Source organism: Drosophila tropicalis, unplaced genomic scaffold (assembly GCF_018151085.1).
Source record: "Drosophila tropicalis isolate 14030-0801.00 unplaced genomic scaffold, ASM1815108v1 contig_845, whole genome shotgun sequence".
Classification (NCBI taxonomy): Eukaryota; Metazoa; Arthropoda; class Insecta; order Diptera; family Drosophilidae; genus Drosophila; species Drosophila tropicalis.
The window spans coordinates 4203627-4772647 of NW_027173338.1; the positions used below are offsets into that span (position 1 = coordinate 4203627).

The following is a 569021-nucleotide window of genomic DNA, read 5'->3' on the forward strand; positions in this document are numbered from 1 at the left end:
CAAAAAGAAAACTTCTCCGAGTTGATTTGTAGTTTTTTTTCCTTATTTTTGAAAAATGGCACAAAGAAATTTATAATAATTTCAGAAAACAGCAATCAAATTAAATAAAAACACAAAATTTATGCTTATGCTAAGTAAAATTTTCTTTTCTCACTTATGAATTTTTAAGTTTAACTATGGTTGAGTTAGAAAATAAAATGTTAAAGAAAATAAAGATATTTTAGTTTTAGCTACCCAATTTCTTAGTTCTGGTATTAAAAAAAAGAAAAGATTTGTCAAATTTTTAGATAGACAAATCAAATTATGTTAAAATTTTACTACTTTTAATCAAAGTTTTTTCATCAAGTATTTTAAAAAATATACATATGTACATATGTATGAAAGATAAGAAATCTATGAAATCAGTTTCTTAATAAATTTTCAAATAAGTTTTATTCTACAGTCATTAATTTATTCTGTAGTTATTATATTATTTGGGCGAAATGTTTTTTGATATCTAATAAGTTTAAGTTTTGCTTCATTCATAAAGAACTCAGAATTGAGTTTTCCTTATCCTTGTTGCTCATTTAAACACAAAACAAACCACTTTTAAGGAAGTAATCTCAGTTTTTAAAGAACATTTTTCATAATTTAGGTAAAGAATTTTGTTGCTTGGGACTAATGACTCTGTTTTTATAAAGTTATATTTAACAATACCACAGCGAATTATAAATCCTTGTTGTAGTGTTTTGGAAAATACTTAAATTATTTCTTTCCACAACTTAACGAAACATATTTGGCACAAATTTTATTTGCTTAATTTATTTACATTTAAAAAAAAATTTTGCTTTTTTTTTGCCGTCGGCAGTCAGAATGAAAAGCGGCCATTAAAAAATTATTACGCATACGCCCCACACACACACAAGCACATAGAATGACAAGACGAGAAGAAGAAAACGCAGCAGAATGAAAAGCAGGCAAAAAACCACATTTAACATGGGGACCAAGCAGAACCAAGCAGAATTATTCGCTATGCTGTTAAAAAATTGGGAATGTCAATGGCAAAACAAAAACAAAAACTACAAAAAAAGCATCCAAAAATGAGAAAAGAGACAACAGAAGCGGCTTAAAGGCAAAAAGAGCCGATAAACGCATAAATTATAATAATTACACACGCAAAAAACAAAAAAATAAAACTTAAAAATAAAAGGCAACAGAGAAACCAACGCGAGGACAATCGACAGAAACGAGAATTGAGTATCGAGATGTTTCGAGGAGACAAACGACGAACTTGAGTTGCAACTGAAAACTGCAAGTTGCAACTAGACCAGGCCAAAAAACGATTCGAGGACCTCCAACTTGCGATCCACAAAAATGTGCAACAAAGTGTCTTGTTGTTGATTTTATTCAAAATGGTTTGTTGGGGAAGCCCCCGCCTGTTCCCCCACACACACACACACACACACAAATGCACATACACATCTCACAGCGGCCGCGACAGAGATAGATAGATTTAGCCAATCGTTTTGTAGCTTTATAGCTCTCTCTCGCTTACTTGAACTCTCTCTCTCTTCCAGATGAGGCGCATGCTCCACTCTCTTTTTCTCTCGCTCACCATCTCCTTCTTTCACTTTGTCTCGCTCTCTCTCTCTCTGCACGTTCCGGGGGGCACTCGCCAATTCGCTTTTAGCATCTGAATTCGCCGCATTTTGACAGCATCTTTACCTTTTCGACTCTTTGCTTTCTGCTAATTTCCGTTCATTAAAGTTCTCCTTTTGGCTACCATTTTCATCTTCTATTTCTCGCCTCTTCTCCCAAGCTCTCTTACCCTCTACTTTCGATAGTATTTACTCTTAAAGTTCTTCTTAGATCTTTTTGGGTGGTTTTTGTGTCGAACTTTAATTTCATTGATTAGCACAGACCAAAAACTGTTCTTGTTCTTCTTTAGTTGTAGTTTTCTTTTATTTTTGGTATGTCACTTTTCACACCCCTCGTACCCCTCATTGATGTGTGTGTGTGTGTGTGTGCTTGTGGCATGATGGGCTTTTGTTTTGTTTTCTGTCTAGTGTTTTTGTTACATCTTTTCTATTTCTGCCGTTTTATTATTTTTTTGTTTGTTGGTATTTTGCTTCCGTCTTAAGCATTTAAGTTGATTTTCCTGAAGGCTTAAATCGTCTAATTCGATGAGTTGGAGGGCACTTCTATCATTATATCTAAATACTAATATAATTGCTTGGTAACCTTTAAGTAATCAAATAGTTATAATTAAATCCTTAACACTGATTCATTAAAATTAGTTTTCATTTTTTAAGGATTATCTACATTTTAAATAAAAGTAAATAAAGTTAATTGAGTTAAAAACTTTTACTATCAATATTAAAAATTTCATCATTTGTTATTAAACTGCATAAATTTCAAACAAGATCTTAAACATTTTTAAATTTCACTGAGGCAATATCGTAATTAATTAAATTTATATAAGAAAACTAAAAAAATATTACATTTTCCTTTTTTTATTACTTTTTGATTATTATCTTTGAGTTTTATAATAAGTATTTGAAGAATTAAAATTTACATCAACTTCAAAACTAATGCATTTATGCCAACTTGGTTTAAATATTGTCGTAGTATAGACGGGTAATGAAATATATTTTGAAGTACACAAACCAGTAACGTTTTCTTTTTGTTAACTTTGCTTATGAATTGAAACATAAATTGACGTTTTGAGCAAACCACTGTACAAATATTTAAATAATTATTGAACAATAAGGGTTTAAAGCTAACTACTATTTTTAAGTCTCGGCAATTCTAAGCTTGAATATGATAAGTTTTATTCAGAAATCTAAGTTTCATTCAATAATCCAACATTACACATCTACTTATATTGTTAGTAATATTTAATTCAATTTAAATAAGTGTTTTAAGTAAGTTACAGCTAAAAGTTATTTTTAAGTCACTTCCATTAGCTAAAATATAATATCAGTTTCTTTGAGATGCTTTCTAACATTACATACCTACATACAAGTTAAATTTAAATCATTTATTTACATTTACAGTATACAGTCTTTTCAAAAGACAAAAAGGATATAAAATTGAGTTTCCACTTTTTAATACTTAAAATGTATCAACTGCTTTTGTTAATTACTAGTTGTTAATAGAAAGGAATTAATAGTACTTATTTTCAAAATAATTCATTTTGAAGATTGACCTCAAATTGACTGACCTATAAAAACTGAGTCAAGAATATTATTTTATAAAGTATTTATTGGTAATTAGTTATTCTCCATTCAGACAGGTTGTTACCTAAACGTCCTTTACCAAAAAGAAGTTGCTACATGTGTGCGCTGAAAGATAACAGCTACGGCAAGTAGCGTCTATGTTCCTTTGGGCATTTGGCTATCTGAACAGCTTCTACATACAAAGCATGCCACATACGCCTCATAAACCACAAACAGTAGTTTTTTGCCCTGAAATGCAATTTTTCATTTTGAAGGGCCTCTTGATAGGATTTTCTTTTTTTTCATATTTTTCATTTTCTCTAAGAATATTTTTTATTTTTTCCTTTCAAGTCGTACATAAATTTTGATATACATATAGCGAACATTTCCTGTCTCTTTTTTTTAAGGCGACATAAAAGTTGGAACAGAGGTTCGCAACTCTCGCAATATAAGTATAATTTTATATATAAATCTGTATGTATATGCATGTGTGTGTATGTGGGTGCTTGTGTGGGTGAGAACACAATGGCAATAAGGGAAAGAAGGTTCTCTATATAAAAAAGGAGGCAAAAATGGGGAGTTGAGAGTAGGGGAGAAAAGGTTGCTTGGGTCGTTTGGGTTGGTTGCTTTCAACTTTTGCCGTAGATGTGACTTTTCATTTTTCATATGTTGAGTGCCGCAAACACACACACATAGCCACATTTACATTATATGTATATGTATAGAAATATATAAGGTGCCACCTCCTCGAAGGTTCCTTTTATTTTGCCTTTTTACTTCCCTTTCTTTCTTTCTTTCTTTCATTCTTAGCCAAAGTTACGTTCGAAGTAAATGGCTTTTGCATTGTAAAATGTTGCATACATTTTCCTCTACTTTGCCTGTCTGTGTGTGCCATTATGTGCCCGGAAAATCTCTATATATATATGTACATATATAAAAGAAGAAAAGGAGAATGACTGAAATGGTAGACCCACTCAGTCACACACAAACACAGACTCTCCTGCTTTTTCTTGCTCGACAGTTTTCTCTTTCTGTTTGCCTTCTCTTTCTTGGCTACGGTATATTTTAAAATTTATGAAAAATAATATTTTCCATCTACACACACACACACCCTACATGCACAGGCACACACACACATTGACAGAGTCAGCCTTGAAGCCATATCCTGGTTGCCGTAAGGCGCACAATCAGAATACAATGGCTGCCTAGGGGGTAACGGAAATGTTCCTATTTGAGGTGGAGGGGAAAAACGGTGTCCAATAGTTGGAGTCAGAAGCAAGTTAAGAGAAATGCTGGTCCACTTGGCTTTCCTCGCATTTACGTACAGAGTTGCAAGACCAAAGACGTACTGTGTTTAGGGTTGTCACACTTTTGGAATATTAGATTGCATGCGTGTGTCTTTTTGTTAAATGTAATAAGGAAATCTTCTGTAGATCTTTCTGTAGAAAATTATTCTTAACTCTGTACTCTTACATAAAATCGGCCAGCGATTTTAAACAGTCATTTTGCTTCACTAAGACACCTCTCAAAACACTAAAAAATCTACTCAACCCATATTCTGTTTATAGGCTTTTCGAAACTGCTCATTAAATTACTGAATAATAGATAGTCAAACCTCTTTCCCAAAGATCGGTCCTGTTAATAGGCAGAGTTCGATTTTTTTATATAAAAAGAAAAGATAAAGATTGTTCTTAAGATGTTTAATTATAATGTTTCATATCTTTAGCACACTGGAGGTCTCTTTAGTTCCAATAAGTGTTGAAGAGTGGATAATAAATTTCTGAGGAATAAAAGAAACAATAATAAAAATGGTAACAATGGCTGTTTGAACGACATTTTCTTGTAGATATTACTTTTTGGCAACTCTGGTTCAAGTCAAAAGCATTTCCATTATGATAATGTAACTGCACAATTTCCCAACTTGAATGCATCACACACAGACACACAAATATGTGTGTCTATGTATATAGAACATTTATATATATGTACTTGTTCCTTTTCTTACATTTTCTCTGTCTCTCTCTATCTGTCTTTTTTTTTTTTTTGCATGCTTGGTGAGAGAAAGAAAATTTTCATATCCTGCACATGCACATGAGAACATGAAAAACTGCACAAATGGCAGAAAATGTTGCAAAAAACTTTACTTGGTGGGCGGGAGGTTGGTTAGGGTGAATGAAGTAGGAGTAAAGCAGCCAAGGACCTAGGACCGAGAGAGCATATACATAAAATACGATAACTTTGGGGGCCAAGTAGAGCTAGACACACATATGAAAGGTATTTTTTCCTCCTTTTTTGCTTCTCTCTATTCTTTGTCCCTGGTCGCATATGTACATATATACAAATGCAACGTTGTAAGGTTTTCCCTCTTATTTTTTCTTCAATTTTCCACATCTTTTTGTTTCCTATCGTTTTTAGAATATAAAAGGCGTTGCCTTATTTGGGGGAGCCTTCGTTTCTATGTAATTACAGTTGCTTCTTCTGTTTGCACCTTCTGAGTGCCTCTTGAGAACATATAAAATATGATGGCTTTCTCTAGCTTTCTCTCTTTCCCTCTCTCTCTCTCTCTCTCTCTCTGTGTCTTACTATGTTTGTTATATAAAACTTTTGGCATTTATGCCATAAAATTAAGTATGAAATTGAAAAATGGCTTACAGGCAACAGCAGCAGCAGCAGCACATGCAGCAGCTTTCTTATCCTCTGCTTTCGTATCCACCAATTCATATTGTGAAATTAATTTTTAAATATTTATGAAACTCAAACCTAGGCAAAAGAATTTGTACATATTTGTTTACGATGAGGGGATGTAAAAGTAAGAGGTGAAGTCCAGGTCGATTGGCCATTTTCAATTTTCGTGTTCTGTTCCTGTTCGTTCGTTCTTATTGAATTTTTAAGTATATTTTGAATTGAGTCCGTTTTGTAGTTTTCTTCAGTAGCTTTTTTCATTCTTTTATTACATGAAATATGAGCAAAAGAACATTTTATTTGAAGTGGGCCACAGGGCGTATGAGTAATGTGCTTTTCGTGTTCTTCTCATACGAAATGAAATAAATTTGATATTGGGTAATAGGCAATTGCATATGTAAGACATTGAAAAGGAATTTCCCGTGGACAACATTTTTTACCTTAAATTACACTGACAGAAGAGATGCAGACAAATTAAGATTCTAAGAAATTTAATTAAAACTTTGTAAGACAATGATAAAATTGTTGAGTTTATTATTGTTAATCATATATAACTTGGTTTAATTGCAGATTGAAACTAATTGACTTAAGCAATTAATCGATTAGTCAATTTATTATATTAGAGCTACCTATGAGTCAAATTTTTAAGTGACTTAACGGGAATATTGCATCTTTTTCTGTTTGTATATTTTCTGAAGAACATTCCTTACTAAAAGTTCTGAATATAAGACAAGTATTTTCAAAACTTAACTCATGTTAATGTTAATTCTTATTATCTCCTTCCTTTTCATATTGATTTCGATTTCGATGAACAATCTCAATTGACCTATATCTCCGAGTTAATATCAATGTTAATATCAAGTTTGCGGTTATCTTAAATGACTTTTACTTGCTGATTACTTGATAGCGATAATAATGTACTCCTCCATATCCAAGTGCATCTGAATTGCCCCTTCTCTCAACTTTTGCTTGGCTTCTGATTATGATAATAATGCGTGAGGTTGGTTTAAGCACGGAAATTGCTACCTTTAGCCTTACCTTTTAGCTTTGCCTTTTATACACACTTTTTTCGCCTAATAAGCCAAAAGTCGAGCATTATACAATGTCTTGCAGGGAGAAAGACTGAAGGAGGAAGATAAGTTGGAGGTGGAGGCTGCTGCTGCAGCACACTTGTGCTTAACAAGCTGTTTTGCATGGTCAGGCCCAGGCATGGTTAGAGGCAACGAAACCAAGCCCAGTAGTAAAAACAATGCCATTTAATGTGGGAAAAAACGTCAAGAATGCGCGTTGAAAATTTGCACGCCAAGGCAGGCTACCAGATCGCAACTCTCAGCTCCAGTTCCCTTCATATGCAAAAAAGTTAAGTGGCAACGGGCCAGCTGCAAGTCGGTAGCTCTACCCAGAGCATTACTACCTTTACCTTCACTTCACTCCGCTACCTGTAGGCTCAATCTATACCTTATCTGTTACCAAGTCGTTGATTTTTTTCTTCTCATTTTGCTTCTTGTGTCTGTGTGTGTGTGTTTTATTTTTTTTTTTTTTTTTTGGCTCTTGGGCACGAAACAATTCACACTTTTGCAGCTGGGATCTGGAGCTGAAGCTCATGTTGGAGATGGAGCTGGATAGGGATGAGGATGGAGGTGGTTGTGGTGGTAAAGTTGCGTGTCGGTGGCTGCTTTCGGTTTGCTCTGTTTACTGATCATTTGCTTAAATAGCCCAAGGGGACACATGGTTCTGGTGCAAGCCACACACAAGCTGGATCATTGCGGAATATGGGTGGCATCTCAACGAAGGTGTCGACTGGCTACCTTCTGTCTGTTATGGATTTTGCGTGTTCATCGCGATGCATTCAAAGCAAAAAAAGAAAGAAAAAAAAACATATATACCTAATAATAACCATCTACATGAAGTAAGAGCACAGAATTTTATGCTTTAGATGTGAAAATTGTCTTAAACAATTACTCATAAAATTTTATCGTCGATGTCCTTTTACACTCATGTAAATTTATAGTTACATCATCAGCATTTTTTTTTACAACTTTGTATAAACTTTATATTAAATTAATATTTTCAAGATTTTTTAAATATTTAATCAAGTTATCCCCTAGTACATAATATGTGGAAGGTAATATTCAAGATTGAAAAATCTTTTAAAAATTTCGAGTCAAAAAATGTTTGTGAATCAATATTAAAGGTTTTGTGAGTCTAGATTATCAAATATTTGTTTTCTAAATAGGTATTAAATTTAGTTGATACATGACTTCCCATATGATTAAGATCTCAACATAATCAAATAGAATTTAAACATATTTCATAATGCAATACTTTTAATTTGAATTTCAGGTAATCAGTTTTATCCTAAAATCAACAATTGTCCCTCTCCTTTCTTTTGCGTCCTCATCTTAACGATAAACAACGACTTCAGCCCACACAAAAGAACCAACCCGTTTTGTTTCCTATTCTAAACCTATTACTTAGTGATGAAAAAGAGTATATTATTTTGGAGTAAATTATTAGTATTAAATATACCAACAAATCATGGCATAAAGACAAGTTAGAAGTATTCATAGATTATATATGAAGAATATTATTAAATAATAAATCAAATGTCTGAATTGTAGTATAAATATTCAGGTTTTTTAATAAGAAGTCTGTGCTTATCACTAGTCCCAGGGTATTTCCATGTTGACTTCTTCTTCAAAAGTTCCTTCCTAAAGTTAAAGCTAGCATAGTATGGAGAGAGACTAATAGACATTTTGCCTATTTTAATAAGTGGCAGAAAGGCGTGAAATACTCGCAGTGCTCAAACGAAGGCAGTTTTAAAGATCGGAAATCAGAGGGATTGGGGTAAATGCCTTTTTCTTCCACATTTTTGTTGCCTCTATCGCAGTTTTAAATGGTGGGGGGTACCACCTAGGAGAAGTTGTTGTAAGTTTTCAGTGGTAAATATGATTTTTTTTTTTTGCAGCTGTTGTGTTTTGTTTTCAGTTGTCTCTTTTTCTTTTCCTTTCCTTTTTCCTTTTGGCTGTTTTTGTGTTTTTTGGTGTCTTTTTTTTTTTTCTTATTGTGGCCCAAACTCCAAGTGCAACTCCAGCCAGTCTGCAATACCAATTTGAGCTTGAGGCTGGAGGGCTCTTTACGGACCACAAGGTGAGAAATGAGATTTTAATCGGACGTGTCTGATTTCAAATGAGCTTTAATGGGGTAGCCATTTAGAGGCAGCCACTGGTGGGAGGCCTCCACGTTCCTTTTAGCATTTTGGTTTAGTATATTTATTTTTATTATACCAGTTTAACTAGCACAACAAAAGAAAACAACCTGAAAATGTGTTAAATTGCATACAGAAAATATTATTGAAAAAGTTTCAGAAATTTTCGATAATTTTGAAGCTACCCAAATTTTATGTTCTCCTGCCGAAATCAGTTTCGCTTATCACTTGTTTTGTTATCCCAACATGCACGCAATGAACCTGCCAGAAAGAGAGAGAGAGGGAAGAATAAAAGGTGAAGTAGGAAAATAAGAAGGTTTTTCTTTTCCTTTTTTTTTTTTTGCAATTAACTTGGGCAAGTTTTTAAATATTATGAAACACGCACACGTGTAAATATGTAGCTCCCACACACAAAGTAGCAGCCGCACTTGGAGTAGATCCTCCAGCTTCTCCAAGCCAACTCCATCTACTTCTTCAATTTGGAACACTTGCAAAATTGTGATCTGCCAGCTCTGATAAGCTTCAAGCCACTGAGGTAGAAGGAGTAGCAGAAGACGTTCCAACTGAACCCAAAGCCTGATCCGATCCGATCCTAACCTTGCCCAATTTGCCGGCTGCATCGAATGTTGCTTCAGCTTCTGCTGCTGCTGCTGTTGCATTGGAAGCTTCCGCTTCGGTCTTTGGCTTGCTTGGGGTCTGGGGGATCCACACAACAATTTTATTTACGAGTCATGCACTTTGGAAGCTGCAGCAAGATTTTCGCATTTGGTACATGCTTCAGTACTCATTCATTCATGGCTAGCTAGCCTCAAAACACGCACCCAATCAATATTTTTCTTCTTTTTTTTTTTTGTTTTGGAATGCTTAGAAATAAATTTTTATTATGGTGCGGGAGGAAGGCATATGAATAATGAAACTCCTTTAGCACTTTTTTTTCCAGAATTCACTTTTTAAACTAAGAATTTTTTAGGTTTAATTAAGTTTCCCAAACAGAATATAAGAAATGAAAGAATATAGGATATATAAAAGTAAAGTGTTAAAATCATTGAAAGCCTTTGAAAATTGTGCTCTTCGCTTTAGAAATTTAATACATAAACTCAATTTTCACATCCTTAATCCCAATTAAACCATAAATGAAAACATTTTTTCTAGATAGATTCTATATTTCTTTAGCCATTTTTTTTCCATTTTTTTCCTATAAGCGTTGCACAATGTGAATGTTTCATAATTTTCATAATAGAAGCATTGCAAAACGATTATGTTAATTAGTTCTCTGAACCAATTAATTAAGTAAAGATGATCTAAGCACTAATTGATATTATTCAAGACATTTTATCCTATAAACAAATTTCATTTATTTTGTCATAGAAAATGCCGTCGGAGCTTCAGAATATTTTACATAATTAATTGCCGTCAAATCAAATAAACTCTGGGTTTTTTTTTTTTTTGTTTTTGGTGTTTCATTGACCCATGTTCGCGAAGTTCAAATTGTCGTTTGCCATCGGTATCGATCTCAGTCTGGTCTGGGTCTTGGTCCTGGTGTTTAGTTGTATTGCAGTAATGCATGTCCTTGGCTCCTTTGCTTTGCTCTCAATGTTGTCTCAATCGAAGTGCTTGACACTTTTCACTTTTCTTTTCTCTTGGCTCATAAAATTACAAGTATTTAACTTAGGTTCATTGCACTAAATGTGCGAATATCTTTGGTGTTAGTGTTATGTAAACTGTCTGTGTCGTCCAAAAAGGGTTTTCAATTACAAGTTAAATGTCCTTACCACGGGGTCAAGATCCCATACGTAATCGTTTCTAAATAAAAAAACCTTGGCAACTGAACAAATGAGAAACAAAAAGCATTTATTTAAGGATGGCAACCATTTGTTTCACTATTTATGGTTACTTAATGAAAAAACAATTTTAATAAGCATAAATTAATCTTCGATTTAATATTATTCAACGAATGTGACAATGAAAATTCAACATAGAAATCGTAAATGTTTATGATTAAATACGGTCAACAATAATTAAATATGTATGTATGCACTTGATGTACTCTAATATGTATTACTAATGTGTTTACGATCGCGACAAATGTGCCATGAGGCACAATGACAATGTTTTGCTCTCTCCTCCCCGCACACCTCTCAGAGTGGCAATGAAGTCAAAAACCGTAACATGGCCACACAACATGATACAAGCGACAACAAAAACATCACAAAAATTAATAACAACAGCTACAACAAATTTCATTGCTCTATGTGAGGTGAAGTCATTAAATTTACAATAATAAATGCTTACTAACAATAACTAAAACCCCAAATGGCCAAAGAGAGAGAGAGAGAGAAGGACAGGGAGAGAGAGTGAGTAGGAAAATTGTGGAGGAAGGCAGAGATAATGCCGCTCGACCGAGAAGAGATATGGGCTAAATGAAAAAGATGTCATTCCCCAAATGATAACATACTAAATGTGCACTGAGAGAAATTAATTAAAGTGCCAAAAGAAACTTTATCAAATATAACTTCAAATTTGTTTTACAAATTTCGAAATATATTTCTGAAACATGAAAATTATTATACATTTTCGAAACCAATATTTTGGAAAACTAACAAAGGTTTTAATAGTTTAGCGGCGTTTAGTTTAGTTTTAAGTTAAATTCAGAGATAGTTCGATCTATCATATTTCTGATATTTCTGATTATTATTATTCCAAATAATATTTATAATATGACTTTCAATTTGTTTTATTGTAAAATACCCATATTTTTCTTAGTTACGATATGAAACTACATATTCTTTAGTTTAATTTGATAAGTATTTTTCAACCAAGTAAACGAAATTAGACGAAAATGTTTCAAATTGTTAGAATTCGTCTCGATTTTTTAAAACTTCGGGATTTTCTAATTTTCTATATTTCATGAAAAGTAGTCTGTCAATCTCTTACAGTCTGATAACTTGTTGATATAAGAATTAGATCTTTAGTAGTTCCTAATAAAGTTCTTTTTGTGTTCTAGATTTCAGTTTTTGTTTTGTTTTTTCTTAGTGCATTCAATTGTGTATCATCTAACTTAAAGATAACCATTAAAACTGATTTGTTTCTAATTAAATTACGTTGTACAAACAAACGGTAGCAACATATTGTGTTTGTATGTGGGATTTGTGTATGTGGAAATTAGAATTGTTAAAATTGAAAATTTGTTCAATATTCTGATTTGATCAAGTCAAAGAAACATAAATTCATTAATCACATTCCTGACTGGCTGCCGGCCTGACTGAGTGAGTGGCTTATCATAAACAGACTTTAAAGTGATAAACTCAATTGGAATTTTTGTACTTAAATTGGTTACGCAAAAACCAAAGCCAAAACACAACAAGAACAAAACAAAAAAGCACAGGAGTGAGGGAAGAGTTAAAAGAAAATCATTTCCGATACGTGATCAAGGTAATATTTATCGCCCAGCATCTCCAAAAAGAAAAAATGTTTAACCAAGGCAAGAGAGAGAGAAGAGTAAAGATTTTCTGTTTATTTTTTTTTTTTTTTTTGTGCAGTTCGAATCAGTTTCAAAAGGCTCGTAATGAGGCCAGGCGATGGTGAAGATACAAGATCTAGTTGAGAAATGAAACGAAACGGGTTGCAAGAGACATAGTAGAAGTAGTAGGAGTCGAAGTAGTAGATGGCAAACTTTGATATGGTAAGCACTCAAAACTGAAGCCGTACAGAGAGTTTGCTGTCTATGCAAAAGGCAAGAAAACCAAAAACAAAAGAACCTCCACTCTGGCAAAGTTTTTTTTTTCTGTTGCTCCTTTTAGCAGATTTTTATCAACTTGCTAGAACGCGAAACGCGTGCACGAGCTGTCAAATCAGGTAGCCTAACCATATCGTGTACTCATTATGATTATGACTCTACGGAAAAGTAAAGAAAAAAAAAAACGCAGAAGACAACTCTAAACTTCTTTGTTGTGGTGGGTGTAAAAAGTGTGGCAAGGAATGTGTGGGAAGTCTGTTGCATAGAGTAGTGAAGCAGTTTTCAAGGAGAATTTCCATAAATTTTCACCATTATTCAATGATACTAAATTGACACACTAATTGATTTTAACCAATTAATCGCACGAAACTATTAAGGATTCTTTGTACTATCTACTACCTAAGACTACTGCAAACAGACGTATAAAAATGCTTTACAAGTACACAAAAGTGTCATTCCATCACTCACTTAAAGTATTCATCCATTAATTGCCCGAAAGCCAATTGGCGACGCATTCAATGCTAGGAGAGATGAAGGGGACGCCAACTGACGCCAAGTCAAGAGCAGAGTCCTCTGGACGAGACTTTTTCGATGACTTTGAACGTGGTTGACGTCGTCCTCGTCGTCGTCGGTATTCCCTCTTTCAAGTCCAAGGCGGCAGCCATAATGCAATGAGAAGCTGTGCTTCCAGGGGGCAATTACCATGAGTTCAGTTTGCCTCCAAAAAGGCAAACGACGCAAAGGGAAAGGAAGCGACCAGGAGTTAAAGAAGATTTAAATCAGTGCAAAATGCTAACTGCAATGCCATGTTGTTCAGCAAGTGCTGCCAATTTGGCAGAACAATTTTACATTAAAAAGTAGATTGATTAACCAGAAACTAAAGCAGACAGATGTTGTAACAGAGTTCTGTAACTGTAAGAGGGTCTGAAAATTTTATACTTAGAAAAGAACATGCATTTACAATCTTTTAACCATAATCACACCTCTTAAAATTGTTTATTGTTTTAAGAAGTCTTCAATAATTTACAGAAAGGGAACGAAACCTTCTGAAATATTAACGAAATTATTCAAAAATAGATTAGGTTTCTTAATAGAAATACAAACTTAAAACACAGTTTCATTTACCCATTTTATATAGCTAATTTAGCAAGTTTTAAAATCTCTCCAAACATAATAAAAGTTAACTTGAAACACTTAGAAATAAATGTTTTAGCCTAATATTAAATTAAAGTTTTGAGAGATAAGTTTAAGTCTCCTATGAAATTTAAAAACTGAGTTTAAATCTCTGAAAACATGAATAATATTTATAAATATATTTAAAAATATTTGAACCAAATTACAACTCCATAAAATTTCTAAGCAAATTTAAAACAATCAACTCATTTTAAGATAAAAACCATATGACATGATATTACATCTAACTATACAAAGTCTCTCAATCTAGTGAAATGCTAAGAAAGTAGTTTTTACAGTCTTCACTTATAGCCATTCAAATTGAGGAATCTTTTTCACTTGGCTATGTGTGCTTAAAAATTGTTAAGATGTTGTGGCTTCTTTTTTTTGTAAAGTTTAGCGTGTTTCTGTCTGTCTACCTGCCGAAGTCACTCAGCACTGAGAATGGCTTTTGACAGACGCAACGGTTGACATTGAGGACTCGACTCACTGTCTGGCTGTCCGGCTGCTTGCTGTTGCTTCTGGTGATATTCAAAGTAATTGCTTGAAAAATGCAATAAAAATGTACAAACAAGAAGCCAGGAGTGCGAGAGAAAGAGACAAGCCAAGAGAAGGTAGACAGGCAGAGTGTGAGAGATGGAGAGAAAGAGTGAGATAGAGAGTGAGAAAGAGAGATAGAAGCTTTGTTGAAGAAGATGGTGGAATCTGGCTGGGAACGCTTGAGTATGTGAAAAAGTACAATTGTTATGGTGGCATAAAACTATATATATAACTAAGTGGACATTGGACACTGGATGGCTAGCTTGCTGGATGGATGGATGGATGGATGATGCCGCCGATGTCTCGTTGAAGTTGTGCGGTTGTGCTTGTGGTTGACAGGCATCAGGCAGTCAAACGGGCAAACGGCGTGCAGTGATTGGATGCATATCAAAGTAGACAGCGGGAACAATGAAAGGCGGCAAAAAAAAAGTTGAGACACACTGCGTAGAATTCGACTTTTTTTTGTCTTCAACTCCAACTCCAGCTCCATCTTCATCTCCATCCAACAGACTTCTTGCATGTATGTTTTGTCTTTTGGGTAACGCCTTTACGCAAAAACAAACTTGACGAACGACGATTCGTTTAGCAAATAATCATATAGTAGGAGGAGAAGTTTTTATTGAATTCCATTTACCAATCGCAAAAACTTCGGATATATCCTTTTTGAGATACTAACCAACAACAAAATGTCTTGCATTTAGTGGATCATTACGAATATTTTGCCTCTAACTTACGACTTGAATTCCAAGCTTTCAATTTAATTAAACTTCCGTCTTAATTAAATTTAAATTTGCAGTTCCAGTGGGCAGCGGCATCTTTACAAAAGTGCAGCAGAATCCATAGGCAAGGGTGTAGTTGGCAAAAGATTAGCAGAAAAGGAGTCACTGTCATTGAAATAACGATTTGGTCTAGAATAACCATGAATTCAAATTTACCTAACTAACTTTATCTTACATATCTTTAAATTTTGGTTGATCCGCCATAAAATAATTGGAAAAGATCTTTGTTGTGTCGAACTTGGTCTTTTTGGCGAGACTTTTGGAACTGCTCAGATTCAAAAAGATGACAAAATTACTTTAAGTATGTGAATTAAACAATAACTAAGAAAAATCTTTAGGACTTGTGATATAGAAAAATATAAGAGATTTATAAATCAAATCTCAAATAGAAAAGGTGACTTTAAATCAAAAGTAAAGTTCTTCTGCTTCTTTCACTAATCTGCTAACGCTTTTCGGACTATAAAGGTTGAGCCATGTTTTCCTTTTTTTGCTTTATCCTGTTGTAGTTCCCAACTTGTTTTAGTGTTAAAGTAGTGGTAGGCCTTATAATTCTGGAGTGGTAAGCAAATTCTGCTGAGAGAACCTGAAATAGCTCTAGACATTTGATCTTAATCAAAATACAAATATTGATACAAGTTTTTAAGAATTGTTTGAATTTTTCGGTTATTGAATTGGTATATGTCATTCGCTACGTTGAAGCAACCCTTTCCATGTGCATGTCAAAGTTAACACCTGCTGAATTTACAGCTGTTTAACAATTAATTCGTTTCGTACGTATCGATTTTTATTTCAATTTTACCCTTTTTTCGCCTACGTCTCTGTTAAACATTTTCATCTCAAGCAATTAAAGTAACTAAATGAATTTGTTTGACTTTCGTGGGAGCTTAAGCGCCTCAGCTTGCCTTCTGTTGATGTTGTTTCCTTTACGCCGATCTTTCAATTCGATTATATTGAAATAAATTAAATGTTCTTCAATTGAATAATTAGCAAAATGTTGATGGTATTGTTGTTGTTGTTGTTGTGGTTGTAGCTCTTTTTCTCCACATCCGTCGAGCGTATCGATTTCGAGTAAGCCTCGGTCAGGAGAAAAGTGTCGCCGATTGCCGTCGCTGTTGTCTCACTCTACTCTGGCACATCTGGAACATCGGTGGCGTCAGTTACAATTAAACATTTTCAGCTCTGTGTGGGAAATATTTGTAAGGGAAGCTAATGAGGGGACCAGGGGCTAAAGCACTTGGGTTAACCGCGTCAAAGAAGAAGGAACCGCTCTGCCTATTGATTTGCTTTGACAAATTTGTTCGGTTCTTTGTCGTCAAAGTCTCATAAATTCTCATTGCATTTATGTAGTTTATGTAAAAGTATGACCCAAGCGGTATGTCTGGGGGGGAAGTGGAAAAGCGTGGGTTTCTGCTTAATTAATTAATTGGTTAATGTTGATATATTGAATATAGAGGGGAAGATATGTCTCTCTTCTTTGCATTGGCTATCAATTGAGCGTATAATTGTTATGAGGGTCATTTAAATAAATTCAATTTCAACTTGACATTTGGACAGATGCCGGAAGGGCAAACAAAATATATGAAACCTAAACTAAACTCATATTGAAAAGTTTTAAAACTCATATTAAGTTAAACATAATAAACGGTTTCAATCAGTTTAATACTAATAATCAAATAATTTTATGATGAGCTATTTGAACAAATTTAATAAAAACTATGTGTGACTTTTTCTTGTAGTAACTTAACAAAATATTTTCCTTTTAAAATGACAAACGAAAAGTCCCATTGTGAGTAAGACAATCTCTATAATTTTTTACATTTGCCATTTCTTAATAAATAAAATACCAAAAATTTGTCGAATTAATCATGTCATTATGAATTGCCGCCATTAAAACACTGACAGGCCATAAAATCCAGTCGTATGATTTGCATATTTTCGCTTAAACCGCAAAAAACGCAAATTCCCAGGAGAAGGCATGACTACCAGCCACTGTGAAAGGCATTCCCAGACAGAGAGTTATCATATAAAAAAATTTAGGAGGGATGAGTAAATCCACCCTGTGAGTTAAAAAATGAAACAAAATTATACTGGACGCCCTATCAAACGTGCCACAGTCTACGACGAAAGGGTGGTATTGGTGGAAGGGTCGTGGGCATCCACGACAATCATTGAATCCTTATTACTGTCATTATCGATGGGTTCCTGTGGTTTCCTCTGCTTTTGCGTTAAATTTCATTTTTTATCTGTTTCGTCCTCCTTCTATATCATACTCGGGGGTAATTTTCTAACTAATTTCAGTTTAGTTGCGCAAACGAGCGCCACGCGTGTCCTTTGGCAATTTTCAAGCCTGTGCGCCTTTATTTTTTTGTGTTGGTTTGCTTTGTGGTGAGAACTTTTTTTCTTGTCCTTGTGGCTGGTCGTTGTCATCATCATGAACAGTCGTAGTCCTGGTCATCGCCATCGTTTAGCGTATTAATTGTCACAGAGTATCGTATGGCGGCCGGTCAGAAGTTTACCTCACTTGGAGGAGTAGATGGTGGTTGGGTAATAGAAGTATAGCGGAGGTAGCTAAGGACCTTCCTTTTTGATTAGCAACGTTTATCGCAATTCCAATTCCAATTTATTTGTATTCGAATTGTCTTTTTGCGTTTACGCTTTTTTATTTGCCCAAGTCAGCATATTGAATTTCAATTTCAAATTGCTTTCTACTACCCACAACCAATGACCCCTGTTCGCCTACCACGCCCCTTCTTACTCCCTCTGCTGGTGTGTTTTTTTAGTTAATTTACTAAGTAAATAGCCAAGGAACTTCGCTTGACATTTGGTTAAGTTTTTTTTTCTATTTTTTTTTTTTTGGTGGTATAATCGTTTTTGGGTGTGTTTCTTTTTGCTTTTGGCCATGACAAACTGAAATCCATATAAACAGCTGAGCAACCAATGAATAGATTGGCTATATCTATTTCATTTGAATCGTTTGGGGTGAGTGAAAGATTATAGAATTAAATGGACGAAGGTGCGGAAGAATTAACCATATATCACAAATGCTTAAAACCCTTAAGAAATTTCTTCAAAAGTTTCTAATAAACAAAACTTTTACCTTTTGGTTGGCCTTGGATTAACAATGAAAACAGTTTTGAAAAGGGCAGAACGTTGAATAGTTTTGAGTTTAATTATTTTAAGTTGATAATTAAGAAACATGTTACTTCTGTTTTCAATGAATGCCTAAACAGAATTAAAAGTTTTCATATTACTTTGTAAGCAACTCTAAGGCTATTTCATACCTAAGTATACAAGGCTTACCGACAAGTGCATAAGTGATCCGAAAATATCGATATGAAAAGTGCCGCACCAAGAACAAACGTAAAATTTGTTTGTATGACACAATATTTATATTCGGATCAGTTCACGATATCGTTTAGCAAACTTAAAGTTCACAGACCAATTTATGATACTAGAATATAAGAAATTAAAACCAAATAATATTAATTTATTACCTGCCTTTAAAGCCTTATCAATTTGCAAAAATATTTCAATTTGAAATTTGCCAATTCTTAATGTGGCGGAGGCGGCGGCGGCAGCAATCGATAACCAAAATAGAAATACACAAATGAGTGCGTCAAATATGCCAATCTACCTACCTGTATAGTACTCTATATGCACTCACTCTCTCATCACCATCATCAGTCAAAGTCGTATAGCTTATCTATTGAATTTAAATTTCATGCCAAGAGACTGATAAACATAGATAGAAGAGAGAGTGGAAGAGGGAGAAGGCAAGTGAATATAGTAAGTAGTAGTCTGACGAGACACTTGAAACCTGATAAACTCTCTAGCCCGTAAAAATGACCGATTATATTGACAACGACACATTTCTTTTTTGATTTTGGTTTTGTTTTTGGAGCATATCAGACCAGCGACGACAACATGACTTCATTAAAAGGTTGGAAAAGGTGAAAAAGGTGTCTAAAAAATTATTGCCCTAAATAAACAAACAATTTTTGAGTGAACCGTGGAATCGTATTGTATATTTACCCTGATAATCATAGGCGTAATTCAATTCAAATTGCTGCACTGAACGAAACAAGCAATTAATAAATAAAAAAAAAAATTCTGAAATTTCCGCTTTCCGAAAGAGATAGCATACTATAATATGGTACAACAATATGTAAACAATTATTTATACACTTTATTTTCTATATTTGTATTTATGACTGCATCGCTTAGGGCCCAGTGCAAGTCAGCTTATCGCTAAATACTGATATTAATAACAAATAATGAAAAACCAAAATTCTTGGAATAATTTTATGAAAATTACCGTCAGTCAATGTCTTTGATATCGTCACATAGACAACCAAGGAATTTCAGTGAACTTTGGACAAAACCCGAAACGTTTTAACTTGTCGTTCAGCCATTTTGTTAGTCACTCGGCAAGAGTTTTGCATTTTGGCCAAGATTCCATCGTCTGTACACTGACCAGGCCAATCAATCAAGTTTTTTTGTGTCTGTTATTTTACAAGATGGAGTCAAGTCGCCTCCATACTTTTGCTAAACACAAGCCACATAAATATGCAAGGCTCCAAGACCAAGGGGGAAAAAAATGAAGAAAAAAGCTGCAACAGAAAATTGTGAACTTGCCCCAATGAATTTACATTGCCAAGGTGCAAAAGGGGCAAACAAAAAAGTTCAAAGACGAAGTTGAAATACTCTTTTAGCTATGGTTAGTTGTTCTTCAATATATACATACATTATTATTAGGCATCTTTAAATATTTTGTTTAAAAAGAGAGAATATATTAATCGTATTTAGAGTTTGGTTCTTTAATATTAGTAATAGAGCCAAGCTCTTTCCCGATAATACCCCAGAAGACAAAGTGTATAGAGCTTGAAAATGAGCAAATGACAAACAGCTCTCTGGGCGCAGTCATTGCCATTCTCCATCCCAGAGGCATCTCTGAGGATGACAGTGATCATTGGGCATCTCTCTTACCCCATCCTTCACTCTCTTTCTCCCTCTCTCTCTCTATATATCTCTTAGTTGTGTCTTTCTCTGTCTCTGTGGGGCTACTATATCTATATCTGCATTTCTGTCTTGTTTCTGTTTACCACTTTTTGCTTGATTCGAAGTTGGAAGTTTCTTAATTTATGCGTTCTACGGGATACGATATGCAATTCAGTTGTTGACCATTCCTCGATGGTTTCTAATGACAAGCGCCAAAGGAGAGGAATGAGCAAAGTATGTATGTATGTATGTATCTTTATCTTGTAATATTTATTATACGACAATACGAAAAACATTCCGATAAGCATTAATTAATGTTGAATATTATTATACCATTTTTAGTTCAAGTCAAAGTAAACTCAACGACTTTACCCACCATTCATTAGATTTTAATGACGTGTCTATATAGATCTCATTATGACAAGACCTTAGACTAATGTTCGTGTTATGAAAGCTGAAGGTGTTAATTTAATTAAGCAAATTAGAGCGGCGACATATGTATACAGTAACGTATTCAAATTAATATGGAAATCAAAGAAGCAGAAAACGAACAAAGGAAAACAAAATGCTTGCGACCTGAAAATTTTCGTTTCGCCTGAGTCTAGTTAGACACAGACAGTTGAGTCTCCAGTGACTGGATGAATGACTGTCAAAAAAAAAAAAAAAAAAAAAAACCGAAGAAATGGAAATGGTAAATATAAAAGCAAAGTATCTACAGAAAGGAAAAATATAGAAATCTAGGCAATTAATCAAAATATTTTCAGGCATTGTGTGTGGAAAGCAAACATTTACATGCCAAAAATAGATAAACTGTTAAGAAAATTTGACCAAATGTTAACAACGAAATGGCTATACCCTTATGAGTTCTTCATTTTATAGAAATACGAAATGTTCGTGATTTTCCATAGATAATTTGGTTAAAGTGTGTAAGCAAGGCAAAATGATATTTCTAGAACTTTTATTCGAGTTATTTTCATAGACAAGTCGTGAGTTAGAAGTTGTATTTAATTATGTATGTATTCCAATATTTCTTTGTCATAAAAAATTGCTACATTAGATCAGATTTGATCATATTCAATTTACATAAGCTTGGTAATTTAGAAAAATTTGAGAATTTGATTTCAAAACCTCGTTTATAATCTTTCATTAAGGTCTACTCGATTAGAATGCTGTTCAGAAATATTGCTAACTTTTCCTCTTTACGAATATGCATCTTATGTTAGGGTATACAATATGATAAAAATGCAATTGGCCATTAAATGGCAGATAATGAAAATGGGAAATGATTTGCATTTAATGTTTAATCCCTCGAGGGAAGAATCGTTTCGTTTTCGAATCGTTTAGCTGACATCAAAAAGATATATTTACTTTGATCGAAATACTTTATGCTGTTGCGTGACTTTTGCATTAGTGTGTGAGGGTAACGGAACCGATTAGACAGCTGACGAGTACAATATGAATAATTGGTTATTGATAAAAAAAAAAAAAAACCAACACAAAAATTGGTTACTTGGTAAATTGATTGACAGTTGTGTTGGCATTTCGACCGTCAACACGTCCATATAATTGACTCAAATACAAAAAAAAAAAGACAAAAACCCACCCATAACCATCCAACTTAGCTGGCAAATTAATTTTCCTATGAATTGAAATATATTTATGAATTGGTTTTTGACGAATCTCACACACACACACACACACACACACACTCAGACACACCTGATCGATTACGTTTTTGTCGTGTTTAAGGAACAAAACTATAAATATTATGACTTATTGCATGTTTGTACATAATTTTGTGGTTTCGCTGCAGGGGCAGACAGACCAACAACCAAACAAAACAAAAAAAAAAAGTAAAAAAAAAAAAACGTAAGGCAAATGGGTAGAATTGTTAAATATTTCCGTTTTTTTTTTCACAAGGATAAGGCAATACACTGACAGAAACCACTAACTTATGACAGATACATAGACTTTGAATTCTTCAAAGAAGCTTATACTTTAAACTTATAGTTTTCTCATCAAGTAAGTAATAAAAAATCAAAAATTTTGGATTCATGTGACATATAAGTGGCTAGATATAATATATAGACTATTTTGCCTAAGCACTAGCTTTTTGCTAGTATCTCCAAAACAGTGCTTAAGAAAAATAAACGGATTTCAACATAGAGTTTCTCGACTTTAGGTTGTTGTAGACACGTCTTCAATTCGGACGTTCACTTTTGGTATAAACCTCTTTGAATTGAGCAATTCTTCTTTCAATTATTTTTACTGGCTAAATGAAATAAAGAACCTGAAACCAGTATTTTTTTTTAGATTTCTCAAAGTGCATAATATTTTTGCAGAAATGCAAAAGAATAACTAAATTTATAACCAGTTTATTTTTGCTGTAGTTGTGGTTGTTGTTGTTGTCGGGGCGCCACTTTTTATCCAATTGAAATGCCAAAGTTGTGCCACGCCCCAGCCACTCATCCACTGCAAACGATAGTCTCCACGCCTCCCCGAGGGGCAATGTCCCTACCCCCCCCACTCTATATTCTACATACACATTTGCTGCATCTTGTTGCAACAACACGAAATTAATTCTTTGCATATGCTGCTCCTGCTCCTGCTCCTTCACTCTTGCCTTTCCCTGATCCATGTGCTTCTTTTGCCCCATCTGCGACTTTGTCTGGGGGATTGTATAAATTAAATTTGCTTACACCAAGTTTACTCCAAACGCCCCATGCATGTTGTTTAGCATATAGTGCCACGCCCCAATATTGTTAAAGGAGGAGACATATTGCAAAGGGCCAAAAGTAGAGAGAGACTGTGGAAAGGAGTCTTAATTATAGCTTATCACATTTCCATAGTTGGCTGTCGATCGAGCTCGTTTTTCATTTTTGTCATTCGATAATTGTAGGCCTTGGCAGTAAGAGAGAGACGGGGAGAGAAGAAGATACTTATGCTTTATCATTTCAGTTCACAGCCATATAAATCACAATTGCCAATTGGCATGGGACAGAGTCACTTTTGCTGACCTTGACATTCACTCGCAGTAGATGAAAATATTTTAGTTACCGTTAGGCACAGAACCTAATTGAGAATCACCAAAAATTCTTTTGGGGTTACCGCACAAAAAAATAAAAAACAAAACTCTCAAATGTCGCCAGACATCAGAGAATTTTCAAGTTGGTTTTGGTTTTTTTTTTTTCCATTCGCTTTCTTTTCTTCTTTTGTCTTTGGCATTGGGAATTTTTTTCCTCTTTTTTTTCCTTTTTTTTGTGGTTTTTGTGAACGGAGTTTGCCTATTTAAATTTTGATGGCATTGTGCACACCGCGCCGGCTGTTTTCCAACGGTTCAAAGGCTTCGATGCCGATTCCATGCGATGCGTTGCAATGCGAAGCGATCGGATCCCCGTTCATTGCGGAATACAGAAGCTCCAACTGATCGCTCTTGCATTAGCATCGATTTCGGTTTGATGGCTCAGAAATGAGGGGCAGGTTTGCCGCTTTTTTTTTTACTCTTCGGTTGATGTTGTCGTCAGTTGTTGGTATTTCATCAAAGTGAAGAAAGCGGCAGTGATAGATAAAAAGGGTTGCCAAGGCTCCAGATAAAGATACAAATATTTGCCAAGATTGATAGTAAAAGATGTAATGAATTGGGAACAAATTTCAATATTTATAGAACCTAATATAAAAAGTTTTTTAAACATTTTAACTCTTTGTTGCATACTCTAGGGGGCCACATTATGTCCTATTTTGCTATTTTACTAAATTAACCTTTACAGATTGCGAAATTGAACGCATGCTTTATCTAGTTCTAAATTTTTTAACATTGCACAACTTTAAAGTTTATATAAAGATAAATTTCAATTTTAAATTTTAATAGCATACTTTAGGGTAACATTAACTCAACTCAAATTGTATTTAATTGCATATTAATAACAGATTCTATAATTAACAATTTAAGTCACATTCTATTTCTTCTTTATCATGAAAAACTCGACAGCCCTATTCAAATTTTGCAATATCCCAGGCAAAACGACTGCTTGAACAATCAACTAACAATTCCAATTCCGTTCCTGATTTCGATTCTATAAACCGAAAATATTTATGCATTTTGATGCGGCAAAATGAATGATTTGACTTTGACTTTGATGAAAAGATGTCAGCAAAAAGTTTGCTTTTGTGAGACAAAAGCCAGAAAGAATGCATTGGGGACAGCAGAGATAGAGAAAGAGAGATATAGATCCCATAAGAGAGATGGAGAGAGGGATATAGAGAGGTAACAGCTTTGGTGGATATTAGCGCAAAAACGCTTGGATCCTGCCGACAATTTAAATGCGCACACAGAACCCAAAAGCCAAAGTAGTTGAGGCAACAGTGTGTTCAGTTCAGTCCTCGAGTGGCAACAATAATCAGAACATGGCCAAGATCTTTCTGCCATGCCGTGTGCCTTGCCTGCCTTGTGGATTGCTTTTGTGGCAAATGTCGTCTTGGTCATCGTCTTGATGAAAGCGTCAGAAATTGATGGATGTGAATGCTGTTGTTGTTGTACTGGGACCATCATCACATCATGGCTTTTGCCTTTGTGCCGCGCAACCAAATCTTTTGGGCTACTGTACTTTCAACAACATTCAACTTCGACTCTGGCCTGGGCTTTGGCTTTGGCTTTGACTTTGGCTTTTCGGGCCTTTTGAAGTTGAAAGCGGTAGCAATTTGTGCTTTAATTTGAGTTTAAAAACTATGCACAACTTTTGCCATTGTGTTCCCTCAAACGGGCTCAACCGGGAAAAACTTTGACAGTTGGGAAAAAAAAAATATTTTCTATATGCGCACTCAATCCTCTTTAATCATCCAAATTGCAATTAGTCTTGGCCAAGAACTAGTAGAAGAGTTAAATATATGTTTGCTTTACTTAAACCTCCTTCATTCGTACGAATGTCACTTATTATTCAGAATAATGCTACATTTTCTAGTTCTTTGTCTCAAATATGTATTTGTTAACTCTAAAAAATACAAATTTTCCAAGACTTGATCTACCTTGATTCCATTGTCGTTTTATCGACCACCTTTCAGTGATAAAGTATTCCAAAATGCCACAAAGTAATATTATTTGCGTGTGGATAATGCATATAAGCAAACTAAAATAAAATTAAATTAACAAATGAATTAGGTAGTTATAACTAGAATTCAATAACTTTTTGGACAGGTGTGCATCAATAATAAGACCAATTACAATAGCAACAACTTCAAACCACGTATATTATGCAATTTTAATTTGCCCTCGAAACCTAATTAGCATTCATATTCCTATTGAATATGTGTATACCTACATATTTACATTATTGTGCATATATATTCTTGCATATGGTGAGGCCCGAGAAACAATTTGTAAATTATACCAAACAGGTCGAACATGCAAGAACCTAAAGTAACCACTTCCCGTTTGCAGTTTCCCCCATTCCCTTTGTAGGCGAATGCCCTTTAACATGGGTATATACGAATATATATTAAGCTCCTTCTTTCAAATAGATTTGAGTCCTAGTAAGTCAGCTCAGCTTCCAGAATACAATGGAATTAAATATATGGTTTAATATAGATAATTTTTGCATTTCTTTATGTTCTGAGTTTACTTTTTTATTCGGCGAATTGATAAGAGTATTCATTAAAGTGTCATTCCAAAAATAGTATATGGAAAGGGTAAATCAACATCGGCTTGAACATCGCAGGGTTGGTTCAGTGGTCTAACTTTTCCAGTATTTCTTTTCTGTTTTTCAGTTCTTTGTTGCCGCCTTTTGATGGTCATTAATTAAAAATTAGTTTTGTAAATATTTTGCTCGCCTCTTATTCGCTTTTTTATTTATTTCTGAATTTTTTTTGTTTGTTGGTTTGGTTTCTTGGGCAAATTAAATTGTTTTATAACGAAGTGTCTGTGACTCGAAGCGAAGCGCAAAAACTGGCGCCGCATCTCGCTCAATGCATTTGGCAGGCCTTTGACTTGGGCGAAGGGGGGCGAAAGGGGCATGGCCCAACTTCCACTTTGCATGCGAAATGCAATGCAATTGCTGGCACATGCAATTCATGCCGCTGGTCTGCATATTATTTGTGAATTTAATTTGCAACGAAACAAAAAAAACAAAAATGCATTCCCTCATTGCCTTTGCTCATACTTAGAATGAATGTCTCTGATCTAGAGCTTGTGATTGCCATGAAAACATAATTGTAATGGCAAGAGGGGGCGGAAAAAGTGCTATGTGGTGAAGGTGTGTGTGGGGCGTCTATGTTAATGCAATACAAAGGCAGAGCCCAACTGCTACAGCAACACCTACTTCATTATAGGCAACTTAATGAAGGAAGCTACTTAAAGCCGCCTCATGATCATTTCATGCCACTTTATAATTTAGTTGTTAAGTTACAGTGGCACCAAATGCAACAAAAATGCATTTAAGACACTTTAAAGACTTAAAAGAAGTATTCTAAATTTCAATGACATATTTTATTTCTGTTTCAAACAGAATTTACTCAAAATTTAACTAAAAATTTGTCTTTTGTGTAAAATTTAAAGAATTTTTCAAATGGAATGGAGAAATATTTTTAAATCATAAAAAAATTGTTGTATTTTTTTGCCAACTTCATATTTAAGACAAAGATTCATATTATTATTTGATTTTTAAATTATTAAAGAGGCGACTAAACCGAAATGTCTTTAAAGTATTTTGATAACTAAAACAATTGGAATTTGGCTCAGACAGATTAAGCATTCGAATAAAATATGTAGACATAGTTTTAATCTAATTTTGAATATTACTTAAATCGGTATTATATCCTGTTTTTCCTTAGAAAGATAAAAGCAGTTGTTATGGACCGAATTCGTTTACTATATTTCTGAAAATGATAATCGTTGTGATCCATTTTCTTGTATCTTTTATTTTATTGCGAATTAAAAGAATCCCAGTGCTGGACTCACTGTATTCTTGTAATCTATTGTGGGCGGTGCTTTATGCTACTAAGACTTTATCAAACCTTATATATCTTGTTAAACCAACAATAAGATGAGGGAGGAGAGGCCAGAATCAGCAAATATACATTTAATGTTTGCGATAATCAGCAAAGACAAGCAAGCAAGACACGAAACAATCGTAAAAATAGAAATATAATGAATCTAACTGAACCATATAGCCATAGAAATTATAATATATATTACCTCATTATGTAAATATATAAATATATATATTTATCTCATTGGCCAACTCTGAAATAGACTCGAACCATGCAAAGACATAAAATCTAACCAAGAGAGATTCGAATTAAATTCACACGCAAAGACGAAACCCTTTTTCTTAATTTTTCCTCATTAAATGCACATAAAAAGAAAGAAAAACATAACAACAACGTTGCGAAAAGTTTAATTGTATTTTCTTGTTCTGCCATGCAAATTATTACGCTCCCCCCAAACACTTTCCCCACACCTCCTACACACACACACACTCATCAGATCAAGGGAAGATATTAAATAACCATTAAAATGAATAGTCGGCCAAGATGAAGCCAATTAAAGACGTTGCTCGGCTGCAGTTGCAGTTGCAAATGTGTCATAAAATTTAATTTATTTAAATTAAGACAATGTGCGAAATTTGCGTTTTTAATTGCTCAGGAAGCTAAAAAAAATTTCTGTGTGGCTATATTTCCTACTCACTTTCCATTGTCGAGGTTTCGCGCTGCAATTTTCACAGCCCTTGAAAAATTGCAGGCGGTTCTGGAACCAAAACGAACAATACTTAAAACGAAACAATGGTTTTGAAATAAAAATTAAATAAAGTCATCAAGTCTATTTACAAAAATTTCAAACAAAACTCTCTGAAAAACAATTGTCAAATGGAGCGTAGAGGAAGGATATTGTCGAAAATGTGAAAATGCAGAAGTCAGTTAAGAGAGTTCTGTTGAGTAATTCACTCGATCTGACCTATTCGGTCGCCCACAAAATCGTTGACCAGGTGCAAAACCGAAAAACCTTTCAATAGTCTTTCTATCTCTTTCTTTGTGATGTCATGTGATTTATGATTTTCATTTGTCTGCTTGTTCTCTGCTCGGGGTGTTCGTAGAAAAACTCGGACAGCAGCCCACGGGAACCATGGCAACTGTCTCTAGTTTTTGTGTAGGCGTCTAAATTGGTCTAAATAGCACTCGATTCAGACCTATAGCCATCGTCATCATTATGAAACATCATCCCCCATAATATCTCGCACTTCTGGCACGCTTCTTCCCTGCTGCCCCTATGTGCTACGAGATCCTCTTCATAACCCCTAAACTCTGACCAACAGCGAGTCCTCTTTTTTTTTTTTTTTTTGTTTAAACATAACGTTTACCCGCTCTCTTTCGAGTGGCCTTGACTACGATCCTTATCGCGTGTGCCTTTATTGCTTATAATATCATCGAAAGTGCTTTGTCATTCCACAAAAACAACACGAAAAAGTGGTGTGGGAGATTAAGGTATCCATTGCGAGGGTGGAACCTATATTACATATTTCTTCCTTCTTCTTTGTCTGTGTGAAAATTTATTATGACATTTGGCGCGTGTTGAAAGGTTTTAATATGCGGAGAAAGGGAAAGGGACTAGAGGGAAACCAAGCCATGTGGTTAAATAAAGATCGTTTTAAGTAGCCGTAGAAGTCCAATCAAAACAATGAATATGGCCCAAAGGTGCCTTTAATATAAAACACAAAAAGAAATATCCATATAAAGGGGAAAATAAAAATTATAAATTGGGTTTTGAAATAAATTGGAGAATTTCAAAGTTTTATATAATATAAGTTGGAACCTTTTGAATTTATATAGAGACACATCGATAACGACAGGATTTAACAAATAATATCAAAACTGTTCAGGATTATAGGAAAAATATGGCAAATCGAACAATCTTATGCCCTATTAATAATGCATATTAAAAATTCTGGGAATTAATTAATAGTTCCTGAACAAATGATATATAAATAAGGTTATAGAGGAAGACGTCGATTAGTGAGTAAACAAAATTAAACAGAATGAATGAAACTAAAGACAAAAAGAAGAAGTCACCAATTTGATTGATTAAGCTGAATGACTCATGTATGTATAAGTTATGCATGATAAGAGTCAAATGAACATCATCAATGATCATAGTTTGTGAACAAAATGATTGAACATTCTGCATAAACAGAGTGAATGAAAAAACTAAATGAACAGGCTAAATGAATTGAATCAAAAAACATTTAGCCTATAAATATTAATAAATTATAATATTAAAATCTTAGGTAATAGGTGTCGTTTCTTAAACCCTACTAAATATGCATTTTTAGTAAAACGTTCTGCAGCCAAGAGAAATCTGTGATATAAAATCTTAATACGCCAAGCCCACACTGTTTGGTCTTAGGTTGTCCCGAAGTTCCTTTTAACATCTTAATGCCGCGTTCCCATGGCCAAGCCTGGAGTCATATCCCCGACTAATTGTTAATTGTCAAAACTAAAACCTTTGAGGCTTAAATAACAAGTGAAGTTGTCCAAGTTGCAATTGGTTTCCTCGCTCTTAGTCTTAAGTGGTTATAGTTATACTTAAATATTTTTTGTTTTTTGTTTTGTTTTTGTGACTTCTTCACACATCAACGCCCACTTTTCTGGAGCACCGCCCCATTTATCAATATTCATTTAGTGTCGTCGTCAACTTGTTGTTGTTGTTGTTGTTGTTGCTGTTGCTGTTGCCGTTGTTCGTTCTGCTTGTCTTTGCTGATGATGATCATTAAAAGTGCTGGAAAAGAACAGAACAGAGAAGGAGACAGAAAGAACAAAAAATTAATTGACGGGCGCATAATGACAGTTTATCTGGAAAAAATTGTTTGCTTCGAGTGTTGAGTTTTAATTAAAAAATTATTGGATTACGTTGTGTCTTCCTCCCTCGTATACTTAAGTACATACATCTGCCATCACCCTTCACCTTCTCGACGAAAGCATTCATACCTTTTGCTACTTGGTTATGCCTAAGCGTAAGCCAAAGTATTTTATCTTCCTAATGACAAAAGGAAGTTGCAAGTTGCTCGGTCGAGTGGCAAAAAAAAAAAAAACAATTTGTGAGGTCGCCTTATTGGGAAACTTTAACTAGGCACTTGCAAAAGTTAGATTTCCATTCTATTTTTCAATTTTTTTTTTCTTTCCCCTTCTTAGCTTTGACACTGCCTACCAATTGTTTTTGCCTTACCTCGTCTCCCGCCTTACATTTTTGACTGACATCCTCATGAGCGACAACGGCGGCATCGGCTGTCTGATTTTTGATCATGGACATCACTCTATCCGACTGCTCCTCCTTCTCTTTCTCTTCCTCGTTCTCCTGCTACTCTTCTTTTGTAAGGAAGCCATTACACGCATTGAATATATTCCATTTGCTGATCCACAAGCCAAAGTCATCTTCCTTTAAGGTTTTTTTTTTTGTTTTTTTTTTTCGCTTATTTTGTCGTTGTCTTTTGAAGATGGTGGGGCAACAAAATTTATGTTTTTTGCCTCTGTCTTGAAATGCAAATTTTTTACTAAATATAACGTATGTAGGACTTACATTGAAGATACAAGAGATCAGATACGAATTGATTGAAAATATATGAAATCTTCGCTGAATGTCTTAAAATCTAAAAAGTATTAGTAGGATAACTTAAAGCTTTCTGCATACTATTAAAGTTGATAATTGATAAAAATCTGACTTCATTTTTTGTGGAATAAGAGAATTATGCTATTATCGCTTATGTATAGCTTGGGTATAGCTAGTAAATCTTTAACTTTGCCATGGCTAGCTAAAAATGGAATAATAAAAAAATTAAAACTGTCAAATTATATTTTCACTTATGTTAAGACTAAAAATGATGATAACATGCATTCGGCATAGTTAATCCTCCTGGGCCTTGAGGCACACTTAAGCCTTAAGATAAAGATCTTCTTGCTACGATCCATGATTTCTTTTTTGATCGAATAGTTTGCTATATTTACAAAAATTAGTAGTAAAATTTACCATATATCGTCAGTGGGTTAATGGTTAAGTCAAATCGCTGTGAACGGCATTCATACATAAACCCGTTTCTTTCTTTTTAATATAAACGTTTATCGTATTGGTATTAAGCATTAACTTGGTTGACCCTTAATGCTTTCAGTTTTGTGAAAAGCAATGCTATACCTGTTCCCCTTTGACAACCCCTTCACCGCACTTTGGAGTGTCTTTTATTCAACAAGTTGCAGACTAGTTGAAATTCTTTTTTTTCGCCGTTTTTGAAATCAAATGCAGCAAAAAATAAAAAGAAAAACCACTGGAAATACTATGTACAGAGTAAGCCAGCAGGTTCCATCGATGCATATTCATAGGCTTTAGATGCCCCTGCCGCTTAGTTTCTCCTCCTGCAACATGATGTTACCCTTACCCCCTGCCAAGTGAGATGCCAACTGTGTGCTGAACTGATAAATTAAACAATTCCAACTAAAATGCAATGCATTGCAAATTTTTACGTTGTTGCACTAGAAAGTTTGCTGCAACATAGAAATGAGAAGAAGAAACCAATGAAGATGATGATGAGGAGGAAGAAATTTATGCCTTGTACTCGTTAGTTTTGATGTCTTTGGTGCCACCTGATGATGACTGTCAGTCACTCCAATGCAAACAGATTTAAATAATCCGTTTCAAAATGGTAGAATTTCCTGGGATTCAAAAACCCCCACAACATGTCCCCCTCACTCCTGGAAGGTAATTAAATGTGCTTTAATTTGTATAATTCCCTTGATTTATCATATCAGGTAGAACTTTAAGAAATGAATATTTACCACATCAAAGTTAGAAAGTTACCTGGGAAACTCAAAAACAGAGTGAGAGAGATGGTTAGATAGAAAGACGTAAGGAAGGGACAAAGATATATCTGTCTACAATGTTGTTGGAGTTTTACGAGTTCAAATTTTGCATTTCTCTCCCCATCAATTGTTGCTCTTGGCTTGATCTTGTTGCATATGCAAATTTTTTTTGGCTAGTGGTGGAAATTCTTGTGAAATCGTCATCATCATCGTCGCTTGTCTTATAATTACCAGCAATTTTCCATGAATTTATTACTGAAAGAACAACAAAGAGCAGGCTTAAGTGCGCTCAAAGGGGTCGTCGCATCAAGCGATTTTTTTTCTTCTGTTGCTTTTTTTCCTCTGAGTACAAACAAACAGACCATAAATAGTAGAAATTTCCACATGACACGCGATGATTATGCGCGATTCCATGCAAACAAGTGTCTGTTAGGGATGGGATGGCAGGCGGGGCGAAAGTCGGTTCAGGGAAATGAGAGGGGATACAGAAGAGGGATCATCATTTGCGTATATGTCTCGCTTTGTTCGACTGCATTTGCCCTCCTCCTAATGAGTACAGGCGACACTCTTAATACGTGACGGATTTTTTTATATCTTACATAAAAATTAAAATTTATAAAACTTAATTATTTTCTCCCTTAATTTAATACATTATTATTTCTCTATTTTGAAGGCTAGTTATTTAGTTATTTAATCCTTGTATTCCTTTAATCTTTCTGTTTTCTTATGTCACATTCGCGGATCTCGGTCATAATTTTGGTATGGGAAATCGCCAATCGGGAGAAAATGGGCATTTTGGAAAACGTTTTTGAAAATTTGACCTCTTTTTTTTTTAGGGAAACTTAAGGTTTTCAATATTATGTGCCAGAGATCGATTGCAAAGTTATTGCCTGTAATATTTAGATTCAAATTTGTATGAAGATTTGTCCGATATCCTAAGGACCAACCAACCATTTGCAGTGTCAGTTTGACAAGTCTTCACTGTAGCTGTTTGGCTCAGCACACATTCAACAATGGGGCAAGTATAATTTTTAATTGCTCAAAGCACAAGCGACACAATGACGACGACAATGACGCCCCCTGTCCGGCACCTTCTGCCCTCAAGTTGCTGTTGTTGTTGTTGGCAATTCGAAATCGCAGTGAATTCACATTTTGATGTCGGCTCTTCATTGATAGTGCCCCACTCACTCGCTCTCTCTCTCTCACAATCCCTTGGCATGACATGACTGGGCCTCATCTGCATCTCATATTGTATCGAGTTGTGGATCAGATCGGATTGTAGTATGGTATGGACTGGCGGCCGAACCGGGTGTCTGTTTCTTATTAGAGACTTGGCTTGAGACTTACTCACTCTGTCCCTCTGTCTCTCTCTCTCTCTCTCTCTCTCTCTCTCTCTATCTCTGTCTATTCTCTTCTGTGCACGCGGTTGAATACAAATTCCATGAATTAATTTCAGTTTTGCATGTTGTTATTTATTAAAATTTTTAATTTTTCCCCATTTTACTATCGCGTTCCGAAGTCTTTGAAGCAGCAGCCGCCAAACCGCCACTCGACAGTTGAACTAGTTACGTGATTCTTATCTTTCAAATATTCCCTGAGCCCCCCTTTTAGTGCCAAAAAAAAACGTTGACGAATCTCTGATACCCTCACAAAGGTATGCCAATCCTTTTTTCAAAAAGTTAAAACTGTTGATCATTTCCCGAATGATAGTTGAAACCATGTTTCTATAAATATATTAAAACATCTCGAAAATATTTTTGGAAAAATAAATGACATCGATTATAATCCTTGCGACACTTTCCAGGAATTACACTAGCAAAATAATCGATATATACTTATTATCGGCATTATGTGACAAAATGTTTTGAAAGTCAAGTATTCAACAGGCATATTTAAGATGATCGAGATTACCCAAACACAAATATATATTTGTCGTTACCTTTTTTCCCCCATTTTTCCTTAAATGCCTTTGGTCTAGGGCTAAAGAAATAAAAGATTAAACAGTTTTTTTTCAGTTTAAGTTATTTTTGATAATTTTTGAATTTTTATTAAAGTTTTCTTTACTTTTTTGTGTGTTTTTGTTTAGTTTTTGTTTGTCTTTTTGTATTTGTTACATTTAAAAATTCTATTAGTATTTTGTTTTTACACATTTTACACTTACAAATAGTTTTCTCTTTTCTCTTTGTTTATAAATTCAAAAGGATTTGATAATGCATTTTTATATAATTATTATTATTTTTTTGTTGTTGTTTGTTTTTAGTTAGTTTACTTTTGCCCATAACATAAAATGTATTGCTAAATGTATTTATAATTTTTAATTTCTTTTTTTTTTTTTTTTTTTTTTTTTTTTTACGTTTAAATGTAAGTTAAAATTAAAATCATTCAATTTGATTATCACAGTATTCACGCACAATAATTCAAATAAATATGAAAGGATTTAAAAGATATTTTTGTATAATAGTTTATGTATATATTTAGTTTTGTATTCATTCGCTAGGAATAGATGTGGTATTTTCTTTGACTTTGAAAATGGTAAAAGACTGTACTTAAATATTAATAATACGCACACACAAATACATATACATATATATGACATATATAATTATACATATTATTCAAATGATTAATCATTTGTTCTTTCGTTTAAATTGAATAGAACAAATGATTAGCATTTGAATTGTACAAAATTTTATGGGTTAATTAAATGAACTTTGTTTTGTTCATTTGATTAGCAAAAATTTTGCATTTGTTATTGGTAATCCTAAGTTGTTACAATAAATACAAATACCATTAATAGTTAACATATAAAACAAACCCCAGATTTGTATGTGTGTGTGTGTGTGTGTTAATTAAGCTAATATTTGATGTGTTTGCGTCTTTGAACCTGGAATGAGAGAAGCAAATAAAAGCATTTCATTAGTAATTACTCGGAGAGAAACTCAATTGGTTAAAACTAATAAAGTTTTTTACAGTTGAGATCTAAAAGTGTCTTTAAACAAAATTAGAAGCTTCTACAAATTGTTAGACAAAGCTAGTTCTATGTAGTTTTACACACCTGTTTATAGTTTGGCCAGTTGCATTTACTATTTAATTTTATTTATTCCTTGTGTTTTCCTTACATTGCACGTTTTGTCCGTCGAATCTTTGGCCATCCATCGGCAGCATTACGACTTTTTCTAGTGCATCATGTAGGGTGACTCGTCCATATCATCACCACCAGTAGGACTGTCCAGTGAAGGGTTGATACGCTTTTCCTTCTGTCGACGATTACAAAACCAAACGCGTACAACTTCCTTCTCCATGCCCAGACGATCGGCCAGTTGACTAATTTCCTCACTCGTGGGTTTCTGATTGGCCATGAAAGCCTTCTCTAGCGCTCCGCGGATGGTTGTCTCAATCGATGTGCGCTTCTTGCGACGACGACCAATTATTTCCGGAGTACTCACCGTGGCCTGTAGGGCAGCCGGGTCAAAGACTCCGCCTGTGGCTTGAATTGTGCGATCGGCATCATCTAACCATTTCTGAAGCAAAGGCTTTAGTTTGCACATGTTCTTAAAGCTCAAGTTCAATGCCTCGAAACGGGATATGGTGGTCTGAGAGAAATCATTTCCATAGAGTTTACCCATGGCCAGACCCACATCACCTTGGGTAAAACCAAGTTTAATGCGTCGCTGCTTAAAGGTTTTGGCAAATTGTTCCAGTTCCTCCAGATCGGTGGTCTCCTCGGGTGATGGTTGTTCACCTGCTGCTCTGGCACTGGCCACGGTTTTCGCCTGCGGAGTGCCAGAATTGGTGGCCGTAGAGCCCGTGGAGGAGATCTGGGTGCCACTTGTCGGTGTACTGGGCGTTAGGATGCCACTCAATTTCAAACTAGCCGAGGAACTTGGCGGTGTAATCTGCAGCATTGTGTTGGTCGATGTGCTGGCCGCTGCCGTTATCTGTGGCGGCGAGCTGGCAGGACTTCGCACCGATATGGGACTTCTCAAGTTCGGGGTAGAACTACGCGGCTGTGGCAGGTTCATGGATGTTGTTTCCTCCATTTGACGCTTTTGCAGCGATTGCAGTTGCTGATTGGCCTGGCTTAGGGCCTGCAATTGGCTTTGCATTAGAAATTGGGCAGCAGCCACTTGGGTGGCCAGGCTAGGATCATCTTGTTGCAGGCCCAATGAACCATTTCGCAAGAGTTCCATATAACTGTTGTATTGTTGTTGCAGGGCAACTTGACGTTGCTGCAACAATTGCTGGAACTGAGCGAAATCCTGGGCTGACAATAATGGATGATGACCAGCAGCAGCAGCGGCCGCTAATTGGGCTTGCGGCGAGGACATGCCTGGCAAAGCCAGGAGCGGATTAATGCCATTGGCGGCCACAGCAGCAACAGCAGCTGCCATTGAAGCAGCAGCCATTGATGTGGCTGGTGGAGGGGGAGAAGGTGCTCCTGCTGCTGCCGTTACCGCTGCCGCTACCGATGATGCGGCTAGGTGAGGAGAGATCACTGGACGACTTAGTGATTCTAGGGGTAATGGTGGTGGCGACGTGGTTGTCTTCGAGGATTTCATGGAATTGGCTGGCGATTGAGTGCTATGACGTGAGTTATCACTGGTCAAGTTCAAGGCTCCACCATTAGCATCATCATCATCGTAGTCGTCTGTTTGTTCTTGCTTGTACTGCACATGATGATGATGATGCGGCAGATGTGGATGATGATGGTGAGCCGGATGTGGAACCAGCAATTGACGTTTGGCCTGCTGTTGGCTCAGCGATAGAGCCGGACTCAATGGTGAACGACAGCGATCACTAGAAGTTCCCACACTGGAATTATTATCATCGCAATCGGAAGCTGCAAAGAAGCAAAAGCAAAAGAGGATATGTTAAAACAAAATTAGGGACATTTTACCCTGGAAAAAGTCAACTATATAGTATGCAAAACGTCTAACCAAAATTGGTTTGCACTAACTCTCCAAAAGAAAAACCTCTAGTATATACTGGCTTTATATTAGACACATATTCAAAATGAACCCTTTTGAATTTCGTATTCAAAAATGAAACCTTTTTCAAAATCATCATAAACAAATATATATGAAAACGAAACGAATTCAAGTTTTTTCATATACTACCCTGAATGCTATGCAAAAATTAGCCGTCCGATGTGTGGTCCTTTTTCTCTGTTTCCTCTTTTTCTCTCGCTTTATTTATTTTTTGCATAAATTTTAGCATTTTCCACATTTTCACTCAATTTCATAGTCGGTTGAGTTTTCCCCCAGCTAAGAAAGAAAGAAAGGCTTTCACGTGACCACCCAGCCGAAATTATTATGCCAAAACCAAAAAAAAAAAGAGAGGCAAAATAAGTTACCCTGGGTCCATCTACCATGTGTGTTGTAGAGTACTACAACTCGAAATCCACCTTCATTGTGCATAGTTTACATAGTGTTCACCTTGAGAGACACATCAAATGGAATTCTCATGTTTTCTTTTCATTTTGTTGTTGAGGCTCACTCAGCAGAGCTGACGCTTTTAGCTGCTTTTAAGTGCCATTTTAGCATTTCAAATGGTTTTCGTTTTTGGCGATTTGTATAAATTTGCTATTTATATGCGCTTTTATATGTATGTGTGTTTGTGAAAGGGAGCCAAGACGAACCAATTGATTTGCAATAATATTTAAATACCACACAAGACACCGGACAAAAGGACACATAGAGTTCATTACAATGTTTCGGACTAGAAAAAGTAAAGTTGATAAACCCTTTTCAAAACAGTAACAAAAAAAAAAAAAAAAAGAAAACGTTGAGCATAGTGTACCATATTAACCCTCTTTGAAGTAGTTCTTCATCTTTGGGATTTTTGCATATGTTTTGGTGGTTGAAGATTTTATTTTTGCTTTTTTTCTGCTCTTTGCTTCTCTCTGGCTACGTGAATTTGATGACTTATTTGCCCAAGTGGGCGACCCACATGGTCAATCGTTTCGTTACATATTGCAGAATGGAAATAAGATGAGCAAAAACAGAAATCCAGGAGAGTGGGAAAAAATATAACTTTCGGTTCGGTCCAGGCAAAGGCTACGGGAACGGCTACGTGCGTCCATTTGGTATTCAGATGATGTGCAAATTCGATTTGTATGTGTTCTCTCTGTAAAGGGCCTCCGGACAGGGGCGTAGGTGGTCAATTTGAACAAATAGATTGGCAAAAAGGAAACTTTTAAGTTTCATATCAACTGATAAAAGATGGTAAATGAAAATGGAATAACTTTAGGCTACTAACTAACGGTGATAGTTGAAAAGTAAAAGAAGTTATCTGAGTTAGATCAAAAGATCTATTTTAAGAAGTATTTTAAAATACTCATCAAACTATAACTTGCTAACGCTAGTAAAAGCAGAGTTACTTGAGGTTGAGGAATAAAGTACTTTTGAAGAAGTAATTAAGTACTCTAAAAGATTTAATATGAAACCTAACAACACAGTTTAAAACGTAGAAGAAAGTAACAAAGATCCGTTCAAATCAGGTTATTTCCAGACAATTTTTGAAAATTTAATGAAATAAATGAATCCCAAGTAGCTGTTTTAAAATCCCCTTAGAAAACACCGCCCTTGCTCATTTAATCGAACCAATAAAAGAGGAAGAAAGGCAAATGGTCAGTTTTCATGTGCACAACTGATAGGATGATCCCACACTCATAGCATAGCATAACGGAATAATTTTTGCATAAAATATATGTAAATACACATTTAGTATATGGTTCGTGAAAGAAATCACAGCAACTGTGTCCAGTCCCGTACACATACAGACACACTCCAACACACACTCCTGCATATGAAAATTCAAATCAAGCACAAATTCTGTCAATAAACGGGGGAGAAAAAATATATTTATATTGAATAGAATAACGAAAAACTCTGTGTCCCTTCGCCTCAGTGTTTTGTCCGGGGAAGAAAAAGGTTAAGCCGTGACTAACAGAGTTCCGTCCGTCCGACATAGACGTGGGCGTAAAAATGTGTGAATTGCAAATTTTACGCATCTAACAAACCCGTCAATAACGAGTTATGAATAATAATGACTGTCCAACATGAAAATGTAAAAACGTATTTCAGAGAGAGAGAGAGAATGGGGGAGATTTCTTAAAGAATTTGTCAAATGGATTTTTAAATGCCACCGAAAACTACTTAAGAAGCTGTTAAGTCAACACTAAAAGATCGACATTAGAGAGTTTGAGGTAGAGGGGAAAAGGGGCATTTAATAAGACATCAAACATTAACTTGGGCACAGAGAATAGAAGTTGAGACTCCTCCCCATCTCTTTCCCTCTCTCTCTCTTGATGTTCCCTAAATCACTGGCAAAAGGGCTGCGACAAAAGTTTTGACAGCCCATTGTATTTGGGTTTTTGGTTTTTTCGGGGGCAACCCTAAAAATCTAAGCGCGTGGCTAACTCGAGCTATGTATGGGATGAGGAAGGGTTGGTTGGTTCATTTCAGTTTAGTTTCGATTTTCATTTTTCGGTTCCTGTTTATTGTCTTTTGAAAACGAATACATACGAGTGATTTAGTGAAACTGATGCCCAATGGCAGATGTTTCCCAAAAATGTGTGAGACAGAAAGTGGACAAAATCGTAAATCGTAAATTGGGGTTAGAGAGTTTGAGAATTTGAGTTTCTGTTTTTGGACAACAGCTGATACCACTTACCATTGGATTGCAACGGCGACGGTGAACGCGACAGACGGCTGATATCTGAAAATAGTCCAAAAAAAGTAAAAACCAAACGTTAAATATATATATATAAATGTACAACATATCTTCTTCAACACTAGACTAGACTAGGACCACTTAAAGCCAAATGCAGTCGTTGGCTTCACTTAAAAGTTTATGTTAAAATCAATAAGTATGTATATATGTATGTATTTACGTATATAGAGAAAACACAAACTGACCAAATGCTTAGCACTCGGACAGTCAGACTTAAGGTATAAAAGGATATTTTTATGACCATCGTCGGGGGAGCAACAACAGCATGAAAACCTGGAGCCACCTGGTGCATGGAATTCGATTTGAATTTCTTTCCTTGCAACATTTGTTTGTTGCATTTTATGAGACTTCGACCAAAACAGGCAGAACAAAGTGGCAAAGTGTAAAATTCTGTCTGCGACTAATTTACGAGTTTGGGGAGGAACTAGAAATTCTAGTTTCATAGCTTTTGAAACGTCAATGTCGTTTCATTCATGTTATTGGGGATAGTCATCGATCGAGTAATTAAAGTAGAAATGCAATATTATTACAATTTCATTGCATTTTCAAATTCTTGAAATGGAAAAAATAAGATTTATATAAATACTTTTTAAATGAACTCTCAAGAACAAAATCAGTCTAAATTAAGTTAATAATTTGTTTTCCTAAGCAATTGCTACAAATTGGAATTCAAAAAACTGATGTAATTTCAATTACTTAATGAAATAATTAAGTAATTATTTAATATGTAACTCTTTTTTCTAAATAAACTTCGAATTTGCTTTGGTTCATTACCTTATAAGAATGAAGTACGATTATAATAAATAATTTCTTCAGAAAGTAGTTTCCTTTCGTTCCGTCCCTGAGTGCAATTTTCTAATCTCAATTTTCTGTCTTTTTTGAGCCTCCTATCTCACCCTATTGTAGCCTACCTCTTCTCAATCTATTTAACTCGCTTATGGCACACTTTTGTCGCCCTTTTAGCTCGCACTAATTAAGGTCCAAACTACTGCCACACGCCAAAGAGAGGGAGAGAAAAACCTCTTGAAGATCGACCTCAAGTGCCCATTTTCTTACAATTAAATGTTATTTCTGGACATATGTGCCGGAACATTTCGGGAAATGTTCTTTCGTCCAGCCGCTAACTAAACTGCCACATAAATTATGTTTTTCTCGAACTCAAATGAAAACACACCCCCGCGCAGGAATTCTCTCGCCCTTTTTCTTTCTCAAAAAAAAAAAGAGCAACATTTTTGTGAATTGAAAACAATTTTGTATAAATTTTTGGCATAAAATCAAAAACCGCAAGCCAACCAACCCTCTGAGGCCCCCCGAGGTAGAATTGTAGAATATAACATTTTAGAGAATTTTACACACAGCGGGTGACGAGTGGCGGGTGGGGGGGGTGGAGTTTGCGGCGATGGCGGTGGCGACTGCTGCAATCTGAGATATGTATATCTTTATATATCTCTGTGTATATATAGTTTTCATGTGGCTCTCATACAATTAGTCAATGACCTCGACCGATGAAAATGGCCATAGAGTGATGAGTGGGAGGGGGGTTTGGCCATAATCACACAAACTCACAAATACATATAGACATCTGTACACAGACACACTCCCCATCACGTGCGCAGACTGACTCTATCGATTGAGTCGTCGTCCTCCTCCTCGTCGTTGTCGTTGTCGTTGTCGACGGCGGAAGCTGCGTGTCTTGAACTCTTGACCCCTCTACTACCCATGATGGACCAACAAAAATTGTAGCCAAAAAGAAAGAAAGAGGAAAAATAAATAACTAAATAAAATAAAAGAAAAATAACAGACATGAAATGTGCGTGTGTGTGTATTTTCCGCTTTGTTTTACTTGAATATTCGTAGCAAAACAAACTAGCAACATTAGACAAAGAGAAAGTAATAGCCTAGAGAGCAAAATCTCTGTCTAACATCGACAGAGACAGAGAAAGAGCGAGCTTAAATCACGGCGAAAAAAAAGAGCTTGATTAGCAAAACCAAAAATTAGGCATAGTCGGCTTTTAGGCTTTAGAGAGGCAAGTACATATATAATCAAAGGGATAACGGACAAGTATTTGCTGTAACATAGGACGAGCAAATGTTCATTGCTTATTCCATAGACTAGCTTTAGCTGCAGTTCTATCATGAAACTGTTTAATTTTAAATCAATTTGTACTTTAAACTTACTAAAATTTCGAATAGGTTCTTTTAATGGGAACTGCTGAACCTAGATTGAGTTTTGATTTTAAAATTACCCAAAGTAAACAATGAAATTCATTCTAGACCATTCATAAATGAGGACATCCTTTTTCAAAGTTTATCAACTTTGGAGTTGGCAAAAGTCATTGAGAAACCTTCGAATTTAATTAGAACCGCACACACTTGAAAACATAACGAAACTGATTAAAATTTGTGTTTTTAGTTTTAAGTATTTACTAATTAATCAGCATTAACTAAGCATTTTGCGTTGTAGTTTCATTTCAATTGCGGAAGCTCATATCCGTTCCGACTTTCAATCAAAAATTCTAAGAATTGAAAATTTCTACTACACACACGCCCCTCTTTCTTTCTACGGCAGTTTTTATTGCACTTCGTCTCCTGTGATAAGGAAAATTCAAAACTACCTTATCAAGATAGACGACCATCGTAATGCTTCATCGTATGAGCTCATTGTACAATGACTAAAAATATATGATTTGATTTTGGTCAACAGGAAAAAAGCAACGAATCTTGCATAAATATTGTCGTCAATAGGTGTTAAATATATATTAATTTAAAAGTGATTGGCATTGTTCGATTAATTTATGAAAAATGAAACCAATGACGAAATGTGTTTACTCCTTCGAGTATATTCTTGATGCGGACAGTTAACTCTACTTTGGTCAATTCCCAGAAGCTGTTGACGGGTTTCTTATAGTTTTTTTTTTGCAGGTGTGCAAAATATTACCATTGATTTGACTTATTTGATAAGAAACTGAGCAAAAGATGAGATAAGCAAATCGCTTTATACAAGGTTTTGATGACTTGATGTATATAATGAGCAAATCAAATGGGTAAATACATACGTATATCAAATATTTCTGAAACGTCTCACGTGTTCAATAGCCTGAATGGTGCAAAGGTACTTAAAAACGAGCACGAGGTTGGCAAAATATAATTTAAGTCCAAGTATTTTATATTAAAATTTTAAGATTTCCAAGTTACTTCAAGGTGGCTTTAATGGAGATTTTAGTCAAGAGGCTTCCAACTTACATTGCATAATCAAATGTGACTATTTTTAATTAAGGATTAAGATCATAAATATATATTAAGCCATTTTTCAATGATAATTTCTTACTAAACGCAATCATAAATTTAAGTTTTTTTTTTTTTTTAATTTCTTATCACTGTTATTTGTTGGGAAAGTCGAAAAAATTCCCCGTTCATTTTGTTTTCTATGTGATTTCATAATTTATTCAAGAAGTACTATCTTTTCGACCTTATCTTTAATATTATTCATATAACTCATTTGGAGTACCCGAATTACTCACATTTCAATTGTGAGTCTATATAGTTTTACATAATCAATCAAGCCATCCCGTACCACTTGACTTTGAGAGTTTTTCGATGGTAACAGGCAATAACACCTGAGACCATTTTTCGAAAAGGTGTTTAACTTATTACTTATTACGCATATTCACAATTTTACCTACATTTGTCATCGAAAAACCGACGACAAATTGATAAGGCAACAAATTAAATATATTGTTTACAATGACCAAGCGCATAGCACAGCGGTTCCATTGAGTACCCATCGTCAGCACCACAATCGACACCACCACCTTCACGCCACCTACGTCTCAGGTTTTTACATGGCCTTTTTGTGTTTTTATTACATGTATAAATATGTGCGTGTGTGTGTGTGTCTTTAGTATATTGTGCAAGAAATGCGTCTTTAATAAATTTATTTTTATGATAGGTATTTGTAATACATATTGGTTAGATTGTATATCGAGTACAAACATTAGACCGGGTACCTAGTTCTACGAAAAAGCACCAGCACCAGCAAAGTGGGTCGTTTTGGTAATTTATGATGGAGACACCCCAACACTAGCAATATCAAACTATTTAAAAAGTTGATTACTCGGGATTGCAATTCTACAAGTGGTCTGTCTTACCGATTTTATATGTACATAGGTCTTAAAAAATTATCAAAAAAAATCACAAGTTTCCAATTTGAAAGCTTACAAATTTCAATATATACAAATAGACTTTAAATAGATAAACTTACATCGATTCTGCATTATGTGTACGGCGACAGCTGCCTCTCGGGCACTTGTCGGTGTTGTCTTTAGCAAATCACGCTTCAAGGAATTATTATTATCCTCGGGACTAGCAGCGGTATGCCAACGTAGCTCCGACATAACCATTTTCACTTTGACCAAAAAAATCCTTTTCTTTTTCACTATATATTTTGATTTGTATATATTTCGTACACAAATTGTTCTTAAGGTGTTCTTTTTAGTGTGGTCACTTTGCACTGCATTAGATAAGTTCTGCTTGATATTGGGTTTTGATTAACGTTTTCTTTTTTCTATTGTTGATGATGTGAATACGTCCAAACGCGTTCGTGTTTCGTGTGAAACTGACAATTGTCGGTTAGTCCAAAGCGGTAAGGACACCTTCCTTTATTATTATTTTCGGTTATTTTTTTTTTGTGCTCAAACTTCCTCTACTCTCATCTACTACTACAACACACGATGCTCGATGCGGCCAGACTAACCTAACGGATGGATGGATAATCGGGCTCTAGGCCTGATGATGATGATGATGGACGGTAAAAACGTAATGTTCTCTGCCTGTGTGAGTGAGTGAGCCTTTGTCTCGCTCTCTCTTCCTTTGCGTATGCTCTCTTTCTATCCCTCACACACACACATCCACACTCACTCGGAGCCGGCTTGGATTTTGAGTTGAAAATTTAGGTTTTTATGCCCAAAACCAAAGAAAAAACGCAGCTTCTAAAGTGAGGGGAAGGTTTCCGTTATGGGTCTTGTTTTTTTTTTTACTCGTCGTTGTTGTTGTTTAGTCACCCCCAGGAGGTAAGGGTTGTTTTTTAACACTCGCACACTCGGAGCGTATAAAAAAGCGTTCGTCTGTGTATAAAAAACTTCTCCACGCGTTTGCCCACTAAACGAAGAACGACTAAACGACGAACGATGCGCTCTAGAAGACTCAACGCGTTCAACTAACTGGTTTTCAAGTCGGCGCCCCGAATAGTGCTGCACTTGAATAAAGCTACACGGTGCGGGCGAAACAAAACGAAGCTTGCTTGCGTTCTCCCGCTCGCTCTCTCTCTCTCTATGCTCTGTCGCTCTCTCTCGTGGTTTATTTACCGTTTTGTATCAGGCATTAGAAATGCGTTCCACACACAGATAGAACGACTACGAACGAGACGTCGTTTCCCAATTGGAACATGGCGTTACACATACGCTATGAGTGACGAGAAGAGGAGAAGGCCTCTTCTCTCGCTCTCATTTGAGTGACTGGCTGTATGTGTGTGTGTGTGTGTGTGTGAGTATAAGTGTGCGGGAGAGTGAGTGAGTGAACTGTAAAATGTTTTAAAATTTTATACCACAATGTCTATGGCTCTTTTGGGGGGAAAACTTCGTCGTTCGTTCGTCGGTTTCTTGACGCAGCGACGAGCTCCATTGTATTGTGTGTGTGTGTGTGAGTGTGTATGAGTGTGCGTGTGGGTGTGGCTTAAAATTTAAATTTAATACTGGGGGGAATGTATATGTGTATGTATGTATGTACGATATGGTCTATGGGATTGTATAGCTCTGTGTGTGTGCGTGGGCTTTATTTTTATGCTTGCACGTTGGGCGCCACATTTCGTAGGGGGATGTATGCGTGTGTGTTTGTGTGTATGCATATTATTTTATGATTGGCGAGTCAAAACTTGGATGCTTTTTGTGTGTGTGTGTGTGTGTGTGAGATGCTATGTAAAAATATTTTAAAGCCTGCGTCGACGCTGACGCTTTGCTTCAGCCAGCAGCATCCACCCATACAAAGTTCCTCATTCCCTCAACACACACACACACACATTTGCTCAGTCCTTCTTTTTGGCTTCTTTGTTCTTGGCATTCGTTTTTTTTCTTTTTCTTTTTTATTTGCCATTCAATTTATGCACACATGTGCGACTCCTCTGGCTGGTGCCTGAAATATATGTATGTATGTATGTATAGGTAGGGGACCTAACCACCCACTGACTTTCATTCTAATATGATTTTGTTCTTGTTTAAATCAGATTTGCTCTCTTTTTCTTCTCTTTCTTTGCATAATGATTTATTTGGCGACATTTATTGGGACAAATTTTATAAACAATTATACAAATATTTGAAATCTAAAGAAAATATGCGTTTCATAGAGTTGCCAGGTTGTCAGATCAAAAGTTTTCTTACACAAGTTAAGAATTTGTTTGAATTTAGCATTGTTTCGATAAAGATATCTCTTATTTAACGAGTTCCCTAACAATTGTGTTAAAATTCATAATTTTTATTTATATTTATCGGTCAGTTGACACATATTCCTTTAAGTTTCCCAAGTATTCTCTAACAAAAGCAAGCTAGTAAAGGTTTTACTGGTTTAAGAAATTTCGTATATGGTCTAATTCCTTAAAGCCTATCGAATTTAACCATCAAATTTAAGAATGCATCATGCCTGAGCTCATTTTTATAGCAAAATAAGTTGAGTCGATTAAATAGGCCATTTAAACTATATATTCTATTGTTCCAATCGCATTCTTTGTTAACATTTAAAAATCGTTTTAATAATATACATGTCATTATATAGAAATTGTTATTTTATTTTTTAGAAAATGACCAAACATTTTATTATTTTTTTTCGTTTGTTATTTTAATATTTCAAAGAACTGGACAAATTATAACGAAAAGTCAAATACTTGGGCATCTTTTATATAAAAGTAAAACAACAACAACAAATCTGTCAGGTAACAAAATAGAAAAAAAAGATGCACAATTTTTATCTTTGTTATGGAAAAAACTCATAAAAAATTGTTACAAAAGTCATAAAAAGTCAAAAACAGGTAAAAAGACAAATTTTCTTCGTCTTGGCCGTGTCGTCCTGGTCAAGGGAAAAAAGAATTTAACGCTGAAAAGTGGCAACACGTTTTCGTCAATGATAACCACCTAGGGTCTTTTGGCTATGGAACAATTTTGATTTTGCGCTCTTTGCATTTATTTCTCCTTTTTATCTTCGTTTATTTTTTTACGACAACTTCCATGTAAATCATAAAAAACTGTTCGATCCAGTCAGTTAGTCAGTTCGGTAACAGTTCTCCCGGTTCATCCTCGCACATATCCTCTTACTACATGTTAATTAGCCAATATGTTGACCTGAAGAAACTACTGGTTATACCCCGGGAGGGCTCTCTCACGTTCGCAAGGAAATGTTAAAAAAAGGGCTTCTTGACTTTTTCCCTCGGCATGACCATAAAAAATATCAAACTATTTGTCGGCTCTCCTCTACGCTCTCTCTCTTTCTCTCACCTGAAACTCTTTTAAACGTCCTTGTCGTAAAATGAAAGAAAATTACTTAAGTCAATGTGTGTTTTGTAGGCAAAGATCATAAAAATGGAAGAGTTGCGCGCTTCGAAGGAAAGGAAAGCAAAGCAAAAAATAAGAAAAAAAAACAATTTTATTGGGGCAGCCGGAAAATATTAAAAAAAAAAATGGGAAATTTCTGTAAATTGTTTGAGAAAATATCTAAAGAAAAAGTGAAATGTCTAATGAAGTCATAAAATTTGTTGGGTTAGCAAACATGTTGGCTACTCGCATTTTTTGGGGTTTGTTCTTTGTGGGTTCTTATACCCTGTAAGCGTTAGTTAAGGTGAGAGTCATATGAAATGAGTTTTGGAAGCTGCATAACTTTAGCTCGCTCGACTGAGACTCTTTTGGCTTAACAATAAATTTTACTTCATATTCCGTTAAAGACTATAGAGTAGCTATAAATGTCCTGTTCTTTTTTACTTCACACAGGGTACTTCCAAGTCGACTAGCCATCTAAAAACTAAAGTTTACTTTGATTTAAAAACCAAACTTACATAGTTTACGATTTGGTTTGATTAATGAGAAGAGGAAAGTGAATTAAATATTTAATGATAATTCTTAGGTAAACCAAATAAAGGGAATGGAAGCTATGAAGATTGTAACAATTTGAAAAGAAAATTTCATCCCTCTCGTTTACTTTTAGTTTAAGTTGAAACTAAACCTAAGAATTATTGCCTAAATCTAGTAACGGTGGTTGTTGGTAAGCTAGAATAACTAGATTTCCATTTACGATGATGATGCAAGACGGCATCAGTTTTCCATATCTCCAATAACAACAAATTTTGATTCATCTTTGTCTGTTTTTTGCTTTTTTTTTCGAGGGGGTAACTTGATGATAGAGTACCCGAAATCAGCATTTGACATTCAATGACATTCTTTGATTTTTATTTATGTCCTTAAAAAAAATAAGCAGAAATCGTTTCTATAGTCTTCTTTTTTTGGGTAGAAAAGTAAAGAAATCAATTGCGTTGCCCGATGCCAAGGAAAGAAAAACTTATAAAAAAGGAATTAAACAAAAGAAAATGTATTGATAGAGAAACGCACACACACACACACACAAACATTCAGTTGTTACGGTATTTTGCTACCATTTGACACCCCAAAATGAAAAGGACACAACTTGCCGGGCTCTCTCAGGTAGGCACAAAAGTAGTCAAATGTCCTTTGATATATGCATATGCGGGATAGACGACTTCTTGCAAGATTCCCCCATCCAACTAAGGAAAAAAACAACTGCAGTTTTTTTCCGCTTTTTTATGCAATTTTTAGCATGAAAATTTGGAGTTTCTTCCCTAATTTCCTTTTTGTATGTTTCTTTTTAGGGGTGGGTAAGGGAAAAGTTTGCATCCTCAGTTTTTTTTGGCATTGTTTCTTATTGCGTTCTATCAAGGACTTGAAAATGTTTAACGGTTTTTGATTTATATGCAAGGCGTTTCCCACGAGTTTTTAGGTAAAAAACAGAGAGAGAGAGAAATTATTTATTTTTGCATCCTTAAATCGATTTTGGTTAAGATTATTTTGTAGGACTTAATGAAGTATTTGTTTAGGGTAATTGCTTGAGTTACCCAGGCACTAGGATTTCTTTACTCACCATTTTGATTTTGCAATTTCAAGCATTGCTCCAAATCTCTTACATCCTTGACATTGCTCAAATGTCCATAGTTTAAGGATGATGGTCCATCTACTTTACTTTGCCCCTCCACGTTTCGCTGCTGTTGCTTGGTTTCCATTTTCAAGTTGAAAGACGAGGCATTATTGTTGCCCTCGACTGCCTTTGGCTCACTGTATTCATCCAACGATTGCAGTTTTAATTCAAGCGATTGCTCTTGGTCCATCTTCATCTGCTCGGTTGGCTCCTGCTTATCCACGTTCTCCTCTTTTGCTTCATTCTCTGTTCCTTGCAAAGTTGAGGACGATGATGATGCCGATGCTGATGATGACGATGACAATGATGATGATGATGGTGATGAGCAGGGACTTGTGTGATTTGCGCTGACATTGCGCATATGTGTGTCAACATCAGAAGCAGCCACAGCAGTCAAAGTTTCATCTTTGTCTTCGATTTGGTTCGTTAGTTCTGTTTGTTGTTGACATTGCGGAAATTTCAGATTTGAAACTGAAAATTATAAAAAAAATCACAAAGAAACAATTATTTACTTTAAATATGCCGAATTTTTTTAAAATTCAATTTAGTTGTTTATTTTACATTAAATAATAATATAATTTTAACATATATACTGAAATTTTACTATAAACATTTGTCATTTGATTCATATTCTATTGTTGGTATATACTATGAACCAGTGGAAAGGCCCAAAACGGAAAAATACTTATTTAGACACCATTTTTTTTTAAATATTTTACATAAACATATGATCCACCTAGGCATATATTTAAATTTAGAACTAACCAATCACAATGATTCTTTATCTAAAGGGTTGACTTACCCATATTGATTTACATAAGCCTCAATTTTCACTCGTTACGCATAAAAAATGGGGGAAAACAGAAAATCTCAGCAACCCTTTTTTTATGGGTCTCTCTCTCTCTGTCATTCGGTTTTGCCTGTCTCACTCTGTACGCCATTTGAATAAGCTTAGCAGAGGAGAAAAGGGGTTGATTTACATAAGTACATAAAAAACTGAATGTTGGCCTTCATTTTAATATTTGCCCCTAGGGGTTGACTCTGGCCCTCGATACTACGCACACTCTGATCAAATTTTATGATTTGTTTCGAAAAGAGGGGTAGTGGGGGACGACGACAACGCACTCTTAAAAAACCAACCAAGCAGGCACATTTTCATTGGCTGAAGTGGCACGACATGTGGGCCCACAATAAAAAAAAAATGGAAAATGAAAAATATTTTCCTACCAAGGCGTTGAAATGAAACGATGTCCTTGTGCTTAGCAGGATATCATCGCAATGTACATGTTGTTTTGTACATGTTGTTTTACCCTTTAAGGGAGGGTATAACAGCTTTGACTAACGAGAAGGGACTATGCGAACGATAAGAACGATATTCCACAGGAATCAGCGTTATGGAAGTATCTCATCATAAGTTATAAAGAAATCCTCTTTAACGCCTTTTAGGACAAAAACTTAAGAAGTTTTAGGGTATTTAAACTTCGTTTTTGTTAACATTCCACCATGGAAGATCTTTGCTGTTATGGAATGTGTAAGCCTACTCAAATGGAAAGATATTTTATAAGTTTTCAAGTGTGAAAAATGAAAAAAAACTAAAAGGGTGGATGAAGAAAAAACTTATGAATTCCATCATTTCCTTCCCTTGCTTCAAGTTTAACATGAAGAAATCATTCGAACTATAATTACCAAGTTGGAAACCTAACATTTTCACTTCATTTTCGCAAATTTAAATTGCCATTGTATATAAATATATATATAGAGATGGGGATTATTATTGTTAAATATATGTATTTAATTCAACAAATTTTACGCAATTTGTGTGTAGTTTACATTTTTGTATAATTTTTTATTTATTTTTTTTTTTTGTTATTATTATTATTTTTGTTGCTCTCCTTTGCTTTGTGTTTGCTTTGATAATGTTTGAGCGACTCGGAGGCTAAAATTAACTGCAATTTGCAGAAGCCGCCGCAGCGTCTCAAGCCAATGCACATGCAAAGTGAGAACGAACAAAGAGAGGGGATAAGACTGGGGAGGGGAGGCGATCAAGAGTTGCAAAATTTATGCAAACAAGCAGCGAAGTGTAGAAAGGCGTGCACCTAAGCGGGGGCAGTAGCCAACGCACTGCAAATTAAAAGCGCTAATTGTGCTCAGTGTATGCAAAAGGCTTAGGCAGTCAAGCCCCCCTCGAGCCTCGGATAATTGCGTGCTTAAAACCCATTAAATTCATGCCACAAAAGAAGAAGAGAAGCTTGGAGCCGAAAGTAGTAGGGAAAACTAAGCGAATAAGCCAAGCAGCAACTTACCATATAAACATATACTTATGTATGTGTGTATATATTGAGAGTGTTAAGATGTTGTCACAATGTCAGTTACAATGAAACGCTACAGAGAAGTTTTACTTTAACTCCAAGAGAGAGAGGACTTTCAGTTGGGGATACAAAGTTTTAAGTCGATGAGAATCCTGAAAATGTTTTGAAACCAAATTTTTCCACAAAGTTGCTATTTATTTTCCAATTGTTTTTCATCTTTAAAACTCTCTCATTAAAGTCCTTAATTCCTACTTAAAAAACTGGCCTTTGTGTTTTTGCATTTCCTAGAATTTGTCATTTGTTTCGTAAAAAGAAAAAAATGTTGTTGCCAAAGACAATTTTCACGCTTCGGCGGCCAAATCCTTAGCCTGTTGCGCAAACATCTAAGATAATGCCGCCTCAGACCTCAGAATTATATCAGCGATACACAGATACAGAGAAGGTGCATTGAAATTATACGATTTGTTTTTGATTTTTCAAATTTTTATTTACCGTTTGACATTAAAAATAGAATGCAACAATTACAAGGAAGTACGAAATGGAATGCTTGAAACCAAAAAGGTTCAAACGGCAGTCATAAATTTATGTCAGACATTATTTCTTCTTTTCATTCGTGGGTTTTAATTAAGTACAAAGTAAGAAGGAAGACGACCTGCATACAGCACATCAAATACATCAATGTGTACCAGGTGTAAGGTAAATATAAAGAGGTGCCAAGGTCCTGCAAGGTTCTACAATGCAATGCAGTCTCTATACACACGATGATGATGATGGTGATGCTGGAGATGATGATGACGATCGTTACGTTGTGTGTCTTGTCTGCCGTGGGAACATCGCAGAGAGGGTGAGGGCAAAGAATTATATTGCGCAAAGGACCGCAAAGGCAACAGGACAATGGCAAAAACCAAGTGCAATTTGGCTTTTGTCCTTCCTACTGACTCGCTACACCCGCTGTTGCTTATCTTCCTTTCTCTCTCCCTCTCTTCTTATAACTGTAACATTTCAACCAAAAACTGAATTTTCAAAGAAGGACTCTGATGATGATCATCACAAAAAGTGTGATCCATTTTTTGGTTGCAATACAGATGCAGCGTCCTGTCTATTATTTGTCTAAGTCAATGGTGCAAGGAAATGTCAATTGGAACCACTGACAAAAAACCATAAACTTAGAGTAATCGATTTTTATATAACGTTAACCATGCGTCCTTCGACAACTAAAACTACTTGCAATCTCTCTCTTGTTTTATAGTTAAATTGAAATTATTTATGAAATCTTTAGTTTCATCTCTATGTTTTCGTTACTGCGGTTGACCTCCTTCTTTGTAGATACATTTATGTTTGACTGGTGCTAAGAAGTCAGGTATGGACCAACTAGGATGTTCTTTAATAGCCTTTAGCTTCTCTTCTCTACACAACTTCATCTGTCGAATTAAGATCCTAGGCTTAGCTTTTTGTTGTGCCATTTGACAAACTCAGCTCAGAGTGCAACAAAAGATTCATATAGAAGCATGTAATACGTTTTGTGCTTAATCAGCATTACCTTAAAGGCATTTCTAGGACTTTCCTGAAAACCTCTATTTCTTTTCTCACCTCGAACTTTTTGAATTCAGAACCTTCTTTTGAACCCTTCTTTCATCCTTTCTCTCATTGATTTTCCCACACATATTTTCTACAATCCTTTCCCACAAATGAATCCTCTATATTTTGCCTCAAATTTTTATCGTTTTTTTTTGCCATTTTTTTATAATTAAAATTTAATTCTTTTCGAACAAAAAAAATAGCACTCGAATTTATGCAGGCAGCTATTAAAAAATATAAAGAACTTTGCACTTTCCACCACCCTTAAAGTTGAAAATACGTTAGAAAAAAGGAAATTCATGAGAAAAGGTTAAAATGTCACTTAAGAGGATATAAAAATTTACTTTTTTCACTTAAAAATTGCGCGCAAAAATCATTGCAAATCATTGGGAAATATAAAGCAAAAATTGTTTGCAGCTGTTCGAGGCGGAGAGTAGTAAAAGGCGTTGGGCAAAAGGGGTGGAAATCCAAAACAAGTTGGAATATATTTTTGAAAAAAACAAATTTCAACCCTGTTTTGCATGAGTCTCTAAAAGTATGATAAGCAAAAACAAAAAATTCAAAAATCAAAGGCCAATAAAAAGTAACGACATGGTGTTTCGTTCATATAGATTGTATATATCATGCAGAGTTAGGTAAAGGAATAGGTAGCGCGTGCCTAAAAAGTGAAATAGCAAAAAAAAAGGATGTGCCATAGCCTTCTGATCATGAGCGTGCTGAGCATGCGTATTTCGTGTGTATTGTGTAACCCAATCCACTGTTAGGGTTAGAATCTCATCTACTGTCGCCTCCTCCCTCTGGTGGCTTTAAAATTTTTGACTGAAGACAGTTTTTGTCACTGCAAATGTGGCGGAACAACTCTTCTCTTTGCTATTCACTCTCGCTCTCTCAGTTCTCGCATTTATCATCATTAAAAGGCGGGTCCCTTAGCACACGCTTCAAAGGATTGTTTGGCTACCAGCAGGAGCAGCCTAGAATAGAAGTACCGCGATTTAGCAGCTGCCTCTATTTGTATAGAAATTAAATTTGACATGCAAACATCGAGAGCGTAAAGCGAAAGGGGGGCGTTAAAGTGAAAGGATATTTCGAGAAATATGAAATTTCATCAAAAATATATTTCCTTGATTTTTGACTGTCACCATCCTCCGCTTCTGTAATCGGATCCTCAAAAGAGTGAGAGTAATTTGCGACAAATTTACGCACAAAATTTATCAAAAGGATGAGACACGGAGAGAGTGAGAGGTAAAAGTGAAAGCCATGCAAATGTTTTCCAGCTGTTTCATTTATTTTGTTTCACGCTATGTCAAGGACTACGACTCTGTTTAATTAATGAAATATCCTAAGAAAAACCCTCAAAAATGGTTCAAAGGCATTCGCTGACGTTTAATTTTAGGATCGATCTTTGTCTTTAATAAGTTGGTCTTTTTCTACTTCAAAAGTTGTAGAAGAAACTTTACAAAACTTTACAATTTTAATGTAACACTCCAACTCCAAATGAAGAACAATTTCTATAAAAAGAATCATATTTACAATTTTCCCAGCCATTTTCACAATACTTTAATTTTCCATTATGAAAAATCATAACACAAAATCATGGTGTATACAAATTTCAACCTGTCATTGTGAAATTGTAATATGCTGCTCAATAAATTTTTGTGTGAACCTCAAAAACACTTTCTCATGCAAATTTTCACTCCCTTGAATGATTTTGCATAAGGTTCTTAAAGACTAAAGACCCGGCTAAGAAGTCTGGGAATCGATCGGTCCCAATAATGGATGCAATCACCTGCAATCCATGAAGAATTGCAAAACAAGGTTAAGGCTAAAGGTCTGGCAGGTAGATGCCAAAAGAAAAATGGATGACAATGGGCCGAAGGACGACTTTCACTGCCAACAGGCATTATTTACACTTGAGCAGAACTCGAAGAAAATGAGACCAGTTGAAGATGAAGAAGGAGAATATGGAGGAGGATAAAAGGATCCCTCCAACTCAAAGGCAAACTCATTTCGCATTATCCGCATTGATGGGCCACTCATTATTTTTGATTATTCCTCTCTCTTTGGCATATGTAGTAAGGTAAGGAGCAATGTGGCTATGGGACGTGGGAATGTAAATATTTCCTTTTTATTTTTGCAAGGAGAATAGGTAGATATACATACATACATATATTTTACCTTTTCTACCTCGCCCATTATTTTTGCCCATTTCGGGCACTTGCTGTGCCTTCTCATAAACAAGCAGACAAATGAATATAAAATTAAACGAAATTTAATTGTATTTCCACATCCTTTTTTTCCCTTATGCCTAAGGTATATATCCTTTTTCCCCATTTAGTTTTGCAATCCAAACGGATATTGAGCCAATAATTTGATTGTCTGAGCAAGCAATTGATAAATGTGTTGTAAGGGCATATGTGGAGATCTTTAATTTTCAAAAGGAGTTCCTTTAAATGGCAAGTCTTTGGGGAAAGAATCATGATTTGTAAGAAAATTAAACACCATTATGTATTAGTTAAATGAAAGTTTTAGTCGTTATTGCTGATTTAGTTGTTAATGAAATTTCCTCCTCATCTCTTGACTTAAGAACTTTAGCCACTAAAGTAAATAAAAAAATCGACAAGTTCTAAAAGCATATCAATTTAATTCTGTCTTCCTTTAATAGGAAACATAGAATGATAAGGAAACTTCAATTAGGAAATAACAGAAGAAAAAACTCAGGTAATTTTGTCGTTCTGTGTAATTGACTACAAATTTAAGTATACAGTACAAGTTTAGGTATAATTTGTAATTGTTATAGAAGTAATTACAAAAGGGTTTAACTATAATCTCAACAAATACTTGTAAATAAAGGAAAACGACATAATTATATAATTGAAGAGGTTGATAAATTTATATTCTTATTCACCATTAAATAAAGCTAGGGAAATGTCATAAAATTAATGCCAACAAGAATTGTTATTGGTAATGGATCAAACAGCATTAAGTGGGTTAAACATTAAATTGACCGAATTTATTTTCTTTTTTTTTTTTTTTTAGTATAATCTACTTGCAATTCTAATTATTTTATTGCATTTTTTTTTTCTTTTAAATGTTTCTGTGTTCTTCTCAAGTTATTTAACTCACAACAGATCTCTTTTGTTGTGTAGTATTATTCATAAACATTTTGCCCCGCATTAGTCATGGTAATTACCAACAATAATTGCATAAACAATTAGTACAATTATTTTTGCAATTGACGTGATGTTTTGGTTGTTGTTGCTGTTTCTAATGCTAGTATTGTTATTGTTGTTGTTGTTGTTATTATTGTTATAATTTACAATTTGCAATAAAACTCATTATTTTTACACCAAAAACGAACCGAAAAGATAAAGAAAAAAACAAAAAACAAAATTGCAATTTGAATTTCATTTGCTACTTATTTCTGGTGCATTCTCATTTCGCACTTTACATTTGCTACTGAAATACTGAAGAGCAGCAAACAGTAACATACGAAAAACACGCAATTGGTTTATCTTCATTAGCATATACATAAGTATGTATAAGACATAAGGAGGATGAGGGAGGCGCCTCATATTTTTTGCCCCTCTTTCATTTTTGCATACATATGTTTTGGTTTTGTAGCCTCGTTGCACTTCATAAATTTTAACTGGAGGCAAAATCTAATTAGCTTCACAGTTTCAATGCGTAAACCCCAAGAGAAAGAGACAAAGAATGCCGTGTAGAAAAACGAGACAGATCGAGAGCAGAAACAAGGGGCTAAGAATCTGCTTTTAACTTTGCCGCTGTGACTTGAAAAAGATCAAAGCCAAGGATGGGGATCAGATGGATGGATCATCATCTTCTTGCCACATATTTTTATTCTGTTCTTGTTGTTGTTGCTTTCTACTTCTCCTCCTCCATGCCTTGTTATGATGATTTCTTTTGTGTTTCTTTTGTGTCCATCCAGTCATCCAGCTATCCATCCAACCATTCGACCATTCCTCATTCATTCATAATAATGCGAAATCAAAGAAACATGTCAAAAAGTCGCTCAACAAGTTGGCAATTGGCAAGTTTTGAAGTCCCAACAAAATCCGTTGACAGGCAGCGTTAAACGAGCTACCAGAAAAATGAAACACAACAACTTGGCCAAGTTGGCAAGGGCAAAAACGATTGCTCTGTATACTTCATACTGTTTGTAGTTGAAAAAGATTTAGTTGCATCTTGACATTGAAATTGGTAGACTCAGCAGAAACATCATAGAGAGAATTATCTTTACTTACAGGGTTAGATTAAGTTAGTTTCAAGAGCTCAAGGGCTCTAATATTTATTATATAAAATCCAGATATTAAGAATTTTTTACACTGGTAGATCAAGTATATCACATTATGTGTAAATGTCAGTCATTATGTACAGGGGTGTATTCAGAAAGATTAAGTAATTGGACGTTTCAATTACGTTACACATTACTTTCAACAGTACTTCAGAAATTATAGGAAAATGAAAATAACAATGCTCAACATTATCTAATATATGGATTGGTTAATAAATTTAATAATGGTTTGATTGGCTTATCTCAATTTTACGGTCATTTCGGCCATCGAACTGCGCCCTTCTCAAACCGGTCCTGATGATGACTTTAATGATCATTGTCAGTTTGTCTAAAATTGCATGCAAATTTTAATTGTATTCAGATTTCGCAAACTTAAAACGAAATCTACAGCTGACATTTTAGTTTTGTAACGATCATTATAAACCTTGAACTTTACTAAATGATAAAAACCAATTTTACCTTTTCAATTTCCAACATCTTTAAATGTACAATTAAATAAATGCACTGCATTTGTATCTAATACTATTTTTTGTTTTACTTGTTTCTTCATTTTAATTGCTAGCTTCAAAAGTCAATATCCATTAATTAAACGCATTTAAATTGCAGTTAACCAGGAGCAACAACAACAACAAATACAACAGCTGCAACAGCAACACGAAATCTACGCAAATTTTTGTTTCGCCAAAAGGCAAAGCAAAAGTTGTAATTTTTCAATTGAATGCACAGCAGCAACATCTACTATAATATTTTACTATCATTTTTTTGTTTTTTTTTTTATTGTTGTAAAACGCACGCACAAGTCAGGGTCGTGGAATGTATGGAATAGGGTGGAGTGGGAGTGGGGGGTAATTAGCATGCATTGCGATTAACATATAATTAATTGTCGGTAGAAGCAGCAACAGTGCAAATGAAAATTGCACAAATACGAAAAAAAAAAAACAGAAAATAATCACAAAAAAAAAAAAAAAAATACTAAAATTTATCAGCAACGGCATCGCCAGCGATCGCATGCAAAATACATTCCCTAAGTGCAATATCACAGAGAATATAACACGAAACGTACAAATGGAATTCATGTGACTGAAAATGGTTAAGAACGAAGTTCAAAGACTCTTACAAGAACGAAAAGATATTTGACAAAGTAAAGTTTTAAATTTAGTAGCATTGTAGATTAGCTCGTTCAAAGAGTATTAGAAGTAAGAAATTTTTTACTTAGTCATCATCGTGCTGCTGTGGGAACCTTACAAGTTAGAGAAAGTTGTGTGGTTTTCAAATGAAAACTTAGATCTAAACACAAAACTTGACAGATTTTAGTTGCAAGTTCACTTCAAAATGAACTTTGAAATGGAGAAGCTTGGTCCCTTAAAGTATGTAATATTCTGGAATAGTGTTAACTTTTCGTTACTCCAAAATTGTCTGTAAATTTAAGAATTCCTTTTTGATCACAGCATATTAAGGCCCATTGCATACTTTTGGAAGCAAATTTCATTCATAACTACTAGGTAGAACTATTTTGTTAAGACAATCAACTAGTTTGTTACATTCAACAATCAATCTTAATTCTATATTCTTCTAACATAAGTAAAGGGTTTTTTTTTTAAATGAATACGTTTCTTTAATATTAAAAGGATTTACTAAGTTCCAAGCCTCTAAACAGTTTCTATAATTAAACGTTTAATACAAAGGTTTCTTTCGCTATCTCAAATGAAACCGAAATAGTAACTCGAAGCAATTGTTTTGTAGTATTTAAGTTGGAATTCGGTTTTAATTGTGGTTTCACTTTCTATATTTTCGGTTTATTTCGGTTTAGTCATCGATACCCTTTCTCTTATAGTTGAAAATACTCTACAATACAGAAAACCAGGTGCATTGCGCACTAATTAGTTGCACAACAGACCGAAAAAACAACAACAAAAAGTAGTTAATAATAATAAAAGATACGCAAATATTTTCAGTCGCTGCCTTCGTCTCTAGCTATCTCGCTTGCTCTTTCTTTCTGTTTGTTTGTTTCTTTCTTTCTCAATGTCTGGCTGCTTTCATAACCGAATGGAAAAATTTGCCGCATGCTTTTTTGTATGTAATTGAGACTTGTTGTATTTGTTGGGACGGACTTTCAACATTATGTCTGCAGGCTTATAACAGTTTTGTCTCAGTAAAGTTCAATTAACGCATGGTAAGTAGAAAGATAGATAGGGAGCGAGAGAGAGAGAGAGCGAGATAAAGTGAGAAAGACAAACCACTTAAGAGCTCAAACAGGCCAGAACGTCTGCGTATCAAAAGACTCAGGCAACGAACTTGAATCTTAAAAAAAAAAAAAAACTATTAAATGTGGCAAACCAAAAGACAAGTGGGAGGAAGATATACTTTGGCTCATATCAATATCGTGCGATTTGCTATAAATAATAATCCGTATGCAAATTCTACTATAAATCAGCTATATGAATCTATCCCGCTGTGCCAACGAAATGAAGTTCTCAATATCAGTCTGGCCACATGCCAAAAGGCCGTTCAATTAGGCGCACCTCCAGGGGGTTAACTCAATGGACCCCAACACTGAGAGAAATGTGATGACATAAATTTGTATAACAATCAAATTGCTAACCACAAACTTCTCTCAGTGTATGCAGACAAGTTCCCCTTCGATTTTTTTAGTTTTGCTTACCGGTTTTCCTTTTCCACGTTTTCTGTTTTTTATTTGCTAGTTTGGAGGTGGCAATTTATGTAAAAAAGAGACAGAGTGAAAAGAAGAGAGACTCAGATATATATATATATGTGTATAGAGAGAGAGAGAAAGAGAAAGACCCTCCTAGAGCTCCCGCATATTACTTGGGTAATTAGCAAATGTTTAATTATAGTTCACAATTCGCTAGTTGTTGCTCCTTTCTTGCAGTTCATATTTGGTCTCTCTTTTAACTTCATCTCTTTGGCTTAACTAATTGCTCTTGGTGACTTGAGTGGCCCAGGGGAGGAAGGGGTAGACGACTTGCTCTGTCAATTGTAATTAGTTTTGCTCTTTGAACATGGCGAGAGGTGGAAATGTGCAGTTATTCAAAAGAGGTTCGCGACTGGCAGTTAACTATTTGTTCATCTATTTACCAGTAAAGCCCTCTAGCGTTAAGTAGCAGAAATGCTTTACCATTGCATATCTAAGGGTTGGTTTTCCTTCCAATTGGTATATCAATGATGTAAGGGGATTGAAAATCTTCGATTTTTGAGTTCCAATTGGATTTTCAATAGCAGTACTAAAAGAATGTAATTGGTCACACCAAACATAAGTAGTTTTCAAATATTTTTTAAGAAAATGTTGAAAACCTGTCACTTTATTTGTTTAAAGATAACCCGAATTATTGGAATCTCCTTACAATTACTTTGTAATTAGCAGTTGCCCTGAAACTGCAGTAAAATCTTTGACCATTCGAGGATCGGAATAATGAGAGTAAGTAATTGAGTAATTAAATTTTTGACTTAACTGCATATATATTTTGGAGAAAATTGCTAAATTCCTAAGATAAGCCTAACTATAAATGAAAGTGTCCAACAAGCTTTAGCTTTTAATCAGATAACTATGAAAGTACTTTGAAAGTAAAGTAATTGTTTTGTAATAAACAAATACTTGAAAATATAAATTTGTACTGCAACGTAATTGCCCCACATAAACGCCACCATCTACCAATGTCCATCAGCAACAGCAACAGCAAATCGCCAGCATAATTGAAGCTCAAAGTAAATCGCATTCACATATGTATGTGAGATGAGTCCCCCACAGTCCACGGTATTTGCAGCATTACCAATATCAGTGCCAAACACTGAACGAGATAGGTGCTCAGTGCTCAGTCTTAAAAGTAAGGTGCATATTATTAAGCCAAAGGATTTATGACACTTGAAAGCGGGCAGCAACATCTACACGGAAAGTGAATTGAATGCATGAATGGAGGGAAAAATGAGGCGCAGCTAAAACACAGAAAAATCGTTGAACATGGCGGCAGGATGGGCGGGGTGGAAGGATGAGGGGAAGACAAGTTGTGTGCGCACGTTGGACCTGTGCCCGACCAACATCACAGTACCGAACCACGTCCGCCAATCTCCGAAAGACCAAAGTCATGGGAACTCTTTGTTGCTCGTACGTTTCCATTTAATTTGCATGGATCGTGCGGACGTCGTACGTAAGACTGACGACTTGGTATTACCTGCCTATACTCCCCATTCGGTCACCTCACCCCCGTCTACGCTGCGGCTACTTTGTGAGTTGTTGGTTGCTGAAGACACAGCAAAAAAAAGAAGAAGGACGCGAGTCATCATCATAATCAACTTGCAATGGCGGCGGCATCGAGTGCTGCTGCTGCTGCTGCTGCTGCCGCTGCTGCTGCCTCTCTGAAAGCCTATCATTATGATTATGACGAATATTACTTTTGTATATAACTTTTACGTTCAGCCTCAACTCGATCGATGTAGCACCGCAGAGCACAACAGAACGAGTGCGCACACGAGCAACATGTTGCTGTTTTTGGCTTTTTGCATGTTGCCTGGAAGATTGGTTTTGAATTCACTGAGAGTCAGGGAGTAGTCGTCTTAGCCTAAGATCTGGCCTTAACACAGAAGCGACCTCTCCTCTCCACAATGGAGGGCGTGTTGGCAGCCAACAATAACAACAACAACAACTACAACAGATGCATATCTGAAATTAGTTTTGGCAACCCTTCGTTGTAGTTTTTTTTTTTTTTTTTTTCTTTTCTTTTTGTTTTTGTTTGGTCTTCAATTCTTCCCTCTACTCTTGTCTCTGGCCTCTAATCTTTTCATCATCAAATTGTAACTATTATCAAACGCTAGATGTCGCTGCTGTTTGCCCGTCTGTCGGTTTATTTGCAATTGAATGAATCATTTTATAGCCCCCGTCTGGATCTGAATGAAGTTGTTAACAAACCAAACAACAGCAGCAACAAACAAAAAAAAAAAAAAAAGAAAAGAGTTATTAACTGATATTGTTGTTCGCCACTGTCTGTGGGCAAGTTTTGTAGACAAGTGTCAGACAGTTCGAGTTTAATGACAATTTTATGCTCTTAACTACGTCAGCAAAGTTGACCGATTTAGATTATTGGACGCATTTCAGGTCACATTTATTAGTTTTGGGAAGAAGAGTTACAAAAGTTCCATTCACGAGGAGAAGTAGTGCTAAAAATATTCTACATCTGTTGCTTATGATTCGCTGTGCCTCATTGTGACAAGTCGTAGGAAGTAAAGAATCTTTGTTTTTAAGTCCCACCAAGAAATACAACATTTTCTGGTCACATACTGGATGATGATATACAATAAATACTATTTGAATATTTTTATATATAATTAACTTTTCTTTTTCTTCTGAAATTCTTAGTATAACCCGTTAACCATATAAAAGGAACTCTATAAAAAGAGTTCCTTATTTGGCCATCTTATGAATGAAAGAAATACATACACACATACATACATATGCTTGTCGAGCCCTCTCTGGACCATTTTGCGATGTGATAATAACGAAAACAAATAACTCTTATTTAACTTATTTAAATCAGACAAGAGTAACACCGACCAAACGATTTGAATCAAAACAATTAATAAAACGACAAAAAGGTTCTCATTATACATGAAAATATATTGAAAAATGATGTTTTGCCACCTTTTCACAAACTGCTTTTAAAGAACTATCGAAATTCGTTTTGAATACCTTTTCTCTCCTCTTTTAAATACAAAGTAAGACCGCTAGCAAGTGCCATGGCTTAACGGTTTGACTACTACCCTCAAAAAAGTAGTTGTCTTGGTTCGTTGATGTGTTGATGTTTTTGTCTGCGTCTCAACTGAAAATGTGTTGAAAAGTAATAAAAATGTTGGCACAATTTTTATCACCGCAAGAGAGCGCTGGCGTTAAAAATTTTGTTCAACGGCTGGTCAAGTGAAGTCTTACCGGCCGCCTCATAAATGTCGACGTCATGTGGTTTTATTTGAAGTTCTTTTTCTTTCTTTTCTTTTTTGCATGATGGAGGGAACTGCTGGGGAAGGAATGGAGAGGATTGTTTTACGTCGTCTGCATCGGCGCCTCCTGTTAAATGGTAAACGCTAAATGCTTGAAGGTCAGTCAGTTTAGTTGGGCGGGGGGGAAACAAAAGAATCAAGGATTTTTGCCGCCTTGAATGAATTTGATTTTTCGCTTTGGTTCTTGAATTATGAATTCAAAATTAATACCAAGAACTGTCTAAGCAATCGCTACCGAAGAGACCGACAACTTACCTTGGCTTCTTTTGTGTGTGTGGGGCCATTAATCTTACGCTTTTGGTAGTCAGGTAGGTCCTCTAGACCTATGCCAGCTTCTGCTCCTACTCCTTCGGCTGCTGCTCCTGCTGCTGTTGTTGTTGTTGTTCCTTTTTCGGAGACTCAATTTGCCAGCTAACTGTAAAAAAAGGCTTCTTCATCTCTCTAACGCCTCAAGAAACTTTAGTTAATTGTGTTCCCAGGAAATGAAGGAACACTGCTCGAGACGGAGATAGGAATTGCCCGAAAACCTAATTTGCCTACGCGCGGTTGTTTTTAGCAAAGTCAATTAAATTGTTTTCGACCATAGGCACCACTGTGGTTCCAAGTCATAAATATTATTGCAACAAAAAAGCAACAAAAATATAATCTAACTTATGTTATAGTTAACGGTTTTTTTATTTTTCAAAAAAATTTGATTGAATTGTTTAAAAACCTTTTTTTATATGTTTAGATGTAGATTAACTTTGAAGGTAAATCTTAGGAAACTGCTTTTTCAGGTAATAAGTGAATATCTCTTAAGGCAACAATTTCACTTGACTTCACTCAGTTTTAGTCCCGTGTGAAGTTTGATTTCTGATTGAGTTAACCACTGTGCAGCAATTTAATTTGAGCGTCTTCTCTGGGGTCTACCAGTTGATAATTTTGGCAAATTTTCAAAAGAACAACATGAGAATAACATATCCGGCTGACTGAACCGAAACTAAACCAAATTGAACCAAACTTTCTTTAATAGGGGCATCCAACTGCAATTTTCCATACTTATGTATGACAAGAGCCAACGAAACAGAAACTGAAAGCCATCTCAGAGGCAATTTGAATCCTGCCTCTGTCTCTGTCTGTCTCTCACTCGACTCAGTCTGACCCTTAAAGTTTTAAATTATGATTAAGTATGATCATCTCTGGTGGGTACAATATAGGATCTGTTGAATAATAATAAAAAGCGGAAATGCTAATGATAGGGTTTGCGGACCAAACAGAAGAAACATATCCTGGAACAGCTTGAAACAAAACGAAACTTATGTTCTTTGAACAAATTTATAGTTCTTGTGTCTCTGAAATTATTATTTATGCATATAATTTACACAAACAAAACAAAAACAAAAACATCTGCTCCTCTGTGGTTTTATTTTCCAAAGAAAAGGCACAGAGGGAGAGAGAGAGAAGAATTCTTTTCCTTTGGGACGTAGGCAAATTTTTGCAGCAAAATGAAATATCACGTCTCAACTTTATTATTGCTAATTGGCTTGGGGTGCAAATTAAATTGAGGTACCATCGACTCTTATGAGTTACGAGCTTTGAGTTTCTGCAGAAAAGCAGAAACAGATTCTTAAAAAGGTCTGTACTCTCCGGCCGGCCGCTGATCGAAAGCGGCGCCATTCATTGCTTTAATTCGGTAACGTAGCACAGATTTACCATTTTTTATGGTAAACACTTCAACTCTTTGGCCATTGGCCAAAGCAATCATATGAAACAGAAACAAAACAGCCAACGCGTTGCAAAATTTAACTGCCCGAACGTGTTGTTGGAAGGTGGCGAAAAATGCAGATGTACTTCTAGGCAATGCAGTATTTCTGAGTCACTCAATAGACTCACATCAATGTTAACTTAATTATTATTATATTTTTAGTACATTCTACTTAGCTTAAGGTGAAATAACAAGAAGATTAGATTAGAGTGTTAAGATGTTTAATTTTAGTATCATAAATTGGAAAAAACAATTTCAAAGTTTGAAATGACTAATGATTTGGAGATATTCTGTTAGACGGTTTAAGGATTGAAGATTTAAAAAACCGCTAAAGAGTTAAGAAACCCATTTAGGACTCAGACCTCTTGTTTCTTCTCTAAAAGCTCACAAAAGTGTTTTTCTAGTTATAAATGTTTTGGGTGATCGTCAAAAAAAGAAAGAAATCGAATGGTTATCGATAATCCATAAATGGTGATCGATAAACCGGCCTGACTATAACAAAATAAGGATAATATAAACAGGCAATATTAATGCATACCCCATTTAGTAGATCCTAAACGGACACTTACTAAAGAGAGATCAAGCAATAGAATGAATATCGGATTACATTTTTACAAATAATCAATATGTGTTATCGTTTATCGTTAATCGAATTCAAGGAAATGAGCTGAGGTGGTAGATATAAATAATAGTTTTTTAGGAAGCAATTCCAGAAAACAGATTGATAACTTATGAAAATTAATTGTTTAAGATGGTCAATCTAAATCGAGTTACATTAATTACTCTCGTTAAATTTGATTAACTTGGCTCAAGAAAACCGAAAAAAATAACTCAAACTATTGGTTTTGCACTTTATCTTTATGGGGGCTTACGCTCTGCTTTTTTGAGCGCCAAAAATGAAATGGTTTGCATTTTTCCCACACAACCTAAGCAAATTCCCATGGACTAAGCATGCATAATTTTAATTTATTTGTAGCAACCAATAAAACTAAAAAGCTGAAAATGAACCAAAGCAGAAAAACATACACACACACACACACACACACACACACAAAAACCGAAAAAAACAACATCGAAGACTAAGAGTTGAGGAATATTTATGGAAATACCTTCGGGGCGGAGCTCCCGAATTGCGAAAACGTTGATCAAATTTTGCCAGATAAGCGACGAAGACGAAGAGGTTGATGGTGATGGGTTATGGTTTTGGTCAGGGCATCTCTTAGATTGCCTAAAGCAGGCAGCGTGACTTCGTGATGAACGGGTAAAAAATTTAAAGACTAAAAAGAAGTAATTCTTTTCTCATTAAATTTGATTATAAAATTTGTTATTTTTTCAATTAATGTGAAGATTAATAAGCAATGTTTTTTTTTTCATAACGAACAAAGAACAGTGCTTACTGTGGCAATAAAAACTGCCTTCAAAATGTCCTTTGAAGCACTAATTATCAGTGTTGGTCAACAAAGTGTTAGTGAATGCACGAATCTTAAGAAATCGAAGCTGTGTCTGAAGCCAGTGCAAAACTCGTGTTAAAGATCTCTGCATAGACTCATCTCTAGGACTATACAAAGCTCATATGCATGCCGGCGAGACTTTTCTCTCTCTCCCATCCTCTTTTGTCTCCATCTCGCTCTGATTTGTGTGTGTGTGTATGTGTGTCTGTCTGTCGGTTTTTGGTGGAGTCATCATCAGTGGTTCAAGGCAGGAGTCGAAGTTGGATACGAAGGCGGCTGCCTTACAACGTCATCAGTTTTTGAAGGCGTTGCCCAAAGAGCAACCGCGCAGAAGACTGTGGGAACTCATATTGCATGCTGCACACATACAACTCACCCAAAGTCATCTGACTCTCGTCTTTCAGCCTCTCTCCGCTCAAACGATATCGTGCTTTTGAAATCTGCATTTTTGACTGCACAGAAAACGATGTCTGCAAACGTTGCAACTCGTTTGCATTTCGCTTTTTTTTTATTTTTCGTTAAGCCTTCTACACAGATTGGCTGGGCCATAATCTTTTTGCCTGCTTGCAACTTGAACTTGCCTCAGCTTCAGCCTCTATACACTTGATGAATAACTGTGGCGGCAGCAGCAGCAGCAGCAGCAGCCTGAATTTGACGGTAGTCGTGCTTTGGTTATAAAAATTGAAGCCGCCATTAAATTCTGACAGTTGTCAGGCTTTACTTAAGCAGTTGGGCATGAGACTTCAAAATGGTAAGAAAATGGTATCTTGGCTATAGTTGGCAGGTATTGCAGGAAGAGGAACAGAGCGGTTGGCCAAAAGATACAGATGGGAAAACTGCTGCTTAATGGCTAATCTGTCCCACTCCATCTCTCTCTTTCTCTCTCTCTCTCTCTGGGTAAATGTGTTTAGTGATCACTTTTAGTTTAGTAAACTAATTTTCTAGTCAGCAATTTGTAACATGAAATTGTCGTAAGTTAGTTGCTTACTGAAGGGCAAGTAATAGAGAAACCAATGCCAAGCGAAAGTTGGGATAATTTAATGAAACCAAACCAAATTAAAATTCAATTTTCCCTAACGATCCTCAGGTTACCATCATTTGAAATCTGAATAACTCCACTTTACATCCCAATTATACTATTTATAACGAGTTTTCATTCTTCCAAACATCAAACTATTGAAAAGTAATCGATGAATATAACAATAACAAAATGGACTTTATATACCCAAATCAAACGATATGATGGATCTGAATTCTGCCTTATATGCCCTCAATTCAATTTTTTTTTTTTCCAAAAATGCCACTACCGAAGGGTTGTTTGAATTTTCAAAGCATTTTGTATCAAAAAACTCATGACAAACTATAAGAATGCCCTTTCAAAGCAATTAAAACCACAACTCCACCTACTTTTCTGTTCAAATTCCAACTCGGAATGCTAATTATCATGTCAAAAAAAAAAATATATATTATTCATAATTCTTTATTATTCTTCAACGCTTTCAATAGAAAATCATTAATAACTAAGCAGTAGGTAAAAAAGGAAGGTGTTATAATCATGCGTCAAAGGCGTTGGTAGCAAACCTTAATTTAACACTCTTCACAAAGTCGATGTGGAGAGGTGTCAAAAGTATTTCCCTGTAGTCTCAGCCGCACTTCTCTCTTGAGACCTGTCCATGCCCCACCTGCTTTTCGTGTAACAAATTGCCAAGCAGCACGTGGATAATTGATGAGCGGCATCAGCATCAGACTGCACCCAACATTTTACATAGACAAAACGAATAGAAAGAATAGACAGCATCAGGCCCAGTCCCCCAGCTCAATGTCTTAGCTTCCACCTCAAAACGTTTCTCGCTTAGCCATTTGGCATCATTTCAATTGCCAACTAATTTGAATATAATTTCCTCTGCCAAATGACTTAATCCTTTTTTTTAGGGTGAAAAAAAAAACTTTTATGCAAATCATTTTTTAATAGCTCAAAACGAAAGAGATGAAACCATGAAAGCGAAATGAACTGGGGCGAGAATGTCTTGCTTTTGTCCAGACGTTGATTGCTTTAGCTTTACCTATTGTATGATCGGACGCCGTCTTCTTTTTTTTATGACTTTTGATTATTATTAAAAATGATAAATGAAGATGAGTTCTCGTCCACAGAGCAGAAGCAGATTGCAGTAGCAATTTGAACTCATCAAGCAAAGTTTTTGAGTGCTTTGAGTGATAGGTTTAAAGCTACCGGCGAGACAAAAAGAATATCTGACAAACAATATCAGTTAAAAATATTTCAAAAAAATTATCCAAGTTTGCATAATAATATCAAATATACCACCACTAGCTTTGAATGTCCACGACTTGTCGAATTGTCCTTGTATAATTTAGTTATGTAAGTATATTTTTAGACACTGAACTTTTAACTTTTAACTAATGAAAACAAAGTAGTCCTAATGTAAGTACAGCCCTTTTTCGATCGATGGCAACTGTATCGATATCAACTCTGTTATATCGATAACAAATTAAGATTCAAATCGGATGTTCTCTTCCCTTCTAAAAGCTTAACCAATTACTTTGCCTACTTCACTACCAATATGGTTCTTATTAATAATTTTTACCAGCGATTTGAATGAATCTGAAAAGTGTTTATAGTTCAAACAAAATTAAATATCTTCCTATTAGTTGCTGTACATCAAAGACAACTTAATACTTTTATATACTCTTAGTTTCATTCACAATTCGTATATGTACATACATATATTGACCCCCAACTGAGCGTTGTCATTCATGAATAAAGTTTTAAAAACCGCAGCTCAGCATGGTGATCATTATCATGGTTCGTGACATCAGTAGCGCCTCCAAATGATATACTTATACATACATATATATATAAATGGATAATTTTTTTATATACATATATATAACTTGATTTCTTTGTTGTATCATTAAGCCTCTGTATCTGCTCTGTGTCTGCTCGATTTTTGATTTTAATGAAAATTATCTTGTTGTTGTCTGCACGCAACAACATGAATGAATAAGTGAATATGAAATGTGAATGATATTCTGAAAGCCAAAGAAAATTTACATACTTAGCCCTAAGAGGCTAAAGGAAGTGATATCATTTTGATCCAAAAAAAAAAGAGATACATAACCGGATGTAAAATTAATTATAATTTATAAAAATTGTGCAAATTTAAATTATATATGCAAAAATAATTGAGTGAGGTTAAAAAGCAAAGACACTAAAAATCAATTAGGTTTAAAACAAATAATAAGAAACAAATCTTTAGTTTATCATTTTAAGAACTTTTGTGCCTCACCTCTTTGTTAAATTGCAGCTGCAGCTGCCAAAATAATCATAAAAAAATATGAAAACAAGATCAAAACTTACCGCCAGCAGCATTTTGCATGTCGTCATCATTGGCGGCAACTGTTGCAGTTGTTGTTGGCGCCTGTAATATTGTTGTTGTTGGTGTTGCTGATGCTGTTGCTGTCGTTGTTGTTGTGATTGGCGTGGCCAATGATGCAGTTGCCTCAGGCAAATCATCATTTTGTTGTAATGCAACTAATGAGGCGGCAAAATTGACGTGTTGCTGCGGTGTGAAATTGAAGAGCGAAGATGTTGCTGCTGCTGCAGCAGCAGCAGATTGAGTTGTTGGCTCGCTTTTAATTGTTTGTTGTTGTTGTTGTTGCTGTTGCTGTTGCCAGTACTCGGCAGCAATCAAATGTTGCAGACTTTGTGTAGGCAAATGTTGGCCAAAAAGATTACTCAAATGTTGCAATGGCGTGCTACTGGCAACATGTTGTTGCAGCAAATGTTGCTGCAGCAGCAACTGTTGTTGTTGATGCTGCTGTTGTTGTTGCTGCTGAAGTTGTTGCTGCTGCTGCTGTGGTCCATAATGCGAATGATGATGGTGATGATGATGATGATGATAGAGCAATGCATTCGCTGCATTGCCACTCTCATTGGCCTCGCCATTGTGTTTGTATTTGCTTGTTGTTGTTGGCGTTGACATTGTGTTGTTGCTCTTGTTTTTGTTGCTGCCACTGCTCGGGGGATTGCTGTCGACACTATGACTTCTTTGATTTGTGTTGCAAAGTAAATTGGATTTGTATTCAAGTAACATGCTAGCAACCTTTTGCTTATATTGATGTTGCTGATAATAATTTGCTAGCAACAATGGCATAATAATAATTTTTCCTAGCTAACTGTGCCAACATTAGAGGCAACAGCAGCAGCATGAGCATAGCCAAAGTGTCTTCCGATAAGTCCAGGTTGATGGTTTCCCTCTACATTAAAGGCAGAATATGACTAATTAATAAAAAACTTATTAAAGCTTTGGAAATTTTAAGTATTTAAAGTTTTCGAATGGTGGTAAAATCCATTTTGAAACAAAAACGAACTCAAAGCTCAACAACGCGGATAATCGAAATCAAATTGAATAGTAGGAAAACCCGCTGTTTGAGTACTTACAAATTAATTAAATCTTGAAATGAAAACTTTCAACAACATGAAGAAAAGTACCTAAGTTATTTGATAAGAAATTTATATTTATAACAACTAAAATTTAGGAACTTGAAAATAGATCTAGAAAATAGATTTTCTTTACCCATTATTAAAACTGTAGATTAAATATTTAAAAAAAGTAATTAATAATCTACTAGAAACGAAGTGAAAACATTGCTAAAAACCAAAAGACTCTTCTCTTTCTCAACTTTTGAATTATCTTTCATCACTCCAAAAGAATTTTTTTATAATTTTGCACTTTGTTGACCTTTCAAATTTTGTTTTTGTTGTATGGTTTAATTTTCTTAGTTTAAAAAATTTGATTTTTAATTTTTCTCTTTGAAATTAAAATTCAAGCCTAGACTTTTTAAATCGCATTTTCAGCTTAAACACATATAAATATATTTATGCAAACTCATCATCTGGCACGCAAAGTTTGATGGACATGTGAACTTGTTTCACTCTACCCCATTCCATTTCCCCATCCCATCTCCCTCCCACCATGTTTATTCTGCCGCCATAATCTGCTACTGCTGCTCTAACACTATTTTTTGTCATTTTAATTAGTTCAATTTCATATTTTCACCTGACAACAAACAGGCACAGGCACAGGCAGCAACAACAATTGGTAATAACATGACCATGACTTGACTTGAAAATTAAAATCGGAAAATGCTTAATCATTGTTACTTTTGTTTAGCTTATCGGAAGAGGCACACAACGAGCAAAAGGGAAGAGAGAGGAAGGGGGGATAAAACGAAAAAGAAGAAGTCTGTCAAACGGTAGTCAGAGTCAGCATTGAGGCAATTGAACTGAATATACATAATCGGTCGAACAATAGTCACAGACAAGACATGGAGCCAAAGCAGAAGAATACAAAAGGCAAAAGACACAATCTTGCACATACACTGAAAGAAATTTGCAGTGCAAATTGAACCAAGTTATATGTGAACACATAGGCTAAAGATGTTTATAAGTTTTGGGAAGCTTTTATAAAAAATAAAAGTGTCATTTAGCAGTTCCTTACATAACAATTTTCCTATCTTTGCTCTATTTAATTAAAAATTTGTAAAAAATTGAAATGTAAAAACTATTTTTTTTACATATTGCAGTCAAAAACCAAACGTTATTCTGATAGATATATGTAGAATCATCTGTGGCTAATCTCATTAAATTTGTTGGGAAATAAAGTTCTTTGCCATGATTTCCAATTTCTTTGAGTACAAAGATATACTCATTTCGAAAACTTATGAAATAAAAAGTAAATCTCTACCAGATGTAAAAATATTGCCCAACAGTATTTTTTTCAAGTGTATCAATTGATTTTACAAGCAAACATAAGGCTGATTGTAGCATTTAACATCTCCCCTGCATAACAAAAAACAAACTTGTCTTCAACTCGTACATCGCTTCGCACTTTTTTTTCTCTTCATAATAATTACAAGTCATCTACCTGATGTTTTTGACCATTTAAGCTACAAAACTAGCAACAACCACATTAAAGAGAGTGAAAAAGAAGGGGGCAAATACGATGGACAGTAGCCCTCAGACACGATGGGCAATCATATAAAAATAAATAATCATAATAATAATAATAATCGTAGACCAAAAAACACAAATTTCCATTCTTCTAGACTAATACCATTTAAATTGTGCGTAGCCAAAGAGCCCAAAGTCATGTTCTATTATTAAACAGAGGAAGAGGAAGATGATGAGATTGAAAAATTGATACAGGTATGTATACATACATAAACCTATGTGAGCAGATCGATATCAAACGAAAAGTGCAACGGAAATGTCAAGAAAAAAATGCCACAAAATGACAAGGCCAAATTTTCAATTTTATGCTAACAAATTTTACTGATGCCTAAGCTTATTAAAGTCGAAAGAAATTATTAAGAGCAACTATTTCAAATGGTTGGACAGTTAACAGTTTAAGCAGATGAATTTCATCTATATAAATATTCCGATCTATACCAAGCTGTATTTAATAGGAAAAACGTAATTACTAGTAATTACTTGTATGTGGAATTTCATGAATTTCTATTCTGACTTAAAATCTTTGAGATATTAACTAGCCATATTCGTTACCACTATCATTTAACTTATATGTATTAACATTACCATTACCATAAAAGTCAAATCCAATTCTCGTAGTTTTTCAATTCCTTGTGTTATCTAAGTCCACTCGCCTTAAGTACTATTAATCTAATCTACCTAACTGCTTTATGCGATTGCCATTTAAAAAACTAATTACTTGGTGATGATAGGCGATATTTATAGTACTTAAAAACCTTCAATATGGAAAATAGAAATAATATCCTTCAAGTAAAGTACTTCTCTTGTAGTTTCGAATTTAATAATTACTTACTTAATTATAAATAACATTGTTATAAATACTAAATGAAGTAGAAAGGTATATTGTCAAGTGCTTGGTATCTAGATTGTTGACATGAATAAATAACTATGTAAATAAATAACATTTTTAACTAGTAAGAATGTAGTCCAATTACAAGTACTTAAAGCTGGATAGCTCATAGTATTTTCTTTACAAATTAAAATTAGTCTACACTGAAATTGCTAACCTTTAAATAAATAAATATTTAAATAAATATTTTAGTAATTAAAAACTTAAAGACAACAAATTTTACTTAAATTTGAATTAAAAATGACTTAAAAAATGTAATGTTCGTATTATCTCTATACACATTTTTAATTCACATTACGTTTAGTTTATTTAAAATTAAATTGGTTGATAAAAATTATTTACAGATAAGGATTTTGGTATTAATGTTATCTAGAAATTAACATTTCCTAAGAAATTGAAAATCCCGTTCTTTAGTAGCCCTAATAATGACTAACTCTTTAACTAAGAAGTGTACTTCCCCCTTCCTGTTTTCAAAGACTCTTATATAAGATAAGTACTTGAGTACATACATCAATATTTTCCAAACCCCATTGACTAGCCACGTGATAATCATTAATTACGCCAGCGTCTGTTTCTTGGGAAAAGAGAAATAAAAAATTTTTGTTCGAAAAAAAAAAAAAATAAAATAAAACGTCTGTCCATAAATTTCATATACAAAAAGAAAAAAAAAAAACACACAAACCAATAACAATTAGAAAATTGTCACCAACAAACACACAACAACAATGGAGTGCCATTCATTTAGTCAATTACAGTAGAACCTGCCTAGTTAAGAGGGGCAACCAACTGCCTACTAACCGTGTGTGTGTGTGTTATCACGACTTGGCGATATCGTTACCAAATGGAAATGAGTCAAAGCAAAACAAAGAAGCAAAAATAGCAGGCAATCCGTTATGCATATCAATACAAGGCAATCAGTAAATTTTTGGCTAATTATTATTGAGCTGAAATTGGGTTAATTTGTCTTAGTTTGTAAGTCAAAATTGTTTCATTTGCAAGTACGTGCTTAAAGCGGCAAAGGGGTCGAGCCTAGAGGCTAAGCCAACATAAGCCAAACAAAATACATGCATAAGTCCCTCCATTTGGCATTTAACAAATGAGGCGCCCCCAATATAGACAAAAAGAAAACAGAAAATCAACTCATTGCATTTCTGACAGAAATCGATGAGAAACGAACTGTCTATTTGATTTTGACTTAAATATAATTAATTTTAATTTTTGTATCTTTTTCTATATAATGTTTATGCCCTTTGCCACTAAATTTCTATTAGCATTTTAAGACCCAACAAAATAAAGCTAAAAATAAACAGGAAATTTGTATATAATTTAATATGAAATGTCTGAATACCCTTTTTAGTTATTTTTTTTTTTTTTAAAACCAATTATAATCTTCAGATTTTTGAAATAAAAACAAGGCGCTAACCTTCTTAAACCCCAAATTTTGTGGATACATAGGGACTTTTAAAGGAACAAATTCTGAAGAACTGATTACAGAATTTCTGTAGTAACTTAATGAATAGTTATATGAGAATAAGTTGCATATATCTTAATCAAAAAGTGCACTACAATAGAATCTCAACAAAATTTGGAAATATTGAATTTGACGGTTTAAAATAATATAATATTGATTGTATATGTGAATATGTAAGCCAATCTATATCCATGTTCTGGAAGACCATTCCGACAGTTTCAATTGAAAGACTCCTGTCTGCCGATCTTAACAAACATTCCAAGCAAATGTTCAGAAAGGAATTTCTTTAGTCTAATAACTAATGAAACATTTTTTGATCTTTCTATACTTGAATATTCCACTTCCATTACTTAAGGAATATAATTTTAATCAAACTTGAATATTCCACTTCCATTACTTTAGGAATATAATTTTAATTAGATAACAGATAAATTACTTTTAAATTGGATCCTTTTTCACTGAACGTGAAGCCAACTAACCTTTAACATTGTTTATATCTTAACTAGATATTCATACTTCCCACTTTGCAAAGGGTATATGGAGTGGCAAAAGAGGTAATTCCAATTTATTTTTAATATATCATCCAAATTAAAAATAAATTTCAAATGAAATGTCAGAAATGTAAGCTAGGTCTTACACATAGATAAATTTATTCATATAGTTTATCTACCTGTTCTATCAATTCTTATCAATATTTACATATCAAACAACGATGCGTTCCTAATAAATTTATAAGTTAAGTCAATAATAATATTATTATTATAATTATTTATCTATTAGGAATTTCATCAGCCAAGAGTTTGTTTTTTACTTGATTTTACCTGCCCCCATTTTTCACGAATCTCTACTTTAATCCAAGGTGCAAATGAGGCCACTTGAAAGTTAGCGAAAAAATTAAAAATTAATTTAGTATCGCTCCCAGTCCTAACCTAACCCAAAAATAGAGAACCAGTTGAAACTGGTGTAACGAGCCGAGCACCGAGCCCCCTAAATACCTACAATCAGCTGAAGGAGAAACTTGAACCTTGCACCGATAAGTGACCAACGATCAGCCCATACTGAAAGAAATCGTTTTTGTTTACCTCATCGGTCCCGATTTCCAGGAATTACGTTTGATAACCAGATCAAGTGCTCAAGTGCTACACCAATAAAACCACTACTCAAATCAGGTGCCAGGTCGAATGAATCAAAAAATATATATTTATATATTTATGAAATTATATTTGTTTGTTCATATTTTGCAATATTTTTTTGATGTGTTGTTATTATTTTTTTGGCAATATATTGCTTCCGATTCAACCGAGGAGGGAAATTGGGGGAAAACTGGCTTATCTGGGGCAAGATATTAAAAATGCTTTCTTATCGGGCGCCAACTTTCTTAGTTGAAGCTTTGGGGTTTTTTCTTTGTGCTGACATACCTAAAGCTTATAAATTATACGTAGATAATGATATTGATATGTAAATTATATTCAAATTTATAATTTTCTGATAAGATTTCAAATTTGAAGCTATCTGATAGCTGATATATAACATTGAGCGATAACATTAGTCTACATACACTGTAGAAATATAAAGAAGAAAACTTTTTTATTACTTGTTATTTGTGCATATCAAGGTTGAACACGTGCTATGGCGAAATTAATTGAAATTTGGCTTTCTCATACATCCATAAATCATCGAGCTTAGTTTAGCCTTTTAAGACACCAATTTGCAACGATTTAGTTTAATGAAAACGAATAGAATGAAGTTCAACTCTAACTCAAACTTCGGAATTATGAATTCTCTAATTGTCTTATTTTAAAAAAATTGACTTGAATATAAAAGGATGCTAATCGTAATGGATTTATTTTGTATTTGTTCTAAATTACTCTTTGATTTTAAAGTCTACTAAATAACGTAAAAGTTTAGGTAGTAATCGGTACTAAAATCTACATAATACTTAATAAGTGAATTAAACAAAGAAGATTCCTGCAAGAATTGACTTAATCTCAATAACATTCCTTTGCCTTTTTAAGTCATTTATAAGAAGATGAGATAAATTTATTCATTCGGATGACTTTTAATCAAAAAACAAAAGGAAAATTATACTTAAAAACGTACTTTTGAAATATGTTGATATAATAAAAATAAGTTTAATTTTGCATTAAGCAAAAAATAAATTTCTAATATGAAATTTAACAAAAATTATTCACTAGTCCCTAATGTTTTTTTGGTCAATGTTTATTTTCAAATTAATAAATTTAAACTTATATGTTTGACCTGTCTTGTTCTGAGTATTAATTTTTCAGGTTTGACTTATTTTGAGAAAATTAAAAATTAATGGGAAAATTTCTGTGATTTAAATGAAAATTTACCAAAAAACTTAACTAACATTTTTAAGGGTTTGTAATTTAAATTTTATTCTTTTGATTCCATTCTTAAGTTTTATATCAATTGTCCTTGTTATGTTCATCAGATACCATGATTTACTTTAATTATTAAGTTCATTTAAACTTTACATTCTCAAAAGTCATAGATTTATCAGTTTGAATCATAGTACCAATCATTTGGTCTCCTTGAAAAATTGATTACTTTGTTGCCCCTATCTCCCTCCCTCGAAATGGCCCACCTCTTTAAGTGTTAAAGACACACGTCAGCAATATGATATGCAAAGTGTGTGAGTCTTTTGGTAGGCATTGTCGTGGGCAAGGTGTTAGCAGGAGGCACCTGGTTATTATTTTTGTTTCTTCTTGGTAACATTATTATCTCAGTACGCAACTCAAAGTCAACTCGACTTGTCCCCGGGGTTTGTCGTCTTATCAGGCAGAGTGAGTCTATTTGTGTATCTGTATATGTCTGTGTGTATCTGTGTGATGTGGGTAAACAAATTGAACTCATTTCTTTAAACAGCTTCGACGCAATTGTCGTCCAACACGAACACGAGTCCAACAAATACAATAAATATGCTTCAATAAGTCCTAACTTGTAGCATGACTTCGCTTTAAATCAGTTACCAATATGGTAAATGGACTACAACTACAACTGCAACAAGAAGAAGACGTTCCCGTTTTTATCTAATTAGGCTAAGCAGTCTTGAACAAATATTGATGAGTAGAGCATAGAGTACTGAAAAAAAATATATAAGAAAAAGAACAAGAACTAGAAGTAAAGGAAAAATAATCAATCACTTGATCGTTACAGCAATATGGTCTAGTTATCTCCCTCTTCCTCTCGGTTTCTCTAGCTTCACCTCTCTCTCTCTCTCTTACCCACTAACTTTTCAAAGATAACGGCATTTGAATAAGACACGGTGTTTTCTTCCCCATTCCTACCACTCGAGTTGTATTATTGTTAGTGCAGCGGACCGGCACAAGTGTTATGCTAATAAAACGACAAAATCGTTCGTTTATCAGTAAAGGGAACCTGCTTATACCATATATATACATATATACATACATATATTTATGCCATATTTACATTGCACCTTTATAAAAGAGAGACAGAGAAATATTTGTATAAATCGATCCATCGAGCCATCGATCGATCGCTCCGTTCGTTTCGTTTCGTTTCGATTTCCCTTGGTTACTTTGTTTATTGTATTTATTTCAATTTCAATATTATTTATCACCATCGGTTAACCACTTAAACAAAAATCAACAGGTACGGAGTTACCTTAGAATAGTAGGTTATACATATTTATTGTTTACTTTTGGCTTATGGTCGCCTCGCAAAGATACATACCTACATATGTATATACATAGAAACATACTTTATATTTACCTCCACCTCCGTCTATATCAATGCGGTACAAGGTTCTTATGAGTTCAGAAATCCTACTAAAAAACACACAGCTGGGTTGAAGGAAACCCAATAACTCAATGAGTTGAAGTTCTTTTGAAAGATCATAGGAAACTTGTCGCCGACATTTGCACTTCAAATCAGAGTTTAAAGTAGAAGGTAAACTAATACATGTTCAATTTAAATCTTACAATTAGTAGACTTTCATGTTTCAAAATACTATTCTCATAAAATATTTCATTAAAGATTTTAAAATTTATGTGGACCCATAAGGACTCACAAATTTTCCAAAGTCACCGGGTTAACCTATGTACTAAAATCGTAAATCTATTATGACCAAATACATTCCCCCGATAGTATACTCCTCTAGGAATAATACACAGTAATATCTCGGTATAACCAACTTCAATACAACAAAACACTTAAAATAACAAATTTTCTGTTAAGTCCTTAGAAAAAACTAATAAGTACTTATGGCGAGTCTTCTCAGATGTCGATCTATGCTTTATATGTACATACTTAAGGAAGGGCTTATGCTACTTTGGGTATCTCAAAAGCATTGAAAAATTCATCAAATGTAATAAATAAAATACCAATTAGATTCAAAAGGACACATATTCGATGAACAGTCTTTAGTCCTAATCTAATATAATTCAAGTTATTTGAAATTTACGACCAATCGATGAAATCCTAAACAAAATTTGTGTTAGACATTGCTAACAACCAACAATTTATTTGCAATTGCTCCAAACGCTAAAAAAGTCCTAGAAGTTTAATAAATTACTTTGAATCTAGCTATTGGATTGCATAAGATTATAGAAATAGATCTATTCAGTGATAGTTATAATAAATGAAATAGATTCAAGTGCAATTTTATTAAAAATTAAAATTAAAAACTACTCTTATTCTGCATTTAATTACATGTTACTCGAAATAAGTATAAAAATTTTAAATTAATTTTCTCGTTTTCAAGTAGTTACCTTCTGTTATTATATATTTTTTTTCGTTTATTTGAGTGAATTTTAGTGCTTTAATTTAGCTTGTTGTGACACTGAGAAAGTGATTAGCACTTTAATTTTGCATTTGACACTGTGATTCAAATGGGAGAGACAAGGCACAGTAATTCCTTTTTATTTCTTGGTTTTTTTCGAGGCTGTTCAAAAAGCCGTCGTTAAAACGCTTTATGCAGGGAGGATCATTGCCGTAGTGCCGCACACACACACAACAACACACACACAATTGTTTAGAGCCAGCCGATTTCGACAATCTCGAATCGAAAATCGTTCGTTACGAGAGCAAAGACAGAGCGCGCGCGCACTTGAGTAACAAACCACCTGAACGCAACTGAAGTCAACTGAATTCGTGCTGAACTGAGCTCGCAAAATGTATCTTAAAGATGTGCAGATCGCACACTACTGACAACAGCAAAAACAACAGGCAATATTTTCTTCTTTTTTTTTTGCCAACAATGAGCAAATAAACAAACGACAGCAACTGTTGCACATTGCTGCAGCAACAGTTGCTGCAGTTACCATTGCAATTGAGAGCAACACGAACGGTCACGAGAGAGAGAGAGCGTGAACGATCGTGAGATAGAGAGCGAGCCTGTTTATGCTCTCTTAGGTTCCACAATTCGCTGCACTGGTGTGTGTGTGTGTGGACCAAGTTAGTTGAAAGCTCCAATCGCTCGCTCTCTCTTTACCCCAACGTTCGAAAGAGATGGCCAATGGCAGTAAGCTTCGCTCTCTCACACACACACTTGCCATATGCAAATTCAATCATTCTTCCATCTCTGTTTGGCTTTAGCTTTTCGCCTTCTGCCTAATCCAATTGGTTCCGTTTTCTGCTGTTGCTGGTGTTGTGCTCTTTTGGCTTACGATCAATCCAACAGATACATTTTGTTTTTACAGCGTAGGTAGCAAAATGTCAAATTTTTCAAACTTTTTTTGTTTGTGCTTTATATACATACCTTGGGTCTTATCCAATTGGATTTGTGTTTTGTATGAAACTGGTTTACCGATTTTACCTGCCATTGGATAGATACATTTTTCATAAGTTAATCAAAAAGCTCTAAACAAATCAGAGAGAGAAATAGTAATCAAAATACAAATACAAATGTGTATGACGTTTGTTTAAACAAATTGTTGTTTTTTTTCAAGATGTATTTTAAAATAATGCAGTGAGGAATAAATTTGTTTAGTATTCTAGAAATAGTGGCTATTAATCTGTTTACTTATATATGTACCTATTTATAATACCATGTATTATGAGGTACATAGGTTCAGGGTGAGGTGTCTTCTCGGCCGCCGAATTGATGTGTTATTGTCCGCCTAGTGATTCCATCCGCTGCCCATCATGTTAGTCACAATTCTCAGGACTTTGTTCTGGAAACGTTGGACTGGACTGGAATTGAGTTATTCCTCTGTCCAGTATTTTAATCCATTCCATAATATATAGTTTCAGGTTAGTCAGAGTTACAGACATCATCTTGTAAACAGGTGAATCGCGATGACTTTTGGGGATTGACCATATTTTGTATTTTAAAAAGCCATGAGCTGGTATCTCCAAGGTTGTCTTTCAGTATGCACCGTTGACGTCTCGTGCTTGGCTCTTACATATAAAAACCAAATTTTACAATAATTTATAGATTACAAAACCAACTAACCCAAACTTGTACAGGACTGCAACCAATTTAAAGAAATTAATTTTAAAGATTGCTTTTAATTTTATTGATGTATCTAATAATTTGAATTCTACTATCTTAAATAAACACATTAAGTCCTTTAAACAGAGATAAATGGGATAAAGTTCACGTCAGTATAAGTATAAGACGATATTTTTGCCCCTGCTCATTTGGTCTTTGAAATTTTTATTTTCGTATGTAGAAGAGTTTGTTAAATAATATCCTTTGTATTTGAATCCATGTATATAAATAAAGAGAAATGTTAAAGGTCATTTGTAGAGCTTTTCGAAGATAACTGCTATGACTACATACTAATTCTGTGGAACGGTGACATGCTGATAAATAGATGACTAGCTTCCTGAAGTTTTTTTGAGCGTTATCCGTAAGGACCACTTCTATATAGTAGAGATCAACACATACGATTTTCATTTAAAGCCTATAAATATGGTTAATGCCTGATAATTCAATTCTCTTTGATAATGAATCACAATAAATTTACTTTCCCATCCCAGCTTTATAATCAGCTGATCTCTTTAGCAACTCATCTTGAAGTCTCTTGTTGGCCTTAAAGCCAACAAAAAACCAAAATTAATCAACAATTAATCAAGAGAAACAACAGAAAATACCAACAAAAACCAACTAAAATAAATAACAAGAAGTCAAACTACTGAAATTCAATTCTTAAGGCCAAAACGAAAAGAGTTTTCAAACCAAAGAAAAAGAAACAATGCCTTTGGCGCCGCAACATTTTGCGGCAATATCTTTACGCACGATCATCTTACCAGATCTCTGACACAATTCCTTGAGCAATTAAGTTAAAGAGGCAGCGGTAAAAGGGAGACACAGACAGTGGCCGAAAGGTGGGGGAGTCCAATTTGCCGGGGCATTTAAGAAAGCTGTCAACAGATTCTCTTCGACTTGTGCATAATGTGGCTGGCCAACTGACCGACCGACCACCGATTGTTTACCATATGCGTATACAACCAAATAAAACTAAAAAAAAAGAGTAATAAAAAAGACTGCATACCGAAATGTCAACTGAAGCTTATTAGCCTGTCGTTTGCATTTCATTCTCTCTGTGGCGGTCAACAGAGAAAGATATTGGCAAAAATGAGAGAAAGAGAGATAGGAAGCGAGCAATCCTCAGAAAAGTTGAATTTGAATGCAAATTCCAAACATTTCTTTGGCCTTTAGTTCATTCAAATGCTGCCGACCACAGGCACAGTGGTTCCATAGCTACTTGGAAGTACTTTTATATAATTTATTTGAAATATTAATATAAAATAAGAAAAATTGAAAAATATATTTTTTTAGTGATTTATCATTGATTTACATAGTTTTTTGGTCGAATGAGCATTTGTACAGATTTCAGGGAATTTTTTCCATCCCAACTCATACTATCCGTTTTCTCGTTTGCTCTTGCATAATATCGTCCGTTTAGATTTCTGAAATATAAATAAATTAAATTGTGTATACATACATAATTGTTTAAGCAGGATTTGATTGGTTACTTACGGCCCCCAACAGTTTCTGTACCACCAGGCTCCATAAAACACTGACGCACAATTTCGGTCACTCTTCAAATCATTATCACGATCGTAAGTCGAGAATTTTTGTCTTAAACCTTTCTCCATTTCGTTGTGGATATAACCTCGAAATTCTCCCAATGATTCCAACTCAAATGCCTTGGTTTCATCACCAATTCTAAAATGAAGCAAGTAAGTCGACTCGTCGACTCGGGTATACCATACACCAGGTGAAACAAATTTTTTTAAATTTCGAAAACCAAATGTACATATGTATGTCTTTTAAATTGTTTTTACATGTTTCATAGTATGTGCTATCTCGCTCACTCTACGAACACACGAGCACTCTAGCGCCGCTACTAGCCAACGGCCAATTCTGGCCTTGTGGACCGCGTAGTAAAATACGTTCATACGCATATTTTGCATGTTTCTAGTCCGATTTCAATAAAATTTGGTAGTTTTGTAGAAATAGATAAGATTAATTAGTCTGCCGAATTTGAATGCGATAGTCAAAAAACTACAGGAGAAAATCGGTTTTTTCTTAATTATGGAGGCGGAAGTGGGCGTGGCAAAATATGAAAATATATATACTCTGCGCGAATACTAAGCCAGTATACATAGTAAATTTGGTGACTTTAGCTTTGTTTGTTTTTGATAAAATCAGTTTTGTTTGATTTGCGGGGGCGGAAGTGGGCGTGGCAAAATTTTTAAATAGCCAGTTTCTGCGCGTCTATTAAACTAGTCTGCATATCAAATTTGATGTCGGTAGCTGTCATAGTTTTTAAGAAAATCAGTTTTATGTAAATTCCGGGGGCGGAAGGGGGCGTGGCAAAAAGTTTAAACAATCAGTTTTTGCGCGCCAACTAAACGAGTATATAAACCAAATTTGATGTCTCTAGCTATTATACTTTTTAAGAAAAACAGTTTTATGTGATTCCTGGGGGCGTAAGGGGGCGTGGCCGAAATTCCAATTAACTCTGAACATGTGCATACTACACGAGTATACATACCAAATTTGGTGGCTCTAGCTCTTATAGTTTCCGAGATCTGCGTGTTCATACGGACGGACGGACGGACGGACGGACGGACGGACGGACGGACGGACGGACGGACGGACGGACGGACGGACGGACGGACGGACGGACAGACGGACATGGCTAGATCGACTCGGCTATTCATCCTGATCAAGAATATATATACTTTATAGGGTCGGAGAAGCTTCCTTCTGCCTGTTACATACATTTTGGCGACTTTAATATACCATTTCACCCTATGGGTGTATGGTATAATGACTATATCTAGCATATGCGAAAGTTTCATCGTGGAACCCAATTTCTATGAGAAGTTCATAAACGTCTGTTTGGGTGATGCGATGCAATTTTTCAAGACCAATAAAAAAATTTCCATTTAAATCACCAAAACCGCTTCGAAAGTCTGTCCAATTTCTCTTAAAGTTTTCGCTATCATCTAGTCGCCTATGGACAACTATCCATCCACCTCCATCTATCTCGCCTTCGCAGAGAGATCGAATTGGTTCCAGTGTGGAAATATCAATTAAATGAATTCCCGACGAAAGATCTTTGCAACCAGTTTTCGGTAATATTCGCTTGCAATCACTTAGACTTATTTCTGTTTGGTTTAGTTTTAGAGAATGACTATCGATCAAACTATTTTTTGCTACAATCTGATTTTGAGCATCTTCCAAGTTTTTCTGATAGAATGCTACTTGAGATTTTAGCTCGTGTATTTCATTTGTCAATTTTTCTTTCGACTTTAGTTCTTTTTCAAAGCTTAATCTTAAGTTTGCTAAATCCCTTGTGGAAATTTCTAATACAATTTTATTAGTTTCTTCCGAGTCATTTGACTGTTTCCATAAGAATTGAATTTCTTGTTTTAAATTGTCCTGGCGAGCGTTGCATTCGATCGCTTGATTTCTTGTTCTTAATTTCATTTCTGCTATTTCCGCCTTCAACTCTTCAATTTTTGCCAGATTATTTTGATGCTGAATCGATTGACTAAGAAGTTTGAGCAAATCTTCATTAGATTTTCTTAGCATTTCATTCGTTTTATGTAGCTCATCAATCTCCGTACTTTGACCTCTAAAATAATCTATTTCAAGTAATTTCTTTCTTAGCTTGACTATTTCCTCATCTCTATCTGAATTCTTTAAGTCGTTCGATTTAACCTGCTCCTTTAATTCTGTTGCATGGGCTAATAAAACCTTTACAGACTCGTAACAACATGACGAGCAGAGATCTCCTTGTCCACTTTCGCAGTTCTATAAAAACAGAAGCCGAATGTATTTGACTTTTCACTATTAATAATATACTTACCCAATAGTCGACCTCATTTCCAAAGGAATTTGAATTTACTTCTACGAATCCCACAAAAAGAAATAGACCCGAAAGTAAAATTAATCTTTGTAAATTCATTTTTTTTTTTTTAATATTTGCCACTTGTCACGTTCTTCAGCGTTAATGTCTCAGGCAGTAATGATTTAAAATTTTAAATATACATTGATCTTCTCGTATTGAGCTTGTGTCGAGATAATGTTTACTTGGCAGATTTATTTTTTATTTAATCTGTTATTGATACGAATAAAATCAGGTATAATTTGCATTTCCATGTTTATGAACTAGTAAAGTCGACTTGAGTTTACCCTGCGATAGATGTTCATAATTCTTCGGGCATTTTCACTTTTATCAAAAGGAAAATCGTATATTTATAAGACAGCTACATATGTATATAAATTAGTTATCTGATATCGATTATAATTGTAATATTGTAGATGAAAGCGCAAAATTATTTTGCAAAGGTCCTTTTATAGGGGTAATATATAATAAAGTTACCAGATCTTTATGAAATTGGGCAAGGTCATCAATAAATAAATCGAATTGACACATATTAATTTTTATAACAATCGTTTGGAAGTTATTTATATATATGGTATTTCTTTAATGCACCACAAAAAAAAATGCAAATATATATTTTAAATATATATTTCAGGTCTTAAACTATTCGTAGAGATAATGCCATCATAAAAAAATAACGCACAAATAAAAAAAAAGAAATTAAATCTCAGATAAGGAATTGAAGGAAATCAAGCGGGTCATAATCTAGCAGTCAGATGTGACTGCATAATTAATAGAATTCCAATTGATAAGCATTAATATTGTTGAATTAGCTGATTCAACTAAAAAGGAAAAACAGTAGACAGAAGTCGATACTTTAGCTAACTAAATTTCAATTCAAATTATAAGTATACTTATTAATATTATTATTATTATCAGTAAATGTAACCTAACTTCGGCTTGGACGAAAACAACATTCATTAACTAGCTGTTCAGTTGACTAATTGACTTGGCCCTTGGACAACTAATCTACCGAGGACTGTATTAAATAAGTACCTATAATGTAGAAATTTTCTTTGTTTTAATAACTTTTTATATACGATTGTCTTTTTCTTACAAAAACCTTTTCTCCCACAGTTTTCCTGTGCATAAATTTTATTTAGTCTCGGCAACCGTTTGCGGCATACTTATGTTTAAAAAGATGTTTGAGGTCTCTCAAGTGGTGACACTGTGCAACAAAGATTGGTGGTCATCTACTATGACTATGTTTTAATTACCATTTTCGAATGTATTTCCCCCCATAGGTATTTTTCAGAATTCCATTTGCTCAGGCCATTTCACATACTATTCAAGTAGCATAAAATTGCAAACACATATTATTGACACATCATTATCAATCAAAAGTTATGCTAAAAGAGAATGAGGAAAGCCAGCGAAATGCTTTCGCAACTCAACAAAAATACAAATAGAAAAAACACAGAATAGAAATAACCAGAAGTAGCTCACCAACCCTTTTAGCTAGTTGCAGTTTCAGTTGCAATGGCAGTGGCAGTGGCAGTTGCAAGCTTCGTTTTCTTTATGACCATGATTTATGGCAGAATTCTTCATAGGCGGCCGTTCTGCTTAGTGCACCATGAAGCTTAAACAACATCAACGAGAGGAAGGAATCAAAAAGACAGACTTGCTGACACGCACAGAGAGATTCTTCTTCTCGACTGACGATGAAACAGAAACCCTACATACATGCATACATCGTCTTCATTCTCTTCATCTAGTTAGGTTTCTCTCAATTCTCTTACTGTGCGCAATGCTTTATGATTTAATCCGAATTGCTAGTTTTGTTTAACATAAACTGTCCGATTTGATGTTGTTCATAAAATATTCGGAAAGAAAGTTTCTACTTCTCCATTTGTAATGACCATAATTTTGGTTAGTTTATTATTAAATTTAACGTATGTATTAAAGATGATGTACACATTGATGTACATTAGCGTAAATAATCAACATTTATGTAATTAGTCGAAACAACAAAAGGCAATTGCATTCTCATTCACTTAACTTTTCATTACCTGGAGTTAGTTATCAACGATTTTTCTATACAAGTTTCGTAGTTGATATTACCTTTAGGTCTAATTGTGTCTGCATTGATTTGAGTAATCATTTGTTTAGCTTTAGCATTCACTTTAGTAGGAAATTAACTATTAAAATTAGAAGTTCATTATAGAATAACCATTGCTGCAACCAATGCAACTTTTGTTCTTGTACTTATGTACATAATCTTTATATGCAAAATTATTGTGGACTTATTCATACCAATGTACCAACAAGTATTAACAAATGAAAATATTGTTAGGAATATTGACATTGTAAATTCTCTCTTGTAATAGTTCGATAGAACCTATAAATTCCTATCAACATTATACAATCTTAGGGACTCATTAGTTAGGCTTAAAGTTAGCTGAAAAGAGTCAAAAATTATCCATATCCAAACTCTCTTGACTCCCCCATGGATTGCAGAAGGATTTGTAAACGAGAACAAGTAAAATAGATTACTACTTTCAAAGGAATCTCTTTTGGTTGACGTTTTAGGAAATTAACTAGTTATCACTTCAGAAATGATCACCAATTAAGCCATTTTCGGTCATTTTTAAACTTTTTCTAAAAATTTTGTATTCTTTTTTCCCAAAAAAGTAAAAATCTAAAAGTTAAGTTTAGTAAGAAGTCCGAATTAGTCAAAAAAGATAACTTTCCACTAAATATCTTTAAATTCTTGTCAATGAATTTGAGATTAAATCAATAAAATGCAATCGAGGCAACTGATAATTCCTTGAACATTTGGGATATTGATTTAGGTAACGAATGAAAATAATGGGTAATGCTTCCCTGATCAAACTTACTTACACTCATGTTCTCGTATACTAGATCCCAGACTGAATATGTTTAAAGTTTTTTATCTTTCTTGGTAATTGAAGTATTCCTTTTCGGTTGTCTGGCACAAAAAATGAAAATAAAAAAAACACCATTTCTCACTTCACACTTGAGACACGCCAAGTTGTCTAACTTGGCCACAATTTTCCTGCAATTATACGAGAAAAACATTAATCTTTCACGCACTTTAAGTTGTTATCCCCGTAGACCAGGAGTACTTAGCATTTAAATTGGAAATTTACTTAAAGTAAAAACCAGAAAAGGGTCGGAGCTAAGAAACGAGAAGAGAAAAAGAAGTTCATGTCCTGTTGACAAATTGTGCAATTATGCAAAAGGCAAAAATAAACAAAAAAGAAAGCTTGCTTTCTCAAGGGGGATGGACAAAAATGCAAAAAGTTAATAATTTTAATTGTCGCAATGAGCAAAAAGAATGTTTATAACACAAAAGGCAATGTGTAATTAGCCTTCGGGTCTGGCGTTTCTTCTGGAGCATTACAAATGAGTCGTTGGCGTGCGATTCTTCTTTTTCTTTTGATTCTTGATTATTATAATACATTTTGTTTTTAAGATTTTCCTGTTCTCTTGTTGTTGTTAATATTATTGTTGTTGTGGTATAATTGTTCTCAGGTTGCTGGGTTTAATTGTTTTTTAAGCAAACATTTAAGGCCATGCACTCGTTAATCAAATCGAACCCCAAGGGCACTGACTACTTGTTTAGTTAGTTATCAATTTGGCTAATCCATATGCAATAAGTCAAAGAAATGAGTTACAAAGAAAAATCTAAGCAAAAAAGAGTTAGCTAACGACTTCACTTTCAATTAGCACAACAAACTAAGGCTAACAACAAGTCCTCAAAACTCGAAATAATTACTCAACAATTCAGTTATTGCCCAATTTTCTTCCCCTCTATTCTTCAGATCGGTTTATGGTGATAGTAAGACCAACCTCTCTCAAATGGTTGAAAAGATTTTCATCTCTGTAATTTAATTTCATCTTTTCTTCCCTTTTGAATAACTAATTATGGCCAGAGATTTTTAACAGTTTAGATGCACTTCCTCTCATTGAACTGCATTTAATAATTTAATTGGTGGAACCCATAAGTATACAATTACATTTTGAAATTATGATATACATCTCGGTGTTGGGACTAATTAAATATTTCAATTTAATAAAGCTCTTGTATACTGTTAAGTTTTTCAATAGGCAATAGCAATTAAAGTCATTTTGTTATTAAAAAGAAAAATAAAACGAAAACTTTAATTTTTGATCTCTCTGATTAAGTAAAAACATATTGTAAAGGTAAAGAAAAAGTTAACAGTATTAGAAATTTAACTTCCTGTAAGGCTTGTTGAACTCAAAAGATATAAAGAACTTTTGGCCTGAAAAAAATTTGGCAGAAATTTTCTTTAATGTTTATGTTTTCTTTAGCCAAGTCTTGGAAATGTTTTCTTCTTGGTTCTCGATTTTAAGAATTATCATCTGACATACGTTTTTACGCTTACTGATTCAGTTGATCATATATTGGATGTAATCCCTTAATTGATCAATGATATAAATAATATCACAGATAGGGAAGAAATTAAATCAACATCTTTTATACATAATTATATATAAACAAGGAAACAAGGACTGCCATTTATCTATTAAGATTACACAGTATAAATAATTATTGTGTAAATTTATAACCAGTTGCTCTTTTCATTAGATTCGATTATAGAAGGAATCCGTAGGCAGGGTTCAAATTTATTTCAGTGTTGTATTATTGTTTTGTGGCTAACATACAATTTCTTGCCATTAAACATTTGACTTTTATAAGAATTTGTGATCCCATAATTTAAATTTAAATTCTGACAAAACTAAACTTTAAAATAGTGACATGGATCTAAAAAACAAAGTAAATGAAAAAGGAACTACTTTATTTATGTACTTGGGAACGTTTCTATAGGTATTTTTTTTAAGGTTTTGCACTTGTTGGCTTAAAAATTCTTTTGTGCTTGCGCTTCGTGGGTTTGAGTCGGCATAAAGTCTTTGAAAATAGCTAGAAATCAGTTGAATCCTTATACTATATAGCACAAATGGAATAAGTTGCTGCCTGATGCTGATGCTGGCCGATGGCGATGCATTCGAGAGTTGCAAAAAATGTTGTACGACAAGCGCCAAGTTTGTTTGTTGTTGTCGTTTTGTGTGGGGCAACAAATGCAACAAGAGAACAAAATTAAAGCAAAAGCAAAACGTTCCACAATATCGAATCGAAGCCGTTTGGACGTTCGTCCGCCTTGGCACGACCAAATGTTTTGTACCACTTTGGCTATATATGGCAAAATTAGTGGGATGTTTGTAGATGTTAGTAACGCGGAGAGGAGAGAAGTGTGTAGAGAGAGGCAAAACGCGGGGAGAAGGTGTTGTTAAAGGTGTCGTCGTCATTAGCACAATGTTTCAGAGTCCGTCTACGAGTTGAAGTTGCAATCTGGAAAATAACGAAATTGTTGTCTGATTTTTGCTTATGAAATTTTATGCACTCACCTCTCACCAATCAATACCGTTCCATGGTTCGATCCATGGGGGATCGAGCAATCGCTTGACATTTCCTCACGCCAATAAACGTGCAATTATAATAAAAATAATCATCGACTAGCTGACTTGCTGCAGACATCGTCTCCCGTTTTGGTTGCCGTTTGATGCTTGCGATCCAGACGAAGAAGATCCAGTCAACTGGATTATCGCCTCATTTGAAACAACTTTTTTCCATCTGCGCCCCATCCTGCCATCCATGGCCAATCCCAACGTTCTCTCATTCTCCTACAATTGGCGAGTAATTGCTTTGAGTGAGTGCATAATAATTTCTGTTTGGTTATATCAAGTTTTTTGTATCCAATCCTTCAGGTGGCAGTTTGTTTTTTTTTCCATTTCACTATTTCCTCTAATCCATTTAATCCTTATTTGGGCATGTCGTCTGGGAATGTGTTAAGGCAGAAATCGAAATATCATAATTGTATAGATCAGAAAAAAAAAACTTAATTAAAAATTAATAAAATCTTGACCAAATCGAGCGAAATATATTATATCTAAACCAAAAAATTCTATTACAAGGCAATCCTCTATAAGGTGTGGCAAAATCTATCTATAAAAACCAAATGTTGAAATAAAATTAGCATTGCCAATGTTGTCTGTCATTGAGAAACAAAATTGTTGAATGTTTTAAATTAAGATTGAAAAAGGAAAAGTAATAGAAACAATATAAAAATTAAAATTTGGAAAAAATAAACCTTGAAACTGTAAACTTATGTGAAAGCCTACTTTTAAAGCATTATAGTAGAAAAAAAAAAAACGAATTCTTTGCTTTCTTTATTACTATTTTAAAGTTAAAAGACTTGGAAATAAAATCCAATCTTAAAGACTCATCTCAATCTGAAACCTAAGTTTTACTATTTTATTAATTAATTTTCGGATTTGAAGCTCAAATTCTTTCTCAAATGTTTGAAGTTCAAAATCTTTTGATTCCAATGTCGTAAATAAGTATTACGTTTTATTTTGTAAGTTTTACGGTTGTAATTCTCAACTTGTTTTAGTTCAGTTTCTCAGATATTCGGACCTACATATCTGCGGTTTAATAATCTTACTTATAAGATTAAGAGTCGGATATTACGCAACAATACGTTAAACTGTTGAGTACTTGACTTCGGACTGTTTGAAGAAGATTAAGATAGATGATTTGAATATCTTCAGGGTTTCCTATAAATATTTTACATGGCCGGCAAATACACAAAAATCCACTGAGGTAAATATTAAAACAGCTTATTAATTAAATGAATTACAATTGTCAAAAATTTCAAAACTCTTAAGACTTGACATCAATTCAATTCGGTTTGTTATAGTTTATCCACTCTCATTTTTAAGCTGACACTTGAATCCGCACACGCTTCAAAACTCTGTTGTGCTATGCTTTGACACGTATCGATAACAAAATAAACAATAATCAGCAAGAGTTTAGGTTAATTAAACTCGGACTTGTTTGAACACGAGCTCAAAATGGAATAAATAAAGAAGTGATGAGAAGGGTCCGGAGGGAGATCAATTTAAATATTTGTGCTTGGCCACGCTTTCAATCAATTCAGTGGAATCAAACTCAACCTCAAATTGATTTGAAAGGTTTTGCTCGATCATTTCCGTTTCAGTTAGGAGACAAGCTGACAAATTAGACAAATAGAAAACATGACAAAAACGAAGCAAGACTATAATGATGAAGACTTTAAGTTACCCTATCCAAGTGAGAGAGAATCATTTAGTTCTTTAGTAATTTTCCAATTATAAATTGGAATTCATCACTTCCATCTTGAGATACATTCTCATTGGTTGTAGGGTATCGATCAAATAACAAATGTCAAGTCATGGCGTAAGACCAGAAGATGAAGAATCAGTAGCCCAACGCTAATTAGAATAAAGCCGAATCAAAAAAAAAGCAAACAGATATATACATATAAGTACACACAATGGTAGAGGAAGAGGAAAAGAAATTTAAAGTCATGCTGCAAAAGGTTTCCGCCTTGGGGAATTGAAAGACACCTCTTGCCCTGCTTCATGTGTCCCATGTGTTCTCTCTCATGACTCTTTCATGTACATATCTCTCATGTGTCTCTTGTCTAGTTGGCGTAATCAAAATCCTTTTATAGCATTTACATAGCAGCACATACAAATCAAGTAATGTCTCTGTGGCTATTGGTCAAGTTGTTGCCGTTTCTTTCTTTTCATTTTTTATTTTTTTTTTTTTTTTTTTTTTGTACTCGTATTTAGTTAGTTAGTCATTGAGACTTGCCAATGGTTTACACATCGATCGTGGGAAAATGATCGATTTCATCAAACGGCTCCTCATCCTCCCTCCTCCTTCTTCTTCTGGTGGCCGTAATCGTCTCCCTCACCTCCTCTTGTCCCGTCTGTTGACTGACTCTGAGTACATGACATCGAACATGCCAATCGAGAGGCAAACGGCAACTGCAATTGAAACGTGTTCATCAAGCAATTTTCTATCGGTTTTTTTTCCTCCACTAAATTGTGAGGCTAGTGTCGAGTTTTTTTTTTTTTTTTGTGACTTTATGAAATGTATCTGACAGATTGTTGCCAATTTGGCAAGCTAAACTTATAGCTCCTTTTGAATATTGATGCGAAAAGCGTGGAAAATGCAATTGATTGGTCAACAAAGATGAAAAATTAACTCTTTCTTTGATTTATTTATAACCAGGTGACCCGAAACTAGTTGTATTAGCTTTGATTGAACTCTCATGTTAATTTCTAAATAACAATTGGTAGAACCCACTTTAAGTTAACACTAGTTCACGCTAAAAGTGAAGCTCCGAATTGACAATGTCTCTGCATTTTCCAGCTTTTCGCGAAAATATCTAAATAAACGAATTTCACCATCGTCTGTAAACTTATGTAATATTTTCATCAGATCTTTGATTGTATTCTAATATTAATCAATTGTTTATTTTAAAAATTTATTTAACCAATTGAATTAGACCTCAAATGCGTTGCCCAAAGTCTGGCCATCCTTTTCTTTATTTTAATACATACTCACAGTTTAAGCAAAAAGTTAGGCAACTTTGCCAGAATCCGAATTGGTAAAGTGAATTTCCATATGTCCAGAAACATTTTTAATATAAATTTTAAAATTGTTAAATGTATTCTCCATTATTTTCGAACGCTCAAAACTTTTCTCTTTGATGGACAAAATTATACTAAATTTTAGATCTTGATAGAAAAAAGTGCAACCCTTTGCCTTAAAAAATGGAATGGCCCATTCAACCCTTTATTTCTTTCCAGTGATTGTATTTAACATATTCCCCTAAGCCTTTTTTTCTGCTGTTTTTTTAGAACCCTTCCAACCCCTGCAAAACACATATGTACTTCCATTAAGTGTCTGCTAGATGGCGCTGTTCTCATTTTTTACAGGCAAAGATTTCTTGAACGTTTTTCTGCCGTATAAATTTTGTATAATTAATACTCGGCTACTTTAACCATGCACAGCTGGCATTTAACTTACCCCCCGCTCTTGGCGTCTCTGCCCCACCTCTGGCTTGTTGTTAATAAAATATTTTAAATAATTCTGTAATCTAAATGCAGTCATCGTCATCATCAACTCTCGGCGACATTTTCTTCTCTCTTGGATGGTTTGAAATGTTTTTTTTGTTTGTTTGTTTGTTTGTACAAGCTGGAACAGGATGCTTGCTCTTGCTGTGTCCAAGAAATTCTAAATACCAAAGAGCTGCAGCACAAATCACAAATTGTCACGTTAATAGTGGTACAATTCCCCCACCTCTCCACAAACCCCACCTCGCCATCCCCTTCCACCCGCAGCGGGCATCTCATCATCATTGCCATCATCATCATCATCATCTGCCGCGGCTTTTGCGGCTGAACTTGTCTTGCATTTCGCATCCGTATAAATGCAATGTAAATTTTTTTGTGTGTATTGCGCGCCATTGCATATGTCGAAGACAACAACAACAACAACAAATCGAAGGAAGATGCTACGACCAGGAAGAGGGAAAACTGAGATAGCCAGAGCCACAACAAGAGAGAAAGAGAAAAGGAAACGGTTGAAGTAGGATGACCAAAGACTAAACTAGAGATGTCCAAGTGAAGAAGTTTACCCCGTGATATAGGAAGTATGACAATTTAAAAAAAGTGTACTATATTTCATTTACAGCTGATCGTTGTCCTGTCCTTTCAGATCTTTTGAGCATTTCAACCACTTGCGAAAGTTCCGACACGATTCCTTGTTTTGATCTTGAGCACGCTGTCATCTCTAATCTTTTCATTGGCCATTGGCAGCTTCAGTGGCGACTTCTTTGTCTCTCAGCACGTTTTCGCCTTGATAATTTATGAGACGCCTTATTAACATCAGTCAGCAGCAGCATCAGCATCACATCACATAGCATCAGATGATGCAGTCGACCAGAAGCCAGAAGCCAACAGCCAACTGGTTGGCTTTCTTGGAAAGGCATCTCCGTTGGTTTTGTTCGTTTGCTTTGGAGGCCTTTTTCTTTATGCGTATTTTGCCACATTTTCACTCATTTTAATGTAATTTCCGTCTCTTTAATTTGTAAATTATTTAAACAAAAGCAAGAAAATTGTTAAGTTTACCGAAAACTCTACTCTCTTTGTGATCTCACAATTTATGGCCTGTTGTCCGAGCCATGCAAATCAGTTAGCCAAATCGGAAACGAGACCTTTAAGCCAACTTGATTTGACTTCATTCTATGCAAATCGCTGAATCTCGTTAGGGTGGCTCTTGCTTGTTCGTTTGTTGCAATTGCATAATTTGCATAAGTATTTCGACTTTCAATTAAATATCCAAAATCAGACAAAACACAAACTACAACAAAGCGAGATTGAGAAACATTCCAAATGTTAATACTCGAGAAACAACATTCACCAATGACCAATGACAAATCTCAATTGCAACAGCAACAAAAATGTTTGCATAAATTGCCATAATTGTTCATAAACAATTATCATCATCATCATCATGGCTACGGGCTAATTGCCCTGGCAATGTTGTCTTAAAAGGATTTCAAGGACTAATTAGTTGCATGATTTTTCATAAATTTTTCATTGAAATCAAATTAGCTCGTCCCAGTAGCAAATTACAGTATTTAAAAATCTGAAATAAGCGCAAAAATATATTGCAAAGGAATTCCCTTTTAAGCACCATGATGGACTGGTTGGTCAAAAGGGGCGTCATCATCGAATGGGCTTTGAGAGTATCTTAAAAAGGTGCCGACAAACGATTCCATGGGGACGGCTCCAGTAGTATCCAGTAGCTGACGCATATTTAAATTCATTCAGTTTTTTGTTAACATAGAATTCAAAAACCTTGACTCATTTATGGCATGACGTTTGATTATTCAAACCGATTTTTTTTCTCTTATTGAAAATGGAAATTTTGTTGTGCAAATTTTTTTAAGATGACCCAGACAAACAATGTGCTATAAGTTGACTAGACTTTTCCATTAGCATTTACAAAATTCCTTTTAAAGTGATCATCATGATGTGAATTACTCATATTTATTATTCAATTTATTGTGAATCAAGTCATAATAGATCTAGATTTCTTAGCCAAAGTCCAGTTGTTTCCTAGAAATTCCTTGAACTATGTGATCAAAGGATTCTTTATAAAGTTTTATAAGAAATTTAAATGAAAATTTGATTGCAATTTGATAAAAAGTTTCATTTAAAATTAGAACTTATCTAAGAAAGAAAGTTTTTAATAATATTTTGAGGTCTTAAGATGGTTTTATACTCAACTCAATACCCAAAATGAAATAGTTTATGTTAAATATGTTTGAAGAAATCAACTCAAAGAAATGAACGTGATTGTTGAATTTTACTAATTAAAAAAATATTCACAGTGAATAAATTTTAAATTGCTATTACATACATGTATTTGTTGCTTGTCAAATTGAAATACAATTTGGAAATCCGAATATAGTTTCAAACACATGAAGCTTTCGTTTTAATTTGCAACATTTGTTTTAGCCTTAGCTCACCTTTGAAACGCTTTAATCACATGGCCCCACTTAACTAACTGACTAATCTAACCTCGTGATTTCTAAATAATTATGCAAATTTTATCGTATTGCAAAGGCAATTATTATTGGTTAAGTTAATAAGCAGAAAAGCAGCAGCAGCAACAAATGAATAACGAATACTTGGCAAATTATTCAAAAGGCAAAATTGATTTCTACAAAACAGCTGCAAAACACAAACAAAAAATAAAGAAAAATTGAACTCAAAATCAAATGTTGAGGCGCGAGACATGGCAATTGATTTTGAGTCGAGAGTTGAGTGTTGAGTGTTCAGTTCTGTCCTCGGCCTGAGGCTTGAGATCGGGCAGGTAGGCAGTCAGCTAGCTGTCAGTCACTTTGACGTTTTTGACCAAATCGTGTAAAAACCGTTGAAAACGACAAACGACACGTCGATGCCACAGCTGAAGTAAGCAGTTGAAGTCCAACAGATGCAAGTTGCTGCCATTTCTCAGTGATGGGACAGTGAGACCGTAAATTGGCCGAATGACTAAATCTTGCAGCCAAATTTTGTTAAAAGACCATCAATTCTTAATAAATTAAATGAAGCTTAAAAATAATTAGTTTATGGGCCATATTTTGTTATACTTGGCTTTCTTGGATTCAATTAGAGTTTTCACAAGAAAAAAGCCACACGATATTTGTCTAAAATTGTTATAGATGAATACTTGAAAATCAAGAAAAATTGGGTGAAAAAATTAGAACTTCTTCTGTTGTATTAATAATTTGAGTTTTTGTTCCAAAAATACACTTTTAAGTTTAAGTAAAAACTTTTTAAAATACTTACTAAATTTTAGTTTACTTTTTTCGTTCTGGTTAAGAGTAGAACTTTGGTCGTTTCTCATCTCTAGTTGGTCTTCATGTCAATTGTTTTTGCAGGCATTTTTTGTCACCAGATTTCTTTTCTGGTTTTTTTTTTTTTGTTTGTTGTTGCGTGTCTCTTGGGTTTGCGATTCGATTAATTGTTGTTGGAAAATGTAAATTATTTCGCTTGGCATTTTTGTTTATGTATTTATATTCTCTCTCTCTCTCCGCCCTCCCCACAATCTTTTGCAGTGTGTTTTGTATGTTTTTAATGAGGTAAAATATTTGCATTTTGATTGACAGCACACAACTTTGGCTTGGGCCTTTGCCAATTGTTGCATATTTGGCAAATAGAATACAATATAATAATAATGAAGAGGCAGATGACAAAAAATAAACACTAACATGTGGCAATACCTTGAACTAAAAACAAATGGCAACGCCTTGAACTAAATATTTTATATAGATGGCAAGGCCTTTGCAAAATTTGACAACACTTTGATCTAAATATAGCTGGCAACCATAAAAAGGGGTAAGAAAGGGGTAAATCTATGCTTTTTAACAATTCTGTTTTTTTTTTTTCGCTGTCAAAGGGTTGATTTGTCGAATCCCCTCTTCCAAAACCACCCTCTAAAAAAGTAATGTAGTAAAAAAAAGCATTCACCTTCCAGTTTTTGATGTTGTGCGCATATTCAAATTTTTCCTCCCACTTTTAAAAAGTGGGAAAACTGAAGCTCTTGGAAAGTCACTGATTCGTATAAAAGGCCATGGCACAAAGAGACTTTTCCTCAATCGTTTATTGTTTGCCTAGAAACTCGGTTCGGCTGCCCTTCATCCTTGGAATACCATTCATCGGATTACTTAATATTTGGATTATATTAACAGCTGGATACTAACAAACTCATTTCATGGATTACACCAATTTGGATTAAACTTTGCTTAAAAGTTACAAAATTAATAGGAAGACTGATAAAAAAAAAGTTGGAAGAGATATTGCATTCAAAAGATAAAAACAATTTTACAAGAAAGGGTGGAAATGACGTTTTTTACAAGACAACAGACTTTTATAAAGAGCTACTTACTAGCCGACATTCTTCAACAGTTAAGCTTTTTACTTAAACTGGATCAGAAATCTATTAGACAGAGATCACCGCTAAGTTTTCCTTCGTGCCTAATTCTTCCTATTTCTCAGGTTTTTTAAGGACTAAAAGTTGTTGTTAAGTCTTCGTTTTGGTTATCTGCTGGAATCAGAACGTTTCTCTTCCTAAATCGAGCCTAGACTTTCCCAAACAATTGTTCGGTTTATAAGTATATTTCAGTTAAGATTACTTCTGCCTTCTCCATTTGTGATCCTCAAGTAATTTACTCCAATTAATCAACTTTATGCTGTCGAATTGATTTCTATTTAAATAAACATTTTTTAACACATTTTTTCGTGTTAATTTTTATGTTGGTGAAATATTTCGCTGCTTATTCGCTCGGGAATATTTATGAATTTTTTTTTATTTCAATTTTTAGTAATTATAGCCCAAAACTTAATAACCGCAGAGCAATAAAATGCAAATATATAAGTATAAATACCAGTTAAACAAATAAATACAACAAGGAGGCAAAAAAAATTATAACAATTTGCGTGCCAATTTGTGAACAGAGGCAAACTGCAACTTGGGCAAACTGTTTATGCATTTTGTGCAGCGAGTGCAACAAATTTAATTGTAGTAGATCAGACATGCATTGGCAGTAAAAATTATAACTAAAAACTTAACAAACAAAAAAAAAAAACACTAGCAACATCTTTACCTTAAAGTGGCAATAAAAATGCACAATTCCAAAAAGAAGGCGAAAAATCAAGTAATGCAGCCGCAGCGACCATGCAATGATATCATTTCAAGAAAAGACGCCTGAGCGTGTTGTTAATTAAGCTCATTAAATTTTAGGTTTTTTTTTTTTTGCTTTTGGTTTTAGTTTTTTTTCTTTCGTTTTTCTGTTGACGTTTGACTACTGAAAAAAACTAGTTACTTAGTTCTTCTAACTATAAAATGCCCAAAGCAAAACAAGGAAATGAGTTACCTGCCACTTGCCTATTGGATACGCAAAACTGCACTTTATTTAATATAATACACATTTTTTCGGGCTATTTATACCCTTACAAAAAAGGCCTTAATCCTTTTGGTACAACCCTTGCATTGTTTTACTATTTAGGGAACGCCTTAATCTTGTTTTAATCTTAATTCAAGGAAATCTCTCTTTTCTGGAATATATTTTAGGTCAAGATCTGAAAAGACAGAGAAAAAAAAAATCTAGTACAAACATTTGAAAAAAATATTTTTAGGATTGCTCTACTCGCATCTTGACCTCAGAAACAATTATTTCTTAAGCAGATCCTAAACTCTATTTGCATGAGTATCCTTTCTGGCCGCTTATCTTAGCTTATTAAATAATACGTTTAAGAGTTTTATAAGTAGAGTATAGAAATTGCAACTAAACTTAGATGTGCACTCGAGTTTGTTTTTTTTTGTTACTCGTCAGCAATTTGTTACTTTTCAGCATAACTCATAAAGTTGAATTATAAAAAAAAAAAACTTAATCAAATATATATATAAGTAAAAACTACAATAATTTGGTAAAAATTTATACATATTTAAGTCACTATTATTTTTTTGTTTGCTTCGCTGCCAACTCTTTCACGTTCGTTGCCCAAGTCTTTTGTTGGGCCAACTGCAAAAATTTTGATTTATTTACTTTGGTCATATAATTTTCTCATTTATTATAACATTTTTAAGATTTATTTGTGGTTTATGGTAAACCACTAGGCCAAGAGTTTGCTTATAGGATTGTAGTGGAATATGCAATTAAAAATGCTAAATTTTTGTAAGTAAAAGAAAAATGCTGAAACAATTTGAAAATGTTTACTTACAGGTTATATTAAGACTTTGATAAATTGATATCCATATATTTACATTCAATTGGAAACAGAACCATAGAAAAAAATGCACATTAAATAAATAATCGAGTTACTTATAAAAAATTGAATTGAAAATCTATGAATGGATGTAGTTTTCTCTACATTAAAATTTAACAAGAAGAACTTAGAATTCTATCCATTTCTGAAGAAAAAAAAGATTTTTAAGATTCTCATTAACAGTTTACATAAATTTCCTAAAGAATCGTTATTTGTCATGCATTTGGCAAAAGGTTCCTAAACAATGGGAAAATTTCTACAGGAACATGTCATTAGACCGCCCAAGTTGAGGAGTTTTCCTCCTCTTTCTTTATTACTGAAAGTAAGACATTAAATGGCAAAAGAAAATTAAAATTGCTTGTTGGTTAATAATGTTAATTTTTAATGGATTGTCAGGTAAATTTAACTTTAACATGCAAATCGAATAGATTATTATTTATATGGAAAATGGGCAAAGAACATGTTTCAAATTTGCACTTCTCTTTAAGAATAGACCCTGAGAGATCACTCAACTGGATGATTATGGGCCAAAAGCATGCAAATGGACAGAGTTACTATGGAATGAGTTAGTTCAGACTTAATCCTATTCGTTAATAAACACATTAAAATCGAATTTGTTGTAGTCTTTTTGCTCTTTCTCGTTTTCTTGGTTAATACATACTAAATAAATTTTATGCTATTAAATTAGAAGCAAGTAAAACATGTGATTATGGTGAAGATAATAACATGTTTTAAGGTAGATAATTTAATCGGTTAGTCTAGTTAGGCTTTGCGTGAGTTTTCGTTACAGCAGCAATATGAAAAGATAAAGAAGGGCGTGTTTAAAGATATCTGCTTATGGTTAATGATATAGCGTAAGATGAGAAGAGTTGTCAGCTATTTTGCATAATGCTGGAACTTATTGCCGGTTTAACAGATTAAAGTTTCAGATTAACGGCTTAACAAGAGTATACTTGAAGAAGAAGAATACAAAATACAGTTGAGTCTCGATAATTCGAAGAGGTTTTTCAAATGACCAGCAGTTTTTTACAAAATAATGAGGTTTCGATTTAGCGGCTCGACTGTAATTTTAAACATCAGACTTTAAAATACCCTTTCCAACTAAAGACTTAATGGAATGCTTTATGTTTTCAAATGGATTTACATTTTTCTTCGAACTTTTTGAAGGGTTTATTGAATAAACTTTATTCTCACAATTTTACTCCATGCATGACTCTTATTCTGTTGAAAAAAGGTGCTTTTTTATGCCTGATGTTGCCATTAATTCATATGGGACACACTGGGACACACTTTTATCTAAAAGTAATAACAAAACAATCGAAAGTTTTTCGCTAAAGTAATTCAAGATCCATCTTTTGACTTTAAAGTGCAAATGTTGTACTATAACTGTTATGGTATAAGCATTTATCGGATGGGTCATTTTTAAAGGCGGAGTTATGGATAGTGATGGTACGATTAAACATTTGATACAAAATAATCGGTTAACTTGTGACACCTTTCCGAGATTCTATCATCTCACTCTTTGATTAATCGATTATTTTTTTTATTAGATTAATATGAATGGGTAATCGATTGATGGTTGTTATTTGCCATGACAAGTTGTGGATGTAAGAAAACTTAAATTTATTTGACTAGGCACTTAATTAATACATGTACATGTATAGTGAATAGTGTTAGTCAAGAATCAAGAAGTTGATCTTAAACGAGTGACCACTGTGCATTTGCTTGACTAAACCTCTTTTTACTATGCAAGCATAGTATACATACATACATACATATGTACATAGTTTCTGGTAAACTTTATTTTATTATTTCCCTGAATTCTGCAAAATTTTCATGCCATAAAAATGAAATTTATTTTATGCATAACTTATTTCCATTTTTTCAGTTTGCATGCAAACATTAATAAAGAGAGAAGGAAAAAAAAAACTGTAGTGAAATATAGTAAAATAGAGTGTTAATTTATTGGTCTTGTCTGGTCGGACCCACCACTGGGTGTCTTGTCTCTAGACTCTTGGTAATGCCGTGAATGCATTTGCAATATTTCACACTTTAATAAATTTGCATGATACCCGCCAGGCGCACGAATTGGTCGCTTTAATTACTTTTAAATAGAAGATGCGAGGGTAGCTCCATCGAATTCCTGGAATCCAGAACCAGAATATGTTGCATTTTTAACAATAAGCTGATAATTATAATCTATCGAATCTTAAACTCACTTTGTTCAATTTTAATTTTTTTTTTAAAACTAGCGAATATCGATAACAAAACATAATAAAATTGTAAAATTATCTCCTAACAACACCTAAACTGCTTAAATTCATTTTTCCCTTAACAGCACTGACTTTGTCTCGATTTTCAACACTTGCGCATGAATTACTTTTCCAACACTGCGATTGCGGGCTATAAAAAGGCAAGCATAGCAGCTCCGCCAGTCAGTCAAGCATTTAACTCCCAACTGACTCTTCAACTGATCCGAAATTTTCCTTTTTTTTATAACTTCCATTTTTAAGTCGTTTACAAAGATTGAAAAATCATGTTTTCGTCCCGAAATATTTTTAAAATTGAGGATAAATCATAATCACCTCGATTACCCCAAAATCTCTATTATGAAATTCCATATATGTATTTTCCTTATTTTTTCGACTTCCACATATACTTTTAATATTTAATATTCCTTTTTATTCCAAAAGCTAATAACAATTGCTGTTCGGAACTGTGAATGATTCATGTTCATTCACATGATTAATTTTTCTTTTTATATTATTTTTGCTTCGTCTATATATGTATTCTTTCCGCAATACGCATAGCGGGTTCCTTCTGAATTTAAATCTTTTAGTTAATTTCAGACATTTTTGCAACTCCTTCTAAATGGGTATTTGAAATAATATTCAATATTCCTTTTTATTCCAAAAGCTAATAACAATTGCTGTTCGGAACTGTGAATGATTCATGTTCATTCACATGATTAATTTTTCTTTTTATATTATTTTTGCTTCGTCTATATATGTATTCTTTCCGCAATACGCATAGCGGGTTCCTTCTGAATTTAAATCTTTTAGTTAATTTCAGACATTTTTGCAACTCTTCTAAATGGGTATTTGAAATAATATTCAATATTCCTTTTTATTCCAAAAGCTAATAACAATTGCTGTTCGGAACTGTGAATGATTCATGTTCATTCACATGATTAATTTTTCTTTTTATATTATTTTTGCTTCGTCTATATATGTATTCTTTCCGCAATACGCATAGCGGGTTCCTTCTGAATTTAAATCTTTTAGTTTGTTAATTTGAGACTTTGTTGCAATTCTGCGTAAGCCCTGGCCAACTCCTTCTAAATGGGTATTCGAAATGCTCATATGTATGTGTAAGAAAACGAGATTCCTACCTTACCATTTTCGTAAATCGCTGGAGTTTGTCGTTGATTTTCTCAGCCTTGAATTTTCCTTTCCATTGATACGACATTGTATCCCTGTCGAAGCAAAAAGAAATCACGCTAATGATCGGCAACCCTCCACCAGCTGACCATCTGACCCCTCCTACCGCTATTGGAACGTGTTTGGGATTAGAATTAATTCAAACGGCCATCGTTCGTCTGGGGCTGTTCTTTGAAGATTGCATACCCAACACCCTCGCTTCATTTAAATTGCAACAAGAAGAAACGAAGGGAAAATGAAATTCAGGAACATGCTTTCTGCGTAATTAGTGAGAAAAATCCTAGAAACTGCAAGAGCCAGTTCCATGGATATTCAGTGAAGCGTATCGGGCCCCATGGCTTTTGCGTATACATATTTCCATTTGATTGCATTTCCAAAACTAACGTTCATTGGGGTGACCAGTGTCCAAGTTTAGCTGCCATTTCCACGAGTAAGAAATGGATGGAGAAAGAGAAAGAGAGTGGATGGCATATGCAAAACTTTCTCGTTTCATTTGAATTTCTTAGCTTAGCTCCCTTTCGTCTGTCCATAATTATGAAGATGAATGTCCTTATTGCTTTTATATCCTTTTCGCGTGCATATGTATGAGGGACTCTGTCCCTGCCTGTGTGTGTGTCTGTATCTGTGTGTGCCAACATTCTTCTATTAATAATGCCTTCAGTCGCACACTCTGCATACACACGTTTCGTTTGAATTTTTGTTGTGTTGCCAACTGTAAGAATTTCTTCGGAGCAACAGTGGGACAACAATCAACAAGAATGCCAATTTCTTTTAAATAGAAGTAGAAAGTAAATATTCATATGTGTTAAAATAAATGAAAAAAACAGCCTAAACAGCACTAGCTTTGACTTATTATCGAGCACTTTAACTTGAATTTTCCAATACTTGCGCATGAATTATTTTTCCAACACTGCGATTGCGGGCTATAAAAAGGCGAGCATAGTAGCTCCGCCAGTCAGTCAAGCATTTAACTCCCAACTGACTCTTCAACTGATCCCGAATTTTCATTTTTCATTACTTAAGTAAATTTCATTTTTCAGTCGTTTACAAAATTTCAAAATTTATGTTTTAGTCCCTAAATATGACTGCTTCTTTATTATCGAAAATATTTTTACAATTGTGGATAAATTGACATCAACACTGTCATGAAAATCCTTATATTTTCCTTATTTTTTCGATTTCTATATATACTTTTAATTTTGAATACTGCATTCATTACCTCAATCACAAAGTCTCCATTATATCTCAGATTTCATTCCGGCAACACTTCTGTGTAATCGTTTAAAATAGGAACTTTGAGAATGGCACGCAATTGTTATGCATGGGGCCACCGGCGGTAAATATTTACTTAAGCTACTCGAGATTTCAGTGTTGAAAGGTGGAAAAATTGGCTAAAGCTAGATTTCAGTGTTGGCAAACGCTAATTTTTTGGAGCGTTGTTTGACCGCCCTGGTACCCAAATACTTTACTCTAAATTGAAAATTCGATGAATTTATAATCTGAACACAAAAACTACGAAATAAATCGCCAAGGCTACCTGAGGCAGTGCTCGTGGAATTTTTCTCTTTCGTTTGATACCAAATTTATGTAGTTTAAGCGGGTTTTGGGCCCGAGTAACTTAAGTAAATATTTACCCCGCAAATAAAATATTTTTAATTTTGGAAGGGCTCATATTACGTACAAGTTAACATTGGGTTCGGGCTGTGAATAACCGATGAGAATTGTATGAGAACATTGTGTGAACAATCACACACATTTCCGTAGTGTGCCTTCTGCTGCTTATACATATTTCCCCAAAAGCCTACTAAGTGGCGTTTAGTCAAAACTGTATGTATAAATTACTAGAACTTTCATGTAAGATCATTCTTAATAAGGAAAGGTAAATTTAATATTTCTTTTACTGAAAAGAAAAGAAATTAACGTGACTTCCAGTTGTTGTAAAAGAAATTCATGTGTCATGAGTAGAGATGGGCATGGACAGTGCCGTGCCTTTCCAAAGAAGCCCATAGTAATGGAATAACAAATTACTTAAGAGTTGAGAGATTCAAAAGTATTTTTGTACACAATTTATAGATTTTCCTAATATTTTGAATCACTGTAATGCCTCCCTTCATTTTCTTAAATCCTGTTTGAGTGGGTGGGTGAGTTTTATTTCTTTCCTCTACCATTTGGACCACTTCTTCCATGTTTGTTATTTCGGTTCTTGCCACACATCGTTTCATCCTGCATTTGCGGCGGTCCGCAATAATAAAGGAAAATCCGACAGGATGCTAATGCGTATTTAGTTATTTAGTTTATGTGTGTGAGTCGTGAGGAGCGACGAGCGATGAGCATTTATGTTTGTTTTACGCTCGTGTGTGTTTCCATATCAGAGTGTGTGTTTGTGTGGGTGAGAAAAGGGGGAGGTTTCGGCCTAAAATATTTGCATATTATCGATTTTTGTTCGGTTGAGTTTTGGGGAAAAAATTATGTTGAATACATAAATTTTCGCAAGACTAAAATACATTTCAATAAGATTTTCTCTTTATATACATACGTAACATTCCCTCCCTTTCTTTGAATTGCGCCTCATCTTACATTTATAGCAGCTTTTCTTTAAGTAGCTTTTAGGCTTAAAACAACAATTTGATTTTCCACAACAAGAACAAGAAAAATTCTTAATTCTCGTTTATATAAAATGGATACAAAAATTCAGTTCTTAAACATAAGTAAGCGGATTTTCACAATTTAAATAGCACGTTTTCGGTTTTGTCAGGTTTTTTTTTTCCATTTGCCAAACATTTTAGAGGGCAAAAATGTCAAACATGGCTCACTTTGGCCCAATTAGATTTGCCCTGCCTAAGGAGCTAAAAAGCAACCCCCATGAACTGAAAAATGAAATGGTTTTTTTTCATTTTGGAGTCAACCCCAACTCTATTGCCCTTCCCTTGCGATACGTGGGATTTTCGAACAGTTGGTTTTCTTTTTTGTGTGTGTTTGTGTGTGTAGGAGGAGTTGGAGACAGGGGCGTGGCAGACATTGTAAAAAATTGTAAAAGCCACCTACACAGCCATACACAAGTCAACCAAAATTATGAAAAGTAATGAACTGAAAATTGAGTTGCAAACAAAAAAAGGAAACCATTGAAAATATAAGCAAGGGAAAATCTGTTTTGCCATCTCCCTTTTCTCATAAATAAATGATTATATTTTACACAATTTGGCAATCAATGGAAAAAATATTACATGAATATTATGAACTATTGAACTGAAATATTTCACAAAATATTTTGCTGTTAAGTATATTTCAAATCTATCCAGACTTGGACAATGCTTTAATTCGATGAGAAACATATAAAACATGGCATTAACAAAAGTACATTCAAAAAGCAAAGCCCCAGAAGGGTTAATCGCGTAGGTCTTCAGTCGTCATCTGCTGAGACCGAGGAGACAATTGACTAGCCATACCAGTTAGGATCAGGCCTGAAAGGCAAATCCAAAGGGTGCAATATTTTTAGTCCGCGAGGATAGTTTTCAACTTTCACTTTCTTTTTTCTGTAAAATACTGCAAGTATTCTGAAACAACGAACAAAAACGTAACACTAACAGTGCAAAATTTAGCTACCAATAGTAGATAACTTATTTCTGAACCATATGATACTCCGTTTGTGTAGGCAAGCAAAATCCATGTACAGTATTACAATTATATTTTACTATATCTTTATACCTCTAAAAAATAGTCTTCTAGAATTTTGGGAAAAAGAATTTGTTGTAGCCTAAAAGTAGACAATGCAATAATGTCATTGAAGTTCTTATGAGATAACGCACGCCCCGTGAATTTATCTGAGAATCAAGCAATTTCATTTCCATTGCCATGGCGATTATTGTCCTCTTTCCCGTCTTTCCTGAAATGTCATCACATTCATTTACACACACACACGCACAGAGACAGAGACAGAGACAGAGGCAATGGTCGTGTAAAACTCATAAAACACATTAAATCCAATCGAATAATCGAAATGTCACATTAGTTTCTAAAATATGACCAGCCAACACGTAAGCAAGTTCCACCTAACCACTGCCCCTTTCCCCCTGGCAAAACTGGCAACCCCATTTCCTTTCCACCTCTTCCTGCCATCGCCCTCTCGCCCATTTGAGCTAACAGAAGTTAACGAGAAGACACAAATGTGACCCCCAAAAACTCTTTTTGCCTGGCCTCAGACACACACACACACACACACAGTGCGAGCCTTTCGCCAGGACTTTGTTTGTCCTTGCACTTTGTTTCAGCTAAAAACGTTTTCATATTCAAGCTCCTTCCCAAATGCCGTTTGCTGTTCTCTCTTTCTCTTTTTTTATGCCCATTGTCCTGTGGGTATAATTTTAATGGTCAAATCGCTGCTGCTTTTGCTGTGGCTGCTGCTACTAAGGGAATTGTCTATATGTTTGTTGAAATGGAAATTGCTTTTCTATTATTTTTTCTTCTCTGTTTTTTTTTTTCTGTCTTCGAAATTGGCATTGAAAACGCATAAAAACAAACATTACGAAAAAAAACGGAGATTTATGATTCGATCTAACAGGATAAAATAGAGCCCATGGAATTTGCAAACGAAAAAAGACGGGAAAAAAGATGGTTGCCTTGGGATTTCTTCGTGGTTTGTTAGAGAAAAAAGTTAACAGAAAAAGTTTGCCTCAAAAAAAAATTGTTTTTTAACAATATTTCCAAAAATATTAAAAAAAGATCTTGTTAAAATATAAATCTCATACTTTATGCCAATTCTACTTACAAAAAAGATTCATCTGATCCTTTGAGCAAAATAATATTAAGAATTAGCAGCACTTTTTCTAGTTGCCTTATTACTTGATGTCTTTGGCTTCATTTGGCGAACTTGAAGGAAAACCCTTAATAAAAGTAACAATTTCGTTGGATTTTCTTGGAGAGGAAGAAGAGGAAAATCCCTCACACAAAGAAACTTTAACTCATTTGTATGCCAAACAGCAGCACAACTAAAAGTTTTTCATGTGACTTCCTCTCGCCCCATGCCTTACCACATTTTCTCCTTTTCTTTCTCTCTTTGCACTTATTACTTATTACTGGACACAGACAGAGTCCAAAAAAAAGAGAGAGAAAGAGGAGCAAAAACCCTAGACATGCGAGACATGGAAATTCATCATCAAAAATGAATAATGTCTACACTTAATGCGGCTGTGTCCTTTTCCATTCCCCTGCCTGGATAAGTCCCACACATCTATGTGCCACATCTCGCATTTCGCAACGCACCCAAAAAAAAAACCGGAATATATATGTTTATATATCCAATTCGCACCCCATCAAATGGCGGGGCGTGAAGTAGAAAAACTACTCAGGAGATACAGATAGAAGAGGGGGAGTCATGGAGTGAGTATGGTCACTGGAAAAGGTTGCTTGAATATTAATTGTAAATATGTAGAGAACTCACAAAGAAAGAGAAATAGAGAGAGAAAGAATGAGGCAAAGGCAAAAAAAAAAAAGGGAAACAAATGTGCAAACTTACAAATGCAGGCAACGTGCATGAATGAGGATTCCTCTTGGATTCGATTGTATGTTGCAATGGGAGGGGATGGTAGTCCGTTCCTGCTTCTACCAGTAAAATAGGCTGGCAAAAGAAAATCTAATAGATTTTTTTGACAAGTGGCAGATAAAAACTTGAAATGCGTTGAGAAAAGCTGTCTAGAGTAAGGAAATGACTGATTGAATGGGGGATTAGAGCAACAATTTGTGCAACATATATGTATGTACATCTAAGGGATAATTGATATTCAGTTGGTATATTTCTATTTTCAATTCAATAGTTCTTCAATATAACGTAAGTATATGTATTACTAATGGATAGATATGAACGAAATTGTGGATAATAGATCAGAGCTTAATAACCGTCAACCGTTTGTTTTTAATGCTTTCGAATGGATGGATGCATTATGTTTTACTGGTTTTCTTTTAGAGATCACTTTTTAAGGGGCTTATATCGGTTGTGAATATCGACATTTGAGAAGTTTTATGAAAGACAATTCACCAAAAATCCTTCGCCGAGGTTCCGCTACAGTCTTCTTGTGATTAAGAGCAATTTTGATACACCAAAGAATTACCTGAAACAAATATGTATCGTAGGACTTAGTAGCCTCTTCGTTCCTTCGAATTTGTATTAGTTTCTAGTGTGGTTCAATATTGATAGAAGTTATATAATTGCTCAGATTGTTGAAATTCAGTCTGAGCTAATGAATCAAGTGAATCAACGAAGAAAATACTTAAGAAAAAGAAACACAATGACTTTTAAAATTGACAAGCAAAAAGAGTTTCTTTTAAGGGATAATTTAGAGCTAAACTCAAAATCGAACAACTTTCCCAAAAAATGTTGCCATAAATAATGGGCAATTAATATGTAACACGTTAGTCTCTCGATTTCGATTTGGGCAACTCTAAATGGCCAATTCTTTTCTAGCCATTTGTCAATTTTGATGTGGCCATAAAAAACTAAGCCTACACTCCTCACTCTTACTCGCTCTCTATAAATCACCATTAAAAAAACCAGGCGCGTTCTTTTTCTAACGTCCTTAGACGATAAAAATAAAATTAACTCAAAAAAAAAAGAACAAAAGAAAAAGAAACGAAACAAATTCAGAAAATAGAACCATATATCGTATTATGTGGCGCTCATAATTCACCATAGTTAATCCTTTAAATAGGACATTCATGTTATCCAGCCTGGACTTGGCATAGGCTGCTGAAATGTGACCATTAAAATAAAATTTATATCAATAAAATTTAATGCCAAATGACCAAGTTGCAAAAAAAAAAACCAAAAAAAGAAACACACAACAACCAAATAAAACACTTCTCTCTATATTGATATTTATGATATTTTGCACAGCGCATCATTATAACTCTTATGGGATTTATGCTACTTAAATATGTGTATGGGATAAGTCAAATAAGAAAAGATATCGTTTAGCTTGCCCAATTAGATATTATAGACGACACAACCTTTAATGCAATTGTCTCCTCATTTCGATTGTCATTGAAGAAATTAACAAAATTCGTCTGCACTTCTAATTTGAATGCAAAAGACAATGAAAACTGAGTTTACTTTAAGCTCGACTAGTTCATTTCAGATACATATTTCATGTTTCAATAATAGATAAGTTTGTCATATCGTATTAAACTAAAAATTATAAACAAAACTAGATTGACTTGCTCAATTATGTCAAAAATTTTAAAGACTTATGATCTTCATACATTCATTTTGAGTTTACATAACCGATTTGATGACTTTAACTCTTATAGTCCTAAAAAAAAATTATTTTCTTCGTTTTGCTTCCATTTACTAAAAAAGGAGGAGAGCAGATTACAACCTTATTGAACAAAATTACAAAAAGTAAAGTCAAAATTGAGCCATATATTAATGAAAAATGCAGTTATAATAATACCAATATAAATAGGTATTTCAAGAACCATTAAGCTATGTCATCAGCAGATTTTGGCATATTGAGCAAATGCTTTGGAGAGATTCCAGAGAGAAATCTTCAACGTCAAAACTATTTTGGAATTGCAACTACATAAAGCGACATATAGAAGGGCAAAGCTTGCAACTGCTGATAAACCATACAAATGATACAATTTCAAAACTTTATCCGATATTAGAACTTAGCACTAAGTCCTTTTCTTGGCGCCATAAATTAATATAATAGACGATAAGTTCATCACAAAGATGACCAAAATAGAGATGAACAAACGCAATAGATAGTTTATATGGAGAAAGAGATCAGCATAAAGTTTGCCCTGCCGGTTCGCATTATTTAGAAATGTTTCCTTATAAATACCATTATATTAAACGATCGAAAATAACTACTTCCGTTAACTGAGTAATATAACTAATGTAAGTACTGGACAATTTACTTTTATGTTCTTTCTCTTTTCATCTAAACTGGGTACCAACAAACAATTAGGCTAAACTGATTCTAAACTTAGGAACATACAAACTGGTGTATACTATTCTCATGATGTTTTGGCCAATGATGGCGAATAACCCTTTTTCTTTAATCACATAATCCAATATATGTATTATGATTCATGCAATTTCTGCTTTTGTTCTCCATTCCCCTGTATGACAACTACATAATTTTCCATTTTCATATATACATATGTGTGTGTGTGGGTATCGAAATATCGGGTAAAAGAAATTAATATATGAAATCAATCATGTATAATTTTCATTATTCGAATTGCCAGATCATGGGCTAATGAAAAAGTTTTTCTCTTTGAAAAATCAAACGAAATGCATGAATTTTTGTCATGCTTCATCATTTGCTACAGCGCGAGGAAAACTTTTATTTTTGCGGTAATTTGAGCTCAAAATACAATGGAACATTAACCCCTTGACGCCCACCCCGAAGGAAGCAACAGCAAAAAAAAGGGCATTCATTAACTGCGCAGAGCAGTGTAATTAATCCTCAACAGGCGTCTCGTCTCTCACTCTCGTCTCCTTCACTTTCTCTTGCTGGGTGGAAAGGCAGTTGCATGTTGTAAATTAGATTTTCGTTTGTCATGACAACCCTTAGCAATATATGTATATATAAATGGCAACGGAGGGTTGCAGCTCGTTTGAATGCAAAACTATTCTGTACATAGGCCCACAATGATGGTGATGAGGTGAGAAGGGGGTGTAGTTTTGGTCATTAACCTGTCTGAAGCACTTTGCAAACTTCTATTTCTCTTTTACCATACAGGAAAATGCTTTCAATGCTGGGGCAGAAAACTTTTTGCAACCCCATGGTAATGAAAGGAGTTTCCTGTATGTCATGCGACCATCCCCCCAACCCCACAGTCTTTCTCCTTCCCATTCCCTTCTCTGTTTTCCTATAGCAAAGCAGAAACTTCTTAATGAACTTTAAGCAGCAAAGGCAAAGAGAGAGAGGGAGAGAGAGAATGGGAAGAAGAGACAGACACACACACATTCACAAAAGGGTTAAACAAGTGTTAAGAGGGTTGCTTGGTAGGGGTTGGGTAGGTGTTTGTGGGGTTCTATTAGATGGTTATGAGATCATCAATCATATTTTGACTGGACATAGCTGAATCATTTTGATGGTGTCAAGTTTTTGGAAAATGGTTAATGATTCATGGTAAGCGAATTTCTTAGAACTGGTTCATTCATTGAGTTATATTCGATTGACATCTGAAAAATAACATATTATAAAGTTTATCAACGATTTTCGCAGTCTATAACAAAATCAAGCATAAAAGTTGTTTCCTAAGTTATAAAAGTTATTAAATCTACAGAGCTTCTTTGTCCTTTATTTGCAATGAGGTCAAATCTCGAATCTTTCTCATAAGGAACAGAGCGACTTTTACTTTAGAAGTGAATAACAATATTTTGGGACCCAAAATCTTGCAAAAAATAATAGTCGTAAGTAGTCGCAATTTATAAAAAGTGTTTTTGAGGTCTTTAACCAATGAAAGATATGTGTGATTAGGGATTTTGGGATATTTTATTCGAACTCGCGATGAATGAGATAAATAATCAAACTCAGAAAGTATATTCAAAAATACAAAATTAAAACAAATATTTATTTGTTTGTACAACAATAACAAAAAGACGAAATATTTGAAAAATTGGACAAGAGTTTTAGAACCCAATGAAAACCTCATCTTTTTATACAAGAAAATAAAGCGAACATTGAGTTTGAAAACTTCATTATTAAGAGTTAATACAGGATATAGAATTCACGTTCATAGCCTTGGGGGGGAGGTTGTTATCTTACATTTTCCATTGCGAAGTGAATTCAAAAATTGTATTTTCTTTAAATAAATGTCTCATTATTAGCACAACATGTAACAGCCACGCCCCCATTAGAAGGCAGGCACGTGCCATTTGTTATTTTATACATTTTTTATTATGTGTGTGTGTGTTCTTTTCGTATTTTTGTACCTAGGTTTGCTTTATTTTTTCGCAATTTTTTCGCAATTTTTCACTGCCGACATGTGTCCAATCAGTGGCAAGCAACGTGCAACGAAGCGTAGGAGCAACTCAACTCAACTCGGGGCAAAAAAAAAAAAAACCTCAAAAAACTCAAACCCAAAACTTAAACCCTGAGACAGTTGCAAAAATTTTTGGTAACATTTCTTTTTTTGTGCCGTTTGGGTCTCAGCTCTCCTTGGCCGTGCCCGTTTATTTGTCTTGTGTGTCAATATATGCCCTCTGCATATAAAAAAGATACAACAACAGAATGAAAGAAAGAAAAACAAGTTCAATTTCAATGCTGATGAAGATGTAGTCAACTTTTCCTCTCAGTTTTTCTTCGTTATTTTTTTTTTTTTTTTTTTGTATATCCATGCGAAACATTGTAAACTTTGCAAAAAGGGACTAGATAAATATTTGTCAAGCGTTTGGGAAATGGCATAAGGTTGATTTTTTAGGAGAGCCAAAAACGAACAACAAAACAGAAGGTACCAAAGTCAAATAATTTTAACAAAAACTAGGTACAGTTGCCTCAAGCAGCTACATATGTGAGTGAAATTACTTAATATAAAATGTAGGCACTTCAATTATAATGTTTCATTCAAACTTTCCAATAGATATGTTTAGAAAATATTTAAATAAAACGTCTAAGCTAAGAAAATTATTGAAAAATTTAAACAAATGCAATAGCTAACCAATCCCACAGGACAATAGCAAAAAAAAACCGAAAATTTCTTGAAATAAATATAAAAAATACATCTGAATATCGCAGATTAAAACAAAATTTTGAAAAGCAGTTTTTGATATCACTAAAAATCAAGAATTATTAAGAAAAATTTATTAAAAACTATTTTATTTTTGACGGATCTCTTTATGAAAGCAATAACGGATATGACTCCCATCCTCCGATACTTTTATCTATCTATATCCATTCAGATTTCTTATATATTCAAGTCTTAACATTTGCTGGAGACATCTCAAAAAGTCGAATAATAATCTATGCAAATGTATGAGTTCCAAAATTGGATTTCCAAACATACAATTTATATATAAACTTCTTTCGATAAACTAGAAAAGTACAGTTGCCCACATAAAATACGTATAAATTAATTCGAAAAGCCAATTTCAGTGTCAAGAACTAAAGGAATTTCAATGACCGAGAGAGACCGAGTAAGGGAGAAAGGAAGAAGAAGGAGGAAAATAAAATAAAAAAAAAAGAAAATATCAAATGCCATGCCCCAATCAAAAGTTCAAATTAAAAACCAAAATGGCTGCCACCCTCGAAAATTCTGACACGCGCTCTCTACTTTCAGACTAATCAAAATGCCTTTTGAATGCACGCGAATCAAGTTGAATGTGTGTGGGAGTGAGCCGAGCCCCACTTCCCTCCCTAACATTTCGACTCGTCTCTTATCAAAAAGTCACAAAATACGAAAAACGAAATGTGGAAAAAAAGAAAATGCGTAGAAATTAGCACAGACATGAATACACACACTAGTGGAGTGGATTGGAGAATGGTTGGATAAAGATAAGACAGCTCTTCCACACTCACGTATATACATAGATATATATGTATATATACCTAAAGTCATACATACATATATATATAAGTCAATTTCATTACATTGTTGCTGGAAGGAAGAAAAAGGACTCTGAATTTTCCTTTCTTTTTATTTCTTTTAAATGACTTTAAAAAAAAACAAAACCAACTGAACTCAGGGAGTCGAATTATTGATATCCTGTGCAAATAAAGCCACATAAAGAACTCATTTCTTAATATATTAAAAAAAACATTACCCTACGTCTATGTAAGAATGGGAAGCCATGAAAAAAAAGTATATGATGCGATTTGAATATAAATTCTTTTTAAAAGTGAAAGTCCTTAAGCCATCTAAACGAAATTTCAATAAAAAATATTCAAAGAAATCTTACTTTTCAGTCGGATTACTTTACAAAACAATGATACTTCACAACACTGATATGACTTGAGATAGTGGTAGTAAAGATATGTACATCCAAAGATATTCGTAGATATATTAATCAACTTTTAGGTTAGCTTAACTCACTCTGTTCTAAAATACCCTATTTTACACGAGGACCACAGGGTATGAAAAGAGGAAAAGTTGAAACAGAAAATGCCCGAACGTCAAATATTTGACTTTGTAGTATGAGGTATGAGTGCAAGTGTTGGTGTGTGTGTGTGTGTGTGGGTGTTTGATGTGTGTGTGTGTGAATCCTGTGCGTGCCAATCAGGCGTATGTCCTTCGCCTGTCCCCTTCTTCAGTTGGTTTTACTTCTTTCTCTTTTTTTTTGGCATTTTCTGAGCTTTTCTAAATTTTAAATTACGTTGCGTTTTCTTCTTCTTTTTTTTTTGTTGTTCCTTTCATTTTCTTTTCTTTTCACTTGACTTTCATTTTGTGTGTGTGTGTGTGTATGTGTGGGGAACAGCAAAAGTTTTTTTTTTGTTGTTCTGTTGCTGACAGAATTTTCCTTTTAGCCGGTACTTTCATTTTCAACTTGAGAGAATTTCATTTCATTTGATTTTCGTTTTGCAAGTGATTTGAAGAGGTTTTTGTTTTTTGTTCGTTTGCTGCTTTTCACATCAATTTGTGGCATGTGGCATTTGAACTCGCCTGGGTCATCAATCAACATCAACAGCAACTTGAATATATGAATATGACATTTTTACGCAAATTACACGCCACTCGACAATAGATCCCTAAACTAAACCTAAACCATAGTAATAAAAAAAAAAAAAGAACAAGGAATTTGGCCCAAGGGCCAAATCAAAGAACTATGTAGACGCTGCCACTCCCACTCCACTCCACTTCACTGGCCTCTGTCTGAAGTAATCAAGTGAGTAAATCAAATTTGAACAGACCAACGGATACTTCTCTTCTATTTTTTTAAACGTATGAAAAATGATGCCAACTTGTGGGCATCCGGGCATCTCTGGACAATGGAGAAAGTAGCTCGGGTAACTGCCCTGCCGCCAAAAATGGGCGAACGCATCATTCATCATGACACCCTTCAGCGTGGACACACACACAGACACACAAACACAGGGTCCATGGACATAGACTCCAAATCGTTTATTATGCAAGCTCATGTACATACACTTGGCGAAAATCTTAAAGAGAACGCTGTCAAATAAGTCATAAGTTGTCGTTGTAGGTCGAGAGACCTATTCTGAGTCCTATTAAAAGCATTTTCATTGCCATTAGAAAACTCATTTCTTCTGATCACAACATATCAGGCCAGGACAGGATTTTCCAGATCCCATATATCAACATTTTAGTTTGTGAAATGAAACAGTTTTTAATGACATTAAAATTTAATTTTACTTTTGGCGGCTTGCCAATATTCAAAACACTTTAAGAACAACAATTTCTTTCAAAGATGCATTCCTAACATTCTTCTAATATCTATTTCCAGTTCTATCATTCCAAGTATTTCTCTCAGTGTAGATTTGCCTTCACAACTTGATACGGATCAGCAGGGCGTATGAGCGACGAAATGCTAATCTTAAGAAGGGCAGCCAACCACCAAGTTGATATTAATGAAATCGCACAAGTGTCTCCCTCAAGGACTTTACCTCTCCTAGCTTTATCTCACTCGCTCTTCATTTCTATGTCAGTCTCGCTCTCTCGTTCTCTTGTCTCCATGAGTTATTGGCCAACATGCAAAATGGTGTTTTCTGTTTCTGTTTCAGGCAAATGCCATGATTGATTGACTTTATGTAAATTACTGGCAAGCCACTTAAAAGATCCTGTGAATGTGCCACAATTTCTTATTTTGTCCTGTCACCTCCTACCCATATTCAGCTTGAAATGTAATCAACGGAAAAGATTTCGTTAACAAATAAAGCCAACATTTTTATTGTGCTCCTGGGCTCGATACACAAAATGCAATTTTTATTGAGAGGCGGCATATCAAAAAAGTCTACAAGAATTGTAAAATCGAATTTCCAATGGGCCCCCCAACAATAACAACAACAACACAATTCGATTTTCATTTCGGTAATGTGGCATAGAAAATTTGATTTTTGTAAAGGCAACATTGAAGGAGAGACCATAATACGATTTTTGATGGGAATTTTTACTTCAAAAGGACGGGGAGGAGACAAGCCTAATGATTGCTAAGATCCAAAATGGAATGCTATTCATAACTTTCACCTTAACCCACACTACATATATTTGCGGACCAACTGCCACATATGCCAAGTAATGCGAAATAGATTTAAATTCCATTTTGGCCAGCATTAACACTCCAAGCACACACATACACACACACACTCACACACACAGGTCACTGAAAGGTCCAAATCCCCTTGAGGTTTTAGATCCAGGAATTTACTTTTAAAGTGTTTCCATAATAAATGCATGGAAATTACAAGCTATTCAGGGATATGTTTGTGTGTGACCTCGGGCACATGCTTCACCCTGTCTTTGTCCCTTCCCCTAACTCTCTTTTCACATTTAAGCATAATCACAAAAACCATAAAAAATGGGGAAAAATATAAAGAAAATTTACAAAATATCCAAAAAGAGCAAAGTGACATTTTAACTGCCACGAATTGTGTATGCCCTTACAGTTAAGAGAAGAAAGATTTGTAAATGAAGTTCTGAATAATAAATAGGATTGCAAGGATTTCAAGAATTGTATTAAGCATGCTTTAAAATTAGAAGTGAATTAATTGAAAGTAAATTTAAATCGAAAAGGCACCAACTCATGTGAAAAACCAAAGAAAATTTATGGCTTTAGAGTGAAATAAGCTTTAAAAGCTATTTCTAGCTACTTTCCGCTAAAATAGAGTTGTTTAATCTTTTTCATGGTTGCACTTTAACAAATAAAGTCTCTTGACGTTATCCAACACCAAAATCTAGAGAAACTAGAGTAAGTTTAGGTGGACCCATGTCCATACGCTGAATGTGTTAACCATTAACAACAATTCTCCTACAATAATTGTAAATAAATGATCATTCGATTTGACAACAACCTGCAAAACTTATCCAAAAGATGATTTTCGATTTCTATAATATTTTTTTTATTTTAAATCTGTATTAATCACTATTACTTATATGTTATAACTAAACAATTTCTCTATTATAATTTTTGCTATCTATCTTAACAACTCTTGAACACACAAAACATGTAACGAATTCTCGAATATCCGCTAGCATAGAGTATTCAAATCCCTTGCAAGAGGTTGAATACATTTTGAGGGGTGTCTGGACTGTAAATCCCATATGAAAGATTACCACAAACATACAAAAAAAAAAATGAGGGAGAAAAAATGTGAATAAAATGTTAAAAAATAACCTCAAAAAAAGAATAATTTTTGCGTTTTCGCCCTTCCCGGACAAATGTTATGTTGTTCTTATTCTTATGGGGAGAAAACCTTTTCTGACATGTTATTATTTGAAATAATTTTATAATTTATTTATTTTTCTTTCTCATTTTTGTATGTTTTTTTTTTTTTTTTGTGGCTGCTGTTATTTCTTCTATTTCGATGCTGCTGCTGTCATTCGTTACGCCTGCCATGTTCCTTCCCAAGACAGGACACTGGCCACAGCCGCGCTGACATCTGAGCTAAGCTTCTCGGGGAGATTTGTGAACTCCTTTGGGTTGGCAAGTGGACATCATGGGTTGGGGTATTGAGTTCTTTTGCTTAAGAATTGTTGTGTGTGACATCAAACTGACATTTCTGCTCATGTTTCCTGTTATTGTTGATGTTTTCGACTAGCCATACAGGAAGACGGATGAATGAATCCCATCGTTAAAGAGAAATGAATCCTTACTTGTGAAGCAAAATACTTTTCACGCAAAGAAAATTAACAAGTTAGTAAAGTTCTATAAACTAAAATACATACATACACATGTTAAAAAGGTTATACTAAACATAAGCGGAATCAGGCCTTAAAATTTGAATATTCAATTAGAATCTTTTGAATATCTTTCTGTGCCCTATTAATTCGTTTTATTATAAGTCTAACAACATCTAAGCACTTGAATCTTAAAGACTTTATTTATTCCTAATTTTCTTTTTTAGTACTTTTCGCTGATCCAAGCAAACATTTCTATTCAATTCGGAAAATGAAAATTTATTGCAATTGCATGGATGACGCATCCAAGTTGGAATTGAAGTCCTTTGGCCATTGATCGCTTTGTCTACGAATGGCCATAAATTATTCAAAGCAACGCATTTCCATGCGCTTTTCTTATTACATCAATTTATGAACATAAAATATATAAAAGGAAAAACAAGAAAAAAGAATGCCCTTGCAACGGATTTTGAAGAGGCAAGCAGAAAATATTGAAAGAACCAAAATCAACATAATCATCAATGCAATTTCATTGAGAAGCAATTCAAAAACATTGCCTCAGACCTTGGACATTAGAGGGGACGACAACATGAAAATGGATGATGATAAAGATGATGACAATGGTCGATTGGTCGGTCATCTCCAAGACTGAAGAGCAGACAAATGGTGAAAAAGATGTCATAGTCCTTTGGCTCCTTTATGTGGCACAGTGAGTCGGATAAAATTTGTGTTGAAAGTTTTTTAGATCACAACCAATATCCAAGGATGATTAAATGGACGTTTTATAAAAAGTACGTAATTTCCAATACTATTTTGATATTGAACAACACTACTATCAGCTGAAAAAAGCCAGATTTGAATAATTTACCGCCAAAAGTGTCTATTAATACAAAAGTTTGAGTTTTAGCTTGAACTTTTGAACTAAGCTTGAGATTTTAATTTTTTTTGTTAATTTTTGCTTTATTTATGAGGTCAAAAAAACGAATAGAAGCTACAATTCGATTAAGTTTAGCTTAGATTGTCAAAAAACGGAGAGAAGCTATAATTTAATTAAATTTAGCTTCTTTTGTACATGGAAGTGAGTCAAAGCAAACAATTGGTAAGAACGACAAATGTTCCATTTCTCTCCATATCCTGTACCAGTGTGCAGTGTAAGCAAATTTCGTTTTTTTTTTTTGCGTTCTTTTGCTTGTTTGCTCGCTTTTGGCTTTTGCTTTTGCTTTTCACATTTGGCATTTTTATTGGATATGCATACAAACACACACACACTCACACACACACACTCACACACACACACAGACACATGGCAACATTTTATTACACACGACAGCTATTTTCAATATATTACAGCAAGTTGTTCACTCTTGGTATCAAAAGGAAAGGAAAAGACACAAAAAAAAATTGTGTTGCAGGTCCTGGAAAGGATATCAGCGGATGGCTGTCTCTTTCTGCCTTTCTGTGCGCTTTCCATACTAAAAAACGCATAAATAAGGCAAACGAAAATAATGGTTATGGTGTAGCACCAGCACCCCTCCGTAACAGCATCCCTCCCCATCCCTCTCTCTCTCTCTCTCGGTCTTTCGTCCTGTTTTCTGTGTACTCATGTCCTTGCGGTGGTTGGTTTTTTTTTTGCGTTTTTCCCGTTTTATGCATAAAAAGTGCTTAGCATAAAGTCGTAAAAAACGTATTTGCCGCTACAGGCGGGCCATCGTCGTATCGCATCGTCGTCGATGTTATTGGCAGAATGCCTATGGGCTGGAAGAGAGGTGGGGAGCGAGAGAGAAAGACATCCTCGGAATTAGGGTTGGAGTGTTTTTTTGCTGGTACACAACGATTTAGATGCGTTCAAGATAAGTTTAGTTCTCGGTCCTCGTAGTGGCCGGTGCTTATTTGCGTTATTATGAATTTATGACACTTGGTCCCGGGATGTATGTGTTGTTGCAGGAGTTGTTGGGTTTGGGTTTTGACCATTGGAACTGGTCTTTGCTTATCAAGTGCTCAGCACTGCTAAAAATTCTCCACCAACATCATAGAAAGTGTTATAATAGAATAGGCTTTTTAAGCGTTTTCAATTTATTAGACTTTCAGTGGTCCACCTTATGCATGAGTTTGGAGTTTTTTATAGAAATGTTCAGAACTATTTTGATGTTCTTCTAAAGCATTTTGATATGTAGTTCTGAAGAAGAAAGTGATTTAATTATATAAAGCTAAGCTTGAAACTTCATGTACAGTGTAGAATCTTTTATGAAGAGCACAGAAAGGTTGGAAAAGATTTTCTGCCTATGTAGCTATTGTAAAAATCATTAATCGTGTCATATTATCATTGTTAAAACTATTTGAAAATAGCAATTATATAAAGCGAAAATACATAGGGAACCTTTTCGATTGTATTGAAATACAGACAGAAGGTTTTGAATCTTTAATTTCTTGAATTCAAAATATTTATCACACATCTCGCAGATTGTGGTGACCCCGACGCAAGTGAAATTAGAACACATTATGCCAAAATCGTTTCAAGTGAAAACAATCCACAAGTTTCAGCAATTAGTGTACTTTAGGAAGACTTAATTTAGTTAAATAAAATCCCATAATATGATTTAAAGAAAACAGAAACCCAATTCCCTTTCAAGGAGATGAATTGAGTATCTCGAATATTTCTTTCAGTGTAATTTGGTATAGCGGTGGGTGAATAATCGCTGCAGTATGAAAAATACGCTGATTCGCCGAAAAGGAAATATCGACACCCCCCACTGGCCCCCACGTCCTTGCCTCTACAATTCAACTGATGTTTGCTGTGTTTGCTTAGAGTTTTTTCTCTTATGTTTTTTATATGTTTGTACGTTTATTTGTATGTTTTATCTGCTCGCTGAGCTCGCAGAGAGAGAAAGGGAGACTTTGCCATTTTTTACGCAAATCACCGACACACTCAACATAGGCCCAATAACTCGGACAAGAGGACCACAAGCAACAAGGGGGGAGTAAGTCTTGGAATCAGCTTTATTGCGGGCATCATTATTTTTATTATTATGACCACTTACATTTCCCGGCACCCACGCACACACACACACACACACACACAAACACACATCCACACAGAACCATGAATTTTCCTGGGCTCGTTTTTTTAGCGAGTGAAAATGTAAATGTTTGTTGTGCTACATTTCTCTGTGTCCTGTGGGCTGTAACCCATTTATCCTTCTTTCGCCTAGATATGTATATATAAAAATAAATTGAATTGAAATGCTAATTTTATGTTAATTGAAAGAGGTTTTTATGCAGTTTCTAGATTTTTATGTTATTTTCTTGGCTTTTTGTCTTTTTGTTCACCCGGTTTTTGCTTTGCTCAGCATTCGATCTAAAAGCTTTGCCCATTTTTCTCCCTTTTTTGTTGGTTTTCCCATTTTTTCTCTAGGTTAACGCATCAAATTCAATTGTAGCCTAAAAGCAGGATATATAAATTATTTTTATGGCTTAAATCTAATGTTTTTTTTTTTTGGTTTGCTTTACGGTAATGTGTTTGTTTACCAAAAACTGTTTATTTTTTGCACAACTATTGGAAATAATCTTGGAACTTAATGTTATAATTATTGGATTGCTATGCTTTCAGAACTTTGTATGTTGGGGACAAGGAATCCACACATTTTTTGCATAATCGTCCTTCTTGAACCACTTGGTCCGGAAATTTTGATTTCTAATCGTGAGTCGGAGTATGAAATCAGTATTCCAAACTCCAATCGGATTGAACAGGTGATATCTGAAATTCTTAATTGGTTGGCTGAAAGAATTTGTCGAATTTAGTTTGCCTCCTCCTTGGATAAGGCTGTATATTTAAAGTGTTGTTAAGTGGATACATTTAGCTAGATTGAAGTTTAAGTTGAGTTATGTCCAAAAGTTGTTGACGCTTTTCCAAGATTGAAATCTTTCACACATCAGCAGAGAGACACACAATGTATGGCAACAATGGCCAAAACTAAGTTCCCACTGCAGGTGGCAGCTAAAACCAAAACAACAAAACAGCAGAAAAGCTTCCAATTGGCTTAACTCGACAATTTCAACATGTTTCGTCGTCGCTCGCTCATTATATGTTAGTCTGTTTGTTATACGGGTCAATTGAAATTTTTCAGCACTAGCCAAGTTCAGAGTTGTAGTCAGGCATTCTCATTAAAGGGGTTTACAAAAAAAGGGTAAAAGACTGAAATTTGTTAGAAGAGAATGTGGAATAAAAAGTGATTGGGAATGCGGTTTTTGGAAAACTATAAAAGTGGATTGAATAATGGCAAAGATTAATAAATCAAAGTGCCTAGAGAAGGCTCTAAAGCCTAACTTTTTGACTGGATACTATTTGAAAGAACTGGAAATACTTTGTTAATCTATTAAGCTTGAAAGCACTTGATTTAAAATTTGTATATAACTAAAGATAAGGAGGAACCAATAGTGAATATATATTTTCTTTATTATAACTTATTTTGATTACTACTCCAAAGCTCCAGTTAAAAAAATGAATATTCTTGGGAAATATATGAAAAATAAGAAGTTTATTTTCAAATTAGATAAGAAGCTCAAAAGTGGATTGCATTGAAATGTTAATAAACATTGCAGATTTCAAGGTTTAAGGGAGCAATTACTCTTTTTTTTTTGTAAATTCTTTTTCATTATCATTCTTACTACGCTTCCCGACCTTGCAAGCTTCTTCAGTAACTGTAACCTAAAGAGAAGATACAGTAAACAATACTTAACACATGATATTGTAGCCCATCTTTCCCATTGCGTAAATAATCGTATGATTAACTAATGCACGGATTAAAGTTCAACTTTCAAAGAACTTCAAGTCCGCTTCAAGCTCTTCGATCCGCAATGTGATTTCTTTAATTTCAAGATTCTATCCGAGTAGACTTTGCTTTCCGATTGAACTTCATCTGAATGGAAATGATGCCAGGGATTAAAAATAATTTAATTTCATTTGTAAATGTTAAAAAATTGATTTAAAATCTGTATATATTCAAGTTTCTTTAACTTGTCAACGGAAATAACTATTTACTTTTTCCTTAGCTCTTCTAATCATAAATTTGTATTAATGTTGCATTTCTAAAGGTTTCTTTTTTTTCGTTTTATTTGAATAAAGAAAGTTTTCTTAGTTCATTTTTTTCCAGTCTCTTTCTCTTCCTACCCACATCTGTGCAGTTTTCTCTATATATTCCTTTGTGTCTGTCTACATTGAATACCCGGATATCCTGCTGCAAGGCAGACAGACCTCACATATACACACACACACAGCCAAGACACAAATGCAGCACACACAGAGTAAGCATGTGAACCCTAAAGTAAAAGTTCTGTTCTCCAACCTCGCTCTTTCTATCAAAGGACTCTTCTTTTTTTGTGCCATTTTTCCTACATTTTTCTTATCGTGCACACACACACACTCACACACACACGCATATGTATATATAAAGGGTCTCTGAAATGCTGTTGCTCCTTAGGAGATGCTCCTTCTCCCAACTCACGATGCAAAAAGGATGCTTGCAAAACTTTTACCTCAGCAGCAGTAGCAGCAACAACAACTGAAAAGAAAGAACAAATTTTCTTCTCTCTCTTTTTTGTATGAAGCAAATGGCAAGTGACATAAAATCGATTTTATAACTACCAGATATGCACTAAGCACAGACATTATATATAAGTACTACATATATATATATTTTGGGTAATTTCAACAGTTTCTATTCGATTTAAATGCATATTAACAGATTAAAGTTGGAGTTAATTCTATCTGAATTTCGACAAGAGACTATTGAAATAAATGAAAATGTTCAAAAGATAAGAAAATTTTGGTTCCAGAAGGTAAAGAGAGTCTTGTAATTTATGTCTTTTTAAGAGATTATACACAATCTTAAGACAAATCTAAAAAATTAAGGAAAATGAATTAATTTGTAAACAAAATAATCGATTAATAAAGCTAAAGAACAAACCTACTTATCTAAAGAGCTTAGAAAAATGAAATAAGAATAATGTTTTTAAGATCCGTTCATGGATATTTCGAGCTTTATTAGATATCAGGGCAATTTGAAAATAACTTAAACCAAATTATAGAATTTTTCGAATAGAATGCTTAGAGTCTATCATTTGAAAAACTCTTGTGTTGAACAACATATGATTGTTAATTTTCTAACATGTTTGATAATGGTATATCGGTTAAACTGTTTCGGTTAAATGGAAGCTCTAAAATTTCGCACTAAATAAATGCTGCTGCAATTGCTGCCATTTGGCTTAAACTTGAATTCGTTAACAACTTATGCAAATCTCATGGCAAGAATATAATTTTTACGACAGTCCACACATAAATCTAGCAATTTGGTGGTCCCAGGCAATGGGATGGGGTAGTTGGAGACGTTTACTAAGGGTTGTTTGATGCTAATGAGCACAGGCTGAATCTGAATTCGAGGCTGTGGCTGTGCTTATTTTGCCTTTTACCTTGACTAAGAGTAAAACTTTCTTTTTTCTGCGCCACAATGAATCATAAGCAGTTGCCATGCTCCAGCCCCTCAGCCTCTCACTCTATCTCTCTCTTTTTTTTTTTGAGGGAAGATTCCTGCCAAGTTTGCAGATCTTTCATACTTAGTTTCGCCTTGTGCATGCATAACTAATAATAATAAGACAAACAATCATAAAACTAGAGAAAGAAAGAAGCAAAAATGAAAAGGAGGGAAAACAATTCGCGAAATTATGCATACAATAATCATCATAATTTTACGGGTGAAGAGGGGTGGGTGGGTTCCCTTCTTTTTTTTTTTGCCAAGTTTGCCATTTGAATTTATGACTAATCAAATGTATATAATTTTTACTAGACCAAAAGATTTATGGCAGCTGATTTGGAAGCTAAGAGAGAAAGTGAGAGCAAGAAAGAGAAAAGGCTATATAAATCAACCCCTCCCAAAAAGTTACCCCTAATTTAAATGCAAATGAGATAAGAGACACTAAGAAGGGGTAAGTCTTGATTACTCTTTCAAAACTGTCTGAGGGGAAGGTTTTCAAAATTTGATTTTCCATTTTGTTCTGCTTTTAAAAATTTAAAAAAAAAAAAAACTGAACCCTATGCAAATGGCCAATGGATTTTATTTTATATAAAATGGCGTTCAACTTACTGCCATATTTTTTTGAGCAACCCTTCTCATGGATTGACGGGAAAATTGTTCCAGCAATTGTTCTTAAAAAGTTCCACCAGATGGGCTAAACTTCTCCAAAACTCAAAAAATTTTACAATATTTTTTAAGGTATAAAAAAAACAACAAAATATTACAAATTTCTGTTAAAAAATCATAATTTTATTAAAGCTAGAATAATAAGAAAAACATAATGTAAAACTTATATACTTAAGAATAAATAAAATCTGATGAAAACTAAAATATATTTGGAAAATTTAAATTAAAATTTGAGTCGTTTCTATTATTAAAGCTTTTTTCTAAAAACTACTCATTAGAAGATCAAAGGATCAAAATATCCTACCTCTTGATATCTGACCTCTTGGTCAATTTCTTAGGCTTTTAATGTACGTTTATAGATAGCCATTTTATATGCGAAAGACGAAGGCAACGAGCTGGTGGAAATGGAATAACTAATTTAACAAATGTAAAGCCACAAAGTATGCAACAAATTGCAAAGTTCAACTTCAAAAAAAAAACAAAATAAAGAAACGAAGGGAAGAAAAAAGCGAAGAAAAAGCCACAAATAATAGACAACTGAAGGAAAAAGAACAGGGTTAGGCATAGGGGGGTAATTGGAGGGAGGTAAGCTGTGGGGCATTTTGGGGGCTGTCAGTCAAGTGAAAAAGGCATTAAGAAGCATTTTTTGTTGTTATTTGCCAATGGAATTTTCACTTTAGAATTTGTGGAAATAAAATAAAATATATATGTTGGTAGAGGGAAGAAATCAAGAAAAGTGTGTGTGTGTGAGGCCAGAAGATAATGCAAAGAATGTGAAATGAAAGAAGAATGAGATGGAGAGGAGATGGAGATGGGGAAGACGAGAGAGATGGTAAAGGAGGGCATGCGGAAAATGGACTTTGATTATAATTCCAACACCTACAAAATAGACGAAAGAGGGAGAAAGGGCGAAAGAGAGCAAAAAAGAAATTGCGACGACGATTGACAGTTGAAAATATAAAAGCGGATTTGTGTCTGTCTGTCTGTTTGGGTATGTGTGCTTCTGTGTGTGTGTGAGTGAGTGTGTGTAAAAGGAAAATGAGGGAAAATCCTCTAAAAAGGGGAAGCTTCCCATGGATGTGGCAAGTGTGAACGAATGTTTTGCTGCAGATAAGCAAAATAACTGTAATAAGAAATTCTTTTTTATTTTTCCCATCTCCCCAACTGTCTCCCACTTTCAGTGGAAGTGTTCTTTATGCCACACGTTTCCACTGTGTGTGTGTGTGTGTGTGTGTGTGCGGGTGTGAGTGTGTGTTTTATTTCACTTGCTTTATATTCAAAGTGATGTCCTGTTGTGTCCATCAGCCGCCTGCAAATGCGTGCCTAAGACGATTTCTTTTATTATTTACGGGGAGGATATACATAACAGCAATGGCATACACTCGCATCGACCAGACCAGACATATGTCCATCCGTATGCGTTACGTTTGTTTGTCTTATCATCCCAACATTCTCCCCCACACTCCCACAAAAAAAGCGAGCGAAAAACCTGCGGAACTTCTCGTCCTTGTGTCTGTGCGTCCATCAGGCAGTCAGACTCATGGATAAGCTTAACGAATTCAAGGGAAATCCTAGTTTTTAATATCAAATAATTGCAAATTTTCATTGAAATTTTACACCAATTCTCAAAACGTTCTATCAAAAGTCTGTTTATATTAAATGCTTCTAAAGTGGTTAATCAGTCATTTGTTTATAAAGAGTTTTCGGACCCACGGAGTTATATACTTATGTATGTAAGTATATATATTCTTGATCGCAAAAGAATGAGTCAATATTAAGCCATTGAGCCGTTAATTTGAGCCTTCAGTTATTGGACTACCTTACCTTAATCAAGGTTGCTAATATCGTCTAAGTTCAAGTCCTTTGGGAAAACCTTTGCTTGACACTTGATTTTAGATTTCAATATTAACCTATATAAATACAAATAAAATCTAAGAAATTGATTTTTCGATATGTTATAACCAAGATAAAAGAATTGAAAATATTCAGCTTTGTAATCGGTCATAGTTGAAACGAGGACTGATGACCCACAACTAGAAAACAAACGAATTGATCACTTGGCGCTAGCGTCGAAAGGGTAAGAAAGTAAGGGGTTAAAACGTGTACCAACATTCAAAGGGCTTATAATCAAAACATAATCGAATTATAATTATAGAAAAAAGTGCCGATATTTGAAAACAACGTTTTTCGGAGTATATGACTTAAAACGAAAAGTAGATGGCGTCAATGAGCAACTAGACAACGCCATCTGTTGTTGGCATGTAATTTTCTTTTTATTCGACTCTCACCGTTTTATCTGGATAAAAATAACCGAAGCCGGAGAGGACGCATCAACAAAGAAGGAGAAACTTTCTCCACTTTCTCTCTCTTATATTTAATTATCCAGTTGAGCAGAAAATTCTCTCCTGAGCACGAAAGTGTTGGTAAACGTTTACTCAAGTTTAGTATTTGGCGCTAAAAATGTAAAGTTTGCCCATCAAATAAAAACAAATGGACGATAACTACGAGATGCTAATATTGAGTTTGTTTTAAATTTTGTTGTAATTTTCCTGTAATCGAGAGCTGGCATTCAGCATTAATGCCTCATACAAGTTGGCCCATTGCATATTTTGTAAGGTATTTCCAAGGGATTACCAATTATTTAAACTGCCGCTTCGGATATAAAATTTTTTAACAGAAGTTATTTTTTTTGAAAGAAATACTAACTAAAGGTAAAATAATTACCTAACCATGTAACAAAAAGCTAATAAAACAAACAAAAATAACACATTTATGTTTGTGTACGAAAACTTATGACAAAATCTTCTATTTAATTGAACTGCTAATCGAAAAATTACAACAACCACCGAAAATTCGGTTAATACTTAAAGAATATTGTGGTAATATAAAGTAATAATAAAAAGGTAAATTTGAATTTTTAGCGCCAAGCACTGAAAATAAATAGTGGGTAGGGCGGGTATAAATAATGTGAAGAGAAATAGCGGGAGGCGACAATTCATAAAATAGTGGGGACCGGATAAAAAATACAGGGAGCCGGCGAAATATCAATTTTTAAGGCGATTTGAAGGCTCGCGGCGAATTTTGCACTGGGAGAAAACACATGTTTTATATTATTATTTACTTATTATTTATTTATTTATTATTATTTAACGATTAGAATGTAATACCAAAATATTTAAACTCTTTAAAGATGTGGTTAATTTCTTGGTAACAATGCAATGCTATCTTTGGCTAAAGCACAAAACTTATATTGATCCAATAATCCAATAATCTTATACCAAAATGCTGAAAATCAAAATTCCTTACGGAAAATACAGGATACTACAAATAAGAAGAAAACCAAGGGTTCGGTGTCTAAGAACAAATCGTCGAATTCATCGACCACAGATGGCTTTCCATCTCTAATTGATAGTGGCCATCTCTAATTGGTGGTTGCCATCTCTAGTACAATTTTCAAGGTGAAGAGAAGAAGTGTATTTTTTGGTTTTTCTGTTATTCGCGGAGTAAAAAATAGCAACAAATTTTACCGCAAAAGCAATCGAAGCAAAAAGTAAATACGCCAATTCAATTTAACAACAAATTGCAATTAAAAATTAAATTGGTAAAGCCAACGCCAAGCCAAATGTAGAGAAAAATCGAAGAAAAGAAAAAAAATTTCGTATGTGCGTACGTGAGAGTGTGTGTGTGTGACGTGTGCGTTGAGTTTATCGGCGTGTGTGTGTGTGAGTGTGAATGCATGAGAGAAGAGCATAAATGTGTGCGTGTATTTCGCTGGCTGTGTGCATGCGTTTGTGTGTGTGTGTGTGTGTGTGTGAGTAAGAAAACGGAGCACAAAAAGCAGAATGGAAAATTTATATACGTTGAAAAATTAATTTATTTGCAAAAAACAAAACGAAAAGAAATCAACAAACAGCAAAAAAAAGAAGTGTGACAAGAAAAAAATAGCATAAGAAGAAAAAAGGAGACAAAAAGAAGAAGGAAAGAAAACTGTGTGCAATTGCCGACAAACTAACTGAGAGAGCGCCGTCTCTCTGGCTCTCTTCTTGTCTCTCTCCCACTATGTGTGTGTGTGTGTGTGTGTGTGTGCGAGAGAGTGTTAGTCGCAGCAGAATTTATACGGAAATTAAGTTAGAAATACAATTATTTTTCCTTATTTTTTATATTGCGTTAATTTTTACCAAAGGAATAACCCAAATGTTTGCTTACGGCAACCACAACAACAACAATAACAACAACAACAAACAAATAAAGCAACAACAATTGATGCTATGAGCATTTAGCTTTTTGCAAAATTAAATTTTTGCCAATTTTTCTTCGTTTCTTTTTTTTTTTTGCGAATCTTTCATGCACGCTTTTTCGCTCTCTGAATAATTTTTACTCTCTTGCTTACGTACTTGTTGTCTCACACTCTCTCTCTTTCCCGCGGTGGCTCTCTCGATGTGTGGAACCAACCAGCCAACTGTCAAAACTGTCATTTACCTTCCTTTTGTCCGATTAGCAAAACGCAAACGAAAAAAAAACGTATTTATTTTTTACAAAATAAAGTAACCAAAAATATTCAATTTAATTAAGTTAAAGAAAGTCATTTCAATTTACTGTGTAAGTGTTTTCAGTGCAGTGCAAGAATAATTGTGTTTAATGCATTTATTTTTATTTTTTTCTGTTGTACTTTGCACCTTTTACTCCTACTGGTTTTTGTTATAGATTTTCTCTCTCTCTATCTCTCTTTCTTTACACTTTTCTTTCTTGCTGTCTTCCAGCTGCTGCTGACTGATCCAACTTCGTTTTCTTTTCTTCTTTATTGTTGTTTTATTATTTTTGTTTTGCTTGTTGTTGTTTGTTTATAAAATCAGCTGTTTCTTTACATTAGATTCTTTTTTGTTTTGTTTGCATCATTATTGTTTATTTTAAAATGTAAACGATAACTAATTTTTCTGCCAATTTCGTAATATAATATGTTTTGGTTTATGCACATAAACTAAAACTTTCCTATTTATATGTACCTATATATTGACATATATAGAAGAAGAGCTTATTGATTCCCAAGAACTCTAGACCCTTTGAGTTTATCTCAAAAGGTTCTTCTTTGCCATTATTCTGTTTCAACTAAAAGTGATCGTTTCTTCAAAGTAACTAACGGCTCTTAAATACCTCAAAAGGACTTCTTTCAACACAAACTGGATTAAACAACAACTAAAAACCAATACAAAATATTGAACTTTATACAAAAATGGTTCTAAGAAAAACATAAAGACAGTTGTTCCCAAATAATTACAAAGTTCGAAGATATATGAAATAATATGAAAATTCTTGAACCAAGTGACAATCAGTGTAAAAATAAATAACTTAAATACCAATTTGAACTGTGTTGAGTGTGCTTGATCTATGAAAAAACTACAAATTGGATATACAAATATGGATAACTTATCTAAAAAAAACTTGGTAACCTCATGGAAAATAAATTAAACTAACCATTGTTAGTCTAATGTAGCACAAATATATTTAAAAGATTTCCAAACACAAGTTACTAACTTCTGTGGAAGGATCTCAACTGTGTTTTAGACAATCTCCTTGACAAAAGATTTTCAAAACTGGTTTTAGGTTTACTTGAAAACTTCACAACCTTTGGGCCTTGTTGGAAATCGCGGTAAAATCGGTTTTGAAAAGCTTCTGCCGACTGTTGACTATGTACAGCGCCAAAAATCTCAGTTTAATAATTCTATAGGTATTTATCATTAGTATTGAATTATTCATCCATTTGTTAAGATGTGTTTTGTTTTTCTTTCTAATCTTGTACTGATATGCTTTAGGGTTCTGAACATGAATCAGAATCAGAGACGTTATTCGGAACTTTCCAATTTTGCATATTGCTGCATACTAGATAACTAGAGGAAATAAAATGATATCATTATTTATATGATGCATTAATATTACGAAATCCATATCATATCAGATTATAATGATGACAAATGCTTGATTATCAGCGATTATGGAATATCAGAAATTTATTTTCCCCATGTAATGCTTCAGATCTTGGTTGTTTTGACTGAGGGAAAAGAGTTTTGTCTAGCCAAAGGTACACGTCCATGTCTGTCACATACATAGATAGCTAGTATATTTTCAACTTTGACATGTTTAATATACATATGTATGTAAACATGAATTCTTTAAATTTAAATTCTAAAAATTTACATGAACTTATTCATTTGGCTTCCCGGATTCATTTATTCGGAGTAAACCATGCTTTGATTGTATCCGTTCATCCTTTCAAATTTATAGGTCTGCTTAAGGGTTTGCCAGATCTATTGATTGAAATATATTTGGAACCATAAACAATTTTTCTTTATTTATATCTCCTGACCTTAGTTTTGAATAGAATGAATTATACTTGTTTATGTAATATAAAATATTATGAAAACATATAGCCCATCATTATAATTAGTTCCTTCGTAGATCAAGTGATCAATCAAGTCTAAGATCATTGTTTCAGTGTTGATCCTTTAATAAACAAAACAGTTCTTCCTGCTTAAGCGACAGAGTTGCCAGTCTGTCAAATTTTTCGCAAGGGGGCTTGACATGTTTACTTGCTTAATTTTATTTCAGTTTATTATACATATATACAAATGTAAATACATTGTATTTATTTCAGTTCGAAATTCCTAATTGATCGTACCCCCGATTCATTGCAGTTTCCGTTTTTTTTTCTTTTTTTTTTTTTTTTGTTGTTTTTCTTATTGTCTGTTTCGTCGGTACTTCCTTTTTATATTTCGTGCTTTCTTGTTTTCTCTTTGTTGACTCATTTCCGTGTGGCAAAGAGTTTTTTTTTTTTTTTGATTTTCAGTCTATTTTGTTTTAAATTAAATTTTTGTTGTTAATTTTTTTGGATAAAAATTTCGATATTTGCAAAATAATTTAATTTTTTGCTTTTTCTTTTATCCAATATTGATTACCGGCAGCTGTCGTTGGAGAGAGAAAGAGAGAGAGAGAGCAGAAGAGAGACAGAGATTGGGAGAGCCCGCTTTCCATCGCTCTCTGTTTCTCTTTCTCTTTAAGCTGTTTTCTCTCTGCTGTCTTTTGCCAATTTGCAAATTGTTTTTTTTTTTTTTGTTATGTTTTATTTGATTTAACTTTTTTTTATTTTCTGCTATTTTGCGGTATGCGAGAGGCCCCCGCCCACTTGTAGGCGCCCACGTTTTAGGAAGCAGAGATGAACTAGATGGAGGATGAAGAAGAAGCTAACGATAAAGGAATAGGGAGCCCCCCATAGACTCCCTCCCTTCCGCCTGTTCGTCCTGACTCTCTCACGCTCACTTACTTACTCTCTCTGTCAATTTGTTTAAAGCGCTTGCTCTCTCTCTCTCGCTTGCTCTCTTTGTCACTCTCTCTCTTTCCCTCATTCTTTAAGTTTGTTGTTGTTGTTGCCTTTGGTTCATCGATTTTATGCCTTTTTGTCGTTGCAATTAGTTCTTCTTGCTGTTGCTTCTCTAGTTTGTCTGCATTTCTGCACTTTTCGTATTCTCCTCTTATTCTTTTCCTTCTTCCACATTCTTCTTCATCTGTTTACTGTTTGTATAGGTTCTCTCTCTCTATCTGTCTTTGTGCTCCACAATGTCCCTCCAACCCTCCCCCACCCCACCACCTGTGCCTAGTTTATCTGTTTTGTGTGCAAAATCTGGCACCTACAAGATACTTTGATTATTATGGGTTAGGTGCATCTGAAAGGATGAATTCCGAGATTGAAAGAGTTTTATGAGCACCAGCCAGTAAAATGGTCGAAGAAAAATCACACAAAATGACTAATAGTCGGGGAGCAGCCAGCCAGCTAGTAGTTAACAATAGATTACACTAGTAGTAGATACTTGTAAATTGTATAACGCAATTTATGTGCTTAACACTCTCAAATTTGCATTGTTTGTCAATTATGCATTTAGCTTGGTTCATGATTACATCTAATTTCAGGGAAGAAGACAGACTAAAGTTGTTGTTTATTTACATTTGAGTTGAAGGTGGTTCTCTGTAGTTATCCTAAACATATTTTCGACTAAACTGATTAACTACCGGCTCTCAAATGAGTTCTATTGCAATAAACCTTTCAAACTGGTTAAGTTTATTGCTGACATCGACTAAACTTGCCTATATGAATTGCATACAAATTAGCTTAAAAAATTTCGTGGAATTGTCTTGCTAAGATTGTTTATTATTCTCCTTTTAATATTGTCCAAGGAAATAATTGATTTGTTGTGTAGGAATAAATCTTGTTTAACATAAAGACTTCAAAATGGTTAAGTTTATCGTTGAATTTAATAAAACCTCCGCAGATTTCCTGAATATAACTTTTAAAAAGGCCACGTAAGGTGCAATTAGTGATGTTTGAATTGATTTCTTTTGATTCATTTCTTTTTATTTCTAACTTTTGATTATAATCAAGAATAGTGAATGAGATAGAACCACTATAGTTCAGTTTGGTTTCGTCAAAGTAGAATGTTTAGGGGTAAAACCAAAAAAGAGCAACAAATATGTGATCTGATAGTTGTCAACCTTAAAAGATGGCAAAATCCAAAATATTTGCGCGTTTTAAATCATTTTTGGTCTAAAATTGACGAGGAATATCGTTGGATTCGAAAGCCTCTTTTAATTTCCCAAGGTCCTATGCATGCTAATTTTTTTAACCCTCTCAGGACAAGTTTTGCCCCCGGTTCTGAAAAGTTCGGTTCGAATTATTTGGTTTCTTCAGTGGATATTTCCCTCCATTAAGATATCTTGGAGATGATGTTCAAATCAGTCGTAGAACTTTTTGGGGATTTTTTTTTTTATTTATATTTTGCAAATTAATGGTTAGTGATCGTTTGTTTTTTTGCCAAATTTGTTTAGCACCTGTGCCAAATTAGAAAAAACGCCAACTTTGTGTGGGTACCAAACAAAAACAAGGCCAATAGACTCTCAAAGTGTTGACCTATAATTGATAATTCGTTTTCTACCTACCTAATAGGTAATGAGTTGAGGATTTTGCGCTACATCAAGGTCTAGATTGTGTTTGTTGTTCTTGTTGCTGTTGTTGTTGTGTGCCTTCAGGCGGGGGACACACGCAGAGTTCAAACATAAGTTCACGCAATTTATGAATGATCGTCGAAACGACAAAAAGCCAAACCAGAAAAAAACTAAAAACCCAAAAACTCTTTACGGCTATTAACAAATGCAAAAGCAAATACAAAAAAACAAAGACAAAAACCTCGGGCACGCGAATGTTTGCAAACTTTACTTTGTTTTTTTTTTCCCCCGACTTTTTTGTCGTTGTTTTTTGCACTTATTTCCGTAAACGAAATCGATTAAATAATAAAAGAAAAAACAAAAAGAAACGAGAAAGATAAATATTGAAAACGCAAAAAATAAATATGCCAAATACAGAAACAAAGAGAGAAATAGAAAGAGAGAGAGGCACACAAACACACAGTGAGAAAAAGAGATAGAGCGGAAAATGCTTTGTTTTTTTTTTTTTTTTTTGGAAATAAACCTCTCCGTACCATTCTAATTTAGCAGCACTTAACTAATTCAACAAAAAACTACGACGTACATGAAATCAATAATAATAAAACAAAAAATCATCATCATCGTTTTGTCGTTATAAGAATAACTACGCAGTTAGCAAATCTAACTAAGCTGACAAAAAGGCTTAACTAGATTAAGATTTAATGCACACTTAATGAAATGAAGAAATCAAAGACATCTTCCCAAAGAAAAATTAAAAATATTTATATTGTGTTATGGAATTTGCGTTTTGGAAATGATTTATTTTAGCTTCTTTGAATAAAGAATACAAGTGGCTAAATTTAAATTTAATATTTTGATTGGCCATTAGCATTTTATGGCCGTTTTAATTTTCAAAGGTTTATGCTAATCAACAAGTTTTTGTTTAGTTAGCAAGTCATTTTCCACGAAATATTTCAGCATCTTGTATTTTTTTGAGTTTAAAAAATTGGGATTCGTAAATAAAAATTTGAAAATAATTTTCATATGTTTACAAAATGAAACTAACTTATATTTCCTTTCTATCTTTCTCCCTTTCTTTATAGGAATTTGAAAATTTCAACAATTTACGGCAATTTGCTAGTAAAACCTGACGAAAAAGTCCCAAATTCAACGAAAAATAAATTTTAAATTATTTGTGTGTGTAATAGATTAAACAAAAAACCAACAGGAAACCAAATAATAAGAATATAGTGTAAAGTTATGAATATATTTAATTTTTAGTCAAAATTAAATTTAAATTCTTAGTTAACCCAAAACAAATTAACAACAGCTGAGCTGTGTGTCTCGTCATCAACGTAAATATCTTCATCATCATCAACATAGTCGTCGTTATTATAATCGTCGTCATTTGTGCCTCTTAAGTGTTGCAGCAGTGTTGCGCGTGCGTCGTGAAAAAGATCCGTGCCCCACAACCGGGTGGGAAGTCTCGAAAAGCGCTTGAATGGCGCTGTTAAAAAGTATAATTCTGTATTAATAAAAGGATTGCACTGAAGTCAACTTATAAAACGCGGAAAATTAATATCAATATAATTTGTGTGTGTGTTGAGAAGGAGGAGAATATTTAAGTGTTTTTCCACCCTCCTTTTGCGTCTTATTATTTTTTTTTTTTGTTTCTTTTTCCATTTGTTTAATGTTTGTCGTCGTCGTCGTAGTGTCTCGCCGGGTTGCAGAGTGACGAAGAGCTGTCGTATTGTCACGTCACTATGTATCGTCGTCGTCGTTTGGCTAAAATATCGGTGGCAAGTTTCATTTTTGAAGTGGGCAAATCGACTCAAATAGAACAGCAACAATAGTGAACAGTTTTTTGCTTATCAATCAATAGCAACGGCAAAAACAACACCAACACCAACAATTATTAAAATACTATTAAACCTATCAACAAATAATCCAATTGGAGGCAATTTCAGCAATCCTGGATTATTTGCTGAAAACTTTACGTCAGCTGCAAACCATTTCGATTATGGCCGAGAATCAAAGTGCAGCAAATAGCAAAGAAGATTCCGGTCACCAAAAACATCAGCAACAAAATCACCAGCAACAACAACAGCAGCAGCAACATCAACAACAACAACATCAATCTATCTCAGCAGCAACAACTTCCTCAACAACTTCATCAACAATCAGCAACATGTTTGATCGTCAACTGAATGCCAAATTTAAACCCCAATCGACGACAAATGCCTCGTCGGGAGTTGCCGCCGCCCAAAGGCGTAATTCTTTGCTAACAACATCGCGTGGCTCCACCGTATCCGGTGGCAGTGTTGCTGGCAATGCCACCGTTGGCAGCAGTGTACGAAAGTTGACCAAGGTCAATTCATTATTGGGCAATAGTACTAATCATCATCATTATCCTTATCATTCCCCAACGTCTGCCAGCAGTGCCACAGCTGCTTCATCAACAAATTATCAAATTTCACACAACTTACAACGTACGACTAGCGAAAGTTTAAGATTAAATGCCCTAAGTCGCGTCGGTAGCGGTGGTGGAAATTCTACAGTGGATTCAAGCACAGTTTCGCGTACCGCTAGCAGTTCGAGTTTAGCTAGTAATAATACGACAAACACTTCCACTACATCGTTGGCACCGAAAACAACTACAACTAGCGGTGCGAGTAGTACCAAGGCTAGTTCACCCAATAATAACGGTGGTGGTGGTGGTGCAGGTACTGCAGCAGTGCGTGCCACTATTCTTACACAACAGACGCAACAGCAACAACAGCATCATCATCACCCACATCAACATAATCATCATCACCATCACCACCATCATCATCACAATAATAGCAGCGGTAACTCAACAGGTGCCGCAGGCAATGGTGGTGGTGGTGGGGGTGCAGGAACCACTGCCAGTGCACCATCTTCATCCATTAATGCAGCTATTGGAGCAAATATTGGTGGAGCAGCAGCACCTAGTGGTGGAAACACACGCAAACCAAAGACGACTTCTTCATTTCAAATCACCTCCGTGACTGTGGGTCATCCATCCAAACACCATCCAACTGTTAGCGGTGTAAATGCTGGCGGTGATACTGGCGATGAATCAGCCGATGATTTAGATGAATCTCATACGGATGACAATAGTCGTATCACAGATCTGGAGAATGAAACGCCCTCCATGTCCGAGGACACATCGTTCTCCAAAGAGGAAGTCTATTATGCAAACAATGCATTAAATACCAATGCTCCGGTCATACCAACTAGCTCACAATACGGTCTAGTTGTGGTCGATCCTGGGTCAAGTTTGCAAAACGTTCAGGTTAATGTCTCATCGGATAATATCATAAATGTGGTCAGTGCCGCCAATCCGGGTGGTGCTAAAAACAAGAAAGATGACAGTAAAGAGACATCTCAGCATCGTAGTGAACGTTTCAAAGTGGTAAAAATTGAATCAACTGAACCCTTTAAACGCGGTCGTTGGATGTGTATGGACTATTTAGATCATTCTAGTGTCGGTAATAATGGTGGTGGCAATTCAGGTGGCAACTCGGGTGGCAATAACAATGAAAAGACTGTGTCGGAGTCCACATCGGAGGATCAGCAGCACCATCATCAGCATAAAACCACTCAAAGCATGATTGTAGCGCCGACACAACTCAATGAGAATCATTTAGGTGGCGGTTTGGAAGCCGCCTCAACAGATGCCAATTGGAATTATAGTGATCAGCAGCAACAACAACAACAGCAGCAGCAAGTACAGTTACCCACAGCAGTAGCAGCGGCAGCTGGGCTGCAAGCCCCACCCAGTGGTGTAATGACGGCACCAGCCACTGTGGTGCATGGCATACATCCATTACAAATGGAGCAGCAGCAGCAGCAACAGATTTTCGACAATGTCAATGCCAATGCTGGGTCATCGGTAACGCCTACAAATAATACACAAGATCAGACACAAACACAACATGGACAGACTGTACCTTTGGATTATGCGCGAAATGCAGCCATTCAATTGCAGCAAACATTGCAGCAACTAAAGCAACGGGAAGAGGCCATGGAGGTGACCCCGACGCCATATCCAAATTATCCCAATGGCAGCGATGTGGCTGGTGGCGGTGGTGGGACTGGTGGTGCAGTCACTGCCCCCAGTGCCAGTAATAATAATAATACGACAAGTTCAGCGCCAGCAACGGCAACAACTGCAGTAACTTCCACAAATGCTCCAGCACCCCTTCCACCCACTCCTGCTTCAATAAATGAAGTACAGTTGAGCTCAAGCTATATAGAGCAGCAGCAGCAACAACAACCCTTGTCGCCAGCTCCTACATCCACCACTCAAACCACACCAACATTTGCTGCCGTTGCTGCTGCGAATGCCACACAAATTGATGGAAACATACATTTTGCACCACAGCAACAGTTGCTGCCACAGCAGCAACAGCCACAACCACCAACTTCAAATACTTCCACAGCAAATACAGGACAGGGACAAACGTTACCCATTGTCTCACATATACCATCACCAGCAACAACGGCGACAACAACTGGAGCAGTGTCTGCCCCAACTGCAACGTTGCAGAGTGCACCAGCAACATTAGTTGAGCCACAACAACAACAGCAGCAGCCACAACAACAGCAGCAGCCACAACAACAGCAGCAGCCACAACAACAGCAGCAGCCACAACAACAGCAGCAGCAGCCACAACAACAACAACAACAATTGGTGGTGGAACCATCAATCGATCAACAAACAGCAATCGCGAGTGTTAGTGCCAATAATAGTAATGTTAATCTAAATATCATGGAAGCAACAACAACAGCAGCTACGACAACAGCAAGTAGTGAGGAAACAGCAGCAGCAGCAGCAACAACATCAACATCAGCTGCAACTGGAGCAACAGCGAGCACATCGCAGCAAATGCAACAATTGCAACAACAGCAGCCAAATGCAGAATCCGAGACTGAAAGGTAAGTCCAAATAAAAATGATTTAGTTAGCTTAAAATCATTTAGAATTTTTTACACTGGGTTTGACGAAAATGAAATGTCGTTGAGTTGCTTAATATTTAAGTCTGGGAATGCAAAAGATCTGAATAGGTTCTTACGGAAAAAGCTAATTCGTCAGAGAGATGGGAAATATATTATAAACGTATCCAATTTGTGAGTTATTAAGAAATGATTAGGAAAGTCAAAAACTACATGAAATGATCTCTAGTCTACTCTAAAGTTAATAATTATTTTGAAAGGTCAATATCGTTTAGGGATCGTGGAACTTATGATAAAACAGAGTTGTCAATTTTGAAAAAAGTGTTGGAGATTGCATTACAACTAATCAAAATATGCCTTCACAGGCATTTTTAAGGGCTTTTACACTTTATTTTATAAAAAAGATCCCCCAATATCAAAATCGAGAAGAGTTTGCCTAAATTGTCCAACACTGGTTCGTATTGAATTCCTTGTACTAAATATCAGGAGGAACCTTCAGATTTTAGTTTTCTAAAAAAAAAAAGTATTCCAGTTTTTCTTTTTTGTTAGTGTATAAGCAATTGAGCAAATTTTTTTTATATTTACGGTTTAAAGTGCGCTTAATTGAAGCGACCTTTTCAGGTCACGCACGTGTTGGCTTTGAATAAACTACTAAACAACAAAAAAAAAAAAAAACTGCGCTCTAACCGCCCACCCACCCATATAAGCAAAACCAATCCCACTTTCGAACCCCACCCGCACCGCCCTACAATCCCCCGACCCCCCTGCGCAAATTTCTCTACTAATTTCATTGATGAATTTTTATTAAATAAATTATTATAATGAGGCGACCCGTCACAGGCGGCCACAACCAACAGATAGCTAGACAGAGAGTGTGAAAGAGATAGATAGAGATAGAGAGAGAGGGAGGAAAGCCAACTGAGACAGAAAGAAAGAGGAAGGAGAAGTCAACGAACAAGCTCATAGCTCATACAACACATATAAAACCCAATTTGCAAAAATAAAAATAAAATAGGCAAACAAAAAAAGAAACAACAACCAAAATTGTTGTTTAAGAGAGCAGCGCACGGCGCGCGCGTGTTTGCACTTTAGCGGTTCAAGTCCGAACCTGAATCTGCGTAAAAATAAAAACGTACAAAAAAAAACCTAACGGACGAAAGAGATTATTAGGAGGAGGAGGAGGCACTAAAGCTCTCCAACTTGTCCAAACAGCGTTTTCAACTCAAGCCTAAAAATAGTTTTTATTTTCCCCATTTCCTTTTCTTTTTAGACTTGGTTTAACCTAGCCAAAATTGTTTCTTTGAATTGAATATTGAGTAATTAAATGAATTCTTATTCATCTATTATCATTGTGACGCATTGATTAGATTGTTTAGCAATATACATGAATACTATATATTAGTCATTTGTTTTTTTTAATCGAAATCTATAAATGTGTTTTGCATTAGAAATTTGCCGGAAAAGGGAGTCTAAGTACGATAAGTTTGTCGTTGCATTTTATTTCGGTTGTTCGACTAGGTGAAGTATTTCATTGTTATTTTAGAATATTACCAATTGATTTGATTGAGCTCGAGTATGTTTGTTTCAGTTTACCCAAGGTAGTTGATTTCCATTATAAAATTTGCCAAAAACCATTTCGTTTTGATTAACCGAAACCATTTGTATGTGCACTGATTATTACGTATTGTCGAGATCCTAGATTCTCGTTATTATTAAACAATGGTATCTATTTCTATAAATTTCTAACCTATGCGGTTAACTATGAAAACACGTTATGGTTTATTTCGGTTATATTGCATTATCTAACACCCCTTATAATAGACAAAACACATTGGGTTTCTTTTAAATTTTGGTGTATATTAGTATACGTTATATTTTGTTAATCAAAAAACTCTTTAGGTTTGCCACAAGTTTTTAGACTCACATTTTCAACATCATATATTGTATCTTATTGAAGTCGACATATTATAACTTAGAACTTGTATATTAACAATTTGGTTTATATTGAGCGTATGACCTTCTGCCCTGTTTTAACTTGCTATTGAGTTTGACTATAATTTTTTTCTGTTTGGTGTCCAAAACTATTTTGTTTGTCTTTAGTCAATTTGATGACTAATTTGTTTGCAACATTTTGTAAGGGCAATGAATGTGAAATATATAGTAGTAGACAGGCGACATTGATGATGACTCACACACGCACACACACACACATACACAGTCAATGGGTCATAGGCAGGGAAAGTGAAGAGGGCATTATGTCTCTGCGTTTGATTGATAAACTACAAAATGCATAGCAAAAATGATTAAATCTAAAAGAGTGAGGCAGAGAAAGAGAGATACAGAGAGTAAGATGCATGTTCATTTGATTGCTCATTTGCGTGTGCTAGCAAGCAGGAGGAGAAGCAGCAATCCAATCCCCATAGTTCCAGTCAAGTGGCATCAGTTCTGACACTCCTTTTGCTGTTGCTGCTGCTGCAACTGGAAAATGTACAAAAGGCAAATTACAATGAATTATGTGGCTTGGGGAGGTGCATATTAAAAATAGCCGCACAGCAACAAGAACCAGCCACAAAAAGACAACAAGACGAAGACCAATACCAAGAAGCTGAGGATGAAGCAGCAGCAACAACTGACAGGAGCCAAAGCCACTTTGTCAATGCGGCGTATGAGTAATGTAATTCCCATGGTCGTACTTCCAATGCAAAAAAAAAAAGGGGAGGAAAAAGTGTTTATTCATTTATTATATATGCATATGAATCATTCCTTCTTACAGAGAGTGCAATGTATCTTTTTGTTTGAAAATATTTATCTGAATAATCATATGGAAAAATCACAGGTTATTTAATGTAACAGAAGAGATAACTCAGATAATAATAAATGAAACAGAACTCCTTACCTTCGACTAGGCCAATAAAGTAATTGCATTAGACTAATTGCTCATGCTTTAAGAGATCAGAGATTTAAAATCCCCTTTCTGAAGGACGCCCCAGTTTTTAATTTTTTTCTTTTGAAATTTAGTTTGTTTTAGCATACATATCGCCTGTTCCGTCTGTCCATCTGACTGACAATTTGTGTGTCTGTTGGTGAACTAAGCAACTACCAAACAACTTGCACTTGACAACTTTTAAACATCCAAACAGAAAACACATCACTCTTGATACTCTGGAACCCTTAATGAATAAATGGGGTATGATCGAATCGAGTATCATTATAGATCTTTTAAGAATCATTTAGATATATTGCATTTAAAACGGCATTTGTTAAAGTTTGTTTCTTAGTACCTTCATACTAAATACTAGGGTATTGCCAAGTCGTTAGATTTTTCTACCCACTCTTACTGGTTTTCGTAGTCATTTTCCTATTTTCACACCGGCAAATGGTTTTCTGTGCTCCATTCCACCCTTCTCGTTTCTCTTCTGCATGAAAAAGTGGATCTCAGATGGTATATTGTAGTATAAAATTAATATGGTGACCTCTATTAAATGACCCTTGGGCAAATTCGATGACAAAATCAACTAGTATTCAACGGTTTCAACCAGCCGGTCAGGCATTTGAGAAAAAAATTATCACCAGAAAGAATGTTGTCATCGCTTGAAAGAATATTTGCAAAATACAGAACAAGACCCAGCCCCAATTAATGTTTGGCCAACTGACAACAGCCGTACCTCCTCCTCCGGCACGTATGTATCTCTATCTCCACCCAACATTATATTCAGGGAATGTCTAACACGCGTTTATAACTGTCTGTGTCTCCCTTTTCTCCATCTCACTCTCTCCCTTACTCTTTGTGCTCATTCGTTTCATTTATAATTTGTTTGCCAGGCACCCAAGAAGAAAAAGATCCCAACAAGGGAAGAACAAGGGGAGGAGACAGAATATTGAAAGGAGTGTAGAGGGAAGACAATCTTTTCCGCATTTCGAAAATTTATTTATTTAATTTTTTGTGTTTTTTTTCGTTTGTGTTTCAATTCAATCGACAGATTTACTGCAATTCAAAGAGAGACACAACGTGAGTGAGAGAAAGACTCATGGAGAAAGGCAATGAACTGCAATGACGCATAATCTTTTTTGCTTTATTTTTCTTTTCTTTTTGATAACCAAACCCATGGCAAACATATTGTTAATTCTGTATATGTATTTGTATGTACTCTTTTGACATGAAAGAAAAAACCTGTGACCAAAAACCAATTAATAATCGTTCATACAGTTATAGTAGTCATATGTCAGTTTGGCATTGACCGACTTTGTTCTAGAATTCTATTTCAATGACCGACCCACCGACCGACCGGCCGACCTCCTCTTCTCTTTTTTACTGCTTCTTCTAAACAACTTCCGAAAAATATATTCCCTCAATTACTGACACACAACGAGGGAAAACATTCTTATTTGATTCATTATATATGCATAGAAACGTATAGAATCAGCTCCAAATATCTATGTCAAAGTCGTGCAATAGAGTATTGAGACACACACACACGGAAAGAGACAGAGAAATGAAGAGAGACAGACAAGTTTCATAACTTTCACACCTGTGCGAAAACTCTTCTTTATATTGTATTTCACCTACTGAAATAAAAACTAAAAATATACATATTTTTTTTAAAACTTAATATTTTGCTGGCATGAAATCGGCCTCTAAATTTGAACTGCTACATAGGGAAAATCTTTATCTTTTTTTAAAATTTCTTTAATAATTGGAAACTGTCGTTTACATCTTTATTACAATTATATATTTTAGGATGAAATGAGATTTTTTTTTATCCAATCTTGAAGTCTAAGACCTTTTTAAAGGATAAAGAAAGGTTAAAGACTTTCTCATGGTACTTTGTTCTCATAATGTCAGCTTGATTGAAATAAAAGAAAGAAAGTCCTCTATTCGATTCCCTGAAACACAATCACAATTTCTTGAAATATATCAATCATTGAGATTTATCTAACGAATAAAAAGTATAAAAAGTTTACTATGATCGAGTAACGCCACTTAAAGACAAAGCTAGATCTCCTAGAATAAAAATTTGATCAATAAATTCTGTATTGAAGCCAATCTTTAATGTATCAATCGAATTATCCATCATTTATGAAATTTTTCTGCTTCATCTCTTTGTATGTTCAAAATCTGTTTCATAGGTCAAAAGTTTCTCACGAATCGAATTGAATTGCTTTTGATCATATCTCAAGAGTTTTGTTGAACTCAATTGTTCTTTCAAATTTTAATTTTGATAATAAAATGTTTTCCTAAATGTTGTTAATGTTCAACAATCGTTTGTTAGTTGATATCTAGAAATCCATTACTTGTTATATTAAGACAGACGCCGCCGACATTCTCGTTCGCATTGTCTGTCCTTCATGATATGATTTTTGCAGATATTTCAAAAGTATTGAAAATATATATGTATTCATGTGCTTATTTCTATGTATGTATGTTTATTTGCCGTCAGGCAAGGTTAAACATATTTTTAAAATGTGCCAAAATAAGATATAAGTATTCGGCGTTCCGTTTATATTTTTTCTACTTCCTTGACGCATTTAGGTTGAACGGTTTTGACCTACTAACAAGAGTTTTCATTTTCAAAAAACCAAGAAAATTGAAAATCAAAAATTCCATTAACCAATTAACAGAACCTGAAAGAGAGAGAAATTAATGCGTTTGTTGGTTCACTTCCGTTGAATTGTGTTTCTTATCGCAAAATTCGTATTCTCTGTATTTGTCTGAACAAAATTGAATATATAATTGAAAAATACAAAAATTCAAATACAAATAGAAAAAATACATAGATATTAATGTGAGAAAACAGCTGTGACAACAAAACCGGGGAGAATGGCTAAGAGTTGAAGAAGTCAACAAAAGATTAAGTCAATTAACGTCATTATAGTGTTTTGGGTGGTGTGTGTGTGTGTGGGTGGGGGGGAATCACCTGTTGGTAGTAAAAACTCTAGAAGAATGTAGATGAAGATGTTCTTATCATCAGTTTTATTTTTCCGCATAAACTTTAGATACTTTTGTTCTCCGCTCAGGGAACACGATCACAGATTATGCAATTGGTTAATTTAGATAAGCGAAAACGAAAGTGGATAAAACTTTCTCATATCAACAGAATATTCTCTATGATAAAGCAGTTTTTTTTTTAACAGTAATGTGATTCATACAGAAATATTTAGACTACTAGTTGAAGTGTCTATATAAGAGCAACTATTGGGGCAAATGCCCAGGCCATTAAACTTTTGAATGGCGGTAAGATTTCAGTAATTTTTTTCACATTTAATATTTTGGATTTTCTTTATTCAATTGTTTTATATATTTGACAGTTTTTAGATCTTAGGTGTTTGAGGTATACTCAACTCAAGATTAAATTACTTAATAGAACCTTGATCTTAATTTAGTTAATCTTTCTTACCATGTTGTACCTATCCCTAAAGCGTATTCCCGATTCCACTTAATGTTTTAGTCATCATTATCGATGATTCTCTTCTCCATCTTAAGACTTCTCAGTTTTCCATCCCTTATATTTGTTTGTCAATTTAAGGGTATTTATTTGGCGACTGTTTAACATTTATTGTTACAATAATTATACAATTTGCTTTCATTTTTGTTTCATATATTTTTGTATATTACAAAATACACAATTTTTATATATAATTATTGCATGGCTAGTGAATTTTCGTTGTCGTCATTCATCAATTAGAAAGTTGTTTACTTTTCTCTACCTCTAAAGTGATTTTATATGGTGTGGTGGCGCCACCCAGGGGGGATAACTCAGTAGCACATACCTCTATCTACTTGTGAGCATGCATCAAATTTCAAACGAAGGTCAAGCTGCGTTTTTTTGTTGTTTTTGTTTTGATTTCGTAAAGTATATTTATATACTCATTTATTTAAATCAAACTATTTCCAGTTTCAACTACATTTTATTCACATAACCAAACATCACCGCACTTATGAGGTGATGCAGCTTATTGCGAGTGCACATCTTATGCAATTTGTAAATGTAATTGAAATTTGAAGAGGGGAGATACTTGAGAGTCTCTAGATATGCGATCCAATCATCAGAAAGTGGCAAAAATGTAGAGAAATTTAATCAATTATAAGCAAATTTGTAAAATGGAAATGACCTAATTAGGATTTGTTAAGAATAGTAGATCTATCAGAATTTTCAGAAATATAGAAGCTTAAAGATTATCTTTGAAGACATCTGAAATTTAAAAATTGACCATCTGAAGATATCTTAAGTGCCTTTATTAATAAGATTACTCTATTAGCTTTCACAAGGATATAGTTTCTTAACCTTATCGGTCTATAAGGAAAGGATTCATGATAAGGCTAGCAACCTTCTTAGCAGACATTTTATAATTGCAGTTATTAAAAAACTATTTTGACAGCTTAACATTAGTATATTAGCCATTTGATACTTGATCGGGGAAAGCCTAATGTAAGGAAGTGAATCCTAACCTTACTTGTTTATTTACTCTTTTAGGAAGAGAATCTCTCACTCGTTTATTGTGTTTAAGAATGCTTTTGCTTAAATTGTATGATCGGTTATTTCTGTGGTAGATATAGACAATTACTCGAATTCATGGATACCAAATAGCTTACTCCCATTTCAAACAACGTGTCGCATATCATCCAACCACTAAATGTGAAATTATGTGTAATTCGAATGAAAATCGATTTCTACGATCTACGATCTGATCGAATTTTGTAAACACAAAAACAAAAAGCAAAAACTACGTTCCCGCTGCCGTCGTCTTCCCCGATTACAGCACCACGCCTCTGACGTCGGGGCGTCTGTAAGACGTCTCGCCCACAAAACAAGCAGCCACCACCAAAAAGGAGAGAAGACAGCTTTTTGCATTCCACTCTCTCTCATTCTGCCTCTCCCTCGTTTAGGCTCTCTTTCTCGGTTTAGTAGTTGTCAGTTTGTTGCTGTTGTAATTGCAACGATCAGCGGCCCGGCGCATTGCAACAAGCAAAGATGCCCTCTCTCTCAATCTCCCTCTCTTTTTAGTAGCTGTTCCCCAAGTCATTTATGCTCCCCACTTTATGTTTGTATGAGTGTCTCTCTTTCTCTCTCTCTCTCTCTCTTTGGCACACACGCACACTCGTAGGCAAACGGTCATGCGTTTCGTTTGGTTTTTGGTCTAAAAATAGCCACAAATATTGACGTTGATTTCGTTTTGTTGCTATCAAGCATCGCCTATCAATGTGTGACTATTTTCTTCATATTGTTGGCTTTTTTTCCGTTTGTATACCCTTAAAGGAAGGAGTATATTGATATTGCTAAATTGTTTACCATGTTAAGAAGAAAATCTATTTCTAGAAGCAGACATGATTGATAGAACCGCCTATTAAAATGGAAGTTTTAAACTTTAAAAGGTAGTCATTTTTTGTAACTATTAAGTTGAAATTTAAGACATTTTAGATTAGATCAAAGTGCATATTCTAGCGAATTTAGTAAATATTTTCGGTTAGGGTTCGTTGCCATCAATGCAAACAGTTTGTCAGTATCGGGATTTCTTGAAATACAGACTTTTTGGATGTACAACAGATGAAAAATGTGAAAAATTTTATAACATATTAACATTTTGTGGGGTATTCAGACCCTCTACTCAAGCGACCTCAATCCTTTCATGAATCAAATCTGTATATACATAAATACCAAAGACTATTGGAATAAATTCGTAAACAAACAGAGAATTGTTTAGAAATGAGCTATTGTATCCCATTTAACATTATAAATGTATTCAATGAACTTTCTATTGATCATGATCTGTTTTGACCATTATCTTTGGCCATGTAATAGCATTCAGCCCAATGAAGGCTAAGAATAATTTCAAAACTTAAACAAAACTAATTATTAAAACTTTCTTTCCAACTTTATCCAAACCGACTAAGATAAATACGATGGGAGATTCTTTGAAACTATTTTTTACAAGGGACTAAAACATAAGGGTATTAATTGGTTCGTTCCGAAAAATATCATTTAGGCCCTCTGGTTTTTATTATAATGCGTTGTTGTTGTTTAAAAATAAACTCGCCTGCGCGTGGCATTTTTTTGTTTTATTTTTTTGTATTTCTTCTAGGCGAGAGAGGGCGTTTAGTTATTGCTCTCTCGTTTTATGCGTGTTCATTAAATGAAATGAATTTAAATTAAATTCATGTTCTCCTGCCTCTAACTCTCTCTCTCTCTCTAAAATATTTGCAAAAAAAAAAAGAAATGTTTAAAAATTTTTGTTGCTTGTTTTGTTGTTGGTTTTGCGCGCCAACACTTTTAGCACCTTTTTTTAAATTTCTTTCTTTTTGTTGGCTTTTCTATTTAACTCAACGAGTTTTGTGTTTCAAATTGTTGAATGGGTGGGCGTGACGGGTCGGAGGCATCTATTTGTCTATCTATCGCACATATGTCAGCAACATTGTTGCCTCAAACTGGAAATGGTCTAAACGGCAGATGCAAAAAATGAGGAAATTCTTTGTGTGTATGTATGTGGGAATGTCAAAGAGGAAGTGCATATTTTTCCATATGAAAGAACAGTTTTTCAACTGGAATTGTTTTTGTTTCTATTACTGAAAGTTTTTAGAATGCTTGGGATTTTTTTTTACACACACACAGATGATGAAATTAAATACATTTAAATCGCCAAAATGTATGTAAAGTACTTTCAATCCTTTATAAAATATGTATTCTTGATAATTCAAATATATTACTATAACTATGTTGAGTTATTGAAAAGACAAAAGTTTGATATTTTTGGATTCCACGAATATGTTGATAAGAACTTGATAGATCGAAGCAGGGATTTAACTTGTTGTTTGATATTTCTGCCTTCTTTTTTTGATGAACAGACCCCTTCAAACCGTACAACCTTTTAGTTTCCTTATCGCAGACAAAAAAAAATTCAACGACTGAAATCAAATCATATACAAATATAATACAATATAATTTCTGTTTCTATATATTGATTTCAAATGCTGTTGCCAAGTCAATGTCTGCCTGAGAATTATCAAAAAACTATTCAGCACCACCTAACACAACCTGCCCCACTGAGAACAGGTGTTTCCATGTGCCGACAGCGACCACGACGACGTCGACGCCCGGTTTGATGAATGTGAGAAAAATGTTTTGTGGGGAGGAGAATATATCTACATACATACATATGACTCTGACTGACTGACTGGCCCTCTCACATTTCCACAAAATACATTTGACATTTTCTGTCTGTTCTCTTTCTCTCGGTGTTTTAGTCACTCTCTCGTTTTTTTTGGGCATTTCTTTTTTGTTTCGTTTGATCTGCTGTGACAGCTTTTGCAACGCCTTTTATTGATTTATGTGAATTTTGGAGGCATGCGAAAAATTGATTGATTGATGATTCGGCTTTGACTTTGAGTGTTGATGGGTTGCCATTTGGTGAGATATTTGCAAGTCAAATTTAAAGCAAACAGAGAGAGAGAAAGAGCAGAGAAAAACCAACCACACACCTTAAGAGATTATTTTATCTCAAGAAATTGAAATCATTCAGGAATTTACAGAGTAAAGAAACAACAGAGAAGCCTTGAATGGATGATGATTTAAAGGACTAAATGACATAGATTTAATGGCCATTAAAAAGTCATGAAAAACTTGCCTTTCAAGCTTACCAATATACCTCATTTTGTCCTATGCTGATAACAGGGTATTTCCAAGAGAGTGAACTTGGAGAGCAATATAAGTAGATAAAAGAAAAGCCAAATGATACGATAAAACAATTGGAAAGAGAAAGGTGGAATCGAAAAAGAACAACAAAAGAGAGAAAGATTTTATCATTGATAGACGTCAGAGTTGGCTACGATTCTCCTCGACATCCATCCCCAAGCACATGATTTAAATAAAGCAAAATGAAAATTAGTACAAAAAGTCGAACAAAAAATTTCAAAACAATAACAAAAAAAAAAAAAGCATCAACAAAGAAGAACATAACAATAATATCAGACTATATTTTGCTATACCTCATAAATTTCAAACACAAGTCAACGACGCGAACGTTCAGTTTGTTCAGATTTATCGGATATATAGTACACACTCGTAATGGCAAAATCTAGCTACTATGGGTTTGATATTTAAATTTAGAAAATTAAAAAAAAAAATACTTAAATTTTTTTTTCCAGGGAACCTTTTTCTATAAATAATTAGAAAATAATTTAATGTTACTTTTTAATCTCTTCCAATACCATTTCGTCCTACATCCTGAAATAGTTGTTTACTTGGTTGATGTCAGATTAACTTCGTAGTATATCATGTCGTCTATTTCAATCCTAAATAAAAATGCCGTGCCAAACTTTTAGTGGGCAGCGTTTCCGTTAGCCATCAGAGAAAAGGGGCTGCGGCCAAAAAAAAATCCTGAAGATAATAACATTTCCACATGGCCCCATTTCCAGTGTATTTTTTCTCAGTCTTTACGTTTTGGCATCATCGTGTCATGTTCGTTCTCGTGACTTATAACCTTGAGGAAAAGATTTGAGAAGGATTTCTCGACATTTTTTTTGGGGAAAGTTTTATTAATGTTGTCTCTCACACTCTAAGAGATAGTCAGACCAACCACCAAAAAAAGTCATTAATTAACTTTTGACTTTCATAAAGTTTCATTTTTGTCATGACAAACTAAATAAGTTTAATAAGAATGAAGAAAGTAAGTAAAAGGTGGAAGACAAGAAAAAAAATAATCATCGAACCAACAAACAATAACAAAAGACAATTGGAAAATGTTTGGGGGATGAAATTGAAGTGGAGTATGAAGGGTTGTTGGAGCCACTACGATGTGTGTGTGTGTGTGCTAAAGGTGGTGCTTTACACCATTTCAGAATTAGACTTGACGAGAAAGTGAATTGAATCCGTCAGATAAAAGCTTGGAATAAACAAACTCGTCAAATAAGGAAATGCTTGGCTTAAACTGTTGCCATCGACCACGAAGACGACCATGGGCCGACGGGTTGGGGAAACGGTAGGTACCACCCGGCACTGCAAAAGAACGACCTTGACAGCGAAACAACAACAATAACAACTGAAATAGCAAATAAACAGAGTTTATTTATCGCATAGGCAGTGCCGGTTAGCAGAAACCCAGCAAGGGATGGGGTGATGGAGAAGGATGAGTGACGGGAGCGGGAGAGGGGCCAACCCAAACAAATTGCAAAATGCTGATTATGAATTTACATTTTCGGTTGCAACTTTGTGTTGCCTGCCTCTGTCGCTGCATTGTCGTCTCCGTTTTTGGTGGAAAGTTACTTTACTCAAAAAAAAAAAAAAACAGAAGAAAAATCAATAATAATAAAAAGAAAAGTACAGGAGGGGAAATGTCAAAAGTGCTCTAGTGGCTGAGTGAAAAGCGAAATGTGAAAGTTTTTCACTGTGTGAGTGTGTGTGTGTGCGTTGCCTAATCTCTACAAGTTGAAAATTAAAAACAACTGTTTAAAATTTGTTGAACGGCTTTTTTTTTTTTGCTGAATGTGTTTTCTTTCACTCTGTGTCTTTAATTTTGGCACCTTTCCTTCATTAGCACTATCAAACAGTGAAGATGGTAGCTTTTCCATTTTCAAATGGATTGAACCAGACTTGATTTTCCACTATTTTCTTTTCTTGTTTTTTCGAACTACCACTAGGCTTTTGAGTTTTTTAGAACCCTTCAACTTTTAATATACAAATTTGATCAACTGATGAAAGATCTTTATCGGCTTACTATCTAATTTACAACATATTCTTCCACACACTTTTGCTCTTCCTCCTGTTTCTATATCTTTCAGTTGTTTTCCAAAAGCTTAAATAGTTTATTAATTACGTAAACAGACTTTTACGTAAATTAGATCCCATCTCTGTCGCTGTCCGTGGCTCTCTGTGACTTTTCCTTTCATCCAAGCTTATGGACTTCCCCTTAGCAGTTCTTTTCTCCCCTAAGCAGTTTATTTCTCCCCTAAGCAGTTCTTTTCCCCCTAAGCAGTTCTTTTTCAAAACTTCTGAACTAGTTTATGTTCAAAATCACAATCATTGAATGTTAAACCAAAACTTGCTTTATAATTAGTTCATTTCCAAAGGAGAGTGACTGAGACGTAGATACAAGTTTCCTAACGTTTTCTATCAATTGTTTATCGAACCAATAATATTTTATTATTTGGAAAACATATAGTTGAATCCAGTCTGTAGTAACATCTTAATCAATCGATAACAATAATAAAAGTTGCCTAAATCACAACTTGCTTAATTTTGCTTTATTGGTTAACCATAATCATCCCCTAGTCTCTGCTCCTAGTTGGTACGATTGACGTAAATCCACAAGTGTGTGAAAACTTAGCAAGCGTGTCGGTCTGACATTGCGAGAATTTGTGACGTAGATAAAATAGAGAGAGAGAAAGAGCATTAAACCTCCCAACCACTCCACCACCACCCAAACGAAACCACCTGCAACTGTTGCCCTATATAGAAGTAAGCTTATAAAGCGGTTCCAAATAGAAAAAGAAATACAATATTCAAAGGTGCGAGAAAAAAAAATGTGCGTGACAAAATGCACTCTTCTAAAATACACATTTTAATGTCTCTGTCTCTCTCTTTTTCTCATTTAATGCTGTGGGTCTAGCCCTAATTCGTTTTGGCCCTAGTTAGGAAATGGAGGAGAATGATGCATAGATTGCTTGGTCGCAGGTCGTTACCTTTTCGCACCTAATTAGTCATATGTGGGCAAGAGAGTAAGAGAATACATATTATGTCAATGTATGAATGTGTATATGTGTGCAAAGAGTATAATTTTACTGTTTGCCAATTCATTAGGCAGAATTCTAGATGGGTCACATCTGATAAGAAACTATATGCGACTATTCGTATAGCAATATATGGGCAAACCGAAAGGCATATTAAGTTAAGCAACAGGTTCACAATGCACAAAAGACAAAAGTAACTAAATAAGATCAAACAAATTTCTTTTTAAACTTGCTAACTTTTAAAGAAGAAATAAATGAGGAAAATATTGCTTCAAAATGGCATTCGAAATACAGGAAAGCTTTTTACTATATTATAAAAAGCATTTATATCTCGAGAGAAACATTCTTTATAAGAATATCTTTTGCACTGAATCGATAGTCCTTCTTGGGTAACCTTCATGAGATGACAGAAAGTCATACTTAGATCTTCATAAGGGCTTCTTTTCTTTGGTTTCCTACGAAAGGACTTTTGGAAGATAATTCAAAATGAACAACTTAAAATCAGTCTTCAACAATAAGGGTATACAAACGTTTTATTCACGATTCTTTGCTGTTGGCTTTGTCGTCGTTTATTATAATATTTAATCTTTTTCCGTTCTGTTTATTTACTAGAAAGTGCACTTCTTAATGCTCACATCTTTTCCCTTCTCTGCCTTTCCCTCCCTATCTCTTTCTTGAGTTTTTTCTCTCTCTTGCTCTCAGGTCATGCCTTTTTCATTCAATTAAAATTTACAAACATCCGTTCCATTAGTTTGCTTAATCAGTTTCTTTCAGCCTTTGTCTTTTAGCTTGTATGTACGTTTCATTCATAAGTTTTTTCATGAAAAAGTGAGAAGAAATTTAATGAATTTGAAGTTTATACAAATCGTTCAGATTTAGTATATAGTAAATACATATGTACATATGTGTGCGTGTTTCTTTTGCTATTGCAATTTGTTGACTTGTTCCATACTCATAGGTTTTGCCAAATATAATTAATGCCAAAAAATTTGTAGTCTGTCCGTCTTAATTTATACATATATATTTTTTTATGAGGACAGCATTTTTCAACGCCCACATAAATGTCTCGTTTCGCCGTTTTAACTCATTGGAAATCCCCGAAACCATAGAGAAAGATAGAAAGATGAAGAAAACACATACAAATACTTTTTTGTTTAAATCTTTTGTCCAAAATTTATACAGAATTGAAACAGCTTTCTTTAGAATTTAAAGTTTTTGCTATATAAGTTTTCATTTACCTATGAGGAAAATTAGTTGATTGAATGAATGAAATCTTTACTAATTTAATAAGCAAGTTATAATTTATGGAATTTCTAAAAGTACAGTTATAAATAAGTATTTAAGTATTGAAGTATGGAAATCTTTAATTACCTTGACGAAGGAAGAATCAAGAATCCATTTACTAATATTTCATTTTAAACGAACATATGGAATTTAAATTCGTTTAATACAACTTAAAAAAGGGCTGTAATTACCATTACCTGGGTAATTGTACTTAAGTAATCATTTAGGAAGTGATTCATTAATCTTTTATATCATTCTTTTGCTAAAATGTTAATTAATTAGTTAGATTAATTGCAATTCAACTGCTTTAATAGTGGTTTAAAGGTGAATTGGCAATACTTTCAGTAATTACTTTGGCACTTACATTAAGGAAATTCAATTGTTTGAATTCGCTTTCAGTAATAATTATTGCCAACTTTACTCTGTACATTATTTTTTTGTTTAAACTTCATTTTTCTATCATTTGCATTGCAATAAAAAAAATTCATTCCTAAAATTCTTCTGAATCATTTGCAAATTTTGCTTTCCTCTCTTTTCGCTCTTTCTCGTCTATTTCATCTCCATTTTTGTTTCGCAAATTTTTCCTATTTCTCTTTTATTTATTTTTTATTGAGTTAAAGCCGGTTTTTTCTTTGTCTTTCATTTTTAGCTATTTTGCCGGTTTTTTTTTTTATTATTATTTTTCTTTTTGTTGCTTCATTATTTTGTTTGTTGTTGTTTTTCTTTGTTTGTTGGTTCGTGTGCTGTTTATTAGTCACCATCATACACACACTCCTCACCTCTCACCCCTTTTGCCTTCAGGTTTCGTGTGCAAATTTTTCCAGCAACTCCATTTAAAGTCTTGGTCCTCCCCACTTCGTCTCCTCGATTCCGCTTGGTTTTTTTTCGAGCTTTGTCTTTGTTTGCCAATTTTTTTTGTTTCTCTCCATATAAAGTGTGGAAAGGAGAAAGAGAGTGGGTGATAGAGGGGCAATGGGGAAAGGGAAGATGGAAGGGGTCTGCATGGGAGTGTGCGAAGTCGTCAGAGTCAGCGGCATTAACAGCTGTTTTGTGGTTTGCTGCCTTTTTTTTCTTTTTGTCTGATGACAACGCCCACATGGCATCCACATGCAGAGGAAGTTGTGGACATATCGTGGGTAGATTGAAAAGTTTTTTAATTAAAATTACAAGATGAGAAATGATAAGCATGCAAGCAGTGTGTTTATCGAGTTGGATCGTTGTTAATCCTGTCAATGTCCAGATTCAAAAATAACTTACCAAGATTTCAAACAAATTAACTTAAACCATGGACAAGGGTTGATCATAATTAATACCTTCTAATCAGTAATTTTATTGACGTTTTTTAGTAATGTTTAAATGTGTTAAGCCAGGTTTAGGTTAAATGTCGTAGATCACTAATCCACTGGTGTTTATACCATTTAGAATATCAAGTTTTAAGTTATAGATCTAAATCCCTTTTTTTGTGATGAGCTCTTTTTCTAATCTACCATTACGAAACACCATTTCCAATATAATTAAATCACTTCTGTATTAGAAACCTTCTATTTTTATATGTATGTACATACATATGTATACAGATCTCTGTTATATAGAATTGAAAATCTAGTCCAGAAAGTCTAATATATAAATTCCCAATAAGAAGTCTTTGCAAATGAGTTAATGGGTTAATCTTTCCTTGCCTTCCCTAAGATCTATTTGTGCTTGGTTTAACTTTGGACTTGCCAACTGATTTCGACATTACATTACATTTTCATTATTTTATAATAATTTAATTATTCTCTAATACTTTGGCTTTTGAATTATTGGTTGCAGAATTTACTCCTTCTGTTAGCAAAATCTTTTTTGACTTTTCTATTAAGATGTTTCTAGTTTTCAAATCATTTGAGGACTTCTTCTTTAACAATTCAATTACTTTTATTTAACTCCTTATGAGCTTGTTGTGTGAATTTTAAATACTTTTTTAACTTGTTGCAAGGTATACAAGAGTCGATTTGATCACTTATATTACTTTCATAATCTTTGATTGGCAATCAGTTTCTGATGCACTTAGCCAATTTATTAAATTACTAATTAAAATGCAACAGTCTCTGTGTATTTTTTTATTGTATTTGTTTGACGCCGGCGCCTTGGCGCTCCATTAATTTCGCATTAATTTTCTTCACGCGCGAAAATGTGAAATTAATTTATTTACTTTTTGGTTGTGTGGGCCTGGGGCCTAATTATGAGAAAAAAAAACACCAGACGGACAGTCGAATGGACAGAGAGAAAGAGAGAGAGATTGAGTGAATCGTCTCAGACATGAAGTCTTAATTAAAATTAAATAAATTCATACTTTTACCCTAGAAATGAGAGGAAAATTGAATGGGAAATGAAACTTTTGGTAAAGGCAACAAATTTACATAGAAATTACTTATTTAATTACTTTCAAGGAGGTGCTTACTTACTAGCTTATACTTAAAACAAGATCAGCTTAGTTTTTCGTAATAGCCGCCTCTAAATATATTCCTCAAATTTCTGAAAGGTCTTTCATTGAGAGTATTTTGCAGGTCGTGTAATTTTTAAATGTCTCTATTTGCCAACCAAAATAAATCTTTTCATTATTTAATTTATATTTTTGTTTGTCTCTTAAATTTCTCTGTTCTTTTTTCCTTTTGGTTTCTTTTTCCTATTTGCGTTGTGCGCGGCGGCAATTTATCATTGCCAAAAAACTAGCGACTATTTAGCTTCCGCGACTTCGATAGCGATGATATAAGGGGGACGAGAAACCGGAGGCAAAGGAAAATTGCATAAAATATTTTCGAAAGATCTATAAATCAACCGTGCAATATGTGTAATGCACATCATACTAGATGTAATGTATGTATACAGGGTGCAGCAACAACTCAAGACTCAACATTGTAAAATGATTTTAAAACTTAACGATATTCTCGATCAATATCTATCCCCAAGAACTGTCGAATCACCTCCATAGAAGAGTGTTCCCTTATCGTTATCGACTTTTATTGAAGATATCGATCTTATAATAGGATCACAGGATCATATGATCTTATCAGTTCTCTGTTAACAAAGTACTCCTCTCCCATTCAGTTGTCTCACCCTGTATACTAACATTTTCTGAGAAAATCCATTAAAATGTACAATTTTATTCAAATATGGCAAACTATATTCAGTTGGTAGAATGGGAAGCAAGAGGGTCAATTGTGATTCTCGTGCACATGGCTAGAAGATACGAACTAAACTTTTATTTATGTTGTTGTTGTTTATGTTGTTATTTTTATTATGGAAGTGCAAAATGTTTAAGCACTTTAACAAACTGCATAAACATTTTTATGACATTTTACTTCCCGATTGTTGTTGTTGTTCTTGTTATGATTGTCGATGCAAAATTAGTTGAAATATTTCCCATCGAATTTTTTTTTACTATTTTAGGTATGGTCGAGGTTTTTATGAGGAGGAAACAGTGTTATTCAGTTTTCTATGTTTTGGCTAACGTTTTCTAAAAGTGATAGAGGGAATAATTGTTTTGATAGACAATTGTTTGAAGCACCGTTAAATAAGACTTTAAATCATATAAGTGGACTAAAGAGATAGTCATAATTAACAATGAAATGTAATGTTAAATGTAAGACATTACTTTTGGGTTGTAACTACGAAATTTCTAGAGCTACAAAGAATGTTAAAGTAGTGACTAGTTAAATATAATTACTTGAAGTATTTTCGTTTCTTCTTAAGGTTAACAGACTTTTACTTTGCAAATGTAGATCCTCGTAATAATATCACAATATTTAATTAATATTGATTTAATTACATTAATACTGAAGTATTTTAATTAAATATTTAAAATATGTTCATTCTTATTTTAAATTAACAGCTTTTTCTGGGAAATTGTGGATATTATTGGCAATTATTTCATATTTATTTAAATTTTTTAATTCAATTACAAAAATACTTATTCCAGTAAATACTTTTACACAGATAGTTAAAATGGTTTGATATTCAAACATTAAGTATTCATTTGAATCTATAGATTTTTCCATTACCAAAAATTGAGGCTGTAATTAAATTCATGTTGAGGACTTCCGTAAAAAGAAAATTGCATTACCTTTGAACGAATTAGTACCAGAAAGAACTATTAACTGCGATTTCCTCGAAAGTCATAGTCGTCAATGTTCTTATCAATTTGAGTTAGTGTTTTTTTGTGGTTTTTGGTTTCTGTTTTCGATAAGACGAGGCCATCGATTATGTGTTGTCTTATGTGGGAATTCCATTAAAGTTTCCAGTGTATTAATTTAAGTATTTAAACAGAAAACGACAAAAGTAAAAAGAACGAACAGAAAAAAAAAAGAAAGAAGAAAAATCGAAACGAATTGTCAAACGGTTGGCGCCAGGCGCTTAAAGCAAAAATTTCTATCACGAGGATGATGGGGAACGAAACGAATGAGGGTGGTGGGTCATAGTGGCGGGGGGTGGTGGGGTGTGTTATGGGGGGTGTGGTGTTCGAGGGTTGTTACCTATCGCCAATTTTGTTTTGTTTTATCTTTGGCATTGTGTGATTGACAGCAACAACAAATTTGAACACGAGGAACATGGCACACGAGAGTGAGAAGGGAGAAAAAGACCGAGTGAGAGAGAGACAGAGAGAGGGAGAGGGAGTTGGACAGAGAGAGACAAATGTTAAGAACAAATATATAACAAACAATTTTCAAAACATTTAAAAATAGTGCGCAAATTGCTATTTTTATAATATAAAATGAGAGACAAAAAATAAAGAGAAAGAGAGAGAGAGAGAGAGAAAACCACAAGAAATCAAAACAACAAATGTGACATAAAAACACAGAGAGAGAGAAAAACATATACATATAGAGATAGAGATAGTCCGTGAAGATCTATTTAGTATCTCCCTCTCATTCTCTCCGATTGCTTATCAGCTAAATTTGTTTTTGTTTTTGTTTTGCTTACCCTGTAGACAATCTATTTATGCAAGGTATATTGAGATCAATTCAAGCTAAAGTCTTTCAATCAATATTGAGTCTAATGAGCTCTTAATATTGGGAAATTCGACAAGTCTTAAAATCAGAAAACAAAATCAAGGAGGTGAAGTCCTACTACTCCTACTCCTAAACAACCAACCACTGCTACCTTCAGCACTCGATCAAGCCGAGGTAGATATTAGTGAATCTTATTAAAGTTATCCACAGTCCAATTTTGTCTAATACATACACTAAGAGGAGACTAAAAGAAGTTATTGGTGATAGAAAAGCGCAGCCAGGATTCAAATTAGGAGACAGCAATTTCTCCACTCTTTTGTTTTTCTAGGTTTTGAATTAATATATTTCTTTAGGGGGCGTCTGAGTAAGTTTTGCCAATTATTACAGGGTATGATTAGGTTGTTGGTGGGTGTTCCCTCTCTAAGTATGTCTCACTCTTTACTCTTACACGTGAGTTGTTTCTCTCGCTCATTCTGCATTCAGCTTCTTCTAATTGCATTCTAATGCTTGTTTTCTCTCTCTCTTTCTGTCTTTCGTATACTTCTCCTTCGTATTGATTGGTTTTGTTTTTGTTGTTATGCATTTATCGTCTAGTTTGTTTTTGTTGCCTTTTTTCGAGAATGACACAACAACAAAAACAAAATATAGTAAACACTTTTTTTTGTTTAAATTTTTATTGCGTTTTAACAAAAAGGCCATTGACAAAACAAACAGAACAAAAATTGAGTAAAATATATTTTTCATTAATTTAATTATTAATTTATTCTACAATGTACTTAAATTGTAATTGTTATACTTTTAGTTTTCTGATTTTACATTTTACACATTTTTATCAGTTTTGTTTTCATTCTTAAACAAAATCTCGTTTTGGTACAGTTTTGCAGTCACATGCTCTACACTTCCCAATTTCAATTCGTTTGTGTCTAGGTTAAACTCTTGTACTGTGTCTTGGCTAAATCATTACAGTTTGAGTGTTAGTGTGTCCAGGCTAAGCTGTATAAGAATATGTTGTAGGGTGATTTACTTTTGTTAGTGGAGTTTTGAACCAATTTTATAAGAGTTGAACGAGTTTGCTCTAGCGGCCTTTTTTGGCACTAAGAAAAGAAAAAGACTCGGCCGTCAAAAGTGTAGCTTACTTTTAGGGGCGTTTTATTTTTCATTGAAATTTGAAATGACTTAAAAAGAGAACTTCCTGACTAGAAATAATAACTAAACTAATTTCTAATATGTAAAATACATTCTAATAATAATTTCTGTCATTTTTGTTTCATTTTAGGTAAGCAAAACATTTCCTTATATGGCTAAAAATCTTAAAACATCTGTTTTGTAAGTATATTTATTTAATACCCTGGCAAAGCAAACATTTCCCTCCACACCATTTCTCGTTCGCTCTCTCTCTCTCTCTCTCTCTCTCAATCATATTGTTTAACCATTTCAAAATGCAATTCATAACTAACAATGTAAATAAAATTTCTGACATTGAATTTGTTTAACATTTTGTGATACAATTTTTTTGCATTTGTTTTTTTGTTATTGTCATTTCTCTTTCGGTGTTTGTTGTTAGCTGATCTTTCTCTCCTTATATCTCTCACTCTCTAGTCTCTTTCTCTTTAGGTAATGCTATCTCTGTCGCTGTTTGTATATTTCTACTTATATAAGTTTGTTTTTGTCCTGAACCGGCTATGTATTTGTGCTGTCAATTATCAAATTACATAAAATCTTTGAAAAACAATTGGCAATACATTTTTGGTTTTCATACCCTGTAAAGTTTTCGCAAACTACGAGGGTCTATTAAATTAAAGTCTTCAAAATATAAAACTAAATTTAAATATTTGTAGCTACGCCACCAAAGTCTACAATTTATAACAATAAATAACGAAATATTAATCTTATCCCTAAGGATAATTTAACTTGAAAAGTAAAAATGCTTCTTAAATTTTCCATGCTATTTATAGGAAATCTCGAAAGTCGACACGTTTCAAAATTTAAACCACTGAATATTCGTTTAATTTTCCCAATTTTCCTCTGCTGTTGTGTGTGTAAGTGGAAATTTTCTTCCAACTTATCGTTTGATCGGTGCAGGAGGCCTGCCGGCTGCTTTTGCTATTTTTGTTGCTGGTTGCGCTGCCGTTTTTGAAGTTTTCACAATTGTCTGTCCGTTCGTCTCTGTTCGCTCCATTCACCTAATTTTCCTTACCGCCAAAAACAACAATAACAGCAAAACTTTTATTTCCTTGTTAGCAACAACAACAACGAATGCATTGCATTCAATTTTTGTTTTTGTGATGAAAGCGAAAACAGCAAAACAAAAAAACTTTTTTTTTTTCTTTTCTGAACTAAGAGAGACAATGGTTAAGTGGCATGGCATAGTGAATGTAGTTGGTAAATGGTCGGGCAGGAGGCAGAGTGGGGGGACAGGAGAGGGTTATATGATGCTTGTTATTGTTGGCGACTTTTACTTGTTGTTGTTTTCCCTCATTTTCCATGCATTTCCCCCCATTCATTTAAAAATGAGATTATGTAAAACAAGATAACAGAAACAAAATTTGTTATTGTCCATCTTTTGGCGAAATCTTAAATGATTTTTACTCGGAATTGGCCATTTCCTAAATTAAGGAAAATTCGCTTTAAAAATTAATTCTATTTTTGCTAACAAACTTTAAAAATATTCCTGTAAGAGTGAAGAAAAATATTCAATGTTTTTTTTTTTTAGTTTCTCATTTGAATACTCATAACTTTACTAGTTAGAGGAGTTAATTCTATTGTTGAATAATAAATATTCAGTTAAACACTAAGGAAAATAAACTTTTAAAACCTTCTACATTGTATTAACCAAAAACTTATTTTCAAACTTGCATTCTTATTCTGTTTTATTAAAAAATATTAACATTTTTATTATGAGCATAAATATTATAAGTTTAAGTTTAAAAATTAAAGCGATTCGAAATTGCTTTGGAAATATTTTTGCAAAATTTTAGAAATAGTTTCTTTTTTGAAGGCTTTTGGTATCCTTGAGAATACACACTTAAGAGTCAAAAAGCATTCTTTTGTCTTAGTTCTTACATTTCATGTTTAGATTGAAATAGAGTCCTTTCTATAGCTTAATAATATCTCTTGAAAATAGAAATTTTCCAAAAATTTTATTGCAAACAAAAATACCCAACATGATCATTACTTGAGAGCAGGGTATAAGAAACCGAAAAAAAAGAAAAGTTGTTGTTTATTGTGGCTGCTGCTGTCTGTAGCTTGGCTGCTGTTGATGCTGCTGTTGAATGTTGCAATTGTTTTTGTTGCTGTTGCAGTAGCTCTTGTTGTTGTTGTTGTTGTTTTCTACCCGGATGTGTCATGAGTGAGTGAGTGCTGAAAAATAAAAACTGCAAACAGAAACTGAAATATCCACTTCAACCCCTCTATCCTTTGCCTCTTGAATAAGTCGTGATAAGATGGGGTGGGGGGACTAAAAGTTGTCTTTAAGATCTTCTAGCATTGCAGCCGCCTCGTTGGGTGGCTAATTTATTAGTTTTTCCATCTCTTTTGTGGAGATAAATAGAATAAATTTCCATCATCAAATAAAACGAAACAGCAGAAATTTTGTCTGAGCAAAAATAATTGACAATTTTTATACCCTTGCAGAGGGTATTATAAAATTGGTCAGATGTTTGTAACGCACAGAAGGAGACGTTTCCGACCCCATAAAGTATATATATTCTTGATCAGCATGAGAAGCTAAGTCGATATAGCCATGTCCGTCTGTCCGTCTGTCCGTCTGTCCGTCTGTCCGTCGGTGCGTACGCGTTTTACTCAGCCATCTTAAGAGCTATCGGGATGAAATTTTTTTTGGGAGCTTTTTTTTACCCGGGTGAGATAAAGTATGAAAATCTTTGGGATCGGACTACTATATCATATAGCTCTGGAACAAAAATTTTTGCAAAAATTGGAGTATCCCCATGAAATTCACCAATATAATAGAATTTGATATAAAATCTCAGATCCCAAAATTTGACCCTGATCGGATAAATAGAACACAAGTTACAGTCTATATAAATCGGTTCAATCGCTGCCGGCAGCTCTGCTTGCTGCCTACTACGTCATCATCAAATCAACAGAGCACATGCATACACACACAGACGCAACGCTACATAAACTGTATGTGTATGCGTGCGTTGCTTTGCTTAGGGAATGAGGGAAGAAGAAGAACAAATTGTACATAGTATGAAGAGTAAAATTGTTTTGTTTGTATATTAATGAATTGAGTTGCAGAAAACAAATTTTGAACATGTGAAATTATTATTGTCAAGGACTGCAAGGGTATATAAACTTCGGCATAGCCGAATTTAACTTCTTTGATATTTTTATTTGCACTTTTGCATTACCGGAAAAAAAGAAAAAAAAATAATCATATTTATTTATGATTATCATATCCGCATTTATCTGGCAATTCTCCATGTATTTGTTGGATTTCCCCTAATTTTTTTTCCTTCTATCTGCTTGTTTATGTTGAGAATTAGAGCGCATCGACATGTTGTTTATTGGTTGTTCTTGTTGTTGTCAAGTTGCATAATGTGACTGAGGAAGGAAAAGAAATTTTTATCGTATGAAAACACTTTTTGGTGTTATTTAGTTGTAATTCTCAACTAGTTTTAGTGCAAAGTTTGCTAATGATAGAACTTTGTGGTGCTAAATACAAATCCCTTTGTGGGGTCCACGAAATAATCTTCAAAGGAACTTAAAATCGAGTCTAAGATATGTCTTTTCTTTTTGTTTTCTATAACTAACTACTATTAGAATAATTTTTTTCCGACGAATATAAATTCATTCAATGACTGATGGGATTTAGACCTAGGTTTCTACTTGTCGTTGGCGATAGTTCACAGTTCATGATCAACCACTCTCAGAGATCATTCATCTATGAAAACGCACTACAACATGACTTTGTTGCGTGGCACAATCCTCTCAATTCCCAATTTCCTTACCCAAAACTCTATTCTCCCTTGAAATTTCGAAAATCTACTATATATAAAAATATATATCTTCTTGCTTCTACCTTTCTTTTTCAACTTTTATTCTCTCTTTTATTTTGTATTTTTTTTTTTGTGTTTTTTTCGCAACACTGTTTTTTGCGCTTCGCAATACCTGCTACTACTACTACTACTACTACTATTCTACCTACTACTCTACAACAAACCGCCACAGCTTTATACCCGCTGCCTTCATCTCGAACTTCTCCAACATAAATAGCAGCAATCGGAAACGAGCTTTTAGTAATCCCCACATAGCTCATAACAAATCCGGGACAGGCGATGCCTATCGATTGAATCCAAATTTATATTACTACGATCAAAGTCATTCGGGTCGAAGTTCATTTTGTATTGTGGATGAATCGCTGTGGCCATCGGCAAGTCGCGCAAGTGACTCGAATCTGTATATGACGCCGAATGAAGAGGACTATGAAGAGGCCATAGATCAGTTTTCGCCCACTTTATATACCAATCAACAGCAGCAACGCACAAGTCGATCGATTCCCATACCGATAAGTGCTGGCAATAGTCCGCAACATCATCAACATCGAGGAGGAGGAGCCTTCAGTTCAAGTCCTTCTTCCACACACCTGTACTCCAACTTGCCGCACTATGCCAGTTCCCCGGAGACACCAGTATCCTCTCCGGTGTTGAATTGTGGCATGGGCAGTGCTACTGCCACCCATGCCACGGCCCGACTCTCGTTCAGCTATGATCCTGCCTTTGGAGCTGCCATCCATCGGCTGCAAGTTCCCGCCTCGACGACTAGCAGTGCAGGCGGCAGCAGGCGGCCAAGTTCCAGTTGGCAAAGTTCTTCGCTGGACTATACTCATGTCGTTCAAACATGTGTCGGTTCACCGACCAATGCCTCTTCCATGATCAACAGGTCGGCAATTTGGTTGCGGGTTTTCCCATTTTCTTTGCACTAATACTTATCTAATCTACTACTTTCTTGTCTTGATATATTTCGATGTGAAGATTATGTTTATATGTGCTTGTTGTATGTGTGTGTGTGCTTTCTAACATTTGCCTTGATCTTTTCACCAAACAATTAAAACTTTTCTCTCTAACGCTGCGTTTTGCACGAAATTGATTTGATGGTTCATAAAATGGTTTTGGAACATTTTCTATGAAATGGTAATTTCTCAAGGGTTTTTACTGAAACATATGAAAGATCTTTACCTACAACTAGTTCCAACAAGTAGTTCCGTTTTCTTCTAACCTGTTTCAGAGACTTACAACTGGTTTCTTTTGTTTAAAATCAATTCAAAATCTATAATTTTCACATTAAAACCATTTTCTGAACCATTTTGCATAATGTCTCTTTAAATTTTAAAAATTTCTATATATAATTTTAGATCGTAACCACAATTATTGTATAAATTTATAAATGTTTTATGAACTTATTATTTCTATTCGGCATGTTTGTTTTTTTTTTTAACAATTTGATCTAAATGTTTATTGAAAATGGTTCAGCATGATATTGCAAAAAAAATGTGTATAAAATTAGTAAATTAATTCTGTTGGTTAAAAATATTAACTAATAATGTATATAAAGAAATTTTAACATCCGATTCCTAATAAGAAACCTTCCCTGAAATCCGCGGTGCCAGAACCGAATTTAAGAGTATTTTTCAAATATTTTATAATGTCCTTTATTTATTTAAGTGAAAACCTCAAAGTCAAATCTGTTTGAATAAGAATCAATAGAAAACCCGTAACAGCTGAGAAAATCTTATTAACCAATGTCATATTTAGCTCCAAAAGTCCCAAGGGCATTAGTTTGTAGTCAATTGTGGAAACCTCAAACCAAAAAGCATCTACAACTTGTTTGAAGCGAACATCGGCATATTGTAGATTCATATTCTGTAGCAGGTATCCCGTTCTTTTGGCCTAAAAAAGAAATAGATTACAAGTCAGACCTTTAAAAAATTTTATAACTAACTTACTTCATCGACCAGGTGATGACTGACTCGACCCAGGATAGCAATTTCCACAAATGGAACAACAAGAAAAACCAAATGAACGAGAGCTTCAAGTATGTCATAGGTTCCTTCTTCGTTGATGTAATAGTCAGCCAGGGCTATATATTGATTATAGAAACCCACGGTGACGCCAATGAAATTAATAGTCATCGATAGGATTATTGATAAATCAGTCAAAGACAAATAGCCCTTCGATAATCCTGTGGATATAGTATACATCAAAGCCAAGTGATCCAGTTGATCGGCTAGCTCACAGAAGCGACGCATGCGATAATAATCCTTTTGAAGATACAATTGCAGAGGCGTCTGCAATGTGTTGACCTCCTTCAGTATATTCATGACACGTTTGTTAATGGCCGCCAAAACAAGATTCGTAACCACTATGCCACCGAAAAAACAATTGCTCAGCTGATTTGCTATCATCAAGGGAATCATTGTTATATTGGCGCTTAGATGAGAATCGGAGCCGGGCGGTCGATGGGCATCATAAACTTTTAATGCCACATGGACTGCAACTGGACAACCGATCATTTTGATAAGTGTCAGGATCAAAGCTCTCCATACCAACATTATCGAGATATCACAGGCATTTAGAATTTGAAAAAGTGGCACTCGATTTTGAAAACGGGCAACCGGCACTATTATAATCCATTGATGTACATAATTTAGCAAACAAAGGCCAACATTCATGTAAACGTAGATTTTGACGGTATCCCGTGGACTAATATTGCCATTGACGAATTCATAATGAACACGACCCAAATAGAAGTAAACGAAAAGTGAGACAACCGCAACACAGTAGACGGTAACCGTTTTCGATGGAATGAACTTTTTGTGTTTGTTTGAAAACCGATATAAATATATTCCATAAAGTGTATTTTGAAATATAGTTATGGCCAGACACACAAGAACCGCTTTACTCTGAAATGTCCAACGTCGCCAGCCTCGAGGTCTTAGCCTCTTTAGGGATCGCATAATATTTAACACTATACCATAAATGAAGGCGCTACATTGACTCAACTTGAACTTTGGGAATGATTGTCTCTCTATTCTGATCTTAAATATTCGCCAGCGCCGAGGTCTTAGTCTCTTTAGGAGTCGCATCGTACTAAAATCAACTAAATGAAGAAGGACTCTACATGAACTCGACTCAAACTTATTGATTGTCGGCCTATCCTGATTTTAGATAAAATGTGCGTGTTCTAGTCAAAACTTATTATTATAATGAATCAATGCATTTAGGGCCATAATGGAAGTATTTTTAGATAATTAATGGCTTAATTATGTTTTCAGAGACGCTTAAGTTCAATTAATGAAATGAAAAACCACAGAAGATGCAATTGCTCAGAGATTTAATACAACTCTTATTATTTATATGTCCCTGTGCTTGGCATCGTCAATGATAGACATTACTTTTATTGTTTCCTTGCTTACTTCATTATGAGGAACGTTTGACATTTCCTAGACATAGTCTGAACATATTAATTATATCTTTTGGATTTGTGTTTTAGTGCAATCTTCTTGAATAAGGTTACAGGAGCTATTCATTTAAATCTTTAATATGAAAAATGTTCAGCTTTGATTCAGTTGAAGGTCATTGCCAAGTACGGACATCGGATAGAGCTGTATATCTCTTAAATAATAACAAAGATTGAGTGAAGAATGAAAAGTAAAAATGAAAACCATGCTTAGAGCAAAAAGGATATATGATTGACTGGATTAAAGCTTTTAGTTCCCAGTTCTCAATCATTGAGCCAATACACATACAGGATTAAGATTTCGTAAAGGTATAACGAGGTCTTCAGAATTCCCGTATAATTTAAATGGTCTTCAGGGTCCTTTTCATAGTTGGTTCTACTATTTTTGGTTTATCAAGCAGTTCTTCTGTAGGTAGCTAAAAAGTACGACTTAGGCGAAAAGGATACACAAATGACTAACTATCCTTTTTTACCTGAGAGTCAATTTCAAATTCAAATTTTAGCCTGTGGCCTGTCAATAATTTGCCAGAGTCTAATTTACTGCTTGATGATGAAGCCTTTTGATTTCAGTGTCTCAAATGCATTTCTTTCGTGGCCAAAGTAATTTATAACCAAGGCAAGGCTCAAAAAAGGTCTCTGCGTTTCCTTCTTCCGTCTACTTCTTAATTATAAAAACCCCACAAAAAAACCAAAACAAAAAAAAAAAACGTATTCAATCAACATTTACGCATTTCTATCTCTCCCTGTCTCTCTCCATTTTTTGCTCTTAAAACTCTGGAAGCAAAAGAATAAGAAGAGAAAAAAAAGGGCAACGCATATTTTTTATGGTCTTCTTCCAGATGATGTCATTTCTAAAGTTGAATTCGTTTGTAATGTGTTTTATATGAACTTCTCCTGGGTTGCTTCAGCTGATGGCTCCTTATGATGACGACGACGATGCCCCTCACTTAAGTAATAAATAAAAAAGAAATAAAGCGCAATATTTGAGACGCAGTTTTCTCCATTCTTTCTTCTTTTCTAATGCGCAAAATGCCCCAAAGTCCCCACACACGACACATGGCCAAGCTTTTCTTTTTTTGCCCAATTAGATATAAAATTTTCCTTTGGAGTGTAGAAGTTTTCCTAATAGATTTACTGGAAAATTTCTTCAAGTGAAAGGCACGATTGGATGTTTGATATGAATCCATATTACAATGGCTCACCGTCTAATTGACTGACTCTGACTCTTTGAGTGTAATTTTCTAGTGCAATGAATCATAAGTTTTGTATATTTTTATAGTGAATCACTTGAAACTTTCAAAGCAAATCAATTACATTTGCCATTTACGGTAACTGATGATAAATTTAAGATCAACAGAATTGAAGTAAGCAATGCAAAGTAAATAGATATATGTACATATGTATGTATCTAGGCAAGATAAAAAATCTATTGAATCATTGAGTATAAAATTCAATTAAATTACTTAATCACTTTTACTAGCTTAGACAATGAGCCATGTTTTAAGTAATTCCTCTTTTAAATGTGGTTACATTTGGAATATTATATATGTACTTACAAATATCCTTTTTGTAAACAACTTTTAATACATCATTTATTCCCAAAACTTATTAAAAAATGTAAAGATTCAGATCTTATCAAACTGAAGACGATTCCAAAAGAAATTTATTTACAAGCCTCGAGCCGGGAAAGAGAATATTTGATCCACAAGCACGCCAGACCCTAATAACGACAAAGATCTCAGTTCCATTTCTATCGGAGCTACTCTTATATAGATTTAGAGAATCATTTTTAAGTGTCTATAGATATATACAAACAGATATGGCCTTGCGTTAAAAAATCTATGACTATATGCATATTAATTTATCATTTGATCATTTTTCAATATAAAGACAGTCCTTTCTTATAAGCGCTTGGAAGGCAGTTGTAAACTTTTGAGTACAGCTGCAACAAAGGATAGGGTAGACTCTCATGCAGAAAATCCTTACAGAATGCAGTGAATAATGTGCGAGAATTGCAGCACGCTCAAAGCATTTAAATTTATCTCCCAAATAAAAGGACTGATGTTTTTTTTTAAAGCAACTCTTTATTCCTGTACGTTCACAACTCAAATTACTCAAGTACAGTCCCAGTAAAAAGTTGACTCTTTAACTTGTTAAAAATGCAAGTTCCAAAAACAAAAAGTATCTGCATAAATATTTGAAGTCTCAAGCCCACCCAAAACATTTCAACCAAACCGGAGTGAGAAACGGGGAGAGCACACAAAAAAAAAAACTCACTCAAACAACAAAATGCATTGTTCAAGTTCAAGGTCAAGAGAAGTAGCTTGGACGGAGTAACAAGGGGGAGGGAAGCTGTACCAAGTAAAAAAAAAAAACCAATTAGAATTTCAATTATGTTTATCTCACTCAAAAAGAAGAGAGAGAAAGAGACAAAGCAAAGCAATGAGAGAGAGAGGAGGAGAAAGAGATCTCTGCAGTGTTTGTTGGGTCCTCAAAACGCCAACAAAAAAAAAAACACACACACACATAAAAAAGAAACCCATAAATAAAAGTGAGCTCGATTCATTGTTCGTTCGTTCAACATGGTTGAAAATGGTTTGGGATGATGTCAGCATATATTTTTGGCAAGCCAAAAACGACGAACACACAAAACAAAAATAAGAAGCCACAAAACATGCCAAAAATAATACAAAACAAGAAAGGGGAAAAAAAATTAAGAGTAGAGAAAAGAAAACAACACAACAAATTTCGCATGTTAAGTGTCAGTCATCGACTGTGTGATACCCCGAGAAGTCACCTTAGTTATGACCATTTCATACTATCACTAGGCGCTAGATTACACAAGTAATAGCAGACATGCAAATACATAGATGGCAACCCTGATGAGGAGGAGGCAGTTCTTCAAGACACTCAGGCAACTCTGAACCAATTTATTGGCCTTTACAAAGATGTAGGTACAGCTACTTTTGCCAATACTTAAGCTAATGGGCCTTTTCGCAACTGCTATTAGCATGGCCACCCATCTGCATTAACTGCCATGCATACGCGTACTCTGTTTGGCAGACCAACGCCAAGCAAGTCCTGCCGATCGGTCATTAAAATAATTGTCATGGTATCAGTGACAACTGTTACAAACAGGTTGCCATTTCAGCAAAGGAGCCTAAAATCTAAACTCCTGAAATTTTCCAAATGGAAGTGTCTTATCACCAATACTTTCTTCATTTGCTTAATTACATTTCATCACTCTCAATATACCCTTCTGCCCATTCCGTACAAGGTATAAAATCTTGAGCATAATAAAAGTAATGAGATTTTAGGTAGAGGCAAAAGCCAAAGATCTTCAACTTTTGGTCTTTAAGATGTGTATTGTGGTTTTTTTTTTCGTCTCGTGGGTTTTTTTTTATTGTAAAGTGTCTGGGTCTGAAGAGGTCTTTTTCTTTCAGCCCACTAAGAAATATCTTTGTCAATTGTAACAAGATTTCAATTGTTTTGCGGTTAATATTTTTTCCATGTCATGCCTTGTCTGTCATTTTGCATTATTACCTATTGCGATATGTCTGCTTTGACATGCTTTTTTTCCATCTTTGAGTTGTATGTGTCTATATTGTATATGTATATGTATATATATTTATATAAATGTCAAAATGTCTACGAATGTTTTAACAAGCACTTTTTTTGATCAATTTACTTATGATGTTAATTTAAAAATTTTATCTTACCCTAATCTCTCTTAATCTCATTTCAGGTATGTAAAATTAACTGTCTACTTATCATTTAGAAATTGGGTAAGTTTCTAAATAATATCTATTGAAACCATTTCGGTCGAATCGCTTTATATGATAAGATTTCAGGGAATATTCAATTGTAAAGTCTTTTTTGTGTTTTCTAACATTGGTCAATCTTATGACACACAAAATTAACATTATTGCCATTTTCATAGTAAACTCAAAGCGTTTCCGCTGAAAAACATAATTAAGTTTAAACATCAATCAACATGAAAAACTTTTTGTTCCATCAAGTCAACTCAACTAAACTAGACAATAACTAACCATAAACATTCAACAAAATGGCAGGAACTGGACAAATTGTAACTAAGACAAATCGATGTGGATTTGGCTTACATTAGCATTAACAATGTTGTCGTAGAATGAAAATGGAAAGGCAAAGAATAGAGAAGAAAGGCAAATGTTGTTGACGCCAGAATGTCTGGCCGGATAGTTGTTTCCCTCCCTCTCTCTTTCCCCCCATTCACCCTTCACACGGGAATTGTTAATTTGTTGTGTTCCTCAAAAGCGTAGATACACATCTATATCCATATAGATATAGATACATATTTATGGCAAATTACAATTTAAATGAATGCCACTTTAAATTGTTGTCAATCATCGAAGGCGAGCCACATGGGGGGTAAAGAAGGGTGTTAAGTGGGTGGACCAAGGTGCATAGGTTGCAATTTTAACTACCGACACGTGTGTTGTTAAGTGATGATTTTTGCAGTGTGGGTTCCCCTTGCTACTGCGAGAGTGGTGCTAAAAGTTTAAAACAGAAATTAACATTAACTAACGAGTCCAAAGTGAAATAATTGCGCTCAAAAGTAGGCTATAGAAAAAATATATAATTTTCAGGAGAAATCGTAAACTTATTAATTATAATGAGTTGAGGTTTAAAATATCCATATCCCAATTCCAAAAAGGCTCAAGTAATGCACAAAAAAAGTGTCTTCCTTTTCCCAATTGTGTTCCTTGTATAAAACTAAACAACCCTTCGCCCACACCTCGTTTAATAGTTCATTAAATTTTCATATTTATTAAAAAGGCGTGTCAAATGTCAGTCTCCCTCTCTCATGCGGCTTCTCAGATATATTTCGCCTTTGTGTGTATGGCTTTAGCGATTTTCCGTGTCGATTAGATAGTTTCTATAATTGCTTATTGCAATTTTTTCAAATATTAAATGTATTCTGCGGGTATATGAAATGAAACCTAATTGGAACTACAAATGACTGTGAAATGTCGTCGTTGTCGTTGTGGTCGTGTCGTATCAATTGTTTTGAATTCGTTGGCTTAAAGGTTCGTTAATTTTTGTTTAAATCTTTTGCCCCATTGTTTAAGGAACAACACGAAAATTTTAATTACCGACGTAAACAGTTTTTCCCACCGCAGGGTCGTACCGTATACATAGCCACGTGGCCTTCTCAGGTCCCCGGCTAATGAGCTGCTGCTGTGAGAGTAAAAATAAACTGAAATAAACCAAACAGAAGCAAACAACGAAGGAAAAACACAAAAATTTCTTTTGTTATTGTTGTTGCCGGTGGCACATGGTGCGCTTCATTAGTTGCCACATAAAACTAAAACAAAAAGAAAGGCAACCAAACAAAAAACAATTTCCAGAAAGCTTAAGTTCATATTATGTGGGTTTTGGATTTCATGGAAAATGAAAAAGAAAAGAAAAAAAAAATACCTTGGTAAATACGGCTAAGTGTTACCCTGTATCAATTACTGATTTCATTATATTTCCTTATGAAGATTATGAAGTTCGGGTGCTTAAATTCTCAATCTAGGAACTAGGAAAGACATGAGAAACACTTTAAAACACTTTCGTAACTAGTGACTCAACGGGTCCCTAACAACTCCAACTCTTTAACTAGATGTTTCCACATCCATACATTTAACCGATTTTCAAGATATTTTGTGTTTCGAATTGAATACCACCAGTTCCAATATACCGCAATATACTAAGCCTACACAGTGTGTAAAAATCACAAGCAAAGAAGACGAAAAAGTGAGAGAAGAAGCTGATGACATGGGCAATGACGTGAGTGACGTTTGGCTTAAATGGATGGCCCAGACACTTTGGCGACATAAAACTTAGATATACCTATACCTATACTGCCAACCGAGACAGGGGAAAAAGGCAAGGAGATATACATTTCCTTTCTTATACTGCACTTTTCCTTCAACAGTTTCTTTTCTGTTGTTTTTTTACTATCATTATTTTAATTTGTATTTTTTTTTTCTTTTTGCATAATTTTCCATGCAAATTCTTACGACTTAACCGTTCGCTAAGCCATGCAGTTTTCCTATTTTTTCCCCCCCATTTATGTGTGAGCTCTTATGAAATTGTGAAAGAAACGAAAGAATGCAAAAGTTTTATCAATTAAGCAAAATACTTTGAACACAAACACGAACTTTGAATGCTCTAAAAAGTAGGCAAAATTAAGTTAGATAAAACATTTTCTTGGGTTATTGAAAACTCAAAATGTTAGTTACCTTTCCGTTCCATTTTCTTTTTTCAAAGCCTTTTAAGCCCTCAACCAATTTACCTAATCCTCTGCAGTTTTGTTAACTTTAACCCTTAGTTAAGTTAACTCTTAGTTAAGGTTGCTGAAAACTTAACCAAGAGTTAACTTCGAATATGTGGCAAAACTTGTTTAATCTTGCTGACAGAATCGCTTGATAATCTCTCACACCAGTTTAATAGGCATATGAAACAGTAGTAAGTCTTGAGAAATATCCACAGTGTCTCAAAAAACACATACAACCTTAAGAAATGACCGACGTTTTAGTCTTTTTGTCTAATCTTGCCATTTACCCTAACTCATGACAAGCCTTAAAACAAAATACCTCTTTTCACAGTGCACTTCAAAGCACTGCGCAAAAAAAAAAAAGAAAAAGTTGCTTTGCCCCGCCCATTTGAACAATAATTGCATAGACAAAGGTAAAAAAAGAGAGAAAAAACCTCGAGCAATAATTGCAAAATTATGATTAAATGCAATTTGAGCGTTTTTTGTTTTTATTGTTTGCGGACAGCGCCGCGGCCGCTGCATAAACATCATGAATTCGTGTGTTTATGGCTGCATTTTAATTATGTGCGAAATTATAAGCAAAGTTGGTAATTTTTTAGCCACAAAAGACAAGCCAGCAGGAGACAGGGAGAGAAGGGGAAATGAAAGAACTAGAGCAATGAACTATTGTAGAAACCTCGTGAGTTTGTTTGTTTGTGTGTGTGTGTGTGTGTGTGTCTTAAAATTTGCATTCAACCGGAACTGGCTCTATGTGTATTGAATGAATAAGTGTGTGAGAGTTCATAGTGCCCATTACAAACACACATTCACAGAGACCAAGACACGAATGTAAACATTCAAAATTTATAGCTTACAACAATGAACACTTTTTGTGTAGTTGTAGTTGTTGTCGAGAGAGTCGTGTCCTGTGCCACGCTGCTGCTACTGTTGACCCATTAGAACTGGAGCTATGTAGGTGCATTGCTCTTGTTACTTGGCTTTTGGCTAACGGCACGCGATGTGTCTCAAATGTCCTGACATTTTCCTGGAAAACAATTCTAATGAAAATGCATTTTCATATCCAGGAATCAAGTTAAATCAAAAGTTTAACCCACTTTTAACTACTATTTCGTTGAAATGGGGCAATTTATTTGACCAACTCTTAGTCACACACCAAACTTAAACACTGCGTAAGGTAAATATCAATAATTTGACTAAGTAACCATAATATTTACCCATATAGCATACATATAACGAATTAGCTTAGCACACAAACACACACAGACACCATAAGTGACTCACATGGGCGATCTTCAATTACGATTCAAAAAGCTCTTGGCATGCATTCTAGCTCTGGGTTGGCTTTTGAAAAAAGCTCATTTAAACCAAAACCTGATTTCAATATAGATTTTCAAGGATTTTCTCTTTAATCTTCAATATTTACTCTGGTATTAGTGTCATTGACACCTCACAAAGAAGAAGAAGATGTTTAAACAAATGGGTTATGTGTCTGCCTTTTCTTTGTTATCCCCAACACAAACCAAAATATTGAAACAATAATAATTATGCAAATAATAACAAATTGTTCGTTTGACATTTGGCCATGTTTGTTGGGCACTAACAAATTACTCATGTAATATGTTTAAAAACTTTCACTCAACTCATAACTCTTAACGATGTCTATGTATACTTACACATAGGCAAAGAAAATTGGGTTAAGTCATTGCCCAAATTAGTAACCAATAATAATTAATTTTGTTTAATCTTATCATGTTCAGAAAGATAGAGATAGAAGGCTAAGTGTACACATCTTACCAAATATATATATATATAGGAATATGATAAGCTTGACAGACATTTGTTTATGCCGTCTATTTGATTGTGCAAGAGCTTGGAAACAGACATTTCTACTATATTAATACATACATATATATGTATATGTATATATAGTAAATCGATTGTGAGTTCCATAGGTAAGTAAACAAGAGAGAAGAGATAAGAATAAAGCAATATGTAAAGTCATAAAGGTAAAACATGAAAAATATACCTATGGAACGCAAACTAAATAAAGAAAAAAATGGGAATAAAGTAAGTGCCTTTAGCGAAGATTCGCTGTAAATCAACATCGTAAGTCTTCACTGTGTTCTTTCTTTTTCTTATTTAACTTTTATTAAGATCATCAGACAAAGTCTTTAATGTTTAGTTACTCAAACCTTAAAACTATTTACTAAAAATATACGATTTTTATTGACAGAATGTTTTTGTATTTTTCGAAGTTTTGACACATTTTGGAACAAAATGAAATCCTAGGAAAAATTGTTGTTTTTGCAAAGTTTCCAACTTTAGTCTGCTTCCAATTTTCGGAAAATTCATCTCACCAACTATTGTAAACGATATAAATCTGTAAAGGAATTCCTATTGTATTTAATATGGTCTCTTAATTTAAATATAAACGACCTCGAGAATAAAAGTCACGCCAAAACCATTTAAAATTACACAATAAAGTGTCCAACTAATAAATGATTGAGTTTATTTTTATAGTTTTTGATTTAAATTTTACTTTTTATTGATTATGTGTCTTACCTTCAATGCAAATGAGTTCAGAGGTTTTTATTTAAAATTCGTGTGGTTGTAACTCAAGTGAGTAAATTTAAAATTAACTTCCTAAAGTTTCCATTCGAATATTAATCAATGACAATGATAATAAAATTAATGATGATTAAAACGATTAAAACATGAGGTTAAAACTGGAAATGTTGTAAGTTGATGGTTCTCTGGTATTATGGGAAATGTGGTATGAAATTTTCTTCTTACCCTTCGATTTTCATTTTAAAATATTAATTGAAGGCAAAAGTCTAAGTAACATATTCAGAAACATGCTGTGATTTCTGTAGTTCATTCTCATTAGAATCGAAATGATGGATTGTGATGTGTGGGAGGTAAAATGATTTATATATTGCTTTAATTTTTCAATATATGCGTATGTATGTATATCTCCATCTTGTTGGCTTATAATAGACAGTTTAAGGTTCCATATAACTTATGTTTATCCCCTCTCTTATTCTCTCGTTTCCAATTGCTTTTCGGCTGAATCATTGAATATGACGACAGCCGCCGCTGAGAACATTTTTCATCAGTGCCTCCCACTGCCATCCCACTCTCTCTGTCCCACCTGTTGAAAATTGTCTCGTTTTGTTTTGCTTACTTTATAAAAATATTTATTTTTTAATAATACAAAACGAAAAAAAAAACAAACTTAATATTAAAAGGTACAAATTGTTGTTGTTTTTTTATGGTTACTAAATTATTTGTCTTTGTGTTTATAAACTAAAAATCACATTTCACTTTTTTTGATTTGTCATTTAGGAATTACAATGATGGGCACATTGCCAAAAAAAAAAAGAAAACTAAAACCAAAAACAATGTTGCAATGTGCCCAATTTTTTTTTTTTCTTTTTCATTGTTTTTACATGTTGATGGTTGTTTGATGTGGTTGTTGTTGTTGTTACAGCACAGACATGGCTATAAACATGAGCAAGACGAGTATAAGCCAAGGGCAAATGAACATCAGACACGCCACTTCGTACATTTTGTTGAGCCTGAAGAGAGATCCTACCAGAAGAGATGATATGTTGTGTATCCTTTGGCTCTTTTGTCCTTCCTTTGTTTGCGGTTCACGCCGTTAGCTTTCACGAAATTTTCCACAATTTGCGTTCACGTTTCGGTTGTTTGCGGCCCATAACACAAACTGAACTCAACTCAAACCCCAAAACTCACTTAGACCGCTCGACGTTCGCTGTCACACTGAGCGGACTGGCTAACCTGAACCTTTTCATCATCATACAAATAACAAAAAAAAAAAAAAAGAAAAAAGCTTTGTTCGCAGTTGTATTTCGTCGCCATCCGCTACGTTTGCCGGTTTTGGCTCTCTTTCTCTCCCGCTCTCTCTCTCTCTTTGTGATCGTTTCTCTTTTTTTTGTTGTTGTGTTTTGTGTTTTTAATATACACTTTTATTTGTTTGTTTGTGGGGTTGTTTTTAAAGGTAGCTTCAGTCAATTGCGTTTTAAATACGTTGACCCCCACTACCAGCCGAACCATCCCCTTTCCAATCAGTCAACTAATCGTAGCTCTAACTTTGTAGTTGAACTTTTGGTTGATAACCCAATTCCAGGTGAGCCAGAAGGGTGAATGGTCTTTGAAATCTTATAAGATCATGCGACGTTGCCGTCTTTGACAAAAAGTTCTTTGGGAGTAGAACTAGTTCTTTGACCTTCATCTCAGTTCATTGAAATTAATGATCCATACAAGTTTCTCAAATTATGCGGTTCGTAAAAAACAAGTTTATAACCGTATATTTAGTAAAATCACAAGGCAAAAGTTAAGGTTTAAACAAATCTAAAGTATTTTGCTATTTGATTGCCTTTGTAATATCTTAATTACTTTTTGTTTCCATGAATAAGAAACAAACTGAACTAGTTTTTATAGAAATGTGGTTCCTAATAATGGATTACTTATCCAAATTCGACCATAGGCCGATCTAGAGTTGCAAAGTATGCATAACAATACAAAAATGCGCATTAGGAAAGGTAAAAAGAAATTTTTAAATATCTTGTTGTAAAAAATTATCATCGAAGCAAACTTCAAGTCAAACGAAAAGCTATAAACCTTGAAACCTGCTTATATGTACATTTAAGAATTGTTTCATTTAGATGAACTTGCATATTTACACATTCACATTTAGTATAACAAATTAACTTTTATGTCTGTGTTATGTTCTCTTAAATAACATCAAACACAATATTAAGTTTATTAATTGTTGGTCAACTTTGTTGATCCCCAAAATTTTCCACTTGTTCAGTTCTTTTTGAAGAGTTTGCTCTTCATCCTCTCTCTTTTTCAAATTTTCACTTGTCTAAGCATTTTCAATAAAACAAAACAAAACAACAAACTTTTCCATAAACCACTCAATCAATTTTAGATCATGATCATAATTATTATAACGGGGCGACCTCTTACAGAACAACTGGAACTGGTTCCCGTTGCTGCTCGTGTTCCTGCTCGTGCTGCTGCTGCACCCAATTGTTTGGTTGTGTCTTTATGGAAAATTACAAGCTCTGACAACTGTTAACCAGTTTCGCTTTTTCAGTTTTGAGTTTTGTGTGTTTGATCAGTTTACACAGCAAACAAACTCAACTCAAAAGCCTTCAACTTTTCTGAGTTTCTTCAAGTCATCTAATCAGTTTTTCCACTCTATAATCTTATCTAACCAATTGAGAGATTCAACCAAATCATACAAAGAAAAAGAGAGAGAGAGAAATATTGCCTTGATTTCTTGAATTGTGCTAAAAATATACAGAAATGAGCCATAAAGCTAAAAGTGGGCCCATTAATAATAAAAACCCAAATTATTTCTTCTTTTTTTCGGGGGGCTTTATGGCAAATCATTGAATGATCATACACACATATATATATTGCTATAATAAATTGCCATAATATGTATAGTAAGTTTATATAACAATATTTATTTCTTTTATTTGCAGGTATGTGAAAAATAAAAACCAACTTGATATCCACTCAGAGAAATTTTAGAGTAAGTTATTGTGAATGATAATTTTTTATAACAAAGGAATAACCAAGTGAGTCAAAGTACATAAAGAGAGAAAAAGATGTTATTCAATATATATTATATCCAAATTCGACCATAGGCATAATCATATGATTAGATTATGGAATTAGAGCCACGTCTACACTTTTTGTTAGTACCAATTATTGTAATAATCCGCCCTTTATTAATTTTGCAAAAGTGCCTTTCAAAGTACATATGTATATATTCGTCAGTAAGACACATTATACCTGAAGTTAAAAATAAAATGTTTATAAGTGATCTCACATGTTGATGTAATATCAGTAAAATATTTATATTCGCCTAGAATTCGAGAACGTAATGCAATTGATCTCAGATTAGAGTGTCATATTTTATAATGATGATGTAAAAGTGATTTAAAGATAAGCAAAGAATCTATATTTAGCACAAAAAAGTTAACGTCTGGCTGTAAAGCGCATACAAGGCTTTAAGCAGTTGAGAATTATAGGTCCAAACCCTTTTGCTTCCCTAAGCAAAATAGAAACAATCAGAGTTTGCTAAGGATAAAAACATTAAACAGGTTAAACCCAATAGGCAAATGAAATAATAATTGATGATAAATTGTATAATTAACCCTTATGCACCCTTTTAATATGTTCTCTACGCTTTCGTGTAACTAAGAAACGTAATTTATATTTAATTTCTTGCAAACTGAATTGGAAAAGCCATTTTTATGTGTTTATCATTAAAAAATGTTCCCCCAACGATGATAGGAAATTCGTTTGGATTTTGTGCGAAGTTTTTGTTGATATTTATGTTTTATGTAGGTCATGCTCCAATTTATCCTTTTGTAGACGAAAGACAAAAGAAAAACTACTCAACGAGGACAATGAATTCGAAAGAAACTGGTTTTTAAAAGCATTTCCCTTAGACCTGGCTGGTCTTTCTAAGAAAATTCAACCTATAAAATATATAAGTAAAATATTTAAAATATTTATAAGTTTTACTAGTAATTATTTGATGTAAAAAGTCAAAATTTAGATAAAGGGTGAAGAGATATTCAGTGAAAGGAAAATGTCGAGGGAGGAGGGGAATGAACTTCCTCATTTTCTCTCACACTTTAGTCTTGCCACTCTGCTCTGCTCTCCTTTTGTGTGCAGCGTTCATTTCTGCACACAAGTTCCTGCTCGATTGGTCTCTCTCCCAGCTGTCTCTCTCTCAGTCAGTCGTAATGGCCGTCTCTCAATGTTTTTGGCCATTGTTATGAACCCTTCCCGACCAACCGTCCATTCGTTTGTATTCATTCGTTCACCACCCACTTGATAACGATGTAGAATCTGAATAGGAAAAATGAAATTCGGACCACGTTTTTGGCTAGTGCGCAGGCGTCTAGCATAACCCCAGAAGCAGCAGTAGCAGCAGCAGAGGAGGAGGATGAGAGGGAGAAAGGGAGCAGGTGTTATTTATGCTCTGGGTATATACATATATATATATATATATATCCGCACTTATTATATTTATGTGTGTATACACTAAATGAACGACAAAGAGAGAAATGGAGAGAGAGAGAAAGAGGGAGCGAAAGCTAGAGTGTGTAAGACACATAGCTAGAGAGAGAAAGAGGGAAAAAAGGCTAATTAGATAAAAATTCAAAGTTTTCCTAGGCAAAGAGCCAGAAAATCAAACAAATTGCAACATAAATTTCACAGAGAGATACAGAGCGCAGTGCAGACAGAGAGAAACAGAGAGAGAGAGAGTGTGTGTGCATGCTCACGTGGCAAAGAAAAATGAACTTTTCTCTCTCTCTCTCTCTCTCAACCAATTGCTTTCTCTCTGTATCTCTCATCTGCATGTTTCGCTTGGGCGAAAAGAAAACTTACCCTCAGTACTGACTGTGTTAGGCTGTCAATCTACACTTTGGCTTCTTTCTAAACCAAACACCAAAACAAGTAGAAAAGAAAAATTTATTTTTTACAATCAAATTAAAAATTATAAAAAATTTGAATTAATTAAATGAAATTAATTGCAAATCTCTCTAATCGCCGTCTACTTCCCTACATCGCGGTGTTCTACAGTTTGGTGTTTAACGAAAAAGCATAAGCATATATACATATATAAGTATATTAAAAAAAAAAAGAAAAGAAAAGAAAATCTATCTCTAACCAGAGAAAAGAAAGTGCAAAAAAATAGAAGCTACTTCTTATTATATAAAAAAAAAGGAAAGCAAACCAAACCAAAAAATAAATACATATAACTTATAAAAGTTTAATTCAAATTGAAATAAAAATTCGCCTCGGCCCCCTCTTTCTTCTCAGTTGAAATAACAACGCAACGCAACGTCGTCGACTGTGTGTGTCGCGTGTGTGCCCTGTGTATGAGTGATTGGCTCTGAAGAGTCTCTCTACCCCCTCTCGCGCTCTTGCTCTAGGCAAGCTGCCTTTTACATTATTGTCACTATAATCACCAAAAGACGAAAAACCGCGAGCCCAAAACGCAAAGAAACTTTAACCAAAAAAAAAAAAAAAGGAATTCTAGAAATTCACTGCGTTTTGTAGTTATCCTTAGTTTTTTGCGCGCCTATTTCGCTGGTCGTCGTCGTCCTCGTCGTAGTCGTCGTTGTCGTCGTCGTGTGTCGTCATCGTCCTGGTCCTCGTCTTCGTCGTTGTCGTCGCCTCGTCGTGACACATTTTGAGTTTCATTCATGGAAAACCAAAACAATTTAGAAATTGCTTTTAATAACGGAAATATTTTTATTAAAAGGTAACTAAATTTTTATGCTCATGTTATAATTTTCCTAAAATGTAAATGGCAAATTGTTAACAATTGGTAACAATTGGCAATCACTTTTCTCTCTCTCTCTTGCTCTGTCTCTCTCTTTCCCTGTATCTGTCTGTCCCTCTCAGTTTTGTATGTGTTAAACATTAAACGACATTCGTCAATTGGAATCGTTATTTTTCACTATCCTTTTATTTTAGTTTTGAAGGCCTAAAAGTCCTTGGCTCTGTATGGGTATGTGCGTGATTGTGTGAGTGTGTGTGTGTACATTTTTCAAATATCATGTCAAGGATTAAGCATTGTCAATGAGCTAGCAGCAGGATTAACCTCTAAATACGAGGTCATAGTTGAGGGGCGGGAAAACGCAATGAATGAAGCATTACCAAAAGTTTCATTTGGTTTTTGCTGGTGTTTTTGTTTTGAACCGTAATGGCTAATCAAATTCTATTATCTTAAGTTATAACTAAAACGAAAATAAATTCAAACTAGAAGAAGAATTAATTGGAATGGTATTAAGAAATTATAGATAAAATTGCTTTTCATTTGAAATAGATTTTCAAATGCTCCTACCAAGATACCAATTATTTGGCATTCGAACTAGTTCAATATATTATTAATAGATACACGAACTAGCTCCTTACTTCAAATATTCTGCTTTACTAGCAGTTCTCTGGACTGTCAGGGTGACCAATTCTCCAATTATTTCGACAACCTTAATCGCCTTCAATGTCGTGTCCTTTTAATGGCCATCAACAGGAAGAAAACAACAATATGCTTTACCCTGGCCCACCTTGTTGTTGTTGTTCCATTAACATGGTAGTTGACGAAGTCATTTATCAGAAATCAATAGAAGCAACATCAGCGCAAAAGCCATTGCATACTTCTAGGCAATGGGCAAAAGTTCTCAATGAAAAATGCCCAAAAACCCAAGTGGCATGGAAACTCATTGATTTTTCTTCAACAATGCGGCAGAGGGCTGGGGGGTTAGTGTTGGCAATTCTTTACTCACGTTTAAACCTTATTTATTTTGCATTTTCTTTCCCTTTCCAACTACTAATTCCACACGATTACGCAATGCTTACTTAAAGAATTCTTTTTTGGGAAATTAAATGTTTATGTGTGTGTGTGTGTGTGTGTGTGTGTGTTGGTATGTTTTTGCGATTGCGTTGCTTTCATTCATTTCCTTGTCGAGAGCTCTTACTTCCCCCCGTAGGACTTGAGCTTGTCGAAGCCAGCCAACCAGCCACTAAGGCGTCGTTGATGGCAACGTTGCGTATACGCAATACATTTTATTACCACCCCACACATATAAATGAATAGTTTTTGGTTCTATTTTTTGCTAAAGCGGGCGTTGTGTGACCTCAACAAAGCTCTTCTAACACACCCAAATGAATTCTCTATTCGCTTGAATGCAATTCTTGGCTTTGGCTTTGCCAATTTTGGCATTTTGTTAAATTAATTTGAGATTTCTGCTCGTTGATAAAATAGACAACACAACATATAACATCTGGCGTTGACTTTGGCTTCTCGTTTCTGGCTTGGCCTTCACTTAATCGCCGTCGTTTGCCTATTAAGCAGATGATTTTCTTTTGTCGATTCTGTTCTATTCTGTTTCTTTTTCGCGTTGCACTGCGCGAACATTTCTGGCAGTAAGCGGTTTAAGCTGGCTACAAACCGAAAGAACCGTGAGGAGGCAGACACATTGAAGTAAATGCGACGCAAAAGTTAACTAAGCCATTAATTGATCTATAGAAATGCTTTTTCAAATCGATTGATAACGATAGGCAATTTAATGCGAATTTTATTAAAAAGTATCTATTCAGAGGAATTCATCAAAAAATGTTGCCATCACGCAATGTTATTTTAGAGCAGGCAACTTAATAGATACTTTATGCAGTGTAATTAAAATTTTTAGCTGTCAATTGCTTACAGAGTTGTTATCTTTATCTATTTATTTTTATGCTTCTTTCCTTGTGTTGGTGTTTGTTTGGAAGTTGCTTTCATTTTGTATTTCTAATGACAGAGTTGCCATATTTACAGTCATCATCATTTCATCATTCGATTTCTTGTGTTTTGGCTTGTATGTGACTAGAAGTTCTTGTGATGTTAGAGTTGCCATCATCATGTATTAAGTTATTTGTTTTTAATTGCAGAGTTGCTAAGTTTATAGAATTTTATAAAATTGTAATTTTTAATTCAATGTTATGAAAACTAACGATTTTACCTCATTTATATAAAAGTTACACTTTTCTATGTTTTTTGTTAGAGTTACCTGCATTTCCCGTTTAGGGTTTCAAGTCGTTAAAGTCGTTTAAATTTTGTATTGTGTAACTTTACATTGAATATTTGTCCTTTTGTCTGTGACACAGAGTTGCCATATTTTATATATTCTTTTATTACTGCTTACTCTAGCAGTGTACGTGTTGCCCCCATTTTCGTGTTGTTTCTTCGCACTTTTTATTGATTTGCCTCATTTAATAGACACAATGAGGTCTTTATCATTTTTTTTTTTATTTGTTGCATTTTTCAACCATAAAAATGCTTTCAAAAAGACAAACTGAAAAGATATCGGTGGAAGGGGGTGAGGGGAAAATGGATATTTATGGCATTTTATACGCATTGCGTTTGTCGACTCGGTACTGTGAAATGTTGTAAGTCCTTGACATTTCTTTCCTTCCATCCATCCATCCATCCACCCACTCACCACTCAGCATACAATAAAGTGAAAAACTTGCAAACGGAAAATGAGATAAAATAAAATCAAGCGTACGTGAAGGCATCAAAAGGATAGCACAAACGACAAATAGAAAATGGTTGGGGATCCGTGTCCTACTCACAATGTTGTATCTATATAGCGATGTGGGGGAGATGCAACAAAGAAAACTAAAACTCAAATAACAACATGTTCTGCGGGTGCTCTATGCTGCAGCACGCTGCCTTCACGTAGAGATTGAGCCAAGTGTTGAAGGAGGAGGGCACAAGCAGAAGCTACCCCACATCACATGGTGGAAAATTTCAGGTCAAGGTTATGATTCTTTCTCTACCTCTCGTACTCTCTCGCTCTCTCTGTCTCTCTCTCTCGCTGTGTAGTTTTTGCTCATTTAGTGTTGCAAGTAAAGTTGTGCATCCTTTTGTGTTCATTTTGCTGCAGTTCTACGCGTGAACTCAATGAGGCACATCGCCCAGAGCTTAATCCTTTGCATAATTTGATTTGAAATCCTCTTTAGTAACTATTCTACCTACTTATAATGTGCATAAATTTCATGCTCAAACGAGTTCTAAGAACTTTATATTTGAAGCAAATAATTATCATTTTGTTTTACCATTCAACGCCTTTTGTTTTTATAGAATTTCTCTATTGACATTTACATAAATCCTTGTCATACAATCTCTTCTATTCAATTGCCAAAAACCCGAGTCCTTGTCAACATTCACAGTCCATAATATTTCTCTTGGCATCAGGCATCGTGCATATCATTTGAGATATATTATTTTTCTCGTTTTTATTCTTTTTTTCGTTTTCTATGGTTCTTATTTTTCTTTTGTTTATTTTTCCTATGATGAATACATTTTCAAGGCAATGTTTTATTTTCTCGTTTTTGTTGTTGTTTAGCAATCGAGTGGGGGGTAGACCAGACCGTGTGCTCTCAGCAGGCAAACATTTATTCCAAGGTTTTTCCACCAAACTCTTAGCACTCGACAAAATAATACAAAAAAAAGCACTCGGTACACTGACAGTTCTTTGGCCAACAAGAAGAAGTGTTGGATGTACCTGTGTGTGTGAAGACCCTTCAAACACTGTTGGGGGGCGCCACTTTAAATGTACATACGTGACTTGCTTTCAAAGTCAGGGTCGTCGGCATATTATCATCATCAGCATAGAGCACAACGTTGTCAGTACTTCAGAGGGTCGTCTCTCCTTCTCGTCCTTTTTTACACCTCTAACTGGCAACCTTAGGCCTTTCTGTGTATATGAGTGTTACTTTCGACATTTCATTTTAATTAAATATGTTAATTAAACATTCTGTGTTTTTTTTCATACACATAGTTATCACTCGCTGGGGAAAAAAAGCCCCAACTACATGCCATCATTTTATCATTTCCTATTACACAAGTAGAACGAAATAATTCACATGTTGGACATTTGTAAAAGTGTCTACGAATGCGACACTTTGCCATTTCCAGCTAGCTAAAACTGTCATATTTCTAGGCAAAACTGTCAACTGTCAAATGGCTGTCAACAGACAAACAGCAGCCGCAGCAGCACTAGCAATGACAACTACTACAGGGGATAGCGACAGCAACAGCAACCTACTGCCTGACTAACGTTTAGAGAGACATATTAAATTTTTTGTCCTCTTTCTAGCTTGACAACTAGACACAGCCATTAGGGTGACTCAATCTATATAAAAACCAAACAAATGCTAAAGTCCTTCTTAAAAAAAAAAAAACAATCCATTGAACGTTTTTTATATACAAGAATAAAATTTTAAAGTAACACATAAATATAAAATTCGAAAGAATTGGAACACTAGAAAACGAAAACGTTTCAAGTCAGTTATTTCCAGAATAAACATAAGAATGTTTTGATACCTCAACTTCAACCCAAAAGCTTAAATGCTAATAATAAATAAATATCATGACAAGGTAGAAAACAGCTGAAGTTAAGCTGCCTATCCTAACCTAGCTGAGGATAGCAAACGGACTATTTTAAATCCTTGCCCTATTAGAATATGTTAAGGGGACCGAAAATATACGGAGAATATGGGATATTTTAAATAAGAAGAGTAGTAGGTACAAAATAAGTCCTTAAAACAAGTCCCAAAAATATTTTTTAGTTCCGTCCATGATCTAAATGAAAGGCAAGATATGAAATTTATATCAGATGACTTCCGAATAGCTTTTCGAAGACTTTATCCAAACTTTAGATCTTCATCAAATGCGACTTTTTTCTAAGCTACATAAAAAAGTATCTCCTGGTTTTTCTGATTTCGATTCACCCTAACATTTTTATACCATACACCCATAGGGTGAAATGGTATATTAAAGTCGCCAAAATGTATGTAACAGGCAGAAGGAAGCTTCTCCGACCCTATAAAGTATATATATTCTTGATCAGGATGAATAGCCGAGTCGATCTAGCCATGTCCGTCTGTCCGTCCGTCCGTCCGTCCGTATGAACACGCAGATCTCGGAGACTATAAGAGCTAGAGCCACCAAATTTGGTATGTATACTCGTGTAGTATGCACATGTTCAGAGTTAATTGGAATTTCGGCCACGCCCCCTTACGCCCCCAGGAATCACATAAAACTGTTTTTCTTAAAAAGTATAACAGCTAGAGACATCAAATTTGGTTTATATACTCGTTTAGTTGGCGCGCAGAAACTAATTGTTTAAACTTTTTGCCACGCCCCCTTCCGCCCCCGGAATTTACATAAAACTGATTTTCTTAAAAACTATGACAGCTACCGACATCAAATTTGGTATGCAGACTAGTTTAATAGACGCGCAGAAACTGGCTATTTAAAAATTTTGCCACGCCCACTTCCGCCCCCGCAAATCAAACAAAACTGATTTTATCAAAAACAAACAAAGCTAAAGTCACCAAATTTACTATGTATACTGGCTTAGTATTCGCGCAGAGTATATATATTTTCATATTTTGCCACGCCCACTTCCGCCTCCATAATTAAGAAAAAACCGATTTTCTCCTGTAGTTTTTTGACTATCGCATTCAAATTCGGCAGACTAATTAATCTTATCTATTTCTACAAAACTACCAAATTTTATTGAAATCGGACTAGAAACATGCAAAATATGCGTATGAACGTATTTTACTACGCGGTCCACAAGGCCAGAATTGGCCGTTGGCTAGTAGCGGCGCTAGAGTGCTCGTGTGTTCGTAGAGTGAGCGAGATAGCACATACTATGAAACATGTAAAAACAATTTAAAAGACATACATATGTACATTTGGTTTTCGAAATTTAAAAAAATTTGTTTCACCTGGTGTATGGTATACCCGAGTCGACGAGTCGACTTACTTGCTTCATTCTATTATGTAGTCACGCAGCTGCTCATCAGTTTTGATAATGTTGTTGTGTTTGTGTGTCTGTTATGTAAGCTTTTAACTTCGTTTTGTGGGTGTGTGAGTGTGTGTGTGTGTGTGGCATGCAGCATGCGGCAAATAGAGACTCGACAGAGATTCACCAGATTACAAATTGTTTGGAATGTCTCATATCATGACTGAGTATGTTAATTAAAACGTTTTCATTTTTGTTTTTTTTCCCTCCTCTTCTACTATGCTTCATGTTGAAATTTTGTTTAGCTTGCAACACTAGACACATGCAACACCACCCACTCGACTCTATTTCCCTTTCTCTCTCTCTCTATCTCTATCTTTGCCCTTCCCTACTACAAACTATACAAAAGTTGGAATACAAAATTACAGAAAAATTTGCCAATTGCTGTGTTTTTGTCAATTAAATTGAGTTGTTTTTTCTGTTTTTTTTTTTTTTTAATTTTTGCGTACCAATAAAAACCCGTAAATCCCCGAAAACAAAAGCAAAAACCAATTGTTGCATGTTTGAAATATTGTTTTTTGATTGCCGCCAGCATGATGATGGCAGCAATAGCAACAAAATGGCTTCATTAGCCCAAAAAAATGGCTAGCAACAACAGAAACAACAACAACAGTGGTAACAGCAGCAACAGCAAGAACAACAGCAACAACAGTGGTAACAGCAGCAACCAAAGTATCAGCCGAGAATCATCCCAAATGCAACAGCAAACACAAAACGTCAACATAATGCCAGCTACCATAATACAGCCCGAGTACTTACTCAATAATGATCGCGGTTTATTTAAGGTTTATTGTTTTATCAAAGATTTCATTGGGTAAGTAAATGAAGAATTCTACTCGAAAATCTCGCTTAAATTAGGGAACATTTCAATGGAAAAATGTACATACGCCCAATAAATTTCCTGACTAGTTCTTTTAAAGTTTTTATATCTTGGCCTTAAGCTAACAATCAACTATATTAGAAGCTCTAGAAACTAGCTAGAATTAGGTAAGAATATCTATTGAATTTAAATCGTCTGCTAAATGCAATTTTATCGACTTAGCTGATTTAGTTTTTAGATAGCCATTATCTTTCATAAAGTTTTCAAATGTGAATTTCATAAGAATAAGATTCATCAAAAGTTTAGCACAAAATTAACAAGTTTCTTCATATTATTTGTTTTACAATATTAAATTGGAAATTAATTATGCAGATTTTAAGTTTAAGTGCTTTTACAACAGAATCCATCTTGGTTTTTTTTTTGGCAAGAAGCAATATTATTTTAATAGATTTCTTGAATATTCTCGGCAAACTCCTCTTGGTCCTCCTCATCTGCCTCAGAAATAGACATATCCTTGCTATCATTATCATCGCCTTGTAAAATTTCACCTTTCTCATTGATAAGTACGCCAACACGTTGATAATTCGTATTCAACTCATGCTCCCAACTATCCAAAATATTCACTTCTGATTCACTCAAACACATGATAATCTTGAGATATTTTGTAAAATCTCTGCCAGCCACACGATTTAGGGAGCCTTGTAAGCCAAAATCATCCACATTGCTTGATACATCATAGATTTTACCCTTGAAGGCAACTAGAATCCTTCCATCAGGTCGTGTGCCATCAAAACATTTCAATTGCTTGCGTGTTAATTTGATATGGGGCAATGATGGCAATGCAACTCTTGCATTATCTACTGCTTCCTCCATTGTCTTAGTTTGATAAATATAGATATAGGCCAATAATCCAACCAAAAATGTCAAAATAAGGCTTATCAAAGTACTCAGATCGTCATCCTCCAACAACATGTTTGGATTAGAGGACTAACTAAAACAATTGTCTATTTTAAAGAATTTTTACAAAATTTTGTTTTGAGACGATTTTTTTTTTCTTCTAATGTTGAATTTTGAGAATTAGATTATTCACTGCCACTGCTACTAGGTAAACTGAAAGTTCTCGAAAAGTGTGATTGAAATTTGGTGAAAGACTAAAGCAATGTCTATTTGATCAAATATTTTCAGCATTTGTCAGAGTAAGAATTGTCGCTTTATGTCACAGACACAAAATTCTCCTTAGGCTCCTGTAGTCTAGTAAGTAGTTTTTTGGGGAGCTAAAGGAAATGCGGTCACGAAGTTACCACTTTTTATCTAGTACATCAGAAACTAGACACTATGGAGATATCCTATAAGAGGTTTAAGCACTTTAAAATGGGTTTTGATCATTATCTTGAAAACTGTTAATACTAAATATTAAGCGCTTGTTTTGCTGGCATTGCTCAGAGAGTTTCACGAAAGTGTCTTTCGGTTTAGCTGGAACATTTTTATACTTTGGCGCCAAAAATTGAATTCTTCAATAGTTTTTCCCAATGATAACCACTCTGCCTAAAACAGCCTCTAAATAACACAGAGGAAATATCCGCATGATAAGAAGCTTTTTTTGATCACTGCAAGTTGCCCGAATGCGATTCCCTCTCTCTCAACTGAAGCGTATTCATATCATATACTTATGGTGATAACAAAATGTAGCAAACTTTGGCTCTCTGGTATCAGGGAGAGTATCAAGTTGCTCAGTTTCAGTTGATATCAAATGCTTTGCCCATGGCAGGTGATAATGTCAGCAAGAATATCAGGAGCCCAGAAAACTGGAGCCCAATGCCATACAATCATTTATATAGAAAGCGAAATGAAAAACAAAACAGCAACAGGTTGATATGATTGTTGTAGTTGCAGTTATCAGTTGATTAAATATGAATTATATGGACAAATAAAGGCACAAGTATGTACAGACATACATACATACATATATACATATATACTCACAACAATGTGTGCTTAAATTTCTGTATGTGTGTGCGTGAAATGAAAAATGATAAGCGCCAGTAAATAAGAAGGCGACAGACAAAAAGTAAACTGAAACAGTTGACAGGCATACAGGGTGTCGTTCTACAAACACAGCTGTGGGAGCTCAGAAATCAGCTCGGAAACAAAAGGCAATCAGTGCGTTTTTTGTATCTGAAACAAAAGCATTAAGATATATGAAACAAATGAAGGAAAGGGGAAAGCTATTAACCGAAAGGATGTAAATTTACACTACATTAATCATCAAATGTTGTTCTACTACTCAGTAAAATTCCAAAATTATTTCATCTAAATTAACTAAATTTTCTTCGATGAAAATCAAAGATTTTTCTCTATTTACTATCTGATTCATCTTGTTATTCTTTATTTCTGTCAATCACGCGATTGTGGAATGCGTTTCTCTCTCTCTCTTTCTCTGTTTATTCTCGACGATGGACGGACCCTTTGACATTTTATCTTGAAATGCCAAATTAAGCTAAAAATTCTTTTTTAATTATAAACACTTGACTGCAAATCTAAACAAGCAAAATAAGAAAATATGCAAAATAAATTCCCACAGTCTTATGGCCATCTTTGACTCATCGCGATCATCTGGCCAGAACCAACCTCAAATTATATTTTGCTTGGCTAACGAAACATCATCACATCATCCACTTGACTGATGGCAAATTACCTTATAAGATCCGAGGTGTAAAGTAAACAAATAAGGGAACAATCTAAAAAGAAAACAAGACAAAATGCTTTCACACTATTTTCATTTGAAAATTTTCATTGACAACATTCAGTTATTTGGTATTTTTGGTTGTGGGCCAAAAATGCATTTTTGGTTCTTGCTCTGGGTGACGTCTTTTGGCAAATAGCAAAAACGAAGAAAACTGTTTTGCAATTGCCCCAAGAAAATGTGTTTTAATTTACAAATAGAAATTTTCTCTACTTGTTGCCGTGTGCCATCTTATTTCGTTTTTCTTTTTCTCTCTTTCTCTCTCTCTCTCTCTCTTTCTCTTTGATTACAACAATTAATTAAATCAACATTTTGCGTCGTTTAATTTAAATTAACAAAATATTTACCTAGGCATAAAATATGCGCAAATTGATGGTATTAAATTACCGCACAATGATTAATTGTTATTTAACATTTATTTTCTTTACAGGTAAGCAAACAACAATGAGAAAAACTTAACGTGAAGACACAAGAACGTGTGGGCCCTGTTCAAAAAGTCAAGTATGGTTATTGTAGTTTATAGTTTTAAGGGTCTGAGTGCAGCTAAAAACTAAAATTTTACCTTTAGTACAGAGAATGGCATCACAAACTGAAATATTCCCTAACAAATCCATCATTGTCAAGCCTGGCCACACTATACTGGCTATGTTCTCCCTATTAAGTATATTGGTCATACTTTTTACGACCTACCGAAGTTATTTTAATATTCCTTGACGTAAAAAGTAATTGTATCCCTTTGAGACATGATCAACATTAATCTTAGCGAAAAGGGTGTCATATGGTCAAACTAAAAAGTTGCAGTAGATGGATACAGATCCATTTTCAGTTAATTACCTATATCTGTTTATCCATGTGTGTAGAAAACGCACAATTTTGCACCTTTATTTGCCGTTAAATGTAACAGTATTTGCCCACACATTGTTTCAAGCACAATGTTGACCAACCTATTCAGATGGCAAGAAATATAGTATTTTAGCACAAACCACGGACAAATATTTCCTCACATAAATATTGTTGACCCGCGATGATTGTTGCTTAATGACAGTTGTCAGTTCTATCTTCTCGGTGCTCCTCGCAATCCCATTTGCTAATCCTCTCGAAAGCTTCTTGACAAACTCTGACAAACAAACGCTGATGCCTGGCTAACTAGCTGCCTAGTTGCCACCGCCTGTTTGTTTGCACAACTTGATATGGTTTCATAAGCCAGCTAGCTAGAAACAGCCAACAAGCCCCGACCGCAAATGGGCTGTGGTACTCTATTGACTGTTAATTAAAACTTTGGACAAATATTTAACTTTACGTGATGTCTGAATGTTTGTGTAAGTGCTGTAAAAACAAAGACCAGAGAATGTGACTCGAAACACCTGTTAAGCTTAACCCAAAGACACTATTGAAAGTGCCCGAAAGGTTAATTAACAATTGTGGAAATAGGACAAAAATCTGAATCCAATAAAATGGCGATCAGAAACTTTAATAGTTAAAACTAAGTAGAACGTTGAATAGATATAAAGAAAGGCTTGAAATTAGTTTAAAACTACTAAAAACGTTTAATTTTTCGAAAAGTGTTTAAAATTAGGTTCTTTTTGCTAAAGATTAGAATAAACCAAACCTAATAATTGCAACTCTCAATTTTCAAGCAGTTTTTCTTTTAACTGACATTCAAAAATGAGTTCAGGAAAAATGTCCCTGCAAACGAATGTCTGATTATCCCAGATGACTCATCTCGGTGTAATTTAGTTTATTATAGAATATGACTAAATAAATGACAATTCTCTGGCATTCCAAGTTTATCTAACAAAAATGCGCGCTACTATTGCAATTCAAAAGCTTATCAGAGATGAGATAAGATTACAGCTGTTCGTTTTTTTTATCAGTTGACAGATGTACGTTTTTTGGGCCTCTTCCTGTAGACGTTTCCTTTTTTGGTCAAGTCCAATTAAATGCCAATTAAACAAAACAGAAATCCAATTCACAATCAAGCTAGCTGGCTACTCAAAATTTATTCTAGAAATGTGTTTAGTAAAGCAAATGGGGCAATAAATTCACATAGATATTACGTATACGCGCAGGTGGCCCAAAGTGCTGTGTAATTTGCTGAAAAATACTTATTTTCTTCTCATGTGTTTTTTTTTTCCTACTTCTTCTTCTTCGCTGTTGCACATTTTCTAGCCATTAAATTTTACGCTAACTCGACACTTGTCGCAAAAATTGAAATGTGAATTTTCATGCCTCGATTTTCTGCTAGTTGAAATTTTATTATTATTATAATATTCGTCAGCTGACTGAAAGTTTAAAGACTTAAAATTGCATATATCATTTGAGTTCAGTTTGCGCAGTTTATTGTTGATTTTATATTCAACACATTTGCTTAAGTTTTCGAGTGGCTTATATTCAAAATCGTCTACACACGCTTTTCCTGTCAGTTTATTGGTTTTTTTTATCACTGCTGCCCCCTTCCATCCAAGTGTATTAGGTAGATATCGTTGATAGATATAGGAAAGGTAATTTAAATAAATAATTTTTAATGATTACATGAAGTTTTTTCTATACCCTTTAATAGTTTCATGCCAAGAGTTTCCCTTAATATAGAGCACTTTATAGTCGACTCTATGACTTTGTCTTTTGAGATGTCTTCCCTCCCCTCTTGATGTCAGTGGCAGGCAACACTTAAACCAGTTTTCTGTAGTAGGTGAATCGAAATTGATTTGTTGAACAAAAGTTTTAAAGGTTGTTGAGTTTTCAAGTGCAACAAAGTGTGTAGTGAAGTGGAAACCTTTATATGGGGGGGTTTTTGGAAAATTTCCAACCAAAATGGGAAGAGAATGTTTTCATAAAATGAGATTATAGGATTTACTTTCATTTCAATTGAGTGCTTTCTATTTAAAGGAGAATTAACAGTTTTTAGAAATAATTAAAAAAGTTATAGGCCTCAATTTAATTAGCTCAATAGCTTAAGAAATCATAACTCCGAGCTCATTTTTCTATCTGTAGAACATTTTGAAAGTAGTTCCACAGTGCGTTATGAAGCTTAACCCGTTTTTGAAGTTGAATTATTAAAATAATTTGTTTTCCACTCTTCTTTCTCCTAATCATTCAAATTAGCACTTCAAAAGGCATTTTAAAATTTTGATTAATCGTTTTATTTTGCTTATTTATAACATTTAAATTCCCTTTTAATACCACTGAAAGTAATATACATAGATAAGATATATTACCATATGTAAGACTTTCCAACAGACAGACAAATCTTATCTATCAACAATGTTTATTAACTTTGATATCAAAGGCAACCGCCTAATTAAAAATCGGCATATAAAAATAGTAAATTTTTTAGAATATTTCAGATTCTTGGACTTGTTTATTTATTATATTTCAAACTGAAGTATTTATTTTCTCCAACTTATTGGAACTTTATAAATTAAACAAAACTCTTACCTTCTCTATCAATATCTGTATTCAGCAGTACAAAAATTATAATGTGATAGCAAAAATGAAATGTTGTGGACATTTTCTAAGAATTTTCTTAAGCTGCTTGTGCGGATTCAACGGTTTGAAGACAAATCATTGCTTTTCCTATCCACCATCCTTTTGTAGGATCACATATCCTTTTCCTTTGGGATTTCCCCTGTTTCATTGCTACACACAAGAATAGGTAATTTAGGTTATATTCACGGTGTTCGTTTACTTAGGGTTCCCTGTATTTTAGTTTTAGTTATCAATCTTGACTGATAATAGTTTTTAGATTCAAAACTGTTGTTAAAGTTGATCATAGCATTTATACCCAATTGTTATACCTCCATTTGACAAGTTAATCCTTCTTCCTTTGTATTTTTTTTCTAGACATTAAAATTTCCAAGTAGATAAATTTACTTTGGATCTCATACAACTTCTGATCGATAATATAGGGAATTGAATGTAAGCTAGTATAATCTATCAAGTTAGTTGAAGCTACATGCAGCACTTTCTGTTTTCTGTTTGTTTCTCGTTCTATGTCATGTTACCTTCTCTTTCCTTGGCTCTGGGCCTCCATAAAAATGCTAATTATCAGACTTGTGCGATTAGATTGGCTTTTTTAGCTGATTGATAAGAGAGGGGATAGCAAAGTTCTTCATATTTGTTGTACATAGTTGTAGCTGTTGTTTAGTTGTAATCGTTGATGTTGTTTTGGTCGATGTGTCGCGTTATCGTTCGTCGTCGCTTGCTTATCGAAAAAAGCCAAATAAAAAACAAAAAAAAAAAAAAAATAACTCTAATTGTTTGCTCCGAAATTTGGAACCAAAGAAGACGTCGTCGCCTCACACAATTTGTTGGTGTATTTTTTTTGGGCTCTCCTCTGGTGTCGCCTCCCCAACGCGCTACCTTCACCCCACTCCACCCCCTCCAAAAACGCCTGTTGTCGTCGTCGTCGTTTTTGTCGTTTTCGTCGTGAATTTGTTTTCGCCTACAACTAAAATGTATTTTTGAAAAATATTTATTGCTGCCAACGTCGTCGTGGTTGTTGTTGCTGTAGCTGCTGCTGCTGCTGTCGCTGGATTTTTAGTTGTTGTTGTAGTTGTTATTGCTTTTTGTTTCTTGTATGTAAAAATCAGTTTTCGATTCCGAAATTCAGTAAACAAAAACTTGTCGCCGGTGCGAGACGACGCGAGAGACGTGAAAATAAAAAAAAGAAGAAAAACGACAAGAAAAAAAACGTTTATAAACCTATAGATATTTGTTTAAACAATTTGCTATAATTTAAGTTGAATGTACGCAAGAGATACTTGTGTCTGAAAGATACAAAGACGTAGACGAAGACGATGATGATGATGTTGATGTTGTTTTTGGTTGTTGTAGCTGCTGTTGTTGTTGTTTTTGTTGCTCCCTGACCTTGTTACTGTCTGTTGATTCTTGTTGTGCCGCCGCCACGTTGCTTAAAAACGAAAATGTATTTACTTTTTGTGTGAGATAAAAATGTATCTGAACCAGCTCAGCTCGCACGCATAAATCTGGCCTAAAAATAGCAAAAATCAAACACAACACACACACACACGCACACATGAAAATCTGAAAAACGAAACGAAATGAAACGAAACGAAACGCAATGAAAACAAGTAAAATACCTAGAGAGCCAAAAAATCCAACCAACAAAATTTTCAATACGATATTGGATTAGCATATATACTACATATACATACATATATCTAAGAAGATATCTGCCATACTCGAATAATTTGGATTTCGTTTTGATTAGTTCCAAATTTCGTTCTTTAAGGCTATGAATCATTTATCATCGAGCGCTCTCTTAATCGAATGTGAAAAAGTGAAATATTGCTGCAATAAACGAAATATAAAACAACTTACTATATAGTCTATTATATGTACAATCGGTTTTTATGGCCCATCGAAGTGCAAGTGCATAGACTACTCTTATCTCAATAATTGGACGTCTCAGTTTGACTTTGATCTAGTCGTCTTTAAGTGCTAATAAGTGCAACGATAAAGAGAATTGCAAAAAAAAAAAGAAACAAGTTTTATAATTCTACTACTGCCATGAGATACAAACAGACAACTTAGAAAAATGATTAGAAAAAAGTATTGAAACACTATGATAACCGTCAAAATGGATTGGGCCAAGATATTAAAAGCTTTTGGGCAGTAAATCAATCAATTTGGCTAATAAGAATCTTGAATTTGCCAGATTTGAAAGAAATAGTTGAGAGTTAGCTGACCATTTCAATATAAGTAGAGTATACAAAAATCTTTCAATTGACCACTTTATTAACACATTGTGAACTAAATCACGTTTTGCATCGTTAGCAGAGAGAAGGAGATACAGATACACACATATATATCTTCCACAATCAGCTGTCTTGTATCTATCTTTTAGCTGAATTTAATTAGTTAATATTTATTTATAGTCGCGTCTAGCAGCAGCGACTCTCCCTCTAATTCTCTTTCTCTCTCACTCTGTCTGTCTCTGTCTCTCTAATCTCTCGTAGTAGTACTAGCAGTAGTAGTACTAGCAGTTACTCGTACTCTTTAGAATTTCATTTATAATATTAGTTCTAGCCATTCCGGCACGCGCGAATCGCAACAACAGCAACCGAAACGAAACAACGACAACAAATTATCCAGATACAAAATAAAAATTGTGTAAAAAAAAAAAAATTATAAATGAACTGCAAAAATTCTTCTAAATATATACATATATATCTGTATATACATTTGTATATATATTTTGTATAAATTGCTCAAGTTGAAGTGCATAATTTGTCGTTTATCAACGTCTACGTTTTTGTGTTTGTGTTGTTTTTTTTCTTCTGTGTTCGGTTTTTAATTTTTTTTTCTCCCTTTCTCTGTGTATTTCTCGCATTATTTTCTGTTTTCTGTTTTTAGTTGTCGTTGGACCGGCTACAAAACAAATTGTTTGTTTTTTTAGCTACGCGTTTCGTTTGCCTTCTCTCCTACTCGTTGATTGAATAATAATTAAAAAAAAAAAAAATACAAAAACCCACAAAAGAAAAAGAAATAAAAGTTGCTACATTTATATAACAACTGCAAAAAAAAGGGGAACAAAAGAAAGAAAGAAATTAACAAAATAAAAGAATTGAAATAAACCGCTAAAAAACAACAACAACAAAATTGTGCCAAAAATATTACAAAAACCAAAAAGTTGTGAAACTTCTTTTTCTGTCACAATGCTTAAATATCCCCGCACCTCTTCATCCACCTCGTCGGGCTATTTTGATGATGATGAGTCCCTAATGAATCCCTATCAACAATCTCCCCCCCTCATCGCCGCAATGTGTGCCACAATATCTAGAACGTCATATGGTGCGAATGTTTAGCACAGAAGTTGACAAGTAAGTCAAAAGACCTTGACATTTCCATCATGATCATCATCATCAACCGGAACATCATTATCACAAAACAGATGAAAATCCCTCCAACCCATAACTGATTTGAATACCAAATTTTTCTATGAGATTTATGCCTAAGGCCATTAAATTTTCTAGCTTTTCCAGTCCGTCCTCTCTTTGCAATTAGCATACCAGATTTACCGACTTTTGCATATGCATTTCATCTAAAACAATTCATATACAAAGCGAATAGATTGCTTTAGCTGCAACTAAAGTTTGCAATTCGGATGACATAAGTGAAGCTATGGGGGCGGCGGCAAATGGGAAAAAAGTCTCGCATTCCATTTAATTAAAGGGTCGCATCTGAAAATGGTTTCTTTTACAACTTTTTGTATTGTATGTGAATCTAGGACTGTGAAATAGGGTATCCTTGCCCCTTAAAGTATGCCATAACCTGAAAGAGTATTCATACAAGCAAAGTTTGATCCATTTTCGCCAACTTTACCGCCTCCAGATCATCTTATGAATAAAGTTTTCGGTAATATAGAATAGGGTATCTATATTTTATATCTCTATATCTATGTATATGATATAGTGATCCTACCAAGGCAATGGCTTTGATACAGAAGACCAAACCTACAAAGAAATGGACGGAAGGACACAAAGATCAAGAATATAATTATTCATAAGATGCTTCTTCTTTGCGCTAGACTTAGTCTATTTAAAATAAGATACCATATTTATCTATGACAAAGTTATAAGAATATAAAAGTTATGAGAATAAGATAAATGTAAGAAAAAGAAAGAAATAGGAAAGACGTTTTGGAATAAGTGCTCATAAATACTTCTTTAAAAGAAACCTATTACATTTTTAGCATTTAAGAAACTTAAGTTTTATCTTTCAGTGATAAAATTTTATTTAAAGTTTATTTTGTTAATACTTCTGGGGTTTTTTTTTTTTAGTTGTTTTAAAATGACTCGTTGTTCAGTTTTAATAACTCAAAATTACATTGTCTCCAATAGTAATTGAATAATCTTCAAAAACCCGAAAGATTAGACGTTGCCTGTATCTCCTCAGAAAATGTCAAAACTAAATGAAATGAAAATTATTTTACTAAATCACAATGTGAAGAATGAAAACGTCTTATATATGGAATAAACAGACAGTAATGTGTCAGACTTGTAGAAACAAGTGTTGTTTGCATGTTCTTGTTTGTGTTTATGCGAATGATTATTACAAAATGATTTTCCAAAACTGTTTTGCATAATTAAACAAAAATGCAAATGTGCAACTCGTTTTGGAAAATGTGAATAAAATGCAAAAGATGCAAAATCAATTTAGAACGCACGCAATGCATTTTATAGGAATATCACTCCCCTCCCCACCAGACAAACCAATCCATTTCCACCCGTCGAGTGGCACTGCCCCTTCCCCTTTTTATACCATACACCCATAGGGTGAAATGGTATATTAAAGTCGCCAAAATGTATGTAACAGGCAGAAGGAAGCTTCTCCGACCCTATAAAGTATATATATTCTTGATCAGGATGAACAGCCGAGTCGATCTAGCCATGTCCGTCTGTCCGTCCGTCCGTCCGTCCGTCCGTCCGTCCGTCCGTCCGTCCGTCCGTCCGTCCGTCCGTCCGTCCGTCTGTATGAACACGCAGATCTCGGAGACTATAAGAGCTAGAGCCACCAAATTCGGTATGTATACTCGTGTATTATGCACAGTTACAGAGTTAATTGGAATTTCGGCCACGCCCCCGTGCGCCCCCAGGAATCACATAAAACTGTTTTTCTTAAAAAGTATGACAGCTAGAGACATCAAATTTAGTTTGTATACCCGATTAGATAGCGCGCAGAAATTAATTGTTCAAACTTTTTGCCACGCCCCCTTACGCCCCCTGGAATCACACAAAACTGTTTTCCTTAAAAAGTATAATAGCTAGAGACATCAAATTTGGTTTATATGCTCGTTTAGTTAGCGCGCAGAAACTAATTGTTTAAACTTTTTGCCACGCCCCCTTCCGCCCCCGGAATTTACATAAAACTGATTTCCTTAAAAACTATGATAGCTACCTACATTAAATTTGGTATGTAGACTAGCTTAATAGACGCGCAGATATTGGCTATTTAAACATTTTGCCACGCCCACTTCCGCCCCCGCAAATTAAACAGAAATGATTTTATCAAAAACCATCAAAGCCAAAGTCACCAAATTTAGTATGTATACTGGCATAGTATGCGCGGAGAATTTATATATTTTCACATTTTGCCACGCCCACTTCCGCCTCCATAATTTAGAAAAAACCGATTTCCTCCTGTATTTTTTTGACTATCGCATTCAAATTCGGCAGACTAATTATTCTTATCTATTTCTATCAAACCACCAAATTTTATTGAAATCGGACTAGAAACATGAAAAATATGCGTATGAACGTATTTTACTAAGCGGTCCACAAGGCCAGAATTGGACGTTGGCTGGTGGCGGCGCTAGAGTGCTCGTGTGTTTGTAGAGTGAGCGAGATAGCACATATGTAGTATAAGACATGTAAAAACAATTTAATAGACATACATTTGGTTTTCGAAATTTGAAATATTTGTTTCACCAGGTGTATGGTATACCCAAGTCGACGAGTCGACTTACTTGCTTCATTTTTTTTAAAGTGTGTGGGTGGGTGGCTTGTGTTTGTTTTAATAGCCACGCGCGCACATGTGCGCCACTCTGCCCCTTTCCCACTCTTTCGCTCTTTCTGTTTCTGGCTGTAGTGCAACAAATGGATGAGATGATGTAGGATGCGGAATGGGTTGTGTTGTGTTCGGAGGGGGCTGGGTTAAACGGGTCATTTGTGGGACTCGTCACTTGACGATTTCATTAAGCATTGAAATTGCATATTGCCACACACAAAGAGTATGTAGAGGAGAAGGAGTAGGCAGGAGGGATACAGTATTTAAATGTGCCAAATGCAGTCAAGCAGATTCTTGAGCATTGTGTACACATGAACGGATGTCGTTAAATAATTTTTCAGGTGGCCAAGTGGCATTAACGCCAAGAGTTTTACCCTGTTGAATTATTTAATTTTCAATTAAGTACAAACCTATGATATGTAATGCAATTTATATTCTTTAGACAATGTCTAATGAGCAAATCCCTATGAAACAGTTATGGGAATTGATTCCAAACAATCTCAGTTTGTTAATAAAAAGATGAACCTGTGTTTACTTGTGGGTGCAAGTCGAACATTAAACAAAAGGATAATAGTCCCTTAGGTTAACATTTATAGCATGCCATATATTGAACAAATATTGGCAAAACATTAGTATTAACATTCATATTTTGCGAGTTGTTAATCTTTTGGCCAGTTAATTAAACAAAGTAGTTTAGAGTTAATCATAATAAAACCCGGGGCTCTACTTCTTTTAAGGAAGATGGCTTCAAAGCCAGGAGCTTAATATTAAATGATGTAATTAGTTGAATTCACAAATTTGAGGTCATAATTCACATCGAGTGTAAGCCAACTTGGTCTACGTGGTGGTAAAACCTAATTAAGAGAACAGAACTTTCAACCATTATCGCACTCCATCTTGAAGTCAGAAATTTGGTTTTGCTGTTCCACTTTTTTGTTGACTCTGTCTCTAGGCGTTTTTGACAATGTCTAATGAGTTATTCTGGACACGCGATTTTGTTTTTTGTTAGTTGGTTACTTTTGTCTACGAACGCCCACAATGTGACAAATGGTGATTAGCGGCAAGTTGTTCCTTTAATATCAATGAACTGACTTGAACTCGCTGGCTGGCTCTTTTGCTGGATGAGAGAAACTTTTAGCAACTTCAGTCGAAAGCGGCAGGAAAAAATAGGCTGCTAACTAACCAAACTCGGCAGCAGCAACAATAACAATAACAACTACAACATCAGCATTAAGAACTTTATCACGCCACGCCCCCACACCAGACCAGCCCCCATTGAATATACAAACAACACGGAGGAGAACTTTGTGTTTTGTGTCAACGGCTCAAAAGGTAAATGCACCGCCCAGTGGAATAAAGGCCGACGCCGTTGATGAACTTTGACCTTTTTCTACAACTAAACCTTAAAAGAGTGCGAGAGCAGGAAAAACATAGAGAGAATGAGAAAACTAGAGGAAAACCATAGACACCAGAGAAAGAGGCAGAGGAGCAGTGTGTAAAAGTGCTTTCAAGTGGAAAACCGGCGTGAAAATTTCAGCACATGTTGTTGTTGCGGTTCCATGGTTTTTCAAAATGTATTATATACATATATCGATATAGCTAGATTTTATTTATATATCTACACATGTACATATGTGTACATATATTGAATATTGATTAAAGTTATTTTTAATCGAAAGCAAAGTACATCGATTTGTATGGCTAAACTAAATCAAACTTCGGTCAAAGAAACCTAATGGAGAAAGTTCTTATTGTCAATCCTGATGTCACGTATCCCTCCCATGCTCTTTGACCCAAGTTTTATTAATTCAAAATTATAGCTAAAGTCGAACTTGCTTGATAAACAAATGTTTTTAAAAAGTTTTTCAACCTTACGTCAATTGTTTTTGCCTGCAGTCAGTCGAACACAAAAGATTTCAATTATTGCCAACAATTTGATGACTCCTCTCCTGTTCTTGACAGTTGACTACACTACCCTTACCCCCACACACTTCTCTGATCACTTTTTTTTGTGTTGTCTCACCTTTCTCTACAACAGGTTTATTATAACTTAACCTTGACATTTTTGGCAATGTCAAATTTTTGATAATGATAAATTAAATTAAATACCAATTAATTTTTTGTGAAATATTCATTAAGCGGGCTGATGTTGATGAGAATGGGGAGGAGGAACGCAAGGGGCAGGCATAAATCTTCATTCGCATGGAACAATGAAAAACTGAAAAAATTCCAAGGTAAATTGCCAAGTGAAAATGTGGCGCCAACACAGTTTCTGTTGTAACCCAGCGGGCCATAATCAGGTGGAGGCATCCACGGCGCCAGTAGGAAGTGAAGATTTAGAGAGGAAGAAAGGGAGAGAGAGAGAGGAAACGATAAAGGTGGAGGAGATGAAAACTTTTGTTGCTTGAAATGGGCCATGTGTTTTTCGATTAATGAAAAATCATGAAAAACAACAAAGAAAAACTATAACCAAGAATATGTATGGCAAGGTCAAAAGTGGATTAAGTTCCGATAAAACTAAAATGTACTAAAATTGTTTATTGCCAAATAACAATATTCATTTATTATTTCTCAGAAGTGTAGGCTTTATGTTGGATTACTGTAGTCTGCTACTTTGGAGTGTTATTAATTTGTTTTCAAGTCGTTTTAGTGTTGACAAACACGAAATTTTATTTAAAGTTAATTAATACTTGAAAAAGCTTAATATAAGAGTAATCCTAAAAAAAAGAAAACATTAGATCCTTATACATATATAAAATATGACTTACCTATATTGATTGAGGCTTTTATTTCAAAATACTACACCTTAGATTGTTGGAAACGTCTTATATAGTGTTGTGTAGCTTTCGTTGTATTTCAGTGTTGAAAAGATCGATCGATTGCTTTAAAGTTTCTCAATACTGAAAAATGTTGTCCAAGAGATACATTGATAATTTTAAAAAGTAACATAATTCATCCTTGTTTGCCAAGAGTATACAAAGATAAAATTTTGCAGGCCTACAGCAAACGCAAACAGATGGTTTTAAATACATATGTCAGTCGGCACATACAAACATACATACATATCTACACCATATTTTACCTATATGTGTATCTGTATCTACACATGTTTAGTAACGCACATGCAAATTAGATTGACCATGAAAAAGTGTTTTCGCTTTGCGAGTTGTGTTTATGTCTGGCCAAAATACACAGATATTTTTACCCGTAAACATATATTTTTCAGGTGTTCACACCGCAAGAAAAGAAGCAACGAAGCACAAAACACAAAAGCATCAGCAACAAAATGTTGAGCATTAACAACTTAACAATTTTATTTTCTTAATTATTAAATTTTAATAACCGCAATAAATTTATTAGATCGTCATGGGGAATTAAGAATGAAATGAATTTTCCAAATTGTCGCCAAAAATTCAAATAAAAATTTAAGCGGAAAATTCATAAAGGCTACTGCCAAAGACGTCATTTGATTAAATCGCAAACGATTTAGTTCATTAAGCTATTTTTTCTGAAATCATGTTGAAATAATGTATGGAGGATGAACATTTATGGGTTTAAGAAGCTATTAATTCAAGCTTAGCAGTTTTTTAGAGATCGTTTCAACATTCTGAATTCATTTTTCTGAAAGTTGAAGCAGCTTTTAAACAAAAGCGAAGGAAAGTTTAAAAATTTAAGTTCTCAATGTCGCTGACTTAATAATGTTAAAGGCTTTTGGGTTACCGCTTAAGATCCTCATTTTTACAACATTTTAATCTTACTCCTTTCTCATAAACGCCCAAAGTAATAGAAATTTGATTTCCTTATCTCAACAATTTCCTGCACTTTGATCTTAAAGCCGTTGCTGCCGCTCTTTGAAAGATCTATTAAAACGCTTAACTGGAAAAAAAAGACATATTTCAAGCTAAGCACTTTTCCTGTATTTGCTAGAAAGTAAAAAAGTAATGTCGTCATTTCGTTGTCTTTGCCAATGTAAGTGAGCTTGTGTTTAGTATTAGTGATAATAATATATTGATTTGATTACACAAACACGTTTAAACATTTGCATATGACTTGAGTTTTTACATTACAAGATTAACTCGGACTTGGTTGGTTGCCTGCCGCCATGCCTGCACGTGAACCATGGATGATAGGAGCGGCAGATGTGTTTCTATAACTATTAAAATGACTGTTTGAGAGGGTTTCGAAGGGTAGAACGGGGGGCATTATACTACGTGCCTTGCTAGCGATTTATTTACTAGCTAGCTTCTTGCGGTCAATGCCATAAATATATTTACTATAGTATATACTATAAATGGATTTAATAATGCTAAAACGTTCCGTAAGACGACTGATGAATTTGCATTTTTCTATCGCATCAGGGTTCGTCATTTCAAGAAAATGAATCTTTATTAAATAAAACATTAATAAAAGTTTATAAAAGTCCAAAGTTTTCAAAGGATCTTCCTGTAATTCTTGTCAAATCGATTTTCTAGAATTGAGAAAATATGTAGACTGAGAGATTATTTTAAAAGGATATGAATTATAATTTTAAATATTTCTATACCATTTTTGGAATAAAACTAAAGCTTTTGAAAGAGATTTGTGATAAATATTACAATGAATGAAAATTGTATACAATTTTAGTGTTGAATAATGTGAATGTATGCAAAATTAAGTAGATTTATACAAAGACAGTGTTGGTAAATGCCCAAAAACTATTTTGACAGATTGTCTATTTAATTTGTTTTCAAGTTAATCCTGTTTTGAAGAGAAAATACTAATTATTAATCATTTTTCCTTCACTTTTGTTTTATTGAATACCCCTAACAATAATATTTGCTTTCTATTAACCAAGACGCCAAGCTGTCTGCGCCTTCTAATCCACTTAGTGACCATCACGACCAACATTCAATATACAAAAGGTGCGTCCTATATGACAGCCTTAAGCTGGGTTTTTTCCCCCTTATGATGTCATCTTTTTGGGGTTTTTCACTTATAATTAATGGGGAAAAATGAGTCAGAATGACATTGAAAATTCTTTGCAGGCCGCCGTCTCCTTTGCATTTCATTCAACGAACTCTTTTTTTTTTTTTTTGCTGGTCAAATCGTACACCAAAAGCCGAGCAGAAACTGACTGATTATATTTTGTTTTTGTGTAAATATTTTACTTTTATCTTTGCCGTTTTTATGAGTCAATTAAAAAGCAAATAATACGCACAGAGCAAACATTTCATGTTCGGCTATGGGGCAAATGACGTCAACTGTGTCTTTCGACTACAACAAAATATCGAGAAACAAAAGTGTTGAAAGATTTATGTACTTTATGAAGACGACAGATCGCAAATAAGTATGAGAGCGAAAGAGACGGATGGTGATGAAAGTGCTGTCTCTGTTTTAGATTTTCAACAACATTTATGTTTGGTTGTCAACGTTTTAAGGCATATGAAAAATAATGACAGACACATTCTTTCATATTTTTTTCCACGAGTTTATGTACTTAGTCTAGCAATGCCAATCAAAATTTCAAAAAGGAGTACTCTAGATGATTCCACTTAGAGATCTGTATACGTTTTTAAAGTTTTCATAAGTTTCAATAACCCACGACACATTTGCAAAAGACCTTAGAAATTCCCAAAATTATGCCCTACAATAACGTAGAATGGGGGGAAAATGTTATTTCCCGGTAAAATTTTTACGGCCTGTTCTGCTGAGACGGATTTTAAGTTCTTGTTAGTCTTTTTTGTAGTTTTTTTTCGTTTCTTTATGTATTATTTATTTTATCAATTCACATCTGGACGCGAGACACAACAAACATGACGACAATGCGTCAGTCATGCGTGAGAGAAAGGAAGAGACACAAAAAAGTTAAATGTCTAAAAATACTGATTTTAAATTACCAAAATATGTTCATACCCTAACCGCAAATACTTATTATCTTTAGAATATAGGAGTAGATATTCAAAATTCATATGATTTTGATTTGTTTGTTATGATTTGTTTACATGTTGTATATGGAAAACTTTGGATGTTCCTGGAAATTCATATAAAATACTTAAAACTTAAACTGAATTTATGAACGTATAATCTCTCCTTGGGTAAGAGTATCACGAAAAGTCCTAATTAACGTTTACCTTTTTAGTGTTTTATTGTGCAAAATTAATGGCAGACAAAAGCGTGACTAAAGTATTTTTGGGATTTTGTATTTGGCACTAATGAAATGAATCAATTAAACCATAAAAACGAAAAGTATGGCAAAAATTCAAGAAAAATTCCAATAGGTTGGGCATACATGTATTTATTTGTTGTTTTTGTGCGTTTCACTTCCTCCCACATGCAATGTCAATGTCAAAATTAACGTGCCGCGATGTAATTAATGTTAAAGTATATCCAGAGGTCAAAGGTTGAACTTGGCGTGAGTTGTTGTGTTTTGCTCCTCCTAAGTTAGTTTGTTGGTCTGTGGTTAAAAAATGCCTTTCGCTTTTCATCGACTGCCTAAAAAAAATTCACAATGCCGCCTAATGAAGGTGCTTTAGTTGGGTTAAGTTGAACGAATATACAATACCCTCTTACCCTCTTTATAGTAATGATATTAAAACATTATTTGCAAATGTTCATACCTCTTATGGTTAAGTAATTTGTAGGGTATTGAAAAAGGAAAGTTTAAAGTCCAAGAAAACTCACGATTTTGCAGTCTAATGTCTTGAGTTTCGTAATGTTATAGTGAAAAACAATAGCTGGAAATGTCTCATTGTCTTTGTGCAGCTTATACGGAGGTTTTCTGTTTTTCTTTTGCCTTCCTCCGCATCCCGTTCACCTCTTCCTTTTGTCCTCTCTAATGGCTTGCTGCCTCTACCTCTTCTTCATCCTATGATTGCACAATGTTGTTGTTGCCGGCAACATTTTTCCAAGTTGAGATTTGTTTACCAAGTTTGAATTGTTGTTTTTTTTTTTTTTTGTGGTGCTGCTGCTGCTTTTGCTAATTGTTGAGGCGTGGCTGTTTCTCTCCATGATGTTTTGTGCGAAAAATCAACAGCCTTAACAGCTGTTTACAGCCCAATAAAAATAACACCAACAACCACATTGGCATTCATTAGCAACCTTTTTTTCAGGGCTTGGTTATACTATATACTATGTAGATATCTTCAACCCCTCCCAAAATCACATTGTGACAAAAATAATTTATTTTTTTATTGACTTTTTATACGGTATGTTAAACAAATTTACATTTATCTTTAAGACAGATCTCGGCAGGACTCTTACATCAGCTAAATATTTGTAAGATTCAAATAAAATGATTCATTCGAAAATCATTAATCAATCTTTTGATAAAGTTACCCCATCATGGGCAATAAGGGAGTGTCCTTTGGTTCTTATTATATTAAGATCTTACAATCTCATTCATGATCTTTCAATTTCCCTGATGATCTGTCGATAACACTGGATCTAATCGATCAAGAAAGTGTTTTCATTCCTTTTTGTAGCTTCAAAAATTTTCAATTTCTTCTCAAGGAACGAAGGTCAAGTTCAATTTTCAAGTGATCCGTTCGCTCATTTCATAAATAAATATTTGCTACTTTCCCTTTGATAAGAAGTGGCTTAGGTAAACCGATTTATGTAACCGTAACATGTTTAAATCTTAAATGGGTTTTCATTGCTTAATCGATGCTCAATTTACACTTTGTAAGTAGTTGTTTAATTCTTTAATGATTTTCGCTATTTAAAGTTATTTGTCTTTCGTATACACTTGGCCATTAATCAACTTGATGATCGACCATTTGACCAGTATTATTGCTTCATCGTCATCGTCATCGTCATCGTCGTTGTGTTGCGCACATTTTCTTAATTTCTTTTCCTCTGTTTAGTTTTTTTAGTTTTTTGCTTTATCTTTTCATTTTATGGCGTGACCGACAACAATTTTCTTTCTCCTTCTCCTAAGCATAGTTAAGTTTTTGATGTGGTTTCGAAATTGTGTTTAGTTACTGTGGCAAAAGACATAAAAATACCACCAGCACAACATAAACTATAGTCCCACAATTGATTCAAATGGTGTCGCCTTTGCGTTACCGTGTAGCAGTTCTAAATAAAATTAGCAACAAATTTCCCATTTAGATTCATTCTTGTGGAAGGAAGTGGGTCACTTCATTTCACTACGTGGAATCAAATGCTGAATGAAATGTTTTCTAAAAGGACTTTGCTTTGCTTTTTAAGTTACATACATCATGGAAATTGAAAGCAGTTAAAAATCTTGTTCGTCCTTCTTTACAGTTTGGGTTAGTGACACAAAATGAAAAGTGAACTGTTATAAAGATTAAGTTGTTAGCTATATACCCTTCTACAATACCTATTTGAGTGCGGGGTATAAGAAAACATTTCGGAAAGCTTTACCGGAAGCTTTGCCGCAAAATTACATTTTGTGTTGAAGTGGAAATTGAATTTTCCAAATCAAACAACAAAAAAAAAAAAACAAATTGAATAACCACATTTCTTCTTCTTTTCTTTGCAGGTGAGTTCAAATGCTACAGTTAATGTAAAAGTATGGGTAAGACTTAAGGACGATAACGGTTGCCAGGAGCAGTAGAGCTTTCTATTTCAAATCAGCTGATTTTCTTAGGTCTAAGCGAATTATGATTAGACCCTTTCTACATACTTCCTTATGTGGGGGGGTGGTTGAAGTTTCTTAAATTGAAGCTTCCAACGTGGCACTTGCATGAGAGAGTGAATGGTTGGTTGAGAGGGACGAAGTTAGAATCATCTCTGCCGTGTTGTTGATGCTGCAACGCTTGATTGAATCGTGAAAAAGTTCTGTGCTGACAAACGGTTTCTCTCTCTCTCTCACGCTCTCTTTGTTATTCAGCGCTGAACAAAAGCTTTGCACAAAAGCAGCCATATTGCTTTTTGCTTGCCTTTGTGCATGCATATAAGTGTGTGCGTGTGTGTGTGTTGGTGTATGCGGGAGATTGTCTCTCTCTCTCTCTCTCTGTGTGTTCCATAAATTACCAGTACCTGCGTAGTATGTGGGTGAGGGAGGTAGAAGCAGCCGCAGCAGCAGACCAACTCTTTTTTATCTTTGTTGTTGCAGGAGATTTGTTATTCTTCTTCTTTCCCCCGTTTGTTTATTTTTCATGCATTTTTTCCGTGCTTGTTTGCTTTTTCACAATGAGCAAAAACAGTATCAAAGAAAGCGGGGGAGGAAAAAGTCCGTTGCCACGCGCTTTGGGGAATATATCAATTTAAAGATGGGCTCTCGATGCAACAACAAACTGTTTTGAAAAGGGCAGCGGTACGCAAAAGTCTACAGTGAAAACTATTAAACTAAGATTTGAAACAGAGTGTTTCCTTTGGATTTGAAGCAGCTTTATAAAGGCATTGGAAACAATTTAATACGACTCCTTCTTTCTTTTTTTTCAAATGATATAATCACAAAGAAAAGTTAAGAATCATATGTACATTTGGTAAACATTTACTGATCTTGCCTTTGTTAAGAAGTGTCTCAGTCGATGCAAAAAGGTGTTCACTGTAGAAAAGTTTGGTTTTTTTTTTTTATTATTTTTCTTTTTACATGGCAGTTAATAGCTTTCCCTTTATGTTGCCTGTTTGTTGTTTTTATTGTTTTGTTGCTGGTGGTGGTCCCAGGGCTCAAAGTGCTCTTTGCCTTGCCTCTAACTTACACGCCTCTTTCTAAGCTTTACTTTGGCCCTTCCATCCAGCAACAAAACAAAAGCAACAGTAGCCACTGACTCTCCCACTCTCTCTCTCACTCTCCGTTTTAGTCGCTCTCTTTTTCTTTGTCGGCGCTCCGTTTGAAACTTCAAAAAGCTAATGTAACCTGGTTACTTGATGTTGTTGTTTTTGCTGCTACTGCACTGAGAACGAGAGAGAGAGAGAGAGCTGAAACAGCAGCGGCAACCGAAAATGCCAGCGTCGTCGTCGCGTCGTCAACATTTTCAGTTATGTTGAGGAGCTCTGTGGCAGCAAACATACGATAAAATCCCAACAACACCACACACATATCGAGAGAGAGAGAAAATACAATTTTTGGATAAAAAAAATTATTAATTTTAAATTACTTGTTTTGCTTGTTCATTATTTTGTTGCTGAAAAAATTTTTTACCATATTTGTTTTGTGTGCGTGTGTTTGTGCATGTAAAAAGAAAAAAAAAACAAAAGTGTAGTGCAAAATTTGTTGAAAAACATAAAACAAAAGAAGAAGAAACCCAAAAGGGGCAAACGAAAAAAAAAAACCATCCATCCGCGCGCATTTTTACATTTTCACTCATTTGAGTGTGTGAGAGAGGAAAAAAAGAGAGAGGAAGTTGCTGAATAACCACAAATACAAAAGCAATCAGCTGAATCACAGCAAATACATTGCGAGAGAGTGAGAGTGCCAGAGAGAAAAGTTTCAAAGAGAGCGTGCCAAGAGCTTCCCCCCATATCATCAGTATTATGTTATTTTTTTTTATTCGGAGTTTCGTTTAAAAGTTTAGCAATTTTTTAATGTTTTTTTTCATTGTTTATTTTGCGTTTCTGTGAAAAGACAATCAACTAGAATTGAAACTGAAGCATATCAGATTTTTGTTGTTTATTGCTTGTCGTGTAACGGTACTTAGAAAGAAACTATGAAAACGGAATCAAGCTCAACCAATAATATTAACAATAACAATAATAGCAATAAAATGGATTTTGATATGTATCCCAGCATATCGGGTAAACAGCAACAGGATCCCGTTAGGGAGGTGGTTATGAAATATATCGATTATTTTCTACCAGAGTGAGTAATGCCAAACCGTTAACAAAACAAATTTAAATAAAATGCATATAAAATCTGGCTAAGTCCAGTAGCCAAATCTCTGTTAGCATTGCGATAAGATTAAGAGGCATTTTCCCTGTATATGACATTTATTATTCCATTAATTTCCATCTAAATAAAGATAGCTCTACGTGGGTTGAACTTTAATGCAGGTTTAATGACTTTACGGCTCAAAAGATCCGGATATATAGCAAAGTAAACGACAGATTTATCAGGTAGCCACATTGTAGCCATCTCGAAATAATTATACAATGTAGTTTGTGTGCAATTAATAGGAGAAACTTCAATTTTTCCTGGTACTTACGGACATATGTAGATCCATAATCTGTTTCAGTAAGCCTAGCCTGATCGAAAAATCAGTTTTATATTTTTAGAGACTTGGGCCTAGAGATTTCTTAGGAAATAAGTTTTCTTCGAAACCACACTGAAACGTATTCTACTATCCCACCAATAGATTTCTTTTTATTATCATTATATATTACTTTATCTACTGGTAAAAATACAATATCAAAGTTTATTTAACTGAATTGTTAATCACTGTTTAAACACAGCTAGTTTGTAGACTAAGGGTAAGCTAGATGTTTTGGCTCTCGAGGAAATGGATTTCCCTCAATAGATATGGCCTAAAGATTATACCCTTGCCACTTTAGTTACTTTTTAAATAAGTTGAGTGTCCTTTGAAGTGCATTCACCTGCATTTATCATTCTAACTGAGATAACTTGATGGACGTATTATTTTCATTAGAATCTATATCTCTTGCTGTTATCACATAATAATTTTTTGTGTTTGATTTAGCTCTTTCAATTAGCTTTCTAGTCGTCATTATCTTCACACCTTGAAGTCAATTTTCTCAGCTGGTTGCCATGCCGATCAGATGAGATACATATATGCATGGTATTATATATCAGCGTGTGGTCTGTTTAGTCCGCTAATTAGGTTGTTTAGTTCAATTGTTATTGATCTCTATTTATAGTCTCTAGTTTTGTTTAGAATTTTTTTTTTCTTGGTTTTTTTCCAATGAATTTTCACATAAATTTACAAAAATTAGACCTAAGAGTGAGTCGACTAGGCTCAATTGTTTGTCAATTGAGTAAGGCGATATAAATAAAGATTTGTTTTTACAGGTTTTTTTTTGTTTTGCCACAGTTAGTTGGTAGGCTTATATATAATCTCTCCTCTGACTTGGCTTCCTGTGTGAGCGCGCTCTTACATCATACAAGAAAAAGAAAAAAATTTGCTACTATGCCGCCTGACCTCATTCAATGGTCGGTTTCCTCTAAACCGTTACACACACCACATAGTCCATGTCCAGTTCCAGTTAGGCAACTTGTTGCACATTATGTGGGATTGGAGGAACGCAATGGAATGATGGCTGGCTAGCTGGCAGGAGGAGGATGCCACGCGCCGTTTACTTTTTGAAGCCTGCCAAGTTTGGCGACATTTCTTATAGACACTTTAAGGCTTCCTCCTTCTCTTTGAACATCGGTGTACGATATATGTATGTACTACTATAAAAATGTATACAGATGTGTGTATGTATAAAACCGGTCTGGCTTCACTTTACTTGGCTCTGTTGTGTTGTTGTTGTTTTCTGTCTTGGCCGATTTCGGTACATTGAAAACCCTTTTGTGCTGTAGTTGGTGGTTTTTTCACTGCCTTTCTGCGTTTTGTTTTTGTCTTATTTTCGTTTACTTTTATTTATTTTATTTCATTTAATGGATTTGCCTTTTTTTCTTAAATTATGATGATTTCTTAATTGGGTCAGGGACAACAAAATAAAAAGCATTTTCATATAGTTGCAGATCTCTTTGTTAGTCAGTCTTCCATGAAATGGGGTGGGAATTGTTTGTTGCCTTTGTGCAGTTTGGATTCTTTGTTTTAGAATATTAATAATATTTATTGTGAAAGTGACGTTGCAATCAGTCTTTTTTAGTTTTAGTATTTGAATAAGGGTTACAGAAAGATTTTTTATTTGTTAATAATGTTTTGTGAGACTCAAAAGCCTTGAAAACTTTATAAAATCTGTAATCAAAGTCAACTGACCTTTTAACTATCTCAGATTAAGATCGAGTTGAGGTTTACGGATAGATTAATCCTTGCCTACATTGATGTAAAAAAAGAGCAAAATTTTCGTAGTAGCTCTTAATTAAATTAAACACATTTTTATACCCTTGCAAAAAGGGTATATTAATTTTGGTCAGAAGTGTGCAACGCATAGAACGAAGCATCTCCGACCATACAAAGTATATATATTCTTGATCAGCACGACGAGACGAGTTCAACTAGCCATGTCCGTCCGTCCGTCCGTCCGTCCGTCCGTCCGTCCGTCTGGATCAACGCAAACTCCTCCTAGACCGTAAGAGCTACAGAGCTGAAATTTTGCACGTAGGCTTGTGTATACTGCAGGCGTTGTATATCTCGGATTCAGGCGGATCGGACCAGTATATCATATAGCTCCCATACAAACCCCAAAGTCACAAACAGTGACTTTCTCAATAACTTCGTTATTTTCTGAGCTATTGTCGTGAAACTTAATATTAGAGAGTTCACTACGCCTATAAGCGACTATGCCAAATTTGATCAAGATCGGGTGACTATATCATATAGCTCCCATACAAACGGCCAAGTCACAAACAGTGACTTTCTCAATAACTTCGTTATTTTCTGAGCTATTGTCGTGAAACTTAATATTAGAGAGTTTACTACGCCTATAAGCGACTATGCCAAATTTGATCAAGATCGGGTGACTATATCATATAGCTCCCATAGGAACGATTGGTCGAAAACAGTGACTTTTGTAAATAACTTCGTTACTTTTAACGCGATTGCTTTCAAATTAAACATTTGTTAGTTTAGTATATCTGTTAATGACTGTGCCGAATTTGATAAACATCGGGTGGTTATATCATATATCTCCCATAGGAACGATCGGTGGAAAACAGTGACTTTGATCAATATCTTCGTTATTTCCTATGATTGTAGGCCTTTCTTTCTCAAGCTTAAGCCTTTTTAGATAAAACGTTCTTCCACATTGATGGCTAATAGGTAAGGATAGAGTTACCAAAAAAGTTGCAAGGGTATACAAACTTTGACGCGGTCGAAGTTAGCCCCGGCCCTCTGGTTTAACTTTAAATAGCTGAAATACGATCAGCCTTATTTGTAGTCTCTGTAAATAAAGCGATCATCAATTTACATTAAAGAAAAGCTCTTAATTTTCCAAGAACATTTCTATTTATAGAAAATATCAATAACAATTAGAAATAATGACTTACTCATTTTCCTTACTGACTTGAAAGATTAGCTAATTTCACGTTAAGGGCTCTTTCTGAAAATTTTTGTGCGTAGTAATGCGATAAGTCAAAACATTTTTTCTCATTTCTCATTATGCAGAGTTAGTTTTGTTTACTTCCTGTCTCATATTGCCGATTTGATGACTTCCTTAAGTCATAAGAAAACATTGTTCGTTTTCATCATTTGGAAAACTTTTCAACAAAATAATGCAAAACAAATAAACACTTGCTGGGTCCCATGAAAGCAGCAACACTTGTGTTGGGGAGGGTGGGGAGGGAAACCGGAGCTCTCAAGTAGATGGGAAAATATGTGTAATGTGCCAACACATCATAACACAGTTTCTTGAAGTTCTCCTTTTTTATTTTTCGCTGAGCAAGCTTCTTCAGTGTTTTGTTTGCTTTTTTCGTCTTCTTGTCATGACAGCAAAATACCAAGTCAAAAAGCTGGAATAAACGTTTTCCAGAATGGCTACGATGGGAATTATTATTGGCCCATATATACATAGATACATGTGGTATACCCTATGGTAGTACTAAAACTTCAATATCCGCAAGTTTTAAATTTCGGAAACGCAAATTCTATGTATGTATGTATATATTTAGATAGACAAATGCCAAAGATCTAGGGGGTTCAGACTGGCAATTGGCCAAATTAGACTTTAGAAGCTGCTTAATCGAACTGCTTTCGGGCCAATTGGCATGTAATTGAAATTTTTTTTTATTTTATGTAAAACTAGAAGCAAATTGCAGAACGTCATTGCCAAATGAGGCGCCAGTTGAATTCAAATCAACGGCATGTGGCATATAAGAAGGAGAGATAAAAATGGTGGCATGTGTGCAATAAAATGCGATTATTTTGAAAACGATCCATCTGTGACATATGCAGAAGTGTAAGAACAATTTTCAATTAAAATTTCTCTTTATTATAAGAGGATCTATTAATGATCCATTTCTAACAGAAAATAGATGATGGAAGCTCCTCTTATCAATAGTGAGTCAGTGGATGAAAGCTGCTAACGTATCCCATCATACACAGTAAACGAATGTTGACAATTATTTTAGCCCTATCTGAGTTTAAACCAAATGTAACATACTGACATACATAGACTGTCAATCTAATTTTCATTCGTTTCTTAACCCTTTCGTCTGTACAAAACAAAAACCAGAAAAATTATAAATATTTAAACTAGTTTTTTATTCATTTAAAGTTAGTTTGTTTTAGCGTCCACACCTTTTGCACATTTGATCACGTGATTAAAAAACCATTCAATAGAAAACGTGCCGAAAACTAAAGAAAAAAAAAACAGCAACAACAACTTATTAATGTCTATCATAATGCATATATCAAATTAACACAAAATCCGCACGAAAAATCCAAAATCCATACAATAACAAAGTAATAGGGGAGCGATAGAAACAACAACAACAAAATGACATCATTGTTATTTTTATTACAATGCCAACAATAGCAAAAACAACAACAAAAAAAACTAAACCAGAGGGGAGCTTGAACTTTAATAAACTTTGCACTTTTGTTGCTGCTTTTTTTTGTGTTTGCCTCTGCTTCTTCTTCGTCGTCTACTTAGTCTGCTTCTTCTTTGAGCTTTTCTGTAGTGATTTTGAGGGTGTATGGGTGTGTGTGTGTACAGACTACCGCGTGTTTTGTGTTTTGTTTCTTACTCATTGTAGTCTATTCATACCCTATGATTAAGGGAGACACGGAAAGGTAGTTAAGGCTATTCAAAAATGTGTTGCAGCTAATTGACTTTTGACTGATCCATCCGTAAATTTCTGTATGTATGTAAAATTTTGGTGTGCGTTGTAATTTGCCCAAAGATTACCTATAGATAACAGTCAAATATCGATATTCCATAAGCCAAGCGAAAACTATCGATATTTTTCCATCTCCACTTTGAATGGGATGTTCTTCCCAAAATATGCAGCGATTATAAACTTTGTAAGGGACACAAACTTTGAATTTTGTCAACTTCTATCTGTAACTTTTAAATACAGGCAATTTGTTTCTGTGAAATCCGTTGTATAGTGTCAAAACCCTTCAAAGCTTCTAAAGTTTAGCACTAAAATGCCTTACACCTATCGATTCTTTTAACTGCAATTAGAATATCGTTCAAAGAGATGCAACAAATTTGAGGGTAACTAATTGTCGTCCCCTAGTTTCTTTCAATTTCCTATACTGTGCCAACAGTTCTATTCTTCTTCTTGCTTTCGGTGATGGCATGACGTCAAAAGAAATTGTCTAAATGATTTTTAATTAAAATTTATTAGGGAGCGTGTTTGATGATAACACCTGAGATGATGATAAGACCTGGCATTCGAGGTCGAGATTTGGATTAAACTAGTTTAATAATCATCAGCAGATGAGGCATAGAAAAAATTATGATTATGAGTCTGTGAGATCAATTCGTAAGCAATATTCTTATCAAAAAAAAAGTAGAAATTAAATTTCAAATAATTTCATTTTTATTTTCACAACTTTTCGATCAACAGAAATAAAGACAAAAAATAACGCCATTGACCGTTGTCCACCGCATTTTGCATTGTGACATTGGGCAAATAAATCCACACACGCACACTCACTCACACACACACGCACATACGATTTTGTGTTTTTCCTTTTGATGTCGCAAAGAAAGAGAACAAAAGTCACGCCATATGAGTCATTGCACTCTGTGTCGCATTTCTCAAGACTTTTACTTTTTACACAGATTATGGGACAGAGTCATAAACTCACGCTGGAAGTCGTCTCCTCCTTGAGTCCCATCACTCAGGTTAAAAAACTTTCGTCCTTGCCAGGCGACGTAGTTCAGCGTCATCATCCATTAACTCAGGCAATATTCATTCTTTCCCTTCTCTTTGCATCGTTCGTCGTAAGGCATCGCATTGCACAGATCTCAGCGCCCATTCTCCTCCATATCATTTCATTTTTGTTGTCCAGCTTTAATTATTTCGCAAGCTGCAAATTCATAAATATAATAAAAACCCAGCGAACAATGCAGAGAAGGGCAAAAACAACAATAAATAAACGTTAATCATCACAAGAAAACATGAAAGTTTATTAAAATTAAGAATTCAGCTTAAAATTTATTTATGGAAGTAACTACAAATGATCCACGAGGGAAATCAAAGAAGGGATTACGTGAATTTGAAGACAAATTTTGGAACAATAAACCCAATAAATTATCGATACTTATCATCAAAATACATCTAAGTGATGAAGTGCTTTATTATATAGAATGATCTTAATAGTAGTTTTGCTTTGACAATTGCGTTATCGGCGATGAAATATCGAAAAGAATTGCCTTTTTAAAAATAAAATTAAGATCGATATACATATGTAACTATTACAGTTTTTTTTATAGACTAATGTTTAAGATTAGATTATATACTTAGAAAAAGCTTTAAGTCCATCAAGGAAAAAACTACTGATAATTAATCGGAAATTAAAATGATAATGATTAATCAAAGTTAAAAATGCTGAACTAAAAGTTGATTCAAAGACTGCTTAAAATTTATTTATTTATTAGAGGGGAATAGTCTTAAAAAGCCAATTACCCATAGACGTCAATTAAAAAATCATCAAAAATGATTTTTATACATATGCGATTTGAAATGCCTGAAGACTTTTCCCCAAGTCTAGAGTTTGAGCCATGAATAAAATGTATTTTTTTTTTTTTTTTTGGCGCTTTGACCTTGCCGCAATAAAATTAAAAAAAAAAAAAATACGCAAACAAATAACCACCAAAAATTGAGGTCACTATGACAATAAAACTTCCTACATAGAGCACTAGACAGAGATTTTCGACTAGATTAGGAGTTCCCTTTCATCTGTGGTCGGACTGACAATGCCAAATACGCAATTAAATTGTCATAAGTGAAAGATTACTAAGAGAAGATATATACTTATAGTCAGTCTTTCAAAAGTTGAAGTATTGATTCACGATGGTTGCTGGTGGATGGTTGGTTTATGCAATCAATCAAATCGAAACTGCATATTAAAGCATATTAATTTTGTCGATCGGACCATTTTAATGGTTGTATAATCACATAATTGAAAACTTAAAAAGAAAATTGTCAGCAATTTTTTGTTATTGTTGATTGTTGGTGAGCTTTCAATTACATAAAATAAAACGAAAAACAATTAATGTTTATGTAAAATATGGGACACTGTCTTAAAGATACCCTGTAACGAGATAAGGCAAAGTTATAGATTTAAGAAAGTAGATAATAATTTATATTTAATTTACCTTATTGACTATGTACAGTACTTTAAACGAAATTTTTATTCCAAATTTGCTCTCTTAAATTGTTGAAAAGTGAAGTCTTTTGTCTTGACCAAGCGAAGGACAAACAAGCTAAGTGAAAGCGATTTCAACTTCAAAAAGGATTTAAGTTTGGTTTTAAAGCAACTGAAAGTCGGTCGAAAAATCCAATCAACAGAGTCAATTTAATGCCTTACTACATATGATTTCTTAGTGACTTTATCTATTATTTACCTTAACTTAAAATTTATAACTTCTACAAAACATTGCTAAAATAAATTGATTACATAAGTTAAAAGTCATTAATTTATGTAGAAAAATTTGTTTAGTTAGAGAGATTAATCAGATAGATTGCTTCTAGTAACCTAAAAAAGTTACATACAAAGCCCAATTCTCCAATAATAGTTCCTATTATTAAAATAATTTACTACAAGCTCAATAGAAAGAAGATTTATTAAAGTTTGTCTAAAGTTAAAATATGTTTTACAAAAAATTAAACAATAGAAATGCATTGTTCTCTTGCAAAGTGTGGTCAGCTGTAAGATCAGATATTATGCATGAAATGTTTCAGCAAACTTCATCCAAAAAGGTGGAAAGTTCCTAATTCAATGAAGTTCTACAGATTTATGCTAAATGAATTGCAACTTATACCCTTCAAATCTCTTGAATAGCCAAAGGGTATACACAAAATGGAGGAGATAGACGACAATTGAAAAATCTGTATGTCATTAACTAAATTTTGTGTGTTTGTCGCTATTAACTAACTCTACATACAAAACTGTATTTTGGGTTCTTAATGGGGTGATTTGGGGCTCACCTTGACTGCAAACATACACACACACTCTTATAAAAACGAGATTTTTCATCGAGAGTGACTGGCGGCAAACACATAAATTTGTAAAAACAAAACAAAAACGAAAATGAACAAACCTTTCAAGGATTTTAGTTTGGCACACACACACCCACAAAGCGGACAAACAATTACAATTGATTAAGTATGTGTTTAGAATGATTTGATTAGCATCTGTCTCTGGGGGCTCTCAGACATACTTAAGAATTGAAATTTATTGAAAAGTGAGTCGAGTCTCACAGCATGGGGCAATGAACTCATTTTAGAACTTATACAAGTGATTTGCCTATTAAACATAAAAACAATTGAACTAGCCTTGGAGAGGCCATTAAAGCTATGTCGTTTTGTCTGTAACACTTAACGGTTGAAAAGTCTTTAATTCTAATAGAATAATCTCGATAGCTTAATTAATTAATTTATGGAAACTCTATGTAGAATCAAACTCCTAGAAAATCATCTAATCCTAATTAGAAGGGAAGAATAGATTTTGAAACAGCTTTAGCTTACAGGATAATAGAAAAAGGAGTCTGTCTCCAATATTTCATAGATCTTTAGTTTAGATCGATTGGTGATTTAAGCATTTTGATAGTTTGAGTTAGAATGAATTGATAATATTAACTGATAAAAGTAACTGCAAGAGGGTATATAACTTTTGCCATAGTCTATTTTCAACTGATTTAGCTTACAATTAGTTTTTTCACATTTTAAGCATGTGTCAGCATATAAAAAAGTGAGTTATGACTCAAGTAGTGAAAAAACTAATGATAGATACCAAAAGTTTACATAAAAAATAACATTAAGCAGCGGAAACTAGCTACAAAATATAGTAAATCCTTTCTCACATTAGCCTGACCTAGATCTAACTGAAACTTTTTCTTTTCTGAAGAGCAGGTCTTTGAACTCAACTATAATGTATTTAATAAATATCAGATATACACATATATATATGCTTAAATTAATCCTCCTTTTATGTGTTTATCTTATTGCAGTGCATCTGGGACAAGTGCAGTTGCGATTGACAATAAAATCGAACAGGCAATGGTAAGTTTTAGCACTTGATATACATTTATTTCCCTTTGTTTATCTGACATCACATGTCTAAAAATAATAAAAACCGCAACTGATAAAGACAAACAGGAAAAAAAAACAAACGAAGAAATAACAAAAATATAAATCTTTATAATGCCCTTAAAAAAAATGAAGCAAGTAAGTCGACTCGTCGACTTGGGTATACCATACACCAGGTGAAACAAATATTTCAAATTTCGAAGACCAAATGTATGTATGTCTATTAAATTGTTTTAACATGTCTTATACTATGTGCTATCTCGCTCACTCTACAAACACACGAGCACTCTAGCGCCGCTACTAGCCAACGTCCAATTCTGGCCTTGTGGACCGCGTAGTAAAATACGTTCATACGCATATTTTGCATGTTTCTAGTCCGATTTCAATAAAATTTGGTAGTTTTGTAGAAATAGATAAGATAAATTAGTCTGCCAAATTTAAATGCGATAGTCAAAAAACTAAAGGAGAAAATCGTTTTTTTCTAAATTATGGAGGCGGAAGTGGGCGTGGCAAAATGTGAAAATATCTAAATTCTCTGCGCATACTATGCTAGTATACATACTAAATTTGGTGACTTTAGCTTTGTTAGTTTTTGATAAAATCAGTTTTGTTTAATTTACGGGGGCGGAAGTGGGCGTGGCAAAATGTTTAAATAGCCAATATCTGCGCGTCTATTAAGCTAGTCTACATACTAAATTTGATGTCGGTAGCTATCATAGTTTTTAAGGAAATCACTTTTATGTAAATTCCGGGGGCGGAAGGGGGCGTGGCAAAAAGTTTAAACAATTAGTTTCTGCGCGCTAACTAACCGAGCATATAAACCAAATTTGATGTCTCTAGCTATTATACTTTTTAAGAAAAACAGTTTTGTGTGATTCCTGGGGGCGTAAGGGGGCGTGGCAAAAAGTTTGAACAGTTAATTTCTGCGCACTAACTAATCGGGTATACAAACTAAATTTGATGTCTCTAGCTGTCATACTTTTTAAGAAAAACAGTTTTATGTGATTCCTGGGGGCGTAAGGGGGCGTGGCCGAAATTCCAATTAATGCTGAACATGTGCATACTACACGAGTATACATACCAAATTTGGTGGCTCTAGCTCTTATAGTCTCCGAGATCTGCGTGTTCATACAGACGGACGGACGGACGGACGGACGGACGGACGGACGGACGGACGGACGGACGGACGGACGGACGGACGGACGGACGGACGGACGGACGGACGGACAGACGGACATGGCTAGATCGACTCGGCTGTTGATCCTGATCAAGAATATATATACTTTATAGGGTCGGAGAAGCTTCCTTCTGCCTGTTACATACATTTTGGCGACTTTAATATACCATTTCACCCTATGGGTGTATGGTATAAAAAGAATAATAATAAACAGCAAATGAAGCAATGCCTTTTTTTACGCTGTCTTATCAAATGAAACGTTTTTGAACTTTTGACCGTGAAAATATGTCGAAAGAGGCTGTCGTCCATACGATTGACTTTTTTTATCAACATCATATTGGATGAGTGTATGCAGGAATTTATAAAAAAATAAAGGAATTACTATGAATCAACAGGCTGAATTTCCATTTGGTGGCGTGTGAGTGTCCTAACTAAATTTACCTGGGCATAGTTTACATCTGTTAGGGTCATGGGTTAAGGTGAAAGGTGGCGTCATCATATGTTCATTGCTTGTTAATTGGCCTTCAACAAATGATGGGTCCCAAGTGTTGCTCTTCAGTCAGACGGTTCGACGCTTTCAAGAAGTTATTCTGCATTACATTTGGACAAGTGCTGCCTATTCTACTAACAACAAGTAGACACATTGCTTGTAGGAGGTAATCAGCTTTTATTTTTGGTCCAAAAATAGAAGCCAATTCAAACATCTGATAATAAAATAAAAACAGATTCCCCTTCAAGTGTTTTGCTAACTGACTGGCTGGCTCTCGATGATACAATTCAATGAAGAAGAAGTGTTGTGGGCCATTCTCACAAATTTAGTTCAATTGAATTGCTGTAGATACTTTTTGCATACAAGTACGAATACGACTACCCGTTGTCGTTGTACAATTCTATTTTTAGACCCAATTAAAAAAAAAAAAAAAAAAAGAACAGACTGAAGAAAAAACTCAAAGAATATGAATAAAAGCCAGTCCACTCGTGCGATGACAATTGATTTTTCTTTTTCCTCTGCCTCCCTCTCTGCTGTATATGAAGGAAAAAAGTTGAAATTGAAAATGTAAAATAAAGTGCGTGTTGGTTGGTGGGAGGGGGGAAACTCTGTGTCAATTGAGACGAGTTTCAATGTGTGGGCGCAAATCAATTGAATGAACCACAAAACAGAATCAGGGAAAGAACCAACTAACATTGCTTATACTATCAAAGTGGATTATGCCATTCAAAAGGGTTTTCATTTATGCAAAAGGCATCACGAGTGTGTGTGATAGTAGAATTTCATTGAAGAAACATTAAAAATGAAAAAAAAAAACATATGAATGAAATTGCAAATAGCTCAACACAAACACCTACAAAACTAATTAGCCAATCTAATCGGCCTTGTTATCCTTATCAAGTATTATTATAAAAAGGTCTGAAATATGCCCTTGCTCAAGGCTATCAAAGAAACAGTTAAAACTTTACTAGACCTCAAGTCTTTAATGTATTCTATTAGATATATCGCAATCTCTTTGCGAAAAGTCCTATTTTTATATATTTATCTGTATAACAGAAATTCTTATCATAAAAGAAAAGATTTACAAAAGTTGTACAATATGGACAACCACAGATAAAATGATGAAGAAAATAGAGGAAAAGTTACGAATTGAAGGTATAACAGTTGTATAACAGTGGTAAAACTATTACTAAAGTCGCATAATAATAAAGTCAATAAAATTGTTGTTTCTTCATGTTTCTTAAATCTATTTTTGCATAACAGTTATAAAATATATTCCTATCATATTCCTATCGTTGAAAAGAGATTTATAATGGAAAACCACAGATAAAATGATGAAGAAAACATAGAAAAGTTACGAATTTAAGGTATAACAGTTATAACAATTATTATTAAATGTTATACAGTGGTAAAACCATAACGAAAATCGCAGAGTCGGTTAACAGCTGACAAAATTTAATATAACAATAAAGAAACAAGAAATTTCTAATTAATAACGTATAACGCTTATATAACACTTGCCTTAAATTGTTATACACCCGTGTTCTGTTCCATTAATTTACCTTTACTTATATATCGCAAAAGACGTCGAGACTTTTTGATGTTTATTGAACCACTTCAAACAGCATATTTCCTGTTTACTACTTGCCATCACATAACTCAAGTATTTTCAATTAACTAACTATAACTAGGCTCACTGATTGAGTTCCTTCTTCTTCTTTATCATAATCAATAATCAAAGTACCCAAAAATCACAAATATGTCCAATTTATATTGCCTCAAAACGGATCTCAGCCACTTTAGTTCAGTATATGACACATTTTGATTCGTACATACTTGTTGCATTCAGTTTAAACCGCCTACCGATCGTCATAAACACCCTCTCCCGTCGCTGCTACTGCTTCTCCCCCTCCTTCTCATCATCAACATGATCGTTATTTAAGTCAATCAACTTTTCCTTTTGAAATCAAATGAAAATGGTCATTTGGGTCAATTCAATTGATGATGCACTTTCTTCAGACCAAAATACAAACAAAAAAGAAAAAGAATTCTTTCCAATGCCTTTCTATTCCACATAATAATTTTTTCCGTCTAGCGTGAAAGTATTTTTTCTTTCTTCTTTTTTTTTTGTTATTGTAAGATCTACTTAACATTTCACTGTCTTTTTTGTCCAAATGGGTAACAGGATTTATAGTTTGCTTGCGTATTTTTTTGTGTTCATTGTTTTACCCTAAGAAAAGTTGACCATATTGGTCTCACTTCAGAAGTGATTTGGTATGAACGAAGTTTCTCATATTGAATATATTCTCAACATAGTAAGGGTATCAAAGATTCCATACCTCTAAAAGTTATCCCGACCCTCTGATTGTTGCTTTTGACCTTGGCGCAAAAACAAAAAAAAAACATTTTTATTTGATATTTTATTCAGCTCCCCTCCTCTCACCCTCTTTTTCGCTGCCTTTTTGTACGTTATCAACAGGCTGAGGCATATATAAATTTTTTTTCACATTTCTGTTGTTTACTACAAAAATGGCAGACGCTTATCTCTCCTCCGCTTATACAAAATAAAGAAAGAAAACGAAAAACAGCAACAAATTGTCATAAATTATTTGCCAAACGAGCAAACAAAACAGACAAACCCCAAAAAAATTCATAAATTAACATTTCAAATATTTTCAAGTACATTATTTTAATAATTTTTGTGTTTCGCTTTTAAGCCAACAAACACAAATTGCTGTTATTTTGACATAATAATTATAATGGTATTCATCTGACCACAAAACCAAAACCCTTGAGGCTATATTTGTTTCTCGTCTGGCAAAACTAACGAAAATTGACAGCCAGCCCCTCCCACATTTCTGCCCTCACATCTCTTTAGATGATCAAGTGAAAGTCTTGTCAAATTATGCATCAATTGCCATATACTCTGGAATAAGTTGCAATATAAGAAGGGATATTGGTAGTATCGTTAATTTGTACAATCCTCTGTCATAAATTTTAAAGTCTAGCAACTCTGTTACTTTAAGTAATACCAAAAGTTGCCAAATTTGCCAAATATTTGAAAGCGTTTGACTACCTTTTAGATTGGTATAGCTCAAGATCGACATTAATATAGTATTTTAGTATTTCTATCTCGTATTTTACATTAAATACATACTAGTTTAAGGAAAAATGTTTAATGTAATCAATATAATCCTTAAATGAGGTATTTACTTCTTCTTATACCTCCTACACAGTCAAGCCTATATCTATCTCATCCGAAACTCATTTGCGTCTTGTCAATTATTGTCGAAAACAACACACAAATATGTTAATTATACATACATTTTGACAAGAGTAAAGAAAGAAATTGTTTTTACTTACTCACTTGACACAAAAGTCATTAAATAAACAAAAGCGAGACAAAAATTCTTCATTTATTTATACAGATTTTAATAAAACAAAAATTTATTTTTCGTCGGTCATTTAATTTTCCTGTTTTACAATCGCTCTTGCCTCGTTTGCTTGACCCTTTCGGTGGGTGGTGATTGTGGAGGTTTTATAATTTCTACTTCCTTAAAATAAATTTGTTTTCTTACATTTTTATTTCCCCAGAAGTATCAACACACACACACACACACACCACCACCTATCAATCAAATGAAACATTATGATGATAATGATTCCCCAAAGATGATGTCATTAATTTTGTTTGTTCTGCTTCTGCCCCCCTTTCCGATTTTTGCTTTTGCGCATTTTTTTGATAAAAGAAACGGAGGCAATTAAAAGGCACACGACTGAAACCATACGACACAGACTTTCATTGTACATTTTATCAGCTCCTTGCGATTTCCTCTCCTCCTTCTCCTTCCACTCTCTTTCTAGTGACATGACAGCTCCACTCACACGCTCCAATTGCAATTTCTATGGTTAATCTCATATACAAAAACATTTTATTCTTTCATCTGAATAGACGAAGAAGAAATGTGTATTTATTGCGTTTGATTGTCATTTTCATTCCTCGTATGGCTAATCAAAGTTCTCTAGGCGCCATTTTCAATTATGGGAGCACCGAGATAAGATTGTTTGTGGCGGTTTTTAGGTTAGACTAATATTTAATAACTGATTTGAACAATAAAACCAAATCAACCAAAACTTTAACTTTTAGCTTATCAATAGCTAAATAATACAAAGAAAATCATCGTCAAGGTAATTAAAACAAAGAATTGTAACTATTGAAAAGATGCTTGCTCTACTTTTCTTATATGAGAAAAGTACCCACATCTTCCTTATGATCACTAACCATCAAATAACTAAATAAATAAATAACTAATATACATTGATTCAGGAAAAGTTCAGAGTGATTTATCAACTCATTAACAGTGTTTGAAATAAAACCAATTAGTTTTATTTTTGTTTTTCTGGTAACCTAACCTTTTCCTATCCCAACATAATTATATGACGATTGACATCTATTAATTGAGGAAGATATTTTTCTGGCCAAATAACATGATAAGCCCAGTTAATGACTTAATGACATCTGTTGGCATTAACTTTTGGACTAGAATTTTGCGCCATGCCATTTGTTTTCTTGTTTTTCTTGAAAAACACCTCCAAGAGCCCCATAAACATAATAAGTTGTTCAGATAAGATAATAAATATAGGCGTAAATATATACATAAACTTTGGACAGACTGTTTTGAGTGGGTGGGTGGGTTTTAGGTTGGGTTTTTACCACTCCTCGCCGCATCGCAAGTGTTTGTGCAAGTGTATTAGAGGAGAGTTGGAAAACAATAACTTACTTTTGTTACATAAGAGACACCAGATCCAAAAAGAGAGACGACTTAGTAGGAAAGTCTTTCAACTTGTTTTTATTTACCCCTTTTTGACTAAAACTAGGAAATTCCCAACAGTTGGTCCGCATTGTAGGGCCACGTGCCTTTGCGGCGATAAACATGACTTTTCATTACCTTACTGAGTGAGCAATTCATGTATCTGTCTGCAATCGATGGGTATCTATATCGACTGGCTATATCTGCTCTAATTGCATTGACGAATGACTGGGCCGCGCACTTTAAGCCAACCAACTACACAACCACAACTCAGCTCAATTGACGTCACGACACTAGCATCTGAATGGGCTAAGTGTCTGGCTTAGTTTATAGGTCGACTTTTCTATCGAACAGCTTTCGATAATCGCCGGTAATAGAGAGCACATTGCTAATTAGGCTTGGCAGTCTTGCTGGTACGAGGGCGACGGGCTGGACAAATGATTGCGTGTCTATCATTCGATCTCTATAGTGGCACTTAATGAGCATTTATTGGCCTAGAGATGGGCAATTTGTCACAGAAAGAAAGAATGAAATGATTTTGACGCAGTTGTCTAAAGAATCGAAAATTCTAAAACAGTTATAGCAATACTTTAATTTACTTCTGCCTAAACTTTAGCTTACTTCATACAACCTTAAAATTTTAAATGAATAATAATCGTTTATTCACTTGGTATTTAATAAATCATATTTACCATATCTAAGCCATTAAATGCCAACATGGGCTTTATGGTCAAGTCTGATCAGTTAGTTTGGCTGACGTCATTTCAACCTTTTGTTCTTAAATTGCGTCATAAAATGCACTTTGATGCTGATCTCTCTCTCTCTCCCTCTACCTCTCTTTTTCTCTCATCTGTTGTTTGTAATATATACATATATACCCTTTGAACACGTTTCGTAATCTTCTTTAGAAATCAGTTTGTGATATTTGATGCTTGTCTTTTATGATGGAGGTTGTTGCGCCGTACTTTTACAATTCTTGCGAAACTTATACCAAAATGCAATCTAACCTTACCCTCAGGCAATGAGCTCACCTCCTCACAGTTCAGTCGATGAGCCGATCTGAACTTAACGATGGAGTTGAGAGAGAGAGAGAGAGAGTGTGGAAGACCGTGGGGATTGGCAATGGTTACACCGAATGTGACTCAGTCATGCAACAAACTACAAATTCGCAGTAAAATTTTTTTTCATTTTGGTGGCAATTAGCTTAAATACAAAAATTTGCATACAAGTTTGTAAAGAAAAAGGGAGTGAAAAATTGTGGAAATTCGAGGAAAAGTCTCAAAAATGATGGGATAAAACACTGACTAAAGGAATAAACCGGAATATTAATACTGAAGCATAAGGAAAACTAATTGAAAACATGTTTTTAGTGTCTGTTTTAATTTGCAGTTGCATTGCATTTGCCGCCTCTGCGAACGTGGCTTCGAAAAACAAAAAACTGGGTCAGCTTTTTATCGCCATACATGAATACATGCATATGTCTAGTATGTATATAGACTATAGATTGAATGCAGTTTGATTGTTTTGTGTGTGTGTCTGTGTGTGTGAGTTGTGTTGCCAGGCAAACTCAATTTTCAATAACAACAACGAATACGAACTTTAAATGCGAAAAAAATCGTAATCAAAAAGTCATTCAAACTTTTTTGTGTGCTGCCCCTCCTCATCCCCTTATATGGGTCTTTTAGTTGAAACAGAACACCCAACTCTTGAGGGAATTGTTTGATAGGGGGGGCATATAGACACATCTTATCAGAATAAAAACACCCTTGGGTCTACTCTGTCTCTATCGCATTAAAAATGAGCGTGTGTTCAGTTTATCTTTAAAAGTGTGTTCTTATTTGAGGGGTAAAGAGAGTTTTTCAATAGAACCTTGAATAGATTCCAATTTGGCCACAGACTAAACAAATTGTGTTAAGACTAGAAATCAAATGAAATTTGTGTTAAATGTTGATGTAGATAAGGGTAAAAAGCGCATGTGTTTATAAACAAATGCCTTCAGGGAAAGGGAATTCGTGTAAAGGTGCACGTCCTGTCGTTAGAAAATTGGGTTCCTGTTAATATCTTCGAGTTGTTCTCTCCATTTTCTTTTAGGTCAATTTGTCCCATGTAACACTTGATTTTCTCATGTGGGTCATCAGAAACTACGTGACGCTTTTCTCCAAAACTTTCATTAAAACTTTTGGCAAACAAAGCCAGTCAGCCACTATTTTGCATGGAAAGTGTGAAAAGCTTTACGGTTATTGTGGTTTTTCCATTTTTTGCTCGTCTGAAATTCTTTAATACTTGTGGCTCAATATCAAATTTGTTTCCGCAACCTTAAAAACATACAAAACCAATTTGCACAAAAGTTGTTTGCCATATCGAACAAATGTCGGCAAACTGGTTTCTTTTGGGCTCTCAAACAAATTGCCATACATTTATTTTGATGAATGTTTCTCTATGGCTCAGTCAGTTAATGGTAGTCAGTTTGGGGGATATATTGACCTTTGTGCCATATAATCGATATGAACTCTCCTCGTCGTTGTCGTCAGTATTCATATATTCACATCCATATATCTTCCGTCTTTTGTTTTCTCGTTCTACAACAAATTGCTCGCTCAGCCGAGAAAAATCGCTTTAAAAAAGCTTTTAATATCTAGGAAGTAAATGCGAAATACAAAAAAACAATTAAAACAAAGCTCAATGTGTTCTTAATCACTTTCTGTACAATAGAAAGAAATAAAAGACGATTTACTCAAGTATTTTCAACCTAGACCTGATTTCAAGTAAATTCTATATACAAAGAGATTTACTTTAACCTTAGCCAAAAGACAATAAAGAAAGTTTCTTTGCATGACCAAATAATTGGTTTTGTTTTTGAATAAAAAAGAGGCGAAGGCATATTCGTTTTAGTAAAGCTCGCTCTAAGATTTTGGTGACCCCGACGCATCAGCATAGGCAATCGTCCTTACTCACATGATTCTTAAATTTTCAAAAGATGCTGTCAAAATTAACTTTATGTTTAATGAGTTTGGACATGTTTAGTATAAAATCAATCTACTAAATATGTATATAATATGTAAGGGTATAGAAATCTACGTCTTTTTTCTGCCATTTGTTTTGGTACTTTTTTTCTCTTTCGTCTGTGCCACTTTTAACCAAACAACTGAAAATGTCAATCAACTGTCAAACTCAACAGCCAAAAACAAGAAACAAAAAACAAAAACAAATTTTTTGTTGCCCAAATTTTCTGCCTCCAAACTGCCACGCCCCCGTGTCCTCTTGTGTTGTTGTTGTTGTTTTTGTGCGCTGTTGCCAGGCAGGCAAAAAAAAAAAAAAAAAAGTTAAAAATATAAAAATTATTATTGAAAAATGACAAAAAATCAACGAGTGACCTAATTAACCGGCACGATACATGAAACATGAAGATATGGAAACAAAAATGCGACGAGGGGAACAAAAATATGGCAAAAATTGCTAAAAATACCAAAAAACGAACAAAAAATTGATACCAATTGTTGAAAATAGCCCTGGCTATAATAATTTATAATCTTTTTGTTTTTTGTGTCATACTACATATAATATTTAAATGAATGTTCGACAATTTGTCAGGGATCAGGGTCGGAAAGACAAACATATGCATATCGCGGGTATATACTATATAAATATGTACATATATACATATGTATGTATTTGTAGTCGTGTCTGTGCTTTCTAAATTGGGTTAGTCAAACTGTTGGTGAGAATCAGTGACATCAGTCAGTTAAAAATACTATTTAGTAAGTCATTAACTAATTAAACTTGTTTTTGCCGATAAATATTAATGGATTATTTAATAAATAAATTGAACAATTATTAAATTCATTGACTAATTTAATGAAATGTGGCTAAAAGCAAATACTTAAAGCGAACTAGTTCATTAAGTAGTATAATTCATTGTTAATAGCTAAGAATTCATGCAACAAAGCAGTTTCTCCTCAGAAAACGGAAAATTTGAGAAAATTTGATTAAAAACTTGTCTAATAGAACTTATATTTATATATAGGTTAGTAGTTAATCAAATTTACTTAATATCAATTGAATTCTTTTCTGTGGTCACCTTGACCCATATTTACCTTGGATCTGGTAATTCTAACTAAAAATTCGCAAATCATAAAAAAAGACAGTTAAAAAATATTTCAATTCGGCTTTCACAAATGAGTTTAAAAAAATAATTTAATGCGATGATCGACAGCGATTTGCCAAAAACGAAAACAAAAATAATTAAAAGTTTAACATATTTTCAAGTGCGTTTTGTGTGTTAGTCTTAAGTTATGGGCATAGCACTTCGACTTCAGTCGACGTAGAGGTAGACGTCGTCATCGACTCATTTAAATGCGCTCGCTTAGCGTAAAAGCAGACCGACCCTCCCTCTGGGCCCCTCTTTAGAGAGAAGTCTCAACACGCCGCCGCAACTTTATTGACTTTGGAGACCTGTTAGACAAGTTGGTTAGCCTCAGTCGCCGCGTCATATGTTGCGTGTGCGTGTCGCGCGTTGTTTTTTTGGCCAACAGAGACACACCTACCTGATGTTAGTATGTATATATAAATTTGGCCATGATCGAATACACCAACACATTAAACAAATAATAATATAAACCAACTCTCATTTTACTGCTCGCCTTTTGATGGTATTTACATTTTGTTTTTGTTTTCGTATGTGTATGTATATTTATCTCATCGTTAAATTTAAAAAAGATTTTGCAATTGATGATTAATTGCCGTTTCTTACCACGTGTGTCGTATGTCCGTGTATTTTGGGATGCCTCTGCGTATAATTTTAATTGACACCAATATGTCTGTCAACCGACAGCCAGCCAACAACCAACAAGAGGCAAAGACTGCTGGCAATACGAGAGCAAACTAGGCCCAAAACAACATGTGAAAGACACACAACAGTGGAAAGTTTCTCCTTCTTTTTCCTACTATTTTCTATTTTGTCTAGAAAAACAAATAACCAAGAACCACCCATAAATATATCAAAAAGAGCTAAAGCTTTTGTATTCACTGATTGTGTGTGAGTGTGCCAGCGAGTGTGTGCAAGAGTGTGTTTGTGTGTGTAAGTGTTTGTGTGTGGGCAGACATGACAGTCAACAAACCATAAAAATACATTATATATATAGGCAGACTTTTGCTTCCGCATTATAAAGAGGCAAATGCCAAAACTACGACGACAATTGTTAAAGCAAAGAAAAAATGTAGAACTAGTTCAGTCAGTAAAGAGATCATATGAAAGTATAAAACTATTAAAACTAAGACTTTGGGTCAATCCTGATTTGAATTTGAACGAGATTAGATGGTTTAAATGCTTAAAGATTGGCAACTTTATTGAAATATGCTTTAGGACTAGATAAATAATAGACAACCAAACTGTTTCAGAGTAAATTAAAAAAAAATGTTGCATACCTTAGGGGGTTACTGAAGTCACATTGTACATTTACAGTGTTGGCTAACGCCTAGAAAATGAAAAAACCAACTAAGTGTTCGAAATTGAATTTATGTTTGTATAACTTAGAAAACGAAATCTTTTTAAATTATTGGAACCAGTTCATTTTGAATTAAGTTAATTAGAAGCAGTTCATAAGTCATGAAATTCTCAGAGACCTTTGAAACCAATTCTATATCAGCTAAGAAAACAGATTTATTATTATTATGCCAAAATATAAATCATTATAACATGATGACATTTATATTGATGTCTTTGGTATATAATATTAAGTATTTTAAGTATATTCTAGGAAAATATACCAAACTCTTGTTTATTCATATAATTAATGACACATTCCTCTTTCTCTTTGCATTTCTATTTGCAGGTAAGCAAAAACAAAACGACAAACAACATCAAAACAATATTATAATCTACATATGTATGTATGTATATGATGTGTTGAATAAATATTCCTTTCTTGTCGGTCAACGTAAGTCAATTAGTTGTGAATTTTTTTCCAAACACTCTGAATGAATTTCAATTTCAATCAAAACAAGTAGCAAAAGAACGCAAGAACAAAAAATTCCATAGTTCTAAATTGAATGGAATTGAAAACTACTTTGACACTATATGGAAAATAACAAACGCCAGCCAAGAGGGTCCTCAGAGGGATGAGGAGGGGGGAGAATTGGGAGGATTATTAAGATGTACAAGAATTTTGCCAAAAATAGCCAACAAACACACAGCCAATGAATGATTTTTCGTTGTTGTTTTCCACAAACACAAAAAATAAAAACAAACAAAACAAAATAATTAAAATATTTCACATTAAAAGTCGCACCAAGTCCCCGCATGATAAAAACAAAAGTGGCCAAGAATTTCTAACCCAAAAAAAAAAAAAGCATAAATAGATATGTATACAAAACAGACAAATCTATGTGATAACTATTAGAGTATCGACTAGGCAAATACCCTATATGAAGATTTGAATAGATCACTCAATAAACACTTTTCTACAAGATTGTTGGGGGAACTTTTTGAACAAGGGGAAAATATCCTTTTTATAGCATTAGAAATTTTTGATTTCAACAATCCGATTTAGCCTCCAAACAATATACTCAGTTTGGTTAGGGTATTATCAGAACAACAGAACCAAAGAGAATTAGAGAAACAATAACAATGTGAGTAGAGCCCAAAAAGCATTGATATATGTATATGTATATGCCATAATAGTTTCGATTGGCCTTGAATAATTCATGATTATTTGTGGGCAATTTTTTTTCTGTTTTCATTTCGTATTTTCATTAATTTTCTGTTTTTGTTTTATTTTTGTTGTGCCTTTTATTTTTATTCTCTATTCCCTTTTGGGCTCTTCATTTGTTTACCACAAAATTCCAAAACCGACTCAATATGCATGAGAGGGAACCCTTTCCCATAGGCTCTGGATGAGGTGATCATTTTGATGATGATAATAATACCCCGAGGGGGCCCCATATGTGGGGGGTAAGCAAATTTCTGAGGAAATGTTTATTTGTTCTTTTTTAGCTACTAATTGATCTTTACAGTTATCTTGCAATTCTTTAGAACTTTTTGAAGATGTCTCAAAATAGGAAATTGTCAGCATTTTACAGAGAAATGTTTTTGTTGATAAATTTTTAAGCCAAAGGGATATTAGACGAGGGTCTTTGAATGCATAATAATAATAAACTGAAACTTGATTTAGAAATAGGTTGTGTATCTAAAGCAGTAGTCAATCCTTTAGCAGTTCATGTGGAGACATAAACATCACCAATCCAGCTGCAGTCAATCCTAGATCCTACTTGAAGAACCAGCAAGTTCTATCATCAGAAGACTCGGCAGATCATATCTTTGGCGCAAAAACTAGTTGGGAATTGAAATCAAGAGTTAGAGAGGACTAATACCCCTTTAAGGTCTCGCATATGTTTTCTTTCCAACTAATAATAAGTTTCAATTTTTCAAGTTTTCTTTAGATTAATTCCTTTTAGTTTTTCATATTTTTAGTCTGCTTTACTTCTTTTTACGACTCGTTCTTTGGTTTTCATTCTAGAAACTAATTCCAATTCCAAATATGTTTGCCACGCCATTTCAGGCTCCTATTCTCTCACAAGCAAATCGCCATCAAAATATTAATTGTATATGCACATATGCCAGCAGATTTATTTTGAGTCCCATAAAAACTAATGCGTCAGTCATTTAGTCAGTCCAAAACTCAGGCAGCAGGCAGGCAGACAGACAGAAGGCGAAAACAAAATTGCAATTGCAATTAAATCGTCAGACAAGACAAGAATTTGTGTGTGTGCATTTTGGTTGTGGCATTTAAAACGATTTTATGACTGGTCGTCGCCTTCACTCACCACCACCTCTTGCTTCTATTCCTGCTCATTCTTCTCCTCCACTGGTCCTGGTCGCTCTTTCGTTCGCTCGTTTCTCAGGTAGCAACCCATCCAAATGGGTAGGTAGGTAGGTGGGTCCATTCGTCCAACCAACCAAACAACCTCCCGCTAATTGCATTTGAATGTGCAAATTAGTTGTAAAAGATGTCTCTCTGTGTGTGTGTGTGTGATATTTTTGTCTCGGCGCGTGTGGTAATTAACTTTTCAAGTGATGTTTCTTTTTGTGCCTACCTTCAAAATACACGAAAATACGAAAATAAACCAATAGATAGATATATACGTATAAGTATTTATTATGGTCGCTTCTAATCTGCACACTCTTAATAGACTTTGGCGTGTGGGAGACCTCCGCAAACATAAATGCGTCTTTATAGAATATATATGTACATCATTTTTGCTCAAGTTATTTATACTTGCAAGAGATTTGCTTAAATCGGTTGAATAAACTTTCCTCTTGACCTGAATTCATATAATAGAAGAAAATTCATAGAATTTTCTTTTGTTTTTGTTTGTCTTTTGTAGCGTATCCTTGTAACCATTTTGGCTTTTCTTTTCTTTTTTAATTAGTATTAGTTGCTGATGGCTCTGTGCTTGAGAAAGTTCTTTAATTTCATTTCCCGAGAACAAGATGAGCCATCAGTCAGTCAGAGTCAACCTGATGGTCCCATCCCCTTTTAAAGATCAACCTAATTTAAATCTGTCAAAAGAACATACAACAATTTCTATTTGCAAATAATGTGAAAGATTTAGTAGGCATGACAACTTACCACATGTTGAACTAAATCATTTCTCTTTTGAAATGCTTTCACAAATATATTTTTCAATTTTCGCCAACCAAAAATGTTCTAGAAGCTCTCGCTAACAATGTAAGGGAAATTAATTGAAATGAATTTCCTGTTAAAATTGAAAAAAAAGAAGGTCTAAAAGAAAGACAAATGTTTCCCTGATATACATACATATAATATAAATTAAGTGTAATATCTTTATAATTTCTTAAATTAACACTTGCGTCATTTGTTTAAGTTTTTAAGACCTTTAGGAGGTTTAATTTTCTCAATTAGGGATTATTACATCCGAAACTTTTGTAAGAAAATCTTATCTGAAGCTTAAAACTGAATCAATAACCTTCATTTATATTCATTACTGGTCAAAACCAAAGTGAAACTTCAGTTTCCTCAGTGAAATCTAAAAGTAATTATCTCTTAAACTTTATAGAGTCCTTTCTAGGACTCAAATCATGGTCAAATTGCTGAAAATTCTCCAATTCTAGATTTCTATTTCGTCATCCTATTCTCCTGCCATTCGCATTCCTCAGTCTCAGTTTTTGTCTTAAAGTTTTGGACTTTTTCTTGATGTCTGCTTCAGTTTTTCCAACTACTATATAAATATCTTTATAGTATATTCTTTGTCTCGCTCACCTATTGAGCTCGTTTAGTGCGGCAATCGACAAAAACATTTGATTAGTAATTTCCTTTATATACATGCACTTGTATTTGTATCTGTTAGATGCAATTAGCCAACAAATTGATAAGGTCCAGTACAAAAAAAAAAAGAAAAAGAAATAGTCCACGTGCCAGTAACAACTAAACCAAGTCAATAGGCAACGAAAAAAAAAACTTGGATGACACGCGTCGAAAAATATAAAAAGATTTCAAGAAAGATATATATCAGTGTGGTAGCAGTTTAGAGATTCACCTTGAGTAAACTAAATCTTTTAGTTTTTATCAACTACGTAGTGTGTTTCTTTGTAGTAAACAAATGTTGAGCTAATAGTTTACTTTCAGAGTGTATAAAGTACGCCTGTCTGTCTGTCTGTCCCTTTGTCATGTCTGTTTGACTTTTGATAATCACGCAAGCATTGTGTGAAAAATGAGCTAAACTTAGCTGATAAGTAAAACAAATTTCAACAGCGATAGACAGAGTCAAGCCAGACAAAATGGCAAACTGATAAGACCAAAATGATGAGATGAGACGATGAGCTGATGAATATAGTTTGTTTTTTTTTTTTTTTTTTTGAAAAAGCCGACTTTTACCATCTTCAAAAGGGTTGACGATATATACACAATACCAGTTACTGGCTAGCAATTCGTGAACGATTTCTGTTCGTTTCTGTTGTTTGAATTTGATTTGTTTTAAATGAATTTCAATTGCCTGATCATTTAGTTCTATAGTTCTCAGTATATGTCTCTCTCGGTCTCTTTCTATCATTCTCTGCCTACGTCAGTCGAATACAAAATATAACGACACAAAAGAAAAGTTCGAACTGAAACTAATTTGTGGAAAGAAGCTAAAGCTGCTTAGAACAAGTTCTCTTTTAATACTGATAAGAACAATTTGTTAGCATTTTAGTTCCGTTTCGTATTTAGAAAAACAATCTACAGAAACTGTTAGTACTTAAGACTAAGTTTAGAAATATTTGAGCTTAGAAATATGTAATACGGTCTTTGCATCAAAAAGGATGCATTAAGTTACAAAACCATTCGAAAAGTTATACAATTGTTTCAAATAATGAAGATTTCCCCAGCCCATAGCATACTTCAAGGGGCAAAGTTTCCCTATTGGTAAATGCAATCACTCTAACTTATTGACAAGAACCCTGAACCTTTTCTATAGACTCAGTCAATGGGCCAAAGGCAAAAGTTGAAGATGTCTTACCTAAGTGACTTTGTTAGCTTCAGTCTAAAGGAGAAGTTCTTGTTATGCCAACTTGTTAAGTGAATAGATTGAGCATTTGAAAACTGTTTACCCAAGATCTTTTATAACTCACTCATCTCATTCTCTCCATCTCGTTAGTCAGAGTCAACTTTATTGATGCAGGGAAAATCACTTGAAAAAAATTCCACTAAAATAGATAGTGATGAGTCTAAAGTGTTTCTAGAACTGACTAATACAATTTTGGGAGACTAACTGACTGCCAGACAGTCTAAAAGGGAGAGAGAGGGAGAGAGTGAATATAAAATATTCCTTTAACTTTTATCTTATCACAAAAAGTTTAACTAAAGTCCACTTGAACAAATGCATTTGGAAATTTTAGTCTCACATAAAAATTCCACAAGTAAATAAATAACTATATATACATACATACGTATATATAGAAGCTTTACATAAATCGGAAAACTATTTCTTAATTGTCGTTGAAAATGTTTTTTCACGTGCTGAGAGCATGGCATAATTTTTCGCTCCTCTACGCTTGCTCTCTCACTCTCTCTCTCAATGCCTTTTTGTTTTTAATATTATTAAAAATTTCCACACGCTTTTTACAACAAAACGAGAGAAAGAAAGAAATATTTTATAACTTTTCCGCGTGTTTACAAATTTGTTATGAACGAAAGCAAACAGGGAATCCCTCTACCGTCCTGCTGCCGCCCCCTTGCATACATATGTGTGTGTGTGTGTTTGTGTGGTCAAACTATTACAAAACACACCCACAAACCGCCCGACCGAGCCTCAGAAAGGGGGGCCGGGACTGGTTGGTCGTTTTGTTAGTTGCGTTTCGATTTTTATTGATTGCCCGCTCAGACGCGGCGACGATTTCGAAATTTTCATTTGTTGATTCAAAATGATGCACAAACACCAACCACACATACATACACACCCCATACACCCACACGCACAGAGCAAAAATTGTGCATTCTTTTATCTGCTGCTATATACCCTAACAGTGGGGAAGGGTATACACAGTTTTTTAGCAAACATCAATGACTTGATTGCTTTGATGCCTTATGCTTTGATTATTACAAAAAGTTATGCTAAAATATGGTTTAACCGTTTCCCTTTGAATATTAACCTTTAGCTTTAAGGTTTCTTTATTGTTAACTATGCCTGAAACGATATTCATTAAAGAAGAACTCTTACCTTAAAGGTTTCCTTTCGGTTGCCATAAAAACCATAACTCATCTAAATCTTAGACATCATCTACAGATGGAAAACTACTTAATAATTTTTACTGAGAACTGTTACTTATCTGATTGTAATTTTATACAAAAGTTTAGTTTCGGTTATTGCCATAGCAATGTATCGGTTTCATTTTGGTTGTTATAGTAATCATGAGAGAACACCTTTAAACCTTCAAGATTTCTGGACAATAACTTCAAAGTATTACCAAACTGACACAACAATGAAATTCATTTTGGTTATTGGTATTAAAATTAGTTGGAACCACCAAGTATAGAACTGCTCCAGCTTAGGCTTTAGACATTTTATTCAAAACCTAAGTATTAAAGTTTAACATTTTCTTTGAATTTAAAGTCTAAAATGGAAATGCTTAAAGCATTTAGCGTTCAGAGCCTTAACGACTGATATAAATCGAAATAAATTCCTAATCCAAGATATATTTTATTGTCCTTAAGGTAAGCTTAATCTATTTTAAAGTTATTCAGCTAAAATCCACTAAAAAAAGAGTGTTTTAAGATTCGGTTTGAATTTATTGGTTTTTTTTATTGTGATTTAATGTTAGTTTGTTTGTTTTCTGTATGCAAAATGAATAAATAAACATTGTTTATATACTTACATATATATACATATGTATATACATACATAGATATGTATACATATAGATCGATTCTGTAGTGATGAATGGACACGAGTATTGTCGTCTACAGTTGCATTAGGAAACAGAAAAGTTATCATTATTGATTGTCGTCCCGATTTCCTGGTAAACAAATGTAGGAAAAGCATCTTGTTTTGTTTCATATTTTCAACTATTACTTTAATATTTTCTCGTCTTTTTTTTTTTTATTAATGTTTTATATTCTCTGTTTTTATTAACAAAAACCCTTGTTGTGTGTTTCCCTATATTAATAATTAGTAGTATTATTATATGTATGAAATTAAATTGTTTATTTAAATGGGCATTTAATTGTTGTTGTTTTGTTTTGACACGAGTTGGAGGAGTGTTTAATGAATTGCATTGCGGATGTTTCTTTTTATTTATTAATATTTTGTTTCGCTGTTTTCTCTCGTGTGTGTGTGTGTGAAATCGATATTTGTTTAATTGTTGTTGCAAATGTTCTTCTAGTTATTGCAGTTTGTCGAACATTAAAGTAGAAAAATCGGTTTTCTTCTTTGTTGTGGGGAGGGGGGATAAACGCAATGCGCAAAAGGTAAGAAAACCCAACCCCAAATAAAATAAAATGAAGGAAAATAACCAAAAAACCACCGCGTGGCACTGGAAAAGTATCTATAAGAACGCCGGACGAGAGAGAGAGGGAGAGAGAGGAAGAGAGAAAAAGAGCAACGCAAGAGAGTGAGAAAAAGTTGATAAACACCGAAAAGAAAAAAAAATTAAAGACAACAACAAAAATGTCGTAAAGTTTTTGCGTCGTAGCTTCAAAAAATTGAAAAAAAAAAGAAAAAAATTTTTATAAATTTTCGTATCAGATCATAAAATAAAAAGCCGGCTGTGAAAGAATATCTTCAAAAGGAACAAGAAATATATTTAAAAAAAAATGTTAAACAAATAAATAGAAATGTAAGTGAATGAGGGAAGAAAGGCAGGCAAGGGTGAAGGGGGCGGTGTAAGTTAAAAGGGGAAGCCAAGCAGAGGAGAGTCTTGGCGTCAAAACAAACAGAGAGCCAAAAAAAAAAGAAAAAAATCAAAAATGAGCAACAACAAGAGAACGACGAAAACAAAAAAAACAAAAAACAAATAAGCAAAGCAAAGTGAAAAATACTTATAGACAGGCAACAACAGCAGCAAACCGACAGATACACACAGCAGGTACACACACACACAAACACACACAGATGCAATTACAAAAGTATCTCAACAGATACAGACAGGCGGCGAGAGAGAGTGAACGAGAGCATAAGCCTGAAAGTTAGCTACTGTTCTCTCTCTCTCTCTCTCTCTCTTTGCGCAAACGTTGATCGCTCTCTGCCCAGAAATGGACAACGTTAACGAGAGAGAGAGAGAGAGAGCGAGCGAGAGAGAGAGGCTAAAATACTTATCCACTCAAAGCCCATTTTCATATAAAATCCAATGCACTCAATGCTCAGACGTTCAGTCGCCAGTTCAACTCGCCACAAGACACACTAAAACAAATTTACTTATATATATATACCAATACTTTGTGTATATATATAAAATTACAAAAAAAAAGAACAAAGAAAAAAGAAAAATTTTTTAAATAATTTTTTTTTAAGCCCCAAAGAGACTTGAAACCTGAATTATATTAATTCAAATATTAAACAAAATCTACAAAAAACTTGAGAAGAAAAAAGCTCAAAAAGCTCTGCGCCGGTCTCAAAATTTACAAAGAAAAAAAATATAGAGAGAAAAAGTTAAAAGCAAATTCATTTATTGCTGAACTTCTGTCAAATAAACAACGGTGAAAAAAACCGAAAAAGCAAAAAAATAAAAGAGAAAAATAAAAAAGAAGAAAAAAGTGAAGTGCAGCTGATATATCCATACATATCTGAAAAGTGATTAAAACCCAAAAACAAATTGTCTTTTCATTAATTCTCTATATCTAAAACCAAAAACCAACAACACACAAATCACAATGATGGGCACAATGTCGCTACGTCAGCCCGAGAATTGGCTCTACGAGATCTGGCAAAAGGGCTACGATAGCCCCTGCTATGTCATGGTGCCAAATGCAAAAGTATGTACTCAAAAAACCCAAAATCAAACAAATCCATATAATATTTATGTCGAAAATTGAGAACAAGTCGGGAGAAAGAAATTAAATGACAGGAAACCAAAAATAGTGAAAATCTGAAATACATTTCATTTGGCTAAGGAAAAATTATACATATTGTGAAATCTCTTGGCAAAAAAGAAGAAGAAAATCGGGTGGTGCAGAGGGAAAGAAAAAAATAAAACGTTTACCTTGTCTACAAGCCAAAAAGAAAGAAAGAAAAAAATGAACCTCGAAAAATCTCTCAACTAGATGCAATTTTATTGATTTTTTTTTTTTTAGGGGGTTTTTAGAGGCTGCGCGCATTTTGTTAGTTTTTTTTTTCAATGTCGATAAATGTTTTAAATAGAAAACGAAATGATAGAAAAAACGGCAATTGAAATGTTAATTTTATTAAAATAAAATTAATGGAATTCATAGAAAGATGTGAAGGGCAGCATAATAATGCACAATAAAAGTGAAAAGTAAGGCAAAAGTAATTGAAGCAGAAGTATTTCAAAAGTAATTAGCAACGTTAACAAAATGATTGATTACGAATAACAAAAATCTAAGCAAAAAAAATTAAGTAAAATAACTATTTTTAAATGAAGCATTACTTGCTTTCAAGTAGAAAAGTGCAAAAAGTCCTACTTAAAAGTATTTAAAGAAGTTCTAGCAAAAAAATGAGTCACAATATTGAAGTGAAAAAAATGTATAAAAGAAACAGTTTTTGAAATACTTTAAATTACAAAACAAAAGATTGAAACATTACAATTAAGTAGTTAATAAGTAATAAGCAAAGTCAACGAAATACTTAATTACTTACAAAAAGAGTAAACTCGTCCCTAAATAAAACGTTTTTTGCTTCAAATTACATTTAATCGTAAAACCAAAGAGTGAAATAGAGAAAAATTAAAATTAATTACCTGAAACAAGTCAAATTTGTACTTAATTTAGCCAAGAGCAAACCAAAATATTTGCACAAAAACAAAATCTGTGTTTAGACAGATGAAAATACCAAAAAGTCAAACTTAATGAGTTTTCAAAATATTCCAAATTCTATTGTGTTTAACTCAACGACAAATGAAGATAATTTACCTGAAACCCACAACAAAAGGAAAACCAGAATCCTTTGTTCTATCTCGCTCGTTCAAGCTACCTCTCTCTCTCTCTATCTTTCTCGAATCCTTAGTACTTCCTTGTTGTCGCATTCAAACTCAGCCTTCTGCTCTTAGCCTTAGGTAGCGGCGGACCCGGACAAGTGCATCACAACGGACGCCATATTTGTTTGTTGTTTGGGATGGGATAATTTTGGGATGAGTCTGGACGCGTGACCTGAGTACCAAATGAAAAAAACAAAAATAAAACAACCATAAACCACTAGACAAAGAATACAAACACAAATTCGTGTATGTGTGTGTGTGTTGAAGTGGTTTGAGTGGTTTTTCCGTTTACCTAAAATTTGGTCTTTTCTTATCAGTCAAATTCACGAATTACTCTATGCTTATCATCTCTGAAGTGTGCAAAAATATATATTTGGATCGTTAAAGGTCTTATACATCATAAATCATAAATAGCCATAAATAAAATGTCGGAAATTAATTATATACCCCTCAAACAAAGAAGCAAAAGCCAAAAAAAAAGAAATGTATCCAAAATATAATAATTGATATAATGGAAATGGAAATTCCTTCATTTCACTTTATTTTACTATTATATAGTATAACTCTTGGTATTTATTATATGGTTATTTTTGTTTACAAGGAGGTCAGAGATATCAGAAAGATAATGTGAAATGACATGATGTTTTTTTAGCCCATCATTGATTGGTAAGAAGAGACCTTCTGCCAGCTTAAACTAATATGTTTAAAATTTAGAAAAGAAATTAAATATTAGTCCATTTCTTTCCAACTTTTACAAATGTTTTCTATTCTATATTGAAGTTAAGAGAAGAGTTTGAAGTTTACTCGTTTTTTCTTTCAGTGTATACAGATATGACAGTGTTATTATAATTTGTTATTTCGTTATTGTTAAATCTGGCTTGTTGGTTTTTTTCTCTTCGCACCTTTTAACCAGTTGCAACCGGTTCTTGTTTTTGTTCGTAGCAGCTTAATTACGATTATTTACCTTTTTATTTTTTATAAATTTTTTTATAGATATGAATGTATTTTGAATTGTTTAATCATTTTTGAGGTTTTTCGGTGCTATTTTGTCAATTTATAAATATAAAATAGAATTCTAAAAATGAGAAGGAAGAAAACGTGCGAAATCATTTTATCTATCTGCCTGCCCTCTTCATATCTATATTTTGGCACTAGGCCCAAATATGATGAACCGCGTTGAGGAGAACATGCGATATTTGTATGGTTAGCCATGCCTTGTCTCATGCCCAATGAGTGACATATTTGACATATATGAGTGCATATATATGTATATATAGGAGGTATATCCATATATGTATGTGTGTAGTAGGAGAACGAGAACCGATGACTAACGTAAAAGTGCGATAAAATTTTGCTGGCTTTTTTATAATGACGTGATGATCAGTCTTTCTCACTCTCGTTGACGTCGTTCACATAAATGAGTATGTAATTATAGATATGCCCTTTAAAAAGAAAGGGGTATACACATTTTAAAGCGATTGGGCATAGAGACATCAATTTGATTAGCAGCTTTGACTTGTGAGTTGGGCTTCACTTGTGAAGCTTATACTTACCTTATAAGGGTATATATTTCCAACGATTTTCGCATCATTTGCTGTTTTGTCCGTTTTACGTTTTCGGATTCAGGCCAACAAACAAACACCACACGGATGAAAGACGAGAAGAAAGGCGAAAAAGAAAGAAAGAAAGAAAAAATGGTTGAAAGTGAAGAGTTTTTCGGTGTCTATTTTTAAATCCGGCAAGAAGAAAAACCTCTTTTCGAAACGGAACTGGCAATTCATCGGCATCTTCTCCTCCTTCTCCTTTTTGTCTCTTTTGCCACTTCTCATCTCGTTTTGTGAATGTCATCGACAGTAGTTGGGGCTCTCGATGTCGTCTGTTGTGGTCGGTCGGTCTACCTGGTGGCTGATGGCTGGCTGTTTGCCTCCTTTCGTCATGCTCTTTTTATTGACATTTTAGCATTAGAAGAAAAGCAGAAAATGTGGAAGGGAGAAACAAATGTTGTTGCTTTCTTCGTTTCGCCTTTGTGTTAGTTGCACGTGCAACTAAATGCTTTAATGAAAATTCTAGCTAAATCTATTTGGTTTTGCTTGCATGTTCGTTTGGCTGTTGCCAATGCACGCGTTGCCCCTTTTTTTCCACCTCCTCCTCCTCGTCTATCCCAGCTGTTTAATAGGTTTATTAAATTTTCAGGTGTGTGTTAGTGGGTTTTTCTTTTGGTTTTCGGTTTTCGTTTCTGGCATTGACAATGACACGAAATATTGGGGGGTTATAGAAATACGTTGAAACACGCCACATTGAGCAAACATTGCTGATTTATGAATGGAAGAGAGAGAGAGAGAGAGCACTTTACCACCCACTTCCCTGCCCCCCCTTTTCGCCTTTGTATCTAAAGGCATGCGAAACATGTGTCACCGCAGCAAAGTGGGCGAAAGAAAAAAAACTATCACATGTTGTGTGAAAATTCACTTTTCGCATACCTTATGTGGAATTATGGGAAATATGGGGGGGGGGAAAAGAAATACCGAAATTTTCTATTATATAACAATTAACAGTGAGTCATGACAGTATACACTTATACACAGAAAACACTTGCCATATTTTTTGAGATTAAGTTATTCCCCTCTCTAATCAATTGAGTTTTCTGTTTTTCTTGCAGGATCTGGTGAAATCGCATCTCATGATCGCCGTGCGCGAAGAGGTGGAGGTCCTTAAGGAGCGCATCTCTGAGCTAATGGACAAGATCAACAAACTTGAGCTGGAGAACAATATCCTCAAGTCGAATATACCGCAAGAGACATTGCAACAGTTGCAGATCCAGCTACAGATTGCTGGTAGCCAGCAGCCAGCCGCAGTGGCAGCACCACCAGCCACACCGGCCATACAAGCGGCCCCAGCATCGGCAGCAGGTGGAGCAGCAGCAGCAGCAGCAGCTGGAGGTGCCTCATCTCAATCGGCAACGCCAGCAACTGCCACCAGTCCAGTTCAGTCCACAGTGGCAGCTCTGCCCAATGGCAGTGTTGCCACTGAGTCGAACGGCAGCAGCGATGCAGCAGCAGCAGCGGCAGCGGCAACAGCAGCAGCAGTTGCTGCCACAGTGACGGCAGCTGCAACTGCAGTCGAGCAGCAGCAAGTGCAGTCGTCCGTCAATGGCCCCATGTCCTAAGCTGTTAGTTAACGGAGAAGAAGAAGAAAAAAAGGAAGAAAGCCAAGATATTCTGTAAACTACAAAAAGAAAGAGAAACTTTGTCATTAATGATGAAGCTTTTTGTTTTTGTTGTTGTCCCGTTCACTCCCCGCCTCGCACTTACTTCTTAAGAGTGGTATGTGAAGAAAAGAGAGAGAGATAGAGAGAGAGGAACACGGCAGCAGAAAATAGTTAAAAGGAGTACAAGAGACAGAGGGAGAGAGAAAGAGCAGAAGAATAGCGGAGAGGGCGATGGAGAGAGAGACAGAGAGAGTGGGAAGGGGCGGAGCAACATTTTTGTCACAGTTTGACAGTCGAAAAAGTATTATTATTAATTCATATTATATATATATACAAAAATATATTAACAGCTGCTGCTAATAGCGGGAAAAATGTTTGCTCCACGCCCCCTCGCCCAGCCCAAACTCCTATCGCCCCCTACACATCTGTTACTCATCCCTCCCCCTCTCAGAGTACTCTCTTGCTCTTGAAAAGCCGCAGCTTTTTGTTTATTTCTCGATTGTGATATTTGTTTAACACTCACACACCCACACCAACACACACACACAGACACTCACACACATATACACATACACCATCCATATATATATATATGTATATCGAGTTCAGGTTCAGATTATATTATTATTATTATTAATTTTCATCCTCTATATATACATGAATGTATTTTTTTGTTTAATTGTTTCAAACATTAATTATTTGTTATATTAATTGAATGCTCAGACACAAACACACCCCCCTTATACACACCCACACACACACACACACACAAATATTTTTGGCTACAAACAAATACTTAACAAAAGTAGAAAATTTGAGCCAAAAATTAAGAAAAATACAAATAAGAAAAAACATTGATAACTTGATGAAATGAAGAAACGAAGAAAAGAGTTGAAAGTTGCATCAGAAGGAATAAGAGTAGGAAAGAAAATATGTGATAATTTGCATTGTGCAGACATAAGATGTAAATTGTAAAAAAGAAAAGCAAAAACCAACAACAGCAACAACAAACAAGAATGAAACAAACAAAAAAGGCAAACAAACAAACACACATACACACACACACACAACACACACAAAATTCTAAATTTCCGCCAGCTGCTATTTTTTTAAATTACTATTATTTTAATTTAAATTTAAACAAAACAAAAAAAAAAAGGAAACACACAACGCAAAGCAAAAGCAAATTATAAAATATTAACTCTAAAAAATATATACAAAAGCTAATTTATGCATGTTTCAAGTAGAAAATTGTAGAAATTTTAGCATATACATATATAAATTGAAGCTGAAGAAAAAACTATTTTTAAAAAGAAAAAAATTGAATTGTTTGAGAATTTCCAAGCAAACATTTATTGTAAATATGTGTAAAACTAAACTAAATGAAACTATTGAAAGATATTCAAAAATGAAAGTGATGTAACGATCGATGCACACACACACACACACCACATACACACTTACACTAATGATGCACGATCGATTGATAATGAGATGATGATGTAATAATGATAATTGATGACAATTGCAGCAACACAAACACACACACAGACACACACACTCTTTACATTTTAAGTCAAGAAGAAGAAGAAGAACTCGTCCTATTCTATTGTATACATATGATTATAATTAAGTTACATTTTGTTTTTCTTTGCCTATTTTGTTACGATTCTTGTATCGAAATCTTCATTTTCACACAATGTTCATCAATGTTAAGTAAAAAGGCAAATCTGTTGTAAGATTTTGTTTCCCCAAGTTACACACACACACACACACACACACACTCTCTCAGTGTCGCCCTCGCCTTGCTCCAAGAGAAAGAAAAGGGCGAGAGGCGAAGGAGAGACCGTGAAAGAAAGTGTGTGTGTTTGAAAAAGTCAAGAAAAAATATACAAATGAACAGAATATTAACAGCAAGTTGTAGAACTGTTGAGTTGATCAATTATCCCTAAGTAAACCGTTGTTCCACAAAGCGAGAGACAAGTCGAGGAAGAGAGAGAGAGAGGCACAAATGGAGAAGAGATAGTGAGAGAGATCATTCTACGATTCACCTGTATCTAATGGCTGCGCCTCAATCACTCAACTGAGGCGCTAGCTAAAAGGATAATTAGCAACCTGCAGAGACTCGAAATTGTCTAAGGATATGCTACGAATGAAATGTTATAATAAAACTAAAAGTAATTTCAAAGGAAACCAAATAAAATGTTATTAAATTCGCGCCCCGGTGAACCTAAGAATGATTTCTCTCACTTGGCTTTCTCCATTTCTCCCTCCCTCTCTTTCGCTCGCTCGCTCTTTCTCTTTGCAAGGACAACGGACCAACAAAAACACTGTAACACCCCAAATCCCCGAACTATCATACACATACCATACCCAGCCCCGACCCTTCCCCTCTTAAAGTATTTCATTTTTATTTTTTACATAATTATTTTAATTTTTCAAATCTATAACTCTCTTTTTATGTTTTAGTATTTTAATTTTGGCCAACTTTCTGATTGATTTCTACAATTTAAGAACTGTTTGTTTTTAAGAGCTTAACTATTAATTTATTAATTAGTTTGTAAGTGCTAAATGAAAAAACAAAATCCAATCATAAAATAAAAAAAAAAAAAAAAAAAAAAACAACAACAAAAAACACATCTATATAAAAATAAAGGAAAAATAAAAACATATTGAAAAAACAAACTTTTTTCTTCTTTCTTTTTTGGATATTAACTGAAGGATATAAGGGATTGCTAAAATGTCGATCAAAGGAGATAAGAAAGCGTGTTCTAAAGAAATGAGCTTAAGAGATCGAAAACTTCTCTTACTTAGCTTTCTAAAGAACTTTCCAAGGATATGGATGAGTCAGGATTGCAATCTGGCCACAGGGCAATGAAATTATCCTTGATTCGGTCGATTTGTTTTCTCCTCTGAAGATTTATGAAGTTTTATCGACTTTCACCTCAAAAGTATGCAACAGAAAAACAAAATTTATGGAAATCAACCAGTTTGAAGCTGAAAACTATTGAAATCTCAGATATCTGTAGGACTAAAGGAAATATCCTTTACATAAATATTCCTAAAGACAATGTCTGTAGCTGATTTCATCATTATTGGCCCTGAAGAACCTCAGAATGGCATGTCCTTTGATGAAATCGCTTATTGTCCTGCAGAGTTGTGACGTTAGAATTATCCTGTCTTTGTTTTTTAAACAAAATTTGTCAAGACTAACAAAGTATATACAAGAAATTCTTTAAAGTTCAAAGACACTCTTAACGTTAGCGTTATGATTATCCTGCGATTGGTCTGCGTTACTTTATTGAAGAAAACGGTTGCCTTTTGAAAGAAGTTTCTACTTTTAATCGCCTGCTCATTTATAGCCTTAAAAATGTTTGCCTTTTAGATAATTTGCCTGAAATTTTAGCATATCCTTGATTTAGTGCAAGTCTATCTATGGACAAAAGGATATTTTGGATGGCCAACTGGATTTGAATAGATAACCTTTTCGTTATTGCGATTTTGACATAGCATAAGTCAAAAAGTTATATTATATTTGTTCACAATCGCAGGATTCAACTTAAACTACATTAAGGATTGTAATTAATAAAAACAATTAGAATACTCTTTGGTGTGTCCTTTTGGGGCCTAGAAATCCGTTTCGGGACTTTGTGGCCTCTCATCGGGACTCTGTGGTCTCGCTTGTGGCTGACTGACCACAACGGGTTGGCGTTGATTCACATCAAGCTCATCGCGGCCCTCGTCCTCTCCAGATTTTGTGGCGTTGGCGGTGGGATTGAATGATCTGAGGTTACCCAGTTGAGCGCGAACATCTGTCTCAGATAGATGATGAACTGGCACATCGGCAGGCACTGCCAAACGTTTGGGACTCGAACTGCCATCGTTTGGTTTCTTCTTGTCGGGCGGGAATATCACCTGGGCGTAGGTCACACCACTGCCATTGGGCTCGACAATGCTAGCGTTACCCGATGATGTGGTGATTGAGCTGGGATTGCGGAACACGCTGATTTCAGAGCGCGGTTCAGGTGCAATGCGTCGCTGCACGGGGGAACTGGTAGCTTCTGTTGTTGCCGCACCACCGCCATATCCTGGTGGGGCCGACACAGAAGTCGTTGTTGTGGTATCTTCATGTGGCACTGCGGCATACAGAGACGGTGTGTAATTATTGTCCGTGACTTTGCAATTGTAAAGATTTAGTCCCTTGGCAAAGATAAAGACCAGGATGTCCAGAAGAACTCCAGCAAGGATTAAGCTAGCGGTTAGTATATCCAATATATTGCCATGTTTTGGGGTCTCTCGCAGCAAACAGCGTTCATAATTGGGTGCCCAATAGACGCAAGTGGTTCCTAGAAATTGGAATGAAAATGGAATCCATTATTGTGTCAATTATCAGGAATTAAAATTGGGTTACTTACTTGTCACCAGATCATAGCTCAAGTGTACTGGAATATAAGCAAACAAACCCACAATCATTACCTCGAAAGCCAAGGCCAAGGTTTTGTCCTGTGGCAGAACAGCTCGCAGGGTGATCAAGGTCTTGCCCACTGCCGATACGCCCACGAGAAAAGCAGCCGACACACTCAAGATTTGAAAGATGATAATAGCCTGATCGCAGAGCCCTGAGCTACAGGCTCCGGCAGTTGCTCTAACCGCTCCGCTGGTATTCATAGTCTGATTGCCATTGCAGGTGCATCCCTCATAGAGGGAGAAGCTATTGATGGAAGTCTGTTCGGTGCATCCAGCATAACAGGGCGAGAAATAGGTTATACTACTATTCTCCGGACACACAGGCATGAAGGCCGTGGGCGTACACAAGCACTGGGTGGAGCAATAGGGTTGACTCAGCTTGCCGCCGACAACTCCAGCAATGGCTCCAACATCGCAATTGAGAAAGACATAACCCACAAAAATGCCCACCAGATGCAGACCCAAGCCCATATTTATGGCGGTAATGGTACGGGCGGAGAGTTGAGCCTTGGCAATTACCAGACCACCAATCAGCATGCCCACAGCCATAACGGGAGGACGCAAGAAGTACGAAACAAAAGCGGAGCGCCATTCCTGCGTGAGGCCATCCTGTTCGTTGAATGGCAGATAGAAACGACTCTGCAGATAACTCTCCTCCTGCAAACTGAAATTCGATATGGCACTCTGGACACACATTATGCTCAGCAGATTGACCATCAGCAGACGATTGTTGAAAAGACGCTTCAGCGAGGGCCAGAAATCGGTATCATCGAGATAGGTGGAAAATTGACTACCAAATCCCCGCATATTCGATTGCTCCATAATTCTTTGGGCTGCCTGATGGATAACAGTCTTGGGCAAACGTTTTGGAAAGAGACCAACCAGTACGGCACCCACAAAGATTAGCGGTGCCAGTATAATCCATCCCAGCCACCAGCCTATATTGATTAGGCCCACACCCAAGACCAGAAACGATCCAGCTTGTTGGCCAACTGCTTTAGCCGCCAATGTGACCCCTATTACTGCTGGACTGTCCTGTGACAACGAATTGTCATCAATGTAGGTCACTCCCAGGGTATAATAGGCCAGTCCACCCATGCCCAGGGCCAATTGGAGTACAAAAAGCATCACCAGAATAATCGTACTGGCCTGTTCCTCTGTCATGGTCAGACGTTGGAACTGAGCAAAAGATGTGGCACAAACATTAGCATCTACCAAAGCGTTTTTAGCCTCTTTGGATCCATCAGCACTAGCGGAAGAGACAGAATAGGCAATTAGCATCTTTATTAACTCATCAACATTCGTACTCACAAATTCATAATGGATGGTATCATGGCTATCACACAGGTGACCGACTGCAACATCAATGTTCCCACTAACCACTTAATGGGATGGAAAACTTCAGCCCAAAAGGCAAAGCCCAGGGCAAAGACAGCCTGAAATATCCCGCTACTAACCAAAAGCCAATCTGAAACAAGACAGAGACAAACAATTGTAATCTTTTGCTACCAAAGAAGGCCAGTTCCAAGTCGTTGCAAGTCTTATTTAGTATTTGTTTAGGTATAGATTAGATTCGAGTCATTCGGGCCAATGATTAATTTCTTTGTATTTCCCAATTACACTTTATATGTAAGTAAGTATAAACCACCAAAGACATTATCGAAATTTTGACTACAAAACGTGATTAAACGTGACGTATGAGTAAGACTGGTCGAATTCAGTTAAATAGTAAACGACAAAACAAGAAGAAACTTTATTCTTTTAGAGTTACATATCCATCTAGAATTCATGATTGCCTTAGTTAGAGATAGATGTAATATAGATAGATTATAAATCAGAATTGTCGCGAAACTTTACTAGCCTTTATTATATATTCTTAAGTTTTAAGAAGAATTTTTCATTGCAAAAAAGGTTTACTTTTAAAGCTAAAAGACAATTAAGAGTAAGACAACTCTATTCTAGGAAGTGTGAAGAAAATAATCATTATTTTGAGTTACATGACAACAGGATAAGAATGTATTTTTCTTTAGTGCTATTATAGTTTTTAATATGAATACTCAGAAGTTTGCAATTCATTGAAAGAAGCATCAGATCAAAAACAGGTTTCTCTCCACAACAAGTTGTTGAAATTTCTAAGTTAGGTATTCGAAAATGTGATTGAGATCGCAATGTGATTTCAAAATGTACCATAAGGGGAAATAGATTAAGAAAAGAAAAGAAAAATGTTATTTGAAATCTCTTATGCATTTGATGCTGGTTTCTTTTTCTTAAGAAAAGATTCGGTGACAAATTTATTTGGTTTTTCTATGTGAAAATCGAAACGGGATGAAAAACTAAAGAGGGCCTGGGAATAAACAAGCGACTTAAAAGCAATTGAGAGAGAGAGTTTCTTTAGGGACAGTCTTTTGTAGATTATATGGAATCATTCGGTGCCAAAAAGGGTTGGGTTATCTTTCTATCTTTTAGTATGTTTATACTAAACTATTGTTAATCCCGCCTCTATAAATTATTCACTTAGAAATGTGCAAGTTTCTAGTAAATCTTCACAACGTTTCGTTTCATTTTGAAGTGCAATCTCAGAACGATTCGTCTTTTCGATTCCGTTCCAAAGTCTATGACTTTTAGTTGTCATAATTGTGAGATTGCTATTCTATATTTAACCATAACCATTAGAAATAATCGTTAAAAAGCGGTTGGTGCCTCTGTTTTAGCCAGAAAATTTCCTGGAAAATGACGTTGACTGTCCACATGTTGCCTTACACTTGTTATTGGAGTCCAGAAACTTGGTTAATACATACGTTTTGATTACGCATTCGCAAAGCAAACTTGATGACGAATGAAAAAGATAAGTGCGAGAGCAAAGAGAACGCGAGAGAGCCAGCGAGAGAATCATTTGGAGAATCGTAAACAATATCGCTAAAACTGATAAGTGACATGGAAAATCTAACAATTCAGGCCAACACCTTGCTGATAATGGGTATGAATTTCATAGTTACTCACCAACTATCAACGGATTGTAGCCAAATTGAAAGGCTGCCTGTTTGGCCGAGACCCGGAAATATGACTCGCAGGCACCCTGTAGAATTCCAGTTAGGGCCAATACCAAAATGAATGTCCTTAGGCGTGCATATTTCTGGCATCCAGGACCACGACACCAGCCCAGTCCTTTGATTCCACAATCCACACTGTCTGCAAGAAACACAAACACATTCAATTCACAGTGATTGGCATTCACAATGTCCGAAAAATCACCCACCATCCGGTATATTGTTTGCATTCACTGCTATCTGCGACAGATCGGAGTTTCGCGTATTCTGTGCCATTATTTTTATTCGATTTTCGATATTATATATATAGTATAGATTTCCTTTTGTCGGTTATTATTGAAGAAGTTATTTATGTGTGCATTTTCACGTCTATTCGAAAAGAGGGTCGCATTCAAACTGAATTGCGCAGAAAGAGAGTGCCGATTGTACGACTTCTTGGCCAGCGAGGGGAGAGAGAGCCATGTTGATTGTGATAAGCCACATTTATCTTATCAGCTTTTTTTTTTTTTCTTCATTTCGAATTGGCAACTTTTGTTTTTAATCGTTGAAGGCAGCTTGCAACATGAGGCTAATCAAAGCAAGTGAAACAAATATGTGGATCGTAAGATTCAAGAGGTGAGAGAAGAGAGTTTTATATACATACATATGTATACACCTCGTTGGGTTCAGCATGAGGTTTATATCAACCCTAAGTTTTTCTCCAACTGCATTTTGGCCAATTTGTAGTGAAAGTTATATCACAGTTATATGTTTATACAGCTTAGTTTAATCGCAATTTAGCATTATTAAAATGCATTTATAATATTTTAAAAGACTCAAAACTTGGACATTTCTAAAAATTAGTTTCAAATTGAATTTGTTATCAAAAATTGTTCAAAATGTGTATTTCTTTTCTAGGATTTAACGTAAATTATACGATTTCTTCTCAATAAAAAAATGAGTTTTGAAAATCCGTTAACAATTTAAAGGTTTTTAAATTTTTGTTTTTTAAATGTTTCTGTGAATTCTGAAAGTTTTTCTCAGACAGTATTCGGACGAGTTTTTAGACGATTTCAATAACTTATGTCTAGGTAAAGTTGGAATTTGATATTTCCAAATGAACTGACATGGCCAAATCTACTTGGCTAAGGATGCCGATTAAGAATTTCAAATTTTACAGCAGTATCGAAAAACATTAATGTTCTATTTCATATGCTTAGTTCATGGTATACTCAAGATTTAAGAGACCAGTTTGCTTAGTTTTAATCATGAACTTTTTTAAACTTTATAAGTACCTACCATACCATAGAATAATATTCAGTGTAGGCCATTTTTTTTTTGCCAGTTTTTTACATACTTTTCATGATCGATAGTTGTGACATTTTATGTCATTTTAGAAATAGAAAGTGCTTAACACACTCACTAAGCAAGCGTCTATAAAATAGTTCTCATTCTTTCAAGTAAAAAACAAATATATTTAAAAGAAACTGAAAAACTTTTCTCCCATAAACAAAGATGCTACTCTTATGGATCTTGTTGGTTACTTCCGCCTTTGCTGGTGTCTATATTCCAAATACGCCTCCAGTTCTTATGTTGGGCACTGATTTGTAAGTTAACCCACGAAATAACGAAAAAAGCAGTTGATTGAAGATTGAATTGCATTGCAGGGGACCCTCTAAAAGCATATTTCAACCTGTGCGTAGTGCCGAGTTTGGACAACTATTGAAACCTCTATGGAAAGATCACATGTTTCTGTTGTATATGGCACCAGAGGTAAGTCCAGTCATTGATAAAGTGGAATACCCATCTGAAATTTGGCTGTACTTGTTAGCTAACAAGCAAGGACTTCAATTGCAAGGATTGTTATCCTTTTGCGCGTAAAATGCTACCACGTACTTATTATAGTCAAGTGCAGAATCCTCTAAGGGCTCTCGAGAAAATGGGTAAAATGAAATGGCCAGATAAAGGTAATACCTCAACATTGACCAAAGAACTGGAAGATGAGATCCCATGCCGTTTACGTGTGATACATGCATTCAATTTTACAGATCGACAATTGGATCAACATGGTCAGTAAAAGAATTTAGTGTATTCTTTATTTATTATTTATGCTCCTTTTCTCTAGACACATTTATGTACAATATTTCTAAACATTTGTCGAAATGCTCGCATAATCTTTTGCATATTTACACTTCGTATAATGAATTGGAGCGGGTTCTGAAACGTCGCCGCTGGCGTAGAGCTGAATTTAAGTTGCTTCCTCCTGGCAATCAAATGCGAAAAATAGTCTCCACCGTTAAGAGTGATGAGCGGCATGGAAAGGAGAAACACAACCTAACAATATTACGTCATGATGAGGCCGTTGTGGGTGTGGAAAAGATAGTTTTGGCCATCGAAATGCGATTTGGCACATTGTACTATTACGAACGATCGGATCTTCGCGTCCATGATGACGAGCCATTGTCACTGGCCATGATTGACATGGCGAATGTGCTAAAGGGCATGACCATAATGATTAGGATCGAAATGGGTTATTTGACAATAACAATTTTACCCTGTGACGGCAATTGGGCTATCACAAGATTGACTCTGAATGGTAATACATCTTTCTTTCTGCCTAGTATGCCATATTTTGGCGACAAGTTTAGCTTCTGCTGCAACACATTGACTGCCCATACCGACAATGGTTCTCGATTGAGTTTATATTCGTTTCACTTGGATATTGTAAGCAATGGTGAGTAAAAAAGAAGAGGAAGAAAGAAGATTAATCAATTTCAATTAGGTTAGGCTAAAACAGCCTAAGTTAGCTTCTTTGATATTTTTTGATACGAAATTGAGTTTAAATTTGAGCCCAAATGGCAATTGTCAGCACCAACTGGAACCATTGTTCATTGATAAAGAGAGGAGAAGAGTATGCACACAAAAGTATGCAATAATCAGACAAGAAAAGTATACTTTTCCAGCTTATTGCATAGTTTAAGGGGCATTATGTTAAAATCATTCTTTTGGATGTAAATTTTCTTTATATCCGCCTAAGTATTGTCTATCTAGACAACTAACAAAGAACGAGTCATGGGTAAGGTGGAACTTCATAAAGTTCTGTCAAGAATTGAATTGAATGTTCTTAAATTCCATATAAAATATAGTACAATGTCATCATTCTTGAGATATTATAGAAAAAGAATTGATAAGTTGCAAAGAATTTTCATAAACACATAAACAACGACAACTAAACAAGCTGGAAAGATATTTGTCGTTCCTTTTCGTCCTTATCAAAAAGAAATCAAACTTGAATTGAAATCATTTGCCTCTTAATTGAAATCTGTATCAAGCCCATTTCATAAACCCAACTTTGATTTCATTTAAGAGAATAGTACAAAAACTTAAGCATACTTTTAGACATTTATAATAATAGTTTTCTATAAAACCATTAACTGTTTTTTTCACACATACTTTTGGTCTTGTCATTCTAATAATAAATATAGTCTCATATGTATTAGACATTTAAAATGGATTAAAAGAAGACTTAAAGTCAAAGTTCTCCAATCGATTCTCTATTTCCTTTTCAATAATGTTAATGTTAAGTGATTTCTCTTCTGTTACAGATAGCGAATCTGGCATGGATCCGAATTATAGGGCCAAGCCATGTTGGTCCTGTGATAAATATGTGACTACTCACTTATTGCAGTGCCTCTTCACTCTGACTATATTGGTCGGCATCTTGGCCCTCGGTGTGGCCATGATCTGGGACATTGGAAGGACAAATCGCATGCAGAAGGCTAATCAACCCGATATAAATGTCAAGACAATTAGCTAAACGATAATGAAAACTTTTCAATTGGCTCTCGCACACACACAAATACTACACATTTTCGCCTAATTCACTTGAGCTTACAAATCTAATCACACGGCCTGTGGACCAAGTGGGCGGGGGGCAGGGCAGTGGTCTCTGGTCATAGTAAATAGTGTCATTGTCGCTACATCAAACTATTGTTATATTATAACAAATATATGTTCTCTACATGATGGAATATTCACCTCAAAAAAAAAAAAAAAAAAAGGAAAAAAAAATCTGCAAATTTTATTGTTGCCTCTTTGCCCACGTGGGCGGGGAACCTAAACCCCATGGGTATGAGTAATTGAGAGAGAGTGATTGAGAGAGAGGAGCGTTTAGTTTATGACTTTGTGATAATGCATTATCGAGCTTCTTGGGTTTTGTGTGTGTTATCATCACCACAGCCAGGAGACCTTTAGAGAAATTTTCAAATATGTCAGCTGTCAGTTGAATTCGCGCCACAACGCAAAGCGGTTCGTTCTCCTTTCTCGGGGTGTGTGTGTGTGTGTGTGTGTGTAGCCCACTCAATCCAATCACCTGTACGCGCCTTTCGACTTCCTTAAGAGTTCGAGAAAAAAATACATATACACTCCATATAACAAACGTTCGAACAATTGAATTATGTGAGATAAGATTAAAATATATGAAAATATAGCAAATAATATTCATCGAGTTCTAGTAGTTGATCAAATTAAAGGTGAATAAAAATAAATTGAATATTTATTTATTTGTGCGCGGCTTTCGCAGTTATAGATTGAGGTAGGAAATAGGAAATTGTGCAAGAGTCCTTGAAACAAAAGGCAAATAGGAAACGATTTTGCGATGCATTTTCAAGACAAAGTGTATCTTATCTAAGAGTTTTGTGAGAATTTAACAAAGGGATAGACAGACAGACAGACAGTAAGACGGCAGACGGTGGCAAATTTCAAGTGATTGAAATATTTGACCAATTGTTTTCTTTTCAAGTTCATTAGCCTAAAGGGGGAAGACACTCATATGTATATTGATATTGAAGGGATTTAAAAGTCATTTGTTTTGAAATAGTGCGAAAATAATTGTAAAGGAATTTGCTATAAAAATAAACGATGAGTAAGTGAAAACACTTTGTGAAAGCTGTCTAAATGGGCAGTAATTCGATTGTGTTTTAATTTGAGACTTCATTTTCTTTGTACGTCCTCGAAAGCGGAATATCCTTAGCCAGAAAAATGTGTTTTAGATTGAATTATATCAACCTAGACAAAACTGAAACACAAAAACACTTTACAGGATATTAAAGAACTCTATAAATTTAGATTAACAATCTTTTCAAATTCGTTACGGGGACTAACGCTAGGATTCGAAATTTTTCATAATCAAGATTTCCTTTCAAATGGAAATTTGTTGTAAAATATTTCCTCTAGATTTAATTTGAATGCAGTATTATTAGAATTTTAATATCCTACAAAGGGGCCAGAAAAGATTTGCTCTTCTTTTTCTACTAATCAAATAAACTAATCAATAACTGCTTAATAAAGAAGGACAACAAAAATGGATCCTTGAACCTTCATTAACGTTCATTTTCTTTAACCGAAATTTCGAAATTTCAAACTGATTTCTTGAAACGGTTATTTAAAGCATATTTTTTTGATTTTTATCCTGAATAACAGTAATAAAAACCTAATAACAAAATGATTTTCCTCAGTACTGAAAATTAAATAACCTTCCACATGTAATTATTTAAATAAATTATTAAAAGAGGACAACAAAATTGTCTTTAAGTATAAACAAGTATTGAAACTTGGTTAAAAACAATTATTTTTTAGATTAAAAGTTTATAAAATCAAAAGCAAGCCAAATTTTCAGATGTATTCCGAATAAACTACAATAAATTTATCGTAAAAAATGTTTCAGTTTAAGAATAAGTTTTTCAGAATAGTCCAACAAATTTCTTGATAAAAAAAATGTCATTCTTCTTTTTTTATATTTTTTTAATTAGATCTAACTTTTCTATAACAATAATATGGGATAATTATTGAAAGTTTCTTAAATTTAAAAATATGGAAAAGCAATAAGTCGTTTAAGTTCATTTTTTCGGAAACATAAAAAATCTATTAACCTGTCAGACTAAAATTAATAAAAAATAAACTAGTGTATAGCAAAGCAAGACTCAGAATCAAGATTCTGATCAACCTATTAAACAGTTTAATGAACTTCAATTGGATTTACTTTTTAGATATAATCAGAATGTAAACATATTGAAAGTGTTAAGACAGTTCGAGGGCCACTTGAGAAAAAACCTAAAACAAATATTACTAGAGACAAATGTTTTATCAATTACAGAAATCTGTCCTCTCTTTGTGGGCTAAGAAATGGGATTCAATTGTTTCTTATTTTTACCAAAGAAATTAATCTTATTTATTGTTATTATTGATAGCCTAAACTGCTGATTGGTCGACTTGTTGTCGACTTGCCTAGCCATTACAAAGAAAATTCCAACGATAAGATATGTTTTATTGAACGAGACGATTATTAGAAAGGTATAAGAAATTGTTTTAAATTATGTTAGAGGTCAATTTAACCAAATTGACGTCTCACTATAGATCAGCATATAATGAGCTGGAGAGCCAGAGCAGAACTGGTAAGGGGTAGATCATTTTATGATTGGTCTTATTTATGGCCTCAATTGTATATATACAAAATAGGTTTATCTAATCGAAGACCGGCAACTGGCGGTTCCAGACCAAAACACAGCCAAGTCGTAATATGATCTTGAACGCTAGCGCCCTCATTATCGTTACTTAATCAATACTTTTATACTAAAAATTTCTTATACTTGAGAGTTTTTATAACCCGGCCATATATGCTGCTATTTCCCAATATCAAAATTGAGATTCGTCATGCTGAACCCTAAGAAAGATTTAGCATGAGGGCAAACCTTTTTGGATGTTATGGTTGGTGATTGATATTAACGCATCGGGCAACACAATGCATCATGTGTTTTAGCCGTGATTTACAAGCCAAGCCAAAAGACTGAACTGAGTTACACCCATGTATTTTACCTATCATTCATGCTATATATATATTGTTTTTGTCTATCATTTGTAATCGGTAATCTTATCAGGGTACCAACAGACGAATGGTAAATTAAGCCATACCAAAACACAACTGACAAACCACGAGAGAGAGTGAGTGAGAGACACAAATCACTCAACACAATGACGGAAGTCCGACATCGCCGGGGATCATCGTCCGTGCCACCGGGTCACTATCTGTGCGGCATGGCCAATTGGCATCCTGCTTGGTTGCAGAAATACGCCACCACCAAGACATTTATGGGGGTATACGGTTTATTGGGCACCATTCAGGCCATGTCCTACATGTATTTCATAGTCACGCTGACCACTTTGGAGAAACGTTTTAAGATACCAAGCCAAACAACAGGTGAGTGATGAAATTCTTGACTTTGCCAATTGAAATTCGTTCAGTTGTTATCGGGAATCAATCTATATATAAAATCTTCCATAAAGATAAAGTTGCATAATCTGTTTGCCAATTACAATGATATTAAGATTGAAAAATTAACTATCACAATGATTTGATAGTTTTCAATTATATTTAAATCAGCTAATCGAATTGCTTAGATACAAGTGTGAATAAAGTAATATACGTATCAACTTTAAACAATACCTACTATTTACCGTATTTTATAGTATCTATTAAAATGGAATTTTCTATTAAAAGATTTTGAAGATTGATCTAACTAGATGGGAATCTCTTATTGTTAGATATTTATTCGGCTTGAGGTCATTTTATGTGATCAAAGCATTGATCAGATTGACACTAAAGATTCTATATAGATATTAAACACCTTATATTTTTGAAATAATCCTTCTTGTATTATAACTGATCGGTTAGTTGGGTTCTATAGTCCCCATTTCCAATTGAAAATGGCAAGTTTCCACTGTAAACCGATATTATATGATAGATATGATATATATGACATTTTCTACACATTTATTCCACATTATGTTTTCTGTCTATTAAGATTTTAACTGGCTTAAATTGATATTATTCCTTTATATCATTCTTTAGGCATCATTCTTAGTGGCAATGAGATCTCACAGATAATGTTATCTCTGATATTATCGTACATTGGAGGACAACGTAATCGGCCACGTTGGATAGCCTGGGGCATTGTCTTTTGTGGTCTATCCTGCTATATTTTGGTTCTTCCCCACTTTATCTACGGAGCCGGAGAGGAGGTCTTGCAGTTGACTAAAGAATATCAGGATAGTTTAAGTCTCAATGATTCAGATAATGGAGGGTTCACTTTGGCAGTAAGTAACTTATCGGTCTAACCCTAGAGCTTACCAACTAATTTCAATTCCATTTTTCTTTAGAATGTCACTGGAGGCACAGAACCATTGTGTGGCATGGATAAAAAGGAAAAGACCTGCGACAGTCTTTTCACCTATGTCCCTTTGGTGTTGATCTTTATCTCACAATTTGTTTTGGGTGTGGGCAATACTTTGTACTATTCGCTGGGTCAGACCTATCTCGATGATAATACCAAAAAGACAAATACTCCTCTCATGTTGGCCGTGGCCATGGCCTTGAGAATGATTGGCCCAGTGTTTGGTTTCTTTTTCGGTGGGTTTGCAGTTTGATTTCTGATTAAGTTTCATCTATTAATTTGCCTCAATTTCAGGCTTCATTTCGTTAAACACTTTTATTGATCCCAGTAAGACGCCCTTGATCGATAACAAGGATCCACGTTGGTTGGGTGCCTGGTGGTTGGGCTGGTTGATTCTGGGCACCCTGATGTGCATGTTCTCTGGTCTGATTGGTCTCTTTCCCAAGGAGTTGCCCAAGCGAGGCAACGACCGTTCGAAATACAATTCCCACTTGCCGCAAGTGTTGCGTCACGAGGAGCTGAAGCATGAGGATAACTTGGCGGTATCCAGTCGTTTCTCTTCGAATGCCGCACTGGACACCATTGGAGCGGGAGCTGGAGCCAATTCAGAGTTGCCCAAATTGAAGGATTTCCCCAAAGCTCTGATGCGTTTATTGAGAAATAAACTGCTGCTCTTTAACATCATTTCGGGAGTATTCTACATACTTGGAGCCTCCGGATTTATGACATTCCTTACCAAATACATGGAGGTGGTGTTTCACAAGAATTCCCAAAGTGCCACCATTGTACGTAGCCTTGAGATAATAGATGATGCCATTGATTGATCTGTATTTCTTCTTATCGTTAGGTTGTTGGCCCCGTGTCCATTTTGGGCATGGTTATTGGTCTGGTGGGTTCTGGCATGGTCATATCGAAACGTAAACCCAGTGTCAGCAAAGTCTTACTTTGGAATGTGGTTGTTGGCGGCATTTATATATTGGGACAGATCTCGTATGCCTTTCTCTATTGCCCAGATTCCGTTTCCATGACCCATGTGGGAGAGTAAGTATAAATAACAGGAAACGTAAATAGTTATAAATGTGTCCCTTCCTTTCCTTAGGCTCAACCTGACCACAGCTTGTAATGCAAATTGTTCGTGTAGTGGTATTAGTTACACTCCAGTTTGTCATGAGGCTACAGAGACAACATACTTCTCTGCTTGCCATGCTGGTTGCTACAATTACAATTCGGATTCGAAAGTATTCGAGAATTGCGCCTGTCTGGAGAAGACACCAGCGAATGCCACCCAACGTTTGCTCCAATTGTTGGCAGTTCCCACTGATGATCCTCAACTAGACGACTTCACCGATTTGGATTTGGACACCGATGGCGAGGATGCCATCCTGCTGCAAGATGACTTTTCCTCTCCAGAAGTCGACAGTACCGAATCTTTATCACGCACTCGAAGATCCGAAAGCGATCCAAGCATGGTTTTACGTCCTGGCATTTGTACCAAGGGATGTAATTGGTCATTCTGGATGTTCTCCATAACTTCAATGATTGTCAATTGGTTTGGTTCGTCTGGCCGGGTGGGCAATGTTCTGGTCAATTACCGTTCAGTGTCGATTGAAGATAAATCCTTTGCCCAGGGCTTGGCTCTCATGATGATCAGTTTGTTTGCCCTGATACCGGGACCCATCATCTTTGGTCGTATCATTGATTCCACTTGTTTGGTGTGGACGAAAACCTGTAATGGCAATGGCAATTGCCAGTTATACGATCAGACACGGTTTCGTTACTCTGTTAACTTTTTATCTTGCCGTAAGTAAAGAAATTACATAAATCATTATCGATGTTATGGCTTTACATCTATTTTGTATTTCAGTTCTTACCTTTATCGGTGTATTCTTTGATTTTCTCGTCTGGTATTATGGACGCGATCTGGATCTCTATGGTGACAAGGAGGCTAAGCGTGTGGAGCAGGCCAATCGACGGGATCAACCTATTACACCTCTCTTGGCCAAAAAGCCCCAGAAAAATGATAATCAATGAGAAGAATGATGATGATAATGAAATGTGTCCATTCCTCAAAGCCATTTGTACAAACATCTTTAAGTTGTATGTAGCCAATGTTAAGGATTTCATAATTATGATGTATCTGATTTGTTATCCTTTTGTTTTTGTTTTCGTATTGTTTTCTTCTACATAGAATAAGAATGAATTTATATAAATGTATTATAAGTTGTATAACATTATAATAAATAAAATAAAGTGAATTTATATTATTTAATTCTCCAACAAACCTAATACAAAATTTATCACTAAGGATATAAGGATTTAATCCTTGGTAGGGATGGATCTAAAAAATGGGAGTATAAAATGCTAAATGATTTAGATTTAGTTAACTTTTCTGCGACCTTTTGAAACAAAATTAATAAGAAATATTAAAAATAAAGAATTAAATATAAGAAAATTTTGCCATTACATAGAAAAGTCATTTTTGATTGTTTCTTTTGGTTTTCATTTTCTCTTTTCGCTTTTATTGATAAAAAATGTTCAAATTTATACGTTTGCTTTCGAGTTGCTTTTGCTTTTTCCGTTTTTTTTTTTTTTAAATGTGTATGTATATTAATAATACATTTAAATTTTTTTTTTTTTTTTGTTGTATAAATATTTTCAGTTTTTGTTTTTATTTTGTCGCGGTTTTTTCTATATATTTTCTTTTATTTCCCGATCGCTTTTACTATTTTACGCATAGTTAGTTCTTTTTTGCCAAATGAATAGCAAATGCTTAATATATGTGTGTGTGTGTGTGTGTGTGTGAGTGTGAAACAGTTAAATTTGTTTTCGCGTTATCAACAATTAATTATTTATTATTATATAATGAATTCATTATTATTATTTATTGATTCGTTTACATTCGCTTTGGAGCCTATTGAGGGAAAAAAAGCGATTAAAAAAGCGTTAAAATATGCTTTCATATTAAGTTAATTGAATTAACTTAAGTTTTGCTTTAAGATGGCGACTGTTCAACTTGAATTTGTTATTATTATTATTTCGATAACAATTTTTATTTTGATTTCAACTTGTTTATTTTGTTTTATTTCTATTAATTAATAAACGGCGAAAACTACACAAAATGAAATTGAAAGCATCATAGATCCGAGATTAGAGAAGGAAATGTATGGAAAGGATTCTAGGAATCAAATAACTTAAAATATTTAAGATACAAAACCTTTGTTTCGGTTTCTTTTGAATGGGCTGAGTCATGCTGTTTGGGTTTGTGTATATTCAGTTCATGTAAGATCGTTTTAAATGATGTTTCAAATGATATGCTAAGCGAAGCTAATTTTTGATCAATGTAGGAAAATTCAAACAATCTAAATATTCTTATCGTAATAAGAAAGAAATGCAAAAGTCAATCGCGGGTTCAATTCTTTTGCTTTTTAAAAATATTTTTTCAATCAATAATTTCGAATTGAATTTGTTTTTTGTTTTATCAAAGCAACTGAACCAAAATTGATGGGTAAATTAAAATCGGCTGCATATAAAGATTAACTTATACTAGTCGTAAATGAATTGAATCTTAATTATAAATATGTGAAATAAATTCAACAAATTGTTTTGTAAAATTCTGAGTTTTGTTTTTTCTTGTTTCTGCTTGAAAGCAAAAATCAAAAAGGCATTTTTATTTCGTTTCATGTTCTTCTGTTGTGTGTGTGTGTGTGTGTTTTTTTTTGTATTGATTCTTTCAATTTACTAAATTATATTTGTTTTTATATATAAAGAGAGAAAATCAAAGGGGCAGATCAATTAAAATATGTGTAGACTATACAATTAAAAAGGAGACTTGTTTTTCAGGTTTTTTTTTGTTTGTTTCTTTTTCGATAAATGAAATTTAATCTTATGCATACACACAACATTTGTGGATAAATAAAAAGGAACGGAATGAAAAATAAAGAACAATTATATTATTTTTCGTGCTTTGCTTTTGTTTCACTTTTAAGCTTAAAACTAAACAAATTTGCGATTTGGGATAAAACAAGAGAGTAAAAGAGAATACAAAAAAATTTAGATCTTAGCTTGAAGCTATTTATAAACATTTTGGAAATGAGCGAGAAAACAAAAAGACATATATATGTAATATAATCATCATTATCGGCATTAACTCTATATCTCTTGATCTTTGCATTTTGCTTTTATCTCTCTTCCTCTGGCATTACATACATAATGTTTTTTTTCTTTTGTATATAATTTTTTGTCATATATATATATATGTATATATATATAACTAGTACATCTTGTGTTTTGTTTTGCAATTTTACTCCATTACATAATATAGTTTATATTTTATATATATATATATAATGCATTTCTGAACTCTCTTTTTCTCCATGATCCATTTGCCCCGCCATTGTGATCACCTCATTCTTTTTGCCGTTCGCAGCAATCCGATCTCCATTCACCATTTCTCGTTTGCTATTATCTAGTTAGTTAGTTAATAACTTTCCACTAATCAAATGTCTGAAGAAAGTAAAGAAACTTTGTTGAAAGTGTTCTGTGAGTTGAGGAGTCTTAAGTATTAAGTGGTATGCACATAGCGGGGGGGCGGCGTGTCTCATTTCTGGCGTGTGTGTGTTTGTGTCTGTGTTCTCGGCTATGTGTTGGTGTGTGTGTGTGTGCAATATATCATCATCATCAAAAAAAAAAAAAAAAAAAAGAAATAAACAAGGCGGGTCCACACGAATATTATTATGTGTTTTTTTTTTTTGTTTGTTGGTTTTCTATTAATTGTAGCTTGGCTCAAATTTATTCGACCACCTTCAATACCTTGCCAATGGCAATTGTTTTATCTACAAGAAAAAAAGAAAGAACATTTTATTCGGAACATGTTTTCTCAAATCAATTTATCAATAGATGTAGAATACTATTCAAAGGATAATCCTTTAATGCATAATTAATCAAATGTTTAGCTGTAAATATTCAACTAATCGAAAATATATTCAAGAGGAAGAATACACTTTAAATTTAGCAGATAGAAAAAAGGTATATTCTATTCAAATTGCTAATGGATTGGAATATTTGCAAGGATAATAATTAATAGATGCAATGTGTGAAATCTCAACATTGCAGAAGTTGTGAATTCTTGAATATAGAAAATATCTATCATAAATACAGCTAAACCATTCGATATGAAAGTTACAATTTCACCATAATGGCTAAATTGCCCGGAGTGATTCCACTTACTTTCATCTCTCAGTGTGAAGCGACCCATTTGTGCAAATAGTTTAAATTGTTCAAGGCAAATCATTCCGGAACATTCAATGCGCATAATTGCAACCTGATCCTGTTTAACGAATCTTGGACGTGTCTTTGATTTTTCACCAGTCTTCTTGTCCACCAAACAGATGAGGGCCTGAGGATCAAGAGTATCTATATTAGTATATTTTTCTTGTTGTTGTTTCTATTCAACTTACTTTTACTGTGACCTCTTCAGCGGCGCAGTGTATGTGCATGACAGCTGAATAACCCGCACAGATAATTGATTTGTGTTCTAAAATAACGACCTGAGCATCAAAGATTTTTCCCGTCTTAATGGGATTTGTGGCATCGCAGAGAACAAATCCAGGTGATACGTCCTCTTCCTCAATTCCCTGAAACACATGAGTTATGAAATATTTTAATACATTTAGTTTAATTAGTTTGCTTCGATTTTACTTACTTTCAGTTTAATCTTAACGTTTTCTCCAGGACCTACGGATGTGACTTCATAGTCGTCAGAGAATACTTGATCCACAGCCACTTGTGTCTAAAAAAATTGGAAGAAGATTAAAGTACATGACTGAAAGTACATTTCGTTTTATGCCTTACCCTGTTTGGCATAACAAGTAAATTCTGTCCTTTACGCGCAACTCCAGACTCAACTTTACCCATGACTACTGTGCCCATATCCTTATATTTATCGACAATTGGCATTATAAATGGACCATCCGATTTGCGGTTAAGTGAGGGCAGTTCATCGATAAATGGTATGAAGCCAGGCCCCCGATGCCAGGGGCAGAGGGACTCTGGCAGCTGTTCCTTCAGTCCATAGCCACTGAGGCCAGAGCAAGGCATGAAGGTTAGATCCTTGGCTGGATTGAAGCCCAGCTTTTTGAGGTATGGTAGTATCTTGTCTTTGCATTCGTTGTAACGCGTCTGATCCCAATTAACAGTGGGATCATCCATTTTGTTGACCAGCACAACCAGGTGCTTGACACCAGCCGTTTTGGCCAACATGGCGTGCTCTCGCGTCTGTCCGCCTCGATCGAAACCTGTCTCGAATTCACCCTTTCGCGCCGATATAACCAGCACAGCCAAATCTGCCTGCGCCGCTCCACCAATCATGTTTGGGACGAAACTCTTGTGTCCAGGGGCATCCAGAATGGTGAAATGTTTGCGATCCGTTTCGAAGAAGGCCCGACCCACTTCAACAGTTTTGCCCTTGTCTCGTTCCTCCTGGTTTGTATCCAATGCCCACGATAAATACCAACTTTCGCGAGACTTTTCGCGTGCCTCTCGCTCATATTTCTCCAATGTTCGTTTGTCTACCATGCCGGTGAGGGACATAATTTGTCCGCCAATTGTTGATTTGCCAGCATCTGTAATAGATCAAAAGGTAAGCAAAAAATTACTTAAAGGCCAAGGGAAGGGTATACTTACCAACATGTCCAATGAAAACAACATTCACATGTTCACGCTTGCTTCGATTCTCTTCAACTTTAACGACTTTCTTCTTGTTGGCTTTCGGCGTTGCCCCGCCCTCTGTAAATTCTGAATCTTCCACTTCCTCATCTTCGGGCGTTATAGCAGCATCATCTTCCACATCCCAGCTATCAGCAGGATCGGTTTCTAGTTTCAGAAAGTCAGCAGAAAATACAACATAAATAGAAAATAGGTAAACAATGTTCAAATGGGTTTTGTGTGAAAAAGTGCGAGTACTTTGAAAAGATATATACAATCCTGTTGTTGTTGTTATTATTGTTTATGCATGCCATTAACAAATGTATACAATTTATATTATAAAGTGTATAAAGTTACTTGAGATATCAGGTTGAAAATATGAAATCAGAGATACATGCAGAAATAAGTCGTTTCCAGAAATCTTTCTCATATTATCTTAAAGATTATACAAAAGAATCAGAAGACTACAACAAAGAAGTAACTAAATGTGCAATGTCTGTTCAAATGAAGATCTTTTAAACCTTCCTAAGTCATAGAAAGGTTTGTCGAAACTCTTGTGTTTTTAAAAAGATAAATTAAAGGAAAGATAAACCGAAACTAAAGATTAGTATTAAAACCCATTCAAAGTAATATTTCCGTTAAACGGTAACTGAAAATTATCTAAATATATGTAGGTAAGGTGAAAATATAAGTTAGATTGAATAAGTTAAGAATTGGGCAAAATTTCCATTTACATATTCTATATTTATTGGTTTTTCTTTCCAAAATGATTGGAAATTGGTAAATAGAGAATTTGGTTGAAACCAGTTTGAAAACAGAAATCTTAATAGACATTGATTCGTTTGGTTAAAACTAGTTCCGAAGTAAAATTTTACATAGAACGCGGAGCGAAGAGAAATATATACAAATACATATATGTATTTTATCGGTTCAAATGCCAAGTAACCCTGGTTAAGTGTTATCTAGGAAAACTTTATTAATGTGATTGTGGGTGGGGATGGGGGAGACGTTTGCACAAGTGTTGTTGCCTCCAGGTGAAGGGAAACCAATTAGCGCCAACAAGAAACTGAGTCATGTGCTGATTAAATGATATAAACAAATTGTCACAGAGTGCTAATAGAATCGTGCAAAATGCAGTCAAAAAAAATTAAAAGAAACAATATTTAAATTTACTATTTATACTGTCTATACTATACTGTCTATAGCTATATAGCTTGTAACCGTTAGTGTCATTCAAAATCGGTCTCAAAGAAGGAGCAGCAGCTATTGTTAACAAAGTTACAAGGGCAGATCAGCAGGGTTTAACTGAGATTTGTACTAACTTTGAAGAGATTTAACTTTTTTGGAATGAATATATCTGGAGCCGCCTCCTTTCATAATTTAAAACACACACAAAAATTTAAAAATAAGAAAAAAAAATGTTCTATGTAGCTCTACTGCCGGCCAGATCAGGCACAATTCACGAAAATTTCATTACTAGACACAATATACTGGGGCGGGCGATTTCAGCGACAGCGGCAACGTTGTCGTTGGCGTTGCCGCTTGCCAATGTACTACAACAACAAAAATCAAGTTCAAAGCGGTTTTAACCGCAAAGGAGCTGCAAAAAAGCGCCACCATTTGGGCCAAGCAAGCGATAACAACAACAATACCAATAACAACAATAGCTCATTTGTTAGGAAGCAAGGGAGAGAACGTGCGTTGAATGGAGCCATCTGACTGAGCGAGTAACATGGAGAGAGAGAGAGAGAGAAAGACAGTATAGCGAGAGGCTAAACTCCAATTTTTCGAAAGCAACGAGCGAATGATCGTGTAAGCCAAAAACGTAAACGTGTCAAAACATGTGGCTGCTGCTGTTGAGTGTTGTGTGTGTGGGGAGCACAGCAAAACAGCTGCTGCGTTGGCGTGGCCGGGTGAATGGCAAATATGCAAAAGGTTGCCAGAGATGAGCAACTTTTTGTCTCACATCAACTTAAAAATATTTCTTATCACTGCTTTCAATAGTATACTTATTATATTAGAAATTAGTAGCCACATAATCAATATCAACTTCAATAAGATAAAGCTGTCGTGTCTACCGCCTATTTCTTTATATGTATAAGCAATCACCTGTTGCAAGAAACCGAATAACAATATCATGAATAATAACTTGTTGATTGCCGAGTTGTTCCCAAATGATTATACATACAATTGTGCAACAGAAATTAAATATCTTTAACTATTTAATGTTGATTTTGTTTAAATATTTGGAGTTGCACTTGTAACATTGTAAATCACTTGCTCATCTCTAACAATGTGTGACGAGATTAAATTCGTCGACATTGTTTTTTTTTTTTTTGTTTTAGGCGACACGAAGGCGTTAAAAAGAGAGATGGGGAATGCGTTTGGACAACAACTACAACAGTTCAATGAAAATTGGCCACTAACAATCACATCGCCTTAACGCAATATAAAAACTAGCTAACACATGCGATTTGTCGACACTGCATTTCAAAAATTGAGGTTATGTTTATGAACTGCCACCAACAGGAGGAGAGAATAAGTGAAAGACGTTAATATTTTTAGGTAGTTAGTTAGAATAGATGTGGGGGCGGGGGGCTAGGTGAAAGCTCTGACAGGCCAAAGGCAAAAATTGTCTTTGTTACACAGAATTATAGGGTATGGGTGGGAGAGTAGGGGGCGGCAAAGCACATGCAAACGCAAGACACATAACTGTAAATATACATATGCATGTATGGAAGTGTACGTGTGAGTGGGAAAGTTCAATGAGCCCGCAACCCGCCCCCCGACACTCCTTTTACCATTGTTAGTAATTTTATCCGTTGATGAGTTTATGCTTTCGATAATGGGCGCTGTAGTTAATGAAGGCGTGGCAGCTGCTGCTGCTGCCATTGGCGAACCTGGTTGGGCTGGTGATTCTGATGCGGATGCAGATGCCGATTCGGCGACACCGCCTCCTCCTCCGCCTGCCGCTTGCAATGCATTTGTTGCTGATCCAGCAGATCCTGTGGAATCTGGCGTTGAGGCTGGTGTGGCTGATCCTGAAGCTGCTGTCGTGTTCGTTGTTGTTTGCTCCTCAGGGGCGGCAGCAGCAGCAGCGGTAGGCGGCGTCGGCGGCGGCGCTTCGTCGTCTGCTTGTACTGCTGCTGCTGCTGGCGTTGTCACAGCGCTGCTGTAGTTGAAGCTGGGAACAAATTCCACCGCATTCACATTGAGTGTGGAGAATTTTGTTGAAATATCCGTATTTTCCTGAGCGGCCATTTCGTTTCTTCTCTTCTTTCTTTTTTCACTTTTTCACACGACGGCAACGGCAACGTCAACGACACACTTTCGCCTCCTTCAACTGACACTCACAACTGCACGCGGTCACCAAAGCGAGAGACAGAGACAGATTGATATCACGTTTGGCAGTAACTTGAGGGGGAAGCCAGACTCTACTGTATTTGTTTTTTAATTTATAATTTTTCACAAATACTTTTCTCGCTTTTCTATTATCCTAAATAATATTATTGTTGGCAATAAACCATAAACATCCCGGCCCACTTGGGGTTCGATTATTTTTCATACCACTGCGCTGCGATAACTTTTTCTTATGCTTGACACAGCTTTTCGCCAAATTCCAGTGGCTCCCTACTACGAAATATGGTGTGTTTTGTCTATTGTTTGACAATTATTGACTTTTTAATTATTGGAAATTGTTTGATTTGTTATTTATTGGCAAAACTTGCTAATTACTTTCTGCACGTTTATAGCGCCACGCATGGACAAGGCCAAGGTAATCGGTTATCGATACTAGAGGTGGGAGTGTGAAGTCTTTCAAGAAATAATGAGCAGTTACCTCTGTGGTTTTCCCTTTCAAATGTAAATACTTCAATGTTTAATAAATATTTAAAAATACACAATACACGCTCATTAACTTTTGTCTATATACAGGAACATATTTTTGCGAATAACCTTGAAGTTCACACTTTTTTGTAAGATTCCAATTATCTACAAAGTCTGTTAAATGCTCATGTAGTATCGATTGTTAGTAATAAGTATCGATTGTTAGCGATAAGTCCTCGATAGGTTGAGAGACGGCGTCTCTCTTCTCTTCCGGCGACGCAACGAGCAAGTTGCATCTGCGCAGAAAAATTAAAGATAAAATCCAAGAAATACCAATTAATCGTTATTATTTTCACCCAATAAATAGGTGTTTACATTTTCTACCTTTTAGAATAAACTGGCACTACAAGTCACAAGAAATATATTTATTTTAAAACATTTATTGTTTTTACAATCGCACTCATAATTCTAGTTGTCGATAGGCGATAATCTTGCCATAAATTTGGTCACACTTTGGTCAACTCCGTTGCTGTTCAACACTATCAGTGAGAAAATTTTCATTGTCAACTCGTGTGCAACGCTTTAATTCTGTCCAGTGCCAAATTGGAGTTTGAAAAGAAAAAAATTATTTTGTGGAAAACCTCGCAATCAACCAACACAACTATGAGTATCAGTGGTAGTGGTGGTGGTGCGGGTGGTGCACGTCCGCCGCCAAGGATTGATGGCATGGTGTCGCTGAAGGCAAGTAACACTTAAAAAGAAAGTGGAGAAAAAGTACAGTTAGATAACCTTAAAAAAATCAAAAAAATTCTTTTTCAGGTTGACAATCTCACATATCGAACCACCCCTGAGGATTTGCGACGAGTTTTTGAACGTTGTGGTGAGGTTGGTGATATTTACATACCAAGAGACCGCTATACACGTGAGAGCCGCGGTTTTGCCTTTGTGCGGTAAGTAGAAGTCGGCGGGAAAAGTGAGGTTATGTACCATTTGGGCATTGCTCTGGAAGGAAAACCATTCTTTAATTGCTTCTTATCCAGCATGTAATGTCAAAATGCCCTAGATAAAAGCGTGTTCACTTGCAACTGTTGCCCACCCAAAACCCTGCTGGCCAACATACTGTGCAATACCACATAAGTACAAGATTACCTACTGAGGCATCTTTCCCTTTTCTTTAAGAAGCGGAATCTCGTATTTCATTAAGGATTCTGTTTAGGGAAAGCTGCCAGAATAAATGCCTTCACTTGCAACTGTTGCCCACCCAAAACCCTGCTGGCCAACATACTGTGTAAAACTACATTAGCATAGTATTAAGATTGAAAACCCTGTTTAGTTGGGTCGATAGGTTTTACCGCTTCAGACTTTAATATATTAATGAATTATTCTTTTTCCCCATCTTAGCTTTTATGACAAACGCGATGCTGAGGATGCACTAGAAGCCATGGATGGTCGCATGTTGGATGGCAGGGAGTTGCGCGTTCAGATGGCCCGCTATGGTCGTCCATCGTCGCCAACGCGTCGCAATAGCGGCAATGGTCGTCGTGGCAATGGGCCTGGTGGCGGAGGTGGTCGCGGACGCGGTGGTGGCGGTGGACGTTCACGTTCCCGTTCCCCAATTAATCGTCGTCGTTCCCGTTCGCCTCGTCGTCGTTCATCATACTCACGTTCCCGTTCAGGCAGCCGTTCACCCGAACGCCGCAGCAAGTTCTCACGCAGTCCAATGCGTGGTGATAGCCGCAATGGTGTAGGCGGAGGAATTGGTGTGGGTAATTCACGTAGTCGTAGTCGCTCGTAGGTGGCTTCCGCCAACTTGTGCAAAGAAACGTTCCAGATAAACCAAGGCGTGGTAAGTTGTTAAAGAAAGGAACTCAGATGTTCCTTATTATTATCTTTTTTGGTTTTCTTGCAGATATTTCGCGCTGACAAGGCTTAATTCGCTGCTCCAGCTTCTCATCAATCATCATAATGCTGTACCAGAACAGCAGGTATAAAAAAAACGAAAAAAACAATGAAGATTATACACAACACACACCTAATATCTTACACCTCCTATCCACCCACAAATACACACACACACACACAACTATCTATAGTTATTTTAAGTTTTGGCTGAGGAAAAGAAAACAAAACAGCAGATTAAGATAATGTTCAATCTACTGTTTTCTCTTTCTTTTTTTTTGTTCTTAATTTCATATACCAAATCCCTATCCCTACACAAAGGTAAAGCTTAGGATTAGCTTTTAGTTACTCATTTTTTTTTCTATGTAGAAAAGAATCAACGCTTTTTCGACTCTTTTTGTTTTTTTTTAAACAAAACATTTACAAGAAACAAAAAAAATAAAAGAAAAACTCAACAAACAAGTTAAATTATAGTAGAACAGGAATTATTAACAGCAGGGGACCCTCTACTTTCTTTTTTCTTTAATTTCTTTTTTTTTTTTTTGTGACCATCTTTCGTTCGTTTGTCGTTTCGTTCTTTGTGTCTTTTATCAAAATATTTCAATTGTTAACAAATTTTATTAACCAGCTTCTTTTACCATCCATTTACATATTTATTATATATGCAGGGTGTAAGGCGGCTGGTTGTTTGCTGTGCCGAGTGAAAAAAAAGATTGAATAATTGATTATGATAAAAAAAGAGGCAAGGAGAGAGGCAGAGAAGGATGATGAGGAGAAGGTGCAGTTCAGGTGGAGGAATCAGAGGAGCAGAGAGCAGAGCATTATCTTCAAAACAAATTTACAAAAAAAAAAAAAACACACGAGAGCGGAACATCGCTGCGATGCTGCGCTGCTGCTGCTGTTAAAAAAAAAAAGAAAATTAAGTTGCTGTTTAGTTGCTGTAACTTCGCTAATATCTACTGTTGCTGTTGTTGCTGCTGCTGCTGCTATACTCGATCCCCTCCTACTACTACTACTACTACTACTACTATAATACATAGTTTGCTGTTTGCCGTTCAACGTGCGCTGTTTGGCTGCTGTTTCCGGCTGTTTCTTCTCTCACGTTATTCGCTGGGTGTCTGGCTGCTGTGCTGCCACTGTTTTTTCATACAGTGTCTCGTCTTCTGTAGTTCCCGTAACTCTCATCTCTCTCTGGGTGTTTTGGCGGTTGGTGGGTGCGTAAACTTTTTCAATTTGCAGCCATCTTTAGCATCCAACGGGTCTTCCAAACAATATACTCGGATAAAGGACCTTGCCAAGATAGACCTGGTAGGATGCTCTTCAGGAAGCTTTCTAGGGTAAGTGTATTGCAAATACTGACAACTAATTATATGAAGGCTTCATTTTCAGTCCTAAGTAAACAAAAAAAAATCTATATTTTAAAACATTTATCTAATAAAAAATACATTTTTTAAAATATTGGCCTTATTATTGGTTGCAAATGTGGTGAAAAACAGAATTTGAGGGATTGCATCTAAAAGTTATAAACTCAAAATGACTTAACTGATAACTCATAAAATTTTAATGTATGTACATATGTACATATATAGAATCTCTAAAACTCAATTTTAGAACACAAGTTGGGGAAGTTTCCTAAATTTCATTTTGACGGAAAAGATTCCAAATTGAAGCCGTTTCCGGGTCAACTGGCAGGACAGTAGGCTGGGAATTTATTGACAAAACTTTAGTCTAACTTGGCAACCAAATTGAAATTACTTTGTAACCTGCCTCACTGCCTTATATACGGAAATATATTAGTTTTCGCCCATTTCATTCCTTTTCTACATCGGTGTGGACAAAATTCTAAGAGATTTATTTTTGCGATTAACAAATCATGATTAAATACGAGGGAATCACCGTGCGCAATGTATCCTATGAGCCGGATCTTAGTCAGGAGGGTACTTACATTTGCCCTATGCCCAAACCGCCGCCGCCATCGTCTTTTGTGGACACTGGCACTTGGCATGGCCACCTGAAGCCATTCGAGCGTCTGTACTATCATCAGACAATGAATTCGGTGCGCTATAGCAAACGTTATCGTGGCAATCCTCACATACCTAAGGATTCCTTGGATTTTCAATTGCAATCGCGTTACGATCATGGACGTGAAGCGTTCCCCGAGAAAATAGATTCGGTCCTGCAGAGGGATACCTGCTCGGCGGTGACCAGTTGGTCAGCACCAGGCGCAAAGGGCGAAAGTGGTGCCAAAGTGAAGTCCTTCCGTGTCCTACGCAACACACGTGTGGTTCTTAAACAAATGGAAGATAAACTGGGTCATCCTTTGCGTATAGGTAAGTATAAAGGAATCGGGAAATAATAAATCTCAAACTAAAGTTCATATCGAGGGATTTCGATATATTTATTTAACGATTGCTTCTCTCTTGTTTAAGGTGGCTGTAAGGAAAAGATCCATCCACATAGTGTCAAGCTCATCTGTAGTGGCGTCCACAATCAATTGGTCAACAATGGCTTTTCTCGCCAAACATCGGATGGCAATTTCTTCCGTTACTAAAACACAATTGGATGATATCGTTTGCTTGGTATTCTTAATAAATAACATTCAAATTAGTCAATTAATTGTCCAGTTTGACTTGCTTGGCCTCTGTTTCCTCCTCCCCTGGCACAATCTCGTCATTCGATTCGTCCTTGCGCCGTTGTTTTTTGTTCTGATTGCGATAGCTTTTGGGCAGTTTATTTTCGCCAACCCTTAATTGGAAGATAATTAATGAATTAAATAAATAAAAAGGATTACTCTTTATGCTTACATAATAGTGGCTTTGGTTCCCGGTCCCCAGTGTGGTGTAGGATTCTCCTGGAAGCGTGATAAGGCCTGCAGTCTACTTTTGGGATTGGCATCGATGTGAAGTCGATCGAATTCATAATCCTTGGAGCAGGGCTGTGACAGTATGGCCTTCAAGGGGGTTCCCTCGATCATGCGCTCTGGCCTAACTGGATGTCGTTTGCTCCAGCTGCGCAGGATATCCCACAGAACTGATGGCGGAGCATCTGTTTTCAGGGAATTCTTTGAGGCATGTGAATACGAAACGCGATATCCACTATGTAAAAGAGCGGAACGGAACTTAAGCATGGGAACAATTTCCAACTTCAAGACACAGCAAAGCTTATCGGGTGTATAGTATAGAGGAACATCAGGCAGCTCCTCCTGCACCATACTGAGCACACCGACGATTCGCCTTTGAGTGGTTAGGTCACATAATGGCTTCTGCTTCACTGCATCCAGAAGATTGGCCACGAATTCCAAATTGTGTATGGGGGCAGACCATATGGGACCGCCCATATGATGTCTGTGGCCACAATTGCTACACTGCGAATTCACCTGTGGTCCAGTCGGTATGCCAAATTTCAATTGTTGGGGATTTCCTTTGGTGGGATTCGGTTTGGTTATGCCCAGCGGTTGTAAGGCAAAACTCTCACAGCCCGTGCATTGGAAGAGCCAGGATTGTTTGCTCATGGAAAGTTTGCATTGCGCCTGACCCACTCGTACTCGCAGAAATATCCGGATATAAAAATCCACCGATACACTTAGCAATGGTTCTATATACTTGCCATGCCTATTCGCATGTCCTTCAATGCAATGGAGGAGTATGCGTAAGGCCATTTCATGGCAACATTTCATTCGTAGGGGAACTGATCCATATTTCACATAACAAGCTTCGGGAGCATTGCCAGCCAATACGGCCATATCGGTGGCTGTCACCAGGAGTAGGCCACCATCGTTGAGACATTGTATAGCGCCGTCTAGAAAACGATTTGGGCAGCCATAGGGATCCAGATCAATCACATCAAAGCGTTTTTCTGGCACGGAAGACATATACATCAGGGTCCTAAACAGAAAAAGGGTTAAAATACGTTTAACAAGGCGAAGTCTGGCTCTTACATGGCATCCGCATGACTTGGTTGTATCAATTGGTCAACCTTGTTGTGCTTAATATTCGTTTGAATGGATTCTACGGCCTGCCTGGACAAATCATTGGCTATAATTTCGCGTACTCCAGCTATTTCCTGGGCATATCGTATGCTACGCAATCCAGTGGCAGCCAAGGCTTCCAATATCCGTAAGCCGTCGTCATAACGGGTTCCCGCCATATATGTTATCGCTTTCTCTGAGGATTCATTTGTTTCGCTCTGCTGTTTTCGCTTCTTTTTCGCCTCCTTCTCTAGGCGCTCTCGCGCCAATATTTGGGAGTACACATTGAGCACAGATATGCTCAAGTCACGATTGAATTCCTGAACTGGATTGTAAAAGACATTTCCTCCGGACACAATTTCAGCATTTCGTTCCCGTATAACATTTTCATTTGGGTTCTCGGCAATGTCCTGGAAATTTTGTTTTTTAGCTTATTACTTATGTGGAATCATTATAACTACCTGTTGCTGCTTTGGATCCTGCTTCTTTTCCTCATTTTGACAGTCCTCCACTTCCATTTAAATGCCGCAAAAAAACCAAAACAAACGAACACGTGTAAGACAGAGTTGCCGGACCGGACCGAAAAATAGTAGCCCAAAAATAGTGGATCAAATACAGGGAGTCGAGCTCCCACTATTTGATATACTATTTTATGGCTCCCTCCCACCAAGCTATCAAAAGCTTGATTGAAATTAAAAAAAAATGTAAAACTTTTCGTTAAATTATGTCATCATTTCATTATTTGTTCCCGCATATTGATCAGAGGTTGGTAAATGTTTACTATTACTACTCGGGCCCAAAACGCGCTTAAACTACATAATTTTGGTATCAAACGAAAGAGTAGTTTTTGTGTAATTAACAAAAGAAAATTGAGTTTTTTAGCGGTATTTTTCACAAATTTAAAGCGCCAAATATCACTGTAGTGTGACCAAATGTTAATAACGAAATATTATCATAAATTTACGCACAAAATTGCATATAGATCATAGATCATATGGTATCATTCACCGAAAATAACACCTCAGCTATTTCATTTCATAATAAGCTAGATCTAGCTTGAAATATGCTGATATGACAGCACTGCTTCCCACTATTTGTATTACTGTTGTATTGTTGTTTTTGTTGTCAAGCAGGAAGGTTGTGTTGGTGCTGTCAAATAAATAAAACGGAAAAAGGGAAGAGGACAGGCAAACAAAGATAAGAAATTTTGTACTTTTATAAATAAATTAAAATAATCAGAGACAATGACCGATTTGCGGAACAATGAAATGGACAGCGACTTGGACCAGCAAAACTATTCGCTAAATAGCAATGCGGATCCCAAGAATATGCAGGAATTGACCATCTATGTGAGTTTTTTTATGCTTTGCTTTGTGGTAGAATCTTTTGGAGTATTGTAAATATTGTTCCGCCGTGCTTAGGTACAAAATCTTTTGCAGAATGTTCAGGATAAGTTCCAGACCATGTCCGACCAGATAATCACCCGGATCGATGATATGGGCACCCGTATCGATGATCTGGAGAAGAGTATTGCCGATTTGATGAATCAAGCCGGCATCGAAGGCCAGGGGCAGCTGCCAGAGAAATGAGAGGAGGATGACCAAAGCAGGGCGTGTCTGCGCCCCAACTATAAACTATCTTTATATAGTATATATCTCACACACACACATCGAAACACCCAACTAATTGGCACCCATTTACAATTCCGGATTTGCACACCATTCATTTTTGGCAATTGCTCTCAAACTGTCGACCAGTCACCATATTTTGCTCATTTAATTTAATTTAAGTGATTAATTTTTAAGTAATATAATTGAGTTTCCAGTTTGTCGTTTAGACACTAGTGAGGCAAACAAATTTGGAATTATTTGCCTTAGGGTTTTTATTATAAATTATAATTAAAGAATTAATTTTGTGAATTGTAAAAAAAATCGAGTTCCTGTCAAACTGTAATGCAGATGTCAAGCTGTAGAACTTCGATCAAACAATGTTTAACCATGGACACGAGTGGGTGGGTGGGTCTTGGAGGTTCCACTTGACTTGCTTCCGTTATGACTTTGTTTATTTAGGACAAATAATGTGTGTGTGTGTGTTTATGCTATTAATGAATTGCTTATGCTAATTTTAAATTCGATTTACCTTAATCATCGTCGATATTTGCTTGTTTCTTACTTTTATTGGATTGATTTGAAAATATGGAGAGAAGGAATTCATATCTAGGTGAATGATATATATTGAGAGATACATATCTTGAGTATCAAAAATGAAGATCTGTCTAGTGTTTACGCTTTACTAAAAAATGTTTCCTAATCCTAGGTATAAATTGAGCAGGAAACAGTGAAATTGGTGAAGAAAATGTTAAATACATTTAATATATCAAGCTTAGGAGTTGTTTATTTAGGCATATTACTCAATGATAACGTAGGATTTAGAGTATATAGAGTATATAAAAAATGTATAGTCAATTTCCAAACTATGCGAAGTCTTCACAGCATCATCTTTAATTCAGTCAATTAATAGTGTTCAGAAGGATTAATTGCTTCTACGAAAGTAATATAATAAAGATAGTAGGCGATACGGTTGATCAAAGAAGTTTGAATGTGTATATAAGATAAACACCTCCAAATCAGAGTTTTATTTAAAAGTTCTGATAGCTGATTGAAATATCTATTATATACCTATTTGTAAAACCATTTTCCATTGGAATGAGTGTCCATAAAGCTGTAAATGTTGTCAAACTGCAGCGATACAGTTTTAGTTGCTTCTCTTCTATCTTCTTCGATCTAACAAAGTTTAACCATGGTCACGGGAAGCGATTAGAAAGTAAGGGATAAAACAGAACTGCTCCACTTGAAGTGTTTCCAATATTATTTTGTTTATTTATGATTATGCTAATTTAGATATAAATTAGTTCTGCGGCACATGGAATTGCTTTTGCAATCTTACGTGGGTGGCGGCCACTGCCTTGAAGGGATGTTTAACCGTTTGCCTGGAGGGTTTCATGGCTGTCGCATTTGATACCGCATCCTTACCAATAGTTCGCTGTGTCCTGGCTCCAAATACATTCTCACGCATTGCTGTGTGCTGTTTCTCTGGCCCAGAAGCTGCTCCAGCAGCGGCGTTGGCGGCTTTTGTTGTTGGTTCACGTTCATCATCGCTCACACTGCCTGATTCTTCATCGTCGTCTGCCTCTTCTTCACTTTGTTCGGTTTCCTTAAAAGGCAAAGGAGATATAAATGACATATTTCCATTTATTAGAACTAAAACCAAATAACCCACCTCATCATCATCTTCCTCTTCCTCCTCGTCGTCCTCGTCATCGTCCTCACTTGTAGCATGCTGCTGATCAGTCTTATTCTGGTGTCCTGTTATGCCACCACCAGTTAAATTTTTACTGCTCCTGGACAGTTTTTGATGCCTCTTCAAAGGACTCATCAGATGATCATGTTCCAAGCTATCCATGGACTGCGAGCGTAATCCCTTCTTAAGTGCCGCCTTGCGTGTTGTGGCCTGGGCATCCTCTTTGGTTTTCAATAGTTTTTGGAATTCCATAAAATCATCTCGTTCATCGATTCTACCTATATCGTAGTAACTAGCACTGAGAATTTCCAAAGCTTTTGTATGATGTTTCATTGATATCAAGATGAAATTTTGCAGTGTCTGTTTGACATCGTGAAGTTTCCTTTGCTCGAAATTATTAATAATTTCATCGATTTCTTTATTCGTACGTGTGACTTCCATTTTGGCCTTGAATAGCTCCGAATCGGCAGCACTCTATATAAGAAGAGAGATTTCAATATAACTAGCCTGAATTGTGGAATACTTGAACTTACATTGTTGGCGGCAAATTTGGATTTCAGTTCCAACATTTGTCGTTGTCGCAGGACCTCTTTATCTCGTGCTATTACAGCCAAACGTAAGTTATCTCTGGTGGATTTGCAGAGCTGCTCAAACTGTGACAATTCATTGACTAGCTGAAGAAAGGAGACAATTGTTTACACCTGAAAATCTCTATTGGATTAAGGACCCCACCTTTAGTTCCAAACGATGCACATTTATGTCCATATAATCACCCAACATGGTGACAGCATTTGTAAAGCTCTTCATCCCAGAGGAGAGACTCTCATTGATCTCCTCGTCATCGGCATAGTTTTTAATGCCCTTGGCTAGCTCATCGTAAGAGTCTCGATATCTGTAAGACAATATTCTTTTAAAACCTTTTCCGTTTAATGGAACTAGGCGATATATGTTTACTTTGCCATTTTCCGAGTAACCAGAGCGAATGCTGAGCAGATTTCCATTAAATGACGTTCGGTGAGATTTATTCGCTCATTTATTATCTTAATGCGATCATCTTTGGTATTCAAAAATGATAATTTACCACGGCGAAACATAATTATGACAAATATTTCTTACAATTATCACTTCTGACTTTTATTTTTCTATTTTCAAAACAAAACAAAGCAAAAGCTGTTGCTAAGTTACGAATTTTTTAATGGAAAACACAAGGGCGTAGACAGGTATGACAGCTGCCCCCCTTAGATCATTAAATTTTTAAAAGAATTAATTCAATTTAATATTGAATTTCATGAAAGTTTTCTTTTTTATAAATCATTTATAAACTAACTTTAGTTCAATTCATTTAAAGTTCTCCATTTCTTTATCTTTAGAAATTCAAATAAAAATCTATTAGAAGTCTGTTTGTATTTAAAAAAATATGTTTTTGGTCTTTATGGTCTTCTTCTTTTTTAACAAATGCCTCAAATGTTCAAGCTACCCCACGATACCCTACCCGACTCAAACAGTGCTAAGGGTCCGAGTAATAGTGCTGAGGGTGAGAGTAACAGTCCTAAGGGTGAGCGTAACGCGCGCTTTCAAAATAACTTTACTTGCATAATTTTATTTTAAGCTTTTTAATTCAATTGCACGCTGTGCCACATAAGTTAGGATTTTCCGTAAATTAAAGTTAAAATATCAATGTAAATATTGCGAATTGACAAACAATTTCAATCTTAAAGCTGATCAAGGTCAGGAGCATGGATTTTTCCTTAACTAGAATTATTCTTTCTTGGTCTTCTGTTTGTCTGGGGACCCTGACATGTTATGGCTAAATTTAGAACTGAATCGAAATTGGCATCGACAGCGTCCGATTCTTCTTCTCTCTGTTGAGAGAAATATCCATGACAAATTTTACATTATATATCTCAATCTCAACCTTGACAACAAATTTGTCGACACTTAATTATTTATTTGGGATTCTCCTCGCAGCTCTCGAAACCACAAGAATGTTGTTTCAACGAATTAACCGAAAATGGTTATTAAAATTTAAATCACTTAACTTACATATATGGCATAGCAGCATGTCTAAATTAAAGGCAATGATTAAAGTTAACTAGACAACATTTTGTATACCCTTACAACTTGTCGATGTAATTATAAAGTATATAACTTTTGATTTAACTGACCAATCCAACTATATATCATTCTCATATAAGATCCAAATATACATATATCATTCTCATATAAGATATATATTTGGATTGGTCATTTAAATCAATATTAATCAAAAGCAAATATATGTTATTAAAGTACACTTTGGGAACTCAGAGAAGATCTATTTTTTATCTATTGACGGACTCTTTCTGTGGATACTTAAATCTAATGATACGAGAGTTTAGTCTAAAAATTTGATCAAGGAGACAAATTTAGTCTTTTGAGATCTCTAAATTGAATATGATGTTCTAAATGTTTCCAATCTATGTATATGTACTTATCTTGACAATTTATTTATAAATGATTACTCGTAGTTCATTTAGTTAGTAAAAAAATTGAAAGTTTAAATTACATTCACTTACCTATATAAGTAGATAAACCTTTATTCTAGATTGACGCAATCGCTTTATTTTCTTTTTATGGACAATGAGTCTACCCTTTCTATAAGAGAGGGTATTCATATATATTACAAAGTGCAGTTAAATTGTGAATCCGGTTTACTGATCCCAATCTTGGGGGTTTAAGAACAATGAGAAGAAGAAACAGCTGGAACTGGCTTTTCAGCTTGTGCATTGTCAATGCTGAGGGCGTAGCTCGGGCTCGCGTTCCATGGGGGCAATCTGCTTTGAATTTCTGATTTTCATATTCACCTTAAAGACTTCTTGGTCAAGGGAAGAATAAGTGACGGAGGGTCCACCAAAGACATTCACTTTTTTTATTTTCGTAGCCTTCTCTGACGTGTCGGTAAATGGAATGATATTTATTTGCCCCCTCTCTCTCACTCTTGAATTCTCATACTTTTCTCATTCTCTCCCTCTCAGTCTCTGATTCTTTTTCATATGAATTGCGTGCTTTGGTATAAATGAAGCCAAATTCATACGCATTCGTTTAGTCCGAAATTTCTCATAAACCTCAACGGGTCGCTGTCTTCTTTTGGCTAACAAAAGATCGCGAGTGAAACGAAGAAGTATGCAAAAATTTGTTTAGTCTATTTCTGTTGGCATTTTTTCAAAATGTTTGTAAACAAACGCAAATAATTTGCCTTGAAAGTTGTTTTCATTCAAGTTTTTGCAAGAAAAACGTGGAGAAAAAATATTAAAGTTTATGTTCAAAATATTGCCTAACATTAAAGTTAAAAAAAGTGTTTATAATAAAACTAAAACCAAATCAACAAATTGTGTGAAAAGCATTATTAACAAATAATTGTTTATAATAAAAAAGTGCGAAAATATTGTGCAATATTTCGAAAATATACATAAAACTCTGAGATCTATGTGAAAATCAATCCAATGATAACTTTACTGGATTCATTTTTACTTATCGGAATATTTCAGATAATTATCTTTTAAAAGATTTGGAATATTTTATAAAGAGGATATTTCCATACTTCTTTCTAGGGGTTAATTTAAAGTAGACAAAATATGTCTAGCTTAAATTTAAAACTTATGTTAACTTGAGAGTTAACAAAAGATAAAATAAAGCGACTTTGTGTAGTAGAGATCGACTCAAATCGGTCTATATCTTCTAATGAAAAACCTAGCATTAAAACTTTGTTTTGAAGTATAACTAAATTACTTCAGTAGACAATTACTTGGCTCTAGGTCAAGAATGATATTGAAAAATAAAAATCACGCTTCGTTAGCCGTCTTCATGGCAATCAAAGGCAAGAGAATATTAACGAAATATCATTATAAAATTGGATAATAATTGCAAATTACAGTTAATTATAATTTTTATTTCTCAATCTTGATTTGATTCTAGGTAAAAGTAAATCTTTCAACGATATCTTTCATAAGCATCGATCGATGGAATGTTCGTAGAGATAACTTCCATGAAATTGTTTACTTTCATGTCATAAGAGATCAAACATCCGTAGTTAAGTTAATTAGCATATTAAAGTTTATTCAAGATGTTGTAACTCTTTGATCATGATTCTCTCTCTATAGCCCTATAGGAAAACCGTGACTGAAACTAAGAATTAAACGGAACCAGAAGCGAATCATTACAGAAGATCGTTTAATTATACACTGTATATAGAATTAGTTGTCATAACAATGAAATATTCGTTTATTACATCGGAGAGATGAGTCTATAATTTTGCAACTTTGGTTCTAACAAAATGTCTATATAATACGATCAAAAAGTTAAACAAGATTTTATTGAAATTTCTGAGTGCGAAAAAAATCTGTTTAAAGTAAATTCAAATTGAATTTCATAAACAATTTAATTTGTTTACACAATAATCAAAAGACCTTGAACTTTGCATCTGATTCTTCTCTCTTTCCCTCTCTCTAGCATTATCTATCTATCTCATTCTCATTGGTTGTGATTTTGAACTGTCAGTCAGAAATTGACATAATTTCTATTCGATTGATGAAAAGCAAAAAAAAAAAAAAAACAAAAACAAAACAAAGAAAACGTGCAACACCAATAAAATTACTCATACGCCTATTTAGCCATACTAGTTTAGTACAGTAGCGTCCAAAATGTAGTGCATAGCTTAACGAATATATATTGTATATAAATTGTTCCCACAGCATTTAAATGAAATGTATCTATTTTTAACGCTCGACTAATTGAGTGACGAAAAGGGGGGGCAGATGGAGAAGAGATACAGTCGAGTGAATGAGTGATTCTTCTCTTCCTCTCTCTCTCTCTCTTTTTGTCTTTCTCTCTGTGTCTCTGCTAGTCACTCAATTTAGGTGAGAGACTCAATGTTGTCCCCTCCAACAAGTAGGTTTCAGTTTGCTTTATTTGCCGTTTCCTCAAATCATTTAAGCACATTTGACAATTGTTTGTCTTTCCCGACAGAACGTAAAATAAAATTTACAAAAAAAAAAAAAAAAGAAACTAAACCGACTAAAAGACTGTTTGAAAACCGGTAAAACAAATAAATCATACAAATATATTTTCCTCTATAAATAAACAACAAAACAAGTGAAGAAAAAAAAAGTTACAAAACCAATTCAAGTGCAAAATGAAGCTTCTCTTCGGTTTCCTGTTCATCGCTCTAACTCTCAATGGCGTTTTGACTTTGCCAGGTGAGTTACAATTGCAATTTCATTTTAATTACTTTGATATCTGCATTAAAAAAAAAAAACTAGTTTCCATCGTTCAATCGTATACTAGACACAATTTATAAATAAACAGCCTTATTTAATGTTAATGATAATTTTTGTAGTCGCTTCGATGCTGAACCTTTGGCCTCCACTCATCAGCAATGCAAATTGATAAGAGGGGAGACTTTCACGAAATAAATCTATACAATGTTGAATAAAAACTCTTCCTATTTATTTTCCATTGTTTGCCATTGTCTTCTGTATCCCTATACCCTATATGCATATATTTTAAGGCAATGGCAACCAAAGTGATAAGAATGTGCCATACAAACCGTTGTGTGGGGTGTTATTTTTTTCATTTAGAAACATGTTATATGAATATTTTATTTTAAACTCAGAAGAACAAGTAGCTGTGATGATTCATTCTAGAGTTTACTGTAGTATTTGAAATAATTTATGACTTCTTAATTACCTGTTCCCATTAAACGAGTGAAACGTCACTCAAGAAAGTTGTCTGCCTTTGGCAACAGATTTTCTTGTGAACTATGTTTTACATTGGAACTGAAAAGAATGTGAAAACGAAAATAATTGCACAAACAGCATTCTCTGTAATATTGATTTTAAATTGTAATAATTATTGGTTTTGAGTGAATTTTGAAAAATTATTCAAAAATTTTAGGTCTGATCTTAAGTCAATGCCAGTTTGGTTGTCTAAAGGAAACTTAAGCCCACATGTCTCACACAAAGAGTATAGAAATTTCATTAGTGTCTAATGAAATTTTCGAAGAAACATTTTAAAATATTTTCAAGAGTATTTGTAAAGTCTTAATAAAACGGAATGACTTTTGCCACTGCATAATGATGGCCCCCCGACTGGCAATACTCATGTTGCTTATGCTGCTGCTGCTGCTGCTGATGATGATGATTATAATGATAACAAACGTTACACTTGACAATCAGCCAAATGCAGTAAAATGCAGTAAAATGCAGTAAAATCTTATACAAAATTCAAATTCCAAAAATACAAAAAAAATATCCACAGAAGCGAAGTCATGGTCGTTGTTATTGTTATTGTTGTTGTTGCTGGAGTTTCGAGTTGGCTGCCACTTGAATTGCATAAATTGGAGGATCCTGAGAAGATGCCAGAGGGCGGAAGAGAAAGAGACAGTAAGACCAAGAGAGAGGAGACAACGAGTGAGATTGCATGGTGGTTGGCAGCTGCCACTGCCACTTGAAATTGTCAAATTTGCAGCAAAAGATTGCACGAATAAATTGAAAAGAGACACAAAAATATATAAATATTGTATATAGAATTAAAAGACGACACATTAATACCCTTTGTAACCCTTGTAATCGATGTCTCTTGGAAAAAGTTTAACTTAGCCCTTCGCGGCATTAGATTAGTTCCATGTAAGTGATTAGAACGTTTATAGAATAGAAAGAATCAATTACAGTTTTCTTTAGAAAGTCACTTCTTTCATTGGAATGACTATCAGATTCACTTCCAGATCTAAGTAATTGCTTGATAAGGAATTTTAACACCTGATTTTGCATTTCACTTGAATACTTTCTCTATTTTTTGAATTCCTTTCGCCATGTTTTATATTAAACTCTTACAAATCATACAAAGTTTTCAATGATTTTTAATGTCCTTACTAAACTTAACCCGCCTTGATTTGGATCAAAACTAATATGCCCATCTTACTTTAGGGTATAACAAAGACCATAAACTCACTGAAAATAAGTCTTTAAAATTTCTTTACAAAATTCAAAAATACTTATAACAATTATTTAGTCCAAATATGTAGCTTACAAATTGCATCAGTTGAATCTGGTTAATGAACCTTGGCATAAAATCTGCCACACCCCCCACCACGCCCCTCTTTTTAACAGTAAAATTCTTAAGTACATTTTCTGTTTTTCTTTTTGTAGTCTTTATTTTTATGACATTTCTCTTGGTGTGGCGGCCAAAAGAATTGGGTTAATTGTTGGTCATAATTCGTGTTTAAGGCCGTTTTTCCATGGAATTGCAATTGCATGTTGACAACAGCAACAATAACAAGGGGAAAGAAAAAAAAAATCACGAGCAGCAGCAGCAACAGAAATTATATTATAAATCATAAAGCTCTAAATAATAATAATTATATTTTGTATATAAAAACAAAAATTCTCCTATATGTACTTTCATTTGTCTGTTGACTGAATTTGTGGCAATTTGTTTAATTTAGCCATATTTATTTATGCAAATTGAAGTTAATTTTTGTAACAATTTTTTCCCTGTTCTCAATGATGAATTGGTTGTTGTTTTTTTTGTTGGTGCCTGGTCGGGGGTGGAAGGGAACTTCATCGTAATTAGCATGGCGAGTTTTAGGTCAATAATGTTTGGCAATTATTTTGAAATTTAGTTTATGTAAAGAGCTACAAATTTGAAGTAACAGTTAAATGCTTTTTCCATGGAAATATTTTTCCAAAGCTGATTAAAATGTTGGCAGAGTCAAAGTGAAAAACAAATCGACTTCTTCATATACTCTACATACATCGGAGAATCAAGTACTAAACATTAAAAAAATAATAAAATTTTTATTAAAATTAAAATTATTAAAAACAGAAAAACCTAATAATAAAATTTACCAAATATATATGTTTCATAATGCTTTAAGTTTTGCCAATTTCGAATATACTCTACAAATGGCTTACAAATATCGAAATAAATTTAGCTAATAAATTTTCTATCAAGTGCATTAAAATTATGCAGAAAAGTCAATTGAATTGCAAACACTTGTACTTAAAACAACAATAACAACAATATTGAAAACAATAATGAAATATTTTAGTGAATTATGAAAATGTATAAAAATTTGTTTTGTTGCTCACTTTGAAATTGAATTTGATTTACTTTTTGAAGTATTTGTCTGGGTCAATTAGGTGAGAAAAACAAAAGTACAAAGTTTTTTTTTCTTTGTCTTGTCTTTTATATTTGGAATTTCTTTGGAATTAAAGTGCAAAGTACAATATATGTATGTATATTTGTGAACAAATTAAAAAGACCAAATTGTTTAAGTGTTTTCTTTTACACAAATTAAGTAAATAAATAAGCCACTTACAATTTTAGAAATACAACAGAAAAACGGCAAAAGCAAATACTTCACAATTAAGCATCAAATTGTGATGACAATCTGAATGTTGTTTGAATTTATTGTTTAACATTTTATTGTTAGCTTTCAGTTTAGTTTATTATTATTACAGATGTTTCTTTGGAAATACAAACTGATGATTCATCATCCGTTTCGAGTGGAAAATTCTATGTGATGCGAGAAGGGCAAAAGCAAATAATTAACAAATAAATATATACATATGACTATTTTTGAGAGACATTTTGGTTTTATACCCTGTAGCTAGTGGGAGTAGTAAGGCCATATGTGTGGGCATGTGGACGGCATTTGAAATGGAATGAATGATAGTGGAATAAAATAAAGACTCTTCTAATCAGGAATTTAACTCGACTTTCCATAAAAATGTTTCTCATAGAGAGTAATTTAAGCCTACTAAATACTTACAATTAGATTTCATTAAACTTTCTTACTAAGCTTACAAACACTACCTTATCTCTGTCCTTCAACTCACCTCTTATAATAATAGCTTTTCATCCGATTTTGACTACTTTATATGACATATATTTGAATGTCTTCATTTGTCTCTTCATTTATTAATCGAATCGCTGTGAAAAAAGTCTTGAATGAATCCGACTATAAAGATTATAACGATCTATGTGACTTATTTAAGAAACAACGAACTCTTTTCATCCGGTCGAGATCTGCTTAGACTATAATACTGTTGGTAATGACTATAAATACTTGCTTACTTGTTGCTTAGACTATAATACTGTTGTTAAAGAGTTCAAGTCTCGGGACATTGCTAAAGTAGTACATGAAAGGTAGCGGTCATGTAAAGGATTGTGAATCAATTTCAAACAGTTTTTACTAAAAGCAAAGAAGATTTTCAACTTGGCTGATCGTTATCAGTTTCCTTAACAGATATTTCCAGTTCGTTGTTAAAAGTGAAAAGTGCCGACAGACTTAATTAAAATAAATTGATACGTTTCAAGCACTGGCAGTTTGAAATGAAATATGTGAATCAATTAACTTTTACTACCTTACTATGACTATTTTGCAAACTTCCTGCAATTTTGTCTACTTATTCATAAACTGAACTCATTATTCATCAGTATTTTCACAAAAAAACGCACAGTTTTTGCCATGCCAAGTCAAAAGTGATTGTAATGCCCTTAGCAAAACAATGAAGCAATCGTCATATAATTATAGGCACATGAAGCTGTCACGAAGGGTAGCTATCAGAACTACATTACCACCCTCTGCTACACCTCCCAGCATGAGCCTCTTACCCGTGACCGAACCTATTGCCTGCCATCTCTTACTCAGGCTTTGTGTGATTGAAAATTGCACCAGGCACTTTGGCAATTTTGGTAGCTTCAATGTCACGTAATCGCTGCAAGGCCTCCCTAGAGGTAACCTCACTTCAACTCCAACTCCCATTTGGTACGCCTCTTTATGTTAATTTATGTGCTGGCAAAATGTGCAAGTGACTTCCCCGAACCGTGTCCCTCATCTGTCTCTCTCCCCCCATCTCATCTCCATCTCTGGGCCTCCTCTAATGCTCAGCCACGCATGGCGCAAACCCAAAATCAGAAATAAATTACAGAAGGCAGAGGCAGACAGGCAATGAAACAGTCAAACAGTCAGACTGCCAGATAGACAGTGAGACGGTCTGATGCAGTTGCTCATAGTCAGCAGAAACCAGCAGAAATAAACCAAAGTCATATATGTATCCACAATGTACATACATACATACATACATATATTTCAACCTATTATAATGTAGAGTTGAAGTTTATGCCATTAACAAAATTATGAAATGTTTGCTTATCAAATTGATGACAAAGGAAATGCCAGTAATCATTATGTTAAAGATAAACTAGATTGTTAAAAGGATATTTTAATTAATATTTTTCGTCCTACGTCTGCAAAAGTTTTAACAAAATGTAGCATACTTTTCGACTAACTATTTCTCCATTTCCGGTTTTTAACTCTTAATTTCAATAAATCTATAAATTACTGAAACTTACTAAATTACTTTCTTAATAACAAATCAAGATCAGCGACAAAAGATCTCTTTTTACATCTGTGGTGGTGGTTTTAGAGATATTTCGTCTTTTCTTGTTCCATTTGGATGATTGCCTATTGTCTTTGTCACTTGTTCCATTTGAATATCTTCTCTCAGATATCATGCTAACTGTATGACGTGTGAACTGAATGCCTTATTGCATCAGCTAATGGTAGGAATAATTGTATATTATAATGAAAATCCCGTTACATTACTCAAATAGTCGGGCGATGTCAACGCAGCAATGTAGCTTTAAACGATTTGCGGATTTGTAGAATTTGAATGGGAATGGGATTGGGATTGGTAACTGGGGAAACTGATGGAATGGTACTGGGACTGTGATGCGAATCTAGGGGGATTGGCAGTTGGATGGCTTGGCTATCATGCCAATCCTCGTCAGCAGCTGTCGCTGCATTTACTACTCTCTTTCTCCTATCCGCTCCTTCTCTGTCGCTCTCTGTCTCACTTGGTATTTTACTGACTGTAAATTTAATGAGATTCCTGTCAAATTAATTTCCGGTTATGATTAGATTTTCGTTAATAGCAATTTGCGGTTTTTGGTTGTCAAGCCAAAAATATGCGCACTTTCATTCCATTCCACATGTGTCTCTTTCTTTCTCTCTCTCGATTATTCCCACATTGTTTGTCTCTGTCCCTGTCATGGCATTGGTTTGGTTGATTTCATTTTACATTCAGCATTTGCATTTTGCAAAGTGTCTGCTGCAATTATCTGTAACAAAATGGATACTGCTGCAACTTGCAACAAATTGCTGCACATTTTGATTATTATTAAGTAGTTTAGTAATCATAAATCATGTACGAACGAAAACCTCAAACTTTGGTCTTCTTGGTGTCCCTCAGTTCCCTCCCCTTTCCATATGAATTTGCATTATCAACAGATTTAATGATGGAGCAAAACCAATAGAGATTAGGAATAGTAGAGAGAAGTATTATGTTGTATGGTAGGACCAATTGTAATTAGTCAATTGTTCTTTTATTAAGAAACATTTCGAGAAATAAGTTTTCCGTTTGCATTTGTTAATAAATTTTTGTTCTCCACATGGCGTATGCGTAATACAATTATGCTTAAAATTTTATCAAACAGAAGTTTTCTAAAAGCTTTGACACGGCAAAGTTCGAATTAATACGCAATAGAAATCGAATCAATTGGGAACAAAAATAAATAAAAATTCAAAAAAACAAACTAATCAAAATTAGCGTTACCAGAAGAAAATTTATTTTCCCCATTTCTTAATTTTTGACATAATGCAACCTCATTAACAAAATATAATAAATAAATCTTTTTAGCCATAAGAAACGAGCCGAACAAATTGTTTTGGATGATGAACCAAAAATCAAGATACGTGACTCGCGTATGAAGGAAAGTAGCAGAACCGCTAATCAAAATAATCATAAAAATTTAATTCAATTAATTTTGGGTCGCTGGGTCAAAGAGTCCCCTTCTCCCCTCCCCTCCTAACCGCACTTTCTATACTTCAGTCAGGTGCTACATTCATTTTTCACTTCTGTTCCGCTCACCCACGCACAATTCTACCCTCAGTAATACTTGCCCCTCACCTAATTTGCAAAACAAAATAAAATCACAGCCAAAAAGGTGCGGGACAAGTGAAAATAAAGAACAAAAAAAAAAAAGGCTCATTTTTTTAAGGTGATCTAATTATGAGATACCCTTTAAATAATATTTATTACTTCTACATTTATAGGTTGGTAGATTTTTTATATAATTTCTTTTCATATTTGGTCAGGGATGAATGAAAGGAGAACTGCACGAAGTATTCGAATCAGCCAATGTATTCAATTCTGATTCTAAAGATTCAATTCTCAAAATAGATTTAGAATGTCTCATTTCAACAGTCTGTATTATTTTATGCATGGCTAAAATCATAATCATGTCTTCTTCGTAAAATATTGTCTATTTTATCTACGAATTTTAAGTCATTTAAAAAGCTGGAAGAATTTTACCAATGGAAAATGTAAAAAAGTCAAATTTCACAGTTTTGTTTTGTTTGTAGGTTCATTTTTATACACCTTTTTTTGTCACTTTTTCTATAGGGTATCAAAATCAACTTTTGAATGGTTACCTTTTTGTCCCCTTCAACCATTTGTCCCTTACAACGTTGTTGTCCCACCCCCTTTCTATCTGTTCAATTGTTGTAGCTGAAATCGTGTCACGTACCAATGTTCTGGAAGATTGCACGTTACGTTTGTCGCTTTTAAAATGAGTTTTTTTTAAATACCCTTGCGAAAAGAGGTATATTTATTTTAGTGAAAAGTCTTAAAGGGGTCTACTACCCTGCCCATCTTGCAGTTTCTTTTTAATGCCTGTCGCCTTGGAAATTACAGTTGAAAGAAAGCTTATTATTATTAAGGAAAATAAAAAAGGTTTTGAGAGTATAAAAAAAACGACTTGGTTGAAGTGGGGCCGTGTCATTTATGTTGTTGTTGTTTCGGTTCCTTTTCAAAATGAATTTGATTTTGATTGTTTGGTTCGGCTGTATTTTCTCTTACCCTATTTTTCTGTCTTTTCTGTCTGTGATTTGTCGTTTATAACGGAACGAAGCACATGCAACAAATTATTTTTCGAAAAATGTGAAAAAGTAAAAACTGTTTAATTTTAGGCTTTCTCCATAGGGGAAGAAACAAACAGGAGCCAGAGGAAGAGATGAAGTCTTCATTGAATGATTTTTTGTACGTGCAGAAAATTTTTAAAAAACACATTCTCAAATTTGATTGTGTTTGCTTTTTCGATATTTCTTTCCTTTTGATTTCGTGTTTTAGGGGTAAAAGTAGGTACAGTTTTTGGTATTTGGAAAATTAATTTGGCCCATTTACTGTGGCAATTCTGTTTTTAGGCATTTTTCCCATCGATTACGAAATTCTGACTTGTAAATCGTGATAGAAAAATTTGACTAATATATTGGGAAAATAGCGATAACGTTTTCTGAATCAATACAGTGAGTAAATTTAAGTAAAGTAACGAACTTGAACTCTTGGCTTAGAACTGCTACGAGTACAGAAACAAATTAAGGCAAGAAAAAAAGAGCAGGAAACTACGTCCCCTAGCGTTTTAAAATTGTGGATTAAAAACATTAAGGTAAATTGTCTTAGTCCAAATGAGATCTGGAGGTAGATAGGAAGATTAAGAATTAAGGAAAATAGTGGATGTTGCTAGGAAGAAACGCAACAATTGAATGAAATATTAACTGAAAGACGACGACCTTTTATACCCTTCAAGAGCAATGCCTTACTTTGCCAACTCAGTAATGGAAAATATAACTAAAATCGATAACTAAATCGATGACCATTTTGGAGAGTCAACAATCTCGACAGCAGAGTTGTATTCGATATAAAATCTAACTAAAAGTGTAAATCGTGTTGCAAAATTATCAAAATGAACGTGCATTGATTTATCAGAATCAAAGTCTGATGAAGTTCTTTCTTATTATTTAACATTTACAATTTAAACTGTCTTAATAAAGCTTTCAATAGTGCCCACAACTCCTTTTTCATATAACCTATGCACCTTTTGGATAACTAGAACTACACCACAATCTCTAATGGGCAATGGGGGACATATTCGCCTCACACACTCCGAAACAAAAATAAGAGTGACCAAAGAGACAGAGAGGGAGAATGAGAGGGTCACGGCAACAAAGCCTAGACTAGTCCCAGCTGCCGATGCAGCGCGTGACATTAATCAAGCCGCCGCCGTCGCTGCCGTAGCCGCCACCCACCATGCGAACCTGAACCCAACGATGGCCCCATCATGTCAACACCAGAACCTAAAAGGGGAAAGGATAGGATAACGACAAGGCAGGAGATAGGAGGATGGCCGAAAAATCATTGTTGACATTTGTAATTAGAATTGATAGCAAGCAGACAGACACACAAGGAGAAGCCCAAAACCTTGCCCGAAAATGCCAGAGAGACGGTTCCCCGATGGCAACGTTAAACTAATTTCGTTTTCGTTACCTACCGATGACCAAGCGTGTATCAGCGTGGTTGGGGACGTACTGATATGTGCACTTTTCCCCCTCAGCTACGCGTCATTCATTTGTTAAAAGTTTCTTCTCTCCCTTAGCTTTGGGTTTGGTTTCTTTTTTCCTCTTTTTTTGGATGTCCCCCTTTCTCTGAAGAGAAATATCTAACCCTAGCACGTCAATTGAATGTCATTTCCACTTGGAGGAGGAATGACAGGGAAAACTAAGCTGCCACAGTCGGCACTTTCACTCAATTGCTAGGTATGGAGGGTTGTGTGGATTCAATGTAGGAGGGTGTAGAAATTGAAAAGCTGGCTTTGATTTCACTTTCGGCTGCTGTTGACATCCACGTGTGCCTGTGTGAGTGTATGTGTGTGTGTGTGTGTGTGTGTGTGTAGACATCAAACTAATTTTCCCCCTGTTTAGAGTTCTTGAACGTGACACAAGTCTGCACTCTGCGTCCATTCTGCTAACTGACCCCCATCTACACCCAGATATTCCATGTCCAAGTTTCTACATCTACCCTAAAACATCATTGTCATCGTCATCATCGACATCATCATTATCATCATGGGTTTTCAACTGATTTGAAATCATTTCGACCCAAATTGCATACAATTGAGTTTGTCAGGTCGCAGGAGATTCGGTTCTCCAAGACCTTCGTTTTGTATGTAATTGAAATGCGTGAGTTGTGTTGGTTGGATAAAGACAGCTTACGAAAGGCGTTCTAGTTGTGGTAAGGCCATATAGATTGTTTGTATGTGTGTGTGTGCGTTGAGGTGACAATTTACTTAAATTCTTATCAACTGTGCTTAAAGGCATATCAGGCACAAAAGGATAAAAATTAGAAAATATTTCAAGTAATTTCGGTCTTTCTCAATCGAGTGTATTACTTTCACCATAATATAATGTAAATTTGATAGTTTATAATAGAATAATAATACAGAAAAGCTTCACAAATTCGAAAGAAATAAGCAACAATTTCAACCACTTTCGATTCGCTTAAACCCTTTCTGTACACATTACGGTTGTTCGAAGGCTTAACCAAGCAAATGAAATTTTCTTTAACAATAAGCCAAAGTTTAACTCTAACAAAAAGTCAAATAAAAAGAATTTGAAAAGCCAAATCAACGTCGCGCACTAAATTATGCAAAATTGTACAATTATGTTAATTAATTGACGCAGTCTGTCAGACCCCACGCCCTCCTTAATCCGCCTCTACATTCGTCCTGTGTTTCGGCAATTAGCGCCATAAAACGCAGGCCAAGCGATTTGCACCCCAAAAAAAAAGTACAAACCCTCCAGAAAACAAGTAAAAAAAAAATAAAACCACGATGAAGCAAAACGAAACCAAAAGGAAGCCAGTAAAACGCCCTACAAAAATGGGTACCACGCCCACTTCTCCACCATTCATTTTATAGGACTAGCGCCCGCTGTGTGTTAACCTTACATAATTAGCTACAAATTTTTCTGTTGTGTTTTTAGAGAACAAAAGCGCAATGCAGTGCAAAAATTGTTCACAGACCCAAACAGTCCGAACGGAGAGAGAGAGAGAGGGAGAGGGAGAGCGACGTATATTAATTTCATAATTCAGCTAAAGCTGAAAACAAAAGACCATGGAGCTTAATTATTGGAAAATTAATGAATATGCCGACTTGTTTTAGATGTTTTCATTAGGCTACCAAAAATGATTAATAACCGAAAAGGGAGCTCGGGTTGTGCCTTGTATATACTACATATATACAAATATGTAGATACATATGTGTGTGTTACGTCGGTATGGGTATCAGGGTTGCCAACATTTCATACTCACCTTTCAATTTTCAGCTTTTTTTTCCATGACAACCAACCAACCAAGCCAAATCCCTCAAGGTATGCAACAATATATGTTCATAAAAAAATATGCATTGCCCTCAACATGGCTCGTGGGGTGGCTTTTTGATCTTCCTGTTTATTAAGCTATATATAAAATTAAGCATTAACTGATTTGGGGTATATTGGCTACAAATTTTTAGATAATGTCAATATCTTTAGTCGAAGCCGTTTTCTAAAGATTGCTTACAAATCACAATGTATTAGTTAATTATTACTGTTTTTTTTTAAGAAGCATGATAAAATAAAAAGATTGTCCGTTCAGTTCTCCTGTTTTAAAACTGGTAATGACTTTACTTGTTCAAAGCTAAGTCCTGTTGAGGATTACAATTACTTTACCTAAAGTGGACGAAGAGTTCAAAGTACTTACCTTAACTAACATTTTACACATATGTACATTTGATAATTGATATATTTTATTAGAATTTGTAATTTTTTTAGAGGTCATCATTTGGTCGATGCCATTTTCGTTTTTCACTTTCGTTCATATTTGCCACAGATATATAAATATATCCATGCTGCATATTTGCAGCCGGTTTCGTAAATATTTGCACTTGTAAATGACATTCACGTGTGTGTGTCACAATTTCATCTTTGTACCCCCCCCAAAAGTACATATATTCCTTTTGTTCTTGCACTGTGTGTGTGTGTTTTTTTTTTGTTTTTGCCAGTGCTCCAATTTATGTGTGATCGTTGGTGAAGAGGGTTGCTGACTTTTTAAACCAAACATATTGCCAGTGTCGTCTGTATTTCTCATAAATCGGCTTACAAACAAACAGAAAAAAGGTTTAGTAGCTCGAAATAACTATGAAGATGACGAAGATTCTGTACCCTTTATAATAATATGGTTATGAAAATGGTCAATATAAAGTGAATTGTGAAATCTCATTTTTTACTCTATTAATATCTTTCTTATCTTTCGAAAATGTTGTAAAGCGGGAAAGATTTGTAAAAACTTTTGAAAGATCTATGAAATAAAGTCATATTATATATTTTAGAATAACCCGTTTCACTTCTTTTGAATCATTAGTTTGTCTTTATCGATGTTGAAGTACTCTTTAGTCGGAAGTACAAAAGAAGTCTTCCTCAGTGCATGGTGAAAAAGTAGACGACTGTGCATTTGTCCTTCTGTATAGTAGGTAAATGCATAGGTATTCGCACTTTTTCTGAGGTCATCATTCGCTTGCAACAAATTTCCACTTTAGCCGAGGCAAAGAGCTTTAACTTGGGCTTGACTTATTTTTAACATCGTTAGTTGGCTTGGCATCTGTTTTTTCTTCTCTCCTGTTCTGTCCCTTATATTTGTTAATATTTTTTTTTACCCACTTGTTGTGCTGTGTTATTCCTGTCAGTCTCAGCTGGTGAGATTTATGAAGTGCAACATGTCACCGAGAGGGCAGAACATTTATCTATATGGGGTCGAGACTCGAATGACTCTCTTACAGAGCGGAATTGAATGAGTAAATGAAAGAACAAAAGTGCTGGGGGGAAAAAGCCGTATGGTTCTTTTCTTTATTTCTTGAATTGATAAGTTTTGGAGGAAACTGAAAGATCCTTGGGCTAGTTTGTTGAGGAAATATGTACATATGAGTTATGGATTAGTCTACTTGAGAATTTTTTGCTTTCATATCATAAATAGGAGGACACTTACTGGGAATCAAATAAATTGCTTAAACTGGCTTAAGTTGTTCACTCAAACATTTCGTAGTGAACATATTTAGCTAGTTCAATAATGTTCCCAATGATCTGTCTGCCAACCCAATGCCACATTACTTTAAAAACTACATAAATTTATATCGTGTGTGGCTTGAAATTTCTCTCATGACTCTCATGCATATTATTTTATCTCATATCAATTGGCAAACTATCATTATTGCAAGACAATATGACATGATGGTTAATTGAAAATGTATTTTTACGACAGTTGGAGGAGTGTTTTAGGGGGTATTTCTCAAATTTCCACATTCGCATGAATAGAATCGAAATATAATATCAAGGATATGTACAAATGATGTGTGTACACTCTACACACTCATCTCACTTTCGCCTATCTCTCTCTCTGGGTATGGATTCTCTATATTGTGTTTTACGCCAACGGGTGGGCGTGGGCGAATGGAGGCCTTTGTGTGCGCTGAATCTCGTTTTGGGGTTTTTGTGGCAAATTGCTGCAAAATATGAAATGCATTTAGTTTCTCTTTCCGCCTTCACCTTCATTCCCTTCCCCTCTCACTCGTATATCTATGAAAGCTCAAAATGGTAATTAAACTGCTGGCCAAAAAGTGTCGGTTGGTTGGAGCTCCGAGTTTTTAATGGTATGCTGGTTGGTACGTATCTAACTCCATTCCACCCCCTACCAAAATATCGGTCCGCATATCCCATTCTATCCCAAATTTATTTTGTGGCCTGGTCTAACATTTTTGAGTGGTCTCCAGGCCGGAAATTCAATATGGCCATGTGGCAACCAACTGATGACCCTCTCACAATCCCTTTCGCAATCCTCCAAGTCATCATTCCTACAGCTGCACCCGATACCCAGTTCAATGCATGCGTTTTCAATTACTTTGATGTCCATGGCGGGGGCCCAAAAATTTTGATGAAATATGTGTAATACTCGTTACACGAAACAGTAGTTGGGCCAACATTTGAGTCGGCCAATTCAAATTCAATTCACAATTCACAAATTTCGTATGAATTTTAATTTAAAAACGATTTGTGGCAAACAATTGAATGCAAGAAAGTTGTCCAATTTTAAAATTACACAAAAGCAAGAAAATCAAAATTGATAAATGAAAATTTAGAAAAAAAAAACTTATAATATTTCGTTTAGAAAGAAGTTTCTACATTTTTTCCCAAAAAGTCTAGATTTATAATAAACTAAACTGATGGTAGTTTAATATAGCATTATGTTTATGTATACTATTTTGTCATACCCTCTATTATAAAATTTCCTTTCTTAACTACTTTAAGTAGATATATATATATAGGAAAAAGGTAAAAGACAGACACTATCTACTACAGATATCCGACTTAATTAAGACCTCAGAAAGGCTTCATAGATCTCAAAGCCAGTTACGAATTGATTAAATTCTAAATGAAATGTTGAAAAATATTTACCTATTTAACTCGCAGTTGCCGTTTTCAGGTTTCTAAATTAGTTTTCCCAACAATTATTTGCCATTTGTGAAATAGTATAACCCGAGGGTCCATGCTCATTAAATTTACAGACTAACTTTTGTGACCATCAAGCCATTCATTTAGCTATCTCTATAAATCCATGTAAATCTATTCAATCAATTATTTTATCATTTTGCACGCAAATCAATTAAACTTTTGCTAGAAGTTTTTTTTTTCTCTCTTCAGTTTTCGTTGCTTTGTTTTGCTTGTGTTTGCCTTTTAGTTGCTCGCAATTAATGAATTTTTAATAGCTCCGCACTTTGGTTAATGTAAAAAGTTTTTTTTATAATGCTCCGCCAAAGAGGTGGAGTTGGCAGTTAGGGCGAGAGGCGAGTGGAGAAGTAAAGTAGCCGAGGGCTTAGGCTAGTAATTATGATTGTAATAAAGTGAATAAAAGGCAAGCAGCTGGGCAAGAGTTTTACTTGGCTTAGTTTGCCAATGTAAATCTTTTTTTGTTTCAAGATTGATAGAAAATTAATGGATAGAAGGAGCGAAAAACAAAGTGCAATTGAATAAATTATTAAACTACAAAAGTTACAAAAGTGTTATGTTTCTAAGGAGATTTAAAAACGGGCTAAGTAAACAATTGCAATATATGTAGCATCTAAAGTAAAGCAAATTGTTTAAATTGTTGAATTATTTAAGAAACCTTTGCCCTTTTTTAGTTAAGAAATATTAGAAGAAAACAAATTAAAAAACAATTCCTTAAGAACAACCCCTCGAAGAAAACAGAGAACTTGACCTTCTGGTTATCATTAACCTTGCTGCAACCATTTCTTCTATCAAAAGCAAAATTTCAATTAACATAAAATGAAAATTATGCAAATCAAAAGATTTTTGTAATAAGCGTTAATGAGGCCACAAAATGTTTGAGGAGGGAGGCGGAATCAAAAAGCGAAGCATCAGCAATAGTCAGTTTTCCCGCTGATTTGGCTAATTTCATCAGGCCAATTTTGCTGGTGGTCCCTTTTGACTTTTCGCCGCTTCTCATAATTATGTGTAATATTTTCTCATTTTAATTTTACACCGTATCTGCTTACCCCATTTTAAACCATTTCCGTTTTTTTCTTTTTTCCATTTGCAGCACGTAATAATCCGCAAGATGATGCCGAGGTAATTTCTCAGCCACGTCAGCCATCGTCCGATCCTGATTTCCATGACTTTAAGGGTGTCATCGATACGGGCTCTGGCTATCCCTTCCTACAGCCACATCCCTCGTCGTTTAATTTGGGTTTCTTCGATTCATTTGAAGGTAAGTTGGTTACGCGTACGAAACGGGCGAACACGTGACGTATGCGTAATAAATGAAATATTAACAAGGGATTTTAATTGAAAATTGTTTGTTCATATTTTCATAACGATCTGCCAGTAATTTCATTGATTGCATTCTCCTAGAATTGTACAATATGTACTTAAATATATATTCATGTATTTGTGGGCTATTTAACTTTAAGCCAATTAGTAAAATTTGCCCAAAAATAAAAGTTGAAGAAAAGTAAAAACAATTCATCAAAATTCTTACCAGCTAGACAAAGTTTTTGCTTTGGTTTTTTGCCTTATATATATTTAGATTCATATTGATATGCTTACTTGTTCTTGTCTGTTGACCATTAAAAGTGAAAAGTTTTTGATGAAGATAAAGAAGACGTACAGGCAAAAGATGGCAGAAGATGTGACCCCAAAAAGTCTATAAACTTCATAAATCTTTCTAACCCTCCACCCCACAACCAAGAGTATCTAATGCTACATGCTGGCCAAAATAAAACAAAAAACTTCCAAAGCCAATATATGTATGTATGCAGGGAACTTTGTTTTGGCCTTAAAAAAGATAACAAAACATAAAAAGTCATGGAATAAAATTTGTGCATTTTATTTGTTCGCTTTATATTTTTTGTTTTCCCGCAAAAATATATACTAGTTGTAATTTATAAAAATTTAACAGACGAGAATTGAATTTCCTTTTTTACAAGGTATTTAATGAAGAGCTTATTTCGGACTTTGTTCAAAGGATAACTTCTTCAAGTTCTCTTGCATCTAATTACAGTTATAAAATTCCTTTAAGCTAGTCAAAAATGTTTATCTGACATACATTTTACTTGCATATGGGAGGCGAAACCGTAGTCGAAATGAAACAAGTCCGAGACAATGCGGTCAAGTATTTATGACAAGGTTGAAACAAGAAAATGCAGAAAATAAAGTGGGCCGACTAAATCATCCAAGTAAAGTAAAGTGCATATGTTCAATGGGCGTCGGTGCGGGCGGCATTACAGCAAAGCAGACGACACGGCAAAATGCCATGTCTGTTGGGCTCTTTTTCTTTTTTTTTTTTGTGTGCTTTTTTTAGTGCTCTTACGGATTAAGGATTTTAAACTGAAAAATACATTAGCATGGCAAAGGGCCATCGCCCGCGTTTCTCCCTCCCTCAGTCTCCCTATCCGCCTCTATCTGGGTCTCCGTCTCTGTCTTAGTCGCCGCACCTGCTTGGATTCCCAGAGTATAGTTGTGTATAGAGGGTCGTGATGTCTGGGTCGGGGTCTATGGGTGCATGCTTTCAATTTTACCGCCCTTGTATACGCACTCATGTATTATCATTTTAGTTTGTTTTGGCATGAAATTATACCGCAGACACAAAAAAGACATCTTTTTCATTTTCTTTTTCTTACATTTTTCTTACATAGACATTTTCCGCCGTCTGCGTTCTCGTCTCTGGCCTGTAATTCCATCTGGTTTTGGTGGAGCAAATGATGATGGAGCCATTGGCACTGGGGATGACTCAAGTGATGATTCTGGCTCGGGCTTCTCCTTTGGCTTGAGACCATTGATTCCATTGAATCCTAAAAATGGAAATACGACTTCAACAGTTAAGGTAGGTCTAATGTTATAAGGTGACAAGGTGATGCATACAGTGAGGTAGCAGTGGGACACATAATACTTACTTACTTATCTTACGTGGAACTTCTAATCCACAGAAAGCTTTTGTTTAAAGCTCTTACGAAAAATAGTAAGCAATTGAGATATGTAGGGATAAAAGAGTATATTTTAAAGGGAATATTTTAACTTTTGGGAAAAATGCTTTCTCTATATTTAGTATGAAACTTCCATAAGAACTTATTTTAATATTCTTCGCTGGGTCGTTTTATTTCAAAAAGTGTTAAGAAAATATAAGAATTCATATTTTAAAACAAGTTTAATAAAACAAGCTTTCAGAAGGGAAGAGAACAACAGGGTTGCCTTCCTATTTGGATACCATAGAGTTGATACGGATACATGTTAAGTGCCACAGGGTTATATGGGCAATTATTGGGACTGTTTAATACTTATATAAATACAATAGAATGATTAAATAAAGCCCAGTTTGTTAATAGGAGATTTGGTTTCCTCAACATTCTAGTGGACGGGTTTTTGGTAAGAACTCAAGCAATAATCGAATTTTCGAAATCCCCTTTCTTACCAGGTTGTCGATGGTCACAAAGTGGAAATCAATGAGACCGTCTACGGCGATGCAAACAACGTATTCAAGGTTCGTGTGGTCAATGTCCGTCCTTTGGCAAGCGGCGAAGACGTCGCTGAGACTGTGACCAGTAATCAGAGTGAAGAAGCCAAACCGGCTGCTGCTCCCGCTGGACCCAGCACTTCGTCTCCGTTCAAGCCTGATGAATACGATGACGAGGACGAGAACGATCGTCGTGAACCTTTGGAGAAGCAACCGAAAGAAAATGAAATTCGTGATATCGATGGACCTCAGGTATAAATTATAAAAAGAAAACAAACAAAACAAAAAAAACGCCTGTAAATTTCTTTGCGAACAATGCTTTTATTTCGAAAACAATCTCGTTTAGCTCTACTAACCGCAAAAACAACTTTAATTTGTATAAATTGAGCAGCTTCTAAAACAACAACATGTAAACCTGTAATATATATATATATAAACAATAAATATTTCTAATATATTTTTTACAAATACCAACAAAAAAAAATAAACTTTTGCATATCCAGACAAAATCTAATTTTGTAATTATCTGTATATACCAATTTACCCAATTTAATTTTATTTTTTGCTTGCTATTAACTAAATAAAATAAAACTTTAAGGTTTATGGTTTTGGCTTTGGTTTGAACTTTTTTTTCCACATTTCAACTTTAATTTTAATTTTCCATCATTTTTTTCCATAGAGTTTTTTAATTTTTTTTTCTTCTTTGTGTTGTTTCATAATTAAGTTTTGTCTATTTGCCTGGCCGAATATAATCTGTCGAAAAGCCGCAATCGTGTAAATATTTTATTAACACGACAAAATGTTTAATTGTTCAATTAGATATATACATATCTTTACTATATATGTATTTGTATATAGGCAATTTTTTATTGCCCATTTCCATTTTTTGCATCTAAATTAATAATGCAAATATATTATATTATGTGGCCAGTCTCTGCAGTCTCTCAGCAGGCAACTAAATTTAACTTTAAAAAAATTGTATAATTAATAATGAATAGAACGAACCTTTTTATACCCACTTAACTTTTAAAGGGATTATTCTTTCCTTTTATGTGAATCTATTGCTTAAACGACGCCCCACTAAAAGATGTAGGACCCTAACTGTTTATATCACTTGGAGTCTTATTTGATAATTTTTTGATTGTTTCTGTCTTCTTTTCGCAAACCTATAGTCAGACCCAACATACCCAACCTGGTGCATTGTAGGGTATGCCATATGACAGCAATGTATGTATATAATTTGGTTGACTGATTTTCACCAAGTGGGCTTAGTATGATGTCAGTTATTTGTAGGGAACTTTTAACTCGTGAGATTTTAAGCTCACAAAAGTTGCAACCTTTGCTAAGATCTGTTAGTTTCATATGAATTTGTGGTTTGGCAATTGGAAACTAATTAAAAATTGTGGTCAGACCTTTTTTTTTTGCCTCTAAATATACTCATATTAATATATATTAACGAAATAGTGATGATTCGTTTAAAGGACTTCAGCCTGTTAATATGCCTTGGGAATGAATCTGTTGGTTTGTGAAAAGTGTAGAACCACAACGTTTGGTTGTTTAGATGAGAGAGAGCTCAATTTTATTAACATAAGCTTAACCAGGGTTGCCACTTGTACAGGGCTGACAGATACAGCACAGAATTGCCATATCAACACTTCCCCTCAATTCAGGGTTCTAATACCTACATATTTAGTCCAAGCAATGCCGTACATTTTAAATGATTAACTTTACATAGATTCTTAGTAAGAATATCAGCAATCATTTCGGTTGTTGGACAGTATTCTAGCTTAATCAAATTCTCTTCAAATGAGTTTCTTATATGGTGGTACTTTACATCAATATGTTTGCTTCTAGCATGATAAACAGGGTTTTTTACAAGATTTAAAGCACCAACATTATCGCCATGTAAGGTTATACAATCAAGCTTAAAATACAATTTCATCTCATTTATCAGTTTTCTTATATAAATAGCCTCTTTTGCAGCATCGGAAAGCGCCATATATTCTGCCTCGGTACTGCTTAGAGCCACAGATTTTTGCTTTCTTGATGTCCATGAGATTACTGAGCCGCCCCACATGAATGCATATCCAGTGTAGGACTTTCTATCAGTTGAGTCACCTGCCCAATCTGCATCTGCATAGCCTGTGATCGCAGCGCCGGTCTTCTTGTACGTTATTGCCATATCTGCCGTCTGGTTCAGATATCTCAGCACTTGTTTCGCTGCTGCGAGATGCTCGCCATGGGGATCTTTATTCCTCTGTGATAATTTGCACACCGAGTGCAAAATGTCTGGTCGTGAGCATAGCGCAATATACATCAAAGAGCCTATTACGGACTGATATTCCGTAGCATCGATGCGTTTGCACGACTTGTTGTCGCACTTAACCTGGAAATTAGCTTCTAACAGCGACGATACCGTGTGGCAAATCTCCATGCCCAGTTCCTTCATCAGGCTCCTGATATGCACACTCTGGCTGAGACGTATAGCCCCTTTGTCACCATCACGTTGGATTTCGAGACCCAGAAAGTGTGTAATCGGTCCTTTGTCGACAACCTGAAATTCAGAAGAGATAGCCTGTTTAGTAGCTAACATCTTACCCTTGTCTGAACACGCAAGCAGCAAGTCACTTTTCTCACTGGACCTGTTGGTCGATGGAACTTTTCTAGTTCTTTCCATATCTCGCTAGCTCTTTCGCACTTTTTTATGGAGTTCAATTGCGGCGCACTTATTGACAAAAACAGCACCGCCATGGCTTTGTCGTTTTGACGTTTCCATGTTTCAAACGCTTCATCAGTTTTGGGTTCCACAAGTTCTCCTGAAACCACTGACCACAAATCTTGATGTACCAACACGCTTCGCACAAGTACGCACCACGTGTCATAGTTGGCGTCGTCCAACTTTTCAATATTGTACATAGAACTCATTTTTCTTGCAATGTCCGTTATGCCGAGAAAAATACACGAATCTTGACCACTCAATACTTTCACACTATTTTTTAGTGAATACACTTAACACTGAGGCCCATAACCTGTTGGTTTGTGAAAAGTGTAGAACCACAACGTTTGGTTGTTTAGATGAGAGAGAGCTCAATTTTATTAACATAAGCTTAACCAGGGTTGCCACTTGTACAGGGCTGACAGAATCATTTCAAATATAAGGTATACCTATTGGTACTCAAATGGTCAACAGCAAATGAATCTCAAATTTCTGTTGCAATAACTTCAAACGAAAGCATACAAAACCTTCTTATGACATATCATATACAGATTTTCTATTTAGCCCAAACTGACTTCATTTTATATTTTACTATTCACAATCTTATCTGCAAATATATGTCGACGTTGTTTAGTGGTAACTGATCTCTATGCTAAAGTCCATTAAGAATTAGGATAGTGAAGATTTGACACTCTATGGCGCATTTGTTGCCCAATCTTTGCCATTATCATTCCACTAAAATAAATAAGGAGACTTTTGGTCAAGGGCATTTTGTGTCAAAATGTATGAAATTTTCAAAAAAGACTTATCCTAACTTTAAAGGAAAGTTGAAAGATAACATCTGCCTTCTCATGGGACCTTGAGTTTAGGTTACTAAATAAACCAGGCAAAAGCATTTGAAAGAAGTAAACTTTTTGGTTTTTGTTTACCGGATACTCGATAATTGCACCTTTTAGTTTTTGAAATATTATTATGAATATTTGTATTCCAATAAGTGTGCGGGGCCATTACTCACATGCGTTGCACAAAGTTTTTTTTTTTTTCTGCTGCCAAAAAGAACGACACATGCATCATATATGGCGGTTGTTATTGTTGTTGGCTTCATCCCGGGTCCATTAATTACTTTTAGTCCCCCCACCTATAATAAAAATTAATTTTTATTAAAAGTCATGCCGGCTCCATACGCATAAATCCTTGTCTTGGGCTCTTGTTTGGGGTCGCTGAGTTTTGGTTATGAGAATTTACTGTTGGCCCATCATGCCACCGCGAGGGGGGCCGAAGGGAGCTGGCATATGGAAGGGTAGTAAGTGGTTAAATCGACGAGCAAGCGAGTTTCGAACATTTCACGAAAGAGCATAAATCAGCGCAAAATTAATAAATGACCATAAAAAAGGAAGCAAAAAAAATATTGTATTGCAATTATTAACAACTTTAAAAATTGTAAGTGACATGTCAACGTTGAAATTTAAATAATAACGAAAACAAAAATTGTAGATAAAAATAACTTTGCATATGAAGAATTTATTTATTTTTTTTTTTTTTTGTATTTGTTGCTACGGATATTGAAAAGTTGCGGTTTTTGAGGCTATGATATAGGGGGGTAAAGCGAGCGGTTCCTTCTTTTGCCATCTCATGCGTTTATTTGAATTTAATATTCATGGTTATAAATATTAATACGAAAAGCGTGAAAAAACATAAATACATAAGGGGGTGTGGCCAGGGGGGAGGTGCATGAAAATATGGCAAAAATTGTTGAACGCTGTTAAACAATTTGCTGTGAATTGAGGTATGGGGACAAGGCAATGACGGATTGAAATTCGGCTGCACAATGATGGCGAAAGAGCGAAAGAGAGAGAGAGAGAGAGATGATAAAAGGTCCTTCCTGTGTTTGGATGTTTTATTAATATTTTCCTATTAAAAATTGTGCAAATAAACATGAGCTCTCTCTCTCTCTGCGCCAGAACTTTGTGAAAAAACTTACTTTGTGCACTTGCATTTCAATTTCAAATAAATGAAACACAGTGCCAAGCCACGTCGTGTGGAAGGGACTGGAGGGCGGTCGGAAAGTGCCACAAAGTGAGCCTGAAATGAGCGCAAAATGTACAAAGTGAAAAACCCTCATAAGGTTTAACACAACAAACCCATAAAATATGCACTGAAAACTATTTAAAAATATGTGACATAAAATTAGTTTCAAAAATAATTAACCAAGTTGAACAAAAAATTATTAAATTCGAAATATGTACATGAAAAGAATGAAATTTCGTTGTCATTCAAAAATATTGTTTCTGGTTCATACCTATTTTCGGGTAATTACTTGAGGGAAATCACACAGACGACAAATTATTCAAAAATTTTAAAAATTTGACATAAATAAATACATATTCGGCCATTAATGTCAAGCAAAGTAATGTAAACGCAAATGGGCAGACGGTTTAAGTTCTGAGAAAAATATTAGTATTCATAATACAGATTCCCAGTGCCCAGTAGAAGTAGTTTTGGTACTCGTTATGTGTTGTATTCAAAATGTAATACCCTTGTTTGGATATGACATTCAATGACATTCAATAACAAAGTTTATTTGTTGATTTGTATAAATGTGAATGGTTAAAATTAGAGGAAGAAGTCATCCAATGTTGTTTGGTTCTTATTTTTTTCCTAAATGAAAAACTTCGATTCAGTTTTTTGATTATGTTTATTTATAAAGAATATATATATATCCAATAAATAAACATAGAATTGAAGAATCGAAGTTTTTCTTGTATAACATGATTTGTAGAAGAAGTTTCTATCTCAAAATGACTTAAGAAATATTTCATTTAAAATATATTTAATTTAATTTTTTTCTAATTTTCAACTCTACTTTACCCTCGAAATATTCATATATACTTATAAGCAACCAAAACTTGTTTCTAATTGTAACAAAACATTTTAAATTATCTTCGTTTCCAAGTTTTACAGATACAAAGAACAAGATATTGTATTATACTTATTTTCCTATTTTTGATTTCCGAAGTAAGACTTTAGAAACGATTTTCATTATCATAAAATTATAAAGGTAAAAAGTCTTTTTTTAAATCAGTTAGTATTATCTAATGCAAAAATACAAAAGGCTCAATTATTTAAAGTCAACTAAAGAGCAGTTCAATAAATGGTTTGGCACAAACTAAACCTGTCTCACTTATAGAAGAAGAGAGGAATCCCCAAGTCTAATGGTTTCTCATTCATAATTGCTTACAATCAGTTTAAAATTCTCAAGAAATTCTAAAGAATTGCTCGTTATGACTCAATCCCAACGGATGTGCTTCAATCTGAGTTCATCTTGTCAATTTGTTGCAAAGAAGAAGAAAAAAATCATATTATTAATAGAAATTTCTACGAATTTCTTTCTTGACAAATGAACTTGCCAAGTTTGTGTGACGTCACGGCCTCAGAAATAAACTTATTGACCGAGTGAACGAATGAGCTAATGAGCGAGGGCAGATTGATATACAAGAGACGAAGGTGAATCATGACTAAAATACAAAAGATTATATGAAGGCAATAACAAAAATTGGAAGAGTAATGTGATAAACAGAAGTAAAGAGTGAGACAAAAGCTTGAGAAACAGAGAAGAAGCTTTTAAGCCGCTATAAAATTCAAAGCTTGACTTGAAAGCGGCTCAGTCAAAGACACGATCTTAAGAACAACGTTTGGTGCACGGTGTTTTTTTTTTTTTTTTTGGTGTGAGTTTACTTAATTTGAAATTTTTGTACAAAAACTGTTCTTGTTTTTTATAATTTTTGCATGCGGCATTTGCTTATTTTTATAAAAACTTGAAGTAATATTTTCGAACAACAAAAAATTAATATACAATTTTTTATTTAATTTATTTTGCACCCGCCTCTCATTACATACATGCACAAACAACAACCCCAACACTTTTATACACACACATACATAAATGTTGCACAGTCTGCCACAACAACAACTACAACTGCAACAACAACAATTGCCAGCCCCAGACCAGCCATAGACTCAATAGCCGAAAGTACAGACATCAGACAAAATATAATGGCCAACATGGAAGAGCAACAGCAACAGCATCATCATGAGGAGTCGGAGTCACATCTGGCTCAAGATGCCACGACAATGCAGCAGCATAATGAGGAAGCGGAAGAGCTGGATGACAGTCACAACCATAATGAGCCGCACGAGCACGAGTCCTTGACGGCCATTGAAAATTTTGACGACAATCATGAAGAGGATGAGGAGCCAGAGCCAGAGCCAGAGTCAGAGCAGCTTCATCACAAAGAGCGTGAAGAACTTGAATCCTCCGATGATGAGGATGGAGAGGTCCAAACGCCACCCACAATGAGCGATACCTTCAATGATGAGTGGTCCTCTCTAGATCAGGAGCAAGCTGAAGATGTTGGCAACGATTTGGATAATAACATTGATGTCTATGAGAATTTCGTACCCATTGATCTATCCAATGACATTGCCGTCAACGATGCAGCAGCCGCCGATCCCGAATTCCCGGTCAATCCCGATGCTGAGTTTATTGAAATTCCCACTGAAGTTCATCACATGATGCCAAAATTTGAAAAATTATCCATGGGTCCGATGCCACCAACTGAAATGAAATAAATCTTTTGTATTTACGTAGTTTGTTTAAGTTCTAATTAGTCATAGCTATCATTTTCTTTGTTGTACATAGCACCAGTGATATCTGAGATATCAGCCAAAAGCTTATAACAAAAAAAACCGTAACATTCATTGCAATTTTTTATCATCACTGAAGATAAGAGTATTACATGTTCATCATATATTATAATATATCTAGCTCGTTAAACATTTATTTATTGCTCGACAACAAAAAAAGAAGAAAACAACAGAAATATATATATACGAAACTTATATAATATTAAATAAATTTAAAGTCTTATTAATTAATAGCCTAACTTTTACTATCGTCGAGGTAAGCAATGGTATAGTTAAATACTTTTTGATAGCTTTACAGTAATTGGTAAAATTCATAGGTGTAGTTTTTGTAGATAGGCGAATAAGATCTACTTAAGGACGTGGATAATATATATACATCCAGACCTTACCAACACAGAAGTTTAGACATATGTAGCTCACGATGCCTGGCATAATAATGCAAATGTGTTCATAGTTATTAATTATGAACTACATCAAGAATAAGTGCTAATAGCATTTGTAGGTAAGAACCTACAAATGAATTAACTGGTAGATAAAAGCTCATAAACTTTAAGGATGAAACACTGGACTATAAAAAAATATTAAAGTAATCTTAAAACACTTTTATTGGTTAGTCTCAAACGATTTCTTCAGGGAAATCTCTTTGACTGTGTCCATCAATTCAAACACCTTTGCCCTCGTACTTTAAAAAATGTGATGACATTTTTCCACTGCTTTCATGAGTTTTTACAAAAGGAGACCTCTCTTCCTTCTAAGCCCATACTCCAAGTTTGCTGGTTGAGAAGAGTCTTATCACATTTTATGCCCATTGTATATGCATTTTTTATGACCACCCGTGGAGCCTCCTCCCTTTAACTGACAACTCGACTGGGCGGCGATAGCCAACCATAAATCATCTTCCAACCGCCTGCAGTTGCCTTGGTGGCTCCTCTTGCTGCTGAGGCTGCTGCTGCTGCTGCTGCAATTCAAATGTTGGCGTTAACGCATGAAATATGCAGGATGTTGCAGTCCTTTCGACTTTTCTTTTGCCTTTCTTCGCTTTTATTATTGTTTTTCCTCACACTTTCTGTGTTGATAGCCTGCCAGGTCAAAGCAAACATAATTTAAACTTCAAAAAATTGTTTAAGGATATTTCAGTTTGCCCAAAAACTTATTCAAAAGACAATCAAGAAATAACAATAAAGTAAAAAATATCAAAAATCTTGCAAAATGTCGCAACAGGATCAAGGTCGTGGTGCGACACCACCGCCGCGTCCTCCTCGTGGCCCTCCTGTACCACCGCGTGACACAGAATCTCCAGGTGGAACGAGACGCACAGTGCGTACCGCTGATCCTCAGCGCGGAAATGCACCAACACGTGCTCAATTGGCTCAAAGAACACCGGCATCGGCTCCAGGAACATCGACTGCGGCTTCTGCCGCCCAGAATGATAACAATCCTCGTGGATCTGTGCCGGGCACTTCGACTGAAGCACGCGAGAAACCCAGGCGCACTTTCTTCAAAAGGGGTGAAACTCAGTCAACAGAACGGCAATCTACAGTACGTTCAGGGCATCGGGAATCCATAGCAGCCGGCCATGGTAATTTGAAAGTGAAAACATCACGTATTCTGTATACGACCGACGAGGAAGTTCGCGATGCTCTGATGGAGTTTGGTGTGTTTATTATATTTCTGATATTGACATCGCTTGGTGAGTGATTACCGATTGCGCATTTCTAAAAGTTCTTAGAACAATCTGTTGTTTTCCATTATTTCAACTTACTGTTTAGTTACTCTTTCGGTGCGTCATTCGTATATGTTTTACTTTAATGACACAATGAAAAAACTGTTCACCAACCGGGATATGATGGTGGCTCCTTCAGTGACTATAAATTTTGGAAAACTAATCACAGTGCCAGACTGGTGGGATTATTTAGTTTATGGTTTTTTCGTAACATTGCACGGCGACATGCATCATATGCCCTTAAATGATACGCAAACGGAAACGGAAACTACCGATGACAGCGAAACTACTGAAGAACCCCCTCCTGAGGAAGAAGATGTTGATGATGGCGATGGCGATGACGATGATGATCGGTCATCTGATGAATCGACTCGCAAGAAAAGAAAAGTCTGGGATAATGACCATATAGAATACGATGGCGACTTAAATTATATGGAAAAGGCTCGCAAAACTCGGCAGGCTGTGCCACCGGACAGAGCAGGGTTTGCTCGCAAAGGTTCTAGTGGCGGTGGCGGCGGCGCCGGGAGCAGTGTAGGTGGTAAATACGGGTCCTTTAACGGATCAGGTACCCCTCATTTGCATGGCCGGGTATTTCTACATGAGAATCTGCTATTGGGACCGCCACGATTGCGTCAGATACGTGTCCGCAGAGAGAGTTGCTATGTGAATGATGCATTTATACGGTATTTTAATACATGTTATGCTGCCTACTCGGCTGGTGCTGAGGAGAATACGGGCTATCATAAGGGTACCAAATTTCGTACGATGAGTGAACTAGATAGTACTCCTCTGTGGACTGTCTTGGGATCCTATCACACTGGTGGTTACACAGTCGATTTCACCTATGATAGGGATGCAAATCAAGCTATAATTCAAGATTTGAAAGAAAAGCATTGGCTAGATCGTGGATCACGGTTATGCTTAATCGAATTTAACCTTTACAATGAGAATACCGATATCTTTCAGAGTGCCAAGTGAGTATGTAATGCAATGCAATGACTAAAACTGACTAAAACTACCTAAATCCAGGCCACACTCATTGTAGAAAGCATTTATCAGTAACTCGCATGTTCTTTCTTATGTTCTTTTCCTTTCTTATTTATACTTCAGACTTATTGCGGAAATTCCTCCAACTGGTGGGGTTATTCCTCAAACACATTTGCAAACAGTGAAACAATATTCCTTCTTTACCGATCGCAGTCTTCTTATGACTGTTATCTATATCTTCTGGTATATTATGGTTGTATATTATACAATTTATGAGATCGTAGAGATACGTAAGACGGGAGTGCGTAACTATTTTAGGTCGCTATTAAATCTTCTTGATTCAATTATACTGCTGGTAAGATGAGGCGATTACCCAAAAAAGCATTCGTTTCTAATGTGACTTTTCAATTAGTTTTGCTATTGTGCACTAGTCTATAATGTTTGGCATTCCTTTAAAGTGATTGCTATAACCGATCGAGTCAAAAACGAAGACGGATATCAAAGTTTAGATGGTTTATGTTATTGGAATACCATATATGTCGATATGATGGCCATATTGGCATTTTTGGTATGGATTAAAATCTTTAAATTTATATCATTCAACAAGACTTTGGTACAATTTACCACAACTCTGAAGCGGGTAAGCTAAGTTCATTGGACTATTTTTAAATTTCTGAGCATATTTAATGATTTTTATAATTTCAGTGCTCCAAAGATTTGGCCGGTTTCAGTTTGATGTTTGGCATTGTCTTCTTAGCCTATGCCCAATTGGGACTTTTATTATTTGGCACTAAGCATCCAGATTTTCGTAATTTTATCACTTCGATATTAACCATGATTCGTATGATATTGGGTGACTTTCAATATAATCTCATCGAGGAGGCAAATCGTGTTTTGGGTCCTATATACTTTCTAACCTACATCTTGCTAGTATTCTTCATATTATTGGTAAGTAAATCTGTTGGCTTTCAATCGAATTTAAAGTAATTCATTTGTCGTTTTTTTCAGAACATGTTCTTGGCCATCATAATGGAGACTTATAATTCGGTAAAGAGTGAAATTACTCAAGGGCGCAGTCAATTGGGCTCGTATGTGTATAAAAAATTGGCGGGTGCCATTTATTTCATAACTCACTGTGGGCGCAAGCGTAGACCTCCTCAACAAAGGGAAATGGATCCCGCTGCCGGTGACGATGATAACGACGATTCGGCACATCAATATGATCAGCCCAAAGAATTAAGAAGGAATATGACTCCAGCTGAGTAAGTCACATAAGTTGATAGTTATGTTTAAGTATTTGAATGTACTTTAATTCTCTTTAAGGGCACGTTACTTTGAGGAAATACCAGATGATGTTCAAAACAAGGAAATGGTTCGGTAAGTTGTAAGACAATAATAGGAACTGTTTGGGAAGCATTGAAACCCTTTTTCAGTTATGCTTTAAGATAAATTAGTCGATTAATCGATGGAAACTGTTTTTCTTTTTTCAGTTTAAACAATCGTGTGGCTTTATTGGAGGAGATTTTAGAACAATTGGTAACTAATATGGATGCGATACTGAAGCGTGTCGAACGCGAAGCTAATAGGAGAAGATAGGTAGAAAGAATTGTTAAAATTCCTTTTAAAATTTTGTTACGTTTTATGTTGTTGGGTTTCGTTTAATTTCGAATTTTTTGAATAAAATGTGTATAATGGGATATTTTCTTTTCTTTGGAGATGCTTTAACCTAATCAAATACAACCCAAATTTAGAGAGAGCCAAAGTGAAAATTAATTAAGTTCAACTTTTCGGAACATGGCAAACAACAAAACCCGCAAAAAACCAACAGAGTCGAGCGCTAATCTCTGCTAAATCCGTGCTTGGCTTCCATTTTCAACTCCTCCTCACACTCCACTCTCCATTCACACAAACATCCTTGTGCTAACAAAGGCAGAACGGTATTATAAGGAGTAGAAAAAAAGTAGTTGTGGGAGTCGAAAGCAACAACCGTGAACAAAGCGTCGAGCCACGAATTAAACTATGTATTTAGTTATAACTGTACGTGTGGATGGGGTGAATGGATGGCTGGAGGGTGGAAGACGGTAGCTGGTAGATATGTGGCATCATTAAGAGCAGCGTCCTGTGAACACGCCCCCTGATGGTCCTCCTCTTAGTTGGGAGCTCGTCCTTTTGCGCCAACCTTCTGCGGTTGTGGCAAAGCGTAACATCTGCTGCCGTTCCTCGAGCGAAAGGACACTGTGCGGCATGCAGAATCGAGTTAATGTGTGGGTGAGTTTGCAAATTGCATTTATGAAAATAACATAAATAAGGTTGCCTTCAGCTGACGGGAGACAAAGGACGTACATATTCCATGTATGGGGTTTCTTTCATATAATTATATTATATTCAAAGGGCATTCGAGCAAATTTCTTCTCAAATATAAAGACACGCATAATCCTAAACCAAAAACAAATTTAAAAAAACCACAGAAATTCTTCAAAATACAAGAAAAGAAAAAAAAATCTACGGCAGATCCATGGCTCTTGGCTATGCTTTATGGGATGGTTAGCTATCATCTTGCTTGTATTAGGTCAGAGAGTAACCATTAGGATCGAAATTAGGAAAAGTTACCCATCGTCGCGATTTCCTTTGGATGAAAAACTAAATTAAGATTTAGAGAAAAGTAAGATTGGATTTAAGATTTAAATCTATAGGATAGTCTGATACAGGATCGTGGCGATTTAACAAACACTAAAATAGTTAACAAGGCTTACAGAGCCTCTAGAAAATTTCTATATATCGAAATAAGTAGTCTGAGTTGCCTATTACCTATCTTTCTAGTTAGCCATATCCAACCCAGAGATAACCTCTGCTAGTGGGTGAGTAAAGTAAGTAGCACACAGTAAAAAGATAACCAAGGGCTCTGTTGTTGGTTTGTTTCGCTTTGTTGTTATTTTGGATAAAAATTGAAAAGTTGCAAATACAAAAGTAAAGTGCAGACAGGTGAAGAGGCAGAGTAATTGTAAGAGAGGAATTGAATGGATGAAATTGTAAGGGAATGCAGAAGAGAGAGGGCCATAATTACTTTTATGCTTTATGGCGGAACGTTAACCACTTTTATTTGCCTGATGTGTCAAGAAACGGGAGCGGATTAAGGTTTCTTTGCGGTGGCAAACTCATTTGGAATTAATATTAATTCCAAAGAATGTATTTATTATTGTATTTATAATTTTCCAATTAAAGGTAGTAAATCATAAAAATCTTTATTTTAAATACCTCTTCAAAATTTTTCAAACCTAATTTGAATAAAATGCATTTTGTTAGTTATTTCACAGTCCCGATGAGGCCCAATCTGGTCCAGCCGCGACACTAGTGATGATGATGCTGGCAAATATGTTGGCCACTTCAAACAATGTGGATAAAAATATATATATGTATATACCTATGTACGTTAAGTGCTGAGAGCCAAAAAATGAAATTGAAGCGTAAATATTCAACACACAATTCGGCAGCAATGAAATGCCTTAAAATTACAATAAAGCTACAGTAAAACATGACCAAATAAATAAATTAATAATAGTACAATTAGAAGCGACTTTAAAATTCACTTGGCGGACTCTTCTGCTATATAATCGAATCAATAAATTGGTATCTGATATTTATATGATTTTGATCGACTACTAACAGCCAGTTAAGGTCCCCAACCAACCTTTTAGATAATTCCAATAATTTCGTTTCTATAAAGAGGGGGAAGTGCTTACGTCCATCTAGTTCAGTTAATTTTTAAGAGGTATCCTTCGTGTAGTCATCTTCCAATTTAATTTATTTTCACTGTAGTCATATCTCGCAGTTAAAACGCAAATAACAAATGAAATGGCAAACATTAAAAAACATGATTTCCAATTGTGTTTGCCATTGCGCATAAAAAAAACCCTCTTTATTTAAACATTTAAAGTATAGGCATATATATTTTTGTAAAAATTTTGCAGAAACCGAGGAAAAAGACAACTGAAACAGTTGAGTTCACTATCATAATTTAATACACATTTAAAGGGCAATTTACAATAGGCGGCTAATAAGCAATTAACTTAACCCAAACTTGACCACAATTAATTAATGCCAACAGCAACAAAGAATTATATTCCACATATATAAAAGTTAATACATTAAACATTAAATGAGGCTTGAAATTTAAACATATTGTTGGGAATTTGCTTAATTTTGCAGAAATTGATCAACAATTAGCGGACAAAAATTCACTCAAAAAGTGCTAAAAGCGATTGCATCTTAAGGAAGGCACAACAAATTGAGTAATCTAGCTGGCCGTGACCAAAAATGGGTAATAGAAGACTTGGGATAGATTAAGCTAGAAGCAAGAAAGATAAACTTCCCATTAAAGTTTTAATCATTATCATCAATAGATTTCGATACCTTTGTATCTTTTCAAACCAATTTCTTCATGTTTGACCATGAATCACAATCAAGATAAAAAGGATTCGCCTTCGCAAGGCCTCTTTTTGTTTTTATATACATACATATATTACAATTTAGACATCTTGAAATTATTCTCGACGAAAATAAATACACTCAACTTGACTTTTTAAACATTTTATACCCCAAAAAAATTTTAGCACAAATATTTTATTTTATTGTATATATTTAAGTTATTTATTGTTTGAAAATATGAAAACCATTTTAGTTATGGACTTTTGCCTTTTATCAACTACCAGTACTTACAAGTACATGAAAGATTACAAGTACAATTACACTTTCGATACGCACTAAAAAGCTTCGTTTCTTTCATTTACCATTATAATTTTAAATATATTCACTAAACTTAAAGTTTTATTTTGTATTGATAGATTTCGCTTTTGTGTTTTTGTTGGTTTTTTTTTTTTAATGTTCATCCATGTGCAAAAATTAAGTACACTTTAAATTAAATTTACCTCTTTGTAATTTTTTTTGTTTAACTTTAAATAGTTTACAACTATATAGAGATGACTATATGATAATTAGAGGGTTAAGTTATATTGAATTAAACAATGGTGCATTGAATTTAACGATTCATTAATTAAATATTTCTAGTTTTTAACCCTCCGATTGAATAGATCCAATAGTTTTTAGTTATCGATATCGATTTTACTGTCGTTGTTTTTAAATCAATAATTTTTTCCATAAAGCTTTCAAGGATCAACGGAGGATTCAGTTGATTAACAATGACTTAATGCAATTTCTTTATGATTTTCTTGTGAAGTTTCGAATGTTGTGAACTACTACAAATTTGTTTTACTATTTATAAAAAATTAACAATTTTTTTTTTTGTGCAAAAATATTTGTCACTGCTTTTACGTTTACTTTTTTGCTTAACTATTTGGCTTTGAAAAATACTTTGGCGCCGCCAACAAAAAGCAGCTTCAGATTTGTGGGATTTTTGTTAAATTTTGTTTGTGTTTTGTTCAGCAAAAACGATTAACAACAACATTTCACTTCTGCTTCCATCTTTGGTTTGAATTGTTGGATTGGTTTTTGTGGGATTTTCTTTATTTGTGCACTCGAAAATATGTATTATGTAAATGTAAATGTATTTATTTACTTAATTATTAAATTTTGGTCCTTTGGTTTCGACAAAACTTTCCCTAAAAAGGCACAAATGTATGCTAATAGCTAAATGTGTATGTGTGTGGAGAGGGGGTGTGTGGTGAGTGTTTGTATGTGTTTAGTACGGCTTGGCCGCATCCTTGGAACGTTTCAATTGGACCTTCAAGCGTTTTGTGCCTATTTGAAAACCATGCATCGCCTGAATGGCCGCATTTGCCGAATGTGGATTGTCATAGGAAACGAAACCGAAGCATTTCGATAAATTTGTCTGCTTATCGATAAACACTTTGGCTGACAGCACATTGCCAAAGGGCAAAAATGTCGATGCGAGATCCGTATCAATGAATTCCTGAGGTAGATGATAAATGAACAGATTACTGCCATCGGGCCCTGAAATGCAAAGTGGAGAATATTTTATGAAAATAATTATAACTTCTGTAGCAATAATGCCTGAAGAAGGCATTTGAATACACAAAAACTTTTCAAATGCCAAAAAGTAGGCAACGATTTGTGTTTAACTCACCCTCGATCTGTTTGCCCGCCACGCCCGCTGCAGCTGCTTGAAGGGCGCTGGCAGTTAGAGGTTGAGCGGCGGCTCCATAGGCAACGGCTGCTGACCCATTGGTCAATCCACTGAGATGAGTGGGTGCATAAGGTTCGCTGGCTGCTGTCGGCCCTATAACAAATGCAAAACATCAAATTTAGCAAAAAAAAATGTTCAACAACAAATACAAAAATTTAATATATGATTTTACGTTCTCAAAGGAACAAATTATACTACAGGGACAAAGACATAACACACGCAAACACACACATATAAAGAGACGCTAACAGATAGAACAATAAAAAGAACCACACACACACTTACACACATACACATTTACACGTACAACCAACAGCTGAGTTAACGCATATGAGAATTTTTCATTCTTTTTCTCTCTGTGGCTCTTTTTGTTTTTTGTTGTCCCTTATATTATTAAATTTCACATCCTTTTGCAGGGGGAAAAACAAAAAAATAAGAGGAAAACGAAAACAAAAACCAAGAAATAAATTTGTTGTTAGCTCTTTGTTGTTGGTCTTTTTATTGGTGTTGCTGTTGTTGTTCTTTTTTAATTGAGCCCAGCCTTACAGGCTTTCCTACCGCCCACTGGCAGTTGCTTTGTGCTTCATGCAAAATATTTGAATACTCTAAAAAAGTGGGTCCATTTATTACAATATCTTTGGAAAGCTTAAAAGTTTGAAAATATCCTGCAAAATGTAATCTTTTTTTATAAGGACTCGAATTAAAGATGGAAGTTATTTATCTAATTGTTGCAGAAGGGTATCCCAAATGCGTTATTTTGAAAATTACTTTGACCGTACTCATATGATTTTTTGGTTGTTTTTTGTAATCTACTAAAAATTTATTACATTCTTTGCTGTTGTTGTTTTTTTTTTTTGTTTGTTACATTTCATGCAATTTGATGGTGGCGAAATAAACAAAAATCATCAAGGACCTAAATTATAAAGACCATTTTGTTTTTTTTTTTTTTTTTTTGATGTTGTCAAAACCATTTATGGTTATTCGAGTATTGCGCAATTTTAGATCTTAAATTAATTTTTATGATTGCAAAATTTGCCAAAAATTGTTCTTACTAATTGAAAAGAACAAAAAAAGTGACAAAAGTCTTTAAAAATTATTTTTTATTTATTGAGTTATGGTAATATTTATAGATGTGTGGCTGTAAAACATAAATTTGTAGAATATTTAAACTTTGACCTATTCAATACAAATTTTGTTTGTTTTTTCAAGTGTCCGTTTGTAAAAATTCTATTCTCATTCTGCGATTTTTCTGGCATATGGCCATTATTATTTTCTTAATTTTTTTATTTCACCAAAAGCAATCAACAGGGCATTGTATGAAGGGAGTTTGGTTTTTTTCATTTGTGTTGGCATTGATTTGAATTTTTGTTATTTTTCTTTTTTTGTTTTGTTTGTTTTGATATTGGTGGGCATCCTGTGAAATTGTTAGCTTGTTTTTGTCTTTGTTTAGATACTGTTGGTTTAGCTGTTGCATATATCTAACATTTTTTATTGACAATACACAAAACAAAAAATACTATGGACGAATTAGATAGAAAAAGGCATAGGGGACGATGTCAGAGCAACGTTATGAATATATTGAAAAATTTTAATTAACAATAGTGCCAATGTTCTGAAATTGACAGTGACAGGGCCAGAGTTATTGATTTCTGATCGGACCATGTTATTGAAGGTAAAAGATTAACTCTTTTAGAGGCAACAGTGACTAAAGGAATTGCCTAATTTTAAATTTTTGCATCAGCCATCATTCTGAGGTGCAATTAAAATTATTTATATTTTTGTTTACTTCCAGATTAATATAAGTACCAATAACCTGAAACTATTCCCAGTTAATTGTGCTCTTCTATAGCTTCAAACTCAAATGTATTCAAATCAATTTAATGTTTGACTTCAAAGTCTTAAAATTGATATCTTTTCAATGGAATAGTTTCCCAGTTTTTATTGTGCTGAAAATCTATGATTTAAGTTAGTTTATATATTGAAAAAATGGTTGATGTATATATATATGTATATCCTGTCCTGTCATTCCAGGATATAAATGGACTAAAAGATTGTTCAGTTCGGTTTTATGTAGTATATTTGTTTTTGTTTGGAATTAAGAGCTTTAGCGCATGCAAGCTGAGCTGGCGGGGCGATCCGTTGGGTGCAAAAGGTTTAAGGAACATTTAATTAGTGCTTATATATAGAATTTTTGAAAACAACAACAACAATAAAACACACATACAAAAATACTGGGGAAGTAGAAGAAGACACTATTAGCACAAACACAAATATAGACAGAAGAGTGGGTAGGAGTAGGAGGAAAAGGTGGTTGTTTGGGATTTTTTGGGAATATAGGGTTAAGGTTTAAGAAAAACCAAATTGCTCTACTTACAAATGGCACTTAATGTGGCGGCAGCGGGACCTGCGCCCATTATTTGTTGTATACTCGAAGGATGTGCATGTCCTTGTGACAGCGGATGTGCGACCAATTGACTAAACGCCAAAGCCTGACGTTGGAGGTTAACAGAAGATGAATTGTTGTTGCTTGTGTTGGTGGTATTATGGTTGTTGTTGCTGCTGCTGCTAATGTTGTTGTTGTTGTTGTTGCTGTTGGCGGCGGTGAGCTGATGCGTGGGCGTAGCCAATAGAGTTACCAAATTCTGCATAGACATGGATGGACCGGCGAGCAGTCCAGTGCCAGCAACATGCCCGGCGGTAGTGATCCCGCCGCTGGATGGTGTCCCGGCTGTCCCGCCAATTGCTGCTGCGGGGTGTTGGTGGTGGTGGGGGTGTGGGTGGTGAGCTGATGGTGGTGGTGCTGCTGCTGCAGCTGCGGCGGCTGCGGCAACGTTCCCGACAGCCGATAGAGTGGCGGCGGAAGCGGCTGATGCGCTGTGCTGGCTGTGGTGGGCACTGTTATCCGGTGGGTGGAAATTTAATCCTGATTTCATTCCATTTTTTTTTTGTTTTTGTATTTTTTGTACAAGATTGTTTTTTTTTTTTTTTGTTTTTGTTTATGGTTTTGGTAAGGTTTTGGTTGAGTTGGTTGATTGATTGTTTGATTGATTGTTTTGTACATGACCACAGAGTCAATCATAGACATACCAAAAAATGTTCAACGAATAGTTTTATATATATAAAAAAACATAGAAGAAAACACACACCCAATTGGATTATTTACATTTACAGGAAATTATAATTAACGAAAAAAAAAAAAAAAAATAAAAAATATATATATATTTATATCACAACAAAATATTAATTTTTGCAGTTTTCGGTTAAATTTTTTTTTTTTTTTTTTTTTGATAATATTCATGTAAATATGTAAAACATAAAAATCATAAACAACAAATGAAAAATAAAATAAAAAGAATATGATACAAAATGAGGGTGAATAAATAAAAATGAAAATAAAAAATTAAAAATAAATAAAAATAAATAATCCTATTAAAATAAATAATCCTATTCAACTTGAATGACTAACGAAATAGAAATCTACAAAAGTTCTAAGAAAACTAGCCAAATCCTTGGCGTATCCTTTCTGTTTTTATCGTGATTTTGAAAAGGTTCTAACTCTAGTTCAAAATTTGTCTGAGACTTTTCTACAGTTTATTATATTTATTTTTATTTGCGATCTATCCGAAATGGATGAGCAAATACTGTCAAAGGTAATCATAAAAGTGGGGGCGGAATCATCCGTCCATCTCTGGTCTATGCATAGGTCAGACGTCTAATCTACTTGCTGTTGTCCAGCAGTTTCTAGCCTGGAGAGGTATCGAGTGCTTTGCCTTCGGATCTCTTACTTAATTAACTTGATTTTAAGGACTCTGTAGATGACAGAGTTAAGCACGTAAGGAAATCTTTAAATAGATCTTGACTAGGAACTAATTGCATTAAACTACTTTATCCGAATCTAAAATGGAAATTCTTACTAATGTCAACTCGTTTAAATATAGTTTAATCTGCTCAAGAAATTCTTTGAAAACTAAATTAAGAGTTATTTTACTCGCGAACATTAAAATTCGTTTGCAATCTTCTTCAATCCTTTAAAGTAATTTATGTTCAATGAAAAGTGAATCAAATCAAAATAATAAAAAAAATATGAAATATAAATACAAAAATAAGTAAATAAAAAAATAAAAATAAATTACATTAAAATGCATAAACATACAACAAAAAATACATATGTAAATAAAAATAAAAAAAGATTCCAATTCAGTGTATCAAATGCAGTTAGACATATATATATATAGAAACGAAATGTAAATATATAAATGTAGGTATATAAAAATCAAATCAAATCAAATTTAATTAAATTAAATTGCAATTGCATTAGAAGGCAGCTGATTGAATTTTCACTCTATGGGGTTGGCTCATAAATATTTTCCTTTTTTATATGCAACACTTACAATTAAATTACCATAAATGATTTGAATACACAGAGAAAAAGTTTAGCAGAATTTGTTTAATAAGGATTCTCTTTTATGGCTTGGAAAATAATCCTTGTTTTAACTTTTTCTCTGTGTAATTAATAATAACTAATTAGTTATCAATTGATTTTCATTTAAACCTTTTTTGCATCAAGCGTCTACACAAAACAGAATACCTAAACATGGCTTTTTATTTATTGTACTATGAGTGTGTATTAAGTGTGTGGATGTGTGTGTGTGTGTGTGTGTGTGTATATGTGTTTATGGCATGCTCTACTGTAAACAAAAATACAGACAACACAGACAGGCAAAAGTCATTGTTTTTATAAATCAATTTTGAATGAGCTGCTGGATAGAAAAATAAAACTATATAAGTCTTTTCACCTGCCTTCTCTTTCTTCTGTATTCTCCCTTATTGTTTTTTTTTTTTGGTTGAATAAAAACTTTAAGTACCTTTCTGCACACCTGGGGCCAAAACACTCTATGTTCATGCCACATTGGCATTGCATCAGCGCGTCCTTTGTGGCATTCACACACACACAAAAAGCCTGCAGCTATTGAGGCAGCTCTATCTCCACCTCTAATACCTTAGCCCCCTACCACTGGTCTCTGTTGCTTTGTAAGTTATTTGCTTTGAGGCGCAAAGTATTTGGCAAAGAACAGCATTTTCTTTAAGATTCTTTTTCCATGAGCTTTACCTTTTCCGCCAGGGAGCAAAACGTTAACATTTTTTGTCTCCACTTAACGCGTTTTTATTTAACTCCTAGAAATGTGGCCAAGGCAGATGCAGGCACGTCTCAAACATTTGCTAGCCATCATCATCGTTGCCGTTGGCTTTGCTGTCGCTGTTGCTGGTTGTTGTCCTTTAGTGTCCTGGACATTGCGCCCCTCGTACTTTTCCTGACATTTAAAAATGTCATTTGTTATTCAAGTGGCATACGTTGTGTCGCTTCTAAGTTGCTTCTCTAACTGTTGCCCTCCATTCGTTCACTGTCAACGCTTATGGAACGTTTACTGTAACGGCTTTTAGCCACCCATCTGACTCATCTATGTATCTACCTTCCCATTGCCCTCTCTACCAGTTACCTTATTCTGGTATTCCCTGATCTGTTGGGGTATATGTCAAAGCATATATCATTTGGCTAATTGGTTTCACCTTTGATAAGCCAAATAGTCGATTGGCTGAGCTCATAATCATTGTGATTCTTTCTCTCTTTATTGAGTTCAATATCATTCTAAAATCAATAAAAATTGATTGTCAAATTTCAACTTGAAGGCATTCTTAGTTTATTTTTAAAGACCACTTTTTGATTTGGTAAAGATTTCTTTGGTCCTTATTTAGGAAAGTTTCTCAATGCTCTGCCAATTGGAAGAGTATCACAGCTTTTCCTTTGACAAAACATTTGGCATCTGATTTTTTCCTCTATTTTGGTTATTTTTTTCTACTTTGCTCATGTTCTACGATTACATCACGCGCCGCTTCAACATTTGGTTGTCTGTGATTTTCCTTTTACCCCCTTTTTTTTTTTTTTTTTTTGCCTTGCTTGATTTGTTATGCGCAAAATGTCCACATGGTCGAGACTGTCCAGACAGCTGAGTGGTAGGGAGTGCGGAAGTGCGGGAGATTGTGGGGCGTGGCACGTTGTCGGCCATTCTAATGAAGAGTTGTGTTGCATATGCAACACGTACGAAATCTGTGTGTAAGTCTTTCTCCCATCATCAGCAGCAGCAGCATCAGAATCTACCTTTTAATCCTATTACAATTTTTGTTTTATTCATCAAGCTCTCTCGCAAACTTTCTCTCCGTCTACTACTTCGTCTTCGTCTGCATTTATGTAAATTTTTGTTGCTTAAATTGAAATTAATTATTTGACAGTTGTTGTTCCTAGTAGCAAATGACAGGATATAGTCTACAAGATGGCTGACCCTTAATTTTTTCTGTCCTTTCCTTTACATCTTTTGCATGTTATAAATGAAGCCATGACAGGGAGCAACAAAATGAAAAAGACAGCAAAGCAGAGACAATGTTGGCTTTTGTTGTAAATGGTTTTTATACTTATTCTTCATTTCTTGTGCTCCTTTTTTTTGTTTTGTTTTTAATGCTTGTTTAGTTGTTTTTTAAATGGTTCAACAAATGACTGCAATGTTTAACAGCTTTGTCATAGGGTGCATAATTTTCTGTTGCTTTTTTTGAAATGTCATGGAAATGGTCTTTAATTCTCTAAGCAACTGGGTTAAGATGTGAAGAAAGCAGTGAATCAGAAGGGGAAACAGTAAGAAGAGGGTTCCTCACTGTAAATTAGATTAAACATTTCCCACTCGTTCTTATTGATGCCATAAAAGGTACAGCCTAAGAGTATGCTTTTAAAAATTAAATTAAAATCCTTTCAAAATTCTATATATTTTTAAATGTATCCTGAAAACTATTCCTTTTCCTTGTTATTTCCAGCAGCTCATTCAAATCTTGATTTTCTTGATGATTTTTCTCTCCCTTTTGTTCTTATTTAACATAAAGATTTCTATCTAAATCAAAATGTTCAACACGACAAAGAAAAAGGACAAACAAAAAATTTATATAAAGAAAAAAAATAAATTAAATGAAGATACAAACAGCAAAGTTAAACAACAAACAAGAAAAATGAAACATTTTCTTTTACTCTGTATAAAATTTTTTGGGTGGCAAGACACGATCAAAAATGGGTGAAGAAAGAAATAGATTGATAGATACATAGGTAACAAACTAAAGACTGACTCATTTCTCAATTGAAGGGGGGAACTCGGTGGGAAGTGGGAGACTCTCGTAGGTAATATGCTTATGAACTACAGTAAATGTATTTTTCTGATTTCGAATTTCCCACTCACCTTGCAAGTAATGAGCTGGTGCGAGGCCATATTGCTGCAATTGCTGGAACAACTGTACATTTGGATCCGATAGATAGGCCGCCGCTGCTGCTGCTGCCGCTGCCCCAGGGGTCTGGTGGTGGGGGTGATGGTGGGGATGATGCGCATGATGATGATTACCAACAGTGGCCAGCAATGAGGCAGGATTCAATGTGGCTGCTTGTGGCACTGGTACCAAAGTGGCAGCTGCATTCTGTGCTGCTGCAGCAGCTACTGCTGCTCCTCCAACTGCTGCGGCTGCTGCTGCCTGCTGGGCAGCTGTTGGCACTGCTGCTGCTAGGGTAGGACGGGCTGCTGCTGCCCCCGGGCCATTGGCTGCTGTGGCTATCAATGCCGTGGCAGCTGGATTCGATGTCACAGGCGCTGTGGCTGCAGCAGCTCCGTTGGGTGTCTGGGTTAGGGCATTGATGCCGCAAATCGCATGAAATTGTTGCATTTTCTTTTGATCCTTTTCTTTTTGGGTATCGGCGAATTTAACAACTAGGGGAGCAGAGCATCCCTCCATGGTTTGACTTTGGTGAAGGGCCTGAAAAATAAATAGATTTGAAAAATTTCTTACTAGAGTGACTTAAGTGTTCAAGGGGAACATATTTCTAAAAGTACCAAACATACTAAATTACCCACTTAAATCTCACTTTAATATGAAATGACTCGACTCGCATAGTAACAGATCTAACTTATACTTAAGCACTCAAATTAATGTAATATTCTGAACAACTTCGCTTACAAAAAATGGATAGAATATTAAAGGAGATTTAAAAAGTTTGTGAAATATTTGAGTGATGAAGTCTGTTCCTCTCTTCGCTCACAATTCATCTTTTACTTCCTTACGCCGTGTCTCTATTTGTCTCTCCATTATCATTAAATCTCACCACTAGCACTCTGAAAACAATTCGCTCTTCTCGTCAATCCACTGGCTGTCGCTATCGTCCTTCCAACAGGAAGTAATGCTGTTGCAATTGTGGCAAGGCATTACGATGAGCCCCAACTGTTTTTGATAAGTTTTACGGCTTACAACATCAAAATAATGACGCGCACTTAAGCCGACCGCCAGTCGCAGTTGCAGACTCCCACTCAATGTGCCTCCGCCTCCCCCGCATTCTGTTTGAAACCACCCAAACTTTTCCCTTAAGCAACTTAATTTACACCTTTTTCGAGATCTAAGCCCAAACAAAACAAAATTGCCGCCACAAAATAGTTTTACACAGCCGCCCAGAAGTACAACTCACTCTGGCATGAGGTTGAAAGTGCTGGGTATGGAATGGGTGGCAACTCTTGGCGAGTAAAACCAAACATTTAGCCACTTTACTCATTTTCCGGTTTAGGTAGACTGTGTTTTTTGGGAGGGAGCCATACATATATATCATGGTAGAAATTCGCGGTGGCGGCACTTGGACTCGTAGACGGGCTGTTTGTTTTAGCGGCTCGCTTTCGATGTGGTGGTCGTGGTGGTGATGGTGGCAACTCTGGCCAGAGCTTTAATTACATTGACTATAAATTCTTGTGGCTGCGTCGCTATGACTTTTATGGCCCACTGTCGCGGCACATTGTTCTTCTCGTTAAAGGGGATGTTGAAGTAATTAGGCAAATTTCCGTAGGTCGCCAAAGTTAAGAGAAAAACCCGAGATGACTTTGTTTGGAAAGAACAAACGATTATACTGCATATACGTTGAGAATTTTGGGACAACTTTTTAAACGAATACACAAGTTCTTTGTCTTTCTCTCCCTTTCTCTCTCCCTGTATTGTGCCCAGAGCTTGACAAATTAGTGAGAGAACAAGAAAATCTGCATGAAGAGCTGAAAAATTGGCAGCATCATTTTGTCCAATGTTTTTCTACATTTTCCTCTTGTTCTCGTTGGGATGATATAAACGAACTGGATGAAAAACAAAAAAAAAAAAAAAAATAGGAGTAAAGAATAAATTGCTTTAAATGCATTTCCATGGCATAGAGCATTGCATACTTTCAGGCGTCAATGGAACACTGCACTGCAATGACGTTGCAATCCATCCTCGGGGAACAGAGACTGGATGACGATGATGCAAAAGCATCCCCAGCTATTCGCCTTCGTCCTCTCTCTCTCCCTCTCTGTTTTGAATCCCCTTTTAGCTCCTCAATTTTAGTCAAATCATTTTGTTGGTCGGGGCCAGCTCATTGCTTGGGTGCGTGCTTCGCATCACATTATTTGACTTCAAATGCATTAAAATTTTGCCCACACACACATATGTACATACACATATACACAAGAATGCTAGCAACAGTGGAAACTACCAACTAATGAATAATATTGGAAGTGCAAGTCGAGCAATAGGAATGAAAAATGTTTCTAATTGAAGATCCTGATCATTTTCTGATATCTCTAGTTCAATCGTATGATTTTTCTTTGCATGTTTTGTAGATTTCACAGAGTTGTATTGAAATTGAAATCTAGGATGGGTGGATTCATAACAAAACACTTTAGCATTCGAAAATAGTGATCTTGAAACCATCTATTGCTGTCTCCTCAAGGGAATCTATCAACTGCAAGTGCATACTGTACTTGTGTGTGCATATACATATATGGCTTTATAATGGCTGCTGCTGTTGCTTTTGTTGTTGCTGCCTGCTGGCTGGATGACTGGCCCCCGCACAATCCTCACAACATTCATCTTGCAAAAGGCGACAAATTATGTGCAATATACACAGAACAGAGACAACATATTTGCCACTGTCCTTGTGCTTATGCTTTCTCTCTTTCTCTCGCACACGTACACACCAACCATGTGTGTGTTTGTATTACATGTGTTTGTGTTTGGCCTGTCGGAAGTTTGTAATTTTGCCTGTTTCCGGCGCAAAACTTGCATTAGTATGGTCATGTGTATCTGAATATGTGTGTGTGTGTGTTTGGAGTTGCAGGAGGAGCAGTAGGAAGTTGACTTCTTCCGCTGCCAGAGGCGGCGTCTTGCTTGCATTTCAGCTTCCTGTTTGCAGCTGCCTGTGGTTTTTGCCCTTGTTTTTGTTGCCTTGCCATGCAGCTTTATACGCGGTCGCGAGATGGAGCGAGAGTACGAACCGTGTTTTACTATATGCGCGACTCTCGGATGCCACCAGCAACAATTAATCATTGCGACAGTTTAACCACAGCACAAAAAGCAAAAAACGAGCATAGACAATGGGAAAGGCTCTTTAAGCTCTAAATGGGACCTTAATGTAGATGCTTTCATGAATCTAACGGCAATTTAAATGCTCTCTTCCATAGCGATCATTCAGAAGTTTTAAGCTAAAATTAAAGTTCCAAGAAAGGATCATTCCTTAGTTGAAATCAGGAGATAACAGCAATGAAAATAGGGTTAATATGATGCCTATATATACGGTAAACCACTCTAACTAAAAGAAGATTATTAAATACTAATTAATTATGTACTAATTAAAAGAGCTAAAAAGTGTTCCCCCCATTGGGATTAAAGCTTTCAACTTACCTTGATCGCCCCAATGGCATTCTGTTTGGTTGCGAATGTTACAAAAGCACAGCCCTTGCTCTGGCCCACCTGATCCCTCAGCACGGTACACTCCTCAATGGTTCCATGGCCCGTGAATAGTTGCCTCACATCGGCTTCTGTGTACTTTTTATTCAGCATGCCAACGAAAAGTTTGCGCTCTGTAAGAGAAAAAAATGCATTAAATTAAAATTGGAATGTTTAAAAATTGTTTTTGAAAAAGCAAACAAAATAGTTTGTACTTATAAGCTGAAGTACAGAGAAAATTACCAGGTGGAAAAAAGATGGAATAATATTTTATATAAATATTGTAACAATTAAGTAACATGGGAGCCCGGGTCAAGAGGTCGAAAACAACACGGCGGCAATGTGCCCTTTCTTCCTCTTCTCCTTCCTCTCTCGCTTCCTCTGTGTGCGGGATATTTAAAGTTCAACTTAATGAGTTGCCAGTGTAACAAGAAGAACATACAACTATTATTACGGTTTGTGGGTACTTCATTCAAGCTCCCGCAACATGGTTGTAAAAAAAAAATGTTGCAAGTTGACTGATTGACTAAGTGAATGACTGAAAGACTGACTGACTGATAGAGTCCTTTGTGACTGGAAACGTAACGAGCAACAGTACGAGGACGAGTGAAATTTAACGGCAAATGGTTGTCATAAAAATGACATTAAAACCATAGGTGAATGCGAATGCTGAATTTAAAGCTTAACCTGCAGCTGTACCGTAAATTTAGCTCTTTTCAAGCTAAATTTAAAAAGCTATTTCAAGACAAACCGAATATTTACATACATAGATAAGGAGATAGGTTGATACTTGAAAAAAAAACATTCTAGTTCTAGTTTATGAATTATATATATATTATTTAATTCAGCTTAATCCAGACTTAAGAGTTGAAAAACTTAAATATAAAAGACATAAAAACTCGAAACTAAACTTAGTGATATCTTTCAAAAACCTTTCTTTAAAGGAAAGCATACGAAATACGTTTTCTAGATTTATAAGAAACTGTTCCTAACACGTATGTAGTTAAATTTTAGAAACTGTTGATATAACTTTTTTAAGTTTATGTACAAGTTTAGCAGTTTTTTCGCTGATTTCATGTTCTTGTAAACATTGTCAAAATATTGTTAGTAGATTTTGCTTTATTCGTGTGTGTGTGTGTGTGTGTGTAAGTATATTTACCCTAGCGAAAAACTCTTAAGGACTTTAATGAGGTTGTGTGAAAATTTTACAACTTGGTTTTTACAACTGCTTGGAGGAGCTTAAAGCGAAAGAATGCCGAATTCCTGATTCCTCTTCGCCTCTTGGTTAATTTATTAGTGAAGGACTTGAAATTAATCATAAAAGAACTTAAAGCTTAAGAACGACAATAAATCCTTAATACTACTGTTGCACATGTGTTTGGGCATCTTTTCTGCCTCTTCTCCCGTAAGAACAATTGTGAGAGCGCGAAGGGGCAAACTTTTCAACTCCCTGACAATTGTATGCTTTATCTTCCAACTTCTTCTTGGGTGGTGGAAACCAAAACAAATGCATCTACTTGGCATAGCAAAACTTTTTGGCGCACATGCAAAAGACGAAAAAACGCAATCGCAACAAATCGAATCAATGCAACAACAAGAATATCCAAGGGGAAGATGCAAAATGTGTGCAGAAGAGCTGCACGGGTGGGATAACAAAAGCGTAGGTGAAACTTTTCATTTGGCAACACTTAAGAGACAAAACTCTCTCTCCCACCAATCGACTAGTTTTGAAAAGTTTTGCATGCACATGGGAAACTTTACTTTAAAATACTCTTATCAAATGGGTTCTTATAAAGAAAGTGTCTGTAAGGGTATCTGAAATTCGTCATTTATTTGGTTGAGTTTCGTTGTCGTAAAGTATAAATATATAGAAAATTGTGTCGCTGCAACGGAAGTGATTGGAAATTGTTGCATTCGCCTAAAGGACAGAAACCAGAATGAGTTACGCCCAGAGCACTCAGCTCTGTCTCTCTTCCCCTCGTCCGCTCTGAAAAGGTCTTAACGTGTTGCAAAGTTTTTCAACAACTGGCGATAGTTACCTTTCGTCCTTCCTGCCCGGCTTCTTCTCTACTGCAGCCAGCTGTCCACCACATGTATGTGGAAAATTTATTTGAGGTTAGTTCAGGTGTGACACAAAAATGTAACATTTTATATATTTATTGTATGGATTTGCCACTTTTAAGTTGCAAAGATAACGGAAAAAAAGAAAACCCCCATGAACTGAACTCGGCAAAACTTATTGGCAAGCACCTGAGTCACTTTCCACTTTCCTCTCTTAGCCACCACCACCATACACACACACACACACACACACACACTTGTTCTTTATCTTTTGGCTCTTCTGTTCCGGACTGGAGAGAAGAGCTTGTTAAGCATCCTCTTTTGTATTTGGCATCGCTGATTGGAAAGTTTTATGCGCACGTGATTTTCCACCGATGATAAACGCGCGACTGAGTGCAAAAGTCCGAGAACTTATAGAGGTGAGTGTTGGTTGGTTGGTTGGTCTTGTTGGTTTTGACATGCTGTAAATTGGGTTTCCACTCTACCCTCATCTTCTTGACCATGTATAGAATTATAGTGAAGTAGAACTTGAGAAGAAACATGTGGTCAGTAATGAAATTTCTTTTTAGTAAATTACAAGTAATTGAAATTAAACAATGAAGTAGAATGCCAGATTTGAGAGAATTTTTCTCTCGCTTTCTTCTTGGCTTTGGTTTACTATGGGATGAACAGATCAGAAATCTTCCCTGTGCCATTTCCTTCACTTTTTCTCCTATATAGTTTTATGCACATGCTTTTGCCCGATTTAATTTTGAATTAATATTTGTAGTGAATATTTATAAAAAAATTTCATCGGTGGGATAAAGAAGACTCATTTGCCACAAGTCCTTCAACACTTGCCACATTAATTCAGCTGGTGGCGATTTATTATTATCTTCACCTTCCACGGGGAGAAAGTCGAGTCGAGTAGAGTCAAGTCAAGTTGAGACGGGTCGAGTTGGCTGAGTTGAGCTGAGTCGAGTGCAAACAACTGTCACAATTTTCTTAACTCTCCAGGACCCAGGGAACAAGCTCATTTAACTTTCTCACACTCACTTTCTCCCCCACCCGCATCAAACTGCTTATCTCTCTGTCTCTGTTTCGTTGTGGGCAACTTAAGATGCAGGCCCCATTACAGTTGCAGAAATTGCAATTTCACGACAATTACCACAAATTGGTTTCCTCAACTGGCAGCGAACAGTTTCTCAGCATCTTATTCTGCATCCTCATCCTGCTCCTTCTGCATCCTCGTGCCTACAATTATGCTGGTAAAATAAAGTTGACTTTTTTGGGCAACTTCCTTTGCATTGTAAGTTCATCCTCAAAATCTCTCTCTCTGTCTCTCCTCTTGCCATGTCGTTAACTGTCTTAAGATTTATATGGACCAAGTCAAAAGCGGAAACTGTACTTATGTGTGCAAGATATTTCACTTCACACTTGAGACATCAAGAGTCTGCGGGCTTTCTCTTCCCCCAGCCAAGAAGTTTGTCATGTGCATAATTTTTATTTCACTTCTTTCTGGATCACATTATGAAAAGCCACCGAAGCATTAGATTGCATTCAATTTTCAGAATTGTGGAAAAAATTTAAATTTCAAATTACGCATTTTAATTGCGACACCCTCAAGGTTTCTCTCCCCTCCGATTTAACAGTTTAAAACTGTTTTGTGCAAATATTCGAAACAATATCAAACGCATTTAAGTATGTTACGAGGTTAATGCAAATACACGAGGGTAACTTAACATGTATTAAATTGTGGATAACAGATACTCTTTTAAGTCTATATCTATGGAGATGTTTAATATCTAAAGTTAAAGTTATAAAAGACAAAGCCAGAATATGAATGCTGATTTTTTGGTATTTTGTTACTTTCAAGCATATAACTGAGTATAGCTCGTGCCAGAATCAAAGCAACTTCTTGAAAATAAATTTTGTAGATAAACGAAAATGTTCATTTTAAAAAACATAAAATGTAAGCTAAACTCAACGCCTTAAAATGTGCAAGCCTTTTGGCAGTTTGAGCTAAAATTGCATATAGAGTGTACATCAGTTGCATTTATAAGATTTCTACTTATAAGAATAATTTACAGCAAGAAACTTTTCCACTAAAGAAAATCTAGCCCTTGGGTTGTTGTTAGAGCTTTGCATAGACACACACACACACACACACACACACCAAGATTTATATATGTATATATATTTTGGTTATAAGGATGAGGGGCAAAGCTTGATATCGTAATGCGTAGAGCATTAAAATGGTAAATGTATAAGAGGGATAAATGTTAAACATGCCAGCCAGATTTCTATGCAAACACACACACATATATATAGCACAATACTCACAACCCGCACATACGCACGCACACACACACACTCACACACACATAATTGCAATTTTGGTTTGCAACATTATTCAAAGCATAGCCTAGGGCGCTTCCGAGGCAAAGGCTGTAAAGCAGAATACATATGTAAAAACAGATGTGAACAAGTTTTGGCTAATGGCTATGATTGTGTTTGCCTCTCATTCTCTCTCACCATCTATATACATACATATATCTCTCATTCTAATAAATGCCACATAAATGCGGCATTAGTTTAGTTTTGCAAAATGTTGTATAAAGTATGAAAGGTATTTATATTATGTTTATTCATATTTGCTTTTGCCCTCGGCTATTTTCTTTTGAATTAATTTTATTTGTGTAATCAAACACTTGGACAATTTTTGATTTAAATTATTATTTATTACACTTTGTAATTGCAGTTATAATCTTTATTGGTTTCCAATTCGAATTGAGCTTATAATTTTTGCTCACTTTCTAAACCATCAAAAGGAACAATTTAAATAGGATCTTTACAGTCAATCAATGACAATAATTTAAGGATTCCCAAATTTGGGACTTTATAAGAATTCATATAATTAACATTATTGTAATATATGTACATACTTCCTTTTTTTTGCCAGAGAAAAATGTAGTTATAATTTCGTTTTAATTTCCGTTTCCGCCTTAACATTTTTGCGCTTGTCAATTATTGCAAAATTATGCAAATAGGAGTCGCAGCAGGAAACAGCCAGCAGGGGAAGGGGCGAAATGAGGAGAAGAGAAAACTCGTGGAAAATGTCGAAAATTTTTTCACGGCAAGTGTCGACAACCTCATTTACCTTCCAGGCCCCCTTAGGCTCCTCCTGCCTTTGGGCTCTTGCAGGAACAGGAAGCTTAATTGAATTAAAACATAAAAATTTTTGCACCGCAATAAGTTCTGTCTGGGTACACGATATTCATCCCAGCCCAAAGGAGAAAGCTATAAAGTTGGCCCATGGGGAAAGCCAGAGAACAGGAGAGTTAAGAGCTCTTCCTTATTTTTCCCTTCTCTGCTCTTTTTCTTTATCTCTCCCTCTGTCTGTTGCCCACGCGCTCACATATGCCATCATAATTTTTTGTTTTTTCCTCAATTGTAACAACTTTTTGTTGGTGGCAAAATTTCAGTTAGGCTCTTTATTTTTATCTTTGGCCGATTTGTTATTCATTCGTTAATTTAATCATACCCGAAACACCCTGTGCGCCATATTATGCAATAAATATTTATGCAGTTGCCGTTGCTGTTCCAAAAACTACTTAACAACACAAACAGATACAAATATGCGAAAAGTTGCTCCTGTGTTCTCTCCCCACACACACACACTCAACTCGAGCACAACTGTACTTCAAAAACTAACCATGGATGTGTGTGTGTGAACACACTGCATTTCCATTTCCTCTGCCGCGAAGCTCATTTAATCTCATCCTGCTACTCCCCCCACCAAACACAGACAATGGAAAAATCTTTTTGCCTGTTATGTGTTTATTGAAAAACATTAAATTCAAGCGGATCATGCAAATTTCTTATCCTAACTAAGTAGCTAAGTAGCTACTGCAAGAAATTGTTAATTGAAACTTGAGAGGCAGCTGAGGCTTAAAACTATTAGAATATACAAAAGGATGAATTTATCTCAAACAACATTTGTGAATGAATTAATGTGTGGGAAGTATTAAGGATTAAAATCATGGTAGCACGTGAGGAAGAATGAAATAGGATTTCAGAGCTCAATTTAAAATTTACTGAAAGAATGGCTGTCTCTATGTTGATAATTCTAGCATCAGCCTCGTTTGTATTCTGGTTGTTAAGCCAATTTTAAGTTTCTTAATAGTTTATGTCTTGTAATACACAAAAAAGGACAAAAGTTATTTGCATACTTTTAGGCTGGTTTGACAAAGATTGATAAAGACGAAATATCTGCAATTAATCAAGAAAGAAAGCGAATTCATAAATTTACATTTAAATGACTGTTTAGTTTAAAGATTGTTCGTTAAAATTTAAATTTTATGTCTTGTCTTCCTTCATCAGACACATTTAAAACAATTAGAAAAACTTTAAACATATAAAACACACTCGCACACCGTGTAGCACCCGCACACACACACACACCAACACGCAGACTGAATCCTTTTGCTAGACTGAAATATGGGCACAATTAACCATCATAAAAGCTAATGGAGGAGCCAACCGCCAACTGCGACAAATGTACAAAATCATTAAAATCATCTAGAGATACCCGCTCAGCTGCGCTCAACAAACCGGACGGCGTCATCGACGGCCAGGAGCACCAGTAGCAGATAGCCGGAGACGGAGATGGAAGTGGACATGGAACTGGAACATGGAGCCGGAGACCAGCCACGTTTCGATTACGTTGGCAACACTTCCGGGCCGCGAGCGCCACAATTTCCGTAGCTCTTTTGGCATCACAAAAAAAAAAAAAGAAAGAATGAAAAGAGAGATGGAAAGTTGGCAATAGGCAAACTGCCAGAGGAGCTTCCCCCATCTCTGAAAAATCCCCTTCGTATCCTCTACTGTTGCTCATTTTGCATTCGCTTGAAGGGTTCATTTGTGTTATGTGTATATCTATTTTTTCCATTTTTCCAAACGATGACCGCTTGAAATTTCATTTCATTTCGTATATTTTTTTCTTTTTGGCTTTGTTGCTGCTCATTCAATTACCGCCAACAGTTCCTCTTCTAATATATCCTCCCCTTGGCACTTCACCACTCCGACTTGCTCCCTCTATTGCTCTCATACCTCTTGATTTTCTCAAGTGCTTCACTGGCAACTTGCCCTGCCAAGAAGATGAGTTTTTCCTTCCTCGTTCATTTTTTTTTTGTGTGCCATAAGTGGGCTGCATCATCTTCAGCGATGGTAGGGAGGGGCATTGTGGAAAAACTCTCCATCAACAAATTCGGTTGCGTTCTTATAATTTCGACAATATTTTTATTAGATTTTTTTTCCTTGTTTTTTTTTATGCCAAAAAGAAGCAAATGCTTTGAAATTTTTGTTGTTGAAATGAAATTCAAGTGCTTGAGACACTTCAAACTCTGAGAGAGAGAGAGACGAGGAAGGGGTACGGGGGATGCAAGTAAATTACAATAAATTCTAATGAAAATATAGACCAAGCTATAACTGATAAGACCCGATAACAAATGAAATGGATTGGATAACTAATTGAGGAAAATGTTTATTTAATATTGCTTGAAACGCTTTTGGTTTCTCTTTAATTGAAAATGGGGCCAGGAAAAGGCAATGGAATTGCTCTTCTTTGGGGAGAAATGGAAATGAGTATGAAATAAATCTGCACCTGAGTAAAAGATCTTCTTCTTACCCAAAAGTAAAGCTAGTTGTAAAACACTTTTGAAATGTTCTTAAAACTTCTTTTATACAAATACTCAAGTGAATTTTGAATAGGTTTAAAGACAATGTCATAAGCCTTTAACGATTGAACGATTGAACGATTTCTACGTTTGTTGACCCTTTAACTTTTGTTGTTGCGGCTTTAACAATTTGAACTAAGAACATAGATTTATTAATCAATCAAACAATCTCAATTCTATTCAAAAACCTATCTCAAAGCATTCTTCCCAAGCTAATCGTATCTCAGTAACAGCAGAAACATTTTGTTTTTACTTTTTTTGTTTGTTGGTTTCGTGGCTAATTAGTTGCATAATTCTCCCATTCCTCTCTTTGCCTCCCTCACACAGACTCTCTTTGCTTCACAGAAATCTTTTTCATTATGGATCTGTGTTAATTAAATTAACACGTTCGAGCTAAAAATATTTATTTTTTTACTGCCAAGTCATTGTCTTAAATTTAAGTGTATGTATAAATATTTTCAGTTTGATTTGAAATCTTGGAATCGGTTAAGTCGAAACTTAAGACTTGGCTTCTCCCTCTGCTGCTGCTGCTGTTAGACATTGAAATGTGTCAGCTTTCGTTACCTTGGAGCAACTCAAACCAAGTATTTATTGGGGGGGAGTATAGAAAAGTCTTCTCTACCGGTTTCTCTTCTCTCTCTCTCTCTCTCTCTTTTAACGTGTCTCTTAACCTAGCTCCATCTTTCTCTAGTCTGTCGTTGACATGCAAAAGCTACGTGACATAATGTTCTATGTGATTGTTGTTCTTGTTGTTGTTGTTGCCACAGTGAAACGTGTTACATTTATGTTAACGCATTTGCACACGTTGAGAATGAGATAGGAAGCAAGATAGAACGAGATGAAAGATACGATATGCCACAAAATTTCCTAAAACTTATACAGAGTCAGAGACAGACATTCAGCCAGAGACCTACACACACATGTGACGCTTCACTTTTTGACTGAGTGACAGCAACCATTTTGTCAGCCCCCCAGTTGTTCCTCCCCTCATTCGCCTAGTCATCTGATCTACTCATAAACTTATTGCAATGAATTCTAGTATTTATTTATTTATTTTTAGTTTCTTTTTTACTTTGCTGCAAAGGTTTCATCTATCTGTTTCTGAGTCAGAGACTTTCTTATTTTGGGAATTCATTTTGCAATATGTATGTACATATATACTGCCATATATACATATGCAAGTCATGTTTGCATTTTAGATATGATAGAATATATCCTTTAAGCAGAATTCAAAAGTTTGAGTTCCTCCAAGAAAAGGAAATTGCTTAGAAAGTTGCGGCTTATGAATTGGTTTTCAATAGAATGTGTTTTCTTTACTTTAGTTGAATTTTAGAAGTTTTAGAAGCTGATCACTAAATGTAAGATCCAGGAAGTGCATGCTAATAATTCTCTATGGAAAGATAGCTTTCTGGAAACAAAAATGCGACATTATGTTGCATTAGCTGCTAGATATTCCAAACCATTTCCATGTGTATCTAAACGCTGCGAATGACAAGAGAGAATACAGCTAAAGATATGTGCATATAGACTATAGATTCCGATAAATAGCCAATAAATGTGCATGAGTTTCGCCATCGTCATTCTCGTCGTCGTCGACGCTTTCTTTTCATTCAAGTTCAGAATGCAATGTAAATATATTTATCCGATGCCAAATGCCATTGATTACGTATTCCTCCACATCTCACTCTCTCTCTCTGTGTCCCCTGTGACAGAATTTAATTTCGCTCTTATTGGAGGGGTGATGAGAATCCATCAGCATTTCCTCCCCCGCCTTCTCTTAGCCTGCTTTCTCATCTGCTGTGGCTATTGAACTGTAACATCTATTGTCTATATGGCAAAATGTTCAGAGTGAAACATTTTTGTTTTCCTTTTGTTTTTATCTGCTGCATCTGGGAGTGTGTGTCATGCTAGGGGGCGTGGCTTTTGTGTCAATTGTTAAATGACAAAAAAATAAAAATGCAGGAAATTAGCTGCAAACCAATTGATTGGTACACATGATGGAAATTTCATATGGACTAGAGTTCAATTCTAGAAACAAGACGATAAATAGGGCTAAGCTATAGAATAAAACTAGGTTATCGACTAAAGGTGACACATTGACTTTAATTAAGATAATTTTATGTTATTTAATCTTTGAGCTTTTGATTTTTAAACATTTGATTTTCGAACTTTCGACTTAAATTAGTTTGAGTCAGCTTACAGATCTAATAAACTTGATAATTTAGAAAATGTAAATGTTTCTTTTATATATATGTATTTTCCTAGTAAGCGATTCTTATCTTATTTGCAGTTATTTCTTTCTGTGTATTTCAAGTGCTTGCAATTTCCTTTGAGAATTGAAGCTGAACCCTTTTTATTATCACTTGCCATAATGACTTTATTACCAGAGACTTTTCTTTTTTCGTTTTTCTTTCTTTACAGCAAAGGGAAATAACTCAAATCAAAGGCAAAAGGTGCATATTAAATTTTTTTACCAACGCGAAATTCTCTCGGCGAGGAGAGCAACAACAAAGTAATCACCTGGCAGGCCACAACTCCACAGTCTCTCTCTCTCTTTCTCTCCATCTTGTTTTCTCCTTCCTTCTCTGTGTCTGAGGATCCCCTGCTGATTATTATGCAAAGCGCATGGCGAATCATTTTTTTCTTGATTCTTTTTGCTTTTTTAGAAAAAGAAGTTTAAAAATATTTTTTACGACTGTCGACAGCATCACGAAAAAAAAAAAACACCCATAACAGACAAACTCGCCAACTGACAGACTGCCTGGCTGACTGACTGACAATCAAAAATGCTTTTGACGTGCCCAAAAAACACCAACAACAAAAAAAACAAACAAAACATACACAGAAAATATGCACAGAGGAGAGACACCTTCTGTGGGAGATTAAATGTGCAGGGCTATAAAATGACATAAGATACAACGTCAGAAATGTATCTAGAAGTGCGTCATAGAACCAGTTTGGCATGTGGCTTAAATAATAATCATATTAAACAGAGGGCCTGGCATACGATTTTCGAAATGACAAATTCTCTATACACTACGAAGTGAAAATTGAGTATGTAGAAAGTCATAGAATAATGTAAATTCTTGGTGAAAGAAGACTACAATCTACGACTTCTAGGGAAAGAGTGTCTAGATGGTCTTTGAAGTGAAGAAATATTGACTTGCCAGTATAAAATGGGGCATACGGATTTCAGTTTAAAAGTAATTGCTATTTACAAATTTAGTTAAGGCACTAAGGTCACTAAGGTCACTATGAAAGATTCAAAAGGTACTATACCCATGAAAGAGTATCTTGAAGCACAGAAATGCAGAGAACTCAGGATTAAATGGTATTAATTTAATAAAGGAGCACATGAATTTCAAGTATTCAAGTATAAAAGTGTCTGCAAGATAGAAAATCGTGCTGCTGCAGCAGCAGCAGCAAAAACCAATCAATCAAAGTGAATAATTCCTTGGACGTTCGAATGCATTTGACTTTTGGTTTTCTGCGGCTTTTGTGGTATTTTCTTATTAATTTGTTAATTATGGCAAGCAAAAACATTGGTCAGATACAAAATGAAAGCTGGCCAACCGAGAGAGACGATAGAAATATAAGCCACTTAACCGAAACAGTAGTGGAAAACCAATAAACAAAACACTAGCAAATAAACTCTGGCTCCAAGACTCTCTTCCCATCCACCACCCCCTCTTGACATGAGCAAAATCCCTTGACAAAGCTAAAATTTAATTAGCAGCTCCAGCAAGTGGCACTTGCAAATGAAATTACACACACAGACTCACTGAGGGAGATAAGCAGCGATAGAGAGGGATACAGAGGGAATGCAATATCCTACACCGTTCCTCCACCCTCACATATGGCGCGAAAAGGAAATAAAATACACGACACACACGCAAAGCAAAAGAACGGGGGATCGGAACAAGAAAAACTCACATCGAAACACGACACCCAGCAAACAATGTTCCATTCCTGCAGTTCCCCTCGACAACGATATGTTTACTGTACTTGCCGCCGCCCTTTGCAGCTGTTAGCATGTTTTTCTCGTAATCCTCGTGAGCTTTACTTTAAACACGAAAATATAATTTGGTATGTTTGTTGCTCTTGTATTGAGTTTTTTCTTTTCTCTGTTAACAAAACGCGTTTTTGCTTAACACACGAAAAGTTCGCAAATTAGACACACGAAGAGGGAGAGAGAAAGTGGAAATGAAAAACACGAATACAGTGGTAACTCGTATCAATTCTTAGTTTTTGGTCAGGTTAAAGTCAGGATACATAAGGACAGAAAGTCTTTTTCATCAGTTTTAAGTTTACCAATTGCGAATTAAGTAGTTAGTCACCTATTTGAATTCTATTCTTAAATATGTTTACCATTTACATTCAATACTGCAGTTTGTTTTGGCTTTATCCCTACTGTAGTATGCAAAGTTAACTAACTAATTACCTGGAACTAAATATGGCGCCGGATTCGGTGGGGGTAGCCAATAGGTCGCTGTTATCGCCGGATACAACTGATGGCCATTTGTGGTCATGTTTGCGGACATCGATGAGGGTGTTGGAGGGGGCGATGACTGGTGGTGCAGTTGATGATGATGATGATGATACAGCTGGGGGGGAGAGGAACTTGAGCTGCAGCTGGAGCTAGAATTCGAATTGGAATTGGTGCCTAGTTTGGGTGAAATGGCATTTGTTTTCGCCAGTAGGGGGCGCTGCTCTTGGCTGGTGCTGTTGCCATTTCCGTTTCCGTTTCCGTTGATATTGTTAGATGTTGTGATGCTGTTATTGTTGCTTAAGCTGCATTCCATGATAGTTGGATTTTTCATAATATTTATGGGCCGCTAGATGGCGCCACCACAATGCACTACACTCACACACACACACTCAGTCCCTGGCACAGACAGGGTATTTGTTATTGGATTTTGTTGTTATGTTTTGTAAACGTTGTTTTTATGGCCCTCTTGGGCTATATTAAAATTAAAATGAATATTTTTTTTTAATACTTTTTCACTCTGTCTCTCTCGCTCGCACTTTTTCTGTCCATATGCATATACATATATATTTATTTATTTAGGCTGCCATTAAAATGCCACAATTATTCACTTGTGCATAATTTGAATTTTATTCGCTATAGAAAAAACCCAACAAAAAATAAACCATCAAAATATATATATGTATGTAGATATTTTTTTACACATTTTTTTTTTTGTATCTTTGATTTTCACAATTTTTTATGGTCGTCCATTTTTGTATAACTAATTAATTTGCCATATTGTTATATAGGTTTCAATCGAATGCAGTTTGTTTTTGTAATAATAACGATAAGATATATCAATTCTTTTTTTATTATTATTATTTACTTTCAATTTGTTGCTGCACATCACATCATTTGATACCCTTTAAAGGGAGGCTATATGTGGCTATATATGAGATTAAAGTTTATTGTCTATAAATATTCCTCAGACAAACGTTTAAATGATTGACGATTGGACGACTAAGGGAGAAATTGTTCAAAAGGTATTGAAGAGAGATGAAACATTCAACAGGGTATCAACTGGTTGATACTGTCACCTGACATATGTGTTGATTACTTTTATCAATCGTTTTGCTCCCCTCTTCTTTTCCTTTTGCCAAGCGTTAATGGCCCAGACATGACATTCATATAGAAGAATCTATTTAACCAATAATATTTGTTTTTATTATTATTACAATGAATTATTATACCGATCACATAGTCAGAGAGTTATTTGATTTTGCATTAGCCTCAAAAAATACTGAACAATCACCTGCCCAGAAAAGGTAAAAGGCAATATAAAATTTCACTTTTTACGTTGTTGCATTTTGTCGTTTTTTTTCACTTTGTTAGATTTCGTCAAACTAGCAAAGAAAAGATGCCGCAGCTAAGCAAACGTTTTACAACTGTTTCAAGACAAATATTGAGGAAATTTCACAACTGTGGCAACTTGTTGAAAAAGCCACGCCCAAAGTCATATACACCTACTGTGTATATGGCACCTGTGTGAAGCTAATCAGCTCGGAGAGAAGAAAAGATGGAGGAAAAAAACCCCTACCGTCTGTGTTTATAGAAGAAATGTCTAGAGTCCGACTTGAAAACGAAAACCTTAAACAATTCACAACAATTGTTGATATACAGATATATATACATATACGTATATATGTATGTCTGTGAAATTGGAAGTTGATTTAGACAACAAAACCAAAAACAACTTAAAGTAAAAATATTCCATGTATTTATTGGGTTTTTTTTTTTTATGTCGATGCCAAATTCTTTGCTGACTAATAAGCCAAACTAAAAATGTTAGAAAATTATGAAACTTTACCCTAAAATAAAAGAAATGTCGAAACTGTTTTGTAAACAGTCAATATTGTAGGTAAACTTATGTAATTTATTTATTTAAATGGTTTTAATTGGTTCATTGTTGCGGCTAGTTCAATATTATGAAGACTATGTTCAAAACACACATGAATTTTGAAACAATTCAAAGAAAGAATCTTGAATTGTTTACTAAAATAGCTTGACATAGCATTGGACACATGTGTTAAAATTACCCACAATGATTATTTGAAACTAATTTAGATAATTGTAATAGTTTCAGTGCAAAAGGTTATTTTACTTAAAAATGCTTAATGACTTTGAATTGCTTTTTAGTTAGCCTAGCAACGTTTGTAAGTTGTTTATATATAATTATAATAATAAAATTAGCTAAACGAAAACTCTCGAGTTTCAAAAGGTTAATATATAGCTATAGTCTTTCAATTAGTCAATAACTAAAAAAGGGTTCAGTCTAAAAAGAAACATATTGATTCTTCCTTAGCTTTAAGGAAGATTTTGACAACTAAAACTTTTGAAAGGACTATAAGTAAGAAGTGTCTTTCAATCAACACACTTTAGTAAAATATGTAGATAGAAAAATAATACTATACGATCCAAATATATATCATGCAACTTGCTCTCAATTTCTATATATGTTCCTATGATAATACAATGATAGAAACTTTTTGTTGTTTTCGTGTGTCGACTGCAACGAAGCGTAAAATAAATGATTACGACAAATGTCAAAAGCACTCAAACTAAAATAGTTAGCAATAGTCACCAGTTGTAAGCCATTACATACACACATACACACATACATAAATGTATAGAGGAAATCGAGAGAGAAATGGGAGTTTCCACTCCGCAACTGAACAAGCATTTCGATAGAATTGTGTCACTGTTGCAACGAATCAATTTGTTTTGCATATAGAGTATATAAATATATACAGCAATCGGACTTACAAGTTTCAACTAAAGAGAGAGAAAGATATTAAACTGTTCAACAACTAGTCTTGCACCTGCTGAAAACTTGTATCAATATTTGCACTTTCTTTACGAAAAGAAAAAGTACCATAGAAATAGTTAGAGAGCCAGCGAGAGGAAGAAAGTGAATGAAGAGAGATCTAAGATGTAGTACATTTTGTTGAAATCTATTTACGCATATTTATGTCTATATGTTGGCCGGCCATGTACAAACAAGAAGTCTGTCAATAGGTAGACAAAACTGGCAAACGTCAATTTTTAGTTTGGGTCACAAAAAAATTGAAAATAGCACGACAAGCCACGGCAACAAAAAATTATTGAGTAGGCCAAAACTGAACCAAAGTCTCGTTGATTGATTTGAGGGCTAAATACTTGGATTTCGTTTTATGGAAAAATCTTAAAATATAACAAACAAAATTTCCTAAGAAAAGCAAATCAATGCACAAATCTGACAAGTCTTTTTATTTACATTAATTTTAGTTTTAGTTGTAAGGCGGCCTTTGAACATTTGAACATTTCACCTCAAAAGAAAGAAAAAAAAAAAAACACACACACACACACTGATATAACAATTATCACATAATACTCACATTTACACTCTGAACTTTGTTTTTTCTTCTTCTTATACTCAAGCATTCGAGTTAAATGAAATATTTAGAGCGTAAAGTTAACGCTTTAATTTTTTAACATTTATGTGGCATTTGAAGCATGATGAAAGCTAAAAAATAAACAACATTATCTATATATGTACATATATATATATATATATATATATATATATATATGTGCTTACATTTATATAAGTACATAAATATTTGTGGTTTCTCTTTCGGAAAACTTGAAACGAAACTCAAAAGTACTAAATATTTGTTTAATTTTTTAAGAAATTGAGTTGGTGAAAAATTGAGAAATTTTCTCAGCTGCACTTAAAAGCAAAATTATTGCAAATTGTTATAAAAAGTGTGTAAAATTCTTGAAAAGACTTATCTATATTTTAAGGTAATTTTATGGATATTTTTTAAATTGATTTAACATGTTAATTCTTCGTTTAGAGAGCAGCAAATTAGTTCAGTTTTTAATCCAACTAAAAAAACATTTATAAATTGTGTTTTCATTTGTTATTTTGTGCATTTTCTTTTTAACCTGATTATATTTGAAATTTTGTTCGTTTTTCATTTCAAGTTATTTTTTGACGAGTTGCTGACATTTATATTTAATACGAGGCTGCAGAAGGAACAGAGAGAAAATATCTACAATTGACAACTGACAATTTCCATTTGTCGACCTATTCGAATTTTTTCTTCTACTTCTTCTGTTTTGTTGTTGCTGTTGTTTTGTGATTCATTTTCCTAGTTGTCGTTCGCCAAGAAATCCATTACGTGAATGGTATTCTCTATATCTATCTAAATATGTGCGTGTGTGTGTGTGAGTGTGTGCCCTGAGTACGCATATTCGTTTTTACCTTTTGACAATCTATTTCTATTGCGTAGATATAGAAACACTTGTTCTTGGCTTAAACTTTTGGCTATTTGCACAATTGGTCTTAGGGCGCAGCACACACTCTATATATATTTGTATATATCTATATATATATACGATAAGTTGACCTTGAGACAGGCTTTTGAGATCTTGAGAGGTGAGTGAGAGCGGGAGAGCCCGAACTCATCATCCATAATACCCAAATACAGTCAACTAGGCAGACACACCCAAGTTGAAACACAAAACACAAATACTTGCAGTCAGTGAAGTGTAACGAGAATTGGTTCACAAATCGTTTGTTGATTCTTTAATATATGTACAATATGATGTATATGTATTTGCCAAGTTCCATTGTTGTCAGACCATAGCTAATCAGCTGTTTCAAGTACATAAGAGTATCCCATGCGATTGTTAATACATTTTATGCACAATAATCTACCGCAGGTAAAATTCACAACTTTGTGCTAATACAGTGAAGATTAACTAAGAAATCTATTTTCATATCAAAATGTCAGCTATTTTTAGTTGGTATGTCAAACTTATCAATTTGTCGCAGATTTTTCATATATTTTTTTTTTTTTGTTTATAATTTTTCTTTTAAGATTTCAGATTGTGACAATTTAGATGACTGATGGCCATGGGAAAACTACATATTTTGAAAATGTTTTTCACTTTCATGTCAAATACAGTAGAACTCAGCTTTGTCGTCCACAACATTAAACTAATTCAATCCAATCAACTCAATGCCCATTGAATTCATCGTTTTTAGGTTAAATTTAAACGATTACTTCAAAAATATTTACCTAGCAAAAGTTTTTCTCATTGTAAACCAAAATTCTAAGTTAATAAAATAATCATTATGTATTCCATTTTATTTGTCTATTGTGAAAATTAAATTTTCTTTTGCGATTGTTATTAAAAAGGAATGAAAACTTGTACTATAATTATTGAAAGGTTTTCATTATGCAATTGCTTGCAATTTTTTTTTTTATATTTGTAGTGCAGCATAAAAATTAATTTCTAAGCACTTTAACTTAACTACAAAAATGTTGTTAAAAGTAGCCATCAAAACGAATGTAGCCATCAATTGAATAGATAAAATATTGAGACATTAAGACAGTATTAAGTGTCGCTTAAGTCAATCTTCACTGTAATTTTGACTCCTGTTAAGGCCGACCAAAATGTTTTGAGTCTTATCGCCTGTTAAATTATGCAAATGCTATGTGCATTTTAAAAAAAAACATTCGCATTGAAAATGTGCTTAAGTTGCGCTTATATTGTTATTTTACTTTTTTCTTTTGTTTGCACTTTGTAGCCCAACTAGAAAGAGTGAGCGAGAGAGTGAGAGGCGCTGAGAGTGGGTTATATTATGTATCTTAACCCGCAAATGAGAACTTCAACTTTGACACGTGCGACTATCAGCTAATGCCTAGCAAAAGGTAATCACACAAAATGTCTCACACAAATTACTTTTTACGTGCGCGCTTCGTTTAGACGATCTCACGATTTCAACGCGATCGGCGGTTTTAAAAGATACAGATACATTTACGGATAGATATGTACGTCTGTTTTTTTTTTTTCAGTTGCGTTCACTCAGCGCGCTTTGGATACTCTGAGAGATGCCGCATGCGATCCGTGAAACGCGACTGATGTCTGGGCGATTGAGTGACAAACTGCTGGCGTTGCTTATTTTTTTCCGTTTCGTTCTGTGGTTTATTTCACTTTTTTTTACCCCCACCACCCCCCAGCTACCCCACCCTATGCCTACATCCATAGACCGACCCGCTGCTGTTTAGTTGTATTTGTAGTTGTATCGTATGTACTTTAGCCATTGTGTACTCAGTTCACGATGAGCTGCTCGTTGTCGAACGGCGACAACGTCCAACGTCAACGGCAGCCAAACACTAACAACAAAAACAATAACAATAACTTGGCAACAACAGCAACCGGCAAAACGTTCAAATACAAAAACAATTGGCATCAACAAAAAAGAAAAAACTTTTTATCATTATTTCATAGATACACTTTTGTTGAACGTCGGAGCGGGAGGGGACTTTAGAAAAAGAGCTACCTTTGAAACTTTGCCATAGTCCAATCAGAACGAACAATTCAAATATTTACTTGATAACCTTTATTCAATAATAAGACAAGATGACAATTGAAATTGCATTGGATACTATCTGTAGCTTGAGCAGTTAGTTTAGTTGGTTAGCTTGCACTTCCTGACTATCAAACGACAAAAGGAATCAAAACTCATTTGCCAAATACGCTCATCAAAATGTAAGGTCGAAAAAACTCGCAAACCTAAACCAAAAACGAAGGTCTATAAGTGGCAACAGGTTTCCAGAATAACCGCCAATGATTACCCAAACTTTTGAGCAGTATAATATTGATTTTAATATTAAGGAAAATGAACTATTAAAATAGTCAGATTGGATGGGCCTTGCCTATTGAGTTAATACTTTGACTTCGGATTTTAATTTTAAGGAAAATAAAATATTAAAATAGTTGGATTCGATGGGCCTTGCCTATTGAGTTAATACTTTGACTTCGGATTTTAATATTAAGGAAAATAAAATATTAAAATAGTCGGATTGGACGGGCCTTGCCTATTGAGTTAATACTTTGACTTCGGATTTTAATATTAAGGAAAATAAACTATTAAAATAGTCGGATTGGACGGGCCTTGCCTATTGAGTTAATACTTTGACTTCGGATTTTAATATTAAGGAAAATAAAATATTAAAATAGTCGGATGGAATGGGCCTTGCCTATTGAGTTAATACTTTGACTTCGGATTTTAATATTAAGGAAAATAAAATATTAAAATAGTCGGATTGGACGGGCCTTGCCTATTGAGTTAATACTTTGACTTCGGATTTTAATATTAAGGAAAATAAACTATTAAAATAGTCGTATTGGATGGGCCTTGCCTATTGAGTTAATACTTTGACTTCGGATTTTAATATTAAGGAAAATAAAATATTAAAATAGTCGGATTCAATGGGCCTTGCCTATTGAGTTAATACTTTGACTTCGGATTTTAATATTAAGGAAAATAAAATATTAAAATAGTCGGATTGGACGGGCCTTGCCTATTGAGTTAATACTTTGACTTCGGATTTTAATATTAAGGAAAATAAAATATTAAAATAGTCGGATTCGATGGGCCTTGCCTATTGAGTTAATACTTTGACTTCGGATTTTAATATTAAGGAAAATAAAATATTAAAATAGTCGGATTGGACGGGCCTTGCCTATTGAGTTAATACTTTGACTTCGGATTTCAATATTAAGGAAAATAAAATATTAAAATAGTCGGATTGGACGGGCCTTGCCTATTGAGTTAATACTTTGACTTCGGATTTTAATATTAAGGAAAATAAACTATTAAAATAGTCGTATTGGATGGGCCTTGCCTATTGAGTTAATACTTTGACTTCGGATTTCAATATTAAGGAAAATAAAATATTAAAATAGTCGGATTCGATGGGCCTTGCCTATTGAGTTAATACTTTGACTTCGGATTTTAATATTAAGGAAAATAAAATATTAAAATAGTCGGATTGGACGGGCCTTGCCTATTGAGTTAATACTTTGACTTCGGATTTTAATATTAAGGAAAATAAAATATTAAAATAGTCGGATTCGATGGGCCTTGCCTATTGAGTTAATACTTTGACTTCGGATTTTAATATTAAGGAAAATAAAATATTAAAATAGTCGGATTGGACGGGCCTTGCCTATTGAGTTAATACTTTGACTTCGGATTTCAATATTAAGGAAAATAAAATATTAAAATAGTCGGATTGGACGGGCCTTGCCTATTGAGTTAATACTTTGACTTCGGATTTTAATATTAAGGAAAATAAACTATTAAAATAGTCGTATTGGATGGGCCTTGCCTATTGAGTTAATACTTTGACTTCGGATTTCAATATTAAGGAAAATAAAATATTAAAATAGTCGGATTCGATGGGCCTTGCCTATTGAGTTAATACTTTGACTTCGGATTTTAATATTAAGGAAAATAAAATATTAAAATAGTCGGATTGGACGGGCCTTGCCTATTGAGTTAATACTTTGACTTCGGATTTTAATATTAAGGAAAATGAACTATTAAAATAGTCAGATTGGATGGGCCTTGCCTATTGAGTTAATACTTTGACTTCGGATTTCAATATTAAGGAAAATAAAATATTAAAATAGTCGGATTCGATGGGCCTTGCCTATTGAGTTAATACTTTGACTTCGGATTTTAATATTAAGGAAAATAAAATATTAAAATAGTCGGATTGGACGGGCCTTGCCTATTGAGTTAATACTTTGACTTCGGATTTTAATATTAAGGAAAATAAAATATTAAAATAGTCGGATTCGATGGGCCTTGCCTATTGAGTTAATACTTTGACTTCGGATTTTAATATTAAGGAAAATAAAATATTAAAATAGTCAGATGGAATGGGCCTTGCCTATTGAGTTAATACTTTGACTTCGGATTTTAATATTAAGGAAAATAAAATATTAAAATAGTCAGATGGAATGGGCCTTGCCTATTGAGTTAATACTTTGACTTCGGATTTTAATATTAAGGAAAATAAAATATTAAAATAGTCAGATGGAATGGGCCTTGCCTATTGAGTTAATACTTTGACTTCGGATTTTAATATTAAGGAAAATGAACTATTAAAATAGTCAGATTGGATGGGCCTTGCCTATTGAGTTAATACTTTGACTTCGGATTTTAATATTAAGGAAAATAAAATATTAAAATAGTCGGATTCGATGGGCCTTGCCTATTGAGTTAATACTTTGACTTCGGATTTTAATATTAAGGAAAATAAAATATTAAAATAGTCAGATGGAATGGGCCTTGCCTATTGAGTTAATACTTTGACTTCGGATTTTAATATTAAGGAAAATAAAATATTAAAATAGTCAGATGGAATGGGCCTTGCCTATTGAGTTAATACTTTGACTTCGGATTTTAATATTAAGGAAAATAAAATATTAAAATAGTCAGATGGAATGGGCCTTGCCTATTGAGTTAATACTTTGACTTCGGATTTTAATATTAAGGAAAATAAAATATTAAAATAGTCAGATGGAATGGGCCTTGCCTATTGAGTTAATACTTTGACTTCGGATTTTAATATTAAGGAAAATAAAATATTAAAATAGTCAGATGGAATGGGCCTTGCCTATTGAGTTAATACTTTGACTTCGGATTTTAATATTAAGGAAAATAAAATATTAAAATAGTCAGATGGAATGGGCCTTGCCTATTGAGTTAATACTTTGACTTCGGATTTTAATATTAAGGAAAATAAAATATTAAAATAGTCAGATGGAATGGGCCTTGCCTATTGAGTTAATACTTTGACTTCGGATTTTAATATTAAGGAAAATGAACTATTAAAATAGTCAGATTGGATGGGCCTTGCCTATTGAGTTAATACTTTGACTTCGGATTTTAATATTAAGGAAAATAAAATATTAAAATAGTCGGATTCGATGGGCCTTGCCTATTGAGTTAATACTTTGACTTCGGATTTTAATATTAAGGAAAATAAAATATTAAAATAGTCAGATGGAATGGGCCTTGCCTATTGAGTTAATACTTTGACTTCGGATTTTAATATTAAGGAAAATAAAGTTTTGAAATAATACATCCTTTTTTATTTCTTTAAAATTGAATTTTAAAATAAAGGAACTTATACCCCATAAACATATTTAAAGTGGGGTTTGACGCTTTAGTTTGCTAGCGTTTTAAAAAAAAAAAAAAAAAAAGAAAGAAAAATTAGTTGTTGCCTGGAGAGAGCCCAACAAATGAATGACTGGACTGGTCGACTGGACCTGCTTTTATACCAGTGGGAAGCAAAGCCTGCTGTGACTTGTGTACTCTGCTGGTGACAGGTGGAAAGGCGCCTTTGTTTTAGTGGCGATTCGATAACAAAAGTATCGATTTCAATAAAGATTATCGCCCACAATATCGATAACAAAAGTATCGATTTCAGTAAAGATTATCGCCCTCAAATTCGATAGCAAAAGTATCGATTACAATACAAATTTTCCTCAAAATTTCGTTCGACCTTAATATTCAAATTAAACTAACAGAAAACATTAAATGAACAACTAATTAACGCTCTATTTTTTTTTATCTTTCTGTGGCTAAATAATATAAATAAATGGGACTTTAAATGCCAACCGATAAATTCAGTGAACACATACATATGTACGTATAATCGTATTGTCATGGCGAAGTTTTGACATTCGTTTACCTAAATTTGTTTGATGTAGTTACATACATACAATATAAATCATTAAATTGCCCTACATAAGTTTTCCTGCATTAGTGCAATTTTCGGTGGCTCGAATTAGTCAAGCCGAGTAAAGTAAAGTCAATTCATTTCTCTAACCACATGCATAATTACCGACAAAGAAATCTTTACAACAAAGCTATTCTAAGACCTCATTTGAACAATTGTCATTGTTAGAAGACAGAAGTGGCTGCAATTTTGAAGCAGGGACAGATGGGGGCGGGTGTAAGAATTGTAATGCAAAGTTGAACCAAAGTTGACGACTTCCCTCGGCCGCTATTCAATTATATAGACAATGATGTGAAGAACAAACAAAAAAAAAAGAATAAATAATAAAAACCTGCAACCAAGTCAAGAACATGGTTTAGCATAGATTGTGCAATGCTCAAAATGCAACGACAACGATAAAGTCAGGCAATTAATTGAAGAAATCACGCACATACAAATATATGTACATACATGTCCATATGGATATATGTACATACATATGTATGCATACTATTCATATAGGGCATAAAATTATTCACCCTCTCTTTACAATAAGTTGCGAGAACAAAGCGTAATACAAATTGAATGACAGCCAACAATTCTTGGATGAATAATTTGTTTTTGGTTGACAAATCCGGATAAAGGGCTCTATGACCCAAAAGAAAACATAACAAAAAAGGACCTGGTTTATTAAAATTCTAACGAAGTTTATATGTACTCATACTCGGTCATACATACAAACTTTTTTACCCCTTTCTTTCATGAATCAAATGGGTAAGAGACAAACCTTAAAAACTTTAAATCAATAGCATTAAAGGCAATTGAAATGTTACGAAGACCAATTCGGGAAAGATAAGATAGGTCTGCGGTAAAAAAAAATCCAATGGACTTTTTTTTTGGTTTCCGTTTTTAAGGGCATCAAGAAAAGGCAAAAATGAATGAATGAAAAGAATTGAATCAAACGAATGTTCTCTGCGTATGAGAGGCGACAAGTTTTGCATATTAAAATCGTATACAAATGAAACATTATAAATTTTCCTTTTCAACTTTTTTATTATAGACCTACTTGCACTTCAATTGCGGACGTCAGTTCAATCAAAGAATTTTAATTATTATTTTCAATTATCGAAAATGGGTTCGGCGTCTCTCTCTCTGTGTTTTTGACTTCAAGTGTATCTCAGTCGAAGCGTCTGTAATTAGGGGGCGTACGTAATATTCTATCTGCCCCTTATTCTCTCTCTTTGTCTCTTGGCTGTGGGGTATAGAGGCATATGTTTTCTGTTCTTAATTAAATTTTCTGGTGCATAGATAAGCAAATTTTTTTTTTTGTTTTGGAGGGCGTGATATCAGCTGACTTTATGTTTATTTATGAAAATAAATCCACTTTGGCAAGATCAAGTGAAGCTAAAAAGAAGAATTCAAGTTGGAGTAGCTTATGCCTAAAAGCTGTTAACTGATAAATTAAACAAAACTGTCGCCGAAACGTGGAAAAACAAACAGACCATCTCAAGTTGAAGGCGTTGACCGTTGAGCCCAAATGAGAATTACATATATAAACAAACATGTACATACATACATACATATGTACATACATATGTATTCAGTTACGTACATATGTTCTTATGTCTATCCATTAGATTCGCACTGCTAGATTGTAAAATGCAAATGCATTGGCAAACCTTTTAAATAAAGGAGTTTATCTCTTAGACTTAGAAATGTCTATGATTGTTATGAACCAACTAAACATTTGAAAAGATATTACCATCTTAAACTTAATACCAATACAAAATTGATAAAAAATTTAGAATTTTTAAAGATTTCTTTTTATGTTTGTTCTAGTGCAAAGCTCTGCGTACTTTTTCGGAAGTTTTTGCTAAAGCAATATTTATTGTTGAAAGAATAATATTTAATTAGTATTTAACTATTAATTGTGTTCGTAAGGCATTTTCTGCGCTTTGCCAACACAGCTGGGACCCTTTTGTTTTAATTTGCAGTGTGCTGGAAGTTCAGGACTCTTAATAAACGAAAGTGAACATAAGCGCAGCTGTGTTTATAGTATTATAGAGTACTTTGCCCTCTACATCTCGGCAAAACCTTAGTTTGCATAACGATTTGGCTATTTTTTTAGTTTGGCGTATTTTGCAAACTAATGGAAAATTTTTCAAAAATTTGTATCTCCAAAACGAAACACTAAAAGTTGTTGTCTATTAAAAAGTGAATACATAAAAATTGTATTAGGTAGTTGCTTTAAAGGTCATGAAATATATTAATCTATAATTTATAGGCTCATATATGTAGATTGTTTATCTGCTGCCTCGTAATATGAAAGTTTTGTTATTAAAGTCGATTTTTAATATGTATTTTAATTTCATAGTAAGTAAATATTTTGAATATTTTTCGTTACTTGTAGAAGCTTCTAAAAAAACTCTTTTAACCCATTAGTTCTAACTTCAAACTCTAAACAAACTACTCATGACCATAAAAATTATAATTTATGTTGCTTTATTTTATTTGATCATTTGTTGTTGTTGTTGTTTTGGAATTTTCATGCTTTTGGCATTTTGGCTCACAAATCTTGGCAAATTATTCCACATATTTCAATTACCGTTCGTCGAGCGTAAAGAAAAATGTCTTATGTGCCACATGACAAACTGCAGCTGCAACCGCAGCAATGCAGCAATAAATGCAACAGCAAATTAAGGCAAGCCACTTGCAACATAGAATGCAACACACAAGAAACGCACTTTCAACACTTTCCGAGAGAGAGAGAGAGAAAGAGAGAGAGTGAGCGAGAGGCGTAAAGCAGAGAGATGGATGAAAATTTTCACCAATTTTCAGTTTGGCATAGCATTGGCAGCCTCACCCAACCGATGCGAAGGCACGCAAGCGCATCGCAGAATCAGATATCATAGATAACGATCGAGAAAGAGAGATAGAAAAAGAGAGAGAGAGGTGATAATGAAATAAAAACACAAAACAGCTGATTTCATTTAGCCAACATTCATTGAGCTCTCTCAGTATTATGATCAGTTATATAAATGAATTTCTTTGTGCCAAATTGGAAATTGAAATTGAAAACTGGTTGAGAGATTGTAGCCGCTGTTTCAGCCGAGAGAAACACATGGAGAGAGAAAGAGAGACTTGGAGAGACAAGTCGTAGATGCCGGCTGAGAATGAGTCAGTTAAATTAATTATGCATTGCAGCAACTGAGATTTCTGTTTCTGTTTTTTTTTTTTTTTTTTTGGCTTTAGCATTTAATTGCTTATTATTAAGTATTTTGTCAATATACATATGTATGGGTATATACCCATAAAGTATAATACTTATATATACATATATGTATATACATACATATATACGATATGTACACATCGGTTTGGACAACCAGTTTTGCATATTGTTGTTTTGCTTATTTTTTTTTTTGAGTCTTCTCTTTTAAGTTTGCATTTTTTTGTTTACTTTTCGGTTGTGAAATTTTTGCTAAATTTTATTTTGTTTAAAATTTATTTGTTTATTTTTAAGAATTTATTATGTTTTTCGTGGAATTATCTGCCCAATATCTTTTATTTTTATTGTGGATACAAAAGTTTTTTGTTTTTGCATTAAAATTAAGGTTTTGTCACAGAGGAAATCACATAAAATCGCTTCTATTTTAATTACACTGAACAAAAATGTATGGAGTTTTGATTGGAAGATTCTAATTTTCTTATGCTTTGATTTCGATTTTATCCTTATTTATAAGCCATGTCTTTTTTCAATAATATTTGATTGTTAAAGTCGTATTTTTTCATTTGGACTTGAAGTTCTTAAAAAAATGATGTTAACTTTTAATATGTCTTACATAAGACTAACATATACAATTTGTTGTTCCTAAATTGTTTTTATTTCCATTTCAATTCGGAGTAGATATATGAGAGTTTTTACATAAGGTATAGAAGTTTTCATGGAATTTCTAATATATTCACAAGAAGTAACGAAGTGTTCTGAATATTTTATTAGGGCCAAGTAGCAAGCAAAGTTGAAATTTCATTTAATTTTATTAGCCGTTTCCTCTATATTCTGGCCTTGTTTTTTACGACATTAAAATCAAACTGATACCAACGGATATCTTTTATAAAGCAAGACAGTAAAGTAATAGCAAAATATTTTAAAGAATTTATATATCTTTTAACAGAGTACCGTTCCCTCTGCCATCTAATTGATCTATCTATTTGTTTGTTTTGTAAAATTATTTTTTGTTGTTTAATTATGCAATCGATGAGTTTGGTATTTCATAATTTTAGTTAATATGTACACCATTTGAACACAGCAAATTAACCAGTTTGGTCTAATTAATCATAGAGCAGGTTTGATTTAATTGTTTTATGGCATTTGTTTCCACTTTAAATTAATTGTTATTCTCTCTCTTGTTGTTGGTTTTGTTGATTTTTATTTTGCTTTTCTTTTTTATATTTATTGGTTTTCGCTTTTTTTGCTCAATTAGAAAACTCAATTCAGAAAAGAACACAATACGTTTCAATCAATTATTGACAATGATTACCCAATGCCTATATCGATATCTTTGTATCTTTTTTTTTTTGAGATAGAAACGAAAAACCGTTTTTCAATTAACGCACTGCTAGTGACCGAGTATTTAATTTAAAGAATTTTATTTCCCACCAAGTGGGCAACCGAGTGTATGCGGGAGGAGGAAAAAGACCTAAAGTCGGATTGACAAACGTTGACAACGTGCCGGCGACTGCGACAAACTAACCGTTCGACCGTTCGAACCAAACGAAGATCGAAAATCGTGCTTTGAATGAATGACAAATTCTAAAATTCAATTGAATAATGCACGAGCTATGTAACAACAAAGACGACGAAAGCGGCGGCGACTTCCACCACGACGACGACAATGACTGACGACGACTCTGACATGAGTGGGGAGCCCCCAAAGAGCTATTGGCTGGCATACTAGTTCCCCTGTCGATCAATCGCACTGCACTTTGAGCAAGGCAGTGTTCAGTGTTCAGTGTTCAATGCTGGCAATGCTCTCTCCCACTTTTTCTCTCTCTTTCTCTGTTGACTCTCTAAGAAAGAAAGAAAAAAACAGCTGTTTGGACACTTGTGGCTTCGGGCATAAAAGCCAATTAGCCATGCTCGTTGCCTGCCTTTTAGACTTTTATATACAAGTACATATGTATGTATGTATGTATGTATGCATATATCCAAATGTATATATAAGCAGAATATATATACATATATGTATGTCTATATGTTTTTGTTTATTCATGTTTGTTTGGGAAGTCGATTCATATGATCGCTTGTATTTCAAATGACAGCATTTATGCCTAGTGAAGATAGGCAGAGAGAAAGAGCGGGGAATATATCATCATTTTGCTGCTTGTGGATTGACTCAGCGAATTTTTTGGAGTGGTTGAATCGGAAATGGCAATACTCTTCAAATGATAACCAAATGATTCGAAAGACAATTGTAAACGTTATTGTAAAAGCTTAAAAACTAACTATATTAATAATACAGACAGTTGAAGTTTATGTTTAAAAACATATACTAACAGATCGAAGATTTATTAATGAAAGAATTATTTCTTGTACTCCATAAGAAATGATCTTGGGGTGACTTTTTATAGAAATACCTTTTCTAGGGCATTCATTGGATAGAGAACGAATTACATACAATGAAAGGCAGCCTTTCGTTAGATTGTTTATATTTAATTTCAATTCATAATAATTAACATTTAAACCCTTTTTTTGCCTGTGGAGAAGTAGGTGAGCATGTTTTCTTATTTGTTTTTTTAATAATCTAATTTTAAGTCGATTTTTGAGGAATAAATATGTTGTTGTGTGTTTTAGTAATAACGAACATATAGATTCAAGAATAATAAAATTAATAATAAAATTAATAATAAAGTTTACCAAAATTTAAACATACTAACATTTGATCTTCAAAAGCAAGCAAAGACTTAAGCGGATTATAAGTACATGATATATACATATAAGAAGTAAATATATTCGTCTATATGTAACATCTTATATTTATAAACAGATTTTTAGCACATTTAATGCCAAGTTAAAGTTGATGTCTCGGAGCAACCCAAAAACGTTCTGCGTGTGTGAGTGCCTCGGCCAATTAGCATTATGGCTAGAAAATGTTAAGCCCACTCTCGGAATATTTAAAATGCTGATTGCAAAGAGCAGATACTTTTGTAAGTATTTACAAATAAGCGTAGATGGAAAATATATGTACATAAGTATATGAGGGTTCTTGGTATCTAAATAAATGATCACGTCAGGCGTTAAACGAGCAGTGCGAAAATCAATTGAAGCGCAGCGCCACTCGAAAGCATAGAAAAATGCTTTGTTTTTGTATTTCGCAGACCCGCATAACAGGCTTTTTGTCTGACAATTGGAAAAGTGTGTTAATGGACACCAGAGACATGAAAATGCATTTTCTTGTTTTCCACTGATTTCTAAAGATTACTTACTTACTTACACATGAGGGGTATTCACTTTTGGTTTAACAATTCGTTCGCTTTGACGACAATTCACAAATTAATAAACTCATTAATTAGAAAGCAGAACTGCAAGAAACTCATTAATTTTACTTGATTGTGCATAGAGGAGCAGAGAAAGGAGAAATGAAAACAACAACCAAGAAGATTCGCATTTATATATACCCTTTTCTTTTCTTAGAAATATGTTGCTGATAGGATTTAAATCCTAACATTATATTGCTGATATTTTCGTAAGCTTAATAAAATGATTGCTTATTGGGATCTCTATTAAGAGTCTTACTTATGTATGTATGTTTGCTTACTATTGAAGTTAAAAATTATGGCTATTAGGTTAAGAAACCAATTTGCAGCTTAAACAGAGTCAACAATAAATACCAAGTAATTCTAATTAATGTCTAAAAGCATTTGGTTTTTGTAAGGAATACACAAAAATATGAGAATTTCCTTCATTTGTGTTTAAGGAAACCAACTTGCAATATATTATTGTAAAAGTAGTATTAATATATTCCTTATCTAGGGTATCAAAAACGATCTGAAACAGCTCAAAAGGGCAAACAGCGACAAAATGAATGTTGCTAAAAAGGCAACGACAAACGACGAGCTAAAAGTATTTAGAATTTCTGGCATTTTGTCAAGTGTCGCCAAAACATTTCGCACAACACGCACACAGAGTCTACGAAGTGGCAAGATGATGAAGGGGAAGGAGAGAGTCAATGTGTGTGTGTGTGTGTGTGTGTGGGACTAAGGAAACTTTTGCACTTGTTGCATGCGTATTATTTGTTGTTGCTGTTGTTGTTGCTGTTTGCGGCATTTAAAATTGTTTGGCATTCGTTTTACATACACACACAAATTGATAAAAGATGTTTTGTTGATTGCATTCCTTAACAAAAATCACTTAAAACATTTTTGAATATTAAAAACAAGTTCTTTAGTTCTTTAATTCTCACTTGATGCACTTAAATTATTTTCTTTTATTTTTCTTTTAGCATCTTGCAATTAATTTTCCCGCCAACTTGTGACATTATTCACTCTTGTAAATTTTCATATTCTTTTTCATATTTGTTTTCATCTTGTATGGGATTGGACCCTATTGCACTTTCAGATACATGTTTCTTGGTATTTTTTTTTCTCATAGATTTATGCTCGTTCTGTATCCACTCGGCCCACACTTTTCGTTCAACTCATTTAGTTTACCACGCAAACCAATGGGCAATGCCCGACTGACTTGCCAATTTTTTCTTAATTTACCATAAAATTTCTCTATGTTATGTATTTTTAATTTGGTGATTTATTTTTGTCACGTGTAGTACACAAAACTTGACGCAGAAGTAAAGAGCAGCAACAATATCGAAAAGAAATACGTTCTAAAATATATATATTTAAATATTTTTGAGTAAAACAAAGAAAAGCATGAGTAAGCTAGAAAGAGAGAGACCTTTTGGGAAATTGTATATTTGTGTGGTAAGTGTTTTTCCTAAATGACTTGTTACATCTCGTTTTGTAATGCTTTGCGATACATATAAGTTTTTTTAGTAAAAAATTTTTACAATTCAACAGTACTTGTTTAATAATATTGACCTTTAGGTCATGGAAACCAATAAATGAATTCAATTCTAATGGGAAAACTCCTCATCCTTAACTTGTGGTTTAAGCCCCATCAAAATAAAAAAGTACAATGGGAAGGCTTGACTCTTGAAGAAAGGGGAAATAAAATGAGTATTTTAAATGATTAAGGATACTGAAACTGAGTGCTATATGCATTATCCTTAAATTGGTCAAATTTATATGTACTCTCCCTCTTGAAGTAATAAGATGTTCAAAAATCTGGAGATACTTCTTTAAATGGCCTACTGATATAAATTCCCATGCTTAGTTAGTCTGATTAAAAAAGGACGTTCAAAAGGACTAGAATTGAATAAAAAGAAGCGACATGGAAAGTATTTCGCCACAAGGTGTGCATGTTCTTCATTAAAATGAAGAGCTTGACTTTTTCCTTTCATTCTTCCATCTTTCTATACCTTCCTTCAGCAGGAAAATCTTTTTCTGTAGACAAAAAAGGCAATTGTGCATGCCCCATGGACACATTGAGATATGAGAACAATTCGAATGCTTTACCAACATGTTGCCATTGTGTCAAAGAAATGCGTCAAAGCGAAGGATAACAAGGCATAGCAAGAGATTGAGAAGAAAAACAGGAACATGACAACATGAAAAAGGAAAAGCCGATGACGGCCATGGTCAAAGCTCAAACTAACGATTTTTGTATTAGAATTCCAAGGTAGCAAACTTAACTCACTTGGTTCTTTTTGTTCGATTTGATTACCGCCTTCACTAATCGATTTATTGAACTCCTTTCTCCGCCCATAAACATTCTGTGTATCCGCCGTCCCTTCGGACTATCTGTCTGTCTGTCTGCCTTTCGGTGTAAGCATTATTCATTTTCATTGCCACATTCTCTTCTCCAGCTTTTGGTTATTTACTTTTTTTCCTCAGTCCTTCACCTCGTTTGTAATCAAATGGCAGACACCCTCTCCCAAAAGTATATATAGTAGAACAAACTTGTGATTAAGCCCAAAAGGCTTATGGCTCGACGTACATACAAGCAATCAACTTTCAATACCCAAACAACGCACACAACAAAAAAAAAAAACAACAGGATGGAAGGAGAAAAGAAAGATCCTGAAACTATGTCTACGATTGGAAGGAAGGGTAAAAAACTTACCATTTCGGTTCTCACTGTCCGCCGGTTTCATTTGGATGGGATGATGCATCTGTCAAAGAGAAGCAAAAAAGAAAGAATGAGAATATAGAATTGAGTTGAAGCACAGAAGAAGTCAATTAAAGTTTTCGTCAAAATTTTAAATCAAAATGTTATAGTTTTTTTTAGATACTGCAAATGGGAAAGGACCTAAAACCCTTTGTTATTTTAAATATTAAAAAACTTTTCGTCCAATATATCGATTAAGTATGCCATTAGCTTGTCATTTTTTTTAAAGACACCAAATTTCAAAGTTTTCTGAAAAGAATTTACCCTTCGATTTCTCATTACTTTGATTGGCAACACATTTAGGAACAAAAAACTCTTTCAAATACAAATGTTCCTGAAACTAATGAAATGATGGAGTCAAAGACAAGCGAAACGGAACACTGAAAGCATTTCATTAACGTGGCCATTAGCACTTGGCTAAATAAAAAAAGGAAATAAAATTACAAAAAAAAAGAAATGCAATTCAATGCGCCATTTTAATTTATTTTACATTCATTGAGTAAACTGATAAGGTCCTTAACTGTGGCAGAGACCTGCCACATTCTTTTGACCTTCCTTCTCCTGCTCTAGCCATGTCTCTCGATCTTTGAATGGGTTGTGCCATTACTTTGATTTCAATTAACTTTTCATTTATAGAGAAGAGTCAAAAGAGCGAACGGAATTGATAATAATAATAATAATAATACTTACAAGGATATTAGAAAATGAAGCAATTGAAATTCATTCTAGATAAATGGTGTAATAGAAGGAGTTAAGAAAGGGGCAGAATGAATGTGATGTTGTGCAATTGAAATTGAAGTGAAATGCCATAACCAATGAGTGGCCATGTCTCTCTGACCCGTCAATGAAGGAAAAGTCAAAAAGGTTTTTGCACAAATTACAGAGAAAATGTCAACGGCTAGCTGGTTGGCTGGTTGGGCGGCTGCCTGAGTGACTGGTTGGTTGGCCCATTTCATTGTTGCACCATTTTCCTGGTTCCATTATTCAAAATTGACAGCTGAGTGAGGAAAATGTCCTTTCCTAGTCCAGTGACGGGTTCACAACTTTTCCAGCCTCCTACTTATTGGCCTCCCCTTTTTCTGTGTCATTTTGCTGGCATTTCATTAAACTGTCTGGCAGTGTCGATTTGTTTGTTCCCTCTCACATCGCCTGGATAACCTGCCTATATATAGATTTGTTCAATCCATTCATTCATTCACTCACTTTTTTTCGATTTGCTCTTTTATCCTAAAAATAACATTTTGGGGGTCCTTTTATTTTATTTAGACTTATTTTGTGCTTTTGATTGATGTTAGAAAATTTGTCAATTAGCTGACAAAATATTTTGTTATCGGGTGTGTACTTCGAATACAATATGAATTTGGGATTAAAAACACTTGAAGAAATTTAAAAAATATCTTATTTAAAATGCTTGGATGGAAAATTCTTGAAAAATATTCTAATGAACTGCAGTTATTTTATTCTTGTTTGTTATTTAAGATTTTTAAAACATAATTTTTGCTTTGGAATTGAAAACTTGGACCTTGTTCATTCGATCTTATACTAGAATCGGTTTTTTAATAATATTTTCATACATTATTAAATAAATTTGTCGATTCCAAAGTATTAAAGTTTAAAATATAATATTATTTCTAGTTTAAGTCATCAAAGTTTCAAATAGGAAAAATAATTCCTACTCGAGTTTTCTGTTTTCATTTAATTATTTTGTGCGGCATACTTTTAGGCTGCTGAAAATAAATATTGCTTGTGCATTTGCAGTGTATGAAATGTATGAAGTAGCTTCTGTTCACACGTGTCTTTCTCTCTCTCTCTCTCTCTGACTCTTTTTTTTCGAAAATGGGGAAAATGAGAAAAACCAAAAAATAAGATTGACCAGGCCACTTAACACTCAGAAGCACACACACACACACACACTCACCCACAGTTGTTCGATTCAAAACAAAATATTTATTGTAGCCGTTGACAAGCGGCTGCTGGCTGACTCTCTCTGCCAAGGCATAAGAGAATGAGCCAGAGTAAGAGTAGCAAAAGGTGAGCCAAGGAGGAGAGCGAGAGAAGAGGAGAGAAGAGCCTGTGGGGGAGTGAGAAATTGCCGACATTTTAACGTCTGTTTACCTATCGATTATTTCAGGTAAATTAAGTAGCTTCCAGAGAGCAGACGTTGACGACGGGTGACGATGACGGAGTCGAAATGGTTTCGGCCTGCCAAATGCATTAAAGGATCAGACATGCTCCCACACACACACACACACACACATACACCACACACCTATGCATAGCTGGACAGGCAAGCACTTACTTATACAAACAAAGCTCTACCTATACATAACAAGTGTGTTTCTGTATATGTGTCTTTGTGTGCGTTGGTGTATGGTCATTATTTTGACAATTACACACGTGGCGCCATTCGGCCTGGCTTTTGCTTCTCCAACTCCTTCTCCTTCCTCTTACCTGTTACCTAGTGTGTGTGTGTGATTCGGGGGTGAGTGTATGTGTATGCGATTGGGGCTCTTTGTTTTAGTGCTGGCCAAACGTTCCTATATGGATTTTCCATTAACAATTTGAATATGTAAATGATAGATAGAAAGAGAATGAGGCTACAGGGCTACAGAGCATAGTGGTTAATGGCTATGAAAAGAAAATTCTTATTTATTGTATGCTAAAAATAGAATACGAAACAGTTAATAATAAATAATGCTACCGAATTCGTATATTTCAAAATTTCTTTTTATGTTTCAAAGAGCTAATTCTTATGCTTAAACTTATTGCATATTTTACAGCGCTAAATCCTGCCACTCATGATTAACTATTTCTAATTTTAAATTTCAATAAATTTGTAAATTTTTGCAAGAGCCTCAATAATATCAAAAGTATTCTGAAGATGGAAAATTCCTTGAAATAGTAAAGCTCTTTCTCTAATCAGAGAAAATAATCTTAAGTTATCTATATTACCTCAAGTTAAATAACTAAGAAAGGTTCAATAAAGTCAAACCACTGTGACTAACTGGTCACAGTTTGTGGAGACAAAGTTTGTGAACTTGCAGGACTATATCGTAGGTAGGACTTTCTCCTCCATCTGCGTGTATGAGTGTGTCCATGCTGTATGTGTGCATGTGTTGTGTGTGTGATGTGGTGTGTGGTGTGTTTTGCTTGTGCCTAGAACGCTTCATTTAATACGTTAACAATGGAGATTGTCCTCAATAATTGAATCCACTAATTGACTGATGATTACATTTTGTGTTGGCTATATACCAATATCTATATATAAATGACCACGCCCCGTTATCAAAACCACCCACCAATGTACATATACATATACGAGAACTGTGTCATCGATCTGATTCAGTTTGGCGCAAGCGGTTGAATTTCTCAAGCTGTATTATTCAAAAAGGCCAAAACACACAGGGAAAGTAAAAGACAAAAGATATTTAATACATGAAAAGAAACTACAAGAAACGCATATACACGCACACACACACACACACGCACATACAATTAGAACAAGTAAAACGGGCAAAATTCAAAGCTACATATATGATTAATTGTAGTGGACATAATAATGGACTTCTTTATTTTCTAGTTTAATCGTTTTTTTTTTCTTCTTTTTTGATAGGTACTTACCCCATCCAAAGTTTTGATATTATGCAACGCATCCTGAGCACGCAGTGCCGCCTTGCGGGTATAGTAGGTGACAAAACAGCACCCTGTAAAAGAAAAACAAGTGTCGAAAGAAGAACAATCGAATAGACAATGCCACACAATAAAATCAAAACGTTATACAACTTAAAAAAGAGAAAAATGCAATTATTAACAACAAAAATGATTTTTCATACTATTAAGAATATGACTAAATGTTAAAACGAGTTTCACTTTAGTTTATCAAACTTGCTTCATGCACAAAACTGGACAGATATTTTGATATTATTATAACAAATTTATATAGCTTAACATTTTAAGTTGATTTTATGGTATTTCATGCAACATTTTGATCTAAATAATGTTTTGTATATGGACAGGACATTAATGCCATGCAGAGGCCATGCAGATAATAACGTTAATGAAGACGGAGACAAATTCATAATGCATATATAGGAACAGGACTTGGAACGATTTGAATAATTAGCGAGCAAAGCTTCTTGTAATCGGGTAACTATTTTCTATTTCTATAATTGATTTTGAGTCAGTAAAACGAATTGTACTTAACTATCTAAGTCCACTTATGTAATTGGTTGATATACACGACTATATAAGACAAGTTAATTGTTTTAGATTCTAATGAGAATCTATTCCAGTGAAATAATTAAAGACTCAACTAAGTAGATGACAAACAAAAGAAACTTGAGCCTTCGACTAAAAAAACTACTACTACATTTTAAATTTTTACACATATTTTTGATCAGTAACTTCAATTTAATATCTACCACTAAGCTAAGAAATTGATCTACTAATCGATAACATCGCTAATAATATTGGAAATATTTCACAATGAAAACAAAAGGTGTTAGATTACGATAAAGAACTAAACTAATCTAAATTAAGAAAACTGTAAAATCCTTGATACATTTAAAGATAACAAAACTCAATACTAATTTCATTTGTTAAGGCTCTTGTTGATAGTCATTGATTATAGCCGATTATTAAGTTCCTAGTTAGATTCTTCTCAACCAGCATGTGCCCTTCACCAAGATTACACATATTGCTGCCTTTTCCGCCGTGTTTTGAAAAATCTCATCTTTCTTCAACACCTTGATGGTGTTATCTTTTCTTTTTTAGTTGGTAGTAGTTAATCTGCTTATAAGCACCAGCGCCCACACACATGCACACACACACACACACACACGGATGAGGCATTCCAATCATGTTTTGCTGGCACCTAGAACCGAAACGAACCCTGGCATGTGGGGCCATAAATATGCATAATACAATTTTTCCTGCACCTTCCTCTCTTTATTATTACTTTTTTCATAAAAGTTTGCAAGCAAATGCTTAAATTATTCTAATACAGGCAAAAATTAACCACGTTAGGATGGAGTATGTGCATGAGGCCAGAGTATGAGTATGTGTGTCTGTGTGTGTGTGTGACATGGTGGCAAGTTTTTGGCTCTCTGTTTATACACGCACAATTATGGCCAATTACCGAAAAGTTTACCCTCAACACCTGAACGGCAAAGCAAGTTTTAATGTCCCTCGCCAACAACATCAACATAATCGTATTACTTAATGTTTTTTATCGCCTCTTTATACCCCCCTTTCTGCCGACATTTTGCCTCGTGAATTGATGGGCATTATAAAATATCATTGAAATCCTCTCTCGACTCATCTCTTTTCTCCGCCTCCATTTTTCCCGGCATAATCCCCACATTTGTATGCATCATCAGTTCGGGCGACTTACCTCGACTAATCGATGTGACCTTATCCCTAAGGACATTCAATGTATGCACACGTCCAAACTGCTCAAACATGCGACGTAACTTGGTCTCATCCCAGGTTTTTGGTATTTGACCCACAAACATTTTAATATTATCCGCATCGGGTTGATCTTTAGCCAAATCATTGGAATTCGCCGAATCCAATGCATTGGTTTCCATGGCATCAACCTCAATTTGTTCGACTTTCGAAGTTTGTTCGTCTATTGATTTACTGGAAATAATACAAGAAGAAATAAGTTAGAAGAGCAAAAGTAGTTTTTGATATTAAGTTTAAAAAAGTTTTAAAATATCTTTCAACTTCTGAATCTGTTCACTTAGTGAATCAGACAGCTCCTTGATTTCCGTCGCTTTAGTTGATCCTACTTAATATTTTTCTATATTTACTGCCTTTTAATACTTTCATTATGAATTCTTACTTAATGACCAAAAAGAACCTAAAAATTGTTGTAGAAATATTTATTTCAGGTAAAATACATACACTATAATATGTTTGGTAGCCCGAGTATTAATACCATAATATGCGGAGACTTCAATAGCTGGCACCAAACCTGGGGATCACCAAAAAATAATGTTAAAGGGAATATTGTATTCAAATTTATTTCCCAGTCAAACTTCATTACCCTAAACGACGGCACACCAACTCACTATTCTACGCACCATACGATGACACATGTAGATCTCACTCTGACGACCCCGAATCTGCTACCACATCTTAAGTGGAAAGCAGACACAGACCTCCATGGGAGCGACCACTTCCCCATCTACATAACTATTTTTGGCAGTACAAACTATGAACACCAAGATAGACGTCCTAAATTTAGACTTGATCTGGCGGATTGGCTAAATTTTGCTACCCAAACTGAACTTTTTCACTTAAAGAGGCTAAAGAGCAATGAAGTAAACAAAGAAACAGCAAATTTAATCAAAATAATTAGACAAAGTGCAAATATAAGCATACCACAGACATGTCCAAAATTTAATAAAAGATTCTCAGTCCCGTGGTGGAGCAAGAAGCTAGAAGAGTTAAAAACTAACAAAAACAAAGCATGGAACAAACTTAGGAAAAATATAAATACTGAAAATATAGTAGAGTTCAAAAAGGCTAAAGCACTCTTTAGAAGAGAGTTAAAACAATCAAAAAGGCTTTCACTACAAAAATTCACTTCCGAAATTAACCCAACATCAACCCCTTTAAAAATTTGGTCAAATATCAACACTTTCTGTGGCAGAAAATTGAGAAACGGAATTCACTGCATAACCTCACCAAATGACCCAACAATAAATGTCATCAATAAGACAGACATAGCACAGTTGTTTGTAAATCACTGGTCTAGAGAATCCTCCGACCACAAATTTAGCGTCTCGTTTAGGAACAATAAAAACCGATCTAAAACAATTATCCCCTCCTACGAACCTCCCCACGAAGCGCTCAGCATTGAATCTGAGATCAAGCACATAGAATTCAGATCAGCATTAAACAGCCTTAAAGGTAAGAGCCCAGGGCTCGACAGAATCTCTTACCCTATGCTAAAAAACTTGTCCAGCGAGGTCTCAGACCGGGTAATAAAACTGTATAACATGATTCTTAATTCGCATATCCCACAAAACTTCAAAAACAGCGTAGTAGTCCCTATCCATAAACCAAATACTCCAAAAACTGCAATAAACTCATACCGCCCCATTTCACTAAACCCTTGCATGGCTAAAGTTTTGGACAAAATTGTAGCAAACCGACTATGGTGGCTTGCTACCAATAGTAAGCTTCTGGATAGTCGGCAAATAGGCTTTCGAAAGGGCATGTCAGTGTCGGAATGTCTAACTCTCTTAGACTACCAGACTACTTCCGCCCTATCCACAAGAAACCATCTCTCAGTCATGAGCCTCGACTTCGAAAAGGCCTATGACAAAATAGGAATCCATACAATCATTGATGAGTTAATTAATTGGAAAATAGGACCTAAAATATTAAACTACGTCAAAAATTTTCTGACAAATAGATACATCAAAGTTCAAGTAAACAATCAATTTTCGGAAAGTAAACCGCTTGAAAATGGCATACCGCAGGGATCACCTTTATCCGTAATTCTTTTTCTCATAGCTTACAACAAACTGTGTCGCACCATCTCAGTACACAAAGGATTTGACTTCGTTGCATACGCCGATGACTTCACAATAATAAAAAAAATTAATAAAAACACAACAATGGTAAACATAAATCCCCTTTTCACAGATATTCTAAACTGGTGTGAATACTCGGGAGCAAAACTATCTGTAAATAAATGCAAACACATGCACATTTGCAGGAAAAAGAAATGCAATTTTCTACTAAGTTCCCAATCTTACAACCTCGACGCAAGTAATTCCATAAAAATCCTTGGTCTGGTTATAACAAATAGATACAGATGGAAACAACACATAGACAACTTAACAGTCCAAATTGCACAAAGACTTAACATAATAAAATGGCTAGCTAACCAAAAATATAGTTGTGATATTAGATCACTAATAAATACGATACAAGCTTTGATCATGTCAAAAATAGACTTTTGTTTACCTTTGTACGGCAATTGCCCCCCTTCCTACAAAATAAAACTTAAATCCATCTATCATGATGCATTGAGGAAAACCTTCGGAGCCTTTCGGTCTACCCCAATTAATAATCTTCTTTATGAAGCCGACCTTATGCCAATCGAGTCGAGATTTTCGCTAGCAACAGCAAAACTGTACAAGACTCTAATGCTCGCATCAAACACACCTCTCCAAGAAGTGTTAAAAAAAATAAAAAAATCGAAAAAAACACCCAGAATACCATCGATTCTACATAACACTTTGAACTTCTGCAAACACAATGATCTTTTGTTTACCCCAATAAGAAGCAGAAAATTACTAAAACCCCCATGGTCCCTCAGTAAAGAGTCAGTTAATCTCTCTCTTCACTATACGACTAAGTCATCTACACCCCCCCATAATATATCGCAAAATGCTCCTTAGCCTCAAAGAAAGATATGATAGGTATAAATTTATTTACACGGACGGATCAAAATCATTACAAGGAGTCTCATACAGCATCACAACTGAGTCAGACATAATTAAAACGGCCCTGCTCCCACCTCACACCTCGAATTACACAGCGGAAGCAGCAGCTATACTGGCTGCTTGTAAATATGCACTAAGAGAAAAACAGCATTTTGCAATTTGTACAGACTCACTGTCAGCAATACAGGCAGTAACCCAGGTCAACAACCAAAATCCGTACATCTCTCATATACGAGACATAGTAACCCACCAATACCCCAAAATAATTTTGATATGGGTACCAGGTCACACTGGCATCCAGGGCAATGAAACAGCGGACAGAGCCACAAAGATAGCTTACAGTGTCCCATATATAGTTGAGCAAAACATTAACCACAAAGACACAACAAAGTACATAAAGGGCATCATACTTAAGAAATACAAAAGCAAAGTTTGGAGGAATACATCAGACCACTACAAGACGACTAATGTAAACCAAACATCGATAAGAGACTCACAAATAAAAATAGACAACAACGTTAAACGAACAGACATCATCAAATTTCAAAGAATACGATTCGGACACACAAAACTCACCCACGAATTCATATTCAAAAAACAACCCCCCCCCACAATGTGTACATTGCAACAAAATATTTACAATTCTCCACATACTCACAGAATGCAAGGAATATAATGAGCCGAGGAAAAAATTCCTACACCCTAACCCTATTGAATCCCTATCCCTAAGTAACCCCAATATTGTCGCTATCTCCCAATTCTTTAAAGAAATAAACCTATACCACCTATTGTAAAATATTACCCAACCCATGTAAATATAGGTTAACAAAAGAAATAAAAATTAGTATTAATTATAAAGAACTGTATATTTTACAACTAGCTTAAGACCATAGTAGTTATAGCTAGCATATCGATTAGAGGTAATTTGCAATTACCTACTAATCATAGTCTAAATAAATAAATAACATACACTATAAAGTGTAGCTTTAAGTTAAACTTGATTTTAATATTTACTCAGTAGCTTTTGTATATTTGAAACAATTAAAATTATTGGTCACGTACACTTGCCGCGTTAGTTCGATGTTTATTTGGTCAATTCCATGAATTGGCTCATGTCATATGACCTGTGTATGAAAACAGAAAGGTTTTATCGCTGACCAATTGATAGGCACTCGTTAACTATTGTTTACTACAGCCCCCCCAAAAAAAAAACCAAACCAGACCAGTGAGAGATAACAAAAGTTTTACTATATCAAATTTCACAAAGTCTTAAACAAATTGCAGCTAAGCGAATGTTTCGAAATGTTGCCAAATCGCCAACATATTCTCTCTCTATTCCTTTTTCTCTGCGGTTTTGCTAACTTCATTTGCTAATGACTATAAAACAAAATAAAATCTCCACAAATAAAATTGCTCATTCGCCCCGTTGCCCCATTCCCTCTTTTTGGTGTGTCTATCAAAGTTGCTTCTAACAGCATAAAATACAAATACTAATTGTTATTAGCAAAACTAATCTAATCTAAAAAGTTGTAAACGTTTTTACTTTTCTTTCTCTTTCTCGCTCGCTCCGTCTCTTTCTGAATTAAAGGGAGAGACTATTGGCTCGTTATATATTTGGGTCCATTTTGGGGTCAGCTTTAGCTGGTCAACGAAAAAACTTTCCTTTGCTGTCTGTTTGTGGTATGTTTATGTGTGTGTGTGTGTGTGTCTGTGTATTAGAGTGTGAGTTGACAGGGTTGTTTTATTGGGTGTCCTTGATGGTGTACGAAATTGACTTTTGGTTAGATGTCAAATTGCCTGGCAACAGCCAAAATGGAGAAAAACTTCAACCAACTGAAGCTGATTTGTGTTCTAAGTAGAAGTTGTCAAGCAAGTGAGTGGTTTAATTAGTTTGTTATACTCTTTCCTTACAAAAAGTACAATAACTGCCTTTAAATTGTTTGGAATGAGGCAAAGTATGTAGTTTGCTGCATTTTCAGGTAGGTAAGTTAGAAAATCTATTCTTGCTTTAATTGCTGAGCCAAACAAGTGACACAAAAGCCTATACAGATGTATGAGAAATTATATTGGAAAAGTAGGTACTTTTAATAGTTTGCAAAAGCTATCGAAACTATCTGATTAGATTGATTGATTATCTACAATAACTAAATAAAATTGTATGGAAAGTAAAAGAAATGACAGGGCCACAAAAGATTTGATGTTTCATCTGTATCACTAATGATAAAGTAGGCTTTGATATAGTCAAACGAATGGAAATTGTAGAAACTGTAGTGTGGATTAGATAAATAAGTATCTTCTATCCATTTGCATTGCATTGGCAACTCATTTTGTTTAAGGAAAAGTTGGTGGAAAATCAGTTGCATAAAGGTTAATATGGAACAAAATAATCACAATATTTTGTTTCTGTATTAAAATTTTAGATTTATTAAGAAATTTAATCTCTTTTGATAAGATTCCTGATTGAAATGGTGAGTCTCTTTATTTTAAATATCAAGCCCATCCAAATCATGCCGTTTCATCTAAAATGTATGCTATTTAGAAAATTACTTCCTATTTATATTGTAAATTTCTTCATTTTCCAATTTCCTCCCCTATAGCAAAACATTTCTTCCACCCATCCTCAATTTATGAAGTGTAACAACCCTCCACATCGACTACCTCCTTGAACAGACAATTCCCGCGAGGCAACAGAATGACAAAACGAAATTAATCTATTAGAGCCAAGAATGAGGGAATCAGAATGTTGCAGGAAGCATTTCGTCTGAAAATTGTCTAATGTCAAGGTGATAAATTTCATGCCTGCAAGTCAAAAATGCAAAAAAGGAAAAAAAATTGGGAGAAATCCAAAATTAGGCCAAGTCTTTATAAGTGTCGCAGAATCCGTCTCTCTGTGTCTTTGGCCCGAAGGAGTATAAATCACAAAATGGGAACCATTTACGCATTTTACGCAGCCAATTTCACTTTTTAGGCTACTTTTGGCATAAATTTACGCCTGGAAACGAGAGAATCGCATAAAAATAGGAGACCAAGAGAGGCAAAGAGAGGGAGGTGTGGGCTGATGTGGTATCAAAAATATAAAGAGGAAGCGACAGGTGTCGCCCTTCGAGCCCTAAGCAATTATTTCTTCTTTCTGCCTTGTGTGGGACTTGGGGGAAAGTCGGAGCCAAAGTGAAATAAAGCCAACTAGTTGCAATTATACGCGCTCTCTCTGGTTCTTGCTTTCGTTCACTCCCAGGTATACTTGTCTTAGAGTTGTCAGAGTCTCTTGAGGCCTTTCTCTGTATTAATAATTCAGTTTCATTTAAATGCGTTCTGGTCACAGGCTCTTAATGAGAAAATCGCCTGCGGTGAAAGCGAGACGTAGACATTTATAGAGACAACGATGAAGAGGAAAAGAGATAGATGACGACATAGGATAGCAGGTGCTTTTTTGTAAGGCAATCATGATGCTGATGCTGCCCCTGATGTTGATGTTGATGTTGATGTTGATGTTGATGATGATGAACATTGCTGATGATATCGCTGCTCAATGGATAACTCAACAGCTTGAACACATGACGATATCAGGCAAATATGCACAGTGGTTTCAACCACATACAAAAAAGTATATAAGTCTTTAAGTAAAAAACCAGCAATGGTTTCTTAATTTGATTGAACTGCACTATAATTCAAAGTTACGTCGGATTCCGGCACCTTTCTTGTGGACCTTTCAATTTTTCAAGACTTGTGAGGCGGCTACTATAGTTAGCTAATAAATCGAATACCATTTTTATGTAGATCAAATTTTCTTCTGGTTCCACCAAGTTCTTTTAATTACTAAGTGAAAATGAGTCAAGCATTGCTCGATCTACACTCAACATTTTTTTGTCTTTTTTACCCCACTGTGTGTCGTCCACTCGCACTTTGCGACAACGTAGCCATGACGTGGCATTTAATTTATGGATGGCAGTTTGTTATGCCGCGCCTGTCGCAACAAAAACAAACAGTTCAAAGATAGGCCATAGAGCGGGTGATAAGCATGGCAAGAGGGGAATCGAGTTAAAGAAAAAGAAAAACCACTGGAGCTGGACCCTGGCCTGAGGACACCAGGCTACAACAGACCAGGCCAGACCAGACCAGCAGCAGTAACAGGCGACAGAGACGACAACTGGAAGGAATATAAAAATGACCCAACATAAATTTAATATTCTTGCTTGATTATTTAATGGCCCAGCGATATACATATATATATATATATATATATGTATGTATGTATGCAGTGGGCCTGTGGTTAAACCAATTTCTTCTAGCCACCAACAGAAATCTCCCCCTGCAGTTATTATCGTTAACATTAAAATTATAATTACAATGACCTGCCCCGATGAAAATTATAATGATGATTATCGTCATCATAATCATCATCATCAAACATTATCCATTGATGATTAATTGTAATAGGTTTCGGACTGACTGACAAATTAATAACCTTAATGCAATGCCAATTATCATTAGCCCACTTAATGTCTGAAGTTGCACATTGTCACTTATTTTAATTGAATCAAGTTGAATGGCAAGATGAAAAGCTGGCAAGTGCCAAGTTATGGCGTCGATATGGTGGGTGGGCCAAAGGATAGTGGTTAAGCAAATATCCTGCCCTCCTCAAACTCAACTGAGCTCAGTTGCGTTGAGTCTTCAAGGTTTTTCTATTTTTATAATTTCCGGCCAAAAGGAAGTTGACAAATAGAATATGCCGCGCGGCCAGTGAATAACAATTTGAAATGTGATAGCCAACTTGGAAAGAGTCGGGAGTACAGCACAGAGGAAGCAACGGGAAATTGAAATATTCTATATGCAAAAATGATAAGAATTGAATTAACTAAGGGAGAACGGGAAGTTTTCGCTTTATGGCTTACCCTGAAAAGTATGCTATGACAAATGGTGAAAAGGAGAATGGGGCTAAAAATATTCTAGTCATACAGTTTTTCAAGCTTTTTTTGATTAATATTAACTGGTTCTGGAACCTAAGAGATTTTCTTATAGTCTTATTCTCATTGATTTCATTCCTTATCATTTCTGTTGCCTACTTTTCAGGGCTACCGATGACAACTTAATAAGAAGTCTATGTAACTGTAGAATAAATCATTTGAATGCAATTTGGTTAGACATTAGTAGCTATTAACATGAAATTCCTGTTTTTAAACCCCACCGATATTTTTGTTTTACTCACCGAATCGGAAGGCTAGGGGCAACAACAACAACAGCAGCAGCAGCAGCAACTGGGAGTGCAGTTGCTTCTCCTCCTTGTCCTAATCCTGCTGGGGCAGCTGCAATAGTTTGGTCTACTAATGAAGTTCTGGAATTAATGTTGGAATTTAGCAAAGTCGTCGTTACGCCATCCGCTGTGGTTGCTGCGGTGCTGGCGATTGTTGCAGCCGTAGCAGCGGCAGTTGTTGATGGTGCTGCAGTTGATGTTGCTGTTGCTGGCGTTGCTACTGTTACTGTCGCTGTTGTTGCATTGGAATTTATTTGGTTGTGCAAAAGTGTTTCAAACAATGTTGTCGGCATTGTAGTTGTTGTTGGTATTGTTGCCGCTGCTAGTGCTGGTGTCGGGATAATGGTGTTGGCGCTGTTTGTGGATGGTCGCAAATATGGATGAAAACTTTTTGCAGCACCTGTAAATGTGGTTGTTGTTGCAATGGCGCCAGAATACTGTAATTGTTGCTGCTGCTGCTGTAGGTTGTTATTGTTATTGCTATTTAAATTATTATTATTATAAAGCACATTGTTGTTGTTGTTGTTGCTGCTGTTGGTGTTGCCATTAGCAACGTGGGCAACAGGTGCCGTTGTTAGCATTGTTGTTGCCTGTGTTGCTGTTGTTGTTGTTGTTGTTGTTCCTACTGCTAATGCTCCTCCTGCTGTTGCAATTGCTGCTGCTGCTTCCTCAGTCGGAGTTGTTGCTGTCGCTGCTGTTGGTGTTGTTGCTTCTGTTGCTGGAATGCCGCTTTGCAATTTCAAGGATTGCAACATCATTTATTTTATTTCCTCTTGTTTTCAATAGTTGTTTTTGTTCTTCTGCTGTCTCTTTTTCAGTGTCGTTCCCTCTCTCTCTCTCTCTCGCTAATTACTTTTAGTGCCGCATTTGACGACGCTTGCTTTTTAATTTGCTTTTGGGTTTTTAGTTTTTATTAAAATTGTATATTATTTTCGCACACTTGCAGCTGTCCTCAACAGCGGAAGAAGAGGAGAGAAGAGATGAGGAGACGAAAGGATAGAATGAGACTCCTCTTGGAGTCTTCTCTTGTTTTCTAGTTGTTGTTATTTTTTCTCTCTTCTTTATCCCTTTTGTTTCCTATCACAGTTTTATCTTCTCACAATTAGCTGACTGAGTTTTTCCTCCTTTTGGCTTAGTTTTTATTTGCTTTTTTTTTTTGTGTATTATTTATTTGATGTAACTGCACTTTGCATTTACACTTGCTTCCAGTTTCAACTGTAATTAAATCTAAAAACGAAAATAAAAAAATGTAAAGTGTTTGTTAATTAAAATGAACTTTAATATACGTGGAAGAAATTTTTATAACAAAATAAACAGCAACAGAAGGTGCAATACTTGGACACTTCATTCCACTTACACTTAATACTAATATTATGCTAAGCAAGTTTTTTTTTATCAACCTTAATTAATCATTTGACTACATTTAATCTAGTATTTTACTATTTTTTTTTTTTTACTTATCAATCTGATAAATAAACATACATATTTTTTCTACCTTGGCCAGGTGAGCTTTGTCTGTGTGTTTGTCTACCGTGAAGAGGACACGATCAATCAAAAAGCCAATTAAAATTTGTCAAAAAGAAAATCAAGAAAATATATACAAAAAACAAAGAAACCAAATGAAAAGTACAATTAAAAAATAAGTGATAAGTTAATTATAAACTTTAAATAGATCGGATCGTTGTAATATCTTTGCAGGAAAGTTTTTTGAGGGCCAGTTCAACTCTGAAATGAAGACTGCCTTTTGATGCTAGCCTAAGGATCGATGTGCCGTTTATAATAACTCTCCTTACTTAAATTGTGTTAAAATTAAACCAAGATAGCTGTTTTTCCAAAAATTTGAATTTAATATTAATAATTTTAAGATTGATTTTAAATGAATCACGCGACAATGTGACAAAATTTGTAAAAAAATTGTCGAACAGTCATGGGTATAGATAAAGAAGAGACACATTGTTTCATGGGGTGATATTTCCTCTATTTAACCCAAACAAAATTATGTAAATTGTAGTAAGATATGCCTCAGTAAATATTCTTTAAAGGATTTGAATTTCTATCGCTTTCATCTCTTTCTATAGTTTTATAGATAGTTTGATGAACTTGATATCTTAGTCGTAGGTTTTTAATGATGATAAGTTTTTACAATTGTTTGTATAACTTAAATTCAGGAAGTATGTTTAGGTATACTGGTTTTGTATTTTTATATAATTACTTGATTGTCATAAACAATTAGACCTGCCTGACATCTTACACTATTTATCCTTTAAACTTTTAGGGTAAACACTGTCTACCTTTTAACTAAGTAGTAGATACTTGTGTTACAAATTGAGTAATATTTATTAATTTTTTAAGCTCACTTCAAGCACAACCGCAGTCAAAATGGCTGCCAGTTGCCCTCTTAATATTCCCCGTATCCTGCCCCACCACTTCACAGTGCCCTTGGGCTGTAGTGGTGGTGGTGGTTATCCTGCCGCTAGCTGGCCCGACTAACTGCATAGCTAAGCGCATTTTGAATGGAAAACAACATATTGACAGTCTGACCACAGAAACTCTCTCGGCCCACTTGACTGTCTGCATTCAAGTGCTACGCTTTGATAGATATACACATACACGCACACTCTTACACGATGGCACAACAAGTACACACACACACACACATACACAAACATATACTACATACTACTAATGTTTATAGCTGCTGCCGCTAAACAGATAAGCATTTTGAGTGCTCTCCTTTATATATAGTATACAATCTAGATATACATTTACATTTACTACATATACACATATGTGTGTGTGTGTGTATGTATGGCACATACTCATCATACTCACAGCACATTCTAAGAGCTAGCTCAGTTGGCCGCATAATGTTTGAAGGCCCCAGCTAATTAGTTAAATTGAAATCAAATTATTTGTTGTCGCACTTGACTGGCCACAGGCATGGGCGCCTTAATTAACGCGCTTACACATAAACTCGCCAAGAGTGAGCGAGCTAGAGAGAGTGGGTTTGAGTGGGTGGTGGTAAGAAGGGATAAGGGGAAGGTTTTTGGGGGAATCAAGGAGAATGATTCGCTTGCAGGGAAAGCGATTAAGATTACGCTTATTATGTTACTGTGTAAGTAAGTAGCTTGTCGACGACATGACAGTCTTTCAAGTGTCTTCAAATTGGAAATTGATCAAGCGGAAATGCAAGTTGCAAAATTTAACACGAAGAGTTGCTTTAAAAACTATGGTTCGTATAACAGTTAATATACATTTCGTATAACAATACAAAAATAAATGCAATACAAATGGCATAAACATTACAATGGCAGCAGTTGGGTAAATTTGTATAACAGCTGATGTGTCACTTTGTATAACAGCATAAATGTAAAATAAAAGCCACATTCTGTATAACAGTTAATATACTTCATTTTTCTGCCTCGTTGAATTAATGAGTTTTTGAAATATTTTTTATATTTATTTAAACACTTTAAGTGCATCTCTGCGTTTGAAATGTTGGTATAACAGTTTTTATAACAACACTTGTGAAGAAACAATGCTAGCAAAACAAGAAATTAACCCATCCGATTAGGAAAATTGTAATGCTAAATTAAAATTCAATTAAAATATAGTTTTCACCTTATTTTACTATTGAAGTATATGCCTCAGCTTGTGTATAACAGTTTAGGACTCTAAGCAAAATGTTAAATCTTATATTTAACAAATGTTTAAGGGTATAAATCTATTCAATTCAATTATACCCTTAAACATTTTTTGAATAGACAGAGAGAACATTTAGCTTAAATCTATATAATTCAATTTGAACAACAGTTTTCTTTTTAAAATTAGTAAAACTTCAATTTAAAGAGCTCACACTTTTTGGCTTTCTTTTGCTTTGAAATGTTTTATTTTGTTATCTATCGCGATATTATCGCTATGAAAATTCACCAGTTTTTCTATTATTGTTTAATAAATTTGCAACTTTTTTTTTTTTTTTTTTTTGCTCATTTTCTAGTGGGTCTTTCTCGCTCTCACACTCTGTGTTTTGGCTTTTATTTCGGTGTTTCGTTTTATAATTTTTTTTTCTATTTATTTTTGTTTATTTGGCTCCGTCCGCTACTCTTGGCCAAACGCGGGCAACTGTCGCCATCATCATTCGCATGGTTGTCGTGCCATGAAACGCTTGTTGCACCATTTCTCCCCCTCAAGGCAAATAATGAAAGAAAGAAAACGAAAACGAAAATAACAAGCGTGTTAGGAAGGCAGCGCGCCAACGGTTTGCCAGCGGCATGCTACTGGTCTAGCTCCTGCTCCTGCTCCTGCTCATGCTCGTGGTTCTGCTCCTGCTAGTGCTGATGTCGATGCTGCCACGCGCTTATCCAAATGCCACCATCAAACGATGTCGACACCAAGAACAGCAAAAGCAACAACAACAACACCCACATCGACATCGGCGCCATCATCACCATCATCGTTAGAGTTAGGGTATTTCGTATAATGGAGATCATTGCATTGGAGAGCATTATAAACATAATATTTTGACTTCCTTACTTCCTTAGGACAGTTTCAGATTTTAATTTATAGTAACAAAACCTTTCTAAAAAACCAAATATTTGGATTATTATGAATTAATTATTAAATTAAAATCATAATATTCGCATTAAAAATACTTCAAGAAGATTTTAAGATGGTAATTTCTCAAGCAAAAACTAATTAAAAATAATTAAACAAAAAAAGAAACAAACGAAAGAAAAATAGAACTAATATAAGTTTTTCCTTTGCTCCTTTGGGTAACTTATCATCACAGTTATATGGTTAGAGTATTAAACGTTCGTAAAGAAAAAAAAAGTAACAAGTGCTTCCCCCTCTCTCTGCTTATATTTGCTGCTTGCATTATGAGCAGTTATCGTCTGATGCTTGCCCCTGCAGCTTTAACAGCCCCAACACCCCCACTAACACTGTGATGCCTCCAGCTGGGAAAGGATAGTGGGCGGTAAGATGGAGAGGGGACACCCTGTGAGGCAGCAGCTGTGTGTTATCCTCGGTTGCTGCTGCTGCTGTCGCTGTCACCTTGTAATTTTATTTATCTATTGATTATTGAGTAGTATCTCTTTTCTATTTATTTGCCTTTGTTTGCACACGCAGCGATGACACTCCTGTTACTTCCCCTGCCCACCACCTCGGTCCCTTCCCCATTCTTTCACAGTTTTTGTATCTTTTATCCCTTGGCATTTTTATTAAAAGGAGAAGAATCTCCCTCTCATGAGTGTGTTGTGTGTGTGTGTGTTTGAATATATTTTGTGCCTCTGGCTGTTTTTTAATTAACTTTAGTGACAATATTTTTGCGTAGTTGCCTTTGTCCTTGCCTTCTCTCTGTCTCTCTTTTACACTTTCGCCATCTCTCCATAATCAAACTTTGTTGTATGTAAATGCGGGCAACTGTGTCTTGGTCTAGGGCTTATAGTAACCTCTGACCCAAATTCTATTTGAGGGCCTCATTTTTTCCAGTTAGCCAGTTGCCTTCTTGTCCTCCCCCCTCTCCAGAGTGTTTGAGTGTACGCTTCCTCTGACAGTTGACAATGCTGTTGACATCTCGTAAAGACATCACATGTCTAAGGGTGCATTGTACCCACTGTGCAATGACTGCCATGTCTTAGACTGCTTGCTGATGACTACGTGTGCTCCCAGTTTCCCCTCCCACCTACCACCATCTATTCCCTCTCGTCTGCCCGGCTCAGCATTCCCATTCACTTGTTGAGCGAGTTTTGTTTTTGTTGCTTATCTTATCTTGGCGTTTTATACGTTTGCATAGTTGCTTTTTATTGTGGTTTACTATCTCTGTATTCCCTTCTACGTATAAGTACATATACATACATGTATATATCCGAAACTAACTGCAGATTAACAGGTAGAAAGATACAAAACACAAACAAACAACAAATATATATATAACAAATAATGTTTAAATAAAATCTTTGATATTTCCATTTTAATCGTTTTCGTTGTAATTCGTTGTGAGTCATAAAGGGTGAGGGAAAAAACCAACGAAATCAATAAGTGAATGGTTAAGTGCCATATGGTAGGTGCTGCAGAACTGTTATACCTTGAAAAGGTTTCAAAAATTGAAATAAAAAGTGCGACAGGCATTTTTCGAAATTTAAATTCCTGGCCTTACCAACTGTTATACGCTTCTAGTAAGTCAAAAATTTAGATTTTAAGACTTAAACAATATAACTTCAAGAGCAGAAACCTTTATATACTACTTCTGATTGACAACTTTAGAACTAACAACTGTTATACACTTTTAATAAACTTCTCATCATCCCCAGCCATAGAAATGGTTAATTATTGTCGTTGTATAACAGTTTGTAAATAGTATCCCTCAGATAGATACTTACTTTTCGCTTTCGCTACACTTGATGAACATGTGGAAACTATCTCACTGAAACCAGATAACTCTGCATATGTATGTATATATTTTTGGATCTATATCTGGTAGTTATCTAGTTTATGTGTGTATAAATACACAATTTGATCATACACGAATCAATCAACTGACTGACATGAACACACACACACATACACACACTATGACACGCACTCAAGTCACTCGCGAAAAGGGGAATGAAAAGTCAACCGCACGGTAAAGCCAACGAAAGGCAACTAACAAAGACCGAAAAATTCAATTTTGATTTCATAATTTTTGTTTCATTTTTTTCCACATATCGCAAGTAAGATAAGAATGTCTCTCATAACGCTCTCTCTCTCTCTCTCACTCTTACTCTCTCCCTCTCTAAATTGGTGTTATCTTTCCAAAATGATAAGGTAAATGCTTATCGCATAATTGCCTGCTGATTGTTGTCAGGTAAACCAGACCAAAAAAAAAAAAGAGAAACTCTTCGCCCTGAAGTATCTCGCAGTCGATTGGCCTGTTCAACTTGAACAGTTTTTATATTTATTTGAACATTTTTTACCCCGATTTTTCCTCTATGTATGTATATCTGGGACAGGTTGTTCAAATTTTCTTTAATTGGTATACCTTATCGAGTGAGTCAGTGTTTGAGGAACAACTATTCAATAACCTGAACCATTTCACGCTTATCAAAATTACGAGTACAGAGAGCGAGTATGTTTCTGGTACTATAACTCGCACCTCGCGCTCAATATATCCGCACTATAATGGCCATAAATATAAACTAAGCTCATGCGAGTCGGTCGTGTGGCATATATATAGCTATCTAGAAGGTCCGCTAGTAAACACACACAAAAAAAAAAAAAAAAATTACAAAAAAAGAAATAGGAATAGAAAGAGACCAATGAGCATGCCACGAAGCTCAAAGTATCGATGAGTTTGAAGTGCCCAAAGGGCGACTGAGTAAAGTGGGAGTGAATCGGCCGTGTGACCGGACAGCCGTTCAGCCATGGCCATAACACACACACACACACACACAGACAAGGGGTTAGTGGAAGGTCCTATATACCTGACCAGATATATACATGTAGATACATATACTATATGTATGCGGAAATTTCTGTTTCTAGTTTGCCACGGACTAAGCCGACTGTCTGCCTTCTGGCTTCATTCTGTTTGTCATTGTGCCATCAAATTATAATGTGCGACTATTTAGTTGCGGTAAATGTATGTCACTTAGCATATTGTAAGCCAGTACACTCATACGTATGTATGTACTATCCATGTACCTATATATCCATGTACATTATATAATTCCATTCAAAAAAAGAAATAATTACAAATGTGGCAGGGGAGAAGCGGGAGGACAATCAAATACATATGTATGGTTATTATTAAAAGGAATCGAATATTCAATTGGAAAATAATTGGTTTTATTTTGGTCAAGTTACACGAATTGAATAGTCTAGTCGATAACATGATCAAATTGACAATATTCAGAAGTATAAAAGCTTATATAACAGTTTTAAAGTATATTTGGCATTTTTAGCTTAACGAATTTGTTTTGAATTTGGAATTTGTGTACTTGAACTTTCATAAACTCTTATACATAAATGTGTATAAGTATTATGAAGATGCTTAACTCTTAAATCAAATGTATGTACATATTTATACAGTCAAAACAAATGAAGTAAATGAAAAACTCTATATAGAGCAGGCGATATCTGTGACAATCTTTTTATCTGCAGCCACTCGCTGCTGTCTCTGTAATTCATTATCTGATTTATCTAATCTGTAAATCTAATCTAATAATTTGTATAACACTTCCTTTTGGCTGATTGCAACCTACACACTAAACATTTAAACAAAAGGCAGACAGAGTTATACTACGAATAAATGTGGAAAAGGTGGCAATAAAAGTTAAATCATTCAAATCACATAGACCAACATATATGTATATCGACGTAAATATATCTCTCCTATGTGTGTCAGTATATATATATGTACATATTTGTAGTTGCTCTACACTGCGCTTTGACCCATTCATGGCGATTCATGGCAACTTGTAACCCTTTTTTTTTTTTGTTGTCCTCTACCTCTCTATAGTTCCCTTTCACATTTCGATTTCTTCTTTCCCCCACATGTCCTTCTTGATACAGACTTTTGTCTACTGGGCTCCCCCTCCATTCAAAGAACGATCAATACTAAATTGGATTTGAGCAATTGTTTTGAAGTTGAGGCAAAGTGAATGTATGTACATATGTATGTGGGTGCTGGTCGGTATCTACAATTTTCTGGTCTATCTCTCTTTTTCCCCAGTTATGTTGAGGGCAAATGTGTTAGTTAAGCGAAAAATTTAATAATTTATAAGTAACAATACACACAGCTTTATGTGGGATTGACATTTGAAAAGGTTAACAAAAGGATTATAAGGCCCCCTCCCCGATTTGGACATTTGCACAAATTACGCATTTTAGGTCCAGTGATTAGCTAAATTTTTTCATCAATGCTAATCAAAGTTGACGAAATTGATTAGTTAGAAAATGGGAATCGACGGGAAATAAACTTTTTAAAAGTCTTTCAGGACTAAATTTCCTATTTGGTTGATTGTATTGCACTATTAGTTGAAATCGATGCACTTAAATGCAATCATTATTTTGTTGTTTAAATATATATAAACATTTTTTGGCCTTTTAAATTTATAAAAGCCATGGGCTAGTTACCAATTTGAGTGTCACATTCTTAGACAATTTATTTGGCAAACAAATTTTATGGCTGAAAGCTGTGTTTCTTAAAGATTTAATTGCTTTTGGCAATTCTCTTTGTCATCTTGAACAAAATATTCAATAATATTATTCGAAGGACTTCGAAGAAGGAAAATCAAAGTCTCAAAAGCCACATGAATGCGGTTGCAAGTGCAACAAAAGCCAAAACACAGTTTAGTGGTCGAACAACAGAAGTACCAACAGCAACAGCAACAGAGCCAACAAAAAGCGGACATTGACAAACCCAGACAGACTACTAATAAAGCCAGGTAAACAAAAGGCCGAACTGCGGTGAGGGGGATGATAGAGAGTGTAGAGCGAGTGGTGAGGGGAAAATGTCAGACACAAGGAAGCACAAATAATATAAATTAAATGTATAGAACTCTCCCCAACTCTCTCCAACTTTCTCCTATTCATTTCGCTCTACCTGGAAAAAGCTAACCCAAAGCTAAAGAAGAAACCCCAAGCTGAGTAATTATTTCCGGCAGAGTTGTTGGTCAAACTGCTTTTTGGGTTTGGGAAACTACATGAAGGTCCTGGAGGGTGAGAAGAGGTAGCTAGAGAGTAGGAGGAGTCCTGCGGTTTGACTTGCAACACATGGCCGGACACTTAAACCGTAAAGTGGCAAACGGCAGTCGATCCGGTGAGTCGGAGCTGGAGGGCAAATCTATCTGGGCAATAATTTTGGTTGACATGCTTGCGGTAATTATTGACCGTAATGACTGAAGCAAAATGAAAACCCCAAAAACCCAAGAGGAACTCACATTTCCTTCATCAGTGTGAGTGTGTGTGTGTGTTTGTGTGTATGAGTGTGTGCTTGTATGTAGTTAGCAGTTTGCGTCTGTTTTTTAAGGTGCAAACAGCTAAGATTTAAGTTTTGACTATTTGGTTTTCCTTTTCTTTTATTTCTTTGGGTGTGTCGTAAATTTTTTTTAGTGTCAACAAAATTAAATTATAAATACAACAGATATTTAAATCATTCAGCAAAATCTTTATATACACCCTATGGCTATGGAGGTATATTAGTTATTAAGAAGCCTTTTTTACAGTTTTTAAACATGGAACTAGAACTAATTCTTATGTGTAATCTTCAAAAGAAATCTTTGACAGCGACTTAAAAACTGTCAAGAGCTAAAGAGATCAATATCCTAATATAATTTATCGGTTGGAACTTCTTTGTTCCTTGGGGCCATATAGAACATAGATCTTGACTGAATAGAGAGTTTCCATACCTAGATGATATCTCGATTTTATAGTAAATCGGATTAATTGACCACATACAAGCCCTTCGATACTTGAACAGAAGAAATCCAAATACAAGATGAATGCTTAACTACAGGGTATCTGCAGAGCGTGTTACTCTTTGTTCAATGTCAGCATTGATGACTTACTTAGTGTTTGCTGTTTTGAAGACTTTGTATATCATTTTGTCAGATCATTTGGCTTGATATATCGCACAATCAGACTGTCGATGATGTTCCGCACGCACACGAAAAACTTTGTCCAAAAACTAATTAATTATATTCCGTATATTGTATATATTTTTGGAAACTTGAATTTATATATATATATACATGGTTTTTTTTTCATTTTGGTTTCGATTTTTCTGGTGTATTTGTATTTAAAGCATCTTGTTCTTCTTTTGCTAAATTTATTTCAATGTCGTGTATTTTTATACTTGTGTGCATGATGAACGCACAGATGTTGGACATTTAGTGGATCATAAATTATTGAATGGGCTAGAGAGAAATTTTATCAATATTCTGTCCATACACATATAGATTGATAGACGAAAGGAACAGAACTGATGGTTCAAAGTGAAAATTTAACAACATTTTCTTTAGTTTACCTCTACTTCAATTTGAAATTCAAACTCAACAATTTTCACCTTTTTCCACTCTTGAAAAAGAGTAAATTAAATTTGTCACCTAAAATTCTATTGTCTATTTATTTTATCTATAATTTTACATATCTCTGAACAATCAAGTGCTTAAAAAATTGTTTGAATCGATTGACTTTAAATCTTATTATAATTCAAATGTATTAATTTTATCTAACTATAGGAAGTCTTTGTTCAGGTGGACTATTTCTATGTGAGTATTTCAATTCTTAACTTAATTTATCACTTTTCAACTTACTTTAATTTAAAGTGATTCTATTTTGTTGTCGGCCAGAACTTCCTTCATCGTAAACATTCCAATGTTTGACTAGAACAATTTTCTTTTGTGTTTATGTTGACAAATTGCCCCCATAAAAAAAAAGCGAAGAGGTGTGGGGAAATGCTGGGGGATGCCACTGATGGGGCTGATCTGCTGCTGCTGCTTCTGCTTCTGCTTCTGTTGACGCTGATGACGATGACGAAGACTTTGCGACGATCGTGCGACAGAAAACAAATTCACTTGATGGGTGAAGTGCGAGGTCAAAATCTTTCAAGTGACACAATGCAAACGCACTCACTCACACAGATATAAATACACATACAGACGCGTCGTGTGTGTCTGTGCCGTAGATACAATTAGCAAACAATAAAAATTAAACACTGATAAGAGATTCTCCAACGGAAAATTAGACACCGAGCGATTGAGACATTTGTTTTTAATATTTTGCATATAATATTAACTTTTTTGTTTCTAATTTCTTAAATTCTACATAAAACACAAAACATCAGAGATTCTTTTTTGAAATTTAAACTTTTTTTTTACTTTATGCACACTTTAACTTTTCTTTTGTTTTTTTTACTTTTTCATCAATTCATTTCCATTCTCACTTTGTTGAAAATTGTTGAGATCAATATGTGAATATATTTATATTTATCTATTTATTTGATAAACTTTTTTCACATTTGTTTTGATTTTTTTTTGGCACATAATTTTCACTTTATTTTGTTTTTGTTGCTGGGCGCGCGTTTTGCCATTAAAAACGAAATTGAGTGCAAATAAAAGATTATTATTTTTTTTCGGTTTTAGCTAAGATTTCCGCATGTCTGGCGATGCATTGCAAGTGACATGATTTCCAAAACCGAAACCCATATGAAATATATGTATGTATATGCACCTAAACTAAGCGTATACTATATGCATTATGGCTTGGGGTAAGATGGAGGGACGGTATCAGATCTGAACTGAGTATGTGTGTATGTGTCTCGTATTCTCTGTAGAAAGTAAAAATGCGAGTGGGCGACGACGTTCACGACGACGAACCGACAACGACAAAATGCGACGCTTGACTTTTTGTGTGCTTTTCTTTTTTTCTTTCCTCTCTGATTTAATGTGTGTGTGTTGGTGTGTGTTTATGCAGTGTGTATGAGGTTTTTCTTCTATATGTTCTTCCACGGTTGGAGAACAGTGCCGCCAACGTCCACGTTCAAGTTGGCACTGCCGGTATCCAATCGACTTGACAGTCCATGGAGCCCCCAAAAACAACATCGTGTTGTCTGTCGTTTTGAGCGAAATGAAAATCATTTTTCCGAAATATAAAATATACATATATATATAAATAATATTCACAAAACAAGAACAAGACAACATAAAAACACAAATACAAATATGAAAAGCTAATGCACCGAAATTTCAACACCCTCGAATTGGCTGCACTCTTAAAGTGAAATCGATTCAATAGCCAAATCAAATTTAAACTCATAATGCCTAAAGGTGAAACTGTGGTCAGATATTCCACAAAGGTTCTACAAAGGTTCAATTTGATACTAAGGATATAGAAGCACTCAGAAAAAGAATCCTGAGAATAACTGACTAATAACACTAAAACAAGGAGCCCAAGTGTAATTTACACATAACTAGCTGTAGGTGCAAGATGTATAATACTTTCAAGGATTACCTATAGGATCTATACTCTCTATACACGAATTGAATCTGAATCTGTTCAATTTGCAATGCAGAATCGTTATAAGAAACAGATAAGGATAAGATATGATAGGATGGGATAGGATAGAATAGGAAAAAGGATTGAATAAGTTGGCATAGAATAGGATAGGCTCGATATCCTGTCTATAAGAGAATGGAAAAGGTGAGGAGTCTCTACTCAAAGAGAAGAGAGGATAGAATAGGCACAATCGAATTGTAATACCGGCTTAATAAGACTAGAAGATTTTCTTTGTGCATCTCAAAGATCTCTTGAATGCTATCATACCTCTTTTTTGTTTTAAAAGAGTATTTAAAAACAGAAAAAAAGGTGATTGCATATTGTTGCTCTATATAGAAATTAATTTAATTAGTTGGCCAAGCGGCAGTACAGGAGTCGAATGATTAATAGGGGCAGAGAGGAAGGATGGAAGAGAGGTTTGGTGTGTGGGGTGGCGGAAAGAGGAAAAGACACTTTTCATGTTTATAATAATTTAAATCAAAATAGAAATTAGCAGGCAAAAACAAAAATGTAAGCCAATATATTAATATATATTTTGCTCTTATTTTTTCTTAGCCATGTTTTCCTATTACAGAAATTTTCTTGCGCTCATGGAAAACTGTCAACAGTTGTCTAAAGAGAATGAAAATAGACTCTCTCCTCATGTCACTCTCTTTCTCTATCTATCTCGCCCTCTTTCTCTCTCTCTCTCTGTCTCTCTCTCTGGTGTTGGTGTAAACCAAAACATATGTTGTTTTCGATCTTTTATGATCATTTTGTTGTTGCACTAATTTCTTGAGGTGAGTTTTCTTTGCTTTTCATTCAAATTTTTTGTCTCATCTCGTTTTTCTTTTTATTTGACATGTTGTCATTGGGATTAGTAGCTCTTTAGTTTGACAGGCCTCTTCCTAGCTGCAAGCAGCACGGGGACAAATGGAAGGGGAACATTTATTTCTGTTAATCTATTCAGCTAAGGCATAAAAATTAGATAAATGATCTTTATGGGTGAGAAGGATTATTTTTTTGAAAGTTCTTCCTCAAGTTCTTTGCCCTCTTTTAATACCCTTACATGCCAAGTGCATCAAAATATTTTCAAAAAATTGTGAAATTATTATGGATCATATTTTTGGATCTATAATTAATTAGGTCTAAAACAAAAAAACTGCCTAGGGAGCTACTGGTTAAAATTGTTGATCAAGATTTAAATTATACGACCAAAAAGTTTATTCGTTCGAAAAAAAATTGCTCATCCATGTCAAGATGAGGTGCAAATCTTCTCAAGCATCCACTGTAATTTACATTTCAATTTTGGCATTTGCAATGAATCTAAAAGTTGTCGTTTCTACTTGTTGGATGTGGGGAAATATATATACTTATATGTATTTATATATATATATGTCAATATTTTGCTTCTTTGTTTCTTTCTTTATATACATATACATATGTATCTACATACATCGATCATTCATCTTTGCCCAAATGGGAAAATAACAATGTCAAGTTCATTTTGAACAAAAATCACATATACAATGTAAATGATTTTAAGTAATTGTTAATTGCACTGAAAATAACTTGGCATTCAATGTCAATTAAAATTAACATGCAAGAATTTAAGCGCCACAAGAAAAAAATTTAAGGTTAACAGCTGTGGGCCAACTAAGAGTTTTTCTTCGGCTTCGTTTTTGTGGCTTTATTTTGAACAGAATATTATCAGCAGCTAAAGATAAAAAAAAGGAAACCAAAAAGACATTTGAAACCAAGAAGAAAAAAGAAAACGACTAGAATATATCCTTTTTAGATATGGAGAGATATTCTAATCAAAATAATACAAATTGGAAGTATATTATCCAAGACAAGACAAGACATAATAATTAATATAATTCCAAGTTTATTGCCCCAAACTGTTATAAAATAGAATTTACTTGTTTTTTATTTCAAAGTCCTTATACTCCTTTTTGATACCCTGCCCTTTACTTAGCCAGAAAACTGCAAGCATAATTTTTGCACGTGTTTCGAATAAGTTGAAAGTTTTGTGAGCAAAAGTTTCTGTTGAACCAAAACTCCCAATGCTCGGTGACTCCGCCCACCGCCCTCTGCTCACTTACTCTAAGGAAATTTGGTGCGCTTAAAAATGCGCGACCGCATTCATTAGTGCAAATGGCTTAAATACTTGGCCAGAACCAAAATCGCTGAATGGCAGCTTAAGTAGTAGAAGACGAAGTCAGAGAGTGGAAGAAGGACCACTAACTCCTAACTTCTCGCCCACACTCCACAAGAGGGGCCAATGGCATTTGTTTGTTTGACTTTGGGCTTGTGGAAGGATTAAGTTTTCTACTCACTTACAGAAAAGTTGAAGTTTTCTACTCACTCTCACCACTAAACCACACTCAATACCAATCATATAAATTTGTGTTATCGCGGTTTTTTATTTTTTGCCTTCAGTGTAGAGCAGCTGCGAATGCATTGCATTAGCATTGCATACTTTTAGGCAGCTCTCTCGAGAATTTATTGGAAATTCTTGAAATAAATTATTACATCTTCAAAATGTTGAATGGTGAGGTGGGATGGGAATGGTTGTGGACTTGACACTTTGACTTTAATTAGTTTATTTTTACTCTGTGGTTTTCCAGTTGGTTGAAGTTTTAGAATTTTTGCCTTATGCGGTTTTTTCTTTTCTTCCATTTTGCCTTTTGATGTGGCGAATTTCAATTATTGCAATTGCATTTAGAAAACAATTTTACTTATTTGATTGATTAAATGGATTAAGTAGTGACCACGAACATTTTAGATGAAAAGGGTAGATGGCCATCGACAAAAAACCTCTTTAAGCAGTGACTCATATTAATATTAATGACCATGGCCATTAGAAATGTCCACAGAAATCTCTCGGCCCAGACACAATGGGGAGAAAGCAAAGCCAAAAAGTCACCAAGTTAGACGAAGAAAAGTCTTTGGGCAAATTTAAAGAAAATTACACTTGACACTTTTCAATTAGTGTGGCAAAGTTTATTTTAATTGTGACAGTAACAAGTTGCCCCAAAAAAAGCAGCAGCAACAACAACAACAACGACAATACAAAAGCCTTCACAACTTCCACAAAATGTCAAAAACCAAAAAACAAAAAGGGAAAACAGAGTGAGAGTAAGAAAAGTTTCTTGCTGGCAAAAGATTAATTACAATTGAAAACAAATGAATGCAAAAACGATAAGCAGAGTTGGCAAAAGGATTTTCACCAAGTTTTTGCCATTTGGCCAAATGAAAATGAAAATCCAACCAAAAGAACTTTCTGCAAGTTAAAGAGGAGTCTGGGAAAACTCTAATCAGTGGAGTCAAAGAGAAGTAGAGAAAAACAAAAACTCGAGTCCAGTTTTTAGACGTGACTAGTTGAAGGGTTTGTCTGTGTCTCTCTCTCTCTCTCTCTCTCCCCTTTCGGTCTCTTTCTGTACCTTTTCTTGGTCACTTAACCTTGTAAAAGGGTACACTATGAAATTGGCAACATTCTGGTTGCAAAAGTTTGCTTTTTTCCCATTCCTCTTGTTGGATCTTTGCTGCATAAATCATGAAATTAATTAATTTTGACATACATTTTCTTTGCCATGGCAAGCCATAAACAACTTTTTTTTTTCTTGATATTTTCCAGAAATTAAAAGTAAAATTGAGTAGCACCAAGCAAGACAAGAAGCAGCAGCGGCAGCGGCAGCAACAAACTTGCCTCTTGCCACGCAAACTTTTTCACTAAACGAAAAAACAAAACAACAATAACAAAAAAAAAAAAAACACACGAAAAAAATGCAAAAGAAAAGAATGAAAATCAAGTTTGAAATATGTGCAAAATTCATTCAGTATTTGAAATATGCTCAAGTTGGTATAAGTTTCACTTGGCTGTTTTTTTTTTTTTTGGTTTTCCCAGTGCCTGGCAAAAGAAAAACTTATGCCGTGAGTTTAATTTTATTCATGTTGCTAAGTGAGTGTTGAGCGTTGAAGAGCTATGAGGGAAAAGAAGCACGGCTGCTTCTTGGTAAAGGTACAAAGTCTTTTTGGGCAAAGTTTCTGCACTGTTTAATTGCATAATTTGAGAATGAAAAGAGATTTTTGGAGTAGTCACTCACATCAAACGCAACCTCAACCCAACTTAATTTCATTGCAAGTAAAAGGTATTGCACGGCAAAGCAAAGAAGTTGCATCAAAGTAACAATATTCGCGGCCATAAGGGACCTACAATAAGAATTATATAAGATTCATAAAGTCAGACCAAAGAAAGATATTTGTTTTTTGGAAAGAAGACCCCAAATTTTCTTTAGTTTAAGCTCAATGATCTCGAATTAGGCTTGTAATTCGCAAATGGTTCTGAATTTATCAATTATTGTCTTTCTGATGGCTTAAAGGAGAACCTGCCATGCCACCTTCCACTTAACAATTAAGCAAATGCAGCGAATGTCTTTTACAATTTTGCCGCAAAGGCGATGGGTGGCTAGGAAGGAGTTTGGAGTTTGGGGTAAAGTAAATTGAAATGGGCATCAGGCATGCGGCATATAAAATGCAAAAACATAAAACCCAAAAACTTGGAAATGCAACTTGCAACTGCTGCGAAAAAGAAAAGCCGGCAACTGTGACAATGTAAACAAACAGCGGAAAGGAGTGAGTAGACGAAGTGGGAAAAGGCATGTGGAGAAAGGGAAGCTACAAAAGTGCATACAAAATTGCCAAAGTAAAGGCAAGAAGTGAGTGGGAGGGAGTTAGACGGAGGAGGATGCTAGGCAAAAGAACAAAAGAAACGAAACGAAACGAAACGATAGCAAACAGCAGCAGCTGCAGCCAGAAACAGTAAGAGAAACCGAAACAGACCAAAACCAAAAATGGTAATGGTCTTTCAATGGATTGGAGGGGGAACAGGAGAACGATGTGGGTAACGTGTCGGAATGGGCGAAGTAGGGGTGGTAAGGGCCCGGTTAGCTGATTCAACTTAATGCGAAAATCTTGTTGCTGGCGTGTGCTGCTGCTGGCTACAAAAATGGCTGCAAGGACCATCAGAATGGAGGAGAATGGCGAAAAGTCTATTGTTTCACCATCATAATTCTCATGTAAGCTGTGGGTCGGCGGGCTGGGGGTGTAAGAGCATTTGGGAGAGCGACTGGATTGCAGGAAATGAACATCATTAATTTTGCCCATTTTACAGTTTGCATTTGTGCATTTTGCATTTGCATTGAAATGGCATTTCAATATTCGAAAAGGGGTTTTTCAAGATTGCCAGAGCCCGAAACCCCAAACCCACCTCATACACACACAGACACATACACACATTGAAAACAATTGAAGCATTTCCCACCCTTTTTCCTGGACCCAGAAAGAACTTTCACAAAACGGCTGTGCGCGATTGCCGCGACGTGACTTAATTTTGACTACCGCCAGACATGGAAGAACTAAATATTTGTTCTGGCCTAGAGTGGGAAAACAACGAACGCTTTAGTATAAGTTCAAGGCAAGCCATACATGTATTTACACTGTAAAAAATGTAAATAAAATTAAAATGACTTTTTATCAAAGCAAATTCAATTGATCCAGAATTTACTTTTGAGCTAAGGAAAAGATCGTAAGTTATGCTTCCAATGCTCCGTAAGGTCCTGTAAGACATTCACCAGCTAATATAAGATCGCGACAGCAACTCCTTTTAATGCATTCACCATACCAGGGTAAGTGATTTACAAATGAACAAATACAAGGCCAATTTATATAACTTTATTTCGGAAATATTAAACAAATTCACATAGCAGCGTTGTAGTGGAATCCAGTTACTCGCCACGTGGCCGTACACAAAGTTCAACGTAGGGACACGGAATTGGTCTTGTGCAACAAACTGCTTGTTTCCATTCAGCATTTGCCATGCCGGCGGCGATCAGTAGAAACGCTAGTCCAGATAGAAGGAAATTCATATTAAAACTTGAATGGAAAAATGAAAGAAAGCCAAAGTCTTTTATATCTAATTCTAAACAAGGAAGTAAATATACCGTATCGAATGAGATTTAGCAAGCAATTAAACGTTTATTAATAAAAAAGTTATGGAATAGGTGTCTCTTAACCGATTTAGCTTATCCAATTCATTTTACCAATTGGTTTCGGTTACCGTTACTAGGTATACACCACTTGGATGTCACTTTTCTGAAATTTCTTTGAATGAGTTTCTCTTGCAAAAAGGATATATTAATCTTGGGCAACGCAAAGAAGTAAACATAAAAGGTATCTATAAATATTCTTGATCCGCTAATCTATCTGTCTGATTCAACGCAAACACCTCTTAGCCCCTATATCATATACTTAGTCCAATTCGGATAACTATTAAGTATACTGTCATATAAACATTCAACTCGTTCAATCGTTCTTCGCTTTGAAGCTAGGTAGATAAGGAAAGAGTAAAAGAAAATCTCGTCAACTCCATGATATAAAATTATATATATCGGATAGGTACCACAATATGTTGATTACAACTTTCTCTCAGTGTTTGGAGGTTATTTGACGCATTTATCAATATATGGACATGTCCTGTTCTTTGATAACATTGTCGATGGGGAAATTGCAGCACGTACTAGTCGACACTCAAGTGTCCAAGGGTTGGGCGCAAAGAAAAAACACTACAAAAAAGGCGGAAAACTAACCCGTATCGAAAAGTGTGAGTTGGGCCAATTCATGCTGGCAAGAAACACCACCCACCTCTCCCGCCATCGAAGCTGGCCTGTAAGTAAAAGCTAAGCCAGTCCAGTCCGAATCGCAGGCGCAAAAAATCAAAGCTAAGCACTTTGAATTGGATTTATGCGTTTGCTATGTGCCATTTGCCCAGCTGGGTTAATGTCTTTATTGCCAACACCACCGCCTCCCCCACTCAGGCACGGAGTCCCCTTTCGGCCCTTTCCTCTAAGAATCGAGGGTTTTTCTTATTAATCAGCACAAAAAGTTTTCCTCATTTCCCTGGCAATTTTTGCCGATAAGCAAATAGTCGACCTAAAAAGCTGTTTACACTAGGCGCACACATATATGACCAATTATCCTTGTGCGAGTGAGGGAGATAACCATGTGTGTGTGTGTGTTTTTGTTTGGTTATTAAGTTTTATGATCAGTTTGTGTTTTGCGTTGAAACGATTTATTTAGCTAAGCGGAATTAATTGGAATTTTACGTGTTGATTTTGCTTATATAAAAACTTTGCCATACGTTCAACAGAGACAGAAAATGAGATAAAGGAAAAGAAAGGGGGATAGAAAGAGAGAGAGACTGAGTGGGATTGGGAGCTTTGAAAGGTCAGGCGATTTAAGTTGCTGTCAAGTGTCTCGCAAATGCTGGTGGATTGAATCGCATATGTATGAAAAGTAAGTTTATTTCTCACTACTTTTATATATATCGAATTTTAGCAATTTTTTGCTGATTGTCAGACAATAATTTCCAATAATTTTCTCCAGATTAGATGCAGATATCTCTTTGCGATAAATTCGCGCAATACCGTCTAACTTAAACATGTTCCTGTAACTAATTTCTAAGGGTTCCTTCGACATTTTCTTATCATTTGCAATTCATTATCAAATCTCCCAAAATGTTTTAACGACAACTTAAGAAGATAAGTACTGACCTATCGAAATGGATCAGTACGATTATCAGTAGGATTCTAGGACACAATCCTTACGTTCAGTTCATAGTTGATAGTTTCATAGTTGAGCTGATTAGTTTAAATTTGGCGAATGATCGGAATGTTCCCGCAGAATGTTCAATCTTTCTCTTATTATGAGTTCTGCCATCACTAAAGGAGCAGCTGGTGTGTGAGAAATTTATGACAGCACGTGTCCACTTCAAAGGGCTCCTTCTTTTATACCCATCCCCAATCCACTAAGCCACAAACCGCACTTAATGCCTCAACAACAAAAGCGGCCTGAAAACAAATCGCTTAGCAAACAATAGCAAGTTTTACCTCTTCCCCCACCATCACACATCATCATAAGCAACAACAATCAAGCAACTGGGCAGTATAAAAATGTTTTATGCGTTTATTTGCAAGGTTTTTCTGTTATTTATTTGCTTTTGGGGTAATGGCGCCTCAAGGTAGACACACACACACACAGACACACCAAAAAGGAGCAAGAACTTGGCCAACGATTAACAAACACACACAATGCCCCTCCAATACCTTACTCCAAGTTAAGTGTGTGTGCGTGTGTGTGTGTGGCCAAAACATTGTGGCATATTTCATGTATGCCTCGAAGAGTTTATTTCTCGTTTTGGGCCATCTTGTGGGTAAGCTCAAAGTCGTTCAAGTGTTAAAATTGGGATTGGGCTAAAAGAGATTTGCATGGCAGGCAAATAGAACTCGGTTTGGAACATGCTCCCTACACAAAGGTATGAAAACATAATACCCTCTTTCATACACACACATACATATTCTATACTTATAAATGTGTGTACTCAGTATTTCCATTTGAATGAATTTAGTTTCCTTTTCCATTTCAAAATCAATATCAATTTTTGCGGCGCGTGACAAAATTCAACTTATGGTAGCAAATAAAATTGCTGGGCTAATCCAAAGCTTGGCTTTCGATTTTTCTTATTTCTTTGTTTGCAATGAAAATCCCCCAAAAAAGAAAAACAAGGTAAAAGTATATAGGTACATTATGTATATAGAAGTCATCCTTTTCTAATCCCAATATATGGTGGTGATTGGCAATAGCAACAATAGTCTAAAATTTTAAATGTTGGTCCTTTTATGAAGAGCCTTCTTAAGTTGGAATCCATTAAATCTTTAAAAGTATTGGTCTACAGTTAATAAACTTTTCCAACCCGCAAAAAGTGGGTCTTATGTATCCCTGGAAACTATTTTTCCATTAGCCGCATATTTCTTATATAAGCCCGATAGTTTCGTATAATAAAATTAGTTCTAATTTTGAATTCACTATATGAAGATTGGGCTTTGCTTCCTTCTCCCTATTCGAAAATTCAAGTCGCTATATTCGCTTAACAAATATAACTATAACACTTTATTGCATACTATATAGATTAGCCTCTTCGTGGAGGGTTACAATACTCTATGTTGTTGCACTTGTTTTTCCACGAGCAGCACGAAGGCACCTTCCATACCGTTGTCGTTTTCACCGTCGTTATCGGAGCCGTTGACGCTGTCGGCGGCAGCGTCTGCGACGTCTCATCCTCTTCATACTCTCCACATCCGGAAACACCCACCAACAGAAAAGCCAGTCCAAGTAGAGAAAACTTCATAATAAAATTAAAATATGACAGTTTATGGTAAAGTCCAACTTGTTTATATAGACAAAAGGCTAAAGGCTTGATGAACCGAATCAAATATGATTAAATATCGTTTCGAATGCGATTTGTTAATGGTCGGCGCTGGGTTCAAAAAACCCTATAAATTTTCTGAAAAGCACTTAAAATTATCTGGAACAGTTGAAAAATTACGTAACTCTAGTAAAATATTAGTTCGGTCAAAGAAGTTAAAAACCAAATCTTGCGGCAAATACAAGAGGACACGGGACACATGAGTTTCTATGTGTCGTGTTAAAGCAGAATATAAAAATACGGCTAGTTCGTATAAATAGCACTTTATATAAGAACTCAACAATTATAATTTCTAAAAAAATTTGATCTTTATGTGTTAATGAACCAAATCAAATCTGATTTTCTTATAAACTAGTTAGTCAAGCGGCACAACGTTTTATATCTAATAACTAATTGGTTAAGGGACTAATTAGTTTAACCATACAATTTTTAGTTTTGAAGTGAAACTTTAAATCTTTCGGCAAATTTTCCTTGTAGTTTTTTTTACTTAATTTGATGTGTATCTTCTTCCGAATTCCCATAGCCACAATCATTTTAAATAGTGCTTGAAACTAATGTTCAACAATTTTTTTCTATTTAATTGCATTGGCTTTAAGTATTATCTGAAATCCCTGACAGAAAGTTATATTCATATGCACATAATATGCTTACATTATAGATTTTCTATGGCAATAAAAAACCAAACCAAAAAGAAGTGAAAAATAGCCTATAACGAAGTTTATATACCCTTGCAATGTTTAAACTTAATATTTGTATAATGGTATATAATTCTCAGTTCTTTCAAAGGACAATGAATACAAATTGGTGCCAATTTCGATGGGCAGACGGATATTTCCAAATTGATATTCCGTTTCTTGATCACAAAATGCATAATACCCTTTTCAAAGGGTATACAAATTGCTAAAACCGTCTGCCATTTACATACTGAAAGTTGTTCAAAAGCTAAGCCGCTTACTGGAGTGCATTGAGATAGCGAGAGGTGGGTGGGTGGGTGAGGAGATGTTACCAGTTACCTAAGTGCCTCATATCGATGGGGGACTCTAAAAAATGAACGGAAAAAAATACGATTCCGAGTCAGTTGTATCTGCTGCTGCTGCTGCATCTCGTGTTCATTTGTAGCGGAAATAACTTTTTGATGCACAGCATACACATTTCACCTGGCCACAACAACAGTTCCAGCCCAGCCCAGACTAGTGTAGAATCCCCTATGCAGGAAGAGGTTGGGTGGAAGAGATCGACCAACAAAAGTCCCTTTGCCAATGCGCTTAAACTGTGTAGCATTCTGTCCTATCTTCATGGGAAAAGCAAAAAAAAAAAAAAAAAAAATGGCGGGGGGAAAGGGTAAAAAAGCAAAGTCCATTACTATTAAAAAAGTTGTTTTCTTCTTTTCTGCACACGGGAAAAATTGAAAACTTTGTTTGTGTCAGCTGGGCCTAAGCACAAAGATGACATCAAAGTTGTAAGGCTTAATGTAATGGCAGAATAGAAGGGGCCAAAATAAAAGTGGGGGCAACTTTCCCACAACCACACATACAAACATATGTATGTGTTCAATAAAAAAAGAAAAAACTTCTACTGTTACTCCTTTTGGACTGGCGTCCTTACTGCTTTTTTTTTTTTGAGCTCTTTCAAACTTTGTTTCACAATCGACTACAAAATTCACTCGACTGGATTAAAAGATTAGCAGACCAGATTATGAATCATGTGTGCGAAGGCAGCGGATAATGGTGCTCAAGTGGTAAAGTGAGAGGCATGACTTTGATTTTGGTTAACTGAAAGTTTAGACCTTCTCACGGGGGCAAGTTAACCCCGAAATAAAGTTCACAAAATCGTACATGCCCATATGAATAAGGGGTTATCTATAATGGCATCAAAATGTAAATAGAATATATCGATTTATTAGAGATATAGCTCATGTAATCGTATCTCGTTTAATCGATATGCGGATGCCAACGCTTTTGAAGTATTCTAAAAGGAATCAAGGAATGTTTGTACTTACACTGTCAGTTAAAGTATTCCTACTTGACTTAATGAGAAGTTTAAAACTGTTTAAATGTAGAGTATGAATTTTAGTGAATAAAAATTGCCTCAAGTCAGCAGCAATCAGATTTTTATTGAATTAAACTTATAAAACCATTAATACTGATAATGTTTTAATTCATTTTGGAAACTGTTTTAGGTAAAGACTTTCATTTCACAATTCCCAAAAGTTTTCAAAGAACTATCAGTTTTTGTAATGTGCTAAATTATATAAACATCGATTAAGAAGGCAAGAGAGTAAGAGGGTTATATTAAAACCATCGAACTAGAACTAATGAATGGAGTATAGAAATATTCTGTGAAATTCAAAGTCAAAACACTTGAAACTGACTCAAGGTCTAAATTAATTCAACTCTTTAGGCAATGCAAAACATCTACATTAATTTATTTCTCTCGTCTCTTAAGCTAAGCAAAATTACTTTTAAAATCTTTTAATTAAATTTCCCTTACGCATTAGCCGCGCCTAATTCATTAACTTCCTGGGTCAACATGGCAAGCTTAAGCAAACCTTTTCCCGCAGCACCCCGTCTAAGTACCCTTTTTCCAACTTTTCGACCATTTGCCATTTATTTTCTTCTACACCTAAGCAAACACAAATCAAGTACAGTTCATTTGCCAACATTTTACAAGCTGAAAATCGGCAACAGCTTATAAAGGAGCAGGAAATTTTGACCCAAAACAACTTTCATGGTGTGAAACTTAATCGAAAACTTTTTTCCTCTCTCCTTTTTTTTTGGAAATTTGTTTCCTTTTTTTTTTTTTTGTGACTTTGTCATTCAAGCTGCTTCTGCTTTTGCAATGAAATTAATGCACAAAGTTTTTTTGGTTGTTGTTGTCAACGAGAAGAGAAAAAGCCATGAAAAAGAAGGACAAAAAAGGGAAAATCTTTACGAATTTGTAATGAGCAGGTATATATAAGTATAATAAAAATAAAATTTGATTTAAATTAAGGCAAAGTTTTCGTTAAAAAAAAAGAAAATTACGAAAATAAATTGTCAAGGCGATTTACAGAAGGTCAAACAAAACAGGTAAAGAAAATTTTTTAAAAAATGCAAATGGAAAATCTATTGGAAATTGTCTACTGCAAGTGACAGACAAGTTATTTGACCAAGACAATTATTTTTATTATTATTTTATGCCCAGATTCAACAAAGAAGCCTCACCACTTATTGCAGATTTATCGAATGCAACCTTGCCAATAACCGATTAGTTCCTCTCTAGTTTTTCCAATTCTTGTGCCAGCAAATGCTGCTAAGCAGAATATCGTTAAGACTTCATTTTTTAATCAATAAAACATTACATAATATAAGAATTCCAATTTAGTATCTTTTCATTTAAAAATTGATTTATTGTTAGAAAATTACATATGTATATTCCCAGATTTGGATGACCTTTTCATGGCCTTTTTCAACTAAATCATTTCAAGTGAAAGAAAAATATGAAAATGCATACGAAACTCTTGCCAATTTAGTTGTAGGATGTAAAGGTGAAGCAGGGATTGAGGAGGGCTGCATGCGCATAAACTAAGCTCTAATGCGCCGGCTAAGGATACAAATTACAAAACAATGACGTCAACGTGCCTGTCAACAACTTGGCCAGACAATAGTTTTCCCAACGGCTGAACACACACACACACACAAACACACACAGCCAAGATCCAAGATTCACAGGAGGCAGGTAAAAGGCAGTCGCCAGGTGCAACGGACATTTCTGTCGCATACATACAAATTACGTGCGAGATTATGCTCCAGTCCGGTTCCAGGACCAAACGAAAGCTGTCCTTGTCGCCATGGTAAAAGCACGTAGACATATGCTTGGTGATGGCTAGCCAAAAGACATTAGTTGTGCCAGTAGTTCAACGATTCACAGACTGTCATCTCTAGCGCACACACCCACACACTAAACTTATATCTAGTTGAAAATTGGTAACAATGCCAGGTAATATCCCCTTTCTGACACTGAAATGACCCAGGGACACTTTGGTATGAGCCATGGCCTCGAGTAGATTTAAATGAGCTCAACATGCATTTAAATGTTAAGACCCCACTCCATTCCACACCACTATCCAGTCCTTTTCGCTCCATGATTTGATTAAACAACTGTACGAAAGAGATATGAAGGTGGGGCTGGATTTCATGTCATGTGGTTTGGTTGATTCCTTTCTTTCAAAAGAAGACGACTATTTCTACTACTATTTCCACTTCTTCTAGCTTTCTCTCTCCCTTGTGTGTCACAGTCATCAACAATTGTGCATTGTTGTGCTCTGGGGAAGCAACAGCTAAAGGTGCGAAAATTAATATTTGCCTCTGCAACAACAAGAATCATAATACACCTCGAAACAATAGAGAAACCCAAATGCATTGTCTCTTGGTTCTCAACTAAAAGATGTGGGCAACTACAACAGGAGGGAGGGGCGTCTCAGTAGGGAGTTTAGCACGTGTACTTGTAATTAATTTTCTTGCCAGTGCAATGCTTTTGAAATACAAACCAGGGTTGGCTCTTCTTTTTTTGATCCTAACTTTAGTTACAAAAAATTCTCTGAAAATTGTACTTTGATCTATGAAAGCATCAAATAAAGTAAATATTTTATTGAATATTAGGAGTGATCGGAGGATAGTCTTTTGAAATTCAATTAAACTAGACTATTTTATGACTAAGACTTTCGAGCACATGAGCGATTTGAGCCTTTTTTCTAATCTTGAAATATTTTCATAATAGGAACATTCAAATTGATTTACTTCGTTGTAATTAAAACCCATTGATATGCATATGAAGTTCTTTTGGATTCAAACATTACAAATTCATATATTTTTAAATCAATTTTAAACCAAAAGTTAGTACTTTGATAAGAAAGTTTGTTTGTGCTTCGAATTCTGTGATGTCTTTAAATGATTCTACTTAGAATCAAAGAGAGAAATGGTTCTAAAATCGGAAGTATCATGGATTATTCGCGTGATTAACCAAGATTTTAAAAATTTATACTTAATTTTTTTTTTAGAGATCTGTAAAACGAAGACGGCTTTAGGTTCATATATATGACATATATAATAATTATTATTTAAAACGTTTCTAAGTTTTTGATTGTATATGAAAAGCCATTGACATTAAATGAATTGTATATAAACTTACAATTATGGCATAAAAATATATAGGTATATATATATATAAGATTTCTAATCCAGGAAACCAATTTTGTATTTCTGCTCAGTATACATCCCTCAAACAATATTAAACTATCTCCAGCTCAGTTGCAACCCTTGCCAATCCACTGAACTCTACTCAGTCATTTTGCTGGCTTTAGATCAAATGCATCACGCGGTTTGGTTTGAGGTTTCACTTTGCTCTAGTGTGTGAGTTAAGTTGGTTTCTAGGTTGTTGCTTAGCAGCTCGGCTAAAGAATGGAGGTAGGAATGAAAGGGGTTGGGGGAATGGAAGGGGACTTAAAGGAAGGTTCAGAGCTCTTATTGTTGTTGCTGCCCTGCGGTGGCTCATTGTTCGACTGCAACGCGAAGGATACGCATGTTAGTGGCAGGCACTTTTGGACTGAGGATAGAAATTGGTATTGGGATTAAAGCTAAGCAGAAGGAGAGCTAGAAGAAGTTGCCTTTGGTTAAGTGCAGTGGAAGTGGATTCCAACGAGATGGTTCTAGGTTGGAGGCCAAGATCTGTTTGCCTGTTTTTGACTGCTCTTAGTTGGCTTAGAACGAAACGTGGAGTAAAGGCTGTTCTATTATATGTTACTAGCTTATTGGTCATATGATATCGGACGAAAATGCATTCTAGATAACATTTCCATTAATTAACTTAATGAAGTATATGTGGCCAAAAGGCAAAATGTCAGTCAGCCTGTCAGTCAGTCAACTGCAAGCAACAGAGCTGCATATACAAAGTTCCTGATAGAAGGCGGAATTGTGAGTAAAAGAGTGAGAATGAGCTTTATTGTTGTTGCCTTCATCAAAATTGTATTATGAAAGTTACCACAATGGGACTTTATGTAAACTAAACGCCCATTTTCGAGAAATATTTTAATAAAAAGATAATTTTTACAAAGATCAAGTTACAAAATCAAAAAGGATAATAATAATCTAAAAGTACCTTATCACTGAAAGTCTAAGAAAAGGAAACGAATGTATTCGAGAGTATTATTATTGTAATATCAGGAAGGTGTTTGGTTATTAGAATGGTCTAAGCCCTTCACTTTTTAGTAGAAAACGGAATTCATTCTAGTAAACAAAATTACATATAAAATATAAACCAAATTTACCTTAGGTCTTGACTTTAGAATAGATTAATCTGTTTGTTTAGATAGATAGTAATTGGAACAAAGTATATTCAGTGCAATGGTTAGTTTATTTTTGAGCGGAAAAGTTTGAAACGTTTCCAAATGTGTGGCCTGAATGGGGAAAATGGAACAAACTGACAGCAGCTGTCAAAGTGACAGTTACCCGAAACGAAAGCTGTCACAAAGGAACAAAATAGACTGACCAAAAATCAGATTAGCCATGTTGAAAGTGTCTTGGAATATGAATTAAATGAACCGCAAAACAGAAACGAAAATTCAATTTTCATTTTTGTGGCAAATTGAGTTTTTAACTATTACAAATTTTCTTTCGATTTATTTAATTTGCCTTGTTTGTTTTCTTTTTTTTTGTTTAATGTCAAACTTTTTTGACTTTATGACTTCTGGCCACATATGTATGTGCGTGTTTGTGTGTGTGTGTATATATGTATGTATGTGTAAACTGTCTTTAGCCCGGCAGCAAGTTTATGCGGCTAAAGGCCAAAAACCAAGAAAACTTTTAACCAACACTTTTCCACTCTCCTTCCTTCTGTGTAACACTTTTGACAAGTTTTCTTAATTGTCTGATTGAATTTGATAATTTAATAAGTGCAAAATTTAATTTTCACTGCCAAAAGTTTCATTTACTTGAGGAAATGGCAGAGATAAGGAGAGACAGAGAGATGAAGCAAGTAAGATAGATTTGTATTAAGTTTTGAAAGCTGTGAAAATTTCGAAGCAAAAATCAATTCATTTCAATCTTGAGCTTTCTTTCTATCTCTCTCTCTTTCTCTCTCTCTCTCTCCTATTCCATCTCCGTTTGTGCCCTCTGTCTCTGTCTGTCACTGAAAGGCCTCCATTAAGCCTTGGGAAATCTCCAACCGGTAACAAAAATAAAAGGCGACAACATCGATGTGGACAATGCCACAATGCGATTGCGGTCAGGACTCAGCTTTGGTTCGATTCTTCTACTGTTCATCCCCAAACCCCCTTCTCCTCATCAGCTGCTTCACTTGCTTCTCTTCTCCTTCGTAGTGCTCATCGTATTGGTCCTGCTCTTCTGCTTTTACCTCTCCATCCGCTTCCGGCTTGCAGTTGGAAACTAAAACACAAAAGCTTCTCCAGTTTTCCCAGGTCCTGCACTTAACAGGCCAAAAAAGAAAAAAAAAAAAACAACAACGACAGAGTTGAAAAATCCCAAAGAAAAACACAAACAAAATCGGTTAGGTTTTCCAAAAATGGAAGGACTTGCAAATACCGTGTAGAAAAATTCGATTACTCAACTTTTTTATGGAGTTTCTTAAATTAATTAACTAAGTAACAAAAATTTGATGCGGCCTCACTTTTGGTTCACGTTTTAAGTAAGATATTTTACAACTATCTAATATGTTTATAACGTTTAGCTTTTGCTTCATCTATTATGTGGATATTTGTATAACCAAATTTCTTCAATCCTTCTTAGGGTTCGCTTACAGCAAACACAACAAGTTGCCTATATCTATAACGTTGCATTGTCAAAGCTACCCGATTTGTAATTTTCCTTCCAATAGGTTTTCTTTTGGTCTGTCTCTTTTGGTTTTAGGTTTTCCTGTTAGAGTTGCTATTGCTGTAGCTGTAGCTGTAGCTGTTGGTGGATATGGATTGAATTTTGGGCCCTATTTGGCCCTGGGTTGGCCAGATGTTTTTGGTTTTGGTTACTTCATTCGCAAAATCTCGAAAGAAATCAGATTTGTATGGCAGGCAACAAAAAAAAAAAAGAAACAGAAATGCTTTACAGTTTAGAGAGCTAATTAATTAAGTTAAAGTCACCCACAGGCTCTCTGATCAGGCCAATGAACTAATGCTACTCGATAAATGTGTCTCTCTGCATTCATCCCTTTAATTTTAAGTTTAAGTGTAAAAGAGGAAATTGCATTTCCCAATTTTCGGTAGGGGAGTTTGGAGAGGTCGAGCTCTTATCATTAACATCGTATAGCCAATGTCAACAAATTGTATTAATTTGTGAATTAAAGGTCAGCCCTACCCTCTCCTCAAGCCGTCGATAAATGCAAACAGTGTCGCAAGGAGCAAGAGTATCCTTTCTGCCTACTGGTTTCGTTGTCAGCGGGGCTCTTTCATATCGAGGGACACAGAGATGTGCGGCCTGCGACCTGCAATGACTTCACGCGCTTCGCGTGTTAATGATTTAATTTCATTCCGTGTACAAGTAAATTTCATTATCATTGACAATGCATAAGAGCCTGAGGCGGGGAAGGCATTTGGTTCGAATGGCGTTGAATATGTCTACCAGATAAATTGGACGAATCACACGCACACACACACATTCCGGAATCCTCAGGTATCACACTGCAGTTTGCATACTCTTTGATAGCTGACTCAATAAGTCTTTAGATGATTGGTGATACTTGGATGAGGAATCGAATGAGGAAAGCTACAAAAATCATATCCTACTTATCCGATGGTAAGTACATGGGATTAAGGTAATTACTTATCAATTTAAAAACATCCTTCATAAGAGTATGTTGAAAAGGTTTCTGTCGCCAGTTATCAACGAAATTATATATATTTCATTGCTGTCTTTAATCAATCAGAGCCATAAACCTATGAAGAATGCGAAAGTTAACGAGATTTACCTATTATTATTATTTCATCTATACAAAACAAAAATAATTTTTTTTGTACCTATTCATTTCGTGTTTGTTTTTGGCGTATTCATTTGTTTATTGAAATATTATCCAAACTGAAGAGGGACACAAAAAGATGTTATGCAAAATATGTTGTTATTTAAGTCTTGTGAATGTTAGGGGTGAAGATGAGGAAAGGGGCGGGTGGAGGTGGGACAGTATCAACAACAGCAGCAACTCAGAATTGCAGCCTGATAAATATTAATGCCGTGCAAAGTGCGCACTGAGCCATTGTGGGCAAAGGGCTTTGGCTCTGATGCTCCCTTCTCCAGCTCCTGCAGCTTCTGCTCTTGCTTCTGGCCAGGCATTGACTGGCATTAATATTCATTTCCATGGCTACAATAACCCAGGACGCGGCCACAGGAGCAACAACAACAACAACAGCAGCAACAGCTACACAAAAGGGAGCTACAATACACAGGACACAGTAGCTGGCAAGGCTCAGGCTCATCCTGTTCATCGCTATGTGTCTCTGGCCTATGTCTGCTCCTGCCTTTCCCTCCTCCAAATCCTGTGTGTGTGTGTGTGTGTGTGTGTGTGTCAAAGGAATTGTTGAGGTAGAGAGAATGTTCTCAGCGCGCTGCCTCTGACTGAGCTGCTGCTTCTGCTCTTTGACATTCATTTAATTGACTTGAGTTTTTTTGGTTTTGCATTTCAAATGAACCAGAAATTCAATTTTTGTTTTGCAAATTAATTAAATTTACTAGGCCTTCAACAATATCCGATGATTATGCCATCAGACTAAACAACAAGAGGCAAGCAGCAGCTCAAAATATTAGAAAATTTAATATAAAATTTAATTTCCAACAAATGGCAACAGCAGCCAGCAGGACATTTCTCAATTTTATGATTATTATTTTATTGGCAAAATGCCCATAAAATTTAACATTCAAGTAGATATACCAAAAATTGTGTAGTCGACAGAAGCTATGAAATTTGAGATACTCTTATCGCAAGTTTATTGTCAATGCTATTATTCAACTCTTTTGTTTATGTTTATTCTTCAATTATCTGCATCTTTTGTGTTTATTTTCTCATTATCTAAGTGCTTATTATTCTCATATTTGTTGCTTGTTAATCACTGATTGCATCTATTTTATTTTGCCTGATTCCCTGTCATCTAATCTACGTACCTACTCTTTGGCTTTCTCAGAACCCTTTTGGAACTCACACACTTACAGATGGAAAAGCTTAAGTTATAGCATGAAAAAGGATAATAGGATAGCGCAATATTTCTATTGAAACCCCGATGTTTAGACAGTAAATTGCTAAAGCATATACTGGATATTACGAATCGGAGAATTCATCCTTATGCAGAGCAAAGGATAAGATGCAAATGCCAATTAGAAACCCTAACTCATGGCGTTTCTCTTGATCTTGCTAAGTGTCATTATCAGCGAAATTCCGTAAGTGTCCCTTATAAATTATGTACTTATTGTAAAATTAGTATTAACCTTTTTTTTCTACATAATCAAACCAAATTGCTAAGAGATGTTAAAATATTTCTGCCAGCATTTCTTTTAACGCCTCATTCTATACCATTTAAATGCGAAAATCATCATGTGCCCATCATCCCATATACCCGGAAAGGATATTAAAATGATAAGAAGGCAAAAAGCCAAACAATTCTTGGCTTGAGCCATGAATGTTGAGTGTGAAAAATGAAATTATAAACAAAATGACAGCAAACTCTGTTTAGAGCCCAAGACAAGGCAGCAAAACCCAGGCGTGATGGCGTGTGAGGGCGTAAGGGGTGTGGCATGGCATTCTCGAACTGTCTGTCTATATTTGTGTGTGTGTGTGTGTGTGTGTGTGTGTGCGTGTCATGGCAGACAACGAAAAATACATCTTAGGCGCATTTTAATTTCATGCTTTGCTTGCCTTTGCCTTCTCCTTTTGATTGTTGCTGCGTAATGACATTTAATGTCCATAGACCATAATTGACTAAAGGGGAGTAAGGGGGGCAAAAGTGAGGCAGGAGACGGAAGGTAGCCTCAATGGAAGATTGGCGAAGGCTTCTCTCATCATGGACGACTGCACAGCAGTTAAATGTTTTGCTGTCTCTTTGTGTTTAGACCGACATTTGGCAGGCAGCAAAAGGCAAAAGCTGATTTCATGGCCATCATTTCAGTTTGTATCATTTAGTATGTGTGTGTCTCTAACTCAGTGTGTGTATGTGTATCTGTGTGGCCAAAATGCAGCTCCCGTTTTTGGTTTTGGGGCATTTAATTGTGCGACAAAAAAAGTTATGAACACGTGGCTGATTCAATATAATGGGAAAGACCGTAAACAGCGGCATCAAATTTTATGATAAGCAAAATGTGAAATATAATGGATCAGAAATTACTAATGTCTGACATTAAGTAATGCCATATGATATGCAGATATACATATGTATGTATGAATGAATGATAAGAATTTTTAAATCTTTGCTAAAGAAAAAGTAGGAATAATAAAAGGGAGTACCTACCACGATTAAAAGGAATTAAAGAACATTAGGAGCAGTCAATTTATCTACATGAATCTTTTATTTGGACAGAAAACTAAAAAGAAAGAAGGAAATAGTTTAATCAATTCATAATTTTTAATAAATCAAATTAAGTCTTTCCATCTAGAGTTAAACTTATCAACTATCGATTTGAAAATTAAAACACTTTTAATCTAATCGTTGAACCTTAATTTTCATGAATGAGGAAAGGACCAAATGCTAGGCGCAAATTTGTTTTGTTAAAAATTAAACAAACTTCTGTTTATGCCATTATTTTTGTTAATTTTGATAATTCTCACATTACCGAATCCTATTTAGCTTTAAATCAAAATAAAATTGTCCTTGCGCCGCGCAATAATTCATTAAGATATCATAAATTTTATTGCTGCTCTCCCCCCACCCCCAATAAAAATGCAAATTTATGATTTAAACATTTTCCCGCTGCCTGACAATTTATAATTAATCATCGCGTGAGAAAGCGAAAGAAAGAAATAGGGGAAAAAAGACACAAAATATTAACCACTTAAACTGAAATTTGTCAAAAAAAATAACAACAACATTTCGTGGCATTTGAAGAACAAGTGAGCAAAGCAAACTAAAGAAACACAAGTCCTGGAAAAGAGGTAAATAGTGGGGGTAAAAAACAAGGGAAAAGAATCATCAGACAAATGATCGCTCATAAAATTTGACACTTTTTGCCATTCGCTGGCAAAACGAATGAGTGCCACAAAAGAACTGCTTGAACGCTGCTTGACTGAAGGAGGTGTAGTGTGTTAGGGGAGTGATGAGAATGACGGAAAAGGGGGAAATTTGTTAGCCACTTTTCAGCGCATCCGTCATTGCAGTTTTTTTTTTTACCAATATCAAATCACTCAAAAATTGCCACTTCAGTTTTGAGTTGATTGCCAAATGGTTATCACAGATATACTCACACACACACACACACACACACACTTGCACGCACACACACACACACCTTCAGGATATTGTTTATAGATTTCTCTGTCAGGTGACATTGATGGATCCCATTCGAAACTTTTATTGTCAACTCTTAAAGCAAATAACAAACAGTTGCGATAACTGAAGCCAATGTCTGACAAATGCTTTGCATACCCTCTATCGATAAAATTCTCAAAATGGGTATAAACAACTGGTTGGAAACAGGAAGAAAGAGTCATTTATTCAAGGATAGCAATTTAATGTACAGCTGATGAAATTTGTACGTTTCTTAAGGCTATTTTCTCACCATTCATACTCATACTATCTTGATTCATACTCAACTTATACATTATTCCCATTTCCAGCAAGCATTTGAATCATATTTGAGTCTCATTGCTGATTAAATGGATATATGATCATGAATAAGCTCATTTTCTGATCATTGGAAGAAAACAGTGTACTAGCCGCGTCTCTTCTTAAAGAGTCACTTATGTACATATAACTCCCTGTTTTATTCAGTTTCGAGTCATAGACAAATTTTTATTTTTTGGGTTTTTCTTACTTTAGGCATATATCCTTTTAAGTATTTGGATTATTCAGAGTTGTATCTTGATCATCAAACCGAAGGTTTCCTTAAAGTGTTCGTCCTTATCTCCTTCAAGAAATCTAGATTCTGACAAACTCATCTTCGCCTTGGTTTTCAGTTTAAGTCTTATAATCAAAAAGAAGTAACAATATATAGAGGGGAAACGATTGTATACAAAGCCATAAGTACGTCGGGGTCACCATTTGCATTTGTTTAAAGATTTCACAAGTACGTGCATACGATTTGTCAAATTGACACTGGGTATTTCACGTAGCCGACTTAATGTACTGAATTTTCGCTTTTTGTTATTAATCATTCTTTTTATGCCCAATTTTTTCCAGTTTTGGCTTTTTGTATTATTTGTGGCACAGTTGGAAAAAGTTTTGCTCATGTATTTGCCATTTAAATGCTCGGAAAATTTTCAATTCAGAGTAACAAACAAACAAATTAAAATACATTTAGGCAGCTGTGACCAAGTTGGCACCCCGTGCCCACAAACAAACGCACATACACTCACCCCCTCCACCCACAGAACTCAGCCCCCCCCCTAGCCATGTGAAAGAGACCAAATTTACGCAGTGGCAAACTTATATTTTATGATTTTGATTTTACGTAGGCCACAAACACAAAAAAAAAAAAAAAAAAATGAGAAAAAGAAAAACTCTCCTACCCGAGATGTTCTTGTTAAAGAAATCTCTCGACATTTCGTTTAGAGTTTGATAAATTTCAAAAAAGTTCAAAATGAGAACACTTTCGCAGTGTATGTCTAAGGGGGGAATTGTAGCCATATGCTGCACACACACACACCCAGACAATTCAAACGTCAATTGCATTTTAATAACGCACAAAACAAATTTCGTCGAGATTTCAATTTGAAATTCTCAAAATATTCATAGATACATACAGTTGCGAGCAAAAAAATAGTAGCGCAAAACACTTGCCGATATTTATTACTATAACTTGCAAGATAATATTCCGATCTGTGTAAAACCTTTAAGTACCGTTATCAGCAATGTCTAACACTTGTCCATTACATTTTAACTTCACTATTGTAACAAGACAATAACCAGAAACACACAAGGAAAGTGGCAAAAGCTCGTATCGACAATGCTAGAGTAGATTTAATGAAGTGGCTCGCACAGTCGCCCGATCTGAGCCCGATTGAAAATTTGTAGTGCGACGTTAAGTAGGGAGTAGTTGCTGCAAAGCCAACTAATAAAAGAGGTCCTTAGACTGCTACAGAGCGTACATGAAGGGCCATAACACCAGAAAAGTGTTAGTAAATGATAGATTCAATGCCGCGTCGCTGCGCAGCCGCGTTGGGGAACAATGGACATGCCACTAATTATTAATAGGTTGATATTAACCTGGTCTTTATTTTTAAACTATTTCCCTGGAAGAAAACCCTATACTATGATATTTTGTGCTCTTTAAAATATGTGCTACTATTATTTTGCTCGCCTCAATTTGGAACTATTGACACCAAATCTTCATTATTTTCGAAATATCAAAATGGAGTGGTTTTTTTTGTTTATAATATAATTAATAACAGACCGAATAATAAATTTGCATACCAAGAAGTCTCAGTCTTGCCCCGATAACATAACTTTCTATGATATTTATAAAATGGGTGAAGCCACTACTATTTTTTTGCTCGCAGCTGTATATATGAAATATATAGGAATGTCGCCCAGCTGCTTACTTATATCACTTGGAAAATTTAAACACAACTTTAAAACAATTTTGTGCCATCTAACATATTTTCTTTTTGTCTTTCATTCTTCTCTTTGTGTGTCATTTCATCGTTCGTTTTTTTTTTCTCCTTTTTTTTTTTGTCAAACAAAGAGGACATGGCCCAGCCCCAACAATTTGCTGTAATTTAATTAAATGAACACAGCAGCAGGCCAAACGAAACTCAAAAAAAGCAGCGGGCAGCCAGCTAGCTAGCTACTAGTAGAGTGGCCCCCCAGTCTAGACGAAGGGCCACAGGACCTACAGCAGGAGCCAGAAGCCAGGACCTGCTGCCAATTCACATTGCATTGTTCACTGCTCGAAAATGACAAAAGTTAATGCCTAGGCAACTGACGGACAACAAAAGCATCGAAAGCCGAAAGGCAGAGAAGCACAAAAAATTCAACAGAATAGCAGGGGCAGCAAAGCAGGAAAAAACTGGACATAAAGGACACCTGCTGATTAAGATCACAAATTGAAAATCATGCCCAGACACACTACTGAAACACGCCATCATCATTAGTTTCCTTCCATTTATTTGACAGGTGAGGAGAGCGAATTTCTGCTTCTGATTTTATTCAATTAAAACTAATACTTATTGTGGTCTTTGCTACCCAACATCTGGAAGAGTTGCTCCTTCATCCAGTCAATGCTGTATGGTATATAGTGGCCACTCGTTTTATCCTTGACCAAACAGCTTAAGTTCAGAAAGGTCCCCATAAACTCAAATAGATCTTCCAGGCTATAGATAATGTTTCCATTTGTCTGATGACGACGCAAATGCTCTTCGAAGACAAAGCAAAGGGTCTCCAGGCATTGCTTTGGACTTTCATACTCGCAATAAGTGTAATTGTCATCTGATGAACCGTCGGGTCTAACCAGGAGTATTGTGTGGCAATCATTCGACATTTTAATTCCAACTAATAAGAATAAATGTTACACAAATTTAATACATTGAATTATGCATGTACTTACATTAATACCAATTTTCAGTTTTAGTTGTTCCTGCAATGCCGCTTTCTTTAAAAGTGCTTGAAATATTAAAAGTAGCAAGTGAATGAAAAGTTATATTTAGGTAAAAGCCAACTAGATGCTGCTAGTCAATATAACAAAAAGTAAATTACTAAGGTAATTTGATTTTCAAGAAATTCCTGTTTGACAAACTAGAGAAGGGAATAAAAACCGGATTTTTCGATTATTTCTGACTATCGTTTGACTATCGAATCAAAATCACCACTAGCAGAGACTGTCTGACTTTTCGTATAATTTCTGTAATATATTTGTGATGTGATGTATCGCGGGCCCTTCTGAAAACTGCGGGCCCGGGGGAAACCCACCCTCAGTTTTATTTTCAAGAAATTCTTGTTTCACAAACTAGAGAAGGGAATAAAAACCGGATTTTTCGATTATTTCTGACTATCGTTTGACTATCGAATCAAAATCACCACTAGCAGAGACTGTCTGACTTTTCGTATAATTTCTGTAATATATTTGTGATGTGATGTATCGCGGGCCCTTCTGAAAACTGCGGGCCCGGGGGAAACCCACCCTCATTTTTATTTTCAAGAAATTCTTGTTTGACAAAAACCGGATTTTTCGATTATTTCTGACTATCGTTTGACTATCGAAACAACAATACCATTACCAGCGAGCCGCGACCGTTTGACTTTTCGGTTTCCTGACTCTTTGTATTAAGATATGTTCTACAATATCTGAAATATATTATGTATTTCACTAGAAATCTGTGTACGTCTATAACTAAACTAAGTACATGCACATATATACTCTACTTACAGAGAGAAGAGAAGAGAAGTCATAGTAAATGACTGTAATTCCGTTGCTCCTGAGCAAGTGGCGTGTTGAAGGTTATGGAATGGATTGTATGGACTTAAGAATGAAAGTAGTATGAGTAGGATGCCATATTAATAACACAGGCCGACATTTTTGAGGTCATGAAAAAGTGTTTGAAGTTCAATAGGTCTCCTATAGTAATTGGGGGCTGCTTATCACGGCCCTGTACTTAGTTTTTCTCCATCACGTCAGGATTTCGAAAAAAATGCGTTCAAATTATTCAAAATGACCTAATTTGCAATATATTTTTCCATGATATAAGCATAATATTGGACTAAAAACATTATTATTTTATCCTATAAATATATTAGGCTTGATTGAAAATGAATTTACAAAATATCAAAGAGTTATTTCTTTGTTATAATGGATAATATCTTACACTCCGGATATAGTTCTATAATGAGTAAAATTTCAACCAAAAAGTATGCTATAGAGATTTCAAGAACTGTCTGCTTTTAAATTTTAAAGAATTGTGGGAATTTGCTGCGTCTTACAAATTGTATATTAGTTATATGTGCAAACAAGAACTAATTTTCTTACACAAAATATTCTAAAATCCGTAAAAAAAGTTGAAAATTTTTGTTTCAAACTTTCTATAGTATACTTTTGGGTGCCTATTTTTCAACCCCAGATCTCCAGATTTCACAAAATCTATACGTGATGGACAAAAACCAAGTATGCAGTTAGAATCAGCGTACCCGAATTAGTTAAGAACACCTCTCAAGTTAACGTCAGCAAAAATCATGTCGGCCTGTGTAATTAAACTCATTTAAATACTTAATAATTCTAACCAATTAATAATAATTAATTGTTTAAATTAAAATCAATTATATATAATAATAGTTTGGCTGTAAAACCTAAAATTCCATTTTCCCATAGGTACAGAGTAAGGGATATAAAAACCACGATTAAAGGGATTTTCTTTTGGCATTTCTTCGAGTTGTCCCATGTGTGCAATTAGTGACGCAAGAAAGTGACGAGGAGAAATTGGGTGGGCGAGTGGGTGAAGAAAGTAAAAAGGGTTCATTTTCATTTTTACCATCCTTAAGTACGTGCATAAGTTTTCAATTGAATTTTTGAGGTTTTTTTTTTTTTTTTGGACGACCCCTCGTAACATACTTAAAGCACTTTTTTTTTTACTACTCGCTCATAAAAGATTTAAGCATCGAAATGCAATTTGCGCAACCTTCGAGGAAAACTTTTGATTTCGAGTCGAGGCCGAAAACCTTTTATTGGTCTCATTAAACGAAAATGTTTGCGAATTGTTAGGTGGTTTTTCATTCTCTAAGTTTGTGTCGCCGCTTTCGTTTTCTTTTCGCTGCTTAGATTGCTTAGTCCACTCACGTCCTTGGGGGCCTTTGCTTTTACCTTTCTTTTCTCTAAGGTGAACGGCCGAGAGGTGATTTTGAAAAGTTTTTCCTAGCTACCGGTACATGATGGGTGGGTAGGTGGTTTGGTTTGGTGGTGGGGGATTGGGGTTCGATTTTGGTTTGAAGTACTCTAAAAAGATTTGAATGCTTTTCAACTCGACATTTTTGTTGAAGTGGTTTTGGCGAAGGGAAACGTGAACGTGATTCGATTTGGACTCGTTTCATTTTGAATTGAAGTTTGAAACGAACTTTACAATTAAGCTGGCAATGAAGCGCAAACACACAGAGAAAACGAGAGAGAGAGAGAGAGGGAGAGAGAACGAGGGAGATGGAAAGATTTAGGGAATCAGCGAATCAAAGCATCGGAAATGGCTGTTTGAAAAACTTTTCTGAAGCGCCAATCGTCGGAAACTCAACTGAAAATCAAATTAAATTTTCAAAAAATTATTTGTAATTTGTTTTAGCAACTCATTCACACTCATCTCTCGCCTGCATTTATTCACTCACTCTATGCATATTCATATTCATAGAGAGAAAATTGAATTTTCACAAATTATTTGCTTGGTTAGTTTTGTGGCTTCTATAAAATTGTTTGAAAAGCAATGTAGTGACTGAGGGAAAATCCATTCTATTGGGGGCTTCCTCTTCATTATCCTTTCTAGTGAAGGATGAGAGTGTCTGTGCGCATGTATGTATGTATGTGTGAGGTAACTATCTGTCCTTTATGGCAGAAGACTATTCTGTTGTCACATTGAGTTCTGTTTTGTATGACAGTCACAAAGATAGTTCTCCCTCTCTCTCTCTCTTCCTCTATTCTCCTGTTTGGAATTGTTGTAATTGAAATATAAGTGGTCATGGCTGAATGATTTTTCTTAATAAAAGAGGAAAAGCCAAAGACAATTTTCCATTTCCCTTCCAAAGTACAAACGTATTGACTGACAGTTGTATATCTTAACTTAAAAATCGATTGCCATTTTGTCAGTTTTTGTGAAAATTTCAACGCCTTCTGAGCGATTAGGTACCACCACATAATACACACACGCACTCACAAACACACACACACATCAAAATGATAGAATTTCGAGTTATTTTGCGGTATGGTTGGGTTTCTGTCATTGTCGATAAGAACATGATAATGATGTCGTCTAAGTCGCAAAAACCAATAATGAAAATTAATTTCACGCACACACAGACACACACACACAGAGAGGGTGTTACCCACATAGCCCTAAAGCAATTTATGCCAATTTGAGGCGAAGATAGAAAGAGAGAGAGGTGAGGTAACAGAACACTTCCATGCCTGAAATATTTTTGACACCTGCCCGAATTCCTATTGACAGTCTGCCGTCAGTCGTTGAGAGTCGAGTGGCTTGTGCAAATTTCGCCAAACACGCTGATATGAGGAATGAGGGTGGTGAATAGATAGGCACGGCTTTTGCGGGTGTACGCGAACATTTTTGACAGTTATTTTAATGAAATTATGCAAGCACACTTTCACACACTCACACAAATACACACACACACACACACACACTTACGCCCATTCAATGGAGTCGTTCAGAGTTGGCAGGAAATTTGAAATTTCGCTTCGAGCTGATTTGTCACGAATTGCCGCACATAGTTTGTGAGTGTGAGTGCGATCCTGTGTGTGTGTGTGTGTGGGGTGGGAGGTGTTAGGCTCACATATATGGGTTAATAGTATGCAGAAAGAACTGTAAATTCAAACCTGACCAACGTTTTGGTATTCACCACTTTTAGGTTATTTAATTAGCGCCACGAACAGCAAAACTGATAGACCGTTGGCGAATGAAAAGGAAAAGAGGCACTAAACCATATCATTTTGTGGCCAGTAACATTTATTGAATATTACAACGCAAAAATATTCATTAAAATTTCCAAAAAAAAAAAGTTTTTGAAACACTTTTAGGTCGGGTCAACATAAATGCATGTAAGTTACATAATTTGAAAAAGACTAAAGACATAATTTTAAAAACTTGAATAATAGTCATTTATTATATTTTGAGGCAAATAAAAGAAATTGCATAAGAACTATGATTTAACTTTAGTTAAATCTTCATTTAGTTCGTCATTAAACTCTTTTCGTAGAAAGTTGACGGATAGTCAATAATCAGAACAGATAGTCATTGATAGATTAGATTTAAAACAATTTCCGGATAAGGATTTTTAATAAAGTTTTTAATATCATGGCCAACTCTTGGCTGTTCATTGGCAACCTAGGCTTTTCAGTTCTAGGCTTTTGTTTAATCCAAATTATTTGTCCTTTCTTTGTGTCACATAATCGAACTACTTATCGTTGGTTTTTTCTTCAAAGGGAATTCAAGTGCATGTTCCAATCGACTAATAATCAGAACTCAGAATCAAACTCTTTTGACTACAATCGATAGTGAGATACAATTCCCTTCGCCAATTGCTTGTCCTTGTTTTTTTCTCCTTTTTTTTTTTTGCAAATTTCCTTTTGATTTTTCATGATTTTGTCATGTCATTGTCTCTGTCGTAGTGTTTCGCTCTATTCCCAAGTGGTCTCGGTGGAGTTACCCATCGAAAATTACCTTTAGAACACGTGTTGAGTGCGCAGAAAAGTATGCTACCCAAAAAACGAAAACGAAGAAAAGGAAAAGGCAAAAACTTTTATTTGATACGTTTTTGATTTGCGCGTCAAAGTCGCCGGGAAAAACTCAGACAAATGTCAAATGTCTGCGCTGGAAAAGCACACTAGAAAAAAAAAAACCAAAACTGATGATGAGGAGGAAGAAGGCAGGAAGTAAGGAAATCCCACACGTTAGTCTCAAGTGCATCATGACACGTGAGTTTTTCTTTTTCACTGTCGTGTTTGCTCTTTGTTTCTTGTGTAATTTGATTTTCACTGTGAGATTTGTGCCACTTGAAATTGTGAGGGGGAGAGGGAGAGAGAGAGTGTATGTGTGGGGGTGGGGAGAGGGGATTTGAAAAGTTAACGCTACATTTGATGCCGAACAGATGAACAACAAATGCAAAAACGTGTACGGAATTTGCAAATTTCCTTTTTTCGTTTTCTTTCAGTTTTTTGTTTTGTTTTGTTAGGAATTATTTCTGCATATTGTTTTTTTTGTTTTTTGCCGGTTTCTGCGGCCTGAGCTAATAGAAAATTTGTCGATTTCATTTCTCTGGCCCTGTAATTTGTTTTGTCAGCATTTTCGTGTTGATGAAGGCAGTTTTCGTTAAATTTACTGTCACAAATTTTTATCGCTGTTCTTGTTGTTATTGGTGTTGTGAAAACTGCGCACGTATTTGTCGTTTCCATTACAGTTTGTGCTGATTTTGATTTGCTACGCTTTTCCACCTGCTCTCTCTCTCTCTCTCTCTCTCTCTGTCTTTCTCCACCCAAAGGGACTCCCGCTTTCTTCTCCCTTTTCCACCAGTCCTCCCTCTGTACATCCATCTGTCAGTCAATCTCAAATTCACTCAATCAGTCAGAGCTGGGGCCAGTCAACACTTTGCCAACAACTGCCAGAGGGTTCGTGGGTTCGAGGGGATGAGGGGAAGAGAGCTTCCAGCAGCAGGTGTTCCAACACACATTTTTGGTTATATGTTTTTTGTTGCTATTGGGGAGTCACGTTTATTGTTGTTGGAACACGACGACGTTTCTTTTCCCCCCCATTTTTTTTTTTTTTTTTGCCCGCCGACTTATGACTTTTGTGCTCGCTCATAGGCAATTTCTATCCCATATGGATAGAATAAAGGAGAGGGGCCGCTTGGCTGATTGGGGCGTGGCACATTTGTCATACTCAAATTTAAAATTCAATTTACTTGCGTCATAAATTTAATAGCATTGCCGGCAGGCAGTAGAAATGCCAGTTGATTTCGTGTACCACTCTCTCTCTCTATGTGTGTGTGTGAGTGTGTGTGTGTGCGTGTGTGTTGAGTGACTGAGCGTGTGTAGGTGCCTCAAGGGGTTATCAGCTTACTAGATAGATTAGCCATTGCAATCATCGTCATGAAAATGTTAGGGAAAAAAGAGTTTGAATCTTTGATTTATGAGCCGCCAAATCGTAAGCAATAAAATATTTTCGAGGATATTTTTTAACACTTGCTGATAATAAGGCAGAGGTACAACACAAATTCGCTCATTACTTTTAGTTTTGTGGTGCTAATTACTTTTTATTTAACTAGTTAGCCTAATTCATACTCAACCATTTGACTTGGCTTTAGAGAACATTTCTCTCTAATTGCTAAGCTTGTTAGATATTTTGCAAGACTTTTAATCCAAAACCAAGAAGTAAAAGAAAAGGGTCCAACTAACTAAAAAGATCTGAAAAAGGAAACTCGGGCGTATACGTAATATGCTAAACAAAAGTGCGCCAATTAGAAGGGAAATACAATTTTTAAGCTTGTCATCTGTCTCACTTCCCCCTCTCTCTCTCGCCTAGTTCACTCTATTTATATATGTATGTACATATATCTCTCTTTTCTCACAACTAAATGTGCGCCCAACCGCAAAAGCCAAAAAGTTGATTTCTTAACAACTTGAGAAAAAGGGAGACCACAAACCACATAGCAAAATATACATTCATATGGGTGTGTGTGAGTGTGTGACTGTGCTGGCCAAAATTTAAGCCTTGGACCCCAAAAAATGCTCAGTATGAGACCACAGACGATGGCATTAAACCGATATACACACATGTATGAGTGTATGCATCTGTGTGTGTGTGTGTGTGTGTAGGGTTGTCAGTAACTTGTCTACTTGTTGTCTGTATATTTTTTAACTCCTTTTTTTCTGGCTACCCACATTTCAAAATCCACAAAACATCAACACACACAGAGACACATACATACATAAGCGACTAGTATACAAACACATATGGAAAAAGATGAATGCATTTCAAATGAAGACAGGCAAGCTCTCCAATACCCTTTAATAGAGTCTCAATGAATGTTAGTGGCAGTTTGTCATATGCAGAGCTATGAAAGAAAATAGTTCACTTAATTGTTTTAAGGCAAGCAAATGTTGGGAGAGAGAGAGAGAGAGAGCTCCAGGAAATAGGACTCATTCCAAACTCTAAACTTGACCTTGAATATCAATCATCCAAGTACTTAGAGATATAAACTTAATTCCTCTATGAATGAAATTCGTTGAGAACTAAATAAAGACTGGGATAAACTTTCCCAAATTCATCATCATTCTCAACTTTTAGAACTAACCCATTCTATATCCTTGGTAAGAATCGTTTGCCAAGAGTATCCAACGATTCCTTATTTTTACTTTTAAAGTTTCTTATTTATATTTTACGTAAATTTTTGTGGCTTGGCAAAAAGTTGTATTTTTCAGGGGCTGATTTGAGCCTTGTCACGCATGCAAAATAAAACTAAGTCCATTTTAATTGAGTTTTTCTCCATTTTGAAATTCAACATTTTACCAAAATTTATGACAGAGAGATATACACTCTCGTTTGTGAATGTCTGTGTCTGTGTGTGTGTGTGTGTGTATGTGCTGTTTGCATCCATAGAAAGTAATAAAATGCATTTTTAAACATTTTGTCACAGGCGTTTGATTTCATTTTGAGATTTTCATTTCGAGTTGAGTGAAATGGGAAAATTTCATTTCTCTTACACTTTCGATATGCATAACTTTTTGTATTTTTGTGCTTTGTATCTATCCATCTTTATTTGCAGCTCCATTTCTTTGTATGACACAAACACACAAAAAAGTTGTTGTTTGTTTTATTTTCTAATATCAAGTCGCAAAAGATAAATCTCACCCCTTTTTTCTCCCCCCAAACTCAACTTCGTCTTGGGGTACTTCAACGGCTGCTTTTAATGTTCTTGTTTTTCGTTTGAATTTTTCTCGCGGCTTCATCTGTGTAATCGCGACAAGAAAACCAAAAAGGAAACAAGAAAACAAAATAAGTTTTCCCTATAAAAATAAATAAATAACTGAATAACAAAATGTTGTTGCTTATGCTGCGGCTGCTTGCCCTGATGCTTCTGTCTGGTAAACAACAGGAAACGGCAAATGGCCAGCATAAATGTTGTTTCTTCTCTTCCCTGCCCCATGGGAAGGGTGAAAGAGTTTGGGCGGAAGAACTCTAATCTGATTAGGAGGCTTCATTGGACGGAAGTTCTTTAGTTTGTCAGGATGTTCCGCAAGTCAATACAAAATAAGGTCGATTTCCTTAAATCAAATCATATTCATATTGACTTGACTTGGAGGGGTTTACAATTCTTTGAGTTTTCAATGTTTAAATATAAATTTCTTTCGTAAATACATATTTCAAAAGGTAAATTGTCAGTAAATTAAAGTTGTTTAGAATGGGGAATATTAGCTGAAGATATCATGACGTTTTATTGACAATTTTCATATCTTTTTATTGCTACATTCAAAGTGAAATATTCTATAAAAATAAGGAAAAATTGTCTAGAACTTACAAATAAATAAGAATAACATTCTGTGAACGAATTGTGGAATCGATTTTGTTTACCTCCTCAATGAAGTTGGGCTTTTATTTTGGTTCGTTGGGTTTTTTTTTCTTGAATTAATTGGCAAAATCAACATCTTTAGTCCTTATGGCCCAATGCGTACCGTAAATCGTTTATTTTTGGCCCACTAAATTTTCTCACCGAGAACTGAACAAAATGTTCTCCATTTCCATGTCCATGTTGAGCATATTGGATTGTTGGCTGCCACCTCATTCTCCCCCCTTAACCATCCACTGCTACACACACACACACACACAGAGAGAGAAACCCAAAAGCAGATTAGCAAAGTTTGTAATTACGTTGGTAATTGATTAGGTTCGAACAACAAAACTGCTAATAAGATTATTGCAGTTGAGAACAAACCGAGCTGAAAAAACAAGCCCTTTCTCGCCCCACACCATGGCCCAACGGCGGCAAACCAAAATCGAATTGAGTTTTGCATGGAGGTGAGGCAGGCAGGGCGAAGCATCCTTTTTAGTCGCTTCTCCCCTCCGTCCTCCTCTCTATCTCGACTAACTGGACTTGTGTGTTTGCCGGGGCCACAATAAGCTCACGCAAGCCGGAAGAACAACAATCGACCACCGAAATAACAATGGATTTGACGGCGTTTCCCAGTTTTTAGGGGGTATTGTTAATGGCATTGCCACGCACATCCTCATCACCATCATCATCATCACCATCATCAGCAGCAGCACGAAGGAATTGCAACTGGAGCTGGCGGATTGAGGATTTCAAACTGGCAATGGGCCTGCTATTACCCCCAACTGGAAGAGTTGAAGGGTAGATAGAGGAGACACAAACAATTTAGCGGCGTTGCAATGTGGATAAACAATCACTGGCTAAGAACAAAGAGACATCCAGAGAGAAAGCAACAAAGATTGCCAATGGCAGCTTTCATCCTTCTCGATGATGTCCTTAACAGACAATTTTAAACTGTGTTTATACGTATTCTTTTCTCTTTGTCATAGTAACAAATTTTTTGCTCTTTACAACAAATTATCGAACAAGTTTGCGGTTGGGTTAGGTAAAATTTTGAAATTCAATTCACAAAATCGTAATGACAAACGTTTACATCAATTGAAACTTAAAATGCCTCCTATCCCTTGGACAGGTATATTTGGATCTCTACAACATCTTGGATAAAATGATAAGATACATATTCCTCGATCTATTGGCCATTTCGTTCGTTCTTAATTATCATCAGTAGGTGCAAAGAATGCGATTAAAATTCTGTGCGGCGTTTGCCACTCTTACTGAATCCTGGCAGTCATCGATCACACTACAAATAGAGCTCGAATTACGCACACGCATACACGCACCTGCACTCTCATTCACCCACACACATGTAGACGAGGCAAAGTGAATTCGATTTGGAGCGGTTGGGAAACAAAAGAAAAAAGAATTGGCAACCTTTTGGGAATCGCTGCAATTTTGCACGTGAACACGCTGCTCATCCTCATACGCGTCCTTTCTATTTCTATCTTTGTCTCTTGCATTTCCCTCTTTACTTCGCTTTGGCTGATTCTCTGGTCGTGTCGGTTAGTTCGCCTCCATATCACTTCCAGTTCACTTGACAGATATGGTGGAGGCGTGGCCCAAAACGCCTTGCCTATGTTTTTCTCCTCCTTTATCCTTTCGCGTTCTATTCTAAATGCATTGGCATTGCGGCCTGCTGGGAAAGAGAGAGAAGCATGCTACTCCTCCTCCTAGTTGTAGGGATATCAGCTAGAGGTGTAGCAGATGTATAGATTTGCCGTGTTGCAGCAGCACGGTGGGTAGAAATTCTCGTGGCACTGAAATTGTTATTTTTGTTGTTCTGGTTCAGGGCAACTAACCCAGTTTTTGCGCTTTTCACTGATTGAGACAAAAATTGATGCGGCTTTTATGACAGGCACTATTCCAACCAACAGCCCCCAATCTTCAGCCCTTCCCCATCTATCATCTCATCTCTCTCGCTCTCTCTCTTTCTCTTTCTCTCTTACTTTTGGGATATTGCATATTGATTTGGCAAATGTGCCAGGGAATTACTTTTGGGACTTAACAGATTCACTACAAGAACTAAAACTATTGAAATTTTTTGATTTTTTTACTAGTTTTTCATCTTGTAATTGTAGAATATTAGGGTTTTAAATCACAATCTTTTGGTAACAAAACTCCATCACATTGAATTCCAGGACTTCCACACCTGCTTCTCCTTTCTAAGACATTAAAAATATCCTGGCTAAATAAACCTCCTTATTATTGACGCTTGCCAAAAACTTGTTCCCTGTAGCCATAATCAAAAGCCAAAATATTGGAAAATGCCATGGCCATACAATGTGAAATGTATGCATCCTACATAGTACCCTTCCCTCCCTCTACTCTCTTGATAATTCCCCACCATGTCAAACACACAATCGTGCACTGTCGGTACCTTCATCTTTGCCGTTTTTGCTGTCGACAACAAGAGAAGAAAACTTTTCCACGCATGATTTAAATGCGAATAAATCTTGCGTTAAGACTAGCCGAACCAAAAACTCTAAAAGACTTGGAGATTTCAGATTATGCAATGTGTGACGGCGGCGGCGGCGGCGGCGGCTGCGTCACGTAGTTTGGGTAAATTTTGTTTACACGTTTTAGTTTTCGAAGGAACTCCCGCCGCCACCCTCGCTCTTACACACACAACCACACACACACAATTGGCATAAACTTTTTCATATGCAAATCGCAAGTTTAGCAAAATATTTCGTTTATTGTTGAAGTTTTCCCTTTTAGTTTGTGTTGAGCTTCGTCAACATTTTCCATCCATCCGAAAAAAAAGAGAAATAATAAAAAGAAAATATATAAATAAAAGAAAAACTTCTGTGATAAATTGTTCTCCCAAGGACTAGAATGAGAAATTTTTATATAAAAATCATGACACCGTTTTATTGATTTAATTTTGTTTTTCTTTCTGTGTGTGTAAGTGTGTGTGTGTGTATGTGTGTTGAATGCCATATACAATTATATATACACACATATATATATGTACATGTTTAGATTTTACTTAACCAACTTGATGTTTTATCACTAGATTTACGTTCTCGCTATTTACTGTATCCTCCGTCTTTCTTAAGATGGTATCAGCAAATTTGAAATATCAAATGTCCTTGCAGGAGCTAATCAAATTCGGTTAGGCAAATTGTATAAAGCTCCATTGAAAACTCCAATCGGAAAATTAGTTTAGTACATGGAAATAAGCATTGAAATAGCAATTAAAAAGTTTGTTTCGATTAAGCTTAAAGTCTTTTGGAGGAATATCGGTCAAATGTTAATATTCAAAAACGATTGGATGTTAACATTTGACCAGTTTGAAATGAATGAAACTTTTCCACTCCATTTTAAGAAGGGCAATTTTATCAGAATTAATGAAAGTTCAGACAAATCAATTGAACTATCAATCGGACTTTTTGATTCATAACAAATCTCATTAAATTTAAGTTTTAAAAACTTTAAAGTCTAAAATGATATTTGAACTCCTGCAAGGGAACAAGTAATCGAATCGGTAGATACCGAAATAAAAATTTACAAGAATTTAGTTAATTACAATATTACAATTTTGCTTTAATTAATTCTAGTTTATACTTAAACATCTATACAGAACACACAGCCTTGCTTTGTTTCTCTAAAAAATTACACTTAACTTGTTAATTATATTCTTTTTTTTACACATTTAATTACACCCAAGAGAAAGTGCTTAAGCCTAAATAGAAAGTGAAAACTGGGGGATAGTTGGTTAGAAAGGAAAGGATGAAAGATAATAGTGAAATAAGTTCTTTTTTTTTTGTTTTTTAAAGCCACATCCAGATAGTTTATATAAAATGCTTAGTACTATTATATTTATATTCTAGACTAGACAACAAAAACCAAAAGCCAAAAACATCAAATTCTTAACTGAAATACAAATACTGTGATAATACCCTTCTATTTCGCAGTGGGTTAGTATATATTAGTTCTCACACTTGATTGATTTGTCAATGCCAGGCCAATATTATTGATTAAAGTGTAAGAGTTTTTTTTTTCTTTTTGTTAATTTTATTTTTACATTTTTTTTGCATTTTTTTAATAAAATTACTTTGCTTTTCAAACAAAATTAAAAAGCAAATGCCTTCTCCTGGTACAAATAATAAATTATCGTACAAAGGCTTCTCTTTTTACAGTTAACTCTTCTTAATTTTTCTTAGATTCCTCTTATTGAGTTTCCAACTAAAATTTACAAGTTCCTTAGAATTTTTATGTGACAGCAATTCGGTTTATGGGGCAGCAGCAAGATTCTTCTTCAGATTCTTCTCTCCACGCTTAATGGGCATTTATATTTATATATGTACAATATGAAGAAGAAACGAGATGATGATCCAATAGCAAAATATATATCAAAAAAAGAACGTTGGCATACAACTGCAACGACAAAGAGAGACAAAAGAAAATGTGATAAACTAAAATTTTCATTTTAGTATGAGGCTAAGAACTTACAATGTTTGTTGAACTCTTCCCTAGCAAGAGAGAGAGAGAGATAAGATATTCGCAAAATAGAAAACTTTCCACCAATCCAATCCAATTTTCATCCAGGAAATAAACGTTTACATGGAAACTAATTAGAAAGAAAGAAAATTTTACATAAATTTAAATGCCAATAAATTTTAGAATATATTTAACAACAAATTCAATGCAAATAAATTAACAAGGCAATTTTCAGGATTACTCTCAACTACGTTAAGCAATAAGGGAAATAAATAATACAAATTTTCTATCTAAAAGATACATACTATTTCTGATTGCAAAAGTTATCTAAGTTATAGCATGTTTTTGATGTTTTGATTCGATTGCTGGTCGTCTGCCTAAAGGTTTTTTATATGGCCAATATTTACTTGTAATAATCTTTGCGAGACGAATTGAATGTGAGAGAAGTCATAGTTAACCATTTTCGAAAGTTTTTCGAAAGGAGTAGAAAGTAATGAATGTAATAATGTAGAAAGTAGTTCATGTCATAGCCAAAATTACTTGACTGTTCTACAAATACATTAATATGCTTTTAGCTTTGCTCTTCTAATCTTAATTACTTTGCTTTTCATTAGCATAAAGAAATGTCTTAGTAATCGTTTATGTCATCGAATTAGAATTCTTTTACTATATTCAAGATACTTGAAATTAAATTCAATATGAAATATGAGTAGAGATCGAGGCCAAATAAAAGTCACATGCAGAAATTGACATTAACAAGCTTAAAAACTATAAACTAAACTGATTCTGCCTGACTTTAGATACCGATCACGAATATAAAACATAATAATCTTTCCCTTAGCTCGTATTTGAGAAAATAAAATCCTGTTGAATCGCTTTTGTGGACATTTCATTTTTTGATATTGTGCAGAACAGAAAACATAACTTTATTTAGATATATATGTATATATGTATGCAGAATATGGAAAATAGATACAGGTGTGTGTGTGTATAACGTAGTGTGCAGGTGTATATATGAGCTGTTTTTGGGTGTGTGTGTAAACGAGTTTTACATAAAAAGAAAAGTAAGCTATGGGTGTTGTTGTGAACAGAAAATATATATATATAGATTGTATGTATATATACTATCAGATTGTTGTTTAAACATATCCAGACAGAGAGCGACAAAAGTTTATAAAAATAAAAAGAAAATAATAATTAAGATCTAAGAAAAACTTCATAAACATAAATTTTGATTTCATAGTTTGATTTTTTTTTTTTTTTTTTTTTTTTTTTTTTTGCGTGTTTTTGGTTATTGATACATTTTTGTTGGTTTCTTTACAAATCTCTTAAGTAACACTCAGAAGCGAATGAGAAATGATACGTTGTGTGTTTTTTGAACTATAGACTAAAAGTTTTGTTTATATAATAATAATAATAATATTAAATTAAGTTTAACAAAAACATATTTGCTTCAAAAATTCAGTACAAATAAAAAATAAATCTTGTGTTTGTGTGTTTTAATAACAAAAATCAATAAAGAAGTCGTAAAAGCTAAGATAATCCATTGAACAAAACAAGTAACTTGTATTTTTTCTTTTACTTAACTAATTTTAGTTTCCGTTTACTTTTTTTTCTTGAGTTTTTTTGGGTGTTTTTTTTTTTTTTGTTTTTAAGAACTTCATGGTAGAGCAGTAAAAACTATCGGTTGATCACCATCTCTAATGTAATTTATCGACAGTTTTTTGCTGCTCTATAATTGTGACTGATGATGAACAAATCAGAACAAAAAGTACTAACTACTACTATGTATATATATATATATAAAAGTTTTTATATATCGAGGAAATTGAACAGATTTTGTCATGTTGGGGAAAAAAATAAAAAGAAAGAAGAAATTGTATGGTACGACAGTTTAAAAAAATTAGGCAAAAACAAGTCGTAAAAAGATCAAAGTGAAATTGAAATTATAACCAACTTTTTTGTGGCTGGAAAGGAATTACAGGGTATCATTGATTTCTTTTCTCTTTTCGTTTCTTTTTTTGTTTAAAGGGGGAAGGGTATACGTTTTGCTACTTCAAACATTTAACGTGCTAAATTATATGCATATATATATATATAGGATAAATTGTGCGTGGGTGTGTGTGTGTGTGTAAAATGTCTCTTTTTGGCACATATTTTTCATGTCTTTTTCTTTCAAAATTGTATACGTACAACGTAGGCTTCTTCTCGACTGATTCTTTTTCATTATTATCTTTTAATTGCTGGGTTTTTCTTTCATTCGGTTAAACATTTTGTTTCTCAAACGCTCGCGCGCTCCACACACGGGCGGACTTTGGGCGCAACCCCCCATTTTGCTTTTGCTTCATCGCTCTCTTTTCTTCATTTTCGCATTTTGACTACTCCATTTGACAAATTAATTTCGTTTGCTAATATAAACATGTTCGGTTGATTGCTCCAAATTGATGTCTACTCCGTTCCTTCCCGTTTCGCCTTAGTAGGGCTTTGAGGCGTCTTTGGGCTTCTTGAGTTGCACCTTCAAGCGTTTTGTGCCCACTTGGAAACCATTCATGGCCTTAATGGCCACTTGAGCCGAATCGGGATTATCGAATGAGACGAAGCCAAAGCATTTCGATAGACTGGTCTGTTTATCGATAAACACCTTGGCCGAAATCACATTGCCAAAGGGTAAAAAGGTTGAGGCCAAATCCGTATCAGTGAATTCTTGCGGCAGATGATATATGAAAAGATTACAGCCTTCGGGTCCTGAAAAGACAAAAGAAAGAAAATTGAGTTTCAAAAACCATTGCATACTTTTTTGGAAACAGAATAGAGTACATATATGTAATTCGGATAAGAAACGTGTCTGCCTTTTATTGAAACACACACAGTTGATATCACACTTAATTTAGATTATTGTGCACAGTAACTGAAAACTTGATTTCAGACAGAAACTAAAGTCAAGACAATTTTCACCTGTGCCAAATGGGTAATTAATTAAGCCAGCAAACATTCTAAGCGCCAAAGAAACCCACTATGAATATAATGAGCAGACAAAAGCTGAAATTATATGATGAGGACAGACGATAGTCAGTGGTAAGGGGAGACGAGTCAGCTGATTGCCAAAACGGATACGGAAATGAGGCGTTCAAGTGTGTGAGTTAGACGAGACCGAGTCGAGTGTTGCGTGTGTGCGTGCATGTGTGGGAGGAGCGTGAATGGTTGACATTTTGTTTAGTAGCACGTGCCGTCTCTCGGCTGCCAGCCCTTTTCCTCATTTTGGCACACTGTTTCCTCTGCTCTTGCCACCTCCCTTTATCGTTGTCATATTAACAGATGCCGCCTCCATCGCGTAGTGCTGCGGTTGCACTTTTCGTGCAAATTACTGTCAACGTCAGCCAGCCGGCGGCGGCATCAGCAGCAGCAGCAGCAGCAGCTGAGGCCACGTCAGCAGTCGCGTTTTCACTTTCGTAATGTTGCTGGCTGATGCCTTTTAATGACAACGAGTCAACCATACACTCTCTCACATACTCACACAGAATGCTTCAAGTGGCAGTTGGCATTTTGTGGGTTTGCAATTTTTTTTCTCTTTCTAGAGAAATTTCTTCTTTAATTTTCACTCTTTATTTCCTTCCTTTCCCTCTTCACACATTGGTGGCTCATCATTTGTGTAATTGAATAAGTTTGTGCCTCTTTTGCCCCTCTCAATCAATCAGTCAGTCAGTTAGTCATTGACGTCATTATTGTATATGCCCAGAGTCCTATTAATAACATCGATATGACGACTGACATCCTTTTGTCAATGGGGTAGAGCATAAAGCTTACAATGGATGTGATATTTCTTCGCTCCTCATCTTTGCCCGCCGTCTACCTCCGTCTACCTGCATTAATTGACTTATAGGCCATGTAATTGTTGTTGCTTCTGTATCTCAACGCGACAGTGAGTGAGTGTGATGTCTTTGTAATTTTGCCCACACCTATCAATTAATTTAGAGCTCACATATACATATCACCTGAAGAGCATGGTGAAGTAGAGAGGGAGAGGGAGAGGGAAAATGGGAATGGGAATGGCAAATGCATAGGTAAGAAGATTCCCTTGTCTAATTAAGAGGCATGAGTGCCAATTAAAAACGCTGCTGGCTATTGAATTACATACAACGACAACGAGAGAACGACAATGACTAACAAGCGGCAACACGTGTGCAAAATGGACAACAACTATAACAACCATTACGGGAGGCGATAGCAACGAGAGCAAGATAAACGAAAATTCTCAGACTTCTTAATAACAATAATAATCATAATTAAATGAACGAGACACACGCAGAAAACAAGTGAAAAAACATCAAAAATTGTTGTCAGGGTAACAACCAAACCGTACACAGAAATGTATCATAATATTTAAACGTCCAAATTTTCCCCAGGGAGAAAAAATTTACTACGAAAATGTGCATACTATTTAATATTATTTCTTTTGGTATGTAAAAACTGTTGATGAACATGCCAAAGATATATTTTTCTACTTCAGAAATGCAAGAATGAAAATGTAGCATACATACTGGGGCAAAAACGAGTTTAAAGGTCAGATCAAACTTTAACCAAATTCAAAGTGTTTCACGCGACGCTTTGACAAGGGATTTAATGGATGTCAGACAGTAAAATTTTCAATTGAAAGTTAAGGAATGATTAAGAACCTAATCCTAGGCGTTAATATATCAGTTGTAGAAGATGAAGCTTTAATAGTAGTCGCCTATTTCTGTAAGTTATTCCAGTAAATCTAACTAGCAAAAAAAAAAAAAAATAGAAGGGGGATAAAAATATTTTAAAAATTCCAGATTGTTGCAATCGCTTTAGAGCAAGAGTAGGAAAGTAAAAGTAGAGAGAAGCAGCAAAAGGCAGAGGAAAAAGATAGCTGCAGATAAATTCACAACATGTGGAAATTTATCAAATGACGACAACAACGACAACAGGAAACAACTTATAAGCATGTAGACAGAAAGACCCAGGCCCAGGATCAGGTCCCAAGCCCAGAGAACCCAGTAAAATTAAGCAGGAAGGAAACACAACAGATAGAATAAGAGTGGAGAGGGTGAGAAAGAGAATGGTAGAGTGAAAAATATAAAGAAGTAAATAAATATAACGCTTTAAATGTGCACAGAAGGGGGGAAAAAATAAGAGAGAATAAATATGACAGTGACAGACGATGGGATTCCATGGTGGTTCTCTTCCCGTCTTTGGCTCTCCTCTAGAGAAGAGATTGTGTTGGGGAGTTGACCTCTAAGGCAACAGCATAACCATTTGGACCTCTTCCGGCTGTTGTAGGAACACAGTTCGGAGGGGCAGCCTGCAGCCCACTGGTTTAAAGTCATGTGCATAAGCCGGAAGTTGGAATATAAAATAAGCAAATGCTTGGACTGAAATAGCCGGCTAAGAGAGCAGCAATGGAAAGGTGGGGGGATGGGTGCAGAGCAGCTGGGAGATGACAGCTGCTTGGGGAAGTCAAAAGATTTGCGACTTATGTTGCTAGAGAGATCCAGCTATAAATTCAGCCAACCAACCAACCAACCAGCAAGTGAGTGATTATGAAGAGCCAAACACATACACAGAGAGAAAAATGGATTAGAATTGAATGAAATTCGAACTAAAACTGATTTTTATATGCAAGGCAAGGATCCTGCCATTGAAAATAACTAACAAAACTAATAAAATGGAATTCAAAACAATATCGAAAACCTTTCCACAATCAGCTAGCTATATGCAACAAAATCAATAAAATTTAAAGAGACAGATAAACTACCAGAAACAACTGATATATTTTAAACCGTTGCGCTTCTATATGCACCCATAGAACCAATTCGGCTTCGGTCATGCCCTTGAGAGGAAGATAGAAAAAGAGGGATAAACACACACACACACACATGAAAAAAGATTAAAAGAATGAGAGAGAGAGGCTTTGCCTAACATTGCAGGCGACAGCCAAGAAAATGGCTACAAAAAATGCAACAAAAAAATGAATAAAATCTGTTACAGGGGGGCAAGAAACTACTGCAGTCGAAGGAAGCTCTAGACAGGCGGGTAAAGAGGATATGTCCAACAAGATGCATCAATAGGGAAAACGTCGCCGACATCGTCGCTTCGACTTGGCGGATGCCGCAGCTTTTGCTCAACGGAAGAGGAAAATGCAATATAGGAAATCGTTTTTCGCACATAGCGCAACCAAACATAAAAAAGGCAGAAAAAAAAGGAAAAACTCAAGAAAATGGGAAAAAGAATCCCGAAAAAATGCTTTGAAAGACAAAACAGGAAGTTTATTTGTATGGGAAATAAAGAAAACTGTTATACATATTCTTCTTTATTTCTCCTTTTTCGTCTTTTTTGGTGGTAAACACAATTTATGGATAAACGAAAGAAAAGCGCTGCAAAGTATGCACCGAAAAATGCAAATGGCTGAGGAAAACTTTATCTGAGACTCTATTTAGCGATTAAGCGAATTTTGTTAGGTCTTGAAACGCAAAATTTAAACTCGAACTAAGAGACTTAATTGAACTATTAGAAAATGAGGAGAAAATAATCCATTAACGTTTAAAAATTACTTAATGAACTCTTACCTACATAGATCAAACATTATGGTAGTAAAAGAAAGCAATGTAATAAAACTAAATAATGTTATTATAGTTATTCAGATTCCTACTTTAACTACTAAATATAGTCTTATATTGCTTCAATCTGCATATATCATATATTAATCTCTTTGGAAATGCAACCTTTTTCTTTCCCCTTTTTAAATCAAACTTAAATGCACATTTTCCTCCTGCCAAACAGTATTCCAAAACCTGCTTATAACTCAATTTTATCCCTTCCAAAATTTCATTTTGGCCAAGTCAAGCAGTTTATCTCATACCAACAGTTGCCACTTATTTCACATTCCCCCCAACTAATCTATCCTTTATCTTAATGCTTAGAGTTAAAGCTTTTTGCTACTGCTTCGATGACTGCTGACACAAATCCTTCAATGCCAAAAAAAGAAAAAACATGGAAAAAACAAAAATCAATAAGATCAATCATCTGTGTATATGCTACACGTTGCTGCTACATCTCCTATTGCTGTCCAACAAACATATCCTGTTCTGCTCCTTCCTCCACCCCCTTAAGACGTATCTAACGTGAATTTATGGGGCAACATTCTCAAAGATGGAGCTTAAATTTTTATCAGCTTTTGACACAGTGTAAATATTACACACTTGACACACAATTCCATTAGTCAGCGGAGAGACTTGCCTCAAAAGTGGACTGGACTCAAGAGGAGGGGTTGGGGGAGAACACTCGATGTCGATATCAGAAAATATTGCAATTGCAGTAGAGCAAAGTGAGAATTTTCCTTTTGGCACACATAACATTAAAGTTGCAAACGACTTGGGAGCAGGAGGTGGTTGGGCGGGTGGGGGTTACCACCAATAGAAGCTAAGCAGATACGACAAGCATGTGTAAAGCGATGGCCAAAAGGAGCGTGGTGAAAGGGAGTTGCAAAATGCAACGGAAAATGTTTTGGCATTGCACTTTTTGCCATATTTCCGGTTACATAAGCAAACCAGTCAGACATATAGAAAGAGATAGAGTTGAAGAGAAAGAGAGCGAGAGAGAGAGTCAGACAGTTGGAGAGGAGAATTCTCTATAGAGTAACCAAGTCATGCCATCATCATATACGTGTATCTATAGAAGCATTCATATGTGTTCTATATAATATATATACAAATACATACATATAGATATAGGTATATGTATAATAGTGAGATATATTTTCGCAGTTGACTGACTTGCGGGGGTGGACTTCTCTAGTCTACTCTTTCTTCACTTTTTTTTATGCGACTTTCTTTATGGATTTGCTGCTGCTGCTGACTCATGACGTCGCCGAAAAATTCTCTTCCCCAAGGATAAAGGGAATGGAATGGGGGGGGTCTCTTGTTGTTATTGTCTAGAAGTAAAACAAATTGCTCATGTTATGCGACATGTGAGCTGCCATGTTTACTTCGCTTGGTTTGCTTTTTGAAAGCCATGAGAATGTATATAAAGAGAAAAGAGTGGGAAATATAGAGAGCACAGAGAATTGGGGAAAAAACAATGATAACTGCACTAAAAGAGAGAAGCATGGATAATTATTATCAAAGTATAGAAACCCCAAGCAATATATGAAAATGGGGTTAACCTCTGAGATGTTTATCTTTACTTTACATATTCAATGCAAAATCTTATCTCTTATAATTTTCGTGCCTAATCAATTTGTATACATAAATATGTGAGTGTATAAGCCCTATCTTAATCATATTAACAGTAAGTGCAGACAAATTATAATAATTTTACAAAATTTAGATGATATTCAGGTAGAATTTTTACAACTGAGGACATTTCTACTAAAAAATGAATAAGAAAGACATTATTACCATTATCATAGCACACATTAAATAAACACAATTCCATCTGAATAAAAGATTTTAGTTATTAATAAAGCTAGAGTCTCAACTAGCAACTAAAATTGCACAGAACCTACAAAAACCTGTCAGTTTTTCATTGTTTCTTATTATTTCATTCATTCTTCATACTTTCTCATTGTATACACAGAGTTTAGATGCTACGCTTTTTATTTATAACAGAAAATTCATTTAACTGTCCAATATTTTGATAGATGACTCATAGAATGAATGGAGCATTAAAAATGCAAGAAGAACAATGGGCTATCGAAATGGAAGTTTCAAGTATATAGTCACAGGCAGACAGTCGTCAGTGAGAGAGACAGACGGATAGTCAGACAGACAAACAGATACTCTCAGTCCATATGGACTGAACAGAGTTGTTAATGCATTTTTTTCGTAGTGGCATAGACTGACAGAGAGAGAAGATAAAAAGAGATACAAAATTTTTGGTAACATTTATCAAAATGTCAGTGGCATTTAGACATTTCTATTTTCCACTTGTGTGTGTCTGTGTGTGTGTGTACGAGGGGGTTTTCTGTGTGGTAACCCCCTCCTCACTACGTTTCGATTAAATTCACTCACCTTCAATTTGCTTGCCAGCAGCAGCGGCTGCTGCAGCACTTAGAGCGACGCTAGCCAATGGCGATGTGGACAATGCAGCGCTGCCAAATTGCGGTAGACCAGCGGCTGTTGACATATATGCCGATGCCAATGGATTTGGATCGGACCCTGTGGAGTACATATCAGAAAAGAGTGGAAGAGAGGGATAGAGAGAAGAGATTTAGTTAGTAGAGAATTTATTTCGAGTGTCAAAGCTGCCAAAGTAAATTACAATTTGCTATAAAAAAAAGGAGAATAATATAAGCAGAACGAAATTATAAATGTGGTGGTAATTTGGTTAGTGTGTGACTAATCCTTATTGTTTATGTAAGGCAAAATCATTTTAATAAAATTTTATTAACTAAGTGGAACAAATTCAAGAAGTAAATTAGTTCCTTTATAAACTATGACCAAGATTATTTGTTTATAAGTATGGAGATAGAATATTCAATTTCTTGTTCAAAGAATAAGTTGATGCATTAGATTATATTCAGAGAATTATTAATGAAACGCCCCACCCAGTCGATTCTGTTGATCGGTCCTTATAAGTCTTTGGGTACTTCTCTTGTAAATGTACTGAAATAATTCAAAAGTTTTCCCTTCGATAGACAGTTTCCTTATTCGATGTTAGTTTGACAAACTTTTAAAATGTTTTCGAAAGGTTTTAAAACTGAAAATATTTTCGTACTTGCTGTTGGATTTTCTAGTGTATAATTATTATTTAGTTTTGGGTTTTGGCATATCGTTTGGTGTTTCGTTTTCAACGTAATTAATCATCAAATTTCACACGCCACAAGCAGAGGAGGACGACATTTGATTATTTTGCACCAGAAAACCCCAACCAAAAGCAAACCTAGCCAACCAACTACAATAATAAATCTAAAATTAATTTATATGTTGGTACGAGTGTGTGTGCTAGTGTGGGTGTTGGTTGTGTAATTTGACGCCTGTTTGTTTGTTATTTAGTTGTTTTTGCGTGATGTTTTGTTTTGCCATTGGCCACATCAACCGTCGCCTGAAACGTCGACGACCTCCAACCTTCCCCCCACCACCACTGAAACTATATGTAGTTCTCATCGTCACCATTTTCGTCATGCAATGCAATTTTGTGGTTTGCAATCAACCCACACATGACCCCGGACCTCGACGTTGCCCTTCGTTTCTCTGTTGCCCTTGGTGTTATTAATGAGATTTTGGAAAATATTCAGAGTTGAATAACTAATTGGGCTAATCACAAAAACAAAATGTGACATGAACACACAATAATAATTTCCAGTTGATCAACAAACTGATGAATGCTTGAGTGGTAATGCAGCATGAAGTCGGAAGCATAAAAGCCGCATGGCCCGAAATGTCAAGAGCCTTTCTGATAATCATTAAAGCATCCAATAAGTAGATAATTTTTCATGGGTAATCGGCAAACCCAGGAACAAGCTTCAACAATCGAATCTAGTTACTCCTCTTAAAGAACTATCCTTGATAAATCTAGAACGAAATGTAAGTAAACTCAGAGGCCTCGTTCTTTACCCTCTTTTTCTTTGTACAAGAAAACTTTTTACTGATTCTACAGATTTAATTTCAAAAGTTTTCCCTATGATGTAAAGGAAGTGAAGAGAAGTTTTTTTTTGGTTAGGTGTTGCAATCAGTTTTCTTGCAGGAAAATTGTAATTTAACAAAAGGAAAAACTTTTTTCCCTCTTCTTTTGCTGCCCACTCTTTGCTGTGAGTGTGTATGTGTGCGTGTGTAACATATTTGCCTAGAAAATTGTTTTAATTGTTTGGATTCCTCAGGCGCCTCAGGAAAAAGAACAAGAGTCAAAAGTCAAGTCTAAAACTAAAGAGATAGAAATGGTAAAGAGCCTGGCTATTTAAGTTGGCCAATAATAATCCACATGAGTGGACTTTTAGGTTCCATAAAATGAAGAATACAAACTTAGACCAACAAAAAAACCAAAAACAATTAGACACAACAACAGAGAGAAGAGAACGGAAATGGCCTATAACTATTTCTGCAGTTGTCTGTTTTTCTTTCGTTTTTATACTTTAGAAAATTGTTCGAGTAGGAAAATTGTGAAATTTCATGTTGTGAACACTGAGCGAAAAAACGTGTAAAAACAAACGTAATGGAGAAACAGTACAAAAAGAGAAAAGTAGAGGAAGAAGTTCTTGAAAAACGTGTTGAAACCTTAAATCAGTTGGGCAGCAAAAATAAGCAGGAGAAGGAAGTAAGGGCAATGGTTTAGTATGGAGGGTTTTGAGGGTTTTTTTTTTGGTGGTATAAACTACATAGTTTACTGCACTTCACAAAACTTTGATTAAGATTTTCGTTTGTTCTTGTTGCTGGTTTCTTCTTTCGTCTTCGACTAGTCCTGGCTTTTGTAGTGTGTGTGTGTTGCAACTTTGACGGGGGCACAAAATAAAAACAAAAAGCAAAAACAAAAAAAAATGAAAAACTTTTTGAATTGGTTGTGTTTGAGCTGAAGCTTTTTCGCTCGTCTTCATTTCTTCTTTTGAAAAGATTGTTGCAGAATTTCCATTCTCCTCCCCTCCAACCAATTCAGACTATCTTTTTCCTATCTTTTCTTTTTTTGTTGTGGCATGTTGTTAATAAAACAAAAAACAAAAAAGTTAATGGACAGAGAAAAAGTTGATTTGTGTGTGAATGTCAGTAGAAAATCGTTGCTTGGGTTTTCTTTAATTCAAAAAAAAAAAAAAATTGAAATAAAAAAGGATGTTAAAATTCCTGTTAATATTCAATCCTTGATGAAAATGATTCAAGAGCGTTAAATTCTTCTGCCTTGATTATACATATTTGAATTCGACAAACTAACTAAGAAAAGAAGTCACCGATTCATTTGGTTCTAAATTTTTAAATCAATCAATTATTATTATTGTTCCTTTATTTCTATTTGCTGCCACAGGATATCCAAAACTAAATTTTACCATTTTTATTAAATTAATATTTTCATAAAAATATATTTTCGAAATAGCATAATTGATATTGAAGCCACACAAACTGTTGATAAATTTAATATAGGTTCGTTTACGTTTGAATGCAATTTAGATCCTTAGTTTCTGGTATCTGCCTATCAAGTGCAAATCTGCAGCAATTATTTTATCCCCATACAGCTTTCAATCGTTTTTCTATGAAGCAATAATAGAAAAACCAAAAAAAGAATTGAAACAATTTGTGTTCTGTTTTGTTGGTCAAACACAAAAAGTCAAGAGTTGCCGCATTTTGTTTGGCCAAAATATAGTTACAGAAATGGCCACAAACAACAAAACGATTTGCTAGTTTAGTCTTTATCTAGTTTTTTTTTTTAGCTTTTCTGGCAAAATATGAATTTTTTGTTGCTGCTGCTGTTGTGGTTGTTGTTCTTGCTGTTGTTAGTTGCACATGAAGTCTTTCCAAGGGGTGTTTCCTAAGAATTTTTAATATTTCATTAAATTAAGTGGAACTCGTTCAAGTGGCAGGCTGGCACGAAGCATACAGCACGCGGCAGAAAAAAAAGAACACACACACACTTGAGATAAGCTCAGAAGGAACTTGGCTAAAGCAAACTCCTTGAAAAAGAAAGTCAACCAAAAAACAAATATAGTAAAAGTAAAAATTCCAGATTCCTTTTTGGCATACTCTTACAAGAGAGGAATCCTAAATTAATAAGAAAACTTAAGAGCTTATAAAGAGTATTAACAGGATATATGAATATTTCATATAAGTATTTAGCGACAATTTAACGCAAACAAAAAACCAAGGAAATTCGTAATTAACACAGTATTTTACTTCTATATAAAATGGCAAATCTTTTGATATCTCCTTTTAGATATTATTCAAAAGAGTATCCAAAATTCGTTATTGCAAGTTTATATTTTTCGTGATCTCTTTTAATTTTTGGCATTTTTCTGGTTAAGTCAGCCGCAGATTCTTTTTTATTTCTTTTCTTTGGTGAAGAAATTAAGTTGAAGGTTCACAAAAAATTTAACAAAAGCCTTAAAGTGAAAGAGGGGCAAAAAAAAGAGTCTAGTGTGGTGCTGCTCTACGTTCATGTTAGAATAAATGGAGATGGTCTATGACATGGCTTTTACTTTTGGGTAAAGTTTTTTCATTCTTTTTGTGTTGCGCCTGTCTTTGCCACATTTAAGTGGAATTTTTGCTTCGTATTTTTTGTGTGTTTTTTCGAGGAAAAACGCAAGAAAAAAATGCAAGAGACAGGCCATAATTCTTTTAGCAACTTATGGTTTTCAAACAAAAGAGAAAGAGCCAAATTCTTAAAAAATAAACTAGAACTGGTCAAAAAGAGAATAAACGATTTATGTCATGTGACAGTTTCGGATGAATAAGAGAGTGAATTATTTGAAAATATAGAGTATTAACCGTTCAGGGAGGCTCAAAAAGGAGCTAAGTAATCAGATGAATGAATTCTTTATAGACCCTAGATTTCTGACCATAATACATAAGGTTCTTTCGCTCTTCCTGCAACTGATACAAGATACAATTAACTGTCTCACGATAGCATCTCTAGTTGCGAATTAAAACTGGGAATTGCTGTTGAAGTAGCATTGCAACTTTCTTCCTCTGATGCGAAAAAGTGAATGGGGCCCAGGCACTGAGAATGCAAACGCACCACCCCAGGAGCAGCATCAGGACTTGCCTCCATCACCAATTCTACTACTCTTTATTCATTCCACTTTCACGACTGGGATTGCCTTTTCGCTGCCATAAGTTCCATGTTGTTAATTTCACAAGAGAGTGTAACTTGTAATTTTGTTGTATGTTGCATAAAGGAGGCAGGAGGAGCAGGTGGTGCTCTCTCACTTACTCTCGTGCGGTGCTTCTCGGTGTTCTCCCCCCATTTACCATCAACTTTAACTTGTGACGTAAAACAAGCACATTTGCTCGTAGTGCCACGTGAAATGTTACGTCGAACGCTTCGTTGGCTTTAACTGCCAGACGCAATGGTAAAAGATATGGAGACGATGTGAAAAAAGAAAAAGAGAGACTTAAAAAACGCAAAGAAAATGGCAACAAAAAATTCAAAATTAAACCAAAGAGAGAGAAAGAGAAATACGGAAAATTCTCACCTGTTCCTCCGCCGCCTCCAGATGAAGATGAAGACGACGTTGCCGATGATGCCGCCGCTTTGGCAGCAGCCTTTTTACCCAAAAGACCTAAATCCATATAATATTGGTAAGCATTTGTTTTGTATAAAGATATAGAAAAGGTTAGAGCTAGGTTAAAAAAGGTCTTTCCAGTTTAAAACGTAATTTAACTAATTGGGCTTGTGCCCAATATGCATAAGTGGCCAAGTGGAAAACTAATACACCATCCAACATTGGAATTGAATTGACTTGAATTGGTTTAAAAAGGCGTTTTAAGCTCCGAAGTTTCGAGTAGTTTCCCACTAAAAACAAGTCTTATGACTCAAAATATATTTGATAAATTAATTTAAATTCGGAATCGTTAGAAAAAATCTTAATTATCCTACTAGTCAAAAAAGAGTCCTCGTTGCTCTCGCAATTGTTATGATATTAATTTGTAGGATAGTGTTAGTAGAGTGATTTCTCGTATGCATGAATGTATCTTATAGGTAGTAGAGGCCGCTAAAAATAAGCTTCAAGATAATTGATAATCAATAAAAAGGCACACACAACACATTCATGTTGTTGTGTATGTGCGACGTAATATCCTTTCATTGCCAGGAAAGGAAGGTTAACTTAAGCTAGTTAACTTGGCACTTACACAATAAAGCAGCTGTATTTGTCAGCTGGGCGCTGCCCGGCGATGCTGCAGCAGCATTTGATAGTCCTGGCTGTGCCATGGCCGCAATCGCTGCCAGATTCTGAACAGTCATCGGTGAGAGTAGACCAGCCGCAGCAGCAGCACTGGCCGTGGCAGCATCCTGAGTTTGATTATTCTGCTGCTGAGCAGCTCCCAATCCAGTCAGGGCTACAATTAAAAATCATTTTAACGTTCATGTTGGTTGATAATATCGAAAAAATCTACCTTGCAGCAATTGCTGCTGCAATCCCACTGCCTGCAACTGTTGCAGCAATTGAATGGAGGCGGGTGTTAAGGCATCTGCTCCCAAAACTGGCGACGGTTGTTGCGGTGGGTTTGGCAATATAGACGTGGATACACTTGTCGGCGTTTGACCCAATGGTATGTTTATATTAGTGGCCAAGTTCCACAAATTTGCCTGTATCTGTTGAATCTTCTTTTGCTCCTTTTCCTTTTGTGTATCGGCAAATTTGACAACCAACGGCGATGTGCAACCCTCCATAATTTTGTTCTGACTAAGCGTCTATGAAACCGAAGAAGATGAAGGCTTCTTAGTTGTGAGCCCTTTTAACTAGGGTGAGCGATTTAACTTACCACTTTAATGGCCGATATGGCAGCGTGTTTTGTGGCAAATGTGACAAAGGCACAACCCTTACTCTGTCCGTTCTGATCTCTCAGCACTGTGCACTCTTCAATGGCTCCGTGAACTTCGAATAATTTGCGCACGTCGTTCTCGTTTAGTTTCTTATTTAGCATGCCCACAAACAACTTGCGTTCTGCAAATAAAAAGAAAAGAAAATCAGAATTTAATAATTAATTACAAATACAAGCTTAGTCACAATACAATGGGCAATTAGTCAATTAAAACTGTTGCAAATTCTCTATCAATTGAAGCAGATTCCTTTATAAAACACTTCTATTGAAATAATTCAAAACTAACTCACATTTTGAGGTGAAAGAGATTGTAAAAAGTTCAAATAGTTGTAAATGAAGTCAAGGTCGAGGCAAAAAATTAGTTAAGATTTCTAAAGAACTGTCTTAAATTGTCAAGCAATCCTATATTAGGAAAAATATAACTCCATTAGTTCGAACTTATGGCCTTGAATAGTGTTGAGGAGTCGCTAAATGAAAGGTTTTGGTCCCCCAAATTTATATATTTGGACCCATTTGACACTTTCTGGTCAACGTTCAATATTTATACTTTTCTAATCCAAAAATTTTGTTTACATTCCTCTGTTAGAAATTTGAGCCCTTCATTTCGCATAATATTTGTATGTGCACCTGACTACTCAGTTAGATTTATGACAGATTTTTTTTCATTGCCAGTCGCAGACCTTAACCTTGGTAAATTAATCGTTGCATGAATAACGCGGAAGCCCATTGACAACCGCATTGGCCCTCTAAAGTTACAAGTGGGTTAGGGTCGGATGCCTTTCAACTAGTTGAAAACCATACCCCCCTTTCTTCTCTGCCTTCATCACCTAGCTAGATCCGGTTAAGTTACTTTGTCTGGCAATTGTTGTTGTTATTTAGTGTTTTTCCAAATGCTCAATTAATTTTGCATAAATTGCAACAATTTGGAATGCATTCCCTTTTGTCTGTTAACTAATTGGCAGGCATTTAACATTTTGCCAAATATTTGCACTTTAGCTGCCACGCCTCCACCCTACATAACCCCCAATTCTAGCCAGTTACCAGTTCGTTTCTCTAAATTGTTACCTAATTTATTTGCACAAACACGCCAAAATGCGCAAATGCACAAATTAATTGTTATCAAATAGGCAATTTAGCCAACGAATCGAAAGAGTGAACGATAGGCAAAGAGAAGAGAGGGTTAAAATTTCCCAACTAAAGTTAAAATGGAAATTAGCAAAAAAAAAAAAAAAAATTGTTAATTAAAAAACCAGCATAGAAAAAGCTACGCAAATTTAAATTTACGCTTAAATAAGACTAAAAGTCAAGTGGTTCTCTCTTCACTCTCTTTTTACAAACTTCATCACCAAATTCAATGAATTTGAAATTTCAATTTTTTCTCTTTGAGAGCTGACTAAGCGTAGTTTACTCTCCTACTCGTTCTCCTGTTATGAGATCTGGCAAGATTATGATAATATAGCTCAAATGCAGTTAGTTTTTGCTCTGCCCCTGTTCGTTGCTGCACTTGCAATTGGAGAGTTGCTGTGCTAGTGGCAATAATCATAAAAATAATAATAATAATCCATAGTGCCCTGGCTCTGCCATGCCAGTGGCTGATGCTTCTCTTTTTTTCGCCTTACCAGTTTTTGCTGCCAGTTGATAACACATTGGCAAATGGCAATGGGCAATGTCATTTTCTAGACCAAAGTCACGTAGCAACAAATGGTAGCATTTGGTTTTTCTTTTACACATCTAGTTAAATCAAATGATGTCACCCATATGAGTAAGAACTACTTACTAGGACAACTCACTCAAACAAATTTATGATTTCTGAAGATTTCTTTGAATTTAATTTAAATGAATATAAAAATTAGAATTAAGCAGGTATAATTATTTGAAATATTATTTCCAAAATTCAAACAAATTTTTCCTCTGTGTAGAAGGACACACTATAAACTATTGATAAATAATATATTTCGCCTTATATAATTTATTTTGTGGTAATTTTTGTTAAGCCCGAAAAAAGTCAAAAAATCAATTTTATCGCTGCATGTATAAGCAGCTTAATTATAATTTTAATTGATTTTCCAGGACCCAAACCACACACGAAAAACAGATTTTCATTAACACAAAAACAGATTTTGCATCACAAACCCTCTGATCGCCACCCTCCGGCTCTCCTCATTTAACTATTCTGTGCTCTCTTGCTTTATAATTTTGGCAATAAAATCATAATTCAGCAACAATAGATGATAATTATGAGCCTTAGTTGGCTCTATTTGTATAGGAATTGTGTGTGTTTGGAAAGCCAGCAGGCGGTAGATATGAATGCGATAACCAGAGATTTTATTCCATCTATATGTATAAATATATATTTTTCCAACCCTTTTAGCCTTTCTTTGCATGGGTTTGGGAAAATTTAATTCTGACACTAAATAAGGGACAGTTAAGTCAGACTTGACTAACTTTTAAGCCTTGTGTGTCCTGCTGCCGTCTGCTTTCTTCCTTTTAAAATATTAAAATTACTCTAGCACAGAGAGCTGGGAGAAACGATAGCTCTAGTAGAGAGATGATGGTAATAGAGGGTGGCATAAAGATTGGACTTGGAATCGGCGCCATCTGAGAGGAGAGGCGTTTGGTGGGGCATAGGAGTAGAGTAATGCAACTAATCTGCTTCTAGTGGCGCACATTAAGTGTTGCCACGCTTTCGACTTTAATTTGAAAACATAAAGCAGCAGCAGCATCGCGAAAGGTAGGGTGCAATGAAAGAGGGACGCACTGGATTGGGGCTAGTGCTGCTGCCACTTGTGTACTCTAAGAGCTACCTATGTTTTCTCCCCTATTCCTCATCCTTATGCATCTTTTTTTTTTTTGCTGGCCATTTTTGCATGGCCACTCAAACCGAAACGAAGCGAGGAGCTAACCAGCCAGCCAACAGTAACCTGGGCGCCAGGACATTGATGTTCATTCTCGTTTCCTGGTATATGTATATTTGTGTTTTACTGCGGGTATGTGTGTGTATGCAGGCTGAAAACGGGTCATATTTGCCGCCATTCCATCCGGCTACTCTTGCTCCTGCTTCACTCTCTTGGCTTAGCTTATTTATGTCACAAATATGAGCAAACGCGTACGCAATGCCATGGCTGGTTGGGTTCTTGGCTTGGTTCAGGTTTGGGGTTTCGGTTTTTGCCTGGCTGACTACTCTCTTTCTCTCCTGTATTCGTTCTCCCCCTCACCAACAACTCTTCTCTTCTCACCACTTGACTCGCCACTTTGCATGCATCGCTGCGTGTTTGGCATATTTAACAAATTTTCACAAAAATAATGTGTAATGCCTCCTCTCGCCACTTTCCATTCCCCTCCTGCACGCTTTACGTTCTAGTCCCTCTCTTGTTGTTGTTGTGGCTGCGGTTTTCACACACGGCACCAGCAGCAGCAGCAGGTGGGTGGTTGGGTTGCTTGGCTGTGGGACATATAGGGTGGAAAATCTAATCAGGCGCTGTGGCATTGGTCAAAACCAGCATCAGAAACACGCTAAACTTATCAATAAGCCACATGGAACAATGAACTCAAATGAAATTTTTAAATTTTACTCAAAAAACAAAATTCTAGATAAAACGGGTAGAGTTAATCGAAGCGAAACTAAATCGACGAGGCGCTGTTCTCTGTATTTCGTCGCATTTCTCATTCCAGTACAGATTCAATTTGTTATATACTTTTTGATTGAAAACAGAATCTGAATCATCTTACATACTATACTTTGAGTCTTAAATCGGTTGATATATGACTTAAGGCAATTAGCATGTCATACCCTTAAAGTTTTAACAATTGGGGCACCCATATAAATTATTTAACTATGGAACTTCTCTCCACTTTCATTTTTTTCTCTCCCTTTTCATACATTTTGGCCATGTAAACGATATGGACGTATATTTCACCTGGGCACTTAATGAAATTCTCAATTGCTTGCATTATTAAATTTAATTTCCACATCGTGGAGAGGCTGGTGCATTAAGGCAAAAGGGGAGTGTACTGGAGAGAAAATGTATTAAATTTAAATTTTAATCGCAGCAAAATGTTCTTCGAATGAGGGAAAACGTTTCCTTTTTTTCTGTTTGGGTTGTAGGAAAGAAGTTTATATATACAGACAGTAGGTATATAATATATGTTGCGTGGTAGAGGAAGGCCCCTGAATTGGATTGGATTGGATTGTCTAGTGAGCGCACAAAAATACTTTCGTTTTTATTGCATGGGTGAAGAAGTTAAGGTAAGAAGATTGGACTCAACTGGCTGATGAAGACGATACAAAATTATTGAAAATATTTTGCCTTTAGTAAGGGAAATGAAAGAAAGCTTTATTATAAAAGAAAGCAATCTTTAATAGCACTTCCCCTGTAATGATCGACCACATTTAAAATAAGTATTGAAAAGAGAATGCTATCAAGCTCCATATTGTTTAAAGTTAGCAATAACAACTTCTTCGTCTTCATTATGTAATTTTTTCATTTTTGAGTCTAAATTTAATCCTTTAACTCTATGTTTGTGTAAAGTATATAAAAAACTCTAATCAATCATATTTCAATGGAAATTTTTATATTTTTAAGGACTTTCTCGCTTTTCTGTCATGCCACTTCTCTATTTTAAAATGTAGCCTTGCCCAGCAGACTTTTCATTCCTCTTTCTCCACTGTCAATGCCATCTTTTGTATAAATTTTGTTTTTCTTCTTCTCTAGTCGATTTGGTTTTAGCTTTTTGCATCCTTAGCCATGTCCTTTGGCCATTTCTTTCATTTTTTTCTCATTCCATTTTGTTTTTTTTTTTTTTTCGTCTTTCTACTTTCGATTGCATAAACTTTGTGAGAGGCAAAGGAAAATTTACATTTTAATTGCATTGAAATTTTGTTTTCGTCGGGTTTAGCTGCTGGTGCTGCTGCTTTTTTGTATTTAATCCGCAAAAATATTGAATATCAAGTGGGTAGAACCTTATATACTTATATATACATATGAAAAGATATATAGAGACGTAATTGCATGAAAAGTTCTTGGTGAATAAATTTCCATTATGCCCATAACTGCCGACACTAAAAGAAATAAATTCCAACATCCAAAAAAAAATACAGAAAGAAAAAAAAGTCTTATAGAAGAAAACGAAACCAATTTCAACAAAACTTGCCTCATTTATCAACAGGCAAAAAGAATGGGGAGGAACATAGTGATGGTTGAAGGGAGATGTGGTAAAAGTGAGGGGAAGGATGGACAATAGTTCGTACAGGTTAATAAATCGATATGACATTTTGAGCCAAGCCGAAAGCCACAGAAAATGTCCTTCAACAACACGAAACGAAGCCAATAAAATGAGCCATTCTTTTTCTACACCAACCTTTCCCATTCTCTCACACTTCACATTTGGTCAACACAAACAAGGAAAACCATGTACAGAAGGAAGAAAACATCGGAAATGTAGCAATACTCTATAAATAGAACTATTGAAGCACTATTTCATGACCAATTAAATCTATCGTCTTTAAATTTTACTTTATTGGGCTTTTGTTTCAGTTATGTTTCAGATGGTCCTCGAAATGGATTTGCTTGTCATTACATCGATGAATAAATAACCATTACTTTCTAAGAACTTTTTTACTCAGATCCTATTTAAGATTATAAACTCACAGTATTTCAATTTTACAAACCAAAGAAGAGGGCCAAAGCTCCGCCCAAATAAATAGGCTACACTTTTTGGAAAGAGCATAAGAAGTAACACCAATACCAACACAAACATAAATTTTCATGTAGAAGCAATAAAAAGGACATGTTTCAGTGCTCATATAAGAACATATCTCTACACCAAAAAACAACAGCAACAACAACAACAACAACATAATCAAGAGCATAACAATAACCAAAAGGACAGGAGGCAGGCAAAAGTTATCTCCCTTTTCCCTGGTTTCTCTCTTTTTTCTGGAAAATTATTTGCATTTTTACACATTCGTTTTTTTTTTCCTTTTTCCATTTTGTTGGGGGTCAAGCAAAGGACATGAACATGATAGCCGAAAAAGAGATATATAACAACAAGAACAACAAGCAGCAAAAATGAATGAAATGGTTGTCCATTATAGAGGGGTTAAAACTTTTGATCGGACTATAAGAGAGGGTGAACATGGCAATGTGTGTATGCATGTTGTTGTGCGTAACTGTGATAATGGGTTTCTATGTCGAAGAACTTTCAACTTCCTTTATTGTATTTTATGGTTTTCGGGTCGTCTTCCCCAACTTCTGTCTCTCTTTCTCTCTCTACTATCCTTTTTTTATGCGTTGTTCAGTTTGATTATGATTATAATGTGTGTATGTGTGTGTGTGCGAGTGTGTATAATATTGGGGAATGAGCTGAAAAAAAGAACAATAATAAGAGTTTTTTTGGGTATTTTATGTTCCTCTCTGATTATATAGATAAAAATCATCCATTGATAATAGAAGTGAAAATGCAAATAAACAATATTCTATCTACTAAAATTTTTATATTCTCAGTGGAGCTGAGTAGTTTGGATTATGACTGAATTGAAAGCTTTTCACTTTTACGAAGATAAAGTAGACTGAATTCGGGCGTGGTCTGGGGGCTAGGTATATATTTGATCGATTTTTGTGAAGAAAATCGGATTCTGTTTGGAATCAAACCTAACGCGAAAATAACACCTGAAGCTTGTGATTATTTAAATTTCATTAAAGAGTGGGAAGATTTCAAAAACCTTTTTAGCTTTTGCAACAGATAAGTCACTCAGCTTGGTTTGTGAATCAGGCACTTATAAGTTACAGGAGGCCGGCAGTTGCTACAATCATTTAGTCACTCATTCGGCTACGTTGCTCTGTCTCTCATTCTCTGTCTCTCTGCCTGCCACTCAAAATAGAACGAAGCTATCTATTCTAGTTGCATATCCTCTATTCTAGTCAAGTCATTTCAATCCAAGGGCTGTCACGCTTTTTGCCATGTCAGACAAGACGCGGAGTCAGCCTCTAGAGCTGGCCTTTTGCTACGACGGGGCTTCTGGGATGATGATGAGCTCCCCCCGTGTTCTGTCCCTCTCCGTTTTTAGATGAGGGAGGGGAGCAAAGTGTGAAGTATTTCACTAAAAACCAATTCATTTGCATAAAATGGCAACTGGAAACGGAAACTCGAGAGCTGCCTCTCAGATTAGAATGTGGCCATGGCAGGACCAAAGATTCCGAACCACCCATCAGGTACCCTCTTCCTCTCGCCATCTTTTTTTGCTATGTGGGTAAATGTGGCACACAATGTGAATGGGGAAAGTGCATTAGGCAACATAGCAACAAAAAAAAAAAAAACCAGGAAAATGCAAGTGAACTTTATGCAGGTCCTGCTGGGCCATAGGCAATGTGGCATTTGTGGCCTGATGCCTGCTACTCCTCTCTCCTGCTGCAGCTGCTAGGTCGGTCCCACTGCTGCTGCTGCTGGGCGTTTTTGGGTCAAAGCAATTAAAGGTTATAAATTTGTGTGCGAAAAATTACACAATTTTTGTTTAAATATGCAAAAAGTGTGCGTAGAACCAGGAGAGGAAGAGCAAAAGGAATGAAGTCACGTGCCGGGCTCTACCACTATATCTCTCTCGCTCTCTCTCTTTCTCTCTGCGGCAGTTCATTTGCCATTTAATTTAGCAGAAAATTAAAGTCCAGTTAAAATTTTCACATTTTGCTGCTACTGTAAGCCAATTTATGAACTGTTACAAAACTGTTGAAAATTCGCCAAAAACAAAAACATTTTTCATCACCATTGGTAAATCTTCTTTTCTCCTTACTCATGATTGAAAATAAAGTGTAAAATGTTAACTTTATCATCATCCCACAACATCGAAAAGGAAATAATGAGGGGAGTGGTAAGGTGTGTGTGTGTATTAAAAGTGTCAGAACAGCAACACGTGTATGTCAATGACTCGCACACACATACACACACAGCCACACCACATACCCGGGAGAAAATTTGCACAATTTTTGTTGCCTCTTAAAAAACTGGAAAAACCTTTTGTTTGTATTGTATAAGTGTGTGTGTGTGTGTGTGTGGGGGTGTGTGTTAATAATGTTGAAGTCAAGTGTAAATTTGTGGCCAAGTGAACTCGGAGTGGGCGTTAACCAGGTGAGAGGCAAAAGAGGGCATGGCCAATTGACATGGTTTTAAATATGTTTGGCATCTGTTCTTTTTGAAACTCTGTTTCATATACCCCGTAAATGTGCATTAAGTACAAAAGAGCATATTGAGTATAAGAGTATAATAAAACTATTCAGTTTCAATTGCATGTATGAATGGAATACTTAAAGGGGACTTTAAGGAGTGTTATTAAATCACATTAATCCAAAATCTTAGGGGTTTGTTTGCTTTTAGAACTGAAGACACAAAGTAAGCAGGATTTGGCAAAATGATTTCACTTAGTAAAACTTTTAAAATCGATTTTGGTTATATTGCAATTTATTATTCCCAACTAATTCAAACTTTACAGGGTACATTCAAGTCGCTACTATATCCTCGTAGATAGCTTTTTATTTTTTATTGTTTTTTTTTGCTGGTTTGTGCCTGAACAGATAATGAAATGAAAAGCGGAAATTGTCTGTGTGTGTCTGTGGCAGACATTGGAAAAGGTGGGCAGATGATGATGAAAATGTGTGAAGCGGCAGAGAGGAGAGAAATGTGATCCAAGAGAGAGAGGGAGAGAGGTTGAAAGTCCTGAGGAGTTATCTGTGGTGCAATTGACATTAAAGTTTAAAATTAAGTACATCTCACGTTATAAAATTTATAGAGGAATGGAAAATATAAATTTTATTCCCCGGTTTATGAGAAACAACTAGTTAAATTTTCTTTAAATACAAATTCAAGAGACCTTTTTCAAATGTCACTTGGATGATTTTTCAGCCTGGGTAATTAACTTAATGATGATCCCAACACGGGAAATCTGCGCCCATTCTCTACCTGCAGTGGCTCAGGCGAATGACAACGCGACCAATAAATTGCTTTAATTACCCAATTTTAAAAGCCATCGAAAGGAGTGAGGTAAAAAAGGGGGCCAAAGATATATATGGTAATGTCAATGTAAGTGGCTGGCGGAGGACAATTTCGGGTGAAGCTCCAGCTTCTACTGGTCCTGACTGAGTCCTGTGACAAGGTAGATAACACTCCAGCATCAACAGACCATCAATAAACGAGAAGGATATGTGAGGCAGATGAGAAAGATGAGCTGGAGTGGGAGTGAGAGCAGTTGTCAATGAAGATGGACAGATTGTTGCAACCGGGTTGCTTGTTCGCCCCATAGAATGAATGAAAAGTGGAGAGATGCCAAGAAATTTTGGAAAATTTGCCTGATGTTTTGTTCATCTCAATTCATGAATGCAAACGATTGAAAGCTTTTTCCCTAATTAATAGTGAGCAGCAGCACAAGAATTTTTCATAGGCATCAGCAATCTGGTTAATTAAGATCTGTGCTTGCAAAGTTGACTTGGATAGCAATAGTTATTTAGTCAATTGGTTTAGCAATTATTTCATTGTAAGAAGTTTAAACGTAACTAGTGGTTAATACTTGTTTTATAAAGTTCTTATTCGTCTTCCTAATGAACAGAGACACCAGCAATTCGATAAGTGATTCATATTCATGTCAAATTCAGACTATACGAAGGAGTTTGTTGCTGAAGAAACACATAGACCACATAGGCACAAGCAAAAATAAAAACAATCCAATCGTTACATGCTTTGGGCACAATTATAATTCCCAAATGGTTTTAGCGTTGCAAAGAGTTGATCGACGTTCTTAATTTTTCTCGTGTGTTGTCTAAATTGTTATCTATGTTAGAAACCCTCACGGTGACATCACAAACCAAAAATTGTATTCTTCGTTAGTGTGTGTATGCTTGTGTGTGAGTGCGTATGTGTATAGTGGCCTACCTGGCACTGCATAAGGTGATGGATTCGACGATGGCAGCCAATATGCAGAATTTATTGGCGGATAGGATTTATGCGTAGTTGTGGTCGTCGACGCAGAGTCGAACGATGTTAAGGTAGAGCACGACGACAACGACGGTGATGACGACAACGATGGCAAAGAGGATATTGACGAGAACGATGTTGGCAATAAGGACAATGTGGCAGCAACGATGTCGCTATTATTGGATAAATTCTCAATTACTGACGATAATTGACTGCTGGCTATATGCTGATGCTGCTGACGGTATTCTGGTTCGACAACATCGTCATTATGATCTTTGCCTTTAGGTGTTCCTCCCACCACTCCCAAAAAGCCTCCTGCTGCTCCTACTCCTACTTCTTTGACTGATTTTTCTCCTCCTCCAGCTCTTCTGTCTTTTTGGCTATTTACGAAACCAATTGCAGTTGAATTATTTATCATGTCAGATGACGACGACGACGGCGACGATGAACGAAGAAGAGAAAATTCTTGAAAATATTTCACACTTATTTACACACACACACACACACACACACACAGATATACAAATACACACACACACACACAGCGTTAAGAACAACAATCGAAATTGAATGAGTGGAAAATTCAATAAGCAAATATAATAAATATTAAACACGAAATCAACTCTCGGGCTCAATTATCATCCAGTTAACACTTTTGACTCTTTTGACTTTTTTTTTTTTTTTTTTTTCATTCGCCGTTCAACACTTTTTTTTTAGCCACGCACACAACGAGAAAAAATATTTATTATTAAGTTTTACTTGTTGTTTTTGTAGTTCTTTTCTTTTACAATTTAACGTTTAACATAGACAGAGAGAGAGAGTGAGAGTGAAAAACATTTAAGAATAATTTGTTCATTAATAACTTTTTGTTTGGGTGAATTCTGTTGATCAGATTTTGTTTGATTTTCTTAGACAATTGCTGGCATCAGAAGTTAGTTGTGATCTCTTGTGATTGCAATTGAACAATTATCGAATTGTATCGCTTTTATAGGGATCGTAGAGAGCGAATGGAATTCGCATATGTCTAATTTTAGACAGATTTGAGGACAAAAGAATCGTGACAATTGCAGAGGTATTCTACGAGAGAGCAAATAATGAAGAAAGGGAAAGAAAATTCGAAGGAGTGAAGAGGAGGTTAATTAAGTTGTTTACAGGGTTTACCACTGAGAGGATTCCATATGAATATAAAAACTACTTTACAGATATTAAATCAGTTTCTATCTTTTCATTAATCCATCCCAGTCTTTTAACCATCATAGTCTATCTAATCGAATATTCGTCTTCTTATTGATCTATACATTCTAATTTTAATTTTCATTAAACTATCTTAAATATCATCAACCATCTGAAGTATCATCATATACATATAAAACACTTACTTTGATAAGATTGTTTTTTTATTGATCCAAAATAAAGCTATAACATCTTTACTTAAAGTGTCACCCTGTATATTAAATTACTTTAAAAGAACCACTTTTACACTTTCGATACACTAAATCGATTTAAGTTCTAGCTATTTTTATGTTTTCCACGATTTAAATATATATGTGAATGACTTTTTTGCACAATGCGTAAATATATGTATATATGTATGACCGAATCAAACAAACGAACCGAACGGAACCGATTAAAATCACTAAAAATAAATCGACATCAATCAGTGACTGTGAGGAGGAAGGACGACGTCGTTGGACGACATCGGCGCGATGGCAACTAATTAAGCAACGTCACAACAACACATGCATCCAATGGTCATAAAAATAAAAAAAAAAACACAATGTATCGCCTATTGGATTGTATTCTTTTTTACTTTTTTCGTATTTAAATACGAATATTTAAATACCAAACGGTGGAATTTCAACGGCAGACGACGGCAGCGATTTGAACTGATTGACGTTTTAGTTGCGACTAACTGAGAATTGACAACACATTGCTGCCCATCTCGAGAAAGAAAGAATAGGTACGAAATGCTGATAAAAAAAAAAAAACAACAGAAAAAGCAAACAGATTCTTTGCGTCTTCACCTCTTCTTCCTTTTCGTCGACTAGAAAAACTTGATTTACAACTTTTTGTTGAGTACTCCGCTGATGTGTGTTAGCTCTCATTTAAATGACTTTTAATGTTCGTTCTATACCCTGTATTCAAATATAGAAAAATTGGGTATATCTAGAACGAGCAAGCATCAATTAACAACTAAACACATCCCTAATCTACCATCGACTTTTATTCAACTCAAGAAATGGGAAATCATTAACAAAACTAAAAAAATTTTCACATATAGGTAAGCCTTAAACTGATTGATATACATATATATATATAATGTTAATGATTGCAGGGTAACTAAAAGTCATCATTCATTCTTTACATTAAAAGAACATATTTTACTTATTTTTTAGCTTTTGTAGCTTTTTACTCATTTGCATGTGCCTCGTGTGTTTGCTTCTCTTTTTTCCTTGGCTTAGTTGTTATTGCTTCTTTTGGACCTGGTTGCTAATGAGTTAATTAACACATTTTACTTCTCATAAACAAAAAAGTTGGTAACTGTATTGCGTGTGTGCTGCTAATTATGATTAGAACTCAAATGACTGAAGATGAGAAATAAAAGGAAGGCCAATAGAGTAAGAAATAGAAGATTTAAATTAAGATAAAGAGAATTAGAGGATGCGATATTGCACAACCTTTATCCAGATTATTTAAAAGTACCATTTCCTACTAAGACGACTTTTTACTTTCTTTTGCATATTTGTTTCTCTGCAAATGCCACTTCTTATTCCCCTTTCAGTTCCTGAAGCAGACATTTTTAATGAAAAGTGGTTTTTCCCTTGACTATTGATTTCCATTCTGTAAATGAAATGCAAATACAATTTGTTGTACTTGGTAGTCTCAAGGTTGAGCTAGCACCTTTTTATGACTTTCGTTTGGTAATTTTTCCTTTGCTAGAACATTTTGCATTTCCACGCCAAGAGAATTGAGTAGGAGAAACAGAACAGAAGTACATACACTTACTCAACACATATTTTTTGCCTTTTTGCCCTATAATGGCTAATTTGAATTTTTATCATGTTTACAAGCCAAACAATACGTGCATCATCATCGTCATCATCATCATCATCATCGGAGGAGGAAGTTGTCGTCGTTGTCGTCAACCAACCAACCAACCAACCATCCAGTGGTTCAACCTCACACAACATTTGCATATCGATTTCATATGCAGTGGGGGAAAATTCATATATGCTCCATGTCGTATAAATATGAAGAAAATGTTTACTTGTTGTCGTCGCGCGTTCGAGTTGCAGTTTTTTTTTTTCCTGCTTGTTTTTCCCCTTAAGTATGCACTCTGACAAAAATTGCAGATTATTTTCCAACTAGTACGAGGAGTTTTGTCTTCTTGTTGCCCGCCTCACTCTCCCCCTGCTCTCTTTGGCTTGTCTATTTGAAGTTTTGCTTGCATGTAAATTGCTCTGATTACCACCAATGTTGCAGTTTTTTCATAGTCGTCCTCCATTTCTTTTTCTTGCTTACTCATTCGATTTTGCCCGTCTGAGTTTTTGTTTTACTTAACCTAATGCAAATCGCTTTTATTACTGCAATTTTTTTTGCCTTTTCTCCTTTTTTCTCTTGATGTATTTATGTCCATTTTTCGTGTTACCAATGTCTGTGGGTTTTAAGTCCAGGGTCAGGTCAAAGAGGGAGAGAAAGATAAACTAAAAAGTGTCGAGAAACCAAAGTGCATAACATTTTTTTGTGTGTCTGCTGTAATTTAAGTGTGAATACCGAAAGAGTAAACAAAATGTATTTAGAATTGAAACAATTTTCACTCACCCCTTAGGATACACAGTTTAAAATATTTCTCTCGCTTTTCCAAACTCAAGAGAAATAATTCAATTTTCAATTAGAATTTATAATTGTTTCAATCAAATCAAAACATTCTTGCTTAGTGTCTACTGTCGTTTACAACTCTTTCAAAACATTAATTCATAATTCTCTCCATGGCAATTTGCCAAAAAAAGAACAATAATGGAATTTGTTATAACGTATTGAAGATCCAAATTGGTTTAGTATTCATTTACTTATAAGAAATCAATCAAACGTTCTGTCATTTCCCGCAGTAGTAGGCTGCTAGCTGCAATGTTTCCCACGCTGGCTCAAGAAGTCGTACTCGTAATACTTTGGAACTCCGGCAAACACGGGGGCGACGAGAGCAAAAAAAACCCTTTCAAAACGGGATACAAAATAAACCATTCAGTCAAACAATAACAAGCAAGGACACAAAACTCGTAAAACCAATCTAAAAAATGTGGCAGCTTCTTCTGCACTGCTTTTGCCTGCCAGAAAGTATGCTACGCCAAGGCAAAAACCAGAAGGCAGAAGCCAAAGGGGGAGGCAGGCAGCAACACAGGAAACAAAACTCGGCGACTCACTCAAGCATTTTATTAAATTGCCACCTTCCGTTCCGTTTGTTGTTCTCTTCGTTCTCCCTCCCCGCCGCTCACCTTACCACACCTTACATCTTCACCCCACTACCCCATTTCTTCCACTTTTACTTCAAATGTCTTTTTATTTTTTCCAATTTCTAGGCAAGTTGTATGTCTGTCTCTCCATTCGTTCGTTCACTTCGTTCGTTCCTTCGCTTGTTGCCAAAATCCGCTTCAATAAAAAATATATTTCTGCCATCTTTTTCTATTATATCGTTTCCGCTTTTGGCATAAATTGTGTAAAACCAACGGGAAAAAAATAAGTTTTTACACTTTACTTTTTTTTTCCTTTTTTATTTTGGGTATTCTTTTTGAGGTTAAACAAACTAAAGGCAAGGAACAGGATCGAACGTGGGTGAGGGGAGAGAAACAGTGAGTAGCGTCGGATTGAAGGAAACTTTTTGTATTGAAATGCAATTTTCTCCACACACACACACATGCACACAACACAGACAATGCGGACAAATGTTGGATCAAGTCCAAAAAAAAAAAAATTGTATATACACAAAACTAAATTTGCATTGCATAGTTTTCGGCGCAATGCGGGCGTCGAAATAAAATACTAAAGCTTATCTAAAATTGAAATTTTTTTAAACAAGACACACAAAACTATCTTCATCAACATTAGCTAAAATATTTAGTTGTATAAACATACACAAAGTGAAAGAGAAGGGTAAGATAGAGAGACAGAGAGAGAGAGAGAGAAGATGGTTGGGGAAAGTGCCGAAATTATTAAGCATACGACATGTTTAACAAGCGTAATTACATGCAGGAAAAGTTTGCATTCGGCAGTCTTTTTTTTGCGTTTTTCTTTTAGCCATTCCGAAGTGCATATAGTAAGGCACAGTGGGTTGAAAACAGTACAGTTTAGCACAAAATAATTTTTGTAAAGTTAAATTGGTAAAAAAAATTTTTTAAAATAAGATTTTTTACTATTATTAATATTATTAAAATTTTTCCAAAACTTTGTCACAGAAGCGAAGCTATAAAAATGTTATTAAAAGATTCAAGCTTGGCATCACTATGCCACCATCACTTTGCAAGCATATTTAAAAGTTGTTAACAATAAACCATGCCGCTAGAGGTCGCTTTTGGCAATTCACTCAGTCTCATCACATCCTCCGGGAGGTCTGTGGGATGGCAAAGAGTCAACATTTTTGTGGTCACTTAAGCAGATTAATATCATGGGTATAATTAAAAGAAGCACCACCGAGCAACGCCAGCAGTAGAAGCAGCAGCATGTTGAGAGGAGACGCCACAAGAAGTGTGGGTGGAAAGCCAAAAATACAGCAAAAAAAAATTAACATAAATTAAAATTTGTTCGCCAACTTTTTTTTTTTTGGCCTGTTCAACACTTTTTTTGCACTGGCATTCACTCACATAATTGATGGTTTTTAATTAACTGCCGAGTGACCGACAACTGACAATGGCCCAAAAAAAAAAAAAAAAACAGAATGATCGGAATGAGGAAAACGAGATTGTGAAAACAAGAGAGTAAAGTTCAATGAGAAATGCTGAAAAATTTTTTTAAATTTTCCTTCACACGTTGTCCATTGACCTGCCAATTAAAACTGTCAAATACTATTGCCTGCTTTTAGGCTCTGCACACGCAATATTGCCCAACTCCATTTCTGCTCGGCATCTGGGAGGACTCGTAGCTGTCTGTCTGTCATTCGTTTTAATTTGCAACACACAATACACCAATGAACTATTTCGCTTCAATTTTACTCAAATGTATATTGCATACTTTTCAGCTAAAATTAATGAATAAACGAGTGAGAATCTCATTTTTTTTCCCTATATCACTGTTTCTCTAATATTTTTCATACTCTGTTGGTCACTTTGTGTGTGGGTGTGTTTTTTTTTTTTTTGTTGATTTGTTCGTGGTGGTTCTTCCTATAAAACGACTGACCTAACCACATGTGTGAATTTGACATAGATTTAAATATATGTATGTACATTTTTGTTGAAAAACTTACCATTTCGATTTTCACTATCGGCGGGTTTCATTTGTATAGGATGATACATCTGAAATGAAAAAGAAGAGAGTAAGTTAAATTCATTTTTCAAATTTCACCCCAATTTTTTTAGACAGTTTTGCCACACTCTGAGTTCTCTTCTCTATCAAATCTTCATTCCGCCAAGTTAATCACATTTGAAATATTAGAAGCGCAGTGTCCTAGTGCTTTCCCTTCAAACATTTCCCGCACCGTTTAGGCAAAATGACGCAGTCAGCGATTAATTTGCAGAGCTTTAGCGTAAATGCAGGCGCCAAAAAACACAACAACAACAACGACTGCAGAATTTAGTTGTTGACCTTTTTTTTGGTCGAATGGTGGTGAGATGGTAGTGGGAATGAGTGGAATGTCCCTCTTAAGCTGCATAATGAATGAATGCAGCAGCAGCAGGCAGAATGGCGGTTGTTAAGGAGGCTTCTAAAATTGCCGCCAAAATCCTTAACAAAAGCCAAACACATTTATTCAGCGGTCGGTCGTAAGGGCCCAAAGGACCAAATTCTTTTACATCTACAACCCCCTTCCGCGCATTCCAGTACTCCTTTTCTAGCTCGTGATAAATCCTAAAATATGCGTTAGTTAGTTTTGTAGCCTGGTTTAAATGCACTTTTTCTTTTTTATTCGCTTTGTGTCTTCTAATTAAAACAAGCTTAAAGCGCCGCATAACGTGCCCGAACGGCGCCTGAACAAAGAAGATGGGGTGTAAAACGTGAAAATAGGGACAAGAGGTCAGTTGTTGAGAAACAGATAGAGATGGCATCGTGAGGAATAAAGGTGTAATCATTGATATCGACACACAATGATTTGAAATCTTTAAAATGACAAATTACTGACTGATTAATTTTGTTCACTTCTTTCTTATAAAACCTACAACCTACCATTAAATATGGGCAAATGTTTGGGGTTTTGACCTTTGTAGCGATCATAAAAATTGTTTGGGATCGAAAAGGACAATTTTGTCAAATTTTGTTAGCTTTACATTATGTAATAGCTTTTTACCATCTCTAGTAACAGATATCCTTCGTTGGTTGCATTTCATTCGCACGGCTAATGACGCGTGATTTATTGGCAAGCAACGACCACGACGACGTCGACTACCTCGACGACAGTCTCTACAAGGACATTGCCTTCTAGCCACTGACTGTTATTCGCTCCTACCTCTTCTTCTATTGAACCTCCACACGACGTTTCTCTGCCCCACTAACCCCCCGCTTTTGGGTCGTAAATAATACACGCAATACCGCCAACTGGTTACAAATTGCAGTACGGACCAGGTCCAACCTGTTCGCCGCCACCAATGCTCCATTTTGAGTTTTCCTTCGTTTGCTTTTTCTCCATCTTGCTGCTTGCTTCTTCTACTCGTTTTCGTTCCTGCTGTTACCCATTTTTATTTTGCCAATTTATTTATATGCAGGAAGTAGCAATTACCAGTCAAACACGGGCACACAACACAGCAACAACAGCTCAGAGTTTCCCTTTTTAACTTTACTACACACCACCCACCTCGCACCCACAACCAATTCACCCCAGCGCTTTCTTCACTATGTCAGTTAACTTTCCTTCTACCCGGTTGGCTGGCTAATTGGTTAAAATATGATCCCAATTATTGGCAAGGTTGTGCATTTAATCAGTAACAGGGCCAAGGTATTTGACAGCTGACAGTAGAGGGCATACACAAAGAGAAATGGCAGCGAAAACAAGAGAGTGAGAGCACATATAAACCATTTGAGTTTAACAAGTGTGCCAATTATCGGTGAAACTTTCGATAGTTTATTTATTTATAAGAAGGTGACTTATCTAAAACGAAAATCTTTAAATTCGAAACATCAAAATTGTTTTTAGCTCCCATCGAAAGGAAGCAAAGGCGACAACAACGATGCGACATATGGTCGCCTGTTGGTGGAATGCAGCAGAAATCGCAAAAAAGAACGCATCAAACACGCGCGCACATGTGCTCCTTCTTTCTGCTGATGGCCTTTCCCTAACAATTTTCTAAAATAAATATTTTTTTGCGATTTTTTTCGCCGCAAAAATTTGTTTCTGCATGCAAATTATGTCAGTTGCCCGATAACATGATGACATAAGCATTGTCATGTTCCTAACCCTAACCCCAACATTGTACAGGTCCCCCCCTCTGTCACCCATCCTTTATCCTGTCACATGGCTTTCAAATAATAATAATATTCAATGCTTATTTGATAGCGCATTGGTAAAAAATAGAAAAAAGTTGCTGCTGCTGCTTTTGCCAAAATGTCGGCAACATTTTTGCTGACACTTTGCACCCCGGTCCCTTGCCATGCCCCTGCCGCCAAACTGTCTAACTACTACATGACTACTATTTTTTGACCCTCTCTCTTCTTCTTCTTCAATGCTTTTCTCTTGACAACTTTTCCCCCGAATTGGTGCCGCTGCTGCTGCTCTAAAGTGCAAATTGACATTTTTGTGCCTGCGGTTCTTCTCCATGGGTGAGAGACACACAAACTTTCTGGCGCGTGTCTTGGGCCAACAATTTTCCCATTTTCCTTACAAAAATTACTTCGGTTTTTTTTTTTGCCAGCTCAAAAATTTTGTTGTATGCATTTTTTCTCTGCTTTATGCTTTCATTTTGTTTCCTTCATTTTTTGCAAGTCGAGTTCAACACAAAATGCCAGTCAATCTGTCAGTCAGACAGTTAGTCAGTCACTCACCCCGTCAGTTAGCTTATATAATAAAGGTTGATGAAGCTGTCAGAATTTTTCGCATTTTTCGTTGAGATCAGCAAAAATGTCAATTAAAGTGTATAAAAAGAAACTTTTTCCCCGAGATAGAAAATAGATGGAACTTACCCCATTCAAGGTTTTCACATTGTGAAGAGCATCCTGAGCCTTCAAAGCGGCACGTCGGGTATAAAACGTCACAAAACAGCAACCTGCAAAACGAACGAGACAGAGAGTGAGTAAGTTAGTGAGCGAGAAGGCTATATAAGATTAGCATAAGGGTTAAATTAGAGTTTATTTACAACAAAAAAGGTGGCAAAGAAATTATGAAAATTATGATTATTACCCAAGCAGACAGAGCGAAGGAGAATCTGAATGAGGGGGGACGCTGAGGGGGTAAAAAAAGGCCAGGCCAAGGCTGTAAATTAAACATTATGGCCTCAACAAATGTGTCGCGTTATTTTCAGTGGGAAAAGCAAGGTGAATTGTGGGTGGTGTGAAAGGGAAGGGTAGGTGGGTGTTGGAATTTATGAAGGGTTGGTTTGAGGGTTTCTTCGGCTCAAGCATATTTAAGTAGGCAAACGTTCTAACGAGAACGATACTTAAAGTAACAGCCCTGTAAAGTTTAGGACATAATAACACGACTTAACGATACCCTCTATCTTATATGTATGTATTCTTAAATTTATAAACCTACAAACAAGCTGGCACTTAATATATGACAGACTGAATGCCTCTTCCTACAACCCTTTTAGTTGCATTTTATATTCCTGTTAACGAAAACTAATACACAACTACTTTCTGTCAAATGTCTAAAGGGTATATGCAAATACCTTGGCAACGTTTTCTATTTTTCGTGTAAATTTCCCATTTAGCTTAGCCTAAGTAGTTCTTCTGCCCGCTTCCCGGGAAAATAAATAAATATGATATATACTTTAATAACTGGGTTAAGCATAAGTATTATGGTAATAGCAATATTCAAGAGGAAATAATTGCAACTTGAAGAGAGTGAGACTTTCAAGCAGTTTCTAAGGGAACTTTTCTCAAAGAAATTTTTACAAAAGTAGAAGCCAAAATTGGTAAGAAAATTTAAAGTAGTATAATTTTGTAGAACTTGAAAGTACTTTTAATAGTATCGAAAATCAAGAACTCTTACGACCAGATTATGCTAGATTTTAAAGAACTAATATGATTCTCCTTTAAACCTATTATTGTAATTTTAACTTTCAGACTTTGCTCTTCTTATTGATAAATCGCAGAATTCATAAGAAAAGACATCTATAAATTGAAGTGAAGAAAGTGGCGCGCTATCAGCCCTTAGACAGTTAAAGATTCTTTTAATTCTTAAGAACTTAGTAGAAAGTTCAGAAAACTTACAGCAAATATTTCTTAAGATGTTATCAGTTTAATAAAACTTACTGAAAGGCCCTCTAATATCGAGCGAAAACAAGGTAAAAATTGTTTAAGATTATAATGATTCACCTTTAGAATGGGAGCTATGTAAAAATTAGTTTAAAGTCACCCACAAACGTTTTCTGATCAGAGGGAGGAATGTGGAAGAGATATAAGCGGAAGTGGCTTCAACGCCATCTGCCTCTAACCTAACCTTCATTCTTCCGGAAAACACAAAAAAAAAAAAAAACGTTTAAAAAATTCGAAATGAAAATATTTTGCAAATATGTGAAAAATGCAGAAAAATGTTCGCGACGACGGCGACGCAAAAACTAGGCGACAGATTGAATTACCTGTATGGGTGTAGAAAGGTGTGTGTGTGGATTTTGTATGTGAATTGCCGGGTAAAAGCACGCCCTTTACTCAGACCCTTGTACCTAGAGAAACGCCAGGGTACAACATTACGCCTGACTGAACCGAAATGGCCGCCAAATGCCGATACGCTGGGTAATTGCATTATGCAACTATTGCCATATTAAGTTTTGTAGTCACAGTTAGCGTAGGCAGCAGGACGAAAAAAGGACGTCGGAGGAAAAGAGAGCCAGGCAATGTGCAGGAGCCGGAAATGGATTTTAACCGAAGCTCTGCGTTCAGTCGCTCTTTGTGTATATTTCCGTGTGTATGTTGGCGTGTGTGTATGTGTGTGCTTTTTTATGCCTTGGCCACAGATTTGGTGTTACCCAAATAAAAAAATGAAAGCAAAAAAAAAAACACCAAGAATTTCTGGCACATAAAATAAAACCCATGCAAAAGGTTTTTCTTCTCTTTTTTTCGGGTTCTCATTTTTTTTTTTTTTAGTCGCTGAAATTGAAATGAAATGCCATGTGGCAGAAAAAGCGAAAAATGAATGAGGGAGAGCAAGTAGTAATGATTTTTCTCCCTCTTTAAAGTAAGAATTTTGTATGTTTTGCCAAGTGAAATAATAATTATATGCACACAATGTGCAAAACCTAAAAAATGTTGCAGCAAACTGAAAATGAAATGAAATAATGATGGAGATGCCGCCTTAAATATTAAACTTATTCTTTTTATTTCCTGGTAAAAGTTACGAATACTAATACTAACTTAAAACTCTAATCTTTTAAATTCTCTCCCCCGTTCTCTTAACCTGGCCTTAACCGTACCACTGACCACACAATCGCAGATTAAATATCACTTAAAATGAAACTAGCGTTAAAATGTAACAAATGTAAGAAAATCGAAACGATTTGAAATGCAATAAAATATATATAGCCAGGAACGGATAACAAACAATGAAGGGAAGTAGATGCCAGTTGGAGGAAGTAGAAAGGCGACACGAACCAGGAGGACAGCGAAGAAAAATCTCTCAATTCCCATTATGTGCATGTCAACTGCAGTTAGAATCAAATCCAAAGACCAAGACAACACACTAAGAGCAAACAGAGAGAAAGGGAGACAGAGTGAGATAAGGGCAAAACCAAGTATGAGGACGAGTGGGTAAGGTGTAGGTGGTGGGTGGTGTAAAAGGGAACAAAAGTAAAGCTGAAAACGACACCCAGTCACGTTTTTGGACGAAAACACAACAAGAACAACAGTAAAAAAAAAAAAAAGATGGAAAACTTAATCCTAGCAGTGGGTGCCAAGTGGGCAGTCGCCTTTGCCGGCGCCTGATGAAATCGAGAGCCTTTGGCCCAGACACAAAAACAGAGAAAGAGACGTGCCAAAGTCCAGGAAAAAGGATGTGCTCAGGACAACACACACACACACACACTATGTATGGGAAAGGAAACGAATTAATCGAAGTAAAATAAATCAATGTCGTTAAACTTTGCTGCCAGAGATTTAGTAGTAGTTCTGCTGAGAATAGACCAAGATAGAAGAACAACTGAAACTGAAATCGAAACAAGTGGAAACAATCGAATTTAGTTTATGCTCATTTTCATTCCCATAGATAAAAGGGAAAATTGAACGAAGGCTGGCCCGAACGACCATAAGAACAAAACTAACAGTTGAGAGAGAGAGAGAAAGCAGAATTTTCCAAATATTTAAGTTTAGAGATGGACTTTAAAAGAAAACTTGTCACTAAGTAGTTAAAAGTATGGGAGAATAACTTCAACATAATTTTTATTGAAATCAACTAGTCATTCTTAGATCCTTTGATCTTTGAGGAACACACTATTCTCTATAAATTATTATATCTTTCTACTTTATAGTTATTTACCAACTGACAGGTATAATCTAAAATATGTTACCCTTAATCAAATATTTGGTGTGTTCTCAATAATAAATAATGAAAAGTTATAGCCTCCCTTTCATTAATCCGGCCGTCTCTCACGCTTTCATCTCTGTTGTCCCTTTGCCTGAATGTCCTTCTCTATTTCGTATAGACCGTGTGACAAACGTTTAGCAATAGTTCAGTGGGCACGCCCCTCACAAAAAAAATAAGAACGAAGTCGTAAAAACTATTGCAAATTCCTTACCGTCGCGCGCCTTCTTAGCCTTAACCAAAAACGAAAATCCTTTTTGCTTTTTGGTTTTCAGTTTGGTTTTGTTGGTGGTGAAAATTAAGTGAAATTTTATGCATTTTTCACGCTCACTGCAACAGCTAAATAAAAATGTCAAGAGCACAATGTGCCAAAGAAGGGAGAAGGAAGAGAAAGAAAGACCAAGGAAAAGTAGTCTGTGATGAAGGCGTTAGATAAGTGCGTTACTTTTTCTTCCTCTTACATTTTCTTGCGTTTTTGGTGACATTGGACAGCTGGACAGGAGAAGCCTTTCAAAATGAAGTTCTCAAGAGCAGAAAGATAGCGAACAAAAAAGGAAGAGGGAATAAAAAGAAGCTGCTAACTGACCCACCAACAACCGAACCGCCTCTTTAACCCACTGTGTGTGAAATATATTTTAGAGCTCTCCTTCTCCAATTTTTCTGCGAGATTTTTCTTGGTCAGCAACTTGGTTTTTAACATCGTCTTTTGGAGAAGAAGGGCGAAGAAGGTCATAAATCACAGAAACAACGGAAGAAACTGACAGTACGAGTAGGGAGGACAAGATGGTTGGAGGATATGGGTGGATTTTAGATCAAGGTTGTTAATGGAGAGTAGTGTGACATATGGTTCTATTGTGGCCTAAATTGAAATGGCAAGCAGAAAATCGTGATAAAGATGATATAAATTAATCAAAGAAATAGTAAGGAAGAGAATTCGAAACGCTAATCCTGGCTTAAAATCAATCTGTAACGTATTCAACTAATGTCATTTGGCTCGCTGTTCCCTAGTGAGAACACCTTTTTGAATTCCTTTATAGCCACAAATTTTAAATTCGTTAAACACTAAAATATACCGCAAAACATTTTAGAAGCCTAAAAGTCTTGTTTTTCCCCCTATTTTCGTCTAACAATTTAAACGTTTCGAGGGCTGTTTGTTCGCACCTGAACAACTAAATCTGAAAGAAAACCGCAGAGTGAAACCTTCTTGATTCACCTTTTTCCACTTCCCTAATACTGTCTTCTTTTTGTCTATGTTTCCCTACTCTCGTCCCTCGTTCAACCACAAGCGCTAATAAATTATGACCCAAGCGCTTAACCTTGTCCCGCTCTAGTTCTTCACCTGCCCCTAATACGCCTCCTCCATTCTTTCCCCCTGCTGTTCACTCGCTCTCTATAACCTTATCTTTTAGCCACAGAAACACAAACACCCGCAGCAGCAGCAACAATAACCAAAAACACAGCATGGAGAAAATCCTACCAAAAAGTAACTGGCCAACGCTAACAAAATTTAGTGCCAAAAACAATTTTTTGGTTTTTTCATACACTTTCCTCCAATAAAAGAGTCTTTTAGTTTTGCCTTAAAGCTTTACATAGAATCTAATTTAATAAATAAATGATTTGGCAAGCTTTCTCCCGTTACTTTTAACAGATAATGATAGTTCATAAGGACTTATGACTAATTCCGAACTAACACAATCTAGACAAACACTTCTTGTGCCTAGAAATCGGTTGGGGTAAGAGTATTCCAACTTCATGCAGCGAAATGTTTTTTTGCTTTTTGTTTTCCTATTTTTTTTGGGTTTGGTTTAGCAGGGGAAACATTTGCCCTAAAAATACTTTTTTGTTTCTTGTGTTTTGTTTTGTGTTATTTACGACTTTCTGGTTCAGAGGTCAAGCCATCGCACTTAAAAGTGTCATTTTGCATTGAGGATGAAGTAGACGACGACGACGACGAGGACGAAGAGTAAGCAGAAGGCAAGAAACAAACTCTCTTTTTGGCCCATAAAAATGCAACAGCAATAGCCAAACAAATTCTTGGGACTGGGACAAGCACGAAAAAAGAGGAACTAGGTTAACATTTTTGCCATCTAAATGGAAATGCTTGTTAGTTTGTTACTTCTACTACTACGACTACTATCAAAAGCCAGGAAGTTTTCAAGAAAGGAAATTTTTATACAAATAGCAAAAAAAATGCCAAAAGTTATCGAAAGAAACAGTAAACAACAAGTTAAAGCAGTTTGCGGAAAAGAACAAAATGTAATCCACAAGGATCCATGAGCTTTTTCAGAAATGCAACCATAAAAACGGTCTGAAAAGCCATTTGTAGGTGCTTTTTATTTGAAGGACTTTAATTTAAAAGGTTTTAGATAAAAAAGCTCTTTTTTAATCAAGAGATCAAATATGAATTGGTATTAAACTGGTTCCGATTTTATTAAAACTAATATGAAAACAAAGTTTGGCTTCACAAACTGAATCAAATTAATTAGTAGCTTAACAGATAATAATTTGAACGGTTAGAAACTGAACCAAAATATTAGAGATCGAAATGAATCGATAAGTCCAAAGAAGGTCTGTGGTAAATGGGCTTGAAATTTCGAACGCTCTTTCTTTGGGTCAGCAGGCTTTAACTACCCCGCCTATTTTCCTTGTGACAAAGGCAACAAACCCAACTTTCTTCAAATGCAATTTGTGTCGAATTTTTGGGCGGAAACTCCAACGCCTTTTACTAGCTTTCATGTATAAGTGACACAAACCGAAAATTCAACTAGTTTACTATCCCATCGTCCTGCTGACCCTCATATACATGTATGAAAAAGATAGTAGAGTCCATGTACCCTTTCCCCCTCCCTTGCCCTCTGCCATCATTTCATAGTCAGTCGAGTCAGTGGCACTTAAAATGCTTGTCATAAATCATCAACACAACGCGCCACATAAGTGCTTCTAAAACTGTTTGCGCTTTTACTTTTGTACTGAACTGGGTTTCAGTCACGCCCCCTAAAAAAAAAAAAAGCCCCTACGAACTGACCAACGCCCATAAAATGGCAAAAATAAAGAAAAGAATCCCAAAGGCTGGAATCTGTCAAATGCAGGCTAGCAAAAGGCAAAGGCTAAATAAATATATATATACATATATATTTGTTCACATAGATAAATATGAACAATGAATCAAAAATATGAATAGACAGAGGATGACAATTGAAAAGCGAAATAAAGATTAGAATGTTGAAGTTGAACCGTTATGAATAAGCCTCAATAAAACTAAGTAAAGTGCACTTGGCAAAATGAAATTCAAAGAGATGAATAATACAATCCGCAAACAACAAATGGAAAAGAGTATGATAACGGTCAAATCATTTTCATTTTGTGTGTATAATGTCGCAACCATCTCCAAAGTTAAGGGTATGTAAAGGTAAGAAACTGAATCTAAACTCAACCATTAGTTTCAGCAAATTATAATCAAGACAAATTCTGTTTTTCTAATTCTTAATTCTGTTTACAATGGTATGAAGATGTTCCTAAATGGGTCACAAGTCGTTGCTAAAGATTATAGTTTGAAAAATCTTTTAGTTAAGATACTTTAAGGTCAAAGAAAATGCAACAGAAAGCGTTAAAGTGTATTTCAAAGTCGGTATTAAAACTAAGTATAAGCAACAATACTACTAACACCATAGAAAAAATGTGTAAAATCATCTTCAATTCTTCTGTTTACTCTTTACTCATTGTCTGCTGCAGGAGAGACACTCTCCCCACTTCACTTCCCCAGCCAAAAAAAAAATTCTCCATTTTATAGACAAATAGCGAGAAGCACACAAAAAGGCAATTTGCTGATGAAATGAAATGAGAAATGGCAAAAAGGCAAATGCATTCAATTAAAAAGGGGTAGAGAGAAAGAGAAGACACAACGATATCCTCTATCATATTAATGTTACCTCGCGCGTTCTCTCTTTCCCCTGTCCTTGTGTGTGGGTGTGTGTGTTTGTGTTAGTAACTCATCTACATGAATGGCGAGACCCTTGGGGGGAGGGACAGAAACTGTTAGAGCTTTAACGAGAAAGCTTTCTCTGGTATTTACCGCAACAAATTCGAATGCAATTTATCAGACAGCAGAAGTCAAACAAAAGCGAAACTAAGTGGGAGACAGGGCGAGAGAGAGGGAGTGAGACGGGAAGAGCAAAAAGGATGATGAGACGTTGTTGATGATGGTAAAATGTAATGACTACCCGCATGAAATTTGAATCTTTAGCTTACAGTAGAACCTCAGTAAGAAATATTAGAAATGTGTAATCAATATTCATTCCTCGTGGTGGCCACTGTATTTAGATTCAGTGCCAGTGGAACCCCAAAGACTCAAAATTAGTCATGAAAATTTACATTTTGTATCACTTTGGTGGGGGAGCTTACCTTTACTAATGCCAGTGGCCTTATCACGCAGCACATTTATCGAATGGACTGCACCGTATTCTTCAAACATTTCACGCAATTGCGTTTCATCCATTGATTTGGGTACCTGACCCACAAACATTTTAATATTATCCGGATCGGGCTCCTTCTCGCCATAGGTAACGGTTGCATCGGTATCCAAACGGAAGCATGAATCATCGTCCATGCCGACCACCATATTACGATTCGCGCTGCATGGGTTATTATTGTTGTTATTATTGCCGTTGGTGTTGCCCATCAAACCTGTCGTGGACATAATACCGTTAACCGCTGCAGCAGCGGCGGCTGCAATTGTGCTGCTATTGCTGCCCACTAGAGAATTGTTGCTGCCACCAAGATTTGGGTTGATGTTGTTGTGGCTGCTACAGCTGCTACCAATGCTATTGTTGTTGTTATTGAGCAACGAATTATTGTTGTTGCTATGTATGGGACTATTCGGAAGGCTATTGGTGGCGCTGCTGCTCTTATCGCTCATCCCAAATGCACTGCAATGAGTGAGAGAAAGAGATGGAAGAGGAATATATATTTAGTATTAGTACAGTAAACACAATCATTGAACAATAAAAATTACTGAAGAATATATATTTTCTAGTTCTATTTTCAATAAAGGTTTTGGCACATCAATTCGAAATTTATTCTAATTCATTTTTAATTGCTCGAACGAAAATCATAAAGTGGAAATGTACATTTTACTATTCCCTTAACAAAAGATTAAAAAACTGTGTAAATTCACATATTTCTTGCATAAGTTACTAGTTTTAATCTTTGTACAATAGTTTAAATAATTTTTTTACAAGTTTTTTATTACTTACTCCAATAAAGCCAAATCATTGGAACTTTTTTCAGAAAAATCAAACATTATACGGCGATTGGCCAAAAACGAAGAGCGAGTATACATATTGGTTTGTTCTATTTTTATTATTTACACTGTCACAATAAAAGATAATAGTCAATAGTCAATAGAGAGAGAGAGAGAGAGAGGCAGGCGTGCGGCAGAACAACAGTTAACTTTTGACTTCGTTTTCAATGCACCAAAAAAAACACGTTCAACGGTTTTATATGTACGCACACGGAACAATTGAAATTTACTTTAATAAAATGTCTAAAAAAAACTCTACTTTCAACACTCGCGACACTCGGTTATATAGAACTCTGATACTTTTGACTGACTAATTAAAAGAAAAAGAATATTATATATATATACATATATATATAATTTCAGTACAAAACGCACGCGCAGCGCCTTCAATTTTGAACTCCTTCACGGTCAATAGTCTACGAACAAATGGACGAGAGAAGGAGATGAACAATTTCATCATGAACAGAATTGCAAAAGTTCACAAGTCAATGAGAGGATTAACAGTTAGAATTGCAAGCTCAGCTTAGGAGTCTTTGTGGAGGAGGAATAAAAGCGTCGTTCAGTTCAAGAGTGTAATAGGAGGAGAGAGAGAATTAGAGAGATCTCAAAAGGTGACAAGGCGAAATAGACGAAAAATTGTTATTGCCTTTTGAATTAAAACCAGAGATGGGGCTATGTTTTTAACCGTTAGTTGTGTTGTCAACTGCCGTCTGATGAAAAATCCACAAGAACTCCCAATAGCCTTTGTTTTTGTTTGAAAATGACTAATAAATACCCTTTCAGATGTCACAAATTAATGAAAAGCTGAATACAAAATAAAATTAAATCAATAATTAAAACCATTATTAAATAAATTTGTTTCATATTTTTACACTTTAATATCTGTTGTTTTTTAAAAATATTTTCAACGCTATTATTTATGTAAATTATATTTTCAATCAACAGTGATATTAAATTTCTCTTTTTAGTTCAAATTTCTCTTTCTATTTAAAGCAATTTTTCTCTGAAATGCAAATTAGTCCTTTTTTTCTTCTTCATATAGATTTCATTTTTCTATGCCAAACTAAATTCTCATTAAGGCTAGAAAAAAATAGAAGTAAAAGCAAACCATTTCCATTAACCATTTGTCTAAACGAACACGCCCTACTCTGCTACTAATATATATAGTGTGTTATCTATGTATATATAAAGTGGGAGAGAGACGGAGACAGTCAACATTTAATCATAGGTCCTTAGTCCTTGTCTTTGACCAGGTGCCGCCGCGCTTTTAAGTTGACCCAATTTGGCCTCTTGACTGAAAATCGTCTATTTGCACAACCAGCAGCAGTAGCAGCAGCAAATGGCCATTAGGCTAATGCTATTTGAGGTTTAGTCAGCCAGAAAATCGCCAAGTAAACATATACACACATAGAAAGAAGATAGGAAAGAGAAATACACAAGTGGAGAAGAGTAGAGAGAGAGAGAGAGAGAGAAAGAAAAGTTAAATTCATAGTCAAATTGCTATATACCCTTTCAATTATAAATTTGTTAACAAGTTGTGGACATTTAATATCAAAAATACTTTTTGGTGGTTTCAACTCCCAATAACTATACGAAGTTTCAAGATACCCTTACAATTAAGCAAAGGGTCTTAAAGCGCATTCATTTAACGGTGTAACGAATTGACCTTTCACTGTTTGTTTTTTTCTTCTTAAAGGCTTAAAGGATTAACTGTATGTGTGACCGTGTATGTGTGTCAATAAATCAAACCCGCATATAATTACACATAACATTGAATTCTCTACGCCCCCCCCCAACTCCCCCACATCAGACACTCTTCCTTTTCCAGCAAACTTCTGCTTCTTCTTGGGGTCTAAATGTAATATAATTGCACTTTGTGCCTTTTGCTTTGTCTTTTATACTTTTCCATGTAGCAAATTCTTACCCTTTCTACATTCCTCGCTTTCTCGACTTTGATTATTGCCTTTTTGTCCAGCTTTTTGTGCTCTTCTCCGCTGCTTTGTTGCATTTTGTAATTTGAAGTTTTCTGTGTGAAGTTTTTGTAATGTTGTTTTGTATTTTGTAGTTCAGACGAAAAAGTTTCAAATTCATTTGTCCCTCACTATTCCTCACTCTCCTTCAATTGCTCCTTCTATTCTATACCAAGTATTTAACCCTCTCTTGACTTTTGTGACTTTAATTTAGTTAAAGTTTGAAAGTCACTGAAAGAGAAAAGCTTTTCTTTAGTTGCTTTTTATTTGTGATAAAGCAGGACAAAGAAAATTTGAACACATTTATTTTTTTTTGTTTTGGCAAATCTTGAAAACAATTTTTGGATAATTTTAACAACTTTTTAATAATCTAATTATTTCATATAATTTTCTTTACAATTTTTAAGCTAAATAACTCAGCAAAGCGTATTAAAAATGTTTAAAACTATAAATAAAAAGGAAAATTCACACCGTTCGAGTTAATTTTGAAGCAAATATTCACCATATTCTGCAAGTAAATTTTATATTTTTCATTACAGAGCCGACTTGGAATGTATTTACTTTTTAACCTTTTGCAATACTTAGTTTCACAATCTTTTATGCCGCTTCTACGGGTTAACCTACTTTTTTTTTTTTTTTGATATTGAATTGTGACAATTTTATTAAAAAGTTTTCCAGAACAAAACGAAAAAAAAAACCTCTTGGTACATGCAACAAACAACATGGATAACTTGCAACTTGGTTACTATCAAATGGGGGCAACTCTTGCCAAACTGCAATTCATCTTCATCAACATCAGTGCACAAACTAGGCAAACACATTTGAAAGTTTTACTAGGACCCCGAAAAAAAACTATCGACTTAACAAGAAAGACGACTATCGAAGACTTTTTTTCCTATGATTTCCAAAGTTGTACACATTTTTCTAGATTCTTTCAACACTTTTGCTCTGGTTTATTTCTTTTGCCTTAAAATTTAGTGATTTTTCTTTAAATTTCTTGTCGCATTTATCTTCATTTCGACAGGCGGCGCCAGTCGAGCAGCTGTCAACAATTTGCCGACCGAAGGAAATTGTCCTGGGAGTCGTCCAAACAACCACTAAAGAAACTTACTAATTTTACTTGATTACTCGAGAGAGAAAGAAGGACCCAAAAAAAGATACGACTAGAAGAGCAAAGGAAAATAGAACAGGTTGCTGCTCTGCCCCTCCGCTGCGAAAATTTGAAATCTATTAAAAAAGTTTTCTGAGACATGGGTTTGTTCCATTTTTTGACAAGGACAAGGACAACACAGGCAGAAGATGTGGAGAAGGCGGCTTAACTCAAGTCAACTAAACTCTGTGGCAAAGGACATGGAAGATTTTTCGCATTTTCCTTTTCACCAATTTACCTTTTCTTTTTGCAGCTCAGGTCTGGAAAAAGAATCTTTGATTCTCCTCCAGTTGCTGTTGTTGGTTAGTTTCATTATTGTTCTGCTTGGCCCTTTTTTCTGCTCATAATGTCGATTTGTAAGTAGTGAGTAAGTGAGTGAGTGAGAAGGCACTTTTAGTTGAGCGAAACAACTTGAAATCAATGTAAATTGAAGTGGACTTAACTATTGAGAAAAACAACAAACTAGCAAGAGAACTTTAAGAGCGAAAGAGAGAGATCTCAAGGACAATAGAGAAGACGAGACGACCAGACCAGCAGCCTGGAAGGTATAGCGAAAATGCAGCATAATGAAAAGCCAATTGAAATGGATTTTGCAAATGGAAACAAGCAACTAATAAATAAGGTTGATTGTGTAGCAGTCCTTTAGACTGTTTGTTCATGACTTGTAATTTTAAAAATTTAAATTAAATCCCTTCATTAAGAAGTTGGAATCAAAAGTCTAAGGGTCCTAGCATAAGATGCATCCTTATAATTAGTTTATTATTAAGAGTCCGTCTACAATTAATAGATATTTTAAAATTTTAAGCCATATTAATATGTTAAAGCGGTTATCATGTGGCTTACGAGCTCTATCTATGTCTCTTGTTTATTTATTCAGTTTGGTCACGGTTTCTCCCCCTTTTGACATGGAATTTCTTTAATATATCAAATGAATCTACCCTTTGGTCATTCATTCCTATTTAATCCCATAAGTTTCAACTCCCAAAAGGACTTCTCGATATGTTTTCGTACTTCATTCTCCAACCGCCAATTAGTCTAACTTAATCCATTTGGGAATTGAATGACATCCAACTCTTTGGATATCTCAAATTGGATGCCAACTTTGATCTATTTACAAGCAATTATTAACACAACAACAAGAACTACAAACGATTTCACATTTTTGCTTAATTACACACAAGTCTGCTCGTCCCGAATGCTCTGCTCTCCTCTCATCTATTTAAGCGCCTTCTCTCATACTATTAAGCCCTTCAAAATTTGACTTTGACCAAAAAATGAGCTGCTGTGTACTCCGTAGTTCAAATATTTGTATAAAAGTCCAAGCGCCACCGTCATCTGTCTGTCTACCCTTTTTTGGAACAGGAATGGCGAAAGGACTCTACCAAAAATTAAAGGACAAAAAATAAAGCGCAATGCCAACCGAGGTTCGTTTTCCTTCTTTTTTTGGGCTTACTGTCAACATTGAATTGAAGAAGAAGAAGGCAGTATGGAGTGGGACGCGTTTGAGTGGGAGAAGTTTTCCTTCTCGTTGCCAGACAACGTCGAGTCAGCACAAAAAAGGGGAAAACACCAGCACAGAGAAGAAAATTCGCGTAGCTCAACAGAAAGAGAAATCATTTTAAATGCGGCTTAAAATTATCTTTGATAAGCGCGCTGAAATTTTCGGTTTTTCTGCTGAGTAATTTATAGGCAACCGAAGAAGACAAAGAAGAGGTTACGCTGTTTTTTTTTTGTTTCTTTCGTTTCTGAGAGGGTATTAAAAGGTTGCCGGAGATCAAAGTGAAGCCTAAGTCGGGTCAAAGGACACTAAAAATTTTTAAGCCGATTATAAAATACAGAGTGCACAGAAGGAGGAGGTGGAATGGGTTATGGAGTATAAGCTTTAGAGGAATGTAGTCATACTTAAAGCAAAATTGCCACAAATGATTTCACTTCATTAAGTGAAATTTGATATATCAATATTCCATTAAAAAATGTCTTTCCCCTGTTATTTACTCTTTTCTCTTTTGATGAACTGAATCTGCAAACGACAGCGACGAAATTAAAAAGCCAAATAAATGTAATCAAAAATGGTTCACACACAACTTGAAATCAAGTAAAAAGAAACAGTTAATAAACATTAAAAATACCCAGTAACTGATTAAAATTGGAAAAGCAACTTAAACGTTATTTAAAAGTCGTCTACTATGGGATGGCGACATTAGAGAAAATCGTAAAAAGCCTTTATTCCGTCACACGATAATCTCTAAAAGGAATTAATAGGACAAGTTAACAAAATTTGCTCCCTATTTTTGATTATTTTCAATACACCTAGTAGCTCCTCCCTTCGACTTCTTAAAAAGAATGCAACATATTTATTGTTCAAATCACAAATCCTGAATTCCCTATTCTTCCTATGCTTATTACAGGATATAAAACAGGCATGTTCCAGCAACCACATACACAGGGACAGGGTGAACCAAATTAAATAAGTAAATCTTGCGGCCGTTGTGTGTAAAGAGAGAGAGAAAAACGAAACACGGAAAAACAGAGAAGGGTAAAAAAAATACATGTGTATATGGCAAAAGATAAAGCACAAAGGACTGCAGGAACCAGGACATACACAGGGATAAAAACAAAAAAAAGTGAAGTAAAATCGCAACCAAATACGCAAAGTCCAAGCTGGGCCCAAAAACGAAGAGTATAACCACAATGAAATGAATGAAATACATCCACATGAACACACACACACACACATAGGCACACCTTCTCTCGCACACACACACACACACACATTAAAGGGGAAAAACCTGAAACTGAATCTCCTGGATATGGATTTTACACTGTATATTCGTTTTGTATCTTTTTTTTTTGGTTTTGGTTTTTGGGTTAACTTTCTTTGTTTTTTTTTTTTTTCTGTTTCCTTTTTAAAGTGCTGCACATTAAAACTGACACGGCCCTGAATGTGAACTGATGGGGGAGGAGACTCTGATGCTGCTTGCTGCTGAGGGGAAATATTTGTTGACGGGGAACGACCCCACTTTTCGCATATACGCAGCAACTGAGGACCAAAAATGCCAACAACGCCGCCAGCCTTTGCAGCAGTGAATCCAAGGACTAAAAAAAGGTTAAGAAAATTGAAAAAGATAAGCGAAATCCGCGCAGAGCTTGGAATACTCTTTTAGGAACTAAATATCCACTGTAAATCTTAAGATATTTTTAAGGAAGTTAAAGAATGATAGCTTCTTTCTATCGCATGTGAGAAGCTTATGAAAAAAACGTTTCTTATCGTTTGATTCTCAATCAGTTAAGGCCCTACAATTTAGAACAAGAAAATTAAATTGTCTGAAGATTTTTCTTTACCTTTAATATTTCTACTTCCGTTAACCAAAGTAAATAAGTCCCAAATGGATAAGTAATATAGAAATGGGACAACCTTCAAAAGGAAGAAAACAAAAAATATTTGTATAAATACATATTTTACAGACGCAGGACTTAAACTTTGGACGCGTTTGGGGGCAAAAGAATTTATTGATTCAGCAGGAAAAAGGAAAATGATTTGCATGGCTTCCGGTGGCTGAAAATTCATGCCGCTGCCATTTGCCCAACCCATTGAAGGACGCGATGTGTGCTGCGCGATGTGTGTAAAATTGAATCAAATGGTATTTTATTTTGGGTCTTTTTTCGCAGTCAACATAAGTCTTTTGGCTCAAAAAAAAAAAAAAAAAGAAAAAATTATAAATGGAAAAATACCAGAGACTCGGAGAATTGTGAAAATTGTCGCCACTTTTTGGCCAAATTGTTGTTTGCTGGCGAAATTGAAACAATTCCAAGTTTTCTTCTCTGCTGTAGAGGTCTTTTCACTCTCGTTTCCACTTTTGCTTGCCAACCCCTCTTCCACGCCACCTTCCTTTTAGCGATGCAGTGCCGCATAAATTTTGTTGGTTTGACGCGTACTTGCCACACACCAAAAGGGTGAAAAAGGGAGGGAGAGACAAAGAGAGAGAGACAGATAAAGAGGTGGCTGCTGCAACTGAAGTGAACTCAATTCACTGGGAATCGTCGCCTTCTCGATTCCATTCTACCAACTGGCATATGCATTTCAATATTTGAGCACTTAAATGTTAATGAATTGCATTGACAATGGCGAAAATTGCAATTGCTCCTTTCGGTTGAGGAGAGAGGTCATAAAGGACAGGGAAGTAAAAGGAGGAAAGGTTTTATTGAAACACTATTTAAACAAGAAGATACCAGAATGAACTTTTATATAAATGTGAACGAAACAACATACAATTTTTAAGCAATGCGATTTTTGACTCATTTAGAGATTTTAAAAATCTGAATTGAATTTAAAACAAATTGAAATATAACTTAAGTTTTTAAAATTTAAAGTTAGTAGTTTTGGGTTAAACTTAAGATTGATTCAGACAGAAATTTTCTATAAGTATTCAAATTAATTTTAATTCCACTCTCGAACTTATTAATTCGTGAACATATTCAATTTGTATTAGAGTTTTGTCTTGAGTTTCAATTTTTTACAATGTTTATTTTGTTGTCTCTTTTTTTGTTTCCGATAATCTTTTTCTTGCCTTAACCCGTTTTTTTGTCAACCATCTAACTCGTTCAAAATTTTGCAGTCTCACAGGGACCATTAACTGGAAATTGTAACAAAAACAAAGCAGAAGAAGAATACCTAAAACGACACACACACAGAACATTATAAATTTTAGCCGTTCTCTTCCCTCATCCTCCTTGTAGTCCTCATCCTTTTGCTGTCTTTTAACTCATTCGGGAGACATTTGTATAATTTGTTGTGCGTACATTTTTATGATTTTGTCAACTCAACAAAAAAAAAAAAAGAAGGAAATGAAGGAACAAAACGAGCTGCGAAAGCGAAAGGATAGATAGATGGCTACAACCAGGACGTGGAGACAAGCAAAAGGAAGTGAAACGCAACAACCCACAAACGACCAGCGATAATCATAATAATGGGGCATGGCCAACGAGGCCCCAGGGAAAAAGCAAAAAAAAGAGAAGTAAAAGACTGCAGAGCACAGAGCGAAAAGCAGAGGGAACTAGACTATGGTAGGGGCAAGGAGCGGTAAGGTAAGGAAAGTCGTTTAGCCGTGTCTCTAATTGCCCAAGAAAATGGCCATTAAACGAAGGAAGCTTCCTTTGACAGGTGCTTGAAAGCAGACATGGTAGGGGTTTTCCTTCGAAAGGTGGAGAGGCGAGAGGAGTTAGCCAAGATGATACGACATCAATTTATTGAAAAACAATCTAGGACAGGTTTTCTGTACGTTCTTTGGTCTGCTTCTGGCTCCAGGCAAAGCATATTTTTAATGTTCCCTTAAGGAAATTGCTGATGCTTTTGTTTATTGAATAAAAGACAGAATCGAGATTAAAATTTAATTAAATGTTGAAATTAAATAATTAAATATTAAGAATAACTGAAATTGAAAGTGAATTTTAATGAAAGTTGGTTGAGGTAAATTTTTAAAGGGATGAATGTATTCTATCGACACATATATTCAATTACTGGAAAGGAAATCGAAATCTTGATTAAAATAAGTAGTAATTAAACTAAAATTTGCTTTGGCACAACTGATGAAATGAAGATGCCCGAAAGCTAAAATATTTAATCAACTTTTGGGAAAAAATTCTTTAAATACTCTCATTCTATTTGAGCAATTAAAAGCATTCGGTCGACATGTGGAGGGGAGTCAGTCAACGAATTCATTCACATGGTTTTGTTTGTTTGTTTGTTTGTTCTTGTGTCTGGCTTCACTCAATTAATGAAATTTGATCAAGTCAGCATACCCAAAAAGGGTCCACATACTGGCCCCTCCACGATACGCCCGTCTCAGCCATATCCTTAAACCTTGGACACCTTTTTCTCTCCCCCATGACGCTTTGTTGTGTTTACGCATGTTAATCAGACGTAAAAAAGAGCAAAACGGAAAAATGGTAAGGCAAGAGATACTCAGTGAGGGTGGTAAGAAGAAGAAGGGGTACCACCACAAAAGTCTGCCTCGTGTGTAAGCCTAAAAGCTGCTTAAATTTTTAATGATTTTGCTTGTGTTTTAATTGTGTGTGTGTACACTTTTATATGGGTGTGTGTGTTTATGAAAAACAATTTTAATTTTATACTTTCGTAACTGTTTTTGTTGCTCTGTGTGTGTGCTTTTTTTTCTACTTTGTTTTCTTTTGGTAAATTTAAAGCAAAGTGAAATTTAAAAGTCAATTTAAAATTCCGTTAAAAAACACACAAAACCACAAGCAAAGTTGGCAGCTATCCTTTAAAAAACGACACAAAAAATAGTGTGGATCCTTACGCCGAATGGAATTCCCTGTACAAATTTGCAAGAATTAGGGACAAAGAATCGGGTTTTAACTAAGGAATATTTTCATTATAGGAACGATTAGATAATAAATGAATTTGTTGTTTGTAGTAGATATGAAGTTTATTGTAAGATCATTCTGAAAATCAAACTTCCAATTTAACAAATTGTAGGAAATTTATATAGAAAAATGGAAATGCCTACCAAATTCAGGCGGTTTAAAAAAAAAGTGAGGCAAAGATTTACATTAGGATTGGAAAATAAATTCTAATAAGATGAATTTAGTTACATTTTGATAAGCCTAATACTCCCAGCCTTTTTTCCCCCATATGCTTAGAGGGTATAGAAAATACTAGCCAAACTGGCAATAAATATTTAGACAATAAAAAAAAGAAAGAACAGAGAAAAAGAAACAAAAATGGAGGCACAACACACAACACACAAAAAATGTAGCCAAGTCACGTAAATAATTAAACACGTGACATGCGTCGAGGCGTTATTTTTCTATATATATATATACTTATATCGTAGGACCGACCAAAAGACGTCAACGTGGTGGAAGTGAAGAGGAGATTGTCATGTGTTGGCTTGATGTCGCGACTTCTTGTTTAGACAAGTGGCATAGCCCAGACGTGTGCGTGATTCCAACATGAAGAAGGAGACCAGATTGAGAAAGGCAACAGGAAAGAAGGTTTTTAAGAAGAAAAACTTGCAGTCGGAATTTGTTTTCCGTTTTTTGTTTGTCTTTTTTTTGTCTGTCTAAAAATAGGAACATATTATAGTTATTGTTGTTGCTCTTTATTTTGTGTGGGCACAAAAATTGCGACTGATAGTTGCTGATAATGAGAGTTGTAATAATATGTCTAATAGTGGTAATAGAATGGAATGGTTTAGTAAGTTGCAAATAGACTTTATGGCTTGTTAAATGGAAATCTAATTTGTGCAATCAGCACTTAAGAATCAGGTAATCATCCTCATAAAAGGACTATGAGGATAAAACTTATGCATTTTTTGTTTACGTTACTTTAAATATTTTGTGTACTGAATTTTCCGAATTTCCACTCACTTAACTTTAGATTCATAACAATTTCAACAAATTTATGCCCAACAAAACATGGAAAATTTATATTACAGTTAAATATTTCAGTATTTTTACTCTCTCGCTCACACTCTCTGGCTGTCATTCAACTCAATTTATTTACTTGACCTTTTTTAATTACGAAAAAATATTGCTACGATTTTTGGTGGACCATAAAAAATTCAATGCAAAAAGCTGACCGCACATACAAATCTATGCCCAGCAGGAGAGGTGCAGCAGTAAAGCAGCAACGCTGCACAGGGTAACTTGGTGGGGGGACAACAACGCCTTAAAATATGCAATAGTTTTTCAGCTGTCATGTGGCATTAAGGTCCGCTCAAATGCGATTGACATGAACAACGATGAACGAACAACACCAAACGGAAGCAAAATGTCACACAAAAGGAAAAAAGAAAAGGCAAAAGAGTTAAAACAAACTAACAGGTGAACAAAAAAATATTATTGTTTTTATTCCAATCGTTTTTTTGCTCGAAAATTGTTTGCTAATGCATAAAAAATTGACCCATATTTGTATAAAATATACATATTCATATTTACATTTGTATAAATTGCCAATATTTCGTTTATATTTTAACATAAAAAGCGGCTGACAATTCAATAAAAAGAACAATCGGACTGGAAAAGGTTAACTGTGGTCGGATCGATGGTCAAATACTCTTCCTTCTACATTTTATTATTGGAAAGGCAACAAATACTACTATTACTAGAACTATGATTGAGTCTTCACACTCTGTCTAAAAAGAGTTTTCAATTCATCGTAAAACGAAACCCAAAGGCCTCAAAAGGCCGCTTGAGTGATATAGTCAATCGAATATGCCCTTTCCGTGCAAGGGCACAAAAAGAAAATAAGAGAAATAGAAAACATATATTTATATATCTACAAAATTTATAGGATATCGTTTGTTTTCTTTTTTATGGCCTTAACTCGTTCCAGCCCTTCTTTCCCGCACGGTCATCCCTTCTCATCCACACTCTTTGACTGGAGCCAATCCAAGGTAAGCGATAAAAGCCTTGAGTGACACACTTATTGATGTAATAACATGTGCATTAAATATTTATTGTATTTGGCGTAGGAGGATGGAGGGGCACAGGAAGCATAGGAGAGACAATATGGGACACTTTCAACCAACGGATTGGAAAAATCAGGCAAAAAATAATATATACATTGTGTATGAGAAAAAAAAAGAAAAGGAAAGAAGAAAATGTATGTCACACAGCTGGGCTGCTTTAGAAGATATACCAAGCAACGAGCGAGTTGAAAGGGTTAAAAGCTGTTTGAGATGTTTGCATTTTAAATTATTTATAAGGCAAACGACGCAAAGGACAACAAAAGCTTGAAAATGTCAAATGGTAGAGAGAACATTGATCGCTAAGCAAATTGATTGAACATGACAATAATTTGAAAATAAACTACAGGTTATCAACACAACATGAAAGACTTGAAAGTAAAGTAAAAGTTCATCTTCTTTTCGAAAATGTTCATTGATCATGAGCTAAACATTCACATATTTTAAAATAAGAAACAGTCTCGAATTTGATCATGACAAAAAATTATTCTTTTTCATACTTTAAAATAGCTTTAACAACCTATATGAACAACCAACTGTAAGAGTTATAATCGTTTATTATTTTCTCAGCTTTAATATCAATTCACAATGGATGGATTAATATTTTTATGTTTTTCTCAAATGCACGTCTGGTCGCTGTAAGCTTTTCAGATAGGAAGAACGTATCAGCGTTGTCTTCTTTTAAGGTCATCGATATCACAACATTGATATCGATATAACTTAATCGCTACATAATACAGGTTATCGCTTATACAATAGGGTTCTTTTATATATGTATTGGATTAGCGTTATTATTGAAGTAAGTAAATAAGTATTATATACATACTTAGACCAGGGGATTTATATGTAGCCTACTACAACTCGGCCATTCTGACATTTGGATCTCCTGATCACGTAATCTTAAGTTATTTCTATACATTGATACATATGGATATTTTCTTATTATTAAGTAACATAGTAATACATTTAATATTTTTATATTTTTCTTCACATCTTAAATTTGATCTTTATTTTTTGATCCAGTGTCTTATATTCTGAATGCTCCACACGCCCTGATATGGGTTACGAGATACTTGAAAACCTTCCACATCTTTAAGTAAAAATCTATCATTTTTTAAAACTTTTTCTATTCGGTAAGGTCCTTTATTCTTTGGAATTAGTTTCTTTGACGTACCAACTGTGCTATCAAAATTTTTTACCATAACATAGTCTCCTTGCTTAAATTCTTTTGGCTTTCGTTTGCTTTTATCATAATAAGTTTTGTTGTAGGACTGAGCATTATTTTGAGCCTCAATTGCCTCATTCCTGATTTCTGTTAAACTCTTCTGCTTGGTGTCTTGATTTATCATTTCTAGTTTCTCTTTTAATTCATCTACTATTCGCCCCCTTTGTGACGTTCCAAACAACATAACACTTGGCAATTGTTTTACACTTCGATGCTGTGTATTGTTCATTGCATACTCCACCTGTTCTACCACTAAATCCCAATGCAATCCTTTCTCAGGTTCAACTAATTTTGCAATCATCGGGCCTAGACTTCTGTTAATTCTTTCTACCTGTCCGTTTGCTTGGGGAGATCCGGTCGCGATTTTAATATGTTTAATGTTATAGTTTTCTATAAACTCCTCGAACTCACTTGAAGTAAAACAACTACCTCTATCAGAAATAATACACTTTGGTTTACTGTATGTTCTAAAATAATCTTTAAGACTTGACAAAACTTCTTTAGTACTGGTTGTTTTCGTCGTATATAATCGTACGAATTTCGTAAACCCATCTACAACCACGAATATATGCTTTTTTGCTCTACCAGCACTCACTGGCCCATAATGATCAATGTGAATCAATTCAAATGGTCCATTGCCTTTAGGTATACAATGCAAGAAACCTTGTTCTTTTCCAGATCTTGGAGAATAGGCAACACATTTAAGACAGTTTTCAATATGACTAGTACATTTGTCTTTGAGGTTTGCGAACCAGTAACTTTTATTAATTAAATTAATCATTTTGTCTCTCCCTATATGTCCTATTTCATTGTGATACCTATACAACACATGATCTTCCATATTTTCTGGAACATAAAAGAGAAGTCTACCATCATTTGCTTTTCTATAAATCACTCCATTTCTCATCTCATACAATTTGTGTTCAGCCTTCTCTAATAATTTCCTTAAGTTTTGAATTTTAGGATCCTTTGATTGGCAAATTATTAGGTTATCTTCAAAACTTGTTGTTTCAACTACCATAACATTTGTACATCTGCTCAAAGCATCTACATGCTGCATTTTGTTTCCGGGCCTATAAATCAATTCATAATCATAGTTTTGAAGCTCTAACGCCCATCTAGCAATTCTAGGGTTAAGTTCAACTTTGTTTAATGTCAGTGTTAAAGAATTACAATCTGTCATAATCTTAAAGCGTTTACCTTGAAGGTAAATACGAAATCTGCGTAAAGCATAAATGATTGCAAGAGTTTCTAACTCAAAGCTATGATACTTTTCTTCTGCTCCGGTTGTTCGTTTTGAAAAATAGGATATAGGATGCAACAATTTGTCTGATTTTTTCTGAAGTAACACTGCTCCGAATCCTAAAGCACTGGCATCGCAATGCAATTCAACCTCATCCTTGTAATCGTAAATTGCTAACACCGGTGCATTTATAAGTTTTTCTTTGAGCAGTAAAAAACAATTTAATTCTTTTTCTTGAAACACAAATTCATTTTCTTTTTTCAAAAGATCATATAACGGTTTCGCTAAAATAGAAAAATCTTTAATAAATCTACGAAAGTACGAGCATAACCCAAGAAAACTTTGAACAGCCTGTGCCTTTTCAGGTATTGGAAAATTTTTTATCGCTTCCATTCCTTTATCATCTGTTTTTATACCTTCACCTGATATTTGATAACCTAAATATTTGACACAGGACTTCATAAATTCACATTTGTCCAAACGTAGCTCTAATTTATTCTTAGCTAATCTTATAAAAACATCCTTTAGAGTTTCTAAGTGTTCATTTATATCCTTGCTGGCGACCATGATATCGTCCATATACACAACTAACTTGTTGTCTTTAATCATATCACAAAATATCTTATTTATAAAGCGTTGAAACACAGCTGGCGAATTTTTTAATCCCATGGGCATTCTTAAAAATTCGTATTGCCCTAATGGAGTGACAAACGAGGTGTACTTAATAGATTCCTTATTTACATGCACATGAAAGTATCCATTTTTAAGATCCAATTTTGTGAACACCGTTTTATTTACTAATTTGTCAAGTAGGTCATCTATCAGTGGTAATGGATAATTATCTTTAATTAAAACTTTATTTAGTTTTCTAAAGTCGATACACAAACGAATATCTCCTGTTTTCTTTTTTACTAACACGATTGGTGACGCGTACTCCGACTCACTCGGCTGTATAATTCCTTTTTTTAAATAATCATCTAATAATATTTGCAATTGATCTTTTTCTGTATATGAAAGGCGTCTGGGAGAACAACTAAAGGGTTTCGATTTTTCTAAATTTAATTTGATTTCACATCTAGTCATTGGCTCTTCTGGGATTGTCGCATTTAAAGAATAAATTTTAATTATTTGTCTTAGTTTACATTTGGTATCATAATTCAGTTTTTCGTCCCAATTAAAATCTTCAATTGTGTCTTCAGTGTAATTAATATTTGATAAGTCATTGACGACTTTTTCTAATTCTTCCTCAATAAATTTGTTATTTGATTGAATAGTAAGTATTTCGTGTCTCTGTTCATTTAACGTCCTATCAGACTGTATCCTATCTTTTTCCTTTAACTCTGTGTTATCTGTTTTATTTAATTCTATACTAACTGTTTCATCTAACTGTTTACTTACTATTTTATCTACTTGTTTACTAACTGTTTCATCTAACTGTTTACTTACTATTTTATCTACTTGTTTACTAACTGTTTCATCTAACTGTTTACTTACTATTTTATCTACTTGTTTACTAACTGTTTCATCTAACTGTTTACTATATTTTAAGTTAGAATTATTTGTATCTTCTCTGTTTTCAATCTCCATTTTTTGTACTGTAACCAATTTCAGTGCGCTTAGATTAAATTTCAAATTACATGCCGCTAAAAAGTCTCTTCCAAGAACTACATCGTGACTCATAGACTCATTCGGTACTACATTTAAATAAAAATAACATTTTATTGATCCTTTCAATACATAACATAAGGTTTTTCCAAATATGTTTAATTGGCTTTGATTTAAACCGAAATATTCTTTCAATACTGGCTCCAGTGTTAGGTGATTTGATATATGACGTTTTTTAACAAAAGAAATAGAGCTTCCAGAGTCTAGGAGGCACGCTGCAATTAATGGAGATCTAGATTTTTGACAAAAATATATATTGAATATTCTTACATATTGGTTGCCAGTCGCACTCTTCCTCTCCGGACATTGGGCAACAAAATGGCCAAAAGCACCACAAGCGTAGCAAGATCCTCGCTCCCTTTTCGGTTTATGACAATCAATTGCTAGATGACCCTTGGAATTGCAATTCACGCAACGCACATCCTTATAGACGCTGTTATAAGACTCTCTGCCCGATTGTGTTGGAATAGGATGTTTCTTTAACTCCGGTAGACGCACTGATGAAAACGCCTGAAGGATTTGCCTTGGATCCGAAAAACACTGGATACGTGCTTGATCGCGCAAACTTTTTGATGATATCCCGTCAATGATGCACTCCAACAGCTCCTCCATATCGATGTTGATGTCATCAGCCAGCCTCATCTTTTCATCGAAATAGGAACCAAAATTCTCGCTGGCTAGCCACTTGCGATTCTGAAATTTGCTTCTAGCCTCAGCTTTCGATGTTTTATTTCCAAATGCCAAGTAAAGTTGATCAAACAGCTGATCGACCGGCTCGAGAATACGTGTCGCACTGTTGTGCAGCCACTGTTGTGCTTTACCCTTTAGCTTAGCGATAAACAGCATCCGCATGCATACAACATCCAAGTTATATATTTGCGAAATATTTTGCATCTGAGAAATCCAAGCGCGAGCACAAGTGTCCCCATTATAATCCATAGCAACTTCCTTTGCTAGCGACAGAGCTGCTGCTGGTGAATCCAATAACTTGTTTATCATTTGGTTGGATCGCTGTTCAACACTACCATATTTGGCGGTGCCAATGTGGTCGTTGATATTTCCAGCGTTGCCACTGCAGTTGGTGTCTTTTAGAGCGTTGCCACTGTGGATGTTGACGTCATTAATGCTGTCAAGGCAATCGACTGTAAGATTGCCATGTGCTCGATCTGAAACCTCGAGACACAACTTCTGTAGCATGGCTCTGGTAGCATTGAGTTCTCCACGTAACTGTATCAATGTTACAGCTTCATCGTTTAATGCTTCCATTTGCTCTGGCTGAGCGCTGATTTGTTGTTCGACAGCTTCAATCTCCTCATCATGCGGTAGCTCAGCATCCACATGTTGAGCTAGGGGCTGATCACGGTTTCCTTGCTGCTCAATGTTTTCAGCTTGCTGAGACTCCGGTGGACTTCCACGCTGCTCTGGTGGAATTTCAAGCAGACGGGCCATAATTTCGGCTCTAGAGCCCGTTGTAGGCAGACCGAGACTCTGTAACCACTGTTTTAAAAACACTACGGAACACAAATTAAAGTTAACTTCGTTCATGGCGAGTAAGAACCACTTCTGAGATTGTAAGAGTTATAATCGTTTATTATTTTCTCAGCTTTAATATCAATTCACAATGGATGGATTAATATTTTTATGTTTTTCTCAAATGCACGTCTGGTCGCTGTAAGCTTTTCAGATAGGAAGAACGTATCAGCGTTGTCTTCTTTTAAGGTCATCGATATCACAACATTGATATCGATATAACTTAATCGCTACATAATACAGGTTATCGCTTATACAATAGGGTTCTTTTATATATGTATTGGATTAGCGTTATTATTGAAGTAAGTAAATAAGTATTATATACATACTTAGACCAGGGGATTTATATGTAGCCTACTACACAACCAAAGATGAATTAAGTCGAAAAATAACAAAATTTTGCCAAAGACTATAAATTATTCTCCTATTGAACAAATACCACACAAAACTCATTATATTTTTCCTATTTGATGTACAAATTAGAAGTATTTTTCTTCCTTTTGTTTGGTATAAATTTTCTGTGAGTCTGTTTTATGGTACAAAAATGGGAAAATGCTTCAGAAAAAAAAACATACAACGAATAAATATAAAACTCGTACATAAATTTTAGTTCTTCATGAATCAGAACAAAACACAAAAGAGTTTTGTGTGAGTGTGTATGGTAAAACGTTTTACCATTATAAATGCACCATGGATGTGTATATTTAACCGCTCTTGAGAGCTAAATTACGGGAGGCAAAAACAACAGCAACAACAAAAGATTTCAACTCTACGAAATGCATAATTCGAACAATTTTCAGTGTAATTAGACTTGCACTTAAATGGTCAACAAGGAGCAGGACCCCACACACACACACACCAAGAGCGGGAGCAAGAGGGAGGAGTTGCCACCACAACAGATTACACTAAATACGAATGTGAAGTGGAGGCAAGCAACCAACAACAGCGGCGCAACAAAATGAATGAAAAACAACAAAAGAAGTCAGCCAAAAAGGCCATAAATGTACGACAACCGCAAATAAAACGGCTGGCAAATTGGTTGAGAGAAAGAGAATATAGAAAAGCGGTAGTTAACCAACAGAAAACGGCAAGGGGATTGTGCTCCGGGAAAGGTTCATGAAGAAAATTATGTGCTTGTGTGCCTGAGAATCGTTGCTGCTGCTGCCGTCTTAAAAGTCGCTAAATGCGCAACTTTGTCTATTTTGTTTTTAGTTCTTATTGTTGGTGGAGTGGCGGCGGCACACGAAAAGGAAATATATATAATCTGCTTGATTTGTTAACAATCAACGAAATTCGAAATTTTCCTTAAGATAGGCAGCACAATTCTTGAAGGTCTACATTGTATTTCACACATTTGTATCGTCTATTGACCTTTAGTAAAATATAAAGCTTAAAAACATCTTTCAAGTGAAAAATTAAAACATTTTTTATAATAAACATTTTTTTTGAAGGGGTAGCTCTTCCTTATGTACAATTCATTAATTTGGTTGCTTTTAAGTTACATACACCATTTTCTCATTTTCTTAGAAAATTAATTTTCTTTTAAGTATCTGCTCTTATGTAAATTTGACTTGATTCCTTACTGCTGCTCGGTTTTCCCTTTATTCTGTGGCCTCCCTTTCTTATTTTTTTTTTTTTTGCTCTCTTGACGCTTCATTAAGCGTCCTTCCGCACTTCCCCACTCTCCAGCCAATATAATGTGTTGCCTATCAACAGGCGTTTGTTCGTTCAGTTCACTTGAGTGAAATTTGTTCAAGGATATGAGTTGTTAGGTTAATGTTATGTGTGTGTCCCCACCACAACCATATCCTACTTCTAATTTTTCGGAGTGACGAAATGTTGAAACGTTGCCAAGGAGATCTCTTTGCTATCGTTTCTTTTTGCTTCATTCTTCTTCAGTCGCTTAAACTGTCGTTTAGTTAATGATGCAGCCATGTAGTGGGTCTTGATTGTGGTAGGGCTGACTAGGCAACACAGCCTCAACATAAAGTCCTTTGACACACAGCAAGCAAAGGAACGGAAGTTGTTGCCAAGAAAGAACGACTTTTAAAGCATAAAATGAGAACATACGAAAAAAAGATACGAAAGGCAGACATTTTAGTCTGCCTATTTTTTTTTTTCGACACAACTCGGCGTATGCTTGATTTTTGTGTTTAATGTGCTGCAAATTGTTTGATAAAAATTTTCTTGAATTTTAAAGCCAAACGCAGATGATATAGAGAACTGCAATTATTATAACTTTTTTGTCTAGACAAAAGCAAAAAGAAAGTGTTCCTGTTTGTGTGTGCGACGACCTTCTCCAAAAAGGACCTTCTGCTGATATCACCTGTCACATAAATAGTGGAGGCGAATGAATTATTAAAGTAGCAAACTTTTAACCTCCCAACTTTTCTCTCACAACAGTTTTTACTCTATTTTTTCAAGATGCTTAAAAAGAGCCGCGTTGTCTGGAACAGAAGAAAGAGAAAAACGGAGAGAGAGAGAAAGAGATGATGACTCGCCAAGTCTGGCCACTATAAAAAAGTTTTCATTTGCTGCTGCTGTGGCTGCGGCTGTTTCTGTGACTTGCTAAAGTAATAAAAAGCGCTGCGGCCCGTTATAATAAGCGGCGGCAACTACTAGAGAAGGAAAAAAAGGAACCAAACTCTTGGTTTTGCTGTTGTTGTTTTTGTTGGCAACATAAGTGGCACCTGTGACCGAAAAAAAACCGCAAAAACAAACACACACAACACACACACACACAGATAGAACACAGCAGCACTTTGTCTAGGATAAAAAGTTTCTTTTGTCGCCATTCTGGTTTATTTTATACCCTGTAGCAAAATGGTAAAAATGTTTACTAAGAACGCCAATAAGTTGGCAATCATTTTCTGAACTACATCTAACTGTACTTATGGTGACCCCGATGTGATAAGGAATCAAGGAAAGATATCAATTAATCTTTTCCTCCCTTTACAGAAATTATTACAAGAATCCACAGGGTAACTCCAAGTTGATGTTGCTTTTTGAGGCTTTTTGAGGGTGGTGTTTTTTTTTGTGCTGAGGGGCTTATAAAATAAAAATTCGACAGACAACAAGGCGGCAATATGGCATTAAGGCAAATATATTAACAACAACAACGAGAGTGAGAGTGAGTCAGAAGAAATTCCTTTAATCTGGCTTAGGAAAAGTCACTAAACGAGCTCATTGTGAAAATATGCAAGAAAGTGAAAGATCTTAGAAAAAAAGTCAAAAATTTATATTAAAGTCTGAAGTTTTTTCATTTTGGTTAAAAAATTTGGCATAATTTAGTAGACTAATCAAATGAATTTAAAATATTGTGACGAACAAAGGAATAAAAATGTGTTTGACATTTACAATATTTTTAATAATTGAAATATTTTTTGATTAAATATAAATGTTTGAATATAATTGAAATACGTTTTTCAAAAAGTTTAAATTTAAAAAGGTTAATTGAATTTAAATTTGCACAGGAAAATCTTTTCATAATTTGAAATTCTTTTTGCAGGTTTTCTAAACAAAAGAAAAGGGAAAACTTATTTAATTATCACTGCATTCGGTTTATTTGGGTTAGTTGCCAACTCCAAAACACACACACATGCACCCACACACGCACACGCATGCCCGAATGAATTTGAAAAGGCTTCGTTTTTCCCCATTTCGCACAGAGGGACTTTACGCAAACATATTATGAAAGGGAATTTTATTTTTATTTTTTTTGTTGAAATGAAAATCAGTTCCTTTTTCTATTTTTTTGCATGTAAAATGTAATTAAAGCATACTTTAGAGTTTCAAAGAAAAAGAGATGGTTGATGGAGAGGCGGCAAGGGTAAAAAAAAAAAGAGACAGCAAAACAACTGCAAATACTCAAAATTTTGTGGTTTTACTTGGATTTGGCTTTGGGTTTCTGAGTTTTAGCCTGGTCAAGTACCACAGAAAGTGTAGAGAAGTGTGCAGTTCTATTTCCTCTTACCACTCCTCCTCTCTTTCTTCGCACTTCCCTAGTCATTCGTGTATGCACACATGTGTTTTTACTTTTCAATGCGGCAGTACACACACACCAACACAAAAAAAATATGTCAAGAGAGTTAGGAGGATGCGCCAACGTTGGCATAATTAGGAAACTTGCTGCTTGCCACTTGACTTGGTTGTCAAGAGATACAGAGAAGCAGAGAGATAGAAATTTGAGTGTCAGATAGGTAAAAGAGGAGCCTAGGCGGTCAGCGCACACAGAGAACATCACACAACACACACACACGCACACTTGCACAAACAACGAGAAAGAAGCTGCAGGACCAGGACCAAATGCAGCCTCAGCTTACAATTAAAACAACTGAGTTGCCATATTTGAAGAAGAAAGGAAAAAGCAACAGCAAAGGGCAGGCGAAGAGGCAAAGCCGGCACACAATGATGACAAGGAGTCTACTCATTTTACCCCACCCGCCCTCTAGATGGACTCATAATCATAGTTTTAATGCGTATGTTTGTGTGTGTATCCTCTGTTTTATTCTGCCTTTCATTGTAAGGCTGAAAAACAATTGTACAAAAACCCAAGGACATGCATTTAATTTGGCCCAGCTCTCCACTCATTTCGTTTGTATGTGTGTGTGTGTGTGTGTGTGTGTGTAGGACTTTTCATTGTTGTGCCCTTCTCAACAAATTTTAGCTTTTGTTGTTTTTCTTTTGACCAGAGTGTGAGCATTTAATTGTTGGCCTCATAAACATAATTTTTAATGATGAACTTGGTACGAAAACTTGAGCCATATCAATGGAACTAATTTGCTTGAAAAAAGAGACACACAACACAACACAGCGCAGACACACACACATACACACACACAGACAGACAGTACCGTTACTGTCTACTGCAGAAAATGGATAAGGGGGAAAGAATACGTATATATATTTTATCACAGCTGCAAAGAGGCCTTCTCCTAAACACAGACAACAATTAAAATGACCATTAAAGTGAGCAAAGCAAGGACACAAGATAGGGGCAAACAAATAGAGGAAGAAATTCCCAGAGATGGCTGCCATTTTTCCAGACTTGGGGGGCCTCATGTGTTTTGGTTGCATACAATACAGAAATGTGACAATTAAAATTTTCGGGCCATGTCTTTTGTGGGTTTTTACTGACAACCTTTTATGTTCTCCACGACCTCTCTTCTTTATAGACTGTCTTCTTAGATTCTGGCTGATAATTGTAGAACTTTGAGCTTTAAATTTAGTGAAATTTTAATAAAATATCTTGAATGAGGAATATTATTTCAACAATTTAATAACTTGCTTTAGAAGCCAATCAAATTTTTAATAATCTACTTTTTCATAAAGGCGCAACTGACGGAAATAAGTTCTTTCTGCTTGGACAAGTTTTACTTTACCGAAATGTTGCTTTAAAGTGGCAACTTTATGCTATTCATTTTCCATTAAATGCTTCCGCCATAGCACAAGAGAACAAAAAAAAAAAAAAAAACGAATACGTTGAAATTGGGGAAAAAAGGGAACTTTACTCTGACAACAGGGCACATAATTGATGCCTCCCGGGAGCAGTGATAAAAACAAATCAGCGGCATACACACACACACACACACACTCATGCACACCATGAGGGTTGTGTCTTTTTCCCGCCTACCTCTAAAAACAAAAAGAAACGCCTATTTTCCGCGTGTGAGTGTGTGTGCGCTTAATATAATTCACACCATTAAACCAAGAACTGCGGCAGCGGCATTTGGCCCCTGTTAGACATAAATTTTTATAGACAATGCAAAAGTCGCCCCTTTCGACACAGTATGGGGGCGGGTCGGAGCAGAGGAGGGGAATGTGTGTTATATGCCAAGGGTAGAAAATATGTTAAGTGAGGTGCTACTGCTTATCAACCTTGTTCGGTTCTTTTTTTTTTTTTTTGGTATTTTTTTGTGATAAATTTTCGTTTTTTTTGTTGTTGTGTTAGTTGGCCGCAGAAAAAAAGGAGTGGAGTGTTTTTTCTACTACTCCGCTCAGCTGTCTGTCCCTTAACATTAACCCTTGAGGACCTGTGGCCGGGGCCAACTCTTAGCCTTTTAGCTTATCAACGCGTTATGCCAACACCGAAATACACAAAATGGAAGAAGAATGACTAACAAACATATACAACAAACATCTGATGGAAACAGTGGTTGAAAAGTTACACGGCAATGCTAATACTGATATTAGAGTACGAAATAAGCATTAGCAATTAAATGCAATGGTGAGAATACAAATCTTAGGAACATAAAACAATGTCTCTTATCTATCCGTACATTAAGACATTAATTGATGGACTAGCATGTATTTTGCCCCACAGTGCCTATGCGGTTACTTTCTCCTAGTTAGGTAGGCGCCAAGAGAGTTTGCTCTAGTGTGGTGGCTTCTTGTTTGAGATGGGGTTAGCTGATGTTTGTAGGTGTGTCACAGAATTGTGTGTGTGTGCGTTTGTGAGTGTGTGCTACTTAGCTTAATGTAAACCATGTGCATGCCTCGTTGCGCACCCACCAACAACAACAACAACAACCACTTTGCTGTGCAACCAGGCTTCAACTTGCGGGAAAGGGGAAGCTCTTGGCACACATTGACACAACCTATCCTCCAGGCTTTCCCCCCTCCTCATCTTCCCACTTCTTTTTCTATTTTAATACTTTTTTTTTAACCAAAATGCTTTGCCAACTGGAAGAAATATACGCTTGACACGTGCACCCAAAAGAACAGAGAAAGAGAGACAAGAAAAGGGAGATGAACCGTAGAGTGAAAGAGAGCATAAATTTTGATCTGTATGACGAAAAAGTTCCAGCGAATGAAAAAGAGATTATCAACAAAAAAAAAACCGAAACTTATTACCAAAGCGCAAGGAATTTTTTATGCAAAATCAACTTGTTGAGCGAAAATTAATTTTTTAATGAATTTCTTTTTTAAGATAAACCTTAGCAGAAAAACAAAAGAAAGCAACCTAAAGTAGTAAAAAGTTTTCCACCTTAGGCAGCAGGTGATTTAATTAAAACATTCTTGGAAAATTTCTAAAGCCAAATATTGGGAAGTCGACTTTTAAGTATCCTTTTGGAAAATTTGTTGACAGCTTTTCTAGGATACTGCTTCTCTTTAAAGATGATATAGGCCTCTGAGCTAAGAGCTAAGGATTTTAAGTTCCTTCTTATGTGTATTTGCATTCTCCACTTGGTAATCGAAATATTATATTTAATTAATCTCCTATAGTAAGGCCATTGATTAAGCTGGATATTTGACATATAGCGGATACGGAAAGTAAGAAAAATAAAATGGGTCAAAAAAAAGTGCTGACTTTCCCACCGAGCCCATTCACCTTGCGTTCTATAAGAACTTTTCATTAAAGCTTTTTGGCTCACTTTTGGGTTATTCATAAATTTTCAGCATGACTGCAGCAGCTGTGACCCTTTATCCTTATTGATTTTCAATTAATATGCCACATAGTCCAATTAGCCCATTTTCGTTTTTGGCAACAATTAGGCAAGCAGAATTTGCTGTTCTGTCTCGAAAAGGTGGCAAAATGACGCTGCGTGTTTTGTTTAAGTGTCAGGAAAACGAGCAGAGGAGCAGGAAGTTCGTACAGGAAGGAGGTCTGTGTTGAAAAGGAGAAAGGCGATACGCCCCCCAAACTGTCAGCCATAATTTGCCATTGCAGCCGCTAATTTCACAAGCCTCCTGCTCTCTCCACGACCCTCTCTCACACTTGGTTTAGTACCCCCCTCCCCAGTGTGACTATTTCTAGACGACAACTTGACAGGCAGCAGGCAGAAGGTAAACTGAGAACGAGTGGGAAAAGAAATGGCAAGAGAGACAAGCGGAATGACGCTTTGCTGATTGGCGAGAAGTTTGATTGACCGGCTGATTTGGTGGGTGGGTGGTCCGTGAAGTTAGTCTAGAGTAGCTCACTGACTGAATGACTAACTACTGTTTGAGGTCTACTTCTGCCATTGCAGACGAAAAAAGCTAACTAAGTTACACTTAGAGACTTCTCTCTAAATTGTCAAGGAAAACTCTATTCAACTCTTGTGATTCGTATCATCTCGCCAATACGAATGCATTAATGATAAATTACAAGAAATATCAGCCAATATAGATTTAATTAGATATCGAGGGCATTAACGATTAAAACTAGGACTTACATATGTAATTGTTGAAATAAAAGTAAGGCAATTAGCCATTTACTCACCTAATGAACCAGAAAAAAGACGGCACATGAAAAAAAGTAGAGAAAAACAAAATTAGTTATTGTTATTGTTTTTCCACAGTGTAGGGTTAGTTTTTAGTAGTTGGCATTTCCATTGCAAAACATTTTTTTCTATTTTTTTTTCGGCTAGACGGCAACATGTCAGCGGTCTCAGACACATCGTCTCAGCGCCGCCGTCGGCTTTGCCGTCTGCTGTCAACATTTAGTTTAGGCTAGGCAACAATTTTTGCTGGAATGCAATTTACGTTGAGTTGCCTCTTTGCAACTCTTTGTGTGTTTGTATGGGGCAGATACGACTGCCTTTAAGTTGGGGAAAAAGAAGGGAAACTTTGTTCTACTTGTTTGTTTGTCTATGTGTGTGCGAACCCATTCTCATCCTCGCTTATGACTGAAATCAGCAGGAGCCACTACTACCTACTGCTACCCAGTTATACTCTCTTGGCCACATTGTAAACGCATTTGGCCGGAAATGATATCGACTCCTGGGTTAAAGTGTGTTCATGTTGCAACTGAAGTTGTTGGCTTTGTTGCTGCCCATTGTAGTAGCCGTTGTTGTTGCCGCTGTTGCTGTCGTGTCGTGTCGTGGTGTTGCATTTGCCGCTTCGTTGCACTGGCGATTGGCAACTACTACAGGCGGTGGCAGCGGCAGCAGCAGCGGCAATGGCGTCTGTTGCCTTCTTTCCTCTTTTGCCGATGTTGTTGTTGTTTTGTTGCTGTTGTGTCTGGCTCTGTTTCTGCTTTGTCTTTAAGTGGCCAATGAGCATGGTCAGGATAACAGTACAAAACAGAACAGGACACGACAGCAAAAGCCTCTCATCTAGCCACTGGCAAAAAGGCTTTCAGGTTATTGTGCGTGCATGTTGCTATTATTCTGTCTGTATCTTTTCCCTTTTTATTTTTAAAGAAGCAGCTTTGTGCAATTGTCAGTTTATCAGCTTTTTTGAATGAGGCATAAAATGAAAGCATACTTAAATAGAGATGAATAAACCACTATCATACATGACAGAGACATGAAAAAGTATTTATTCTTATCATCCAATGGAATATTAATTTTATATTTGAAAAATTGATATCAACATTGAAGTTGATAATCGATAATAATAACCAGAGTTCTATTATCAAGACAACAATTATACTAAATGTTGTTAGATATATAAGAAGAGCCTCTGAATATAGGGATTCGATGGTGAATTTGTGTGCGTGTGAGATCGCTTTTAGAGTTATTGCACATATCTTTCAACATTAATCTTTCTCCCACTCATGGATGATGCCTTGACATTGATGGTGGTGACTTTTACACACGACTTTCACGTGCTCTCATTCTACACTCTTTCAATCCTTTTTCATAAATTAAAACGGCGCGTCAACGCCAAACACATGACGTTATCCTTCATCCACGAAAGAGATTTTGGAACCCAAAAAAGTATGCTATGGGGGAAAAAGAACAATGTAGAAAACAATAAAACAAAAGCACAGACAATTGTGTCCTGCTACCCTGCTCTTGCGTTTTTTTTTTTCACCCAGCTCCTGCTCCGTTCGTTATTACCTTGGAGATTAATTAATTGCGAAGCAAAAATATGCTACAAGTTCAACTTGGCTTGACTCTGGTTTGCTCTCCTCCCCATCTACTCCCGCTGGCCCCAGCGAAACGACCGTACAACTGACTGTCAGTCATTTCCTAGGGGCTGACACTGAGGCGGCGGCGGCTCGTTGCCAGCATTTATGACTACACACATACACACACACAAAAAAGGCAGCAGAACAACAAAATCCATGGTAATTTTCGGGCTTGCTTTTGTTTATGGCTTTTACTTGTTTTTTCTCCTGCTGCTTCTTTTTTTTATAAAGTGGAAAATTGCAGACAGCATTGTTTGTTATTTATTGCCATTTTGATATGAAAACCTTTTTTTTTTTTTTATATAGAAAAGTACAAAGTGTGGGTTAAAGGGGCAGACGCAGAGGGCACTAGAACTAATGCCAAGTTTCATCAATATCAAGTGGCTGAGAATGACAGGCAATTTGGCGTATAACATGAATATTTAATAAGACTAAATATGGAATAGGACTAGAAGCCAATCAATAGTATATATATATATATATATTCTGAGTATTAGTATTTGCAGATTAAAAACATGAAGTAATATATACCAATATGTAAGACAAAGGTAATGCGGTAACTTGTTTTGGCACCAGTTGATCATTTTAATAAGAAAAACTTATACAAGAGAATGAAAATTATACGCTCCTTATTATTAAGGATATGCAGCCAAACATTAATCAGATTTTAATTTAGAATCACACAACATTTTGTGGCCACAAATACAAACTCAATCAACCTTTTAAGGTAGAAAAAACATAATACAGGCTAAACATTCACCTTGTCAACCCCATTTTAGCATTGAAATCAATTTGACAAAAGCCACATAAATTTAAATAAATTGCGGCCACATAAATTTAGACATGGAAGAAAAAAAAGGACGACTCTGATGATAAACCAAAAGGCAAATAAACTAACCAGGCGACGTCGGACGACTCAACTAACAAAACAAACACACACACACACACACAAAAAAAAGGGGTAAACCCGAGAAACTAAAAACGTGGCAAGGAGCAGGAAATCGCTATGTAAACGAATAATATTCACTTGTAGGTTTGTGGAGGGGCAGATGGATAGAAGCGGAAGGTCCACCAACTAACGAAAATAGAAACAACAAATACAATTTAAGCTGAGAAAATCAAAATGAAGCATAAACAAACAAAACACAGAAGAGAGTCGAGCGAACATGGCACAAAAGCAAATGGAGCCAATAATAGAAAAAAAATGTATAAGAAGATTGCCCAAAGGAGACAAGAAAGGGGGGGAAAATGGCGGCGCGAGCTCAATTGGGTGGCAGGAAGAAGGTCGAACCCAAACAGGAAAGTGTATAAATGAAAAGAAATCGAAACCGATTGAGAGGAGGAGAGAAAACACAAAAAACACAGGGATAAGCAGGCGGCATAGCACCAAAAATCCCAAAACGTAACGAACCCAATGCCAGAGAGCCAGCATAAATGAATTCTAAGCAGGCGACGGCCGTGGGTTACAGTGGAACAAAGAAGGAAAAATAGAGAACAATAACAATAATCACGAATTATTTGAGACTTTTGATTCAAGTGCTGTGAAAGCCACTTAAATAGTGTGGCTGCCATTCAAATTCTGTACTATAATTATGTAGTTTTTCGACCCACTGTATTTCCTTGGGGAAATGTTTGGCCAGCCTCGAAGCCAGCCTATGTCCTGGAAACCAACTGTCCCACCCGTCTGTCAGACAGTCGTCAAGCAGGAGCAAAAAAAAAGGGCTTTTCATAATATTTTTAGACATTTGACTTTTGATTGAGCGCATTACACGCGGCTCAGGGTGAAAGAAATCCCAGGGTTAGAGAAATGAAGTCCTCTCTCTCATACTCTCTACCGGCTTACGTTACCAATTGAAGCAATTTATTTGGCCCGCATTTTCCTCGTTCTTTCTCGCTTCCACTTTCCAGTGTTTTGTCTCTATGTATATCTGTGGCAACATTCAAATGGCAAACGGTTTTGGGTGTGCTATAAAATTAGATTGTCCTGGCTTATGCAAAAGATTTGCTAGCTGCTGGTTCCTGTAGATTGCCAAAGTATTTTATTGAAAATCTAAGTTAAAATATCTAAACGGCGGTGTTTTATTACCTGACAGCAGCACTGCCGGCGCCAACTTGAGGCATGTTTAGCAGCATGTCTTACATTACCAACTAACCCAAAGTAAAATGTTGAACCAGAAAGAGAGAATGAGATGCATAAAAGGGATGAGTGGAAAAGTTTTTGCGGTTTGGGGTAAAAATTTTGGGTTTCACACACAAACAGGTAAAAGAAAAAAAGGTTATTGAGTTGTTTACTTTGATGCAAAGACATGATTAAAACAATCTCTTCGAAAAAAAACAGCTTATAACGTGGGTTCTGTTATTCATTACATTGAAAAACAGACTCCACGATGGGAACAAGTAAATTTAAAAACGTATGATAGTTTGCTCTGTTAAAGAGGACGAGGGCATAGGCAATCTGCTAAGGTTGTCCGCTGGGTTTAGAAGCGTCTTTAGGACACCCATGGTTTAATATTATTCCTTAAAACCATAACTAAGAATCCACCATGCATAGCCATGGTACCGTGGCCACTCCTCCTCGTTCGAAATAATCAATGATTGAAAGGTTCTCTTCATTTGATTGCCTTTTCTTAAAGAAATTAAATTTAATGCTTTTTGCTTGCCTTTGTCAAAAAGAAAATGACAAGCAGAACCCAAATTGAAGTCAAAAGTAAAAGTGACAGTTGCGCTAATTTTCAACTTTTTGGTTGGGACAAAAGAAAGTAAATGCCACGCAAAATAAGAAGAACACAGAGGGCCGGGGTTAGCTTTGGCCACGCCGAAATCGGAATACCCTTGCAAGCTATTTTGTTACTCTTCTCATATCTAAATGAACTCGTCTCGTCGGGCCTATCAAGAATATACATTATATGGTCGGAGATGCTTCCCTCTTATTCAAAGAAATTCAATAATAAAGAAATGTAAAACGAGTAATTAGTAACGGTAACCGAAACCAATTGAACCAATTGGTAAAATGAATTGGATAAGCTAAATCGGTTAAGAGACACCTATTCCATAACTTTTTTATTAATAAACGTTTAATTGCTTGCTAAATCTCATTCGATACGGTATATTTACTTCCTTGTTCAGAATTAGATATAAAAGACTTTGGATTTCTTTAATTTTTCCATTCAAGTTTTAATATGAATTTCCATCTATCTGGACTAGCGTTTCTACTGATCGCCGCCGGCATGGCAAATGCTGAATGGAGACAACCAGTTTGTTGCACAAGACCTATTCCGTGCCCCTTCGTTGAAATTTGTGTACGGCCAAGTGGCGCATAAATGGATTCTACACGAACGCTGCGATGTGAATTTATTTAAAATTTGTCCATTAAAAGAGCAGAAAAAACAGAGTTTAACATAGTCGGGGTCATAGTTCGAGAGTTTGCCATTTGTATGGGTGCTATTTGATAAAGGGGTCAGACTCGGCTGAATCCCGAGCAGTTTAATAGCTCTTACGGTCTAGAAGGAGAAGGCGCTGCTGATCAGGAATATATGTATGTATATACTTTATATGGTAGGAAATGCTCCTTCGTCCTATGAGGTGCACACTTCTGACCAAAATTAATATACCCTTTTTGCAAGGGTATATAACTGAAAAAGGGGGCTTGACTTTAAAATTCTTGTTTTGCCTTGTGTATACATTTATATATTTCTTCTTCAACATATAACTCTGACATCTCAACGTCGGCAGGACTGTCGTTCATCAGGTCCTTGCTTTCGTTCGTTCGTTGCGCTGACTGACTTCCTTCCGCTTAGCTCATTAAACACACACACAAAAAAGCGCCGCGTCATTCCCCTGTCGTCTGGTCCTGTCTCAGACATAACTTTGTGAGCAGCAACAGAAAAAAAAAGTCTGTCTCAGAGTCTTTGGCAGGGTTTTTTTCTCAACAAACGAAATGTGAAATGTGTTTTCTTTTTCCTGCTTCGAGGATTTTTCGTCATAATGGCCGCGTTGAAGGCACCCGGGGGACAACGTCCCGCCCTTTTACCCGTCTCCTGCATATATTCCCATCCACACTCATGCGTCCCACTGCAGCCCCATTTTTGATATTTATTTGCCGTGTTTATGGTCTGCCTACCCTGCCCACTCTCCCACCCGCTCTCTTAGCCGCCTGTGCATAATTTTATTTGTTTGCTTAAAAAGAATTAAAAGAGGTTTTTCATTTTATTATTATTTTTTGTTTCGTTTGGAGTTTTTCTTCATCTTCTTTCAAGGCAACAACTGTGTTTTTTTTTTTTTTTTTTTGAGAGGGAGGATTTTTTAATGCGCTAAATCGCTTTTATGGGAGTTGCGGTGCCGGCAATGCGAAGAGGAACAGAAAGAGAGGGATGTAAAGTGAGGGGAGGGCGCCCTGGTAGGCCCAACAGAGGCAACATTTTGGCAATTGTTGACATTAACATTTCTGGTTGTAATTCGACGAGTTGTTTTGTGGCTTATAAAAAGAGCAAAATGTATCTGTGTGTGTGTGTGTGTGTGAATGTGTGTGTGGTTGGCTCCATAAAGTAATCGTCATGAAATCTGCTTGAAAGAAACTTTTTGTTTTTACTTGAGCAATTTTAATGACTTATCCAAAATATTTTTTTGGGTTCACTTAAGTTTTTCTCTGTCTATACAACGTAATAGTATCAAGTGAGGACCAATTTAAGTCTTATCTAAAACAAAATCGTCCTACTTTTATGATATATTTTATTTATTTATAATTCGAAGACTTTAGATAGGTCTTGGCTTTAAAATACTTGAATTTTATTTTGTATTTATTAGAAACGTTAACCCAAAGAATTTAATTTCAAACGTTTAGCTTAAAGGTTTTCAACTTTGTTGAGGGTTAAATAATTTCGAAAATCACAATCTTATGATCAGATTTCTCAGTGTCATCTTCTTTAATTAGTTATTAGTTGTTTATTTTAACCATTAACCAAAGCTCTTCTTCAAAATAAATACTTTTGCTGATTCATTTATTAGTATTTTATTTCTATTTATTTTAAGTTTTTTTTTTTTTTTATTAAAACGTTCATATTCCATATTCAAAGCATTTTTCCATACCATTTGAACTGTTAAATACTTTTTATTTAGTTTTAAATTAAGCATAGCAATTTTCCTGTTGACTAATTTTTGTGAACAACATAAAACAACATGGGGCAATAGCAAAATGTTTGGCCACATAAACTAAATTATGCACTCGTCGTTGGTCAAAAACAAAAATTTTCCCCCTCATAAAAAAAGAAATAACAATATATAATATTCTGCACGAAATTTATGCCCATAAAAATTTGTTGATTAGAAAATACCTAAGCACACACACAAACATAAAATTGCATAAATATATGGCAATTAAATTTTAATGAGTGGCAATCGAATAAACAAATAACAAAAATTCAAAACTTCTCCCTGTCCAAATGGACACAGACCATTATTCTGCCATATCGTTAGAGGGCTGGAGTGGGGGTTGGGCTTTTTGTGTGCTCATTTTTTTTATTTTTTATATATTTTATTTTATTTTTTATTATTTCAACCAAGTGCGGTCTCAGCTCGTTAACTGCACAAACAACATGTCAGCACTTTTTATTTCACCAATGAGAAAGAGAGTCGGTTCAGGGTTCAGTTCACTTTTTATTTTATTATTTGGTCTGGCCATCATTACTCAAGTGTCCTTACACAAACCAAAGGGCCGGACCACGGGTCTTGCCTATAACAACAAAGTCTATACACTCTTTTCCCAGTAATTCTGTGACTTTTTAATTAAGACTAGAGATACTTTATCAATTTTATACTAAAAGCTGTGAATATTGTAACCGAACAGATGGTTAAAGGTGTTTATAGGAATACCTTAAGCTGAACTCTTTCACATTGCTATATGCTCCCGATTTGCAAGAGTATATCAATTGAAAATGAAATGCTCTACACACTAGGTCGCCACTTCACTTGCTTTCAGCCATCAAACGTATGGGTCAAATAAACCGCAGAATTGCAGTTAAAGGTTTGAGTTGAGGAACCGACCAAAAGTATTAATCACAGTAGTCAGAAAGGACCCTTCTTCGTTTGGCGTCTGCAAACTTTTCTTACAACATATCGATAAAGCGTTCAGGCGAGAAAAAATATTACTATATTTGAACAAGAATCGAAGAGTTATACCCTGTTAATGGAGATTATCCCCAATAGCCGCTAATAAAGATATCAATATCTTCAGCTTAAAAAAGAGATAAGGACGAGAAAGATCGTCGAATTTAGTACAAAACTGTCTCAGTTTATAAATAAAGCAACATTTATTACTAGGCTAAGAAACCCGCCTAATATAACCTACCTCTTTTTCTATGGAGGGTATTAAACGCAACCATAACGTGTTTCGTTTCTGCGGTCAAATAAAAATGTTAGCCAACAGTTGGCCACTGTTTTTTATATATTCTTATTTTTTATTTTTAGTTGGTTTTGGGTAAATAACATAAAAAATACATATATGTACATATATGTATATGGTTAAAAAAGGATGAAGAAAAACATGTGAAAAGTGAAAGCATTAATAAAATAAGCCACCCTGGCGCCATTTGCTATGCTATAGTATTTCCTATTTCTGTATCTGTTTTTTTTCCCCGAGTGCCTCGAAAATTGCGGTTAGTTTTCATCTTTCTCCTTTAGTTTTGTATCCTTTTTTCATCTATTCAGTTATATATTTTTTTTTTGTGTGTGTGTTCTTGTAACTGCGTTGCGGTCTTCGACTCTCGACTTGACTCTTAACTCCTTTCCTCTTTTCTTTTTGGACAAAACAAAAGCTGCAAAGCTAGTCCCTAACTCCAGGCACCTCTCGTGCTGTTTTCCTAAATCCCCCCCGCTCTCGCCATAACAAACCACCTTCACCACTTTCAACAAGCTGTTGGCTGTTCGCTCCCTCTATCATCAGAGTATATGTGTGTGTGTGTGTGAGTCTGGTCGCCGCTTCTTGGTTCATTGATTTTGGTGTGGAAATGAACTTTGCTAGTTTTTTTTTTATTTTTCCTGGTTGGTTTCTGTGGCAGAAAGTTTTCTTTTTTCTCTACTTGTTTTTCGTGGGTTTTCCCTAGATTTTCGGCACTTTGTAAGCATTATTTGTTTTCGCTTTTATTTATGTGCTGTGGTTAGTTTTGTTTAGCATGCAATTTTTGTGAAGTAACTTGAAAATAAATTGAAGTTACACACAACGAAAGATGGAAAAATAGAAATGGTATTTTTCCAGCTGAAAATCAACTAAGATGCTAAGAAGATAATGCTTATAAATTGTAGCTAAAGATTTCCCAATGATTGGCTGAACAAACCAAAAAAGTTATTTTTGTTTTATCAAGATAAAATAACATCTTGAATGAGTATTTGAACAGCTTATCTTCTCTTTCTCTTCTGGCCTTTTTTTAAAACCTGTACTAAACTTAGCATACTTAACAGCGTTTTGAAATTTGAACAAAAAACGATCTCACATATAAAATATTTCGTGAACTAAAAATGCATGCAATTTAAATGCAAGGTTTTTATTTACATTTTCTTTAACTATTTAAATAATAATATTTGCAAATGGGTGGAACAAAAAAAAGGCAACTCGTATGCATGAAAAGTAGATCACACAAACACACACACATACATAGGTGTTGTGTGAGAATTTCATAAAACAATAAAGGTGAAAAAGACACACACATATACACAGTAGGAAGAAGAGGAAGCGTAGAGGGCATTTTCGATTTCACTCGCGTGGTTCTCTCTGTTATCCTTGACTGAGCTCTCAGCCTGCAGCTAAATTAGCTTTACTGCTGAGAGCTTTTCATGGGTCACAGGACGAACAAAACAACAGGCAGGCATTCAAAAGAGGTTTTTTCTGTTTTTTTCTTGTTTTGTCTCCTTTTTTTTTTGCATGTCAGCCTACACACACACACACAATTGAAATGAAACAGACGCAAGACAAAATGCTGCAACTTGGCTGGCAAATAAATAGAACACAAGAGTGTGGGCCAAATGCATAAGTAATGCATGACTCACAGTGCTTGAGGATTGGTAGGCTTCCGCTTGTGTGTAGCAAAAGATCTTAAATCACAGTCCTGGTTCTTATAATAAATTTCAGATGATGCACAAAGTCAAATTTGTTAAGGAATTTAGTGTTCAATGCAGTTTTTCGCCAATTCATAAATTAATAAAAAAAAAAAAACGTTGTAAATTGCAAAAGAGATTTTAAGATCAGTTTTAACTTTCTGTTATAATCAATCATTTGGATAGTACTCTCCATGGTCACACCCCATGGGGATGTACAAACCTTTGCTCTATGTATGTAAGAATCAACTAAGCTTTCGTCCTTCAGTTCAATGTTTTTTGTTCCGCATCTTGTTCTTGTGGACTCACGCATTCCATTGTCAGAGCACACAAAAGCCATATACGAGAGCGTACATAGAGTGAGTGCAAGAAATATGCAAACATATTTGCTTACGTGTGGGTGTCGTAGCTCTCTCCTTCCACTTAAGCAAATGAAACATCACCCTCATTCCCCAGTCCATTATTTTTACTCCTTCACTTTCTCTAGTTTATCTACATGCAATTCTCTCATTTCTTTCAGTTGAAACAATGTTAAGCTAATTGCCTTAACACACGACGCGTTTTAAAGTCAATGAACGATTTTAAATACCTTCTTTTTTTTTGCAAAATTTGTTCAGGCACGCAAATGTCAAAGCCAACGAGGAACATAAAAAATAAAAATGTCTTAACACAAAAAAAAATATAACTACTAAAAATAAATGTTCATGAATTGTTTGGTTTTCCACATAAACCATAAATTAAAGGAAGGAGTCGAGGCGCAAAAAGTGCCAGAGAATGTCAAGAAGGGGGAAAGAAGTATATTTGCATGTGTATGAGTGAGTGGCAAAGGGAGGATGGAGAACATGAAAAACAATATGTCAAATGTTATTATACATTAAATTAGTTAAGACCTTCTCACAAGCTTCTACTACTACTACTAATACTACTGCACACACAAGGAGTAAAAAAAGGGCTCCTAAAATATGTGTAATAAAGTTGCCTGTCGCCTTCAAGGAGTGTTCTTCTCCCTTTCACTCTCTGTCTCTGTGGTCGTTTGAGTGTATGCGTGTCAAGCTCTCTTTCTTTGGATTTGCCCAGCAGCAATTTGTCACTTGTATTTTGATCACAAAAAAGACAAAAAAAACAAAACCTAAGAGAAAGAAAAACCAAGTACAACTGTTTTGTGGGTTTTTCTTCTTTTGGTGTTGCCTGCTTTGAGGCGTCGCAGCTTGCGTGTTTATGTGATTTTTTGGCGTGTTTACATACCAGACACATTACATGACACACAAACATCACAAACTCACGCACATAAAAAACATAGACAATTGAGACACTTTTTGGGCCAAGGATATTCATATAAGAGAAAACGGATTTAATAATCCAACATCATTTAATCTTTGAAATGCATTTTCACATATTTCTTTCAAAACTTAAGCTTCTGTTAACATTGAACGATATTGTACATAAATAAACTAGAAGCAAAGTTAATAGCAAACGAAATAAAAATAACTGGAAAACATACTACAGAATATTTAAAACTGTTAACCATAACTTTCCATTTACTCGGAGATATGTAATTCTACGAGCTTTAATGTCCTAGAAACTTTTTTATTTGCGTGACTTTTTTGAGACCATTTATGTCACTCATTATATGAATTTTCCTTGCTGATTTTTAATGCATTTTCACTGTTTCGTTCACTCGACATCAGACGGTGAACTCTTTTTCAATCGACATTCGTTTTACTACCCCTTTTCTCATCACTTTCGATATGATTTTTTTTTTTTTTTTGCTTTTAATGTTGATTTTAGTTAATGAATTAAGTTTGTTTTTTTAAGCAATTTTTCCCCCCCATGTTTGTGAAAATTCATGCAAACAACACTCTCTAATGAAAGAGATATTGATGAAAAATGTTAATGCTGTGCAATTAATATTAATACGAAATGTCTACATTTAATAATCATCATTGACGAAATTATCATGAAACTTTTTTAATTATAAAAGCACAAGGAAAGATTTTGACCTCATATTATGTTCGACGACCTATTTCAAGTGGATTGCGGTTGTTTTTCTAGTTGATAGGAAAACTATCAGTTCAAAAGTTCGTAACTGGATACACAGGACACACAAGACAATTCATATATTCCGTAGGGTCTTTAGCAAGGAAAGGAGTATATGCACTTATTAAACCGTAAACAAAACGAGAATCATGGTCAGGCTCATTAACTAACATCAAGAGCGATTTCTTTCAGACAATCACATTTAAGGCATAGTGTACATAGTGAAAGTGACAAAAATGAATGCTGCATTACTTTTTGGGCTAGTAAATTGAATGGATGTGGATCGAAGTGCGTAAGTGTCTGTGTGTACTCTGTATGGGATCATAACTCACCTATCCTTCAGACAAATTTTGAACTCTTGCTGTGAGTCATAATCGCTGCTATCATTATAGTTACGCTCCCGTTCCCTTTCTCTTTCGCGCTCTCGCTCACACTGATATTCGTGCATATGGGCCAACTGTTTGTGGAATAATTCCTGATGGGATTGCAGCAAGTCGTGATGATCATGGAAGGCAGCCAAGCTCGATAATTGGTGATGATATGGCAATTGCAGTTGAGGTGAGGCGGGCCGAGGACGTTGATAGGGATGATGATGTTGATGCGGATGATGGCTGGTGGTCGAATGATTATTATTATTACTGTTATGACGAGTCAAATTATGACGACTTGTCGTCTTGAGTTTTGTATGCGTCGCTGCTGTGCTCTGTTGATTCAGATTGTTATGGCCATTTAATTGGGTCGTTACCAACTGTTTGCTGGTGTTACTGATATTGATTTTGGTATCCACTACCTCGGCCAGTCCGAATTCAAGTTCAGCTTGAGCCTGCTGCTCGTAGGCCTGTTGCGCTTGTTGCAATCTTTCTCTTTCATTTCGCGGTGAATTGGCCAATTGTTCGGCTGGTGGTTCGATCTCTACTGCTGAATAATCATAATCCAAACGATGGAGATGATGATGATGGTGCAGATGATGATGATGATGCGGAAGATGATTTTGTGTCGATTTCTGTCCAACTGCCGCTGTGGCTGCTCCGCCGGCACCACCACCAACAATTAAGCTACCAGCACCATTTGTGGTTGGAGTACTTGTGGCCGTCACCGCTCCGGTTCCTGGTGTGGCCGCTGTGGCTATTTTACCGGCCAACGCATCCAATGAACTGAGCATTGTGCCGGGCCTTGTCTTCAAAATCTTCTGCTGCTGATGCTCCTCCTCGTCGCCTTTTTAGCACTTGGGATGGAAATATTTCATAGGCATACAGCAGCTGATTTAAGTCTCTTTTCGGTTTGCTATTAAAAATTTGTCTCCTTTTTTTGTTTGCCTGTTTCTGTTTGTTCTGTTTCTTGTTCTTTTTTTCTTTAATTTAATTGCTTTTTACTTGCCTGAAGGAAGAGTTGAAGGGGAGGCGAAATTGCATTGGATTAGTATAAAGAGAATAATGATGAAACATTTTTTTTTTTTTGGTTTAGTATTTGAAACGAAAAACGCAGAAAAAACAAAACAAATCGAGATTATTAACAACCTTGAAACAATGCTATTTCTCTTTTCATTCCTTTAATATGAATATATATCTGACTCTTTCATTTTATACAATTGTCTGTGTGTGAGTGTGTTTAGGTTGAGGCTACATTTCACTCTTGTGCCTGAGAGAGCCTTCAGCACAAAAGCAAGTACACACACTCCATACACACACACACAGAAGCAGAATGAAAGCTGCATTCAACTTGTGTGTGCGTGTGTGTGTGTGGGAGTGAGTGAGTATATGTGTGTGTGGTTGTAAAATGCAAACACTTGAGCTCTCTAGTAGATGGGCTAGCTTTTGTCACATTGCGGATGTTGATTCTTTCATTGTTAGTCCAAGGAGTATGTCCGTCCATCCCACACCTAGTCTTCCCTACCCCTCCTTATATCCTATGTGTGTGTATGTCCACTTTGTGGCCAAAAAGTATGGTTAGAATGGTTTTTTCGTCACCAAAAGAGAAACAATCGAATTTAAAAACATATTAACCCATTTAAATTATCAAATAATATATCGATAAGCGAGAACATGCTTCATAATAATGGCAAGAAATAAATTGGATAATTGCTTAAATTAAAATAAAAATATTTCTTTATATATTCGTTTATAAAATTTGTTAATTTATTTAATCTAATTTTGTCTTGAATAAGCCAATTGTGAAATATAAATTATTTTTGGGAAAACATATTTTAATAATTATTACAAAATTAAATAAATAATATATAAATATAATTAGTGAAATCAATTTTCATAAATTTCTATTTACTTGTCAACCAAACTGTAACTTAAAAAATGTTCCTGTTAACTATCCTCTTTGAAGTCTCATTTAAAATTGACTACATTTTGTGTGCCAAAGTGAATAAGTTGCAAAAATTTGCCAGCTAATTAAGTACAGTCACCGCAAAAAGTATTAACAATGCAAACACAAATAACAATTTACTTCTGAAGACTTCCTCTGCTGTCATCTATTCCCGTCTGCCACACACCACCCACTCATTTCCTGGCGTCAAAACATCCTGACCAAAAAGAGAAAATAAGAAAATACTGAAAGACGACGACGCAACATAAAAGTCGTGGAGACTAGGAAGAGGTAAAAGAAACTACGTTTCTTTTTTTTTTCTTTAGTTGATATAATGCCATGTAATAAGGAAGCAACATTTACAAAAGCCAAATACATATACATCGGGAATGTATGTATGTATGCGCACACACATACTTACACAAATAAAAGAGAGAGAGAGAGAGAGAGAGAGAGAGAAAGAGAGCAATGTATAGAAAAGTGCTTGGACGCGTGTAAATTGCAAAGAGTAAAATCTTGTAAAGGCAAATTCCTTTCAAATGCAACCATTTCCTGGAAAGGGAAAAGTGCATAGAGAAAATGAGATGGAGGAACTACTTAAAGTTGCAATACACACAAACACAAACACACACACACGCACCCACATACAACGCATTCAAGTTGACTTTTATATGTCATACAACAAACAGCAAGCAAGCAAGCACAAGTCCTACGTCCTGTATCCTGCCTACCTCTTCTAAAGAGCATGCAAAGCATGCACAAACGAATGGCTAGACAACAGTCATACCATTCCATTCCCATTCTAACACACATACTCACGCCTCCTTCTTGTTCACCAGTACACACACACACTTCTTCACCATAGTGAAAAGATACTAAGCAAACATTGTAGTTTACCAACCTACAACAAGAACAATTTTGTCCAGTCAAGCATGTAAAATTTATTGAAGATATTTCCATTCCCAGGTCGAAGAGACAGTGGATGGAGAGAAGCGGTTAAGCAGGTAAGAGGAGTGTGCAAATGAGTTGGATGATTTTATGTGGTCAACTTGATGGGGTTAACCGCAAAGTATGTTAAGTCTGCTCAAAAAACCCTTGGAGAAATCTTCAAATGCAGATGAACCTGCCACTGATGTTTGTGATAGCCGCAAAGTATGCCAAAGAAATTTCTGATTAATGCCAGGAAAAACATCCTATTTGCCCTTTCTCTACTCTTAAATGACAATTTTCCTCTTTCCTGCGACAATTACAAGGATTTGGATTTATTTTGTGGCAATCCGAAATATGTAAAGCAACCGTACAATTAAATGAAAAAAAAAATGGAAAACAAGTAAGAAGCACTACAAATTAAAAGAAAGTACTTTCTACTGATATCTTTTAAACAAAGAGTTTTAAAATCTTGTGATAATCACAGGAATAATCAGTGTCTTGTGTTGACATAGATAACTATTACCATTTTGAGCTAACAAAAGGATAATTTATAGATTCAAGGGTATTTGCAAGTCGTCGCCTGGACTTTATTTTAAAATAATTTTTACATTTTGTCTTTCTAGAGCGCATATTCTTATTTGACTCTTTTGTATTTTTTGCTCGTTTTTTCGTCAGTTTTACTTTATTTAGTTTCGCCAAAGGATTTATGTTTTTGGGTTATAGAAGCGGAGCTTTGTCCTTTGATGCAGCCGACGCCGCCGCCGCCGCCATCGTTCATTCACATATTTTTTTCTTTCCATTTTCTAAAGAGATAAAAAGCTGCTAGCCTTTTGAATTTTTTATTATGACTGAAGAAGCGAAGAGAAAGGAAGAGGCTAATGAAATTTTTTTTTACAAAAAATAAAACGAAAATAGCGAGAAGAAATGTTGACTGTCGTTAAAACTTTTGTCTTGCTGGCTAACTGGTTGTCCTAGTTCTTTTCTTTTCTAAAGACTAAAATTAAGTTAACGAATTAAGAATTCATGGGCAAAAAAAGAGTAAATCAAATTTTTTGTTTACTGGAAAATTGTTTTCATAAATTTTCACAATAAAAACTGAGTAAGCAGCTGCTGTTGCCTTCTACTGTGGCGGGGAAAAATTTCTTCTTTTACAGCTGTGAAATTTTTTCGTTTTTTTTTTCCTGACAGATTAGCAAGGCAAAGAACTAGAATGAGAAGTGGGAGGTAAAGCAAACGTTGACAAGGACAGTCGATTGACTGCAAGAGATACAGACAGACAGAGGGAGAGAAAGAAAAGGAGCAAAAGAGAGTGGTTTGTTATTGAAAGAAATTCTGAAAGAACTTCTGTTACTGCTGCCAGGAAATTGAGAAAGTGTAAACCGTAAAAAATAAGAAAAACCAAGTTAAACGAAAAACTTTTCCTCTTGCTGGTCACTTTTTTTATTCTAAGAAACTTGGAAAGGTCAAAACTTTTCCGCTAATGAGAGTAAGAGTTTTTCCTTATTTTTTTTTTTTTTTATTTTTGCGGTAAAAAAGTGTAAACTTCTTGTGGTTGCTTTTTTAGCGTTATTTTTTTCAAATTCTAGTTGATGGCATAAATAATTTATTCAATTTTGCGGGGAATGTTTTCTGCTAGGGAGGAACGAGGAGAGGTCAACAATTTTGGGAGTTTTTAATTAAATCAAAGTTGACTTTAATTGAATATTTCTTAAGGGGCAAAAACAAAAGACGGTACTACCAGGCAAAAGTGGCTCCTCATCTCGCTCTCTCTCTAAGCTAAGCTATTAAGCCTTAAAAGTCTAATAAAATAAACAGTAAACACACTTAATGCCTTGATTACCAGGCAGGCGGCAACAGCAAGAGCAGCAAAAGGATAGGCCAATGGCCAGGCGAAAAATTCAAGTCCTGGGCAAGGGGTTGAGACTTGAAGGTCTTAAGAACACTAAGCTTTTGTTGTTGGGCAGAGCCCAAGCAAGACGGACAGATTTATGCCCAAACGTATACGAAATGTTGACCTCAAAATTTTTAAGAGAAATCTAGGCTTCCCTTGAGATGGAGACGAGTCTTAACATTGGCAGTGAAACATATGTTGCCACAAATCTAAAAAGTAAAACCGAATTGGGAGAGCTGAGGTTTGTTATTTTATATTTCTAGCCTGTGTGTGTTTTGAAAATTATTAGTTTAAATTGTCTGATTTTATGACTTCTGAAACTCCCAATGGCTGATACGATATAATCAGGAGAAAATGTTTGTTAACTAGGAACTTGATCTAACAAGTAATTATTATGTGGCTCGGACCATGAACTTTTAATGGGTAAACTGACTTTTGCCAGCAAGAAAATATAATTTTAAGAACTGATTTTAATACCTTCTGTTTTTTTTCTCTTGGGCAATGGGTCGTTTCCGTTCGTCTTGGTTTAGTTTTGGCCACGAAGTAAATTTATAGCAAATGATGTGGCCAGACTGGAGCTCAACTGTCTTAAAGTAAAATATTGACAGTTTTCGAGAGTTTTGCTAGTAGCATAAACTGCGCTCTACTGCTGTCTGTTGCCTTCGTCAGGGCCATGGAAAGAAAGTTTCCTTATTTTATTTTCTACTCTTCTTGGTCTTCATTTTTCGATGGCGGGGTGTGAGGTCGCTCTGCTTGAAAAAGCAACAAGCAGCAAAGCAGAAAGTAATTGCTTTCTCCTCTCTCAATGAAAGTCTGCTTTTTATGTGGCTTTAACTTGGCATGACTTGGCTTGTTGTGGTCGTTGCCTCTCACATCCACTTCTACTATGTTCATTTTCATCTTTATCCACTGCCACGGCAACCATTAAGACAAGAACGAGCGAGATAGAGAAATTTTCTGTAGCTATATTTAATTCTTAGAAGAAATCTAAGTTCTTTAAATATGACAAGTTTATGGCAACTTTTTAGCACCACATCTTCCACTCACACGTGGCATCCATTATATGTATTTAATTCATGGTACAAGCAAACAAGAAATCGATAGAATGTCCAAGAGCCAAGTCAAGTTGCTTCTGCTTTCATCAACATTTTGGCCTAGATTAATTAGTTCATCTCTTCTTATACATTTACATATAGATTTCCTCATCTTTGTCTGCCCACCTAACGTACTCGTCGAAGGAGTTTCTCTTGAATTAATCATAATTTTGTCAAGAGTGAGTTGAGAATTATTTATTATTAAATTGTCAGCTAACAATTTATGTGGTAAATGTCGAAATCTAAGAAGTATTTTGTCCAATGACAATATTTGTAAATGTGAAGTGAAATCCAAATGCTTGTCATATGATGATTTAACTTGAATGCTTGGTAATTGAAACATTAAATCACATAGCTTAAATTCAAATATTATCATCGAAGGGAAACGAAGTGCATTTTGAAACTTGTCCTTCATTTCACATTGCATTTAAATGGTTTGGAAATTATACAAGGGTCTGGGGTTTTCTAGATGAACTAACAGGATTACAACTTTTCATATCTGAAAAGAGTTCAACACACACACACAATTAACTAAATTGGCCGCCAACTTGAGGCTAAGCCATACAGTTGAACAATATCCTCAGTTTGAAGCTCAAAATTTGTAATCAAGAAAATATTAGTGATATGTAATTTTAACGAATTGAAGCTAAGTGATTAAATTTGAAGTGTTTAACTGTTACAAATCAGTAAATGTTGACAGCGCACTTGAATCACATGTTAAAAGTTAATCCTAGCAAAGACAGACTGGGCTTGGGCTGGTAAAATGAAATTTGCTTGAGATCTTAAATAAACAATGTCAATCAAATTTTCAATCACTAAAAGATTGGTGTTTCATTTTAATTTAAATTAAACATTTTATATTTCCACATTATCATGAATATAAATGAATATATGGTGTATGGCAAAGGTAATGAAATTTCAATGAAAAGGACTGTAATAATGCAGCAAACTTCAATTGTGAGTTTGATATTTTCTCTTTTTTCAATTGATATTTTGTGCAATTTTTAATTATCAACTAACCAGAGAGACACAAAAAAAATGGATAACTTATTTTCAATGTGATATGTATTGCCCAGGACACAATTCTCTCTATAGGAACAATAACAAAAAAATGGTTTATTCCATTGCTGTCTGGTTTCATTTTTGCTTTTACGATACATTTGAGATTTGCATAAACAACAATGTGCACATGAACATGACACAACAATGGCAGCTAGCTAGCTTCCTCCCATGAACATTCTCACCCCCAACCACCTTCAACCACTTGGTTACCTGTATATAGAAATATACCTGACTCTGACTCACCGTTTGTTAGCAGAAGCAGTTGGCAGTTGGCAATTTTTGGGCAAATAGATAACAGAAAATAAATATAAATTATTACACATTGAGAGAGAGGCACCAGTAGAGAGTTGTAGTAGTAGCAATCGCATAGTTTACATCAAACCCGTCGCACTACCCCTTCAATGGGCAACCTCAACCGCTCTTAGTACCTTCATTGTATAGTTAGTTAGTCCCTGGTTCTGGATATTTGTAGTAGTTTTGTGTTTAATATTTTTATTTGAAATATTTTCTAGTTCCTCCTCTCTCCTCTGTCTGTTTTTTTGGTATTTTACAAATTGTTGTTCATTTCTATATTTTTTATTACTTGTTATTTTCATTTGGCTTATACCCATGGCAAACATAGAATAATGCTCTATAAAAATTGTATTGAAAATTGTTTCTTTTCAGGCATCACTTCTTCGTACGTATTTGATTGCTCAATTTTTGTTTCGAATTTTGAACAAAATTTTCATTACAATAAAGCTGATGAACAAATAAAAACCTGCTCCTTTGGTTGGGCTAGTCAAAAAATGTAAGAATACAAGGCCAATTTAGTGAAATTTTATTTACCTTGTGGCTGGACACCACACCTTTAGCCGTAACAATTGAAAACTAAAAATCTGAATATATCGGCCCAAGTTTTAACCATAGCATTTTTTATTTCATTTTTTTATGAACAGGAATTCATGTCAATATCAACTATTTTGGTTTTATATTCTTGACTAAACTGTGTTATACAGAAACTTTTTCATTATTTATAAATAATTCGTTGGCTAAAATTTACCAAAAGTAATTGGAAATTACATTGTTAAACCTCTCTCCTACTACAATTAAATGCCAAATTGAAGCTTTAACCTTGCGTCTCGCTTCATTCTCAGCTGCTTCCTTACACGACGTGTCGAAACCAATTAACACATTGTCCACCTTTTTAATGCTACATCCCTTCTTTTCACATTGCTAATGTCAAAACACTTTGAGAAACAGAAACTTGCGTGCCAATGCCTCGCAAACTCAACATTTTGATATCAAGACTGGGCTTTAACTTAACGTTTTACGGCCTCTTTGCCCTCTTACCGTTCACTATCATCTCATTCCCTTGGTCTAACGATATATCCCATAAATTTATGTGGCCCATACACGCAGCACGCGGCACAATTTCTCATTTAACTGCCCTTGCCATTTGCTAATTAATACGAAATTCCATTTATTTCAACGCTGAAACAACTAAATATTTCTTTTTTTCACCACCTCTCTCTCCTCTTCATCGTTTCGGACTGGACTGAACTGTCTGCCGTGTTTTTTTTTCCTGGTTTTTGGGTCGTAATTTCTGTGTTTTTGTTTTTAGTTTCGAAAGTCCAAATCAATTTGTGTTGCGTTTGCTTTTTTGACTTTCGCATCGAGATTTGTGCGCTTTTACGACTTTTGGCAGGTGGTGGCGGCTGGTGGCAATGATGGTGGGCCGCCACTATCCCATAAGCTCTGCTACAAAACCATTGCGTGTTTCTCTACGAAATGAGACATGGACGGACATTCGACTCTGGCTCTGAGAGACTCGGACACAACACGCAAAAATTTTTGTACGAAATGAAATTAATGGCATCCGCGTTGATGTTTTATTAATTTATACAGGATGTTGTTGTATTTCTGCATGAGTGTGAGTTCGAGTGTGTGGGTGTTTGTGTTTGTAGACATGGATATGGGAAGAGAGAGCTGGGAAATAAAATATATTGCTCATACGACGCGTGGTTTGCATTATTGAGTAATTAAATACTAATTAAAGTGTAACATGAGCCAATTTTCTTGATTTTCATGTATTCGGGAGGCGGTCAAAGAGAAAAGAGAAGAGAAGAAAAGTGCCAAGCCGACCGTCGTCAATAAAATGGGCAAAATGTTTGTTAAGGGTGCGTTAATGAGGAGAGACTTCCGAATGAAAAAGAAAATCCAGGTACTTTCGATGCTTATCTTTTGGCTAATGAGCTTTAATAGCCTACAAAAGTGAAATAATTAGGGGGCAATGAAAAGGTTTGTGATAAATTAAGCTTACACGATTTATCAAACACTACTTGACACAAAATCTTTTACTCCTTTCGCTTAAAAAAAAGAAACTTAAATATTCTTTCGTCTCTTTTCTGTGTCATGGTCAACATGAATTTCCATTTTTATAGCATACTTTTTTGGGTACCCGCTAATTTGATGGACATCTTTCAAAAACCTTTACCAACCTTTAAAGCAAGAAATTGAAGCCTAATGAAAAAAGTTTCAAATTCAAAGTTTTTCTCACATAAAATATTTAGATCCTGGAACGAAACAAAATTAAATAGTGTATGGCTAAAAATTTTGACATCGTAGCTAGAATGTTTTTAAATGCTAAACTAATCGAATAGTCATATTCATAAAAGGAGACCTAGTTTGATTGCCAATTTGTAGACTTTAATGTCTTTTTGCACATAATCTTTCCATTCAAATTCCTTCGATATATGGTTTATTTGCCTGCCGTTGGGCAGCACCCTGTTCAATCAACTGTTTTTAATACATCACTCACACGCAGGACACACACAGAAACACACACATATGTATAACTCTTAAAAAAAACTGTGGCTAACGAACTGACTGGCATGACAATGTCAAATTTTGGTAGCAAGCGGCAAACGATAAATTTTCACGAAAATTGACAACATCAAATAGATGGCAGCAACATTGAAAGGGACAAACAAACAAACAAGAAGCAGCAGCAGCAGTTGAAGATAACATTAAAAAAACGAGAGCACACACACACACATATGGTGGGAAGCCATCGCGTGTCAGTGAAGATTATGATAGGGATATATAATATACAGCAGCAACAACAACAAGAACATCGAGAATATTGTTGGGCAAACAGAATTCCGTTGGACGTCGTCGCACAATTTGACTGACATGTCAACGCAAATAACAGCATATAACAACAAAATGGAAATGAAACAGAAAAACTCGGCTACGGTATGGTGCATTCAAGGACTTTTTGATACCCTATAGCATTAAAAGGATTTTTAATTTAAAGGTTCAGAAGTCAGAAAACCACACCTATTGCTTATATTCACAATGGGGTTTTTTAGTTGTTTAATTTAAACTTAATTCTACTGTTATCCAACGTGATATACCCCATTTTAATCCCATCGATTCGGCACACGGTACAAAAATATACAAAAACGAATTTCATATATATGAATTTTGATCAACATTGAATGAATGACAATTGAGAAAAATTTTATTGCATTTATCAATGCAACAAACCAACGGAAAAACGAAAAAAAAAAAAACGTAAAGAAAGTTTAATAATAAAACGGACTTCCATTTGTGCTGTGGTGTATATACGTAATTAGCAATCCGTCTGAAGAAGAGTTAGCCATAGTCAAAAAGCCAGACATAAGCGGCTTCCTACGTGATGTCTAGCAATGGCTGCTGCTGCTGCTGCTGGTGTTGTCTAGCCATGCAAATCACCATGGAGCAATTAATGTGTCAAACTTCGTCTAGCCAGTGGCAACATTTTCGGTTAATTTAATATTTAAAGCTTGTCGTCTGGGCTTTCTCGGGTAACTGAGAATAATGCGATAACGCGGTTTTTTGAATTGAATGGTAGCAAGGACTGCATTCAAATAAAAGGTGAGTAAAATAATTAAAAATTAAGGGATATTAGATTATTTATAACATTTAAGAAATAATCTTTAAGAAATGAGGTATGCAGATGTCAAATTATTGTTAATTTAAATGAAATATGTATTTTTGTGATAGAACAAAACAATATTGGATAGTCAGAAGTTAAAGTTTTTAACTTTAATGTTTTCATATATTTTTTTTACGGTCGAGGTGTAAAATTTATTTACCAAATTGTCCGTTATTTTATAAATTTTGAAAAGATTTTGTTTTTCTTTTCATTTATTTATTTATAATAATGATTTTGTTGTTTAATATGTTGTTAGGGCAAACTCTCTATGAATTCATCTCTCTCTCTCTCTTTATCGAGCTCTTTTAGTCTAAACTGTTATCAATAATTGAATAGAATAAATGTGCTACATTGCGTATGAGTTATGTTTGCATCGAGCATCGTTTGTCGCTTGTTAATATGCCTCATAAATAACACATTTATGACACAGACACGCACACGCGCAACATACACACACACACACACAATAAAGGACCAGGATATTACAATGAACTTAACCAGAGTGAAAGAGATGGCCAGAGAAAAGGCATTTGTTGTTTGCTCGACTCTCTATTAGCAGCTTTGATATGCAAATTTTCACTCCCCGTCGTTCCTCTCTCTTTCTATACCGCATTTCTGTTTGCATTTGTCTATATAATAAAGTTGCGCCAGATTTTTCGCATTTATTTATGAGATTCACACAAATACACACAGAGGCGGCACACAGAGATCCTAATAGTTTAATATGCTTATAATTGTTGGAAAATGTTCTATGCCATTGTTTGACTAGCAAATGAAAATGCAGCATTTTAAATATTTTATTAATTTCCTATAAATTTTTGACAATTTAAATTTTTCCTAGTTTGCTGAGTGCAGATGACAGGCTTTGTTTTGGATTTTCTCTCTATCTCTATCATTCACTAACCCTCTCTCTCATTCACTAACCCAGTCTATGTCTGTCTCTCTTACTCCCCTTCTACTCTTTCCCATTGAATGCGTTTTTGTTAAATGAATTTAATTCTACACAATTTTATACACACAATTTGCCCAGTTAGCTGTCAACTTTTATGTCAGGGCTTAGAAGTAGTAGATCCAGGGATATTAATTCTTATATATGAATAGTCAAATTCACTTGATTTAAACATAAATCTTCAATTGAGAATTCAACTAAAATGAAAATTTAATTTTATAATGGAAATTACTAACAACGAAAACATTGGATGGAAATGTAGTACAGCTTGAAAGATGATAAGATAAATTGATATGTCATACAACAAACTCCACTGGACTCTTACGAAATAAATAAACTAACTTAATTTCTACGATCACATTGATGTGATGTGTAAGCATCCTTTTAATTTAAAAATTGCTGAGAAAAATTTAACAAAGACATCTATATTATATTTTCTACAAATTGTCGTCACCTTTTTGGCAAAGCTCAAACAACTTAGCTTAATTATATCCAACCAAGAGAGAGCGCAAAAGGAGAAGAAAAATCGTATATATTTTTGTTTGGGGTGGCACTTAAACCGCACTTGCGGCAATCACCTAGCTTCTTCTCCAGGTTTTTCTTTTTCTCTTCAGTTCTTCTTTTCCTGTCTCTCTGGCATTCTGCTTTTATGGCAAACATGGCGGCAACGGGAACGGCGACCGTGACTCGGTTAGCTCTTCTTGTCATAAATCTCACAATTTCTGCATGAAACTCAGCTGCTGCTTGGCTTGGCTTTATTGCCGCCAGAGTCGAGTCGTCGTCTGTTTCGCTGCTGCCGCCTGCTGCTGCTGTTTTTCCTCTACTTTTATATAAATTTCAACGTAAAAATGTCTTAATAAAGTCAAGGCACTAGCTGACTGAGATAGTGGTAGTATGAGGTATGTATGTATGTAGGTTCTAGTCGATGTGAGAGAGATAGAGATAAAAATCTTTATGTCAAGGACATTTTTATATCTCCCACAGCCGTTGGCAGCAGCATGACACAGAGCATAGATTTTCTGTTTTTGTGTGTGTGTGTGTGTGTGTGTAGTACTTTGCCAGATTTGATTTTATGGCCAGCTAAAAATGTAGGCAAAGCATTTTAATAAATACCTAACAATTAAGATAGAGAGAGAGGTACCAGCAAGTGAAAAAGAAGAAACTATAAGCTGTTTTAAGGAGCGTGGAAGTGAAAGTGTTTTATCACCAAATTGGCGCCCAACGTGAGCAGAGATTAGGGAAATCTTTAAAACATTTTATCACTTTAAGGTGTCAGAGAGATGATAAAAACTAAATGGGCTCAAAAGCTCTAAGAAACTTGGCGTCAAAATGAAAATATCTTAAATTTTTAAAATAAAAAATTATCTTGTTCTCAAAAAATAGCAGATGAATTCCCAAACAAAACGCAAAGGCGGTAGCGATGATCAACAAAGTATTTTAAATATGCTTAAAACATAAGATAATCAATTAAGAAGCAGCATTTAGAGATAAAGAATTCATGTAAATGATTTGATTCAGCTGAAATCGGAGTATTGGTTATTTTAAATCCCTTAAGACTTAAATTAATCCTGTACACTTTCACGCTGACTTTATTTAGTTTTTATCAAAAAGGAAAAGTAAAACAAAGAAAAGGATTGGAAAAAGGCAGACAAATTGAAAATTTGCTGATAATGTATTTTCCCTTTGTCTTATATTTTTTGTATATTTTTAACCCTGTTCAAATGCCAGAAAAAACACCTGCAGATGCAAGCAGAAAATAAAATCGAATTAAGTCCTTTTGTTTTGCCTCTCCCTTTCTCTCTCTGTTCCCGCCGTCTGTGATAAGAGCATACGATTTGGAGTTCCTGACGACCAAAAAAAAAGGGTTTACTTTTTGTTTTTATACCTTTGGCCACATTGTCTATTACACACGAATTAACATTGAAGCCTAAAAATAAACAGAACCCCACATCTAACCGGTATCTCTGATTCTGTTTCTGTCCACTTTTTGGCTCTCTGTTTGTATGTGTGTGTGTGTGTCATCCCATAGACCATGTCAACAGCTTTGTTTTGTGTATGTGTGCACTCTTCGCGTTCGGGCATATCTTTTATTCCGTTTCCCTTTTTTTGCCTTCTTTATTTTGTATTTTATTCGGCTTTGCGTATTTGGTTTGGCTCTAGAGCTGCTGCTGCCAGCACGGAATATTTATTTGACAAAAACCTATGGCATAGCTGATAAGCACCAGGACATGGACCGCAGCAGCAGCAGTAGCAAAAGGTGGAGCAATGGCCAACGAATCCGAAATGCAACTGCAAAATCAAATGCAAAGGATGACGCCCAGAACAGAACTGCCAGAAAGCAACAAAAAAACAAACGAGGTATTTGGGTATTTTATGGAAAATCTATGAAGTTGGCAAACCAATTGATAGATGATGGTTAAAATTTGTTGCATGAAAACTGCCATTCAATTTCACTTTGGCTGCCAACGTGGGGCTGGACGCTTCAGGAAATAAAATTCAATAAATAAAAATTTTAAATTGTATCGTGAGCTAAAAAACTGATAAGACAAGTGAATAGATGGGTTAAATATTTAGAGTTCAATGAAGAACAAATTATTTAATTACTTTGTATAAACCAAAGAAAGAAGACAGTGAAATGAATCAAATTAATTGATAACTCAAAAATATCTTACTAATATTTGCAAACAAAATGTACATATACAAAATAAAAGATATTTTTTTTAGCATATGCCTTGACACTATTTAAATGCCATCATATTATGATATTAATTGTTAAATTGTATAAATTTTTAGTGTGATCTTAATTTCAATCCGAAAAATATTAAAAAAAACTGAAATGATGCATTAATTATGCACCGAGAGCAACATGCCCAGCATCAACATCAAGTATGCATTTAATTGCCAATCATATTTCAATTAATTGCTTACATATACATTTATTATTATTACTATTATTTTATATGCAATTTCACTTGAAAATTTATAGTTTTAATTACTAAATAAAAATGTACAAATGGGAAAAGAGAGTAGGGATGAAAGGTAAGCAGTAGTTACAATCCAGCCAACCAACGTTAACCAAACCAAACCATCGAATCGCGTATATTAAGTATACGCACATAAACCTTAATCCATTGGTAACAATTAAAAGCTTTATTTTTATTTTCTCTTTACGCTCTTTCAGAATACTCTATGTATGAATGGGGGTATATGTAAATGGTAAGCTGTTCACTAAGAATAAATAATATAAATAATAGTTTCTAGTAGGAATTTCGTAGAGGAAAATTATCAAACGATAGTTAAGAGTGGAATCGTGTCCTTAATCTTTAAAAGATGGCTAAAGAAGGTTAAAGAGTACTTCAAAGTCGGCTTTATTAATGGTACCGCTTTTAGTATTTTTGTTATTTTGGATTAAATGTATGCCAAACAAAAGTTTCGTATTTATTGTAAAGTTTTTGTTTTTGGGTTTTAAGCCTGCTATTGTTAACTAATTGCCCTCGTTGTATGGTTATTGTTATAAAGTTCAGAAAGAGGTTGCAAAAACAAAAAAAAAAATCAATTATTAATACGCTTTTCGTAGTAATTTTTTTGTTTGTCATCATTTGGAGCAGAAATGAAAGTAAATTCTGTATGGTTAATTAACAAACTTTTAAAGCAAATGCAATTGCTTTTCTTTTTACAATAAATAAGTTAGATTAAGAGTAAATATAATCAAATCACTCTAGCTTGCCTTGGTGGATCCGACCTCAACCTCGTAGAGACTTTATTTTAATTGTTAAAAAATTAGCCCGAGCACACGCAATTTAATTAAAAAATAGAAGTTAATTTATGTACAGCTTTTCATTTTAGAAAAAAAGGGGCCAGAAACCTCTGCCAGATGCTGGCAGTGAACAAATTGGCTCGTAGGTATGTATATATATATGTATATTGAATATATGCCAACGACAGATGACGCGCCCTGGAAAACTGAAATTTAACCGCAAACAACACAGCAGGAGCAAAAAAAAAGCCCAGCAACAACCAACTTGTGCAACATCTGAGCAAAATAAATATCACTGGGTGATATACAGAAGGAGAGTAAATGGAAATATTGCACTTTTCTTTTTGTTTTTGCTTTTTTAAAGGGCAACCCAAAGTTGGTCTGGCTGTGGCTCGTTACTGTCAATAAACACGGTTTAAACGTTCGGTTTTCGCTCGCAAAAGTATGCTAGATGAATGCATGAAACATAACGGTCAGAACGTTGCCCTTGTAAAGCATAGGAATAATGCTTCCGCCCTTCTGTTGAGGTCAGACTTATGTACTTGGTTTCGGGGTTTGGTTCAAGTGACGATGATGATGTGTACGACCAAGCAAACAAACACAATGGAAAGTCACGTTGATGACTACAATGGCCGAAAAAAAAAAAAATGAGAAACATTTTTCACCTGACCACGCGCAAAATATTTCAAAGCATTCGTTTTTACCTTTGCTTATCAAAAAAAAACCTTTTTGTGAGAGACCAACTGGGATGATGGTAAAAATTGCAGGACTTTAAATTTGTCTTTAGAGATAAAAATATAAAAAACTGGCCATATTTGCAGCTATCACGCTCGGAAATGTTAAGGGAATATAATAGAATGAAGGAATTTAAAAAAATTAAGTCTAAAACAACCGCGTTTACGGATGAAGATATATTTTCTTTCAAAATTCAGGGTTATATAGATAAATAAATAAATTTTTAGGTTTAGAAAAATCTGGATATTTTTATTTCGGGTGTATCAAAGGACCTAAACTGACTGAGAGTGTAGTAAAAATACAAAATCGTGCAGAGATAAAAATTATGGCATAAAATATATTACTTATATATATTTAGCTGCAAGAATTTTACAACATTTTAAGAGGACTATTTCTCATAACAATCTTACATATTCTTAACATAATCTTTATGGCTTCATCCTGCCCCTTTTCTCCTCAGTTTACATGTTTTCTTTCGTTTAGGGCCAATTAAACCCAAACCACATAAATAAAGAAAAACAAGCAGGAAGAGCGTGGAGGAAATAAAAATAACAATTTTTTGTCATGTGAAGCCATAAAATTAGGCAATTTCCATGAAAATATTTAGGCCTTTAATGTTAAGAATGAAAATACACACAACACAATTGTGGAGAGAAAGAGACAAGAAATTGAAACATTTATTTATGTGGAATCGCACACACAGATAGATTAGTATATGAATACGAGAAGAGAAGGACCAGCAAAAAAAGAAACATGAAGCTGAAACAGTAAACACATGTCTGCTGAAGCGCATCAAATAACAGACAGAACCAGTCCAACCATCAGGCAGAATGAACAAACGAACAAACAAACAAACAAACATACAAACCAACAAATACAACATACAAAAGGCCACACTAAAATATTATATCTAATAAAGCAGCGAAATGCCAACACACAAAACGAAAAAGAGACAGAGAGAGAGAGATAGGGAGGTCAGGACATAACAAAAGACATCAATCATAAGTCAGAGAGAGAACAGAGTTCCTTCTCCTTATATTATACATGCCAAAGTAATCTTCTATCATCCACCACCAACAAAAGCAATCCCAACACAACCCAAAGTAAAAATATATAAAAAAAAAAAAAATGTGGCTTAAAGTTGCCCTTGCATCACCCCCCACGCAGCTAACAAGTCCATTTACTGTATGAAGGCATATTGAAGCAACAGCAGCAGCATATGTTCATTAAATTTATTAAATTACACATGACGACAATGACAACGCATCCAGCTAAGTACTAACAAGTACAAGGAGAAGGCAGCAGCCGACCATATGTTTCAACATTGAAGGCATTTAATAGACAAAAGCGACAAGAGACACGAGCCACGACTAGAATGGTAGAATGTTGCAAAAGATGTGCGCTAATTGGCTGGCTAACTGAAAGAAGGCACCACTCATCAGGGTGGTGTTTGGCATAGAACACATCATTGAATTTGGCACACAGAAAAGTATGCTATGCTTTTTTGACTTGTTCGCTCGAGAAAATATTTTATTACTTTACAATTTAACTGATAAGATATTAGAAAGTTTCAAGCGAGTTCTTAATCATGGAGATTTAAATTAACTTTAAAAGCTTGAGTTAGTTTACAATATGAAATAAGGCTTAAACATAATCAATTATATTGAAAGCTTGATCAAAAAATCGTTAACTTGGCGAAAACCTTCCAATAAAGTGAATTATTGGAAAAAGTGTAAGGTCCTAGGACGACATCCTTTTCCAAAATACATTTATAATTAAATAATGTTAAGGAGAAAGTTTTTAGTCATTAGCAGATGACTCGATAATTTTACTACCATAAACAAGGGAAAAACAGTTTAATTTTTCATTAACTTAAATATTTGTTTCAAAATTCATAAAAACTTGACTTTAGAATTCGACGAATAGAAGAATCAGCATTGTTAGTGTATTCATTTGCCATTGCCCAAAACGAATATCAAAACGGAAAAATTTTGATTGCCTAAGCAATATACTTTTATTTATAAGCCTATTATGCTTAATCTTATTTATTAAGCTGAAATTGTTTAAAAAGATGGTTCAATGAACTCTTTGGAGAAAGAAAATATGTCCAACCAATTGCGAAACTTTGCTTTTTCCCCACCCTTTTCTCTATTGCCATGCAGTGAAGAACTTTCTCTGCTTTTTCTGGCAGAGAACCGCAAAAGTTTCATCTTACATGAACGAGAGGGGACTACTAGAGCAGGGCCAGGCCCCATAATTATGCAATTACGTAACCATTTAAATAGAACAACATCACACGAATTCATTCAACGAAGGCAAATTAGATGAGGGAGGAGCAGGCGGCGACACACGCCCACAGTCAGCCAGACAGGCAAACGCAGGAAAAGACAGCCAGCAGACAGTAGATAGAATGGGTGAAACTCCTCTACTGATGCTGCCTTTGACAAGCCTGACTGAATGACTGGCTCTCTCACCCTTCAGCCCATCGTCTAACTGTCTGACTCCTGTGGTTGCACAACAGCAGCAGCCGTTCTCCTCTTTCACTCGCCCCCCCCTTCTTTTTCTGATTTTGTTTGTTAAGCTTTTTATGCGTATAACGTACGTAACTAATTTGTATTAGTGTGAGTAATAATCATTGAGGGATATAGAGAGAAGATGAAACTGACTCTAACTGACTGACAAGTGAAGCAAGTAACCCACTTCAATCATAATTACAAGGCTAGTCGAATACAATAAAATACAAAAGAAAAGGAAAACGAGGATAATAGAAAATCTACAAATTGCAAATGGTTTTTCCGAAAAGTGTTGGTTTTTTGTTGGGTCACCTTCCTGTTGGTTTGAAGACCTATAACGTTTCTGAATAGGAATTCTAAAGAAGTTTCAGAAGAAATTATTTAAAACAATTTGCATTATTGATAACTTCTAGAGCTATGTTTCGATTAATTTTCTTCTTAACGTAAAGGTGAGGTGTAGGCAATATTTTGATCCAACTAGTGAGCAGATATGATAAAATCTATAGTAAATAAATATTCCCAGATTCCAGTGCAAGGGTCAAGAAGTTAAATAGTGAGGGCATCGGTTAACGTCTTACTCAACTTTTAATCAACCATTAATCAACTTAAAAAAGGAAAACCCAATTAAAGAACTTAAAGAACTCAAGTTCCACCGGTTACTTTTTAAGTGAGTAAGCATCTGGCGAAACATCCTCAAAGACAGAAAAGAAAAACCATTTTACAATTCTTTGGCCATCATTCATTCATTGCCTGCCTTCAATGCCATTCATTTTTAGCCATTTACTCCTTTCTTCTTGCCCCTCTTTTCTTGGTATGTACCTATCAAGTGGTAGTATCTGTTTAGTAGTGCGCTTAACTTAACTTCCGTTTCCGCTTTGAACAGCTTCCGTTCGGCGTTATTATCTCAACTAACTAGTGGCACTCGTGCGCGTAACATCGTTCTTTATGTGCCGCCTGCCTGCCAGCCTGTCTATCTGTTTTTTTTTCCTCTTCTGCTTCTCTGTCCCTCTGTCGTTGACGCTGTCTCCTACTGGCCGTCTTCTGGTTAACTATCTGTATCTGCATCTCTGCATCTTTTGCCAGCGTAACGATAGAAGCGCCATTGCCTTTGCCGTCGCCGCTCTGCTTCGTCCTTTCACTGTTTTGAAAAATTTAATTACAAACTCTCTGAGGCATTATTAGAGAGATAACAGGATAATAACGACTATGACGATGGCAAGGACGTTGTTGGCAGCAGCAGCAGCTGTGCTCCACTTTTTGAATCGCCTTACTTTTCCCCTTAGTTATTTTTTCCTTTTTTTTTTTTGTGTTATATCGCTTTTGCTCTACTCTACTACTCTCTTATATCCTTTATAGGCTCTTGGCCCAGGTCCTGCGCCATTTTGTGTCCTATGCAAATTTGTTTATTCTTTGTTAGCCTTTTTTTCCGAGACGAGTGTCGGCTGTCTGCCTGCCTTTCAATTAGTTGGCCAGAGTGTCGACGAGACTAGGCTAGACTTTATGGCACGCGCCTAAAAAAAAAAAATAAAAGGGCCACTCTAATACTAAAGTTTTCCACTACTCACTATCGAACATTCAATTAGTCTCCGGCCATCATAAATTTCAGGCAAACAATAGGTTTATAAATCGCTTGCAGTTTATCTGAGAATTTTTCAATCACAACTATTGGAATTCTTTAAGTTGTTGTGCTAGTGTTAACAAATTCGTCTCTTTCAAAAGCTGGTTTCTTAATATAGATCTCATTTGAAGATTATTAATTTATCTAAGCGCTGAAGTTCCTGTGTGTCCTGCATTTAATTAAAAGTCATAAATCAAAACTCAACCGACAGAAGTCTAAGAAAATATCTAAATATGGAGATATGCGTTTCTGCAGTCCAAACTAGACTACATACATTTCATTCTTGGAGACCAACACTGCCACACCATCACGTTTTTCAATTAAAAGCTCGTTTCCTGGTGGAAGAACGGCATCTTTGCTTGGCTCTTTTAAGTGCGAAAACTGTCAGCAGCAACAACAACAACAGCAGAAGCGAAAAAACGCGTAAAAAATGTCTAGCAAAGCAAAAAAAAAAAACAAGAAAAAAATGGAACGAAGAATTCGTTCGTTTTTGCCAACCGCGTTGGTACGTGATTTGTGCGGTATTTTCACTGATGACCAATTTTTGTGGTCATACCAATCGCCACCGCTGCTAGCTTTCTTCCTCTAGCTGGCCAATTTAATTGTGGTTAAATATTTTGTTAACATTTTTCGATTTAATCTATGCTCGCATAATATTTTAACCATTGAAGAGAGAGAATGCAATTTATAGCATTTTTCCAGTTACTTAGTTATAACAGAATAGGAAAAAAAATTAGTTATGCTCTTTTGTTTATAAACTGTTTTCATTTAAGCATTTAAAAAGAGGTTAGGATTGTGCTCATTGAACTATATTTAATAGCTTTTCCATAAATTTAATTTAAATAATTTCTTGCCAGAAAAATTTAAAAATTTTCCACTTTGCTGCAAAAACTAGTAAAAGAAACCTTGTGTATATTTTTAAATTGTTTATCTAATAAATTGTCGACTTTTCGTAGCATACATTTTTGGGCAAAGCCTCAAAAAAGGCAAAAGACAATTAAAATGGCCGCCAGTGGTAAAGAAATCAAAACATTTTATTAAATATGCATAAAGCATTTTAAAAATCAATTAAATATTTACTTAAACAAGAACACAAGAAACAACAACAACATGGCTGAGCACTTAAAAATGACTGGCAAAAAGCAACAACAACAACAATAACATAACGAAAACATTGAGAGAGAAAAACAATTCTGAATTATGCCGAAGAAGAAAACCCAGGAGCGAGAAAATGTAATGTAATTGAGGCAACAAAATATATGTACATACGGATACACACACACAAACACAGGAGAACTCACTCAAGTACATACCCCACACACACACACACACACAGAAATGTACAATACAAAAAGCAAATGAAATTAAAAATTTATTATGCTCAGCTGTTGTTGAAGTCGCAGCAAACGGAAATGGAAATTGCAATGGAAAACAGACGCGCAAACACAACACACACAGTGGAGGAGGAATGGGGCTGCCTGCTGTTGAAGTTTTGCATTTCCGGTATGCAAACACACACACACACATAGATACAACGTGAAGCAAGGCATAACAATGTGTAATTGTTGTTGGCCATTGATAAAGCTTAACTTAGTCGAAGTAAATAGTAGGGGAGAAAGCAAGCAACCGGCAAACAGAACTGAGTGAAAGAAAAGCCAGCAAAGATACACAACAACACACAAACACACACACAGCAATAAACAGGCAAAGACAACTATAGACAGAATGGGAGAGAAAACTCATTTGCATTTAACACGTTGACATAACACAAAAACTCTGAACACTCACAACACACAACAAATTGCAATTGAAAGCGAAGGAGAACTATCACAATTCATTTGGGTATTCAATTCTTTAGTTTTTGTCTGAAATTGTTGCAAATTACTTGCCCATTTGATTGCATAGATCAAACTACGATTAAAGATTTCACAAAATGGCAGTAAAATGAAATTTAATTAATGCAAGAATTTTTTTTGGCAAAAGACACAGAAAGACTGTTTTAAATATAAACCAACATTGCAACATTGCGACAAATACAATGACTAAACACAATTGGTTATTTACTATTTTATTTAATTAGGTTAAAATTTACGAAAATTGTAATTAAAATTTAAACGTAAAGTCAAAACAATGATATGTTGCAGAATGTGACAACAACATATGCAAAATGTTTTTTCTTATTAATTTGAATTTATTTTTAGAACTTAAACCTCACACAAACTTTTTCTTTGGCGAATTTCGAAATGTTAAGAATAAAAAATTTATAGAAACCAAAACAATGGCTTTACCTAGTTTTCTACTCTTATTTGTTATTTGCTTTTTATCTTTGTAAAAAACATCTAAATGAATTTCATTTTTTTCTGCGTTAAAACATTTCAAAACCAAAAACAAGGAATGTAAAGATAAATATGCGAATAAATTATCTTACTTTTATTTTCTTTTCAATTAGAGTTCAACACTTTTTTGTTTGTTTTTGTTTTAATACCACCAATTGAGAAAGAAATTAAGTGGCAGGAATTTAATTTGAAGGCAACTGGTTGCCATTTATTTAATTGTTGTCATTTGGCTTGCTTTTTATATTACAATTACGATTTTTTATGCTTCTGCTGAAATTGAAAACACTTTTTAATGATGACTTTATCCTCTCTTTGTCTTAATTTTTACTTAATGAGAGACTGAAGAAACCAGCCAACAGAAGGAGGAATGGGTTTTATATATTTTATTCTTAGCACTTAATTGCAAGTTAAAAATGTGAGTTTTCTTTCGCAAGAAAAAGTGTTGCCTACTTACGAGGCTAGACACACACACACATTCCCATCGCACACACCGACACACACGCGAATACAACAAAACATACCGCACACTCACGTCACATTCATAGATGCCGCTAGGCTAAAGACAGTTTCTACGAAGGATAATAGTAATAACGACGACACTGAGACGCAAACGACGTTGTTGACGTTGACGAGATGATGATGACGACGAGCGGCAATACATCCGTACCGTTTGAATGCACGATTTGTACTAAAAACACTGTTTGAGTTGCCAAATTGAATTTGCCGAAACGAAATGTATGCGAACGTAGTAACCAGCATTAAATATGCGACGACTCTCTGTTTACAGGCGGCAAAAATGCTTTCGTTTCGAATTGTGTGTACTAAAAACCCGAAGACTTGGGGAAATTTTCATTCCAAGTGTGCATGGCACAATGTTTCACTCGTTTTCGGGTCGTTGGCCATTCGTATCAGCGAGCACAGCTGCTGCAGCAAGCAATCATGTTTGGTGGAAAATTCCTCATCATCCACATGTTGCCCATGGCCAGCAACCTGTTAGAGGGCCGGCCACTTAATATATAGAAAATACTATCAAAATGATAAAGAATTGTTTAATAGAAATTTAAATTAATAAATTAGCTCTATTTGCTCATTTTGAAGATCATAAAATATTATAAAGTTCTGAAGATAATAATTTGGAATTATTTAGGATGATCATTTGATGTTCACTTCAATCAAACTTTCAATGAGTTTTATATTTCAAAAACGAAAATGAGATGATAAAAGGTTTTTTATATCATTTCAAAACCAAACAAATATTTGGTAAATCGATATTAAAATACTAAGTAGTTAATTCTTATGCCTAGGTAGAAAGTCAAACACTGAATAGATTCTAAGTCCAGATTTGAAATTTATGTTTATTTTATTCTAATAGATAATGAATATATTGCTCTTCATAAATTTATTTTGAGGACATTTTTATTTTGTAAATTTAAGAGAAAATGTTTCCTTAAGAGCGCGCCTGCGCCATGAACTCTAACGGTAATAAGGGAAATTTTGTGAAACGGGTTAAGAAACTGAATGAATGAAGAGCTAAAAAAAAAGCCCAAAACAAATATTTCTACCCTATTACAAAATGTAAACAAATTGAAAATTGTAGAAGTAATCAAATAATTATAATATTTTATATGTGCAGGCGGAAATGTTAAGTTATGTATACAAAAAATATTAAAATATTTATGCATAATTTATTTCATCAAAAAATTTTCTTATGACTTTCACTTTCTTTCAAAATCGAAAGCTGAGTTGCAATTTATCAAGTAATTTTTGAGTTTATAGGATATATTTTGTAACGATTAGTCAAAATGTCCGAACCTTTGGAAACCAGCAAACAAATTAAATTTAGTTTAATACAAAACTCAATGTTCCTCCAACCATTAATACAGTTCCTCTGGGTACCACAACCAAAACCGAACCGAACGAAACCAAACTAACCAACTGATGAACCAACAGCAACAATGAGGACGACGACGACGACGAGGAGGAACTCTGCGGCTAGCCAAAGAACAAATGCCGGCAACTTTAACCGCGAGAAAATATATATAAAAATAACTAGAAAAAACTACAAGATTTACTTATTAACGAACTTGGCATACTCTTTATATAAACATTCATTGATGTATAAATAGTTTTACCAACCAGTTGAGTCTATCGAATAGTGTCAAAATAAAGATGTCAGACCTTAATAACTTAATTCCTAAATACCAAAGAGCGAATCGCGAAAAAACAATTCCGATGAGTATATATCTGAAACGAAGAAGTATATATTCGTAAACCCAAACAGACAAACTGGCATCCCCCTCGACTTTATACATAACTAATATAGCGGACTGAAAGAGTGTCGAAAAAAGTGGAAGTGGAAATGGAAACATGCAAGCTGGGGTTAAAGTAGACGACAATAAATACGCAACAACAATGGGGAGAAAGATGGAGGAGAACGACGGGGCGGAGGAAGTCGGAGCAGTAAAGGAAAACTCCTCTACTAACAGGCATATCAACAGCATCATGATGTAAAAACTTTTGCCGTGCATCCCCCCTTACCAGGCATCTTTCACGATATACTCTCCCCCCTTAACCCTTAGTATAACCTTCATTTTGGACAAACCCGCCAAGAGAAATTTTTGTTTACAAACTTTTTCTTGTTTGTATATTCTATCCACTGAGAAGAAAGGGAGAGGGGCCAAATAGTGGAGGTTAAGGTGGATAGACAGCGGAGACAGAGGAGACTGAGTGGGAAGGGATATTGTCCACAAAGGGCTCACAGGACGCGCTAAAAGTTGCGAATTTTTTCTGTTCTTTTATTTTTGGTTTGGTGCCGCTTAACAAGAAATTCCTGATGCGATTATGAGGCGATGGTTAAGGTGAGCCCCAAAAGCCTGTTGGGAGGCACGATATAACAATAGGAAAGGGAGGGAGTGCTACATATAACAAGGAGAGATCATGTGACACACAGAGAGCTGGGAAATGCTTTTGCGGTTTTTGTGGTCAAAGGTTGTGGATGATGCTTAAACAGAAATGGAAGCGTGGGATATGTCATAAGTTCAACGATTTTCCTTCTTAAATTTAATCAAACAAAAAGTTATTAATCAAGGATAATAGGGGAAATTCAATAGACTTTAAAAATTAAGCAAGTAGTCAGAAACGCTTATGTATGGTCGCCTGTCTCTTTTCGCTCACTTACGCTCAAAATATAAAACGATGTATTTTATGTGGTTGTTGTCACTTACCTGGAATGAAAATCAATTAGCTGAAATCATAAAAATTCTCTCCCAAAACCAAATTGATAAAACACGCGACCCAAAAACTACTTCAAGCTAACTTTCAAAAAGAAGAAATAGAAACTGGTAAAGACCTGGCAAAAAGGACCTTTAGCCGCAGAATACCGAAAGCACTCAAAAGCCTAGACATGCCGCCGTACGCACGCCCTTCTTTCACGTGAAACAGCTTCTCCGACTCCACTCCATCTTTTGCCTTTACTTCTGCTACAAGACTCGAGAGTTCCGTCGCCTGACCACGCAATGCAATAACGCCGACAGATTACAAAGTGCACATGTGGTAAGCCATAAAGTAGTGGGTGAAGCGGAAAACGAACGGGGAGGCCAGGAAAATCCATGTTGCAGCAACAACATGAACAAGACCAGCAATACAATGGCATTGGCAGTCGGGGCACTCTGAAACCTTGTGGCAGCAAGCACATGTCCTGTGATGTGTCCCTTTGCCCGAACTCCATTAAGTTTACGCGAAGAACTTTAGTTTTGTGGTCGTCGCTGCACTTCTTGGTACTTGTCGTTCTTTGAGCCTGGCCAAAAATTGGTACCTACCTCTTCCACACTTTTCGTTGTGGTTTGATTATGTTGATTTGAGGATTCAGAAGTTGTTGGTTAGTGGGCGAAAAGCTCAAAGGAAACTTCATTCTACTTGTTAAAAGTATTGACAGCTTAATGAAACAATTCTTGGGTTTCATTAGACTTTAAATCTTAGGCAATTCGAATTAATACTCAAATATTTAAAAAAAAAAATCAAATTTTTAGAAGTGTTTTTGATTACAGATGTAATTACATCGAAATTATTTGAGTTCAATAATACAAACATCAATTATTAAAAATTTGGTTAGTAAATTGTGGTAAAATGGTTTAGAAAATCGAAGAACTATGTATTATTTAAGCCTTCTTGAAACTAACATTGACTCTAAAGCCCCAACTTGCTAGAATATACAATAATAACTCCGTTTATAAAATAATAACCTGAAGTCGTATGGAAAAACCATTAGCATCAAATATCAGTATTTATTAGGCGCTTAATTTTGACCTTCAAAAAAGAAAACAAAAAATAAACAATATGTTTATTATTACCATAAGTGACAACTTCATAAAAAGCAACTTTCGCAGACAGGAGCTGACCCCTCGCTCTGGTCGGCGGATAAGCCTCTAGTCAAAAAAAACATGTTTATGTGTATAGAATGGCCATGGGTCAGCAGATGTTATTTACTTTGTTGATTAAGTTAAAATAGCGCACAGAGATCAGCCAGGCGGCAAGCCACTAAGTTCACTTCCTCGAGCCCAAGGACAAGAGACATACACACACACACACACACACTCACACAAAATGACACAAATCGCACACGCAGGACAATTCTCAGTATACAAAAACCTACCACCAAACCAAACCGGAAGCACACGAATCAAACTACACTGAAAAAAAAATAAGAAAACATCTTGTGTACAGAAATTTCTAAATTAACGACATTTTCGTAGCAGGAGAAGAAATAGAATTAAAATAAATAAAAAGGCTTTGTTGGACTTCCAGGATACATTAGGTAAAAAATCTTATCTACCTGATAACAAAATATCTACCAATAATTTTCAGTGCATAAACATACATTTTTTGGGTTTTTTTTTGGTGGGGGATAAGCTTGGCCAGCGAGATACAGAGAGAGCCAGGCAAATTAAACGCCCACTTAATCTCAGTCGGGTCAACTTGTGACACGAAACTCATTTACAGTAGAGGCAAGGGAGACCCAGACTTGACTCGTCTTATGGAAGAGGAAGATGAGGCTAGCACTGAAAAGTTGTGTGATGGAAATGGTATTTGGCAGTCGGTGGCAAGTTCAGGGACAGTGTCAAGATCAAGTCTCACTACCTCCCTATCACTCATCCTCCTACTACGTCTTGATTCTCTTCCCTAGTCATTTTCAATTAAACGCATGGAGCAAACGCAAAGAACTAGGGAGAAATGGAGAGAGAATGAGCGCAAAGAAAAACAGTTTTCAGCACTTCTGTGTCAAAAGTTGTTTGTGGAAGTCGACGTCGCGACATTTGCGTCTACTACTCACATAGCTAAATTCCTTTTCCCTTACCACTTATCAATCTCTTGCTATCCCTTGACTCTGTGTGTGCGCTGAGGCTGGCGGCAGCCTCTCGACAAGTGCAGGAAATGCGTACTTCCTGTGTTTGTAGTCTACTTCTTCTTCGCATTGGGTTACCCCAAGAGTTCTCTGGCATATTTGCGTTTTTCTCCTCCTAAACCAAACCCTATTCCAGCATCTCCGCTCTCTCCTACAACACTCTTTTTCGTCTCTGATTCGATGTACTTGTGTGTGTGTGTATGAAAGACAATGAATGCACTTGGCTGATGTCCTGCTGCCCTCCGGGAGATGAAGAAAGGCAGCCAGGTCATGCTACTCTCCCCCCCAGCACAAACTTTTGCTTCCTACTGTCGCATAATTTTACGTTTTCTTCTCCCGCTACTCCCACTCCAATCCCAATTTCCTTCAACCGCCTAGCCTTTCTTTGTATCCATCACCCGAAGCACCATCTTTCGTCTACTCAATGCAACTGCCCTTTCCGTTCCGTTCAGGGTTTTTGTTAAAAAGTTGCTACCATTTATCTGTTTTGTATGTGAAAAAACTGGGAGATGGGGAAATTGTGGAGAATGTGATGCTTTCATCCTACTGTTCATCCTTGGTGTATATCTTTTATTTTTTAAGGCCTCAATGGTATGCCAAAAAACGTAGTGGGGAAAAGAGAAGAGAAACGAGATACACGAGACAAGACGAGACTTCCTTTTGTCGCATTGTAAATGGTACCTAGACAGTAAAACAGAGGGTGCGAGACAAAGACAGCTGACAGTAGTAGTTCGTTTCTTGGCAGTTGCAACTCGTTGCCTGGAATGCAATCCAAATCCTGCACACTTTCCTCTGGAGTAAGAAAAAGGAAACATTGAATAAAGTTTTACCTAATTGAAATTGAACTCATACGACTTTTGTTGGCCCAAAAAATTGTTTCAATATGAATAATTCATAGGGGAAATAATAACTTAAATAAGTAAACCTGTCTCTCTTTTCTTAACCAATTAGTTGCAATTTTCACGGAATTGCAGCAGAATATTATATGGGGTTGACACTAGTGAAAAATGTTACAGAAAATTACTGCACTCTGGCCAGATTTGCAGATTTGATAAGGCTAATATATCCATTTTTATTCAACATTTAAAGCACTTTCATTATCGATCAAAATTCAATTTAACAAAGAAAATCGTTTGTTTTCCCTTTTTTTTTTTGTCATCTGTAAGATGTCAATTAGGAAGCTATCTAGCCAATTATCAAGCGAGCAAAAAGAAAAACGAACCAAAAAAGGAAAAAGAAACGGTCAAACCTATATTTTTATATAGATAGCTAACGCGACAACAAATCGACCAAATCCCTGAGTGGCTTAACTGCTAGCCTGATTGCAGCAGTCAGAATAAAACAGAACCGAATAGCACAGAGAGATGAGGAAAAGAAGCGCAGAGCAATTAACGTGAAAATTTTCCAAAAAAGAAAACAGAAAAAGAAAATTGTGAAAAAAACAACAACACACACACACAGTGAGGGAGAAAGAAAAGAGAAAAACAGCTAAAGAAATCAGAGGGAAAAAATCCCAAGCCAACTGAAGTGATTTTCGCACTAATTAACTGCACTTAGTTGACACATACCAATCTATTCACACACACACACATACACTCACTCAAAAAAAACACACACACACACATAATCAGCGCCAGTGCAGCATTTTAATTGGTTTCTAGAGTTAGATGGAGGAGAACAACACTAGGAATCAGGACCAGCACCAGTACCAGGACCTGCCAATATAAAGTCCCACATGTGCAATTGGAATTTTCTACAGAAATTATTAGAAAGTAAATGAAATGTTGTTGTTGCTGTTGGATTTGTGGGCGGTGATGATGACGTGGGCGTGCCAGGAGTGATTGCATATGGTGCGATGCAACTATACAACTTTATAATTACGTCGCATGATGGCAAGCCAAGAGGGGGGGAGCCAGGAAAGTTGTCGGCTCTGTTGACAGAATTTGCCTGGCTCAATGCTCGCTGTCGCTTGGCGTTGCTTGCACGATGAGTGGGGATGATATCAAAGGAATTTTGTTTATTGTAGATTAAAGAGAAAAGGCAAATGGAGGTTGCATTGAATGGAATTGCTAATGAGGCAGAAGTTGCCGCAATTGGATATGAAAAAGCATTAGATGTAGTTGCCATGTCAACCTTAAAAGTGACCAGAAGTATTTTCTTAGAAATAAAAAGTTGTATGGGGGGGAATGCGCTTTAAAAATAATAGAATATAGAAAAAATGTACATATGTATTTGTAAAATTCATTACTTCATAACGGATCCTAAGAAACTAAGAAAGACCTTTGTTTCAATGAGTTCTTCAATTCAACATTTTTGTTATATACATATTAAATGTATTAGTTGCATACCTTCTACCATCTTAGGCTATGATTATCCTATAAAGTTATTAAGGCTTAGATATCTACTCTTATCTTTGCCATGACTTTTCATCATTTTAAGATGCAGTATAGTTGCACTTAAATTATATCTTTAATTTGTTGATTAACTTGATTAATAGATAACAGTCACCATTTGAATTTACATTGGCTTGTTTACAAAAAATGTAAGCTGAAAAAACTGAAAAAGAGTTTTAGTCAGGTTTACGCCATCAAATTTGAAACTTTCATTCGACTACTTCTACTGGCAAAAAGAGTGCCATAAACATTAACTCTAAATGTTACGATCCAAATGAGACATGTACTCACATTTCTCCATTTTTCGGGTGGCCCAGACTGAAAGCCAAGAAACAATTGTGTATATAGTAAACAAGGCAACAGCCATAAAAATGTGAGCCAGAAGCCAGGAAGATCATATATGATAGGGAGAGCGCATTAGCAGACGAGTAGCAAAAGTGTGGCATATAAAAAGCAGAACAAGAAGAGCCAAGAAGGACCAACAAAGCAACAACGAAAAGAAATTGGCCTGGCTCTAGACAGAGTCAACAACTGCGACATAGCTAGGAACGTACAGAAGGCGAGAAAGGGAAATTCGAGAAGTGAAAAAATAAAAAGAGAAAAGGTTCTGGAGGTTGAGCAGGAGGGTGGGGGTGGTAGGTTTCAGGAAAAGTTTGCCAAAAACGAAACCAATTGAAGAAATGTTGCTGACACCAAAAACGAAACTGCAACTGCAAGATGATGAGCATTGAGCAAGCAATAAGAGGGGAAGGGCACGGGACGTCAGGGATTGGAACAGGACAAGAAGGAGCAAAATTAGTTAGCACTCGAGAGAAAGAGGAGCTTTGGCTCAGGTCCAGGACTCGTTTTGCTACTCCTACTACTACTACTACTGCTGCTGGATTACAACACCTGCGGGTAAAGGACTAAGTGTACTTGATACAGCTCAAAGTTGTTTCTACTTATGTTGAATTGAACTAGAGATGAGTCGCAGGCGGCAATGCAATTCGGACAAGCAAGCAAATAAAAAACAAATGTCTATTTCTCGAACTATTTTATTGCCAGTAGTTTGCAGGCGACTTCTCTGTGCATCCAGAATATGCTTGAGGTTTATAGCTTTAATTTATTAATAGAAAATAACTTTCCTATATTTATTTTAGATGAATATCGACTATTTCCTATATTCCTTTAGATAAAGTTAAAACTGCTAATTGATGAAAGACTTGAATAAATACTTTTCGCTTAAAGGAATGTCATCTCCAATCATTCTTATCAACCCCCATCATGGCAGCAATTAAGTAGCTTGCAGCACTTTGAACTCAATTGCTGCAATTTCAATAACTGTTGAGAACACTCCATGGGAAGCTGGAGTAAGAACGCCGCAATAATAGTAGCATCTCATCTCCATCCGAGATAATCTGTTACTGCAATATCCCACCCACTCACTCACTCATTGTCCGTTTGGTACTCTTCTAACAATTCGGTTTCTATCTTTCACTTACCTTTCTTCAGTGAATTGCTGCAAAAATTTTGTCGCATTACTTTTTGGCTCCTTTAACATCGGTCCTTCTCCGCTTTTCCACGTCACTTTGTTTTTGGTTAGTTATTTATATTTTTTTTTTCTTTTGGAAATCCGTTTAATGCATATTAATTCATATATATGCAACTTATTTTGAATGACGTAGTACGGCCAAAAAGTAGACACATTGAGAATTTCGCCACTAAGAAGCCAAAAATTTATGAACTTTTATAAAAAAAAAAAAAAATATTGATTTGTACGCTACACAGTCTGATTCAGAAACAATACGACTAAAAATTAAGAAAAATGTAGCAATTTATCTGAGGGGTGACATAAAACACCTTACAAAGGTATCTGAGATGTTTCGAAGTCTTGAAACGATGCCGAAACAAAGAATGAATGACAGAAAAATCAAAGTTTTGGGATGATTTATTATTCAGAAATATTGTTCAAAAAGTGGATGTGATAAATACATTTATCAATCAATAAAACATTATCGATAAAATTATGGAACTTTATTGGCAACTTGTACTTTTGATTATCTTGACAATCATAATTATTGCCATTAGCAGAAAAAGTTGAGGCAATTAATTCAACTGGAAAATAACTTTGCCCAAATATCTCTTTTAATAATAATGATTATGATGATGGCAAGTATGGCTTAAACAAATTTTCTTTCCGCTGTTTTCACTTTGCTTCCTTTACCCTGTTGCAGTCGTGCTCCCATCAAACTTGAGGCTCATCTTCTTAGCCATCTTTTTTGTTGTTATTATAAGTTGTTTTCAAAACTAACAAACAAGAGGCACAAAAAGTTGAATTATAAAATTGTCAAAGATGACGAAGAAGACATCATCATTATAATCTATGAACTTGTTGGAGAAGGAGAGCTGCTGCCAGGCCTATGCAAACACAAGCGGAGGGATGCGGATGTGGTTAAAAGGAGGCCACTTAAGATGCTTAGCGCCATGGCAAGCGAAAATAATGACGCTCATAAAAACTAAACTAAAACTGCGTCGAGGCGATGAGAAGAAGTGAAAATAAAGCAAACATCGACAGAGAAAAACACAGCAAAACGAAAACTCAGTTCATGAACGGAATGACAATGATAATGATGTGCGAGAGATAATGTCGCTTGTTGTTCCTGTTGTTGATGGTTCTTGCTGGTTGTTGTTCTATTGTTCTTTTTTAAGAAAAAGGGTACATAGACTTTGACCAGACATTTGGAATGTTGAAACAAAAAAATCTATAAGGTTTTATAACAAATGTTATTCTTCAGCATCTGCAATTTCCTTAGAGAGATAGACAATCCGAAAGATATACATTTACATCAACCATAGGTAGAGATTCTTTATTAGCTTTGTTAAACAATGATTGACTCACGCAACTAACATTTCTTATCTTAATAATTTAGGTAATTACGTCGAAGGCTTCCTTTCGTTCAACTTTTAACATTAACTATCATACAAATCGTTATCTATGTATACTTGGATAGGCAGAAAGCTTTCTGTGTACTATATTTAGTAGTAGATATTGAAATCATTTACAAAAGCCGCAATACTTTAAGTTACTACAGGGTACAAAAAAGTTCGACATTATCGAAACTAATCTGTCCATTTAGCTTTTGGCTTTTGTTTATTGTTTCAGGGAAGCTAGGACAACTGTGAAAAGTCTTTGGCTAAAGGATTAGTGAAAGACTCCCTACGCCAACTTTGATGGCATTAAAATTGCATTTCCTTGTAGTTTATTTACTCGACTTTTCGCCATTTTCTTCTTTTATATCTCATTTAATTGATTAGAAAGCAAATTGCAACTTTTCGTTCTCTTTTGCTTTCGTTGTGTATCTTACTTTGTTTTTCTTTTTTTGGCTATTGGCCCAAATCAAAAGAAATTTTCAGCCTCATTGAAATTGTCTCTGACTTTCCAATTTTAGCAAATGAATTTCTTGGCAAAAAGTTTCGTCTATTTCAATTTTTAATGACTCAAGATAGAGGCAGAGACAGGCGTAGGAACCGTGACAGAGAGGTGAAGAGATTAAATTGATTTCGATTCTCACGTGCGTGACAAATTGTATTTTCGAATTGGTAGTCATCGAAACGACTTTTTTTAAGGATGGCCACTTGTTTCCCATGGATCTTAAGGGGATGTTTTTATACAATAATAAATAGGATGAAACCATTTAAAAAGATTATGAATTAAATAAATGTTTGTTGATTAATTGTTACTTCAATTGAATACAAATGGAATCTGATAAAACCCATCTCAGCTAATAAGTATATAGTCACAATGTTTTCACTGTAAATCAATATCAAACAGGCAATTATTTTAAGATGCTAACCCAATGATATTTGCCCATTGGGCTATTTGTGGCGTAGTGAACGATATATATACATATATATACATATATTCGCCTTGTAGACTAAACTTAATTAAGGCAAAGAAAAAGTTGTTCCCACCTAAAGGCAATTAGACGAACTTTTTCAGGGTTCTGTTATTCTTTGCCCAAAATAAACGAAGAAAGTTAAGTTAGTTAGGTTTACTCACCTGGCAACATTAGCTCAAAGGCTTAAATAAAATATATATACATATAAAGAAGAGATGGAGTGAGAACTCAAGGAATGGAGTGGGTCGGAAAGAGACAAAAGTCAAAAAGGAGCATAATCATCATCTTTATAACCAGCAATTTCAATAGTTGTTGCTACTCTGTCAGAGTTGTTGCTGTAGTTGTTGTTGTATGTCGATATTTTGTTTAACATTAAAAAGAACATATGTTAAGCATTCAAAGGAAGCGTTTACTCTCATGCAGGACAACAAAAGAAAAATCAACTCTTATTACACATATTACAAAAAGTCAAACAAACGAAAACATATAGTATATAGATATATAAGCACTAAAAAGAGGATAACAAGAAGGGGGAAAAAGACAAGGAGCAGAAGAAACATAACAAGCAAAATACTAAAGCGGAGACAAAAGCAAAATATACAGAGAAAAACCTGCAGCTGGGTAAGCTCCTTTTCGTCGATATCAACTGCAATTTATATGCGCCTGCAGGCGTTACGCCAATGTCTACTACTCCACCACAAATTTCATCGCCCCACTACACCGATTGCCTTTATCTATTTTTTCTGACCCTCATTGAAATATCGATAAATTTTATCCGGGTTCCTTCTACATACTTCTCCTCGCCATGGCCTTAGGGTCATAAATAATATTATTATGGCATTTGGCAAACTTGTGTGTTTATTTGTCAACGCAAACAAAACTCGTTTGTCCATGTGTGTGTGTGTGTGTGTGTGTGTGTGGTTTGGCAAATCGGTATTTATCTCTTGACAATAGCCTTAATGCCCCATACTAACTATGGCTTGATTAGTGCCATTAAACTATGCAACAAGTAGAACAACTACAGCCAAAACAAAACCAATAGCTATCACAAAAATAATATCTGATTAATGCTAATTAAATGTCTTTTATGACTGTGGTTATTGGTTAATTGATTTATATAGATGTTAGATGTTTAATTCGAATACTAAACTGTAATGCAATACAATTAGTGAATCAAGAAATAGTAAGTTTTTTAAACTAACTTTCATCTTGTACCTAATATTTCGATGATTATCCAAATTGAGCTTATAGGACCTTACAAATACTTCATACCAGGGATCTGAGTTTTCAAATTATTATTTAAACGAATGGGATTGACTTGTTAGACATGTGTAATTAAGTATAAAATTCTTAAAACAATTATTTTATAAAGCAATGTTGGTACCAAAAAACTGACCCAAGATTCTAGGTAGTTTCTAAATTCAATAATTCAAGATATATACAAAAATCTTTAATACATATAACCAAAAAAATATTTTAGTTTAACAATTTCCACATAACCCATTTAAATGGCGAATTCTAGCTTGTTCTGGGAATAAAATATTTAATTACTAAAATTCTCAACTTATTAATCTTTCCCCAGAGTCATAAGAAACTGTTAAGCGTTTTACTTTTTCTATATTCAACATTTATTTTTCCACCGGAATCAATTATAATAAGGCAATAAATATGACTACGTATAGAAGATTTAGTACATTGTAAGGGCAGAATATATATGTATGTTGGAATTCGCAATAACATTATTGACAGCAGCAACAAAAACATCATATTCACCAATGAAAAAAAAAAACACACACAGATAACAAGATTTCACGTTGATTTATATACATAGCAAAAATACGCCCCATGTGATTTACACAATTACGAGTGAAATGCATAAATAAATGAGGTTAAACACAATAGACAACAACGACAAAAAAACAAAAAAAAAACCAAAACGGTGAAACTTATTAACTAAAAATCGATCATCTCACACCCAACCACCACCAACACGTGGGGTGAGTCGAAAGTACTCACATAAAATTGCTTTAAAGACAAAAACAAATGAAACGATTTCGAGTAACCCACAAATTAATAATAATAAGCTGGACAACGTTCGGGACAAACGTATTTTGAGAGACGTTACTTTAGACGCACTGACAAAAGCGTACACGACTTGGATTTTTCTTTAAAAAAAAAAAAAAACAACGATCACACGTGTCTTCGATCAAAATTTTGATTGCTTTTGATGGCTTTGCATAATTTCACAAATTGCAATTTAGTTTTTTTTTTAATCAATTATAAATTCCAATACGTAAGACGAAACGCAGACGACAACACACACAAAGCGGTTTGACTTTGGAAACCTTATCAAGACAACAGACTCTGACAAACTGAGGCCACCATCACATCCCAACGCATCCCATCACAGTCGATGATAATGCTTTGCTCTTGATAATCATCCTCCTCATTGGCATTACTGCTGACCGATTGAAAAAAGACAATCTCTTCACCGAGACCAGAGAGAGAGAGACCCAGAGAGCGTTTAATGTGGCGTGGGCTAGCGATCTAGGGAGCAAGCTATTTTCGAAATTGATAAGACACTAAAATCGATTGACATTTCGATTTCGAAAACAAAAACAAAACACTTTGAAAAAATAATTATATATGCATTACGCCCGGCATTAGAAGCACCGTCAAGTGGATGCAGAGTTGGAGGTGTCTAGAGGCTTATCAGTAGAACTAAATGATGACCAGAAATGAGACGATGCACATGCAGGAGATGTTCCATATAGAAGAGGCTTATAAGAGCACAAGGTTTTGAAACAAATGCTGTAGAATCAAAGTGATTGAAGAAACTCTACGCTATAATTTGTATGCATTCAGGAATGTCGTCAGGGTTGGGAGAAGAATTTAGACTGGTTAAGGAATTTAAAAGGTTGAAGACTAATAAATCATTTACAGATAACACATTAAAAACGAAAAAAAATACAGCATTTTCAACAAAAATCCAAAATGCTGTCAGGTTTTGACATGCTAGTCAAAGTTAAACACTTTTGAAAAACTGCAAGAAATAAGGACGTTTTGATTTTCTAAGTTATATAATGAGACGAAACCTTTTGTGAAATGTATCATGGTGCGAGACTGTGAAAACTTATTGATTAAGTCAAAAGATGACTTTATATCCATCTTTTGATCCTTTATATTTAATCTACTCAATGACTTAGTGGTTAGTATCCAACTTGAATTATTTTTTTTAATTAATAGTATTAGTTCTCATCGAGTAAGGTAAATTAAAACGATTTGGGAACATCATTAGAAAAAGTAATTTCATCACAACGATTTAAGGTTTCCTGGATAGAATAACTCACTGATAGAACAAATCGATTTAATGGGACACGTGACCCCTGCCAGGTATGAACCCGAATATCCCCCCCCATTATCAGCAGTACCACCACCTCTAAGTCATCCAACACAATCACCCTCATTTTCAGTTATATCATTCATTTGCCAAGTCTCTAGTCTCATGTGAGGTGTGTGTGTGTGTGTGTGGGAGTGTTGTAAATGGTTCTGGGATGAAATAGGAGTATGGGTTACTCTACCACCCTCGTGTTTTTCAATTCTATTGGCTACTTAAAAGAACTTTAATAGTCGTAAATTCGCTACATTTGCCCAAGGGCTATGAAATTTAATAGCTGACAAACTGAATGGAGAGGAACAACTTCAAAACCCTAGACCATATATCCATTCACATATGTACGTTTGCTGACCAAAAGTGTACACACAGATACACACACACACACACACACACAATACTCGTCGCCGTACGCAACTGAACTGTATTAGCTCACGTAATGCTGGCTAGTGCCTTCCTACGGCTCGTACGAACTCCTAACGTATATTATTGACTTTTATAGCTGGTACCAGAGACTCTTTCCCTCCCATTTGCCACCTTTTGGCGGGTTTCTATCCTTGCGTGTGTTTACATTTTCAACTATGTAATTCGTTGCATTTTATTGCACATTTTTACTGTATGTATGTATGTTCTTTAAAATATTTATAGCTTTGCCTAGGGACATTGCTCTTGCATTGGCAAAACCAAAGGAAAAGAACTAGACAGAAGCTTTTCATTTTTTCCCCCAAGTTTAACGAAGTGTTAAATGGTCAAGAAAATCGAATGGAAAGACTCCAAAAGGGTAGGGTGGGTGGTAAAGTGTAGGTTTTAGGGTGTTATCCCTCTTCGTTGTCATCTTCTTCCCTTCCTTTTCCTCATCATCACTGCTACGTTTTGGTCAAGCCTTTTTATCGAAATTTGTCACGCACCGCTAACATTGGGATTAATACACAAACAACAACAAAAGATTTTCATTTGGAAAATGTTTGCGACATGAGTCGCATGAATGACAGCCCAAGTTTTAGTGACATCGGCATTAAGGGCATGAGGTGAGATGGTCGAATGAAGAAGAGAGGGAGATTAGGGGGACGTTCGATCAATGAACGGTGTTGACAAGTGCAAAGGCTGGCTCTATTCTATGGTGTGGCACGTGTTGCTAATACCTGTGGATGACAAAAACGGGCATTACTTTTACTTTTGCTCCCTTTTTATTTGGGGAGGCGGCTTAAGTAGTTGATTCCTTTGTTTGCCCATAAATGTCATGATGGAGCTGAAAATTGTTTGAGCGAAAAATTCTATTTTATATATGTATAGAGAATAATGAATTGTAAAGGAAAACCATTAGAAGCAAACCAAGAGCAATGAAACATTTTGACCTAAAGATTCTATAATTTAATGCTTTAATAACTGAAAAACTAAAAAACATATTAAAAATTAATCGATTCGTCCTCTCAACAGTTTTTTTACTACTACATTAGATTTGGCTTCCTCGGAGGTGATTTAGAATTCCTAAGTACTTAAAAAGATAAGCTAGAAATATTCTCCTACATATCATTTGTTGTCAAATCAAACAATTCCAGAAATTCATCTCAATTGAAATCCTTGTTTTTTAAATTCTTTACAGAATTTCAATTTATGCACAGTCTCGACGAATATTGATAATTGTTTATATTTATAAAAGTTACCCAGTATATGTCTTTATAATGATTTTGTTTGCATTATTTTCCCATTTTCTGATCATATTCAATTTGTGTATATAATAAAAATCTGTGGACCATCGTGTGCCAATTTTTTTTTTTTTTTTTTGGTGCATTTTATTGCCAGCTTCAATTTGTATTAGTCTTTAATTTATATGTTAATTATATGCCATTATGCCGTTTCATTTGTGTTTGTGTTTGTGCCAGTGTGTGCTTCAACTGCTGTGGCAGTTTTGTTAATTATTTTTTCGTTTCCTTTTTGTTGTTGTTTTTTCATCCTATTCTGTTCTATATTCCTTCCACATGCCTGATTCGTCCTTGTAATTATTCTTTATTAAATTTAGCGCGCACGTTAGAGAGTAAGAGAGAAAGAAATAATTAAAACCCAAGCCAAAAAGAAGTAGTATGTTGGGTTGCCATGTGCATATTTTGTTTTTGGCTTCTGTTTATTTATGATTATTGGTAGATGATTTTTTTTGGCCAAAATTAATTGAGCATTTTCATGGCAGCTGAAGGTCGTCCTTGCTTTTAGCCCATACATCCCAATTCTCGTATTCTTCTTTTTCAATTTCACAAAATTCTTCTTTTTTTTTTATTTATAAATGACTTCAACATTTATAACACTTACGCCAAGTTAATGGTCCGCCCTTCCTTTTCTTCTTACTGCTATCGTTTCATCCTTTGCCAATCTTTGTTTAATAAAATGAGAGCGAGTTGGAGAAAAATTCTCTTGTGTTTCGTCCTTTTGTTGGCCATTAGTTGTTGTTATTATCCTCATTACATTAAATGATGGCTAATTTCTTTATAACACTCTAAAATGCTTGGCCAAGAAGCAACAACCCCCAATCCATAGCCTATACGAGAAGAGGGGTGTATAACAAATTGTTGGTCATTATATGGGGGCGGCGAACGAACAAAAGGGAAATTGTATATATATTGAACATTTAGAACAAAACCATATAATTTACTTGAGGGTGAAACTATTAAGTTATTTGTGGTTAACTGATTGATTTGTACAAAGGATACAAAATTGCCAGCCCTCTTGAGCTAGAGTCTGAAGGGGATGAAATTATTGTTACTTACGCAAGTCTTTATCAATCTTTAACATATTTTATTAATGCAATAAATACAGCAATTTCATAGTTTTTTCCACACTATTCTAAATCGTAAGATAAGAGTGAATATTAACAATTCCCTTCATCTGTTTGAAAAGTAAACATTATTAAATTCTCAGTACGTGGGAAAAAAAATCAATAAATTATAGCCAATTGTAATTTAATTATTAGCTCTTAGCACAGACACCAAAATTAACATGCATTCAATTAACTGTCCACCAAAAGGCAATGTGAAATTAAAAAAAAAATATAATAAACAAAAATTCCCCAACAAGAGCAAATATTTGAAATTCCATTTTATTAAAAGCAAAAAAAAACACACAAATAAAAATGGGATGTCGCATTGAGAGGGCGGTGGTCGTGGGGGCGTGGTTATGTGGCTTAACAGCGGGTTAATTTAAAAGACAAAAGCCTGACATAAAATGCACAAATCAATTTCCGCTCCAAAAAAAGGAGTGAAATCTCCCTTCCTCTATCTGCTGCTGATGATGACAATGGACAATCAGAAGTCTAGAGAGTGGGGGAAAAAAACCGTCCAACAAGACCAACAACAACAACACCAATGCAAAAGCAGTTTGTTAGCAAAAATTAAAACAAAAGCTTTGCCACGCACATAACACAGAAGCTCACTCTGTTCGTTTCGCCTATTGTCTTATCAGTCCGTCAGTCCACCAATCCAATTTTCACCAGAAATTAGTTTAATTTATAGTTTTAAACCAATACAGAGCAAGCCAACGGACAACTGTCATTTGGATGACAAAAAAAAAGGAGAAGGAAACCGGTTTAAAAAAACGGGGACGAAACATTTTCCAAATGCATTTTAGCGCATCGTTCATGTCTGTGTGTGGAACGTTCGGAATCGGATATCGCATTGTTTTACGTCAGCCTCATCATGACGACAGATGGAAGAGCAACCAAGGGCACAGGGTAAGCAAGATATATATAGCAACGAATGGGGATTGAAATGTGTCCAACTCTAGCAGTAAAGTCAACAGCAATAAAACAAAGAAAGAACGATTTCGTGATACCCCATAAAAATCATGTATGATCAATACGCATTACTTTAAAACAGATGCATTACATTTCAGTAATTGTAAAAAAAACGAAGAATATCTTGCAATTATTAAGACTCGACTTTATTAAAAAAAAAAGAATACCAATTCGTAATTGTAGATCGATTTTATTTCTTTGCAAATTAGATAGATAGCATCTCTAATTATCACATAGAATGCTTCTACCTAAGTACATTCAAGGGTCAGTTTAAAATTGAATAGGTTAATAACTAAAAAGTTACATTTTGATCTACTGCTATTTAAATATACTGCAAAAATGTAATTTTTTTTTGTAAACGCTTAATTTTTTGTTAATAACTTGTTTTTCTTGTTTTAAAAACATATAAGATTTCTTTTAAAAATTCAGAATGATTTTGATTACATTCGATATGCCCAAAGCACAATCGTTCAAGCTTAGTACTTTCAAATATAAGACAGTATTGATTCCAAGTAAGTAATTATTGGCAAAACACTCCAATAATTAATAAATATTTATAAATTGTAAGTCTAATATTACTCCAATTAATTGTTCATAATAGTTAATGAATTGTGTAACAATGTTGTAATGAAATTGAGCCACATCATTATTGGAAAAAAGGTTTTTTGTAATTATAACTAATATGTAAAATTAAGTAAGTATTAATTTTTCCAATCCCAACACATCTGTAATATGATACATTCCAAAAACAGATAACTAAACATGTAAAAAATAAAGGGGGAAAACTTTAAACAATCGAGGAGGGCAAAAAGGGAAAGAGTGAAAACGCGGGGAAGATGAATGAATATCCATTCTATACCGTGCAACGTCCATGTGTCTGTCATCACATCAAGCATCATCAGCATCAACCAGGGCATCATCATCATCAATGATGACCAGGCAAAGCTATTCTCTGTCTTTTGCTGCAGTTTGACATGCACGTGCCTTGCCCCACGGCCCAATATGCAACACAAACACAAAAATAGTGCCGATTCAGCGAGCGAGCGAACGAACGAACGAACTGCGGGATTCGCGCATAAAAATTGAAGACGGCACACAATATACAGAGAACTAAAAACAGAATGGCCTCCGCTGAGTTGCCTTTTATTTCGTATTGATATATCCTCGTTTTTTCGTTTTATTTTTTTCTTTGTTGGTTTTAAAATGCAGTTGATGTCCCAACAGCGAGTAGGTCACATGCAGATAGAACTGAAGAATGAAGGGAAAAACATTGTTGCAGGATAATGCCGAATGACATGGATACGATTTGGGGTTAAACGTAGAAGAAGAAAGATTGCATTCAGTAAATGGCAGGCCGGCAGGCAGGCAGCTAGTTATATAATGCCATTTTTGCTTTTACCCAACTTGAAAGGAACTTTTAGCCACAAATACCAATAAATCAGTCACAATTATTACAAACCAAATAATGTCGAAATTCTGTTTCTGTTCATTAAGAATTCAAAACCAAAGTGAAGGTAAACCAACTATTATTCTCTTACTCTATCTTCCTGTCTGGTTTCTCTCTCTCGCTCTTCTTCGCTCGTTATTCTCCGATGCATGAACAATGCAAAAACTATTCAACTATTTTCCAGGCCCCATAACAAAATACGAAATGAAGGAGAAACTGATTGATAGACGAGGCACTCAGCGACACCATCAATGTCGTCCTTGTTCTCCAGTTCCTATCCGCCCCCCTTATGGTGTTCATCGCCTCTTGACTGCTTGCTCCTGGTTGTTGTCAATTAACGTACGAAAATGACTTCCGCTTTGATTGTGAGGCCCACCCCTCTTACCCTCAGTCACCCTTAGTTGTCTCTCTTTTCCTTGCTACTGCATCGATTGACTGTCACTTGGTTGACTGGCTCCTGCCTTCTGTTGCTGCCTAACTGCTGCCTGTCAGCCTGTTTCCGTTTCCGATTAAAGCCAGCAAATAGTTTTGGAATGTTCTCTGCAAAACTTTTTTCTCCCTTTTTCACCAACTCAAGTGATTTCTGCAATTGTGTTTGGCCTCGTTTTAGGGTTTTCCATTAAAACGCTTGATTAATGGACGTTTAATTGTTGATTTTATGAGCAGAACAAAAGAAAATAAAATAAAAACAGTAAAAACCGAGCATGAAGAGAAATCAAATATTTCCAAAAGCTAATGAGGTGAAAGATGCCGGGAGCGTGTGTGTGTTTGCCAGAGTATTAAGTTAAGTTGATTAAGTGAATTTTTAAAGCGTGTTTTCTTTGATCCCAAAGGGAGCCCAAATAAGTAGACAATACATTTTTCACAAAAATTTGGTGAGTGCGTTAAAAGAAAGGTTGCCTTTATCGCATCTTGATTTTCATATACATTTAGATTAAGGCAAACACTTGGATGGATTACGATCGCCGATCTATAGAATAGTCGAATTGCTTAGAAAAAGAAAAGTTTAACTTAATTTGGCCTAGAAATGAATATGTTTAGTAAATCTTATATTGAAGTTGAATAAACAAAGACTGTCTCCCACAATTTGTGACTTCTTTTAAGCACTTGCGGTCAATTTTCAGGTTATCCCAGACAGATTTTTCTCTACGTTTACATCAGAATTTTTTATTTTAAATCACAGTTTTCTTTTTATTTCCATGGAAATCACAGTGTAATGCATTTACTTTAGACAGAGGCAACACAGACACAGACACAGACATAGGCTTAGACAGACTGACAAACACCTTGGTCTTTTTTCTTGTTTTTTTTTTTGGACTAATCAAAGCATGAAATTAGGCAAACAACTTGGGCCAACAATAACAACTGCAGGCAAAAAGATGGTGGAAATAAGCTTAAGCAGCCACAAGGAAAACTCGCAAAAGAGCAAACAAAATGAAGACTTCCAACCAAAAGAAGAGCAGGCAGGCAAATGAAACTGGAGTGCGAGGACAAGGACGCGGACAAGTAACAAGCAGGAGAGCGGGGGACAGCGGCTGCTGGCTGGCTGCCTGCCTGATGTCGCCGCAGTGCAGACGCAAACAAAACGCCTAAGTAATTGCAAAATAAACAAGCATCAACAAAAGATTAAGACGCAGCGACAGTTGAGACTTAATCTCATTCCACCAAAAAAAATATAAAAAAAAAAAAAATGAAGGAAACGTTAAAAAACAAAAAAAGTGGTGACAACAAATGCAAATATTTTATTTGTTTTTAGGAAACTACAACAACAACAACAATAAGAGCAAACAAAAAAGGAGAAAAAAAAAACAATTAAACACTACCAAAAAGTTTAAGTTTGCTTTATGAGGCAAAAAGGGAGTTGAGAGCTTACAGTTGGGTGGACTGACAGTCGAAGGGGTTGGGGGCAGTTCCCTGTTCCGCCCACATTTTGTGGTCTCAATGTGCAAATGAAGCAAGTCTCCGGCTTGGTGGCAAAGTGGTCAGATGACGGCATTAGCGTACAGAGAGAAAATAAGTGAAAATATAAAAAAAGGATAAGTTAGTCAATTTACTGAAACTATCATTAGAACTTGAGTTTAACTGGCTTAACTTACACTTAATTAATAGTTAATGGACACCTGCACTCTTATATTGGCTAAGCTTCTGTCTTGGAGAGGCATGCCCATATAAGTAGGCAACAATTCAGTAAACAATAATTGAGATTCCCGTGTATTTGAAGCAAACTCACATTTTAAGTAGCCAACCAGATAATTTGCTGAAATTTTTCTAAAATCGGCGTCTTTTATTCATTTATTCCAGTGTAGAAAACTGCTTCATCTTCAGCTGCCTCGACTTATAAAACTTGTCGTTGCAAAAATTTGTGAACCTCATTCTTCTCGCTCCTCCTTCGAGCCATCACATCAGCATTTTGCTAGAATTCTTCGAGATTTTCAAAGAAGCAGAGAAAAGGCAAAAATTTTGTGCAGCGTTGGAAAAGTTTTTACAACTGTGTTAAGAAAATAGCGAGACTCGATAGAGTCGAGAATGAAGGAGAGGCTGGCTTGGACGCTTTGAAGCGTTAAGCAATTTGCCAGCTTCATGCACAGGGGGCAGCATAATGCTCTCTTCCCCTTGCCACATCATGTCTCTTGCTCTCTCTCTCTCTCTCTCTCTTGGCCAGGCCAATGCGGGTCTAGCAGTTAAGTGCGGGATTAAGAAAAGATAAACATTTGTAAGGATTTAGTTCAAAGTTTGCTTTTTTGCCTTGTTTGTTTGCCTTCTTATTATTATTGTTGTTGCTGTTGTTGTTGTAGATTTTACTTTATTTTTCATCTCGTTTTTTGCTGCTTTCGAGACGATGCAGTTTATGAGGTGATGCAAGCTTTCTGAGGAAATGATTAGGATACCAAATTTCCATTTATAACGAACTGGTTTACCAATTTGTGTTTAAATCTTTCTAAAATATTTTCAAACTTTGTTTTTTTATTTAAATTCATTTAAAACATTGCAACGTTGTAAGATAAGTTGAAGCAAAACTTTATTAAACAGATAAATTTACTAAAAAGTAGTTCGAGTAATTATTTTTGTTACAATTAGATGCAACTTGTGTTTAAGTTAAAGCAGTTAAATATAAGTGTATAGTATTTAATAAAACATTTAGCTGAGCAAATACTTGACTGCACTTAAAGAGATTTCTGAGTAATTAAAATACTCTAAAAACTATCTGAATTAATCTGCAAGTACAGTAATATTTAAAGAGACTAATGAGATGAATCTAAAAGGACTTGTAGACACATTGAAAAGAAAGAAAAAATAGTTAAACTATTAATTTAATGCCGAGTTTAAGTACTCAAATTACCCTCAATGTTAACGAGGATTTTCAAGTTGTGCAACTTCTACTCGATCTCAGGGCACCAAACAATGAATTGTAGTTGAATAGCTCTAAGATTACCAATTCCATTTCCATTAAATTTCTGCAGCAATTCTATTCAAAAATGTTTTGCAACCGCTTTCACCCCTCTCTTCTACTTTCCGTGTGATTCCCATACACACTGTTCATCAGCATTCATCATGATGACGATAATGATGATTCCCATTTTTACGATTATGACTCAACAGCCGGAGGGGGATACTTGGGAACTGCAGCAGCACAACAACAACACAACAACCTCGCAATGGTTAACAATTTTTGCCCATGACTTGTAGACAACAAGTGCAGTAAAATATCAGCGTCAATAACTTTGCCCATGGATGGAATCGTGGAAAACCCAAACTACAACTGATTGACTACTACTGCTGCCTGTCATTGACTGACTAAGCATGATGCATCATAAGAGGGTGAACCGAAAAGTGGGTGAGATGATGGTCTGGAAATGGCCACCCACCGAATGGCTATGAGCCCAGAAGGCGAAATGCAAACTCAGACAAAGCGAATGCTGGAGAGCAGAGATGGGAACAAGAGAAGCAAGCACGAACCATGCGTGTGGATAACTGAGTGGAGTTGAGCCCAAGGGCGACCATGCAAAGAACTGTCGACGTCGTCGTCGTCATCATCATCATCATTCCCATCGTCTCCGCATATATTGATGATGCATTTTCTGTGGCCAGGCACAAAGGATACTCCTACCAAACAGGCTGCCAGTCGATGGCTACCCATAATGGTTGCTCATTTTTTCCCCTCTTTTACACTGCAAAAAATAATGCATTTTTATGAAAATAAGAAGAAATTTAACTTTATAAAAAACAGGGATTTCAGCTAAAACGCATAACGGTTTATTATTATCCAAATAAAGCCATTTAGTATTTTCCTTTCTTTGGATGAAGTTGAAAGAAAATTCATTTCCTAGCAGTATTAATTGTTGTTGTTTTTTTTTCTATGTTGCTCTAGGACCTACCAATTTTAGTGTATTTTGGGTTTCTTTTTTTTTTATTATGCAGACACAGCCTGGACCAGGACCTCTTTGCCCTGCAGCAGCTAGTCCTTGGTCTCAGGCGCAAAATGTTTGCACAAAGGCTTAAGGCAAACAAAGCTGAATCAGCAGAGGCGACTACTGCGAACAGCAGCTACTCGGCAAACTACAATGAGCCGAGGGTGACAAAAAAAAAAAGAAGGAAAAAATGCATTGGAGGACGACTCGCTCTTTTTTCATTTTTGTTTCCTTTTTTTCTTTTTTGTCTTGTTTTGCCCATTGCAAACAAATGAAAGTGGATCCACTTGAGCGCAGCAAATGAAGTGCCAAAGCTGGGCAAGAGGTCGGTCGGACGGTCGCTCGGTCGAGGGGCACTGACAACGGATCGAGCTGGGAAAAGTGCAACGAAAGCGAAAAAAAACTTGAAACAAATACAGCAAAAAAGAAAGAAAAACGTAAAGACAGAGAGAGAGAGAGTGCAAAATGTCGAAGCTATCTATATTGAGTTACACTAACACGCGTTCACAACACAAATGAAGCATGGAAGTACAGTGAAACCTAAAAGAATCCAACATTTCCAAATCTAAACGATGTTGGTTGTAGGCACCTAATGGTGAAAGCTTTCATAATCATTCTTAGAAACGACAATTAAGCAAATTTAGATATATTACCTATTTAATTTCACTGCTATTTGACATAACGTAAGAAAGACCAAGCGTTTACTTTTCGCATTTTTTCCACTTAGCTTTTGTTTTGTAGTTTATTAGGAAATTTCACTGTTTGTGGACATGTGTTGCCAGCCAACCAGTTGATAATGTTGCTGACGCTGCCAGGAGGCATACCCACATGACAGGGGCCGCATGGCACATCATTGGGAGCTCAAAAAATATATAGAGAGGAGTCAGAAGAAGCAGCAGCAGCAGCAGCAGTAGTCGAGCTGGGAGTCTGGTTGCCTGCTGCTTACATTGGATGAGCCGCGCTGGAGCACAATTTTCAAGAGATACGTCAATATTTGACAAGTCGTCATTGTCATTTTGCTTGTCGTTGAGTCCCTGTTGCTTCCTCTTTTCTATCCTTTTTTTCAACCTTGCCCCCACATTTCGTTTTTTGTTTTATTTTCTATACGCCATGGCTACTTAGGGATTGTTGCATTTGTTTTTAGTGTTTCGTTGTTTTCTTGCTGCTTAGATGGCAAATGGTGTGTATAAATTGTGGAAAGGGGCAGCAAATTGAAAATAGAGAAAATTGATAGACGGCAGAAATGACACGGCTGTAAGAAAAGAGGGTATACTCCTTTCATAACTGAAAGGCCTATTAAAAAGTATCGTTGTAATACGAAACCTGCCTCAAAGCATAGAAACATGAAAAACTCTATTGAACTTGAAACCTGTTTACCCACGCTTGGTGGTGACTGATGACGATGATGATGGTGATGACTCCTTTTCAACTTCATCTGGGAAAATCACACACGTCGACACATACACACACACCTCAAGCACAGGAAAAGCCGCCACTCGAGAGAGACAAACATACAGACATCTGTTGTGTCTAAATGCATTGGCAAAAGTTTTCATCAGAGCGCACCAGAGAGTAAGAGAGACAAAGACACATAGACTAAGCTTACTTCCGTAAGCATTAAAGGATGCAAACAGCAAGAGAGTGTGAAGGAGATAAAACAGTGGTGGAGCTGCATAATGGACCGAAGCCAAGCTAAGGCAATGGCCATTAGTAGTCTAGGAGAACAGAAAAGTAGCCTAAAGCTAGTTTCTGGATAAAGCAAAATGAGTTATTAATAAACACGATTGAAATGCATTCAGCATATTAAACATATCGAATTGGCAAATACCCTAACTACAAAAGCTTTAAAGTTAGACACCAATATTTAAAACTAAGTGTTGGTTAATGTTAAATGAAGTAAGTTACAGAATGTTTGTCTTTGCTTTGTCGGCAAAAATTTAACTGCTCTAACAAACAAACTCCATGAAAAGTATTTACATAATGTCATTAATATGCCCATTAAAAGAGTATAATAAACAAATATATAGTGTGTGGGTGGAGGATATAGGATAAAAGAGAGTAACCTAATACAGGAAACGGAAGTGCCAGCAGACACACACACACACACACACACATTGAAAGAGAAGTGGCCATGTTGAATGAACAGAGAGAAAATGGGCAAAACTAAATGCGAACAAATATTGCAAAAGTTTTTGTGCTTTTTGCACATAAATTTCTGTCATGGGCATCATTAATTAGCAGCATACCAAAAAAGAAAAGAAACTCAAACACACACACAGGCGAGGAAACAGGAAGTACAGTCGCGCTTAAACAACAGAACATCAAAATTGGAGGAAAAAAAAGGAGTGTTGGACAAAGTTAAATTAAGTTGCCCATGTAGTGTAGTGTGTGTGTGTCTGTAGTGGTAGCACATTTTTTGACATGGAAATTCAAATTGAAATCATCAATCATGCTTGGATACTCGGAAACACTTGAAAGGTGACGAAATGAAGATAGAGCCAAAGGCTCCAGAGTGGGGAAAAGGTAGAAAAGCTGCTGGCAACTAATGAAAACCAAACACAGCAGGCGGTGATATGTTATTAGGAAAAGGATCCAAGGCATGATGATGAGAGGAAGGTGGGGGAGTCCTTCGAAAGCTGTCACAAAGCGCTGTCGCTGCAATTTTGTGGCACCTCCTCGACTCGTTTTATATTTGTTGTTTTTTTTTTTTTTTTTTTTTTTAGTTGCTCCACTCGATTCTTTTTCCCTTTTTATCCGCTATCAGTGCACAGTAATCAGAAATTTTTAATCAAGAGGATGCTGCTTGCCTGCCTCCTGATGCCGCCGTTGATGCCACTGATTCTGCTGCACCTTAACGCTTCACTTAGCTTCACTACAGTGGCAGCACCGGCAGCGGCAGCAACGAGGTAAACATTGCAATTATGTACCAGGTGAACTATGATTAAAAAAAAGGATGTAACAAAAAAATGGAGAGCATGCAAAAGTAGAGAGAGAGGCAGAGAGCGTGCGAGCAAAGAGTGAAACGAGAAACAGAGAAGGCGGTGCAATTTTCACAAATCAAGTGTTCAAAAGGCAGGTTGATGGCAGAAGGAATGGGGGAGAGCTTATGGTAAAGTGTTGATAAATGTTTGCCAAACTGACAGCGAGTAACAAAGAAAACAAAATGAAGAAGATAACATGACATGATGCGGAAAACAAAAGGACAACAAAAAATTCATTAAAAAGTAAAAAATAGTTTAAGTCCGAAAACCAAAAAAAAAAAAGGTTACCAAGAATCAAAATTAAATCTCTTCACAATTTTTGTGCTTAAATTATATACATATGTACAGTTGCGAACTTAATAATAGCACCACTTGCTGAGGTAATGTGTTCAAAGGATTCCTAGGCTTATTTTAAGGTTCTAGGAACATGTGAATACGTTTTTGAACGTAAAATACTTTCTACTAATGGAAGCAGAAAAAAAATTCTACCAAAATCCAACGTTTTCAAAGATTTTTACAAAAAACCTTGATATACTCAAAAAATACCCGAAACTAAAAATAGCACCACTTTACAAATATTTACTCAAAATTAAAAAATAGCAGAAAAAAACAAAATTCATTAACAAGTTATGATCAGATATTAAAAATAGTATTAAATAATAAACTTTATACTTTGTTGCATTGCCCTTATTGGCAATAACCGCAGCACATCGTCCTGGTATTGAGTCAACCAGGTCTTGACAGCATTTGACCGTTATTTTTGCCCAGGACTCCTGGATTACTTCCCAACACTTCTCAATTTTTGTTGGTAATGAAACAGCAACTGCTTTTTTAATATCAGACCAAAGATTTTCAATGAGATTTTGGTCTGGTGACTGTCCCAGCCACTCAATTAAATTCAGATAATTCGCTGAGCACCACTTCCTGGCTTTCTTACTGGTGTGCTTTGGGCTGATGTCCTGTTGAAAGGGTCATATTAGCTGTATATTATCCTCAGCGTATAGTGGCAACACCGTCTATAAGATATTTACATGAACTTGCTGATCCATAATCGATTTGTGGACTGATATGTGACCGACACCATAATAAGACTAACAGCCCCATACCAATGACACTGATTCTAGACTCTAGGGTGAATTTGGAGTTGAATTCCAGGTTCTGTGGACGCCAGACGTATGGTCTATAGCCTTTTCTACGATATTTTACAATTTTATTTTCATCAGTCCATTGTACGTTCCTCCAGTTTTGGACAAGCCAATTCTCATGATCTTTGACCAACTTAAGGCGATTGGCATTATGTCTAGCGTTCAAAAGTGGAGGCTTTCTTCGACTGGAATCTTTTGAATTGATCTTCCGGAGGTAGTTGCGAACAATTTGGACCCTAGTTTGGGGCTGAAAGTCCTTTTTAAGATCTGTTAGAGCCTTAAAAGAATCCTTATTGCTCTCTCGCATTAAGGGACCGACTTCTTGCTGCTTCAGTCTTGGCTTTCGTCTGCGAGTTTAAGGCTTCTGTTTCAAATAGATCGGTATTCGGATCACTCTGTTGGAAGTACCAACCAGTTTTCCATCTTCAAGATCCGATTTTTTCTCCAAAACCTGGTTTAGGATGACGTTTCGCTTTTTTCCCGGGGCAGTGTTTTCCCCGACCCATTATATCTAAAGGTCTCGGATATTTTGTAGTACTGTTGCTTTTAAAATCGACTTTGAACCAGGGACTATTAAATATGTGTTTTTTGCTATGCAATTCTGCGAAATTTAACGGTATTTTGCAAAATACTGCAAGTGGTGCTATTTTTAGTTTCGGGTATTTTTTGAGTATATCAAGGTTTTTTGTAAAAATCTTTGAAAACGTTGGATTTTGATAGAATTTTTTTTCTGCTTCCATTAGTAGAAAGTATTTTACGTTCAAAAACGTATTCACATGTTCCTAGAACCTTAAAATAAGCCTAGGAATCCTTTGAACACATTACCTCAGCAAGTGGTGCTATTTTTAAGTTCGCAGCTGTATATATTTTTTTTTTTTTTTTTTTTGTTACTAACTAGTTAAATATTAAAATTAAGGTAAATTACAGGCTTTAGTTTTACTAGAAGAATTCACCTAAGTCTACCATTTGGATTCTATTTAAATGGATTGTCCGAAGACAATCGTTGATCTTTATGTCTTTCTATGTTTTAAATTTAATTGTTTTTTGGGGGAAAATTGCGAAAAAAAGTGTTTTTTTTTTTTTTTGCATAGTTGTAAAAACAATCAAATAAAACATACATACCAAAAAAAATTAGTTGATCTTAGCCTTCAATGAATCACTGAATCACAATATGAAGCCACCTTTCCTGGAGTAAATTTGACCCTTTTTTTAATGAATTGTTTTTTGATGTTTGTAGCTCTTATGATTTAACAATCATTTATTATTATTATTCTATCTTTGATGACAAACATTTGAACCCCTTTTGTGTGACAATGTTTTCAGTCATCTTAATACTAATATTTAATTTATTTAATCAAGTTTATATCTCCAAATGTGGGTCTACGTTAACCTAGATTTCCTGTCCAATATTCTTTATGCAAGATTCAATAATTTCAAGTTGTTAATTGCTTGACTTTTTGCATAGTTTTGGTAAATAATTAAATAAATTGTTTTAAATCTGATACAAATCCCATATGAATTCCCATCAATTACGATTATTCAGTAAATTTTAATTTACATATTCTACTGACATTCTCTCCTTCAGCTGTTAAACGAACAAATAAACACCAAGATTAACTGAATAATTCAAATGCTTATGGGCAAATCAAAATGCTTTTTGCATTTATTAACAATTCTAATATGCAGCCGAAATTAAGTGTCGTAAAATTTGATTGTCCCCTGGCAGCACAGAAGGAGAGAAAAGGCTGATGATTGCCTGTTGCAATCAAAAACTGATGACCTCGTTCAAGGATGTGAAGGGAAATTTTTCAATCAAATGTTGATGGCCTCGTACTTGCAAGGAGCAATTTTTTTTGGACCGCAACAGTCAGAAACTCTATACAATCTCTTGGGTTATGTTACTTTTGTTCCAAGATTTTCAGACTTGTTATGATTGTTGTGCCGCTCTCCCACACACACACACACTCACACATACAAAAGGTAAAAGCCATAACCCTTTTTGACCCACGTCCCGCAGGACCCACAACAGGCCAACTTCACTCGAAACCAAATGTTGCCAATTCGAGCAACGGCACTCAAATGAATTGGCGGTTATTGTGCCCAACCTTCGACTCTCTCTCTCTCTCTCTCTTGCTCTAACCCAAGCCCAACCATACCCCTGACTAGCCGCCCGCATTGCGTTTGCTTTACGGTTCATTGGAATTGACTGGGCATCCCCTTTGGCCACGGTTTTTGTCTCCTACTCCGGTTCCCTCGCTCTCTATCTCTCTCTCTCTCTCTACGTCCTGCCAATCTTCTGGGCATTCTGAACGAAAGAGTAATCACATTTAATATGAAACGCAATGCAGCAAAAATCTCCCGGAAAAGATGATGGGGAACGATGGATACGTGCCCAGGCAACCATAAGCGCATTTTTAAACATATGTACATATGTACATACATATATCGTTTTTGTTATTTTTCCTTGTGTTTTTCGTTTTGTTTTTCGTTTTTTATTTGTGATGTTTCAGTTTGAGAAGTGACCACTAATTGAGAGCCAACAGGAAGTCTAGAAACCGCACAACATAATTTAAATAAACAAAAATGCCACTAAGTGAAGTTCTTAACCGCAACCAGGACACAGGACGCCAACTAGACAGTAATATGTATGTGTATAGGGACAGAGCAAGAGAGACTGAGGACTGAGGGAAGCTAAAGCTGGTGTCCCGTCCTCGGCACAGTCAGCTGCACTTCCTGCTTGTGCATGCATTTTTGTGCGAACAATGTTATGTTTGCTTATCGGTAATGGGGCCTTCTCGTTTCCCGCTAAACAATAAAATTTAGAAAATTAGTGTGGCTGCATATTTTTAACTAAAAATCATAAACCAAAAAATAATACAGAAAACATAAGTTTTTTATATTTGAAAGTTTGATTAATTCACTGAGAACATTGTTTAATGTGGTCCTATCTCACAAGAAACTGCAATTTGAATCATTCCTAATCATTAAAACTTTCTACTTTCTTTTTTTCAAACTGAGCAACTAGGTTAAGAACAGTCTTCCCAATTCTGGACTAAGTAATCTACTCGTTTCCTAACTTGCCCTTATGTTCGTTCATCACACACTAAACACATTTTTCACAAACGTTTCCTTTTCCTCATTTCTCTGTGACTCCTTCTGTCTTCTCGAGTCTCTTACTTACTTTTTATGTGAAAATGAGTGGAATGTGTTGTCATGTCATGAGAGTGTGTGTTCTGTTGTGTGTGGATTTTGGAGTAAATGCAGGACCGGAAGAAGTGTGTCCAAAGTTGCTAATGCAATCACATAGCATTCATATTCATCATAACCACAAAAAGCCGTCGCTACTTTTTTTCCCTCGTCATGGGAGAATGGATTTAAGCCAACTTCCGCATATGTTTTGGGACACGTGGCAACTGCTTTGCATTTACTTTTTTTGCTCTCTCTCCCTCTCTCAAGTGACTTCTATGCTATTTGAAGGGTCTTCGAAATTTCTTTAAATACCGCTTCAAAAAAAGTAAACTTGAATGCTGATAATGTAAAAAATGCGATAACTGTTTTGGTATCGATTTAATTTTTTAAATTGATAGTTGCATTGAAAGTTAACACAAAACAAAAAAAAATTGTTATCTGAACAAATAAGTGTGACTGAATATTTCTATGACAAAAATGTCAAAATTTTCATTTGCCCTTTTTTTGACCAAAGATATTCACTTAAAAGGTTTCTTTACCTCACTTAACCCTCAATACAGTTTTCTGACCTCTGTGTTCTACAACAAACAAATTGCTTTCATTAACTTTTAGTATAGCATTTTTCGGGTACCTACGTACAACTACGCTTGATGGCAATAAATTGTTATCTGCCCCAACACTATGCTGCTGGCTGTTATTCTTGCTGTTGTTTTTGTACCTTCAGCTAGCTGCAAAATGCCAATACATATTCATTTTGTTAGAAAATTTTACACATATGCAACACATACTCCTCTCCTCTTGCTCTTCGCTCCGCCATGCCAGACGTTCTGGAAAATTGTGTGGGGAATCAGTTTTATAAAATTGAATTTATTTCGCCAGCGCGAGCCCAGGGAGCTATGAACATGAGTGCGAGAGAGACAGAGAGGATTGACTGTGTGTGTGTGTGTGTGTGTGTGTGTGTGTGTGTGTGTGGTGCTATAAGTATCAATAAGTCTTAACGGCAACTATGTAGAACGATATCAGCTGGCTGGTGTGTAACTAAGAAGGATAAGTGCTGCCTTTTTCCTACCTATTTCATGCAATCGAAAATTTTCATTATTATTTTAGAAGGAAGGCAGACCGAGAAACCGAGAGGGAGCTTACCTGTCCCTGTTATCCCCGCCGCCGCTCCTCTTTCTAGTCTCGCTATTCTCTTTTTACGTTCAATACTTGTGGCTCAATTGTTCTCAGACGCGTGGCCAAATTTATAGCCATGTTTATGTGTGCACGCCAGCTCAATATGGTCAATAAATTTAAATTTGCCATCTCCGCAACGCGAAAACTGTGAGATAGCCAATTAGCTTAATTTTGTGGTCGAAATTGAAGCTCATTTTATTGATGGACAAGCAGTCTTTGAAAACTATCTAATAAAAGTACATACATAATATCATGGTATAATGAGGTTTTTTTTTAATTGTAGAAAAAAGGGGAATCTTTGCCACCAAAATTATGCAATAAGTCGTCCAAGAACTAGCTTTATACGACATAGAACGAATTTTTGATATCTTCAGTTGGTAAAAAGTAATTTTCAAAGCAGACAAGGCAAACTAAAAGTTAACAACAAT

The 569021-nt window shown here is 35.2% G+C and overlaps 18 protein-coding genes and 3 long non-coding RNA genes across 43 annotated transcripts; 8 read left to right on the top strand and 13 right to left on the bottom strand.

Annotated features, from left to right (window-relative positions):
- Positions 1-35249: 35249 nt before the first annotated feature.
- On the bottom strand, positions 35250-80005 carry nub (nubbin). 2 transcript variants are annotated; one of them, XM_068295491.1, is made up of 5 exons: positions 79668-80005; positions 69896-70794; positions 49069-49593; positions 39820-39864; positions 35250-36985 (listed from the first exon to the last, which is right to left on the bottom strand). In XM_068295491.1, exons 2-5 carry the CDS (start codon positions 70689-70691, stop codon positions 35322-35324), a joined length of 3030 nt encoding a protein of 1009 aa, XP_068151592.1. In that variant the 5' UTR covers positions 70692-70794; positions 79668-80005; the 3' UTR covers positions 35250-35321. The 2 variants fall into 2 exon arrangements, with proteins under 2 accessions (XP_068151592.1, XP_068151593.1); XM_068295492.1 differs by lacking the exons at positions 49069-49593; positions 69896-70794; positions 79668-80005 and adding an exon at positions 44141-45080.
- Positions 80006-83002: 2997 nt separating this feature from the next.
- On the bottom strand, positions 83003-85374 carry LOC137580485 (angiopoietin-2-like). Its single transcript, XM_068294547.1, has 2 exons — positions 85230-85374; positions 83003-85174 (listed from the first exon to the last, which is right to left on the bottom strand). The coding sequence occupies exons 1-2, from the start codon at positions 85326-85328 to the stop codon at positions 84167-84169; spliced, it is 1107 nt and encodes a 368-aa protein (XP_068150648.1). The 5' UTR covers positions 85329-85374; the 3' UTR covers positions 83003-84166.
- Positions 85375-90111: 4737 nt separating this feature from the next.
- On the bottom strand, positions 90112-97961 carry LOC137581370 (uncharacterized). 2 transcript variants are annotated; one of them, XR_011033125.1, is made up of 3 exons: positions 97545-97961; positions 90699-91128; positions 90112-90642 (listed from the first exon to the last, which is right to left on the bottom strand). It is a non-coding gene; the product is annotated as an uncharacterized lncRNA (long non-coding RNA). The 2 variants fall into 2 exon arrangements; XR_011033126.1 differs by lacking the exon at positions 97545-97961 and adding an exon at positions 91263-91362.
- Positions 97962-130392: 32431 nt separating this feature from the next.
- On the top strand, positions 130393-251468 carry bun (bunched). 3 transcript variants are annotated; one of them, XM_068295046.1, is made up of 5 exons: positions 130393-130501; positions 137022-140880; positions 166080-166790; positions 173113-173152; positions 181188-181217. In XM_068295046.1, exons 2-5 carry the CDS (start codon positions 137939-137941, stop codon positions 181200-181202), a joined length of 3708 nt encoding a protein of 1235 aa, XP_068151147.1. In that variant the 5' UTR covers positions 130393-130501; positions 137022-137938; the 3' UTR covers positions 181203-181217. The 3 variants fall into 3 exon arrangements, with proteins under 3 accessions (XP_068151147.1, XP_068151149.1, XP_068151148.1); XM_068295048.1 differs by lacking the exons at positions 166080-166790; positions 173113-173152; positions 181188-181217 and adding exons at positions 223376-223427; positions 235764-235872 and having other exon boundaries at positions 130395-130501; XM_068295047.1 differs by lacking the exons at positions 166080-166790; positions 173113-173152; positions 181188-181217 and adding exons at positions 223376-223427; positions 248235-251468 and having other exon boundaries at positions 130398-130501.
- Positions 167564-168864, bottom strand: Gr97a (Gustatory receptor 97a). Its single transcript, XM_068294674.1, has 2 exons — positions 167854-168864; positions 167564-167797 (listed from the first exon to the last, which is right to left on the bottom strand). The coding sequence occupies exons 1-2, from the start codon at positions 168862-168864 to the stop codon at positions 167564-167566; spliced, it is 1245 nt and encodes a 414-aa protein (XP_068150775.1).
- Positions 251469-252267: 799 nt separating the features above from the next.
- On the bottom strand, positions 252268-256676 carry Oatp33Eb (Organic anion transporting polypeptide 33Eb). Of its 2 annotated transcripts, none has more exons than XM_068294686.1 (5): positions 256507-256676; positions 256251-256439; positions 254562-254718; positions 253199-254499; positions 252268-253129 (listed from the first exon to the last, which is right to left on the bottom strand). In XM_068294686.1, exons 1-5 carry the CDS (start codon positions 256571-256573, stop codon positions 252411-252413), a joined length of 2433 nt encoding a protein of 810 aa, XP_068150787.1. In that variant the 5' UTR covers positions 256574-256676; the 3' UTR covers positions 252268-252410. The 2 variants fall into 2 exon arrangements, with proteins under 2 accessions (XP_068150787.1, XP_068150788.1); XM_068294687.1 differs by having other exon boundaries at positions 252918-253129; positions 253260-254499.
- A 1081-nt stretch (positions 256677-257757) lies between these two features.
- LOC137581310 (V-type proton ATPase subunit S1) lies at positions 257758-260126 on the top strand. Its single transcript, XM_068295519.1, has 5 exons — positions 257758-257883; positions 257944-258049; positions 258108-258345; positions 258402-259010; positions 259882-260126. The coding sequence occupies exons 1-5, from the start codon at positions 257792-257794 to the stop codon at positions 260091-260093; spliced, it is 1257 nt and encodes a 418-aa protein (XP_068151620.1). The 5' UTR covers positions 257758-257791; the 3' UTR covers positions 260094-260126.
- A 452-nt stretch (positions 260127-260578) lies between these two features.
- On the top strand, positions 260579-266759 carry Oatp33Ea (Organic anion transporting polypeptide 33Ea). Its single transcript, XM_068294805.1, has 8 exons — positions 260579-260808; positions 263212-263531; positions 264183-264427; positions 264491-264740; positions 264799-265289; positions 265352-265545; positions 265604-266304; positions 266369-266759. The coding sequence occupies exons 2-8, from the start codon at positions 263306-263308 to the stop codon at positions 266533-266535; spliced, it is 2274 nt and encodes a 757-aa protein (XP_068150906.1). The 5' UTR covers positions 260579-260808; positions 263212-263305; the 3' UTR covers positions 266536-266759.
- Positions 266760-268115: 1356 nt separating this feature from the next.
- Positions 268116-274991, bottom strand: eRF3 (eukaryotic translation release factor 3). Of its 3 annotated transcripts, none has more exons than XM_068294285.1 (7): positions 274008-274991; positions 271186-271374; positions 270355-271124; positions 270206-270292; positions 269961-270137; positions 269731-269899; positions 268116-269336 (listed from the first exon to the last, which is right to left on the bottom strand). In XM_068294285.1, the coding sequence occupies exons 1-7, from the start codon at positions 274465-274467 to the stop codon at positions 269293-269295; spliced, it is 1896 nt and encodes a 631-aa protein (XP_068150386.1). In that variant the 5' UTR covers positions 274468-274991; the 3' UTR covers positions 268116-269292. The 3 variants fall into 3 exon arrangements, with proteins under 3 accessions (XP_068150386.1, XP_068150387.1, XP_068150388.1); XM_068294286.1 differs by having other exon boundaries at positions 274107-274988; XM_068294287.1 differs by lacking the exon at positions 274008-274991 and adding an exon at positions 272529-272598.
- Positions 274992-275278: 287 nt separating this feature from the next.
- SC35 (SR family splicing factor SC35) lies at positions 275279-278386 on the top strand. Of its 2 annotated transcripts, none has more exons than XM_068295340.1 (5): positions 275279-275398; positions 275504-275772; positions 275851-275981; positions 276433-276877; positions 276941-277398. In XM_068295340.1, the coding sequence occupies exons 2-4, from the start codon at positions 275695-275697 to the stop codon at positions 276824-276826; spliced, it is 603 nt and encodes a 200-aa protein (XP_068151441.1). In that variant the 5' UTR covers positions 275279-275398; positions 275504-275694; the 3' UTR covers positions 276827-276877; positions 276941-277398. The 2 variants fall into 2 exon arrangements, with proteins under 2 accessions (XP_068151441.1, XP_068151442.1); XM_068295341.1 differs by adding an exon at positions 277599-278386 and having other exon boundaries at positions 275314-275772; positions 276941-277016.
- Positions 278387-278560: 174 nt separating this feature from the next.
- Positions 278561-279546, top strand: LOC137580361 (uncharacterized). The gene is made up of 2 exons (XM_068294369.1): positions 278561-279260; positions 279360-279546. Exons 1-2 carry the CDS (start codon positions 278804-278806, stop codon positions 279479-279481), a joined length of 579 nt encoding a protein of 192 aa, XP_068150470.1. The 5' UTR covers positions 278561-278803; the 3' UTR covers positions 279482-279546.
- Positions 279299-281482, bottom strand: Trm1 (tRNA methyltransferase 1). The gene is made up of 4 exons (XM_068294368.1): positions 281359-281482; positions 280868-281307; positions 279735-280814; positions 279299-279675 (listed from the first exon to the last, which is right to left on the bottom strand). The coding sequence occupies exons 1-4, from the start codon at positions 281413-281415 to the stop codon at positions 279543-279545; spliced, it is 1710 nt and encodes a 569-aa protein (XP_068150469.1). The 5' UTR covers positions 281416-281482; the 3' UTR covers positions 279299-279542.
- Positions 281483-282009: 527 nt separating this feature from the next.
- Positions 282010-282828, top strand: LOC137580921 (heat shock factor-binding protein 1). Of its 2 annotated transcripts, none has more exons than XM_068295070.1 (2): positions 282010-282246; positions 282337-282828. In XM_068295070.1, the coding sequence occupies exons 1-2, from the start codon at positions 282142-282144 to the stop codon at positions 282484-282486; spliced, it is 255 nt and encodes an 84-aa protein (XP_068151171.1). In that variant the 5' UTR covers positions 282010-282141; the 3' UTR covers positions 282487-282828. The 2 variants fall into 2 exon arrangements, with proteins under 2 accessions (XP_068151171.1, XP_068151170.1); XM_068295069.1 differs by having other exon boundaries at positions 282016-282246; positions 282319-282828.
- A 919-nt stretch (positions 282829-283747) lies between these two features.
- Fam92 (CBY1 interacting BAR domain containing protein Fam92) lies at positions 283748-285464 on the bottom strand. The gene is made up of 5 exons (XM_068295459.1): positions 285152-285464; positions 284930-285089; positions 284731-284871; positions 284177-284671; positions 283748-284110 (listed from the first exon to the last, which is right to left on the bottom strand). The coding sequence occupies exons 1-5, from the start codon at positions 285289-285291 to the stop codon at positions 283805-283807; spliced, it is 1242 nt and encodes a 413-aa protein (XP_068151560.1). The 5' UTR covers positions 285292-285464; the 3' UTR covers positions 283748-283804.
- A 3709-nt stretch (positions 285465-289173) lies between these two features.
- Positions 289174-314801, top strand: vir-1 (virus-induced RNA 1). Of its 2 annotated transcripts, XM_068295350.1 has the most exons (5): positions 289174-289431; positions 304762-304929; positions 306356-306543; positions 307132-307422; positions 313841-314801. In XM_068295350.1, exons 1-5 carry the CDS (start codon positions 289368-289370, stop codon positions 314513-314515), a joined length of 1386 nt encoding a protein of 461 aa, XP_068151451.1. In that variant the 5' UTR covers positions 289174-289367; the 3' UTR covers positions 314516-314801. The 2 variants fall into 2 exon arrangements, with proteins under 2 accessions (XP_068151451.1, XP_068151452.1); XM_068295351.1 differs by lacking the exon at positions 313841-314801 and having other exon boundaries at positions 289185-289431; positions 307132-307773.
- Positions 314802-315738: 937 nt separating this feature from the next.
- Pkd2 (Polycystic kidney disease 2) lies at positions 315739-318997 on the top strand. Its single transcript, XM_068295091.1, has 8 exons — positions 315739-316280; positions 316360-317287; positions 317424-317655; positions 317713-317940; positions 318006-318248; positions 318309-318562; positions 318624-318677; positions 318791-318997. The coding sequence occupies exons 1-8, from the start codon at positions 315800-315802 to the stop codon at positions 318894-318896; spliced, it is 2526 nt and encodes an 841-aa protein (XP_068151192.1). The 5' UTR covers positions 315739-315799; the 3' UTR covers positions 318897-318997.
- Positions 318998-321918: 2921 nt separating this feature from the next.
- On the bottom strand, positions 321919-391577 carry bru2 (bruno 2). 10 transcript variants are annotated; one of them, XM_068294223.1, is made up of 10 exons: positions 391449-391577; positions 380107-381378; positions 371828-372075; positions 370057-370139; positions 366391-366439; positions 334231-334409; positions 330735-331299; positions 325835-326383; positions 323401-323553; positions 321919-323267 (listed from the first exon to the last, which is right to left on the bottom strand). In XM_068294223.1, the coding sequence occupies exons 2-10, from the start codon at positions 380907-380909 to the stop codon at positions 322996-322998; spliced, it is 2901 nt and encodes a 966-aa protein (XP_068150324.1). In that variant the 5' UTR covers positions 380910-381378; positions 391449-391577; the 3' UTR covers positions 321919-322995. The 10 variants fall into 10 exon arrangements, with proteins under 10 accessions (XP_068150324.1, XP_068150323.1, XP_068150325.1 ...); XM_068294222.1 differs by lacking the exon at positions 391449-391577 and adding an exon at positions 386532-386683; XM_068294224.1 differs by lacking the exons at positions 325835-326383; positions 391449-391577 and adding an exon at positions 386532-386684.
- Positions 391578-417758: 26181 nt separating this feature from the next.
- LOC137581414 (uncharacterized) lies at positions 417759-418416 on the bottom strand. The gene is made up of 2 exons (XR_011033140.1): positions 418216-418416; positions 417759-418160 (listed from the first exon to the last, which is right to left on the bottom strand). It is a non-coding gene; the product is annotated as an uncharacterized lncRNA (long non-coding RNA).
- A 12549-nt stretch (positions 418417-430965) lies between these two features.
- Positions 430966-431545, bottom strand: LOC137581093 (uncharacterized). Its single transcript, XR_011033061.1, has 2 exons — positions 431427-431545; positions 430966-431351 (listed from the first exon to the last, which is right to left on the bottom strand). It is a non-coding gene; the product is annotated as an uncharacterized lncRNA (long non-coding RNA).
- A 2233-nt stretch (positions 431546-433778) lies between these two features.
- Positions 433779-544934, bottom strand: bru1 (bruno 1). Of its 4 annotated transcripts, XM_068295708.1 has the most exons (11): positions 544675-544934; positions 512573-513617; positions 474117-474640; positions 466166-466248; positions 463305-463353; positions 446834-447015; positions 446465-446762; positions 446201-446407; positions 445543-445629; positions 440444-440590; positions 433779-434159 (listed from the first exon to the last, which is right to left on the bottom strand). In XM_068295708.1, the coding sequence occupies exons 2-11, from the start codon at positions 513400-513402 to the stop codon at positions 433888-433890; spliced, it is 2679 nt and encodes an 892-aa protein (XP_068151809.1). In that variant the 5' UTR covers positions 513403-513617; positions 544675-544934; the 3' UTR covers positions 433779-433887. The 4 variants fall into 4 exon arrangements, with proteins under 4 accessions (XP_068151809.1, XP_068151810.1, XP_068151811.1 ...); XM_068295709.1 differs by lacking the exon at positions 445543-445629 and having other exon boundaries at positions 544675-544931; XM_068295710.1 differs by lacking the exons at positions 512573-513617; positions 544675-544934 and adding an exon at positions 474968-475433.
- On the bottom strand, positions 490784-492625 carry LOC137581083 (uncharacterized). The gene is made up of 3 exons (XM_068295250.1): positions 492613-492625; positions 491024-492264; positions 490784-490968 (listed from the first exon to the last, which is right to left on the bottom strand). Coding segments are annotated over exons 1-3 (1254 nt in total). The 5' UTR covers positions 492614-492625; the 3' UTR covers positions 490784-490956.
- Positions 544935-569021: the final 24087 nt, after the last annotated feature.

Coding starts and splice junctions, on each gene's coding strand:
- nub (XM_068295491.1), bottom strand. CDS start 70,691: ATGCCATTGTTGCTAGCAAATTATTATCAGCAACATCAATATAAGCAA. Junction 39,865..49,068: donor GAAATTGCAAAATCAAAATG/GTGAGTAAAGAA, acceptor GACTATTTTCAG/ATATCAGCCGTCTGTCGCGT. Junction 36,986..39,819: donor GTCGCCGTTGCAATCCAATG/GTAAGTGGTATC, acceptor GCTTCTTTGCAG/CTTCCGATTGCGATGATAAT.
- LOC137580485 (XM_068294547.1), bottom strand. CDS start 85,328: ATGAATTTACAAAGATTAATTTTACTTTCGGGTCTATTTCTTTTTGTG. Junction 85,175..85,229: donor GAAATGAGGTCGACTATTGG/GTAAGTATATTA, acceptor CTGTTTTTATAG/AACTGCGAAAGTGGACAAGG.
- bun (XM_068295046.1), top strand. CDS start 137,939: ATGGCCGAGAATCAAAGTGCAGCAAATAGCAAAGAAGATTCCGGTCAC. Junction 140,881..166,079: donor GCAGAATCCGAGACTGAAAG/GTAAGTCCAAAT, acceptor AAACCGCCACAG/CTTTATACCCGCTGCCTTCA. Junction 166,791..173,112: donor GCCTCTTCCATGATCAACAG/GTCGGCAATTTG, acceptor ATCTCATTTCAG/GTATGTAAAATTAACTGTCT.
- Gr97a (XM_068294674.1), bottom strand. CDS start 168,864: ATGCGATCCCTAAAGAGGCTAAGACCTCGAGGCTGGCGACGTTGGACA. Junction 167,798..167,853: donor GTCATCACCTGGTCGATGAA/GTAAGTTAGTTA, acceptor TTTCTTTTTTAG/GCCAAAAGAACGGGATACCT.
- Oatp33Eb (XM_068294686.1), bottom strand. CDS start 256,573: ATGGCACAGAATACGCGAAACTCCGATCTGTCGCAGATAGCAGTGAAT. Junction 254,719..256,250: donor CTACAATCCGTTGATAGTTG/GTGAGTAACTAT, acceptor GTCTTGTTTCAG/ATTGGCTTTTGGTTAGTAGC. Junction 254,500..254,561: donor ATACCATCCATTATGAATTT/GTGAGTACGAAT, acceptor CTCTTCCGCTAG/TGCTGATGGATCCAAAGAGG.
- LOC137581310 (XM_068295519.1), top strand. CDS start 257,792: ATGCTACTCTTATGGATCTTGTTGGTTACTTCCGCCTTTGCTGGTGTC. Junction 257,884..257,943: donor CTTATGTTGGGCACTGATTT/GTAAGTTAACCC, acceptor ATTGCATTGCAG/GGGACCCTCTAAAAGCATAT. Junction 259,011..259,881: donor CTTGGATATTGTAAGCAATG/GTGAGTAAAAAA, acceptor CTTCTGTTACAG/ATAGCGAATCTGGCATGGAT.
- Oatp33Ea (XM_068294805.1), top strand. CDS start 263,306: ATGACGGAAGTCCGACATCGCCGGGGATCATCGTCCGTGCCACCGGGT. Junction 264,428..264,490: donor ATGGAGGGTTCACTTTGGCA/GTAAGTAACTTA, acceptor ATTTTTCTTTAG/AATGTCACTGGAGGCACAGA. Junction 264,741..264,798: donor AGTGTTTGGTTTCTTTTTCG/GTGGGTTTGCAG, acceptor CCTCAATTTCAG/GCTTCATTTCGTTAAACACT.
- eRF3 (XM_068294285.1), bottom strand. CDS start 274,467: ATGGCCGCTCAGGAAAATACGGATATTTCAACAAAATTCTCCACACTC. Junction 270,293..270,354: donor TACTTGTTATGCCAAACAGG/GTAAGGCATAAA, acceptor CAATTTTTTTAG/ACACAAGTGGCTGTGGATCA. Junction 269,900..269,960: donor CTGAAGAGGTCACAGTAAAA/GTAAGTTGAATA, acceptor CTTGATCCTCAG/GCCCTCATCTGTTTGGTGGA.
- SC35 (XM_068295340.1), top strand. CDS start 275,695: ATGAGTATCAGTGGTAGTGGTGGTGGTGCGGGTGGTGCACGTCCGCCG. Junction 275,773..275,850: donor ATGGCATGGTGTCGCTGAAG/GCAAGTAACACT, acceptor ATTCTTTTTCAG/GTTGACAATCTCACATATCG. Junction 275,982..276,432: donor CGCGGTTTTGCCTTTGTGCG/GTAAGTAGAAGT, acceptor TCCCCATCTTAG/CTTTTATGACAAACGCGATG.
- LOC137580361 (XM_068294369.1), top strand. CDS start 278,804: ATGATTAAATACGAGGGAATCACCGTGCGCAATGTATCCTATGAGCCG. Junction 279,261..279,359: donor GGGTCATCCTTTGCGTATAG/GTAAGTATAAAG, acceptor CTCTTGTTTAAG/GTGGCTGTAAGGAAAAGATC.
- Trm1 (XM_068294368.1), bottom strand. CDS start 281,415: ATGGAAGTGGAGGACTGTCAAAATGAGGAAAAGAAGCAGGATCCAAAG. Junction 281,308..281,358: donor AGGATCCAAAGCAGCAACAG/GTAGTTATAATG, acceptor CAAAATTTCCAG/GACATTGCCGAGAACCCAAA. Junction 279,676..279,734: donor GGAACCAAAGCCACTATTAT/GTAAGCATAAAG, acceptor CTTCCAATTAAG/GGTTGGCGAAAATAAACTGC.
- LOC137580921 (XM_068295069.1), top strand. CDS start 282,142: ATGACCGATTTGCGGAACAATGAAATGGACAGCGACTTGGACCAGCAA. Junction 282,247..282,318: donor TGCAGGAATTGACCATCTAT/GTGAGTTTTTTT, acceptor CGCCGTGCTTAG/GTACAAAATCTTTTGCAGAA.
- Fam92 (XM_068295459.1), bottom strand. CDS start 285,291: ATGTTTCGCCGTGGTAAATTATCATTTTTGAATACCAAAGATGATCGC. Junction 284,872..284,929: donor TGCATCGTTTGGAACTAAAG/GTGGGGTCCTTA, acceptor TCCTTTCTTCAG/CTAGTCAATGAATTGTCACA. Junction 284,672..284,730: donor CCAAATTTGCCGCCAACAAT/GTAAGTTCAAGT, acceptor CTTCTTATATAG/AGTGCTGCCGATTCGGAGCT.
- vir-1 (XM_068295350.1), top strand. CDS start 289,368: ATGAAGCTTCTCTTCGGTTTCCTGTTCATCGCTCTAACTCTCAATGGC. Junction 306,544..307,131: donor ATACGACTTCAACAGTTAAG/GTAGGTCTAATG, acceptor CTTTCTTACCAG/GTTGTCGATGGTCACAAAGT. Junction 307,423..313,840: donor GTGATATCGATGGACCTCAG/GTATAAATTATA, acceptor AATGTTGCACAG/TCTGCCACAACAACAACTAC.
- Pkd2 (XM_068295091.1), top strand. CDS start 315,800: ATGTCGCAACAGGATCAAGGTCGTGGTGCGACACCACCGCCGCGTCCT. Junction 317,288..317,423: donor GATATCTTTCAGAGTGCCAA/GTGAGTATGTAA, acceptor TTTATACTTCAG/ACTTATTGCGGAAATTCCTC. Junction 317,656..317,712: donor TTGATTCAATTATACTGCTG/GTAAGATGAGGC, acceptor CTTTTCAATTAG/TTTTGCTATTGTGCACTAGT.
- bru2 (XM_068294223.1), bottom strand. CDS start 380,909: ATGATGTTGCAATCCTTGAAATTGCAAAGCGGCATTCCAGCAACAGAA. Junction 370,140..371,827: donor GGTCACATCGATTAGTCGAG/GTAAGTCGCCCG, acceptor TTTCTTTTACAG/GGTGCTGTTTTGTCACCTAC. Junction 366,440..370,056: donor ATATCAAAACTTTGGATGGG/GTAAGTACCTAT, acceptor TCTCTTTGACAG/ATGCATCATCCCATCCAAAT.
- bru1 (XM_068295708.1), bottom strand. CDS start 513,402: ATGCTCAGTTCATTGGATGCGTTGGCCGGTAAAATAGCCACAGCGGCC. Junction 447,016..463,304: donor CGATAGTGAAAATCGAAATG/GTAAGTTTTTCA, acceptor TTTTATTTGCAG/AACGCAAGTTGTTTGTGGGC. Junction 445,630..446,200: donor AAATACAGCTGCTTTATTGT/GTAAGTGCCAAG, acceptor ATATGGATTTAG/GTCTTTTGGGTAAAAAGGCT.